We start from the raw sequence: 576716 nt of genomic DNA, 5'->3' as shown, positions 1-576716 counted from the left end.
AATAACAAAGAGGGAGCCTGGGTCCTTAACACTATGGAGGGCTACATCAGCCCTGGACTGATGACCTTTTTCTGAGTGAGTGCCTTCTTATTTAAGTCACTACCATTTTGATTTTTCTGGTAGTTAAAGCCAACTTAGTTTGAATACATTGATTATGATGTACTTCATAGAGCATATTTCACTATAGCCTTTGTTTTCACCTTTTCTTTTGGGTGATGATACCAACTAATTTATTCATTCAACATAAATTTGCTGAGTTCTTAGTATTCATCAGAGAAAATTCTAGACATTGATGGCATAGCAGTGAACAAAACAAAATCCCTGTGCTCTTGGAGCTTACTTTTGAATGGAAGAGAGAGATAATGAATGAATAGCTATATAGACAACATGATGCCAGTTATTAAGCTATTGTTCCAAAAGATCCTTCTGCTTTATGATGCTGGAGCTGAGACTCAGAGAGCCATGCTTCTGCTTTGCCTGCTGGATCCTTGTGGGGTTCTACTGAGAGGGGGCATCGGAAAGAGTCTGGACTGTAGAAGAGGCAGAAGGGACATATGCATGTTTCTTGTTTGCTGAACAGTGCCAGCCCCATTGCTTTCCCCCGGAAGCATCAGCACCAGCAGCAGGTGCTTCCTTCCTATTGGTCTGCATTTCCCTTTTCCCTACTGATGTTAATTTGCGAGGGCTGCCATATCAAAGGACTGGAGACTGGGTGGCAGAAATAATAGAAATTTATTGTCTCACGGTTGTGGAGGCTAGAAGTCCAAGACTGAGGTGTTGTCAAGGTTGGTTTCTTCTGAGGCTTCTCGGCTTGGCTTGCAGATGGCCTGTTTTCTCTCAGTCTTCATGTGGTCTTCCTTCTGTACCCATCTGTACCCTCTGTACCCCAATCTTCTCTTCTTATAAAGACAGTGTCGTATTGGACGAGGACCTGTTGAACTTTACTTCTTTAAAGGTCTTAGCTACAAATATCATCACATTCTGAGGTACAGGGAGTTAGGACTTCAACTTATGAATTTTGGCAGGGCCCCAACTTTGACCATAATGCTATTCCAACCTTCAAATTTTAATAATTCCAACCTCTTTCCTTTGCTTCCCCAGTCCTAGGGGTGGAAGCCACTTTCTACAATTATTAAATCCATGAGACCTTATGATCCTTTTTTGCATTTTGGGGTCTTCAGGACCTAGTGCTCAATTCTTTACATTAGGTTTTCTCCATTAGAATAAGTGGTGTGGGTTCTCCCTCTTACACAGCCCTGACTAGTGCGAGGCAAGACTGTGTGGCAGTTATAGAGATAGTAGGGAGCTGTCCCAGGGAATGGGCTGGCCTCCCACACAGGCCTCCAGGAGGCATTGCCTCCAAGAGTTACCACAGTTGTGCTCTGGCTCTTAGCTTGTGACGTTCACAAACTCTGGTGAGTGAGCCTCAAGTTGGCCAGGTTCTTGGTGGTGGATCTTTGCAAAGCAAACTCACAGGAGATCAAGGTGCAGAGCAAGAACCTGATGACCCTTAGGTTCTTACTAATACCAAACCTATTAGATGACATAGGTTTGGGATATTCATGCTCTGCAGTTAGCCCTTCTCTTCCTTGAGGAAACCGATGTAGGCATCCAAATGTGACCAAAGGATCCTTGGTGAGCATGAAATGTGAGCAAAGGTAAAGAGTGGGGTGGTCTGAGCAGTGAGGTGACCACATTATGATGTTCTAATGTATTTGTCTCTGCTAAGGGACAGTCTGCTAGGTGGATGAGAACACTTGTGTTCACCAGTGAGGATGCCCTCTTGAGTGACACAGACACATGGACAATCTGTGGCTCCGTGGACAATATCTGGCTCCCTTTTTCTAGGTTTCACACAGGTCAGTCTGTTTTTTTGTTCACATATCCTTCCTGCATGTGGATGTGACTACTTCTCTCTTTTATATTCAATTAACACCAGATGATATTTTCGGTTCCTTTTATCCTTTTGACTTTTCTTTTAAGGTGACTTTTACTAAAAGTGAATATCACGGAATACATCCCACTTTTAACTGAGGGCATGACTTTATTTTGGTGTTTAAGTGTGGTAACCCATTGTAAGGCCCGCGAGTGGGCTTCGGATCCATAGGACCTCTGCCGCGAAGGACATGGCCAGTGTGGTCACCAAGTGGAGTGTCGAGCAGAGCACAGAGAACAGGGACGAGCTTGCCTTGCTCAGGGTTGACGTCCTATCGGGCTGGTGAAGAGAATTTATGTGAGTGTTGTGCTAGGAGACTGATGCAGGTCAGTGTTGGTTTGGGGAAATCTCTGAATTCCAGACCAAGGAGCTTGTACCTTATACAGACATTAGGGAGCCATTGAAGACTTTTGTTTGGGGATTGGGGGGGTTAGCACCTCCGGTGCAATGGAGGTGACAGCCTTGAAGTATAAGCCCTTGTTATATTCCCTTTATCTCACTCTTCATAAAACTTCACTTTCAGTAAAGATGCTGGGTGGAGCAGTGCTCGAAGGGTGAGTGGTTGGGGAGTAGGGGCTCTGAGGAAGCTCAGGGAAGCAGGAGCAAAAACACAAACACAAACCGCAGAAGAGGAAAGTGAGCTATTGGTTGTTATTTCCATTCCTGTGGATATGAAATACTATTCCAATTGTGGGAAGCCGAGAAAGGCCACAGCAAAATAAAAGAGAAGCGGTCGTATGAACAGTGATGTTCAGATGTCGGAAAACATCTAAGGTGTAGACTTACATTATGGAAATATCCTTAACCTCAACTGAATTCCAAGAACATTCGAAAAGAGAACGCTGGCAATGCTGGATTTGCCTTGTAGGGTCTCCTCCATCAGAGACCCACAAAACGGTAAACCTTGGAAACTGCTGTGTTTTAAAAGAAAGGATTCTGAACCCTTGTCATTTAAAATGCATTTTTCCGGCATCATTTCAAATGAGTCAACCCCCCCGCCCCTTTTCAGGCTCCAACTCACTAAGTTTGTCTAACGCAGATTTAGAAATCATACAGTTCTAAAGATAAGTATATCCCAAAAGCCTAAGCCATTCTAGCTTGCACGGTGCAAAATGTTTGGGTGAAAACAACAAAATATAACCAACTGGGCTTTCTGACTCTTCCACTACCATGGTAGTCAACTGGAAAATGTGGCCACCTCGTGGCTTTTTGGTCACTAACTTCTTCTCTGAGGCCAGTGCCACTCACACCTAGAGCACTTGTGTTGGCCTCTGCAGTTTTCGGTTGTGGCTCACCTTGCTGTGTCCTGGGGATGTGACTGCCATTGCAAATGTCCTTCCTGTTACTGTCTCTGCAGTGTCCCTGCGTGCATGTCCTTCCTTACCTTCCTGCTCTGTTCCCGGTTCCCTGTGTCTTCAGCAGTGGCTGCGCTGGGTTTGAATAAGAACTCCCTCCCCCCGCCCCCCAACACACCCCAGGGCTACAGTTTTTTATTAGCCCCTGAGGAAGAAGGCCTTGTTCCTTCCATTAGTCACAACTATTAGTCACTAATCATTAGCCATTAACATCAGAACTCTCATTTGACTTAGTCTTTGCTTGCATACAATCCCTCTGTTGGGGACCCTGGCAAGCCCTCCCTGGGGGAATGAGCAGACGTCCTTCTTCACAGTGGAGATCGCCCTTTCTTGCCAGGATCACCAAGAGTTCCTGTACCAAGCCTGGGCAATTTGATCCTGACCTCACTGGGAGGCCAGGGAATTCCCAGGCCTCCAGGCCCTGCCAAAGAGGCTCATGCGTGGCCTTTGTCCTTCTTCTTTGTTCAAGAGGCTCGGACCAGGTGCTATCTCCCTGCTCCACTGGGCCTTCAAGACAACACAACCCCCAGCAGCCTGCCTTCCCATTTCTGAATTTCCGTGATGGGCATGCAAAATAGGTATCACCTTCAGCATAAACTGAAAAACATTCACTTGATCCTTCTCTGAAGCTGGCGGGAGGCAGGTTGGGAATATGCCATGGAAAGAAGAACACAACCTTGCCAGATTCTCCAGTTTCCAAACTCAAGAAGAGAAAGGGTTGGTGCCCCAGAACGGCCCGCCCACCAAACAGCCCACAGAGATGGCTCCGCGGGAGAGGCGTGTCCACTACGGAATGTTTGGGAGAGCTCGTGGGTATGAATACCACCAGCCTGTCCCATAATAGCCTCTGGAAATTCCTTTTAGGGAAATTGTATGCCCAGGGTTGCAGAAGTGAAGAAGCCTATTAAGTTACTCTGCATTTTCAGGGCAGAGGAGGGACTATTTTTCACCATTTAGGGTAAACTTGGATCATGCCATTCATTTGGAACAGTCTGTCTATCTCCATATGATGATATCCTACCAATACTTTGGTTTGGCTAACATGGCACGTCTTCCCTGAGCCAGTTCCTGCAGAGCTTACTGCCTATACACAGCTTTCATACTGTAAATTCCTGCAGGGTGGTGACTGGTAAATCTTGGCTCCCACACAGGATCAACATAATGTTTTGTGCATAGTAGGTGGCCAAATTAAACTGAGGTTTTTGTGCCTGGATAGTTACAGGAATTTGTTAAATTTAGGTAAAAAAAAAAATCTGTTTTGATATAGATAACTACACATTTATTTCTAATTGAAAACATCTGTTTTTTTTTCTGTAACAACTATAACATGACTCTTTTTTCCTAATAAGAATATTTTAACAGCTCTGAAAATTAGACATCATTATTAAAACTTCTCAACATTTGTACTTGGTCTAAATCCTGGAGAAAAGAAATAGATAATTAAAATTTGATCAGTTGAATATTTCTTTCACAAAAGAATATTTACCTCTTAAAAAAAGTTGAGAGAATAAGCCTTAAATATTTAATTCCATTGCCCCCCCTCTTGGATTTAATTTTTACATATGGGATGAATTCGCGGTGGGAGGTACTGATTGAAGATGGATGATGGTTAGTGACGTGCATTTGCTTCTTCCTGCTGTCCTGTTGTTTTCCCTAAATGGCAGGGATTTTTATTCCGCCAAGGAACACAGTCCTCTCAAGTTCCTTCCATTAGCTCTGGAATTTATTTTGCCAGGTGACAACTTGAGCATTTGAAATTTTTACCTAGAAAAACAGACCTTATAATAGTTGACTTTGACGCTTGGCACGTCAACGTGGCCATCAGTTGAGTCTAATAAACTTTGTTTATACATGTATTACATTTCTCTGTTAAAGGTTTAGACACCCTTAAACATCCACACCCTTCCACCAGGCCTCGTTTAGCTCACGATTTCCTGGTAAATATTCCATTTCTTCAAGGAATAGCGATTTCACTGAGCTTCAACTGATACTCAATCCACATTTAAATTGCCTTTGACCAGCAAAGTTCCCCTGCGTAGAGACAAGAATCCTGCCCTGAAGTGGTGTCCACTCTGAAATTTGCATCCAGAGCAACCGTGCAGGTGCTAAATTGATTACCCAGGGACTGATAAAGTAGTCTTGAGTTGTGCATGCAAGGAAGGGTCTGGCTTGCTTCATGAAATTGATTAGAACAAGAAGTCACTTTACCCTGAAAGCTACTGTGTTCCAGCTGGATCAGTGGAACTTAGCTGTTCTCTGGAGGAGTCACAATCCCTCATTTCTCTTTTTCCTTTTTTTTTTGTAAACAGTTAGACATCCGTGGACTCTTGTACCCCCAGACATTAGTTAGCTATTATTAAATGTAATTTGGAGCTTTAACAATGCTGTCGATATGCCGTGGTATTTTGTCATCACTTTACTATTGGTTACACTCCCTTTTACTTATAGGGACTTCTCCCCCTTTCATCTTTGTGGTTGCCAGACTTGTAATTTGTTTTTCTGTTTAATAGAAACCTAAGAATCATTGGTATAAAGTATGCTATGAAAAACACATGCTTTTTAAAATAGCTCTTTTCATCTTTAAAAATTAAAATATTGTGTTTTCATTTGCAATAGGACCGTACATGCATATTTTATAGCATCTCCTCTAAACTTTTCAACAAGATAATGAAGACATTTTTGTATGCTTTTTTATATGCCTCCTCATTTCTTTTTATGTAGAAGAGATGAAGGACAACGTTTGTGCAGCAAAGGAGATGCTGTGAAAAATCTCAAATGCTGGCAAAGATTTTGACTTTCTATGGACAAAAATGTGGAAGAGCCGAACTGTGGTAACTCTTAAAATGTCTAATTCTTGCCTTGCCTTTCCTCAAAGAAACAGATAAACAAAAAAGGTTTTTTTTGGAGAAAGTGGATGATATAAGGCCTCTCCATTGATTTTTCTAATTAGAAAGACAATTTAAGTTGAGAACTGTAATTAAACATGACTTAAACTACTTTTCAACCTAATCAAGAGTAAATATAGCTTCTAAAGTTTTAATTTTAAAAATTTCAAAGCACCTTCATTTACCGAACTATTTGGAAATTAGCATTTCATGTGAGAAACAAGGATTTTGTCTTAAATGAGTTTGCAACTCTTAGCCACAGGTCAACAAATGTCTTTCATATGTACACACCTATGTGACTACCATTCCGATGGGGATAGAGCAGGTTTGCAGTGCCCTGGAAGGCTCCCTTGAGTCTCTCTCTTTTTTTAGATTTTATTTATTTATTTATTTATTTGAGAGAGAGCGAAAGAGAGGGAGAGAGCACGAGCGAGCAGGGGGAGGAGAAGAGGGAGAGGGAGAGAGAATCTCAAGCCGACCCCATGCTGAGCACAGAGTGCAGAGGCTGGCTCATTGTGGGGCTTGACCCCACGACCCTGAGATCATGAACTGAGCTGAAACCAAGAGTTGGAAGCTTAGCGGACTGATCCACCCAGACACCTCTCCCGTGAGTCCCTTCTTAGTCAATATCACTCCACCCCGTCAATTCTTCCTTGGATAACCACCATTCTCCGTCAAACACAGGGTTGGTTTTGCCTGTTCTTGATCTTCATATGCATTGAAACATGCCATATGTACTCTTTTGTACATATGACTTCTTTCTGTCAACGTAAGGTCTGTAGGATGATTTGTCTATGTTGTGTGTAGCAGGAGTTCATTCTTTTTTTTCCTCCAGATTCTTCACAGAATCCAAGTCATGGGCAATAGTAGAGAAACCCAGGGCTGAAGAGAGGGGCCGGGTGCTGAGTATTAGTTCTGACGCCAATGAACTCAAGGGGTGACTTTGGGCCACTTGCTTCATGGCTTATTCCTTATCTGCAATATGCGAAAGTTTACCTAATGGGCCTCTTAGCACCATGGAGAAGTTTTAAAGGCAGCAAATTAGAGACTTCAAGAGAGAGTATATTTTACACCTCAAGGCTTTCCCACCCTTGTATGAATAAGCATCTGTAAGACTGCCTGATTCCTCTGGAGGCTTTGGAACGTCTTGCCTTTGTCTAGGGAGGGCAGTGCTAACAGCATCCTGACTATTGGTGCAAGTGTTAACTTCAGGCTAAGGATCTAGTTTTAAGGTATCCAAATGATGTAATGTCGAGAGGAAACACTCCGAGAAAAGAGTTGAGAGAAGTGGCAGGCTTAAGCTCCCTAGTATCTTACATATTCCTCAGAGTCAAAAATGCATCCTTAGGCTTAGCAGAGACCGCATCCTCTGTGTGTGTGCGTGCGTACGTGCATGTGTGTAGGGGGGCACGATAGACGGGCTTCCTCTGCCTGCACTATGACCAAATGTGGTCAACACTTCTAGGGCCATTGATGGCTTTTTAGTTATACATTTTTCTTCCTTTGTTTTGCCTCTTTCCTGAAAACCAGACTGTATTAGTTTCCTTTTGCTGCAGTCAAGAATGACCAAAAATTTAGATGTATTATTTATTTATTATCTTAAATAATAGATTCTGGATGTCTGAAGCCCAAAATGGGTCTCCCTGGGCTAAAGTCAAGGTGTCAGCAGCACTGTATTCCTCTCTGGAGGCTCAGGGAGCGTCTGTGGTCTTGTCTTTCCAGCTTCCACAGGGGCCCGTGTTCTGGGGCTCGTGGCTTCTTCCTCCGTCTTCAGAACCAGCAATGGCCTGTTGAGTCTTTCTTCCGTCATGTTGCTCTGGTATCGAGTCTTCTGCCTCCTCCTTCCACACTGACGGATATTTGTGATAACACTGGCCCATGCAGATAATCCAGGATAATCTCTTTTAAAATCAGATAATTAGCAAAATCCATTCCATCCTCCACCTTAATTCTCCATTGCCATGTAATTTGACACACTCACGGTTCTCAGGATTGGGATGTGGACGTTTTAGGCGGGGAGCATGATTCTACCTACAGCACAGGGACATGATAATTTCTTTATGTGATTAAAGAGAGATCGGTTAATTGCAATGACCATTTTCTGGATTCAAACTTCTTATTTAATTAGGAAAAAGTCATCTTTTGTATAAAAATCAGTACCTTCTTAAATGCATCATTAGCAAAGAAGAGTTTCAAGTTCAATTATGGAACAGGAGGCATCCTTAGACATAGGAGTGTGAGAAAGACAAACCGATATAAACGTGAGGAGTGTCTTGGGGCGCCTGGGTGGCTCAGTCGTTAAGCGTCTGCCTTCGGCTCAGGTCGTGATCCCAGGGTCCTGGGGTCGAGCCCCGCATCGGGCTCCCTGCTCGGCGGGAAGCCTGCTTCTCCCTCTCCCACTCCCCCTGCTTGTGTTCCCTCTCTCGTTGTGTCTCTCTCTTCAAATAAATAAATAAAATCTTAAAAAAAAACAAAACAAAACGTGAGGAGTGTCTTTATTTGGGAAATGTGTGTGTGTGTGTGTGTGTGTGTGTGTGTGTGTGTTGAGCCCGCTGTATATAGAGCTGGCTCCCACTGGCTTATGAGAACCATTGCGTGCCGATTTTCCTAAGTTTACATTCAGGGAAGTCACATTAAATGGCTTGAAATTAGCCCCGGTGGGAGAATTTCCACCACGGAAACGGGCCAATGCTGCACGGCAGGGTTTTCTTCTCTCCCGAGAGCCTGCTGTTAATCATGGACCGGCAGACCCACTGCTTTCAGGTCATGCGCACAGCAACACGGTTGGGCAGTGCTGCACCTGGGGGTCCCCCGCACCTGTGGCTGGGGAAGTGGCAGATCCCCAGGCGCGACAGGAGAGCTGGTAGTTCTCCCAGTGCTGTCTAGACATCTCTAGTTGCTATCAGAGCTGTCAGCTACCCAGGGGCCAAACTCTCGTGTGGGCAAAACGCTACTGCTTTGTTACTGCTCTCCGAACCTCTCTCTGTCTAGAATTTGCTTAGGTGTCTTGCCCGACCTGTCCAAGCCCCTGTCATCACTCCATTGTTTGCATCCCCTCCACCCTGGCTGGGCCGGAGCCCCTTTCTTTGAGTTGCACCAGCTTGTCCTTGCTTGTCGGACAAGCAGGAACTCAGTGGCACTCAAAATCCACAGGAATCATCAAAGGAGCTTGTTAAAAATACAGGTGGAAAGGCTCTGCCCCAAGAGAGATTCTGACACAGGAGGTCTGGGGTGAAACCCAAGGATCTGCGTTATCGACAAGCACCAGGTGATTTCAGAGGCTGGAGGTTCGTATTGGGGCCACACTGACTGCCCAGCCTGGGAACTCCTGGAAGCATCTTCGTCTGCACTGTATCCTTACACTGTGGGTTCTCAGTAGGGAACGAGCAGAGTCTTTTTTTTTTTTTTAATTTTATTTATTTATTTGAGAGAGAGAGAATGAGAGAGAGAGAGAGCACACGAGAGGGGGGAGGGCCAGAGGGAGAAGCAGACTCCCTGCCGAGCAGGGAGCCCGATGCGGGACTCGATCCCAGGACTCCAGGATCATGACCTGAGCCGAAGGCAGTCGCTTAACCAACTGAGCCACCCAGGCGCCCCACGAGCAGAGTCATTTTAAAGAAACATGGAGCCTAGTCCCTAAGAGGTGTTCTTCCCGCCATCTGGCATACCAAGTTTATGATTATTACGTGAGCAGGTGGGTGCTGAATATCATGTTCCCAAGTTCCCAGAGAGGACGACACTTTTTTTAATCAGGTGGAAATGTGAAAAGTTCACGCATCTGCTGAGATTTGTCCTCACGAGCCCAAATATGTCCTCACGAGCCGCCTGAATAGTTTATTGAACTTTTCACTTTTCGTGGATGTGTTTACTGTTTGTTGTGCGGACATAAACCGCCCAGCCACAGACAATGTCTGTTGACAGGAGGATTCAGTCTTCATCAAACTTAATCCAGTTTGTTTTTTATTAGCAAACCGCTCTGACTCCGGCAATTTTCTTAGCAGGAAAAAGTTCGGTGGGCTGTGTGGTTGTTAACTTCACTCTTTTTCATTTCACACGTGAATGGGATCAGATAGGTTTTCTTTAAAAATATGGTCCAAATGAATTTATACTGAGTTGACTGAAAAATAGAGAGAGAATGAAAAATTACTACCTTAGGAGACTTGGGCCTCAAGCCCTTTGATATTTAATACAATTTTTTACCCCCCAGGATGCAATCTTTCAGTAGCATGTAGGCAAGTTTCAAGGAAAGGAAAGAGTAATGAAAAATCTAATATAAAGGCTATAATTTTCTAAAGAAGTCTGTTCCTTATTAAGATCAAGTGCATGTCAGTCATCTTATATTTTTGGAACATCCAGTGAATGTGAGGACTGCACTGGGTACTTCCACGTGTGGAAAATTTTATCCAGTGTATTTGATTTTTCTAGTTCAATAAACATGTGAAAAAGGGAGCAAATGAGGATGTTTTCTGTATCTTATCAGCAGAATAAATATATCGGAGTTATTTCGCAGAAAAGAATCCCTGACCACGTATGACTTGGGCTTGAATCCTAGCCCTGTTTCTATGGCTCTCCTTACATGAAGACTATAAAGAAGGGGGAGAAGAATATTTGTCTTAGGTCTCACATAGGGAGGGTGTAAGAATCAAGTGTAATGACTTAGGTGAACATTTTATAAGAGAATAAAAAAATAATATAGTTTATGAGGGCATAATCTAGTTTTTGAATGTAATTTATAAACATTAAATTCTATGTGCCCATAGAGCATTCCAGGCTTAATAATTTCAATGTCTTGGCCTTTATTCCAGTTCCCTCTAGGAGTACAATGGGACTATTGTATTATCATTTTGAGATGAAATCATAAAAATGCTTCATCTTCCTTTGCTTCTTTTACTTTTTTTTTTAAGTAGTAGTTTTTAAGTAGTTTTTTTTTTTAAGTTTTCTTTTTATTTTAGAGAGAGAGAAAGAGAGATGAGAGTGGGGGGAGGGGCAGAAGGAGAAGGAGAGAGAGAATCTCTAGCAGACTCCCCGCTGAGCACAGAGCCCGATGCTGAGCGATCTCACAACCCTGAGATCGTGACCTGAGCCAAACCCAAGAGTCGGACACTCAACCGACTGAGCCACCCAGGCACCCCTGCTTCTTTTTCTTTTAAAAAATTTCTTCCTTTTACATAGGAAGCACCGTGACCCTGGAAGTGTCTCTGCATAATGTGGGTTTTCCCCATGCTCGTCTGTCAGAGTTAGAAGTACACCAGCTGCTTCTTGCTAGCTGGGATGGAAGGAGTTAGTTGCTCACTCTTTAGCCCCCTGATTGCTGAGTCTCATGACACTCTCTCTATTTCTCCTTTTTCCTGTCCCCCTTAGAAGTGTATCCAGGCTTTTGAGGAGGACTGAGCAGTAAACATGGCCTGTAGTCCCCATGGTTCTTCCCTTTTTCAAATCTGACATGAAAAGAGAGGCACTTCTAAATGTAAATATGACTTTTTGGTCACTTACAATATCCCTTTCCTTTGTTCTGTCTCTAGTTGATACATACAGCAACCTTGTGTGAATATATATGAAACATCAAGGTGCATTGAAAGAAGAAAGAAATGTTAGTGAATCAAAATGATGAACACTTCAAGATTTCTTGAATTTATCAAGGGTACTAACATAACTTCTTTCCTTGGGTATTTTTCCTGTTTATAGAAGTAATAGCAATTAATCATAGAAAATGTGATAAATATGGAAAAGCACAAAGAAGAAATCAATTGTCCATTATTCCACTGTTCAGAGATAATCCTTATCAATAGTTATAGAGTATCTTTTCAGTCTTACAGGCTTTATTTTCTTTATAGGGATGTGGATTATGTATACACACTCTTTTTTCACATATTTAAGATCATACTTTATGTTTGATAGCTTGATTTTCTAAAATAGTCTATATTTAACTTTCCCCATATCATCAAGTATTTTTCCATAGTATAGTCCCTGGAACAGAGCAGGTGTTGAGTAAGTATTTGTTGAATTAATAAACAAATTATTTTTACTGGATGCATAATATTCTATCCTATGAAAATACCATGATTAATCTCATCCGTTCCCTATTTTTTCCATTTTAAAGTAGAAATAGCATGGGGTAAAGTGAGAAGTTATTTGTGTAATTACAGCCACGTTGAGGGGGGGAGAGACCATCTGTGATGGCAGATGAAATGACAGGTAAGCCATGTGAAGCTCTTTATGGAAGAAGGCCTGGGGGAAGAGGGTGGAACTTTCAAACGGTGACTGTGAACTTTACGGACTTTATTTCAGATCACTCAAAGACTTCAACTATCAAACATGGAATAATGTGAGGGGAGAGTTCAGAAACAGTCATATGGTCTGAATCAGCTTTCAGCTGCAAGAAACAGAAGCCCCCCTCAAACTGGCTTAAACAAGAAGGACATGTACTGAATCATGTGAGAATGGATTTTCACTGAATGAAAATCTAGAGGAGTTCAGATTCAGGCATGGCTTGATCAAGCTTTTTAGTTTATTTTTACGTGATGGTCACCAGTTTGCATTCCCCTGTTGAAGCATTTTTCCCCCCCAGGCTAGTTCCCTCTGGAATCTTTGGATGGCTGCAGTTGGCCACTAAAACTACCTTGCTTTCTTGTTCACAAAGAAGTAAGGAAGATAACAAGAGATGGGACTTGGTATATCTCATAAAAGAAAGTAATAATTTCCCCTGGAGACTCTAGGAAATCTTTATTGTTATGGTGGCTGCAATGAGCCTAGACATCTCTTTTCTGAAGTCCATGACTGAGGAGGGTTAATAGGATTAACTCGAAATTAGCAGCCAGAGTAAAATAATTGATAGGATGTGTAATGCATTTCGGTGTAACAAACAACCACAAAGTCTCAACAATAAGCATTTATTTACCTCCTATGTTTGTGTGTGTGGGCTGCTGGCTGTCTGATCTAGGATGGGCCCCGCTGTTTTAACTTGGCTGGGTTGCCCTTGCTTACATAGCTTTCCTTCTCTGCTCCATGTAGCTTCTCCTGGGACTACAGGCAGGTTTTTCTAATGGTGATGGTAGCAGTGAACGATGGCATGTGGAAGCAGACAAGGCCTCTTAAGGCTTAGATCTGGAAGTGACACACCATCACTTCTGTCTCACTTCATTGGCCTAAGCAAATCACATTAATTAAAGAAGAGGAGAAATATACTCTGGTTAGGGGAGGATCTTCAACATCATATGGCAGATGCTGTGGGCAGAGCCAAGGGTAGGGTGAGGTGAGTGAGCACTTGTCTTCTGTGAACAGTTTAAGGGGGTGCCAAGATACTTAATCAGGATAAATGATATTTTAATGAAATATTTTTGAAAATCAAAATCGATGCAAAAAAATCCATCAGGAGCATAATAGCAAAAATTTTTTTTAAAAGACAGGATCAGTATGAGGAGAGATAAAGAATTAGGGCCAATAACTCCATCTACCATAGGCCACCAACCACAGTGTTCCCTTTATAGGATTCTCATGCCTCAGCCCGACAAGCTTTAAAAATAACTCTGCCCTCTTGAGGTTTGTTGCTTTTTTCTTTCTAGGTCTGTAGTTCAAGTATCTGGTTATCTTGGAAGTCTTAAAGAAATTTAATAGGGATAATTTTCAGAAAATATCCCGAAGAACAAAATATTTCTTGAGACTTCTTTGGTAAAAAAAAAAAAAAAAGACAACAAAACAAGAAAAGAAAATCACGTTCCATTCAATGGTTCTTATACATTAATCCATTTGTTGTTTTTCAGTTTAAGAATTGGAATACCTATAAGCATTAAAATTAGCAGGGTAGTACAATTATTCTCTAGTGACTGAGTTTCATCATATTTTTAGATTTTTATTTTTTTTATTTTTTATTTTAAATATTTTATTTATTTATTTGACAGAGAGAGACACAGCGAGAGAGGGAACACGAGCAGGGGGAGTGGGAGAGGGAGAAGCAGGCTTCCCGCCGAGCAGGGAGCCTGATGCGGGGCTCGATCCCAGGACCCTGGGATCATGACCCGAGCCGAAGGCAGACGCTTAACGACTGAGCCACCCAGGCACCCCATTTTTTTTTTAAATATTTTATTTATTTATTTGACAGAGAGAGATACAGTGAGAGAGGGAAAATATTTTATTTATTTATTTGAGAGAGAGAGAATGAGAGCGAACACATGAGGGGGGGAGGGTCAGAGGGAGAAGCAGACTCCCTGCCGAGCAGGGAGCCCGATGTGGGACTCGATCCAGGGACTCCAGGATCATGACCTGAGCCGAAGGCAGTCGCTTAACCAACTGAGCCACCCAGGCGCCCAAGATTTTTAAATACAGTACATGTCTTAACAAAGTACAGTGAAAGTCTCCTTGGATCAGCTGCAAGTTATGCCATGGATGCTTAACTTTTTATAAATGGGGTTGGCTTAGGAATTCAAGAGCATATGTTCGTGTGGGGAGATCTTTCTCCTGTCTTGGGTGGTGAATGATGTGCTGATCCCAGCACCGAGGATGCTGGCAGGAATGAAAGAATTCTTAAGTTCACAGGACTCGCTGTGTGTGGAACTGCCATGAGTCCATGGACTGCCACAGAATGATGTGGGAAATAATTTTCAAACAACCAGAAGAAAAATTGGATCTAAAATTCTATCATTGTTTTATTTAAAAAACAAATCTCTTCTCTAGCTTGAAATGCTAGAGCTATCGTTTGTCCCAGTGGGAATCACATGCCGGCTCATATGGGGTGACCATCACCTTTCCACCATCTGACACTCCCCCGAATCCAGAGGCACCCAGAGACTTACGGAAAGATGGGGTGGGGTGGGGGTGGGGTGGAGGCTGGCACCAAACCCAGGAGAAATAGGAATCTTGTTACGTGGTGGGAACTGACCGATCCTAAGTGAGCTGTTAGCCTCAAACTATTTCCTGTGACGGCCTGAAATCATCACTCTTATAATCATTTATATCAGTAATTAAGGCATCGCCCCTTCTGGAGGCGTGTCAAAAGGCTAACCTGTTAACTGAGAAAGTTAACTCAGACAGTGACTGACTCATCGTGGCAGAGCTGTGCATCAGCGGGATTTAAAACGGAGACAGAGAAAGAGGGACTATAAATCCTTGAAACGCTGGTGAAAGCGAGAGAATATGGAGGGACAGCTGAGTGTCATTTGGAAATAAGCATGAAAAGGAGGGAGATCTTTGGAGAAAGCTACGAGGAGATGCAGGAGCCAAATCGACGGTTTCAGGGGCCTCTCTGGTGACATATTAAGCATCAGTATGAAGTGAATTTTTAACATAGGGTGGCAAATATAATTTTGCAAGAAAAACCAAGATTTGGAACAAATACAGCAGAGAATGGGATAAACCTCATCAAAAACAATATATCCTTTAAAAATAGCTAGCGTGATGCTTTATTTCCCTTCTAAATTTCCCCTTTGAAATCTGTTTTATGCAGTCTTTTTTTTTTTAAGATGTATTTATTTATTTGAGAGAGACAAAGAGACAGAGAGTGAGCAGAGGGAGCAGGGAGACCGACACAGGGCTTGATCTCACAACCCTGAGATCATGAGCTGGACTGAAATCAAGAGTCGGATGCTTAACTGACTGGGCCACCCAGGCACCCCTGTTTTATGCAGTCTTCAGGGTCATGCCTTAAAAAAAAAAATCCCAGATGTAAACATGGCATTTCTTTGATTAAAAAAAGTTGGGTGACTTCTCACTGCCTATAAACTAAAATGGCATCAAATGCTCTTTAAATTCAGGCTTTATCCGACTTCATATCAATCCAAGATAAATATTTACTACCATGTGCTGTTTTAGGATCTGGACGCCCTTGTGAACAAAAGCCACTCCTGACTCCCCCTGCCCACACCGTGGCCCCCGGTGATTCCTATGCTCAGCCCTGCCCATGCTCTTCCTGTCCATTTCCAGGAACTCCTACTCATCTTTTGAGACCCAAATCACAGAGAGCTTTTCTCTGCAGACTTCCCTAGGTGACACTGAACCTTAGGAGCAGAGTTCTGTCTGCCTGGTAGGACAAGCATGCTGCAGGCTGGGCCACACTCTGGGGAGATGTGACCCAGAATTGCATCTTGTAGAGTTAAGTGCCTGTGTGTGTGTGTGTGTGTGTGTGTGTGTGTGTGTAGGGGGCAGGGAGAAGAGACTGTAGCATAGCAAAGTTTGAAATTAGATGAGCAAAGAGAAAATTAAAGAAAATGTAGGAGGGAATCTCATAAATATGGCTGGGTCCACCTGGCATTCCTCTTCTGTGTAATTTAGCCTCTGTGTGCGGTTGGGAAGATCAGGTGAGGAGCCAGGAGAGGGTTGCCACATGTCCCCCCTCCCCTCTAGAACCTCAGTTTGTTTCTCAGAGTCCGTAGTTTCTCATGGTTCATCTTCCCCTCCGATTCCCCCCCTTCATTTTTCCCTTCCTACTATCTTCTTCTTCTTTTTTTTTTTTTTAACATATAATGTATTATTTGTTTCAGAGGTACAGGTCTGTGATTCAACAGTCTTACACAATTCATAGCACTCACCATAGCTCATACCCTCCCCAATGTCTATCACCCAGCCACCCCATCCCTCCCACCCCCCACCACTCCAGCAACCCTCAGTTTATTTCCTGAGATTAAGAATTCCTCATTAATGAATAAGGCAGAATCCGAGTTCACCCAGTGCTTCTTATGGGCACCTTGGGAGAAAGTTTGCAATAGCTGGCCAGGGAAACTCAGACATGTACAATTTTTATGAACTCTAAATTTGTGGGATGCTGATTTCTTAAAATTCAAGGAAAAGATGGTTATGATTCCATGGCCCAGGATTTTGGAAGAGAGGGAGTTTCAAGACGTCCTAATGAGCTCACAACTGGGACTCTGATTGTGTAATTATAACTGATCTTACTGAAAATAGGAGGGAGCTCCCGCCCCCCCCAAAAAAAACCAGAGTGGCTGCACTAGGAGCTGTATAATGAACTTTAAAAAATCTAAAAGGGCAGGCACAAGAGCTGGTAAGAAAAACATATGGTCAAGTTGAAAACCAAGGAAGGAACATGGTAAACACAAATAAGAATCGTGTCAGAAATGCTAACACCCCAAATGAGCTGAGGGGTTGTAAAAGGGAATGAAGACTTTATAGTCATATTAGGTCAGAAGATCAAAGGTATGTAGTTTGGGTGACGAGAAGGCCCAATGGTTAAGAGCATGGGCTCCTACCTCTCAGCTTCTACATCTATTACAGGGACACTAAGAGTACCCACCCTGTAGGGTTCTTTTAAGAATTAAGCAAAACAGCATGTGTGAATCACTGGGAAGAGTGGCTGGCTCACCATAGGAGTATATGACATGCCTGAGGCCACCTGTGTCCGTATAGACGTATGAAGCAGGCCCCATGCCAGGCCCCGGGATACGGTGGTGAAGCAGACAGGTGATGTCCTCGCCTCCATGGAGCTTACACTTATGAGGGAGAAGTCAAAGGTAACATCAGAAGGAATAACCGTGTGGGAAGGAGTCTAGGGAGAGGGGCGTGCTTCTTTGAGGAAGAGATATTTAAGCTGAGACTGGAAGAGGTGGGAGGGGGGAAGGGCAGAGCTGCAGCATGAGCAGGGAGATGCCAAGTTAAGGAACCGAAAAGGCGGCCATGACTGCGGGGCATGGATTGCTGAGTGAGTGGCTCGGAGAAAGCAGAACGCTTGCACTTTCTGTTTTGTTTTAGTCTTTTTGGTCAATAAGAACAACTTTCAGATTGCGAAGGTCTAAATATCGGCAAGGGGGATATCAAAAGAGCACCTAGCTCTTCAAAACAAGAGCAAGACCGCCACCTGAGCTATGGGCTCTTGACTTCTTCACCTTGGATGGTCCTGCAGCCAGCAGTCCGTGCTTCAGGGCCTGTCCAGGCCCATTCACCACAACAGGTGAACTTGGGATTTCTTGGACCTTTCTATTTATGTTTTAGAAAGTTGTTGTCAAACCAAAAACATAAGAACTTCCGATTAATGGTTTTATAAAAAGCTTTTTTTCGGTGATGCAACTTAAGTAGATCAAGGAAATCATCCAGGAAGACTTGAGTATACATTTGCTGAAAACTGTTTCACGTAGCCTGCTAGGGAAGCAGCGTCCTGTAGGAAGCCCATGACTGAACACAACTGAATTTTTTTGGCCTGAGCAGGTCATTTGTTTTTAGGAGCAAATTCTAGGCAGCCATTTCCCTGTGAGGTAGGAGTCCGTCTGTGGTAAAAAGTTAAAGCCTAAAGGCGCAGTAAGGAGGAGTGGAGAGACACAGATACTTGGTTCAGCATAGCTTAGAAAGACGAACCTGGAAATCAACCATCCATCAGGGAACGGTGGAAGGTTGATGGTGTGGACTACCATGTGGCTATCGAAAGAAGGAGCTAGACAATTGTCTATGACGTATACTTTAGTGAACAAAGTAAGTTGTGGAATCAAGTGTGCACTGCTTCCATATTCATAAAAAGAAACAACAAAATGCCCTAATTTTGTGTATATTTGTTATTATCTATTTGTGTAAACTCAGAAAGAGGTATTATGACCTCAGCAAAGTCAGAATGGAAAGATGTTAGGAGGAGAAATAGCTTTTAATTTATATAGCTATGGGCTACTTTATTTAGTTAAATAAGTACAAATTACTTCTGTAATTTGAAATTTGATTTTTAAACACATTAAGGAAATAATTTGAATCAGATGTCAAGGGAAAGAAGAAACAAGGAAAAAGTTTGTGGTGATTTCACATCCTCTTCCATAATATAAAACTCTACTTTAAATGATGTACTTCAAGATGAAACCTCCTCTTGTGAATCCAGGGAGAATGAAATCACGTGCCATGTCAATCTGATGACCTCATGTCCTCTGGTCACCACTATGTTGGCCTAAGGTGCTCCCAGCCCACTATGAGGGCCAACTCAATCCAGATCACTCTCCTTTTTCCAAAAGTTGGATCTTTAAGCTCCACTTATACCTAATGTCATGCTCTTCCTCTGCTTCTTCACAAAATCTATGACCCTGGTCCTCTTCAAAAAAATGTCCCGTCATGCCTGCATGTCATACAAACTCTTAGCATCTTGGTTAAGAGTGTGGAACCTGTAGCTGGATGCCTGAGGTCAAAGCACAGCTCTGTCATGTGGTAGCTGCTCAGTTTGGCAAGTTGCTTCATTTCTCTGTGCCTCCTGAAATAAGGATACTACTGGGAATGGAACCAGTGAAGACATCACAAAATGCTTGGAGCAGTGTCTGCCATAAAGTGTTAGATGGCTTGGTGTGATTATCACTCATCTGTCCAGATTCCTCTAGGACGCAGCTTGTTGACAATTCCTCTCACTTATTTATTTGTCTCCTCCTACTCATCCCTCTTGGGCTTTGAGCAATCTAAGGGCAGGAATCAAGTCTCCTTCATCTTTGAGTGGCCAAGGTTGGGCATAGTGCCTAGCACTGAGTGGAGGCTAAATGGATGTTGGGGGAATGGAAGGGATGATGGATGGTTAAAGCCATTCTTGAGATACTTCCTGATTTAGGCTGTTTCCAAACACCCCAGTGAGCCTCAGTGTTTGCATTTCAGTACCCCTATTAGTAGTACTTACATCTTATTGATGTGTGTTATCTAATTTATCTTTCTTTATATCATTTATGTTCCAGTGTAAAATTATGTGCTTCTTGGTTCATGGTTTGGGTTTACTTTCTTTGGTATCTCTTTCAGTTGCCCACTAGAAGAGTCCGAGGCTGACTATTTTTTGCCAAATGGGATGGGAAAATCTTGGAGGTGGGAAGTATGAAGGGGACTTCTCTTGGGGTGTCCTAAAGATGGTGACCAGAATTTCAAGGGGTACTTCCAGATTCCACAATATAATAAGAGAAAAAGGAACCAACCCCTTAAATGAAGAACCATCAGTCACCTCTACCCAGGTCCACATTTCAATTTCATTTCATTTCATTTCATCAACTCTTCCCATTGATGGTGCACTGAAGTGAAAACAGTCAGGAAAGGTAGAACTTAAAAGAGACCCATTCAAGGGACAGTGTTAGGGTGTTAAGAAGAGTTCCATTTCAAAGAATGGCCCTTCAGTCTTGTGGGGGGGGTGGGGCGGGGATTATTTCAGTGAAACAAAAAGCTTGGGGAAAGCCAATAAGGTGGAAATAAGGACCATCCATCTCTTGTTTAAAGAGAAAACATTATACAGTAAGAGGGCTCAGATAAAGTGTCTCTTCTTTTTTAAGTTTGGGGGTGGGGAAAGGTTTGGAGAAACCTATTTCCGTTTCCTAGTACACAGAAACTAGATATAATATCAATCTGTTATAAATAAACATGATGTCTCCTCCAACATTCGTCATTGCTTCTGACTAGTCTACTTGATTTGTGAAAATGAGATTACTTGAAAGCCTGTCCTAGATTGTAAAGCTGAACAAGATACATTGATTAGACAGATATTTTTATGTCACTATATATCTTAATAAAGCAACATTCATGTCTGGAGTGCATGTCGGTTTGGAAAGCCTGCCCAAAGCCAGATCTATTTATTTAAATTGGGAAAGGCAAAGGACCAGTCTGGCTGCCACTCAGCTTGTCATGCTTTCATGGTGGAACACAGATAATAAGAATTTTGGTTGCACACGGGCAGATTTCTGAAAGGAGGAACTTAACCCATATGTTTACATTATGAATCAGCAGGGAACTATTTCAGATGTTGAGACCGACAGCAGGCATGGCCAACTTTTTCTCTCTTTTTAGATTTCGAGCCCACGTGGAGATCCTACTGGAATTCCAGATTCAGATTCTAATTTCTGGGAATTCCAGTTTCTAATGAAGTGATGAAAGGACTGGGTACCCGGGGTCACCCTTTATGAAGTGCATTCTGCAGTGACGTAGTTGGTAATTCCCCGGGGAGGCAGGGACTGACACAACCTGCCATTCTTGGATGGTTTGTCCATGGTGGGGGGGATTGATGGCCACCTGTGGGGGTGAGTCTAACAGCCCCGTGGAGAGGAGAGATGGGCTCTCCTTACGTCCCATCCTTTTCTGCGGGGCAAAACAACCAGGAACCAGAAGCTGCCTTGGGGGTCACCAGGGGATACCCAGACAGAAGACTTACACGCTCCTCAAGAAAAGCGTTGTTTATTTCACGCTGGAAATTCTCTTAAACCAGCCATTCCGGGACACTCCAATTTTGTTGGCAGCTCGATACCAGAGGAAATGTCTCCTTTTGGGCATTTTGAGTCTGTTATGAAATCTTCAATTTCCTTTCACCGGGATAAATTTATTTCTTATTTTACTCAAGGACAACCTTATGTACCTTGTAATTACACACGCTGACGGTCATGGACTGAATGTTTATGTGTATCCCACCCTCCCTTCCGAGTTGAAGCCCGAACCCTCAAGGTGATGGTATTTGGAGGTGGGGCTTCTGGGAGGTAATTAGGTTAAGATGAGATCATGAGGGAGAAGCCCCCAAAGATGGGATTAGTGCCTTTATAAGGAGAGGAAAAGACTAGGACCACCCCTCACCCCTTCAAGTGAGGACACAGCGGGGAAGCTGTGTCTACAAGTCAGGAAGCGGCTCTCATTAGACACTGAACCTGCTGGGACCTTGATCTTGGACTTCCCAGTCTTCAGAACTTGGGGAGAAACAAATGTCTATTGTAACACCTTCTAGTCTAGTCTATGGGATTTTGTTAGAACAGCCCAAACTGGCAACAAGACACTAACAAAAACATAGAGAATAGTTCTGTTTCGATTTCATAGTGCTGATAGGTTTTGATTTATATTTAAAAATTACTTTTTATTGATATTAGTATTAATGGGATCAAAGGCGATAGCTGAGTTATTCTCAAACCTCCAGGGAATCTTGTGATATTATATTCCTGTAGAAAAAAACCAATTAATCAAATTTGATGAAAATGAATATCGGGTCCATGAAACCAGTACAGCCAGAGAGTGAAGACTAGAACTGGCATCAACACAATGATTGTGTAGTTCAAGCATGATCTCTCCAAGAGCGGCGTTTCCATATAAATATGTTTAACTGGCAGGAAGGAGGGTCATATCAAGCAGCGACTTCCCCATTCTATAGAGATTAGTTTATCAGTTTCCTAACAGAAAGTGGAGCCCAACGGCACATGGCAGATAAGGCTTGAGGGTGAAGGTGTTTGGGGAAAGGTCAGGATGCCTGGGGAAGGCAGTGGAGGATGGGGTAGCTGAGGAAGACCGCAGGGCCCCGGGGAGCCACCCTGGCTGGGCAGGGGAGACAGCTGGCACCAGCGAGAAGGCGGAGGGTCAGCTTTGGGTCAAGTGCGCCTCCTCCCCGATTCTTCCTGCTTCTCTTGTGCGTCTATGAGTTCAGGGAAGACATCCTGCAGGCTGACTCGGTGTCTATGTAGAGATGCAATCAAAGTCTAATCCCTTGGCTTGGGCTACAAGAGAAATCACAGCTTGGTTTGTAAATCACTCTGGATAGCATAGTGTGGTATTAATTTCTGGTACTATTTGCCTGGGGGTCTCATGTGTTCTCTTAAAGATTGCAGTCAATCTGACCTTCCTTTTTGACTCACCTCATTTGCATTGTATTTCATAATCCACAGTATTGACAGTCGCTTGTGAACAGAATTAATTTGCAAGCAGATTTGATTTATTTTTATTTTATTTTTTATTTGTTTTATTTTATTTATTTGACACAGAGAGAGAGCGAGCACAAGCAGGGGGAGCAGCAGAGGGAGAGGGAGAAGCACGCTCCCCACTGAGCAGGGAGCCCGATGCGGGACTCCATCCCAGGACCCTGGGATCATGACCTGAGCCGAAGGCACGCTTAACGAGTGAGCCCCCCAGGCACCCCGCAAGCAGATTTTAAAGGAGTACGTGTTTAAGTAAACCGTGTTTGCAGGTATTCAACCTTTTCAGACATTTATGAATTGGTGTCTGACAAAACAAATGTAGCTAATAAGTTATTATTACTTGTAATGGCAATTTAAAAACATTAAAATCATGTACAGGACACAGAATCAACAGCTTATTAATTAAAAGAGTTTAGGCAAAACATCACCATTTGAAAACAGACAAAAAAAAAAAAAAAGGAAGAACAGTTTGCCTATCTATTATCAAGGGTAAGTATTAAACTGAGCCAAAATGTGTCATCTTAATATGCCCGGGTGGCCACTAAATACCCTGGACTGGGTGGCTTACCTGACAGAGATGTATTCCTCACAGCGCCGGAGGCTAGGAGTCTGAGATGAGGATGCTGGCAGGGTTGGTTTACTCTGAGGCCTCTCCTCTTGGCTTGTAGGTGGCTGCCTGGTCGCCATGGCCTCCCGCAGTGACCTATTGTTCCTGCAGGTGCGGGGAGAAAGCCCTAGTGTCTCTTCCTCCCAGTGCACCTGTTTCAGGTGCCTGCATCTGTCATCCCCTCAGAAGCCTGATCTTCAGATACAGTCCCAGTGGGAGTTGGGGCTTCAGCATTTGAATTTTGGGGGGGCTGCACACATTCAGTCTGTAACATGTATTGTAATCCAATGTGCAGCTCTACATATTTATAAGTTGAGATAGAATCCATTGACTTTGCACGATGTGTTTAAATATAACTATATGACTTTATGTTGGTCAAAAGTAATGAACAAAATGGATGGATAGGACACTTAAAGTCTGTTCATTGTATTGACTTTCAAGAAGTATATCACAGTCAGGAAAGAATAAAAACATAATGGAAAGAGTGGAAAAATAAAGGCAAAGCCTTTTGATTTGAATCTGTCTAGTCAAAGCCTAACGGTGATGGTACCACTATGGATTTATAATAATGGTGGTGATGATGATGATGGTATCTTATAGTTTTATAACATTTTACAGTTTACGAAACATTTTGACCTACTTGACCTCATTTACCCTGGAATTCCAGAAGCTCTTTCCCGAATGCCTATGTCTGTTGAATGATGAAAGGGTTCTTGCAGGGAGGGGCCGTCTCCCTGTGGAGGCGGGGAGTGTCCCTGAGGTTTCAGAGCCTGGAGAAATCCTGCCACCACTGCAGGAGGTAGTAACCTAGATGAGCCTTCTGGCCAAAGGGGACATTAAGACCCAACTCCCGGATTCCTCTTCCCCTCCTCCAGAGCTAAGGAGATGAGGAAGATCCCTGCCACAGCCAGGTGACATGGGTCAGGCCCTTAGCCCAGGGCCTAGTCTCTAGAGAACCTTCAACAAAATATAGTTACTAGAATTAATAATAATAAAAATATTGCCCAGCCAGGAACCTTGGCACAGCCGTAAGCAGGGTCAACTTGGCCATTCCAGGCCTGAAACTCCTGCTGTTTTCCACCACCAAGAGGGATGTCGACAGCTGGGCTGTCAGTTGTGGTCACAGGAACCCATTTTTCATTTGGGGGCTGCTGCTAGCCCTGTGGTTTAGGATTGGAATAGACAGGCCTTGCTCCTGTGCGGAAAGGCCTGACAACAGGCCGAGCTTACCTCTAGAACATGTTGTCACTGCACTGTCACCCCTGTGAGGACGGGAGATACTTCTGCCCCGTTCGGCATCAGAACCCCAGGGACTAGCTCAGTGCCTGGTGCGTAATAGGTGCTCAACACGCATTTGTTGGATAAGGACTCACACGTCTCAATTCTGAGCCTCAAGGGGGTAACCAAGTGCCAAGCTCAGGACAAAACCCACCCCTTGTTAGCATGCTTGAAAACAAGCACAAGAGGGGACAGAATAAGGAAGCCCGTGGGGGCAGCTTGAACAAAACGCAGTCTGATTTCTCTTGCCAGTACCTAAGTTCACTATATTTACGTGAAATGTCTTAACACCACGTCAAAGCATTTCCGTGTGCCTTTCTAACTGAAAGCCTGGGATTATGGCAAGGACTTTGCATGCTTAGGGCACCTTTTGATCACCACAAATTCTAGGCTCATCCATGACATTGTTTTGAAGGAGATGTTGTGGCCGGAGCCATGGTCTGCCCGTCACACGGCTTAGCCTCGGCTTCCTGGCTGGGTTTCTGGCTCAGGTGACCTCACCACAGAATCCCAGGCAGCTCTGGCCATGGCAGCTCTGGGCAAGATTTAAAAGGGTGGTGACCAAGAGGCGAGGCCTGGCGTTGGTTTGGGCTCGCCCGTCGGGCGATCCTGTGACATCCAGGTGTTCATGACGGTTGGGCGCGCCAGGCTGGCTGAGACGCCCAGGCCCCGCGTGCTTGCTGTCTGCAGTGTGACCTCCGAGAGTCACTTGAGTTTTACATGGAGACACGCGTTCGTGGCCGGCTCTCGGTGAGGCATTGCCATTCCATAGTCGGTTGAGCGAATCCCTTGTGGAGGTCCCAGAGATGGTTGCACGCTGTGGTTTTCTTTTCCAATTCTTTTCCAATCAGTCCTCTGAACAGGGTAAATGTGAGTCTTATGGCGAAGAGCGGATACGCTTGCAGCCCTAGTTCTGTGAAGCAGGGTGGGTTTGAGCGCGAACCTCAAGCAGTGACAGGTGAGTCGTGGCCGAGCCACCTGAGGAGGGACAGGCTCTGCGGGGCCTGTGGGAGCTCCCTTCGAGCAGAAACCTGGCTGCGTTGACAGAGCCTCCCTTACTTAGGTGGCAAAGGCAGACCCGTGTTTTTTTTTTTTTTTTTTTATTCTTATGTTAATCCCCATACATTACATCATTAGTTCTAGATGAAGTGTTCCATGATTCATTGTTTGTGCATAACACCCAGTGCTCCATGCAGAACGTGCCCTCCTCAATACCCACCACCAGGCCAACCCATCCTCCCACCCCCCTCCCCTCTAGAACCCTCAGTTTGTTTTTCAGAGTCCATCGTCTCTCATGGTTCGTCCACCCCTCCGATTTCCCCCGCTTCATTCTTCCCCTCCCGCTACCTTCTTCTTCTTCTTTTTTTTCTTAACATATATTGCATTATTTGTTTCAGAGGTACAGATCTGAGATTCAACAGTCTTGCACAATTCACAGTGCTTACCAGAGCACACCCTCCCCAGTGTCTATCACCCAGTCACCCCATCCCTCCCACCCCAAACCCCACTCCAACAACCCTCAGTTTGTTTCCTGCGATTAAGAATTCCTCATATCAGTGAGATCATATGATACATGTCTTTCTCTGTTTGACTTATTTCACTCAACATAATACCCTCCAGTTCCATCCATGTCGTTGCAAATGGCAAGATCTCATTCCTTTTGATGGCTGCATAATATTCCATTGTGTATATATATATATATATACCACATCTTCTTTAGCCATTCATCTGTCCATGGACATCTTGGCTCTTTCCACAGTTTGGCTATTGTGGACATTGCTGCTATAAACATCGGGGTGCGCGTACCCCTTCGGATCCCTACTTTTGTATCTTTGGGGTAAATACCCAGTAGTGCAATTGCTGGATCATATGGTAGCTCTATTTTCAACTTTTTGAGGAACCTCCATACAGTTTTCCAGAGTGGCTGCACCAGCTTGCATTCCCACCAACAGTGTAGGAGGGTTCCCCTTTCTCCGCATCCCCGCCAACATCTGTCGTTTCCTGACTTGTTAATTTTAGCCATTCTGACTGGTGTGAGGTAGTATCTCATTGAGGTTTTGATTTGGATTTCCCTGATGCTGAGCGATATTGAGCACTTTTTCATGTGTCTTTTGGCCATTTGGATGTCTTCTTTGGAAAAATGTCTGTTCATGTCTTCTGCCCATTTCTTGATTGGATTCTTTGTTCTTTGGGTGTTGAGTTTGATGAGTTCTTTATAGATTTTGGATACTAGCCCTTTATCTGATATGTCATTTGCAAATATCTTTTCCCATTCTGTCGGTTGTCTTTTGGTTTTGTTGACTGTTTCCTTTGCTTTGCAAAAGCTTTTTATCTTGATGAAGTCCCAATAGTTCATTTTTGCCCTTGCTTCCCTTGCCTTTGGCGATGTTTCTAGGAAGAAGTTGCTTCGGCTGAGGTCAAAGAGGTTGTTGCCTGTGTTCTCCTTTAGGATTTGGATGGACTCCTGTCTCACATTGAGGTCTTTCAACCATTTGGAGTCTATTTTTGTGTGTGGTGTAAGGAAATGGTCCAGTTTCATTCTTCTGCATGTGGCTATCCAATTTTCCCAACACCATTTGTTGAAGAGACTGTCTTTGTTCCATTGGACATTCTTTCCTGCTTTGTCGAAGATTAGTGGACCATAGAGTTGAGGGTCCATTTCTGGGCTCTCTATTCTGTTCCATTGATCTCTGTGTCTGTTTTTGTGCCAGTACCATGCTGTCTTGATGATGACAGCTTTGTAATAGAGCTGGAAGTCCGGAATTGTGATGCCGCCGGCTTTGCTTTTCTTTTTCAACATTCCTCTGGCTATGCGGGGTCTTTTCTGGTTCCATACAAATTTTAGGATTATTTGTTCCATTTCTTTGAAAAAAGTGGATGGTATTTTGATGGGGATTGCATTGAATGTGTAGATTGCTCTAGGTAGCATTGACATCTTCACAATATTCGTTCTTCCAATCCATGAGCATGGAACGTTTTTCCATTTCTTTGTGTCTTCCTCAATTTCTTTCGTGAGTATTTTATAGTTTTCTGAGTACAGATCCTTTGTCTCTTTGGTTAGATTTATTCCTAGGTATCTTATGGTTTTGGGCGCAATTGTAAATGGGATCGACTCCTTAATTTCTCTTTCTTCTGTCTTGTTGTTGGTGTATAGGAATGCCACTGACTTCTGTGCATTGATTTTATATCCTGCCACTTTACTGAATTCCTGTATGAGTTCTAGCAGTTTTGGGGTGGAGTCTTTTGGGTTTTCCACATAAAGTATCATATCATCTGCAAAGAGTGAGAGTTTGACTTCTTCTTTGCCAATTTGGATGCCTTGATTTCTTTTTGTTGTCTGATTGCTGTGGCTAGGACTTCCAATACTATGTTGAATAGCAATGGTGATAGTGGACATCCCTGCCGCGTTCCTGACCTTAGGGGGAAAGCTCTCAGTTTTTCCCCATTGAGAATAATATTCGCTGTAGGTTTTTCATAGATGGCTTTTATGATATTGAGGTATGTACCCTCTATGCCTATACTCTGAAGAGTTTTGATCAAGAAAGGATGCTGTACTTTGTCAAAAGCTTTTTCTGCATCTATTGAGAGGATCATATGATTCTTGTTCTTTCTTTTGTTAATGTATTGTATCACATTGATTGATTTGCGGATGTTGAACCAACCTTGCAGCCCAGGGATAAATCCCACTTGGTCATGGTGAATAATCCTTTTAATGTACTGTTGGATCCTATTGGCTAGTATTTTGGTGAGAATTTTTGCATCCATTTTCATCAGGGATATTGGTCTGTAATTCTCCTTTTTAATGGGGTCTTTGTCTGGTTTTGGGATCAAGGTAATGCTGGCCTCATAAAATGAGTTTGGAAGTTTTCCTTCTGTTTCTATTTTTTGGAACAGTTTCAGAAGAATAGGTATTAATTCTTCTTGAAATGTTTGGTAGAACTCCCCTGGGAAGCCATCTGGCCCTGGGCTTTTGTTTTTTGGGAGATTTTTGATGACTGCTTCAATTTCCTTAGTGGTTATAGGTCTGTTCAGGTTTTCTATTTCATCCTGGTTCAGTTTTGGTAGTTCATACATCTCTAGGAATGCATCCATCTCTTCCAGGTTATCTAATTTGCTGGCATATAATTCCTCATAATATGTTCTTATAATTGTTTGTATTTCTTTGGTGTTGGTGGTGATCTCTCCTCTTTCATTCATGATTTTGTTGATTTGGGTCATTTCTCTTCTCTTTTTGATAAGTCTGGCCAGGGGTTTATCAATCTTGTTAGTTCTTTCAAAGAACCAGCTCCTAGTTTTGTTGATCTGTTCTACTGTTCTTTTAGTTTCTATTTCATTGATTTCTGCTCTGATCTTTATTATTTCTCTTCTCCTGCTGGGTTTAGGCTTTATTTGCTGTTCTTTCTCCAGCTCCTTTAGGTGTAGGGTTAGGTTGTGCACTTGAGACCTTTCTTGTTTCTTGAGAAAGGCTTGTATTGCTATATACTTTCCTCTTAGGACTGCCTTTGCTGCATCCCAAAGATTTTGAACAGTTGTGTTTTCATTTTCATTGGTTTCCATGTATTTTTTTAATTCTTCTTTAATTTCCTGGTTGACCCATTCATTCTTCAGTAGGATGCTCTTTAGCCTCCATGTATTTGAGTTCTTTCCGACTTTCCTCTTGTGACTGAGTTCTAGTTTCAAAGCATTGTGGTCTGAAAATAGGCAGGGAATGATCCCAATCTTTTGGTACCGGTTGAGACCTGACTTATGACCTAGAATGTGATCTATTCTGGAGAATGTTCCATGGGCACTAGAGAAGAATGTGTATTCCATTGCTTTGGGGTGGAATGTTCTGAATATGTCTGTGAAGTCCATTTGGTCCAGTGTGTCATTTAAAGTCTTTATTTCCTTGTTGATCTTTTGCTTAGACGATCTGTCCATTTCAGTGAGGGGGATGTTAAAGTCCCCCACTATTATTGTATTGTTGTCAATGTGTTTCTTTGCTTTTGTTATTAATTGCCTTATATAATTGGCTGCTCCCATGTTAGGGGCATAGATATTTACAATTGTTAGATCTTCTTGTTGGATAGATCCTTTAAGTATGATATAGTGTCCTTCCTCATCTCTTATTACAGTCTTTGGTTTAAAATCTTATTTGTCTGATATAAGGATTGCCACCCCAGCTTTCTTTTGGTGTCCATTAGCATGGTAAATGGTTTTCCACCCCCTCACTTTAAATCTGGGGGTGTCTTTGGTTCTAAAATGAGTCTCTTGCAGACAGCATATCGATGGGTCTTGTTTTTTAATCCAGTCTGTTAGCCTGTGTCTTTTGATTGGGGCATTTAGCTCATTTACATTCAGGGTAACTATTGAAAGATAGGAATTTAGTGCCATTGTATTGCCTGTAAGGTGACTGTTACCGTATATTGTCTGTGTTCCTTTCTGGTCTATGTTGCTTTTAGGCTCTCTCTTTGCTTAGAGGACCCCTTTCAAGATTTCCTGTAGGGCTGGTTTTGTGTTTGCAAATTCCTTTAGTTTTTGTTTGTCCTGGAAGCTTTTTATCTCTCCTTCAATTTTCAGTGACAACCTAGCTGGATGGAGTATTCTTGGCTGCATATTTTTCTCATTTAGTGCTCTGAATATATCCTGCCAGTCCTTTCTGGCCTGCCAGGTCTCTGTGGATAGGTCTGTTGCCAATCTAATGTTTCTACCCTTGTAGGTTACATATCTCTTCTTCTGAGCTGCTTTCAGGATTTTCTCTTTGTCTATGAGACTCGTAAGTTTTACTATTAGATGTCGGGGAGTTGACCTATTTTTATTGATTTTGAGAGGGGTTCTCTGTGCTTCCTGGATTTTCATGCCTGTTTCTTTCCCCAAATTAGGGAAGTTCTCTGCTATAATTTGCTCCATTATACCTTCTGCCCCTCTCTCTCTTTCTTCTTCTTCTGGGATCCCAATTATTCTAATGTTGTTTTGTCTTATGGTATCGCTTATCTCTCGAATTCTGCCCTCGTGATCCAGTAGTTGTTTATCTCTCTTTTTCTCAGCTTCTTTATTTTCCATCATTTCATCTTCTATATTACTGATTCTCTCTTCTGCCTCATTTATTCTAGCACTTAGCACCCCCATTTTTGATTGCACCTCATTAATAGCCTTTTTGATTTCTACTTGGTTGGATTTTAGCTCTTTTACTTCTCCAGAAAGGGTTTCTCTAATAACTTCCATATTTTTTTCAAGCCCAGCTAGTATCTTTAAAGTGATGATTCTGAACTCTAGATCTGACATCGTACTAATGTCCATATTGAGTAGGTCCCTGGCAGTCGGTACTACCTCTTGTTCTTTTTGTTGAGGTGATTTTTTCCGTCTTGTCATTTTGTGCAGAGAATAGATTAATAAGAGAACAAAATGCTAGCAGAGTAACCACGTCCCCAGAAAATATACTCTAAACAAATCAGAAAATATCTGAAGCAGTGGGATAAGAAAGGGAAAGAGAGAAAAAAAGAAAAAGAAAAAAAAGAAAAAGAAAAAGAAAAAGATAAAAACAAAAACAAACAAAACAAAACAACAACAACAACAAAAAAAACCAGAATGTGATCAAATATGATCTATATGGTATATAGATCAGTGCCACACACTAGATTTGGGGTGTATTTTGGTCTTTTAGAACAAAGTGCCTCCCGAAATTTTAAAGAAAGAAAAACTTATATATGTACAAAAATAAGGGTTGATATGATGAAGGGATGGAATATGACTGTAAAAATGGAAATTATTAAAAATTTTATAAAAGGAATTGATAAGAAGTTGTTTGAAAAAAGAAAGAAGAGGATTTAAAAAAAGAAAAAAGAAAAAGAAGAAAAAAAAAAGGGAGAGGATGTGATCAGGCAGGGGAATAGAAGACACCATATACTAGAAATTTAGGGTATATTTTAATCTGTTAGAAGAAACTATCTCAAAATTTTAAAGAGAGAACAACTTATATATATAAGCCAAAAATATGGGTAACTACTAAAAATGAAAAATAAAAATGTTTTTTTTAAAAAAAGGGATTGATAAGATGTTGGTTGAAAAAGGGAAAAAGAAAAATTAAAAAAAAAAAAAGACAGTTAAAAAAAAATCAACTTTGAAAGACTACAGAATCATGGTAAAAAAGCCATGAATTCTATGTGCAGTATTCCCCTAGCGCTGGAGTTCTGCCGTTCTCATTGATCGGTAAACTTGGCCTTGGCTGGCTGTTCTCGCTGATCTTCTGGGGAGGGGCCTGTTGCCGTGGTTCCCAAATGTCTCTGCCGGAGGCGGAATTGCCCCGCCCTTGCCCCCTCCCGGCTGAGTCATCTGCTCAGGTTTGCTCTCCGGGGCTTTTGTTCCCTGCGAGCTTTCCGTACAGCTTTGGAGCAGAGAGTGAAAATGGCGGCCTCCCAATCTCCGCCCCGGAGGAGCCGAGAACTCGGGGCCCCGCTCCTCAGTGAGCCCCCAGAGAAAAGCCGTCAGTCACTCCCGTCTCCCGGTCTCCGGCCGCACTCCGTGCTCACCCGGCCTGTGACCGCGCGTTTCTCTCTCTGGCACCCGACCCCGCGTGCAGTCTCCAAACCCAGCAGATCCCTGCGGTGCCCTCCCGCGCGGCTCCTCCCGGGGCAGGAAGGTGAGTCTCCCCGGATCTGCCGCTTGTTGGGTCCCTGCTGGAGGAGCAGGGGCCCGACTGTGCCGCGGATCACAGTTCATGGCAACCCCGAGCTGAGAGCCCATGCCTCGGCTCCGCCTCTGCAGCCGGCTTCCCCGCTCCGATACCTGGGAGCTCGGCCACACTCAGGCACCCCCGGTCTTTCTGTGACCCCGAGGGTCCTGAGACCACACTGTCCCGGAGGGTCCCACCCCCCGCTTAGCCACCAGAGTGACGTCCCTCAGCGGAGCAGACTTTTAAAAGTTCTGATTTTGTGCTCCGTGGTTCTGTCACTTGTCAGAAGCGGCGGACGGAGGCCCCTCCCCCGCCGTCTATCCTCCCAAATATCGCCTTGGATTCCCTTCTCCGCACGTCCTACCTTCCAGAAAGTGGTCGCCTTTCTGATGAGAGAGTTGTTGCTATTCCTTTCTTCGATCTCCTGTTGGGTTTGTAGGTGTTCAGAATGGTTTGATCCCTATCCAGCTGAATTCCTGAGAGGAGACGAAATCCAGGTCTCCTACTCCTCCGCCATCTTGCTCCGCCCCCCCAGACCCGTGTTTTAAGAGGAGATGAGAACGTGCCCTCGAAGCCTCAGGCAGCTTCCAGACTCGGTCGGGTTTGTGTCTTGCAGGGCCTCTTCTCGTGGGGGGATGACCTTGATCCCAGGGTGGGGTGGGACCTGGTGGGTAGTGGGGATGGGCGTTTGTTGGGCCGGGGCCCTGGCTCGGGTAGGGTCACTGTTAAGCACGATCATTCTAAAGCTCGTCAGTTAGCTGGGCCTTGTGCACACGCACCAGGTTTGGAGTCTTGGAAGAGCACAGGCCGGAAACCAAACACATCTTGTGACCCCTCATGGGTAGAGAAGAGGGGGACAGAGAGACCAGGCGCCCTCTGGCATAAAAGAAAAGAAAACATAGACACGAGGGACCTCTGGAAAATCGGAAGTTCCAGTGTGGAGTTTCACGTTTGCGCAGTTAGGTTTCCATCAGGCCACTGGATGCGTGGTCTGGGCCGGGTACCGTCCTGGGGGCTGTGTCCCCCGAAGTGACCAGGAGAAGGTCCCTGACTGCAGCAGCTCGTTACCTCGGGAAGGAGGTGGATCAGCAAACACGAGTAAATGCCAGTAGGAGCCTAGGCGAAATACCACAGAAGTAAGGGGGGAGAAAGGAGACCCAAGTGCTGTGAGGACACTGAGTTCGGGACAGACATGCTGTCAGGGGTGGGAGTGTTCAGGAAAACGTCACAGGAAGAAACGTCTGAGCTGAGCTTTGAAGAAGTGGACGCTTGTTGGGCTGATGGGTTGGGGTAGAAGTACAGTAGGAGCCTCCCGGGAATGGGGATCACGGCTCATCGTTGAGCCCACCAACCTGGCCTGGCACACAGTAGGGCACCTGCAGCGCTGGGGGATGGGCTGTCACTTGGGGGGCCCTTTGCTGTTCCTAGAGAAGAGAGGGTGAAGTCCAGGACAGAGGCCGCACAGGTATGGCTAAGGGGTTCTTGTTTTATAACGTAGGTCTCAGGAAGCTCTTGAAGGCTTTGCAAGCAGGACGGACCTGTCTTCTAGTGTGCATTTATGAAAGATCAGCCTAGGTCCTAGCGTAGAATAGGTGGGAGGAGGGTACAGTGAATAGCTCAAAGGAAAGGCAGGACTGACGGCCTCCCTACTCTAGCACAGGATTTGGCCCAGATTTGGTCCTTTGGCGGCTCCATTGCATCCAGGGTGTATGTGGTGGTCCTAGGAGGCCACTTTCTGAGGGGCTCTGTGTTCCTAGAGAAGCAGCAGGGGTGCTAGGTAGATGCAGTGCCTCTTGGTGGAAGGAGGCCAGAGCTGGAAAAGAGGGGGACCGCAACGGGGACCACATGACATTGTTGGGGACTAGCTCCCGAGCACGTGTGAGAGTCCTCTGAGGCCTCCAGAAAACCATTACAAGAAGACTTTGCAAAAAGTGTGGTGGTACAGGATCGCCCGTGTGGCTCAGGCAGTTAAACGTCTGACTCTTGGTTTCGGCTCAGGTCATGATCTCGCAGTTGTGGGATCGAGCCCCGTGCCGGGCTCTGTGTTCAGTATGGAGTCTGCTTCAGATTCTCTCTCCCTCTCCCTCTCTCTCTCAAATAAATAAATAAAATCTTAAAAAGAAATTGTGGGGGGATAATAGCAAGTAGAGTCAAGTAAAACAGATGAGAAAAAATTTAATTTTTGTATAAATTTACTTTCTAAGAAACAAAATGAAGATCACACATTATATTTGGTTTTGTATCTTACTCTGTTCACTTAGCGTTATTTCAAGAGCATCTGCTTATGCCTTTAAATATATTGTTATTTCTTGCTGAATTCCAAGGAATTCTTTATGCTCAGGAATAATGCTTAATAGCACCTAACACAATCCACAGAAGGTATCTCCATGCAAATAACTTAAAATATTTTACTTAGGTCAAGTTAAAAAATAAAAAGAGTTGGAAAGATAAATTATTTGGCTCTGCGGTGGCTTGTCGGACCTAGTATAATGTAGCAAAATATCAGTCTTACAAAAAAAGTCAAAGGAAAAGATTATGCTCCAAATTGCTCCTGGCTGACTGGCCTTCTGGTTATTAATTCAAATGTCCCTCCTATTGGTGCTGTTAATGGCTTCAAACAGATCTTGTCTCCTTTTATGCAAGGGGAAAATTGGACCCATTCCAAACAAAACAGCAGTAGCAGAAGGAAGCCAACATTTGCAGCATTGTCAGATAACTCCAACTATTAATTTTCTTCAACCAAGTCCCTTTTCATTTTTCACAGATATTTCTTACACGGCTTAAATCTACAAGTTAGACATTCCTAATGCATACAAAAATGTTAAATAAAAAAAGAATTTTCCCGTTTGATGAGCATCCTGTCTGCCTTCCTGGGCTATTTCACCAAGGTCAGGTAGTGACGCGATAGTAAAAACCTTACATGTGTGGGCTTTTTTGTTTCTCAACTAGAGATGGAGGATGGGGGATGGGAAGGGGGCTTTAGAATCTTTGGGGACAGGAGGAGAGCGAGGCAGAAATGATTTGAAAAACTCCTCACATGATTCTGACATGTCCACGGATCGAAAACTACTTAGAGTTGTTGACTCTTAGAATTTAAGGGATCTTTGAGTTCAGCCCACAGTATCTTTTATGTCAGGCTGGAACCTCCCTTGTTTGATCCTATGATCTATGCTTGAATAGATGAGGACATTATGTTGGACAGTATGTTCCTGGACCACTTTAATATTTAAAACGTATTTCTCCATCTTGAGCTCTGTGTAGTGGTCATTTTTCATTTTTTGGATGCCTTAAATCCATTTCCCCTTCCTAAGAGCACCATGATTTTCTTCTGGGCATAACCTACCTTCCACCAGAGCAGTCTGGGTTGGACAAATATAGATGTCCTCCCAATGTGGAAGTCAAAGACATCTGTGGAAGTTTCATCTGCCAGACTCTTCCTGTCACTTTCCTGGGACAGTCAAAGGGTAAGCATGTGACCCTGGAATTCTTTTTTTCTAGGGGTGGTGCCAGACAAGACAGTAAAGAAATTTCCGATACCAGCATCTTTTATTATCACCTCTTTCTTGTTGGCCCCAAGTTGGCTTGGCCTCCAGTTGGCCTCAGGCTTCTCAGTAACTGATGAACTCCTCTATCCAAGTCAGGTGATTTCTGTTGCAAGGGAGAGCAGGAATTATCCATTGAGGAAGGCCTTCCTGAGGGGTTCACATTTGAAGAATGGTTAAGAATGGTTAGTCCTTTCTTGTGTTGGGTCATGGTCAGTATTGGCGATTTAGGGACAAAACAGCAGTTCTGGCCTTTAAGAGGCTCATAGTATAATTGAGGAGACAGACCAATGACTTGACCATGACACTTATGTGTGACTAATCCAACACAGAGATAAGAGCAGGTTGCTGGGCACTGGGCAACTCTAGGCCAAGCTGGGAAGGAGTGTTAGTTTGCTTCCTCCTGGAGGCAGAACTCCCAGGATAGGCTTCACTGACATACAGTAGGGGTCTCAGGATGGAGAAGCAGAGCAGGAACATTGAGAGGAATGAGCTTTACTGTGGACACCTGAATGGCTCAGATTCTATCAGTGTGCTCAGCGGTCCCAGTTGTGATTTGTGCCAGAGAACCCCCATTGCTTTCCCCTGGTCAGGTAGTCACCATAGCATTAATTACTTTATTGATTATTTTCTCTCATTACTTATCCTCACCCACAAAGCTCTTCTTACCACCTCTACCTCCGGGCTGGTAGATTTCCATGCAGGCTGACCCGTTCCTGGTATGAAGGGTGGAGACTAAACAGGTGAGCGACCGCAGGATAAAGCTCATTATAAAGCTACTTACTATGGACTGGCATGGGAGTGGATCCTCCCACTGGGATCTCAGCTGTGGCTTCCTGTGAGACTTTGGCTTCAGTGCAGATCACAATGGGAGAAGCATGGCAGCATCCCTCCCAAAGGAGGGTGGGTATGACTGGCATTCCAGGGTTCGTTCTGTTCTGGGACTCTTTCTCAGAAGACAGTCTAGTACATGGCTAAAAGCAAGGGCTTTGGTTCTAAAGCTTATCAACCGAATTATCCTGGACAACTCCACTCCTCTAAGCCTCAATTTCTTCATCTGTAAAATGGAATCCTTCTTCATAGAATTAAAGGAAATAATTAATAGAAGGCATTGAGCACAGTGCTTGGCACATAGTGAGAGCTAAATTAATTTAATTCTTTTATCAAAACAGTGAGAAACCTCTCAGCACTTCTGTTGTTTGAACAAGGCAAACACTCTCCCAACCATATTCCTGTCACGGACCTAGTTTTCTATCTCCAGGACTCTTGTGAGGTCACAATTCCACCTTGTGTTAAAATATCATGCTCCCTTTGCACCTGCTTGGCCAATGGTCCTTGGAGGCCAGCCTTCTCTGCTGAACACGAGTGGGCTCCTCCTGAAGCATTCTGTCTCTCTAGCTCGCTTCTTGTTCCCTGTCCTGTAAGGTTCACAGTTGTATTGGGGTAGTTTTCTCCCTTCCTCTTCGAATTTCTATTTCCGGTCCTTCTGTTTAGGTCAGTGAGTTTCCTGCCAAACATGTTCTTCCTGAGCTTGTGGATGCGCTCACTGTCCCTTTGCCAATAAATGTTGTTCTGTGTGGCTAGCCCTGGTCCAGAAAATCAAACTCTGTTCTTTGACACCAATTTAAAGCCAGCTGTTCATTCCTCATTTCTTCTTTTCTTTTCCAAAGTTGTAAAACTCCAACCGGAAGAAGAGATGTAAACCTCCTATGCCCTCAGATGATCGAGCATCCTACCCAGGACCAGAGATACAGTCTAGATTTCTTCCCAAGTGTCAGCTTTCCAAAAGAGAATTCTACACTCATTCAAAAGAAATTTTGATGAATTTTAATTGTTTAAACACAGGAACTCTAACTTAGTTTAAGTTTTTTCTTTCAAGAGAAAGTAAACTCATTTATGTTTTATACACATAGTGATTATATATATTGTGTTACGTGCTTTTTTCCAGATTACAAATACTATATAGAAAAGATATTTAAAGCATATTAAACTTACTTTGAGTATTATCCCCAAATCAAGCTTCAAATTTAATTTGTAGGAAAATTAGAAAAAAACACCACGAAAAGTTGCTAAGCAAATGATAACTACCTACATACTTTCAATTTACAGAACACGGTTAAGCCTCTAATCATGTAAGTGTATAACCACAGATGCACGCCTTTTTTTCAGCTTTTTAGAAAATAAAGTCTGGCATTAATATGGTGACTGTTCAAGTTCACAAAGCATGTGGTAGTTAATCATCAGCCCCATTGCCCTTTTCACATACGCAATAAAAGAGAATCATTGTCTACACTTCCATCTCTCTCTCCTGAGGCCCCCCAAATGCTGGTGTAACAGTTTCAAAGTACAAGGACTGAACTGTGACGTTAAGGCTCCACAGTTATTGTAGCAGCCTGAGATCCAAACGGAAGTGTCCTGAAGGTAGAGGCACCCGACATCTGTCTCTCCTGGAAGAAATGGCCGACATGCTCCGTCAGTGAGCTCGTCTGCCTCTTATTCCGTAGCTCTTCTCTCTCTCACAGCAAAACCAGGGGCAGTGAAGACATAAAAAGCTCCAGGGAACTAAGTGGGCTGTTTTCAGTTACCCTGAGATGCCAGAATATCAACCTGACCGTAGAAGAACATGTAATATAATTTCCTAACCTTTATTGTGAATGCCAGTGTGTTAAAAGTGTGGTTGAATTCCTAGGACGAAAATAGACCTTCCAGTTCACTACAGCTTGTCCTTATGGCCTTGTAGTAAATGAGGCTTCCATCGAGGCCAGCCTGCTTATGCACTGGTGAGAAGGCCCAGCCAACTCAGTTTGCAGATTTCCTCACGTTGGATGGATTGTGGCTGGCTAGTATAACCTATTAGCTGATTATCAAGGAAATAGAGTCAGCCATCCCATGGATCAGTGAGCTTTGCTCTGCTGCCTAGCTAAAGAACTTGATACATTGTCTTTTAAACACCATTCTTTGCCCCAGGCACTTGACCTAGGAAATACCTGTTATTGATCTCAGTTGCACTAGAGACCAATTTATTAGTCTCTTTGGTAGAACAGCTCAAGGCCCTAACACTTGAGGGAGTAGGAAACTGAGAAGAATGCCCTTGTGGTCTGCAGAACAGAACAACTTCTTAGGCTTGCAGAACTTGAGGGGTTTCCACAGGGTACTGCTCTGAGGATGAGGGCGGAGGGAAGGGCATCACTGATGAAGGGGTTCTTCAGGCTCTCCATCATGACTAGCATATGGGAGGGGCTCAACGTATCAAATACACAAGTAGATGAATTAGTGAATGATCGAACACGTTCATACAGGATGAAACCAAAGAGAGACCCATTGTTGTTCATCCCTAGCATGTTACAATAAATACTTCTCATCGACAGCATATTGCAATAAATACACCTCACCAATAGAACATTGAAATAAATACTCTAAAGCTTCTCGCTTTGCTTAATTTCATCAGTTTCATCCAGTATGTATTTGGCCTTTAAGAGCAGAGGGAAGCTGAGATTTCATTATACAAAGTCCATTCAGCCAAACATAGGCTTTTTGACATTCCTCTGAGCTTGGAGCCAAGCCTTTCCGTTATTCTAACTTCTTACCCACTTCTGGGAGAGGTGTCCAAACATATTTCCAGCACTTGAAACTAGCCAATGTCCTGAGCAACTGCAATTAGGATCTGGGGAAATTTAAAACTTGGGTCCAAATGATAACATGACCGCTAAAAGAACAAATAAACCGACCTCACTTCCCTCTGTTCCATGGTTTGAAAACTTAACCTCCAAGGGCACTGTTGGAGTCACGGATGGCATTTGAGGTCCCCATGGTGCACACAAGAAACTGAAGATCAGAACTCACAAAGGTTCAGACCAGAGGCTTGCGGAGCCAGCCTCATGGCAGATGGCGCATCTGATTGTCCACAGACCCATAAGTCCCCAAATCCCCGCTCCCTTGGAGAGCCACCCGGTGCCAGGCCTCCTTTCCACAGCCAGCTGACTGTGTAGGCTCCAGTTTCCCTCATGGCTTCTGGCATTCCCAGCAACCAAACGACACCTCTGTGGACCTAGGGCCTGCGTCCTGCGTCCCGGGGAGGGTCTGCTGTTCTCAGGAGGAAAGCCCACTCCCGGGGTGGGTGGGGGTGGGGAGTGGGGGGGGAAAGACCGCCCACTGTGGCCCCTCGCCACCCCCCTCCCCAGCCATACTCCATCCAATGCTGGGAAATCTGCAAACTGAATTGGTTGGGCCTTCTCACCAGTACATAAGACATTTATATGCAAGGCTTTCTTCAGGTTTGCTGGGCTGTCTACAAAAAATCACACATTTTCTTTGTTAGTAAAACCACATGGCCAGGTTGGGGGTTTTACTTTGCACTGTTGACAATTTCATCCTTGCTCTTGTGTTCGGTTTCTGACACCACACATTTTTTTCTTCCCTCTTGGTTTTGGCATCTCATGTGTTTTCTTCTTTTATCTGCCTCTCCCTGTTCCCCTGCCTGGTCCTTCACGAAGTGTGCACTTGGGTTTTAGACGGCTGGCTTGCTTTCCTTCTTGGTGGATGACGTGAAGAACACTAGTTTTAGTTTCACTCTTTTAGAGGTCCCCTGTGTGCTAACCTTTCCCTTCGTTTTTATTCTCAGTGTCAGTCTTTACTACCATCTTTCTAATTGTTCCTTTTGCTTGGTTTCAATCATCCCAAACAAGAAAAGAACAGTCCGGTTCTGTTTGGGGGTCACTCTGCCCTCTCTCCAGGGGGCTCTTCCAGCATCTGTGTGGATTCTCTGAACATATCCACACACACACACACACACACACACACACACACACACACACACACACTCCCCTCTTGCTTGACTAATTGGCCATGGCTATCCTGGGGGTTTCTGTGGTTCTTAGAGGCCAGTGTGATTGAATTGGCTCCTTGGGACTCTTAAACCCAGCACATTTAAAAGGCTGATTTAGAGGGAGCTTTGACAAAGACTCTTTTAATTATTTTTTCCTCGGCTTTGCCAGGGCACACTGCTGTCGCCTGTCAGAGGCCAGTTCCAGGATTGTTAGGGCACTAAGCCATTAGGTGTCCCTGCTTACTCTGCAAATATAACAGGCTTATCACGTAGAACTCTGTCTCCAGCTGGTTTAAAATGTAGGTGGTGCCAGGGGGTAGCAGCTGTTACGGGCTGGGGAGCCAGGAGGCGATAGGGACGCTTTATGGCACAAGGAGGTCAGAGTTGACAACTCCGTACAGTATAATGTACCCTTCCGTTCTCTGTCCTGGTGGCGGAGGGCTCTGAAGGGCAACTGCCTTCCAGGGTCCCCAGATGCCACCCTGCCCTTGCCAGCCAGATCCCAGGCAAGCTCAGCACTGGCTTTCAACAAGTGGGACCGAAACACTGAGTCGCATCGCAGATAATGAATAATTCATACATTTGTAATTTAAATAGTCGTGGTGATGCATAATTCAAGTGAAAAGTTGTTATTGTAAATGGAGGGGGGAAATGGATTCATTTCAGGGATTTTTTTTTTTAAATTTCAAATTATTATTTTCCTTAGGTTTCAAGGCTGGAGCAGCCTCTATTTTTGCAGCTGTTTTATCTGAAATGGTGCTGGGCTTCGTGGCTTTGCCACAGTGTTGATCAGAGAGGGCAGTGCTTCTGGCTGGGATATTTCACCCAATAAAGGGGACTTTCTGCTTTTTTCATCCTGAGAAATGAGGTTAGTATAGACAATATATTTGTTCTCTCTCTCTACTTGCTTCTCACCCCATCTATGTTAGGGGATTTTTGTTGTTGTTGTTGTTGTTAAAAAACATTATATTCTGAGACAATTATCGTATGATTTCACTCATATGTGGAATTTATAAGAAACAAAACAGAGCATAGGGGAATGGAGAGAAAAATAAAACAGGACGAAATCAGAGAGGGAGACAAATCATAAGAGACTCTTAATCATAGGAAACAAACTGAGGGTTGCTGGAGGGGAGGAGGATGGGGGGGTAACTGGGTGATGGGCATTAAGGAGGGCATGTGATGTAATGAAGACTGGGTGTTACATAAGACTGATGAATCACCGAATTCCGACCTCTGAAACTAATAATACACTATATGTTAATTAGTTGAATTTAAATTAAAAAAAAAAAGAGCTGGAAAAACCCCATTATATTCTGAAGAGTTTCAACCATACACAAAAAGTAAGCAGAATAGTGTAATGAACCCCCATGTACACATTACCCAGTAATAGGAATCATCAAGACATCTCCTTTCATCCCCATAGATTATTTTTTTTAAAGATTTTATTTGACAGAGAGATAGAGAACACAAGTAGGCAGAGTGGCAGGCAGAGGGAGAGGGAGAAGCGGCATTCTCCCCTGAGTGGGGAGCCCGATGCGGGGCTCCATCCCAGGACCCTGAGATCACGAACTGAGCTGAAGGCAGACCCTTAACGACTGAGCCACCCAGGCGCGTGCCACCCCCCACCCCCACCCCCTGATAGATTACTTTAAAGCAAATTCCACATCTTAAAAAAAAAATCATTTCATTTGTTTCATCCAGTATATTTCAGCATGTTAGCATCTCTTCTAGACTTTTAGGAAGGATGGCCCCTATGGCCCACATCGTAGCCAAGGTCAGAAAAGACTCCTCCTTGGTGATGTGTTCCGGGGGCCTTTGTGGCTTCATGGAAGTAGAGGGCAAGTAGCAACCTGGCCTCACCCCCAGTGACATCACACAGGAAACCAATCCCTTGAAGGAATGCCCTGCGTGCCCCCACTCGGCTCCCCCTCTCAGGCAGTGGCCTGGCATCATGGGAATTTGCCTGCTCTGCTTGTTGGTGGTAACATGACTCTCTTTCTCTTTGAGCTTATATCAAGTCTTTAAAGCCTCTCATACTGGCCTATGGTTGGGACATCAAGGAGCTAGATTTTTCACAAACAAGCTTCACTCATTTTTCATACTTTCAACGCAAAGTAGGCTATACGATTTGTGGTTAGGATGATCAAAGTGTACTGGAGCAAAGAAAAGATCTGGACATAATACTACTTAGTCATGCACAGGAGAAGGTGAAGAATTTGTTTACCGTTTCTAATTTCTGTAATTCAGATAACATGGCACCAAAAAACCCCTCTCTAATTCTAACATTAAACATCATTTACAAGAGATGAGCCTTGCTTTCCATAATATACATGTTTCCAAAAACTAAGTATATGTTGTTCTGTTTTGTTTTGGTTTTTTGGAGGGGAGCACTAAATAATTTCTGCTGAGTCTGGAGTTCTGCCCATGAATTTTGAAATAAATCTATTTGAGAAGCAGAGAACTCTTTTTAAAAAGGAATAAATACCCCTTCCGTTCATTCCTTCCTTCCTTTATCCATCAAACCCTTTTGAGCTCTAAATATTTTGTTAACTTTGTACATTTTATAAATTCGGGTTTAGGTGCATCCAGCATTATGTAGTTGGCATTTTGTTTTTCTAAATAGTGGCCTCACTGAATGCAGCAGCTGACATTGATCACACTCGGATGAAAGCACATCAGTATTAGCAAAACACAAATGCCTTCCATTAGGGTTTACACTCACAGTCTTAAAAAACCAGTGTTAATGGAAAGACACTACTCTGGTGCGATTTGAGGAGTCAAAGATCTGCCTGTCTCCATCGCTCTCTGCTCTCTGCTTTGCTGCAGATGAGGATCAATTAGGAAAGGCAAGTATTGTAATCATTTCACCCTTGAGCAACTCAGGGGTTCGGGGCACCGCCCCCGCCCCCCTTCAGTCAAAAATCTTCATATAACTTTGCTCAAAAACTCAACTACTTTTTTTTTTTTTAAAGATTTTATTTATTTATTTGACACACACAGAGCGCGCATAAGCAAGGGGGAGCGACAGGCCGAGGGAGAGGGAGAAGGCAGCTCCCCACTGAGCAGGGAGCCCAATGCGGGGCTGGATCCCAGGATCCTGGGATCATGACCTGAGCCCAAGGCAGACGCTTAACTGACTGAACCACCCAGACTACTAATAGCCAATTGTTGATCAGAAGCCCTACTGATAACATGAACAGTCAATTAACACATACATTGTATATGTATTATACGCTCTATTCTTACCATCAAGTAGGAGAAAGAAAATGTTATTAAGAAAATTATAAGGAGGAGAAAGTACATTTACAGCACTGTCTTGTATTTATCGAAACAAGCCCCACCTAAGTTGACCTGTGCAGTGCAAACTCATGTTGCTCAAGGGTCAACTGTGTTTATTAAAATAGCAAATTATCCTAAGTCAGCGCATCAGGTCATGTGAGCATCACAGAACAGAGAGCCAAAGCACAGTGGCCGGACACAGACATGGGGACTGGAAGGGACCCTGGAAGTCAGTAATGGTTCCTGTGCAGGGAGGCGCACACACTCCCCTGAGGACTCATTGGAACACATTCTTTGGAGTCACAGAGGAATGGAGCAGATGGGTCCTCCCACTTCCTCTCACACTGCTTTTTGACCCCCTCTCAGCCCACGGCCGTGCCTTAGCTGGAGGTGTTTCCTGCGTCCCGGAGTGAAGAGCAGGCGTGTAGCCGGTTCCAAAGCCAGGTAATCATCCCAACCTTCGATGGCTAGAACGCAGAGTCCTCTTGTGCTTCCTGTTGCTTCTAAGCCTAATTTAATTAGAACCTTGTATGCTCCTGGTGGTTGCTCTTCTATGCTTTTGTACTTCGTCAGCTTGACTCCCAGTTTTGCCTTTGCAGCTTTGGCGAGGAAAGGCCTCAACAGGACTCGAGTCCTGCTTTCTGCAGCACACACCCTGGGCCTCAGGCCCGTTTTATGATCTTCCTTGAACGGCTGATGCTTTGATCTTGGATTCTTAGCTCTTCATATTCTGCTTCTCAAATTCTGCTTGTTTTTGGAATACTTGAAATGCTACGCTCTATTTTCTCCCAATTCCTGAGCAATGGGACGACCTAACACCAAAGCATATTTTTCATTCATAGACTCCAGCAGGGAGCAGGTCCTCGTTTTTTGCTGACAGCCTGGTGACTTTCATACAAGATGAAATTTACTGGGCGGGGGGATGGGTAAGTCTCTCCCAGTTTAAAAATTGTGCCCCTGTGCTTAGGTTTGGGACAAATAAAATCCCTATTAGTATTCTAAACGAGTGATTGATCCGCAAGACGGAGAGGAGCCGGGAGGGAGGCCCCCAGCTACCTTCTATTATAGTCCTGCTAAGAGCCTTCCTTCTAACCTGGGGGAAGATGCTGCCTCGTTTCTTGCTCTGCTTGGGGTGTGTGGAAACACTTGAGACTACAACTGAAATCTGGCAAATTCTGAAAACTTTCCCTGAGACAGTGAGTTCTACTTTTTCCTTTTTATTAGTAGAGCCCTGTTCTTTTCCAGTTTTCTGATTTACAAATTGGATTTAGTTACGGTAAAGCTTTAAAACACAGATGGACTTTGAAGGCCTGCAAGCTACTTCTCAAGTTGGTGTTTCTGATTGTTCAAAAGATTCGTTTCTCTGTTGCCTACGCTGACAAATAAGTTTACAAATCCTTACAAATTCTCCGTTTTCATTGTTTAGCACATACACTCCTGAAGCAGGGACAGAGTCTTTTTGTTGCTGTTGTCCTGTTTGGCTGTAACATATAGCATATTGAGATTTAAATATATTTCAGCTGAAAATACTAGTTTTTTAAAAAAGTATTAATAGGGCGCCTGGGTGGCTCAGTTGGTTGGGCGACTGCCTTCGGCTCAGGTCATGATCCTGGAGTCCCGGGATCGAGTCCCGCATCGGGCTCCCTGCTCGGCAGGGAGTCTGCTTCTCCCTCTGACCCTCCCCCCTCTCATGCTCTCTCTCTCTCATTCTCTCTCTCTCAAATAAATAAATAAAATCTTTAAAAAAAAAAAAGTATTAATAGAAATTACAAGCACTTGATCAAAACACAAATTTCAGAAAGAGACCAATTAACCCCAACATCCTGTATCCACACAGAACTGAAAAATGACCCAAGAGCATCGTATGCTATCAATTACACAGACACGTTCTAAAAAAAATACGTCTGTAGGAGAAAATACCTTAATTCCTTTGTCAGTTCTCCTTTTACATTTTAAGAGGCTGCTTAACTCCCACATTAAGGTATATAGGGCAGCGTTAATCTATGTATCAACCTGTCCATGACTTAAAAAGGCAAAGCAAAGAATACTCTTACCCTGCCATTTTAGGACTAGTTTCTTCCCGTTGCTCTTTTGTTCTTTGAGACATTTGTGTTCTCCCTCACCCCTTGTGGCACTGGGGACTGGCATGCTGCCCTGGACAGGCACCAGAATCTAGCAGGATGGATGTCTCCCTCGTGTAATCTGAGTGAGAACCACTACACTACACTAAACCAAGGATCACCAGGAGCAAAAGGAAAACAGGATCCATCATTTCAGAGTTCAGCCCACGAACCACTGATATGCTTGTTAGCATTTGACAGTACAGATAGGAAGATTTACAGGAAAAATCCAAGCCATTTGACTTGATCCAGGAAAGATTTTTTTTTTTTTTTAGAGTTTCAGAGGGCAACATTAATGAATGTTGACTCAAAATAGAGTAACTCTTCCAAAAAGGGAGACTTTGGTTATCTTCCAAAATGATTGGGTCACCATATTGTAAGATAATACTTAAATGCAATTAGTTCCTTGTACTATCCAAAGTGTATGCCAGAAACACATGATTACATCTCATTCATTATCACCTTTCCCAGCTCACGGGCTGCTATAAACATCATTTTCTTCCAAGGTCAGCTGTAGTTACCTCACTGAAAACTGTCTAGGTATATTTAACTTTGGGGATGGGTCCAACCTGCCACTTTAAAAGATGATCGTATTGTTTTTCCTGCTTTCCATTTCTGAAAAGGCGAGGCTTTGGCCAGTGGGTACTCGACATATCTGGCTGCAAATAGGTTACTGGGAGCCAGGCAATGTGGTGCCTAATTTCAGCATTCACTTAAGTAAAATTATTTATGACAGTCCCTACAGTTTTTCTTTTTTTTTTCCTTTTCCTAAAGGGAGAGATGTGTAATCTCGGCCAGATTGAAGGAATATTTGCATTCAGTCTCAGCTACTGGTGCATTTGAAATATGGCCTGGAAGGTTTAAACTAGGTATGGTATATACAAAATTGGATTAAATGTCCAGAAAATGGATAGCATTCATTTAAAACATCACTAAATCAAAATTTTAAATAATCACATAGCTTAACATTTTTTACATAAGCAGCTGAAACAACATTCGAAGAACTCTTGAAAACAATAGAATCGATCTCTTTGTACCACGCATTTAATCACCTAAGTCACAGAAAACCTACATAGGTGGAGATCTGAATGGAGAGAATTATCATTTCTAACCATCCAAGTTTGCATTTCAAGTTGAAAGTATTTTCCAGTGGATTGGAGTGGGGCAGAGAATCTGGACCATACTTTCTAAAATGGCAAGACTATGAACAGCAAGAAACACAGGCTCCAGTTTGGAAACTAATGGGGGTTCTAGAACCATTCCATGTCTGAGCTGGACGAGTGTTAGGGATCAGTTGTTTTAATTTCTCTTTAGTGGCACAGATTCTGCATACTAAGGAAACAAAGCAAAGCTGGTGCAAGATAAGATTGTCTGACATGTTGTCCTCGTTGGTAGGTCAGAACGTTCCGAGACCAGAATTCTGCTGCAGAAACAGAACGGGCTCTGTTGTCTGTACTGAAACAGCTGATGACTCCCTATTTTCTTATCTAAAAGCTTTTTGTGATGAAATATCCCTTTTGATGTTAATAAGATCATCTTTTGAGTTTATAATTTATGTTGCCTGGTTGTTGCTCCTTAGTAAAAAAATAATTTTTTTCTTATTAGACTTGATCTTGGTTCAGAAAATCAGACTGATGGAGACAATAATGAATAGAAGGGGGTAGAGGCCACAATCTAACAGAAAGATGGATTGATAATACTCTCGGTCTTTTTGTTAATTTTGCTTATTCATTAGAAATTCCTAACAGATGTGATATGGGTTCCTTAGGGAAAATTGTTTTGGGAAAATGGCTTTTCTAAATGTACAGAATCTGAGATGTGTGTGTGTGTGTGTGAGAGAGAGAGAGAGAGAGAGAGATTGGCTGGCAGTATCGTATTGCTGCCTGCGGCCAGGCAGCAGCAAGAAAAGTATGGGACCCACTTCTAATCATCTGTGAGTTCCCATTTTTCTAAAGGGAGTAACTGTTACATACATTCATGTGGTCAAGAGGGGTGAGTAAGTTTCCCCAAGTCTGGTAATAGGAATGGAAATCAGGAGTTGGAATACTGGCATTTCTGAATGTCAGACCAGGGCTCAGATACTCGGGAAGTCACTTCTGTCTTGCTTGCGTTCCAGGACTGATCACCCAGCAGAACCTATTCTACTTAAACTTTATAAAGAACTTTTTTCCCCTCACCTCCCTACAATAAAAGAAGAGACTTTTATTCAGTGAGTTAAATGCCGTGATTAGAGAGTGTGTTGTTTCACTGTGGGAGGGACAGGGACAGAAAGCCTGGCCTTCGAGGGTGCTCCCCAGCTTGGTGGCAGCAGTGGTCCTCAAAGTGGGATCTGTGGACCCCTGGGGTTCCCCGAGCCCTATAAGAGTATGAGGTCAAAACTATTTTTATAACATAGATGTTATTTGCTTTTTCCACTGGATTGACTTTGGCACTGAGGATGCAGTAAGAGTGGTGGGTACCACTGCCGAGGCCTCAAGTCAAGTCAGATGTGCAACTGGTATTGTGTTGTTCTGAATCATCACGCACTTGTTCGTAAAATATGCTAGGTTCACTGAGGAGAGCCTCACGAAGCAGTTAAAAGTATTAATCGCATTAATTTTGATCCTCAGTTACAGGTCTTATTAATATTTTGACAAAATGGGAAGTACACACAAAGCCCTTCTGCTATGTTCATAAGCACCACGGGGCGGGGGGGAGGGGAAGCTTGAGAAAAACACCTGTGTGGTTGTTGGACTTGTGAGCTGAACTAGCTGCTTTTTTCCTGGAAAGCCACTTTTCCTTGCAAGAATGACTGACAGGCAAACTGGCTATTCTGACTTAGCTACATATGGCAGAGGTTTTCTTGAAAATGAACGAAGCAAGCTTTCACTTCAACGAAAATAACTCGTAGTCTTTGTTGCCAAAGATAAAATTCAAGCTTTCCAGTGAAAATCAGGTGTTTAGAAAATTTGTATCTTCCACTGTGGGCTTGACAGCTTCCCCAAACTCCAGCTTTTCTGATGCGTTTTGTAGTGATATTGACAAATTTAATTTTGGGGGAGATTATATAATGAAATGTGCCAACATTTGGAAGATCTTTATAACTCAGTGAGTTTTCAAATGACCAGTGAACAATGTTGCAAAATCATATATGGGCTCGGGACGCCTGGGTGGCTCAGTCGGTTAAGCGTCTGCCTTCAGCTCAGATCATGATCCCGGGGTCCTGGGATCGAGTCCCGCATCGGGCTCCCTGCTCCGCGGGGAGCCTGCCTCTCCCTCTGCCTCTCTCTCTCTCTATCTCTCATGAATAAATAAATAAAATCTTTAAAAAAAAAAAAAAAAATCATATATGGGCTCGAAGTGAAACAGAGTCCGATGGAGTTCACAGTAACAGAATATGAAAAGTTCATCCATAATAGATTCCGATTCCATTTGTTAAACTTTTAAAAAGAAACGACCACTTGCTGAGCTTTGGTACGGTATCAGAGAGGAATAGCCACAGTTATCTGAAAAGGTTATGAAAAGATTCCTACCTTTCCCAACTTCATATCTGTTTAGAACTCAATTTTCTTTGCATAGTTCAACCAAAACAACATATCACAACAGATTGAATACAGAAGACATGAGGATGTGGATAGTCATAAAGAGATTTGCAAAAATGTACATCTCTCACTCATTTTTTTTTTAAAGATTATTTATTTATTTATTTGACAGAGAGAGACATAGCGAGAGAGGGAACACAAGCAGGGGGAGGGGGAGAGGGAGAAGCAGGCTTCCCCGCGGTGCAGGGAGCCCGATGTGGGGCTCGATCCCAGGACCCTGGGATCACGACCTGAGCCAAAGGCAGATGCCTAACGACTGAGCCACCCAGGCGCCCCTCTCTCACTCATTTTTAAAAATCATGGTTACTCTTTGTGAAAGTGTTATTTATGTAAACATGTAATGGGATTATTATTTTAAATGAATTAATCAATAGTTTAACAATTTCCCAGTTTTAAATTATAAAACGTCAGAGATCGATCGATAAAGACCTACATAAACAAAAGCTCTCTGGGGGGCCTCAGTAATTTTTAAACGTAAAGGGCTCCTGGAGAGTAAAAAAAAAAATTGATAACTGCTGGTCTCCGGTTACTATGCTAACTCCAGGTTCCAGTAAGGGGCTCTTGGTGCTCTTGGGTATAGTAGAGACACACTGGGAGGTTATCAAAAGTAAAGGAATAATTTGGGGGTAGGGGAGATCAGGAAGAGATTCACTGAAACATGAGTTAATTACACATAAACAAAGGTGCAGGGGTGAATCACGTCACTGAATGAAAATAAAGGCAGGATAAAAAGTAGCAGGTAACTTTAAAAAGGCTCTCTTCCCTTCATCGGACCTAAAAGTCTTTCCTAGCTCTCCATTTTAAAAAAAGAATAGTGATTAAAAGAGCAGATCCTAAAGGAACAGACACTCAGTTGGAACCTCAGCAAGCCTATTTCATTAGTTGTGCAATCCAGACAGATCTTCGTGGTCACCTCAGTTTCCCTATCTGTAAAATGGGGTAATAATGCACAAAGTCATTAGGTATAAAGTGTGGCGTTGCATTCGCATTCTTCTGTACCTGACCCAGTGCCTGGCACATGGTAAGTGTTCAGTGGATATTAGCAAATCAATTAAACACACACACACACACAGTACAAGAATATGAAACACTTAAGAAAACAAAAGTTAACATGGTAATCGGAGCTGGCATAACAATGGCAAATGGTGACCTGCCTCGTCCGGAACAGAGATTTTTAAACTGTGAGGCTTCTGGGCACTAACGGTTTGAGTTCTGGGAGGGGTTCTGTGGGTCTCTTTGCCCCTCGGCTGTCACTGATGCACCCCCCTCCCCAAACCCTCCCCAGAGACTATTGTGATTAGTAACTGAGCAAGTGACAACAAAAGAAGGTTTTTATATATATATATATATATATATATATATATATATATATATATATATATATATATATATATATATATATATATATATATATATAAAGGCTGAGCGAACCAAAAAGGAAGTTCACGGGTTTCCTGGACACGGCTCTTTCTTTTCTCAATCTGGTTTCTGCTGGCGGTATACTCGTGGTCTCTTTTCTTTGCAGTCAGGGATTTTAATGGCCCTTTAAAAAGTACTAGGTTTCCCTTCTCTACTCATTAGTGTGCACTTCCCAGGCCTCTCTGCTGAAGTTCCCCAAACAGACTTAGGACACAAGATCGCTGGAGATTCTTTTCCCAGAAACATGGGCTGGTTCCTGCTTTCCGTGCATTTTCGGCTGGCTTGCCCTGGAGAAGCAAACTCGGTCACGAGCCCTCCTTGCTCCTGGAGGTGAAGTGCGCTGCATCCAGAGCCAGCCAGGTGGGGTGCGGACCCTCACCGGCTGTGCCACCCTGGACAAGCTACCTTCTTGGAGCTTGGGGCTTCTCATCTGCAAGAACATGAGAGCAGCGTTCTTTTATCCTGATTCCCCACCCTAACAGCTCTGAGCACTTGCTTCTTCTTCTTCTTCTTCTTCTTTTTTTAAGATTTATTTATTTTTTAGAGAGAGAGAGAGTGCTGGGGGAGGGGAAGAAGGAGAGGGAGAGACAATCTCAAGCTGACTCTGTGCTGAGCGCAGAGCCTGATGCAGGGCTCGATCCCACAACCCTGAGATCACCTGAGCTGAAACCAAGAGTGGGAGGCTTAACCGACTTCACCACCCAGGCGCCCCTCAGAGCACTTGCTTCTAAGGGGACAGCCGTTTCTGGAAGTGTGGGCCTGTTTTAGCCTTTTTGGCTGTAAGACCCGAAACCCAACTTGAACTAGTGTAGGCCCAAGACTTGGATGCTTTCTTCAGGCTTAACGTCACTCTTTTTTTTGTTTTTAGACTTCTTTTAAATCTTAATTCCAAATTAATCTTTTTTTCCTGAATAAGCATTTTAATAAATCTTTTTTTCCCTGAATGGGCATTAATCTTTTTTCCTGAATAAGTATAAAACATGTGCAATGTTCTTTTGGCATTCTGCAAGAATAAGTGTTCTGTGTGGCCAAGAACCAATTTATTCAAGTACCAAATTTACTACAAAGAGTTTTTTAGGCTGTGTATGAAATAGGAGATGTTGAGAGCTAACGATAAGTTCTCTTTCTTCTAGATGTGTTTGGCAACTACATTTGTTAGGATCAGGTTCATCAGAGTGCAGAAAATCCCAAATAAGTTCACTGGCAATGCGTATCACCCCATTTGGGAGAGGCCAAAGGACAGAGGATTTCAGAAGCCGAGAAAAGCCTGTCTGATTTGGACAGGGAGACAGAAACCTCAGTCTGTGTTAGGTTTGCAGTGACAGGGATCAAGCTCCTTTTGTCTTGTAGCTTTACCGTGAGTGGCCTCCATTCTCAAGGTCATGTCATGGTCTAGACCTAGCTTTAGCCTCCATGCTTGCATTCTAGGCTTGCAGAAGGAGGAGAGGGAGGGCCTATAAATCACTTCAGATCGCATCTCTTTGGCTAGGACTCAGTCACATAGCTACATCTAGTAGCAAGAGAGTCTGGAAAATGCAGTTTTTATTCCAGGCAATCATGTGCAGTCTAAAAATGGGAGAGGGTTCTATTACTATAGAGAAGGGAGAAACAGGTATTGGTGTTGCAGGAATTCTCTGCCTTCAGCACCTATGGTTCTTGGTCACGCTGCTTGGAAGAATGACAAGGTGGACCAGACGAAGAGTGGTGGGCAGCAAAGCAAAGTTTATTGAGCAAGAGTATAAAGCTCCCAGAGAGAGAGGGAGGCCCGAGAGGGTTGCCCCCTGAGCTTCTAAGTTGAGGGGTTTTTACGAGCTCTTTTGCGGAACTACCTTAAGCAATCACGATGTGCTGAGTCGTGCCCATCAGCGCTCTGGTCACGTTATCTGTCTACCTATTAGGTTAATGTCTACGGGCTGATGGTCTTTTTTTGCTGACATCTGGGGGTTTATGTCTTAACTGCCCCTTGCCCGGGATAGGGACAAATGCCTTGTGTTTAACTGTCTTATTTTCACAGAAGTCACTTCTGCAAAGGCTGCAAAGCAGAATGTTAGTGCGCTCCTGTCTAAGCTGCAAAACCGGATGTCAGTCTTGTTTTATCTCAGCTGTCCTGACTCCATATCTTCTTGTTGCGGACCCCGGCCCTGACTACCCGCCTGTCCAACTCACTCCTAACATTGGGAGGCAAGTAGCAGCCTCTGCCACCAATAGTTTTATGCTGATCTCACCACGGAGGTGGCGAGGTGCTACGGGCTAAAGCAGAGGTTGGCAAATGTTGCTGTAAAGGGCCAGATAGCAAATATTTTAGGCTTTGCCACCATATTGTCTGTGTGACAGCTACCGAGCTCTGCGGTTGTAGGGAAAGCATTCTCGGATGATATGTGCTGAAGTGTATGCAGCTGAATTTGACACTTGGGTCTTAGTTTGTCTTCTCCTGGGCTAAACAATAAAACAATAATACCAATACTAAAATTAACATTTATTCTCCACTTACTGTGTATGGGCTAGGCACTGTGCTGAATACCTCACAAGCATTTTCTTGACTATTCCTTACAAAAACCCTATGAAGGACATATCATCATCGTCACCACCACCACCACCATCATCATCATCATTGCCACTTTTGTCTATGAGGAAACTGAGGCTCAGAGAAGCTAGGTCACTTGTTCAAGGCCACCTGACTTGTCAGCGGCATATGGATTTTTTTTTTTTTAAAGATTTTATTTATTTATTTATTAGAGAGAATGAGAGAGCATGAGAGGGGGAGGGTCAGAGGGAGAAGCAGGCTCTCCGCCAAGCAGGGAGCCTGATGCGGGACTCGATCCCGGGACTCCAGGATCATGACCTGAGCCGAAGGCAGTCGCTTAACCAACTGAGCCACCCAGGCGCCCCAGCGGCATATGGATTTTAAATGAAGACCTTGACTGTGCAGCTCACTCTTACTCTGCTCCCCAAGAAAGTCTGGGCAAAGGGGTAATCAGACCTGGAGATTCGCTCTAAGGCAGTGGCTTTGGAGGGTACAAAAGACTTAAATAATGTTTATAATCTTAGCATCTAGTTAGCAAAAATTGTTAGTTAAAATGGGAAGAAGTTACATAGAGGTTGTTGGTAAGAAAACTTACTGGGAGCCATTGTTGACTTAAGGGCTGCTGGAAGTGCTCTCCTGGGTACCCTAACTTCTTCGGATCAGGATAACTCAGCTATATACAGATACTGGTGGGAGGACACGATGGCAGGAAGGTGTGTGTTGGTCGGGACAGTTGTGTATCACCACATGACCATGATGAGCATGTGGCCCCATATGTCTATGCAGTATACAATCTGCACCATGGTATGACAGGGTCCTAGTATTGGGTGAGGCCAGAAGGAGACAGGATTTCAGAAGCTGAGAAAAACCTGGTTGAGTTGGACAGGGAGACAGAAACCTCAGCTTATATTAGTGGGGGCCAGAGTCCAGATGAGCTCTGTTTTCAAATAAAGGGAGTGATATTTGGGTGTGAGGAGAGACAAAGGAGAAAGCATCCGCAGCTCTTGCTGTTGGGGAAATGCTTGAGCCCATTTCATTCATTTAACCCATTGAACGCTGAAAGTCTTCCTTCTCTGTAAGTAACTGGCAAGTCTATTTTTTAGCATCTAGCAGCTTTAAATGACATACAAACAGATTTCCCCAGAAGGATGCTATCTCCAGGAAGAGCTGTTCAGCTAAGCAAAGCATGGATTTCCTCCTCTGGAGCACTCTGGCTTTGCCCCCACAAGACCCAGAGTTCCTTTCCAGCTCCTTTATAACTCCTGGAAAGCCACCTGATTTCTCGAATCAAGGATAATTTATTAGGAAATCTTGCCATTTACAACAACATGAATGGGTCTTGAGAACATTACGCTAACTGAAATAAGTCAGACACAGAAAGACAAATACTGTATGACTTCATTTATATGTGGAATCTAAAAAAACCCCCAACCTCATAGGTACAAAAAACAGATTGGTGGTTGCCAAAGGCAGGGGTTGGGGGAATTGAGTGAAGGTGGTCAAAAGGTACAAACTTCCAATTATAAGATAAATAAATTCTGGGATGTAATGTACAATATGGAGACTATAGTTAACACTATTGTATTATATATTTGAAAGTTGCTAAGAGAGTGGATTTTAAAAGATCTCATTGAAAGGAAAAAATCTGTAACTATGTGAGCTGATGGATGTTAATTAACTTACAGTAGTAATCAAATCATCGTGGCAATATATACACATCGCAAATCATTATGTTGTACATCTTAAACTAATACAGTGTTATATGTCAATTATATATCAATAAAACTGGGAAATTTTTAAACAGATAAGTCTAAAGAGGGATAATTTATTATTGATATAATATTAGTAATCTGGACAATACATATGTTTTCCAGAGCAGTGCTATAAGTGTGACTGGCTGGATACATCGATGTGTACTATCTTGTTCAGTCCTTCGGCTATTGTGGGAAGTAGGTTATTATAGTGTGCCCATTTTATAGAGGGAGAAGCAGACACAGAGAGTTAAGTAATTTGCCCAGGGCCATACAACTCTCAACTGGCTTATGCTATTGCCTGAAATTGAACTCCTATCTTCTGAACCCAGTTTCATTGCTCCTGTCACTCTTGCTCAGCTGTGGGTTCCTATAGAGGGTACAATGACGAAGTCAAAACTGGTGGATGTCAGAAACTTCTGAAGACAACAGATTCTAACCAAACACGTGGGGATGCCCAATAAAACCCTCTTTATTAATGTAGACCTGTGTTCATGATAGAGCAATGAAATTACCCTAGAAACATCTGTTGATTTATTTGTTCATATATTTGACTGACATTTATTGAGAGACAGGCTCTGTTGAGATGCTGGGGATGAGAATAAGAAGGTGGACAGCTAGCCACTACTTATCAGCAAGACCATATGAGCATTTAAAGATTGGCATCCATTCTGATGGGTTGGGTGTTCATGCCATATCTGTTGTTGAATATTTTTTTTAACATTTATTTACTTTAGAGAGAGAGTGAGCATGAGTGGGAGAGGCAGAGGGAGAGGGAGAGAGAATCTCAAGCAGACACCATGCTGAGCACGGAGCCCGATTCTGGGCTCAATCTTACCACCTTGAGATCACGACCTGAGCCGAAACCAAGAGTCCAAGAGTCGGATCCTCAACTGACTGCACCACCCAGGTGCCCCCCATTGTTAAATATTTTGAATACCACCACTGGATACAGCAATAAATAAGTTCCTGCCCTTATGGACCATATATCTTCATCTGAGGACAGAGTCAATTGAAAAAAAGCAGCTGATACACAAGTCAGGCAGTGATAAGAGCCATAATACAAATAAAACAGGGTACTATTATGAGGGTGACATCTTTTCTGCTTCTTATCTTGTATTTAGTTTGCTGTATGAAGATATTTGATTTTGAATTGAATGAACATAAATAGAAGTTAAAAGCAAACTTGAATGAATAACAACAACAATTCACAATGCTGAGTTGGAGGCTAATTTAGGCATGGTGATTGGGGAAGGCATTTCTGAAAAGGTGATATTTAAGCGGGGATCTAACATCAGGAGGGAGCCAGCCTCTGAGAGGAGGCCTTCTCGTGGAGAGGGAACAGCTTCTGTGAAGGTCCTACACAGGAATAAGGTTGGTATGTTTGGGGAATGGAAAGAAGCCCAGTGTGTGGGAGCACAATGGGTGAGGGACAGACAGGTGTATGCAGGCGGTTGGAAGGGAGGACATGGCTGATTCATGCAGGGCTCTCAAAAGGTTTGAATTTATTGTAAGTCTCAAGGAAGCCATTGAAGGCTTTTAAGCAGGAGAGGGACATGGTCTGATTTGTGTTCTTAAAAGATCATGTTGGTTGCAATGTGGAGAATAGATTCCAAGAGGGCAAGGTGGGATGCAGGGAGACCGGATGGGAAGTTTTTACAGTAGTCTGGAGACTGATGGCCTGGACCATGCACATAGCCATGGCAAGGAGGGAAGTGAATTGCTTTGGGATATATTTTGGTTATGGAGTTGACAGGTAACTTGGACGAGTTAGAGAGGGGGAAGAGTCGTTTGCTTTCTAAGTTTCTGGCCTGAGCAATGGAGATGGAAACGACCGGGGAAAAGCAGATTTACATGAAACTCTGCTTCGGACATGTTAAGTTTGAGATGACTGTTGAACGTTGGGCATTTAAGTCAATGCACTTTCATGTGTGAGGCCCATAGTGTGCAAAGTGAACCACATAGACAGCATAATGAAAACCATAGTCAGAGGATTAGAAAGGATTTCTTAAGGCTATTGCTCTGGAAGTGTGATTAAATATGAACTTCCAAGGAAACTTGAAGGTGATTATTAATGTTGGAAACTAAAATTTCTGCGGGAGAATAGTAGAAGGTGTACAGGGGAGTCAGGTGAGAGCCAGCTCACAGAAGACCCTGTAGGGAGATGATGGGGAACCATTGAAGGGATCTGAATAGAGAATGCTGTGACCACACTGAAATCTTCAAAGATAATTCTGGAACATTATGCAGGGGAGATTGGAGGGCAGTGAGGCTGGAACAGGGTGAACAATGAAGACTTACTGCCAATAATCCAGGTGGGAGATGATGAAGGCTGGAAATCAGCCAGTGACCCTGTACAAGAAGAGGGGGGAGCAGATTCAAAAGATTTTCAAAAGATAGATTCAACTGACTTGGGGATTTTTTTGGCTGTGAGAGTGGATGAGGAGTCCTCACTGGGTCAGTTTTGTTAGCCTAGGTGCCTGGGTAGATGTTGGGGCCATTAAATGAGATCCAGAGCACAGGTCCTTGAGGGCAGGGTGGATCTGACCCTATCTTGTTTTTCCTGTGCTAATCCCAGAGCCCCTTTTCAGTCTGAGAAGCTGACTTGCTTTAGCACTTCCTCAAAGTGCTTCCTCATTCAAGAAAGTCTTGTTGAACAAATTAGTAGAGAGCTAAGGGTTCAACCTAGGGGAAGCCAACATTGAAGAGGTAGACATTCAAGAGACTTGGTAGGTGGCAGGAGAACCAGAAATCAGGGGACCCAGAACCAGCAGAGGATAAATTAATAAAGAGGTAGAAAGTGAGGGAGTGGCCCAAGGCAGGACGAGATGCCAAGGAGAAGTCAAATGAAATAAGAACTTACAAGTGTTCTCTGGGTTAGGGCATCGGCAGCATCATTAGCCAGTGCTGTTTCCGTGGTGTGGTGAAGGTGCAAGTCAGGTGGTGACGGGGGGAGGGACAAAGAGTTAGGACAGGAAGTGGAAAATACTCGGTTAAAAAAACTTGTGGGCAGTGTGGTCAGAGAATTGAGAGATTTCCCACCCAGTTTCTCTGTTTTCTCTGTGAATTAGGAGGAGACAGATAATGTCCTGAGCTTGAGGAAGCAGCACGGAAGATTAAAGATCAGTGGTGAATTGTAAAGACAGGGAGTTTTAAAAACTCAGCTCTGAGCAATGGAAGACTTTGGTACTCATTTCGATCTCATCCTGACTTCTAGAGTTGTCCTTTAAGGAAAAACCTCCCTGCCCAAGAGACTTGAGTTTGAACTCAAGTTCACTGACGTGTGGAGATGTGAACTCCTCTCCCTCCGATCGCAGAATGATTCTCTGTCAGAACTCAGAATTAATCCTGTGAGAGAACCCTGGTGCTTGCCATTTACCTCGGCACCATCAGTCGTCCATTTCAATTAGTATTCCAGGTCAGGCCAGTTGGTTGTTTTCAATTTGTACAGTTGATTTGCTTTAGCACTTCTATTAAACACAAAAGAGCTTGGGACCCCTGGCCATTGCTGACACCAGTGGAGACTGGGGAGGGCTGTGAGGCATTCTAAGTGCTGTCCTTCAGAAGGAGATGTTAAACTTGTGTTTCTCCTGATAGATTTTGGTAGCTGTCCAGAGAAAAGTTAAAGTTCCCATTGCCTTTTCCAGAAAGAGTAATGGGGAGCCCTTGTGTTCCAGCCAACAATCCCTCTTCTCAATAAAACAAATAGGTTCTAATGTTGGCAGATTTCTGAGCTGTTGCTGAGAACATAAAGGCTGCTCTGTCTTTTTCTGTGGTAAATATACAGCAAGTATTTAACTCATTACTAGATAAATCACGCTGAGATGGATCAGAGTGTCTGGTACTGGTTTCTAATTTTTTTAAAACATTGATTAATACATACCCCTTTCTTTTTTTTTTCAAATGTTCCTTTCCCCCCAGCTTTACTGAGGCATAACTGACAAGCAGAATTATAATCTATTTAAAGCATGCGAAGTGGTGGTTTGGTAAATTTCTCCTTTCTTCACTAACTCAGTCCCGTAAAGAGACACAAATATATTTAGTAAGAGCAATTTAAATAAGGCAACTGATTAGAGAAATGAGATGATTAAAGAAATGTGGTGAGATGTGGTGAGAGTCTTAGTGTTCACCCAGTGGTCTGGTGCTTCTCCACATTTCCCTGTTCTCATGGGCCTGGGTGTGTCATAGACTCACTCTGGCTGATGAGAAGATGGGCAGAATTGAGCTAAGCCATTTCTAGGTCTGGCACTTAAAATCATCCCACAGGATTCTCTAACTTTCTTTCTCCCTTTTTTGATGACCATGGAGGTCGTGTGTTCCAGTTGGCATGTATTTAAGATGGAACACAGCCACCCATTCATATCAGACATGTGATCAAGAAATAAATTTTTATTGTGTTGTTATTGAAATTTCTGGATTTTATTGTTACTTTAGCAAAACTTAACCTACCAAATGGTATCACCTTATCAGGAAAAACAAGGTCTTTTACAAGTCCTCAGAGATAGTTGACATGAAAGGAGACGGGGGGTATACCTATCTTAGAGCCGTCTACAAAGATCTGCCTTGCCTTAAGATCATAGTTTATATACCTGTAGAAATTTCCAGAGGTGTTCACATTGAGTTATTGTGGATCATAGCCCCCAATGATAGGCTTCCGACAAGAAGCCAAGGTTGCTTTCCTTTAAGGCTACAACTTGATAGCAGTCAAACGAATGACAGTTAATGTATAATTTACTCATGTGCGGGAATTTCCCAAAGCCACTCTAGCTATGAGTAAACTGTAGTTGTGATCATAATAACCTCTCACATTTCTCTATCTCTTTTTGCTGCCTGCTGGTGTAGACCCTGGGAAAATCTCTTCAAGTGTTACTGGTGAGGTATGTGTGGGGAGATGTTTCCTAGAGAAAGCCTCCCATGTCGTAATAAACAAGTCTGGTTATCTATAGCTGTCATATGGCATGCCCCATTTTTTCTCCTTGCCAGCCTCCTCCACTGGGTCCTACCATTTCTGCCAGGTGTTTCTTCCTGCTTGGCTTGCACCTTGCTATAGCTGAGTATGTGTGAGGGACCATCCATAGTTGGGCATTAAAGAAGGAGATAAAATAAAACCACTGTATTGGAAATACACTTACGCCTCTTCCTCTTAATTTCTCAACTTTGGGCAGTATCTATTGACTGTCTGCTAAGAAAGATGAAGAGTTTTGCATCCTTACAACTATTATTTTCCACATGCCTTCCTTGAGACAGTTCTACTGCATTTGCTGGGGACGAAGGGAGAGGTGAACGCTGCCCACCTATCCCGTCGGCAGTTCTTCCCACAGTTACCCTGATGGCTGCCCCTTGGTCCACTCCTGTTCTCCACTGGATGAGTCAGAGCTTGGCAGCTCTTGAAGCTCGTGTCAGTCAAGAGTCTTGTCAGGAAAACAGAACTCATGCCAGGTAGTTCTATAGAGGAAATTTAATTAGGGGAATTAATTACAAAGATCTTGGGAGAGCTGACAGATAAAACAGGATGATGAAACAACTCGGATTTTAGAACAAGAGGAGCGTGAGGGCAAAAGATTTTCAGAGTTTAGCAGCCCAGGCTCTCCCTTGCCGGGTGCTAGAAGTCAGGTCACCCAGGCGGAGCAAGGCCTTTTGGTAGGAACTGGAATGGTGGAGTAGATGTAGCTACTGATGGAGAGTAGAGTAAGAGGGGGAGAAATACCCTGCCTTCTTCCTTCCTCCCCCATATATGTGGGAGTTCTAACCCTCAGTATCTCAGAATATGACCTTATTTGGAAATAGAGTTATTGAAGATGTAATTAGTTAGGTTAAGATGAAGTAATACTGGAGTAGGGTGGGCCTTTAGTTTAGGGGGACTGGTGTCCTTAGAAGAAGAGGAAAGACACAGAGACTCACAGGGAGAACACCACGGAACAGCAGAGGCAGAGACTGGAGTTACACATCTGTGAGGCAAGGAAGATGGAGGATGGCTGATTGTCACAGAAGCTAGAAGAGAGGCATGAACAGATTCTCCTTCACAGACCTCAGAGGGAACCAACCCTGCTGACACCTTGATTTGAACTTCTAGCTTCCAGAACTGTGAGAAAATGCATTTGTGTTGCTCTAAGCCACCCAGTTTATGGTGCTTTATTACAGCAGCCCTAAGAAATGAATACGGATGAGCAGGCGCTTCTTCTGGAAGGAGCGCTCTCAGCTCTTAGGTATACTCTGGGCTCCTACTTTCTCAGCAATGTTTTTATATCAATATGATCCCATATACTTCCTGGTTTTCATAAATATGTCAAATCGCTGGTCCACTGCACTCAGGACTGTGATGGACTTATTTATTCTATTTATTTATTCTACTTTGTTTAAGTGTCATTTAAATGGACTTCCATGAAGAAGAGCAGGAGAACGTAGGCACTCAATCTGCCATCCTACAGCAGAGCCCTATTGCCTGATGTGGCCAGGTTCAATGATGGGGGCACCCTTGCCTCCTCCTCCCCAAAGATGGGGTCTTCCAGCCACACATATAATGAATAGAAGGCACATCAACTACAAAACAAGGACTTGGATAAGATAAATCAGTACATCCGCTTTATTGAAGATGGACCTTTGAATTTTTACTTCCCAATTGATATAATTATCAGAATAATTAGAATGCTGGGATTTATCTATAAAGACATATATCTTATCTGTAAGAGATCTGGGATGCCTTTCCTTAAGCTTTATATTATTGACTTACCATAGTTTATTGTTAATGCTTTTGAGAACAATATTATTTAATGTTCTCTATAAATAACTAGTGTTGGATACTATCTTCTGCTCCTCCTAATAGCTAACCAAATTCTGTGTTTCTAGGACTTCCAAGGACTTTTAAAAAGCAAACAACGATGGGGCGCCTGGGTGGCTCAGTCGTTAGGCGTCTGCCTTCAGCTCGGGTCGTGATCCCAGGGTCCTGGGATCGAGCCCCGCATTGGGCTCCCTGCTCGGCGGGAGGCCTCTTTCTCCCTCTCCCACTCCCCCTGCTTGTGTTCCGACTCTCGCTATCTCTCTCTGTCAAATAAATGAATAAAATCTTTAAAAAAAAAAAAGCAAACAACGATGAAAACAACAACAAATAAAAAACCCGCGTGGCACAAACAGCCTGAGACATGACCACTGGCACCAAGCAAAATGACTAGTTATGTGTCTATAGCCCCCCCAGGATTCAAGGGGCCACAGAACCATGCAACTTATAAAACTCCCGAATGTTCTTTTTTTTTTTTTTTTTAAGATTTATTTATTTAAGAGAGAGGGAGAGAGCAAGAGAGAGAGAGAGAGCACAAGCAGGGAGGAGGGGCAGAGGGAGAGGGAGAAGCAGACCCCCTGCTGAGCAGAGAGCCTGATGTGGGGCTCAATCTCAGGACCCTGGGATCATGACCTGAGCCAAAGGCAGGCGCTCCACCGACTGAGCCACCCAGGTGCCCCAATCCTGAATGTTCTTATCATGGGTACCAAATCAGCATTTGGTAATTGCTTAGGCTATCCTTGTCTGATGGGAAAAAATAAAAGCAGCCTTCTGATATATGATATTCCCTCAAAATTACTAATAACAAGGACTCAGAGAATAGAAAACCATTATTTTGAATGGCATTCTCACATGGGCCGCAGTCTAAAAGTGTATGGTTTTTCAGATCTAAAAGAAAAGGAAAAGGAGTTATCCACATCCTGTCTTTTAGCTGTTTTAGATTATTTTTCTCCACCTCCATGGCAATAAAATCATTTCCAATGGAAACACTCTTTGCCAAGCTACGTTTTGCTTTTCGTGTGTGGGAGAAGGGGAAAGCGGGAGCTTGTTTTAAGGACCCTCTCAGCATGACTTCCTATGCAGCAATCCCAGAGAGATCGGCCCACATTTGCTCATTTTCCGGGCTTCATGCAGGATGGATTTGATTCAGCGATAAAAATCCTACTTGTTTCTAAGGTTTAAGCTGGCCACATTTGCTTGATTTGATTTGAAAGTTGTGATCTTCACAATACTTGTGTGTTCCACAGGAATGCGAATTATTGTCTGGTTTCCACAGTGTCTGGATCTGCAGCCCTGCAATGCTTTGCAAATGAGAGTCCTCAGAAAACCTGGGTTCAGGAAGCCCCCAAACGGAAGACTGGCTGAAGCCACTTGCTGGGTCCATGAAGGGCAGAGGCTCACCTCCCCATAGCATGCTGGTTATGTGTTCTCACCAGCGTCTCTGGTTCCTTGTCTCCGTTTGTGCTGAGTGTGGGTTCTTAGCATACTGGAAAAACTGTGTCCACTCTGGCGGGGCTCCAGGTTTGCCCCACTGCCCCATGTGAATGCTGGTGACGGTCACTGGAGTTCTAGTTCATGGAGTTCTGGGTCTTTGACTTCAGTCTCTCCCTGACACTCAGCTCTCCTGAGCCTAGAGCTCCAGACTCATCTCCCTATGACATTTTTCCATAACCTTTCCTGACAACGTGTTCAAGGCTTTTGCTCTAAAGCATCTTCAATTATTCACTCAAAGATTTATAGAGGGCTTACCTTGTGTGTTACCCTTTGCTAAAGCATGATGAGGGTTACCAAGAAATATAGGACAGACAGAATGGATTTAATTTGGTGACTCCTGGGCATTGTTTTGCATGTTAACGGCATAACCTTATACTGCTATGCAGAGCATATTATCCCTTATACCGGGATGCAGAGCAAATATTTTTCCAGTCTACGGTTTATCTTTTGAATGACAAAAGACATACACAGGTTTTTTATTTATTTATTTATTTATTTATTTATTTATTTATTTATGTTAGTCACCATATGATACATCATTAGTTTTTGATGTAGTGATCCACGATTCATTGTTTTCGAATAACATACACAGTTTTAAAAAACCATTTAAATAATCAAGTATGTCTTTCCTTTCCTGTCTGACTTTCGTGCTTAGGGAAGTCTACTCCTCTTCAAAGGATTTACATTCTGAACTTGGTTCAACATTTTAGGAGCATACACTTTTGGGGACCTGTAGTGAGAGACACACCAGTCTTAAAGAGAGCAAAAACTGAAAGGAATATTTGCAGAAAAGCAAGACTGTCTGTGGATGGAGAAGAATATGTAGTACCGAGGGGCGAAGGACTCAGAGGCAGATGGTCCTGGGTGGGACTTCTGGGTGAATCAGTCCTAGGATTTTTGGTAAGTCACCTAACCTCCTCTTCTGTGGAAGGGACTACTAGGACCTACTTCATATGCCTAGTCCAAGTACTGATAACCAACAGCAAATACATGTAAAGCATTTAGCGCACAGAAAGTGTTAACTGTTGTTATTACTGTTATTAGTGTAGAAAAGGTAGGAAAACATTTTGGGCAGATAGGCTGGAATTAGAGATTGGACCTGAATTTGCAGGGTATGGAAAGTTTGGTAGCCGAGGAGTAACATGGGATAGGTGATATTTAATAAAAATTGGTCTCTCTTTAAGGACCTGTGGTTCCCTAAATGCCATATTTATGTCTTTTTATCTCAAAATTTTATCCCAGAAAAAGCACATCTTAAACCCAATCACACTTAAAAAGTTATTGTGACTTGGTCAGATTGTGATTATTCTATCAATTCACAACTGATTTTAAGTAAAGATTTTTGTCTCATAGTCAAAAGCAGTCAATCTTAAAACATAATAAACCAAAACTCTATGAACTGAATTTCTGTATCCTCATTTGTAGGGAGCTGGGTGTTGTTAATTCAGCAAAGAACGACTGAGGCTCATCTCACTAGCTCTCACCACACACCTTACAGGTTTTGGATATCACCTTCAGGGAGATGTGGCCACTTTACACGTTTGTTATGGACTGAATGCTTGTGTCCCCTCCCCTCAATTCATATGTTGAAGCTCTAACCTCCAGTGTGACTGGATTTGGAGATAGGGCCTTTATGGAAGTCATTAAGGTTACAAAAGGTCATATGGTTGGGGCCCTGAACCAATAGGATCAGTGTCCTAATAAGAAAAGACATTAGAGGAATGCCTGGGTGGCTCAGTCATTAAGCATCTGCCTTCAGCTCAGGTCATGATCCTAGCGTCCTGGGATCGAGTCCTGCATTGGGCTCCTTGCTCAGTGGGGAGTCTGCTTCTCCCACTGCCTGCTGCTCCCCCTGCTTGTGCTCTTTCGCTCTCTGACAAATAAAAAAAACCTAAAAAAAAAAAAGAAAGAAAGATAAGAAAAGAAAAGACATCAGAGAGCTTGCCATCTCTCTCAGTGGTTGTAGGGAGGAACGACCTTGTGAGCACACAATGAGATGGTAGCTGCATACAAGCCAAGAGAAAAGGACTCCGTAGGCTACTAAATTTGCCAGCAACTTGATCTTGGACTTCCACCCTCAAGAACTGTGAGAAAAGACATGTTTGTTGTTTAAGCCCCCCAGTCTGTGGTGCTTTGTGATGGTAGCCCAAGCCAACTCGTACAACACCCAGCCTCAAACTCTCATTGTACATATGGATAGTTGGGGTTATTCTAATCCAAGTTAAAGTTATTTTTCAAGATGGAATTTCTGTTCCTCCATTCCTCCCAAACCAAGGTTGCATTTGTCTCCAAGGAAGAAATATCTGGAGCCCAAGTCCCAGAGGAAAAGAAAAGAAACATCATTTCTTATTTGGTAGGATGCTGGGTCCCTCCTGCACGAAGTGTGGGAGAATATGGACCAAGAAGCCACATGGTCAAGTAAGCTAAATCCTTGGGAGACTTATAAAACACTGGGAAAAAAATCCATCGCAATGTTACCCAGATTCATGAAATCCTAGTTATGGTTTCTTCCATAGTGAGATGACATGGCTTGACTCATGACTGCTTTTTCTACCTGCTGGTCTCCTCGTTTCAGGATACTTGAGAGACTAATACAAACGGCCAATGGTTTGACCATATATAGAAATAGGACTCTGACCTGCAACCTGCCAAGGACACCAAGCCCTTTCTCTACAATAAACAACCCAGGAAGCCAGCCTGATGGAAATGAGATTTGTGGATTGCTATCTCTAGTAACAATCCAGGAAGCTAAATAATAACTTCTGTAACAATTGGCCTTGAGCCGCCAAGACTTGATTAATACCTGCCAGCTTCTCTAATTTTTATCCCTGCTTCTAGCTCATGATCAACCAGAAAGAACCCAATATGCACCCCTAACCAATCACACGATGCCCGGCTTCTAGTTAGCTGCCCACAGCTTCCTGGCCAACAGTGTGCACTGAGGGCACACTTGAAGCCTTTCCTTCTTTCCATTAAAAGCTTTCCTGCTCCTCTGCCTGCCTTTGAGTCTCTGTCAAAATGCAAGTGACTTTGGCTGACCCTCTTGCTATAGCAGCTTGAATAAACAGAGCTGCGTGTTCTCATTTGGTTGGTCTTTGTGTATTTTCCCACCGTCTTTCCATCTATTACCTAGAAGACTTGAGAGATCCTTTTCCTCCTTAATTGTGCTCTGAAGCATTTTCTGTCCCATGTATGATGGAGATACATTTCCCCCCAACCTGTGCTGGTAACTTGTTAAGGTGCACAGGATGCAGTATTAAAAAAATCATGCTAGATTTTTGTGAAGATATAAACTAACCCTTATGAGCATGAGGAAGAGGCACACCAAGCCACGGAAAGAGAAACTGATTCCATCTTTGGTAAGTGTGGACTTCAAATAGAGCATGCAGGGCTCATGCCCCCAGAGTCATTGTTCTAGGCCAGTGATGGGCACACAGAGCCTCCGACCACCTGTTCCTGTCCCCGCCGCCCCCACCCCGGCCCCCGCCGCCCTCATCACTTTTACAAAGGTATTTATAGTGACTTAAGCCCATGTTTCTGAGTTGCTGGATCTGACCCCTGGCACCGCAGTTTCCCTGTCCTCACTATTGCCCGTTCCGCTCCACTGGATGCGTGGCCTCATGGGTGTCCCCTTGGGGATTGGGCAGGCGGTCTAGGTGCTTGTTTTGTTCAAGCCAGTGAAAGTGGCCTGAGGAACACCTCAAAGAAGGCTTTCAAACTGCTGATCTTGGCAGTTCTGCTGTTTTGAAAGACAACAGAACAGCGGGAAGGAGGAAAGCTTCATTCCCTTGGAGCTTCTCTGCTTAGCTCTGGCAACGAGAGTAACCAAGTGCATTGTGGGAGAACTGTTTGAATCAGCTCCTTATCTGCATTGCCTGGAATAAGGTTTAACAAGAAAAACAAAAACATCGACCAAAAAGCCTCTCCACTAAGTTCAGACTGACTCAACGCTCATTTTAGTCTGGTTTGTTTCTCATGAATATAGATGAATAATTAACTCCCTAAGTTCGGGATGGCTAATACATTGAAATCCATTTAAATGAATTTGGAACCTGTGGGATTTCTGATTTAACCCCATACATAATCTACTTCATTGACAAATGATGCTCTTTAAAACTGCTTAGCTATCAGTTATAAACAGCTGACAGGCATTTAAGGAGAAGGGTCTGGAAAGTGGTCACTAAGTGCAATTAATGGGAAAAAAGAAAGTAAGTGACCTTTCAAAGCATCACCTCAGCACCACACCCCAAGTGTAGATGGGAGAGGGCGGTCAACATCCCCTAGGTGACTGTCAGTCAGCCAAGTACACACAGAATACAGGAAAGATGTATGAAAGAGACCTTACTTTTGAATTTGAATCATATATACTCTGCCCTACTCCAGGGTTTTCTGATCCTATTTCAGATGCCCTCCCTCGTTTCTCGCTGGGCAGGCCTGGTAATGGACTCTCTGGGTATCCGTGTGGTCACCCCTGTTTAGCCAGTCACCTGACTTTTACTTTCCACCCCTCCTTCCTTTCCCATGGCCCCTCAAACCTCTGAATCTCCTTTCCTCCTGACAAGTGCTCTCCTTTTGACGAAACTTCACTCAGCCTCCTCTGAGCCCTCTTTTGTCCTTCGCTCCACTCTTGGCCCATTGAGTCATCCAATTTTAGCAAAGAATCCCGCTAAGTCAGTTTATGGAGAATTGTCCCCAACCCAGCTCCTCTTCTTTCTACCCACTCTTGATACTTGACTGAATTCCCCTGAGCAATTTTTCATCCACTCCTTGACCTTGCCCATTGGCTGTAAATTCCCACTTGTTCCTTTTATTCAGAGTTAAGTTCAATCTCCCTCCGCCATTGCAGCAGTCTTGAATAAAGTCTTCATGTGGTTTCTAACAAGTGACAGAACAATTTCTCTTCAATGCACCCCAACCCCAGGGTCCCGCCTCTTCTATGCATGGAGTTCTCTTTGTCCTTCAGCTCTCCATCCTCTTCTTCAGATTAATCCGGTTCCCACTATTGGGTGCTTCGGGCCACACTGTATCCTGCAGGATGGAAGAGAGGAGAGGACAAGAGGCTTTCTCAGTGGTCTGTTCTCAGGGCCTGGTGGGAAGGATAATCAGAGCCTTCCCCCCTGCTCAAGTTAGCAGGACTATGGCATTGCCCTTCCTTCCTTCTGCTAATAGAGTTCCTGTCTCATTTAGTCACCCAGGTCTGAGACCCTAGGAGAAAAAAAAAGGAAAAATCTCCAATCACCTTCCATTTGTGTTGTTGGAAGGATGCATCCTGTAATGTTGAAAAACCTCAGTCTGCCACAAAAGAATTTCCCTCTCTGGAATTAGAAATAACTAAAGGGATTTGGAACTGTTACAAAGCAAACAACCCCAACAACCTGCTGATTCATCAATGTTGTGGAAGAAACATGGGTGTGAGGTCAGATGGACCTAAATTTAAAACCTAGCTCTCCCATTTACCTTGCTGGGATCAGAAGCAAGCAGTTTAATTTCTGGAGCCCCACCTGCCTTACCTGTAGAAAGCTCTATCTCACAATATCAGTAAGAGAAATCGATAAGCAACTGGTGCAGTGCTTAACAGTTATTATTTTTTAAGATTTTATTTATTTTTTTGAGAGTGAGTGAGTGAGCGGGTGCGTGCACAAGTGGGGGGAGGGGTAGAAGGCGAGGGAGAAGCAGACTCCCCACTAAGAACAGAGCCCAATTCAGGGCTCCATCCCAGGACCCTGAGATCATGAACTGAGCTGAAGTGAGATGCTAACCGACTGAACCACTTAGGCACCCAGACAATTATTTTTTAAAGATTCATTCCCACTTCCTAATCCTCATTCTGTTTGGGGGACTATAGTCTCTAGGGGGGCCATTTTGGAGATGGAAAAACTATATAGTTCCAAAAGTTCTTGATGTTTACCTTCAAGTTTTATTTTGGGATGTATTTGATGGTTTGACATTCTATTTTGACAAGTCACAATATTTTGTATGTTTGTTAGTATTTTATAAGGCAATCATGTTTCTTTCAGTGTAAAATATGAGCACATTTGAAAAGAGTTTTATTTCATCTAAGCTGACACATATTTTTAGACATGTAGTTCTATAATGTGTCAGAGAAAAGTGAGAAAAACAAGTTTAGTAGAATGTAAAGTGGTGTTTGCAAACATTGGAGCTCTAAAAATTTTAGAGAAAAATGTGAACATATGTATAAGTAAGAGAATAGTATAATGAAGCCCCATGTGGTTATCACTCAGCTTTAGCAATTATCATATTCTGTCCATCTTGTTTTGTCTGTACGCCACCCTCCAGTTCTTGCCATCCGCTTCAATGGAGTATTTTAAAGCAAATTCTAAGCATTGTAATTCAGTGTGTATTTCTAACAGATAAGGTCTCTCCTTATTTTATATATTCACATTACTATGATCACATTTAATAAAATTTTTAAATAATTCTTTATTCCTTACGTAGTTCTTACATATTCTCAGTATCTACTCCATGTCCCCAAAACATCTTCTATGGCTCACTTGCTTAGACTAGGATTCAAGAAAGATGCACACTTTGGTTGGTATTTTTTTAATTCTCTTGTAATCCATACTATTCTTCCTTTCCCTCCTACCATTGGTATAATTTATTTGTTAAAGAAACTAATAGAATTTCCCATGATGTGGGTTTGACTGATTGCATCATTGTGGCATCATTTCCCATAGACTCGACTCCCTATATTTCTTATGACTGGTGGTTAAGTCTAGAGGTTTCATCATACGGAAGATTGCTTTTTGTTTGTTTGTTTTGTTGTTAAGCAGGAAAACTTCGTGGTTGGAGCTGGTACTTTCTATTGATCACATTAGGAGGCACATTATCTGTCTCTCTTTTGGTGAGTTTTCAACTGATGTGTGACAAGAAAGGGTATTTTGATTCCAATCCAGGAAAACATAACTCCTCCTCCCATACGTGGCAGAAAGGAGGTGGACTTTGGAGTCAGACAGACTTGAGATAAGGTATTGAAATGTGTGACCAGACAAGACATAGTGACTTGACTTTGCTGGGTGCTGGATACTTTTGTTTTCTATAAATATTTTTGAGCCTTGTTCTGGGATGCTTGTACTTGGAAACAGTTTGATGCTTTAAGATCCTGTTTTTACAATTGTTAGATGGGCCCAGAGTCACATTTAATCTAGGGCTAATTTGGTGTCACTGCAGAAGTGAGAACCTTTGAGTTGGCTACTCAAGTGTCCATGAATTACGAGGATTTCTAGTCTGGCTGGTATTCTGTGTGAGCGTCAGGTACTGGTCCCTCTAATCCTTTATAGTAGTTCTTTTCCCAGCCTCAGGGAGTCTCTTTGTGCTCAGGCACTGATCGGTCCCCTGTTGAACACTCAGATCTTTGGCACCTGCTGTCTCTACAGTTCATTCCTCTCTGATAAGATGCCCTGTAAATTCCAACTGCCTTGGTATCCCAAGACTCTCAGTTTCACCTCTTCCACTTGGGGAATCTGCTGGCCTCCACTGAGGTCATGCCTCCCTGTGTCATGGCAAGGAAATACAAGGTGATAAGCTGGGCCAGGCATAAGAACTCATCTTTGAGAATCAGTTTTGTTTGTTACCTGATACCCAATGTCTTGAAAATTGTTTCGTATGTCTTGCCTAGTTTTTTTCAGTTGTTTCAGATGGCAGGGTAAATCATGTTTCTCTACCTGGGCCAGAGTAGAAGTCTTCAAATGGACCTTTTAACTATATTTAGTCTAGTAATCCATGAACATGACATATCTCTTCATCTATTTAGACCTTGTTTAATTTTTTTCTGGAAAAAAATCTTTAAATTTTCAGTGTAGAGGACTTCTAGCTATTGTTTTCGATTTATTCCTAAGTATTTGATTTTAAAAAACATCTTCCTGGTGTTCTTTATCAGTTCTAGCAGATCTGTGCTTTTATCTGGTATCAATTCCATTTGACCCAAAGAACTTCTCTGTTGTGCTCGTTTACTGGCCATGAATTCTCTCAACTATGTTGGTCTGCAAATGTCTTTTTTTGCCTTTTTATAAAATGTTATTTTTGCTGGATGGAGAATTCTAACTTTCTTCTTTCAGCATTTCAACTTTTTTTTTTTTTTAAGATTTATTTATTTGAGAGAGAGAGAGAGTTGGGGGACAGGCTGAAGGAGAGAGAGACAGAGAATCCTCCAGCAGACTCCCTGCTGAGTGGCAGAGCCTGACCAGGACCCAGAGATCATGACCTGAGTTGAAACCAAGAGTGAGCCACTCTGATGCCCTCTCTTTCAGCATTTAAAAGATGTCTCTGGGGTCACCACAGTTTCTGAGAAAGGTGAGTCTTTATTTGTATTATTGTCAATTTTGAGTAATGCATCTTGTTTCTTTAGCTGTTTTAATTTTTTCTCTTTATTTTTGAGTTTTAACAGTTTGATTATGATGTGATAGATGTGATGTTTTGTATTCAAATTGTTTGACCTTTTCTGAGCTTCTTTGATGGCCTGATGCATTTCCTCAATTTGGGGAACTTTTAGGCTATTTTCTCTTTGAATATTTCTTCCATCCCATTCTGTATTCTCCTTCTGAGACTCCAATTACATTTATCTTATACTGTTTCATATTGTAGCAAACATACTGGATGCTTGTTCCATTTTTCCCACCTCTTTTTTTGTGGTTTAGTTTAGATAATATATATTGACTTGCCATAAAATTCACTAATTCTTTCCTCTCCTGTTCAGTCTGGTGATAAAACCACTGAATGGTTTCTTTGTTTTCTGATACATTATTTTTCACTTCTGGCATCTTTATTTGATTCTTTTTTTTATGGTTTCCAGTTCTGCTAAAGTCCCACATATGTTCATGCATGTTGTCTGATTTTTCCATCTAGATCCTCTAATATACTTAATCACAGTTATTTTAAGGTCATTGTCTGATAACCCCACCATCTTTGGGCCATCTTTGGGTCTACTTCTATTGACTACTTCTCTTGATCACAGAACACATTTTTCTTGCTTCTTTGCCGGTCTTGGACTTCATGATTCTATGCCAAATCTTGTATGTAATACAATAATAGAGAAGAAAGTAAATAGTGCTTACTCTCAAGAAAGAGCTTGCTTCTTCTTTGGACAGGCTGCTAGTGAGGGAGGGTAAGTCCATCTAATCTAGTTGAGCTGGTACTGGGTTTGTCACAACTTAAGTAAGAGCCATTTACCAGTCACCAGCCTCAATGTTTTGAAGGCGGCAACAGGATTTTCCCTTCAGTAGGGCATAGGATCTGAGCACTGGTGAAACTCCATAGTTGTCTTTATGCTTAAGAGTCCAGCCACCAACTTTCTGAACCACACAGGGTTGCTTTCTGCTTTACAAGCTGGTTGCCAGCTCTGGGGCTTCTGCAGAATTCTCTTTGCTCCTGTCCCACTTCCAGACTTTTACTCCTTGGGAGATCTCACCAGCTTTTAGTCCCACGCCAAATTCTGGAGGGCCACCACAGGGCGTTCAGTGAAGGTCCAGAGTATCTCAGATAGATTTTTCTCACCTCTCCTGTCCTAATCCTGGACTTCACAGGACTGTTGCTGTGTTCTCAGTGAAGACCTAGTGTGCCTTCCAGAGATTTCGCTCCTCTTCCCTGCCTTTCTTCTAGCCTTCAGTATGCCACTAACTAGTATTTGGAGAAGGTCTGTGCACCTCAGAGGGGTCTCTCTTTGAGTTCCTTCCCCACCTCCAGTCTTGGACGGACTTTACCTTGAACTTGATGAGAGCCTCCGGGAAAGAGTTGGCTCTTTAACTGGGGCTGCTTGGAACTCTAGTCCATCAACTGAGCCTCTGTGATTGTTGCATATTTGTTAAAGTTCAACTGGTTTTTCTCAGTTCCCTTCTATACAAGATTATTCCTCTTCCAACCACCCTGGCAAGTATGAAAACACTATGGATCTCTTCCATTCTAGGAATAATTTGTCACTTTCTCAAATTAAGCTCACCTAAGTTTGTTTTTTTAAAAACTATGATTTTTGTAGCTTATCTTGCTTATTCTCATTGTTAGGGCCCCTATAACTTTTTTTCTTCTTCTTTTTTTCCTATAATGTCTTTAAACTTTTAAAAGCCATCTTATTCTAAAACAAAATGTTACACAGAACCTGAATACATAAAACAGAGCAAAGTTGAATGTTCTGATTAAAATATACTTGGTGGGGAGGATGGGGGTGGTGACACAGAGGTTTCCCCAGGCTCTCTCATTATTTTCTGCAGTGACTACTTGGAGAAATTTTCAAGTTGTTTGACAATCACTGGTCTGATCATCAAGTGGGAATGTTTTGTTTATGGCTCCAGTCTTTATCATTTAGTTTTCTCAATATTTCAATGTCCAACACTCCCTTCAGTTTTTACATGCCTCTGCTTATGCTGCTTCCTCTCCATAGGATTCTGGCCACTCTCCTAATTTAAACCACTTACCCTTCAGGGTCCAGTTCTCCCTTAAGGAGTTCTGCTACTCCCCAGAACTGTTATGGTACTTACCATTTGGGCTATACAATTTAGACATTGACTGTGGGATGTCTTCTCCTGGTTTGATGAATGTTATTCTGCCTCTGTAGCTGGGCATCCTAGGGACTATGTTGGAATTCATCTTGTGTCTTGTTTGGGGCTAGAAAAGGGAGGCAGGCTGAATATTTGCTGCTGTGACTACTCTGGAAATGTGAAAACTGTCTTTTGGTCAATGACTCTGTGTCAGCCAGAATTGTTCTCTGTTCATGGTTTAACATCTTTGCATTGAAGCCCACGTGGTTTCTGCTTAAAAGGAACCTTGATTCAGATCACTGTCAGCCCTTCAGAGTCAGGTGATTGCCTTTGTTTCCATAGCTACGCAACTGGATGCTGGGATTCCATGTGTCTTCTTAGTATTAGTGATGTTTGAAGACTTACCATGCAGTTATTTTAATTACCTTGTTTCTCCCATCCGTCATCCTCTGAGCTAGCCGGGTCCACTCATGCTAGCCTGATGTTCCATCAAGCCTTGCCTCAGTGGGGTAGACTGGCTGTATTCCAGAACCACACTTCAATTGGATTAATGTGGCTATAAGAGGCGCCAACTGAGAGTGTGTCTTTTTCCTGATATGCACTGAGCTGTCAGCAACACAACTGGCCTATTGCAAGGTGGCACCTAGAATATCTAGGCAAGCTCTCAACATGTAATTGTGAGGATTTAGAACTAGTATGTTACTTTTGACTCTGTCTGATGGCTTTCCCCAGAAACATCTATTTCTGGGCATCTCTGACTCAAAGAGATTTCTGGGAGATGAAATGTCTTCTTCCATCCCCAGGGAAATCAGAGAACATTTAACTTTTCCTTCTCTAGGGTAAGTCATCTACCCCTTTTTTCTCAAGTATTTTCTCTCTGAATCTTGGGGGTTGTTGTAGTGATAATACCTACCTTATGGAGTTGCTATGGAGATTAAAAAAGACATCAGTCTTGCTTAAATTCTATGCGTATTCTTCAATATGCATGTTTTCAAGGTCTTCTATGCATGTTATGCATGTTTTCCTGCATCTTTTATGCATGTTCTTCAAGCTCTTTTTATGAGGTAATTGGGGCCAAAAGCAACAAAAGACGTAAACACCGAGAAGGCTGTTTTTCTTAGAAGATCCAGAATTTAGGGAGTCTAGTTCTAAGTTTTAGGACCCTGGTCTGAATCCTCATTGTGACATTCACATCAAATCTGTGGCCTGGCACATCTGTAGGAGGGGTATGCAGGCCCTGAAGTTGCAAGAATGTGAAGGCTAGTTGGCAAAAAGCCCCATGTGTACACCTTTCACTTGGGAGGAGTTTTTATTATGTTTTCAGGGGCACTCTGAAGTACAATGTTCCTTAAATTTTCTTTCATCAGATTTACATATCTTCCTTAAAAAACAAATTTGCACTGATCTTTTAGTCGTATCAGAGCCTATGCATTTATTTTGCCTTCGTTAAGTCATTTGCCCAGTTGGCATTCTGCAACTCTGAGCTACACGCTGATAACAGCTGACATTTAAAACCTACCCAGCAATCTGTTGGTAGACTGGAGCCGTATTAACCAACTTAAAATGAAATGTGTTTCGGGCCATGAGTAACAGTAAGTCCAACTTCAGCCTCTCATTAACTGGGTGAATCCTGCTTTTGGCTAATGGGTTTGGGCACAGGTACCCAAATCACTATGTGGATCTTCAGAAAAGTTGAGAGTAGGACAGTGTATTTTTCTCCCTTGCTTTGCAAAGGGGTTTATTGTTAAAATTCCTTGGGACTTGGATTGTACTATTTGGGGACTTTATCATCTGGATTCTGAAATGAAACCTCTTAGGTAAGCGGAAGGGCTGAAACCTTGGCCGGCAGCCGTGGTGGAACAAACCCGCCCTCTTACCAGCTTGATGGGTGAGGGCATTTACTGCTCATGTAGCCAAGACTCAATGTAGTTAGACACTGTCAACATGGCCTGGTGTAAATGCGGTGCCCCTCCTTGACTTTCCCAAGAGAAAAATAGATCTCATGACATTGACTTTCATTTCTCAGCTACAGTATCTAAAGCATCTTTTCCTATCAAGGGGGCTGTGACATTGGGCTCTACAAGTCTCCATTGCTGGGCGGACTTAAGAACGTAATCTGATGTGCAGTTTAATTGTTCTTACATGGACGTGTTTATAAATGCATGCATTATTATTTTTTTAATTTAAGTTTTTATTTTAATTCCAGTTAGTTTACATACAGTGTTATATTAGTTGCAAGTGTGCAATATTCAACAGTTCCATACATCACAACACGTGCACTCCTTAATCCCCATCACCTATTTCACCCTTCCCCTCACCCCCCTCCCCTCTGGTCACCCTCAGATTGTTCTCTATCATTCAGAGTCTGTTTCTTGCTTTGTCTCTCTTTCTTATTTTTTCCCCCTTTGCTTGTTTGTTCTGTTTCTTAAATTCCACATATGGTATTCTTTTTTCTCTGACTTATTTCACTTAGCATTATACTACTCTCCAGCTCTGTCCATGTCATTGCTAATGGCCAGATTGCATTCTTTTTTAATGGCCAAATAGTATTCCATTGTTGCATGCATTATTTAAAATGTAAATTTACACATAGAGGAAATGGGGCATGGCTGCAGGCAACAAGTATTTACTGCTTGATGGCATTGGTATTGGTTTAGATTATAATGACAGTGGCTCTTCAAAGGAAGGAATGAACTAAGCTCCACTGTAGCCTGTTTGGTACTTGACTCAATGGTACTTCTGGTGGTTATTCATTTATTCATTCATTTAACACTTTGTGCAAGCACTGTGTAGGATGCAGAATATGTATCTTGAAAAGCATAGATTGTCCCCTTAAGAGATGACAGCAGAATGGGAAAGACAAAATAAACAGGTAGTTGCTACAGTAGGAAAGAGAGGAGGTGGAGAAGCACAATGGAAGGATTCAGCCTCTGGGCAAAGGCCTTCCAAGCCTCTGGAGGAAGTGATAGCAGCTTTATATTTTAACATTTCATATATAAGGTTCACTCTTTTTTTTTTTTTGAAGATTTTATTTATTTATTTGAGAGAGAATGAGATAGAGAGAGAGAGAGAGCATGAGAGGGGGAAGGGTCAGAGGGAGAAGCAGACTCCCTGCTGAGCAAGGAGCCCAATGCAGGACTCGATCCTGGGACTCCAGGATCATGACCTGAGCCGAAGGCAGTCGCTTAACCAACTGAGCCACCCAGGCGCCCTATAAGGTTCACTCTTTCCCAAACCTCCCCTATTCTTTAAAATTTTCTCATGTTTATTCTTCTACACAAACTTCATATTATTTTTTATCAAATTTCGAATCTGGACTACATTATAGATTAATTTAGGTAGAATCGTTATCTTTATCAGGATTGAGTTTTCTTACATAAGAACTATAGACTTCCCTCCATTTGTTCACATTTTTTAGAAAGATTTTTAGTAGCACATTATCATATATGTCCTACATTTGTCTTGTGGTTATTGCTAGATATTCTCCCCACATATTTTTTGTTATTGTGATTGGGATTTTTAAATTATATTTTATAACCAATTAATTATGGTAACAAAGAAAGCTAGTGAAGTTTGGATATTTATGTTTTACCTAGTCATAGAGAGATCACACCAGACAGGGGATTCACGCTCCTGTTTACTGACTGCTTTAGGTTAAGTTCCCTGGGAAACAGACCTGCAGATGGAGGTCTGTGAGGAGTAAGGGAAGCAGGATTGGGAGAGGGAGAAATTGAGCCATGCTGCAGTTTCAGCAGAGACCTGAGCTGGTCCCACAAGGACCTGTAGAGCTGGGATGACCCTTTCAAGTTGTCCTGAATTGAGGCAGGGGGCTAGGCCTTTGGACCATCCCCCCCATATACTGAGCATTGGATGTGGGTTGCCCTTGAGAAGGAAGTGTGAGCTTGGGCCAGGCAGTTCCCTTCAGTAGAGGGCAATCCCAGAGTCCATTGCAAGTCAACTCTCCAAGCTAGTGGGAGATCCGGGGCCTCTGTCCTGAAAGGGAGAGCAGGGCGGTGCCCCACGGTGGAGTTTCCACTAATATTTTCCTATTTCTGATTCCTAAATGACTAGATAGTCAAGGACACCAACAACCCTGATAAACCAAGGAGGTGAAAAACACCCAGCTAGCTATCCTTTTCTTTACCTTTTAAAGACTTGTTATTTAGGGTGCCTGGGTGGCTCAGTCGTTAAGCATCTGCCTTTGGCTCAGGTCATGATCCCAGGGTCCTGGGATCAAGTCCCACATCGGGCTCCCTGCTCAGTGGGGAGCCTGCTTCTCCCTCTCCCACTCCCCCTGCTTGTGTTTCCTCTCTTGCTGTGTCTCTCTCTGTCAAATAAATAAATAAAATCTTAAAAAAAAAGACTTGTTATTTAAATTTACCTTTTATTTATTTATTATTTTTTAAAAAGATTTATTTATTTATTTTGGGGGGATGGGGAGGAATAAAGGGAGAGTGAGAGAAAGTCTTAAGCAGACTCCCTGCTGACCCTGGAGCCCCATGGGGGACTCCTTCCCAGGACCCCAAGATCACAACCCAAGAGGAAACCAAGAGTCCCTCACCCACCTGACTGGGCCACCCAGGCACCCCAAAATTTACTTTTTAAAAATTTGTAAAGACATTTCACTCTGAGGATGATATAGATAATGAAGGTTTTTGGAAACAGATAACCCTCATTCTGAACTCACATTGATGTTCTGTGAGGCATTAAATGATATTTATCCTCAGTATAAGGAGACTTACCAAGAATAAGACAGTGTGTTTTCAGTCCACATATTATCAGATGAATTTGAAAATGACTTGACTAGTTCAGATCTGCTGAAAAAAATCCCACCCACCCTCAAAACACATTCAAAGTCAGACTCAAATAGAGCCATTTCTTTGGTCTTTCTTTTCAATGTATTGAGGTACAATTTTATAAAATAAGATGTGTCTATTTTAAGTGTAGATTTTGATGAGTTTTGACAAATGTACACATCCATGTAATCACCACTACAATGAATGTCTAAGACATTTCCATCACTCCCGTCCCAGTCCATCCTCGTGCCCTCCCCCAAGTCCGCCCCCAAGCAACCCCTGATCTGCTTTCTGTTTCCATAGATTAGTTGTAGAAGTTTCATGCATATGGTTGCATATAGCATGTATTCTTTTATATCTGATGTCTTTCATTTAATATTTTAAAGATAGTTTTATTGAGGTTTAATTTGTACACAATATAATTGACTCATTTTAAGTGTACAGTTCAATGACTTGATAAATGTTTACAGTCATGTAATGACTACCACAATCAAGATAAGATATAGGACATTTTCAGGGCTCTGCAAAATGCTCTTAGTCCTCTTTGCAGCCAATTCTTTCTTTGCAGAGCCTAACCTGCTGCTAATCCCATCATGTTATATTTTTCCTATTGGATGCTGTTTTCTCACTTTTAGAAGGTCCCTTTGGGTCCTTTTTCCAATCTCCCTCTTCTTTCATCATTGCATTCATGCTTTCTTTTATATCCTCTAACATGTTTTTTAAGATTTTAAAATCTTAATCTTTTCATTTTCAGTCATTTAAGGTCCTTGTCTACTAATTCCATTATCTTTGTCATTTCTGTGCCTTCCCATTGATTAATTTTTCTCCTGGTTGTAAGCCAAATTTTCTTGTTTCTTTACATGCTTTGTGAATTTTATTGGATGTTGGGCTTTGTAAATTTTATTTTTCTGGGTGCTTGTTTTACTATATTCCTTTAATGAGTGTTGGGCTTTTTTTTTCTGGCAAGCACTTGTTACTTGGGATCAGTTTTATTGAGACTTTCTTTTAAGCTTGTTACAGTGTGTTAAAGACTCCAGAGGACCCCATGCCGATTTCTACAGTTCTTTCTCTACATGGCCCCCTTTTTTAGTATATTCTGACCCACCGAGTTACCTTGGACTCCCCAAAGTCATATCTGTTGTCTCCTCAATTCATAAAGGTAACCTAACTCTCTTTGTATTACATCCCTTTGCATCAAAGTCTAGAAAGTTCTTCCAAGCAGAAAGCTTTGTCAATGGTAGGGTTATCTTCATTTGTTTTCCTTTTCTCAGGAAGAACAACCCAATACTGCTTGTTGTACAATGTCTGAAAATAGCTGTTTCCTATATTTTCTCCAGTTGTTTATGGCTGGATGATAGTTCTGGATCCTCTCAATGTAGCTTTTATATTATAGTTTTTAAAATGTATGTAAACATCATTAGAATTTTAAATTCATTTTGTGATCCAATTTTTTTTTATGATGTGAATTTGATTTCCATAAATAGGGTCTCAATTTCATGTAATGGAAATGTGGTCAGTGGCTTTTTGTGGTTTACAACATAAAACCATTTAAGTTATAGTTCAGTGGTTACTGGTACCTTCAGATCTAATACATTCTGTGCTTTGTTAGGAACAACAATAATTGCAGCATTAACATGGAAAAAACATTTTGCCTGATTATTATAATAATAAATCTGAGACTCAACAAACAAAAACTGAGGTAGACTTTAGTCATAATTGGAAATAAGACTACACACATTAGAAATTAACTAAGAAAGTTGTTATTTCTGTTCCTTTTTTATCTGTTCTCTTCCTGCATGCCTGGTTTGCTTGCTTTAAATGACTTAGGCACATGAATTGTCTCTACCAAAGGATCAAGGTAAACTATGTCCCAACCATGAATAATTGCCCATGTACTCAGTATTTAAAAATAAACCATAGTATATCTAAAGAAATCAGGCAGTGAAACTAAACAGAGATAAATATCCAGGTAGCATGGAGTTTAGAAGTCACTTCTGGCCAGGAGAAGGATCTGTCAGTGTTCCTAACAGTGTTCCTGGCTCCCCACTGTAGCGCACTTAGAACTACCCACCCAGAGATGTGTCTTCGCTGATGTAGAGAGAGTTCCCTTGTCATGAACATTTAGACCCAGAAGGGTTTATAATCAGTGCCCTCCTTCATTCTATAGTAGAGTTAATGATCTTGCAGTGCCCAGGAGGTCGCCACAATAGCCATTGTCTTCTGGCTGGAAGGGAAGGTAGATTCCTGGGATGCTCACAACCCAGGACGCATTTGTCATAAGACTAATTCACAAGTGAGAGTGACTAGAGTTGCAAACAAATTAACATACTCCAGTCTGCATATATGAAGGGCTAGATTGGCTTTTGAGCTGGATGAGGAACTTAGTTTCTGAGACAATATGAGTTTCAAATTATAGGGAGGCCTTGTTAATCCTGTATTCATTACAGGAGTCTCTATGGTTATGAGGTTGCAGGATTCATAGGGAAGCCAAAGGCAGAGGCAAGCAAAAACCATCAAAGCCAGAAAATATTCACTAATGATCTGACAAACAACCATCCCACCTTAACAGTCGAGTATTTCTCAGCTCCTCATGTCAAGGCCTTTTGTGGCCTGTCTCTTGCTGATGGTCAGATATTGTTAACATACAACAATTAAAATACAAAACAAAAGATTCAGGAATTAATAAAATTGATGAAAGTAATATTGGAGAATTGTTGGAATCACACTCAAAGTTTTGAACAACATCAGTCTGGCAGAGTTAACCTGGTGAACAGTTGAAGGAGAGAAATCTAGTAGGAGTGAGGCCAAGATATATCCCTAGGCAGAAAATGATTTGATTATTAGAGGATTAAGGGAAGCATTGGAAAGTTAACAATGTCCTAGATCTTTTTTTTTTAGATTACTTTCTTTATGAACACACTGAAAAAGCCAAACCTGAATATTAAGTGAACGATGTTTTATGAGGCTATCATGCAATTTGTTTGAAAAATAATAATCTCAGGCCACCTGGGTGGCTCAGTTGGTTAAGCATCCAACTCTGGATTTTGGCTCAGGTCATGATCTCAGAGTCGTGAGATTGAGCCCCACTTTGGGCTCCAGTCTCAGCACAGAGTCTGCTTGAGACTTTCTCTCTCCCTTTCCCTCTGCCCCTCCCCCCCCACTAGCTCAGGTGCCCTCTCCCTTTCTAAAATAAATAAAAAAAAAAGAAAAATAATAATCTCTCCCTCAAGAAAATCCTCATGCAATTGATCTTTTTTAAATTAAGGCATAATTGTAATTTAGCATAAATTTTGTTAAATGTAATATAAATCTATTTTTTATAAGTTTTAGCTTTATTATTCAAGATTAAGTTCCTATCAAACTAGTTTTTTATTTAGTGTGAAATTTTGGTCCCCATTTTAAAAAGATTTAACTGACATTTAACCTTTGTGCTACTGTACCTTTTTACAAAAGCAGTTTGGTGTTGCAGGCCTTTAGTAAATTGAGGACCAAAAGGAAATGCCCTCTGGTGACTTTCCTGGTATAGAGATTTTGAGATGACTATTTACCTGGAGGTCTTCAGAAATGCAAAATGACTAGCTCATTAATAGGCAGTAGGTATAACCCATAGTTTGGTCCAATAGCACTTTTGGATCCTCTTTATGGAAAGAAAAGGAGGACCATGTAAATCCTAGATGCTAGAAGGCATTCCTGCTGTGGCCCTGCCATCTTGGCCTCATCTCTCCCTTTTCCTTACCCTGCATGTCTCACCTTCTCCACTTGTATTTCCTTTTCTTATACAGGGCTCTCTCTTTTCTGGCCTAAGACATTCTGGTAGTGATAGAAATCATCCTGGTAATTGAGTATGTTGTTCAGCCTTGGATAGTCACTATCAGGTATGAGTTACCCATATCACAAGCTTAGGTACAAATATAGTCACATGTCTTTTGTTTCATCTCTCCAGGGATGCACACGGACCCCCATTTCTCTCTTTAACAGGAAGTTCATATTTCTTGCTCTTGATCTCACTTATCCCCACTCCCAAAATTACTTAAGCATCTGAAGGCTTGTTCAGGCCAAAGGGTCAGTCTCGTCCCCGAGTGCCAGTAGATAAAGAACTGGAAAGTCTGATTAGTTTGATACTGGGCTTCAGTTTATGCCTTCTATGATTCATTTTCAGCCCTACAGTGGTTTCCTGGTTGAAAATGGACCTGCACAGTCCAACGTGTCTTCATCCAATGCTTTAGGATGCCCTTTCTCATCTAGATCTTTCAGGTGTTTATGGCACCATTGATACAGATATTTTTTTTACAGTTTATGCTCACATGCTCAACCAAATGATCTCAGAGTCCAATTCTTGGTGTAAGAAGTGCTGTGTCTGGACAGGTTTGCAGCCTCTGCCATCCCCATCCCCTGCATGTTCCTTTCTTATCCATTTGGTGTGGGAAAGGAGTCAGTCTAAACACCTCATGCCTTCCAGGTGTTGTCGCCTTTGGACCCCTCGGGCTCCCATGTACCAACAAACCTTAGTTAAGGGCCTGCCAACCCATTAGATAACTTCCCAATAAAATGGAACCTCAATAAGGTTGTTTTGTGGCAGTGAAGGGAACCCCGAAGTCTGTGAACTTACAAGGTATCATCTAGTCAAAATCCTTTATTTTAGAAAAGGTAAAGAAAGAAATACAAGCGAGGGCCCAAAACATAACAGTTGGACCATAAGAGATCTGAGACCAGAACTCCTCAATTTTATTTTTTTATTTTTATTTATTTTTTTAAGATTTATTTATTTATTTATTTGAGAGAGAGAGAGCATGAGAGGGGGGAGGGTCAGAGGGAGAAGCAGACTCCCTGCCGAGCAGGGAGCCCCATGCAGGACTTGATCCCAGGACTCCAGGATCATGACCTGAGCCGAAGGCAGCCACTTAACCAACTGAGCCACCCACGCACCCTGAGAACTTCTCAATTTTAGCATGGTGCTCTACGTACATGAGTTTAATAATATCATGGCATAGTCAACCAAACTCTTCCCAGAAAGCTTTATCTTATATTTTGTTCACCTGAAGGAGAATCAAAACAAGCCATGGGCTTCTTGGAATTGTAGGACCATTCTTTTATATGTCCTGCTTTGTTAAATATGATGAGAACATTAAATGGGAGCTGAATATCGAAGCCACTTTCATAATATACACTGTTTATACTGAAATTTTTTTATTATTTCAAAGGTCAACCAATATTTTTTTAAAAAACCAAAGGGGAGGGGGTAATGGAAAATAGAATTGCCATATTTATTTGTTTATGTGTATGGTGCTAATATAGTAACTTGGCTGTCTTCTGAATGAATATCACTGTGTTGAATGGATTCCTCTGATTCTGAGTTGGGCCCCAACCAGGGAAATCATGTTAAGATGGCGTCCTGAAAGTCCTGTCTGCATTTTTGTCCCCTGATCCCTCATCGTGTCTCTTCATTTGAATCTTATTTCTGATTGGTTCTTTGGTCTTTTTCCTCAGGCTGTGTAGCTGGAGTTTCTCTTACCTGGAAGGCTCTGGATGGAGCTGTAACTTCTCCAAGCTTGAAGATACTACAGCAAAAATGAGTTCGAGGGCCCAGACTTCCAGCTGTTGTATTGCCACACTTCCTACCCTGCAGACACCTGGAACAGGTACCTGGGACACTTTGGCAAATTTACCCATTTGCAGAGTGTGAGGTGCAGTTTGATCCAATCACAGTAAGATGAGTGGTGCTTACCACCTGATGCTGGCCTACCTAAGAACACAAAGAAGAGGCCACCCAAATGACTCTCCCATGAACTCCTGCAAAATCTCTCCAGATCCCTTCCCAACTATCAAGTTCACCCAGACTGGTAAGAGATTGTGAGAGTCCCCCATTAAAAAATGCTCAGTCTGCCTCATTATGCACCCTGCTACATTTTTTTTTTTTTGCCTTTGGATCCAGCTCAGTGCCTGGCACATAATAAGCAGTCAGGGAATATTTGTTGAGTTAAAAAAATTTAAAGAATTTGTGACCCAATTAGATGGAGAGCTCTGACCTGGGCTGAATGGGAATAACAAGGGGGGTGGGGGATTCGTGAGGGTGGGGTGTGCCGTAGGCAAATGTGAGTTCTAGGAGTGGTTCATGTTGATTTCATAGATGAATTAAAACATTTGATAACCCTGTAAATAGACTACTGTATAGTTATATAAATGGTACACTTAGCTTGTGGTTATAAGGTGCTAAAATAACTATGAAAAATGAAAGAGTCCATCAATCAAATGGTTGTTTTGCCTACGTGAAAGTCAAACAACCAATGTGACCGATTTTTTTCCTCCTCTGAATTGACCCCATTGTTGTGTGAGCCGACGTTGTAGTGCAGACTGCCAATTTAAGGCAAGGCTGACTGCTGATCCCAGCGCTCTGCAGGCTCCCGTGTGACCAACGAAGCAAAGGACGCTTGCTCAGCCAGGACCCTGGTTCAGGAGACGTTTGTTCAAGTCATGGCTCAGGAGACATTTGCTCAAGTCAGTGGCTGAGGCTGATTTATCACTGAGCTTATCAGATTGGTTCTTCTTAGAGGGCATTACGTAGGTGGTTGAAGGGAGAAGCGAGAAGGATAAATGTGGAAAGTAGGTTCCATTCTATGATGTCTCCAATGTAAACGCAATTCCTTTTGTGTTGTAGCGGAGAAAGGCATGTTTATGTATCTGTGTAAACCCGCACTTAGAGACCCAGTGATAGGCTGAACAGGGGTCCCCCAATTTCGAATCCCGGGCACCTGGGAATATGCTGCCTTACATGGCAGACATCCTCTTCCTCCCCTTTTCCACCCGTTCCCCTCCTCTTCCCTTTCCTCTCTCTTCCCCCTTCTTTTTTCCTCCTACCCCCACCCCTTCTGCTCTTGCTCTCCTCCTCCTCTTCCTCCTTCTTTGCTTCATTCATTGGACATTCTGGCATTTTCTATGAGTGCTGATGGGGTGTGGGGCAGCCATGTTAAACAGAGCCTGCTCTACACCCTTCACTTCGGGTGGGCAGACAGACAGCATCTTTACAAGGCCCCTGTTCACACGTGTCCTTTTTGGGCCAAACCCAGGATTCTGAACTCCCTCTCTAAGAACACTTGTTAGTTTCCTAGGATTGCTCTAACAAATCACCAAACGTTGGGTGGCTTAAGACAGCAGAAATTTTTTCTTTCGGGCTAGAATTCTGCCATCAAGGTTGTGCGTTCTCTGAAGATCCAGCAGCAAATCTGTTCCATACCTTTCTCCTCGCCTCTGGTGTTTGCTGGAAATCCTTGGTGTTCTTTGGCTTGTAGCTGCGTAAGCCCAGCGTCTGCCTCCATCTCCACAGGCCTCCTCCCTGCGTGTCTGTGTTTGTGTCCCTTCTCCTCTTCTTATAACAACACCAGGAACACTGAATTCAAGGCCCACCCTACTCCAGGATCATCTTAACTTATGTTTTAATTGCATCTGCAAAGACTCTTATTTCTAAATAAGGTCACATTCATAGGATTTGAGGGTTAGGACTTATAGTATCTTTTTGGGGAACACAATTCAACCCATAAGAGCTCTCTTTCCTTGGGACTCTGCTCTCAGCTTGCTCAGCTCGGGATGGCCTTTGAGATGGTATTTGATGTCAGTGCTGTTCCAGGCCCCCTTGACTCAGATGAACTCAGGGGAAGGGCAGCCTATGGTAGGAATATACATTAAAAACTAGTCACTGACATCCTGGAACAGGAGCCTAATAGGGTTGGTGCTGGAGCTGGATGGAGATTCCTGATTTTGAGAAACTCTGGGGGCCTCAGCAGCCAGAGGTGTGGAAATCCATTCCTGTGCCATTGTGAGCCTCAGCTCGACTCAGGGTGCTGCTTTCTCCAGCCTCGCAGCACGAGTGACTTTCCATCTCTTTTCACCGATTTTGCTCTCCCACCCCAACTGTAGCTTGTTTTCTGTTTCTGTTTTTTTTTTTTTTTAAAGATGTATTTGTTTATTTGAGGGAGAGAGAGAGAGAGAGTGCAGGGCGAGGGAAAATGGAGAGGGGGACAGAATCTTAAGCAGAATCTGTGCTGAGCATGGAGCCCGATGACTTGGGGTTGATCCCAGGACCCTGAGATCACAACCTGAGCCGAAACCAAGAGTCAGATGCTTAACTGACTGCCAGGTGCCCGTGTAGCTTGTTTGTGATTTGGCCTTTCCAGGCCTGATTCTCCCTCACGACCTTTCAACTGGATGACTCCTCACAAACTGACACGTTCTGGTCATGTTTCTTAGTTCTCATGCTGCTATGCCCTGTATATTTGTGTCCCCCCCCGCCCCCCCAAATTCATATGTTGAAACCCTAACCCCAAATGTGATAATGTTAGGACGTAGGGCCTTTGGGAGGTAAGGAGGTTCAGATGAGGTCATGGGGGTGGTGCCCCCATCATGGGATTAGTACCCTTTTAAGGAGAGGAAGAGACACCAGAACCCTGTCTCTCTCGCTCTTTATTTCTGTCTCTGTCTCTCTCGGTCTCTGTCTCTCTCCCCATTGTCTCTCTCTCTCTCTCTACCATATGAGGACACAGGGAGAAGGTTGCAAGGTAGGAAGAGGCATTCACCAGGAACTGCATCTGCCGACACCTTGCTCTTAGACTCTCAGACTCCAGAACCGTGAGAAACAAATGTCTGTTGTCTTTTGTTGTATGGTATTTTGTTACAGCTGGCTGAGCTGACTAAGACACATGTCTTACGGAGAGATTCGGAGTGACTCTGGTCCTCTGTGACAGGTTCCAGTGGAGGCCTTGGGAGGGCCAGGCCTGGGATGTGAGATATGTGTGTTCATCTCCTCTGGTCCTGGGGTTGTGTGTGTGTGTGTGTATGCGTGTGCATGTTTGTGTGTGTGTGTTGTGTTTTAATAGCAGGTGGTGGTCTAACCCAAAGGCCCCCTCTGCAGTGGTGGCATTTGAAGCTTACCGAAAGCTGCTGACAACCCCAAGGCTTCTCAAAACACAGTGAAGAAGCTGCCTTCGTTCTTTTGGGATGGAGCTCCGGCCAGGTTCGGGACTGGGTAGAATTCAGAGGGGCTCTCAGCAACCACACAGACAACTCTAAGGATCTGAGATGGCACTTCTGAGCCGGTGCGGAGGCCCGAGCCCCCGACACGGCAGGGATTGTGTGTCCACGGAAGAACAGTATTGATGGACCCAGGACACTCACTGCAACTGGGCACCCAAGCGGGAAAGCAAGCTCTGTGGATTTGTGCTTGTTTGTTTGTTTTGCTTTGCTTTTAAAGTTGCTGAAGCCCACACTCTGTTTCATGATGAGTAGAGGCAGCCAACATACGGCTCATTGACCTCTATTATTGAACCTATTCCAACTCGGAGATGTAAGAGCCCCTCTTCAAGTGTAAAGAAACCCCTTTGCTCACATAACTGAAATTTTAAGTACCTCTCAGGTCTGGTTTCAAGTCTGGCAATAAAACAAAAATCTTTCTCGCCACTTCGTAGATTGGGTCTCCCTGGTGTATTCCCAAGAAGCGCAGCGAGCAGAAGCCTCTGACATTTCTGGAGCCGAAATGCATAGGGGCAAATTCGGCCCCACCAGCTCAGTAGCATCTTGCTGGTCCTTGTGTAATCACAGCTGTGGAATGTTCGGGCTCCTCTTGCTGCACGAGAAAGCCTGATTACAACAGGAGGTGGAAATCTAAGCTAGAGGTCTCTGAGGAGGAGCAGCGACAAAGCAAGAAGACTTGGCCGCAGCTTCCTGACCTCCTGGGATGCTCTGCCGCCGTCTGCAGGATACAAACAATAGAAGCAACAGTGCTGGCCCGCGACGAACTTACAATCCAGCTGGGAGAGAAGATGTAACTCGGGGAAAAATTAGACAGCATTCAAGTGCTTAAGTGACATTTTAAGAGAGCAGTGGAGGAACTCTAGTGGACCCTTAAACAACAACACGGGTTCGAACTGTGCCGGGCCACTTATATGCAGATTTTTTTGGGATAAACACAGGACAGTACTGAAAATGTATTTTCTCTTTCTTAGGATTTTTTTTTTTTTAAAGATTTATTTATTTGAGAATGAGAGAGAGCAGGTGCACATGAGTGAGGATTAGGGGCAAAGGGGGAGAGAGATCCTCAAGCAGACTCCCCACTGAGTGAGGAACCTGATGCAGGGCTCGATCCCAGGACCCTGAGATCATGACCTGAGCCAAAATCAAGAGTCAGAGTCTCAACCGACTAAGCCACCCAGGCACCCCTCTTAAGATTTTCTTAATAACATTTTTTCCCTGTAGCTTACTTTATTGTAAGAATACAGTATAGTGCACATAACCCAGCCTGTGTATGTGATGGGTCAGGCTTCCTGTTACCAGTCTGCCATCAGTACTTAGTTTTTGGGGAGTCCAAATTTATACAGGGATTTTTCACCTGTGTGGGCGGTCAGTGCCTCCAGTCCCCAAGTTGTTTAATTGTCAACTGTATTTTATGAAAAGAAAAAAAAGGCAACCCTCTCAGGTCCCCTCCCTCCTGGGAACTTTGTACTATCACTTTGCTATCACTAAATAAGCCTTGCTTTGTGGCCCACCAACAACAATAAAAACACAAACAAAAACCCCAAAAAACAAAAAAACAAAAAAACCCAAAAAACCCCACAAGAAACAAAAACTGTATTTTATGGTAATCCCCGTAGAACTGTCAAAGCCATTCTGTCAACAGTCATTGTTCTGCGCCACCAAAGGAAGGAGCCCTGACTTTCAGTTGTGATGGCCAGAGAAGAAGCCGGGCTTCACCATGGAAGTGGGCAGGAGGTTTACTGATGAAGGAAGAGGGGTCTTTCTGGGTGGGCAGAATGAAGTGGGTAGAGGGCAAAGAGGGGAGATTGAAAGATGTGCTCAGGAGAAGCAGACTATGTGTTGAGATGTTGGGGAAAGCTCAGGCATCTGGGCTTCACGTTTGACAAATACTCCAAGAGAAGCAGAAGGAAAAACATCCATTCTTCAAAGTCTGGGTTTTGTAATAACTGCTGATAATCTGGGCTTATGTACTGCAGAGTGTTTAAATGTATGTTTTATTGTAAAACTTCAGATAAGATATTGTATACAAGGATACTGAGATATAAACTGTAAAAAACATCAGAATTTTAAAGGCCAGTTCTTGTACAATTTCTCTGATAAGTCTTTTTGTGTCAGGTCTTTTTGTTTGTTTGTTTGTTTTTTAATCACAGAAGAAAATGTTGCCTTTTCCAAAGTGCTTTGAAATATCTCACATGGGAAGGTTTCTCAATGAGAAAACAATTACGTAATTCTACTCATGTTTGCCTCACTTCTGTTCACTTGAATTTACTGGAAGCTAAGGGATGTCCCAGAAATCTCAACTCCAAGACAGAAACTTCCGAAAGCCACCATGAGGTCGGAAAACCGATGATTTTAGATCTAGGGCTTTGTGTCAGTTTACGAAGGTTCGGCGGGAGCAAAGCATGGCTGCCTTGTACTCATCCGTGTCAAACTGGCTTCTAGCAAACAGATCTTGTAAAGGCCCCAGAATCCGGGTGGAAACTGCTTGCCATCTGGACCCTAAGTTACTGTCTTTCTCCTAATTAACTTTGCAAACGATTCACATTAGAGTTTGCCAACTGTGCAAAGTGAGGAATACAAATGGCACCTCTGGGGGGCTGCGTTGGTGTCTCTAGGCGCTTCTGCCCATGCTGGTGCAGTTCGGAGATGACTCGGTGGGCTCCCTCTACACCCAGATAGCATTTGGGCTATTTGCCCAGAAGCGGAGCCTGGCCAGCTTCAGAACTCTGCCCTGGCCCTGCCCTTTTAGGAGGGCACAGATCACTGTTGGACAAAGCCCATTGAAATGGAAGCCCCCATCCAGAAGTTCATGATCTACTGATGAATGTGTCCCATTGTGAATCTGTGTATGTCTTTGTTGCCTCTGGGTATTCTGTAAAAGGCCTGTTTGTATATGCTAATTGATAGGATTTAAGTGGGACAGGGTTGGAGCATTCTGCTGAAGCCAGGATTAAGCAGTGAGGTTTCCTAGGGCCCAACCAGAGAAGACCAGAGCCTTGACAACCAGGTGTTTGTGGAGAAGGAAAGGGAGAGGTGAGCAGGGGTAGCAAGACACAGACCATGCAGAAGAAAAGGCCGGACGAGCAGAAAAGCTAATTCGCCGAGGCCGCCATTAGAGATGGGGGTAATGAGGGAGGGGAGAAAAACATGAGTCAGGCGATAGCACCTGCCCAGGTGCTTCCATGGAGACTTGGCTCATCTTCTCCCCTTTCTGGATTCTTCCCTTCCTCTACCACAGGTGCCGAGTGCCCCATGCTTCAGTATATTAACCGTGTCTTTTATTGTCTATATACTGATGCTTTGACATCTGGGGCCTTGTGACCCTGGAGGGACCAACTCTCCCAGGGCAGGTCGGTTCCTAGAGATAGTAAACAACTTGCCTACAATTGCGCTTGTCAAATGCAAACCAACCAATCCAGAGCCCACACCCCAACACCTCCTTTCCTGAGCTTTCATGCTCTGGGCCACTATCCACCCCATGGCGAGCTACCAGACCACTAGGGACAGCCCCATGCTCCAGAGCCCCCTGAAATGATTCAAGCTGGCCAGTCCTAACTAGCTTACCCTGCCTTGCTCATTCTTCCCGCAGAAACTACTATAAAGGCTCTCCCCCACCTACCAAGTTGGTCCCCTTCTCCCTCTTCTTCCTGGCCAACCCTGTGCTCCCACATGTGGCCCCTCCTGGTGAGGCGTGCTCTCTTCTCTTAGGAACGGTGAGTAATAAGCTATCTGTTCAATGGCAATCATCTCTTTAATCTGTTTGTCTCGCCATACCTAAATAACAGTAAAACCTATGAAAACACTCAGTTCTAAAAATACCTCGTAGGCCAGTGTTCTACCCAGGTCAGCCCGCCCTCCACATCCCCACACTCCTAAATCACCCCTGCTGCCAGTTCTCTTCTCTCTCAGCGTTATGGTTGATAAGTACATCGATTAAGTAAAATTAGAGTAAACATTAAAGTGTAACAAGGAACAGGTAGCAAAAGTGCCTAACAGTATTTCTGAAATTATGTAATGAAATCTCTGAAGAGTTAAGGCTGAAGTGAAGACTGAAGTGTTTATTTTGTTAGATACCCAGCGTTTGGTCTGCGAGTAGAAGTGAGGTGAAATTAAAAGTAAATTTCAGATTCATCGACCTAGAAAAATCCAGGCCACGAACGGGCTGGATTTGGGGGGCAATCTTGAGAGACACAAGGACAAGAAAAGCCTAACGTTTGGGTGATTACTCTGTGCCAGGACTGCTTCAGAGGCTGTGAATCGATCACCTAATCCTCCAACAACACTGAGGAAAAGGCTTTATTTCTATTTTAAAGTTAAAGAGACTGAGGCACACAGATGCCGAGTAACTTACCCAAGGTTACACGGCTAGCCAAACAACAGAGATGGGGTTCAAATTCCAGGCAACATGGCTTCAGAGCCTGTGCTTTTCACCTACTTTGCTACTTCGTATAGCAGAACGAGCCCCGTTGGGGGGACCAGACAGACCCATGTACCAATTTGACCTTACCAATTTTTAGTGGTGTGATTTTGAGTTCGTAACTTGACGAGCTACGATATAAGGATTCATCGACAACAGGGTGATAGTCCTTATCCAACAAGGCTCTTCTGAGGATAAAATAAGAATCATGAAATGACAACGCCGAATACTATGGTACATAAATAAGTGGTAGATAAATATCAGTGCCCCTTTTTAGTTCTAAGCAAGACATAGCTGGTCATTGCAATATTACGTTTCTCGAGCGACTCCCTAGTTACTCATACCTGAGGTATTCTACATGAGTCAATTTAGGGAATTGGAAAATATGTCATTAGCTAAGCCTTCCCTCTGAGGAGGAGTGCAGGCAAGCTGGGCTGACGTTCAGCCAGTACGCTTCAATATGCCCACAGTAGTTGTTAAAATATGCAGTGTGTCGGTTTGGGTTGGTAATTAGCTGTTTCCCTGGTACTCCTTCCCCACTGAGGCCCCATCACTCCACGTTACCCAGCTTGGGCCCCCAGGGCGCCGCGGCTGGCTCTGCTCTGGTCAATTCGAGCCCATGCTGGTGGTTAAACATCCCGAGTATCACCACTGTGGGCCAAAACAGAAGAAGGGCTGCACTGTGGTCCTCAGTTGAAGACCCCACATCTTGGGTAGGGGCCAGCCAAAGCAGGAAGCCGGTGCTGGGCCAACTGCCCTCTTTTTACGTGCTTAGGGATCAAAGACAGAAAGAGAACAAGCAACAGTTTTCCTCCTTCTGCCCTTCCCTCTCCTCATTCTCACCTTTGGAAGAAACCTCCTAAGAGGCAGATTAACATTTTTAGACCCCTTCACAAAAATGAAGATGTCCATGTTTATAAAAATATTATTCCAAAGCGGATCTGGGCCACATTAAGCTGACTGAGAGATACAGTCACCTCTCTCTGGGCTCGGCTTTTCTCTGAACTAAAACTATTCCCAGCGGAAGGGGCACTTCTTGAAAACACCCTACCAAGAATCCCATCTGTTCTGGGACCACCCAGCCTCACTCACATTGACTGTCAGTCCAGATACAATTGGCTTCAATTAGATCTTTTGAAAGCAGTTTCCTGTGAGCTTGGCCATGAAGCCAGGCAGCATCTTAACCATCACATTTGAGCTGTGTCTTGGAGCATGGGTAGGTCGCTTTGGAGTTTGAGCCAGGGCTTTATCCACTTTGCTGTGGGCATTTGGGAGAAGGCTTCTGAGATTTGGCAAACTCAGGGGAAGATAGTTCATGAACCGTATTTATCACACCACTTTCAGAGAGAAACACTGGGATCATATTTCCTTTCGTCTATAATAATGGCCTAGCTTTCCATGCAATTCCTCATATGTAATCTAGGTCTGCTCTCTCCAAAATCCTATAAAGTGCCCTTACACAGGAGTAAAATGAGCTTTAGAGGCATTGAGTGGCTCACTTACCAATGGAATGAAAACAGAATCACTCTCTATGGTGTTCTGCCCTTAACCAAATTGCTTGGAACAGAGAAATCATAAACAAATCAGTTAATATTTTCTTGGAAGTAGGAATCCTCTTAAATTATTTTGACTTTTTTAAAAGGTAAGATCTGTTAACCTTATCCATATCCCCAAAACACTGAAAAGCTGAGAAATGGGGATGGTAAGTTTATGTGCGCAGGCTTGTCATGCCTAGAACTAGAAAGGGCCTTAAGTGATCCTCTAGTCTGTTGTGTCCCAAAGGATGTGTCTCAGGATGTCAATAGAGGTTACGCATTAAAATGATTTTTTTGATCCATTAAAGTTTAGAACAGTGATTTGAACAGTGAAGCACGTGTGTTCACTGCAGGGCTATTGGGGATTTTAACAGACTGCTGTTTGTGACCAGGTGATGACATATTATATGTTCAACAACCAGTTCTCCAGAGAAGAAGCCCCGCTTTGTAGCATCTGCCGATGTCTGTGCTATAAATATTCTCTCTGTGGTCGATTTTAAGCTACCTACCCAGCATCATTGATTGCGAAGTTGGTCGTCCAGACTGCTCACAATACAGATGGCAGATGTAGGTAACCTCAAGAGCCCACATCTAAGCAAGATGTAGTGAAGGAATTCAGAAGTATTGTTTTGAGTAATTATCACCTTTGTTTTAATATAATTTAGTTCAGTGTAGGTTCTAGAATTTAATTTTTAATAATGACCATGTTTAATAATTCGCTCACAAAATTCCTAAAAATGTAACAGTTGGAATTTGCAAGCCGGAATGAGCTGGCCCCAGCATACCAGTGTTTACGATTCCCAAAGGGGTTGGGTGGGTGGGGGGATATATGTGGCACGCTCCAGAAGGATTTGACCCAGGACCCTTTCTTCAGGTAGGATTTTATGGGATTTGTGTTTTGTGGAGCACACTTTGGAAACTGCTGGTCTAGTTCAACCTTGTCATTTCCCCCCCTTCGTTTTTCTCCATTTTCAAAGCTCGTATAGTTTCCTGACTACTGGCTGGGAACTTAACATACCACACTTTCACTTAATTCAATTCAATAAATATTTATTGGACTCCTGTTATGTGCAAAATATTATGCTAATCCTACAGAAAATTCTAGATGATAAGAGTTCCTGCTCTTGGAGGGTAAGTTGTAGGACAAATCTATAAAGAACAACAGGAGAAGGCAACATCTGGTTAGGACCCTAGCAAAGGTATAAGCAAATCACTTTGGGAGTCCAGAGGAAAACAAAATCACATCCAGTTGTTATGGTAGGAGATAATCAAGTCCAAAGCAGGGCTGGACTTGTGCCTCAGGCTGGAAGAGGGACGGGTGGACAGAGAGGGCAACGTGGGCTCTTCGTGTGCAGTTTGTCTATTCATTCATTCATGACTTCCTCAGCAGACAAGGCGGGGATGTCCTGGTGTAAGGCTGGTGAAGCCAGTCTTTTTTAAAAATTTGCATTTTTAAGTTACCAGCGAGATTGAGTTATTTGTGCACATACTAGTTAGCTCTTTGGGTTTTCTCCTCTGTGAATTTTCCCCTTATATCCTTTGCCCACTTTTCTATAGATTTTCCTTTTTGTTCCCCTGCCCCTTTGCAGGGGTTTCTTGTATGTTCTATTATGTAAGTAATAGGTGTTTAAAATACTTTCTCTCAGCCTATCACCCATGCTTCGTTGATCTCTTGTATCTTCCAGAGGCAACACAGTGGAGTGGTGAAGCCTGAGGGGTCTCAAGCTAGGGCGCATCTCTAGGGCTCATCTCTCGCTCCTGCACTCCACATGTGTCCTAGGACAAGTTACTGAGCTGATCTGTGCCGGATTCCTCATCTGTCAGATAAACGGTAGCCCTTGTCTCATAGGAGAGGTAGTAAGAGCAGATGAATGAATACCCTTTAAAAATTTTGCCTAGTAAATATTAGCCTTTATTAGTTAACTTGAAGTCTCTGCTTTTGATGTCATCAAATCCATTAATTTTTACTTTCCGGTTTATGCTTCTTGGGACTTTTTGAAGAAATTCTCCATTTTTTTCCCATTAATTTTGTATCTTTATTTTCACACTTATGTCTTTAATGGGGTGAGGTCGTCCTCTGCCTTTAATATTCGCCATGTAATGAGCCAACGCTATGTCTGAATAATCCATTTTATGATTTGTTTTACTTTAAGTTTCTTTGCTAATATCAGTTTTAGATTAAATATGGTGTATTACATGTAAATATTAAACTCTTATTGCCTATTTTTTTGATTCATATTTGACTGGTGCATCCTTTTCTAGGCTTTTCAACCTTTCCATATATTTTTTAAAAAATATGTCTCTTGGAAATAATATTAATAATTAATTATAATAAATACCAAAGGTTTCTGTCTTTAGATCTTTGTTTTAATTCACTTACATTTAAAAATAATAATTTTAGAGGTGCCTGGGGGGCTCAGTCAGTTAAGCAGCTGCCTTTGGTTCAGGTCATGATCTCAGGGCCCTGGGGTCAAGTCCCGAGTGGGGGCTCCCTGCTCAGTGGGGAGTCTGTTTCTCCCTCTGCCCCTCCCTCCCCAATTAATGCTCTCTCTCTCTCTCTCAAATAAATAAATAAAACTTTTAATAATAATAAATTATATAACATGATACATAATACAATTATTAGATTAGAATATATATTTCTGCCATCTGATTTCATGTTTTCTATTTACCATGGCTCCTTTTTGTTTCTTTTTCTCCTTTCCTACTTTTCACAGCCATATCAAATTTCCTTTTACTTGTTTAAAAGTTTTGCCTTCCGTCTTTATTATTCTAACATAAGTTAAATCACCCTTAATTTAATAGATTATCTCAGAGCATTATCTACTATTTCAAGAAGTATTATACAATTCTCTCTGGAAAAAGGGCTTATTGACTTTAATAAAAGTAAAACACTGTTCAATTTCCTAAAAATTAAACATGTGCAAAAGGAAAGCACAATAAAGTATCATTTTTTAACTTCCAAAATAGATAAAATGTAAGAGTTTGGTAATACCCAGTGTGGGGAAGGTGCATGGAGACAAATACTCTTGGTGGAAGCATAACCTTTGGAGACAATTTGACAAGTTATCTATCAAATTTTTGAACGTTCGTACTTTTTGTTTTGTTTTTTAAAGATTTTATTTATTCGTTTGTCAGAGAGAGAGAGAGAGAGAGCACAAGCAGGGGGAGTGGCAGCAGAGGGAGAGGGAGAAGCAGGCTCCCCGCGGAGCAGGGAGCTGGATGCGGGGAGCTGGGTGCCGGGAGCTGGGTGCCGGGCTGGATCCCAGGGCCCCGGGATCATGACCTGAGCGGAAGGCAGACGCTTAACCAACTGAGCCGCCCAGGCGTCCCGAAGGTTCATACTTTCTGATTCATCATTTCCACTTCTAGGAATTTAACCGATAGATAAGGCTTTTATTGTAGCATTGTAAAAATTCATACTCTGTACTGTCTCAATTTCTTACTATGAGCATATATCACCTTTTTCATTAAAAATGTACTATATAAAAATTGTATCTATACACACACACTTGAAACAAGGAGAGAAATGTAAGTTGTCACAAAGCCAAAACAAAGAGTTTCTAATATCAAAAGCCTGAGAATCTCTAACCTAATGTATCACTGTAATTGTTTCTTTTTAGAAATATTTAGAAATATTAGACGGCCAGTACTGTCTTAGTTTAGGCTGCTGTAACAAATCACCATAGACTGGGTGACTTAAACACCAAACATTTATTTCTTACACTTCTGGAAACTGGAAAGTCCAAGACCAAGGCAACAGCAAATCTAATGCCTTGTGAGGCCCTCTTCCTGGTTTGCAGATGACCATTTTCTTGTTGTATCCCACATGCTAGAAAGAGAGATTGGGCTAGCTCTCTTCCTTTTCTTATAAAGGCACTAATCCCGTCATGGAGGCTCCACCTTCATGACCTCTTAACTCCCAAGGGCCCACCTCCACATACCATCACATTAGGGCTTCAGGATACAAATTTGAGGAGAACACAGACTTTCAGTCCATAGCCATATTGTATTTTAATGAAATAAAAATGAGATTCTCTCTGGTCTTACAACTTTTTTTTTTTTTTTAATATGAGTGCTTTAAAAATTCAACAGCGTTTTCCTATTTTATTTTATAGGTGGATTACCTAAGCTAGGAAGAAGTTAAAGTAGCTCAACTCATGTTCCACAGTGAGTTAACACAGCCCTGTGGCCTGACTGACCACTGCCGTCTCCGGGGGGTATGTTTGTCTGAGAGACACATCACAGAGGTAACAGTGATTCACATACTTCAGTCATCATTCAATTCTTTATATACATGTCCCAGGAGGAAAAACCCTATCAAGGGCCACGAAGCAGCTTGCGTTTACTTTGGAATTATTCCATTTATTTTTACTTTTACGGACCATTCAAATTGTAACCATTGGTCAGTCATCTACCTGGCTTGGTAACCAATGAAATTGGACAATCTTAGTGGCCTTCCGTTAGAAGGAATTGCATAATAGTCCATGAAATTACAATTTTGCATTGCATTCTTGAAACAGGCCTAGAAGCCACAGAACGAAAGCTGATGGCAAGTGTGATTTTAGAACAGGCAGGCGTGCGAAGCCATGTCCCTGAGGTCTGGAAGTGAGGATTTTGCAGTAGAACTCATGGACGTGAGAGGGCTTCAGAACAGGGAACCCAAGCAGCCCCCATTTCCAGCTTTGATTTATGTTCTGTTCAAACCAAATACCTTGCTTCCTGGTAGCTGCTTTGGCTTAATTTCAGCAGAGTAGCAGTTCTTAATCCAAAACAATCAAGAAGAATTCGTTCAGTGGTCAAACAGCATTTTTCCGAGTGCTTGGAAATCATGAACGTCCACTGTTGCAAAATATTCTCTAGCAAACAAGGCAGAGAAAATGAATAAACGTGCCAGACTATGTCAGGGTTGACCCCAATGGCCCTGAGGCCAACCGAGACACCAGTGAAGTACATGTCTTGATTTCCTCAGCTGTGAAATAGGAACATAATACAGCTTTATGCTGACATCTAAAATTGTACTCTTAACAGGTATGTGTATGTATGTGTGTGTGTACACGATTCATCTCCTTTCCAAATGCCATGCTAGTCTAGCCCAAATGGAGCAAATAATTCTCAACTTTTCAAGCATATATTATTTACTACCTCCTCTATGTCTCTGAAGCCCTTTGTCCACGTTTTCATTATGTATTCATCACATTCTGTCGTAGTTAGTAGTTTATCCGTCTTTCTTCCCAGATAGACTTTAATTCCTTGAGGGTAGAGACTCCATCTTCACCTTTATATTTTCAAAGCCAAATGCAATAGGTGGCCTATTTTAGGCACTATATAATGTCTAAAGAATAAAGATATAAACCAATGACTAAAGTCTACCTATATTCTAATCATGCTGCTATGAGATACTTTGAAAGAGTAAATAAATTCACTCTAATAAATTACTCTTTGAAAGAGTAAGTAAATTCACCACACACAGATTCAAAGCAGGTGTGTGATAGAATGTTAGAAGACAAGATACAACAGAGGGTGCTCTTTCCTGGACAGCAAAGGGAAAAAAATAAAATGTACATCATCATCTTTATATTTAGAAGAAATTGAGGGCAATTTCCCTTCCAATCATTTCTCATCTAAATTCCTGGTCACCAAGGTACTTGGAATGTCAAAGGCAGTACAAATTTGCATTTAAAATACATTCCTAAAGGTCTTGGGGATATTAATAAGGTCACAGAAAAAGCTAGCAACACAGGTCAATTTAAATTTTCTCTTTTGTCTACAAAACTTTTCTATGTGAGAAGAAATCATTTGAATTCTTACCCACCTTAAACCACTAAGCCCGTAAGTCTACTGGATACACATTTATTTCAAATTAATTTAATGAACAATATAGACAGGGATTCATTTTATCCCTGAATTTCAGTTAGGCCTACTACTACTCGTTAGTATAATGGTAACTTGAAGGGAGAATTTAGATTTCTAATGGCATATTACAGGCCTATCTGTTGAAAGGGACTTGCACTTACAGTGAGAGGAAAAGCATCCTTGTTTCTCAAGCCAGTAGGAAGGAACTAATTTCAATTGATGGGCTGATTTTGGGAATGGATCTTTGGACAATTGGGTATAATTGGTTAATATTTTTAGAGAGCTGGGAGTAACTGGTTAATAATTTTTAACAAAAAAGAATTCCTTGGTTGGATGAGTAATTTTTCTTTTAGTCTGAGATGCAGTACCAACAATTTTGTGTGGCTTGCTCATCAAGGGGATGGCTGATGGGGAGTGGGGGAACACAGCACGGTGGGGCCAAGGGCACAGTAATAGACACCTGTCACACAGCATCTTAGAATGTTTGAAGGTCAAGATCTTAGGACCCACGAGAAGTAGACGAAGTCAAGATCTTGATTAAAAAGGGCAGGTACGGGGCGCCTGGGTGGCTCAGTCGTTAAGCGTCTGCCTTTGGCTCAGGTCCTGATCCCAGGGTCCTGGGATCGAGCCCCACATCGGGCTCCCTGTTCAGTGGGGAGCCTGCTTCTCTCTCTCCCACTCCCCCTGCTTGTGTTCCCTCTCTTGCTGTGTCTCTCTCCGTCAAATAAATAAATAAAATCTTTAAAAAGGGCAGGTACTTTTATTTCTTTGATGTAATGATATCATTTATGAAAAAACTGTGAGGTTATTCTATAAGGACCAGTCTTTGAGGACGTAGAGGAGAGAAAGGTGGTACTTGAGAAATGGGCAGGGAAAGGGGACTTAACTTTAGGGAATCAGTTGAATGTCCTTTGCCCCCAAATTTGGGAATGATTTGAAAACTAGGAAGAACCCTATGCATAGTGTGTTTTAATTAAATATAGTTCAAATTCACATAATTCTAAAATCGAGTACTAAAACACTTTTTTAAAATCAGTTCTCTCCAGATTGGTATTGCCATAGAGCTAAGCCTAAACCCATGTCTGCCATGTTTGCTGCTGCATTCCCTTGGAACAATGCCTGGCACTCACTCACTACTAAGTGTGTGAATGAAAAAAATGTCAGGATTTCTTTTCTTTTTCTTTTTAATTAAAGTTTGTCTGATCTCACAAACCCAAGTGGCTCAGTTTAGAGTTGTTAGGTTGGAAAGCTATACACTTATTCCAGTGATTCTGCCATTTTTCTAATCCCTTTTGGAATTCTCATATTGGAATTCTTGTTTTAGACCAAGGCATGTGGTTTTGAAGGATTTATTGGTGGCAAATTTTGCTTTTGTGAGAGGATCTGCTATTTAGAAAATGCAAAAGGCATCTGGAGCCCAGTCTGGTAAATAAGTTGAGTAATCTAACTTTATAATCTCATTCATATGTGATTAGAAACTGACAAGATTAATTTTCTGATGCATTTCATAAACTATATCTCAAAACGATTCCAAAACGGCAATTTCAGAGATGTTTTGAAGAATGGTGATACCACGGGAATAAATGTATACTCTCAGTGGGCCACCACCTTAAATGGAACTACATTGCTTTCATGCTTCTTAAAAAAAATCTTGTAAAGTTTTGTCACATCAGGGAAACAAAATTCCACGTGGTTCTTGTTTCATATTCACAGGCAATGCCTGGAGATTATTTGGAGTCTCATGTTGCTGAGCCCATCTCTTTGGTCACCTGGACCAGTGCTCCTGAGAGCCAGGATGAGTTTGAATTTGCGGTCATCTTCATCAGTCCTTCAGCGTGCCAGAAAGGATGGTGTTACTGCCTTCGCTTCTTTAGTCAATTATGTTTTCACTGGAATTAAAATAATAAGCTTCTGTGCTACCTATTAACTTCCTACATGCTGAGATGAGAATAGCTTGAAGCTGTGGAAAAATGCTTATACACTTAAAATAAAGAACCAAAATAGCCATATAAACAAACCTCAGGGAATTTTAACCAAGAAACTACTGCCAAATAAATCTTCAGCCAGTGAAAATGCTGAACATTTTATTTCAAAAAGGAACTATATTTTTAGTCTCTGCCATGCTTGTCAACACTCTATTGTAATAATAAACATCACCATTCATAAAAAAAAAAATGGCAGCAACCATTTTCACAAACCCTATCAGCCTCCCCATGTAGCAGTGGAAGAAGAGATGCACAATTAACCAGCGGCCATCGCAAGCATCATGTTGGGGCATTTGCAGTTCAAGATGAAGAATAAGAAAACAAATAGTTCCTGTCAGAGGGCAGTTTCATGAAAATTGCTGGTTTCCATGGTGCCCTTCCCACAAGAACAAAAGATGGACTGAGAGCTAAAGGCAAACACGGGTCATGTTTCATGGTACTTCATTAGTGTTTTCTTCTCTTTCTGTTTTTCCCATTAGTGTTCATTTTCTTGAGTGCACTGTTGTGAGGTGGAAGGCTGACGCAGCTAATCAAATAATGCAGGCGACAAGGCCAGTAGAATAAGTATTGTAAATATATTCCACACTATAAAACAATATACATTTACCTTAGGCAAGTCAGAAAAGAAATCAATGATCAAGAAGAAAATAAAAATTACCCATGTTCCCACTATTCGGAAATAATCACTGTTAAAATTTTGATGCATTTCCTTCCCTTTTTCTTTAAGTGCATTATGGGCAAATAATTGAAGATAAAATTGGGACCAGACATGTAGTTTTCTATTTTGTTTTTTTTCCCTTTAGTTTATTATGAACCTTTTTCCATGTTAGAGAATAGTCTTCAGAAAGGTGATTGTTAAACGCTGAGTGATAGCTGACCGCATGCACAGAACATAAATTTGTCATTGAAATTCTTGTTGATAGTTATGTTTTACATATCCATAACAAGCACTTTTCTCCATAACATTTTGTATTCTATTATGATTATTTCCTTACTATGCATTCTTTGAAGTGAGATTCCTAGCTTGAAGGGATTATTTGCATACTTTTAATTAATATATTTTTGGTTAAAAATAAATGTCTCTACTAACATATTGAAATATGCTAGAATAATCCCCTTACTAGCTTTTCTTTCAAAAATAAACACTATACACTTGGACCTTGAGTTTATTAGTCCCATCTCTATTGGGCAATCTATGCAAAACCAAGCATGATATACAGGTTCACCAAGATGGATTGTTTATCTCTCACCTCACTACCCTCCAGAGGAAATAGGGCTGGACTAGCTAAGAGGTTCAAATGTGAAGGCAAAAAGTATGGTAAACATGTCTGGAGTGCCTGCAAAGACCATCTCTTATCTTACGAGTACCTTTTATAGGCTTTGTTCAAGAGTAGGGTTTGGCAACTATTTTTATAACAGTAGATCAGGGACATCTGACTTAACCTGAAGAACTCAGATATAAATCACAAAAATTTGACTTAAGTGACAAAGAGACTCTTGTTCCATGGACGTCTCTTCAACCAGAAGACCGGATTAGAACAGCCTTTTTGGGCCATCAGGACTGGTGTGTAAACAGAGAGGGCCAGTCTGCCAAGGGAAGCCAGAGGATGGAGCAAAGGCACAGAGGGAAGTAGAGGTGAGAGACCATCATGGTGGGGTTGGAGGAGGGGGGGAAAAGAGAGAGTAAGCAAGCATTTAGTTTTCATCTGGTATGGATTTCCTAGGTATACATTTTCAACTTCATGAAGTATTCCACTGTTCTTGCAATAGATCCCCGTTTACTCAAGCTGTCTGAAATGGGTTTCTGTTTCTTATAACCAAATTATCTTGACTGAAACAATGGGAATGATGTTGACCAACCTTCCTCCTTAGCTATCTCAGGCACAGGCCCTTGGCTTATGTGGCCTGGTTGCCAGTCAATACATTTTACAGAACAAGGAAAAATTAAAACAAGAATGTGTAACTGCTGAATATACCTTAATTTGAAAATGTTCTTTTTTTTCCTATGGATAAGTCATATTGGTCAGACCACAAGCTGACATGTGAATTTATTCCCACCAAATGAGTCAGTTGAAAAAAAAACAAAAAAGCAAAAAGCAAAAACCAAGTACCTCCTAATTGTTCTGAAGGATAAAAAGGGAGCTAGTTGGTTCTATTGGCTTGTTCAAACAAAAAATAACCCCCAAAATCTGGCTTCAATATATTTAAAACAATAATAGCTATTTCTGCTACCCCAGTGGGAACAGAGTTTTAATAAACTGCATACTGTCTGGGTTGGTGTGATTTTTAACCTAGCAGAAGGCTGAAAAGTACTTGTTATATAGTTCAATAGTAAGAGCAAGGTTCTTTTTTATTCACGCTTTCCTGAGAAGGTCTCTGTGTGTACAAGACAATGAACCTGGGTCTGAGCAGCTGAGACACACTTTTGAGGGATGTCAGCTCCTTCAGACCTCAAATGCTACTGGATAATCTCTATGCTTGTCCTCAGATGAGACTCCAAGGAGACTGGAGTGTCTTGATTTTGGTTTTGGTTTTTGCTTCTATTTTGGAATGGCCAAGCATTGGTGTGGCAAGGATGATGTGTTTGAGGAACGAAGACCTAAGGGACAGGGCAAGGACAGAAACAGAAGCTGTAGATCCTTCTCTGTTTTCTTCTGAAGTTCAAGTACTGTAGTATGTTAGGTCTGATTTCTTGGGAAACCTCCATCCTGGTTGGATCCCTCAGGAGCTAAAAGAAACGCTGAAAGAACCATTTTGCGAATTCCCCGAACTCTATACTGAGAGGACTTCATTCTGTGTCCCACTGAAGCCTTCTTGAGGAGTGTCACCCTTGTTCGCCTGTGTGTATGAGAGGCACAGCTGAATGTGACAGCCCTGGGGTCTCGAGCAGGTCACTCAAAGGTGCTTAAACTAAAACTACTGGTGCCTCAGCTGCGTGAGGGATTTTGGTTACGCAAACGTGAGACATTTGTGCGGGGGCTACCAAAAATATTTGGGTGGCATTTGGAGGTGCCGGAGCTCTTCCACGGGTGGGTAGGGGCAATAACTGGTTACATTTGGATTTCTACTGTAACTGTCACAACATCCGTGTTGCCCCTGGGGTGGTTGGCACTAGAGAGAGAAAGGCAGTGACATTTTACACATCTTAAGTTAGTTGTAATGGGCTGCTTTTGACTGACGGTGTCCCCCTAAAATTCTTTGTTGAAGCCTAATCCCCCGTGTAATGGTATTTGGAGGTGGGGCTGTGAGGATGGAGCCCTTATGCTGGAATGAATGCCCTGATGAGGAGACACAGAGACATAATCACTCTCTTGGCCAGTGAGGACCCAGGGAGAAGGTCTATTCCCAGTCTCCAGAACTATGAGAAATAAATTTCTGCTTTTCAAGTCACCCAGTCTATGGTATTTTGCCAAACAGACTAAGACATGGGAGCTGAAGTAATTTTTATTCGCCACCCTCTGCTTATTAGAAACGATTGGGAAACCGCCCCCCACCCATAGTTTCAAGATGTTCATAAATCTTTTTTTCTTGATCGTCGACACTTCATATTCTAAGAATATTTTTTGTCTCTGACTCATCTTGTAACCAAGTGTCCAATGCCTATCTGAATTTAGGATTCCGAGCATCAGTTTTTCCCCTCTGGGTTTGCCTTGTGTCAATTAATGATTATAGAAATGATAAAACAGATGACAAAGTAAAACATCAAAGAAGACACAGAGGTTCACAAATTAGAAGACATAAAGACATTGTACCCTGAAGGTGGTCAAAGAGTACAAACTTTCAGTTATAAGATGAATGAATTCTGGAGACCTAATGCACAGGACGGTGACTGTAGTTAAGAATGATACAATGTATACTTAAAATTTGCTAAGAAAGTAGATCTCAAGTGTTCTCAATGCACGAGCCCCCCCCCACACAAAGCTTGGCTATGTCAGGGGATGGGTAGGATAATTAGCTTGATTGTGGCAATTATTTCACAAAGTATATGTATATCAAAACATCACATTATATATCTTAAGTATATATAATTTTAGTTTATCAATTATATCTTAATAAAGCTGAAAAAAACAAAAAGATTACATATGTACCAGGCTTTCTAGTGTATCACTGATTGTATTAATAAAAGAATAGAAGCAACATAACTATATATTAATAAAAGAGTACCTAATAAATTATGGTACATTTCTCCAGACAATAAAAATAATCACTGCAGTCATTAAAAATGTTGAGGAAGGGGACGCCTGGGTGGCTCAGTCGGTTAAGCGTCTGCCTTCGGCTCAGGTCATGATCCCAGAGTCCTGGGATCGAGTCCCGCATTGGGCTCCCTGCTCTGCGGGGAGCCTGCTTCTCCCTCTGCCTCTGCCTCTGCCTCTCTCTATCTCTCATGAATAAATAAATAAAATCTTAAAAAAAAAATGTTGAGGAAGTTCTTTATGAACTGATCTTAAAATCCCTCCAAGACATATTATTCGGTTAAAAAAAAAAAAATGTTGCAATCTGGGTGGGGCAGGTAATTGGGAGGGAGTATGAACATGCAGAAAAATATTATGAAAACATTTCAGTAGATGATTGGGTAAGCAAACAGAGCCTAAGGTTGAACCAGGGCTCACCTAGCCTGTGAATCAGGAAGTATCATCCTGCCTAGTTCAATGGCAAGATCTATTAGTGGACTCTACCCTGGTTGCTGCAGCCAGCCAGAGGTGCTAATGCTGGTCTTCACTGGATTAATTCATAAATCCAGGATAAAAAGATGAAGATAATATTGATGTTGTTATGTAAGGTATGCATTTGTAAGGATCTTATGAATGTAATACGCTGTCATTACTGTGCTACATTTAATATGTTTTATCTGATTTTAAGATATGTGAGATTAGAATTATTGGCTTTACTATATATTAAAGTTTATTGGAGTCACAATAGTTGATTAAATGTTAAAAAAGAATGTACTTTTTAAATCTGTTAAATTTACTTGACAGGCATTTGACATGATGTATTACATATAGATATACTAAATACGTAACTGTAGTATGAAATGTCTGAGTAAATTTTTTATTTAAGAGAGGAAAATTTGGCTCTTTAACTTAAACATTAATCAAGGAATGTGAAATGGCTTTTCTTATTTTTGGACAATTACTATATTTCTAAATAAAAAACAAACAAGATTTGTAAGTTGAATTTAAACATTTATAAGGACTGAGATTTTTAACTGAGAGCATTAATAAATTGAATACTACTTTTAGTCCCTGCTACAGAAAGTCTTTCTTTCTAGACACAAAATCCTTCTGACTTTTAAAAACTGGCTTTTTGTTTTCATTTTGGTAGACTTCGAATTTGGTTGTTTGGAGGAATGAACATCATTGTTTTGTTTTGGAGGGAAGTTCTTTGATGGTGTTTCTTTCCCCCAAAATTGACTTAGCTATTAAAATTTGGTGCTTATAAGAAAGAGTTAAGAAAAAAATGAATAGCAATGCTTCGATTAAAATTATAAATGAGAAAAAAACCCCTGCTCATTCCCATTGTGATCTCAGAGACATGAATAACTTAAGTGTTGGAGATGGAAAAAGCTCAGGGAAAACATTAATTTAGTTGTCCTAGACTTTTAAGAATCCCTGTCCAAAATCCAGGTTAATGCAGCTTGATTCTATCTTTGTAATCTCCACATTGAAACATGCCTTGCATTTGTCTTTGCTCCTTTCCTTCTTGCTAACGCCATCGGAGGGCAGGCATAAGTACAGGATTTAATTTCCCCACCTGGCTTCCCATGAGGAATCGACTGCAAACATTTGTATTCCTTTTCTAACTGCTTTACTTCTTTTACTGGCTTCCTAACCTCATTCTTCCCCTTGTGCAACTATTTTAAGAAGCAATTCACTTATACAGAATTTCTCATGGTTTATTAAAAGTATCAGCCGCAAATTCATGGATATGGGAGGTCCATGTTAGGTCAGTGTTGATGGGGGAGGCATGCATTTGCAGATCCTAAATGGGTTATGCTGTTCCTTGTCTCTGTGACTGTGATGGCCTTTCCTCTCTGTGTCTGGCTCACTCTTCATTTTTCAACATCTCATCTTGACTGCTTGAATGTATTTTCAGGATTTACTTTTGTCCCCCTCAACATTTTGGGGACCCATTCATGCTGTTGTAGGTAGCTATTTGGTATTCTATTCTCTGAAGATATCACATTGTATTTATTCATTTCACTGTTGATGGAAATCTTAGGTTGTTTTCAGTCTTTTTTATTTAGCACAGACCATGCTATTATAAACAATCTTATACGTGTCTCCTGCTTTATGTGTGCAAGAATTTTGCTATGTCTGTAAGTATCTAGGAGTGGAATTGCTGGGCCAAACGTAATAGATGATGCGGAAGGTTGTACTGATTTTTACCATACTACAGCACATGAGACATCCAGTGGCTCCACATGTTTATGAACACTTTTTCAAAACCGAGATATAATTGACATGTAACATTATATTAGTTTCAGGTGTACAACATAGTAATTCGATATATGTATATATTGCAAAATGATCGCAACAATAAGTCTAGTTAACATTGATGACCATACATAGTTACAAAATTTTTTCTTGAGATGAGAACATTCAAGATCTACTTTCTTAGCAACTGTCAAATAGACCATACAGTGTCACCATGCTGTACATATGAACACTTGATATTAAGAATTTTGGTATTTGCCAATCATGTGTGTTGAAATTACATCTCATTGTGGTTTTAATATGAATGTCTTTGATTACAAATAGTTGAGCACCTTTAGATGTTTGTTAATATTCAGCTTCTTCCTTTGTGAAATACATGTTTTTTGTGGGGTTTTTTTTTGTCTTTTTCCATTGATTTGTTTATTTTATTTTTTTTAAAAGATTTTATTTATTTATTTGACAGAGAGAGACATAGTGAGAGCAGGAACACAAGCAGGGGGAGTGGGAGAGGGAGAAGCAGGCTTCCCGCTAAGCAGGGAGCCCGACGTGGGGCTCGATCCCAGGACCCTGGGATCATGACCTGAGCTGAAGGCAGACGCTTAACGACTGAGCCACCCAGGCGCCCCGATTTGTTTATTTTTTTAATAAAGCTTAGAATATAGGAAGATTATCTATCTATCATCTATCATCTATCATCTATCTATCTATCTATCTATCATCTATCTATATGATATGAAGAACTATATTGGGCACCTGGGTGGCACAGTCAGTTAGGCAGCTGACTCTTGGTTTCAGCTCAGGTCGTGATGTCAGAGTCATGGGATTGAGCCCTGTGTTGGGCTCCACACTCAGCTTGGAGTCTGCTTAAGATTCTCTCTCCCTTTTCCTCTCCCTTTGCCCCTCCCCTCCGCTCTTTCTCTCTCTCAAATATATAAAAAAAACTTTAAAAACAAAAAGAACTATATCATAGGAGTTCTTCATGTATTTCTGATCCTAACTTTTTGTCAGTTTTGTGGGTGGCAAATATCTTCTCCCAGTTAATGACATGCATTTTGTACTCTCTTTATGGTATCTTTTAATGAATAGACATTTTCCATCTATTTTATCAATATTTTCCTTCATGATTTTCACCCTTTGAGTTGTGTTCAAGAATGGCTTCTGTACCCCAAGATGATAAAGATTGTTTCCTGTATCTTCTTCTAAAAGATTTCATAAAAGAAAAATAGCGTTTTATTTGGAAATAGCTTCAAGCTCATCGATAAACTGAAGGGATAAAAATAGTACTAAGGGCACTCAGTAAACCCTATCCCCACATCCTATATTGTTTACATTTTATCTTCATTTCCTTTGCATTCTCTCTCACTATTTTTTCTCTCTTTTTCTCTGGAAACATTTAAAAGTAAGGTAGATCAATCATGACCCTTCACCCCTAAATACTTCAGTGTATGTTTCTTAAGAGTAGGAATAGTCTTCTAAAGTTTTCAAGATTTTGCTTTCTCCATTTAAATTCTTGATTCTTCAGGAATTAGTTTTTGAGTAAGTTATGAGGTAGAGATCCAAAATAGTTTTTTATAGAGATAGTTAAGAGTTCCATACCATCTGGAAATAATCCAAGCTTCCTCCATAATGCCACTTACAACAAATGTCAGTTTTTACATATGCATGGGTCTGAGTCTAGGCATGTTAGTCTGTCCCATTGGTCTGTTTGTTTATCCCATTAAGACAGATCACATTATCTTAATCACTGTAGCATTGCAGTGAGTTTGCTGTCTAGTTGAGAATGTCCCCCTACCTTCTTTATCTTCAAGAGGCTTTGACTTTAATAAGCTCTTTGCCCTTTTATATAAATTTTAGAATTAGTTTGTCAACTTCCAAGAAAAATCATTTAGGGATTTCAACTGGACTTTCATTAAATCTATAAAACCCTTGCATAAGAACTGACATCTTTGGAAATTTCTAGTCTATGGAGTTAGTATGCCCTCTCATTTACACAGATGTTTTTATGTTTTTAAATTTACATTTATAGGGGCGCCTGGGTGGCTCAGTTGGTTAAGCGACTGCCTTCGGCTCAGGTCATGATCCTGGAGTCCCAGGATCGAGTCCCACATCAGGCTCCCTGCTCAGCGGGGAGTCTGCTTCTCCCTCTGACCCTCCTCCCTCTCCTGCTCTCTGTCTCTCATTCTCTTTCTCTCAAATAAATAAATAAAATCTTTAAAAAATAAATAAATAAATAAATAAATTTACATTTATAGAAATTTTTTTTTGCAGAAAAGTATTGCATGTGTTTTTGGATTTATTCCTAAGTATCATATGTATTTCTTGATCTTATAAATGGTATCTCTTTAAAATATAAAACTCTAAATATTTGTTATTGGTATGGAGAGTACAATGAACTTTTACAAATTGGCATTATATCTGATAACCATGCTAGAAACTCAAATGTTAACAATTTGTAGATTTTTTTTCAGGTTTTCTATGCAGACAGTCATATGATCGACATACAGTACTAATTTGTTTCTTCCTTTTCAATTCTTATATCTTTTATCTTTTTCTTGCTTATCTAGGAAGACTAAAACTTCTAGAACAAGATTGAATAGAAGTGAGAATGCATGTCCTTGAATTGTTCTTGATTTCAAAAGATATAATTTTTTAACATCTCAGCACTAAGGAAGGTATTTATTGTCATTTTTTTATGGAGACCTTTGATCAGATGAAGGAAATTCTCTTCTCTTCCTACTCAGCTGCACACTGAATTTCATTGAATGCTTCTTCTGAATCTATTTAGATGATCATCTCCCCTCCTCCTTTTAATGTATAATGTCAATTACATCAACAGATTTTCTGAGTTTGTTGTAACCTTGCATCACTAAAATAAACCTAACTTGATTATGATGTAGTATAAAACAGATAAAATTCAGGTTACCAATATTTTGTTTAGGGTTTTTGCTTCTATTCTCCTGTGCGAGTTTTTACCACCCCTGGTTTTCAAAAAAAAAAAAAAAATGCTAATTTTGTAACATAAGTTGAGGTAATGTTTCCTCTTTTTCTACTTTCTAAAAGAGTTTGGTAACATTGAAAATATCTGTTTCTGAACTTTGGGAGAACTCACCTGTAAAACCAGCTAGGTTTGGTTTTATTGTGGGAAGATTTTAAACTATTGATCTTATTTTGTTTGTAGTTACCAAACCATTCAGATTTTTTATTACTGCTTGAGTCATTCTAGGAAATTGTCCATTTCATCTAAATTTTCAATTTATTTTTAGAAACTTATTCATAATATTTTTTTTATCTTCATAATCTCCACTATATCTGTGGTTTGGCCCATTTTGCCTCCTCAGTCCTAATATTGTTTATTTATACCTTCTCTCTTTTTTCTTGATCAGTTATGCTAGACAAGTATTCATTTATTAATCTTTTTAAAGATCCAAGCTTTGGCATCTGGATCCTCTCTATTGTTTTTATTTTTCCCATTTCATTAATTTCTGCTCTTGTCTTTATTTTCTTTTCCTTTTTCTACTGTCTTTGGATGGATTATATTGTTAACTTCTTAAATTGCATGCTTAGTTCAGTAATTTTCAAATTGTCCTTTTTTTTAAAAAAGACTTTATTTATTTATTTATTTATTTATTTATTTGAGAGAGAGAGTGTGTGAGCAGGAAGGGGAGAGGCAGAAGGAGAGGAAGAGAGAGCTCCCCGACGCGGCACTCAATCTCACGACCCTGAGATCATGACTTGAGCCAAAATCAAGAGTTGAGCACTTAACTTACTGAGTCACCAAGGGGCCCCTCAATTTCTCTTTTTTTAATATAAGTAATATAATGATTATGTAAATTTAGGAAGTAAATTTTCTTCTCTGTACTGCTTCCCACCCCCTACTTGTCTAGAAGTTATATACTCTATAACCAGTCTTTTTGTAGCTCCCTTAGAAATTTTATTATGACTATCTAATTACCAAGTCTAATGTTACTATTTTATCCTTTTGAATAATCCAAGGATGTTTCTATGTTTTTCTTATAATCACTTCTCAATCAATTTCCCCATTGTTGCCAGAAATTTAATTATGTCTTATTTCTCTTTTCCAGTCCCCACAAATTAAAGTTACTCTCTGATAGTGAAATCCTCACCACTTTGGGCCCCAAGTTAATTCTTTCAAGTCCTAAGAGAGTCCACTGACTTAACGCTGTCTTTCGTAACCGTAAAGAGTGTGGACTTCTGGTCCAAGCACGACTTGGAGGATACCACAACCATTGAAAACATCAGATTCATGAAATGATTGCTATTTCTGAGAACTGTTTATCTCAGACAAATTTTCCCTTGAGTGAGATGATCACACAAAGGCGACTCTCTCCCCCTTTCCTGTTTTCATACTCTGACACATACCGTGCTTTTTAATGAAACAACTCTAGGGGAATTTCCTAGTACCCGTGAAAGCCTGCTTTTTAAAATAAAATTAATGAAATATTTTCCCTTTTACTGGGATTCCACTGATTTCCACTGGTTCCCTTTCTTTTCCCTGTGGCTGAAGTCTTGAATCTTTATTAGCAAATAAAATCTTTGGGTAAGGCATGAGGTATGTGATACGTGAAAACAAAGCACCTCAGTGAATGGTGGAGACATGGGCTTTACTTGTCACGGTGCATTCCATGTGCTTCCTGGGAGTCAACATCTCAGAAAAACCCTGTAGAGACAACAGACTCTGAGTGGGCCAGTACAGCACCAGAAGGGCCAAGTGAAAGCTTATGATAAGAGAGAAGTATGAGTATTCTCTCTAAAAAGAGAGCTGTATTTCTGCAATGGGCTCTGCAGGGTCAAAGCAATTTAATTCTTTGTCCTTCTAGTCCTGCTGTAAGTGAAGAACCACTTGATTTCAGACTCAGGATGGGAGCAGAGACTTGACCCCTGGCAGCCCCACTCTGAAACCGATGGCCCGACTCAAATGACACTCTCAGTGGCTTCCCAGTAAACTACATTAGGCTTTTCTGAGTTTGGTCTATCCCAAAGCTAATTCCATGCCAACTCCATAAAATGGGCGGGGAAAACAAGCCAGTCTGTGACGGGATGCAAATCTCACCTATGATATTGGAAGGCTACTACCCGGCCCCACTGCGGAGGCAGCGTGGATTCCCTGCCAAAGTCCTGGGAGAGAAGACAAGGGAACTCTGGAAGATGATTGACCAATTGAGCAACAAACTGACCGTGATGACTTCTGACTGAGAAAAAAAATGGGGCAGAGAAAGTTAATATGTGAACATTGAATTTCGTTTGCAAAATCTATATACAAAATGGTCTTTTCAGTTTTTTAGAATCCATGAAATGAGCTTTTCTAAGATAAATAACCATCTTTTGTTCAATAATGGGAAAATCTCTTCCATAAATATGCAAGAGGATTTTCCTCTCTCTTTGAGAATTCACTGCTTAGAATATCTCCAATTGCAACCTGTGAACATTAGTGATTTTAAGCTATTTTGCTTCATCACCTAGTGTTTTAAGTTTTACTTTCACTTCTTGAATGGGACCTGCTTTATCCACTCTGTCAGGTGGAGGTTTGGGGCATAACTTTTGGAAATCTGTCCAGAGTCCTTCAGATTCCTTTTAGATTTCACTTTTTCCTAAGATCAAGGGCTGCTGTATTCAACAAATTTTTCTTTCAATGTCTCAAATAGAAAACGCATGTTTAGTTTTCCAAGGTATGCTTTTGACAATATACTTTTTTGCTTTTGACATAATAATCAGTTCAAAATATTTCAGTGTTTTGTGAGAATATAAACTTTATAATTTTACAGATGTTCATGTATGTCCTTTGTTTTAAATTATATTAATATTTGTCCAATGTCAACTAGGTGCCAGGCATTGTTGTAAGTGTTTTACATATCTTATTTGATCTTCACAATAGCCCCACTGTCATTATTTCCATTTTACGTGTGGGGGAGTCCAAGCACAGAGAGTTTTAGTGACTTGCCCCAAGTCACACAGCTGGTAAGGCTGGACCCATGCTCCAAGAGCAGGCATCTGCCTCAGCTGCCCACCTCCTCACACTCTGCTCTGATACCTCTCTGGCCAGATGTGCTCCGTATTTCACCTGTTTCCCAGGCTCATACACATGTGGAAGCTGCATTACATTCTAAAAGCCACTAGAACGTTATGCTAAGTCCAGCAAGCAGGACACACATATGGTATCATTCCACTTCTATGAGGTACCTGGAGCAGTCGAATTCATACAGGCAGAAACTAGAAGGATGGTTACTGGGTTGGGGTGGGGGAGGGGAGGACGGGGAGTTGTTTAATGGGTACAGAGTTTCAGTTTTGATGAAAGGAATTCTGGAGGGGCGCCTGGGTGGCTCAGTCATTAAGTGTCTGCCTTTGGCTCAGGTCATGATCTCAGGGTCCTGGGATTGAACCCCACATTGGGCTCCCTGCTTGGCGGGAAGCCTGCTTCTCCCTCTCCCACTCCCCCTGCTTGTGTTCCCTCTCTCGCTGTGCCTCTCTGTCAAATAAATAAATAAAATCTTCAAAAAAAAAGAAAGGAATTCTGGAGCTGGATGCTCTGATGGTTGCTCAACAATGCAGATATACTTAATGCCAGTGAACCGTGCCTTTAAAAATGGTGAAAATGTTAAAATTTATGTTACTTATATTTTGCGACAATAAAAAATGCAAAAAACCCCCCAAAAGAAACCCCAAACCCCAACAACCCCCAAACAAAACCTCGCTAAGATTCTCTTCAACAGGCCAGTGATTCAGTGAACAGGGAGTATCCACTTGTCACTAGGAGCTGCCAGGTTATGGAAAAATTGTGTTCAAGTTCTTTGAACACTTCAGAATAAGTCGGAGATTGACTTGACGATGCTTATAATTTGGGAAAGTATGTGTGGATCAGATTCCGTCATACATATTTCTCTGCAGTGTTTCAAGATGGTTCTGTGTCCTGGGGGGCAAAGAGACCTGAAGAGTGCCTGGCCCAGATGTCAGGAGACCCATGGCCATGCAGCTCCTTCCCTGCTCTGGGAGCACGGGGACAGGCTTGTCCTCAGTGGTGTCCAGGCTCAGCTCTGCAGTGGCTCTTCCATCGGTGCTCCAGCCCGTGGCTGTTTTTGCTTCGAAGAGATGGTCTGTGGTTGCTGTATACTCCCAGCCCGGCTGCCTCCCGGGCCCCCCGTTGCCAGCCAATGTCATTTCTCCTTAGTCCATAACCTAAGCCAATAGAATATATTCTTGAATGTTCTGCCTCCACCACACTCATGTCATCAGGCATGGCGGCACACTTCACAGAAACCACTGGTTCCGTGCCAGGACCCAATTAACAGATGAGGAAGCTTCCTCCAGTTTCTCCAGAGGAAAAGAGGATGCCCAAATACTCCTCTCATAGGTCACTACATATTTGATTCACAGCATTTTCCTCAACGTATAGTTATAGATCTGTGTCATTTTTTTAAATATACAAATGACTCTTGAATGTTTATGTGACATGTGAAACATATGATGCAATGCTGGTTAAACTAATCAGACCATTGCTCACCTATCGGATTGTATGCTTTGCTTTAATGTAGCTAGATAGTCAGCTCCACACCTATTTTGTTCCTAAAATCACTCCAGCAATGGGGCGCCTGAGTGGCTCAGTCGGTTAGACTGCCGACTTGATTTCTGCTCAGGTCATGATCTCAGGGTCCTGGGATCGAGCCCCACGTTGGGCTTTGCACTCAGCGGGGAGTCTGCTTAGGGTTTCTCTCTCCCTCTCTCTCTGCTCCTCCCCCACCCCTGCTCTCTCTCTCTCTTTCTCCCCCTAAAATAAATAAATAAATCTTAAAAAAAAAATCACTCCAGCAAGAAGCACAGTGCTATGTATATAGTTGGCATTTCACAAACATTTGTAGAATGAAGAAATGAATGATATGACTTTGCCAAGGTCGCATTGTTAATAAGTGACAGGTTGAAGAGGATCCAACAAGGACCCTATAACACATCTCTTCCTTGTGCCCTATGTTTTAAAAATTGCCCACGCACGTATATATGCACATACACGCACATACACACAGTCACATATGACATATTTAAGAAACTAGGGCATGAGGAAAAGGCTGGAAAAGGAGGTCTTGCACCCCCTAAGGGAGGAAGCACACACGGGGAAGGACACCCTTCCTTCACTGATCTTCATCCTTCGCAGATGGGCAGGAGGTGTCAGAGAAGATCCATGCCAGCCTCTAGCGGAGGCTCTTGAGCCGGCAGTCCTCCCTCCCAAGATGGGGTGATGTCTAGAGTCAGGGAGTCAGTCACTGATTCACCTCAGCCTGTTCACACGCCCCCACACTAATGCACATACCTACCCATTAACGCGCACACTGAGACAGGCGACACTTAGCGCCCCTGTCTAGACATGCACACACACAGACACATGTACATGTACTCCTACACACCCACATTCTCACACACAGACACATGCTCTCATACACAACTTCACACTCATGCCTAGGCATGCACACACACAGTCATACACACTTGCACATGGGTGAGTCTGAAAAGGCTATTTTTGTGCTTTCTGAGGCTCCCTAAGACCCTTAGAATTAGTTTCAAATTTCTTGGCTTGGCATTTGGGACCTGCCACACAGAATCCCAACATGTCTTTCCAGTCTTTTCTGTTCCCACACCTCTCTCTCTCTAACCTTCATTAGGAGTTCAGTGGGTGATCGCTGGGACTATGCTGGTTGGCAGGGAGGCTGTGAGGTGGAAGGCCAACGCTGGGATCCCTGTTTTTTATCTACACCATTGAGGCCTTCCATCCCTGGTACATTCCTGAGGGCTGTCTAAGGAACAAGCTCCCATTAGGACCCTTCCTACCTTTACTCAAGCTTTTGCCCTGATCCTCTCCAAACTACTTTTGAAATCTGAACTTCAGAACATTTTGTGCATCTGTCCCCAGTCCCTTGAGAGCCCTTCTCAACCCCAGGTCTCTAGATCCTTTCCTCGTGCCACATACCAGCCTTGCACTGAAGTTACCTGGCTTACTTTCCTCATCTTGTCTTAAATCCTGGAGACTAGGTTGGTGAAGTGTTGTATTTGCCTGTGTTGTTTCAAAGAGTTTAGAAAGATACCTTGCACAAATTAGGTGCTCTAAAAATTCGTGTACTCATCTATGGTATAAAAAGCGGTATATTTTTTTGGTCAGTAAATTCATCCAGAGTTATTTAGCTCACTTGATAACATTGTGTGTTGAAATGATCTAAGACAACCATTTAGGTGTGAGTATTATCCAATGAGGATAAAACACTAAACCAAAAACTCCTTCCTGTGTCAGTTGACATGAGGAGCTCTTCCGCAGGCTGGTCCCAGGGGAACAAGATCCTGGGCCAAAGGGATATGCCAGGTGTCAGGGAAGAGCCAATTTCCGGGATCCTAGTTTTTGGTAGGATGCTGGAGGGCACAAAATAAAAGCGAGAATGTTCTAGAAAAAGGCATGCCCACAGGGAAGAGGACAGAAAGAAAGATATAAGGGTTCAAAAGACCATTTCTCTTAATTAAAAATTTTGCCTTGGTTCAGCATGCCAAGCCAAAGGGTCAAAATTGAATTTAAGAGATTTATGCAAACGGATTGCCATCGCACTTTCTACGTATTTGTTGAAGTACAAATTGTTTCATCTGAACAATCCAGTGATTGTTGCTTCTGTGTCATTATTATTAAAATGAGGCTCCCATATGAATAGCATATCAACTTTGTGTAAGCTATCATGGGTTATGAGCTCTTAAGAGGAAAATGTCTATCCAAGTGAAAAAATATTATTATTGCTACTTTATTACTTTCAAATTCAGCCGAAGCTTTGTGTTCGGGCCACTGGGACATTTTACAAGTGTTGCTTTGATCTCTACATTATTTATTTCCATATCAGTGTGAGTGTTTTTCCTGGGGAATCTCTAGTTTCTGGCTCAGGGGTTCTTTGGCAGCGCAGATGCTTTGTCAGAGAGTGGGGCCCTGGGATTTGCCATTTCAATTCAACATGTAGACTTACCTTTGAAGGCTTAAAAACTATCCAAGGCGGGGGGAGGGAGGGAGCTGGGGAGGAAAAGAGTTATTTTTTTCCTCCTACCTCTGAGTCCAATTACCTAATAAAGATTCATCATTCCTTTTGTCCGAGGAGCTCTGTGACCTAATTTTGCTCCTTGCCTCGTTTCAGATATCACAACCCATTTTTATGCATTCAGCTTTCCTAATGAAATCCACATGTCTTAAATCAATAAAGCCATTGTTCAGCTTCCTTTCCTATTTCTATAGTGCTTTTTGCCTGGTCTATTTTGTTTGCATACTTGTTTGTAGGAAATATGGCTCTTTATCTAGAATTCCCCCTTTTGGAGGGGTCTTTTTCTTATCTTTCCTTTTAATGATGATCAGTTTGTTCATGGGCAGCTATTAAACATACAGTTCTTTCTTTAATGGGCTAGTCTAGAGGAAATTTTGTTTATACAGGTTTTCTTTCTCATTAATTGTTTGTTTTGGATAGGTTAAGAAATTAACAGTGAGATACTCAACATCTTTGTTCATTATCTTTGTATACATGTCGGATGTACAAAACCTCTGTGTAAACTTCAGAAACAGCTTTTATTGCCCGTTAATGCTCTACCTTTTCCCCAGAATCCCCAGTCTGTCCCTTCTTCCATTCAAGAGCCAGGCATTACTGAGTATGTAGATCCTTTTTGCATTTTTTTTTTTTATTTGACACAGAGAGAGAGATATCACAAGCAGGGGGCGGGGCGGGGGGGAGGCGGGCAGAGGGAGAGGGAGAAGCAGGCTCCAGCCCAGCAGGGAGTCTGATGTGGGGCTCGATCCCAGGACCCTGGGATCATGACCTGAGCCAAAGGCAGACGCTTAACCGACTGAGCCACCCGGGCGCCCCTCTTTTTTACATTCTTGAAGTCCTCCAGATCATATCGAGACCCTCTTTAGTAGCTTTCTGCTCCTAATGAACTGTAAACCAATGAAAGTTGCCAATGGACAGTCAGGCTCCTTGGCAAGAAACATTTTATTTACCTGAAATCCAGGACTTCAAAATAGAGACCTACCCATAAGCCCCAGGGTTGGTACTAAAAGATGTTTTCTTCTGGAGTAGCTCTCTCCAAGTCTTCTCATAAATTCTAAATGCTCTCTATCCCATCACTGACTTTCAACGGTTGGGCAAGGGCTAGCCCAGCAACATCTCCTGTGATTCCTTCAGAAATCTTTCCTTTTTAAAATTTTTTTATCTCTCTAAGTTATTATGGCAGAAAGCGTGGGCCATAATAGCAAGCAGGCCCTTGAATACGGAAGATGATGATGTTGATGATGATGATGATGGAGAAACACCAGGTCCCATTTAGTAGTTAAAACATTGATATTGGCCCATTTTACTCTCCCAATTCTCTTGGATTCAACCTTGCTAATGGGAAAGATGGAAGAAGGAATAAATAAATGGTGGATCCCAATGTTCAGACATGCTCCATGATCTTATTCTTTTTTCTTTTTTCATGGTCTTTCTTGGCCTTTTTCGAGGTTCCTCTTCATGCCTCTTTTTCTCATTGTAAGCATCTTGCTAGAGTCATGGCAACTCTTCCCCACCCATCTCCTTTTCTGCATTTTAAGTTGTATCCTAAGTGTGGAAAATGTCTTTTTACCCCCTGAAAAGCTCTACTGTTACTATTCTGGACTTGTTGTGAGAAGGTGAACTTAGCATTAAATCCCCACATGTAGCATATTTAGCTAGCTAGCCACTTTAATAAACAAAAAGAAATATTCAAACCCACCCATAACTGCTTTATAATCATGTTTCCTTGAGGGGAAATAGTTGAAAGGCAAAGCAATGAACACAACTGTTCTGCTTTGTCCACCCAAGAAGCGCCATCAGCCTCTAGTACAGCAGTTTCCTTCAAGGAAGACAGAGAAAGGGAGAATTCCGCTCTGTCTACTGTGGCCAATGGTGGTTGCCAAACCCCTTTTCTGTCTTCTACATCTCTCCCTCTAGACTCTTCATTCTTCTGAAACATTTCCTCTTCAAAGTCTAGAATTATTTCTCAGTCACTTCTGCAAACTCGTTCTGCACACCAATTTGAAGTCCGTTAGACATGCAAACATTTCCTGTGGGCCGGCACTCTTTGGCTCTTTCGAATTTTCTTCTCGACCTGAGTAGTTAAGAAGAGCAAGAAAGAGGCATCTGGAAACCGAGCTTGGATTCACTGGGGCCGAATGAACTTTAATTAAAAAAGGTAACACCGTGTTCAGAAAGCAGACAGAGGTCCCTGGTGTAGGGTCCCAGACATTCTGCCTCTGGCTGGTGACAGCACAAGGGGGTGCTCTTTGAACAGCGATTCCGAGCATTATCCAGGGATGCACTGAGGACTGAAGAAGTGAGCGAAGAAGCTCCGGAGCTGCATGTGACCAGCTGGTCATACCTTTGTTGATGTGGTCGTGATTTACTGGCTGGTTCTGCTGTGATGATGTTATGCCTGAGTTATACGTGGGTTTGAGATGCCTTAAAAGAAAACAGGTCATGTGTCAGGTCAAGAATAGCAAAAATTAAAAAAAAAAAGTTTCGTTTTGATTGCCAGTACCGTGTTGACAAAGCTTTTCCAGCTTTGTTCTGACTCAGCATGAGGGGGGTGGTCTGCGGCAGGTATGGAGAGGGAAGTGGCAGCGAGAATTTTGGCACTTGGGATCTTACTCCTTCTACTACCAGAGGAGGAAGTGACCGAGAGGCTGAGGACTTCTCTCCTGAGTCCCAGATCTGGTTCAAGCTTCTTACTCCTCGTTCTCTTTTCTGGGGCTCCTTTGGTGACCATCGCGACATATCCAGTCTCGCCCCACAAGCTCAGTGGAAAAGATGAGTGAAGAGACAATGAAAGATGTGGCTCAAAAAAGAGAACGAGGACACCCATGCAGCACATTCCCACGGAGTTTAGCCTCTGCCTGTCGGCTGGGAGGCCTTGAACAATTCCCAGCCTCTCAGGATAATGGTTTCCTCACATGGTTTTCTAGAACAGGGATGATAAAGCGCTGTTGTGAGGATTAAATGAGATAACACATGAAAAGCACTTGACGTATTTTCCTGGCACAAATCAAGTTCTCCATAAATGTCAGCTATTGTTATTAAATTATATATAATCTCTTTATTTTCCCACTAAAAGTTCCATTCCTTCTAGGGTAGCCCAATACCATATATCTCTAATGATTCCACTTTATCTAGGGATCCTCCCCCGTGGGACTCTCTGAGCGTCTCTTGAAGACAGAGTGTGTGGTTTTTTGGGAAATAGAGGCATCCCAGAATCAGAGAATGATGAGTCCAGAAGGAATCTTGACCATCTTCCCACACCTGGAATTCAGAGATGGAGCCAGAAGTGGACAAGAAGAAGATCTTTAGTGTCCCTCAGTAGTTGTACGGGTTGATAGAAACTTTGATAAAACCATGAAGAAAGTGGGTGATTTGGGGGTCTTCCTGCCCTTTTATCCTCTCTGACTTCAGCAGCTCTCCCCTTTCCTGGCACCCAGGGCCCACCTCAGTGTGTAGTCCAAGGTGGACCCTGGGCTTTTTCCTGGGCTCATTAAACCTTCATTCCCTGGGGGAAGCATCCTGGTTGGGTTTTAGGAGATTATCCGATTCTGGTGATTTACACCGTTAGGAATGGCTGATGCATGTGACCACACGGCAGTATTTACATTTTAAAAGGGAAAGCTATTAATCAAGATTATGGGAGTATGTGGTGCAATTTTTAGTCTGGAGGACTTTTTACTTTCCACCGATATTTCAGAAAATCAGCAGCTCCTGATCAGGTACCCCATTTTGTGGAATGTTGGCCGCCAATCACCGATTCAGAGAGAGCCTTCTCCCCTCAGCCCATGCTGAGTTTTCTTAAAAAGATATTCAGAGAAGAGGGTCCTAGAGTGCCCCACATAGCTCTCTCCCTGACTGTTCAATAATTCTCACTGTCAGGACATTTCTCTCGGATCAAAGCTAAATCCTGTCTGTGCTGTTTGATCCATTCTATTTCCCCCTGTCCTGCCCTCAGTGGAAACAGAAAACAGCTGATGACCAACCGTGCCTTGCACACAACAAAGGATTCTGGCTTCTCAGGAGGCTTGATTTAAAGGTCACTTGGTAGAGCAGCCACCCCCAGTACAGACCTCTGGGGCCCTCGCTTGGAGGGTTGGGCCAGTCTCTCAAGCTTCAGAGAAAGCAGGAGCACCATCCTACACCAGTTTTATGTCATTGCTGTGTGTGTGACAAATCCCGTGTTTAACTTGGGCGAGCTTCAGAAGGTTCTCCTTGTACCACATTCCACCGAAGAGCCTGCCACAAAAGGCCCGCATGGGAACCCTGTTAACATTCTCCACAGCCTCACAGATCTCCCGAATGTAGCCAACAAAGCAGCCGCTGTGGAGGACATGGAGAGCGTCACCGTTGTCAAAATGTAGTATTCATCCATTTATTCCGGGGGTGGGGGGTGTATGGATCGTGCTGACACGCAAAATTGCAGGCCCAAACTCTGTGTCTCCTCATTTAGGTTATTCCGTGTTTCAGGGAGCACAAAGCCTTCACCAGCTTGGTGAAGGAGGGGAGACTGTTTTAATTACTGATTGGATTCAGGACTCTCACTTTAAAGTGTCCGTAGTACAAGTGTGTGCCCGCATGTTCTTGCCAATACAACGAAAACATATTGCTGTATCTCTAAATTCACTATCTTAAGACAAAAATAATTTTCCAGGGGCGCCTGGGTGGCTCGGTCATTAAGCGTCTGCCTCTGGCTCAGGTCATGGTCCCAGGGTCCTGGGATCAAAGCCCATATCGGGCTCCTTGCTCAGCTGGGGGCCTGCTTCTCCTTCTGCCCCTGCTCCTCCCCCCACTTGTACGCTCTCTCTCAAACAAGTGAATCAAATCTTTTAAAAAAAGAAATTTTCCAGGTGTTTTGACCTTGCAAGTTTGTCTTTGCTGTGCTATCTACTGCTTTTCAAGTGGGATCTAGGTACAGGTGGGAAATGCCAGAGTGTAACTCATAAGGAGAAAAATGAACATTTATTGAGCATGTGTTCCAAGTATTTGATGCATTTTAACTTTTTTAAGCTTCTCAACAATGCTATGAAGTAGGCACTGCTATAATCCTCATTATATAGATAAGGAAACTGAGGCACAGAAGGATTAAGAACTTGCTCTAGGTCATCTGTTAGCAAAAGGCAGAGGCAGGACCTGAATCCAGACAGGTCGCTTCCAGAGCCCAGACCCTCAGTGACAGTATGACAGGACCTCTCTGCCCGAAGCCATGAGTCGAGCATGGCCATCTCTCTGAAGGGTCATGTTGCTTGACGGTGAATAATTCAGCACATTATTTTTTTACAGTGATAAAACAGATATGGAGTCTTAGGCAAACATACAGCCTCAAAGACATTTGTAGTGTGCAGTGAATCGTCTCGGGCTGCACCCTGGGTGTGAGGGTCCGTACCTCCTCTCCTCCATATCTGGGACACACATTCAGGGACAAAATGAAGGGACACTGTGGTGTACCTTATCTCTACCTGGTTTCAGTTGTCCCTCACCGAAGCTATGGGACAGAAGTCAGATGTCAGATGGCGATAATAGAATTTCTAGCCATTTTTCTTGGACTTTTGCTCTATCTCCTTCCCTTCCAGCAATGTCAAGGGTAGGCCATGCTATTGTCCTCACCTGCAGGGCAAGAAAGGAGCATTTCCTTAGACACTGGGACCAACATCCCAGAAGTAGGGGCTGTGTGCTGTCACTGGCTAGTCGCTTCCTGTGCCCTTCCTGGGGTCCTGTCCTTCTGATGCCCCACCCCTGGGTGTGCTACACTTCCACCCCGGTATTCTGCACACATGTGCTTAGCTCTAGCCCAGCTGTTTGCCGATGATATCATGAAACTGGACAGAAGTCAAAAGCTGAGCTCCTTTTACCATTTAAAGCATCAGAGATGGGCTCAATGTTTGACTGAAGGAGAGTCTTTTCAGATCTTGAAATGTGTCCACGCCACACTTAATCTCCTTTCTGGGACTTAGGAGCACAGGAGAGTGGGATCCTATGAGCTTCTCCTTCGTGGCCCGTTTGTAAGGACAAGCCAGCACACAGTTGGGTGGATCTCTTCTGGATAGACTGAGTACTACCAAGGGCGATCCTCCATCTCTCATTGAAGGGTCCGGTGAGCAGCAAGTTTACGTCAGCAAAACAAGTTCACTCTATTGATGTCATTGTTTTATTCCTTTCCTTTCCATATTGGATGATTACAAACCAAACTCTAAGAAAGGCTGTCTTCCTAAAATGCACCAGGATCACAAACAGCATGCCGAACCAGAGTCTATCTCGAGAATTTTCTCCTGGTACTGTTGGCATGAGCTTTTCCTTCTCATTTTTTTTTTTAAATTAAACTTTCTGAAAAAACTGCAGATTCTCATGCAGTTGTAAGAAACCACACAGAGAGATACTGCATACCCCTCGCCCATTCCCTCCAATGGTGACATTCTACAAAACTGGGGTCCAATATCACAGCCAAGATATCCATAGTGACAGTCAAGATACAGAACATTTCCAACAGCACAAGATCCCTCATGTTGAAATTTTATTTTTTTAAAGATTTTATTTATTTATTTAGAGAGAGAAAGCATGAGCGGGGGAGAGAAGCAGAGGGAGAGCGAGAAGCAGACCCCCCCCTGAGCAGGGAGCCCGATGCGGGGCTTGATCCCAGGACCCCGAGATCATGACCTGAGCTGAAGGCAGACGTTTAACAGACTGAGCCACCCAGGAGCCCTTGTGTTGAAATTTTAGAGCCAAATTCACTTCCCTCCCTACTGTCCCATGCCAACCATTAATCTGTTCTTCGTTTTTATGATTTTGTCATTTCAGTAATGTTATCTATGGAATCACGTATAGGATTGAATTGTTCACTCAGCCTAATTCTCTAGAGATTCATCCAGGCTGTTATGTGTATCAGTGTTCATTCTTTTTTATTGCTGAGGAGTATTCCACGGTAAGAGGGTACCCCAGTTTGTTCAACTAGTCGCCCACCGGAGGACATCTAGGTTTTTCCAGCTTGGGGCTATTATGAATAAAGCTGCTATAAACATTTGTGCCAGGTTTTTGTGTGAACGTGTTTCATTTCTCTGGGATAAATGCCCAGCGGCACAATTGCTGAGTCATATGGTAGTTGCAGGTTTATTCTTTTTAGATTTTTTTTTTTTTTTTTGAGAGAGAGAGAGAATGAGAGACAGAGAGCATGAGAGAAAGGAGGGTCAGAGGGAGAAGCAGACTCCTTGCTGAGCAGGGAGCCCGATGCGGGACTCGATCCCAGGACTCCAGGATCATGACCTGAGCCGAAGGCAGTCGCTTAACCAACTGAGCCACCCAGGCGCCCCAGGTTTATTCTTTTTAAGAAACTGCTGTTTTCCAAAGTGGCTGAACCATTTTTGCACTCCCACCGGCAATGTATGAGTAATACAGTTTCTCTGCATCCTTGCTATCCTGATAGTGTGTTTTAATTTGCATTTCCCCCATGGCAAAAGATGCTGGACATCTTTTTGTACGTGTATTTGTCATCTGTAGGTCTCTTCTGTGAAATCTAGCTTCATGTGTTTTGTCCATTTTCTAATGAGATTTTTTTTTTTTACCGTTGAATTTTGAGAATACTTCATATATTTGAGAGACTAGTCCTTTGTTGGGTATGTGGTTTTCAAATATGTTCTCACCATTGGTAGCTTGTCTCTTCATTTTCTTAATTTCATTTTTGATAGTGCAAAAATTTTCAGTTTTAATGAAATCCAATGATCTATTTTTCTTTTATGAATTGTGTTTTTTGGTGTTAAGTCTAAAAAGTCTTTGCCTAGCTTTTAATCTCAAAATCTTCCTGTACTTTTTCCCTAAACATTTTATATTTTTACATTTAAGTCTGTGGTCCCTTTTGAGTTGATTTTTGTAGAAGGTGAGAGACAGAGGCTTAGGTTTATTTTGTGTGTGTGTGTCTGGACGTCCAATTGCTCTGGTACCATTTGTTGGAAAGACTACCTTTACTCCATGAACTGTTTTTTGCATCATTGTCCAAAGTCAATTGGGCATATTTGTGTGAATCTATTTCCGGGTTCCTCATTCTGTTTATTGCTTTATGTGCCTAGCCCTCTAACAGTGCCACATAGTTTTGGTTCCTTACTGTGTAAGATTACTTACTACATAATAAGTCTTGAAATCAGATAGATTCCTCTTACATTATTCTTCTTTTTAACTTTTCTAAAAAAAGCTATTCTACTTCCTTTGCCTTTTCATATACATTTCGGAGTAATATTTACTCTTTATGTACAAAAAATCTTGCTAGGATTTTGATAGAAATTCCATTAAACCTGTATATCAATTTGGGGAGAATGGATATCTTTACTATGTTAAGTCTTCTGATCCATGAACAAGGTAAGTTTATTTATGTAGACCCTGTTTGCTTTCATTCATCAGCATTGTGTAGTTTTCAGTATACAGATCTTAAGACTGGTTTGCTAGATTTGCAGCTAAGTATTTCTTTTTCTTTTTTTTTTTTTTAGAATTGTGAATGGTATTGTATTTTTAATTTCAGTGTCCATGCGTTCATTGCTAGTATATAGAAATACCATTGGTTTTTGTATCCTGTGACCTTGATGAACTCATTTATTAGTTCTAGGAGTCTTTTCAATCAATTCTTAGGGTTTCTTATGTAGACAATCATGTCATCTGCAAATAGGGACAGTTTTATTTTTTCCTTTCTGATCTGTGTGTCTTTTCTTGCTTTACTGCACTGTCTAGAACTTGCAGCACCATGTTGAATTAGAGTAGTGGGTGTGGACATCCTTGCCCTGTTCCTGATCTTAAGTGGAAAGCATTCAGTGCTGTACATGGTCTAAATACACCAATTAAAAAAGAGATTAGTGAAGTGACTTTAAAAACACGACTCAACTATATGCTGTCTACAAGAAACCCACTTCAAATATAATGATTTAGGCAGGTTGGAAGGAAAAACAATGGAAAAAGATATATCATGTAAACATCAATCAAAGGGAAGTAGGAGTAGCTATAATAATACCAGATAAAGTAGTCTTTAAAGCAAAAAGAATTAACAAAGACAGATAAGGAGATTATATTATGATTAAAGAGTCAATCTGCTAAAGAAACAGTAACACTGTTGTTTAGTTTCCAAGTGTTTGGACATTTTCCTGTTATCTTTCTGTTATTGACTTCTAGTTTGATTCCATTATGGTCAGAGAAAACACTGCATGATTTCAAGCCTTTTAAATTTCTTGAAAAAAAAATTTAATGGCCCAGGATATGGTCTATCTCGATATCCAGTCTGTAGGCACTTGTGAAAAAGTCCATTCTGCCATTGCTGCCATTCACCCAGAAAGGTGAAGTTCCAACTCCCTACTCTTCTCTGACATCCCCCCTGTGAGGACAGGGGAGGGAGAGGAGAAGGGTATTCCACTGCAGCCTGTGAAGATGAAAGTCTAGCCTCCCCACTTGGCCTTTTCTGGCCAAGGACTGGGGCCACAGGTTTTTTCTGTGGTGTTTGACTGGAAGAGAACAGTTATTGCCTAAAATAACCTGTCTGTCCCTTTCCTGGTCCTTTGGCCAGAGAGAGCGGGCTTTCTTTTTTCTGTGTACATGGGTTTTTTCAGTCGCCTGCTTCTTCAGCTCCATGTCTGGACACATGGGAAAACATGGAAGCTCAGGGAACTCACCACAGTGTCATTCTTTGGGTCCCAAGTTCTCTAGCCCATTTGCCCTCTTCTGTCATGGTTTTATACACATGTCCGAGGTTTCTAGTTGGTCTTAGCAAATGGAAAGGGAAAAACTACGTCTACCCCTTCTTCTCATGGCTTTAACAATGTTGACATAAAAAGCACAGCCCTTTGATGCTCTGGCGCTCATCTGCTCGATCACTCACTTCTCTCTTTTTTAAAAAAGGTCCTAAAATCAGGCAGAACAATGACCTCTCTTTGGGAGACGCTTGAAGGAGACAGACACGTCGCCTGGGTCACTGTGCGTGTGTTAAACTCCATTCCCATACCTCTTCTTTATTCCCTCTTTCAGAAAATGGGCTTGGACTTCCTGTGCTTGTCTACAGTGGTTTGTTCTTGGAGTATGTCCTGGGTCCATAATGCCAAATGTCTTCTGTAATTGAGGTCTGGGCACAGATTAAGGATAAGGTTAAGGCTACTTAGGTGAAGTCCGCACAGTTGGCCGGAAGCAAGAGCGGGAATGTGAGTCGTCTCAACCGGGGAGAGAACCTGTCTCAGCTTGGGGGGCCATAACAAAGTACCACAGATTGGGTGGCTTAACCATGGAAGTTCATCTTCCCACGGTTTTGGAGGCTAGGATCCTAGATCAAGATGTGGGCAGGGTTGATTCTCTCTGAGGCCTCTCTCCTTGGCTTCCCCCCTTCTCCCTGTGTCTTCAAACCGTCTTTCCCCTGAGTGTGTCTGTGTCCAAATCTCCTTTTCTAATCAGGACACCAGTCAGATTAGATTAGGGCCCACCCTAATGACTGCATTTAATGTTAATTACCTCTTTAAAGACCCTGTCTCCAAGTACGGTTGCACCGAGGGTTAAGGCTTCAACATACGAATTTTGGAGACACCATTGAGCCCATAACAAACCCCAGAGAGGAAAATGTGAAAGTGGAAGGCAGAAGGCATAGAATGAGCCCTTTGGTGAGACTTTAGGATGGAGCAGGTCAGCAGAGGGGTGTCTACTGATTTCACTCAATGGTTTTTTCAAAAGATCCTGATGTGATGTTCATTCCCAGAGGGTCCTGGCCTTGCCTGGTTCAACTTCTAGCTTTATTTCTTTATTATTATTTTTAACACAAGGGGAAGTTAGGTCACTAGGGGAATTTTCCTAGGCACTAAATGCATGTCAAGTCCATTTTTCTTTTTTTAATGAGCTTTAATATACATACAGTAAAGTGCATAAAATGTACCAATCTGGAGTGTGCTACTCAAGGTTTAAATATCTGTACACCTTTGTAACCACCTCTCAGATCAAGACATAGCACATGTTCAGCATATGTGTCCAGAAAATTCCTTGCTCACTTTCTAGTCAATCCCTGGTTTTCTGTCTGGAGGTTACCACTCCAGATCCCTGTTCTTGAATATCATATAAGTGAAATCATACAATACATACTCTTTTGTGTCTGGCTTCCATTGCTCAACATAATGTCTGTGAGATTCATCTATGTGTCTTCAGTGGTCTTTATTGCTGATTCGTGTCCCACTATATGAGTGTAGCACAATTTATTCAACCATTTCCTTATTGATGGATGTATGGGTTATTTCCAATTTGGAATTTTTACGAATAAAGCTGCTATAAACATTCTTGTATATATATCTTTTGGCAGATCTATACCCAAATTGCTCTTCGGTACATAAATCTAGGAGTAGGATTTCTGGGTCACATCAAAACCACTTATTAAATTAAATTCGATAAACAGATATGAGCAAGTTTAGGTTACTTTTTTCTTTGGTTAGGTTATTTTTTGCAGTGGTCCTGGGACTTCAGTCCAGGGTATCACATATCTCTGTGATATTTAGTTATATCATAACTTTAATTGAAGGTATAATAAATTATAAAAAATATGACCACTTAAAAATGGTTTTACATTAGACCTAAGAGGTGGCAAGGTGAGGATTATCCAAAATACAATAGAGGTTATATCCTTAGACTTTTTGGTGGATGTCACATTTCAAACTAGAGACCCCTTTTTCAAAGATTTCATGGAAAGAAGAGATTATGTGCTAAATGCCCAGTAATTATGTGAATCAGAGACAAATTCTCACCCTTCAGATGCTCTTCTAGCGCACTGTTAACGTTCTGGCTCTTTGAGAGAAACAGAATTGATAACGTGTCATCAAAATGACCCTTCTTTGCCATCAGGAGTTCAGTATTGCTGGGGGATTAGACTGGGGTGGGGGTTGGGCCCAGAGAGGGAGGGTTTAAGAGGTTGCTCCAGACCCCAAATAATTGTGTTGGTTCCCGAGCTGCCTGAGAAATACCCACATCAGTAGTAATAGGATTGGGTTCCACTGACTTTTCATCAGCTCATCCGATTGACTAGTACAGAGGTCCCCACTGGTGTGCCTAGACTTTGGTCCCTCAGTTCTTGGGCTGGCAGTGGGGCCGAAGATTCCAGAGCTTCTTGGGCTTTTGCTTCTGGCTTTGAGTCACCACACCTCTTTACCTTGTCCCCCAGTGTGTGGTTCAAATATGATCATATTCTCTGTGTACTGTGACACCAAAGAGGATGGGAAGCACTCTATTGGACCATATTCCCTCAAGTTAAGTTGTACAACCTACCCCAAAACTCTTCTAGACGAGCTTAGGTTTCACTGACTCCCCTTTTCAAAGGCTCAGTACACTGAATCTTCCCTTCTATTACATCTTCTTCTCCACAGTTTCCACATCACCTCATTTTTATAAATTTTGTAAATAGGTGTTGTAGAGAGAATCTTCATGCTTGCCTCCCTCAAGGCCAACCACTACCCACAGGAGAACTGCGAGACCTGGGGTAGACTTGGTTGGACTCAGAGGACAGGAAAGAACTGGGCATCGGGTAGCCATTGGCTGAGACATGGCAAAGACTTCTGTGAACACAGCAGTCCTGTTCTGCAGGTTGATGATGTTGCCTCGAGCCATAACACAAAGGGCAATAACCAGGGAGGTCATGGGGGCTCCTGACGCTGATCAGGAGTGAGTGACAGGCAAGAGGACCTGAGTTCATGGGACCTGCAGATTCCTACCTCCTCTTTTTTTGGTGGGGGGACAGACAACTAGGACCACTGTGGGCATCTTTGCTTGGTGGGAATCAGTTTGGGGGGGCAGGGACAGCCCACAGACCCTCTCTGCCCCAGTGCCATTTGCAAAAGGCACCAATGTGTTTTCTTCTCTTGCAAACACTCCAGTTCATTTGTTTCTGATGATTAAATCTAGGAACAAAAAAGAGAGATAACTACCAACATTAGTTTTGATGAGCACAGGATAACTGTGGCAAATGCCTGGAGCTGATGTGATTCCCCCCAGGAACAAAGCAATTTTAACCTTCAGCATTTTAACCTTATCTGCCTAACCTTAGTGCAGATCAAGATACGATTTCTCTTAGCCCTTATCAAATATCTAAACGAGCTGAGGGACCCCCTGTCACTGCCCTTCTGGATGTCAGCCCTCTGGGGTCCGCAGGGGTTGTATAGCCACCAGTGACCCTTGTTCTGGTCACTAATAGGCTCCCAGAAAATTCCTTCCAGTAGCACCGATCCCGGGTGTCCTGGCCTTATCTCAGGTGCCCTAGGATATGGTGTCTCTCTGTCTTCTCTCTTCCATCCCTGCCCACAGTTGATGGGAGTAGCTAAGGAACTTAGAACAATCTGGAACTTTAGGACTCAGCACAGTGTGACTGAAAAGAGCACAGGTTTTGGAACCAGATTAACTCTTACGAGTCATATACGTAGTTGCCTTTTCTGAACCTGTCATCTACCAGACGGAAATTATAATAAGATCCATTTCCTAGGTTTTTCAGAGGCTTGGAAGAAAAATAGTGCCTAAAGCACCTAGCACAGAGCCTGGCACACCGTAGGCTTTCAATCAGGTCACGTTCCCATGTCACAGTTTCTCTGTGTCCTTGGCGGAACCTGGGGACTGAGGAGGAGAGAGAGAGAACAAGTGAGGGGTAATAGGGCTCTACCTAAGGTCCTTAAACCTGAAATCCCCTCAGATCTGACCCGGAGCCCACATCTGGAACCATCCACAAGGGGAACGGCTTCCAAGGAAGCTCCAGATTGGCCCCCTAAGAGCCTGAATCCACTGGAGTTAGCATTCACTGGCCAGCAGCAGGAAACACAGGGACCCATCCCAGTCAGCAGCCTGTCACGCAGACTGAATGGCCCCGTCTAGAACAGTGAGTAATAATCTAGACGCCCAGCGCAGCGTTAAACACCCTCCCTTCTAAGTAAGCAATTTACTTCCTGATAGGATCAACATTTTCACTTGAAAAGCCTTCCAGCTCCTTGAAAATAATCACTGGTAGCATAACATTTGGATAATACGGCAACATCCCAACGCTTTAGGCTAAACATTGAAGTGAGCACTTTTACGCTAGTGAACAACCAACCAGCACACCAGCAAAGCAGGAAGAACGAAGAGCGGAAGACCCGGGGTTCTCTGGGGAGGGACGGAATCCTGTCTCCTCCTGATCTCCCAGCCTGACCCAGGTCCCTGGACTGCAGCCGTTTGTTGCAGAAAGGGAGAGGCTGGGGTAAGGCGGGTGGCAGGGGGATCGGTTAGCAAGGGTGTGCAGGGAGGAATTAGGAGATCCACGAATTCTTCATCGTTGCATAGCTCTGGGCATCTGGGGGACCCCACTGCGTGCTTGTTGTGCTCCCAGCCTTGCTTCTGGGTGGCTGATGCTTGCCCGGTGCCCACCCCAGCCTTCCCTCCAACTGTTCTCACCTGCGCCTGGGCAGGTGCGCGGGCCGTGACAGTGCTGGAACCAGGAATGTGTTTGCTTTCATCCCCTTAGAACAGAGCTGGGGCCTATATTAAAACCCTTTGGAAATACTTAGGCTACTAGGAAGAGAAATGGGGAGCAAGGACTGTCAGAAACAATAAAAACACCAAACTCTGTTTTCAAACTGTGGTGGATAAGCCAAAAAGAAAACTGTTTTCAAATGTTCTGTGTTAAAACTCACAAAACTGACATTTAAAAGCTGTCATGGAAATCTCGATAATGAGTAGAGGCCATTCCTGTGCAGAAGGGGAAAGAATCCTCCGCGTTCAGGTGGAGAGATGGAGAGGGTCACAATCCTCGATGTCCACAGTGAAGCTCAGCCCTGGGGAAGGCTCAGAAAGGTCACTGTCTGAACTTCAGGCTGAAGCAATCAACACAAAGCAAAATGAACCACATCTGGGAGGAGTTTGGGGGCAGTGAGGCTGGTACCCGCCGCCCCCACCCCCTGCCCCCACCCCGCCTCCTGTCTCCATCAAGGAGGCTTTGCTCCCCAGTCTCCAGGATGGGGTTGCCCGAAATCAGAAGGGGGTGGGGGTCCAAGGAAGGGAGTTCAAAATCCTTCAAGTGTCAGCTCAGATACCACACCCCCTGTGGGGTCTTGATTGACCCCTCAAACACAATGCACCTCCTTTGGGTTCCTGTAGCACATAGGGGTCACCCTATGGAAACATCACACACCCTTTGCTTCCTTTTCAGAATGAAATATTTTATTTTATTTTATTTTTTTATTTTTTTTAATTCATGAGAGACAGAGCGAGAGAGAAAGGCAGAGGGAGAAGCAGGCTCCCAAGGAGCAGGGAGCCCGATGCGGGACTCGATCCCAGGACCCTGGGATCATGACCTGAGCCGAAGGCAGACGCTTAACCATCTGAGCCACCCAGGTGCCCCAGAATGAAATATTTTAGAAAGTAAAAAATTTTAAATGAACACACGTGGGCACGTGGGCACACATGGGCACGAACACACACATTTAAGGGCCATCTGATGTAAACTGCCTGGCAAAGGTTTTGTGGTCTCTTACGGGCTGTAAGAGCCCACAACCTTGGAGACAGAGAGACTTGCCAGCATGGTAGGGCCACCTCCCAGGCGAGATCCACTTCCGGGGCCTCTCATGACAATGTCGCTGGCCTGGTCAGGAGTGTGTGCCTTTCCTCTAGGGATGCATGTTTTTTGAGCGTTTTTACACTTTTGAGCGGACGTGTAACCAGAAAATGCCAATGACCATTGTACACGGGCTCTCAGATTAAGCACGAGTGAAAATCAAATCCTGACTGGAGTCAGTAAAAGTTTCAAGTTGCAAAGGGATTATGACATTGGCCACGTAGCTCACCTCATTGAAAGATGTCACCAAGATGATAGTGCTGAGTTTGGAAGAGCACGGAATCTTCTATGCAAACATTCCGGTAATGGAGACCTGGGAGCACAGAACAGCCAGTGGTTAAAGAATGATCTGCCATGTGATCAGACCTCATTAGTGAATTCTGAGGCTTTATAAATAAGCATTTTTAGAAACAAGCATTTTCTTTTTTTTTTTTTTTAAGATTTTATTTATTTATTTGAGACAGAGAGAATGAGAGACAGAGAGCATGAGAGGGAGGAGGGTCAGAGGGAGAAGCAGACTCCCTGCCGAGCAGGGAGCCCGATGCGGGACTCGATCCCGGGACTCCAGGATCATGACCTGAGCCGAAGGCAGTCGCTTAACCAACTGAGCCACCCAGGCGCCCGAAACAAGCATTTTCAATGTGCAAGTTTTCCATAAATGGTATGTTTGCTATTCGTGATAATGTGATGATCAAGTAGAAAACCAACATTTTTCAACCTACTAAAACATATCTCTAGCCCTTAGTTAATTTCTTAAAATTTCAGTGTAAATCTTTATACACTACTTGACACTCCCATGGCTCCGAAGCCAACACACTGGAAATCAGAACCCAGGCATACTGAAATTGCGTGTGCACACGTGTATGTCCTCACTGAGCGGCAAGCTCCTCAAAGCCAGCTCTAACCAATGAAACATAGGAGAAATCTGCTGGAGATTTCTAGACAAGTTTTGCTTTTTCTTTTCTTTTTTTTTTTTTTAAAGATTTTATTTATTTATTTGACAGAGAGAGAAATAGCGAGAGCAGGAACACAAGCAGGGGGAATGGGAAAGGGAGAAGCAGGCTTCTTGCCGAGCAGGGAGCCCGATGTGGGACTCGATCCCAGGACCCTGGGATCATGACCTGAGCCGAAGGCAGATGCTTAACGACTGAGCCACCCAGGCGCCCAAGTTTTGCTTTTTCAAACACAGGTCTTGTCCTTTCCTCCTTGGCGCTTCGTGCTCTTTCTACCAAGAATATAGTTATGACAACAGAACTGCAGCAAAAAATGTCAGAGGCCTCAGCCTTACCTCCCTGAGCCTCTCCACCAGCACCAGCAAGGGTGCCAATAAGGAAAATTAAACCTCCTGACTGGGGGAGACAGAGATTTTATGAATATCCAGTACTCATTTGCATAAATCCCTGGGCCAGATGGGCGTCTCAGGGAGCATGAGGTCACAAGTAATCTGATTGACTGGGCAGCTCTATCCCTCTGAATGAATGAGCACTTTGTCTTTGGGCTTATCCAGATGTTACTGATGAATTTAATTTGTTTGAATTGTCATCCGGGCTTGAGCATACCTGGGTACACCTGGCATTGTCGGTTTCCTAATACAATCTAGTTTTAAACATATTACTATCACTCTGAATGTCACAATATGCTCTTAGTTTTTCTTCCACAATATCCTGGCTGGGTTCCAATAGTCTTCCTGGAATTGAGCGCCAGTGAGAAGTGGTAAAACCAAGGCTTAGAGCCACACCCACCTGCTTAACCCAGCTCCGCAGCTCCCCAGCTAGAGACTTTGACCAAGCTACTTAAACACTCAGCTTTAGGTTCCACACCTGTCAAAAGACATCAGTAACCCCGACTTCACCAGACTGTCAGCAAAGAGCCTGTGTGTGTTATTTATCCCGTCGCATCCAATGCCCCTCTCTCCTCTTGCTGCCGATGCTAAATTGACTTGGAGCTTTTCCTGCTCTTTTCAGTCTGAACCAAATCAGGAATTACCCACTTTGAAACTCTCCCATACATCATTTCTGGTAGTGCCAGAACCTGAGATTGACTTGTCACTCGTCAAATGACTGAGTTTGGCACCTTTCCCTATTCTCCCTGAGTCCCCCCAAACTATCCCATATCTAGGTCACATCTGATGATTGTTATTGGTTAGCGTCCCTCATATTTGGAGAGTCTCCTAAGCTTCGGGCTCTGTTGTATTCATTGTTCTCTCTCTAGCCCTAAAACTGTTCTTGGTTTTACCTAATACATGCTCACAGATTTGAAGAATGAATAAATGAATACATGAGCTCCTTGAGCATTATATACATATTTGTAGTACAGAAGGATCCTAGTAAAGGGTTTTTGTGCATAAATTCTTAGCCGATGTTTGCGGTAGGAGAACATTCTAGCCCTAACTTCCCAGTTTTGGGGAATTCTCCCTAATTGCTATCAACTTCTTACCCCTTCCATCTCTCAGTGTTTTATAACTAGGACAGTACAGAAGCGCCCCAGAGTTATACAACCCTGTTACTGTGTTTTATAGTATCTCTGTTCTTCCCCAAACCTTCTCGCCACCAGCCTACTCAAGGGAGGGAAACTGGGACCCTTATCAAAATAGCACTGGCTAATCACTGAAAACAAAACAAAAAAATAAAACATCGATCCTGGCTCGTCAACTTGGTAACAGCAAGTTGTACGTGTAAGAGGTTACAATGGGATCCTGTGGTTACACATTTAATAATGGTGATAGCCACAACCGAAATTAATAAGTACTAGTATGTAACAGGCACTGTTCTAAACATTTCACTCATCACCTCTCTCCATAACCTAATGAGGCAGGTGGGATGATTATCCCCGTTTGTATCCCCTGAGATACACAGAGGTTAAGAAACTCACCTAACGTGACCGGTAACTGGTGAGGCTGGGATTTGAGTCAAGGCTATCTGATCCAGAACTGGAACTCTTAACCACTGAGCTATACCAAAATTTATTGTTACTTTGGGGAAAGAATCTGATGGCATTGGTCCAATCCAAAGAAGTCTCAGTTTTTGACTTACTGACTATAACTCCTGAAAGGACAGTTTCATGTCATGTCATTCCTCTCTCTCCCGATTGGATTGCAAAGATAAGGTCAAAGCAGAGTTCCACGTGGGCTTGCCTAGTCTTACTATGGCCTAGTCAGTACTTTTAAATTTCATTTAGAAGAACCTGTAATCTGGTTCCCACCCTCCCTCCTTCGCCGATTTCATAGAACGCATCTTGCTTGCGCAGAGAGCGAACCCCACCAGTCACGAGCCTACAGTGCTGTGTGCACGCTTGGGCCAGGAATGAAAATAACCCACCGTAGTAACAATCCGTCATTCTGTCCATCTGCTGCCCTAGAGGGATCTTAAAATAGTTTCAATTCACCTTTAAAATCCACTGCTCTGTGAAGGGCTTGTAACACTTGGCGGCCTGAGGAGCCTGCCTGCGAAACAGGGCTGGCATTTGGACTACGGTTGTCCAGCTGTAAGCCTCTTTGGAGGGAAACAAACCATCCATTCATCCGGCCGTCTTGAGATTCCCCACCTCCCCCCCAGCCCTCCCAGCAGAGGTGGAGACTACCTGGAGGAACGGCATTCTGGGGTTCTGTTCTTTCTAACTGAGGCTTGATTTTTTTTTTTAAATTTTTTAATTTGTCTACTCTTTTTTTTTCCTCCCCTGTTAACCTTTTTCTGCCCCAACTCCCCAACCCTACAACTTTCTCCTTCTTTTAGCTTTCTTTTCTCCAGCCCTAAAGCTGGGGGAGTGGGCATGAGTTGATGCTTAATTTTCCATCAGTTAATGGGGTGACCATATAATGGATCATCCAAACCGGGCCCCCCTCGGAGGATGAAAAGAAGAGAGGTATTAATAATTAGAGTGGGAGTAATAGGAGCACACTGGGGCTTCCTGGGCAGGTGCAGACACGTGGCCACTGGCACTGTGACTCCGTCGCTCAGCACCGAGAGCGTGCTTCGATGCTCACCGTCCAGCAGCCGAGGGAAGAGCCTTGCCCGTTCTTGCTCTTGGCTCTACTGCCCAACTGTGGTCTAGGTCTTGAACAGAACGTGGTCGATGGGAATTAAAACAGGACAGATTGTTCTCTTTTCTGCTCGCTGTATTTTCAGTCTATAATGATTCTTTTTTGTCTAGTTCTGGATTTTTTCCAAAAGGTCACATTCTCAGTATTCAAGTAGTGTAGCCTAGCAGGTCTCTGCTCTGAATCTGACAGTTACGCTGTCAAATTCCAATCTCACGCAGATTTTTTTGTCCCATTGTAGATCCTAATTAGGGTGGGAAACCGAGTTTAAAATAAACTTACGGTTTTGCTCCTTAAGTATTCTTTGGGATCGATGTTATCAGACTAAGACTAGCTTGCATGTGTAAAGAGTTTTGTATAATTGCACATATTCTCATTGGAGATCCCAGAGGTAGGCTGCAAGAGTTCAAAATTTTTTTCTGTACACAGAACATACCACTTTGCATTGGGATCAAATTCTGGCAAGTAGGAACAAAGGGGGCATGGAGAATTAAGCGCATGAAGCAGAGTCTGAATGCACAAGCTTATGTTCTAGTTGAAGCATCAACATATAGAAGCATCATGCTAAAGCTACCGTGTGCCCTTGGTTTTGTCTGTTTGTTGTTTGTGAATCAGCGTGCTCCAGTGGGTAGCAAACACTTCTGATTGTAACCAGTAGCCGCCCTTCCCCCACATCCTTGCCCCAGAGCCCACCTCTACTTCATAATGAAAAGACTGGCTTTCCCAGCTGCCCTTGCAGCCATGGGCATCCAAGGAAGTCTCCGTGAATTAAACCATTAAGGAAGTCTTCCCTTGAACTTCTGGAAAAACTCTTCCTCTTTGATAAAAGAGCCATGCAAGGGAAATCTTTGCCTCTGCCTTTTGGCTACAAACGGGGTGGTTGCAGTCTTCATGCTGGAGGGCCAAGCCTGTGGGCAAATGCCAACACACTGAAGGCAGCAGACGGAAGGATGGAGATCCCCTGGGTTGTTTTCCACCTCAGGAAGCCGCTAAAACCGTGTCGGAACTACCTACCTCTGGGCTTCTGGCTCTATGAAGAAATTATCTTTATGCGATAGTCTAAGCCACATTTAGCGCTCTGTTACTTACAGTTAAGAACATCCTTTTTTTTAAAAAAAGATTTTATTTATTTATTTGAGAGAGAGTTAGCGAGAGCAGAAACACAAGCAGGGGGAGCAGGAGAGGGAGAAGCAATTCCCTGCTGAGCAGGGAGCCCGACCAGGGGCTCGATCCCAGGACCCTGGGATCATGACCCCAGATGAGGGCAGACGCTTAACCGCCTGAGCCACCCAGACGCCCCGGTTAAGAGCATCCTCGATGATTCAGCATTTAAATGGCATTGCCACAGTTCACTGTCACACTTCTCCCCCTTCCGTGGCAAACTTTTTGTTGTATTCCTTTCACTCTCTTGAAACTAAATATCTAGGTAATAAAACTGACTAATGCACATAATTTAAAAAAATCAATAGGATGCCCTGACTATAATATAAAGGAGAAATACTAAAAATAATTTTAAAGAAGAATATCCATGTAAATGGTAAATGTTTAGGCATCGTGACGCTAGAAGATGTGAGGAGGTGGTCAGGGCTTGCAAGTCTGGGTCGAATCACCGTGAATGTTGTAGCTCTCGTTGCAGCCTGCTGCAGGCGCACTGGGGACGCAAATCCCAGCAGAGGTGTAGATATTGGCATTGTGATATTTCAAAAGGTGAACAACTCTTGATAAAGTTCCAAACCAAACAGTGCACAATCTTACATGGACTTCAGCGGTAGCTGCATTCTCGAAAAATGCAGCGTACATTCAACCCACCCCATTACTTTGTGAGGGCATGTAACATGGAGTCAGGATCCAGGATCACAAGACAACAGCCATGTTTTCACCTATGTGATTATCTGATGGCACACTGGGAGGTGATGTGAGACTTTGGACAATTCTTTGCCGTGTGGCATTTGCCTGCACATCGCAAAAAAGTGATGGTGATCCCTAAATATTGTGAGAACCAAAAAACGCCCCCAAGAGTTTTCAAAGTGCCCTCCGGGGAGGTCCTGCAACATTCTCTCTTGCCACAGTGGACAGTGCATTGAGGTCCAACTGGTCTAGGGCAGGTGCCTGGCGGCACTCACCATGCACCAATGTCAGAAACACCCCTTAGTCCCTGCTCTGCAAGTCATAGGGATGCTCCTGTTTCTTTGGGGGTGGGTGTGGACAGGGGGAGAGAAAGTGCAGGAGCTCCTGGTGGATTGCTTAAGATAAGAACTCTTGCTGAATCTTGAGAGTCAACTCTTCACCCTTTCTCAGTATGGTGCACTTTTTCTCTGACCATTTATGGAGTCCCTGTTATGTGCAGGCAACAGTGGTTACTACTGGTAGACTCAGGGCTGGCCAAGATTTCCTTCCTGCCCTCAGGCAGCTAGAAATCTAACGTAGAAATGGAGAAAAGTATCCAACTAAGATGGAGCAGATGTTCTCAGCCTGGGGTCCCAGGGATGTATTTCAACGGATCCTTTTTATCTCTAATTTCTTGAAATTGCAGGCAAGATTGCATGTATATCTGTGTGTGTGTGTGTGTGTGCATGCAAATTTTTTTCTGGGTAGAGGATTCACCATAGATTTAATCACATTCTCAGAGGACTCCAGCGCCCTGTGAAGGTTACAGGACTGGTAAGGCAGTGCCACCTTATTTGATGGGTCTGTTCTCAATGTCTCTTACTCAGATACTTCTCTCATAGAAATTCTACCAGTAGAGGTTCATTTCTTTTTTTTTTTTTTTAAAGATTTTATTTATTTATTTTAGAGACAGAGCACAAGAGGGGGGAGCAGGAGCGGGAGAAGCAGACTCCCTGCCGAGCAGGGAGCCCGATGCGGGACTCGATCCTGGGACTCCAGGATCATGACCTGAGCCGAAGGCAGTTGCTTAACCAACCGAGCCACCCAGGCGCCCCTAGAGGTTCATTTCTAATGAATGGATAGTTAGCATGGGTCTCTGTGGACATCCTCTTTCCAACAACATTCAGGGAATGTTCACTGAGGTTCTGCTGTGGGCAGGGCACTGAACTGAGGACCAATGGTCCAGCAGCAGACAGAATGGGGCTCTCAGGCGTGTGGAGGATGGGGATCAGGACCCAGATGCTAAGGCAGCAGAAGTGCAAGATCTTTGGGGAACATAGGGGTAACCTAACCCATTCCAGGGCAGTGGGGAAATTCTCAGGAGGAGATAATAAGCCATCCTGGGCTGCTAATTTCTGCCCCAATGTGAATATGCACAGTGGCCACCAGGCTGGTGTGAACAGAAGGTCCTTGTCACAAGGACACTGCCTTGGCTCTGTGGGCACGGGGAGGCAGCGTGGTAGAAAGGCTGAGTTGGGGTGGACAGCCTCCACCAGCGTCAGGCCTCAGTTGTCTCCGCTTTGTGTGGGTCAGTCACCGGCTGAACAGGTCAGACCTTGAAAGGATGACTCTGATAACATGACCTGCAATTGGGTGCATATTTCAAATTCCAGCTTATACGGACTATCGCTATTTGTTGCAAGAGTGTGTTTGGAAAGCAGACCGTGGACTATCTGGGATTGGAGAATGAGGGGGAGGGTGGTTTATAACTGAGAAACTATGTGCTGACTGGAACCATGTTGAAAGCAGTGTGGTTTCTATGGGGTTCATTCTGGAACTAGCACACGTCGTTCCAGAGGGAACAAGGCCTTTGCCGAAAAAGAAAACATACCTTGGTCAGGAAAACGCCAAACACTCTCCCTCTGCAGCTCCATGCAGTTCTCTCCACTGAGGGTTAACTTGTCCTGAGGCCATTTTGTCTTTGGAAACCCCAAAGTAGCAAAACACAGATCTTTTATGCCTTCCCCTCCTTTACTAAGAAGGAACAGGAATAATTGCCAATTCAGTAGGCTCCTTGCTCTTTTGTGCATTTTAAAGGCATTTGCTGTTTGGGATTTGGAAGAAAATCATGAGAAATGAGAATCTCTCGCTGCCTTGGCTGGAAGCAGGCTCATTGTTTGCAGAGAGAGCTGGTTTCCATGGTTTTGGACTATAGACAGCTGCATTTTTTTTTAAGAGTAGTTTTTACTTGCAACTGGATCTAATAAATAGCCAAGGTAGTCCGCCTTCCAACAGCAAGAGGTCTTAAAGTTCTTTGAAAACACCCTCGTATGTTATCATTCACAACCCACAGTACAAGCTTTGCAGTTATTAAAACTCATCCATTTCTCTCAGGATAGGCCCTGTTTGGCCCAAATTTCTGCTTTAACAAGAGCAGCCAATCCTGTTTCAGGCTCAGGGTCCTTGTCTTAAACTACAGGAGATTCAGGGAATGGTCTGGGAGAGGGGAGTAGGGCAGGAACCTGCAGTATTTGGGGCCAGGGGAGTGGCTGGGAGCTGAGACTGGCTTGGCTATAAGGAGGCCAGGTGACTTCCCCTCCTCCCAACAGCCTGGAGCAGGGCCTGCCCCCCACCCCCCACACACCCCAGGAGCTACATGGCACTTTTACCTTCTGTCCCTAAAACAAGACACAGGACACATTTTTGCTTCTTCTTCTTCTTCTTTTTTTTTAATGTCCTATAAAAAAGAGCAGTGTGCTAAAATGAGACAAAAGTCTTTATGTCTTATTGAGACACCGCCTTGGAACTAAGGAGGATCAGATAATGAATTGAACAATTTCCGTGACTCGTAGCTGTAGGAAAGCAACACACAGCGGCCCCAGGATGGCAAGCAGCAAGCTCAGCTCCGCGGACTGAACCTCAGCCTACGTCTGCCCGCCACATGAACCACACACGCCAACCACGTGGCCCGTTAGCAAACACCTCCGCTCCTTTTCATCAGGACTGAGCTATGTGGCTGCCATTAAAACTGTTGCCATACTTTTTTTTTTTTTTTTTTTGTAGGATGTTATGGTCTTTCTCGAATGTAGGGCAGTCGCTCTGTGTCATTTTTCACTTTGTTGGCTTTCTTATCATTTGACCCTTCTAGTGCTGTTGGCTTTTGTTTAGATCTCGCCTTCCCACCTGGCTTGTTAGTTCTTTGGGAGCAGAGAGCACTGGGTTTTTTTACTTTTCGGATGCATTCTGTTTCCCCACCTAGAATGATTCTGGGTGTCACACAGGAAACCATCTGGGCCTGTGTTGGACTGTCATTCAAATGGCATTTTGGTCCCGTGAGACTGGAGATGACCCTTTTCCGTGACCCATCCTAGGCATCGTGGTTGCTGAGGGTTAGGGGGTTTTTGAGGATCACTTAAACACAAATTTGCTGCCAAATGTATAAAATGCGGATTAGCTAAATTGGATAGATTAGCTAAAATGAGACTAATGGTGACTAAGAGTAGAGTTTGGGAAGTTGAAGGAGAGGATTCTACTTTAATCTGCAATGTAAGCATCCCAACATCTTATTTTTTGTAGCCTCTGCCTGTCCCCTTGGCAAGAAATAGATTTCTCCCCTATGTGGCTTGAGTTTTCTCATCTTGACTGAATAAACATTTGGCTCAGATCCATTCTTTCTCTTCCTTGGGGACCAATCTGAGAATAATAATAATAATAATAATAATAATAATAATAATAAACATTTCCTTTCAAGTAACAGCACTAAACCTTTCAGGGCCAGGCGGATATAGTCAGAGAAGTTTGATTCGCACTCAGGAGAGTGTTCCTTGGTGGAAGGAGACGCTCAAGAGCGAGTCTGTCCTCCAGGCTGAGTGTCACAGAGACCCCAGGCCCAAGCTTCACCCCCCCACAACCTCTGTAGCTTGGTTGACAAATGGGGACCAATATCAGGAATATCCCCCCTAGCTCAATTCAGTCTTATAAAATCATATAAAGTCCTTTCTCAAGTGTACCTTCAGGTGATGGATAATGTTTAAAAAAAAAAAAATCACTGTGAATTCTGTAATAACACATTGCATGAATGTATTTCCATGTTGCTTCCATAAGGAAACTTCCATTTATCAGGAATCTAAACAACAGTCATGGTGAGACAAAAAGTGTTCTCCTCTATGGTCTGCTGCTGTGTGAAGGGAAGCTGGGGGTGGACAAAGAGGGGAAGGGTGGGGGGAGGAGAGAAGCAGTGAGGTGGGCATGTGGGATGTGGGACTGAGTGTGAAAAAGCAGCTTCCACCACGTGCTCTGAGACCAGAGTTGATTTCAAGTCAACTCCCTTATTCTAATATTGGTGTCTTTGTGCTTAGGGATGTTAAGTCAGAAGGAATTCTGGTGCATGGGATATAGAATCAAAAGTCCTGCATTTGAATCCCACTCCTCTTCTTTCTTGAGCAATGCGAGTTCAGGTGATTTATTTCACCTCTCCAGCTAGGATGCCCACATATGGAAAAGGGAGTGAATACCTCCGAATTGAGAAAGGACTTGATTAGATAACGCACAGTGGAAACATTGGAAAATGCCAGTGATTATCCCATCTAGACTCAGAGTTCTGAAGAGTTGTGTTGCTTTTTAAGAATTTACCAGCATATGACACAAATAACTGACCTAAAATAGACACATTTAATCAATATAGGATTAACTGTGCAAAGTTTAATACGTGGAGATAACCTGAGTAAGCAAAGATGAAATAGTATTTTGAAAATTTTAAGTGTGAATTGCATTGTTGTCGCATATGAAAAATTAACTTATTTAATACACCTTCATTAACTGATTCCTGACATCAGGCACTGAGTACCCACTAGGAAGTGCATGAAGAAATGCATCCTACAGGAGCTCATAGGATAGTCGGGGAAGCCAGACATGAACACAAACTATGAGAGCAATATTAACAGCACTGAGGAGGTAGCTATTGAGATGAATAGACAATGAGCTAGAATGCTTCTTTCTTCAATCGTGTGGGATCAATGGGGCTTATTATTTGTGATCCCTGAGCTCTGCACACTGAAGGTGGATAGACACCTGGATAATTGAGACCCTGGGTTACCCAGTACACAGTGGTCAGAAATCCTAAGAATCTCCTTTGAACCTCATTTTAACCTGCTTAGTTCCTAGGACCTCCAAGCGGAGCAATATGTAACTTTAGATTATTTTTCAGGCTGAGAACTAGACTTCCTTGAGCTCTGGGCAATGTTTGGGTTTGTTTCAGGGACCCCGGTCAACACAGAAGCCCCATGGCAGCTTCATTCTTGGGATGTGACCTTTTTCCAGGAATTGCTCAAAAAGTGCCCAAAAAGTCGGAGTGAGCTGACCTTTAAAAAATTAGATAAAAGGGGCACCTGGGTGGCTCAGTCAGTTAAGCAACTGCCTTCAGCTCAGGTCATGATCTCAGGGTCCTGAGATTGAGCCCTGCATCCTGCTCTCTGCTCAGCCCCTTACCCCTTTCTCAAATAAATAAAATAAAATCTTTAAAAAAAAATTAGATAAAAGACAGTGTTTTTTAACTGAAATACATTGCTGCCTAACTATTAAAGATATCTAGATTTCCGGTCCGAAGATGCTCAGTGACCTCTAGAAGTGTTATCATGGAGAGAGCCGTGCTGTATTTGCTGATGTTGGAATACACAGATATCTCCTTGCTATGTGACCAGCATAGTTGCTTGGGCTTGTTCTGGGGTCTAACACAGAAAGGACTTTTTTTTAAGCCTCTGAAGAAGCTCTGTTATTGAATTATTGATTTTACATTTCACTTGCCACTTCCACAACCCTCCCACCACTTCCCTCGACACAGACATCTGGGACAAAGCTGCCGATGTTTTTTAACAAATCAAATCAACTGCAATTCTAGATGATTTGTAGTTAATCCCAATTTCAGCTAGCTATTTTTTTTTTTTTTGGTGGATTAGTTTTTCACCTAGGTAGCTAAACAGACTGTATTTAGCTCTAGTTTACAAAGATTCTAACAAAGCCACTTGCTATCAATGGGGGGGTTCCCTAGAGCTCACCACACTATCATACCATTGAAAGACAACTTATCAACTCGTGCACGAGTGTTTTACACCTCAGGTGCTTGAAAAGCTCTATAGGCACTTTTCTTTTCCTTTTTCCATTCATTCATTCATGCATGCATGCGGTATGTCAGATTCTGCTGCTAGAGGTTGCATGATCAATGTCCCTTACAGGCTCTCCTGCTTCCGATATGCTGTAGGTTGAAGGTTAGTCACATTCTTTCCAAAATTAGTGAATTTAGCTTTTTTTTTTGTTCCTCCCCGGGGCTCCAGCCTGCTTTCTTTGAAGGGAAATTGTCAAGGTTTCCCTTGGCTTTTTCATACCTCTCACTCTCCTTCCTGTACATGGCAAGTACTCCAAGGTTACCACTATTGGAGGACCTTGTGCTGGCAGTGGTACAGACATATGGCTGGGGAATCTCTAAGTCAAAGAAATCGTCAGACTTTGCTGCTGAATTACCCAAGAAGGGATGGGCAAGAGAGGAGGGGCAGACATGACTAAGAAGAGAGACAGGAGAAAGCCAACAGCACCATCAAGGTGAAGAGAAAGGTGAACCGTGGCCTGACCACCCTTGAGGGGCATGCTGGGAAAGGAGGAGACTGGCATCTTTTGGGGACCCACCTGCCAAGGGGCTGTGTGCCAAGAGCCCAGCCACAATTTCATGCTAGGCCTGCGGGCCTGGCCTACATCTTTGTTTGGCTGTTTGGATCTAGCTTCCTTCTTTGGACAAATACAATTTATGTCCACTAAAGAAAAGCTTGCTACGCGTTTTCTCTCCATGCTTTGGAAAGTTACCAAAACCGGAAAAGGAAAATCCTATAAATCTCTGCTCATCCAGATCTTTCTTGTTCTGAAAAGAAGCCCAGCACGAGTTTCCCATCAGGGCAACCTTCTCTAACTCCTCCAGCCCACACTGAGTTCTCCCCGAGAGCCCTGATGGATTCACGGCCGAACCACGAAATTCAGTCATTAATCATCCTCCACCACAGAGGGGCTGTGGAGGCAGGAAATCCCAGGACACCCTGGGGGCCAGGATACCCGGAGAGCTGGGTCCCGGGCGGGCTCTTCTTCTCCAACACCTCAAGTCGTGTGCAGTCTCTCTTTTCCCATCTGCATCCCCCAAAACATGGGCTGAGTAGCTGTACGTTGACTTGAGGCTCTAAGACGACATGCTCACGCATTGCTTTCTCATGGCTGGTTTCAGGTCACAAGAGCAGAAATTGTGTTTCAAATGGCTTCTTCTTCCTCTTCACATGGCATCCCAGAGCTGGCGCGCAGTACTTTGTCTACTCTTTCTGGAATGTGCTACACGTCAGACACTGCTGCATGCTCACTGGCAGGTGCCACAGACACGCTGACCATCTGCAGAGCATTCAGTGATTCTCCCAATCTGACCAGCATCGGAATCTCCTGGAGGCTTGTAAGAATGCAGATCACTGGGCTGCGCTTTCAGGGTTTCTGATTTTATAGGTTTGCCACCCCAGATTTGTATTTCTGACAAGCGGCCGGCTGATGCTGATGCTGTCGGGTGAGAGAACCACATTGTGAGAACAGGTTTGTTCTCACAGGGGCGCTACCTTAGCCAGGTGTCCTTATACTAACCGCTGCCATCTATCTGAACGCCTCTTAAGAAAGGGTCACCCTCTGTTTGAAAAAAAAAATGCCTTGAGGAGCCTGCTTGGTGGGGTGAGACCCTTGGGATGTCAGCCAGCGTCAAGATATCAGGAAGGGGAAGTCACTCCTCAGGAGACAAGGCATGGAATTGGGGAGGTTTGCTCCCAAAGGGAGACTCATGAAGAGCCGAGAAGGGAGGCAGGAGAAAAAGGACCAGGGGAGGTGGGGGACCAGGCTCTCCTGTGAAAGATTTTGTGTCGTGCTGTAAAACCTGTCTTAAAAAAAAATTATTTTAATTCCAGTATAGTTAACATACAGTGTTATATTAGTCTCATGTGTACAATATAGTGATTCAACAATTCTATGCATTACTCAGTGCTCATTATGATAAGTGCACTCCTCATCCCCTGTATTTCATCCATCTCCCCACCTACCTCCCCTCTGGTAACCATCTGTTTGTTCTCTATAGTGAAGAGTCTGTTTTTTGGGTTGTCTCTTTTTTCCCTTTGTTTTGTTTCTTAAATTCCACATGTGAGTGAAATCATGATATTTGTCTTTCTCTGACTTATTTTGCTTAGCGTTGTGCTCTCTGGATCCATCCATGCTGTTGCAAGTGGCAAGATTTCATACTTTCTTATGGTTGAGTAATATTCCATTGTAGATATATACCACTTCTTTATCCATTCATCTATCCATCTAGGGTTGCTTCCATAATTTAGCTATTATAAATAATGCTGCAATAAACATAGGGGTGCATATATCATTTTGAACTAGTGTTTTTGTATTCTTTGGGTAAATACCCAATAGTGTGAGTACTAGATCATATGGCTCTATTTTTAATTTTTGGGGAACCTCCATAGTGTCTTCCAGAGTGGCTGCACCAGTTTGCATTCCCACCAGCAGTGCTTGAGGGTTCCTATTTCTCCACATTCTTGCCAACACTTGTTGTTTCTTGTGTTTTTGATTTTAGCCATTCTGACAGGTGTGAGGTCATTGTGGTTTTGATTTGCATTTCTGTGATGATGAGTGATGTTGAGCATTTTTCCTGTTTATTTGCCATCTGTATGTCTTCTTTGGAGAAATGTCTGTTCATGTCTTCTGCCCATTTTTAAATTGGATTATGTTTTTTTTCTTTTTCTGGTGTTGAGTTGTCTAAGTTCTTTTTATATTTTGGATACTAATCCTTTATCAGATATGTCATTTGCAAAACCTGTCTGTATTCCCTGTCTCTGCCCTACTGACCCTCCCCAAATCTTCAACACAAATAAGAAGGAATTCAGGGGAAAAGAGACCATGAGAAGATTCTGGAAAACACAAGAATCCTACAGAGGGTCTCAAGGCTCCACAGATGGCAGGACTGGAATTCATGGTGGCACTGGAGCCCATCTTGCCCAGCATTTCAGGGGTGGGAGAGCTTCAAGGGCATCTGGGTTACTCCATGGCTGAAAGCCGAGTTTTCCATGCGTTCTTTCAGACCTAGACAAGCATTTATTTTATTTAATATTTTAATTTTAAACATTAGGTCTTTAAAGAAAGAATGGACCTGAAATTCCATTAATATGGCTCTAATCACAATGATATCCTATCATAGTAGTGCTATGAATTTTTTCAAACTTACAGTGTTCTTTGATCTTCACCAGATCTCTGATCTTGTCAGAGAGCAAGGGCTGGTGTTAGTTTGACATTTCTATTGGGAAACAGAGGCAAAAGAGATGAGCCATCAAAGCACGGTTTAGAGTGCAGTTCTCATGACAGCAGGTCCAGGGAGCGTCCCCCAAGGTGACCTGGGGCAGGGCCTTTGTTCTTTGCACCCTATTTTCCTCTCAAATGAGCTAGCTACAGAGTTCAATTCTAATTCTGAGAAAAATCAACATTTAGAATAGCATTTTGGAATATTCCAGGAAGGAGGTTAAATCATTTTGTCCTTAATATCTGAGTCTCAAATCCAGAGCCTTAGCTTTTTCCTTTAAAATCTGCATGTCGTTTGCCTGCAGGAGGGAAGTAGGGAAAAGAGTGATCACGCTTCACTCTCTCTCTCTCCATTTTACAGCCACATGTTATACTCTGATATAAATCTTGTAGCTAGAATATAAGATGTTCACAGCCAAATCCCTCCATTTTTTGGCAACACAGGCTCCATCTGTCTTTATGGTCGACAAACAAATCAATTTCATTCTAAATCAAAATGAGGGGTTTCCTAGGCAGCTGTAGGGGCTTTCCAGCATTGGCCCAGGAGAATTCTGGGATGGGCAGGACCCAGAGGCCCCTTCCACTTAACTCATCTTTTTCAGGGACCATCTCTAGTCAGGTGAGGTCAAGTTTATTTATTTCTTTTCTTTTTTTTTTAAAGATTTTATTTATTTATGTATTAGAGAGCGAGCGAGAGAGAAACAGCATGAGAGGGGAGAAGGTCAGAGGGAGAAGCAGGCTCGCCGAGCCGGGAGCCCGATGTGGGACTCGATCCCAGGACTCCAGGATCATGACCTGAGCCGAAGGCAGTCGCTTAACCAACTGAGCCACCCAGGCGCCCTATTTCTTTTCTTTTTTTAAAGATTTATTTATTTGAGAGAGGAGAGAGAGTGCACGTATGAGCGGGAAGTGCAGAGGGACAGGGAGAGAGAATCTGAAGCAGACTCCCACTGAGGGGGGAGCCTATCTCCCGACCCTGAGATCACAACTTAAGCCGGAACCAAGAGTTGGCAGCTTAGCCAACCGTGCCACCCTTGGACCCCAGGTGAGGTCAATGAGACTCCTTAACAGGGAAGAGGACAAGATCCCACCCTTGGCCAAGAGGGGTTTGTGGTCCAAAAGAGGAGCAGCTTCATGTTGCGGGGCGGGAGTACCAAGGGGGACCTTTCCTCTCTCCTGCTTGGCTCCCTAATGTGCCAGATTCATTTCCTTCTTATTCATTTCCTGCCCTTAAGTGAGGATCTCTGCTTCACAGAAAACAGTGCTAAGCGGTAGGGACTGGAAGCAGCCTGCCCTAGTTAGTAAGCAGGTGGCAGAGTCAGGATTCGAACTCGTGTTATGCCAAGCCCATATCCTATGCTAGTCCATCCACTGGTTCCTCAAAGCCTGCCTGTGAGAAAGTAAGAATGAGTGACTTCTTTCATAAATATAAATTCATGTCTTTTTAATTTGAAGACTATGTTCTTAGGGTTTTTTGGGGGGTGTTAAACTATCCGTTTTTTTTTTCCCTCAAAATCATAGTGGTATAGAATAATTCTTTCCTCCTCTTCCTCCTTTCTTCTCCTTTTTTCTTTTTGTTTTGACTTGACCAGGATGAAAAACCCCTGGCCATTCTATTTTGGTTCCATGTTTCCCTTCTTTTTCTTTCTTTCTTTTTTTTTTTTCATGTTACATAAATTCCCGAAGCCTGGGACCCCTGCTTAATCCGAAGTAACTCATCAGAGTTTAAGAATAGCTCAGCTCTGACGTCAGGGCCACCCCCGTGGTCTCGGTGTCACGCTGGAACTGATGTAGGAGTCACTGCCGCAGCGCATTTGGTTCCCAGGCGACGCTAACTTGAACTAGGACTACTGAGGACGTCTCAGTGAGAGGTCATCCCTTCCCTAGGCTGAAGCTTCTTTCTCCTTTAAGATTTCCGCTTTCTTCTCTGGATTCTCCAAGTATCTGGTTTCTTGCATGGCTTGAATGTGCAAATCGGCCCAGATTCTTCGAAACCACTTTTATTCCGTTTTCTACACAGTTAATTGATCATGGTGAAGCCCGAGCACGTTCGTTCTATTTCAAGCGTTCTGCTAATTTTGACAAGCGATGGGAAATTGTATGGGGCCGCGTTAAGAAGTGACAGCCACCTTACCCTTGAACAAAGCGCTGCGATCGGGACCCAGGGAGCAAATCTGCAGCTTGATCGGCAAGCTCCCCATGCTGACTTCACATTCCATGGTGTTAATCAGCCGTGGGACAGAGCTGCCAGTGACCCCGCGACTTCTTTGAACGCCGTCCCCCATGGACTCAGGGCAGCTGCGAGCCGTGCACTCCCTCGGCCTCAGAGCCACGTCTTCAAATACCGCCCTGTCTGCACCATCCCGGCTTCGGGCCCCTGGAGGGTCTCTCGGCTCCGAGTCCTTTAATTTCCTTTATGGACGTAGTAAATCATTCCACACACCACTGAGCAGGGGAAAAGCCCGATTTATTAGACCTACCTGCTTGGTTCTTATAGAGTAAGATTCCCACATTGAATGATTTTCTCTCTTCCAGTTTTTGCTTTTCATAGTTTTGAATGCTTAAGTAAAAGATGTCTGGAATATCCCTCAGCAGCTGAGCAGGGCAGTGCTGGTCCTGTCAGGCCTCTAGTGACAAGCTACGGTCACTTCTCTCTCTCTCCAGCTTATTGCACCTTCCTCTTTCCCACGGCATTTCCCCCCCCTTCCGCCCCCCCCAATAAATAAATAAATAAAATCTTAAAAAAAAAATCTATATAGGTCCCTGATTTTGATATGGTAAAATAAGCCCAAATGCAAATGGCAGTTCAAGTGTGGATGTATATTTTGGGCGTTGTGCCCTCTAATACCTGAGTGTATGTGCTACTCATTTCTTGTTTCTCATAACTAATGAGTCCAGGTTTTACCCAAATGAACTCACTCTTGTGAATTATAAGCATCACCTAAAAGAGAATGTATTTTCCCAAAAGCCAAAAAAGTTGAAGAATTTAGAATTCCTTGGTCTCCAAATTAAGACCAACAATATCTCTTGCTCTTTGATCTTTCTTTTTCTGAGGGGAACATGACTTTGATACAGAAGTGTTGATGAAAGACGCCTAGAAGAAACCATTAACCTTAATGAGTTAAAACATCGTGATCAAATTTACTTTGCTTTATATTTGTTTTTTTACTCCTTGCATCCTTTTTGACACTTAAGAAATATGTGGATTCCCGGAACAGAGTAAAAGGAGACTCATAGGGAGGGAAGTAGACAAGCACTCCCTGTTGTACATTATCTAGGTTTTTCTCCCCTTCCATTTGCATTTATTTATTTATTTATTTATTTATTTATTTATTTAAGACAGAGAGAACGAGAGAGAGAGAGCACATGAGAGGGGAGAGGGTCAGAGGCAGAAGCAGGCTCCCTGCCGAGCAGGGAGCCCGATGCAGGACTCGATCCAGGGACTCGATCCAGGGACTCCAGGATCATGACCTGAGCTGAAGGCAGTCGCTTAACCAACTGAACCACCCAGGCGCCCCCATTTGCATTTATTGAAGCGAGACAATTGTAATGCAGAATAGTATTTAGGATCTTGTTTTCCTGGCTGCCTGGTTAGAAAGTGACCACAGGTCCTTTAGGAGCTGCTCCGATTATTAGTATAGTTGGAATTAGATTCCTAGATTGTTTTCTTCAGTCTCTGAAAGGGAGCAGAGACTGGGGGTCTCTTACTCCAGCTACATCACGAAAAGCCACTTAAAGCCACTCAAATAGAAATTAGTGATTAAAAATCTAAACAAAAGCAGCTTTAGAAAAATACTTCTCTTTCCTGATTTAAGGAATAGTTTACTTGAAATTTACCCTGAAATTTTTAGAATTGTTTAAACAAACTGAATAGCTAACTAACTAAAGCCTACCCCAGTTCAATGATCTTTTGTCATGTCACCTTGTTTTATTTTAGTTACAATAATTATCATTATCACATTATCTTGCTTGTTTGTTTATCTGGGAAAGAAATGGAATCCAGGAAGGAAAATGGAAACTGAGTACCTTTTCGGCCTAGAATGTTAGATTCTTGAGATCAGAGACTTTATCTTGCTCACTGCTGAGTCTCTAGGTTTAGCACAGCACTTCGCACATAGTAGGGCTTCCATAAGTATGAATGAATGAATGAATAAATATTTCCATCTGCAATAACTTTCCCAGGTAAATTATTATTATTATTATTGTTATTATTATTATTTTGCTATTAGACAACAAATTTGCATAAATAATTTGGATACTGAGCAAAAAAAATTAAAGTGGGATAGGCCTGGGGTGCCTGGGTGGTTCAGTTGGTTAAGCATCTGCCTTCAGCTCAGGTCATGATCTCCGGGGTCCTGGGATTGAGCCCCGCGTTGTGTTCCCTGCTCAGTGGGGAGTCTGCTTCTCCCTCTCCCTCTGCCTCTTCCCCCCGCTCATGCTGTCTCTCTCTCAAATAAATAAACAAAATCTTTAAAATAAAATAAAATAATAAAATAAAAAATTGGGAAAGGCCTAGGGATCAAGAACCCAGGGCCCAGTGGCAACATCTATGTATAAACTTTTGGTTGGAAATATTGGATTACATTCAGTGTCCATTTGTTGTGTGATAAGGTGACTAAATTTTTATGACATACTAATAGTCCTAGAGTTGGTTATTAAATAGGCTATTTTGTGAGATAGCAATATTCGGCCTGAAAATATCCAATTAGTGAATAAAGAAAATAGAAATAGGGCATTTGACATAAAATAGGCAATTAAGTTGATAGAAATGGAATTAAATGACATTTGAAGGCTTTTTAAAAAAATCAATCACTGGCAACTATTTTTCAAAACCTTTCTTTCTTTTTTTTCTCTTTCTTTCTTTCTTTCTTTCTTTCTTTCTTTCTTTCTTTCATCTTTCCTTCTTCTTTCTTCTTTTCCTCCCTCCCTTCCTTCCTTCCTTCCCCGATTACTGTATAGAATAATTCTTTGACTCAATACTAGGGAAGGGCCAGTTTATTTGTAATATACTCCTAGTGGAACTGAAAGTTACTTTAGCAGTGTGCTCTTATTTGATATTAGGTCATTTTCTTGGGAAAAACTTAAGCACTTTACCGAAGAATTTCAAGATTACTTTTCACATTTTGATGAGGACCTGGTGAAATTGTACCATTCAAAAAATAAGAAACAAAGGTCCAGGGGAGACCGTCTGAAAACCAGGTTAAAGTTACAAGGAGTTGCCTTATAATTCCGTCGTTACCATTGGATTTTGTCAGTTGTTTGGTCTGGTTGTGTTCTGTGTAGCATAGAACCTATATGGTCAATACATTTTTTCCCTCATTAAGGTAAACTCTAAATTCACATGTGATGACTGAGCATCAAATGATAAGAGGCAGAGTTGAACCTTGAGAAACTTAATAGAATTTTATAATTGAGAAATGGAGCTTGACATTTCTGAGGAAAGTGATAGTTTGTGACAGAGCACCTAACAATGTGGCAAATCAGGGAATGGATTGGACTGAACGGAGGCGTTTTAAATGGTTGACGCCATGACACAAAGCAGGTGGAGAAGAGCTGGCTCTCCTGAGAAGGCGCCATTACAGCGGTGGCCTGGGTATGTTCACCCCCAAGCCGGGCTCCCCTGGGCTAACACGCAATGCCAGACCCAAGGCAAGTTCAAATGGTGAATGTAGTTCTTGTTGAGAGTGAAGGCTATCCCAGTGAAACACCACAATCGAGTTGGAAAACTCAAAAAGAGATACACGTGTGCGTAGGAGCCGAGAATGGGACTTCTGTGAGGTAGAGGAGAGCACTAGGCAGCACAGCCTGAAGAGCAAAGTTGGCCATGATCCTATAAGTTCAGCCAGTGCAGACTCAAGGAGGGATCTGGAGGGTTAAATCCGCAGAAGTTGTATACACCAGGGAGGGGAACCTTGAATAATAGTTGGCTAGTTAGTTTAATTGAGAGAGGTGAACTTGATAATTTTCCTGAAAAATCCACTTTTGGTTGTGACCTATCGCATGCTCTTTCCCTGAAATCACTGCTCCAAGCTCAGTGCCTAAGAGCCCTAGTGATTCAGATGGCGAAGTGGCTTTACGCTAAAATGGCCAGTCCATGCTATGCATGCCTCTGGAATTCACCGTCAGTATTGAAAACACACGTTCCTCAGAGCTTACATTCTGTCTCACAGTCTCTTCTCCTTAGAACCCTGGCTCCCGGGCTCCCCTCCCTGCCCACTCAGCCTCCCTCAGCGTTAACGCCCACCATGCATTCAAACAGGCTGTGGTAATATTCACAAGAGCAGTAGTCCTCAAGTTAGGGTGAGGGAGCTTTGCTGAGCTAAGATGCTAGACACCAGCAAGGCTCACCCACAAGGATCGGGCTTGAACATTCGGATTCAAATTCATGCATTCACAGGTTATAGTTTGCCACATGCCATGAACCTATATATCACTTGAGACTGGTTAAAAGTAAAATATTAAATATGCATCAGTTATGAGTCTATTGCAATTTATGTGGGAGTGCTTTGGAAACTGGAATGCCTTTAACCTTTTTCTTGGTCACAGACCACTTTGAGAATCTAGTGAAAGCAGGTACCCCTTCCCAAGAGAAATACATAGAGTATGGTTATACCTATAACATTTTGCATATAAATTCAAGAAGTTCACAGATCATCTGATGTCATAGATTCCCTGATCTAAAGGGATTTATAAATATAAAATGTTATTAAGAGTATTCTTTTTACATTTAGATGAACAGCAGAATGTAGAATTGTACATTTAACATGATCTCAATGATACACTACATATAGGAAAGTATACGTATATAGAAAAGACCAGAAAGACATGCACTAAGATGTAAGTAGTACTTCCATTTGGGTGGTGAATTTGTGATGTATTTTAATTTTTTTCTATGAATTTGTTATATTTTCCCAATTTAAAAATGATATTTTTACCAGCTTATTTTCACAAAAGTAGCTGTTTATTGTGACCAATTATGGAAATACTGGGCAGAGCCCTCAAAAACAAATCTAAAAAGACAGACACGGTGGTGGTCACTCTTCTGGGTGGCTGTTCATTCACAACATTTACCAGTCTCTGGGATCACGTGATCTGTACCACAGGAATTTTCCTCCTGGTCTTCCAATTGGTGCGGGGGTGGGGGCCTGACTCAGCTGAATCATTCATTGTCTTTTCTCAAGATTTTTCTGAACCGTAACTAGCAAGGAGCCAGCCAGTTCCTCTGTGATGACAGAAGTTGTGAGTGAGGTCTAGAAGAGGGGAGGGGGGACACACTTCCTGCTGGTCCGCAAGGAGAGAGAGAGCCAGAGAGATACTTCATAGTTCCCGGTTCTAGTCCCCTGTGAGCCCAGCTCACCCTCGTCCTTCTTGCGTTTTGGTTTTTCAATTCTCCCTTTGATTTATACCTTGTATTCTTCCAACAAATTTCCCTTTTGTCTGAACTAGTTAGAGCTGGATTTCTGGCACCGGAAACCAGCAAGTCCACACAATTAACAAAAGTATATTTTTAAGTATTCAAGAATCAAATTTGACCCAAGTTGTGAAATCAATGAAATCGACAATATTCCTTGACACACAAGGTGGCTGGCTCTGGGTGTGTGGCATTGTGTAGGACAGAGGGAGTTCAAAAAGCAGAGACAAATGGGGATTACTGGTGCAGATCCTTAGCTCCTTCTGTTCATTTAGAAGGTGGAAATTGGCTTCTTGGTTCTATGTAGAAACAAACAATAATGGGATTGTTCAAACCCTGGTTATAACCATAAAAATTACAGGTCACTTCTCTCACTTATGAATGTGATGCTTGGGATAACAAATTTACAAGTGAATGAAAGATAAACATATTTTCTAATTCAATGAGCTAGAAAACAATCCCTTCGTTAATTTGGCAACCTGAAGATATCTGAGCTCTGCTAAAGAGAAAAATCTCTGCAAATTGGTAGTGATACTCCATGAGAATAAACAACTTTACAGAGGAGTTTGTGCTCTTGACATAGCATGGCCAATTCCATTTCAACAAATATTTAACTGTAATGAAAGTGGTTAGAAATACCAGGGCATGGCTTAATTATTCTAGGAATATTTGACATAGTGAAATTTCAAAAGACCAGCTTAATTAAAATATAAGTCATCCGAGCTAAAAGCTCCAACTTCAAATCCAGTTCTATCTGTATCCTATGGAAAATAATATTTTCTATTGGCAAATGTGTGTTTCTACTGAGCTTAGAAATGGCCTGCCCCAGACAATGTGGTAAGCAGGCCATGATGGAGCCAATTCCAACTTTGGAGGCTGGTTAGAGTGGTAAAGCCAGCAGGAAAGAATTTTGAGTTCACATCCAAACCAACTCTAAGATAATGAGACTTAGATTTTTTAAAAAAATCAACATACTATAACCTATGTACTCTAATTCAAGTAAAAGATATGTTCACATTTCTTGGAAGCCAACAGATATCATTATCACAATATCGTAGATTGGGACTTTGAGTCATCCGATCTTACATGCCCGATGTCTTTAGATGATTCTAGATTTGGGATTTGATGAGATAGCTATGAAATCAGCACTTTCGGCAGGCAGGGCTTTCAAACTAGGTAGAATCTCAAGTGTTTATTTTATTGTGGGTTTTGATATGAATTACTAAACTACTTTTTAGAAACGTACCAATTTTATTCCCATCAGTGGATTATTTCATCATGCCCTCTGTTCATCCCGTGCACCAGGACACTTAACTCTGTCTGCCACTGAAGTACCAACAGTAATGTCACATTGTTTCACTTCAAATTTCTTTATTAATGAAGATAAACATTTTCTCTTCTTAGTATGGGGATTAACATAAGAATAAAAAAAATGAGAAAAAAAGAAAAAAAAACCATTTTCTCTTCTTAGCCTTTTGCAGAGCTAAGTTCTGAGAAGTAATATGTTCTTTGCACACATTTACTCCTTTTATTGATTTATGTAAGTTCTTTATATAGTAATTTCAATCTTTCTTCTGCCATTTTTGCCACAAATATTTCCCTGTTTTATCTTATTTTATTTTATTTTATTTATTTTTTAAGTAGGCTCCACGCCCAGCAAGGAGCCCAATGTGGGGCTTGAACTCATGACTCTGAGATCAAGACCTGAGCTGGGATCAAGAGTCAGATGAGATCAAGAGCTGGTTGCTTAACCAACTGAGCCACACAGGCACTCCTCCCTGTTTTTAAACTGTGATACTTTTTTTTTTTTTTGGAGACTCATCAATTCTTGCTCTTTTTTTCTTTGCGATTTCTCTAATTGTGTTTACCTTTAAAGTCCTTCCCTATCCCCAAATTAGATACCTCTGATTAATGTTCACTTTCACAATGTAACATAAATCCTATCAATTCACTGGATCAGAGAGGCATATTTGGGGTAATAGAGTGAAATCGCTTTAATTTTGAATAGTATGTTTTTCTTTATGCTATTTAAAAAAAAGAGAGAGAGAAAAGAGGGCAAAATGGAAAGGCAAATACCCGTAGTCCCTGAGATCCTAGGGTGTTTGTTGGGTCTGAGTGTGTAGAAGAGGAAACCAGCAGTGACTTGCCTCTGCCCTCGCAGTGCTTCTGGGTTTCAAGTTAGTGTTCTGGCCAGAGTCAGGAAAATAGCTAGAGGCCTGGATTTGCTAACAGCCCCAGTGCAAGTTACAACGAAAACACAAATGTCTCCTATCACACCTGACCATCAAGTGGATTAAGTGCCTGGAAATCCAGGGATGAAATGAAGGGCACTCTTTTGGGGAAGAGAGGTTAGTGGAGGAGCGGGGGAGCCTGGGGAGCCTGATTCCCAGCATCTTTTCTTTCTGTCCTCCCCCTCTCCTTCCTTACTCTTATGCCCCGTCCCCAAGACTTGGACAGTTATTTACAAGGAATGGGAAAAGGGGTCAGTTTTATTGTTCCTCTCAACCAAGTTTACATCTGTAATCCAACTTCACTGCCATTTTTCTCTTAACTTCCTTGAAACTAAAATTTGCCCTAAAAGTGATAGGTGGAACACAGTAAAGATCAAAGCAGGTAAAAAATATGTCTTATTCTGGTCGAATCTCCCAATGAGAGGCTGGTGTCTGGAATTAGAGCTTCAGAAATGCCCCCAGATGAGGAGCAGCTGTTTTCTATTTGTGTAATCAAACTCTTAGGCTGAGTTCAAGTGCTACCCTGCCATCGACTCCCAAGGGAACCCTGTAGTTATTACGTGATAAGTACATCTATGAATGAAGGAACATGAAAATTATTTCCTATACATTGGCCATGGAGGCATAACTTAGGCAAAAGAGCAATAGAAATGGAATCAGAAGGTTCTAGAATCAGTTCAGCTACTATGCCACCTAACTGAGCCTCCTTGAGCCTCAGTTTCCAAATCTATCATAGCTGTCTATCCACAGAGTTGATACAACATATTCGAAAGCATTTTAACACATGGTCTGGAACTCAAAACTGCCGCACAGCATGTCCAGCTGAAATAAAATTTTACCTGACTCCTAAACTATCCAATCAAATAAACTTTTTTTCATTTATGAATTCTAAAATATTAATTTAAAACCATTTTAATTTTAGCATATATATTTCAATGCCAACTATTACACATAAAACCCTCTTTGGGGAGAACTAAAGCCTGGACATTGATCAGAGTTAAGCTGGCCAATACTAGGCAATATTTATAATTATGGAAATCCTTTACCTTTTAATCACTTCAGTGAAAGGGAGATTCTAGGCATACAGGTTAATAATTTTCAGTGTGAGAATGGTAATAAATGATTCCTACATTTCCTGGGATATATGGTTGGCCAGTTTGTTTGAGGCTGGTGCTCCTGAGCCTGAGGTCAGAGATCTGCTTTTAGGTCCATCAGTTTTGCCATGTTTTCCACCCAAACTGGTCTGAAGCAGCCTAAGACAGGCAGGTTTCTAATCCATCATCCTTGCTTGAAAAATGAGCCGGGCTCCCTGACTGACAGTGAATCAGTGCTCTGATGTCTGTCTGTCTGTGCTCACATGGAAGTCAAAGGACAATTAGTGTAAAAGAAAAGAAACTGCAGGACTTGGAAAGAAAATACCCGTTTTAAGAAAAAAAAAAATCAAAACCAAAAACTGTATTTTGGGTAGAGTAAATTAGAGCTGGTCTTCCCAACCTTTTTTTTTTTTCCATATAATGGCACATCTAGAGTATTGTTAGATTTGTACAGTAGCACTCCGGTGTCAGTTGGAGGGAATTTAGGACCTAGTCCCAGCTGCTTATGGCCACACAGAGGGCTGAGGGGATCGATGTAATGTCCGTTAGGAACCCTGCCTCTGAGGACAATGAAATCCGGGAAGGGATGAGCAGGCTCACTGGACGCCACACACCCACACATCTCAAACTGAAATCCTCTGCCCACTAGAGCAACTCTCCCTCCCATTGCTCATTTATATCACTTGCATCTCTAGCCATGCTGGCATACCTGAGTTAATGCTTTATTTTCCCTTAGCTCCTTTTGGTCCATTCAACTCAACAAATATTCACAGAGTACCTTTGTGTGGAGCACCATTTTCCAATTGGTGGAAATCAGTCATGGAGCCATCCTGAAGTTCTGCCTTTGGCCCTTCTTCTCCAATCTCTTAGCCAATCCCCGTCCAACCCCTGGGCACACAGGGAGATGACTAATGGGGTTTTGCCTTGCTTTCCTTCACCCATTATATAGTCAGAGGCCGAATTCCTCTCAGATGTTCCTCATTTTCTGCATGCCACCCATTGGCCAAGCCAGCTAAGAGACAGCAGGCAGGGAGCCCAGATGATATCATTCACAGAGCTCAGTGTCTCGGGAGATAGAGCCTGCAAAGAAGGGCAGTGAATGCAGGAGAGCTCTGGGTGGGCAAAGGGAGAGTAATCAGCTCATCTGCTAATTGATTGAGAAGAAAAAATGATTTCCTCATGTTTCTTTTCTATTCTGAAACGACTAAGGGCTCCTCATTGTCCTTAGGATAAAATAACAGTTTCCTCTAAAAATCCTCGGCAGTCAGGCTCAGTTTAATCTCGCCTTTTTGGATATGCATCCTGGCCTTGTCACTTAGTGGGTGATCACAGGTTCATTATTTAGCTTCATGGGGACTTTATTTCCTATTACACAAACAGGGTACAATACCTTTCTTGTAGATCTGCCGCAAGGTCAGATCTTCGTTATGCTTTAGATCTGCCCTATTTTTTATACAAATTCCACCGTCCCTGGAACAAATTCCACAGGAAACCTCCTCCCTGTTCAAGTCCTCACTGATCTCTCACCTTCTCCATATTTAAGCTCCTATGCATGCCAATCAATTTTTATTCATTAAAAAATATTTGACCTGAGAGTTATCTGAATCCTTTTCTAGCTTGGACTGGCTTGCTGACAGAGCCATATGGGATTCTTAACTTCGTCCTACATCCTTGTTTGTTTCACCGTACCCACCCTGTAAGTCTATGGCTGCGGTGGTGGTCTTGCTTGAGGGTTATTATGACCATCAAGTCACCACAGCAGGCAACTCGCGATGATCGAATCAGAACTTCAATTATGTAATTACACAATACGCTCAGGAAAGATGATCTGATAAAGACCGATTTTTAAACATACTATAGTAATTTAAAAACAATGGCAACAACACGGGAGCAGGTCACACAGCTTGGGAAAGATAATAGGCTGCGTGCAAGGTGTGCGCGTTGTGTTTTACATACGCTAGGGGCCATACTCCTCTAAAGCACGGAAGGAAAATAAGCAGGTGTGGGAGAGAAAGGAGGTTTGGAAAGACCTTGGATTTCCTGAGTAAAATGTTATGGCTCCGGCTCCCCCTAGTGTGCTGAACAACACAGATACCCCAGTGTGCAAAGGCTGAGTTCAAGCTCAAGAGCTGAGCATTTTTATCTCCAGCTGCCAACCTCACCCGAACAACGGGAGATCTCCATTTTGCCACCGTTAGCTCCCCACTGCAGAACCAAGCACAGACGAAATGCGGCGGATGTTCTTTATCCAATCCGACTTGAGCACCAGTCCTCATGGAAGTCGTGAATTGATTCGAGGCATCCAAATAATATTAAAGACTATTTAAAAATCACCTTAAAAAGAGTTTCCACTTTCTCGTGAAGTAGGGGGATGTAATTAAGGAGCATGAGCAAAACTGAAAGATGATTCCTTGTTCATTATTTTACTAAAAATGTTATTTGCCCCCACCTTCTATCTATCAAAATGTTAATTATATGCAAATACATTTTCCTCAAGCAGGATACATGAGCCACTTGGAAGACCAAACATCGAACCATAGCAGAAGGAAAGCAACTCTTCCAATGGGGGGAAAATGACACATTAAAGCAATGTTTCTCAAAGTGTAATCTCCAGAACACTAGTTCCACAACTATTAATAGGTCTAACTTCATAAAGGTTTCATGACAAGTAGTTTTGAGAAATGTGGGGTTCGACAAAGATAAACTGACTTTTTAAAAAAATATTTATTTCTTTATTTCAGAGAAACAGAGAGAGAGAGCACGAGTGGGAGGGGAGAGGGAGAGAGAGAATCCCAAGCAGACTCTGTGCTGAGCGTGGAGCCCGGCACCGAGCTCAGTCTCACGACCATGAGATCACCACCTGAGCTGAAACCAAGAGTCAGATGCTTAACCGACTGTGCCACCCAGGTGCCCCAAGATAAGCTGACTTTTAAAAACTGCAGTATTCTTCCAGACCCTTGGTGTGCTCTTAAAATACCACTGTACTGTGTGACATTTTGAGCTAAAGCATTTTCCAACTTGTTTAACGCACGGATTTTTTTTCATGCCTATCTCACACACCTGGTTCATGAATTATCTTTTGGGAATATGCACTGGATTAGAATTTCATTAACTTTCAATCAAAGATGGAGAGCAAATAGGAAAGTATGCCAGAGGAGGAAAGGAGATGGTAAATTCGATATAAGCAGCAAATAGGGTGGCTGTAAAGAAGTTTGTGATTGGTAAAAAATTAGTAACACAAAAGATTTAGAGTCCTCTAATGGCAGTCCCGTAATGGAGTCAGAAGGCTCGACCACACTGCATACATCACCAGCCCACGAAATCATTGCCAGACTTCTCCCAAAACGTCAGAGTAGTGATGCCATGTTGAGAATAAAATGCCAAAAAGTACAATACCCCATCCTATTGGGTTTCCAACCTTTACGAAAACTTTTCTTGTGCATACCCTGTACTAATTGACATGGATGTTTTAGGCTCTTTATCATGGACAGGATCACAGATATGCAGGGTACTTTAAAGAAGTTAGAAGATGCCTGTATTTAGAAGCTGTGAGTTAGAGAGGATTCCTGTAACACACAACCTCCTCCCAAAGAGAATGTTAGAGAAAACTGGAAATCCATAAAGTGGTTTGCCTTGAATAATGGCACAGATTAAGAATACTGACCCGTGTCCACTAGAATGTGCCTACTCATACTGGTTCCTTTCGCATCTCCCAAAGGCTGCTTTCCATGGACTCAGTGATAGGTTAGGTGGAACCACGTGCAGGCGTGAGGGATTGGGGGCATGGATGGACCTAGAATTATGTGTACTATAGGCTCTCTTGCTGGGGACAGAGCACTTTGTGGAGAAAACGAACATTCATCAGCCCCTAAAGGCTTGTGGCTCTCAGTCTCTTAGCATATGGTGGTGGAGGGTGGGGTGGGGGGACAAAGTTCATTCCAGAAGCAACTCTTGGTTTTCAATGGACCTCCTATTTTCCAGCTGGGCTGACTTCAGGCAGGGAGAGGTCAAGTGACTTATTACTCCAGCGCCCAGTGAAATAGAGCAGCTGGGAGGTGAACTTTGGGACTTCACTGGTGTGCAGCGTCTGCCCTTGTCAGCCAGCAGCTCTGCTTCCTGGTTCTAGAGGCTTCTCTAGCTGCCCCACGCAGCCAGCACGCTGCGTCTGGCGCGGCCGACCTGACGGCTGTCTCTGCTCAGGACTGGAGTAGGAGGCATGCTACAGGTCAAGTCTGAATGTTCTGGCAGCACAGCGTAAGGCAGATTGCTCCATGCCTGCTCGAAGCATACAGTGTCTGGCGAAAGCCAGATTGAAGATAGCTAAACGCACACGCCAAGATTCCAAAGGAAAAACTTAGCTCACATTTTTCCTTTGCACGGTGATTTTTCTTCCCTTCCTTTTTTTTTTTCTCTTCCTTTTTTTTTTTTTTTTTTCTTAAGGGAATCCCCATGTTGACAAGTTGAAAGCCAAAGGGCACAAGGGGTCAGTTCACAATTCTGTGACCCATGAACACCCGTGGGCCCGGGTGTTCCTTGGGAATCTGCAGGCCTGGGAGCTGCGAGCCAAGCCTGGCCTACGCAGAAAGGAATTCTCGAGTGCGGGAAGCAGTCGGTGGGCGAGGGGAGAGGCCGGGGAGGGCTCGGGGCCTGGGTACTCTCTCGCTCCGGGTTTCCAGGGACAAGTCTACACTCGCCTGCCACGAGTTTTATGAGCTGCATTTGACTTTATTTTTTGAGGTCCTTCTGAAACTCCTTACAAGAAGTAGAACGTGAATCTTCATTTTGCTTTTTCAGAGAAAGGAAACTCTATAATCTGAGAGGGGCAACATGTAGCCCAAATTCTTTGAGGAGAGAGGAACATCTAAAATGAAACAGGTTGATTTCGACATCTGTCTCTGAGGCCTTAAGTGATTAGGGTCTACCTCTGTGGAAGGGGGTTCCACAGGCCCCACTCCCAGAAGAGCCACACGGGGCGGGGGGCGGCGTCCATGAGGCAGGGGGTACCGGATGTGGCTTATCCTTTCCATCCCGGATTTAGGTCAGTAGAGGGACTTTGGCTAGATCATCATTTTAAAGTTTTGATTTGTTTGATATTCGAAAGTTAATCAAACCCTCAATGGAAAAAGTTAACATGTGATGTATTTGCATCTTGTATTTGTCTGGACCTTCAATTCCTTACGTATAAAATAAGGACAAGGGCCAGATGACCGCTGAGCCGCACTGCCGTTGGAGGGGTCTGTGATTTGAGGTTCGCTTCTCTCCTAGTCAGAGATTAGTTCCTCTGCTCTAACTTCTCTGCTATCATCTGGGTGTTCTGAGAGGAACTGTGTCCCCACAAAACTCATATGTTGATGTCCTAACACCCAGCACCTCAGAATGTGACTGTATTTGGAGATAGGGTCTCTATAGGGCTAATTTCAAGTTAAAATGAAGGAATTGGGGTGGGCGCTAATCCAAGATGAATGGTGTCCTTATTAAAAGAATTTGGGCCCAGACACAAGGGGGGCACACAGGTGAGACCATGTGAAGACAGAGAGAGAAGATGCCCAGGTACAAGCCAAAAAGAGAGGCCTCGGGAGAAACCAACATTTTGATCTCAAACTTCTAGCCTCCAGAAGTGTGAGAAAATAAATTTCTGTTGTTTAAGCCAGTCTATGGCCCTAACACACTGAGCTCCGCCACGATGAATTTTCTGAGCTGTGAAAGAAGTTCTATGTGTTTTTCTTAACAGACTCTTAATATTGGTTTTAGCCTAAAACAGGCTTTTCCTTTGTAGGATATTCAACATACTTAAAAAAAAAAATTATTCTCCTCATTACCAGATGTGAAGCAAGTTATTTTAGTAAAATAAATCCTCTTTACATTTACTAAAAGAGAATTTCATAATTTTGACCCACAGAACAATTGTCCTGAATGCTTATGGATCACCACTCTGCCTTCTGAGAAATCCTACCGTTATCCACAACCTTCATTTAAAGCCAAATAGTTCACTGGATGAACTTGCAGGTAACAGCACATTTATGAAGAACCTCAGACCAAACAAAGCAAGTCCAGAGGGGGTATGGTCCAGGTTTTGTTCAGTACTTTTGTCTTTAAAGATCACTCAGAGTCAGACATCATGTGACCAAGTTACAGAACAAATTAAATGATAAATGTAACCACTTGTCACTTGTTGTTTAAGACTCAGACTCTTACTTAAAGCATATTATTACCAAAATAGGTTTTTCTTTTGTCTAGTACCAAGATCCTGATTCTTTCCTTTTACAAAATAGCCACATGTAGTTGGCATGTGGTGTCTGATAGCTAGAAAGCTTGGGGACTCCCTGACTCTCTTGCAAGCCCCCCCCCCCCCTTTTAACATTTTATTTATTTGAGAGAGAGAGAGAGAGAGAGGGAGAGAGAACATAAGCAGGAGCAGAGGGAGAGGAAAAAGCAGACTCCTGGCTGAGCAGGGAGCCCAATGTGGGACTCGATCCCAGGACTCTGGGATCATGACCTAAACCAAAGGCAGATGCTTAACCGACTGAGCCACCCAGGTGTCCCCGCAAGCCCCTTTTGATGCAGCTGTGAGATTTCACAAGAAGAGTGTTTCTGGATCAAAACTGCTCGCTTGGGAGGTGAGAATCACCCAGCTTTTGGGGCTCTACCTGTCGGAGAAAGAGATCAGAATATATGCTAAGAGGCGTGATGTGGCGTATCCTTCCTTGCCTGTGTTAGAGCAATGTGCGCTGAGACACCAGCAATCGGGGGCTTGAGGGTTCTGCTGAACCACCCTGACACCAAACCAACCAGGACACGTCGGGGTAAAGTCAGCTGCTCGGGCTTGTATACACACAACCAGATGAATGAAGGCCTAGTTCTAGTTCATTTCTTCAGCCAGCTTTTTGGTGTCATCCAATCATAAGAATAGAGTTTATGGACTTAAAAAAAAAATACATCTTTCTAAAAAAGGCACGTCTTGATGGAAAAAGGTTGGCCAATTAAGAAGGCCGAGGGCGCTGTGAAGAACGGCAGGCACTTTTATTTTCAGCTATCAACAGAATGGAAAAAAAAAATTTCAACTTATTTATACTCATTTATTTATATGGATAATGAATAAGTTAAGGAACACTTCATCTCAAACACGGATTGCTTTTATTTTAGCTAAGCTAATGTTTCAGTTCCATATATATTTTTGAATTTCCATCCATGTCAAACACTATTTTTTTTTCTTTCTTCTTCTTAAAAAAAAAAAAGATTTACAAGCACTTTTACGGCACTCAAGGAAAGTAGGCTGAAGGTTCATAATAATAATTTTCCTTTTAAAAAACATCCATCAGACCAAAATAAAAATCATTTTAATTAACTCCTTCCTGAGTAACTAAAACCTTGGAATGTGCTGAAAGGTTATAATAAATAAGGCAGTCAAAGATCAACCAGCTTAAAATGTATTTTTTAAATTAAACTATGTAAAATGTACAATATATTTCATGAAGTACAAACTGTGTTGGGCTCAGGGCCAAAGAAATGTTGTTACGTGTGCCAATAAACTGATGAAGTGCCTTGACTTTCAGGACGTAGAGGCTATTTGTTGGGACGGAGTAACAGTAAGGCCCTGCAAGTGAGTCCGTCAGCATCTTTTGCTGGGATGTTGTCAGGATCACGGCTGACAATAAATGCCTTTGGACACCCAGTGCTCGTGTGAACTCGGAGGATGATGCATTGCTAACATGACCAGTGGTCCTGGTGTTCTGACAAAGAGAGACCACGAAGCCAATTCGATTTTATTTTCAGAGAGTGAGCTTGCACAGTGTGTGAACTAATTATCATTCTTTATATGCAGTTTCAGAGAAATGACTCACCGTGTACCAGGCTGTCGTTCTTGTTTTTTGTTTTCAATAGGACAGCGGTTCTCTGTGCTGCTTTTTAAGGTAGGCCTAATGGTAGGGCCCTGGCCTCTCTCAACAGGACAAAGGATATTTCCTCTTCTAAGAAAATTTTTCTTAAGCACGTCTCTGCCCCAGTTCTGTGAGGCAGAAAGGAGGCCCACCAGTGGCCAAATGCTGGATTTTGTGCCTCTGTGGTCCCAGCCTTCGCTGGACTCCTGTGGGGCGGAGCCTTCTCAGTACATCTCATGATAAAGTAGCTTTAGTGCTCACTCGACAGGTTCCAAAGGACTTGCTTTATATCTTGGCTACCATCCAATTTTAGTGAACGAAGAAAAAACTCTAGAGAGACTTGTTGGTTTCTGAAAAGTAGAAAATGTGTAGCTTGTGTAAAGTCAGTCTTATTTACTATTATGTGTTCCCAACTCACACTTTGCTAGTGCTCTGAAAGGGCTGGCTCTAGGGGAAAAACCATGAAGGAGACAAAATCTGATGCAAGTATCCTGCCTACCATCACCACCTGCACCCTTGCTTCTCGGTTGGCTGTATGTTATCCACCCAGGGATATATGTATATTCAGGGCTGGGGAGGAGGGAGCAGTTAACAATGAAAACATTTCCGAAGCCGAAGACCCACGGGATCATGAATAGGTGGCAGATGACGGGAGAGAAATGGGGAGCCATGGAACTGCCCAACAGCTGTGCAGACCACTCTGTGGGGAGACACCTATTCAGAGAGCTGGTCCAGCAGACTCTTACCAGAAGCTCTTGCTTCTTCTCTTCTTAAGGTCTTAATAAGGTTCTCACGGGAGAGCTGCTTCCCTAAGAAATGGGACTGTGGTTTCACAGCTGCTTGAGCAGAACTCAAGACGCCCCCCCTTTTTTTTTTTTTTACTAAAACCAGGTACCTCCCAAGGGACCAAAGGTGAAAGACGCCAGTGACTGTGGACCCAACTGGGCCAGGGATGTGCCTGGTAGATTATGCATCGTCTGTGGTCAGGCTTAGAACTTCTGCCCACAGCCGCCAAATGCCAGAGCTAAACTGGTTCCTGGGTTTCCAGTGAAAGCAATGCTGGGGAGAGAGATGTTTCATACTGGGTGCAAAGAACACAACCATACCAGTTTCCTGATGTCACGTGACCTCCAGAGTTGCTCTGTCTCGCCTGCAGTCTCCCTTACACAGCAAACAAATTCTTTTCCCTGCTACGCTGCTTTGATATCTGTCAGAATGGTGCTTGGCAAGGGACTGTCGCAATGGAGCTTGCCATGGCCTTTGACCTTGAAAGGTACCAAGGCTGTGGAAGGGCTGGGGGTGCAGTACCAACTGACTTCTTTCAGAGATAACTGCGCTGCTCTTGGTGAAAGTGTCCCCTGAGATGGACCAGAGGCAGAATTCTACCCACGGGGGCGGAAACCACTCATCCAGGGGCGTCCTCCCTTTTGAGGTCCTTATTAGTCTTAGCTTCTCCTCTTAGATCCTTCTAGAGTGGATTCCCTGGTCTCTGAAGTGGTTTTGTCTTTCTACCGAAAGAGTTAAGTCTGGATGTGTCCTACCACTGAGGTAATATTTTTACAAGTCATTTTACGAATGATAAGTTCCTGGGCTGTGGGCTCTATTTCTCCCCCTCCTCTCAAGATGCTAGAGGGAAAAGCTATGTTATGATGGGATGCCCCGTGATGGCGCCATGTAGTGTACCTGGGACAGGACCCAAGGAGCCAGGAAGGCACAATGCAGTCAGACAAGTGAGACCCGCAAAACCGGGCATCTCCCCGTGACCCCAACAGGTGGGCATGTTTTGTTCTTTTTAATGCAGCTGAGCGTTAATTTAGTCCCTTAAGGACTTTTCCTCCCCCCCACAAAAGAACTTTCTGGAAAAGGGAGATACAGCCGGTGGAGGCAACACAGTGCTGGCATCACCTCTTATAAATATCTTCTAGCCACTTCTCGTCATCTTGCTCCTCGTCATCGATCGGCTCCTCGGTTTCCAGGGGAGTTGGGATAAAGAACTGGGGCCTCAGAGGGGGCCTGCTGACGTGGGACTTCAGTCCAAACTTGCGCTTCAGCAGGTGGAACTGCTCTTTGACGTAGTGGTAGAACTCATACTCGTATCTCATTCGCTGGTAGAGAATCTGCACGGCCTCGGGGGAGGGGACAGTCTTCTTCACGGTCACAGTCATATTTCCAAGTTTCCTATGCTCTGGAAAAGAACCAGGGTTGCACGTGAATAGTCATCTCTAATGCTTTCGCTCAAAAGGAGGAAGGACGAAGCCGTGCATGACGAGCCTAAGACTGGCAGCTCCTTGAGAACAAACTGAGCGCGCAAAGAATAGAAGGGAAAAATGGGTTCCCTGCCCTATTTAGAAAGATTTCACCATATTCTAGGTGTTAATATCAACATTAGTTGACTAAACATAAACGATCCGACATTTCTTTGCACGGGATGTGAACTATGCAATTTGACCACAATTCAGTTATCTACAAATGACACATTCTCCCGAACAGCAAAATCTACCCGGTTTCCCTTTTGACTTCCTGTTCCACACATCAAGGGCTTTACTTTCAGGAGGAAGCACGGGAAAAAGCTCTCACCACTTTCTAATCATCTTGTTTTTTCTTTTAAGGTATTAATATGCATTATTGAGAGTTGAATTTGATATAAAATCTGTTTGCATTTCATTATTTCCACAGGGCATTTGTCAAGAAAAATAAAGGAAGAACTGCTAGACTCCTTAAAATACGTTAACTGCTGTAAATTTTGAATGCTTTTAAAGTTGTGGTCAGTTATAACTAAAATCTGCTTAGTTTTATATTAATGACTAATAATACAATGTTCTATATATTTTACATGTAATGCCTAACAAGAAATGTTATATATATATATATATATATATATATCAATCATAAAATTTTAACCCTATTAAAGTGTACGTATCAGGGGCATTAATAATGTTGTGCAACCAGCACCACTATTTCCAAAATTCTTTCATTGCTCTGAACAGAAACTCTGCACCCACTAAATTCCCTATAACCCTCCCCAGGTAACCTCTAATCTACTCTCTGTCTATGAATTTGCCTTTTTTAGGTACTTCATATAAAAGGAATCATACAGTATGCCCTTTTGTGTCTGGCTTTTTCAGGTACCATATGGTTTTCATGTTTTCAAGTTCATCCACATTGTATATTTATCAGTATTTTATTCCTTTTTATGAATGAACAGTATTCCATTATATGGATGTACCACAGTTTGTTTATCCATCTATCCACTGATGGACACTTGGGTTGTTTCTACTTTTTGGCTATTGTGAAGAGTGCTGTTGTGAACACTTATATACAAGTACTTGTTTGTGTCCCTGAATGCAGTTCTTTTGGGCATATACCTAGGAGTGGAATTGCAGGCTCGTGGTTAATTCTCTGTTTAACTTTTAAAGAACCACCAAACTGTTTTCCTCAGTGGTTGAACCACTTTACGTGCCTGTTGGCAATGTATGAAGGCTCTAATTTCCCCAACTCTTCTTCTATAATTATTATTTTAATTAAAAAAATTACAGCCATCCCAGTAAGTGTGAATTGTTATCTCATTGTGGTTTTGATTTTCATTCCACTAATGACTAATGATGCAGAGTATCTTTTCATGTGCTTGTTGGCCATTTGTATATCTTCTTTGAAGAAATGTCTAGTCAAGTCCTTTCCCTATTTTGGCATTAGATTGTTTAAATTTTCATTGTGGAGTTATAGTTCTTTATTTGTTCTGGATATTCTGCATATATATCGGGTATATGATTTGCAAATATTTTCTCCCAAATTGTAGGTTGTCTTTTCACTCTGTTGATAGTTATCGTTGATGAACAAAGTTTTTTAATTTTAATGAAGACCAATTTATTTCTTCTTATGTTACCTATACTTTTGGTGCTATATTAAGAAACCATTGCCAAACCCAAGATCATGAAAATTTGCCGCAGTTTCTTTTATCATCTTATTTTTAACTAAAACTTTTTGTCACCAAATTTGAAGAGGTACATTATTCACTGAACATAGCTCCAGATGGCTGCTTCCAAAATCAGATTCACCTGACAGGACAAAGACTCGTTATTTTTTAGGCTGTTTGAGATACTTTCTGAAGCTCCCAATAGCCTTTCTAATGGAGAAATTCTCCGAATAATAATGGCCTCATTTAAATAAGGGTATTACTTTTCCAATTGAGTCTCTTGCAAGGTACAATACATATTTGGACATATCAGTTCCAGAATTTTTGTTAAAGAATTTGGCATAGTCTCTTCTTTTTTTTTTTTTTTAAGATTTTATTTTTTTATTTGCGAGAGAGAGAGAGAAAGGACAGAGGGAGAGTGTGAGGGAGAAGCAGGCTCCCCGCTGAGCAGAGAGCCCGATGCGGGACTCGATCCCAGGACCCTGGGATCATGACCTGAGCCGAAGGCAGATGCTTAACCGACTGAGCCACCCAGGCGCCCCTGGCACAGTCTCTTCTAAAATGGGTTTATGACAGAACATTCTATAATGTCTATCTTCTTTGCAGATATTAACTATAGCTAATCTGAGGTGAGACATGTTACTATGCATATCCCTTTGGGTTTTTAAAATACAGAGTTTAAAAAATTGGTATTAAAGACAGGCAAGGCGCAAGCATTTTAAGTTAAACACTGAAAGGTGCAAGAAGCATACTTCACTCATTTCCAGACTCCTACAATCCCTTCCTCTTGAAGCTCTCTAAGTTGTGTGGTCTTTTGTTAGTTCATACCATAAAAAATATTAGGATTCCTGTGATTTTCAAATAAATTTTTTTCAGTTGACATATATGGCCCAACCTGGTCCAAAAAGAATGTGAAGAACTTCACAAAAATATATCTGTTGCAAAGAGCTACATAGTTAAGGACACTGGGCAGAGGGCGAATGAGGGTCAGAAGTTCGGTATTGGGGGTAATGGCTTCCATCTCGCCATTTGGAAAGATCTCCCTAGAATACTGCTCCTGCTTCTTGCCCCAGCCCCTCGTTCAGGGAGGTGGGCCAGGTACCAGGGCCAGAAGGGCTTCTCTGCATTTTGGAGAAGGGGTTGAGAGGCCATCCCCTCTGGAAAGAGTGTGTCTGTCTACCGACAGTTCGCACCTTCCTGCAGAGAAGGAGGGCTTCTAACCATGCCTGTGACTTGGTGGGCAAGTTTGTTGAAGTCGGGATGGAATAGGACCAGCCCACTTCTCCTCACACATAGGCTGCGTTCTCCCACCTAGCTTGAGTTGGTAATAAAGCTGACATTTGGATCTCCACCTGTCGGTCTCCAGTGTCTATTTCTCAATTAGTTTAGAACTTAGGCTGGGGGACATGGGTGTTATTTATTAGTCCCTCAAACCCCAACATCAAGTAACATAAAATATGGGGTGCCTGGGTGGCTCAGTCAGTTAAGCTTCTGCCTTCTGCTCAGGTCATGATCCCAGGGTCCTGGGACAGAGCCCCAGAGTGGGGCTCCCTGCTCAGCGGGGAGTCAGCTTCTCCCACTCCCTCTGCCCCTCTCCTCTTCATGCTCTCTATCTCATGGGCACACTCTCTTTCTCTCTCATAAATAAATAAAATATATTTTAAAAGTAACACAAAATGCACACTGTGAAGTCCTAAGCACTTGGGTAGCAGGTGGGTTGAGAGTTTGGCCCTAAACTTTCTAACAACCAATAGAGAATTTAACATTGTGAACTGCTCTTCATTCAAAACAATCTATTCACATCTATTCCTAGTTATAAAACATGGAGAAATATCTTGTGTGAATTTTCATAAGAAAAAACTGTAACAAAATTAGCATCATTTTAATAACATCCTTCATGTATATTCAGCTATGAGTTTCCTGGGTGACAGAGAAAAGTGGCACATCCCAGGTGCTCTACTCAGGCTTGATCAGGGAATATACTCCAGAGTAGAGGTTCTTCACCCTCCTGAAAACCTGATTAAAGTTCATGCTCAGGAAGACAGGGAGAGTATATGGGCTTCTAGAAGCTCATATATGAATATCTTAGGCATTTATGGATCTGTTAAGGACCCCTGATTTCAGGAAATCATTTCTTAAAGAAATCAAGACTGCATTTCCTTCTACAATCTTTCATTTATCTTGTTTATTCTAGTAAGTACTAGTCCTGGTATAAATGATAATTAGTGGAGCTAGTTATCATATGTGCTGGTCAGGTGTGTAGTCATAAACATTGCAACAGCAAAGACAGAAGGCCTTGTATTTACATTTTATGAAAAAGGGAGGGGCTAACAGTGCCTGGAACTTAAACAGAAGGCCCTCCTGCCCTGTTCTGGGGGAAGACCCAAAGGAGTAAGCATCTTGGAGCCTACATCTTTGTAAATAAGTCATTTGGGATCTGCTCTATTGCAGGGCCTCAAAGCTCTTTAAGGTCAAAACACAATTTTCCTAAAAATAATACACAGCAAGTGTAATCACTGACAACAAAACGATCCAAGAAAAGTGTCCACTGAATTTTTATCCTAGAACCAGGTAACTTCTTAGACGAGTCTTCAAGATAAATTGGACGTAAAATGTTGGCTTGCTATAAACGGTTATTAACACCAAATCACTAAAATGTTGGAGGATTTAAAAACATGATAGCATGAGGGAGTTAAACATTTCCTTCTTTGATTAGGATTAGGTAACTGGGTCAATTGCTATAAAGCTACTGCTAGTTCATCACAGCCAGATTCTCTTCCCTGCATGCTTTCCTCTAGAGCTGAGACGGGCCAGTTGGTGGATGGGCAGAGCAGGTAACCCTCTGTCAAAAGTAACAGCGTATCATTCAAACACAAGGGAAAAGGACCAGGGTATGTCTACATCATTAATTAGCTGATGTGGCAAGTGATGGTGACAGTCCCAGCTAACCCTGATCCCTCATGGTGTATTTTTATAGGAGCAGCTACATTGAATGAGCACTAGGTGGTTCTAGTCTCTTTCTGATTGCTCCCTTTCAACCTCCCATGCCCAGACTTCTTTCCCTGCCTGTCCTTTCAACGTTAGTGCTCCCAGATGCTGGCCTAGCCTCCGTCCTCTACCCCTTCCTTACTCTCTGGTGGTGTCATCCAACCCTCTACCCTCAGTTTTCATACTGCAGTGGACACAAAACCAAAAGTTTATATGAAATGATTACAGCCTTTCTCTCCGCCCCTTTTGTTTTCCACAGAGCTGCCAAATTTCAAAGGAAGGTTAATGATACTGCCAGAGGATGGTGTCATGGTCAGAATTAAGAATTTTGTTTTGTGAGAGGAGAAACAAAGGTCGAACTCAACCAACACTGACATGGACATCTATTAGAGGTTTGGATGATGTCCACAGGCATGTTATTGTATTTCATATTTTCAGTATTTTCAATAACGCTAAGAGGTATTCTGACCACCAATTTTGCAGATGGGAGGATAAAAGCTCTGGAGATTAAATGACTTACCCAGGGTCACACTGCTAGTAAGTCATCGACAGAGCTGGAATCTGAGCCTGGACCTCCATTCATGTTGAGGTTTCCACTAATACTGGGCCATAACCAGTGAAGCTTTCATGAGCCTGTAGAAAATTATCACCTTCACATGGAAAGACTAGAGGGAAGTTTGCTCTGTTATAGTTAGTTGAGAATTTTTAAAATCACATTTCAAAGACATATGGTTATGTGTCTTGCTATACAGTAATCAGTGCTATGGAAAAGTCATTCCATTGCTAAGTGTCCCACGTTTTTGTAAAACGCCAGACTTTCCCTCCAAACAAAACAAAGCTACGTGAACTGTGGAATCAGCCTCTTTCCAGATTGCCATAATAGCAGTTCTAGAGGAAGTTGTTAGGATTTTTTGGAGACTGTTCTTATTTCGGTCACAAAACAATCATGCTTTAAGAATCCATACTTATTATTAGCATCCTTTGGGAAGTGAAGTAGCCCTCATTAGGTGGGCAGACGCTGTAGAATGTAACCATCAAGGGGCGCCTGGGTGGCTCAGTTGGTTAAGCGACTGCCTTCGGCTCAGGTCATGATCCTGGAGTCCTGGGATCGAGTCCCGCATCGGGCTCCCTGCTCGGCAGGGAGTCTGCTTCTCCCTCTGCCCCTCCCCCCTCTCATGTGCTTGCTCTCTCTCAAATAAATAAATAAAATCTTTAAAAAAAAAAAAAGAATGTAACCATCAAGAAGTGATGTACCCCATGAGCATCCTTCGAAACTAGCAGGAACTGAGAGATGACTTCAAGGGGCTCATGTCTCTGGTCCCCACTGGTGAACACTTCAGAAGGAGGAGACAAATTCAGGGCTCCTTTCGTTAAAGCAGGCACAGCAAGAAGGCAGCCTGAGATCTGACGGGCAGGCTGTACTATTTGGCCTGTGAGGTATTTTTTTTTTAGAAACTGACTTAGTTGTAAGACTTGGTCTATTTCACATGGAAATCTGCATCTCTGGCTTCTCTCAAAGTGAGGCAATATTCTTCTAGAGCTGAGTATGGCTGCCCACCTCCATCCTTGAGAGAGGCCAGGGCTCTCCATTTTGTTCCAGCCCCCAAATGCCAGTTCATTCTTTTATGTTACCTCTTTGGCTGCTATAAAAATTTGGGTTTTATGCTTCTGCTTTAAAGGTTTTGAAATTCTGGCTTTCACAAACCTAGGAAGCAAGTACTCTATGTCAACATGAAGGCTTCACCTCATTCCTGTGTCCAATGTTGCCTTCCTTCTTTTTCTCTGAAAATATTTATTGAATAACATATTGCACCAGACATGGGAGTTATGAGCAGGGAATGGGACTTGATCATCATGAGCTTCATCACCAATAGGCATTTTTGAGAGCGTTTTCTCAGCGCGAAGAATGTGAGAATTCTAACATGCGCTCGATCCTTACAAAAACCCCAATGAGGGAGGCTCTCTTATTATCATCATTTTATCGATGTGACATTGGAATTTAGTAACTTGCTCAAGTTCACACAGCTGGTAAGTGGAGAAGCCAGAAGTTGGGTCCGGACAGTTCGACAACTAAACCCAGGCCCTTGACCCCTCACTTTGTTAATGGCTAAATGGGGCTCACGGTCTTAGGGGAGAATCCCTCTTCAGGAGCCCGCTCGCGATGGGAGCGAATGGGGCATTTCATTCTGGTTGGTTCGATGGTGTCAACATTTCCTTTCCTTGGTCAGAAATCCCTCGTGGAGAAACCCAGCCTAATGTGCTTGTCTCCACAATACTCTGCATGGAGCTGGGTCTCTCATAACTACTATCTATTTGACCATGAAGATCTGCTGTGTGTGCAAGTCTGAGGGTAGGGGGCAGGTTTGTGTGTGTGTGTCTCAACCAAAAGATGGAAAACTCTTAGGAGGCCTCTGAGGCACTATGAAACTTCTAAAAAATGTTCCCTGGATTTTTTCCCCCTAACATCCCCACCATTTCATCTAGCTGTTCTCCTAATGGAGCTTGTTATGCTGAGAGTGCCCAGGAGAGGGGTGGCCCTCATCTACCTTTGTACTTCCACAGCTCAGCACCTAGGGACGCACAGCGCCCTGTATCCATGCTCAGTGAGGGAGTGAAAGAAGCCAACAGAAGGAAGGGGGTGTTGTCAGACCCAAAGAAGACTTGGTTTTGCCTGTGAGGTGCGGACATAGCTAAGTGGGAACAAAGGCAATATCTGAATGTTCTTAATAGAAAATGCCCAAGAGACCCATGAATGCTGGGTCCTTAGCAGGAAGCAGCCTACTCTCACATCTGGGATTTTTCATCTCTCACTGGGGTCTATAATTTCGTGTTTAGCTTTGCGGTCCAGTTGCCTTTTTGGAATGATAGCGCTGGCCAAGTCATGTTTTTCTGCTCCTGTATTTAATTAATCAATACGTTTTAGCAAAGAGAAGCTGTGGTTTCAGGATGTTTTTGATTTTTTTCCCCATTTTTCTTATTTACTTTTAGGGAGTGGCCAAACACTTCCCTTTATTGTTTTCATAATTGCAGAAGATTTCCTCAAAGTAGGCATTGGTTTTGAGCTGTGAAATAATCAGAAGAGAAAATCAGCCAACCAACCAACCAACCAACAAAAACCAACCTCTGATCTTTTTATCTCAATAGCAGAATAAAGATTGTTTTTCCTTATAGACATGTCCAAAGTCACCACAGAGTCAGGACTAGGTGGGGACAGACTTCTCTAGGCTCCCAGACTCCACTCTCCCTGAGGAGTGGTAGTAGAGACCCTACAGAGTCACTATGGCCCTGAAGGGGGGTCCTTTTTATACTGCTGACTCCCGATAACATGAACATTTATAGTTGGTCATCCAATGCCAGTAGAGAAAAAAAATGCAAGATGATACTGAAGTCAGTAGGGAGACGGCTGAGTTGAGTGAGCTTTCTGCATTATTAAAGCTTTATAGATAGTGGTATAAATAGCTCAAACCTTCCCCTACCTCACTGTCTCCGTACAGCTCATCAGAATAGCATGCCCTTCTTTGCATAGAGCTCCGTGGATTCATGTGTTTTCCCGTGGCCTCTCATCGCCTCACACAGCCCTCAGATCAACCCATTTCACCTACAGATCCCGAGGGCTTGAGAGGTCACAAGACTTGCTCAAGTTTGTCTGGCCAGTAAGTGACTGTCCTGAGACTAGAAAGCAGGCTTTCTGATTCCCAGCCCAGTGCCCTTCTGCTACATCACTGGCTGTTGATTTCCAGATTAAGTGGAAATCTATAACCCCCCACTTCTCCTTGCCCAGTGTGTATTCTAGCATTAAGGGGATGGGTTGTAAAGAAGGGCTTGAGTGTTCTAAGTCTAAGCTTTGGTAAGTCTGGGAGGATCTGGTGAAAAACTTGCAAGCCAGCAGAAATGTTTGCAGACTGAAAGAGACTGTATCTTTTACATTTTTAGCTCCCCAGCACCCAGCTCCATGCCTGGCACATAACGACCGTCAATAAAAGTTTGTTGATTTGAAAGCTGTATGTTAAATCCATCTTAAAACTGGATTAACCCAAAGGGCAAATTTTGGTCTTGACTGTACCTGTGTTGTTTTTGCTAAATTCTTTCCTTAGTGGAGGGTCCTTCATGAGCAAACTTTCCATTTCTAGAAATCAGGTTTCTTTAGGATGGGCTGATACAGGGGTTTGCCATCACAGGATGCTCTGGAGAGGCAGTGGTATAAGCTTTTCTTAGCCACTTTATTGGAGAACGTTATCTTATGGTGACAGATGGCTTACGTATACTTAGTGAAGCTTAAGAAATATTGTGATGAGGGACATAGGCAACGAACATAAATACCTATGTAGGAACATATAATAATATATGTCACAACCTTGTAGCTAATGAATATATGTCACATGTAGTATTTACTACAGCCACTAAGTAAAGAAACCCAAACACTATTGGAGCAACAAGACATCTATGTGACCTATTTTTGCTATATTAACGCTGTTCAATTACTCAATTTGCCATTATTCATTCATCAGATCCCATGCACTTGACCCAAGTTCCAAGGGCTTTGCTGTGGATGTAATCTGAACGGGGGCTCCTTGACCACTCTTGAATGCTCCCTGGTGGAAGAACGTAGGGCAGGCCATGGGGGGGGGGGGATCCCGGGAAAGCTGGTGTCTCAGGGAAAGGACTGCAAAGGAAAAGTTCTATAGCGCCTTTGGACATGCACCCTCACTCAGCACCAATCTCATCCGTCCACGCAGAACACATATACCAGCGAAGGCATTAAGCCTCAGTTTCCCAACTCACTGCTCCTCCCAAGGCACTCCTAAGCAACCATTGGGAGGTTAACTTTTGAATGTGATGATAAATATCATTTACTAGTAGCCCATCTGGATGCAAGATTGAGCAGTGGCAGGCACAATGCCCCCAACACGGCCTCAAGCTGAGGTCGTGAACGGATTTTGCTTGACTGCCTGAGATCTGGACATTTTTGCAAAAGTAGTGGCTCTCTCTACCTCCGCTGCCTTGACATTATGTTTGGACTGGTTCAAAATCTTCAGAACTCTCAAAAGTCCCTCTAATGTAAATAAAAAGGAAATCACAGACCTGCCCCCTGAAGTCCCTCTTCCCACCTCTCTTCATCTGTCAAACAGGCATAATGGAAAAACGATGTAGCCCTGGCTCTGGGCCAAAATAAACAATCTGGAAATACTGTGTAAACCCAGCTGCTGCACTGGAGGACAGAGGCCTCACTTTATGACCTCCAAGATGGTTAACCATATGCAAAATAACCAAATCTCACCACGGGCTTGCAGTCTGTCCTGATGTTGAGCTGGTGTGGACATTCCTTCCCTTGATCTAAGGGAATGCACACTCTATACCGACCAAAGCCCCCCTCTGCCCATCAATCTGGCCCTGTTTGAACCTGGTCCAGCAGAGATTATGTGCAAGAAATGCATACAAGTTGAGTAACAACCAAAGTGGGGCCAAATTTTACCACTGGAAACAACAACGACAACAACAAAAAACAAACAAGCATCATCAAAAGATAGGCATCAGCTCTTCAGCTTTGGGGGAGTTGAGGGGTAATCAACCCAGAGGCCCTGCTGTTAGAAGCAGCCCTCTGTTTAAAAAACGTGTGGTTTCCTAATCTCAGGTTAGATGACATTCGGAAATGTCCAGCACACAAGGGCTGAGGCGTGCATTCTCAGGTGACAGGTATGATGAAGGCCACGGTCAGGTGCGGTGAGCTGGGGTACTGGGGAGTGTGGGGGACAGCAGGGTGCGTGCACATCCCAGGGCCACTGCTGCAGAGTCTCTCATCGAGCCGGCTGCTCTTGAAACTGTGTGAACATGATGCTTGTCACAGATAGAGTAAACTCATTTCCTGAATTCTACAGGGAGGCCACACCGTTCAAATAGGAGCGGCTCCCTGCCCGCTGCCTCCCCCGGAAATGAGTGTGTGTCTCTGTGGGGAGCAGCGCTGCGCGGGGCTGAGCCAGCCGGCATTTGATGTGCCCTGCGGATGATCGATGGCATGTTAAGACCAGCTTCTTGGAGGTATGGCAATTAGGGGAGAAAAGAACAAAAAGCACTTCATGGCCGACTCGGTGCTTGGAGTTGGTAAAGTAAACAGAGGGATTTTTTTTCCCCCTTTTTCTTGTTCTTTTTTACAATCTTCTTTTTAGATCTGGAAATATAATTAATTGAAAAATAAATTGAGCTCACTTTGAATTTCAAGAGAACCTTTTCTCTATGGAGCCAAGGGGAAGTTAAATGAGTAACTTTTTTTTTTTTTTTTAAATGCCTGAAAGTGCTAGGCCCCTTTGATGAAAGAAAATGAAGCCTTTTTAATGCTTCCAATTTGCTTTGAATTTTGGAAGCAGGAGCACCACAAAGGGAACCAGGAAGAAAGAGGAATTGGCCTGTGTGGGGTGGGTCACGAGGGCCCACAGAAGCCAGGGCACTGGCCCCCTTTGGGAAGGAAAATGGCCGCGGCCAACCCTGCAAGGAGGCATGTTTTTACGGAAACATTGCATGGTCGGGTTCTAAGCTCATCAAATCTTGAGGTGAGGGTGGCCCATCGGAGGGGTTTCCAAGTTTTTTGCCTGGGTGTTCCAACTCCACGCTACGTATCCTCAGAATCTGGGGGCGGGGGAGGGGGCAGGAGTGATATTAGTAATTTTCTTACCCGGCGTGCCTTGGCTCATTCAAATCCTCCTGAAGCACCTACTAGGCACCAAGCAGGATTCCAGGGAACAAGAGAACTGCTAACTGCCGGAAACACAGGCTCTCTCCTCCAGGAGGGAGAGTAAACAATAAAGAGAGAAACAGATGTACAGTCCTTCTGACAACTTCCCAATCTGAAAATCCCATCCATAAGAGGAGGGAGGAAAACGGGGATTGGACCAAAAAGGAGTGGGCGTTGAGGGCTGCCTTTGTGTCCTTCTGTCGAGCCAAGTGAACACCTGGCTGGACAAACATGTGTAATGAATCACCTGGGCAGACCAACACCTGCAGAGATGGGGCCCTTGGAACCTGCATTCTTTATTAGTACCCCAGCTGATTTGGTTGCAGGAGCTGTCCAATCACACTCAGGTCCTAAAGCTTAGAAGGAACCATGTCAGAACTGGAAGACGCGTCAGAATGTATCCCTTCCTGTTCAGATACGGACATGCATGTGCTGTTGAGTAATCCTGCCTGGGGGCTGCCTCAGTGCCCACTGGAGTCTGCTGGCTTTGGCTCCCCACTCTCCTTGCTGCCCTGGTTCACTGGGCAGAGGACCATTTACTCCCATTTCTTTGCTCCCCAACTTTGGCATCATGACCCAAATGGTCAAAAAGCAGATCTATTTCTTTGAAAGTGCATACAACCTTAGTATTACAGGCACGCTTTCCCCAACAGAGCATTTGGCCATTAAAATACTGGCTTGGTGGGGCGCCTGGGTGGCTCAGTCGTTAAGCATCTGCCTTCGGCTCAGGTCATGATCCCAGGGTCCTGGGATCGAGCCCCGCGTTGGGCTCCCTGCTCCACGGGAAGCCTGCTTCTCTCTCTCCCACTCCCCCTGCTTGTGTTCCCTCTCTCACTGTGTCTCTGTCAAATAAATAAATAAAAATCTTAAAAAAAAAAATACTGGCTTGGGCATGAGAATGGCAATAACAGAGGCTTATTTTCACAGCAACACTTGAACCAAGATATTGGAAAATATCTACTGAAAAGCACCTTATTGGAAGACTTACTACAGTATTATTAATAAAATGCATTTCTTCATCGCAAATGCATTTTTTATTTGAAATTATGGAGAAATGCACTTTTGTTACTTCTCATACTTTTGTTACTTTATTTGGAATCATGTCACGGGGAGTGATAAGGATCTCGTGATCAAATGGACTTACTTGAACAAAGAACATCAAGAGAAACACTAGCCCAGTGGTTCTAAGTTTCTTTGGCATCTGAAAATCCCATAAGCTCTGCTTTTACTGTATATGCAAGATTCTTCTTCTTTCTATCCCTCACAGTCTGTATGGTGTTAGCAGGTCTAGGCTACTTGTCTTATGTGCGCGCATGCTGCACACACACACACACACACACACACACACCTCCTTTGACAGGAAAGAGGCCCTCAGAATCACACTGTGTTGTCTAAATCTAGTCCTGATGATGTTGAAGCCAATTGCTGACACCCATGGTCATTCTGGGCACTCCAAAGATGGCAAAGTGCCCACAGGACAGTTCTTTGTCTCATTTTAAGATGTTGCTCCATTATTTTTCCTCTCCTATGTTTCATATCGATCAAGCTACCTATCTGGCAATGTATAGGGTTATCATAAAGTTCCTGGGGACTTCATATGCTTTTAGCTTTAAACTTAATTCTTAGAACTTACAACTTAAAAATTCATTTTCTTTCTGATTATGATGTACATAAATATATACATACCATATAGAGACATATGCTTACCTGTACATACATACACACATATGCAAATAATAGAGGGTGAATTTTTTGGAAAAAGATTAAAAAGATAAAATGGCTTTAAATTAAGCCACATTTATTACTATAGTAATGTATTTCCTTTTAGTCTTTTTCTTATTTATGTATGCGTAGTGTAAGATAGATCTTTGCTATACTGTTTATTGAATTTTATATTCTTTTAAAATTTAACTGATCATAAGCATTTGCCTATGGCATTAATTATTCCAAGTCATATTTTGCAGTGCCTTTCAGGTCATATAACTGTTTTGCTACTGTTAGATAATGGAGTTGTTTCTTTAGTTTCTATGACTCTAAATAATATGAGATAAACAACCTTGCTCATAAGTGATCATGTGTCTTTTTTCTTATCTCCCTCACATAAATGGCAGCTTTCGATAGGGGGTGATGAACTTTCTTCTCATAGCTTGATAAGGGTTTCAATTCTGACAGCTTTAAGACAGGATTTACTTTCTTTTGTCAGAGATCCTGAAATTCATGTAATGCAATTTTCCTAAACTTTAAGGCATTTTCTTCGATGTTACCTGACATTAATCTAACCATAACCTAACTTACTAAGTCTTAAAATACACAGGGCTTCATATGGGAATATAGTTGCTTGTAGAACATTTAATGTGCAAGAAATTCTTGGTAAATTATACCACGTGATGTCTATAATGATGGTGATTAAATTATTGCTCATTCTTGGGATTCTATGAACTGGGAACTCATATGGGGCTACCACAGTACCTAGTTTTTTTCCCTTTGTATTGTTCACTCTAGATACATTATCTTTAAGGGAATATAGTCTATTTCCTTATTGTTGTTTTGACATTGTATGTATCATGATGATCAGCTTTGATGAGTAAAGCCAAGGTGAGTCCCTATCACCAGCAACCTGGATGTTTTCTCTGGAATGTCAAACATGGTGAGATTTCGATAAACGCTTGAAGGGGCTCTGAATGAAGTAGCTGTTTATGGAGGCCAAACATGTAGATAAGTGAGATATTTAACCTCTTGCCCAGGCATTAAAAAGGCAGGTTACTAAGAGGTGCTACTCAAAATAACCATTCCCAAGTCAGGAAAGTGTGAAATGAAGTTCCAAGGATGCTGTCAATTCCACTGGGAAAGTTTGCAATGTTATTTTGAAATCAAGTTGACTTCATCTGGGCGATCTATAGCACACTGGTAGGGCCAGGTCTTGGGAAGATGTAAATGAACAGTCCTGGTTCTTCCTTCTCTCCCTGTTGGATTTCAGGCTTTCAACTGCATGCTTTATAAGACAGGGTGCATATCTATAGACTCGTCCCAGTGCCTTTTGCTTGAAGCAAAACCCTAAGAAAGAACAAGAAGATGAAACCGTAACCTGTCCATTTGCATGGGGGGGGGGTCCATTTGTTCAATTAAGGAAAGTTTGAAATTGATGGGCTCATACGGGTAGAAACCAGGGCCATCTGAGGCGGGAAATGCTTGGGTGCCCTGGCTACTGCTTTAAAGAACAGTGGCAAATGTTTGATATGAACAGTGAAATACCGTATAAAGGTTCCAGACATATTAAAGTTTACAAATGTAATCTGGCAAAAACAACATAATTTTTTTTTTAATATGTTTTTGAAAGATTCGGTTGTGGTACAAACTTGTGTTTGTCACTGGAACTTGCCCATAAAAGATGGCGGGCAATAGAAGTTACAAGTTTCTAAGAGAAGATATTTAAATGGTTAATTGCCTTTGGGGAGGGGTGTTTTTATTAGGGAGGAAGAGAAATGTAAGCTCCTTCTGATGAGAAAAATTAAGCTCTTTCTTAAGCTCTTTATTCTGATCTATGAAAGAAAAAAAAGGGAGGGACGTTGACACGGGGTACGTGTTAGATCAACAGCAGCTCTAAGTGAAGATGGTTGGGGGCGACGTCTTGAGTTGAGCTTCCACGGCCCACGGCTGAGAGAAAAGGCAGAAATCTGGGATGTTGGTTGGAAGGGAGAGGACAGTTGCCAGGAAACTTCTGATGCCACAGGAACCTGACATTGTGTAGTTGCGCACCAGCCCTTCCTCTTAGATAAGGTGGCGGTGGGGTGGGGGGGTGGTACTAAAAAGAAACAATCTACCAGTGATGGAAAGGCCATGCTGGGGATTAGAAGCGGCCAAGGAGGAGGTACTAATGTTTTTTAAAAATGCGCTCATAGGTATCATGAGGTTCTGTCAGGATGGGTTCACTTCAGAAATGGCTTTAAAGACAGGTGGGGGAGGGGGCAGGAGGACAGGATCATTTGCATGACATTCAAGACATTCTCTAAAAATTTGTTCAAAGGATGGAAAATCAAAGATGTTTGAAGGAGAAAAATCAACAAACGGAAAAGCTGTAAGCCATTACATTCTAGTTTTATAGGGCCATGAAATGAGGTTTCATGATGTTCTAAAAACAACAACCTAACTGTGTAAAATTGAATAAGCGAATTGGCATTAGATCTATACTATGGTTTCATCTCATTTCGATATAATAACAGAAACTGGTTCGTTATGTCATAGTCCTCTTCTTCAAATCATACAGAGTTAAGGAAATATTTGAAAACTTTCGAATTACTCCTACATTCTAGCAAAACCATACGTAGACAGGCTGGTTGATTTATGACTTTCCATTAACCTTTACTCTCTAATGGCTTTTACCAAATGATTTATTTACTCGGTCTATGCTGAGGTAACCTCCTGGCTGGACTGTCTGCAATCCTTATAGCTCAGAGGCTGAGGGACTGAGTTCCCTCACTAAACACATCTCTTGAATTTCTGTGTGGGCTGTGGGTTCTCAGACAGAGGAATTAGGAGGCCTGGTTCAGTTTTAAAACATTCCTCCTTCCCCGCCAATTCTCTTTGGAAAAATGAAAAAGCCAACGACAATTTCTGACCCCTTGGATAATGTACATGAAATAAGAATAATATGAAATAACGTTATTTCAAGTCTTGGCTAGCTCCACGGATCCACTTCACCTTTCTCTTATTTTACTGGCCAACTGCCTTCCTTAGATTACAAAATGAACCTACTAAAAGCCACTGAAACACGCAGGTTTTAAAAAGAAGACCTGAATGCAATTATTAGCTTTCCCATTAAGTACTGGTGTCCCCTCTGACAGCAGCGTGTAAGATGTACATGGTATCTGGAATTTCAAGAGATTGTAAAGACCATGCTCGTGTTTATATGACCTCAAGGCGCTCTGAGCTCAAGGAGGTAATGCGGTTGAATATCAAAGGTTGTGGAACATGCTAATAGGAACTAATGTGTCCCCCTTGAAAACGTTTACACCATTTCTACCAAAAAATATTAAATTCTAATTTAATGCCATTTAACTCAGTCGTCACTTCTTGGGTTTTACTAGTGACAATAAAATGAAGAATTGGAGGCTAGTGAAAGCTCTTTGGCTCTTTTTTTGGGGGGAGATTTAATCCTACCCTCCTTTTCTGAACATTATAAAACCTTCTGGAGCATGAGAACTTGTCTTTCTCTCCTTCCATTTTTAAGCCACGAAGTCCGAAGCAGTAGACGGTGGGGAGCTGCTGGGCATAGTGGGGATGGGGTGAGAATAGGACAGGGAGTCATTCCTGCTCTCAAATTTTGCAAGAGCCCTGGGCATGGGTGATGGATCCTGACAGGCAAGCCAGCATTCCCTCTCTCAAGTCCATGGCAGTGATCACCACCAGGCTCAGGCTGACAGTCCCTGTGCTTGCGTTTCTGGACACCATGACCGACTGTCCAAAATGGACACTAGACATAAGTCCCAATTTTTGCACTTTTTCACTCACAGCACGCCTTGAAGCAATAGTACACCAGTGATTCCCAAAGACTTTTAGACATCATGCCCTCTGTGCATTTCCTGAGGTGTTTAGATCCAATTCTTTGTGAATGGTTGCAACTGAGCACATAATTCTTTCTATGCACTTAGAATGTTTAGGAAGAAATTAGTCTCCAGTTCCATATAATTTCATCCATTAGTGCATCTCCTCATTGAATAGACATATGAATGGCTATTTTTTCCTACATACCATTAATAAGTTGACTTATACTGTCAAGTGCTGAAATCAGTTGATTTCCAAGCTTCTACCTTATAACAGCAGATAATGAATTGTCATTTCCATAACTGTCACGGAAAACCCCCACAGATGAGCTTGGGTCTATAGGCACAAAGATCAACAGAGCAAATGTCAGAATGCTAGAATTTTAAGAGAAAAAAAATATGGCCCTGAACATTGGCATAAGATGTTCTCCAGCTTACTGATATTCACAACCTTTAATCATAGCTCAGTGATATTCATAAGTGACAAAGGGCTTTGTAAGAATATTTGAAAGCCAGTAATTCTTTTGAACAGACTAACAAGACTGAATTAATGTTAAATTGACTTCACTACCTGGTGATCATATTTATTTCTGGTAGAATATATATTTTAATAGACAACTTTAAAAATAAATGTTACTGAATGTCAACTCACTATAATTTTGACTGCAAACACACCACAGAATATTTTTCTATCTAAATAATTAAAATAACAGTGATAGGATCCCAAAAAGGTTTTTAAAGAAGTGCTCATTAATCACCTTTTTGTTCTATATTGATAAATCACATATTCTAAGAATTTTTAAGACTCCCGACAAACATTTGCAGCAACTGGACTGGAAAGGATCCCCATTTTTGTTTTGCTCTTTTAGAAAAATAAGCAGTTTTCCCTGGATTGTTTGTTTTCTTAAATTCCATTCCCCGATTCATTAAATCCTTATGAAAGCCAAAGTTGTGGCCATCGCTGAAGCAAATGGCTTTACTGTTAACCAGATTGGGTCTTTGCAAGCACTTTATTAAAGCAGTCAATTTCAGTGATTGCAACTATTCAAGTCTTTCTCCCAGAAAAAAAATGAAACAAAGTAATGTATCTAGAATAGCAATGAACATCATCTCATCAGAATTTCTAAACATTGGGTTCTTGAGAAGTTAGCGAAATGAAATTTGCTGGAATCGTAGGTTTTCTTAACTACCCCATCTCAGATCTTTATGTTTTTTATTTTTGCTCCTTAGATGCAGAAGCAGTAGAGTGGTTAAGAGCAAGAGAGATTAAAAACCCAGGCCTGAGTTTGAGTGCTGGCTCTGCCAACCACCAGCTTAGTGGCCTAGGAACAGTGGGAGTCTGTTCTAATTTGTCAGTTTCCTTATTTGTGAACCGGGCAAAGTAACAGTATCTACCTCATAAGGCTGTTGTTATTAGGATTAAAGGGAATGATACATCTAAAGGGCTTAAAAAATATCTGGGACACAATGAATTCCCACTAAATGTTAACCATTACAACAATTTCTATTATTATTATTGTTGTTATTACTGTTTTTTCCTCAAAATCTGTTCTCTTTGGATGTCAGTATTCTGCCACTCAAATGGAAAAATGCTGATCTTCTTAATTGAAACAAAAGAATGTAAGTTTAAATTTAATTGAAATTTAGTGCATAAATTATACTTCCTGCAATTACAGACATCAAGACTTCAAGAAGCTATGCTCCTTCAAAAGTTTAAGAACCGATGATCCGGTGAAAACAAAGATTCATATCCTGTGCAGGATTCATGCACATTTATAGATAGACTTCCCACCTACATGTCACTAACTTTACAAATTTCTCAAAGTGCATCTTGCTTACTGATAGCACACAATCTCGAATTGATTGTATAATGCTTTAAATGTCAAAAACATATTTAGGATGTTTCATGAATTTTTCTCTCCCCAAAGTTCCCCTTGGGTAGGACTATTTCTTGTCTATCCATCTTTTTTCTTCTGTTGCATTTTACCTGGGCTGGGCAAGTATAAACTTCCAGAAAGTAATTCATGATACTTAAAAAAAAAGAAAAAAAAAAAAAGGTAAAGTTTTGCAAGAAACTCTCCCCAACCCATCACTACCATCATAGATGGGCAGTTTAGGGAAGTACAATGAAATGGCAGAGATGGAAATGACAAAGCATGACCCTGCAAGATGAGGAGTCGGCAGTACCCAGGACCCTGTGTTAGGAAAATCAGACCCATTCCCTGGTCTTTCCCTCTTCTGTGTTGGCTTCCTCTTTTTTTTTTTTTTTACAGAATACCAACCACTTGGTGAAGTCCCCCCTGGGGGTTACGGAGAGGCTGCCTGACTTTCTAGATATTTCTGGCCTGCTGAATCCCCCACGGGGCTGACAACCATGTAGCTGAGGGTGGTTTTGGAGTTCTATATTCTTGAATGTGGGTATTTCCCTGGGAATACGGCTGTGGAAGACGTATATAGCTCAATGTGGGATCTGTATTCCACCACGGAGACTTCTGGTCTGTGTTGGGCTGTGGCCTTCACTCTCACACTCACCCCCAACACCAGCACCTGTCCCTGGGCCGCCCTTCTGATCTGTCTCTGCAATGCAGCCACCTGCTGTGCCCAGGCTTTGGGTCACTTGGCCTTCTGGCCCAGCCACCACCTGGGCCTGGCTGAACCACCTGCCCAGCCACCACCTGGGCTCTGGCTCCTTAACTAGTCTTCGCATGTGGGCTCTCACAAACCCTCTAAACAAGGTGCAAAAGAATTAGGAAGAGACAGTCAAATAGTCGCACAATAATCAGTCAAATGGGAGAAAAGGCATATCAATTCACCATCACGTTCCATTCTCCCACATCTCCGGACACTCAACATTTTTGTACAATTAATCATTCCTTTCATAAAAAAAGAATCAGGATCAATTGATATCAACCAGGGATGTAATGGTTACGGTGAATACATTTCCAAAGAAAAGCCCGTGGCTTGTATTTTTGCTACTTACTTTTGAAGGAGTTTTAAAAATAGATCGTATTGAAAAATATCAGCAAAGTCTAAACTGCAGTCCTGAATAATGCTGGTGTCTGCCTCTCAGAAAGGATCCTCGTCGGTCAAAAGGGAAAAGAAACAGGCAAATGTCATTTGAACATTCCCTGAGACTCACGCTATGGAATGTGGGGAGGTGGAGCCGAATATGGAAGGTCCACACCTACCAAACTTAATAAATCAGTGACCTCAAGATACCACGGCAGGAAGGGTTCATTAGGTGCCATCAGTACTAAAGACGAAGAAAGGATGCATATTAAATCTCAGTCCCTGACATGAAAACAGCTGCAGAGTTCACATCTGGTTTGACTACCCCGGGATGCAAACATTTCATAGAAAGGATCCGTGAGCCCCCTTCATGCATCCGCCTGGTTGCCTCCAGGGGTCAAGGATTCAGGCCTAGGAAGCCAATTCGTGCCGATATGGTGTTTACGCCGCAGTTCATATGGTGAGATAAAAATTTCAGGACCATTAAAGAGTTAAATGCATGTCATGGCATTTTTGGATTTCAGGACTAGAAACCTTCACACAATTTCACAGCTCTAATACATACCCAGAAAGGGCTGTGTGTGTGTGTGCGCGCGCGCGTGTGTAACCAAGGGATTTTTTAAAGGACCACTGGCTAGAATTTGGCAGATGGTTTGATAAAATCCAAAGGAGAGTTGCTGAGAAAGGGGTTGGAAGTCTTGAGGGAGAAAGGCTTGGTGAAGTGACAGAAAGCTGGGCCCTGGATTCCAGCTGCCTGAATCTATGCTGCCCCCTAGAGAATGACATTCTTTATTTGTCCCCCATCCGTCAGTGCCGCTGTGTCTGAGCAAAGCACGGGCAAGAGGACAGAAGTCCTGTGGGGCGCTGTGATGCCCCAGGGCTCTAGAGGGCTCCCTCTTTCACACGTCCTGTGTATCCTGTGTATTCAATTGTTTTCCTACAATTCATAATCCTTTCCCCAAATTTAAAATGCTTATTATATAAAAGCTGGAAAAGAAATTTAAAAAAATCACTAGTAATTCCACGACCCAGAGATACGGCTAATGACCACGGACACTTTGAGATATTTCTATTTAATTTTATTCCTGTGCTTACAGAGTTCTTCTAATAAAATAAGTATCATGTTTTAATACTACTTGTGCTTTTCTCCCTCCATTTCATGTCTCGTCGTATTTTGAGCAATCATTATGTCATTAAATGTTCTTTTTTTTTTTTTTAAAGATTTTTATTTATTTGACAGAGACACAGCGAGAGAGGGAACACAAGCAGGGGGAGTGGGAGAGGGAGAAGCAGGCTTCCCGCCAAGCGTGGAGCCCGATGTGGGGCTCGATCCCAGGACCCTGGGATCATGACCTGAGCCGAAGGCAGACGCTTAACGACTGAGCCACCCAGGCACCCCCCATTAAATGTTCTTAAAGGCATGGTTTTAATAGTTTAGTATGTGATAAGCCTTCAGTGGACTGCACCCAAATGTATTTAATCATTCTCCTACTTTTTTAAAGTCCATTTTTGATTTACAATTGTAAACGGTACTGTGAAGAATGTCCTTACAATAGTTTGGATGCACCCACTTGCTTTTCTTTTTCTAGGATTAGAATGACTGGATCAAAGGCTGTGAATATTTTTCCATATCAAGAAACCAGGGAATGACTTAGATTTAATAAACACATCCGTTTAAAGCATAAAACTTAGTGAGTTTTGACACCTATCTATCCATGCAAAACCACTGCACAGTCAAGATACAGGGTATTTCTACCAGACCACTGGCTACGACCTTTGGAAGTTTCTTCATATATGTGATCATTATATGCATTATATGCATTACTCTTTACCTCAGGTTATACCAGTTTGCCTCCCTAATGGGGAATCTCCTGAAAGGCCCGTTTTCTGCACTGTCTCCATCACCAGGGACTCTCATATTGCTTGCTGTTTGTCCATTTAACAGACAACAATAATTTAATAGAAAATAAGTTCTTATTGTAATGTGCATTTTCTAGATTATCAGTGAGTGTGGGCTTATTTTTAAATATATTTTTATTGGCTATTTGTATTTCTTTTTCTCCATTTTTTTCTGTTGGTGTTTTTCTTATGGATTTATAAAAATTCTTTATAGATTAATGATAAAATATCAACCATACATCTTACATTGTCCCAAATATTTTTGCCCACTTGTGTATGTTTTAAACATGCTTACTTCAAAGTTTTAATTAAGACTACATATTCTGGATTCTTTTTGTATGTGTACTGTAGTCCCTTCTTTTCCTATGGTTTCACTGTCTATGGTTTCAGTTACTCGGGTTAAGCAAGGTCCAGAAGCAGATGATCCTCCCGACATATCATCAGAAGATCAACAGCAGATTAATGCTGCATCACGATGCCTACACCATTCCCCTCACTATATCTCATTACACAGGCATCTTATCAGCTCACATCATCATCAGAAGAAGGGTGAGTGCAATACAATAAGATATTATGAGAGAGAGACCACATTCACCTAACTTTTGTTATAGCATACTGATATATTTGTTCTATTTTATTATTAGTTCTTGTTGTTAACCTCTTACTGTGCTTAATTTATAAATTAACCTTTGTCATAGGTACATATGTATAAGAAAAAAACCATAGTACATAGAGGGTTTGGTACTATCCATGGTTTCAGGCATCCACGGGGGGTCTTAGAATGTATCTCTATGGATAAAGGGTGTGTGTGGGGGGAACTACTGTATGTATTTTATTGCTTTTACACTCAGTAAATTCTTATCAAAACTATCATTGCAAAACGGTCACCTATATTTTCTTCTATTTCTTTTGTTCTCACTAAAAAAAAAAAAAAAAAAAGAATGAACTCTTTAGACCATTTGGGAATTTCTTAAGGCCCACGGTATTACATGAGATTCTTTTTTTCCCTAAACATTTAGCCAACTATTTCACACCTTGATTTACTCTTCCTTCATAATGATCTTTAGCATATAGAGCATCACTTTTTACATTAGCACCTGGTTCTGTTCTACTGACTTGTCTCTCTGAGCTTATGCCTTTACATCATTATATTAAAATCAAGAGCTTTCTCATATTTTTGAATCCTGTAGGGCAAACCTCTCCTCATTTCTTTAAAGAAAATCATGGGCCATTTCACACGTTTATTTTTCCAGATGAGTTGGAGAATCCCTTTAAGTTAAAACAAGTTTTCTTTAAGTTATAAGCTAATTTGAGAAAAATGGCATTTTTACAATACTCCACACTGTCATACATGAACATGTTTTGCCCTCTTGCTTTGCATTTCTGTGCAGGTGGATGTTCCCTAAATCAAGTTTGGTGCCCACATTTGAAGAAGAAACCCTACTAGGGGTCTCTCCAGGGCTAGAACTATTGATGAAAAATCCTGAGTTCAATTAGAACATGCTACACAAAATGGCCTAGGGGTGGACAGCAAAAAAGACTTGATTTCAGAAAGCTAAGAAGATTTTTACATTTTGAAATGCTCCATTAAATGGTTATTAAAATGTGTTTTCATGACTTTCACTAATGAACCTTTGTGTTAGAAATCCAAGTTCTAGCACATGAAAAAGATATGTGCTATGATCACAGCACTGTTCTGTACATACTCTTTTTTTTTAAAGATTATTATTTATTTATTTATTTATTTATTTATTTATTGAGCAGGGGGAGGGACAAAGGGAGAGGGAGAGAGAGAGAATCTCAAGTAGACTCTGTGCTGAGCGTGGAGCCCCATTTGGGCCTCAATCCCAGGACCCTGAGATCATGATCTGAGCCAAAATCAAAAGTCGGATGCTCAACCACTGAGCCACCCAGGCGCCCCCATACTCTACCTCTTCCTAAAGACCCAATGTTCATGTGGCATTAGCAACTACTAGTAGTACTAGTCATACTAATACTATGACTAAGTATTAGCACCCTTTTTTTTTTCCATTAGCTTACTCACTACATTTCACCGATATGTGGAAACAACGCCTGGCTTCAATTTGCATCTGAGATGGGGTGTGTATGTATTTTTACTCTTGGTTTATATTAAAAATAAACTAGAAGAGCAAAGTGGGACTGTGCCGCAGGATGTGGTCACTCAACTTCCTGTGACCTCAACATTTGCATTAGAAAACAGCTCTAACTCTTGACTTCCAAGGTGATTTTCAAAATAACGCAGAGGGAAAATAAATCCTCCTTCACTCCAAACAGAGACACTTCCAAGAAGTCAGGCTGCCCAGATCAGGAGGCACTACATGGACAGTTTCCCCACCACAAGAAAAGCTGAAGCCAGCCGAGGCCTCATGCCATACACCACTTCGCATCCTGCCCGGGAGTACTGGAACTCAGCACTAGGACAAACAGACTTTGAAACAGTTGTTTTGGTGTTTGCTTTGAAACTCAAAGACCAGACTAGCATGAACACTGGCTGCAAAGCCTACCATTCGAGTCACTGAAAATGAGGAATCAGATGAGATGACAGAAAAGTGCCTTGGAAACTGTCCGCGTGTGCACGAGTACATCATCTCCATGAATCCTCTGAACAGCTCTGTGAGGGTCTCATCCTCCTCTTTCAGATGAGGAAATGGAAGCTCAGAGAGGTTAAGGAACTTGCCTGGGGTCAAACAGCTGCTATGAATCCGAGCTGTTTCAGAACCAAGTCTATTGGCTCTAAAGCCCACGACCGTAACCTGTGGGCTGAGACTGCTTTCTCATCTCAGGAAAAGAGAAAACCTTGTTAATAGGAGGAGCATTTGTGAAAGAGCATTTGGCTCCTACTAGACTGTCAAAGAGGAGGTGGGGTAAACCAGGCCCCCAGAGGCTCAGCTAACCCCTCAGCCTCCTAAAGGGCATGGTGGCCCAAGGCCCCAGCCAGTAGACTGGCTGAGGGGCCAACCTGGAACACCATCTGTGTGTGGCCTGGACAATCCCAACCAAAAGAAGTCTCTGAGTCTACTCTTGTCAACCTCCAGGATAGGGCCACCACTGCTCATCGTGAATTTTGTCCACCAAGTAAAACTCCAGTCTGCATAAATAGGGTTGTAAGGATGCACTCCAGGCCAACGTACATTCTAAGTTACATTAGAGCTCTCTATGGATTTAAGAGGAAGATCTCTTTCCAATTCTCTGTTGACTATTTCTTGACCGTGGCCTGCAGGAAACAATGGTAATTGAGAGGTGCATGCCTGGCACCCAGCAATCTAGTATCTGTGCTCTCTGGTAAGCTGGGAGGATTTCCATAATGCTCCCAAGCAGATTTGTTGGGGGATGGTTCTTTTTAGTGATAACTGAAAAAGGGCTTCAGACTTTCAAACTTGAGTGACTGACAAAATGGTGGAGCTATAAAGTCACCTGTTTCCTTTTAAATAAAGACCTGAAATCCCACAAAGGTAATTTTTTTAAAAAGCAGAGATCCAGGAATCACCTTGTTTCTGAAGACCCCACAGTCTTCTCTCAGAGATTGTGGTCAACGTTAAGCTCTGTCTTTCAATCCTGGGAGAGAGCTGCTCAAGGTCTGAGGAGGCACCACTGCACTGGAATCATCTGGGGCTTCCCATGCAGGCCCCTCCTATCATGCTGTCCAGACAGTCAGCGTGTCCAGCAGTGGCCCTGGGGACTGTCATACACATCAAGGAGCACTTGCTGGTGAATGCTTCCTGCACCCAGCAGGGCCAGGCACACAGCAGGTGCTCAAAAACATCTGCTACACTGAGTTGGGTTTGTGGACAAAATAAATCTCTTCCCCCTATTTCTCTGTAGTACTGTGTCTTTAGTAAACCGTGAAATTTATTAAAAAATGAAGGGAAACTTATGGAAAAATAAGGAACATAGCCGCACCCTCCCCCAAAGAAACGAGTTTCATTAAAAAAGATGGATTTCAAATACACAGGTTTCTGAGCCCCAAACAGCAAATGACATCCCTCAACAGCCAGAAAAGCCTGTCCACACATCCACACTTGACCTCAAGACTCTTCCCTGGGATGCAACCTCAGAACTCTTAACTCTCTCTGAATCAGAAAACAGTACCAGATTAGTTCCATCCCTAATAAGGAATGGTGCTTATCAGCTTACAAAACTTGACACTCTGTTGGTGAGAGTGATTATTTCAGCAATGCGTACTCACCACGAGGTAAAAGTTTTTTTGTTTTTTTTTTTCCATTTTGTAAAACAAAACAAAACAAAACTCTAAGTCTTTGATGCTGGCAGATTGGCCTTTTTCATTTTGGGTGGATTCCTTTTCACAAGTGTTTCCTGCCCCGCATTAATCTGATATCCAAAGCACGTGTTACTGGAAGACGTTTTGACTATTTGTGCCCCAAACGTTAGACTATTGAGGACATTATGAAGCAAACTTGAACACGACTTGGATCTCTCTTCGGAGTTCTCCAGATGCTTCACCGCCTTTCGGGGAGGCCCAGCATTCTTGTCTCTGGTGGCATTAAGCTGGTGCCATTCCACCAACAAACCCCATGGCCGAACGAAACAATGATGGCAGCAGCCATGCTGAATACCAAGTTCCACCTATGGAGGGAGAAGTCTAAAGAACACTTGCACGCACTCTCATCACCTTCGGGGAAGCAAAATGTGAAAACGTAGGAAATGACAGATACAAATCATTATTTAAACGCTGTTTCCTCGCTGATACCAAGGAAAAAGGGAGTGAGAGAAGGGGAGACTATAACCACAATACCGTAATTCAGGCCACAAATAAGCTACCATATGTCAACAGGAGCCAGATACTGACAATAGAGTTGTTTTGTTTTTTTTTTTTTAATGGAAAAAACATTGGCGTTTTAGAAGAATATGCTAATATTTCTTAAGGGTTAGGAACGAGTAGAAATTGCGGGCTGAACAGAGGGAACTGTTTAGCAGAACCCTCGTGAAGTTGATTTAAGTTTTACGAGGAATTAAATTACAGTTTTTGACTCTGGACCATTAAAACCAACTATTCAGCCAAAAATGTATTTGGGATTTAACATTTTCTTTTAGAAAAACATCTTAAAGGTGACGTACTCTAGTCACTTAAAGGCTGTGAAACTCTATTTTAACAATATGATGGGGCCCATTTTCAACCAAAGCAAAGTTAATAATAATATGGTCTAAAATCAAGACTAATAACACGTGTGGTTTGGTATCTACTTATAGACACTCTGGGAGTTGTGTGGTCTTTCTTGATAGCCACGGGGGCTGATTCTGGGTTGGTGAAAGTAAGCTAATCTTCCATGGTCAATGCCAGGAACCAACTCACATGCCCTATTATACTTAGGCAAACAATATCCTGTGCTATAATGTGGAAATGTAGAAGTATGGTAGAGCCAAAAATCACCCTGAACAAACACAAGACTTCATCACCACTTGGAGCGTCAGCTCTATATTCTGGCTCTAAAGAAGATGGCCATGCTCAGTCCACTGGGTCAGTTCTTTTGACTGAGAGCCAGCTCAACAGTCCTCTTGGTCTATCTCCATCAAATCAGGCCTATCTGTGTCAAGGCTCACACCCAGGGGGCTTACTCTGCTGTAGGAAGGTTCAGAGTCCAGCTGGACGGGCATGTTGTCAGTGGACAGGCTCTCCCAGAGACCAGTCATTGGAAGGGAGGGTTTTGGGAGACAGTGAGCTAGTCTCAGGAGGACCCCATTAGACCACAGGTCTATGTAATGGTTATGGCTGGGTCCAAATCCTGGTGCTATATGACCTAAGGCAGGCTACTGGGTTAAGAGTATGTTACCATACCCCAAGACAGCCAAGATTTTACCCTATGTCCTCATTGCTATTGTGGTAAGTGGAAGGAAGTGCCAAAGATGCAAAATAATGAACTGGCTTACTGAGCAACAGAAGTTCACATCACTTCCCTATATTTCTGGTGCATCAAATCTATACATAAAACAACGTATTTTCTCCTAAAATGTTCTTTAAAATCATTTTCAGTACACATACAATAAAAAGTGTCTAAAATGATTCTTTTTCTAAGGAATTTCTTTATAAAATAGTGATGTGTCATATGTACCTCTTTAAGCTTTAGTTTACTCAGCTGTAAAATGGAAATAATAAAAGTACCTATGACATTAGGTTGTCCTGAGAATTAAATTAGGAAGTCCACATAAAATGCTTACAAAATGCCTATCATACTAATTCGACCAAATTTTAGTGGACACTCACAATGTGTAAAGCACTGTTCTAGATATTACTATTATCATTATTAGAAATTTCCCTGGGCAGGATAAATTGTGTCACTGTCTGCTATGCATACCTTCATACTTCTAAAATTATCTATCAGCTCTCTGCAAGAGTGGGCCCCACGATAGCCTAATCTGGGGAGAGGATGGTTCAGGTGCCAAGTGCTCTTAGTGTGGGGAAGGAAGCTTAGGGTGTGGGAATGGTGTATAGGAATACCGCAAGTCTAGAGACAGGCACAGAGTGGGAGAAATCTAACTAGAAAGACGGATTGAAGGATGCAGACGAGAGACTTCATTTACCCAAGTAAAGATGGTTCATTCTGGTCATGGGCAAAGCATGACCGAGAGAGTGACTTGGGTCTCTAGTTATGGGGCACGGGGAAACAAACACTGAACAGGCATCCAAACAATGGCGCGTGCCTTTCACAATGATCAGAGACCATCATCAGTAATCTCTCCATCATCGTGGAAAGAGTCCTCATGACTAAACTGAAGGCTATTGCAGTGGAAGCTCCCTGGGAAGAGGGGAGACACTCCCCAGAAGAGCAAGGAATGTGGACTAGGGGACACAAGGCAGGAACACCCATTGGCTGTGAACCTCAGAATGCCAGTTAGAGCTTGTAAACCCAATTATCCAGATTTCTGCACCTATCTCTGCGCCTCTCCCTCTGCTCTCCCGCAAGACGTTCGAGATCTAGCTCACTGGGCTGAAGGTCTAAGAGGAAACTTCCTTTGCACACAACTGAACCAGCTGGAGGGGAGCCCTCCTGGAGAGGAGCATAGAGGCCAGCAGTGGTTAGCAGGAGGCCCCGAGGGAGGGAGGCACTCAGCCACAGAGATAAGTCCCATGCCTATGAATTGGGTTAATTATTTATAAGGTGCTCAAACATGCTACCCGGCCCACAGTAAGTGTGATATCTGTTTGCTAAGTAACTGACCCAGTTGCCTCTCCCTATCAGGAAATTTCCTTCCTGGGAATGATGGGCTTTCCTTACGTTTGATTACTTTTGTACAACTGATAACCACCCAGGCTCTTATGTGAATTATCAGACTATCTCAGGACGAGGAGAAGCATGGCGCATCATTCATTCACAGAGCCAAAGAATTTCTCTACTGCAGCCTATGAGTAAGACAGCTGAGAGAGGGAACACAGATCATGAAAACCGAATCTGGTTAAGAGGAGGTCTTTTCCTAGCATGCTTCTGAGCCCTTAAAAAAGCCGTGCCATGGAAATGAGTTCATTAGCCTCCAGAGGAATGGTGTGCCCTCCTAACGGAGATGCATGCCAGAGAACAGCCCGAACCAAAGGTCTTTCACGTACTGAACTATATAAAAAAGATTTTACTTTTACAATGCTTATCTGCTAGCATCTGGAGATACTTTTCAGGAAAAATATACAAATAAACATGAGTTCAAAATAATGGAAACAAAGAATTGCACAGATGAGAGTTAAAATTCTATGACGAAACTATGTGATATATGAATGGAATAAAACTAGGTTTCAATAGTCGCTTTAAAAAGTGACTTAAATATGTTATAACTGAGGTTTGAGTTGAGTTGAAAGGTGGAAGGCTACATGAAAAAGAGAACAGGGTCAAAGCTTTTTTCATGCCCTCACTGGCCTTTGGATTTGGGATTGGAGGGAGAGGACACCTGGTCACCCGGGTAGGCACTTCCAGGAGTTTGTCCCAGAAACACTCGGTGAGTAACTGTGCTTTATACATGGTCTTTCTCAAACTCTGCCAGGTTGCGGGGGGTCTGAAAGGAGGGAAGGATAGGAGAAAGAGAGCCAGGCAGGTTATGTGATGAAAAACGTTCTAGGTGTGCCTGGCTGGCTCAGTTGGAAGAGCACGTGACTCTTTATCTCAGGATTGTGAGTTCGAGTTCCAGGTTGGGTGTAGAGATGACTTAAATAAATAAATAAATAGACTTGGGAAAAAAAAAAAGAAAGAAAGTGTTCTGAAGTGTTCTACAGCCGGTGTCTTGGGGCATTAGGAAGGTAGCGTCATGGTCTCTGCCTTCAAGCAGCCCCTGCTGAGCTAAGTGGCAGAAAGGATGATGCCTCTATTTCACGCAAATGCCTGAGGATGCGTGAGCCCTGCCCAAAGGAGCCACAGTGACAGTTTCTTCTTGCTCCATCACTGCTTAACCGTCCCCCCTTCCCACTCTCCTCTTTTTTTCCGAGTGGAGGCCACAAAGCGTGGTGGAAAGTGCACAAGGTTTGGAGCCTGATGGGTTCTGCCTCTCCGCCAGCCATGAGACCTCAGATACAGTCCTCTGACTCTCTGGACATCTCTTCTCCTCTAGCTTTAATACCTAGCTGGTCGTTCCGCTCTGATGATAGCAATATGCACAGAGAGCACATGGCATTGTGCCCAGACGTGGCCAGACTGTAATACACTGTGGCCACCCCAAATCCATGTTTATTACAGGAAATGTAGACCATGCGCCAGAGTCTAAAGGAGAAAATAAAAGCTATCCAGAATCCATAAGTACAATTAACAACTGCTAATCTGTTGGTGTCTTTTTCCTTCCAGTTTGTTCTTCTAAGCGTATTGTGTGTGTGTGTACTATAAACATGTATAAATATGTATCATATAAATATAATATTATGTCTGATTTTTCATTGTTTTTCTATTTTTCATTAACAATTCTTCCAAATAAAATTCCAATCGCCTCATGATATTTCACTGTAGTGTTGCAAAGACACTTATTCAACTTTCTCCCAAATGTTGGATATTTCTTTTTTCCCCAGTTTCTTCATCCAACAAAGAGAGACAATCTGTAGAAGACAGAGCTCACGTTTGTTCAAATCCAGGCTGCTCTGATCATGGGCAGATCTTACTATCACTGAGTCTCCAGACCTTCATCTGGAAATGGGGATGACGAGGATTTGCACCTAGCTTCCTAGGCCTGCCATAGTATTACCATAAACTGGATGGCTTAAGACAACAGAGATATATTCTCTCACTGTTTGGGAGGACAGAAGTCTGAAATCAAAGAGTCACAGGGCCATGCTCCCTCGGAAGACTCTTTCCTGCTCTTTCTAGCTTCCAGCTGTCCCTACTGACAATCCTTGGTGGTCCTTGGCTGTGACAGCAAAGCTGCTGTCCCTGCCTCCATCCTCACGTGGCCTTCTTCCCTGGGTCTGGATCTCTCTTTCCTTATAAGAACACCGTTGGACTTAGGGTCCCCCCCAATCCGGTAGGACCACATCTTAATGTGATTGTATCTGCAGAGACCCCATTTTCAAATAAGGCCGCCTCCACAGATGCCGGGTTAGGACTTCATATCTTGTTGGGGGACATAATTCAACCCAAAACACTACCTGGTAGAGTCGTGAGGGAAAGGTGAGCCAACATAAATCCAAAGTACTCTGATGACTGTAATAGTGTTATCCTAAGGTGTATTGCCACTTTTAAAGGTTTTAAGGTCAAAAAGCTTCCAGCTTTAGGAAGCAGATTTTCAACGTATCACACCTCTTTGAGTTTGGGTGTTTGGCCATTGCTATGGGGCAGCAGTTCGAGCTTTGAAACCAAGAAGGCAAAACCATATGGAAGAATCATGGCACTTCATAGACCTCAAATGCCTTAGGTGGGGCCTTAGGTGGGGTCTTGTAAGGCCCTAAGGGGGCCTTAGGGGATACCTGTTTCCACCAAGTTCCATGGAACGCGATCTTTGGGTGGTCATGCACTCTGCCTCTGATGACAGGAGTGTTTTTTTTTTTTTTTTTGTAATCATTTCTTGGAATTTACTTTCTTTCTCATCTCAAAGAGATCTCCAATATGGCCTTGATTTGTCTTCAAGGGCATATTTAAAACAATAGCTTGGAGCTTCATCATAGCAACATCGTTCAATAAAAACCCAATGGAGTTGACCTTCCAACTGGTAGGCCAAGCCAGTGGGAGAATCGGCAGCAGTGTTTCTCAAACAATTTCTGATTTATCCCCCCAGAATTCATTTCAGATCAATGATCTTAAGAGAGAGTTTTTAGAAAGTGATCACAGCCATGCTCCATTAACATCCAAGTTTCTAAAGGCTTACTCTCAATTCCTGACCTTATTTCATCAGGAGCTGGGAGCAAGCAGCTTGAGGACTGGCACTGGTCCTCGGACCACACTTTGAGAAACAGTGGTCGGCCACAGCCAAGGCCACTGCAGAGCCCGGGGCCCCGCTGGAGCCTGGTCCTGCTCCCAGGCCGCCGAGGAGGGCGGTTAATTGATTCCCAGCCTCCACCCCCATTCCGGGGGCATGCCTGGCTGAGGAAGACAAACCTCCCTCACCTGAGTCCCAGTGTTTTCTTTGAGTTTGTTTTCCCACTGACTGACTTTCCTTTCAGTCTGGGCTTTAAAAACAGCTTTCTGAGTGAATGCAGGCAAACCCAGCAGTCCCACACCATGGCTCATATGGAATGCATTTAGAGAGGGGGAAAAACTCGAACGGAGTGGTTATACGATTTTGAACTGGCTTGGACATGGCGTGGCTGGAATTTCAGAGCTGGCTTTTGTTTGCATTCATCCTGAAACATTTGTTATATGAGCTGTGGCTACCGCTCCTAAAGCAGCTGCTGCCGAGAAACCCCTCAATGGTCGCTTTTCTTCAGGACGTTAGCTGACTGACAGCGTTCACCAATTGAGGGCCTCCACTCTCCCACCCCGATGCCTTTGCCAGCCTCCTTGCATAAGTCATGGGAGACGCTTCCCCCCAAAGTGACACATGACAGCACATGAAACGGAGACACCTGTTTCCACCAAGTTCCATGGAACGCGATCTTTGGGTGGTCATGCGCTCTGCCTCTGACGACGGGAGTGTTTTTTTGTTTTTTGTTTTTTTTGGTAATCATTTCTTGGAACTTACTTTCTTTCTCATCTCAAAGAGATCTCCAATATGGCCTTGATTTGTCTTCGAGGGCATATTTAAAACAATAGCTTGGAGCTTCATCATAGCAACATCGTTCAATAAAAACCCAATGGAGTTTAATTAATAAATTACCACGAAGGGATCTTGCTTTCGTTTGTTTGTTTTGCTTTAGAAATCCCACCAGGACTATAATCCCAAGATACAGATGCCAAAGGCAGCGCTATGGTCCAACTCCCGTGGTGGCTACGCAGATAGCACGAGAAAGAAATGGGTGTCACGTACCTCACCAAGAGCTGTAAACACAAAACCCATAACAGGATCTTACAGTTCAGGTAATTAGAACAGTCTTAGCAACGGCAGTAGGCTAATTATCTGCCTTCAACTCTTCTCCTTTGAAAATCGAAAATGGCAGAAGAGGATAATTATTTTATAAAAGAATGCAAGATCACAAGGAGCTCTGGAGAAGGATGTCGGAACTGGAGAAGGATGTCAGTGGAAAACAGACCTCAACCACTTGCTGGAGGATGAAAGCAGATGGTGGAGGACATTCGACGTGGCAGAGCACGGGAAGCACGTCTGAAGTGTCGCAGTGGAGACACACGAGCTCTCCCTGCTTTATCCCTGACAAGACAGCGTGGTGGCACCAGGCGTCCCAGATGGGGAAGCTGGACATGAGGTGGGCAGTCTGGGTATGAAGCAGTTGGGCCTCAGATTTGCAGTCAGGTATCTTGCAGTGATTGTCACTCCTTCTCTAGGGGGAGTTCCCCATCGCCTGGGGAATCATGGGATTCGTCTCCAGAGAGTTTGTGTAGAGGCTCCAGACTCATTTGCTAACCCAGAGGAGAGAAGGGAGAGGCACGGGCTAATATAAGAACAATGAAAGGGATGTTGCATGGAGTGTAGACCTTCAGCTCCTGTTCCCACATCAGCCACCAGATGTTCACCCCACTCTCTTACCCCACCTCACCTCCCATCCCCCAAGCAGATGTTCAGAGAATTCTTCAGTGGGGAAACAGAACAAATTCCAGAGAAAAAAGACCTACAATTACTAACAAATGTTTTCCCAGCAAAACTTTTATTACTATTTGATCAGCCCAAGCAGAGTCCACTAGTTGATAACCCTCCCTTGTTGTGCAACACTTTTCAATGAGCTCTTTAGTGCTTCACCCTTAAATATAAATTCTGACAAAGATTACCAGAAGAAAGCCTTCAGACCAAAAAAGAGAGTCCCAACCGATCAAAACAGTAAGAAGGAACCTAGAGCAAATAGAGACAAGGCAGGGAATAGGTGAAAACATTAAAAAAAAAAAACCTCTGTAATTTTCAGAGGTTTAAGGTGACATTGCATCCAATAAACAAGAACAAGAAATTATATAAGAAGAAAAAAAGAAAAAAAAAAGAAGAAAAAAAAAAAGAAGAAAAAAAGAAGATTAAAGAAGAGTTCTTGGAAAAGAGAAAATTCAGTAGAATGAATGGAATACAAAATGAGGAACTCTTCCAAAGGGAAAAAGTAGAAGAGATGAAAATTAAGAGAGGAAAAAATAATAAAGCATATAGAAAAAATGAACCTGGGGGCTCAAATATCTGACCAAGACCATTCCATAAATGAAAGAAAGAAAATGGTGGCAATAAAATCATGTAAGAAAAAAAAAAAAAAAAAAGAAAAATTCCCAGAAATGAAAGACATGAGATTCAAGCTTGAAAATAACCATTTATCTGCTGTGGCAACTTTGCTGTAGATATGTCTCTGGAGGCAAGGGAAAAAGAAAGCAAAAATAAACTATTGGGACTATATCAAAATAAAAAGCTTCTGCACAGAAAAGGAAACAACCAACAAAACTAAAAGGCAACCTACAGAATGGAAGAAGATATTTGCAAATGACATATTTGATAAAATGTGAGTACCCAAAACATATAAAGAACTTATACAACTCAACACCCAAAAAACAAATAATCCAATTAAAAATGGGCAGAACTATAAAGTGCTGCCTTGTCTTTGTCCCCTGCTCAAAATAAAGCTGTTACCTTTCTAGCCCTGTCCGCCATGGTGCTTAGCAGCCAGGGATGCATGGTCTCAGACATGTTTACCAAGTAAAACACTGACTTGAGGGGCGCCTGGGTGGCTCAGTCATTAAGCATCTGCCTTCGGCTCAGGTCATGATCCCAGGGTCCTGGGATCGAGCCCCGCATCGGGCTCCCTGCTCAGCGGGGAGTCTACTTCTCCCTCTCCCACTCCCCCTGCTTGTGTTCCCGCTCTCGCTGTGTCTCTCTCTGTCAAATAAATAAATAAAATCTTTAAAAAATAAAAAAATAAAATAAATAAACACTGACTTGATGAATGAAAAAAAAAATGGGCAGAAGACATGAACAGACATTTCTCCAAAGAAGACATACAAATGGCCAATAGACATGAAAAGATGCTCAGCATCACTCATCATCAGGGAAATACAAATCATAATTACAATGAGATCCACCTCACACCTGTCAGAATGGCTAAAATCAATGATACAAGAAACAAAAGGTGTTGGCGAGGATGTGGAGAAAAAGGAACACTTGTGCACTGTTGGTGGGTATGCAAACTGGTGCAACCACTGTGGAAGACAGTATGCAAGTTCCTCAAAAAGTTAAAAATAGATCTACCTTACGATCCAGCAATCATACTACTTGGTATTTACCCAAAGAATACAAAAACACTCATTCAAAGGTATACATGCACCCCTATATTTATTGCATCATTATTTACAATAGCCAAATTATGAAAGCAGCCCAAGTGCCCAAAGACTGGTGAATGGATAAAAGAGATACGGTACACACACACACACACACACACACAGGAATATTACTCAGCTATAAAAAAGAATGAAATCTTGGGGCACCTGGGTGGCTCAGTTGGTTAAGCGTCTGACCCTTGGTTTCAGCTCAAGTCATGACCTCAGGGTTGTGATTTCAAACCCCACATCCTGCTACACACTCATCATGGAGTCTGCTTGAGATTCTGTCTCTCCCTCTCCCTCTGCCCCTCACGTGTGCATGCGCTCTCTCTCGCTCTCTCAAATAAACAAATAAATAAAATCTTTAACAAAAAGAGAGAATGAAATCTTGCCATTTGCAATGACATGGATAGAACTAGAGAGTATAATGCTAAGCTAAATAAGTCAGTCAGAGAAAGACAAATACCATGTGGTTTCATTCATATGTGAACAACACAAATGAACAAAAGGAATAAAAGAGAAAGACAGACAAATCAAAAAACAGACTCTTAATTATAGAGAACAAACTGATGGTTACCAGAGGGGGTGGGGTGGGGGATGGGTTAAATAGGTGATGGGGATTAAGGACTGCACTTGAGGTGATGAGCTCCAGGTGATGTATAAAATTGTTGAATCAGTATATTGTACACCTGAAGCTAATAAACACTAATAAAACACTGCATGTTTAAAAAATTGAAAAAAGTAACTATAAATATATATATATACACATATATAAAACCTGTGTGTGTGTGTGTGTGTGTATAAAGCTTGAGTACTCAGCAAACTGAGGCATGTTGTTGTAAAAGTTCATAAGAGGAATACAGGGAAGACCCCAGAGAGAGAGAGAGAGAGAGAGAGTCTGAGAAATACATAGAGAAAGAAGTGAAAAATGGAATTCATGTATGAAGAAATCCATATCCAGCCAAACTGGCAATCAAGTGAGATAGAACACTAAGCTCTTTAGACATTCAATGACTCGATACATTTACTTCCCACACACCTATTATCAGGAAGCAACGTGGGAATATCTTGAAGTAAAATGAATGATTAAGTCTAGAAACAGGATCTTTGGGATTCAGGAGACCAGGAATCCAATACAGATGTGTGTTAAAGGGAAGTTGCAGGGAGCTTCTGAATAATCAGCCCAGATTGAAACAGGAGGTTAGAGAGCTCTGGGCGGGAAGAAGGGAAGGTGTCCTGGAGGCAGGGGGTAGGGGTGGCAAATGGAACTAATGTTCTTATCTGATAATAATACTGAAAATATCAAAAATAGTATTGCTACAACGGAGGTAACAGCATATATGAAAATTTTGATAGGTACAAATAAATCTAAACAAATTTAAAAAACTGAGGCAAGAATTAATTCCAGGAAAAACAATCAATTGAGCAAGAAATGAAATATAACTATGGTGTACGATTTGGATCAGCAGTCCATAAAATGTATATAGTCACAGTAGTGTAAACAGGACTACACATCTAAAATGTGGATACAACCATATTAGGAGGATGGGGAACAGAGGAGGAAGTAGAGGTGAGGGTGGTGGAATAAGAAAATTACATAATGTCTCGAAGAAATCAATCAAGAAATAGCACCCTGTGCATACTAGTTACAAGTAGTGTAGTGATTATCAGAAGAAACAGCTAACTGTGCTCAGAGCATTTGCTTCTGGAAAATCAAACTCTGTGGTGGGGAGGGATGGAATAGGAAGCTGCTGCTTTTCATTATACATCTTTTTGTGCTATTGGATTTTTAATTTTATACACATATCCCTTTAATAAATACAGTTTAAAAACAGGGAAGTAAAATCTAGGAACACATGTTTTGGAAAAACAGCCCCACCATTGTCTGGTGGTGACAATAAAGCACAAGGCCCTCAGAGCACATGATGAACACCGGCTGCTAAGACTTTCCAGTCAGAGTATCTGAAACTTCCACTTGACAAGCAAAACTTCCCTATTTTCATCAGTGGGGAATGATGCTGGCTTTCTCCCTGGGTTTGTGGACAATGAAATAAAGGTGCTTAATATAACCCACAAGGAACCACAAAAAGCAGCAATGTTCTCTGCAAGAGTATGTTTGGAGTTTTTCGCTGTATTCTTTTCATAGTTTGACACCATTTGCAAGATGTGAAAAGCTAGAGCATTCTATGTTGACGAAAAATGTGTGAAGTGTTAAAAAGAATACAGATCAGGAGATGATATTTTTATTTGACAAAGACTTAGCTGAACAAAAATAGAAGCTTCCATTGTAAAATGTTGAGTCATGCAAAATGGGTAAAGATTGTACTTTGCCCCAGCTGGGGGTACGTTTATAAGCAAAGAATGTCAGAGAGGCTAGGCCATGAGCCAAGGTACAAAGTTCTGAAGTTCTCTGTCTGGGCCTTCTGCGCATCACCACAGGAATCCATGGTGTGGGCAGGGAGTTGGCAGTTTGAGCATGAAAGATCAGTAAGACCACAGGGTCTTTTATGAGGATCAACTATCACCCCTGGGGGTCAGGTCTTTCTTTAATCTTCTTTGCTCAGGCTGTGGAAGCATTTCAGCTTTGTGGAGTTATCAGGAAAGTCCAAAAAATTGAAATGTATGGTGACTAATCCCCCCCTTTAGTAATGCTCTTACTCAATGCAAAGCATATTCCTGTCAAGCTCAACTAAAAACTGCTCAAAGGAGAAGTGATTAAATTCTCAAGTAGAAGAAATTCACCTCTAAACACAGAAGAATGCTGATACCTTCACCACACGCCCAGATACTGTTAGCCAGCTTTTCGCTTGGGGAAATGAATCATAAGAGAGAAAACTGCACACCCCCATGCCTGGCCACACTGTGGGGGGCATCCAGGGCTCTCCAGAGGATGAGGCTGGGACTCAGAGGAGATCGACTTCTCAGGGTGTGTGGTGTGGGGGCAGGGGCTGAGGGAGACAGTTCTAGAAGAATGATCCCAAGGGCTTCCAGCCAGGGAGGCCATGAAGACCAGAGGCGGTGCTGGGGGCACAGCAAGCTCAGACCTGGGTCAGGGAGTAACTGGGACCAGACAGGGAGTCCCTGCTGGTGGGCAAAGGGCTGAATCTGGGAGATCAGGCAGGGCAGTGGCTGGTGTCTGTAGACGTGTGGTGGGAGCCCCTGGGCCAGTGCCAGGCATGCAGCCAATGGGTGTCCCCGGCCTAGAGGATGGCTGGATCTTAGGTTGGGAGACGGGAAGAGAGCAAGGAGGAAGAACCCTAGTGCTAGGAACTTGGGGACCTGGCAGTCTCCTGACGCACTGCTAGGAAGTGAGGGATCCTTGGGTGGTGGTCAGGCTTGGCAGAAGGCAGGGAAAGTGGGGGCGGGAGTGGGAGGTTGACACATGGCCCTCTGGTAACTGTGGCTTGGCCACAGTTTCTGAGATTGGTATGAGTGACTCAGTTCCAGGTCCAGGTTGTACCACACGGAGAGTGGAGGCTGCTGATACTCTTCCTGCCTTGGGCAGGACTGTCTCAGCAGCAGGGTGACTGAGCTGTGGGGAATGGGGGCCCCCAGCTCCAAGAGGCAGGGTCAGCAGGCAAGGGCCAGCGTGGGCTGGACCACCCCCGTGCCTCCCACATCCCAGGTGCTTCTGCGCCTTCACCCCTCCATGCCTACACTCATGTTATTTTCCTACCTGGGATTCCTCCCTCCATGTCCGTCTGATGAAAGCCTATGTACCCTTCCAGGCTTGGCACGAATATTTTCCCTAGGAAGTACTCCCCAGCCCTGTTTGTGATGGCTCTCAGGCTTTCTTGATCTTTATAGCACCCTTCCCCATCACTGGCGTATTGCAGACCCTCAAACATTTGCTGAATATGTTTGTTGAATTCTTCTGGTATTTTTGGCTTATATCTGCTATTTAAATGCTACTTTTCACAGAAGAGAAATATTTTTGGAAAGCTATTACTAGAAAATCAATGTGACTTAAGTCCTATTTCCCTGTTATTCTAAAATAATAAAATTGAAGATGCTTTCTCCTGGAGGAGGGATGGTACCAAAGCAAGAGCAAATTAATTAGCAAGTGAAAAATACATTTAAAAATACAGAATTCAAGGTCATTATTATTTCCAATAAAATGAACAATTATAGTTGAAATGGGTCAGATGTATACATACTTCTTAAGCTCTTACCTTCAACTGCAATACATATGCTTAATACCTGCTAACCTCTGAGTTAGTGATTAAATATGAAGAATCTTTAGGAGGTCAGAGGTTTATGGTGTCAGTGGTGGTTCCAGGGACAGAAGCTTGAATGTCTGTGGTCACTTAGGATTTAGGTCACTGTGGGCAGGTGGCTCAATCTCCTTGAATCTCAGCTTCCTTGTTTAGAAAACGAGACAAAGACTTTGTCTTCCTCAACTTCAGAGGATTTGTGAAGAATCCAATGAGCTATCTATATGAAAGTGCTTTAGAAACTGTAAACTGCTATGCAAATTATTATCATTCACGAACTGTTACTGCTTTTCTGACCCAAGGCTATTCACTCCGAGATGACTGTGCTATAATGAGTCTGGTTGTTTGAACGCAAATGCGCGCGCGCGCGCACACACACACACACACACACACACACAATCTAGTACCAATATGATTAGTATCTGAACCCAGGACATGGCTGGCAAACAAAGAAATCTTCATGGAGAATACCGATGGCAGATGAACCAATAGCAAGAAGAGTCCTATTTTTATAAATGACAGTTGAGTTCTTTGAACAACTTCATTGGTCTCTGTAAATGGATAGCCTGAATTCCTCCCAGCCATAAATTGTATCTCTATGAGGTTCCAGAAATTTTTTGAGTTTTGTTGTAGCACAAAAGCAATAAGAAGTGGGAAATAACAGTGGGAATTAAAGATGAAAGACAGCATCGGTTTAATCCAGACATTGCAGAATGATGGATTATTTTTACAAAACCAGAGTTTACAGTAATATATGTATATATTTAAACCTACATAAACTTATTTGATTGTAAAACTCCCTCTACTCTCACCCACCACAATGGCTCTCCTATAACGTAGTTTGGAATACTGCAATGAATTGTACTTGGAATCCTTTTGATATTTGGGATCCCGTTTTTAGTCCCCAAATTGGGCATAATTATACATCTGTGTTCAGGCATTATGTAAACTCCTGTCTGCAGAGGCAAACTCTATCAGGAAACTACGGGCAAGTCCTTGAGAAAGTGGAGACACTGCCACCTGCTGGACAAAGTTTATTAACAGCAACCTGAAGTGAATTTTGCACATGGGAAACAAACTATAAAGGCTTTTCAAGAACTGAATCTTAGGGACTTACTTAGAATAAAATCCATTAAATCTCTGGACACCCATCCTATATCTACTAAATACCATGATATATAACAGTCTGAAAAATTCAACATTCAGCACAAGTTAATGATAATTGCACCCAATCATATCTCAACAGAGGCTTTCATTTAAAGTTGAAATCTTAACTCCCTGATAATTCTGGCAAGAGTTCGGGCATACAAATGGATAACTAAAAAAAAATCCTCAATGACTTGGATGATGTGTGTTTTCAGCTTCTGAAGGTGTCACTGTAGTGATATTTCCAATACACTTATTCCCTATAATTGTTCCAGAAATAGGGTATTAGCCAGAATTTAATTGTTCCCCTCCTCTTAAGTCAAAAACACGATTTGATGCAATTTTATAGGTCAGCTATAACTGTCAAAATAAGTCAAGGCTCGTCATATATTCTCTCTCTCTTTCAAAATGTAGAAGTTACGAAGACAGCCCGATGTCCTGTTTCTCACACTTTCTCCTGTGATGTGGTTGGCAAGCTAATAGCTAATTATTAATTCTTATCATATGTGAAGCTCTGGGCTTAGGGCTTTACATGGATTGGATCAGTTGTGTCTCATGACAACCCTGAGAAGTAGATTGTATTATTTATGCATTTTATACAGATGGGGAGACTGAGGCTTAGAGGAATTATACCTAGCACCCAGGCTGTCTACTCCAGATTCTGTGCTCTGTGCTCTTCTCGACAGAAATGCATATGGTACGGAAAGAAAGGGATGGACACCGTGACCAGAGAGTTTGAGCTGGTCACCTCAATATCGCTAGCTATAGCCAAGAGAGGATTCTGAACCAATAACCCTCCATCTAGGATTCTGTCATGCCCTGTAGGTGGCGACAGCCACCATAACTAAACTTGGAAATTATCAAGGCAATGGGGGCTGTCCAAGGATTCTTGCTTTTAGGAGGGCAAGTACCCTATAATTGTGCAAACCAACAAAAGGTAGAACATGAAGCCTTAAAGTATTCTGCTTGATGCTTTAATATCATAATAATGCAGCCTTTAGAGATCAGCCACCAAATATGCATTTACCCTGAGTCATATGGGCAGAACGTGGCAGAAAGAGGCTTAGAGGATCCTGTAACTCTCAACTCAGTGTTCTTTCCTTAAAGAATGGCTGTTCTTTAGGATACATAGGCCAAGCTTTAATCACTTAGTATTTGTTTTAACCCAGCCTGGTATTTTTATTGAGAGATGGAGGAAAACTTGAATTTTTCCTGTAGCATACTATATTAAATTTTCTCTTCTACACATTTGCTATAATTTTCTATGTAAATGTCCTCAGATTTAAATACTGCAATGCATATGGACTCAGCATACATTACTGTACTCCTACTGAGAGGTCTAAATAGCATTCATGCATAGTAAAAAATGATATTTAAATTTGTAATCTATCATTGTTTACAAAAATATTTAAATAAGAACATTTAAAAAAAACAAAGCACCCAGTTTATGAATGAACTCTGCAGAGTTAGTATATAAGTCATTTGTTTGGAATTACACATTTTTCCTTTGTAATAGTTGGTGGTGAGAGTCTCAAGGCAGCCCACAAAAGTCTAGTAAATTCCCTACTGTGGCACCAATGTTTACATTTGTAATGGAAAAAAGTTGAAAATGAATACTAATGTAACGCTGGTAATGGAAAGTATTTTAAGATACAAGGGGAAAGAGTTGGACACATGAGCTTTCAAGTCTCCAGAAAGGAGAAAGGTAATGGGGGTTAACGTTAGGTAATACAGTTCCAATGTCTGGATGCTAGGTGGCGCTACTGAACTATAACAGCTGGGTGATTTGCTCAGCCAGGGGACACTCATTTAAGGACTGTTCCTATCACAGATATTCACATGTTCTCGGTCTTTAATTAATTTACTTACTTATTTTGGTTTCTAACACCACTGTGATTTTAGCTCCTACAGAAATTATGACTAAGAAAAACATTGGTGGGTCACAGCGTGTCAGTTTTTAAGAACAAAGGAGAAAAAGCATTCACGAACACAATACTCATGGCTTCAGGAACAGGTGATTTCCGCCCCTTACTTCCACATTTTGGTGGGTGACTATGGATCAGCCGCTCCACTTCTCTGGACCGGCTCCAGTTTCTCATTTTGAAAAGGTAAGTAATGAGCCAATATAATCAAGATTAATAAATCAACAAATCAGACTGTGTAGGCTGAACAAGAGAGGTCAGCTCCTCTTACCCAGTATACCTGTCTGGGGCTCGGTTCTCCCTAATTCAAACTCAAGCCAAGGCTGGGTGGCGTTTACTGAGTGCTCTCTCCGGGGTACTCGCCTCCACATCAACAACTACCCTCCCCTGGCTGGTGAGAAACATCTGAGCATATTCTCTTGGTTATTCACATGCCAAAACTCATTTTTTTTTTTTATTTTCCTCTTGAGTACTTACTAGTATAAATTTCTTTTGAGATATGCTAAATGGGTCTCCATAGAATGCATACATTAATACAAAATATTTTTTTTTAATTCCTAAAAATTAAGTTTCTCAAACATTCTTGGTAGGTGACAAATTTACTTGTCAGCATACTTTCCTGTAAGAAATGAACAAGGTAGGGGCAAAGAGTCAAACTATTATGTAGTGAGGTTATTAACTTCCTTATGCGGTAGGTTATGGAAACAAGCAGTACTATCCGGAAGGAATTAAGGAATATCATTCCTATCTAGAATAAGCAAAAACCCATTTGACTACCAGACCTTACTATTTTTACTAGCTCCCCAAACAGTCACTGCTGCTAGTGCTTTCTCTTCGGTAATGAGACGGGTCTAAATACGTTTTGTATTGCTAGAGGGGGCTTACTAAAAATCAGCACACACCTACATTTTTCAAAACAACAGGACAAGCACCAAAGAAAAAATGGCCAGTGAAGTGTCTGCACCTCAATCCAGCTCTGTGGCCGGTTAATCTACAATGATTTAAGGGTCTCTAGATCCCTCGGTGTCTAAGATTTTCAGTTTTTCTTCCCTCTGTTCTCTAGGCTCTTCAGCTATAAAATTCTTCAATAAAGGGCAAGAACAATGATTTCCAGGCTCTGTAATCCGAGAATTTAGACTAAACGTGCTGACGAGGCAGCTCTGGTATGAATTCACTCAAGGGACTTGCTTTCACCTGGCTGACCCCAATGTGCTGGCCACGAGAACCTACTACAGGTTCCTCGGTTTCATCAAGGCTAAATCGTATTGAGAAGTGGGCCAGGAGGATGCGCTCCTCTCCTGTTCCCTGGCCCAGGGAATATGGCGATCCTTGAGACAGAGCAGCTGTGGGACTGCTTGGCCTTTAGCGTCACCACAGAAGAATCTCTCCAGAAGATGCCCAAAAGACCACAGAGCATGGTGGAAAGCCGTGAGCAGTCACTCAAGGGTTCGATTTGCTGTATGCACACTGTGATGCTGGGGTGGTGGGATTCCAAGTAAGTGGCGACCAGCTCCACTCAGGCCCTGAATTTAGAGTTCTCCTGCTGAGTGTAGCCCCAGGCCAGAGTTCTGAAGACTCCCTCCATGCCCATGAATGACCCCCTTTGTGACTTCACTGTTGGAATGGGGGGGGGGTAGGTGTACCTGGAGGGTGGGTGCCGTGGGCAGTATAGACATATTTCACTATCTTAACCACGGATACCACTGGGCTGTGTGAACTGGTCATGTGCCGATTCTGGCCTTATAGAAATCTTTCATCCCGCCACACAGGAGTACCAGACAACCCTTACCCTCTCCAAGGCAGCAAGCCTCAGGGGATTTAATATACCGCTATGCCAAACTCAAAAGGACAAAAATCTTGAAATTATAGGTGGAAAGATCACGGCTAACGTCAAAAGAGCTAACAGTAACTCAGTTTTCAGAAATACGTTCTACTTTAACTAACATGCTTATAGATCATGGGACCAAGGCCCAATTTCTGAGAAGTCACGTAGCTAATATGGAGAAAATAGCTGAGAAGTCAAGATGGTAGATTCTGACAACAGCAGGTAAGTGGGCTCCTCGGGCTAAGGTTTTGATTTGTGGTTTATTTGTATTTAAGAAGAACAAAGATAAAAGTACCCTCACCCAAGTTCTCGGGGCTACACCCCAGATGCCGACTTCCCACGTACTGGGCTCTGGCACCCATGAACGACAGCAGTTCCTGGTCTGAGGACGGACGATGTGTGTGATGTAGAGTCACCAAAACTCTTCTCAAATGTGGGGACAAGAGGGCATTCATTTGTTTTGACAACTACGTGTCTGCAGGATCTCGCTCACCTTTCATCTCACACTGCGTATCCCACACATGCGTGCGCACCCACACATGCTCTACAATACAACGCAGAAGAGTGGAAATAACAATGAATGATCTAAGCCTGGTCTTCAAAAAGGTCTAATTTAGAGTAACACCCCACCTTGCACAAAGACTCCAGTTTATGTTATCTTCCGGAGCTAAAAATGGGTCACAGCACGGCTCTTGAAATTCTTTAAATTTGCCACTGTCGAAGGGGCCAAGGAAGGCCTGGTTTCAAAAAGTGACCGCGGTTTCTTCTGCTTCTAGCTATTCACACCCCATTTCCTGTTGAGGGGACACACCCGCAGGGCACGCGTGAAGGGCTGCGGTCATGGTCCTGCATGCAGGTGTGTCGGAATGTATCTCTGAATGACAGAGCTGAGAGACCCGGGCAGCACCCACCCGCCAGCCATGTTCCTCCTGCAAACCCCCGGGGGTGGCCACCTCAGGTAACAGGATCCAGGGCTGCTCCAGGCAAAGCCGAGTTCACGTGGGCATCGCTACGTGCCAACGACGCGGGTGTGGCATGGGGTCCCTGCCCGGCGGAGGACCGGGAGGCAGCAGGGCTGCGTTTGGGGGACCTTTCGATCTGCTCCTCAGTTCTACAAAGCGCAAGGCCACCTCCCATTTCAGGACGACAAGACAAAACAACAGAGAGACCGGTGAATAAGTATGCAAGGCTTGTGGTGGCAGCAGCAGATTAAGGAGAAGAGGAAATGAACGATGTTGTTTGACCTTCAGGATCAAGTAATGATGAGAACAATAAATGATGGATTTCTGAAAGTAATTATATTTCTATGGGCAACCTCTGCGATTGCCCTGCTGCATTCCATTTCTTGCTTCTATTTGGAAACCACTCCATTTATTAGAGTAAAATCATAATTGCATTTTCAATTTGCCCCTCTATTCTATTGCCAAAATTTTATATGCCAGAGTGCTTTGGCAAATGGAAGTAGGGCCCAGAAAGGGTATTAAGCTGTGGTTCCTTCACATTCCTGTTTCCATCAGTGGACTCCCAACATGTACACGTCTGTTCGCTGGCGCATTCTGGCAACACGCTCAGGACAAGGTCCATGCAGATGTTGCCAGTTGCACTTTCCAAAGGGAGAAATGGAACCATCGGGGCTTTCAAACATGGCAAGTTTAGGTTGGGACCCGAAGCTCCAGTTTTTGGCATCGATAGCTCGTGATTCTACCCTTCCTCTGCAAGCCAGCGGCAACCTCTCTTCATGAACAGATTTCCCTCCTTTATTGGCCCGAGTCCCGTTCAAGGTGAGTAACCCTCAAAATGCCAAAGAGCCTCTACAAAGGGAGTTACCTGGGTCTTTGTAGATACTGAGCACACCCTTGAAGTAATGAGGTAAAAATCTTTCCAGTAAAAGCAGCACATCTTCTAACTCTTCGAGAATCCCCACAAGCAGGAAGTTTTCATTCACGTTCAGTTTTGCTCTTTCAAGGGCCCACTCACCAGGCTCCCTTTATGGATATAAAAATGATTTTTCAATTAGAGATTCATTTTCAAAATGTGGCAACAACATGCTGAAAAGGTATCTCTTCTACCCACCCACCGCCGTTTGATTGAGTCCAAATCCCATTTCCTTCAAGGACCAGGCCTGATGTGGCCACCTCCAGGGGTCTTCCCGTTGCCACTAGCCTTTCCCCCCTTCTGACCTCTACCATGTTCACAGGTTGGCACTGCCTCGCCCAGGGCCTCAGGGGGCCTGGCCGAAATATTTGTTAGAAGGAGGATACAGACACAGGCAGTAAGGTCCTATAAACGCTAATCAAGGGGCCATTAGAATGGCTTTTTAATAGAAGGAGCAAACCAATAAAGCGAGGGGTTTTGAAATCATGAAACGTACTGATACGGTATTTCTATCGAAATCAAAATAGGTATCAGGTCATGTTTGCTCATCTTATTCTTTTTTAAAGAGTTTAAAGACAATTTTTTTTTTCTTAAATTACAGAAGGAAAACAGCCTAATCTCATTTGCAAGGCAGAGCTCCGAGCTAACAGCATTTACGTTAGTGGGAAAGGACAGGAGTCACAGGAGCTGGGCTCCAGGCCTGGCCGGCATCCATCATCCAAGGGAATTGGGGCAAGCCTACCCAGCTCGAGTAATTGTCAAGGTGGAGCGGGGGATGTTGTGAAACAGTTTTGGAAATCATCATGTGTGTACCAGGATAAGGCACCACAAGTGCTCTCCCCAAGATTAGGAAGTATATAATTTAAGAAAATACTTGAGGGAGTTAGAATCATGCTTCTCCGAATAAATATCTTCACTGTGACAGAAAGTCATCTGGCCCCAGATCTTCCCAGTGTCTGAAGCATTGACCGTGCACCAGGAGACATTTATACAGGGGTGAGGGTTGGAGGGGGAGGCCTCCTGAACTCAGGAAGTTTATGATAAAGCAGAAAACTGACACTTCTAGTCCTAGAATCCGGACCATAAACAAAGTCCTGTGTTATGGTAAACTCAGCAAAGCAACAACAACAACAACGCCCATGGTAATTAAGCAGTGATCAGAGTGCGAACAGAAAAGACAAGGGATGAGCTGCCCTTCAGAAAGGGTTTCTTCCCTTGGTCTTTTCAGGAACACACTGACCTTCTCATCAATGTTCCCTCTGGGGGGGAAAATGTCACTTCTGGTAGAGGGTTTATTTTCCCCCACATGAAGATAATGTTCATTTTGCATTACTGCCATTTCTTCTCAAGGCTACATGTTTGTCTAGTACAATGGATTTAAATTGTAGCTAGACTAGACTCCCCAGAATTATCTGCGCCCCACTTCAGAGACTGTGATGAGGTGGAGGATCCCGGCAAGGGCCCCAGAGATGCTGATGCAGGAGGTGGGCAGCCCAACACTCTGAGAGCCTTACTATCTGAGTCAGTCATGTTCTACAGAAGGTCTTGCATCCAAGTAAGGCTGAGGGGCAATCACTAGAAAGTAATTTTTCTACTAAGTATGTCTCCTGAGAGAGACACTATTAACTTTCAGGGGTGAGCACCCGGTCTTTCAGACCCAATTAGATAGGGCACGTGGGCAAGAACAGTTGCAGATGGAGTAGAGACACTATGGAGGAGTAGGGTGGGTGCTCACCCCTGGTCTTTACTATCTCATGGGCTGAGCAGTGACAGCTATGAGTTCAGAATTTAAAAAAAGGGTTCAGTTGGCATTCCAGTTACACATCTTGATGGGGTGGTCCCAAGGCCTCTGTCAGACCTTAATCTGTTAATTTCATCATTTAGAGGGCACTCAGAGTCTCAAATGCAATCTTTAAAGATTAACAGTAAACATGACCTGAATTCCAGAAGGCCGAGAGACTAGGCATGCAAGAGATTCCCACACAGTGCCAATTGGTGGCTTTCCTGCCATCGTTCTCCACCATAGCATGCCACGAGTCTGTGTTAGTCTTTACCTGCATCTGGGATGCTGTCCACAAAAATATGGAATGATGTAAAATAATCTGGGGTTGGAACACTCAGGATAGTTTTCAAGAATGCACTCATTGATATCCTAGAAGAGAAAACACAGCAGCAAGATGTCTGGCTTTGTCAAATGCCATACAGGGTAAGTGAAATGGATACTTCAATTACATGGGCAAGCCTTGAGAGAATTCACAGATTTCATGAGAAAACTTTCTTGTTGCCTTTTTGCCTCTTGTTCCACTGGCCAGGTGCACATGTGGTCTGAGCATTTCCAGAAGTGCTTGCTCCGTTGAGTAAAGTGCATTGGTGCATTTCCCAGTGGCTGGAAGTCTTTAGCTAGATGACAAGCATCTTGACGGCACTTCTCCCCAGGGTACCCACTACCCACTGTATCCCAGAAGTTACCAGCCCACTGGGATGCGGTCGGCACTTAAAAAATATTTGTTGAGTGAATGCCCTGTGGCTTAATTCTTCATTCATTCTGACTTAATCAGAGATCGCTGTACAGCTAACCCTACAGAAATATGTTTCCCTGTATATCTATACATCCAACAAAGAATAATACCTACAGCAGTTACATAAAGGACTTTATAGATTTTGGAGAGGCTGTAAAATGATTTCTAATGTCCTATTAGGTTGGAGAGTGACAGGATATTTGTATATACTCTCTCACTTTCAAAGGCAACACTTGAGATTTCCAGATTTTCTGTTTCTCTTCTGGGAGGTTGAAGATTGTGTCTCTGTTAGCATTACAAGAACTTACAAGGGCTTGGCGGGTGAGAAGAAAGGCTAAACATCAACTTTTATGAGGTGGGTCGTATTGGATACCCTAGAAAAGGCACGCCTGGTTCTTAAGTATTTCTAAGAAGTAACAATAACCCAATTTACAAATAAACCAAACAGCCATGGGATGTTTTTCCAGAGACAATACTGGCAAGGCAGGTCAAGAGAGGACAGAACTTGAAAACATGGTCACATTGTTGATGAAGTTTGAGTCAGTTGATGCCCTGTATCTGATATGATTGGGGTAAGTGGTTAGTTACTAAAAATTTTTTTGGTTCAAGTTGGGAATCAGAAAAATGTACCATAAACTTTTTTTTTTAACAACTCTTTCTTTCCCTCTCATACTTCTTTGGTTTATATACCAATTAAATAAATTACACAATTACAATAACAAATTCAACTGGAATAAACAGATTCAGCAACAAACACTCTAGGTAAGTACTGGGGTCTCCTGTGGGAAGCAGGGTTACACCACAGCTCCCAGAGAGGAATATACTAGAAGCAAATGGAGTACATCAGTCCATCCAGCCATGGGTTAAGTGAGGGGTGGTGAAGAACACTTCATTGTGTATGAAAATCCAGTAAAAATGCATGTTATTAGACCCAAAATCTCTTTCTAAGAAGAATTTGACACCGAGGTGTATATAGGTCGTCCTCAACTTATGATGGGGTTACCTCCTGACAAACCCTTTGGAAGTTAAAATATGTTAAGTTAAAAATGCATTGACCACACCTAACCTACTGAACATCGCAGGTTAGCCTAGTCTAGTTTAAACGTGCTCAGAATGCTGACGTTAGCCTGGGCAAAATCATCTAACACAAAGATTATTTTATAATAAAGTGTTAAGCATCTCACGTAATTTATCGAATACTGTACACAAAGTGAGAAACAGAAATGATTGCATGCGTGCAGAATGGTTGGACCCTCCTGATCATGGCTGACTCCTCACTGCTGTCCAGCATCACGAGGGAGGCTCCTCCTGCCTATCGCTAGCCCAGGGAAGAGATCCAAATTCAAAATTCCAAGTACAGTTTCTACTGAACGCATATCGCTTTTACATCACTCTAAAGTCAAAAAATCGTTAAGTTGGACCATCTTAAGTTGAGGACCATCTATATAAGGATATTCATTACTACAAGATTATTACAACAAAATATGACAGAATTTAAACGTTCACTGATGGGGGACTGATTCACTGAGAAGTTACGGTACATCCTACAGTGAAATACTGGGCACCTGGGAAGGTTAAGGAGGATTTACACGTACTGTCCTGAAAGTGTCCGCCATGAATATTCAGATGAAAAAAAAAACTGATTACAGGACGATATGAAGATGTCGGACAATATGAAGATATACATATATGTTTGCATTAACACAAACATATCTAGAAGGATAAATACCAAGCTGTGGTTATTTCTGGCAGTAGATGTAAAAGGTGGGAATACATTGAACTTCAACTTTATTCAATTCTGAAATGTCATTTTTATTATAAATGTTTTATGTAAAATATCTTAAGTAAAAATTATTTTATATAAATGCTACTATTATTATGTGTATTTTACTTTTATCATCAGAAAAAAGGAGATTTGCGTGTCGTAGAAAAAATCAAGGCTTGTATGGGAGGATGACTGGGCTTTGCTGGAGGATGCTCTGATCTTCCTCACAGTCCGGGTGACCTCTGGCTGCTGACACCCCGGGGATCTAAGCCTGAGGTCAGAGGGACCCCATCTGAGGGAAGGAGCCAGGAGCTAGGTGAGCAGCAGAGCACAAGGGATCTCAGGCCAGGGCAGGGGTGATCAGAGGGAGAGGATCTGTCTGCTGAGGTGGAGATACCACACCAAAGGGCTTAAGTAAATTGGTATGGTTTAGGGGGTGTCAAGAGATGTGTCCAATACACAGTCCTTGCTTACCCTCCCCTGGGTGGTGCCACCACCCCACCCCAGAAACCTGCATTAACGGGAGGGGGGCGGGCAACAGAGCCTGCCAGAGCCGCCCAGAGACCCCACAGCGCCTCTCCAGAGCTCACGTTATGGTTTCCTCTGAATCAGAACTGTGTCATTATTTGTTTAGGTGGGAAGTCCATGAGAGCACAGACTGTCTGTTCGCAGTGTCTCCAGCACTCAGCACCCTGCCTGGAAAAAGCAGGGGTGCAATAAATATTCAGCGAATAAATGAACAAATGGCAGAAGGAAAAAGCCAAGATACACAGCCATGATTCTGTGCCCGGCGACCTTGGCCTGGAGCTTGCGGGAGTGGGCAGAGGACATCAGCTGGCGGGGGTGGGAGCAGGGAGGGCTGAGAAGGTGCATGGACCTATGAAGGTCATTTCCCTATTGGAATCCACAAATATCTCTACAAGGTCAATTTATGGGAAGACATACATTCCTAGTTTAAGAAGTGCCGTTAGCAATTTTTCTTTTCTTAGATCAAGGCATGTCCCAGGGGATCTCAGAGTTCCATTTGAGCCCATTAGAGGTTGATGAATGGTGTTGACCACAACCATCCTACGGAAATGCTATGGGAGGACATAAATAAAAGATGACTCAGGTGTAAGGTCAAAAGGAAGCAGAATGGGAGCCATGGAGACCCACACACTGAGCTGCCTGCAGCTTCGTCATAGTGATCAGTGACACTTCCCAGCAGCTCAAGGACGAGGGGCCTCAGGAAATTGCTTCTGGCCACTCACACCATCCACTCTTCTTCCTGGACCTGAGACCTGCAGTGAGTAGCCTTTAGTGTCCAGGGAAATTGCAAGGGACAGGTGTCAACCCAACTTTCACAGAGTGCCTTGCGCTGACAGGTGTCACTGATCCCCCGGGACCACTCCGGTTCTCCCTCCACTGATGGTTTTATTGTTGGCGTTAAGGCTTTGCTATCCTGCGTTGTTTCAGGCACCCTTTTACACTGGATTCTCTTAGTACATATACATATATATGTATATTTAAATGATTATGCAACCTCATTTTTTCTTTCCATGCAGTGCTTCTAAGATAAGGTTCCTTTAAATAACAACTTTAACCCTTATTAAAGATTAAAAGTTTTGCTCTAGGATGGTCATATTCTCATGTTATTAGGGAAATGAGGCATCTCTATAAATGAACATTCCAGATAACTAAGAGAATCCTTTTAATTGCCAAAACTGCCAAAAAAAAACCTAGATCAATTTTGTTGAAATTTATTCTAAACTGTACTATTTTAAAAAGCATCCCCTTAGACACTCTAGGGTTTTTTGTATATGTGTGTGTGTGGGGGGGGTTCATTTTCCACTTTGATCTTACAGGGAAATCATCTTTTATTGATTTGTTCCTGAACGTTTCACAGGATGGACTGTGATGAACGATTCTCACCTTCTGAGTGCCAAGGGGCCCTGTGGGCTCACAGGAAGGGCCGCTCATGACATCCAGACCCCAGAGTCACTCCTGACCCCTCTCTCAACCTGACTCCACGTCCACTCAATCGCCGGGTTCAGCTCTGGTTTCCTCATCTGCATCCTCTGACCTGTTCCACACCCCCGCCCCTGCTCAGTGCCTCTCCGGCTAGTTAGTATCTCTTCCTTCGGAGACTTCTCCCTGAATGCATTCTCCATGGCCTCAGGAATTGAGGGGAAATGCACATTCATCCATGTCACTCCCCTGGTTCAAAACCTTGAATGACTCTTACTCTCAATGCAGTGGAACTAGCAATCAGTTAGGGCACCTGTTAATAATGCTAATTCCCTGGCCCTACTTGCAGAGTGTTTGATACACTAGGCTTGCCTCAGATAAGGCTTGGAATCTGCACTTCAAAGAACCTCTGATAATTTTGAGAAGAGGTCACTCTCCATGAGCTGCCAACACTCTACCATTAGGTGATTCCATGCTTTCGCTCATCCATCTCCCTTGCCTGGCATCTCTCTCTGCCTCCTCCCAGGGTCCCAGCAGCAGGCCCATGTTTTGGAGCTGTTACTGGCCGGGTGAGTACCAGCACATGATAGTCCACCGAGCCCTGTCACTCAGGTCAAGGGAATGAAGGCAGCTTTGACCAAGGATCTCTTCCATCCTGGTGCTTCACTGCCAGCCACGTCTGGTAGGTGGGGTCGCTGGGACAGGCCTATGGTGCCTCCCCGCAGGGCACAGCCTCCCCATTGTTGTTGGAAAAGTCCCCGGAGCTGGGTCTGCTCCCAGCGAGCCCTGCCGGTGGCCAGAGGTCTGCTGTAAGTAGGACTCTGTAATAACACCCACAAACGGATTCCCATCTGCACCCAGTGCCACTTGGTGTCCCCAAGTGATCTTCCCCCTGACCCCTGGCAGGGACTCCTCCCTGTGTCACCACATGTTCCCTGCACACTTGAGCTTGTTCTAGAGATCAGACCCTGCCCTGGAGTCATGGGTACTCCCTCCCCACACTCCCAACCCTGCTTCCTCCTCCTCACCCCATATGGCCAGGCTCCCGCAGGCCTCTGAGACAGTAAGTTGCCTGTTTATTTTTGTGCACAGAGAGAACTCGACAAATGCTTCCTCTCCTGGTTCTAATTTTGGAAAGAGTGGAAGGATTGAAATCCCAGGTGGAGTTAGTCTTATCACAAAAGGTGAATTTAGAGACCATTCCTATTTTATTTATCCTTTTATATAAGACAACACCTTGTCTAAAAACTACTGAATTGAAAAAAGACTTGCTGGTGTTTTTATATAGTTCCCCGCCTATAACATCAGCTTTCTCTGTATGGCCTTGGAGTTTAGAAGACAGAATTTCTGATGCTTTTAGCAGCACAAACTTTGGGAAGCCACATGCAAAGCTCCCCAAATGAGGTAAAGGAGATTGGGGTTTTGGTCTCAGCTTGGCGATGAATTAGCCTGGTGTCTTTAGCTAAATCATGCTATCTTGAGCCTCAGTTTCCCCAATCTGCATAACACAGGGCAGAGCCATATAATCTCAGTCCATGAAACTGTATTGATGGGCCTGTTCCTCAAATTAGCTAACTTTTAAGAATAGTTTTGTAATCAGAAGATCTAGAAAAAGTGGTAATTTTTTTATTCGAAAATTTATGAGTTACTAAAAGGCTTTCATTCAGCATTTACGATCTAAACTCTTCACCTTTCAGGGAAGGTGGAGAGGGAAAAGCCCTGAGGTTGGTATCAAACAGACCTCTGTTCAAATCTAGACCGTACCATTTAGTAGCTGCGGAGTCTAGCCCATGTCTACCTCTTAGAGGCACAATGTACTCATCTGTAAAATGGGAACAATAATACCAAGCATCACTGATCCTTTCCTCAGATTGAAAATCATGTATGCAAATTATTTTTCCTGCCACCCAATTCCATCATCTTCAGCATCTCAATTCCTCTTTCCTTTAGGTTATATTTAAAAACATGATTACTAGTGATCGCCATAGTTTTAAAAATAGTGACATCAGCTAACTCATAGAGAAAACACAGAGGAAGGAAAACATGGAAATATGAAACATGCTATTTGTGGTGAGCCAAAATAACAAGATAATTTGATGGAAAAACAAAATGGTATTATGCAATTACTTCTCATGATAACTCATTCTACTCTGCACATCAAACAAGGTAATGATACTTTGACATAAAAAAGCTCTCTTTCAATGTGGATTGAACATCAATCTGGGAGCCAGTCTTCACACGCTAAGAACACAGACAGCAGGAAAAAGTTGAATGGTAAAGTAAAAGACACACTGAAGGATAGCTTGCTGTGCTGGAGGTGACTGCCAGTCCAACATGGCCGCGTTGTCAGTGGGACAGAGAAAAATTCCCGAGTGTCAGTCACCATGGTAGAAGTACCTGAATCCTTGCCCTGTAGACGGACTGCGGTAATCAGATTACAAACTTAATGGTTTAGTCAATTTGGAGAAATGGAACGGGTGTGGTCTAAGCCAACTTTTATTGCACCTTACATTCTTCCTTGTAAGCCTTTTTAAGCCTTATAAAGAAATCTGAACCAGAACCAGAAGAGTCAAGTAAGACTTTTTAGTGAGGCTTAATGGACTTGAAAGTGGCAGATGGCCAGATACCAATGTTCTCTCATTTCATGCTTATGCCAGGCATGAATTACTGATGACACACTCTTTCTAGTAGTGAAGGGAATTGTCCTTCAGAATCCTTCTCAACACAGCTATCTGGGACCAAGCAGAGTAGCACTTTGTTCCCCCTTGATCAGCAGAGTATGTGATATTGGATAGATAACATCTATGACATCTGTTTTGGTGGCTTTGTGGCCCTTTACACCAACACCTTCTGAGTCTGTCACTGTGTATCTGATTGCAGGATGGCAGACGAAGGAGTGTGGTGAGTATAAGGCTACATTTATTTTAGCTAATATTCTTATTCCCTGTGGGCTCTAGTCCAATGGAGCTCCTGAAACAGAAACACTTACAGACATAAGAGACAAAATATGTTTTGAAGTGCTTCCTTTGGACTCCCAGATTGTGAATTTCAAGTTTCTATTAAACTAAAGAAAAAGAAGTCACAGCTTTATCCTGAAACGTTTTAAGATGAGGATAAATCCTTTATCTAGATCAGTTTTCATTCGATTTCAGTAGACCCTTTTTAATTCGCTGCAACAAAACTTACTGAGTACTCAAGATGACTTTCTGCAGGGTCCTGTACAGGCAGTAAGTGCTGCTTCCCAGAAATGTCTTTGCACTTCTTCTGCCTAAACACAGTGGTATTAAAACAAGGAACCATGGTCTTTGAGGTCAAGGAGTTTGGGTGCTTACCAGAGATACGGAGACCACAAACACTGTGATTTCATAAAGAGCTGAAAAATCTAGGGAGCCTTACCAAACAAAAATAGCAAAATTCAGACAAAGACTATCTGACAAAGACTTCTATTTTTATGGCAAAATATTTATCACGGTATTGTTTAAAAGATAAAAAATTATAAACTATTCAAATATAGAAATTAGGTAAGCTATAATATAACTAATTGTAAAATACTTGTAATCATTTAAATGTTTACAAAGCATACGTAACTATAAGAAAAATGTTTATGTGAGAAAATCAAAATATATATGCAATAGGATTACAACTCTGTTGATTCTTTAAAAAAAAAAGAATAACATGGGTGCCTGGGTGGTTCAGTCATTAAGCATCTGCCTTCGGCTCAGGTCATGATCCCAGGGTCCTGGGATCGAGCTCCGCATCAGGCTCCCTGCTCAGCGGGAAGCCTGCTTCTCCCTCTCCCACTCCCCCTGCTTGTGTTCCCTCTCTTGCTGTCTCTCTCTGTCAAAAAATAAATAAAATCTAAAATAAATAAATAAAAAATAAAAAAAGAATAACCCATATATATATTTTAAGGTTTATTGATTTATGAAAGAGAGAGAGAGATAGCACATGGGGAGGGGCAGAAGGAGAGGGAGAGAAGCAGACTGCTAAGCACGGAGGTTGATGTGGGGCTCAATATCATGACCTTGAGATCATGACCTAATGCTTAACCAACTGAGCCACCCAGGCACCCCAAGAAAACCTGTATTTAAAGACTACACTAGAAGAATGTAGACTAAAAAATTTTAACAGAGTTTGGGTTTGAGAGGGTGGAGCTATGTATTTCTCTTTTCTAGTCTTAAAATCTAATTTAAGGGCGCCTGGGTGGCTCAGATGGTTAAGCGTCTGCCTTCGGCTCGGGTCATGATCCCAGGGTCCAGGGATCGAGTCCCGCATCGGGCTCCCTGCTCCTTGGGAGCCTGCTTCTCTCTCTCTCTCTGTCTCTCATGAATAAATAAATAAAATCTTAAAAAAAAATCCAAAAAACTATTAAAATCTAATTTAACATACATGTGCTACTTGAAAAAAATTTTTAAATGTTTTGTCAAAGTAATACATGCCTATGTCAAAAATGTTATAAAAAAGTTTATAATGAAAAGTGACTATGTCTTACCACTCTCCGCCTCTCCTGTTGTACTTGCCAGAGGTAACAATACCATTTAACTAAATTTTATGTCTTAATACAGCTTAGTTTACTCCCTTGTTTTGCATGGACCACCTCCTCAAGTAACTTTTTGCTCTGCTGTTTTCTAGCTTACAGTGTTGCTGATAAGGAATTTGTTATCAGTAACATTCTCAATTCTTTGCAGCTGATGTGTGTGTTGGTGGGGGGAGGTGGGGGAGAGACAGCATGAGAATAAGCTTTAACATCTCTCTATCCTTGGTGTTCTGAAATTTCACTGTGGACCTAGTATTGTGCTGAACACTTAGTAGGGCCTTTTTAAAAAGTAGGCTCCATACCCAGCATGGAGCCCAATGTGGGGCTTGAACTCACAGCTCTTGAGATGAAGACCTGTAGTAGGGTCTTTTAATCTGGAGCTTCATGTTTTTCAGACTTGAGTTATTATTTTGCAGTATGTGAGTGTGTGTGGGTATAAATAATATTCTCTGCTTTTTTTCTCTATTCTGTACTTTTAGATTTCTTTGTAGTTGGATTTGGGACCTTGACTGATCCAATAAGTGACTCTTATCCTTTCATTTCTTCTTACTCTTTGTCTTTTGTTTTTCTTCAAAGAAATATCCTTTACTTTATCTTCCATGTCCTTCTATTGATTTTTTTGTCACAATGATCATATTTTAATGTCTAAGAATTCTCTTTTGATACACCCTGATTTTCTTTTTATGGCATTCTGCTCGTTTTATGGATGTAGTATTTTCTCGAATCTCTCTGAGGAAACAAAGTAGAGCTCTCTTTTAAAACTTTTCTTTTTCCTGAAATTTCTGTTTCCTTTGGGGTTATAGTTTTTGCTTGCTTATCTTAGCCCCTCTCTTTTAAGGTGTAGCCTTTTCTAAAATATCTATGGAGCTTTGTTTGTCCATGCATATTTAATAATGAGTCAGTAAAAACTTATGGAGAACTGTGCTTGACATTGGTAGGATTTATCAATCAGTGGGCAAAATCCTCATTTTGCTGAGGATTACTTAATTGTCAGATGGGTCATGGGAGAGTCTTTTCTCTGGGGACATTCACATTTCTGGGGACACGTTTCACCTGGGACACAGTTGCTGGACTTTCCCAGGTGGGAATGGGTAAAGGGTTACTCTTCCATATGGAGATCTCCAGTCAATCCCTGTTGTCTGCCTCTTGCCTTATAGCCACCCTCCATTGTGTCTGGCATTTCCATACACGTCCCCAAGGGGCAGGGAGACTGGATTCTTAGCTGTCTTTCCTCTGAATGCACTCCTGGCTGTGGCCTCCTTGGCCCCACTTTATCAATTACCAAATTCTATGTTCTCTCCTAAGTATCTGTCAATTGTTTGATCCTTCTGTTCTCATTGTCGTGTGTCTGACCTTTTAAAATGCCCTTATCATCAACTTAATGAGGTCTTGGGAGAGAATGAAATGCTGTGATCTACTGTCTTCTTGACCTGAAAAGCACCCAACAAGGCTAGTTTCCCCACCGCTAAGCACATGCACTTTTACCGATGCACAGATGAAGAAACCGAAATAAAATACACACAAAAGAACACTCAACTTCAGATATCTAATACCTCAGAAACACTGCTTTCAAGTACCTGTTACTTTAAGATATTATGTTTTGATTCAAATATTAATGCAACATTTATACATGTTAAAATGCCCATAAATATTAAACATGCCTTATTTTTGCAACATCAATTCCTGCCTTTGTGGGAGATTTCTTTTTCTCCCTCCAGCCTATGGCAAATTGACAGAAAAGTCTCCTCTCACTAAATAAGGTAACTCATCAACTGCACAGCAAGGCACCCAAACTAGCAGAAATGTTATTTTGCTGACAGTTTATGTCATCTCATAAAGAAATCAAGATGCAAATTTAAACAGAAGTTTGGAGGTAAGGGCAACATGCAAAGACATAGACTCAGGAAATGGCTCTGGGTTCTCTCTGCATCTTAAACAGGGAAATTACAAATAATAATAAAAGAGCAGCAGTGAGGGACGACCTGGCCTCTGGCCTTTCAGGCTCTTTAGGACTAGGGCAGACTGGCATCTTGTTCTGACAGCCAAGAAAAATCTTCCCTTTTCAAATGCGAAGCCTGGAATACCATCTTGGGCACTTTCCAAAAAGTTTAAAAGAACACTAGGTGAATGCATGAAATTAACCATCACTTTGTGATAAAACTCCAAGTAGGAGGGAGAATTCATCCATTCTCTCTGCAGGGACTTGAGGTTCCTAACAATCGCTGAGAGAGCTCTGTAGGACAATACTCAAAGAGACTACCGCAGACAGGAGCCAGCAGTGAATGCTCAGCCATGTCCACAGAGACAATGCTGACTCTCCAGGCATGGAATGTGAGAAAGATGAAGGATGGAGGTATTTATGGAGCAGGATTAGTGCCAGAGAGGCTCGGCATGAGTGGATTGCAGGCAGTGGCCCTGACCAATTATTTTCAGTTGTTCCCCAAATTTCATGGGCCATGGTGGGGCCAGTTGAGGCCATCCTCTGAGGTCTGTGGCAACGATCGGGTTTGGACAGGGAGCTGAGCCAGGCACAATGCCACAGAGGATCATAGCCACCCTCAGGTCTGTGCTCCTCTCTCTTCCAATATGTCTCCTTACTGGGTATGATCCTGTTTGTGGGAAACTTATTATAGCTGTTTTCCCCCACTCCCTTGAGGGCCTTTCACCTCCGTGTAGGCACCCAGTGCTCTCAAGCCCTCTCTGGCTTCCTCCCCTCTCTCCTACCCAACCAAAATGGCTCTCAGCTCAGAGTATAGTGGAAATGATCTCATAAATTAATGCACACAAAGGTATAAATAAGTGATCAAGCTTAATGTGCTTCCCAGAAATATCTGCATTTTAATAGGGGACAGTCATTTAGCCCAAGGAATGAAGGTTCTAATGGTGAGGGAGAGAAGGAAGAGGAGGAGGAAGAGGAGGAGGGGAGAAGAGTAGAGGGGAAGGGAGGGGAGAGGAGAAGAGGGAACCAACATTTATTGAACATCTACCACTTTATTTAATGAAAGGCTGTGGAATGAAAGAGAAATCACTGGAGACTTTACTTATTTATCTTCTCAAATGAACAAAGTTCAGAGGCCACTGTCAACCTGGTGAGAAGTGGGAGATTTTTTGGAAAATGGAGACTATGGCTGCTGAGGGGGCTACAAACCACACTTGTGTTAGGTTGTGTCTGTCTACTCAGAAGGCTCACCAGAATCATCTTGAATTTCTGTGAGATCCTGAATTCTTCTCCAGCTTCTGGAGCCTTCCTCTAATGTCAAGGTCACTCAATCCTCTCCAATCCTATGGCTAATCCTGGGCCTAAAAGGAGGGATTTAAGGAGTTCCAGTAAAAGGAAAAGTCGAGGTACACATAGGGTGCATGGTGGGGAGAGCTATGGATGGGCAGGGCTCCAGGACCGCCAGCCCTACTCAAACCAGAAGAGCTGTGCTTTGCCTTGGTTTATATATTGGATCTTGTATCAAATTTCATTTGATAAAAAAGGTTCTAAATCTGAAAATCATTGCTTTAGGGCAACACACAGAGGCTTCAGATATTGCAACAGCTAGCATAACCCAATTCCTGGGCTCTCATCTGACCAGTTGTCTCCAAGGACAAGCCCACTCAGTTATCCACTGCTTGTAACTGAAGCCATTTTTGCTGCCTGTGTCTGATCCTGTCTTCATAGCTTCCTTTGTATCCTCTGTTCCTCTAGATTCTAGAAGAGAGTGCTCTGCCTTGCTTTCCCTAGGTAGTCCTTCCTAGGGAATAGAGTCTTGTTTCTGAATATCAGGTCTGTCGTAAGATTTTATCATGAGTGTGAGCTTTTAACAGCATGCTCCTGGATTCTGGGCCATTTACTGGGGCCCCATTGGCACTTCATCGTGTCACAACTGTTTTAATTTGCCCACTGTCACTTTATGTTCTGCCTATTGGACTGATCATGTTCCAATGTGGGCATCAGGGTCTTATGTCCCACCTCATCACACTGCTCCTCCTATATAAGCAAGTAATTCTTACAGTAGGGTCCAGGAAGTCTGATCTCACTAACTGGGTCATGACTGCTTGGGTCCTAAAATTAAGGAATACCTTGTGGAAAAACAAAATAAGAGGATACATTTTTTCCTCTTTCTCTCCTTCCTAGGGTCCAGACTGTTGAGAGTTCTTTTCTTCCCTGCACCTAACCCTTTAGAGAAAGAGATGACTACCAAACTGATGTTAACAAGGGGAAGAATAGGTTTCTTGTGTACAACTGTGTTAAATACTATGTAGTAGCTATACTCCAAATTTCAAAAATATCTTTTAAAGCACATGGCATCTTTTATTTAAAAGATTTTAAAATTTATTGTAATTTTGGTCTATCATGTCAATATCAAGCATTTCCAGCGAAACATGTCAATTTCTTGGTCATTTTAGTCTTTATTATCCATTGTGAATGAATAGAGGCCCTTTGTGCCTATAAAAAGCTGGGATATCAACCAGGCCTTCAGGAGGGCACACTGCACACAGGTGGGGTGCTGGGCAGGCTTCCTGAATGCAACTCTCTGAACCTTCTGAAAGCCACACCTGCTGGGTCCAATGCTGTTCCAGGCTTCAGGGCAGGAAAGGCTGCCAACTACACTGAATTTTGCCAGATTGTGTGGTTATTTTATTAGGTGGATAAATGTCTACAGATTCTAGTGTAAAAACACTGGGCCCAACCCAGTTTGTACAAACATTTTCAAAACCAAAAGTGGAATACATTATCAGGCACTAGTCCTCATAATTATAGTTTTTTTGGCTAACAATCATTTTCCTTCTTTCTACATAGAGTGCCTGGAATATTTGCACAAAGAATGTCTTTAAGCAGAGGTTAGCCCTAGTAGGAGTTACTTAAGAAACCAGTGGGCACCCTAAATCTTATATAATTGGGGCACTTTGAAAGTCCCATCTTGATCAAAAATTGGGGGCAGGAATTTTATGAAATTAAATTCAGAGGATGGGGGTGCCTGGGTGGCTCAGTCAGTTAAACGGCTGCCTTCGGCTTGGGTCATGATCCCAGGGTGCTGGGGTCGAGTCCCGCGTTGGGCTCCCTGCTTGGCGGGGAGCCTGCTTCGCCCTCTCCCTCTGCCTGCCTCTCTGCCTACTTGTGCTCTCTATCGCTCTGTCAAATAAATAAATAAAATCTAAAAAATAAATAAATTAAAAAAATAAAATAAAGAGGATGGAGTCCAGGGATTGGTTGAAGGAATACTGAGGAATACAGAAGTGAGTTATCATTTCTTTAATGCTATATGGTTGGAAATGAAACACAAGATAAACTTCACCTGGATTCTAATTTTAAATTTTCCATTAGAATTTTCTTAAATAGTTTAGATCTATAATGCCACAATATGGTCTAATGCAATTTGATTTCAGAGATTCTTAATTTGGGGTAGTTCAAATTTGGTTGTTCATTGTGTTTCAACAATTCAAGCTCAAACCATCAATAAACCAATGCCAAGATTCTGTAATTACATTATGAATTAAGGCATCTACTATTTTTAAGGTATCATGTTAAGTACTCTGGCCCCAAGTAGATGACAAATAATTGTGTCTGTCTTCCTTAATTTGTAGTTTATAATTTGTCATCTTACTAACATTTATATAGAATTTCTTCTTTACTAAGAAGAAATTGGTATCTCTTTTCATTAATGCTTTTGCCTTATATTAAACTTTGCTGGGGCACCTGGGTGGCTCAGCCGGTTAAACATCTGCCTTCAGCTCAGATCATGACCCCAGAGTCCTGGGATCAAGCCCCGCGTCATTCTCCCTCCTCAGCAGGAAGTCTGCTTCTCCCTCTGCCCTTCTCCCCAGCTCATGCGTGTTCTCTCTCACTCTATCTCAAATAAATAAATAAATAAATAAATAAATAAATAAATAAATAAATAAATAAATAAAATCTTTAAAAATATTTGTCTTATATTATAAACTTTCTTTTAGTATTTAAATGGTGACCTTCTCCATCCCATTATTTTGAGCCTCTCTATTTTCAATTGATGAATCCCTCTGCTTTTAATGGATAAATTTAATCATTTGCCTCTACTGTGATTATTGATAGATTTGGATTTACTTCTACATTTTCCTTTGTGTTTTCTGTTTGCTATTCTTTTTCTCTGTTTTTTCACTCTTCATGTCTTCTGTTGGTTTAATAAAATTTTTAATAATATCCCCTGCATTTCCTCTATTGCCTGAGAATTAAAGATTTGCATTTTTATTATTTTCTTGGTTACCTTTACATTTTTAATATTCTAAGAATTTTTTCCCCCAAATACGTGGTTCTGACAGCTTTACAAATAACAATGTAAATTAAAATACTTTCATTACTTGGAAGGTTTTGAGGAGGGGTGCAGAATTTTAAAAATTCATTCATATATGGATGGCCAGAAAGATGAGCAGTCATTTAAAATTTTTAACATTCAAATTTGACTAGAAAAGTTTTTTCTAATAAAATCTGAAGTAATTTTTTTCCCATGAGCCTGGTGTATGACATTCCTTTGGGCAGAACTCCTAATCCCCAGCACTGACCATGGCCCAAACCAGTCAAGAGACCACAGCTGCTGCTCAGGGACCCAACCACCCTCCCAGGGCTGTCGCTTGGCAGGCTGAGGATACTGATGTCAGACCCACTACCTCCCATGCCTGCAAAATCTGAATTTAATTTTTTTATGCTCTTCCCAAATCTGGAAGGATCTTAGCACTTTTAATTATCCATAAAACACCGCACATTCCATCTTATCAATGCTATCTAATTCAACATTTTTTAACACACACAAAAAACTTGTAGCACCTAATACTGAACTCTTTTTACCAACATCTTTTAATCAATGGCTATTTTCACTGTTTCTTGTGCCTACACCTTCCCTACTTTTCCTCATAATCCATCTTGTAATAGTGCTTTTAGTGAAGTCAGTAAGTGGTAAACTAACTTTCTACGTTAAAAAAAAAAAATCTAGAGAGTGATTGTTTAGCTGAGTATAAAATTCTACTTGACAATTACTTTCTCTCAGCACTTTGGAGGTATTACTCTACTGTCATTTGGTAGCTTTTGTTGCTGATGAGAAATCTGCTATCAGCTTAATTACAGTTCCTTCACTGATCATCTGCTTTTCTGCTTTATCCTTAATATCGTCCAGTTTCACTCTAAAGTATTTGGGCATAAATTTAACTTTGTTTATGCTGGTCAGTACTTGTGGTGCACTTTTAGTCTGAAGAATCACATCTTTAATTTTAGAATATCCTATCCTTCAATTGCTTCAAATATTTCTTATCTACCATGTCACCATTCTCTTTTTCTGGAAATCCTACTGAATGACTATTGGAACCTTACAACCTCTTTTCCATTCCTTAACTGTTCCTTATCTATCCATTTACCTACCTATCTATCCATCTATCTATTATCTATCTATCTATCTATCATCTATCTATCATCTTTATCTCTCTGATTTGCATTTTCGGTCAACTCCTCTTGACAACATTTTAATTCATAAATTTTCTCTTTAACTCTACTCAAAGTTATTTCATTTCTTACGTTTTTATTTTAATGACCATATTTTCAAGATTTATAGTTAACTCTTTTTTCATATCCTCATGTTCTTCTTTCATATTTTGGTTGTATAATTTCCTGTTCTTTTAAAATGGAAGTTATTCATTCTTTTATCTTTTCAAACACCCCAGGCATACTTATTTTAAAGTCTTTGTCAGATTGTTCCTTAAAGCCATCTGGAGTGAAGTCATGTTCCAATAGTAGATTTTGCTGCCTGTCTTTTTTGGTATTAGATTTTCTTTCATGTCCTCAGGATGTCTGGCCTGCACGCTCATTTTGTTTTTGTTTTTTTTAATCGATTTTATTTTGTCTTATTTTTATTTTTATCTTCCTGCAGGCTCATTTTGAATGAGAGGTTCATTCTCATTCTTGCTCTCTCTTTCTTTCCCCTCCCTTCCTCCTCTCCCTGTCTCTCTTCTTTCCTCCCTCCCTACTTTTGTCCTTCCCCAGTGGTTTTGTAGTTACAACCATCTGAACTCCTGAGCACTTAACCTAGAACAAGGTCATACTTACACCTCCCATCCTATGGGAACAATGGGAATATTACAGATCTGGTTACCAAGTACAAAAAACTTGGTTTACTTCCTACTTGAGAGGCTATGGCTTTGTTTTCCCACTTCTCTCTGTCTATAAAGTCTTAACAAGGCCATAGTGTCAGCAAGGGATTTTGTTTAGCTTCCTTTGCTTGAAGTAAGGGCAAGTGTGGCTCCCCACTCTAGGCCCTAGCTTAAAGCTCTGAACTCTGTTCTGGTCCTGTCTTGACAGGGACCGCATTTAGTCCCCTTTACTTTTCAGGAGCCCAATTCCTGGCTGTCACTGCCTGATTTTGGACCAGAGCCCAGCTGGCCTGCCGCTTCACCACTGCTTATTCCTCTGGTATTGTTCCAGGCATGGGGAAGCTCTTCTTGTTTTCTAACCTGGTAAATCCTTTGGATTTCCTTTTTTAAATATTCTATCTATCATTGTTATGTGTTTGAGGCCAAGGGCTGTGAAACCATTATACCATCTTGATTAGGCATCCAGTATAGGCTATTCATGTTTTTTCCCTATAAGGAAATCTATCAGAAAAAATAATGAATACAGAGATGTGGGCAATCTCAAGTATGGGGAGTGCAACTTGTCAAGTCAGAGGAAAGAAGATTGGTAAAATGTCAAGTCTGTGCCAAAGCAAGGTCACATGTTTATTGAAATGTGATAATTTCTGCTTCATGAATATATCAGAGACCACAGGGCAACTCATAGTTTTGGCCAGACAGCAAACAGTGTGATTCCCAAGGATTCTTCTTACAGACCTGGTAATATATTGTAATAGTGACTTTATTATTACAGTGTTGCTTTTAATCTTTTAATCACTTCAAGCGTGTTGCAAAAGTTCCAATATTTGAATTATGCCATGAATTAAAAAAAAAGGTATTATCTTTGTTCTCTCTCTTTTTTTTTATTAGTAGTATAGAGACTCTAAACTTCTGGAAGAAAAGCTTCATGTCTTCTCTCTGTATTATGGTACCCACCTAGGGCCAGGCAGGTGCTCTCTTATAGCCTATAAAAGTGCCTTTGAAAATTATGAAATTTTAATTTGAATTGTTCTATGTCCAGCAAATCACCATGGGAGGCTCATAAAAGCTTTCAAAAGATGGTACTGTTTTTTGATAAACAACATCATAAAAAAAAAAAAATTCACCAATAGAGTGAAATCCAGAATGCAAGTACTAATACATTTTAAACAAAAAGTGCCTAAATGGTATTGTAGATAAAGATATATCATTATGGATACTTTTTTTTAGTAGGCATCGGCATGCCTGAAATGCCATTAAATGACCTATAACCCTCCTCCCTGCTACAAAAAAGTGTGTTCTAATGCGGGCTCCACTTAGAGGAATAATAACTTTGGAGTTTTGTGACTCTAGTTTTCAAGGCCCAGAAAGAGCCATTTGGGTGGACCTTTGCCACCGGCAGCTCTGCTGTGAGCTCTGGAAGTGCTCTCTTGGTGAACCAGACACACTGGCCCCCTGAGCCCAAGGATCTTCTGCCTGGTGCATTCAACCCAATGCATGGGAAGCAACAGCCCTTCCAGAAGGAGGCTACACTGATTATATCTGAAAGCATACAGTCAATGGGACTATCTGTCCTTCTAATATGACTGATATTGAGGCGCTGATCAAACCCTTAAAACCAACAGGCGGTCTGGTTTACGAAGAGACCCAGCCCCTCCCTCCTACCTAGCCACATAGAAAATGGACAGGTCATCATTCTGAGGGCTTTATGTAGGTCATATAATATCATTTCAGTGGGTTGCCAGTAGGTCCTATTAGGTCTACAACTTTGCCAGGCTAGATCTTAACAAAACCATAGAAATGCATTTTATTTTATTTTTTAAAAAGATTTTATTTATTTACTTGACAGAGAGACACAGAGAGGGAACACAAGCAGGGGGAGTGGGAGAGGGAGAAGCAGGCTTCCCACTGAGCAGGGAGCCCAATGAGGGGCTTGATCCCAGTACCTTGGGATCATGACCTGAGCCGAAGACAGATGCTTAATGACTGAGCCACCCAGGCGCCCCTAACTTTTGACTGTAACACCAGAAGGAAAAGATGCTGGCAAAACACAGGCCAGAGGTCAGAAGAACCACTGCAAGTTTTATTTAAAAACTGAATTATGAAATGAAGAGAAACAAATTATTCACCTCAAATCTGTTCATTTCACCCATTTAAAGAAGCCCTACGCTTCTTCAGGGGTAGGCTTAAGTCTCAACATAGTTTAGTATTTCCTAGAGGCCATACTGAGCAGAAAACTCAGGCTCACTTGGATTTCAACCAGCATGAAACTTTGTGAGTGTAAGAATGGCAAGAATCCCTGAGAGACCAAATATGTTCTTTAGGGACTTTATACCATAAAAATTATTTATGACCCATTTGGGCCACACAAGTTTCTAAAAACCCCAGAAACTGTCTTAACTTCACAGAATTTGGATGATTTTGCCATCTCAGCTGAAGAGCTTCAGAATTCCTTTTTCTTTCTTTCATGTCCAATGGTCTAATCGTTTTGGCCTAAGACACCAAAACAAACTGCAAAAGTCACACTTTCAAGTTCTGGCTACCCAAGGCATAAACAGCATGTTTGTGGATTTTTTAGGCCAACAGTCTCTCCTTTCTGTGGTCCCATCGTCCCAACTCAGGATTCACAACAGGTTTAATAAAGAGAAATTGAATTTATGCACCAAACATAGGAGCACCCAAATATATAAAGCAATTAATAACAAACACAGAGGAACTACTAGATAATAATACAATAATAGTAGGGTACTTTAACACCCCACTTACATCAATGGACAGATCATCTAAATGACAGATCATGACACATGGGACCAATGGACTTAACAGATATATTCAGAACATTCCATCCTAAAACAGCAGAATACACATTATTTTCAAGTGCATGTGGAACACTCTCCAGACTAGACCACATGATAGGTCACAAAACAGGCTTCAACAAATACAAAGAGATTAAAATTATCCCATGCAGCTTTTCTGACCACAGGGCTATGAAACTAGAAGTCAATCACAAGAAAACATATGGAAAGACCACAAATACGTGTAAGTTAAGCAACATGCTACTAAACAATGAATGGGTTTACCAGGAAATCAAAGAAGAAATTAAAAAATACATGGAAAGAAATGACAATGAAAACACAATGGTCCAAAACCTTTGGGACGCAGCAAAAGCAGTCCTAAGTGGAAAGTTTATAGCAATACAGGCCTATCTCTAGCAAGAAAAATCTTAAATAAACAACCTAATCTTACATCTAAAGGAGCTTGAAAAAGAACAATAAATGAAGCCTAAAGCCAGCAGAAGGAAGGATATAATAAAGATTAGAGCTGAAATAAATGATATAGAAACCTAAAAACCAATAGAACAGATCAATGAAACTAGGAGCTGTTTCTTTGAAAAAATTAGTAATACTGATAAACTTCTAGCCAGACTTATCAAAAAGAAAAGAGAAAGGACTCAAATAAATAAAATCACAAATGAGAGAGGAGAAATTACAACCAACACCACAGAAATACAAACAATTATAAGAATATTATGAAAAACTATATGCCAACAAATTGGACAACCTAGAAGAAATGGATAAATAAAATCTAGAACCATATACATTACCAAAACTGAAACAGGATAGCAAAACTAAAATGGGAAGAAATAGAAAACTTGAACAGACCAATAACTGGCAAAGAAATTGAATCAGTAATCAAAAAACTCCCAACAAACAAAAGTCCAGGACCAGATGGCTTCACAGGTGAATTCTACCAAATATTTAAGGAAGAGTTAATAACTATTCTTCTCAAAGTATTCCAAAAATTAGACAAGGAAGGAAAACTTCCAAATTCATTCTATGAGGTCAGCATTACTCTGATACCAAAACCAGATAAAGATACCACTAAAAAAAAGGCCAATATCCCTGATGAACATAGATGCAAAAATTCTCATCAACCTTGAAAAAGAAAAATAAAGCTGGAGGCAGCTCTTAATTATAGAAAACAAACTGATGGTTACCAGAGTGGAGGTGCGTTGGGGGATGGATGAAATAGGTGATTGGGATTAAGGAGAGCACTTGCTTTATAGGATATTCTCTCGTGTTTTTATTATGTGCAGCTATGTTTAAGGGTATGGCATTTAGCAAATCAATGTAAACCCCAATTCTTATCCTTTAAGGTCTGTGCTGTAAGTTTTTCTTTTATTATCATTTTCTTTCTCTTTTTGGTGTTCTCTCCCCTTTTAAAATTTATTATCTGCCCATGAATCAGACCAAGGCTCTATAAATAATGAAAAAAATTCAAATCACTATAGTAATTTCTATATACAGGGGCACCTGGGTGGCTCCATCAGTTGAGCGTCCAACTCTTGATTTTGGCTCAGGTCATGATCTCCGGGTTGTGAGTTCAAGCCTCATGTCCAACTCCGCACACAGCATGGAGTCTGCTTGTGATCTCTCTCCCTCTCCCTCTGCCCCTACCCCTGCTTGCACACACTCTCTCTCTTTAATAAAATCTTAAAAAAATTTCTATATACCTAAGAATAACATTTTTTGAAATGAAGAACCAGTAAAACAGCATTTCAACATTGCTCTCACCAGGCTCCCAATATATGCTGGGTGCTATGCTATATACAGTCCACACTCTGCCACCCCTTCCCCAGGAATTCACATTCTAGAGCAGAGTTAGCAAACATCCATGCCCACAAGTGCCTGTCAGGTGGCGCGAATGCGTTAGTGGGGCCCTGTGCCTGCCTTCACTGCTTGAACGGAGAAGCCTGGAACCAACTGGGAAGCATATTCCTTGTCATAAGGGGGCTGGTGCTGCTCAGCTCAAGCCCAACATTGCTCCATGGAATTTGTGTCAAGTTGCCTGATCTGGTTTTTCAAGAGAAGCTAGAAATTTGGATTTCTGTATGAAATCCTTAAATGTTAGTGCCAAGATGAAATAAAAACTGTGACTGAGACAAAACTTGTCTACAGGTCAAATATGACCCCCAGGTAACCAATTTATGTTCCACTCTCCTTAGCCATAGCTGTTTCAAACTTGGGGCACTCTCTGAAAAAATACAAGATCATATAATTCTCTGGACTATGAGTCTCTGACAAGAAGAGCACTGGTAGAGGGGCGCCTGGGTGGCTCAGTCGTTAAGCGTCTGCCTTCGGCTCAGGTCATGATCCCAGGGTCCTGGGATCGAGCCCCGCATCGGGCTCCCTGCTCCGCGGGAAGCCTGCTTCTCCCTCTCCCACTCCCTCTGCTTGTGTTCCCTCTCTCGCTGTGTCTCTCTGTCAAATAAATAAAATCTTAAAAAAAAAAAAAAAAGAATAGCACTGGTAGATAAAGGACAAGAAGGATTTATAAGGAGGCTAGACCAGGGTAAGAGCTTAGCTATGGGGTAGGGTAGAAAACACTGGATTTGCCGTCAGATGATCTGGGTTTGAGTCTTGGCCTCTTAATAACTGGTGGGATTACAACGGACAGGATTCTTCATGTTTGTTCCTTCATGTTATCAACCTTGCCTATGACAGAAGGGTGGAAATACCGCTTTCACAGGATAGCAGCAGGGATTAGAGGAAACATACGTGAAAATGCTTTATAAAGTACAGAGAGAACTGTAGGCATGAATGGGCAGTTTGATCTTTGAACACACTGAGTAAGGGCTATGAAGGATTCAACAGCACTGGGTAAGGTGGTGGTGGAAAGGCAAGGGCTTGATTATTTAGCTCACCCCTGGGAAGGAAACTATGCACTTACAAGTACAAGGAAATGGGGGCAAAAACTAAAAAAGCCTAGCGGTGGGGACAGGAAGGAGAGGTGTGCTTTAGAGGGAGCATGGTTTCCTTTGTGAAAAAACTTCCTGAAACTATAAAGCCCACAATGAAACCCTTCACTGACGAAGTGGTGAATCTCCACCTGGTGGGATTATTTGTGGCAAAATCACAGGTTGGCTTCCTACTCTTGGGATATTTTCAAGCCACCAACTTACCTCTCCACCCTTAAGTCAAAGAATAAGAATTCATGTTACTACTAGCCCAAGAAAAACACCATCAGAGGAGATCACAATGCTGGAATACTTTTATTAATTCCAAGACTAAATATAGATGATTTTTGGATTATTGGCTGTTTTCAATGATCAGCACCAATATTCTCTTTTATGAAGTGGATAAATAAGTGGTTTTTCAATAAATCACAAATCTTTCACCGGGAGAGTGGAAAATTTCACTAGGGGGTTATTACTGGTTTCACTCTTTAGGTAACCACACAACTATAAATTCTTTGCTTCTTAACTTTTAGCACTAAGGGCTAGATAGTTTTTCAAATAAGTCTAAGGATGCTGGCTTGATTTAAGAAGCAGAGAAAAAGAAGAAAATTATTGATGTAAAAGAAGTTTTGTTGTTGTTGTTCTTGTTGTTTTTTCCAAAAACAGTAACCAAAATTTTAGAAAGTCCCAGTGGAGAATTCTTGATAGTCCTAGACCCTAGGGAGCTGCTGGCCAAGATCTTCCTACCTCCAGCCCGGGGCCATTTCCCTTTAGAAAGAATCTATATTTAGCAGGAGACACAGTGCCACTCAGTCTTACAGAAAGTGAAGGAGAAATTCATTCCTACTCCACATTCTTGCCCTGGATCTCTTAGGTGTAAATCTACCTTATTGACAGTCAGAATTTGGGGATTTAAGATGTTAATTGACCTGGAAATGAATGCATTAAAAAACAAATATCATCCCTGAGTGTTTCTCCTTGTCAGCAGGGATTGGAAGAAGCAGGTGATTTTTAACCTGGAGTATGGAAGACCCTCCCCTCCCACCCCACACTCCCCCCGAAAGAGGTCTGAGGCTGTGATTTATTCCAATATATTTTTTGTAATCTGAAGTATTTTATTTTATACATTTAAAAACACTCTAAGAAGAGGTCTGTAGGCTTCACTGGACTGAAGGAGGCGAAGACCTCTCTGTACTGGATATCTTTTCTTGAGGAGCAGCCATGTGTCTCTGCTGTGAGATGCATTTCTGGACTTGTATTGGGAAATCAAAAAATGTCAACAGATTATTTTTGACTGAGATTTAAAAATATTCCCCGTTCAAAGCTTGGGTAAAACTTCCATTTCAAAGAGTTGGATAGCAGACTACAATAACCACCACCAAGACTTTTATGCAAATAGAGTCCCCTGGGTGGTTCAAATGCCTAAAAGAATTTATTTGCCACTTAATCTCGCACAGTGGTTCTCAAGGTGTGGTCCATAGATCCCTGGTGGGACTCCGAGACCCTTTTAGGGGTCCACAAGATCAAAACAACTTTCATAATAATACTAAGGTGTTGTCTTTTTGATGGTGTCGACGTTTGCATGGATGGCACAAAATTGTGGCGGCAAATGACTAGCTCATGAATGTGAATGGAGACCGTGGACCTCACTGTACCAGATGTAATGAAATTCTTCACCATCACACACACTTGCAACAAGAAAAATTTTTTCTTCACTTAAGAATGGCCTTGAGAGAGCAGTAAAAATTGTACTAAATCTCAGCCCTTGAGTACACATCTCTTTAAACTCTGTGAAGAGATAGGAGAAGTTTGCATAAAACACTGCTGCTATGGACCTCTTAGAAGTCTGGTGTAGACTAAGGACCCACTTCGCAGATCAGTGTGTTTAAATGTATAAAATAAAACATATAGGATTAGAAAGGAAACCAAAAATATTGAATTATTTATCAAAATACTAAAAAGTTGTGGTAATATATATTATTTAGATATATATAAGCATATATATGCTTATTTGATATATTAAATAACAAGACTTCTCAGTGGGTCTAATACCTATCATAATATCAATGCAAGTATTATGGTAGCGTGAATGATTCTTTTGAGATCATTCCAATAAGAGCAATTGATATAAAATACCTATAATTCTAGATTGCTGCCATTATAGATATGGTTAATAGTGCTATAGTTTGTTGCCTACATTCACAAATGAAGGAAATGCAAATGAAAATAAAGATGCATCTTTTTCCTCTAGTGGAGTTCATGGACTCTCTTGGAATTTATCCAGGGACCATTATCCCTGCCCGAAATACTACATATTATTTGTCTGTTTGTTTGCTATCTGTTCACGTCGCTAGGATATCACCTCCAAGAGAGGTAGGTCTTTGTCTTGTTCACTGCTGTCCCCGGGCTCAGGAGAGCGTCCAGGCCCAAGTAGATGCTCAGCCAGTGTTTCTCGAGTGAACAAGGAAGTACCAGCAGCTTCCAGGTCCTACTGAGTCTACTTGGCAAGCTCTCTCCTCTTTCCACTTCTAGTTCAGACTCCTGACAGAATATCACTGAGGATTTCAGTATTTCTGTCTCATAAATATTGCAGTTTGAGGCTAGTCTCATTATTCAATCCAAATTATTTTAGAAAGAAGTTGTTGCCTTAAAAGAATGGCTAATTGATTAATAGCCTCGTGGCAACGTTCCCCGAGGGTCTGGGGACCGTCTGTGTCCACCATTGTTCCCTACTGGCTTCCGCAGAGGAAAGGCCAATGACTGAAACAACGAGCCAGAATTTTCTGCAAAATCCCTAAAGTAAAGCTTCTGTGGACTAAGATGGAAAGTCTGAATCTGAAAGTATGAGTATCTGGGATTGTAGTTTCATCCACGAAAATACCCTGGTGTCATGTGAAAGGTCAAACAGCTGAATGGAAACCTACCATCCAGTTATTTTATCAGTGAATGTTTTCTTTGGCTTCTTGATTTTAATACATTGATTTGCTTAACTATTTGACTTTAAAAGTAAGAAAGATCTCATGTGTGTCAAACCTTAGTCTTCCTCTTCAAATATTTTTATTTATTACAAAGTAAACCCATGTTTATTATAGAATATATAGTTAAGCAAAAAGAGCAAAATCAACAGAAACCTAAATCTGCCCCACAGATATAAATATTTTTAAATAAAAGATACAAAGGATATAAAAATATAATAAACAAAAAGAAATATTTGGTGCATTGCCCTTTTCAGTATTTTTTATCTGAAAGCCTGTTTGTCTTGCTGTGGGTTGTCCTGACTGTAATACCAAACTCCAAATAAAATATTAAGAAGAACAAAGGAAGCAAAAGTCTTTGAACTTTCTTACCCTATACCCTCTTTAAAAATATTTATAAGTGAGATTTCTTCACACAGAGGCCAATGTTTCTTTAGTTGGCTTTTCATTGACTTAGATGTTCTTCCATCTCAATTACAAATGGGGAGGAATGGAATTCATAAAGTACAATTGATTTGATTACCAAAAAGCTCAGGAAAGTTTGTTATTTACCAAATGAACAAGCAACTTCTTATTAACTCTTATATTTGAGGAAGAGGCATGAAGATGAGACAGTGCTCTCAGCTTCTCAGAGGACAGTGGGCAAGTTTTCTAGGGTCCCCTTCGTGTGGAGTGAATATGGCGGCCTTCATTTAATGAGTGACGTGTTCACCTGGAAAGAGGGACACATGACTGCGTCCCACTTGACAGACTTGGGGACACAAGTTATCTCCTTTTGGTGTTGGTAGAACATATGCTTCTGTTAACACAACGCAAGTTGTTTCAGTTTTATCTGAATGGGGATCAAAGCCAATTGCTTCTGTTTTCCCTTAATGTTGATAGCAGTCTCATGGATTATCTTTTTTCTTCAATGCTCTAGCCACCTGTCACATCAGTCTGTGTTGGAAAAATGCTAAAGCAGTCTGTAAAAAGTAATAGGGGCCTGTGATTCAACAGTCTTGCACAATTCACAGCGCTCACCATAGCACATACCCTCCCCAATGTCTATCACCCAGCCACCCCATCCCTCCCACCCCCCACCACTCCAGCAACCCTCAGTTTGTTTCCTGAGATTAAGAATTCCTCATATCAATGAGGTCATATGATACATGTCTGTACCTCTGAAACAAATAATACAATATATGTTCAAAAAAAAAAAGAAGAAGATAGCAGGAGGGGAAGGATGAAGGGGGGAAATCGGAGGGGGAGACGAACCATGAGAGACGATGGACTCTGAGAAACAAACTGAGAGTTCTAGATGGGAGGGGGGTGGGAGGATGGGTTAGCCTGGTGATGGGTATTAAAGAGGGCACGTTCTGCAAGGAGCCCTGGGTGTTATACGCAAACAATGAATCACGGAACACTACATCAAAAACTAATGATGTAATGTATGGTGATTAACATAATAAAAAAGACTGAAAAAGAAAAAAAAGGAAAAAAAAAGTAATAGGGACCCAGGACTTGCCTTTCAGTGGTGACGTAGCTCCTTCCTTCAAAGAGGAAGGGCCTGAAAGTTCTAACTTCTCTTTCCTCCCGTCCCTGTCCTAATTTCGTTTGAAACTTTACAGCTTTTTGACCAAGGTTTTTATTTAGGGGGCACTTAGTGAAGTTAATGAATTCTATCCTCGTGAAGTTCCCACAACAAAACACGAAGTGACCAGTGAATTACTGGAAACAGAGAGCAATGAGGAGGAGGGGCAAAGGAACAGCATGCCTGGGACCAGGCAGAAGTCTCCTTTGAAGGGTAGATTTGGACATGGAAGGAGGCTGAGGCAAATCGGAGAAGTGGAATGGGCTGCGGTGTGGCTGGGAGGAGGTGGGGAGCATGGGACAGTGTGGTCACCTTGTAGGTCCACATCTTCAGGTTAGAGACCAGGAAGTGTCCCTCCTCGGGCTCCCTGCCTTTCAGAGAAGAACACCAGCAGCAAGGTGGACTTCAGGGAATTGTGGGGGTGGCGGTTTGTTTAAAATAAGCGGAAAAAACTAGGGAATGGACACACGATGCAGCCCCAGCCTAGCTGTCCCATGTGGGGTTTCAGTTCTTGCCTGCCTCACACTTTTATACCCCAGCCGCTTTCACTGCCTTCCGTTTCCTCTGTGCACCAGCCCTTTCTGTCTGTCTTCCTACTACTTATCCCACACGACTCAACTCAGGTGTCACCTCCTGAGGAAGCCTCACAGACATGACCTCCTCAGCCATTTGCTGATTCTCATAGATACCACCCTGGTGCTAGAACCCAGGGGTTATGTGCCTGCCTCCCCCCTTACACTGGATTCTGAGCATAGTCTGTCTTTTTCTGCAGCCCCAGCCCCCACCAGCACAGAGCAGACACACAGCAGATGCCCAGGGCCTGCTGACTGAATGAATATATCTTGGATGCCTGAACACACGCCTATGTAAGGAAGATCAAGAGGATCAGGGCAAGGGATGAAACTCAGAAGGGGGCCCCCACAGCAGAAGCAATTTTGTTCTGCGTGCTGATGTCTCCCAAGTGCTGAGAAAAGGGCCTACCACATAGTAGGCACTCAAAAAAGTATTTTTAGAATAAATTAATAGGAAGAAACATCGTTGACAGTGGTGCAGAGGAAGTGGTGATTTACAGATTCTCTCACAATGCCAGAAGATTTCAGAGAGCTTTGCTAGAGGGTTAGGGAGGCTCTCACGCGAGACCTGCTTTTTTTTTATCTGGAAGCAGACTTCCTGGCACCTGCTTCTTCTGCAGCTTGTTCACGGGCATTAGAAATATCTGGAGTAGCTCACATATACACAGATTGAAGTGACCCCAAACCCAAGTCTTCTGATGGCTCGGGACCACTCAGGGCACAGCACTTTCTACAGTGGCCTGGCTCCCCTGGGCAGATTCTTTTCACCCTAACCTTTCCCCAGAAGGGCTTGTTCTCTACAGATACTGGGCTCTCAGACACTGGAGTACACAACACAATGCGAGAAGACTCGGGGCTCCCTCCTTCCGGGCCACACGCAAGCTTTATTTCCCAGGCTGGAGAGTGCAGGGCTTTTGAGGATAAACAATTTCCCAAAAAACTGCCAGTAGCCAGGCAGGCAGCTAATTAATATATCTCCTGGTATGTGGGTGGGAGGAGGCAGGAAGCATACCAACCACATCACTGGGCTGTAATGGAAGCTACAGGTCTCTTAAAAGTCATCTTGAGGTTGAAACACATTTCCCAGTAGTGTCTGTCTGCCTTTCTAGATGTAAGATTCAGGATCTAAATACGAGTGGTAACAGATGCAACTGCACAGAGCACAACCTTTTATATCATTTTAGAGATGGCACCGTTCCCTCATGATCAATAGAAGTGTGTAAGTACGTCAGCATCAGCTGCAACAGCAAATACGTATTGAGAGGTGCGGTGGTGTGCAGGGGCTGGGGATATAGTTCCTCTCTCTGTCCTGGAGAAACTTTCTGTCTAGGTAGGGAGCCAGGGCACACAATGGTGATGAAGGAGTGCAGGGAAGGGCAAAACACAGGGCATGACAACGCCCCCTACCGGGATTCAGAGGAAGGGGAGTGGCTTAAGGGATTTTTGGTATCAGAGATGCAACAGGGAATGATTAAAGCAACCGCATGTAGCATAGAGGTAGGACGGGCAACTCTGGGGTCATATGACCTGGGTTCAAATCACTGGTGTGTTCTGGTGAGTGTATAACAACTACCTTTCCAGAAAAAAACACACAGACGCCTGATTTGTAGCATTTGCATATTTCCATTGTGTAAATTTTCCCACCATGGCCAAATTCAAGCTGCCATCTTGATGTCAACTGAGTAGCATAATTCCTAAAAATTTAACAATTGATCAGAGCCAGTCCAGGCCAGCTCCAGCACACCATGGTTGAAATCTAGGCTCTGCCTCTTACTAGTTGTTGGAATTTAGGCAAGTTACTTAACTTCTGTAGTCCTTGGTGTCTCACCTGTGAAATGGGCATGGTGACATCTCAGAGGCATGCTGTACGGATTAAATGAGATACTGTATGTGTGGCAGTTATGAACCTTTCCTGCTATAGGGAGAGAAATCAACAATCGCCCCAGATGCTATGCTCTGAACCTATCACCTCATTTGTGCCGAGGCCATGCTTCCCATTGGCTGCTCTCAGCCAAAGACTGAGTGTGGCAAACAGACTGTGGTGGGCCCATTCCTGCACGAGGCAGGATTCCTCTGATGGGTGATTTTGGCTTTTCGATTACCCAATCTAAAGTGTGGCCAAAACTTTCTTGGAAGAGCACTCTAGTCTGAACGTCTGCCTACCTGATTCTTCCTTATCTGTTCTTCATGGTTCTTCCCAGCTCCTTTTACCCTGACAGGCATTTCTTCCAATAAATCTCTGCATGTCCAATATCATCTTGGAGGACCTTAGCATGCTAATCGCTTTGGACTTTATATGTAGTAAGTGCTCAATAAGTTTTTTTTTTTTTTTTTTAAAGGAGTGCTGTGGGATTTCCTTAACCCTTTTTTTGAGGACCTACCTCTTCCCCTGGTAAATGATCCTGAAATAGAACATTCTCTTCGGGAGAGACAATGGCTACCAACCTTGGTGTGCCTCTGCATGCCTCACCAGGACAATGCAGACTTCCCATCACTGTCTCCACTTTTTCCTGCCCTCCACTCAACTTCATCTGGCCTCTACCCTTATCACTAAATGGAAACTATTCTTGCCAAGATGACTTGCTCTTGCAATGTTGCTAAATCCAAGATGGCTACATTTTCCTAGTTTTTTTGCTTGCCCCTTCTAGAAACTTCCAACAATGAAAACTATTTTCCTCTGATCCTATAATGCCACCTCTCTACGTTATCCTCTTCTTGGAACTCTTGCTCAGTTTCCTTTGCTTCCAACTCTTCAATGAGTGCTAACAATGGGTAACCCACAGGCTCTTTTATCCTCAACCTTAATTTCACCCCATAGCTTCAATTCAACAACTTTTAGCAAATAATTACTGAGCACCAGCATTGTTCCAGATGTGATCTCACCCTTTATGGAATATATATTTTAGCGGATTAATTACCCTCTCTCTGAATACTGATAATTTCTAATCCCATAGATCCAGCCCAGCCCTCTCCTCTGCTTGCTGGATGTCCCTGTCACATAAAGTTCAGGCATCTGAAACTCAGCACACCCAATGCAGAACTTGCTTTTCCTGTCCCTCTGTCTCTTCATTTCCTACCCTCAGGTTGAATTGCTCCAATCAGAAACCTGGAATCTTCCTTAACTCCTGCTTCTCCTTTAGCTCCAAGTCAATCACTCATGAAGCTTGCTGATTCTACCCCATAGATATGTCTTAATCTATCCATTCCTCTTGGTCTCCTCTACCATGATCTATTCCATGCCAAAATAATTTACCTAGTTCCATTCCAGGTATCTTCCCCTTGTATAAGATTTCAAATGCAAATCCAATCCCATCATCTCCCCCAACCCAACCACAATTCAACCTGTCTTTGACTTTTCATTGTCTTCAGCATAGAGGCCCACATACTTAGGCTATTTTTGAAGGCCTTTTATGATCTAGCCATGCCCACCTTTCCATCTCTATATCACATCCTTGCACTTTGCTTTTTAAACTCCATCCATATGAGATTCTCACAGTATCTGAGACTCTTGACCTCCACACATACTATTCCCACAGCCAGGTCACCTCTCCCAGTTATTCGTTTAATGCCTGTATTCCCCTGACAGATTATATACTCTATGAGGGCTGGAACACATCTGTGTTTTTCATTATTGTATTCTCAGTATCTGCCAAAGCACTGGCTACAGAGTAGGTGCTGAGTATTTGTTGAAAGAAAGAATGAATGAATTAACCACATTAGAATATAAATAGTCTGATCATTTTATGCACATGATGTACATAATCAGTTGCAGATGGGAAGGTTCATTAAAAGATGTAACAAAATGCCAGACAGACCAGGCTTATTCATAATTAGAGGAAAGAACTCAGGAAGAAGAGCTTAACTTAAAAAAAAACAAACAAACTTGAATTTTCAGTCACTGAGTGTGTGTGTGAGCATGTGTATGTGTACATGGTGGGGGACAGAGGTCCACCCGTGGTGATGTGGTCACCTTGAGCTGACTGTGTCCTCCAACTGTGGACAGATGTGGGATTACAGTATGTAAACTGGTGAAGAGTAAATTGGAAAAGTTTGGGAGACAGCCATCATTTCTGGGCTTTGTAATTTTGCTCCAGAACTTCATGGATACCCTTTTAGATCATCCAGCACTTCATAGATTTGTTCCTGACATTTTATTTCCTAAATTTACTTTTTCTGCTAAACACCCAGTTGGGCTTAGCATCTTTGAGGTCAACAGCAGCACAATGAGAACTCCCTCCATGTGGCAGGTCTGACCTTCCGCTCATCCCAACTACTCAAATGAGTGGTTGAGATGAGATAATCTCTATGTTTCTTTTCTACCATTAAGTACTATAACCAATTGAGGACTGGTTTTGTTTTTTTTGTTTTCCTCTTCTCAGCTGCCTGGGATCCCATGTTAAAACAGGCCTGATGACAAATCCTGTTCTTACATTTGGCTTCCTCCTGCTGATCATTTTCCTGCCTGTTTGGTTTTTTGGGCCTCTCCTAATTAACCAATGATGGTTTGATCATAAGTTAAGGGCCTACCCTGTTTGACTCCATTCTAGTAGACTCTGGTAAAGAAATTTAATTGCTTCTTGCCACAACTTTGTCAATTGCAAATTGGGACTAATAAGGCTATCTTGGAGAACACATTTTTTTTTTTGGAAGACTGTAGACTTAATGAGGTGCTTTGAATTTTTCAAAAGAAAAGCTCTTTGAAAGCTTGGTGTTAATACAGCCCTTGATGTAAAATCATTTATTTTGACGAATTTTAAAATTCTCAGTGCTAAATGAGGCTTTGTAAATAAACTAAATACAGACTGTGCTCTGCAGAAGCCTGACTTCCACTAATAACATTTAGAAAGAATTAGATGAGGTGTCTTTTATCTAAAATGCTAAAATCGACACTGGATGAAAAGTGGAGTCCAAAGTAGTTTTCAGGCAAAGGGTATAAAACAAATAATAGATTCCTTCAGTTTAGAGGAGCCCTCTCATAAAGATTTCTGAAGATGAAATATTGAAATTTGTCAAACTAATGATACCATTTTATTTGCTCATAAATAAGCAAGCACTATAGACCTCAAGTATAACAGTACTATTTGTTAGCAGGCTAAACCTAACAGTCTCTCCTCTTGTTTTTGATACTAAAATATTGACTTAATTAAATGGGTAGAACTTAATGTCATCAGCTCTCATAGAAAGATGAACTCCGAAACCCTTTAGATCCATAGAGGCAACAATGAACTTGGCTGAGGACATCTAAACATCCATTTACTTTAGGCAAAAGTCCAGCTCAGTTATCAGCAGTGGCCTGGAAGCAATTGAGAGACTTGTCCATAAAATACAGATATGCAAATTTACGGGCTGGACACGGAACCCACGGTTCAAACTAAAGAAAGAATCACTCAGGAAAAACTTAAGAAGGATGCACTGACTTGATCATATGTTTAACAAACTGTGAATCAATCAAATAATTCATTTAGTTAATTATTCAAGAAATATTCTCTGAGCACTTACCATGTGCTAGACCCTGGTCTTTTTTATTTTTATTTTTTAGGTGAAGAAATGCTGGTAAGTAAGACAGGTAAGTTCTCTGCACATGTGGAGGGAATTCTGTTAAGAGCTTCCTATACCATGGGCTCTAGGGAGGCAATGAATGTGATGGACACAAAGTTGGGATGATAATGCCTACCTTTTAGGAGCTGACAGGCTGGGGAAGGACTCAGGAAACAATGAGAGAGTCATGTGGAACAGCCAAGAGGCAGTTCAGCAGAGTGGTTAGGAACATGACCTCTAGAGCCAGACTGCCTGACTTTGAATCCTAGCTTCATCACTTAATGGATGTAACTTAACTCTTAACCTCGCAGAACATCAGACTTCTCATCTGTAAAATGAGAGCTTAATAATATAATAATAATCTCATAAGATTATGTTGTGAGGATCAGGGTAAGTATTCAAGTGCTTAATGGTACCTAGAACACATGTAACTCAAGGGTAAGTGATAGGGTAGAGCAAACAAGTAACTGGAATTCTAGAAAAGGGACAGCACCCCAAAGGTTGGAATCAAGAGAGACTGGAGATGAACTGTTGAAGGGCAGATAGGATATGGATGAAGAGAGAAAAGAGAAGGAGGCTTCCCAGCTTGGGGGAGCAACATAAAGGCAGGGATGGAAGTGGACATGAGCCTATTCCGGGAAGAGGATGTAAGCAGCTTGGTTTGATTAGCATTTATGGAAAAGCAGTAAAGCGTTATTGGGAAAGCAGTAAATTAAGAAGGCAGGATAGGTCCAGATTAGTGAGAGTTTTGAACGGATTTTAGAATTCATCCCGGAAGGCAGAAGTCACCTAGCTTCTTGAGAAAGGGATTAAACGATGACGTGAAGGGCTGCTTTGGAAAACTCATCTGGCAGGGCTAAGAAAGGTGCAAGGGAGGGAACACGGCCGAGAGGAGGTCTGTTGGGAGCTCTCGTAGAGGGAGATATTAAAGACTGTGGTGTCGGCAGGAGCAATGGAGAGAAGCTGAGGAAATCTGAGAGGCATTCCAAAGGAAAAAATAAAAAGGGTTCCAGTGCAGATTGCACTGGATGAATGAAGAACTATTTTTTTGAATCAGGATTACCATAGATTGGCGATGTATGTGTATTATTCAAAAGTTTTAAATACATACGTGAGCAGATTGGGCAAAACTAAGACAGGCAAGATGTACGAGACTGACTGCATCAGACTCTCACAGGATACCCAAGGAAGGCTGAAGACATGCGGTGCCAGCATTGGTGGAAAGAAAGAAACATTGTGAGACAGGAGAAGCTCATCTGTGAAGGGCTGGACACAGAACCCACGGTTCAAACCAAAGAAAGAATCACTCAGCCTTTCACATCTGAGATTTGCACATACAGGTAAAAGGCATCGACTAATTTATGATATTACTGATCTAAATTTAATGATGGGGAGCAGCCGGAAATGACAAAGTGAGTCTCAGAAACATATTAAAACAATTCAAGTGAGGGGGTTTATTCTCTCACTTCAACTTCGTTTCCAGAAGTAAAGGAGAAATAACAGGCGGTTACTGGCAGGCTTGCCGACCACACAGGGCTGCGAGGGAGCATGGCAGGAAGTGGCTGTCATTTTGAAGCGGTCCCACAGTGCTTTCAAGTCCAAAACTTCGATGAGAAGCATCATCCACCTGAGTGTCCACCGTCAAGCTTCCTCCCAAGGATCTTGGCTTATTTGCTTTCATATTCGTAGTTCAATGGACTGAAAACTACTCCAAGTACTGGGTCCTAATCCAAGAGTCCTTGCCTTTCTCAAGTGTTTAGGTTTACATCAAAGGACTTTCTGGTCCTTTCGTAGCAGCCCCATAGGAAGTCAAAGAAGACTGTACAACAGAAGTTGGGGAGACATGTGGTCTCGGTGTCAAAGATGGGCCCAACCTCGCCAAAGATGATCTTGACCTGGCAACACTTCATTTTTATATTTGTTCATAATTAAAGGCAAAGTAAAATGTGTACCTAATTCCACCCTCAGGCTCTAGTTGCTTTTCATGTCTCTTTGGTACTACAAAATTGTGAATGGTGAATGCATTCTGCATTTATTACAATTTATTAAATGTGGTCACTGAGGAACAGACTTGCCAGGAAAACCATACCCATGAGAAAAGAAACAAGATCACATCCAGTCCGGAGACTTCCAAAAGGGACTCCAACATTGAATTTATCCCTAGTATGTTGTCTTTCCCTTCTAGATCCAGAGAAACAGGCTGCTGAGAAGGCAGTCACTCTGGTCACCAGATAATGGTGGTGGCTACCAAAAATGACATCTAAAGGTAGAGGGTTAGAAAAATACTGTCTTTTCCTTAGGTTTTCTGTCATTAGACATTGGGATTTACACCATGTATATTCTCCCTGAACTGAAATTCCAAACAGTCTAGATTCTAAACATTCTACTCTCGTAGAAAAAAAGTAGAAATGATCAAACACTGATAATAGCAATTTGATTTTTACTTCAATTATCTGGTTTCTATAAGAAATCAATTCTTATCATCACTATATTTAACACTTTTCTAGAGATACAAACAAAAGCAACTGGATAAGATTTATAAAAACTGGACAAAAGAGAAAAATTATCATCATTAGCTGGGGATGATGCAATTTTATCTGGTAAATGAAAAGAATTTCCTGAAAATTTATTGAGAAATAGTAAGAGAATTGAGTTGGCTGAGTTAAAAATAATACACAGAATTGAATAATAGTAATAATAATATGCTACAATAGCAACAACAATAAAAAGATAAAATAACCTAGAAATAAACCTAACAGTGCAAGATCTAAATGAAGACACCTCTAAAATACTCTAAAGGGATATGACAGAAGTTTGAATAAATGGAAAAGCAAAATACATTCTCAATAAGACTCGACATAAAGATGTCAATTCTCTATATGTTAACCTAAAACTTAATGTAAATCCAATAAGTAACAATAGGGTTTTCTGGGTATATATGTGAAGAAGAGGGGAGCTGAACAAGGGGATCTGGAAGTTCCTATGGAAAAATTAACAAAGACAAAGAGCTAGGATGGTTGGGGGAAAAGATTAATGAGAAGAGATTAGATATATAACAGTGTACTACTGTACCTAAAGACACAGATGAAGGAACCAAGATTAAAAGTCAAAAAATAGGTCCCTCCAAAAACCAGAATTTATTATATGCTAAAAGTGACACTTCAGTGTGGAAAAGACAAATTATTCTATAAAAGTTGTTGGGATAATTTATTAGTTCTCTGGGAGGGAAAAAGATACTGGATTGATATGTTACACCTGACAGCAGGATAAGTTTCAGATAAATCAAAGATTTTAATTTAAATAATATGAATTATAATAAAAACCCTGGAAGACCCCATGGAGAATTTTTTTTTTTTTTTAATCGCTTCAGGGTGAAGAAAGTCTTTCTAAGTGTAGCATACAACTTAGAAATGGCGTTTTACACCATGTTATTTACTTTCTTGCTCAAGAAGCTTGGTGCTCCTGCCTTCTGTGATGAATACTAAAGTCCTTCCTCTGATTTTCAAGACTCTCACTAATTTGTGCCAATCCAACTTTGACTTCTTGCTTTCCCGAATAAATGCTAATCAAACCATGCTTCTTGCATCCTCTTCTCAGAACTGGCTCATTCTCATGTCCTTTTTTCCCTTACTATGTACAGATTAACCTATCCCTTCTCTATTGGTTTGTGATGCTTTTATCTATTGAAGTTTTTTATTGACATGATTGTTGATTCACATGCAGTTGCGATGCATATTGATTAAACAATAATGGTAATATTATAATATTATTGATGGGTATAAAATCCCTTACATCTAGGGAGCAGAAAGACCTGGAAGAGTTGTAAGTAGGGGAATGATGATGTCAGATTTGCACACTGGGTGTTATGACTGTGGATTGGGAGAAGATGAACCAGAGACAGGTTGATTGAGCCCATGAGGCTTTTGCAGATATCCAGATGAGAAATGATGGGGGTTTACTGAATGACCCCTGATGGAGGCTGATCCAAAGGAAGTCAAGGAGGAAGAACCAACAGGCTTGGCAGGGGAACTGGACACTCTTGCACCCCACCTCCCATCCTCATGGTCACTTTTTACTATAGCCATTGCAGTAGCCACAGATTCACACAAGAGCAACTCTGCCTCGGCAGCTCGACACATCCCTTGCTTTCTGTTCTCAGTGCTACGTCCACAGGAACCCACCTGGCACTCACGTGTGCAGAGCCCAGATATGAAGGAGTTAAGGGGCAAACTTGACAACAAAGGATGAAATCAGTGGGTAAATGCTCCCCTTGTTCTTCCCCAACCACTCCTTGATTTCCAAAGGAGTGACCAATGTGAGGACACACCCTTGTACTGGCCTTCCCTGTTTCCCTCTCCAGTACCTCATGCCTATTCCCTGGATCTTTGTCCAAATTCCCACACCCTTCACCCAAGCCCTTGCCTCAGGCTCTGCTTTCACAAGGACTGCAGACTAAGTTGGTGTCTAATTGTGCATGGGTTGGGGGGTCAGGGGAAGAAAGCAGGCAGGGATGACTCCAGAGTTCCTTGTCTGGGTGAATGGAAAGATAGGAGTATCACTCACTAATAGTGGAATACAGGGTTTCTTTGTGTGTGGTAGAGGCAGGAAGTAGGAACAGATGCCCGTCTTACTACAGCTTGCCGTCTTGCCATCACAGTGCCTGGCACATTGTAGGTGTTCAAAATGCGCTGAAGTTTCACATGCAAGTGAAGAAGAGAGACAAACTCCTTGTACATTTGTATCTGTTATTAAGTATGTACTGAAAGTTAAGTTAGGTTTTGGCCACAGAGCTGTGATGGGTGCTAAGATTAAAAGAGGAGATTATGTCCTATCACCTAGTCCATTTTTAATTAAAATTACAGTTTAGTTTAAAATATAAGACATATACAACCATGAAATAATTAGAAGGAATTAAGAAGCAATACACATTAGTAAGTAAAAAAATAAATATAATCCACACCAAGTAATAATTCCTGGGGAGATAAGGATCAGCAGCCATCAAAGTTGGTTGAGGTTAATCTTATTGTCTTGGATTAGGTCACCTTTCTAATCTCACATGGTTCTTGTTAATAGTGGTCAGCTAGAGGGGCGCCTGGGTGGCTCAGGTGGTTAAGCGACTGCCTTCGGCTCAGGTCATGATCCTGGAGTCCCAGGATTGAGTCCCACATCGGGCTCCCTGCTCGGCAGGGAGTCTGCTTCTCCTTCTGACCCTCCCCCGTCTCATGCTCTCTCTATCTCATTCTCTCTCTCAAATAAATAAATAGTCTTTAAAAAAAAATAGTGGTCAGCTAGAGAATGTCATAATTTATATCTGAGATTTTATCGTCATCAAAGATTCCTCCATCTCTTGTTGAAATTGATAACTTTCCGGGGTGCCTGGGTGGTTCAGTCGGTTAAGTGTCTGCCTTAGGCTCAGGTCATGATCTCAGGGTCCTGGGATCAAGCCCCGTGGCGGGCTCCCTGCTCAGCGGGGAGTCTGCTTCTCCCTCTCCTCTGCCCCTCCCCCCTGCTTGCACTCTGTCTCTTGCTTTCTCTCTCAAATGAATAAATAAAATTCTTAAAAAAAATTGATAGCCTTCTTTTATACATCTGCTGATTCTTTCACAAGGCTCATCCAAGAGGTGAGTTTATTTCAAAAACTGGATGTGAGTGTTTAGAACTCCGCAGGTGGCAAAGGGGCAGTCATCTTACTATAAATTCCTATCAGTGTTACTTCCTCTTTAATGCAAAAGGAGATGAGTATAGAAACACTGAGCTGAATGTCGATACAACTCCATTGTCTTTTTACTTTGTCAAAGAAAATGCAGAGCCATTTTTAAAAAGCTTTCTTTATCACGAAGTTGAGTAGGCTTTGGTTAATGCTCTTTCATTCAACCACGAATATATTCATGAGCTTAGGGTCAGAGAAAAAGTGGTCTGTGCCTACAGGTTGCATAATTTTATCGCCAGTTCACTCGCCAACTGTCCCATTCATTCCTGGCTGCGTTCCTAGAAGATCAATGCAAATATCATGTGGGATAAGATCAAACTTCCTCTTAAATTCCCATCAAGTCACATTTGCTGGTGTCAGTTCTACTCTGTCTGGGACCCTCATTAGTCAATCATAAAAGGGAACTGAAGTAGTTTGTTAAGTGTGTTCTGCAAAACTAGTTAGAGCTAAGACCATCACAATTTCCAGGCATGAGTATTTATTCTATAACTTCCTGTTGCATTTCAGGAGATCAACCATCTGTTATACCTGCTTCTACTGAAGATGGCCCTGAAGCTCCAAGGCACTTAGCATGCTCTTGACTCCCCACTCCTCAGTTCCCATCTAGCTACCTCTTTTTTGTTTCTAAGATTTATTTGTTTATTTGAGAGAGAGAGAGAGAGCGTGCGCATGCGTGCTTGAGCGCAGTGGGGAGGGGCAGAGGAGAGGGAGAGAGAGTCTCAGGCCGACTCCGTGCTGAGTGTGAAGCCTGACATGGGGCTTGATCTCACAACCCTGAGGTCATGACCTGAGCCAAAACCAAGAGCCAGATGCAGCCACCTCTTTTTAAGAATATACTCATGCTAACATCTACATCACGCCCCATGCTTTAGAAAGAGGGTCTGGATATGGTGCCAAATGGTCAGCCAGGCCATCTTCTTAGTTTCTAACCTCCTTGCAGTCAAAAGTATTTGTCCTTATATTTCCAGACATTAGAGGGCCAGGCCCTGCCGCTAACAAATTCTGGGGCTTGTTTTGAGTGAGCCCAAGCAAAGCAAGCATTTTTCCAATTATGCACCATCTAATGCAATTTACATTTATTAGAAAAAATGCCAGCTATTTCATGTTAGTATTGACATTTTCATAAGTACTTGCGATTAGGATTCGAGCTGAGATTCCAATAAATCTCTTAGATGTTTTACACTTTTACTCTTCCTGTCTGTCTTCAGACTTGGCAAAATATTTTTAAGAACACGTTTGGAGGTCATCCCGCCTTTGGGGAATTTATGCTGTGTATGGGAAACGAAGGGGCAGAGGAAAAAACATTACAATTTGGCAAAGCAAATTGAGGACAACTATAGAGGTGTGCCAGGTTCTGAAAAACAAATGCAGGGTATGAAATTCTAAATTTTAACACAGATCAACTGAGCCGTTAGTTTTTTTACTTTATAATAAAACTTCACCCCATAACTCCTTTGAATAGCAAGCGCCATGAGGGCGCATTATTTTAAAGAACACTTAAAGTGTAGTTCGGCATTTAAAGTGTAGTTCTATTAACCCATGTCTTTTTACTTAGCATGTATATGTATTTGTATAAACTGGCTGGCATTTAAAGAGTGATACATGTTGCTTTGAAGAAGTGGCAGTGGAGATGTCCTCCTGATAAAATATTTTATTCATCAGAGTGCTCACTCTCTGTTTTACTGCCTAAAGCAGGGCTCTGCAAAGTGAGATCTTAAATGTACATAGAATTTACTCTTTGGCTTCTGTATAATAAATATTACCCACTTCGATTTAGAAGAAAGTCTGACAACACATGTGCAAGCATACATAAATACAACAAACCTTGCACTATACCATCAGACTTCTTTAATGACATTTATTTGCACATGCCAGTTCAAAGCCTTACAAGTAGGCACATTTCTGAGGGGAAGGCAAATATAGCTTTTTCAAATGGGCGGAGGATACAGAAAGTAAGACTCCAGAAGATACTCAGGAGATGCGTCTCTCGGCGAGAAGAGCTCCTGCTAATACAGCCCAGAATGGGTGGGTGTGCTGTTATCCTTCCATAGTTCTCAACCTTAGCTACATGTTGGCATCACTTCCAGAGCTTTCAACAAATCCCAAAGCCCAGGCTGCACTCCAGATCAATTAAGCCAGCACTGCTGGGTGTGGGAGGCAGGCATCAGTGGTTTTTAAAGCCCCCCAGGTGATTCCAATGCGTGGCCAGGCTGAGAACCATCACCTTTGTGAATCTGAGCCAACTGGCCCAGCAGGGGTGCAGAGCTGAGCCCCCAGCGCAGAGACAGCTGCAGGGGCCACTGACTCACAGTGAGGGGCGGGGTCAGGAGCAGATGAGCTCAGCTGACAGGTGGCCAGCGGATGCACCTGGCTGTGCTTGGGCAGCCCCTGGGTTTGATGCTCCTGTTGGGACCTTCCATCAGGAAAGCATGCTGCTTCCCCGGCTCAGGGCCATCTGGAGAATTGCTTCATCCGTCCCAAAGCTCCTCACCTCCCGAAACCCTCTGCTCCAGCCAAGCTGTGCAGCTCACCAAAGAGCAAGCTTCAGGCTCTCAGGCTTTTGCACAGACACTCCACTCCTCTGGTCCTCTTGACCCTTACCCCTCCTTAATCTACGTCCATCCTTGAAGACTGAGCTCCCACCTGGGCTAGGAAGCCTCCCCGCAAGGACCCCGACTCTCCCTGATTATCTTCCTCACCTGAATTCTGCCTCTGCCTCTGCATTATTCTTTTGCTAATTAAACACATCCCAGCCAGTGACAATTTCTGCGCTGCTGCACTGAGCTGTTACCTCTCTCCTTGCTGGCGGTAAGGTTTTCAAGCTTGGTTCTTCTGTTGCTAGCCAGGCAGTTAACAACTGGAAGGACAGTGAGGAGTTTTACACTTGTTTGTAAATGCTCCTCCATCACCACCCCTGCTCCAAACCGGACTGCTCCTTGTGCGTGGTCAGTACTCCGTAATACTCTCTCGCTCCTTGATTTATCTCTCAATTAGATCTGTACACTTAACCTTGAACTAACTGGTCTACCTACATATGCTTGGAGTCCTTCTCTGTTTTGTATTTTGTAGCCTTTTTTTTTTTTCAAAATGCGAAAGTTTCAGGATCCCATGTAAACATGCCTCCCTTGCTCTAAATCCTGAGTGTCTTCCCAGTGCTCTTTAACAGGGCCTGACCCCCGCCTGCCCACATTACTGGACTCAGCTTTCTCCTTCCTCCCTGTGCTCACACTGCTCCAGCTTCCCTCGTTCTCCCCCTCAGCTTTCTGTGCTCCCTCCTGCCGCAGGACCATTGCAAGCGTTGGTTTCTATATCTGGATGTTCTTCTCCTCTTTCCCTTCAGGTCTTATTTCAACCATCATTTCTCTGACCTCCAGACATGCCCAGTGTCCCATTCTATGCCTGGATGGTGACATGTCTCTGCATTATAGGATGTGATGCAGTTACTACTTCACATGCATTTGTGTGGTTTGGGGATTAATGCCCGTCTCACTTATAGGACTCTGAGCTCTATGAGGATAGACACAGAGTCTATTTTTGCTCAATATTTTACCTCCAGTTTCTATTATTGTGCCTGACATACAGAAAGTACTATCAATGTTTATTGAATAATGAATGACGAATGAACAGATAGATGGACGGATGGGTGAGTCACTAGCAGAAGGAGAAACCACCAAAAGGTATGACTGGACTCTTGGTTTTGCAGACCAGAAGCAAGGAGGCTATCGTGTGGTGCCACTGCATGGTGGCATGCCGTAGGGCAAAGCAGATGTGAGCCCCCACCTATGGATGGGACGAGTCGAGCTTTAAATGTTTGTCAAGCTCACATCACCTCCACAGGCCCCTCAGGACCTGCAGTCCTTGGCGACTCTGTAACAGGCAGAATAAGAGGCCCTGAAGATGTCCATACCGTAATCCCTGGGACCTGTGAGTATGGTATCTTACATAGCAAAAAAGGACTCTGTGGATGCAATTAAGATTACAGTCCTTGAGATGGGGAGATTACTCTGGATTCTCTGGGTGAGTGCAATATAATCACATGAACCCTTCAAAGTGAAGAACCCTCCTCAGCTGGGTTAAAGGAATGAGGTGGGAGGAGGAAGAGAGATTTGCAGCAGGTGAGGGACCCAACTCACCACTGGTTGCCTTGAAGGGGGAAAAAGGGGATCACATTTTAAGGAACGTAGATGCCTCTAGAAAATGGGCATGGTGCTCATTGGATCCCTAGCAAGAAAAGGGGATCTCAATCCTACAACCACAGGATATGGATTCTGCCCACCCCAAATGAACTAGGAAGTGAGTCTTCCCTTTGAACCTCCAAAATGGAATGCAGCCCTGCCAACACCTTGATTTTAGCCTAGTGAGATCTGTCAGACTTCTGACCCACAGAAATGTAACATCCGAAATTTCTGTTGTTGAAGCTGCTAAGTATGTGGTAAATTGTCACAGCGGCAATGGGAAGCTAATGTACAGGCTCCATCCTGCCCCCCACATCTGACGACCCCCTTGACCAGAGCAGAGAGGAGACTTGGGTCAGGGGCAGCTGAACATGACGTAGGACGCGACCAGACAGAGTGACCAACTGGACAAATCAGGGTCACTCAGGGCCTGGGATGTGAGCTAAAGAGAAACACCAGGCACTACTGTGGGAACAGCGGACGAGGCCAGTGACCCTGGGGAGAGGAGAGCAAGCGGCTGATCAGGGAGCTGGCAACCCCTGGGCAGCCTGGCGCCGACATAACGTGGTGGCTAGACCTTGCTCCAATTCTGAGCCCCTCCTAGTCTCCCTCTGTGAGTCTCCCTCTGGCCTCCACTCTGCCCCTTGCCCTTCCCACGGGCCAGGCTCTGCATGGCACCTCCTGGCCTTTGCTGGCCGTGGCCGTCCTTCTGTCCTCATCACCAGACACATCTTAGTAATTACTCTCACGTTTCTGCTCCCCCGGCCCCTGTCCCGAGGCAACCCGGGTGGATCTGAGTTCTTTGTAACCCACGTGGCCTAATGCAACTGCCTCGCATTCGGAGGTTGACCCTGTCCACGTAGCCTCTCAGGGCTGGCGTTCTGAGCCTGTAAAAGGGGGCCGAGGGGTGGGCGCTAATACCTACCCCAGGGGGTGCTGGAGGATGAGTGAGCTAACCCACGACACCACGTGCAGGGCGGGGGCTATTTGGTGGCATCTCGAGCAGCAGCTGGGGGTTTTCTGCCGGCCCCTCCCAAGGCTCCTAGCCAGCCTTTTCTCCAAGACCCATCCTTGTTTTCAACTCTCCCGCCTCTCTTCCTCCTGCGCTCACCATCGTTGTTTTTTTGTTTTTTGTTTTTTTAAGATTTTGTTTATTTATTTGACAGAGAGAGACACAGCGAGAGAGGGAACACAAGCAGGGGGAGTGAGAGAGGGAGAAGCAGGCTTCCCGCCGAGCAGGGAGCCCGATGCGGGGCTCGATCCCAGGACCCGGGGATCATGACCTGAGCCGAAGGCAGAAGCTTAACGACTGAGCCACCCAGGCGCCCCCAACAGCATCGTCTGTTTGCTGGTGGCTCCCGGGGGCACTCCACGTACTGCTGAGTCCCGCACGTGGCTTTGGCTCTAACAGTGCCTGGGACCGCTCTTGACACACCTCAGGACAAACGGGATTCAAGAACACTTCTCTCGAGCGGGGACTCCTCTGTCCTTTGGGCGGCTCCGACGGCACGTGAGAGCCTTTGGTTCCGGCACACCTTTCCTCTCCGTGCCTTAGGGGCCGGCGGTATGTTGCTCCTTGACTTACAGCCCTGTGCCCGCAGCTGCTTAGGTTTCCAAGCAAATAAACACGGGACAGATCTACGCCAGTGGGCTGGGATCAGAACGTGTCCTCAGCTGTTGGGAACACAAAGAGAAGCAGTTTCCTTAGAAACAGATTCCCGGGGGAAGGGGCCTAGTGGGGCCATTTGAGACCTTGGCAGAGGTGGACCTCACGGTTCAGGACACGGCCCAGCACGGCCTGAGCCGCATGAGAACAGGAGCCCCTGTCTGCAGGAGAAATAGTCTCTTTAGGTCTTGGGGAGCCACGAAGAGAGCCAGGGGAATGAAAGCACCGGTGCTTAAACATGTTTTGGAGATTTTCAGCCATCAGAGCGCTTCTGTGTAGAATGCTTAGTTTATTCTCCCAACAACCCTGTGATACAGGCAAAGGGGGGCAAGATGTCCCCATCGTAGAGATGAGAAAAGTAAGGTTCACAGAGGCTTAATCACTGGCTCGGTCACCCAGCGAGGCTGCTATCTCCAGCCACAATCGTAAGCCAAATCTGAACTAGTTGGAGACGGAGTATTACTTTTCTACTTTTAAAAATTAGGAGGACATATTTATCGAAATACTTAAAAAGCAGATCATCCAAATCCCTTATTTGTTTTCTTTTGTTAAGGAAAAGGATGCTTTAGAGACAGAGGCAAAGCCTGAGGTTTCATTCACAGGACAGCCTCAGCTGGTCAGGACAGAGTGGAAATTTCCAGAAGTGAGTATTTCAGATATACATTTCCAAAGCTAAAGGACGTTCAGAGTCCAAAACTTTCAAGCAGATTAAAATGCATAGCTTTCTGAAAACCTTTGCTGACGCTGGCCAGTTTTCAGACTTCTCCAGAATCCAATGGGGCCAACATGATTCACTGAATTCTTTATGAATTAAGAAGCTGTAAATTATGCATCTTTTTTTTTTTTTTTTAAACATGCATTACTTTCCCTGTTTTACAGCCAAGCCGAATAAACACTATCACAGAGGCAGTTTCCTCCCTGGGAAAATCTCCTCCTCTCCCGGCTCCTCAAATGGAGGATCATCTCGTGGAAGGGTCGCCTAGTGCATTTGCAATAAGTTTGAGTCAGGAGGCCAACTTGACATTCTTGGGAGCTTGAAAGTGCAAACTGGTATCTCTGCAGAACATTTTACCATGAAACTTCCTAGGGCCAGGTTTTAAGGCAAACAGCAAGCAGAAATCGCACACATATAACTGAGTGGAAATGCCAAGGCAAGAAATCCATTTGCAGGGAAATTCAGCAACTGGAAAAGGGAGTGGCTTCTGCAGGCCTGAGATGCTCTCCCTCGCTTGTCAATCACAATAGTTGCTTTTCATTAGCAGCCTTCATTCTTTCATTAACGATGTCCCTGGTGCCAGGTATCTCCTTGCCTTGGAAATAAAGGAGCCTGGACTCCAGCTGGAGAAGAGTCTCCTGTGCTGGGATGTACCCCAGTGAGCCTGTGCTCAACTCTGGCTCACCTTATGATTCTAAAACCAAAAACGAAGGCAGCCACCTCTGCCCTGGGCAGCCAAGTTTCTGGATCTGGACAAAGAGAAATGAGCCCAAGAGAAGTGCCTTTTCACGGCATGGCTGCTAGAAGTTGAATTTGTATCCGTTCTAGCAATAATTTATTTTAAAATTATTTTTTGGTGAATACAAGTGAAGCATGGTTTGGAAATAGAAACTTCTAGAAAATCTAATTGCTTCCAGAAAATATGGGAACTAGCTATAAGATGCTTGAATATTTTGGGGGGGAAAAAACGTTATAACGGCTGTGTCTTTGTAAAGATGTGTCAGACAAAATGATTTTGCTCAAAAAGCATAGGACTTGGCCCAGCCCAGTCCTCTTCTCCATTTACTATGCAGGAAGTAAAACATCAGGTCCCAGCGATCCAACAATATAGTCGTGGAGCTGAGGCCAGGCTTCTACTCCTGGTGGGGCCTCTGACCCACCCCTAGACCCAGGCCCCATTCCTACGCCTGTGAAACAAGAGTTTCCTCATGCCCTCCAAGGTCCCTGCACATCCTAGGATCCCTTTACCCTTTTCCACTTTCTTCCAAACCACCCAGCATCACAAGATGATATTATTTCACCCGCTCAGCAGGCTCAGAGGCCCTGGCCCTCTCTCAGCTGTATGCTAAGCAGCGCTGCAAGGCTCAGGGCCAGGAGCAGAACTGCCTGATTTTTGGCAACTGGATAAAGCAAGTGGCTTTGAGCGCTGAGATCTGGAATAATGTGGGTACACCAGTAGCCCCCTTTTGGGCCAGCCACCGTGACTCTGTGTGTGTGCAGTGTTCAGGGAGGGGCCTTATCACGCTGCCCCGCAGGGGTGGCCTGCCCCGCCGGCCTCCTCGGGTGTGGGGTCCCCCTGTGCACCCCCTCTCAGGCCCTCGCCCCCAGGGGAGGGCCTCGCAGAGGGGCCAGCGGTCTCCTCACAGCTGCCCTACACCCCACCGAGACACAAACAACACCCTCTTTTGAGTCAAACAACTGACCACCTGGGCTTGCCAAAATGAGGACAGGCTCTGAAAGGGGGCAGTTTTATTTCAAGGGTTTAATGGACCAAGGAGATGAAATAAAAAGTTTCAGCTATTAAAAAAAAAAAAAAAGGCAAAAGACTGTCTTCTTTCCAAATAAACAAACTATCCTTTGAACAATTAAAGATTCTAACCGGGTCAGGCTGGGGCCAGGTCATGAAGGAGTCACGTGTCCCTTGGGCTCCCCTCTCTATTCCAGGCTCCCCTGATTTCTCCTTCTGCTGTTTTGGGTAACCCAGTGTTCTCCTGCTGGGGCCCTGCCAAGGAATGACATGAGCTCATCGGACGTAGGCCCTTCCCAGGACACGGCGCTTACACTGGGAAAAGGGGCCCCTGCAAATCTCTAAGGGTAGAATTCCAGGCCGGGAAATTTCCCCAGAATCTCTCAAATCACACCATAAAAGCAGCTCCCTGCCCTTCAAACATAGATTTGCCTCAACTAGCAGCTTTCAATAACTCTGTGGGTTTGTTTGTTTGTTTTTTTTTTTAATTTAAACCATGATTTTTTTCTCTCCCTTTTACAACTTCTCTGGCGAATGATTACGACTTACTGTGTGTGTGAACGTGTGAAGACTTATGTTATCGGCAATGATTTCCAGGTTGGCAAAAACATGAAAGGTAGAAAAACCTAGAGAACTGCCCTCAACTTCCATATTAATATGTGTTTGTTTTTTAGTAAGTAGAATGCTACTTAGGCCTCCAATATTTCAGCCCCTCTTCTGGGTGCCAGGGACATAGATGGAACTCTGATCCTATCCTGTCCTGAAAGAGCTTATAGAATGTTGGGAGGACAGGAGAGAAGTTAAGACAAGACCTTACCCAGAAAAATAACATCACCAGCACAGAACTTTGTGAGAGCACAGAGGAAGAACATCAGGACCTCCCTACATAGCTGTGTAGCTTGTGCACTGCGTAACTCTGAGGTCACCATCCCACAAACTCCATTTTCAATAGAGCCGTGTGGACACTTTGAGTGTCAGGAGCCTTGGGAGACTTGCAGGGAAAGCGTCCAGGGATCTGCCAGACATAGGTCTAGAGCCGGAGGGAGGTCCTGACCCCTAGAAAGATGGTGGAGAACTGCTGAGAATGTCTGAGGGCTGATGGGATAACATATCCCCTGCTGGGATTTCTTCCTCACAGAGATTCGGGAGAAAGAATCACTGATAAGGTGTGTTGGCTTTGGGGTCATTCAGGTTATTTCTCAGCTCACTTAGAGAAAGTAGAGTGACTCCCTGGGCTATACATGATCTGTTGTCTCCAAGCCTGACTTCTCTGAATTCTCCTCCTGCCGCTCTCCAGGCCCCACCCCTCACTCTGCACCAGCCACACTGTTCTCCCTGCTGATCTCTGAACGAACCACAAGGTCACCCACTGCAGGGGCCCCATGAAAGAAAAGGCTGGTTTTCTCCCCTTTGCTTCTTTTCCTGCTCCCATTCTTGCTAGGACCTGCCCCCGCTCCCTACACATGCCTTACCTTCATGTATGTCCTCCCTGCAAGGGACAAAGGGATGACGACATCTTTGGAGTTTTCCACCACAAAAGATGGTATCTAAGGAGTGAACAGGGGCACCATGTGCCTATTGCAGACCCCTGGTGCTAGGTATCTCCATGCCAGGACCACTGGCTTCGGGGAATGAGCGACTGATGAAGGACCCCTGGACCCTGTCCTTGTTCCGACCAGTTCCTGGAGGTCTGAGACGACACATGCACCAGACCATAATTACCAATAAAAACCCCAGACTCCAAGCAAAGACAAGACTCCCTCTTTCCTTTCCAAATCTCCCGGATGCTCCATCTAGATCTCTTTCCCTACAGATCTTCAATGAAGTCTGCTTTCACCTCCTGCTGGCTCGCATTTGATTTCCATCTTGCGTCAAGCCAAGGACCCTCTTGGCTGGTCCTGCGGGACTTCCGCTCTGGGTCCTGGGACCTGGCCTGCCTACATCACTGGTAAGGGGTTCTATACTCTGAAAATGTATTTGTTGCTGAGAAAAAAATATATAGCCATATTCATAACACATAGTTTAAAGAAAAAGATTAGAGTTTCTGCCATCAAAATTCCAAAAAAAGCGTAAGAGCCGCTTTAAAAATATTTCATTAAAGCACTAGGTAGTTGAATAAATCTTGAATGGTGAGGGAAGAGGCTTAGTTTCTGGTCTTGGCCCATCTGTGAGTGAGAGTTTTGCACAAGATAAGACAAAACCTTCGTGCATCTCAGTTTTCTCAACTGCACTCGTGGATTTTAAGACATGAAAGTGACATCATCCAAAATGCTCCCATCCTCCAAACACATACTCTTATTACATTTTTAAAAATTAAGAGAGGTTTGGTCATTGGCTGGACCTGGGAGTAACGACACTCGTCCTTAGCTACAAGGACGCTCTGTGGCCTTGGCAGCAGTGGGCTCAGGCTCTGCGCCACTGTCCTGCCCTGGGAACAGAGGTGCACGGACCCCTCTTTACTCAGCAAGCTTTTGTCAGTCTAGGTCACAAGCAGGCGAGAAATGTACTTTGGCTCTGGTGTTGGCGGAAGGATGCATCACTCGACCTTCCATTTTTTGTTCCCAACTCTGCACTATGGAAACAGCTAGTGGGGTCAAAGTTCACATCCCCATGGAGCTGAGCGGTCCCCAAACAAGGTCCAGAAAGATCAGATAGTTTTTGCCAAGACGGCCTGACTCTGTCGTGCCGTGGTGGCAAGAACCCGGACTTGACATCAGACAACCGGTAAACAGTCAGCCTTGTGTCCCCACATCGTTTATGGAATTGCAGGGTCTCCTCTGAAAACACCCCTCTCTCACAGGAAAACACTTTGTGACCCTCTCAGAGAGACTCTTAAACACATCTAAATGCCAACAGCACCTGTCAGGATCCTCTAGGAAAGGCTGTTTCTTCTCTAGGATCTAAAACCTAGCACTAAAGACAAACCGCAAAAAACAAGATTAGAAAGTCATTTGAGAAGATGTTCATCAGGATCTGGGTCATCTGGGACAATTAGCCTTTCACTGGCAAAAACTTCATCCCCAAGGAGGGTGCCATGGAAATGCCATGGAAATGCCACGGGGATGCCATGGGGAAGGAGAAGGAGAGCTTCCCGGCCTCCAGGGGCGCGCCCGGGGCAGGGGAGGGACCGCTTCTGCCGATGCGACAGGACTTACCAGGTAGCGCTCCTCCTGTCTCATGCTGGGGGTGCGGATCATGTGATTCTGTTCCCCTCTCCAGTCTCCAAATCGACGGAAAAAATAGTTAGATAAAAACCGGTTGACGGGGTCTCTAATGATGTTGATGTAGACAGGCTGGTCTCCTCCAAACCTAACACACACACACAGACACGGAGCTGGTTACAACCCGTCACTTCTGGAGGAAAATAAAGCCCACGTAGACACTGTTTCCCCTCTAGGTCACATACTATCATGAGAGGACCCCCATGCACTAAGGTCCCAGTGAACAATGTCATCGGCAAGGAGCGTTTCCCGGTGGGTATTTTACTATGTGCAGGAAGTATCTGCAGGTACCTGCTGGGAGGTTGGGAGGACTGTGGTGGGGCTCTATGCAAACGACTGGATTTGTCAGCAGGGAGGTGTAGACATTGTCTTGTTTTCTCACTAGGCTGTGGGCTCCGGGGGGCGGGGGCATGCTGGGTTGGGTTTTGTATTCCCAGGGTCTGGTACAGACACACTGGCAGGTGGTTGGCCCTCCCAGAATGTTTGATAAATTCTGATTCCCTCGCTGGGTGAGACGGTGCTTTATTCTACATTCTGATTCGAACAGTCTCAGGTAAGGTACTCTCCAGGAAGTGGATAATATCAGCCAACATTTATTAAACACACACAACATTTATGAAGTCACTTTGTTGTAAACACCTTTTGTGACCAACTCACAGAAGCCTCACAACATCTCCATGGGGTAGAAACCATAATCATCCCCATTTACACCGGGGCCTGAGTAGTTCGTGGCTGAGCCAGGCTACGAACCCAGGCAGGCTGGCTCCAGAAGCTGTGTTCTGAACCATGGAGACAAAATTCCAGAGTTGAGAAAAGTAATAATGTAAGGGACATTGTGAACACAGCAGAAATCAATATAATTATCCCCAAGCGATGGCGAGTGGTTTTAGATAAAAATAAAACAAATATCTAGGTGTTCCATTTTAATGCCTTCCACAAAGGGACTGGACAAATGCTCTGAATGCTAGCCCGAGGGCAAGGCCTTCCCAAGGCAAAATGATGAGGTCGCTGACTTGTTCTTAAGGATTCCTCCCCTTTTTCTTCAACCCGCTTGAAAACAGTAACCCCGAGAAGACTGGGAGAACACTCCAGGCTCTGCAAAGAGGTCTTGCTCTGAAGGACCCACAGGCTCCTTTTACCTTGTGACCCCATGACCTTCTGATGAGGATGCCCTGACCTTCTACCAGGGGTCAGAAGAAGTTCAGAGAAAACAAATGGACAGACCTGAGCAGGTCAGTCCCATGCTGTGTCCGTCCCTCTCTCCAGCACTGTGTGTCCAGGTCTGCCTCTCCCATCAGACTGCCTCCTGGAGCAGGGAATGAGGTCACTTAGCACAGTGCCTGGCACACAGTAGGTGCTCAACCCATGAAGACGTGACTGCCTGGGTGTATGCTTCTAAGCTGGTAAGTTTCTGTTGCTATCACAGGGCTCTGCTGTAGAGGAAAGTCGACATAACAAGCCACCGATCCTTTTTTGTGTATTAATGCACATAACGTTGTCCTCAGTTTATCTGCATTTTGAAAGCGAACCTTCAGAGAGAAGAATCCAAAGGTACAAAAAGAAACGACTCTCCAGGGGTGGAATTTCGGGCACCAAGTTGCATGAATGACAGTCTGGACTCCTGGACGACTCCACCTTGGAAAACACGCTGCTCATGAGTAAGGCTAGCCGTGTCAGTACGAATCTCGTCAGCGCCCAGATGTATGCAGGTGACATCCGTGCATCTGCATGAACACGGCAACCAACTAGCCTCAGAAATCAGCTGTGCCAAGCCGGCTAGCCGCTATCATCCTGGATGGATCGTCCTCTTTTTAATTAAATTGAGTCTCCTATCTATAATAAGCAGCAACTAAAGTAATAAAGCTAAGGATCAGGAAGACAAAGCATGCCTACCAGATGTGAATACAATTAAACCCCCAGCAACTGCATCATGCTTTAAAAAACCTCAACTCTACTTCAACTTCATGTGAAGAGTGACCATCACTGCTAATTAGCAGAACTGCCCAACCATGTGAATCAATGCACAGCTTCCCATCGTGAGAGAGTTCTCAAACTAGCCACAGCCATCTTCCCCCTAACACTGTGGACATGAGGACTCACAAGGCTTCTTGAGCATGGGTGACTTGCTCCTAATTGCACGTTGTAGCCCAATGCAAGATTTGCAGAATAATTTTCCCAAACAGAAGTTCTAGATGGCTTAGGAATTTATTCTTAAGTATCAGATAATATAATAGCCACTCACGAAATTTTTAACTGTAGAGAGATGTCTGATATATATCTCCCTCTTTCCAGAAATCAACAGTAATAATGGTTTCAGGCTGCCAGCCCCAGTCTACGGCCATACCACCCTGAACGCACCCGATCTCGTCTGATCTTGGAAGCTAAGCAGGGTCGGGCCTGGTCAGTACTTGGAAGGGAGGCTGCCAGCCCCAGTCCTTTTTCTAGGACACAGAACTCCCTCCCAAACTGGCAAAATTGGGGTGGCATGTCAGTTATACAAAAGAGGCCAGCATATCACCCGTGTGTCCCGGGGAAACAAATTTCCCCCCTCATCCTACCCTCTCACAAGGTCAATTTCTCCTCCTTCCACACTTCTTAGTTCTAGTCAGAATTTCTGGTCACCCTTAGAAGGTCTCTCAATCCCCTGAACCTACTACTGCTCCTTGTATGAGAGAGAAAAAGAGAGAGAGAGAGAGAATACTTTGCACCCCCACCCAATCTCACACAGCACAACACTCTGCCTTATGTTTTCAGCTCTGAAGAGAACATTTCCAGAGCCTCCAGGTGAAGCCCATCCTATTAAGCCAACCTGACAGTTGAGGAGTCTTTGGTACACCCAGCCAAAATTCCTAATCTTCCTTTATGCGCTTTTCCTTTTGTTTGATCCACTCAACATAAAGAATTGGCTTCTCTTTATAGATTTTTTTTTTAAACAACTTTAAGCCTTTTCAGCTTCAATTTTAATTCCTTTAAATTCTTTTGTGTGTGTGTCTTCTTGAAAATTCCTTTAGCAGTTGTCTTCAGACTTACTTCCTTTTATTTATTTATTTTTAAAGATTTTATTTATTTATTTGAGACAGAATGAGAGAGAGAGAGCACATGAGATGGGGGAGGGTCAGAGGGAGAAGCAGACTCCCCGCCGAGCAGGGAGCCCGACGCGGGACTCGATCCAGGGACTCCAGGATCATGACCTGAGCCGAAGGCAGTCGCTTAACCAACTGAGCCACCCAGGCGCCCACTTCCTTTTATTTTTTAATCTGTACTTCTAATTTGGTCTTTATTAAACTCTAAACAATTGTGCTGACCACAATGAGGGTAGGTTCTGTGCTGTGCCTACAGACTAGAGCACAGAAGTCAGGCCATATTTTCTTTTTCTCTTAACAACACGCACTCTTGTCCTTTGGTCACCACAACAGCTACTATTTGAAGCTCTCTTTTAAGTCATCCTAAAATAGCAGGTATTTCCAATTTCTTTGACTTTTGTTCATATGTCCTATTTATCAACTCTTTAATCACCCCTGTGGGTCTCCTCCTGACCCTCTGCAAATTTATCATATGCTTTCTATTTTTGTTTTTTGAGGAGAAGATGAAGATCCCAAGCAGTATGTAATTCTCTAGGAATAATAATGACATGGTTCTCATTTTTTTCTCACGCATTCCTAAATAATTCATTCTGAGGATTTTCTTCTGTATCTGCCCCACACTGCTACTTAATCAATTAACCCACAACATTAGCTATTTCTCCAACAGCTATGAAAAGCATGTGGGTAAGAATTTTAGGTATACTTTCATCCAATTGCTGCTGATATTCTGCCTAGAATATTACTGCATATAATAAACAATAAACCTTATGACCAAAATTATTCTAGGGAATGAAGACAGTTTTCTAGGGCTGGAAACACTTTTCGAAAGTATGTCTTTTTTTTAAAATTATGGTAAAACATACATAAGACTTTTTAAGTGTACCATTCAGTGGTATTAAGTACATTCACACTGTTGTGCAACCCTCACCACCATCCCTCCCCAGAACTTTCTCATCATCCCAAACCCAAGCTCTATATTCCCTTCCTCTTGGCCCCTGGCAATTTCCATTTTACTGAAAGTATATCTTTTCACCTCTGGCCTAAAAGTAGAGGTTCTCCTTGTGCTGTTACCTACAGGAAAAAAATGACAAGTACCCCGTGGCTGGAGGCCCAGCTTTGATCCTTGTCAGGTGAGGGAGGAGACACTTTGAAGTGAGAGAAAATCCATCATGGAGAAGGATGTGACTGGGGGGGCAGGGTGAGGAGCTGCCTGCAGGAGGAAGAAGCGGGGGTGCTTATTTACTGGTCCTTTGCTGGAATGGGGTGGAAGCACCTCCCTCTATCCTCACAACCCAAGACAGTGGGCACTTGGGTTGTTGGCCGCTCCCGGGATAGGGCCTCCCTTCACAAAACACAAGCAGAAGAGACTGAACTTCCTCTGCTCCATGGTGTGTCCTGAGGGAAGAAAGAGGAAGTATATGCTGATGGAAAGTGAGGACAAATGGGGTGAAGGGAGGGACAGCTGGGACACAGGGTTAAGGGCTCCTGCTGGGAGACAAGCTGACTCCACAAGGGGGAAGGTCGGTGGTGGTGTGCAGTGAGGCAGGCTCGGGGAAAGTCCAGATGATCCCAGTCTTCATCGGGCCCACAAAGCAGGTGGGCTTCTGTGTCCACCGAGCAGCAGAATCCCCCCTTGCGGAAAGAGGAGACTGAGGGAGAGAGCGCCATTTTCCCAGGACTGGTCCAGCAGCGTTTAAACAGCATAAAATCAGACTTCTGGGCGATGCTTAAGGAGGGAAAGAAAGTGTTCAACCACGGCTGATACCAATTTCTATCTTGATGCCCTCTTCAAAGTTGGAGACTTCTGTCACCACTACAAAACATCTGCAGGGCACGGGGCTTAAAGTGGAAGGCCTTGCTCATGAGAATGTCAAGTCAACATCTAGAAGGAAGACGTGGAAGGCCGACGGGATTCTGGAATAGGTAAGATGGGATTTGTTTTGTTAAACAGTGCCATCGGAAGGCAGCCTCTCTCTGCAGGCGCCGGTAATGAAGGCCTCGCGTTAAGGGAAGAGAGGAAAGTGTCCAAAACGCCTCCCTCCATCGCACATCGCACCCTGCCTGCTTCTCAGGTGATTGATTTATTTTTAAATGTTTTGCTTTTGCGAGTTCGTACTGTCGTTGGAACCACCATGGGAGATAAATGAGGAAAAGCAGCAGAACGGAAGGCGGGTGAGCGAGTCGTGAACAAGAAACGCAGCCTGCCCTGGAAGGAGGCCTCTGAGGCTACAGTTGGAAATTGCTGAGCGCACTGATCTGTCCTGTAATCTGCTTGGACTATTTTGACAGCGCAGTGCTCTAACCCAGCCCTTCCCAGGGTCTTCCCTGCCAGACGCCAGGTGGGGGCTGAGGGGGCCCCTAGGCTGGAAAGTCACTGCCTCCTCTCCACCCTCCCCAAAACACTTAGCAAACAAACAAAAAGTGGGGGTGAGGGGAAGATAAATTGAATTGTCCGTCACAGTGTTTGCAGTGTGTGGATCTGGGACGCCCTTAAAGAGATTTCGTTGATGCTGAGAGGCTGAACTTTTTCAAAAATTGTAATTCTCTTGGTTAGCTCCGGGAACGGACACAGGAAAGCAGAGTACACAAATATTAAAAATCCTCCTAAAACATCACAACAAAGAGTAGCATCTTTTAGGCCATGGTCATTCTGACTCAATTCTCCAGGTAGTTCAGTTGGAAAACATTTGTCCGGCTCAAAGTTTTAAGCAGTTCAAAAGCCATGTGAAAAGAGCAGTTTCGTGGAAACACCCACAAATCCCAACCGGCCTGAAATTTCTGCTGGGTTCGGAGTTGCTTATCTCCCCTGGCAGGAAGCCTTCCCCGAAACGACGACGAAAATACTGGTTTGGTGTGATCACTCTTGCTCTCTATGGTTGAGTTAATAAAACTGGATATGATGAAATGGTCTTTCTAGGTCTAAAATCAGGGAAAAGAAGGAACAGAGCAAGATGCCTAGATGATGAATAAATGAAGCAAGTCAGCTATCTAATCGCCAGGAGCTCACAGGATAGTATTTTGCATCAGTTAAAGTGTCTACATTTTGAGATAAGAATGCAGTACTTAATGGAAAAAAAGAAGTAACGGGCAATTCGGTTTGGTACAATGCTGTTCGCTTCAGAAGTCCAGAACAGTTATGTGCACCAGCTGTAGGGAGGGAGGTGAGACTTTCATTCTTATATTCTGCTCGCCAGCAAGTGTTTTGCTGCATGTTAAGAATGTAAGGAAGATTAGAAATCAAATATCAACAAAGACTATTAAGTTACAGTATGAAGTCTTCTCTTAATAACCTCATTATCTTGAACCAAGCCAACCATATATATGGCTGTCAGCAATGATCAGGGTAGGTTTCTTAAGAGTAGCTTAATTATCTCTTTGCCTTACAATTCAAAATAAAGAACTCCTTTCTAAAAGCACATTCCGACGTGGTGGTTTTTCTGTGAATTGTGTACTGGGAGCTTTCTTTACATACCCAGTTTGCCATTTACCCCTAAGGCCTTTTTCCCTTAAAGTTGTTCCCTGGAAAAAGAAAAGCTGGTGTTTTAACTTCCCATGTTCAGTGGGTTTAACACAGTCTTGTAAAGTAGTAAAGCTGGATTTGTCATTCTCATCATGCTCGTGGAGGTCTCCTACCTGAAGCCCCAGCCTCGCGCCTGGGGGTGGCAGGAGAGGATGAGATTGCTCCCGAAGGTAGCATGAGCTTTTTAAAGGAGAGAACTGCTCAGGCCAGTCTCTCCTTTTTCCTCCGCTTGAAACTCTTGACTGTCATCTTTTTTTGCTGTGCCCGCCCCTGGGCTCCTATCTACTGATTCCTTTCGATCCCTCTCTTTCTCGGGCTTTAGCTCATGCTGGTCCTTGTGCCACCAATGCCCTTCCCCTTTGTCTAAAGCTGGCCCGTCCCTCACATCCCAACAGCAATGGCAACTGTTCTAGAAAGTCCTTCCACACTTCCTCCTCCAGGGAGGGAGGGTCCTGCCTCCCACCTCCCCTGGGGAGACCCCGTGACCTTTTCTCCTAAAGTCATCACACTTTGTTGCCATTCTTCTTTAATGGAAGGAGAGCGTACACTTCCCCAAAAGCAAACTTTTTTTTTTTTAAAGATTTTATTTATTTATTTAAGACACAGAGATAAAGAGAGAAGAGAGAGAGAGAGAGCATACAAGCAGGGGGAGCGGCAGGCAGAGGGAGAAGCAGGCTCCCTGGGCTCAATCCCAGGACCTTGGCATCACAGCCTGAGCTGAAAGCAGCCGGTTAACTGACTGAGCCACCCAGGCGCCTCCAAGGAAAACATTTCTAGTTCATTGTGGAAGTCCCAGTCCTGGAGCAGCATATAGGAGATAAAGGGTCCTCAATACAAAAATGCGTTCATTGAACAAAATGGAATGGGGGAAGGAGAAATCAGCATGAGCTGGACCCTGCTCTCAAGGTCATGGGGACACTGCAAAGCTACCCAGGGACAGACACTCAACTGTAGGCCCCGAATGAGGCTTCTACAGAAATGCTCCTGAATACCACTTTGCGCAGGTTGTCTTTAGGAAGTGGCAGAGAACTTCACAGACCTCTGCAAACTCCAGAGGTCTACAAAAGTAACTTTGTAGAAACCACAAAGGTAATTTTTCCATAGGGCTAAGCAGTTGTGAGAGACATAGAAATGTGTATCGTTTCTAATATACAATCAAATAGATGCACAACCTGGATAGAAAAAAAATCAAAAGTGATGCAGTAATTCCAGCTGAAAATTAATAGGAAAATATTAGAAAAAAGAAGATTATTGGGATATATCAGAGGAAAGACTACTTACAACAATCTATTTCATAAGGAAAATAGGAATATATGTTTCAATTTTGCTCTACTATAAATTGCTGTAATTTATTCAGAATGATCTATGTTGGTACACATTTTTTTTTTAAGTGTGCATGGTAGTCAATATATATCTGGACTTGTTTTATTTCAAATATAATTATTTCCCCTTAAAAAATAAATTCCACACTGCATATATGTAATATCCTCTGAAGGAAGCTGAAGGGCTTTCATTCATGTGTTAGGATCATCCCCACAAGGTAGGAGTGGGCAGGAATTGTCCCTATTTTATAGGTGGGAAAACAAGAGACCTCCCATCCCTGCCCAGAGGTGAAATTGCCAGCCCAGAGCCATGGTCAGTGGGAAGGTCTCATACACAGAGGTCCTGGCAGCCAGGCCAACACTATTTTCTGCAGATGTGGTGTCTTCGCAAAGGTACTTACCAATTTTTTTTCATGATTAAATTGATCAAAATTAAATAATTCTCAGACATGTATTTAATAGTGGAGGCCATGATAAGGTATGGTTGCCATGCTGTGCTCAGCTCTGCTGACCCAATTAAGGTACTGGCTCTGGCTTATCATTAGAGTTTTACACTGTCCTGAGTCAGTTATTAAAATTCATTGCATTGCAATTTGTTTTGGTTGTAAAAATTTGACCCATGAAGCAAGAGTTAAATCATAAGGTTAGAGGATGTCAGGCGTGACACAGAGGAAGCTCACAAGAAAAGCAAGGGTGAGGGGAGCCGTGCTTTGCTCTCTGCAAGTCGTAAAACCCAATGCCTGAAATAGCTAACAAGACTTCGTTATCTAGTTATGTCTAATTATATGTTCTTGGCCGGCTGGAAGTGAGAGGCAGGGTGCATACCCCAGACAATCCAGCAACAAGCCATTCCACAAATGGGGCTGGAAACACACTCAGGCTACTGAGTCACTGAGGATCACCTGCAGGTGTCCTATATGCTTATTCACCATCCAAGGGAACTCCGGTTATCAGGTAGGTGGGGAAATTTCAGGGGGAACTTGCTTTTAAAGATAAGGCGGCACCTTCTCTTTGCTGCTCCAGAACTTGCTCTGCTGAATCTCTCTTTACACTTGATTTGCACTGGGCCTGGGGCACAGCAGGGAAGTCCTTTGAAGGCTAAAACCTCCTCCCAGCCCCTAGATATCCTGGGGCTGGGCAGCTATGCCAACTCTGAGCAGCTCAGGTGTGAATTCAGGAGCAGGGAACACTCAGGCGGAGCCCTGTCTTTCCCTGAGCACCAGCCTCCCTGGGTGCCTGGACCTCGAGGGTTGGGGGGCATTAGGCCAGCAATAGCTGGCAGGATCTCTGTTGCTCTCTTGCAGACTTGTGAGGTCCTGTTATCCCCACGGGAACTGTAGCAGTAAGGGAAGTGCCTGTCAGACGGAGGATGAGGGAGGCCCAGGGGTCCCCTGGACCCAGTGCTCTGTCGAGCCCATACTGACTGTGAGCAGACTCGGGCCAGCCTGAAGAGAGGAGAGTGGATAGTGACAAGGGGACCTAGGCTAGAGGAGGAAAAGAATGCTCAGAACTGGAAGTTAGCAACTTAACAGATCAAGAGTCTAAAACCCTAAATTTGAAGATTTGCATTAGGATCAGAAGGCCCCTGCAGCTGAAGAAAAAACAGAGTTCTAAAATACCCCATCAGCATCAATTGTGCAAGATTTAGAATAATCAAATGGAGTATGAAAAAGGTAGGCAGAGAGGCCAGTCCTAGCATTTTGGATCCTATAAAATACATGACTCCACAACTAAGTTATTCCCAGAGTCCTGTGTGGGTTCAAATTGTATAAACACGTGCAATGAAATATTTCTGTTAAAATACCCATCTCTTGCCTCTTAGTTTGTTTCAATACCTACCCGATTTTTTCTTTAAAATGAAACTATCAGGTCAAATGGGTTTGCATCAAAATTATTTCAAGTTTTCAAAAGATTTAAGATCAGTACTTGAGAAAGAAATGAAGCTTCTGTCCAAATATTTCAAATCTGGATCCCTCCACAGCAAAAATAAATGGATTTAAAAAGTCTTTTCAGGGGCAATTACACTACCTTGAAAATGAAGGTAGATTTTAAAATAATTGTGCATTAGAAGGAGTTTAAGTACTAAAAAGAAATGAAAGAACCGTTAGGCTGGAAAATCGCTTACCTTGAGAAGTTGAGGAAATGAACATGTCGAGTGAATAAATAGGGCTGTTCGGCAGTACTTATATTTTTAATCAGTTCCATCTATTAAAAAAAGTACAAAATTAGCATATATAGGATCTAATTTACCAAACTATACTAAGCTAAAGGTTATGTTCCCTACTCCTTTATCCTCACTATTACCTCTTGGACCAGGGCCAAAACAGCTGTGTTTGGTGTAGCATCTACAAACTTTACGGTAGGCTTTTTGCTGAATAAAACTGTTATCCAAATTTATAGTCCTGTATTTAATTTAGTTGATTGCTACCATGAAAACAATGTGACAGGTTAAGTCATTTTAACTGGAGAATTCAGCATCTGGCGGTACCGAAATGCAAGTAAAAAAAAAAAAAAAGTCTTTATTCCCCTCCTTTAAAAGTCAAATCAAGACAAGAGGTTAAACATTATTTTACATTTCTATAATGATATTACTGAGATCCACAGAAATGTTTGAAACTGGTTCTGCAGAATTTAACAGTGGGGAAAAAAAGGAGGTAACATCTCATGATTTTCCCCTTTGATTACAAAAATGTACAAAGCAAATATTTTATAGGGAACATACAAATGCCCAAAACTTCTTGGGGTTCTGGTGGGTGGTCATCTGAAGTATTTATTTGCAGTTATCAGCAAGGCAAAGAGGAGTTTATATTTGTACAAACCAACGTTTATGGTCTTCTGGAACATGTCATGATACGGAAAATGTTTAGCGAAATCTGTTAGAAATTCCAAGCATTCTTACGACTCCCTGACTTCCTGAATTCCACTTTCCTTAGAGTTTCTAATTGGCCCCATCAATACTGACACACAGTGGAATTCTTTAGAGCACATTGAAAATGGCCACTTTGGATGGACATCAGAAGTACAGCGTCTCTTAGGAACTAGAAAACTGGAAACAAAGGCAGTCGCCCGTGTGTTAATCACGGCAGTAACAACAATGATAAAATCAGAGTCTGGAAAGCCAGGACAGAAAACCCAGCTCTCCCTCATGTCCCACACAGGGCTGACAACACAGAAATGCTCAATAACTATTTGGTGGATGAATGAACCCCAACTAGGACCTGCATTACAGATTGTTATATTAGGACCTCAGTGCCTAAAGCCTTTAATTAGATATTCACGCTCACAATGATTGTTTAAAGAAATGAAATTGAGTTTTAAAAGTCAATGACTTGCGGCTCATAAGCTTGTGCTTTGTTAATCAGTGGCAGGCAGGGGTAAATAATGGTCTGCCTGTCCCCAGCCAGAGCATAAAAGGAAATTGAATCCTGCCTCTTTATCTGCTGTTGATCCTTTACGTAACCCGCCGCCCCCCTCCCAAGTATGTCCTAGTTGCTTTTGGCAATAGAATACCCTGCTTGGTCACACTGCAAATTTTGATTTCTGATGGATCTACCAACTAGAATTACAGATTTGGAAGCACAACCCAAGACATCCGAAGATGTCTGCTTAGAAACATAACTCTTTACTGTGTGTGTGTTTAATATAAAGACCACTTAATGCTTTAATCTCTAGATTATTTTTATTCAACTATGTCTCTGCACACATACGAGTAATAGGAGAAAGCCCCCTGGTATTGTACAGGAAGGCTGGAAGAACAGGTCAGAAGAAAAACCGTTTCTTTCACATTTTCAACATTATATTACATTCTCTAAACACCTGTCAATGTGTTAAATTGGATGGAAGAACAGTAGTAGTTACATTTGGAGAACAGTGTCATAATACTCATAAAGCTGTCTATTTCACAGGGAGAAATGGATTAGCAGTGACAGCACGTAACCCTTTCTCGACGTACCTTTAAACATAGAAAGAAAGTACTAATGCTCCTGTTTATTGCATTAGTACACTGAAGTCGGGGAGTGTATCCATCTCTCATACCTTCCGTCGCTGCACATAAATAGTAAACCACTTACAAGGTACGGCTAGCACAGGTTAGAGGCATTCCGGTCAAGGTGTCCTTTGCCTGTCTTCACAAATACTAAGACTTTCCCCAGGTCTAGGGCAGGCAGTGGTCTTCTGTGCCCATGCTGCCCTTCCCCAGAATTCCCTCCTGCCTCCCTAAGTCCACCCCCCTTATTGCCAGCAGCCTGCCTTTCCTCTTGCCTGAGTTTGATCCCCATGGGTGGCATCATAAGTGATGATGGCGCTACCTAAAATCATCTCAGAAACCATCTGTCCTCTTTCTTGGCTCATGCAGGATTGCTGTTGGCCTTTATTATGTATTCCACTGCCTACATTCATTCACCATTCACTCATTCAGCATTTATTGAGCACTTACTACTAGGCCCTGGAGATCAAAACATAAATAAGGTGAGAGGGAAGGCACAGAAAGACCAGACAGTGGAGTGTGTCCTAATGGTGTCCCCAAATCCACGACGGCCCAAACCACACTCTTGGTCCTCGTCCATCTTTAGTCCTCATCCAGCATACTCCATCTCTTGGGTTTTTCCTGACTTTTGTACTTAATCACTTGCTGAGTCATGTTGAGTCTACCTTTATTCTCACCCTCAACTGGTGTTCAAGATGTCCCGTGGCCAGCCAAACCAGACCTCTGTTTCTTCCTCACACTGTGTCCAAGCCTGACTATGTCCAAGCTCAGGTCCAAGCTTCCTCTTAAATGGAATGTCCTTCCTCTTTTCTCTGCATGTCCAAACCCTAACCACCTTTACATCTCGCTAAAATGCCTGCCTCTTTCAAACCAGCCTTCCTGGATCTCCTTTCATTCAACATCCATTGATTTCCAACTCCGTGTCAGGATGTATTACTTGGGGTCATGGTTATAGAGATAAAATATTTGGCTCTTGCTCTCAGGAAGCTCAAGGTGTTGTGGGTGGGGTGGGCTGGCAGGCCAGCCTCATTATGCAGTAACCACCGTGGGGTAGCATGCACAGGGGTGAGGGATCTCTCTCTGCCTGCAGATGGAGAGGAAGTGTTCCCCCGAGGAGGCGTTCCTGAGTGGCCTGCAGGGACCTGCAGGAATTACCAAGTGAAGAAAGGGACCCGCAGCGTTGCAGACAGAGTGGACAGGAGATGCAAAGGACAAAACCCAAAATGACCTAGATATTAAAATTGCCAGGAGTTCTGTGTGCTAGAGGTCAGGTGTGGGATCTGCCCGCAGCAGGTATGACTAGAGAGGAAGGTAGGAGCTGGGTCACTGAGGGCCCTGGAGGTCATGTGAGGAACTTTGACATGTATGCTCTGGGCAATCCACAGTCAGAAGGGGCTTTTTTTTTTTTTTTTTCTTTTTCCTTCCAGATCTGTGATCAGGGTGGAGAATGTGAAGAAGAAGAAGAAAGGAAGGATTAGGGACAGTTTAGCTAGGAAGATGGAGCAATAATCCCCATAGGACATGATGGGGGCATGAACTAAAACAGTGCTTCCTGGCGTGGCCCCCAGACCAGCAACATCAGCAACAACTGGGGTAGCAACTTGTTGGAAATGCAAATTCTCAGATCCCACCCCAACCAATGGAATTAGAAGAAACTCTGGGGGTGGGGACCTATCAATCTGTATTTTAACAAGCCATCCAGGGGATTCTAAGGGACTGAGATGTGAGAACCACAGAAGGAAGTCACTGGAAGTGAAGACAGATGGGGAGGTTTAACAGATGTTAATGAGAGAGGATCTTCTCAGCCCTGTGGCCAGGTGGCAGCAGAAGGGAAGGAGAGAGAGCGGTGGCGAGAGCTTCCCAGAGCCCTGGCGGTATCTGAACGCAGGCTAGTGCCCACTCATGGGGACAGGGAATGCTGGGCAAGAACTAGTCTGGCTGCAGAAGTGAGGCCATATAGGTTTGGTTTTGAATGTCTTTGGCTTGAAATCCTGTTGTCTTCTTTTATCTCCCACAGCGCTTTGAGAATCTTCTAGAATGTACACTTTTTACATTACACCATAGTTGAGTTTGTGCACTAGCTTTGAACCAGATTGTAAGCTCCTTGAGGGTTGAGGCTGGGCTCTAATTATTTTCCAGAAAGCCTAGCACAGAACACATACCTCATAATTGCTTATGGTGTGAAGACACCCCATTCAGAAAGACTTTTGGAGTCAAGAAACGTTCACTGAAGACAGAATTCTCTCTCGGGCGATGAAGTTAGCCTTTTAGGGACAGACCTGTCCATTCATCACCGTGGTGTGACAACACTGGAGATGTAGCAACACTAAATGATCATTTCCTGAGTGGTTTCTGGGCTACACACTGGACCCAGAAGCTCTTTCTTCATATGCTGTCATTCATCCTCAAATGACTCCACAGGTTAAGTATTATTATCTACACTTTATAGATTAAGAAACTGAGGCACAGAAAGGCTATGGAGATTGCTTAAGGCCTCACTGGTAGAAAAGGATGGAGTCAGGGTTCAAACCCAAGTTGGTTTGACTCCAGAAATCCTGCTCCCTTTTGCTGAGCTGCAATCTCTTTACTGTCCCTGGTGCTTTTTGATCTATACATAACCTCTTAAAATGGGAGGAAGAGGTTGGTTAGCAAAATAACTCCAGAGACTAAAGAGGGTTTATGGGGATATAAATTTTCTACCTTTCATGTGATGTGCTGAAAAACTGAGAGAAAGTTACAGCAGGTGGAAAAGCATTAAAAAATAATAAAATATGAAAGCATTAAAATATCAGAGAGAATATATATATATTTTTAAGTTCTAGGTGGGCAAACAGTATATTTTAACAAGAACGGCAATGAGTTTCAAACACTGGGGGAAAAAAGTGCTATGGAATGGAATGTATCTAAAGGAAGAAGTTAAACCACAGTGCAGCTGAGAATGAAAGTGAATTGAGGTTTTAAAAAAAAAAGGTAAGAATCAAACAGAATTTATAATGCAGAGGATCGGTGAGGAAGGGATTTTTCATCTTTTGTTTTCCATCTAACTGGCTGGGATGGTAGAGCAGAAAACCTTTACCTGCAGTTCTACAAGCACAGCTAGTTAGTGAAGGACTTCGTTCCCAAGGTCTTTAAGAAAATGCTTGTCAGCAGTAATTGACAGAGTCCTGACCCCACCCTGGTCTGAATTCTCGAGTCCCTTGTGAGCAACTAGAGGCCCTATAATCTTGCAAAACATCTTAACGAAAGAAAAGACATGTTTTTAACACATCAAAGCCAAATAAGGAGTAGCTCAGGGGAGAACTCTGTGGCCCTTTAACCTCAGAGCCTGGGAAGATGGCTCCAGGCTCGGGTTACCTTTCCCTCTTCCTTCTGCCTGGGGGGAAGCCTTCCTAGTGCTAGACAGGATGGTCTTTCCACCTTCAGCTCAGGGCAACACATGCCTGCAATGAAGACAAAGTCCACCAGGGGGAGCAATGACACGAACAAGGCAAAGAGGCTGGGTCTGAAGAGTAGAGAAAATCAATCTCGCGGCTACAATTGGAAGGAGAGAAGAACACATTTTAATTTTGGGGGCCTGTTCCTTCTTCGTTGTTTTACTTTTTCTTTCTACCAAGTTTCCATTTAGCGGACTCAGCTTTTGTCTACAGGAATCCAAGATAAGACCTTGTTTGCCGAGTTGGGTAAACTCATCCCTCCTGTGACCTGGCGATAGATTCTCTGCTAATCTTGGTGGTTTGATTCCGAGGTCTCGCTGGAGCAGCTCTGATTGATGCCTGTGGACACTGTCGCTACTACTTATAAAGTCAGGAAACTTGGACGGTCATTCTGCAGAGACTTTTCCAGGCGGGTCTCAAGCAAGGGAAACATTCCCGGGATAAATGTGCAGGTTCCCAAGGAGACACCACTCAATACTTCAGAGGAAACATGATGTCTTCAGAGGTTTGAGAGACTCTCAGGTGAAAAAGGCATTTTTCTTGCTTAGTGGAGGGTTCACTTTAATAAAATAACAACTTTCTAATAATTAGAGCCTTTCATGCAATGATTCTTCGCTAGAATGGTGCATGAAGACCTCCTTAGGAACTTTTTTCCCCCCAAAGATACAAATACCAGGGCTCTACCCTTAAGAGTCTAACTCAGTATTTTGTAGTAGGACCAGGAAACATGTGTCATGAAAAAGTTCCCAAGAAGATTTTGATGCCTGTCGTGATTAAGAACGACTTATTTCATGGCTTCCCATGGCCCACTGAATAAAGATCCACCTCCTCAGCCTAGCATTCAGAGCTCTCCAGGATTTGACCCCAGTTCCCTTTCAAGTCTCATTCTCCCCTATTCTTCTTGAACACTTGCTCCTTCCCACAAAATGGGGTGGTAATAGCTTCCTAATAATGCTGACTAAAGGAGTAGAAGCAAGGTGCACAAACATCTAGTGTGCTGTCTGAAGCTCAATATACAGCGTTATTAGTAAGTCCTCAATAAATATTCACCAAAATGAATGAAGACACAATAGCGAGACTGGCTCTGGAAAGAAGCAAGTGAACCTTTGTTAGTAAACAGAGGCCAGATGTCCCTGCCGTAGGGAAACCTGGGAGGAGTCCCCATGGCCTCTAGACCGTCCCTAAACCCAACATGGTCTCTGCAGGTGCGTTTTCCATTTTGGAGTTGCAATGCCACGTTGTCACAGTCCGGCAAGGCCAAGGGAAGTTTCAAACACAGTGAAGCAATTCTGTTTCTGACCAAGAGGCGAAAGCAGGCTAGAGTGAATGGGCACAGGGGCTCGTCTCTTCCCTTTGAATACTTTTCAAGGTTTGGATAATTTGAATAGCTGTTGAAGAGAGTCAAAGCAGATGTGAAGTTTATAGAGAAAGAGTAGCCTTTCCTGGCATAATGGGCAGAAATGACAGAAGAGGCTGGTACAGCATTTTCCAAGCTGGGAGTGGGAGTTCTATGGGATGCACGTGACAGCCACAAGCTCTCAGCCTCCCCTGGCCAACGAGGATCGGGAAACTCTAGGGGAAAGCCGGTTCAACAGACTGCTAATTTGGTTTTTTTTTTTTTTTTTAATTCTTTTTCTTTTTTTTTTTTTTAAGATTTTATTTATTTATTTGAGAGAGAGAGAAGGAGAGAGAGCACATGAGAGGGGTTAGGGTCAGAGGGAGAAGCAGACTCTCTGCCGAGCAGGGAGCCTGATGTGGGACTCGATCCAGGGACTCCAGGATCATGACCTGAGCCTGAGCCGAAGGCAGTCGCTTAACCAACTGAGCCACCCAGGCGCCCCTAATTTGGTTTTTAATTGAGAGAATTCTCAGTCTTTAAAATGGGAGCAATTGATACAAATTTCCCAGAAAGCTAAGGGTAGCATTCCCTAAATTTATTTAACCATGGTATTTTCTTTAAAAAAAATTTTTTTTCCAGGGTCTCAGGGGATTAAGATTTTCAGGAACACACTTAAGGAAATGCTGATATGATAGTTTTGACAGGATTCCTAACCCTCTATGACATTTCATTAAAAAAAAATATGAAGTTTTCTGGACTCCACCCCAGAATCTCTAGGAGAAGGGTCATTGCAACTATATGTTTCAAAAGGCTCTGGTGGAGATTCTGCTCTGCAGCCAGAAGAATGGCTTTGGATTCAAGAAGACCTAGGTTCAAGTCCAAGCAGCACAGACATTCTATTAGATTTCATTTGGAAAGTGACTTAATCTGGTTGTCTTAATTTTCCCATCCACAAAATAAAGAATTATACCCACTCACTGGTATGATTTTCAGTCCAAAAGAATGAAATGAAGTAATGAAGTAAAATAATTAGCATGTGGTAGGTGTCGTTTCCAATGTGCAATTCTCAGTAGCTCTGACATAAATAAAAATAGTAAAATTATTTGCTTTCTTGATCTCTTTGACGCCTATGCTAACAATTTCTGCCCCTTTCCCACAAGAATGAAATAATTTTGAATCCTTTATATCCATGATGTTCCTGTGGTGCACTTTGACTTTCACTGTACTCAGAGTGATGATCTGAAAGAGCATCAGACCATTAACAAAGATGGTTACGAGTCTTTTGACGATCACACTCATGTCTTCTGGAAAATAGTTCCCTATCTTTCAAATTGCATATAATCTCCATTTTCTGATTTTCTAAGAGATCATCTAAACCAGCCCAAGAAACTGAAATCTGGTTTCAGAGTATAAATGAGATAATGTCATCATGGGCTTGCATCCTGTGCCCCGAAAAGGTCCAGCATTTGGCCAGCAGCAGGTGTCCACGCTCTTCTGTTGAGGTAGAGTTTTAAAAATATAAACTTCAATGGTCTTTCTGTTTCTTTAAGGGCAGATGTAATGGGATTTTTATTGGCATTGTAACATTTGGTGTTTTTGTGCTCCCTTTCCTTTATAATAATCCCTTCAGTGTCTTATTCCATTAAATAGACTTAGTGAAACTTAGTACTCTGCGTGCACGTGTGTGTGTGTGTGTGTGTGTGTGTGTGTGTGAGATGACCGCTATCCTCCAGGGAGCAATGTATGCACAAATTTGACTCTAGCCCAGAGAAATGCCTTGTGTATGAATGGAATGGTATAGATAATTCCAGTCTTATGAGTGGATATGATTCCAAAGTTCATTTGTTAACTAAGTCAGTAGTTGGGAACTTGGGGCACATTTTCTCATAAAAGAAATGTTCTACATGGTGGAGAGAGACCGGGCCAGCCCACAAGGCCTGTTTAACTCATGCTGCACCTGAAGTGAGATTGTTATTAGCTCTGGGGAACAGTGTTTCCATGGGAACATGTTGTCAGAGCTCCCCAGCTTAAAGGTCGAGAACCACTGACTGTAAAATGTTAACTCACCTCCGAAATCACATCTTCCTTTTTCCTCTAATAAATTGCCAAGCAGAGGAGCTATTCTTACTGCAAATTATTTCTTGAATATATTAGGTTAAAGTAATGTTTTTTTCTCTGTTGTTTTATGCACTCTGTAACTTGAGCACAAGGGATGCACATAACGGGAAAGAGTTCCTTCAAGCATTCTCGAGCTTCTTGAAATTTGGGTTCTTGTCACTTCTTGGCTCTCCCTGCATGTTGCACCAATCAGCTAGCCACAGAGAGGCGGCTGTCACTTGCTACGTTTGTTATCACAGCCAAATTGTTTGTTTTTTCCTACCTTATCATTCCCTGCAGTTTTTTAAGACTTGCCTTGTAATTTAATAGGAATCTGGAATCATGAAGTAATGCAATATATTCTAGGTCACACTGACCACAGGAATCAGAAGTGTTTCAACTACACCATACACAGATTATGCTAGAAGTTGTATAAATATATCACAGAATCACAGGGCTGGAAAGAACCTTAAAAGATTGTCTAGTCTGTTCCCTGGCTTCCAGACAAGCCAATCATTCCAAACAGATGAGAGCTAACCTCTCTTTTAGAAGAGGAGGAAGACTTTGTCTTTAACCCTTTCTGGATTTAAAAATGTATATACCATTAGTAAATTATTGTTATTTTTAAATCTAACATGCTTCTCTTGACAGTTACAACTCTATTTTACTTTCTCATGTTTGCTTCTCATAGGAAACAAAGTAGGTGCAAAGCCCCAGTTTAAACACCATATTTTGTCCTTTCTCTTCTAGGGCATTCCTGAACATCGCAGTGTCTCATACTGTGGTTACCTTCATCCTGTTCTCTCTGGGTTGTTTGTACCCTTCCAGCAGTGGGCACTAAAATCAAGCTGCAGTGTCTTATGAGACATCTGAGAAGTGGGCATAGTTTCCATGTATAGGAATATTTAAATATAATCTGATACACAGACCCAAAGACCTAGACTCCAAGGAAAACCAAATTTAATAACTGTAATAAAATTTCAATAACATAGGCTAATTATTTATAGTCACTTTCTTTCAGGCAGTGACAAGGGCATAACCAGCCTGCTAGGATGAGCTTTTCGGTCAGCTAAGGAAATGAAAGAGAACCTAGTCCTATTCAAGTTATTCATAAAATGTGATGTCCTTAAATGTCACCAAGTGTAATTTTTCTTTCTTCTTCTTTTTTTTTTTAAGATTTTCTTTATTTATTTAATTGCCAGAGAGAGAGACAGCAAGAGAGGGAACACAAGCAGGGGGAGTGGGAAAGGGAGAAGCAGGCTTCCCGCGGAGCAGGGAGCCCGATGTGGGGCTCGATCCCAGGACCCTGGGATCATGACCCAAGCCGAAGGCAGTTGTTTAACCAACTGAGCCACCCAGGCACCCCAACAAGTGTAATTTTTCTATTGAGAGCCTACTACACAACCTATAAGGGCTGATTTCAAAATATTTTTGTTGATTGGAAATGACTATTCAAACTTGATACTCAGAGAGCCTTTAATGGAAGTTGTCAAAGGAAGGGGCTTTTTGATCTCTATCCTGGAAGACACTGAACATTCTGGCTTTACGGTGAGTATGACTAGTTATGTTACTGTCTTAAAAGAGTCTTACTATCCCCCAAGATAAAAGAGAAAGACAGGCTATCATAAATTGATAATGAGATTCCTTCTGTTTGGGAGGTTTTGAATGCCTCAAAGGTAAGGATTATGTCAGAAAGAAGTGGACACGAGTAAAAATTTCCCTAACTATGGTTTCAATCTGATAGTAAACCCTGTGCCTTGTTTATGCCCCAAATTTCTATACTCATTGGGTGGTGTGGTGGTTAATTTTCTGTGTCAGCTTGAGTATCAAGGGGTACCTAGATTAAATAATATTTCTGGGTGTGTCTGTGAGTGTGTTTCCAGATGAGATTGGCATTTGAATCAGTGGACTTAGTAAAGCAGACCACCCTACCCAGTGTGGGTGGGCATCGTCCAATCCCTTGAAGTCCTGAATAGAAACATATGCAGAGGAAGAAGGAATTCTCCCCTTTTTTCCTGCCTCACTGATTAAGCTGGGATATCACATCTTACCTTCTTCTCCCCTTGCATTGGGATTTACATCATTGACTGCCCTGGTTCTCATGCCTTCATATTTGGACTGACTGAATTACACCAGTGGCTTTCTTGGGTCTCCAGCTGGTCGATGGCAGACTGTGGGACTTACTGGCCTCCATTATTGCATGAGCCAACTCCTCATAGTAACTCCCTTTTTATCTATCTACTTTATCTATCTATCATCTATCTATTGATATAGGTATCTCCATCCCACTGGTTCTGTTGTCTGAAGAACTCTGACTTATGCTGGTGGCTATCCATTCTAAGTATCTAAGGGGACAAAAGCATCTTGTTAAGACCAAGCTAACAAACCTGACCCTGTAAAATAACCGTGAGAGCCCTGAGCCTAACTTTTGTACATAAGCAAAGGACCTCAATGGAGACTGTTGACCCTGCTTTTGTAGACACTTACAGAGTAAAATCTGTTTTCATAGCTTCCTGGCAGATGACAGCACCCCGAGCCCACTGCCAGCATGTTCACTGGTATGGCTCGGCCACACTGAGGCAGAATTCTTCCTGGGAAATGGGGTAATTCAAGACCCCCTGAGCTCACCCCTAGCAAGAAGCTCATGCTCCTATCAACCAATCAGATTCCTGGCCCAGAGAGAACTTTCTCTTTATTATAACCACAAAGACTTAGGGCAATTGTGGAAAAAAAAGCAGAAAAAGAAATATTAAAATAGTTTTCTTATTTTCGTTGTCAGGATGTCAGCCTTATTTGTAGCTCAGTGGTGTAATTATTTAAGAATCATGCACTGTTAATTTTAGCTAAATAGACAATGATGAGTGCACCCCATCCTTCATCCATCTTAATAAACGGAAACTTCAGGGAAACTCCCTGTCTAAAGACTTCCTTCAGAACCTTTAACTTAAATTTCCTTCTATACTCTGGCAAAAATACAGTATGACATTGCAACTCTGGGATTCATTTGTTAGGTGTTTGAGGGGTGTCTTGTAAGACACCCACTAATTACACAAATGAATTGACACAAAAGTACAATCTAACCATGGGCAAAGACAACTTACTTGTTCATTTTTAGTAAGCCTGGTTTTGTTGTGAATGTCTGACGTGACCAAATTGAATCCGTGCTTTTCCGACAAGATTCTCAGAAGCAAGACCACAGTGCGACTCCCACACTTGCCTACTCTGTTGTACACCACCTGGCTGGGGAAAGGTAGCACCTGGGAAAGAACGAGAGAGCAAATATGAGACTTTGGGTTAGAGTAACTGGGATTCTTCCCTCAACTTCAGAACAACAAATGTCTAACCAGTCTAAATGAGAAGGGTCCATGACAAGTCAATGGGAGAACAGAAGCAATGAACTCATGTTCTACTTTCATAATTTAACTTGAGAGAAATCCTGGACTCGTTATCTCTCTCTCTCTGCACTTAAAACTGGTAAAATTTCAGGTCAACCATGAGACTAATTATGAAGCTGCTTTTGTTTCTTCTTAGGAACAAAATATATAAATATGTGCTTTGATGACAATATGCTTTTGCAAGTTATATTATGCTTTATTAGAACTCAGTTTGTAGAGTGGTCACGGAAAAAATATAGTAACTAAAAACTGAGACATAAATAAAAACTCACAATAAAACTCACCCTTTTACAGTGTACAATTCAGTGGTTTTAATGTATTCACAAAGTTGTGCAACCATCACCTCTATCTAATTGCAGAACATTTTCATTACCCCTGAAAGAAACTTGATACCCATTAGCACTCACTTTTCATTTCCCTCACTACGTTGGTGCCATGAAACCACTTATCTACTTTCTGTCTCTATGGTTTTCGCCTACAGCATTCCGGACATCTCTTATAAATAATATCATATAATATGTGACCTTTTGTGTCTGGCTTCTTTCAGTTAGCATAATGTGTTTAAGATTCATCCATATTGTAGTATGAATCCGTACTTCACTACTTTATATGGCCGAATAATATCACCTTGTATGGATATACCATATTTTGTTTATACATTCATGAGTTGAGGGACATTTGGATTGTTTCCAATTTTTGGCTACTCTGAATAATGCTGCAATGAACATTTGTGTATAAGTTTTTGTGTGGACATATGTTTTTGAATCACCTTGTATATATCCTAGGAGTGGAAGTGCTGGATCATATGGTAATTCTGTTTAATTTTTTGAAGAACTGCCAAACTGTTTTCAATGCAGCTGCACCATTTTATATTTCCACCAGCAGTTCATGAGAGTTCCAATTTCTCCACATCCTTGCCAACACTTGTTATTGCCCGTTTTTTTTTTTTAATAGCCATCCTAATGGATGTGAAGTGGTATCTCATTGTTTTGATTTGCATTTCCCTGATGACTAATGATGTTGAGCATATTTCATGTACTTATTGGACATTTGTATATTTTTTTTGGAGAAATGTCTGTTCAAATCTTTTGCCCATTTTAAAACTGGATTATTTGTCTCTTTATTATTGAGTTTTAAAAGTGCTATATTTATTCTGGATTTGTGAATATATGATCTGCAAATATTTTTTCCCATTCTACACATTTTCTTTTCATTTTCTTGACTGTGTCCTTTGAAGTACAAAAGTGTTTAATTTTGATGAAGTTTAATTTATCTAATTTTTCTTCAGGGTGTTATGTTTTTGGTATTACATCTAAGAAACCATTGCCTAACCCATGAATGTTTTCTCCTAAGAGTTTTATAGTTTTAGTGGAAACATTTAGGTCTGATTCATTTTGAGTTAATTTTGTGTATGATGTGAGCTAGTGATCTAACTTCATTCTTTTGCATGTGAATAACCATTTGTCCTAGCACCATTTATTGAAGACTATTCTTACTCCATTTAATTGTTTGGCACCCTGTTGAAAATCCACTAACCATAAATGTATGAGTTTATTTCTCTCAATTCTACCCTACTGAGCTATGTGTTTATTCTTATGCCAGTACCACAGAGTCTTGATTACTTGTGTTTTGTTGTAAGTTTTGAAATTGAAAAGGGTGAATTTCTCCAAACTTTGTTCCTTTTCAAGATTGTTTTGGCTATTCTGGATCCCTTGCATCCCATATGAATTTTAGAACCAGCCTGACAATTTCTGTAAAAAAAGGCAGTTGAAATTTGGATAGGGATTGTGCTGAAACTGTAGATCAATCTGGGCACTAGTGCTGTCTTAATAATGTTAAGTTTTCTAATCCATGAACATGGGATGTCTTTCCACTTATTTAGGTCTCATTTCATTTGTTTCATGATTTTTTGTAGTTTTCCAGTATACAAGCCTCACTCCTTTTACTCTTTTTGATGCTATTTTAAATGGAATTGTTCTCTTAATTTCATTTTTGGATTGATTGTTCACTGATAGAAACAGTTTATTTTTGTATATTGATCCTGTGTTCTTCAGTCTTGCTGAACTCATTTATTAGCTCTTAATAGCTTTTTTTGTGTGGATTCTTTAGGAACTTCTATATACAAGATCATGTCATCTGCAGAGATAGTTTTACTTCTTCCTTCCCAATATGGATGCCCTTTCTTTCTTTTTCTTTTCTAATTGTCCAGTTTATAATGATTTTGATAGACTAAGAAGCCATTATGAAAAGCATCTGATTAAATATTTATATCCCCAATAAAGAAAATATTTCCATCTTGAATGCTTAGAACTGAGTAACAATTGACAAAAGACCATCAAGAGTCCTTCATTCAGAACATACCCTATAACAGAAGGCCATAAAAAGGCCCAAAGCTATAGCACAATATAAACATAAATATACCCCTAACTTGCCTACTGTATGTAATATGAATTTTGCCTTTGTAATTACAGGTTTACTTATTTTTCTGAAATATTTTATATGCAAAGTAGCATTTCATAAGTTTGGAACTTAAAGGCTACTTGCCATTGGAGTCAAACCTAATATCTGTATCACTCACTTAGCAACTATATCATGTACCATTTTGATATAATTTTTCAGTATATATATATATATTTTAATGAGCAATATGTTGGGTTTTTTTTAGGACCAGTCAGTATCTTCTATTGTGTGTCCTCATACTGCCTAGAACATGCCATATACATATATATAGGGCCTCAACAAACATTGATTGGTTGGCTGCAATGAGGGATTTAATGTGATGCTTAACAGTAATTAACACAATGATTCTGCTAAAATGTGAGACCAGGAGAATCTTCAAATACAGCTGATCTTTCTAACCGAATGGTAATAAAAGACATAAAAAGGGTAAAAAGATAATCATTATAATAGGTCATTTTACTTCTGGTCTTATCAGTGAGTACCCAAAGAGTGTGATCACTGGCAACAGCTGCAGAAGTTCAGATATTCAGATAAATCATATATGGTCTTCCTCATGAGGTTATGATCCAGGGAGGTTGAAATATAATAGGATAGTAACAGTGTTTGTAAGTTGGTCTTTCCATAATAACCAGGCTGGGGGATAGACTATAATTGTGACAGAGCCACCAATATAAACACAAATTTTCATTTCTTTGAAGAAATAAACTGTTTAAGAATTGGGATGAATGCATTTCTCCTTGTCTTCTAACACAGCATAGTACAGCAAGGGAGAGTTGCTTGTTACAACTGAATTGCTGACCAAGAAGATGTGAGTTACCACATATGCAAGTGCTTTATTCCAAGAGTACAGGTGTAGCTTAGAAGATTTAAATGAAGAACTGAGGCACTTAGTTACAAACCTTCAGTGAAAACACTTAATGTCTCCTGAAATTCTTGAGTAATTAACACAATAGCAGGCTTTTCATCTATTTCCTTTTGCTAATAACTAAAGATATTATCTACCTTTCGGTGGTTAGTTAGTTCAAAAAAAAAATGTTCATGGGGTGCCAATCAGTTAAGCATCTGCCTTCAGCTCAGGTCATGATCTCAGGATCCTGGGATGGAACCCCAAGTTGGGCTCCCTGCTCAGCGGGGAGTCTGCTTCTCCCTCTCCCTCTAACCCTCCCCCCTGCTCACGCTAGCTCTCTCTCTCTCAAATTAATAAATTCAAAAAAATCTTAAAAAAATGTTCATTCCAATTCTTTCCTTAGTCTTGCGGGAGGCTACCAAATAACAGTATTAAGTATTTGTTATTTAAGAAGAACACTTTTGTCATGACGAGAAAAAAATGTTTTAACTATGTATGGTGACAGATTTAACTACACTTACTGTGGTGATCATTTTGCAATGTATACAGATATCAAATCATTATGCTGTACACCTGAAACTAATATGTCAATCAGACCTTGGTTTTTTTAAAAAAAGAACACTTACATAAAACCAAAAATCCTTGCATTATTCCCACAACTGTATCTACAATAACATTTGAAGAGAAAAGAGAGCTTAACATCCCCACTGTGACTATTTTGACCATTTCTTCAAACACCACTAGACAGCTACAGGGTATGAAAATCGAGCTAGAAAACGTGTTTTTGGATGAAGCTGGGATCAGTCTGGTGATTGTTAAAGACACAATATATACCATCACAAACATAAACCTTTCTCAAAGTTAGGATGGGGCTTTTAAATCATTTTCTAAAAGTACCTATGTAATTCTCTGGAAACTGGCAAACTTAGGCAGGCTAAATCAATGTGTTGATGTTGGATAAGGTGTTAAAATTAGCAACAGCAACAAGTTGATTCATCTCCGCTTTGGTAGAGCTATACATCAGCTGCTGAAGGTCTGCTTTAAAAATCATTGTCGGTTTTTATTTGAAGTGTTCTTTCTGGAAAAGAGGGGAAAAAGGAACTGATTTTTATGAAAGGCTGACCTTGACCCTGTCCTAGGCTCTGTGCCATGTAAAAGTTTTTAATCCTTGTTACCAATTCTGATTTGAATAGGGTGTCTTCCTTCTAGCTGTGCATTTCTCTAGGAGGTTAAATTATCAAATAATTTAAGCATCATTAATTGCACCTAAGTGACTCCCCCATGGGCCCCCTTCTTCTCCATAGACGACAGACTCACAGAACAACAGAGTTTGAGGTCTAGAACAATTTAGAATAATCCACCCACTCCAATCCCCTCCCCACCCCAGCACTACTACTCTCTATCACCCTCACTCCCAGCCCAATTGTGTTTGGCTTGGCTAGAGTTTTCTCTTATGTTGTGTTTTCATCTCTCGAGTACCCTGTGAGGGAGATATCATGACTCTTTTTAGGTGAACAAACCAAGGCTCAGAGAGATCATTTGGCATGTTCAAGGTCGAAAAGTGGCACATAACAACTAAAACCCAGCTCACAGCTCTCCGGACCCCTAAGACGATACTCTGATATATTATAACATCAAATGGTGAAAATAAGTTTTAGTGTGACTTCTGTGAGAGAGACTATTTCCTCTTTTATGTCTTGAATGTGTCCAACTCCATTAAATGTTATTTTGTCAACAGTCAATGATCACAACCAGTAAAACTGGCCATTACTCATTCATTACCCAAGTCTCTGGAATGTTCAGGTGGAACAGATAGGAGTCAGGTAGGCTCTTTCTCCTTGAGAGGACACGTTTTAGAAGCTAACGTAATCCCAGAACATCAAAGCAGCTAATGGGTGAAGGAGAGCAAAAAATATGCGGTTTCCCCTTCACTCTTTCCCCCAGTCTACTGTAGGCAATCACAGAGCCTTGGATACTGTGAACTACTTCCACCAGGAAAGGGAAAACCAGGAAGCAATAAGTCATAGTAAAACATACATGAAATCCTAAATACACCTGATATGTCTATCAAGACAAGCAAATGCCTTCAAATGATAAGCTTAATGAATTTAAATGCCTCTTAAGGTCAACCTCAACATCCTCGTTCTTTTTTCAACAGATTTTTGACAACTGTCAGGAGAAAACTATATCCCAACTGTAATTGCATACAAATTTTGAACACTTACTCTTTCTTTGGATGCCCTATAAAGAAGTACACACTAAAAGTCGTCATCCTCCCCCACTCCCCAAATGATTCTTCATTCTTGGCAACTATGGTTATATGAATGTTATGTCTGTGGTTTCTATTTTATGGCCAATTTGTAAAAGTGAAAGGAGCTCCAAAATAGTTCACTCTATGAATTATATATTTTTATGCTGCCTGCCTTGTAAGTTCTGCAAATGCCACAAATCCCCAGGGGCTGACAGGCTTGTGTGGAACATGCCAAATAAACAGAAGTCTTTCCAAAATCCTGAGCACAACAGTAACTACCACCAGATGACATCCATAATTTCAACTGCCTGTCCCTGGTTTGCAGTGGGAAGGGGGATAAAGAAGACTTTCTAGGTAAAAAGCAAGCTTGGTCTGGACCAAGACTTTTACCGCCTATGATTACAGGACTCTCTGGGGAGTGGTCTTTTTGGAAGAATTAACATCAATCCTGCTTTTTAAGTCTTTGCAAAATGACATTTAATATGGTATGTTATAAGCTGTGATTCCCAAATGGCTGTATATTTGAATTACCTGTGGAACTTTAAAACTACAGATTTCTGGGCCCCACTCTAAGACTAACTGAAACAGTCTGGGATGAGGGTCAGAAATCCGGCTCTAAAATGCTCCCAGGAGCCTCTGCTACCACTAAGGGGCCAAGGTGAGGGAGAGGGTTGCCTGCGTGAATGCTGGAGGGGAGTTGCGTGAAAGCATGTCCTGTCTTCCTTGGGTCTCCCTGGAGTGCCGATGGCCTCCAACCCAGAGTTAAAAGTCATGATTAGGGGCGCCTGGGTGGCTCGGTTGGTTAAGTGACTGCCTTCGGCTCAGGTCATGATCCTGGAGTCCCGGGATCGAGTCCCGCATCGGGGGTCCCTGCTCAGCGGGGTGTCTGCTTCTCCCTCTGACCCTCCCCCCTCTTGTGCTCTATCTCATTCTCTCTCTCAAATAAATAAATAAAGTCTTTAAAAAAAAAAGTCATGATTGGCCTGACAAATACTCTCCCACTACAGTAATGCCTACTTACCGGGATGGTTAGAGAGCAGGTGTGCTGGTTAACTGAATGCGTAGGTTAACTGAAATGTATACTAAATATCTTCAAAGCATTCAACCTAACTTGGTACTAATATTATGTTGAAGATGAAATGGCTTTCTTTGAGGAACAAAACTTCACCTTGTGATCTTACAGCCCCTCTCTCCCATGGTTACTCATACCAATGTGGGGACACTCAGGGCCACTGCTGCTCTTCACTGTCCTTAGGATTTTGAGCAGCAGTTCAAAGCCGTTTGGTGAGTCCTCATTTTAAAGTTTCCTAGGACACTGTGGTGCTAGGAGTCAGCGATGTCACACCTTCCTCATCCATAACAGTGGAGGGTTGGGTTGGAAGCCAATAAATGATCCTCTCTTCTTAAACTGCTATTCACTTTAACCTAGATTGCTATTAAGATATAACCTGGAAATGCCTTAAAAATTAAAACTAGATTTTAATACTTTTCCTTGTCAAATATATTCATAAAAGAAATAGGGGGAAAAATTTTCTAGTAATTTGTGCTGATAACCCTGATTCCAGCTTCAGGGTGTACGCAGTTCTCTTTTGGAAGCTTTGACATTTCCGTCCATGTCCCACTCTTGTTTGGGCTGGCCATGTAATAAATCTTCTTTTATGTTCTTCTTATGCTTCTCTTCCTTTCACAGTTTTAATCACTTCCAGCTCTCCGTTTATTTTAAGACCATCAACATCACAGCCTACACAGGGCTTCAACCTTCCAGCCATGCTTTCCAGAACTTGGTAGCCCTTGTCGCTAACTTCTGCCCATCAAGCCACGCTAGGTCCCCTGACAAATACATTTCCATTTGATAAGCACCATCAACTCTCCAGACCCCTGGGCTAATTTCCTCCATTCTAGAGGGGGAAACACACAGGACTCATTTAAGAACTTGGGGTACCTGGGTGGCATAGTTGGTTAAGCATCAACTCTTGATTTCAGCTCAGGTCATGATCTTAGGGTCCTGGGATGGAGCCCCATGGTGGGCTCCCTGCTCAGCAGGGAGTCTGCCTGAGGATCTTCTCTCCCTCTACCCTTCCCCCCACTCTCTCTCAAATAAATAAATAAATAAATAAATCTTAAAAATAAAAACCTTCTATGTTCCCTCATTGCCAAACCTCTTGAATAGAAAGTTCTATCCACAACTCTCAAATGGCGTCCGTGGGTCTTCTAATTAATTCATAACCTATCTTCTCCCAGAAGCCTTGCCAAATACGAAACTTATGCTTTCTCCTTTTCCCCTGTTCCCCCTTGAAACAGTCTCATGTCTGATGCTATCTACAGAAAGACAAATAGCTACAAATGCAGTACAAGCCCATCTGTTTTATTTCTGTAATAGATTGGATATTTCATGTGCATAGTGGGAAATTAATAAATATGTGTCTATTAATTAGATATACTGTTTGGATAAAAATCTATTAAATGTTGTAATAGAACCAATGCTGTCATATTTGTCATTATTAAGGATGCTCTTTTGGCTTTTCTGTTTCCTAAAACTATAAGGTAAATCTATCAACTTTTCTCAACACTCATATTTTGAAACACTCTTATGCTATATTACATAAGACAAAGTTTGGTGATTTACAGAAAGTTCCCTGGATTGAAAGTCAAAAGTCAAAACTTTGACTTTCCCCTTGGCCAAACTAGTTGAGTGACTTTGAGCAAGTGACCTTGAACAACTTCTCTGGAGCAACGTTTCCACAAGTATAAATTGGGGATATTGAATCGAATGATTTCAAGGCTCCTCCCTATTCACGTCCCACGATGTTGAGGCAGGACAGCACAATACTTACAGACATTCAGGGGGTTATCTGGATGGCATCTTGCACTTCTAAATACTCATTCCATTCTGGTCTATCTAATGTCCTTATCTCCATTATAGGCATCATTATGTTATTTCCAGGAATGTAATACCCTTTATACTATAACAGAATCCTCATACAAAGGAGCAATTTTCACAAGGAGCCAGAAGCAATTTTTGGATGTGAAGATTAAACCATCATGGCTGGAACTTTGAAGTATTCTTCAGAAAAAAATGATTTCTAGTTTGATTAAAAACTCAAATTTTAGATGACCTTGGGTGAACGCTATCAATGCCATGGACAAGAAGATGAATACTTTCAAATTTCAAGTTGACAAATGAAAAAAAAAAACGTATTAAGAAAAAGCAGATTCACTTTTAATTCTACAACATTCTTGATGCTTCTTTGTCTGGTCAGTATACAAATCACAGGCAAGAAGAAGCCCATATCTGCGTATCTCATTACTACAGGATGTTAAGAGTTTCTAAAGTTCAAACCTCAGTGTGGTCTATAGAAAACTGAGTCTGTGGAATACTCATATGTTTGACAGAAAAGAGGAATGATGTCCACATGCCACATATATGAATTGTGAGCAGAATGTGGAGGATGTGTAAGTTTTAGAGGCTAAACCATCCTGAAAGGAATATTTCAAAGTGCAACTTAGTTTTGCTTCTACATGCATATAGAAGTCCTACTGTACGTGTGCTCAGAACCTCTGCCCGCTCTTTTAAGAGCCCTTTAAACCCTCTCTATGGCTTTTATAATCAAAATCAAATGGAGAAACCCAATATGGGTTTGGCACTTCAACTTAACCCTCCTCGTCCTGTGTATATGCCTTGTAGGTTTTGTTGAGCTCAAAGACACTATAAGTAATATTGCTGTAGTAAATCTGAGCCAACTCCAGCCATTTCCAGCACTTTCTTATATGCTATGTATTCTGTGATCTACAAGTTCCTTATTAAAACTCAGAAAGAGAGCCGCAGATTTACCAGAAAGAACAAAGAAGGACTTGGTCCTCAAATTAGTTCTAGATCTAGAGTTGTTCCATTTTTAGTATTAATCAATTCAATTGACTTTTAGATTAAGTTTTGGACCAGGATATGGAATTACGCAGATGCCTTTGGGTAGATAATCTTTCCACCAGACTCACATACTCAGTTTTTAACTCTTCATTCAGATCTAGAACACATTTTGTCTTAATCACATTCCTCTCCAAATAAAACATGCATAGACATTTTAGTTTATACAGACTTTTAAGATTTAAGAGTCTGCTCTAAAGTTAAGTTTTATTTGTTTTTTTAAAAAGATTTTATTTATTTATTTGTCAGAGAAAGAGAGTGCACACACAAGCAGGGGGAGTGGCAGGCAGAGGGAGAAGCAGGCTCCCTGCTGAGCAAGGAGCCCGATGGGAGACTCCATCCCAGGACCTCAGGATCACGACCTGGGATGAAGGCAGATGCTTAACCGACTGAGCCACCCAGGCGTCCTACTTTATTTCTTTATATGTGTTCTTTTTGTCCTATTTTTTAAAATAAGAATTTATACTCTAAGCCCAATCTAAAAACTAATTTGTTATAATGCAATAGAGAAGTGTTGATTACTGATTGTAAGTTTCATAATTTATAGCAAGTATTGCTGGCGTGGGCCAACCAGTCAATTTAGAATGGTCCCTCTGGATGCTGGGGGTGGGGGGAGAAGAGTTAATTATTCTCATTATGAATGTCACAAGAGAAAACTGTCCTCACTGTAAATAGTATAAAGGCTGGGAGAACAGCCATTCTTGGCTGTCAATTACCAACCCCCCATCAAAGCACTGTGTAAAGGTTTTAAAAACCAAAGGCTTAGATTCACTGTTCAGTGTGAACCACATCATTATTTTCCATTTAAAATGCCTGGATCAAATTTTAGTTTGAGTGTGAATTTGTAGCAAGAAACTTATTCTTGGATTCAAATGATCATTGTTTAAATTCCTTGGCTGAGTTGAAGGTTTTTATAACATAGCCCACAATTTAAAATAGTGTGGCAGATTGGTACAGTAACGGCCCCAGATTAGTCCCACCTCCCTCTATCCATGCAAAGTGTAACCTCCACGTTACACGTTATGTTCTTTCCACGTGGACCTCGAGCCTGGCCACACAATTTGCTTTGGTCAATGAGACGTTAGGAAGCACAATGCAGGCAGAGGCTTAAAAAGAGCTTGCACACTGGGTCTGGACCCTGCTTACTTCTGGGAGCCTTTCCTCTACAATATCAACTTAGGCTAGCCTTCAGGAGCATGAGAGACCCTGTGGAATACTGAAAATTCTGTGACTGAATTCAACAGACAATTCCTGAGCTCTTTACTGAGTGCCCGTCATTTGGTTAGTGGCAAGAAATGAACTGATTATTGTAACGATTTGATTGTCTCCGACTAGACTCTAAATTCCATGATTGTAGAGGCACATCTGCTTTTCCTTACTACTGCATCTTTAGTACCCAGCTCACTAAATAGCTATAAAATGAATGAATACAACAAAGGCTACGAAAAGTACCCTATCCCGTATGAACTCACAATCTAACAAGGGAACCAAACACCTGCCTGCTGGGTCTCAGACCCTGTGGAAGTGCCTCACTAGAAATATGAATACAGTAGTAGGAGAAGAGGAAGAAGGGGTGATGAACGTGGCCTAGCAGGCTCAGGGGTAGTTTCACGGAGAACATATTTGAGCCGGGCCTTGGTATCTCCAGAAACTAGGTAGCCTCAACTCAGCCATTCTCCTTTTGCCAAAGTACACCTACCTGATTCTTGTTGGTTGGAATTAATAAGGAACTTTCTAGCCCTCCATGCTTGACTTGGCTACGTAGAGTTGGCTTCTTAGCATTTATCATATTCCTGAGTGTGTGTGTGTTGCATGTGTGCAATGCACGGAAAATACACCATGCTAAGTTCATCAGCTCTCTGGGCTAGTGTTGCCTCATGCCCACCAGGTGTAGAGAGACAGGGCAGGAAGACTGATGACCTGCAGCTCTCAGAACAACTAGCTTAACCGTGGCTAAGGACTTTCCAGGTTTGCTTCATATAATATCTCCATACCTCAGTGAGGGTGCTCTTGTTTGCAGGTAAGAGAAAACCCAATCCAATTCAAACAATAAGGAAAACATAGTCTCCCACAAATAAATAAATAAAAGAAAATATATTCTCTTTCAAAATAGAAGTTGTTAGGTATGGAGATCTTGGACTCATTCCATATTTTTGTTCCATCCTGCTCTGCCATTGTTGTATGTCATTATTGTGCTCAGACTAGCATTCCTCATGTTTCGTGATGGCTGCTGCAATTCCAGCCATTACATGCAGAATGGCACAGTCCAGGGGCAGAAGAGGCTATCTTTCTTGGATGTTTCCTTTAAGATCTGAAATTCCAGCCATTACATGCAGAATGACACAGTCCAGGGGCAGAAGAGGCTATCTTCATTGGATGTTTCCTTTAAGATCTGAAAATATTACCTAAAAGGTCATGAGAAAATTTCCTCTCACTTTTCATTGGTTAGGACTGAGCCAGCAGCCCTCTCTCAATGAACCATTAGCAAACAAAATGAGACTACCATTATCGGCTTAAATCACTTAGCAGTTACCCTTGAGCTGAGGATGGGATTACCTTTCCCACTGGGTACAATTTAAGCAGATTAACAGATTTCTGCTAAAGAGGAGGGACTGTGGGGAAATGGATGTGGGGTAAGCAAGCGATAGGGTCTGCTATGGCAAAGTACTCAAAGACCTATTATTCTTGATTCTTCAAAAATCCATTCTTGAAAACCCCATTCCTCAGCTACAGAAGAGGGAGTAAGAATGGTAGACACAGAGAACATTGCCAAATAACAAGGATCTACTTGCTGATTATGTCCCATATTTACCTCCACAGCTCCTCCAACCCCTTGGCACAGATTTGCTGATAGCTGGAGAAGGAGACAGATCAAATACATTCTCCTTCTACATAAAACGACATCACCCTGCACGCACTGAAATGAGATGAAGAATTAGCAACAAGGTGAACTTGAGCTGCAAGATTAACTCCACAAAAGAATCTGGAATTCATAAGGTATTTTTAGCTGGAGATGGTAATAAGACATTTAAATTGCTCTCAGATGAAGAAGTGTCATACTGCCTACATGTTGGAGGCTTTTCACAAGTACATCTTTTTCCTAAATGGATTAATTTTGAATAAAGGTGGCATGTAGGGGCGCCTGGGTGGCTCAGTCCATTGGGCGTCTGCCTTTGGCTCAGGTCATGATCTCAGGGTCCTAGGATCCAGCCTGCCGGGCTTCCTGCACAGTGGGGAGCCTGCTTGTCCCTCTGCCCATCCCCCCTGTCATGCATCCCTCGTGCTCTCTCTCAAATAAATTTTTAAAAATATTTTTAAAAAAAGTGTGGTATTAATATAGACCCAATCCACCAGCATATAGAGGAGTATGTAGGCTGGTTTTTATTTGTTTTCATTAGTGACTTCATGCTGGGTAAACAGACTTTTCAGAAATTCCCACCAAGATAGATGAAGTATCCCATTTCCTATAGGGAACTATGATCACATTCAGGCTATCACATACTGCTAAATGAAAGAGATCACTATTTCCAAAAATATTTTCAAAAAACTGACATGAATATTTCCATCAGGATTTTACTATAATAAAGAGAAACAGTAATGGAAAGAGGGACAAAGGAAGGCCATTTCCAGAGCAACAACTGTCTTTATAGTGAGAGAGCCTCCACTGGACGTAAAACTTCTGATTTTCCCCATAACTGTCAAGGAGTTGGACTCGAATGAGGAATGAAAAAATCCTTGTTGGCAGAGTTCATGGGGAGATAGATACATGTGGTAAAATAAAGAAACCTGAAGTTTGAAATGAGAGGAAGGGCCACAGGGTTTAAGCGTCCACTGCTGATTCTCAGACTGGAGCTATTCTGGAGCACTGGGGGAAAATCCAGTCCTTGCCAACAGGGTGACCATTCTCCTGGGCCGAGTGTCAGGTTAGGCCGGATGACCAACCTACACCACTGCAGTCCAGGGGTTCATCACCCACCCAAACCCCCACTCCAGGCTCCCACCAGGGACTACATCCTTGAACAGAAAGTCACTGAAGGACATAATGATACATAGGACGATTGTTGGAAGAACACAGAATCCATCCATTTCTCTGTAGACGCTGGATTTTTAGTTTTGGGCTGAGTTGGGCTATCACAAAGCTGTCCACTGGAGCAAAATTTCTTGGCCTCGTCAAGAGCTGCCTTGCCCAAGTGACATGTTCATGCCCTTGGTGGTCATTAAGAGATACCATAAGATACAGCATCACACAATCCAGTTCGGTGTTTGTGATGAGGAAGTAATTGACCACTCTGTCTCCTAACTTCCTATTTTTTTTTCTCATCGCAGGGCTCTTATCTGTTGGTACCTTACATGTAATTATCTCAATTTGTAAAACAACCCAATCCTGTGAATACTAATATTCCTATATAAAAGACGAGAGACTGAGAATCAGGCAAATTAAATAATTTGTCCAAGGTCAATTGGAGAGCTGGTATTCAAGCCCAAACGCATGTTCTTTAATCCACTACACTACCTGGAAAACTAGTATATTTCTGCTTTATGGAAAATGAGGAGTGTGTAACTGTTTATGGCCCAATTTTTCTCTTGGCTACCAGGAAATTCAGGGTAAAAGCTGTTCAAGTACAGCAATTTTTTTGGAACTTAGGGTTTCTGTATATTATAGCTTCTATTTGAATTTATGTTTATCATGGTTCTGATACGTCTTCATTTACATTTTACCATTTTATTTTACCTTTTCTATAAATGGCTCCAGATCATTTGCTCATTTGAAGAATGAGCAAAGTATTAAATAAATCCACCAACAAACAAATAAAATGTATTCCCATTATTACGTGGCCTGTTAAAATATCAGCTTAAAATTTATCTTTTTTTTTTTTTTTTTTTGCCTATGGCATATCCACAATCTCATGGTAGACCAGCTGCAAGCTTGACTCAGTTTCGAGTCGTTATTATAATAAACAACACTTGTAATCTTTCCTCCTTCATCTGGTAGTAGTATCTCCATTTCCCTTTAGAGAATCACCCCCTTCCCTGCTCTGTCCTTGAGATTTTGGAGGGCTGCCCTCACAACCCTGTCTCTTGGGAGGATATTTGAACTGAGCACAGCCAACCAGCACATTCCTTCCACTGGACATGACGACTGGCTAACAGATGGGCATCTGAACTTCGGTGCCCACTGAGACTCCATCTCAGGAATTTGTAGGCTTATTGAAAGTCAAGTCCTTTTTTCTACTATAATTAGTGAGTGAGATGCTTGCCTGGGTCTGAAGGCAACCATTTAACCACCAAAAGAGAGGACCTACCTAAGAGTTAGTTAGGCTGCCCAAGAACTAGAAGGTAAGAATAGACCAGAGCTGATGGGACAGATGGAGTCCCTGGATCCAGCCATACCCAATTGAAAGGCTTTAGTTATATGGGTAAATACATTATCCCTCCCCTAAAGATAGCCCACCTGTGTGTATGTATACACATACACACACACACACACACGAAGACACACACACTTCTGTATTTGTTTAAGCAGTCTCATTTGGGCTTTTATCATTCACAACAAGGAGACCTAATATTTTGAGAAGTGAAAGTCTGTGTTAAAGCCAACTTCTTCCACAAAGCCTTGTCTAATGCTTCTCGGCCGCACTGATGCTCATCCTCTCTGAAATTCAAATAGAGTCTACACCTAGTAACTCATTCCTTAGTTAGGCACATGATGATTTACATCATTCTTTAATTGGTCTTGGGACAATGATGCCAACCTGAAGTATGCACTAGCCTGTAAGGCTTTGGGAAGGCTAAGACCTCAAAAGTTCTGCTATGATTTTCCCCCTCCCTCCCTGCTTCTGTCCCTTCTTTCCTCTTGCCCTCCCTCCCTCCCCTCCCTCTCCTTCTCTCTCTGTTTCCTTTTCGTCACAGTACATGGTTTTTAGCCTAGTACATACCAGGGATGCAATAACGATTGATTGATTAACCAGTTATTATTGTGTTCCACGTTAAATATGGATATTTTATTTGGAAGGTAAACATATGCCATTTTTGTATTGTTGGCTGCTTTCTTTTATCTCCATGGTCTTCTCATATTTAATATGGAAAACCAGCATTTTTCAAACCTATTACCAACTACATAAAATATTTTGAAATGATCACCATCTCTGGCAGATTCTGCTTGTTGCCCACCCAATATCTATTCTTCCTTGCATCCTAATGGAATCACGGTTTCACTCTCGATAAAAACATACCCAAGTGAAAATATTCACCCTCTTAGACTCATCTGAAGCCGGAGGTGACTGAGTGATCAAACTCTGGCCATTCATTTAACAAATAAATGAGCTATAAATGGACATTGCTGAAATGGTCTTTTAAGAAATCTTCTAACAATGGGCAGACTCATCTGGCATCCTCTCTCAAACCTTTGCATTCAATTCCTTTCTCCATCCTGGAACACAGGCACAATGCCTAGAGGTGCAGCACCCATTTTGTGACCAAGAGGAAACAAACATCAGGATCATTGTACAAGCTAAACTCTACATGCTCATCAGGACAGTGGAAAAAGAGAAGAGATAGGTCCCTGATGGCATCACCGTGCCACTCTACCAGCCCTGGGCTACTTGTTGCACGAAATAAGTAAGCCTTCTCACCTGTTTAGGCCAGTGTAGTTGCTTTCCACCAAACGCGTTTCTAACTGATGTAGACCTTTCCTCTTTTAGTTTCTGATAATTTTATTAACTTTTTTAAATGGGCACAAGTATTATTATCCTCTGAGCAAATTAAGAGCACCCATGGCGAAAAGCGCTCCAGTCTCAAACCACTCCTTCTGGACCTGCTGTGTATGACACCACATAGCAGCACCATTAGCTTAAAAATTCTATGTCTATGATCACAGTATGTCACTGGGAGGCTTCGTGCTTTCTCTCTTCAAGCACTTTAACTTTAAAATTCCTTCATTTGACAAGGTGCTCTCTTTTCTTCGGTAGCTTATAAAATATTTATGGTTGGAAGTCAAAGGTAGCTGGATAAGGAGATGCGTCTGTTATAAACACCATCTGCACTAGCAGCAGCCTGTCAAATGTAACTCACTGCAGTGGCTTTAATCTGCTTAGTTATGGTAAAGCCTTCCTGCAGTAGATGCATCAGGTTGCCTTAAAACAACACAAAACACAATGAATCATGGAACACTACATCAAAAACTAATGATGTAATGTATGGTGATTAACATAACAATAAAAAATTTAAAAAGAAACACAAAACACACTAATTTGCTCAGAAATGTAGCTAAAGAGTCCTCCAGACCCTATGCCCCCCACCCCCACTAGCTTCAGTGTAGAAGTGTTACATCTGTACTTTGCATACTTTGCACCTGGAAAATTATGTAGTCAATAAACAACTCTTGACCTAATTCTGTGAGTTGCTCCCTTTAAGGCCAAGCTATGTTCTCCAATCCGTCCTGGGGAGTGATCTCATCCAGAGGGTCACTCGCATCCAAGGGTGGAAATGCAATTTTATTTTTCAGCAATGTATAAACAATCCCTTTGAAGCTTCAGAGGAGTAATACTTGGTAAGCTTTTACTTAAATTGTTTAGAACTGTGACTTGGAAATCTTTCCTTACTCTTTCTGCTGGTCAATATGCTTGTAAACAACCTACACGTTGGAAACCTTCGGAGAAAACCCGCCAAAAACTGCAATGTTTTCCTTCCTTCCTTCCTTCCTTCCTTCCTTCCTTCCTTCCTTCCTTCCTTCCTTCCTTCCTTCCTTCCTTCCTTCCTTCCTTCCTTCCTTCCTCCCTTCCTCCCTCCCTCCCTCCCTCCCTCCCTTCCTCCCTTCCTTTCTTTCTTTTGTAGAAAGTTAAGAAAGCATTGTGAGTTGCAAATCCTTCACCTGTGTTTGTCATTTTCCTTTTTAAAGATGTTTCCTTGTCTGTTGAAAAATCCCTGCGTGTTTTTGCACAAGATTGTAAACCGCTCAACTTTGCTTCCTGAAAGCACCTCGAACACCTGCTCCCTCAGGCGGGTGCTGTCCTACTTGGATCTTCTGTCTTTTCGCCTGCAGGCCCATTGGCCTTTCTTTAGGGGACGGGTAGTCAAGGCACAAATTGATCCTTCTCTTTCTAACTCCTGCACACAAGTTCATAGAAATAAAATTTTCAAATCATGTTGAGAATATAAGAAACCAAAAAATGAAAGCATATCATGTCAACAGTTTGCATGGCTAATTCCATACAACTGCAGTGAAAGCTCTAGGGTAAATGCATATCATCTGTTTCTGCACAAGAAATTCGACATAAGCATTAATATTAAAAAATAAGAGACTTAAAGTCTTTTAAAGCGCCCAGAGTAATAGAATCAAGTAGGCAGAGTCATGCCTGCATATCTTAGATTCTCAAAAAATACTCATTACACCTTCTTACAGTCCAACCCCATCCACAAGGGTACAAATCCTGACCCCATGCAGCCTAGCTGAAAGAAAGCCACAGTCGTGTCTTTCTGGGGGTGGCACAGGGCTCCTGGATGAGGCCGGTACCCACAGGCCAATCTGCCTTTCTGGAGGGGCTTGTGAATGACTGAGAAGTATGTATCTAGGGAGTCCACGCCCTGCATGATTGCCAAGGGGAAAGCCAGGATGTCTCTGCACACTAACATACTGGATGGTCTCCACCATATCTGGGCTAAAATTAAGGCCCCAGGTCCTGCTCAGCTAAAATGCACTGCATAGAATGGCTAAAATGAACAAGTCAGGGAACAACAGATGTTGGTGAGGATGCAGAGAAAGGGGAACCCTCTCACACTGTTGGTGGGAATGCAAACTGGTGCAGCCACTCTGGAAGCCAGTATGGAGGTTCCTCAAAAAGTTGAAAACAGAGCTACTCTATGACCCAGCAATTGCACTACTAGGTATTTATCCCAAGGATACAAACATAGTGATCCAAAGGGGCACGCGCACCCCAATGTTTATAGCAGCAATGTCCACAATAGCCAAACTATGGAAAGAGCCCAGATGTCCATCGACAGATGAATGGATAAAGAAGATGTGGTATATTTATATAATGGAATATTACTCAGCCATCCAGAAAGAATGACATCTTGCCATTTGCAACAATGTGGATGGAACTAGAGGGTATCATGCTAAGTGAAATAAGTCAATCAGAGAAAGCCAATTATCATATGATTTCACTCATATGTGGAATTTAAGAAACAAAACAAATGAACATAGGGGAAGGGAAGGAAAAATAGAATAAGACGAAAACAGAGAGGGAAGCAAACCATAAGAGACTCTTAATCATAAGAAACAAACTGAGGGTTGCTGGAGGGGAGGAAGTGGGGGGATGGAGTAACTGGGTGATGGGCATTAAGGAAGGCATGTGATATAATGAGCACTGGGTATTAGATGCATCTGATGAATCACTAAATTCTACCCCTGAAACTAATAATACAGTATATGTTAACTAAATTAAATTCAAATAAAAATTTTTTTAGAAGTGCACTGCATAGGAGGACAGTCTCTTCTCAAATCAGGATGTAGGCAAAATTACGAAGCTGGCAAAACTTCGGTGTTCCCTCCCTCCTCCTCTCCCCTTCCTTTCCCTGACTTAATATTAACTTTCTACATGTGCCAAGGAGTTCAGGGTGAGTAAGTGCTGTGGCCTTGTGGGGATTCTGTGTGAAAGGGCAGTGATAGGTCCAAGCTGAAGGGCCCTGAGCAGGAACACTTAACCCCGGAGCTGGGTGGGCAGGGTGGGGAAGGGAGGGGCTGCCGCAGAAGGGTTCTACAGAGGTGGTAAAGTTTCACTGTCAAGCGCCAGAGACGAAATATTCTAGGCCACAGAGGGCAGATTTTCGATGTCACATATTTGTTTGCTTCACAGACTTTTAAAAACATAAAAACCATTCTCAGCCTGTGGGGATGTTTCTCAAACCATAACAACATCAGGCTGGTTTGGCCCGTGGGCCAAGTGTGTTGACCCATCTTCTAGAGGAAATAATATCTGTGCTGAGTTCCTAAGGACAAGACGTAAAATTAACTACTGTTTAATAAATGCTTTGATTTGTCAAGCCCTGGACCGATGGCTTTACGAAGTTCATTTCATTTCACCATCCCAGTACCATAAGAGGGTTCTGTTTTTATCACTATTGTCTACCAGCAAGGAAACTGAGGACCAGGGACAGCAAATTACTTGTCCAAAGTCAGCCAGAGCCTAGCTGAGACTGGAAGCCAGGTCTATTGGCTTTAAAGGGGCCAAGAACAGGCCATGTACAGTAGTGTAGGTTGTGTCCTGAACAAAGGCACCCACAGAACAGGTGTGAGGGGCTGAAATCCAGGAGTCTGGGTGAGAAGTGGCTCCAGCCCGAGGAAGGGGAAGGGGTGCACAGTTCTTTGCACAAAGGTGCCACTACCTTACCAAGCCACATATTTGAGAGGCTGTGTTGCTGGGGGTTTGGGAGGACGCCTATTTCTTTCTTTCTTTCTTTCTTTCTTCCTTCCTTCCTTCCTTCCTTCCTTCCTTCCTTCCTTCTTTCTTTCTTTCTTTCTTTCTTTCTCTTTCTTTCTTTCTTTCGAGGACGCCTCTTTCTTTCCTTTCTTTCTTTCTTTCTTTCTTTCTTTCTTTCTTTCTTTCTTTCTTTCTCTTTCTTTCTTTCTTTCTTTCGAGGACGCCTCTTTCTTTCCTTTCTTTCTTTCTTTCTTTCTTTCTTTCTTTCTTTCTTTCTTTCTTTCTTTCTTCCTTCCTTCCTTCCTTTCTTCCTTTCCCTTTCTTTTTCTTTCTTTTTCTTCTTTCTTTCTTCCTTCCTTCCTTCCTTCCTCTCTCTCTTTCTAAGATTTATTTATTTATTTGAGAGAGAGGGAGAGCACGAGCAGGGGGAGGGGCAGAGGCAGAGGGAGAAGCAGGCTTCCCGCGGAGCAGGGAGCCCGATGCGGGGCTCGATCCCAGGACCCTGGGATCATGATCTGAGCCGAAGGCAGATGCTTAACTGACTGAGCCATCCAGGCGCCCTAGGATGCCTATTTCTAACTGGCCCAAAGACTATCTTTCTTTGGACTGTAATTAGTGATAGCTAGTTATGGACCTTTGGGGTTTGCCTAGATCCCTGAGGTATAGAACATACCAACACTTTCGAAAATGGTTTAGAAAATATTGTGTAACCACAATGAGACAGCACTTCATACCCACTATGGTGGCTGTAATTAATCAGATGGACCATCACACATGTTGGCAAGGATATGAAGAAATTGGAACTCTCATACATTGTTGGTGGAATATAAAAAGGTGCAGCCACTTCGGAAAATAGTTTGGCAGTTCCTCACAAAGTTAAAAATAGTTACTATATGGCCCTGAAATTCAACTCCTAGGTATATACTCAAGACATGGTCTAAAAAATCTTACTCCTGAATGTTCAGAGCAGCATTATTCGTTGTAGCCAAACAATGGAAACAACCCAAATATCCGTTAAACGAAGATGGGATAAACACACTGGGGCATATCCATACAACACAGTCAGAGAGTGTCCTGCTGAGTAAAGCAGTCAAGTACTAACACGTGCCACAACGTGGATGACTCTTGAAAACACGTACGAAGCAAAAGAAAAAGCCAGATACAAAAGGCCACACACTGTATGATTCCGTTGCCATGAAATGTCCAGAATAGGCAAAGCCATAGAAAAAGAAAGTAGATTAGTGGCTGCCCAAAGCTGGGGGGGGGGGGGGGTAGGAGGGAAGTGGGGAGTCAAAGGATACAGTGCTTCTTTTTGGGGTGATGAAAATCTTCTGAAATTGGGTAGTACTGATAATTGTATAACTTTATGACGACACTAAAAACCACTCAATTGTATACCTTTAAAAGGGCAAATTTTATGGTATATGAATAATACCTCAATTTTAGAAACACTGTGGACATTTAATTTCTCTTTCCCACCACAAGGCTCTCCAGCCCTCTCCTGGCCCCTTTCCCACCTTCACTCATCTGAGGCTGTGTTTGCTGGGTCAGGGGTCTGAGCTACCCGCCCAGGGTCTGGTTACACCGGATGCAGGAGGAGGGTGAAGGCTGCTGGGCAGAGGTGGCGGGTGGTGCTAAGAAACAAAAGAAACATAATTCCCCCGACATGGCTGGAGTGCAGAGCAGAAGAGTGGGGCTTGGGCGGGGGAGGGAAGGTAGAGGGAGATGGGGCTGCAGAGGGACAGGCTCCAGACCGGGGGCTGTGCTCCATGGCTGGGCTGGGTGTCTCTCTGTCCTCGTCTGTGCTTGCACCACCCACAAGCCTGCTCTAGAGGTCCCTCCTGCTCCAGAAACTTCTGATCTAGCAGTCCACCCTGGGAAGCTGAAGGCTCAGTGGGGTCCTTCCTCCGGAGGGGGGGCGGTCCCGAAGGAGGACTCAGGAGAGAACAATGCTTCACTCTAATCCAACACTTTGCTCAGGGCAGAATACAGGCACCAAGGGAGCCTGGAGAGAGAGAAACATTGTGGGTGGGGGCCCAGCCGAGACACACTATAGAGGTTGGGTACTTTTTCACAACAGACCTACAAAACACCGCCTGTCCTATACAACTGTAACACCACCAGGAATGCTAGACCCTACCACTCACGTCTGCAGCCCTCAGGGATACTCACTAGGACAGAGCTGGGCACGAAGTTATTTTCAATCCCTAATCTACTTGTATTTTATCTTCCTCAGTAGATTACAGGCTCCCAGAGGCAGTAGCTCTGTCTTCAGAGATCTTCTTCCCCTCAGGGAAGCAGAAGATGCTCTGCCTGGGGCTCCTCATTCTGCCTAGCTTGCCACCAGCAATCGGCCACTAACGGATGTTATGTAAACCTTCCTTGTTCGAAATAATTAATAGACTCATCTCGTATACGATCAAGAAAACGCCTCTGAGACTTTTGCAAGTAACTGCATCTAATTAACTCTCGAGCCATCTATTTTAGGAGCCAGCAATGCCTAATGAGGAAAGCTTCCAAAGTGGTATGTCACGCTCGCCTGGTGTGGGATCACGCGGCTGCTGTCTGTCCATCTGACATACCTGAGAGGAACACAGCTGAAGTGCAAATGGAAACTTGATAAAAAGAGCCCAGACAAGTCTCCCACCACCACCTCTTAAAGATTCTTAGCTTTGCTTTTAAAAGAGCAAGCAAGAAATCATGATGTGCCGTTCCAAAGCAAAAGCAAACAGAAAACCTCCCCAGGGTGGGCAGAGAGGACGGGGGCGGGGAAGAGGCCCAGGTCCTTCATGCTCCTGGGTCTTCATCCTGAGGGGCATCAGAAGGGTTTGACGTGGGGGATGCCCAGAGCCCACCTGGGCCTCAAGACACTGCATCCGAGAGTATGGAGGATGGACTGGAGGGAGAGAGTGGGAGCTAAGATCTGAAAGACCTAACATAACAGCATTAGGAACACGAGGCACACAGCACCATTGCGTCCTCTGAAGATCATTATATAGCATAAAATCCCTAAACATAAACAAAGTCTACCATATATTTAAGCACGGATGTTGCTCTCTTTTAAATGTGTGAGATAAAACTTTCCAAGGAGATTCCAAGACGATGTGTAAGGAGGTCAAGGTGTGCGAGGAAGCCTCCATGGGTGTTCTCGAGGGTGGACGAGAGCCCTCAGTGGCCGTTCACCGGGCATGTGGTGCCTGGCAGGCCTGCGCATTGTGCCTACAGGCCTGACCTCACTCCTCACACCAGCTCTATAGCGGGGGGGCGGGTGTGGGTGAAGATGCCTTAGACAGGTTAATAACTCACCAAATTCACATTGCTAGTGAATATAGAGCTGGACCTGACACTTTCGTCTGTCTGCCTCTAGGCCTTAAGGCCAATCTAAGCCATTCTCATAGATAACAGGGGTCAGAAATCACCTAGGAACACTCTAGAAAGTCTGAAAGGCTGAATTGACACCAAAACCATACAAGCTGGAATACCTTTAAAAAATATAGATTACCGGCTTCTTCAATGATTACCATAGATTACCTGCTTCTTCAATGATGAAGAAATGTTTAGAAGAAATCCTCACCCCCCCCCCAAAAAAATTGATGCTGAGTAACTGCGTTCAGGAGACAAATTATTTTGGAAATGCGTGGGTTCTGCATTTTGCCATAACCACCACGATACTTGTTGGGAAAACATTATCAGCCTGATTATCTCATTCTGTAGAAAAACCTTACACGAACCTTTCCTGTTAAGACTGTGAACTCACCATGGTAACAGAGAAGGTATCGCAGTTACCTGCCTGCAGCCCCCCCGACCAGAAAGGTCCTTACACACACACACACACACACACACACACACACACCCCTACACCAAGAACACTGTGGAGAGGGAAAAAGACTCTCCTAGCTCCAAGGAGACTCTGACATTTCCCTCTGCTGGTCTGGAGCAGGTCTGAGGCAATCGAGAACTACCGCAGGGGGCAGCTGGCCAGACTCATGGCCATGGCAGCCATGATGGAAAAAGCCCAGCGGCAGTGAGCAGGTGGACAGGCCCAGATAGCATCTTTGGAGAGGAGGTAGGGGCACTGGGTTTGGGGAGGAAAAAGACACATCCTGACTGGGTGGGGGAGGTATTTCTACGTAGGGGAGATTAAGGGAGCTCAGGTTCATTTCTCTGGGAGAGCATCTAGTGCTTTGGAGGGATCACAGGTGGTAGCAATGTCCATGCAAAAATCATGCTGTGAATCAAAATGAACCAAAAGTTGGATGAATGTTGATGAATATCATAGTTTCCTTTACTCATGCTTATTAATGATGTTTATTTACATATATCCTAGTTTATTCCAGAAAAGATAGAAGGTAGCTCAAAAAGATATCTTCCCTATAGCAAGGAAGCACAAATTAAAAACAAGACTACATATTTTTTAATTACTAAGGAAAATAAAGAAAAAAGTACATGGCTTGGAATCAAACGTGGTACCAGGAGTTAGAGCTGAAATGCATTATTGAAATGCACTATTGATGTATTTCTGGTATTCTGTTAAGGCAGGAGCCATCTGTCTGAGCCTAATCATAAAATATGGGTAGGAAATATGAACTCAAGCACACACATTTCCTGTGATACTTTAATCATCATTTAAAAGCAAGTAAGAATAATAAAAAAGAGAGTATTTTGTTTGACAAAGAAAAATCTGAAGATGATGGCCCTATAAAATTTATATCCAAAGCACTGTGCAGGCCAATTTTTAAAAAGCATTCTGCAGACAAATTCAGGTGCCAGGTGATTAAGAACCACTGAAGAAGGGGAGTCATTAGGTGCTATATTAAATCAAATGACTATTTAATAGTTGAAAGTAGAAAGAAATGTTGGAACAAAAATAATTAGTTTTTATAACATATGCAGGAGAGGATAAAAATGTTTCTTTTCCAAGCACACTCTCAAAGAAAACAGACCTTTATGAGCTTTTTACATGGAAATGATATCTTAAAATTTACGTAAGAGCATTAAACGAAGATTCTGAATAGGAGACCGGAGTTCCATTGATTTGGGAATAGTTCCAGGTTGGTATTCAATTCATAAAGCAAGAGGTCTTTTCCTCCTTACGGATTATTATGAAGCCCTTCTGGAACTTCAACTGGGTGACAACTCAGATTCCATTCTTAAGGGCCCTAGTGGCAAAGGGGCCCCCTCCAGTGTGAGCTGTGTGTGTGGCTTGGGGCCATCAGGATGCCACAGTTATCAATGTACAGAATGGGCAATGGTTATCAGAAAGAGCAAGAAGTGCTGCTTAGGCCATTTCTCTAGGTGAGTTCCACAGTCGACCTGCCTTGTAATTGCTGGGCACACGTTAAAAATTCAAATCCCCAAGCTCCACCTGCCTGCCCCTGAATCAGGTGCTTGTGGGTGGGGCCTGAGCACCTGTAGCTTTACAAGGTCCCAGGGAGTTGTCCTGCCCACAGATATGTGAGCACTCTGCTGTCGGGGATCATGGGGCAATGCCTGAGTGTATATGGGAGTCAGTGTGTTTATATCCAGCCAGCATGTAACTATAATCATAAATAGTGACTCTTATTCATTAAATATTTATCGAGGGCCGGCTATGTGCAAGATCCTGTGCTCTAGGCATGGGAGTAAAAGCAGATATTCAGGTGAATAAGACAGCCCCAACTCTCAGAGTGTACACATGTTGGCAGAGAGAAATGCAGTCTCCAGAAAACTGAACCAGCGGGGGCTGCAGCTCTTGAGATCTATGCAGTCCTTCCTCCCTAAGCCAGGGCTCCAATTTGGCGCCCAGAGGGCGATGAATACTGCCCTAGAGCCCAGCCAGGACCCCTCTCCTGCTACCTCCCTCCACTCTTCTCTACTCTTTGCATACTGCACCGAGACTGAACCATGTGATCAGATCAGATCAGATCAGATCAGATCAGAGGAGCACAGGAATGGGGCAGCTCGTGGGAGCTGGGAAATGGGGAAAGGGGAGAGGGAGGGCGTGAGGGATTGACCCTAATGGTGCAACTTGATGAGTAAGGTGGCAAGAAATTTCCTCTGCTCTAGTCTGTATTTTCTGCCAAGGTTGGGTTCTGCTAAATAGCTAAGTTAGAATGATTTATCAGTGAACCTAAGCACAAGTCATAGGCCCATACAAGTCACAACACCGTACCCAAAATCTTAGGTCTGCAAAATCTAGGAAGTGGTATGCTCAAATGGATGGGGTGTGCAGTATGTGGGTGAGGTCAGCCTCAGGGGAGAGCCACTGCATCTCCTGGCAAGCGTGTTGATGTCAAGACCTTTCTCAGAGGTGGAGGAAATGAAAGAGCGGTAGTGTGGAGGGAGGGGTGCCCAGGGGATGACACAAGTTCTGTGGTCTAAGATCTCCTATTAAATAAACTTCCTGGGCTAAGACCTGCCAGAGTGAGTGCCCTCCACCCAGGGTGGATGGTGAGGCATCCAGGACCAGAACCATGTCTGTACTTAGCTGGGAAACCCCACACAGTCTCTTCTTCCTCTTTCATGATTTATGAGGAAGCAAAATTAGCACCAACATCCTACTTCCCTCTTCTTGCTTCCTCTAACAATTCACCAAAAATACCCAAGAAGAAGGTCTATTAAAATCGATCTATTACAATATAGCATAGTGCCAGGGTTCCAATCTCAGCTCTACCTCTTACCAGCAGTGTGATTGGAGACAAGTTACTTAACAATAAGTTTGCCAAGAATTTCTCTGTATTTTTATGCATGTCTCTGTTTTTCCTAACTGGATCAATATTTCTTTCCCAGAATTTCGTAATTATGTTGACATAACAATAGGTTGCACCAGGATACAGTTCTGTACTATATGGGATGGACATTTATCATTTGTGGCTGTCTAGAATCTTTTGAACACCTTATCAATATTTTGAGAGCTTCAACACAATGTGAATCCTGCCTTTCCAACTTTTCTGGCTTCCCTTGAAGCTATGGGTGACAATTTAGATATAAGCAGAATTCCTTGCTTGGGATTCTGGAATAGCTTAAATCAGAATGACTCAGTGGGGAGGTGGGCTCTTTTTTTTTTAACCCCCCTCACCTCTATCCCTGCTACCAATCTGGGAAGCAGATATGATGGCTGGAGCTTCACTGGCCATTTTAGACCAGGAAGTAATCTTCAGCAGGGAAGCCATGCACAAAAATAGTGGTGCCTTGATGAATGTGTGATTATCATACCAGTCTAGAAATGCCGATCTTTGGACTTATTTTACAAAAAAGGAAAATAAATCTGTATAAGCCAGTTTTATTTTGTCTTTTTTATTGTACATAGCCCCATTTAACCATATATTTTTATATTACATATTATATATAATTATATATTATATATTGATCTTATATGCTATATATATATATAATCAAGTTTTGATTTCTGAACTCTCATAGGAAAGATAAGACCATATTTAACAATATTTAAAAAAAAAAGACAGAAAGCCAGACATGTGTATCACCTACCTAACGAGATACAATGAAAGGCATGCACCACCACCTATGATATATTCTTCCCCAAACACTGAATTGGAATCTGAGTAAGCCTCTGCATCTAACCACCGATTTACAGGAAAGAGAGAGAGTAGAGTAACATGTTCTATAATACCACAGGGATGCAATCATCCAAACCCAGAATGTAGGAAACTCTAGTAGGAAAAATGGTTCAGTTTCTTCAAAAATAAATTGCAAGGCAGGGGAGGGGTGGCAAAGGTAAAAGAATTTACAGATTAGGGGCACCTGGGTGGCTCAGTGGGTTAACTGTCTGCCTTCGGCTGAGTTCATGATCCCAGGGTCCTGGGATTGAGCCCCGCACTGGGCCCCCTGCTCAGCGGAGAGCTTGCTTCCCCCTCTCCCTCTGCCTGCCCCTCCCCCTGCTTGTGCTCGCTCTCTCTGTCAAATAAATAAAATCTTAAAAAAAAAAATTTACAGATTAAAAGCAATTTGAGATATATTAACAAATGCAACATGTAGAAACTTCTTTGGGTACTGAGTTAAGCAAACCAACTGAAAAACATTTTGAGGCAATCAGGAAAATGCAGACACTGCATGGATTTCTGATGATACTAAGGTATTACAGCTAATCTTAAGTTATAATAATGATATTGCAGTTATATTTTTAAATTCTTATGTATATGCTTATAGAGACACATACTGATATATTTATAGATGAAAGGACATAATATATAGGATTGGATATAAAATAATCCAAGGATGAGGTGGGGCTTTGAGAATATAAATGAAATAAAATAGACCATGTGTCTTAGTCAGTTTAGGCTACTATAATAAAAATACCATACACTGGGTGGCTTAAACAACAGAAACATTTCTCACAGTTCTGGAGGCTGGGAAGTCCAAGATCAAGGTGCAGGCGAATTGGATTTCTGAGGAGAGCTTTCTGCCTGCTATGCAAATGGATGCCTTCTTGCTGTATCTTCCCACGGCAGGGAGAGAGATCATTTCTCTCATGTCTCTTCTTTATAAGAATCTCGCTTAAGATCTATCCATAATACCCTTATGATCTATTTATCCCCTAAGGTCCCACCTCCAAATACCATCATGTTGGGGGTTGGGGCTTCAACATATGAATTTTGAGGGACACAAACATTCAGTCTTAGCTTCATGTGCTGGTAACTGGTACAGCTGGGAGAAGGGTACACACAGTCTTTGTAATTTTTGTATATGTTTAAAATTTTCTATAATTTAAAAACGCTATTCAACAAAACTCCTATATTCTTTAGTAGACTCTTAATATCTTTTCTTTGATAAATCAATTTTCTTTTAAGATGGAAGGTTCTTTTCTATAGAACCAATAATTAACTGAATCAGAAGCTTATCTGAAGTGGCATAGGGAAGCCAAAATGTTGGAATCAGAATTTTATGTTAAGGATTCAAACCCCCAAGAACTGTATTAACTACTCACTGTTAATGGCTTTCCTCTGAAATTCCTTGCTATCGTCTATCCAAAACTTTTAGGGACATTCATCATTGACAACAGAATGACCTTTTGATGAATTAGTATAATTGCATCTAATTCTAGTTGGTTTCTTGGGTCACTCCAATGCTCTCAGAAGAATTTGTGACAACTGCAGAAATTGCTTGCTTGTGTAAATACAAAGTTTTATATAGTCCTGGAAGGAAGTCCTATAGCCTGCAGATGGAGAGAGTCTAGAATAAAGGCATTCTTCAAACAGCCCTTACGATGGGCGGGTCACAACTCAGAACCAATTCAGGATGGGCATTTATAGAGGTTCTGCCCTGGCTATAGCAAAGCATTTACAGATGATCTTTGCTTAAACTCTTGGTTTCCAGTTGGGCAATTTCTTTTCTTTCTTTTTTTTTTTTTTTTAAGATTTTATTTATTTATTTGACAGACAGAGAGAGAGAGAGACAGCGAGAGAGGGAACACAAGCAGGGGGAGTGGGAGAGGGAGAAGCAGGCTTCCCGCAGAGCAGGGAGCCTGATGCAGGGCTCAATCCCAGGACCCTGGGACCATGACCTGAGCTGAAGGCAGATGCTTAACGCCTGAGCCACCCAGGCGCCCCCCAGTTGGGCAATTTCTTTAATGATTGTTTGGCAAACTGAGGGGCCCATAAAAGCCACTGGCATTGCAAGTCCCTACTGGCTCCCCTAATTCCAAAAGAAATTTCCACACAAAGCTATTTGAAACGTCCAAGTTTCTCTAAACTTTTCTGCGTAAAGTAAGAACCAGGCATCAGTAGCAGTAAATGTAACTTGCAGCAGACAGAAAATGCAGACTCTCAGGCCCCCTCAGGCATTTTTAACAAGATTCCCATTGATTCCTATGCATATTGCCATTAAAATAGCAGCCTAGGTGCACCCTCCTGCTTTGTAATCGTGCATACTGAACAATTCAGTGTGAAACGGTCATCCAAGTGGCATTCTGTAACGGCATAAAATACTTATTTTCCGAAGAGATTTTTTTTCATTTTTTAAGTGCTATCCTCTGTGCTTATCTATGGGTGACTCATCGCAAGATAAAAATAAAATCCAAACTCTCAGGGATCATCTGCCACACCTGGTAACTCTTTATCTTCATTTCTTGCCAAATCTATGAACAGGCTCTGACCAGCGGGAGAGAAATTTTTCCAATTGTTTGTTTCTCCCCGCGGATAAATTATGGAGGCCGTTACAAGCAACCGCAACGTAGATAAGAGTTGCCTTTCCTTGATCCTTGTGTTCTCTTAAATTATACACCACGGAGTTACAGTTATTGCTTAACAACAGCAAGTCCTGAAATCCCCCGCAGTACAGAATTTAATGAAACGCAGCTCAGGCCAGATGCAAGGATACCAGCTCGCTCTCCCTTCGTCCTTTTCTTGTGTTATTGCTGTGTTGTTTTATGTCATCTGAGAAGCAGCCTTGAGATGAAAAGAAACAACAACTCATGAATTGAAACTTTCATTGAGATATTTTCCAGTGGATTATATGAACTCAGGAAGTGCACGCAAAGTGCCACAAAAAGACCTGTGGATAGGGCGTTTGAATCTATTTTTAAATTATAATTTCTTTGCTGCCAAAACGGATTGGGCACCACTATCTTCTGCACCCCTCACACCTCCAAGAAAAAAAAGCACAGAACCAAAAAAACAACTAAAACAAGAACAAAAGACAACAGGTAAGTAAAAAGGGAAAGAAGACAACATAGAAAACGAAAACGATTTCATTCCTACCAAATTTTTTTTTTCCGATAATTTCTTTTTATTTTACGTTTCTCTTTTGAGCATCTAAGTTTTCCGTTGTGACTTTCTAGAAAACCTATTTGTTTTGAAAGCCAAATGTTTCCAAAGCCAGGTGATTGAGAGAAGAATGACTGGGAATTCTAAAAGCTAAAAAGTAAAGCCTGAAGGAAGAAGACATCAAGTTTATCAACAAAATCAAAGACTGGTGAAAAAAATAAAGAGCTAGTTGCTTCCCAAAGGTAGATAAAGGTTTTGGTGGCTGGTGGATGCAGATGAAGAGGGACAAGACTAGGTCCTAGAAGCTGTCTGGGTCTCTAGGAAAAGGTCTAGCGATCCACCCCTCCCCCCCAAGTGGTTTGGGAAGGGGTGGGTTGATAGAAATCCCAGAGGAAGGGGGCCAGCTCCCCAGGGGGTGTCCTCAGAGGTTCTAGGCCATATAGAGAGGTGTCGCTCCTGACCAGAGGTTGAGCTTCTGGGTTTCTCTGGCTGGGGGAAACATGGTTCGGGGGCAGTTCACTATGAGAAGTCTTCTGGGATTACTCTGAAGCTATGAAACAATGGTGGAGATCCCGGGGTCAGGACAAGGAAGATGCAGCACGTGTGGGCCTGATGAGCAGAGGCCCTGCTGGGGCCAGTGACCTGGGACGACCCTGGGCAGAGGACAGCATCAGGACAAGGTGTCGCTCTCCTGAAGTCACACAACCCTTCCCCCCACCCCAGGGAAACTGATCGGCCACAAGAAGGGATGAAAGGAACAGGAAGGAGAGATACCTGAGAAGGTGAGTTTAAACTGGAGGAAACTAAGATCGCCTGCTACCATCAGGGGAAGTGGGGACTCCTGTGCAGCTTTACTTATATTAGGGAAAAATCTAAAATGCGACATTTTTGCCCGCCTAACCTCATATCTTCAAGGGTGTATATACATATGCATATGTCTATGCCCTTAAATTTACTATAAAGTTGAACTAACTCTGATCAATGGAGAGAGCAAGAAAGAAAGGTCCATCTAGTGGTTTTGGGCTAATTTCAATAACATTTCTTCAGGTTGTGGGCCTGTAGTCACGGCAGAAAGAACAGGTGGGCTGTAGTCTGGGAGAACAGGGGATGGGTTCGATTATCCTTTGTGCCTGGAACAGAGGTCTGGAGGAAAAGGGGGACTAGGTAGGAAGGATTGTCAAGAAAGTACTCAAGACTACCTTAGGAAATTTAAAGAACCTATTCTGTGGATAAAGAAGATGTGGTATATATATATACAATGGAATATTATGCAGCCATCAAAAGGAATGAGATCTTGCCATTTGCAACGACGTGGTTGGAACTGGAGAGTATTATGTTGAGTGAAATAAGTCAAACAGAGAAAGACATGTATCATATGATCTCACTGATATGAGGAATTCTTAATCTCAGGAAACAAACTGAGGGTTGCTGGAGTGGGGGGTGGGGTGGGAGGGATGGGGTGACTGGGTGATAGACACTGGGGAGGGTATGTGCTCTGGTAAGCGCTGTGAATTGTGCAAGACTGTTGAATCTCAGATCTGTACCTCTGAAACAAATAATGCAATATATGTTAAGAAAAAAAAAAGAAGAAGAAGGTAGCGGGAGGGGAAGAATGAAGCGGGGGAAATCGGAGGGGGAGACGAACCATGAGAGACGATGGACTCTGAAAAACAAACAGGGTTCTAGAGGGGAGGGGGTGGGAGGATGGTTAGCCTGGTGGTGGGTATTGAGAAGGGCACATTCTGCATGGAGCACTGGGTGTTATGCACAAACAATGAATCATGGAACACTTCATCTAAAACTAATGATGTAATGTATGGGGATTAACATAAGAATAAAAATAAATAAATTAATTAATTAAAAAAAAAAGAACCTATTCTGATTATGAAATTTATCTGTTTCCTCAACACAATCAAATTATTTCCAGGTTCCATTAACTGGAAACAAACTTCTAAATCATTAAATAAATAGCAGAAAACGTCCCCCCCTCCCCCAAATCATGCAGAACCGTGGCCCATTGCTTTTTTCAATAAGGTTTCTTGGTTCCTTCTACATTTGCATAATTAAGGCAATAGTTCTTAAACTAATATGCACTATCCATCCTGTGAAAATGGAACTTGCCTACTTAGCCATCTGAACACATCACATCTGCCATCACTTTTGATGGAGGAAAAGTACTTGAGGAATTTCTATGCAGCAAAAGATTTATCTTCTTGCCAGGTACTTCGACCACAGCAGAGTAATTACTTAGAAGGCAGGAGTCAGGCTAGCAATTCTCTAAGTGAAAACGGAGGTGGTCCGTCAGCACACGTCCCCTCTGCTAACACACTGTCCCCAGGACAGCACTGCTGAACAACACCGCATGAATAATGTAGATTCTGAGAGCCTCTGAGTCCCTACAGACCTCCAACCTCCATTGCCAAAACAAAACAGCAGGAAGTGCCTACCCAGAGCTCCTTGGGGCACATGAAATTGGAATATTAGTAGAGCCTATTTAGAGTGAGATGAAAGTTTTCAACCTTTTTATATACACATGTATATGTAGAATTTCAAATCATACATTTAATAAAATCAGTCATCTATTCTAAGCGCCGCGAGCACAATTAGAGAACCATTTAGTTTTCTACGCCTTAGCGGGTGACTTTTGAGAACTGGGAAGAGCATTTCTCTCTATGCTGATGGTGGAACTTTTAGAACCCTGTTGTGGAGTCTATTCAAGGCCAAAAGCAGATGGCACCACCCATTTACATATTTGAGCATCCATTATAATTAGAGCTCTTTAAATATAAAAGAGTTGAATTATTTTCCATTAGAGCTTCTGACAACATAGAGAAATTTCATTAAAATATCCCTCTTCTCAAGAGAACATAAGATGAATATAATTTCCAAAAAATGAAATTGGAAAAAGGATGTTCATATAATTTTTTAAAAGCTTTTATAAATTTAAAAAGATTTATGAAAAGATTAAGCTTTTAAAATTATAAAATATGGAACACATACAAAAGAACGTATGAAAATACATCCTTACAATCCTTAATTTTGGATGAATTATAGTTTTGGGCTGTAACTCAAACATTCAAGGATCATATAATCATAACATCAACTGTAAATAATTAGAAGATTAAGAGTAAACTACTGAAAATATTTTGATAAGGTTCAAGAATGAGACCTATGTGAACAGATGGAATAAATTAAGTTCTTAGATCCCCCCCAAAAGGGGATGACTCACCTTTTTATTTATTTATTTATTTTTAAAAGATTTTATTTATTTGACAGAGAGAGACACAGCAAGAGAGGGAACACAAGCAGGGGGAGTGGGAGAGGAAGCAGGCTTCCTGTGGAGCAGGGAGCCTGATGCGGGGCTCGATCCCAGGATCCTGGGACCATGACCTAAGCCAAAGGCAGACACTTAAGGACTGAGCCACCCAGGTGCCCTGATTCACCTTTTTAATCACTAGTCTTTTTGTGATGCTAATGAAAAGATTTTCTTCTATTCAAACATTACATTACAAAAGCATTTTGTAATTAAAAAGGAAAATTCACCTTTCATGTATACTTTTTGGATACATTTGGAAACATGTGTAACTTAATAATTCATATTACTCATGTTTACATAGAGGTAAAAGAAATTTGATATCTATAATTAAAATGTAAAATCATAAATTTTTAAAATACTGTTATTCTGTGTAACAATGGTTGACGTTCTCATCCACCACGATAAAAAATATATCCTGAAAGTCCAGAATGTTGAAATGAAATGATTTTTCTCTGGCATACTTCACTAATGTACTACTTGGCTTTGAGCACATAACAATAAACAAGTAGTACTTTATGTTCTTGACTGGATGGAACAGTAATCTAAAAAGGTATCTCACTGTATCACTGATTAAAAATATATTATGTTTACCTATTAAAAACATTTAGTAACAAAAACACATTTTTGCTAGGGAAAAAAACCTGGCTAAAACATCAATCTGATTTGAACCAAATGCCACAAAACATATGCAATCAAATTTATTTAAAACATCTACCCTGAAAGGCCTTAGCAGATATTACAAACGGACAGTTGTTATAGCTACAAATATTAGCAATTCAGATCAGGACCCAGTAAAACACAATTCATCAGTTAGTGACATTAGGGCATGTAACTTAGATAATGAAATTTGTAGCAGGCTGGTGCTAAGTATTTTATTTTATTTTATTTTATTTATTTATTTATTTTTGGTGCTAAGTATTTTATTTTATTTTATTTTTTTAAAGATTTTATTTATTTATTTATTTGAGAGAGAGAGAATGAGAGACAGAGAGCACGAGAGGGAAGAGGGTCAGAAGGAGAAGCAGAGCCCCCGCCGAGCAGGGAGCCCAACGTGGGACTCGATCCCGGGACTCCAAGATCATGACCTGAGCCGAAGGCAGTCACTCAACCAACCGAGCCACCCAGGCGCCCCGGTGCTAGGTATTTTAAACGACTTCTTTCAATCCATCCTCTCAACAAGCCTATCAAGTAGGGACTTCCGTCTCTATGAGGATAACACACATTCAGAAATCTGCCCCAAATCATAGAGTTAGTTAAGAGTCAGCCTTAATCTCAAGTCAGGCTCACTAAGCTCTAGAAGCTGAGCACTCATCTAGTACACTCCGATGGCCATCATGCTAATGATGTCCTTCCTCAGTGTCCATCTTGTAGCTCAACAAATTCTGAAATTTTAGAAACATCTACTGGATAACCCTCATATATTACCTGTTAAGTGAACAAACGACAAGCCCAGATTGGTTTATTTTTTTCCTAGTCTGATATTTCTATCCATGATGCAGTAAAATTGTAGCACAGAATCAAGGGACCCGAGATCCTCATAAAACTACACTCTACCTATCTTCCTTAAAGCCCTGACACACATATTCAGTGGTATATTCTTTTTGGCCAAAGTAAAGGGCGCATCTGGTTTCAAAAAAGAAGGAAAAATAAGAGAGGCATAAGAATCAAAGTCAGGGGAGAAAGTAAGTCCAGGTAAGGAGCACCCCTTTTTCCAGGCCACCTCTGAACTAGCAGTGTGTCGTGGAATCATGCTGGATAGAGCTAACACAAATGACAAGCTTGTTTTGGATACCTCTGACTGCCAGATCCAGGCACATATAATTAGTACTATCCGTTAAGCTATGAAAGATGTATAAAACATGTTAAGGAATTACAATACACTTGAGGAGATAAAAATATATACATACAGGTGACATTTCAAAGTATAATGATGTGTGCCAACTACTGTAATGGGAGACTATTATAAGATCCTAAGTAACATTTTTAGTGCTTTATAGCTTTGCACCCAATGATCTCTAACAAGAGCTCAAGGAACCTTCTCCTCTATGAGGAAAAGGAGTCCTTAAAGTCTGTATTCAAGGGCAAACCTAAGCCATGGTGCAAGAAACAGTGCTCTCAAGTATGGTACAAGGTTTTCAAAGCTGTTTTCCACTTGGAGCCCTTTCGTTATCTTTTCCTGTTGTTGGCCTGTTTCACATTGCTCATTTTGCTCTTAGGTCCCAAATAGCTAGTGTAATAGTAAATGGTTCCCAATTTCTCCTTACTGGAGAGGAAAAAAGCCAAGAGGGAGTCCGGGTATGGCCACAGGGAAAGGCTACTGGGACAGTCCCACTGGTTCTGCTCTGCTCTGGGTCTTAGAAAGAGATAGCAACCATCCTGCATCTTCTTACCTCTAGGGGTAGTAAAAGTTCAAGATCAAGATGAGAGTGTGAACCTGGAAGAGAACTGTCAGGATGTCATTGAGCCTGCCTCTCACAGGGCTTCGGGGGCAAAAGGAACCCTGTAGATCCACACTGGGGTTCATTTGCAGAGTGACCTCCAGGAACCGGGAAAGACAGGCGGCTCCCTGAGGACTCAGGGGTTCAGGAAACAGGTCATCCCCAGCTTTATCCATCAGCGACATAGCCTTACAGATCCAAAACCACTTTTACAAACATTTCTTGAATTCCTTTTCACAAAAATGAGAATGTGAAGCATACAGGGAAATCATGAATAGTTTTCATTTTATAAACGAGATAAACAAAACTCAAGAAACATAGTTGGCTTTTGTCAGCTCTAAGAACTAGTAAGACCTGAAGCCTGGGCTTGTCCCAGGATGTTCAAACTCCTTGTTCTCAAGTCCTCACACAACTGAGCTTCGAGCTAGGGCGGTCACAGAAGGTGCAGGAGTCAGGCAGAGCCCCCTAAGACGGGTAATCTGAACAGCAGCAATTCAACGAATGACTTTGGAGATACACATCAATAATTACTGAATTGTAAAGAAGAGTCAATGATTAACAATATTCTTACTGGGAAAAAGAATATTCATTTTCTATTATATATAAAATAAGAATGATCTTACTGGATTTAAGAACATCAACTCTGAAACATTAGGCTGTCGCTCCCAACAACCTTGTTCTCTTCCTTATCCATTGTGGATTTGTCATCCATGAACATATATAAGCTTTTATGGGGAATGATTTATAATTTTGGCCTGCCCTGTCATTTGGGCAAATGAAGTCCAGCTGTTTATTATCCACCATAAGCAGCAGAATATCCTTCATTTGGTCTTTGATAGACCTTATTTAAGATTTGAAGGACATCGTTTTTATTTATTTCAGACCAGAGATGTGTTTAAGGCCTTGGTGAACAGTTTTGTGTTCTCCTCAAACACAACTCCTTCTAGTTTTGTACACTTTGATCATTTTCCCGAGCCAATGCCTTTCCTGGCAAGAATCATAATCAATTTAGTCTTTTCTTCCACCTGCCAAGAGCATGCGAGTTGTTACATTCTGGATGTTCTCCAGCTCAATTATGCCTCTTTTGAATCTGTTGACTAAAACTGCATATGATCTTTCAGGTGTGGATGAATTGTAGCTTCCACTAGGCACTGTGATGTCCTCTGCTGGAGGATGTCCAGTGTTTTGATGGCCTCTTTGGGCTGCAGTTTCACACTGGGTGGGAGCTGCTAAGTGAGAGCTGACGAAGACACCAGGCTCAGTAGGTAGTCCTGTGGTTGAGTACTCCTCTTCCACAAAAACACACAAAAAAAGGGTGAAAGAAAGCAAGAAAAGATCAGCGTCACCTGCAAACTCAGGGACTTTCTGAGCATTTCCTCCTCTGTATCACCAGTAAAGATGTTAAAATAAATTGAACATTGATAAAAAGTACCTGTTTATACTTCTAAAGCTGTCTGCCCCCATTAGTTTTAAAACTGAAAGTAAACTGAATTAAAACAGTTCAAACCATGTTTCTAAGTGCAAGGTCAAAAGGCACAAAGGAAACAGGATTCTCTCAAATAACTGTATGCTTTCAGAAAAGTAGCAATATTTTGTTAGCATGATAAAGAATATCTATCTTTAAGTAGCAAAATTACACTTAGTGTAAGACACTTGTAGCATTATCATTAAAACTTCAAACAAAACAGGATGCTATCTATAGCCATTCATTCATTTGACAAGTATTTATTGAGTGTTACTATGTGCCAGGTACATGTTCTAAAAGTGGGTGACACGATGAGAATTAATACACATTCCCCCACGATGGATTTTACATTACTTAATATTATTCTGGATAATGCTATTAAACTTGAAAGAGAGTTAGATAGGAGATAAAATTAATATTGTTCAATTATGTGATTCCCTATTAAGGAAAAGATTGAACTAAGGAAAAATGATTAAAATAGATAAGTTGAGTAACATAAGTATATATAATGTACAAAATCAATAATTTTTAAAGATTATAACAATCAGTTTAAAACATAGTGGAAAAAATTCCATTCAGAATAGCAACCAAAAAAGAAAAAAAAAACTGTATCTAGGAATAACCTTCCGTAAGAAATGTAAAAGGCCCCATTTGGAACCAAAGAGTGCCCTAATAAAGAACATTCAGAGAACAGTAGCAACAACAAAAGGCTCTTAGAAATTAGAAATATGAAAACAATGAGGAAGAAACTCAACAGAAAGGTTGGAAAACAAAGTTGAAAAACTTTTCCAGATAGCAGAGGAAAAAGTCAAAGAAAAGAAAAATAAGAGGAACAAAAATAAGACAGACAACTATATTTGCAGGTTCAACATCCAAATAAAGAGTTCCAGAAAGACAGAAAGAAAATGCAGAGGAAGAAATCATCAGGGAAGAAGGTCAAGCTAATGTCCCAGAATAAGATCTTAGTTTCCAGACTGAGAGGTCCACTGAGTGTCCAGAATAGGACCTGAAAACTGGTACACAGTAGACACAAAATTATACAATTTTAGAACATTAGGAATAAGAAGCTTCCATGGAGACAGATTAGATTTTTTTTTTTTTAAGATTTTATTTATTTATTTATTTGACAGAGAGAGACACAGCGAGAGAGGGAACACAAGCAGGGGGAGGGGGAGAGGGAGAAGCAGGCTTCCCGCGGAGCAGGGAGCCCGATGCGGGGCTCGATCCCAGGACCCTGAGATCATGACCTGAGCCAAAGGCAGACGCTTAACGACTGAGCCACCCAGGCGCCCCGAGACAGATTAGATTTTCACATACAAAGTCAAGAATTAGTCTTCTCAGCAGAGATACTAGAAGCTATAGTGAAATGGAGAAAGACCAACTTTCTGGGGGGAAATTCTTTTGTGGCAGAGACATGTGAGGCTCAGAGCACCCAAGTGCTCCATTTCCCAGCCTCCTGCAGTTGAACTTGGCCTTCCGACCAGTTCTAGCCCACCAGGTGCTCACAGAAGTGACATGTGTCACCCCTCTAGCTCCTCTCTGCCCTGCCACAGTGACACAAAGGTCCTGTGTTGAGATGGTGAAGCCACAGGATGGATCCAGACAGGATCTGGAGCAAGCTTCTGAAAGAAAAGAGCCACTGGATCCACTGAGGATCTCACATCAGCAAGACAACAACTCTAATGTGGGAGATTTTATATCACCCTAGCCTATCCTGATTAATATAGATAGATTCCCCATCTGGAATTTCACATCCTGTCAGACTATTAGTCAAAGTTAGAATAGACATCTTCAGAAATGCATTATTTCAGATAACTTCCATACCATGCACCTTTTCTCAAGAAAGTGCTGGAGACCAAGGAAAGAGAAAGATATGTAGAGAAGGCAGAATAATGTGTGCCCACCCCCCACCCCCACCAGGATGCCCAAGTCCTAACCTCCAGATTCTGTGAATGTGTTTCCCTACATGGCAAAAGGGATCTTGAGATGGGGAGATTACCCTGGACGACTCAGGTGCATACAACATAATCACAGGGGTCTTCACGAGTGGAAGAGAAAGAGAGAAGAGTCAGAGTCAGAGTTTGAAGATGCAACAATGTTGGCTTTGAAGATGGAGAAAGGGGCCACGAGGCAAAGACTGCAGGCAGCCTCTGGAAACTGGAAAAGGCAAGAAAATGGATTCTCTCATAGAGCTTCCAGCAGGAACACAGCCTGGCTGACTCCTTGATGTTAGCCCAGGGACACCCATTTCAGACTTCTACAAGATAATAAATTTGTGTTGTTTTCAGCCACTAGGCTTGTGGTAATGGGGTTACAGCAGCAGGAGGAAACTCTTGCAACAGGGGGTGCAGGAAGTGGAAGCCAACACAGAAGGGAACCCCCCCCCCAGACACATTTGAGCTGGAGGCTGGGCCCAGACCAGAGCTGACGAGAAGGCCCAGGGGAGACCTCAGCAACCGGACATCGATACATCCCTAGCATGTTTGGAGGCGCTGGGATTTACACCACTGAAAAAAAGTCCCACGATAATTTGGAGGTCAGGGAAAAGTGTGAAAATCAATTTACGAAACAAGACAATTACTTGTTACAAAGAAAACAAAAGGCTGAACAGGGAAGAAAACATCATAATGGCCCCACTGCCCTTATCATTTGCCTGGTGTCCGCAGTAAAGACACCGAGCCTTGGGGCAGCCCAAATAACACACACCTGGCTTAGGAGGAGGGGGATTGAAAAAGGGGGTGCAGGGTGGGGGGTGGCAGGCTGCCATGAAAGTGCTAAATCCAGCCATTGCAACAGAAGGATGTCAACAGACGAAGCCTAAAGCTGAGTAAAACCAAGAAGCAGCATAAGCAAGTTATTCAGAGATATGAAACCTGATCCTAAAGATTGGTTGAAAGAGTGTAGAGTAATTGTTTCTGAACAACAGAAAGTAATGGGAAGGGTGTAGTCAGGGGGTCACTTCTTCACAAGCTAATGAGCCATTTGGTGCTTTAAACTCTGTGCGTATGTATATGCATGACTTTGATTAAACATAAAAAGTACATACAAGGACTGGCAAAATATTTGCAACAAATGACACATAAGGCGTTCATATTCTTAATATACAATAAAGACTGGGCAGGATTGTGGAAAATGCTTCGTTATGGTTGTCTCTGAGTGGTGGCATAATGCGTGATTATTTTTTCCTGCTGCTCTATGATTTTCTGTACTTTCCAAATCAAAACAAAATAGGAGCATGCATAATTTTTAAAACAAAAAGAACTGATCAGATGGTCAAGGAAGAAATAAAACAAACAAAAAGAATTAGGTAACTATATTGGAAGCTGCTAAAATGTTTAAGTTACTACAACTTTGAAAACCCTCAGGAAGGGTTACCCTGCCAAAAAAAATGGTGGCATGAATTTTCTTAATTCACTAAAGCAATTTCTTGATTAAATATGCTTTCCAACAACAATTTGCAATTTAAAAATTTCATGCTTCATTTAAAGTGCTTTATTTTTGTTAAAGGCAGCCCAAACCTGACAACGTATTAAGTCAGTGATTGTGATTGGTGCAGGTTTGGATAAGGTTTGGAGAACATCTTATCAGCAATAACTGGCCCTGGGGCTTTGGGGAGTGGGGTGGGGAAGATGCTAAGAGAACAATTATATAAACTACATATTGTTAGACCTGTGGCTTCACAGAATTTTTTTAATTAAAAGAAAAGACAAGTGGAAGATATGCTTAATAGTACTAACCAATTGTTGAGTAAGAAATGGATTCATTATGTTCTTCTTGGGAAAGAGTGAACACAGGACATGCTCATAAAACTGATAAATTTAGAAGTACTGTTTCTGAACTTGGACACAGATTTCCATGGAAAGTTGAAATCTCAGGAGGCCATTGGCTGGGCCAAAGACTTCCAGGCTAATGGTTAAGGGCTGTGATGAGTTCAACGGAAGTGTGAAGGAAGAATACAGGTGACTTCAGGATAAGAAACAATATCTATTATGTAAGGCTGATTTGTTCCCCTTTGGCAGATTCTTCTTCTTCTTCTTCTTTTTTAATCTTCTAAGCTATTAATTATCCATCTCAAACAAAATACCTAAGTATAAAGTTCTTTACGGTACACACTGAACTCAAATGCTCTTGGAGTTATTTAAAAATAAAATACTCGAGTCATAAATTTTCCTATCATTTGCAATAATCAAAAAAAAAAAAATGAAAGGGTGGCAGGGACTCCTTCAAGGTCATGCTCATCTGAGTGAAACTGATTCCTAACTCCCAGCGTCATTCTGTTCTGCTAGTTCTTTCTCTAAACCTAATATATTTATCATGAATCATTAAACACAAACCTATTACCCAGTGCAGTTGATTCATCCATAAAATGAAAAGCGACTTCACTTTTGTAGTGTTTTTTAAAAAGGACTTTGGGTAAAGCCAGGTGTGGACGTAGAGAACAATACAGGCTTAAGAAAAGCTAAATGCCAAAGGTCGTGGAAGGCTTTACTTAACTGTTCCGAACTAACCCAAGGAAGAAAGCGGGTAACAACGGAACCTGAAAGTTCTTCCACCGGTATCTGGTCTGCCACCTGACATGTAATTAATTGCTTCTAAAAATCCAAAGAAAAATACAGTTGGGCGGCTGGGAGCACGTTTTACTCTAAGTAATAGCAAACTGAGTCCCAGAATCTGTGAAAGGCTAGATACGAGCAATACGTAGAGTACAAAAGACCCACTTCTGGGAGCTTACCTGTGTCTAGCACAATAAGTGCTTTCTTTAAGCTCACAACTCTACGAGGTGGATGGAACCATCCTCTTTTACAAATACAAAACTGAAGCTCAAAGAGATGAAGTGTATATTCAAGGTAACTTGTTATGTAGTAGGATTTGAACTGAGGTCTGACTCCAAAATCTAAGCTCCTCAGACTCCTAGCCACCAAGAGCAAATACGGAAGTCAGAATGAAGAATTTGGCACATTAAAAGAGTAACATGTTTTAAATCTCAGGGGTGGACACGTTGGGTAGGTTGGATGTACGTCTTATTTGTCTCACTAATTTTTTGTCTTTGGACTATTTCATAATTAAAAGGTAACTATAAAGAAACTTCATTGTTTCTGCCTTGGATAAAAATAAGAAGATCTAAACTTCTTGAGAATGCCATTTCTTCCACCCAAAGAAAATCAGAGTTATGTGGGTCTGAGGTTATTTCCAACAGGATGAGATGGAGCTGTAAAACCAGAAGGCCCTCTTATCAGCAGCAATGGTGTCAGGAGATGTTGTCAGATTGGAAGCAGCTAGACGAAGTGGGCAAAGCACACATCCAAGTCTGTGCCAGAGATTTATTTGCTTCTTGCAGATCTTAACAGACAACAGGAAAACAAGGTGGATGGCCATGTCTATATGCTCAAAAATAGGTTCTGAGGGATAAAAACAAGAAATTACTTTTCCTCTTGAATCTCAGTACTACTCTTTCAAGTAAAAACTGATCTTGATCAAGGGAGAATGTGTGTGTACATAAAACACACAATCCTGTCCTCAGGGGAAGGAGGAATTTTTGATCCAGAAACTTTCTCCAACTTGACGGATTCTTGGCCAAGATACCTGAAAGTAAATGAACTTCCAATATCTCCAGGAAGTCACTTACCTATTATGATTATTAGATTATGTGGGTTTTCCTCTTTAGGCTCCAAACAAGGACTGTAAACCATGGTTTCTTTATAGAGAACATTAGAACATCTCCTTTCAGCTAATGTTAGAAAGGATTTATTGATAGGAAAACAAACAAATATGCAGTCTTTCTTAGGACTCAGTAGTAGTGGTTGTTAAAAGGCAGGCAGAGAAGTCTCCTATAAAAATAGAGACATATTTTTTAAAGGGCAGACTTCTTTACCGTTTTTCTCTGTTGCTCTCATAGCCCCAGGTCCTGTGAAAATAGGAAGTTCCTTTTTCAAGTAACTTTCTCTTACATGGATTTTTCACTGAGGTCCTTTCCAAAGAAAAATATACCATAATATGATTTTTGTATGTTAAAAACACAATTTGAACAGTAGAAATGAATTTCTAATAGAAAAAACTGGAGAGACTATTGGATAATTATATTGGCTATAATATAATAATAATATTATATATTATATAATATGTGATACAGATCATATATTAGATATATTTCCAATAGAAGAAGCTGGAGAGACTATTGGATAATTATATTGGATATAATATAATAATAACATTATATATTATATAATATATAATACAGATTATATATTGGATATATTATTATTATTATACATTATATATTGGATATATAGTATATAATATATATTATCTTGGATATAATATTGGATAATAATAAAATAGCTGCAGATGTGAGAATTATGAGGACAAAAAAAAGAATTACAAAGAAAACTAAAGAAGGAATTTCGGGGAAAAATTTGAGTAGTATCGAATGTTGAAAAAACTACAAACATGCACTGAAATTATCCTAATGATAGACTTCTAAGGATGGTTTCCATGTTGATTAAATCAAACCAAACAATGCCTAACAGGGCATAACACTTCATGTTATCCTGGTAACTGAAGATATTAAATTCAACCCAGGTGAATTACTTTCTAGGGCTTTCAAAGTATCACAAACTGGGTGGCTTAAAACAAGAGAAATTTATCCTCTCACAGTTCAAGAGGTCAGAAACCTGAAATCAAGGTGTCAGCAGTGGGGACTCAGAGGGACAATCTGTTCCATGCTTCTCTCCTAGAATCTTGTGGTTGCCAGCAATCCTTGGTGTCCTTGGCTTGTGGCAGCATAACTCCAACCTCTGCCTCCATCCTCGCATGCCATTCTCCCTGTGTGTCCTTGTCTCTGTGTCCAAACTTCCCTCTTCTTATAGGGATATCAGTCATACTGGATTTAGGGCCCATCCTCATCCAGTATGACCTCATCTTGACTATTACATCAGCAAAGAGCCTATTACCTACCACATAGGACTGCATTCGCAGATTCTGGTGGTTAGGGCTTTGGCATTGGGGGGGAGGGGGACACAATTTAAACCATAACCCCATTCAGAACTGAATCTATGACTTGTCACTCCTTTCCTACAATTCAGTTTCTCTACTACACAATTATACTGCCATGGTTACCATCTCCTAGGCTATCAATTTTTTCTCTTTCCTATTAAAGCCAAACTTCTCAAAGCAGTTCCTATCTTCATCTTCCATCTACCACTCCTCAAACCTCAGTAGGGAGGCCTACCTCTTCTCAACCCCTCTATCCCAGACTCTTTGACCTGTGTAGGTCATCCTATGCAACCTTCAGAACTCACCTGCAGAGGTCAGGTTGAGTTGCCTACACTCATTCTATCACAGCACTTAGCAACCTACTTAATGTATCAGATCGGGCCTGTATGAGAAGCTAGCCTGTCCTTCCCACTAGACTCTAAGCTCCTTGAGGGCAGGTTCTGTGCCTTCTGCAGTCTTACAGCCTCAGCACCGAGCCCAACACAAATTTACTGCATAAATAATGCTTGGATGAATGAATGGCTGTCTGTATAGGATCATTTACACTCAAGAATATCTCAATCGCAGAACTATGTGCTCCCATACTTTTTGATTCTTTAAAACCTCGAGATGCAAATAGATTGTAAAGTATTAGATGGCAGAAATTATCTTCAACTATATTTTTTGTCTTCCCAATCCCTTGCATAAGTAGGCATTCAAAAATTTATTGATACTAAAGGGAAATTAGCTTCTGGGGTGCCTTGGGAGGTAAAAAGGACTAACCTTTACTGAGCAATTGTTCACTGCCAGACACCACTATGTATTATAGAAATGTCATTTCAATTAATATCACTACTTCTCATTCATTTGAAGATTGCTTGCTCAGCATAATAAATTGTAAAACCTCTTCTAATGAACCCATTTTTAAATAGAATTTTGAATACTGATACTACCTAACACATTACTTTATATAGAAAAAATTGTATGTAAGTATTATCTTATATATCACAATACTTTTATATACAAATGCAGGCATCAACAATATATCTTAACCCTCTATGTATCATCAGAATCCACTGCACCCAATTTTAGTTTTTTAGGATTTGGGGTTTTTTTGAACAGTTCTAACTATTTGTGTGTATTAACATTTCTTTTTTTTAACATTTTATTAATTTATTTATTTGAGAGAGACAGAGAGAGTGAGCAGGGGGAGGAGCAGAGGGAGAGGGACAAGCAGCCTCCATGCTGAGCACAGAGCCCATTGTGGGGCTCGATCTCATGAGCCAGAGAACATGACCTGAGCCAAAAGCAAGAGTCAGAGGCTTAACTGACTGCATCACCCAGGCACCCCTGTGTATTAATATTTCTTGACTTCATTCTTTCTTAGAATGTTCCAAAGAAAACATATCTTATTTTTCAATAAAGAGAATAAAACTCATTCTACCCTGCAGTTACTGTCAAATAGGTCCATATTATTATAATTACATAATCATAATTATAATAGTAGATATAATATAATTACCATATAATAAGGTCTACCGGCCTCTTTAAAAAATTTAAGATCCACTATGGGATCTTAATGATTTTATTTTTTCTCTCTCTTGAGACACTTCCTTTTTCATCATCCTAGAATAATTACCTACAAATTATGCATCAATTATTCCCAAATATGCTTTAAAAAGACTAAAGTGGTAGAAAAATGGAAGAATGATGGAATGGCTTTAACTACAATGCTGTTTAGTGATTATCGGAATGTTCTATTCTGTGCTGTCCAATACAGTAGCCACTAGCCAGAGAGCTGCAAAGAATTTAATATGTAGTCAGTGCAAGTGAGAAACTGAATTTTAAAAAAAATTTTAATTAATTTAATTTCAATAGCTGCATGAGCCTAATGGCTACTGTCCTGAACAGGGTAGGCCTAGAAGAGCAATCCACTGGGGAAATACATCATCACTACTGCATTGTTCTTTATATTTTACTGTGTTGCCCAAGGATTGCACCATCTTTCCAAAAGATAAAAGAAGACTGGAGACACCATCTTTGTAGTTTGCTTTTAACTTTCATTAGAGTGAAGAGTTTGGAATTTTTGTTCCTGCCTATAATGACAAAGAGAAGAAAACTGACAGAGGGAGAGGTTTCACAAGCCTTGGAGGAACCAGAGATGAATGCTAGAGTGAGACAGCAACACTCGAGATTCTAATGATGACAATGATATTGATCATGAAAGGGAAAAGCAGATTCTGAGCCTTCAGATGATGACATCCTGGATTAATTCTCTCAAATTCAATAGTTGATAAGGGAACAATATATGTCTAAGGACAAAATTTATTATGTTTTTAAATTAATTAATTACATTTATATATATTTATATATATGGTGTTTTCATGCAGTTGGTCATCAAGACGAAGGACTTTGTCAAACAATATTTTGCAACAAGAACCTGGACCGTCCCATTTTGCTAAATGAATGTGGGACAGTGTTCTTTCACCTTTTATGATATTTGTACTCCAAAATGTGTTATATATTCAGTTTATAAGTGGACAAATGCTGAAGGTAGGTATGTATATGAAAGTGACTAGAAGGGAAAAGATGAGGTAGAAATTAAAAATTTGCTGGTTTGATAAAAAATGTTTAAAGGGTCCACTGGACCTGGATAGTAAATGGTGATGACTATTTTTTTCTGGTATACTGAGAATTAAAACCCTATTGTACTAGTTAAGCTACCAGATAACTATATGAAAGAGTAAAATTCCAGAAATAAGTTAAAAAATTATTATATTTCTACTTAAATAGGTAATCTTGAAAAGGTTAAAATAGACCCTGGAGCTACACAGCCCTGGGTTAGAATCCCAGGTCCAATACTTAGTGCAAGACCTTTGGCAAGTTATTCAGCCTCTCTATGAACTAGTTCCCTCATCTGTAAAATAAATATTAAAAAATTACTTCCTCTCTTGGAAATCAAAAAATAGCTTGAGACAAATGAAAATGGAAACACAACATTCCAAAATCTTTGGGACACAGCAAAAGCAGTTCTAAAAGGGAAGTTTATAGCAATACAGGCCTAACTTGAGAAACAAGAAAAATCTCAAATGAACAATCTAAACTTACCCCTAAAGGAACTAGAAAAAGAAGAACAAACAGAGCCCCAAATAAATAGAAGTAAGAAAATAATAAAGATCAGAGTGGAAAGAAATAAAATAGAGACTAAAAAAACAATAGAAAAGATCATAAACTTAGAGCTGGTTCTTTGAAGAGATAAACAAAATTAATAAGCCTTTTGCCAAACTCAACAAGAAAAAAAAGAGAACTCAAATAAATAAAATCAGAAATCAAAAACAGGTAACAATCAATACCAGAGACATACAAAGGATTATAAGAGACTAGTATAAAAAATTATAGGCCAACCAATTGGACAACCTCAAAGAAAGAGATAAAACATACAATCTTCTGGGGCACCTGGGTGGCTCATTTGGATAAGTGTTTGCCTTTCGCTCAGGTCATGATCCCAGGGTCCTGGGATCCAGCCCTTCATCACACTCCCTGCTCAGTGGGGAGCCTGCTTCTCCCTCTCCCCACCCCCCACTCATGCTCTCTCTCTCTCAAATAAATAAAATCTTAAAAAAAAAATCAAAACCACATTGAGATACCACCTTACACCAGTTAGAATGGCAAAAATAGGCAAGGCAAGAAACAACAAATTTGGAGAGGTTGTGGAGAAAGGGGAACCCTCTGACACTGTTGGTGGGAGTGCAAGTTGGTACAGCCACTTTGGAAAACAGTGTGGAGGTGCCTCAAAAAATTAAAAATAGAGCTACCCTATGACCCAGCAATCGCACTACTGGGTATTTACCCCAAAGACACAGATGTAGTGAAAAGAAGGGCCATTAGCACCCCAATGTTCATAGCAGCAAGTCCGCAATAGCCAAACTGTGGAAAGAGCCGAGATGCCCTTCAAAGGATGAATGGATCAAGAAGATGTGGTCCATATATACAATGGAATATTACTCAGCCATCAGAAAGGATGAATACCCAACTTTTACATCAACATGGATGGGACTGGAGGAGAATATGCTAAGTGAAATAAGTCAAGCAGAGAGAGTCAATTATCATATGGTTTCACAAATTTGTGGAACATAAGGAATAACATGGAGGACATTAGAAAAAGGAAGGGGAAAATGAAGGGGGGGAAATTGGAGGGAGAGATGAACCATGACAGACTATGGGCTCTTATAAACAAACTGAGGGTTTTAGAGGGGAGGGGGGTGGGGGGATGGGTTAGCCCAGTGATGGGTATTAAGGAGGGCACATACTGCATGGAGCACTGGGTGTTATACGAAAAAAATGAATCATGGATCACTACATCAAAAACTAATGATGTATTGTATGGTGACCAACATAACATTATAAAATAAAAAATAAAATAAAATAAAAATTAAAAAAATACAATCTTCCAAGACTGAATCAGAAAGAAATTGAAAATCTGAACAGACTAGTTACTAATAATGGAATTGAGTCAGAAATTGAAAAACTCCCATGAAACAAAAGTCCAAGACCAGATGCTTCACAAGTAAATTCTATCAAACATTTAAGGAGGAGTTAATACCTATCCTTCTCAAACTATTCCAAAAAAATTGAAGAGGAAGGAATGCTTCCAAATTTATTCTATAGGACAGCATCACCCTGATGCCAAAACCAGACAAAGACACTACAAGAAAAAATTATAAGCCAGTATCTCTGATGAACATAGATGCAAAATTCCTCAACAAAATATTAGCAAACCAAATTCAGCAATAATTAAAAGGATCAAGTGATCACCCTGATCAAGTGGGATTTATTTCAAGGATGCAAGGATGGTTTAATATCTGCAACTCAATCCATGTGATACACTACATTAACAAAATGAAGGATAAAAATCTTATGATCATCACAATAGATGCAGAAAAAGCATTTGACAAAATCCAACATCTGTTCATGATAAAAATTCTCAACAAAGTGGGTATAGAGGGAACACACCACAACGTAAAAAATGCATATAAGACAAATCCACAACTAATATATTCAACAATGAAAAGCTACAAGCTTTTCCTCTAAGATCAGGAACAAGACAAAGATGCCTGCTATATCCAATTTTATTCAACACAGTATTGGAAGTCCTAGCCACAGCAATGAGACAAGGAAAAGAAATAAAAGGCATCCAAATTGGTAAGGAGGAAGTCTCACTAATAGTTTCACTATTTTCAGATGACAAGATAATATATATAGAAAGCTCTGAAACCGCACCAAAACACTACCAGAACTAATAAACAAATTCAGTAAAGTTACAGGATACAAATTACTATACGGAATGCTGTTATGTTTCTATATTCTAAGAATGAACTAACAGAAAGAGAACTTAAGAAAATAATCCCATTTACAATTACATCAAAGAGTAAAATACAAAGGAATAAAGTTAACCAAGGAGGTGAAAGACTTGTACTCTGAAAGTTATAAGACACTGATGAATGAAATTGGAAATGAGGTAATTGAAGGGAAAATATACCATGCTCATGGATTAGAAGAATTAATATTGTTAAAATGTCCACACTACCCAAAGCAATCTCTATCAAAATACCAACAGCATTTTTCACAGAGCTAGAACAAATAATCCTAAAATTTATATAGAACCACAAGGACCTTGAATAGCTAAAGCAATCTTGAGAAAGAAGAACAAAGTGAAGGCATCACACTCCTGGATCTCAAACTATCCTATAAAACTACAGTAATCAAAACAGTATGGTACTAGCATAAAAACAGACACACAGATCAATGAAACAGAGTCAAGAGCCCAGAAATGAACCCACCATGATATGGTCCATTAATCTACAATGCAGGAGACAAGAATACACATTGGAGAAAAGACATCTCTTCAACAAATGGTGCTGGGAAAACTGGATAGCTACATGCAAAAGAAAGAAAGTGGACTACTTTCTGACACCATACACAAACACAAACTCAGATTGGATTAAAGACCTAAATGTAAGACCTGAAACCATAAGACTCCTAAAAGAAGACATAGGCAGTAGATTCTTGGGTGTCAGCATTAGCAATATTTTTTTTGGATCTGTCTTCTCAGGCAAGGGCAGCAAAAGCAAAAATTAATTGGCACTATAACAAACTAAAAACCTTTTGCACAGCAAAAACAAAAACAAAAACCCAACAAAATAAAAAGACAACTTAGTGAATGAGAGAAGATATTATTCACAAATGATATATCTAATAAGGGGTAAATATCCAAAGCATATAAAGAATGCATACAACTCAACACCAAAAAACAAAGAATCCAATTTAAAAATAGAGGGCTTGAATAGACATTTTTCCAAAGAGAACATACAGATGACCAACAGACACATGAAAAAATGCTCAACACCACTAATCATCAGGGAAATACAAATCAAAACCACAATAAGATAACACCTCACACCAGTCAGAATGACTAGTACCAAAAAGACAAGAAATAACAAGTGTTGGTGGGGATGTGGAGATAAGGAAACCCTTGTGCCTTGTTGGTGGGAATGTAAATTGGTGCAGCCACTATAGAAAACAGTATGTAGGGTCCTCAAAAAATTAAAAATAGAAATATCATATGATCCAGCAATTCCAGTTCTGGATATTTATTTAAAGAAAACAAAAACACTAATTTGAAAAGGTATATGCACCCCTGTGTTCACTGCAGCATTATTTACAATAGCCAAGATATGGAAGCGACCTGTGTCCATATATAGATATATAGGTAAAGAAAATGTGATCTATATGTGTACACACACACACACACACATAATCACACACAGAAATATTACTCAGCCATAAAAAAAAAATGAAATCTTGCCGTGTGTGATATGGATGGACGTAGAGGGTATTCTGTTAAGTGAAAGTGAAATAAGTCAGACAAAGACAGATACTATATAATTTCACTTATATGTAGAATCTAAAATCCAAATAATTAAACAAACAAAACAAAAACAGACTCTAAATACAAAGAATCAACTAGTAGTTGCCAGAGGGAGAGGGTGGAGAAAGGGGTGAAATCAGTGAAGGGGATTAAGAGGTATAAACTTCCAACTATAAAATAAATAAGTCACGGGTATGTAAAGTTCAGCACAAAGAATATAAGTCAATAATACTGGCATAACTTTGCATGGTGATAGAAGGTAACTACACTTACATGGTGAGCATTGCATAATGTATATAAATTTCAATCACTAGGTTGTACACCTGAAACTAATATCATATTGTATGTCAACTATAGTTCAATTTTAAAAAATGACTCCCTCTTCTATAGGGTTTTACTGAGACTAAACTCGCACGCAAAGTGCTTAGCAGAGTGCTTGCCCCATCGGAAAGGATAGACATCAGCTATGGGTAGTGGTTTTATTTTCCTTGAATTGCTTAGACCAGCTCTCTTTATTTATCAGATTTGGGAACCCAACATATGCGAAACAGTTACTACATCCTATTTGCTACCACCTGAATTTATCATTGCCGTCTCTAGCTGGTTGCGTGGGGACCCACGGTCCAAGTGAAGTGAAGCAGTGCCAGGCTGGGGGTTCAACCTTCAGAGATCAGGCTGCTCTCGGGTGTCATGAAGCTGCAGATGCTACTGCAGAGGCCCGAGCACCACAGGCTTTCCAGGCCCACCCTAATCTTCTCTTGCATAAGGACATCCCCCCTCCATCCCTCCCACCCTGATCTTTAGGTTGAGCGGGCATTACTTTAACGAACTCAAAAAATATACCAAAAAAAAAAAAAAAGGTATAAAGAAAAGAGTAAAAATCTCTTGAATCTCATCATCCAGAGAAAACACTATTATCCTTCCAGGCTTTTCTCTGTACACACATATCCTATACACACAACTTTATAAGAAGTGTGATCGCACGATCCTGGATGCTGCATGCCTATTTTTGTTCTCAAAAATATCTTTCTAATGCATTCAATAGAGATCTACGTGTTCATTCTTAGCAGGGCTCTAACCTTAAGCCATGCGTTCTGCACGCACACAAAGTGGTAGTAAAAAGTGGTTCACAAAAGAAAATATTAACATCTACCTTTAAAAAATGACTTAGATTAAAAATGAAGGTGAGCTGTGAGGTTAAAGTGGATTTTAAAAATAAGTAAAAAATTAGAGGCATGTTGGTTCTTTTTTATGAAAATGTTGGCAAGAAGGAAGCCCTGGGCACACACCCCGTTCCCTAAATGGCTATTACTTGTGGAATGTGAAACTCGTGGAATGAACTTTTAATAAAATGAGAACTCGCCTGTAAACCTCAGTACATTTTCAGGGCTTAAAAACCTTATTTTATCTAGATCACAGCTCTTTCGATCTTGGCATCAGAAAGTTATTTCTGAATGCTAAACAAATATGAAAACGGTGGGTCTGCCCTCAGTCTTGCTTTCCCGTGCCAGGCTGGGAGTTCATTCTAGAGGCCACACACGTGTGAGTCCATCTCCTCTGGATGCCACCATGTCCCTGGAGACCCCAGAGGTCTATACACCGAACTAACCAAGACCCCACTTCGGGGGACATTCAAGGGATCTTTATCTGGAAGTCTGACTTTATCACTTCTGGGATTCATTTCCACCCTGGCAGAAGTAATAAGCATGGATGAAAAGATGTTAACATACCAACATTATTTTTACTCATTTTTGTATTCTTATTTTGGCTACTGCTTAGAAAGTCAAAAGAGTGTTTTTGCTACCCCACTCCTAGATAATGAAAATACAGTTATAGTAAAAGAATCTGTCTCATTCTGCTGGTTGACAATTTTGAACTTGGAATAGAATTGATAAAAATGCATTCAGTCTGAAAGTGGTCTAAAATGATCTGATATGACCTGATCGTTTCTGGGTGTCACAGGGAGCTTTGGCTGGGGGGAGGGGAAGAGGGAGGGTGAAGACCAGACCACAGAGGCAGAGGGAGACAGAAGCAGGGCAAGCTCCACAGGGGGAAGGGAAGAAAGTCCAGCAAACACAGAATCCAGGCACCAAGAATACTAGTAAAGAGGCAGGCAGGATGGCCAACTCAGCAAGAGCAAGGACCCTAGGCAGATTAAGGACGTGGTCCCAAGCCAGTCACCAAGGATTGAGTTCAAGAAGGCAAGTTTATATAAAGTGGGCCTGGGTCTCCTCACTAGGTAAAACCCCATTTATCAAGCCCAAAACCCCAAATAATATCCCAACATGCCACTGAGAGACACAGCTGATGTGTCCCACAGAGCCAACCTCACCCCCTTTTCCTGCAGAGCAGAGAGGGTAGGGAAGGTTCACTTGGCCCCACTTGGGAGAGAAGTATAGTTAGTGGTGCCGGAACCTAGCAGGCCATCCACACCATTCTTCTCCCTCACCCCCACTCATCTTCCCTTCCAGGCAGGTTATTGACCAAAGAAAATTTGTTTTCACTGTTAGAAGAGTTACAATAGTGAGTCACCATTACATTAATAAGTAGCCTTTATATAATAAGCCATACCACTCTCTCTAGGCTATCAGCAGTAAAAACAACACAGAAACTGTCCAGGGACATTGTTTTCTTTAGATTCATGGCCTTTAAAGCAATGGTTCGCAAACATGGTCCCGAGAACAGCACCATCAGCATCACTTGGGAGCTTGTTAAAAACGCAAGTTCACAGGTTCTACCCCAGACCTACAGAATCAAGACACTCAGGGGTCTGGGCCCAGCCATCCGTATTTTAATAAGCCTCCAGGAAACCCTGATGCAAGCTCAAGTTTGAGAACACTGGCCGAGTGGAAGGAACCTGGGCTGGGAGCCAGGAGAGCTAATTCAGATTCCAGCTCTGGATTCCATGGTCCAATTCAGTGAAATTTAATGAATAGTCACGATGTGCTCCTGCAAGGATGTGAGGATGCCAAGTGGAGCTAGACATGGTTCTTATCCGTGGATGGTATCAAACTTCCATATTCTTTTGTTCCTTCAGGATAGGGGCTATTTTGTTCTGTTGCTCTTGTTTTGTTTCCTATTTGTATTCCCAGTGCTCATGGCATCACACGAACCCAATATATGTGCAGTGGGCCAAGTGGTAGTGAAACAACTGTGATAAATACTACTGGACCATTCATCAATAATTTTAATGTTCCTCCAGTCTAGTTAACACGAGCCACTGTTTATTTAACGCTTGTTGCACGCCAGGTGCTGAATGTCATATATCAGTGCATTTGATCCTTTTAGATGTCCTGTGGGTGGTACTGCTAATCCCACTTTGCACATCAAAAAACTGAGGCTCGTAGTATTAAGTAATTTGTCCAACGTCATACAGTGAAAGTGGTAGAGCCAGTGATGTACCCAGAAATAACTTTATTCTGAAGCTCATAGTCTTATAAAAATAGTAGAGTACTTCTTCAAATCTCACAAGCTCAAAAGCCGACTTTGGGGTAAATTTACAGCATCTAAGGTGAGTGGGTGCTTAAAACTCTACTTTGCAGGTCATCATCTTAAGTGGTCCAAGACTGTCTTTATTTTTCTCGTTTTGTGGTATATTGACATTTGGTGTTCATTGAGCATAAGAGAGTAAATAGTGGTGGAGAACTACACTAGTATGTCACTGGACTATTCTGACCCTTAAAAATCAGGCCAAAACTGTTTATAGGTTTTTCTCCTCACTCTAAGTCAAAGATGAACTTGACATCTGTCATCTACTATTTTCCTCTCAACAATTCAGGGCCAGGAGGCTCCGGTTGGGGTTGTTGGAGGCTGTAGGGACAGAGAAAAGAAAAGGGGGATTTATGCCACAGGCAAAGACCTTACCTTACTAGGAGGTGGTCCATGATCATCCAAGTAAGTGGAATTTCCTAGGGAAAAAAAAGAAGAAAGTTGATGAATCAATACTTTTAAAACCAAAGTGATTTTAGTGCAAAGTCATTGAAAACAAGCATCCTAGGTATATCTCTATTTAGACAACTGTACCAAAGAACAATGGGTAATTAATTGCCAGTTTGCTGGGATTTTGTTGATATCGCCATGCTCGATTATAGTTTCAGCAGTTACAAACACTACATACGTTGGTGTGTGTGCACACATACGCATGCAGAAATACGCACCACTATCGTTCACCCAGTATCTGTTGAGCTTACTTTAGACCAGTGGTTCTCAAACCTCAGTGTGCATCAGAATTACCTGTAGAGCTTATGGAAACACAGATTGCCTGGGTCCACAGTGTCTCTGAGAATTTGCATCTCACAACTTCCCAGGTGATGCTGATGCTGCAGGTCCTGGAACCATACTTTGAGAACCACTGCACTATTCTCCACTTTGTCTTGACTGTTGATTTCCCTTGGTCTTTTCAGTCTCGCTTGTGTTGGAAGCTTGATCTGTCTTTATGAATAGCCACTTACTGGCTTGCGTATTTTCAGAGTACATGATTATTGTTGCCTGATGAAATAAAGACTCAGAGGGGTCAGGATGGAAACTAAAGGTCACTAAGTTCCTTTTATGTAGCAAGGTAATCTGCTCAGCGCTTTCCAGGTTTTCACTTAATTCAAATATCCGAGGTGGGTTATAATTATCCTCACTTACAGAGAAGGGAACAGAAGTCTAGAGAAATCCAGTAATTTGCTCAGGGTCACACCCTGTTAAACTGCAGAAAAGACAGAAGACTATTTTTTCCAGAGTGTGCCTGGGCATCTGCTGCTCATCTGAAAAGCCTACCTACCGGCTTTTGCAGATCCCGGATACCGACAACACAGCCCAGGCCTTGACCCCGCAACTCAGGCACCGACCTGGCAACACATGTGAGCACAGCGGGGAGCCAGTGATGAACTCAGTATATTCAGAGGCTCCCCTCCAGGTAGATAACACTTGTCAGTCAGGGGAAATCATCTTCACAAAAACTGAAGACAACTAACCTTTCTAATACAACAAAATAAGGACAATATTGGAAACATAAGGATACCTAGAGAGAACAGTGGCTTAAGGAACAAGGTAAATGTCCCAGTTGAAGTAGATGAAAGGTGCTTTTTTAGGAGAATGCAAAAGTGACTTAGGAAATTGAAATAAAAAGAAGCACAGGGCACCTGGCTGGTTCAATCAGAAGAGCATGCAACTCTTGATCTCAGGGTCATGAGTTCGAGCCCCACGTTGGGTGCAGAGATTAAATATATTAATAAACTTTTTTTCAAAAGGGAGAAGTAGAACTTAAGACAGTTCAAATGGGGAAACTTATCCAAAACATAACAAATAAGTGGGTTTGGGCTTATAGGGTTTTTTCCTTCTTCCATACTGGGGCATCAGCCATCCCTTCTTCTTTGTAGTCTTCTGATCTGTATCACCCACTTGATGTCCACAATGATTGTACCGTAACGGGCTAGTTGTATATAGTTAAGGGACAACAGGGCCCAATTTTTATGTATAAGACACACAAACACCTGGCATGTGCATGATTGGGTTATTTTCAGGAAACTTTGAAATGTGACTATGCATAATGATCTTAATTATTGTGCTGCACTCCACTGAGAACACACAGAAACAGGAAGTGAGATCTTTATGTGATTTAATAAAGAGGATGTGTATGAAAGAATCCAGAAAAATGACCGCCGTGGTCTAGAGAAATATTCAGAGCTAATATTCAGAGCTACCGCTACATAATATAGTCAGTAGAGCTACAGGAGGTTCTCATCATCTCATCCTGTGAGTGTGTCCTCCCAGGAGGGATGGGAGAAATCCCATCAAACTGCAGCAAACTGCATGTTCTCCAGGTATCAGTCTCAGGGATCAAAGACAGCTCAAACATCTAAGTGTTTCTAAAATACTAGAAGTTTCCATAAGAAACAAACTTCCTAAAAATGAATGACTTGAAAAAAAAAAAAATGAATGACTTGAATGTCTGACTGCTCCCTCACACTCCAGACTCGGCTACCCATTGACTCCTTAGCATGTCGGCCTGGATGTCTACGGGCATCTCACACTTTGCCAGTCCAAACACAACTCTTTATTTGCTGCAATTCCCCACCTCCCCCCTCCACCACAAATTGGCACCTCCCTATCCTCCTTATGTGGTCACACAACACATCCCTTCCCCTATGGGCTCCAAAGCCCAAGAATCATTCTTGATCCATCTCTTTCCCTTACCCAATCTGTACCAACCGTAGTCACAAGTCCCATTGGCTCAGCCTTCAAAACATTACTCAAATCTGATCACTTCCCACCAGCCCCTCTGGGCTATCTGGGAGAACCCTTGTGTCTTTTCACTGATTACAAATTTTCTCCTCTACACATACAGCACCCAGAAGGATCTTTTAATCTTACCCATCAGGCCATGTCAGCCCTCTGTTAAAATCTATTTCTCTAATAACAAAATAGTCAACTCTTTCCATGGTCTATACCCCCACATGACCCAGGCCCTGCCCTCCAAACACACCCACCGCCAGCCACAACAGCCTTCTCTCGGCTCCAAAACACACCGACCTGTTGTTAGCTAGGGACCTTCTCAAATAGTTCTTTCCTCTGCCAGAAAAAGCTCTTCCTCACCACCATCATTGAGGCTTAGCGCAAATATCCTTCCTTTCTTCCTTCTCCCATCCTTCCCTTCTTCCTTCCCTCCTCCCTCCCTTACAGAAGACCTCACTTCTTTCCTTCGGCACAGAGAAAGGAAGAGGGCTGACCCCTGTTGGTCCGTGTGCCATGGACCCTGTTGTTGTCTCCACCAGCAGATCCCAAGTGCCCACCCACAGGTAGGTTTATTAGAACACAGAGGCTGTAAATGGTTGTGCTTTTAACAGAGGTACAGAAAGGGAAAAGAAAAGCTACACACATTTCCTTAGTTGGAGACAGCAGGTTTTTATTCTCCTCGGGTCTAACTCTATTATTCTCTGGTATATAGATAGAGCTTTTCATCCTAGGATCTTGTGCTTTCATACTGCAAAGTAAACAAAACCGTCAGAATCTTCAGACCTGAAGCTGGTAACCTGTTGTCTGTGGAGATCAAAGGAGAAGCCCTGTTATCCAAGCGCACCTCTCTGAACCGGCTTCCAGGCACCAGAGGGACTCTTGCTGCTCGCCTCGTGGGGGACTAAATGGAGGGTGTCGAGGTGGGGAAGGAAGTCAAACAAAAGTCCTCCAGGCCTTTGGGCTTGGAGTTCAAGATGTAAATTCAGGAAGAAAAGATAGAGGAGGGCTGCTGAAGGTTCTAGAGCCAGCAGAGAGGACAAGCCCTTACTTGCCACCCAACTCCACTTGCCCCGGGAACCCCAGTTTCTGATCCTGGGTGGCAGGACCCTGTGAGGCAGCACCTTTTCTTTTTGGGGGGGCTGAGAGGGGCATATCATTTCATTTCTTTCCAGAAAGTAACTCACATCTTCAGAGCTCTGACTCCAGCCTCTTTTTCATGTCTTAAGTCTTTTCTTTGAGGATCAAGGGTTACGGTATCTAGTCAAACTCGGAAAAAAGGAAAGGCACACCCCACATGTAGAAAGATCTATCTCCAAACTGCCAAGAGATCGCTAGGTCAGGGTGGCATTGAGCTAAGCCTCTTACAGAAAGTCAAGCTTGTCCAGGCTGCCGAGGTAAGGGGAGGACTCGGGAGGGACTCTTTGAGACCACACTCTGGGCCTTTGAACTCCATGTTCAAAGGCTGGTCTACATCCTGATGGTGGTCATGGTTACATGGCTCTGTATGTGGGTTAAAATTTATAGAACTATACACCAAAACCAACACCAACAAAATCCTCACGGTTTAACGGTTTCTTAAATGTCCTGACTAGAAAGCAGGTGATCTGAGACTTTGCAACCAGTTAAATTACAACACGTTCTAAATCTCACCCTATGCATCTAGCCCTTCATGATGGAGACCTCCCTGGGAGGTGGTAAATGTAACATGGGAGATCGTGCGCAAGGGCGCAAAGGTGTTAAATCTAAGTACGTGGGAGTTACAATTTGCACACTCACTAAAGCATGTATGTATGGCCAGAGTCTTTGCAGGGCTGTATGCCATCAACGTCTACCTACTTCTGCCATCATACAAACTATCTGCAGCAAAGAAGCATTTTAGAAAACTCATGTGAAGTCTAATCCTAAAAATTAGGAGGCCAGGGGTTGTGATCGGGAATCTGAAGATGCCTGACTGGTTATAATCTTATAGCTGGGTTTCAGTGGGCACAGCCAAGGCACGCTGACCATACAGGAGCAATCCAAGTCTTCCATGATACAATAAATGATACGAACAGCCACATACAATGTATACCTACAGAAACAGGCTTCATCTCACTTTATAATAGAGACTATCCCCAACAAGCTTCGTTCAACTCTGAATAAATTGCTTTGTCTCCTCAAAGCTGTCCATGTGCACATCTATTAAAATGAAAGAAGCTTCCGAGTTACCATGAGGAGTGGGCAAGGATAATTCCATTCTACGAAAAATCCGTAGAGCACTAGCTGCACCCAGTAAGCAGCTAGTCGTTTGCTAGCAGCACTAGTCATACTACCAGCTGTACTAGCTGTATGACCAGCAGGACTAGAAGCAGGTGCAAAACCCTCCTTCACGGTCTCTCCATCTGCCCGCTCACTTGTTTCCAACCCCCACTGCACATTCCACTTGCCTGCAATGATTTTTAAGAATGTGGATGCCAGGCTCCAACCTTAGCTAGTCTGATTTTAATTTGAAACAAGTCACTTAGCATTTAGTATTTCCTAAAGTTCTGCAGCTCTTGCAGGGTTCTAATGTCTTGCCAGAGTTGAGAACCACCGAGCTACAAAACACAAATTAGTGTACTTCATAATTCAGGCTGCACCTTGTTTTCCAGAAATAAAACAGACGGAATTCAGGCTGCTGTTAATCAGGGGTCGCCCCCACCATTTCTAGTGAGAGATCGCACAACACGAGCGAAGTTGTGCTCGTGGGGAGTGTTGATGGCGAGCTGATGGTCACAGAAGGACTCCCAGCCTTAAGAAGGCCACCAGGCAGTTCCCCGCGAGCACCTGCTCGGGGTCCAAAGCTGAAGTGGGCCACAGCCAGCTCACGGGCTGCCCCCTAAGCCACATGGGCTGTCCAACTTTTGTGGGTCCTCACAAGTCTTTTCAAAAAATAATTTTTAGAGCCTATAGTTTCAGGACATATTGTTCCTGTAAACAATGCTTAGTACATGTTGTCCTGTTGAACCTCTTGTTTCAAGGTAAAAAGGGGAAATAAAAGCATAATCCTCCATCCCCAGAGTTTCCCCAGACCCCACTTGACTTAAACAACCAGAGGGTATTCCGTCAGTCCTGGAGACACTCATATTTGACCCCTACACACACTTTAAGGGGCCACAAGGATCTGAGAGGAGGAAGCCTCCAGAGAATCTGAGGCAGAGACACAGTCTGGTCCCTGCCCAGTGAGGTGCCTGTCTTGGCAGGCTGTGGGCCTGGAGTGGAGAGGAGGTGGGGAACCTGGCCAACACAGAGGAGCTGGATGCCATGCCCACATGAACCCGAGACCAACACAGCTGATAGAAGAGAAACTGCTAGAAGCACTGATGTGAAGGACTATTGAACAGAATTAACGATGTGCTATAAATAGCAACAGTCACGCTTCTGTGAGAGAGAGAGAGGAAAGGAGCCCTAGGGTAATCATTTAATGGATTCGGGAAGATACCGCTAAGAGCACTGACACTGGTGACAGAGGGTCGCCCAGGGGTGACAGAGGGAATACTGCTGGCTGCAGAACCAAAGACCTGGGTTCAAATCTCAGTACTATCTTTTACTCGTTGAATGACCTTGGGAATATCACTTAATTTCCATGAGGCTTAATGAGGACATTAATAACCGCAATGATGGGGTTGTTAGAAAAAAGAAACAAGACACGTGTAAAGCATTTAGCACACTGCCTACCTGGCACCTAGGTAGTAAGTGCTCATCTTACATTATCTGATTTTATCATTTATATTCAATTTTATCATTTTATTTATTTTTGAAGAAATCAAAGAGAATCCTGAGGCCAGAGGAAGAGTTTATCATTGTAAGGATGAACATTAATATAAAATAATTATTTGATATTTTCTATTACTTTCTGATTCTACCTTTGATCTGTCTTCAGAAAGAGACAAAAAATTTCCCCCAATTGTTTGAAATACCTTTGGCAATGTGCAAATGAATTTACAGAAACTTCATGGCCTATAATTTATTCTTGACTTTTAAGTCTTGCATTAGCAAATCTATTTTTGTCTGAATTGGTCCCTGAAGAATGAAAATGTTTTAATTCTGATCCCTCTTATAGAAACCATAATGTGCATTAGAGTCAATGTCAAAAAAGCCGCCTCTCCTCTGTCATTTTTGATCAAACACCAGCAGCTCTTTTCAGAGTCTTCCTTCGGCCCCTTTTAAAATCATACCCACCAGCAACTGAAATCCTCTCCTTTTTTATTTAGAAGCAACCATTTCACACAGGGTTCTGGTTACCTACAACACAATTATATGGCTGCATCCCCCCCGCCCCCCCCGGAGTCTGGGCCTCCGATAAGACACTGTTGATGAAGGAGTCACTGTTGAACGCAACACTGCAACCCTGGCTTTGTCCTTGCCAAAAAATTATGTTAATGCCACCCTTTCCACCATTAACTATGGGTTACATTTCTCTAAGGGTCAGCTGTCAGCACACGCCAGCCATGGTTAACAATGAGGAGTTTGTGTGCTGAGTAAACGTCTCCAATAGCTCCATTTATTATAACTAACGCAGCCCCAAAGACACTGTAATGGAGGAAAATCGTTTGCACAGCTTTATTTAAGATTTAATAAAATTATTTTCCACTGAATTAAAACAAATGGCTTTATTAACTATCAATACTTAAATACATTTACAAAAATGCCTTTCAAAGAAAAATCTGGAATGTTTACTTAACCGGTTAGCAAAAGCACAGCCATCCTGAAAATACTTTCTTGATGCTAAATGATAAAAACGAGCATTCCAGACACTGAAAAACATGTCCAAATTAAACTGCTATCAAGTATGATTTAGAAAGTGGTTTCCATTTCTAATAAATTTTAAAAGAGAATTAATGCTCTTCTCTTTGTATTTCAGGCTCAAAAACACTGCTTTGTTTTATAGTACATATTTTTCTTTTCATTAAATCTGAATATACATTTTAGGATGTCAAGGGCACATTTGTAGATGGAAATTACCTTTGGAATCAAATGATCAGTGCACCACTGCTGTAATAACAACCTAAATATAAATATGACTTTATTGCCAAATAAGCTCAGGGATTCATCATAATCCTATACGATCTTATCCAGGTAGGAACGGTGTATCAAAGAGAGATAGAATCTGCTAGGTTTCTGTTTCATTCCATTAGATTTTCCTCCCAAAGTAATTACTACAGTCAACTGATCCCCCTGTGTAACACTAACACACCCATTAACACAGCAGCCCCAGCTGTGCACTGGGCAAGGCTCTAACCAGCAGCCAGGTAGGTTTTCTTCTATCAGGACACAGCCACCGTGAGAACGGACACTTCCCATCACATGCTTACTGCATAAAGCACTCCTGGTAACTCTAATGGAAGACAGGCAGGATGCAGATGATTAAGAGAGAAACAAAACAAGGCTGAAACAATCAGCATCTGCATTGTCATCATCAATGGTTAGTACTGATGCTGATCTAAGCACTCTGCTAAGTATTCTCCAGACCTCACCCTATTGAGTTCCTATGATGAGCATCTTATTACGTCCATTTTACAGCAGAGGAAACCGAGGCTCAGGAAGGTGAAGTGACCTGCACCATGTCACACACAGCAAATCAGCATGAGATCCTGGATGTGGCCACAGCTGCCAGACTCCCTGCCTTGCTCAGAAACTCCAGACTGGGGGCCACAGCATGCTCTGAGATATTGAGCCCTTTGGCTCCCAAGACACCTCAGGCTGGGCAGTCTGGGGCCACTCAGGGATGGCCTAGGCAGAGCAAGGTCTGAGCTCTATGAGCAACATCTGGCCCTCACCAGCTAGACAGGACCTCAGGCAGAGCGCCACTCCCCCAACAGCACTCAAGGGCAAGGGGCCTATGGGCTGCTGAAGAACCTGATGTCCTGGGAGCCCAAGGAGCACTGGGTAGGAGGGGGGCAAGGGAACTAGTTAGGTGGGGCCCAGATTCCAGGGGCAACTCAGAACCTCTGGCTACCTCGGGTCCGTTTCTAGCTGATGTTCTATTTTAGTGGATCCTCCTTAGCCACAGGATGGTACTCTGTGAGTGCGTGTGACCTTTCTGCAGTCATCATTATTTTGAAATACTTGACATAAAAAGTTAGCCTGGATTAGAAATCCATTCACATTATTGCAAAAGAAATTGAACATTATATTTGTCAACTACAGAAAAGGAAGCTCTGCTTGATTCCTTAAATAAATTGGAATCGACATTTGATGTTGGTGTTGATAAACACCTGATGCAAATTTTTGAAGGGTAGTGTGGTAGCCTGGATAATGCCCCCCACCTCCAAAGGTTACCCACATCCTAATCCCCCAAAACCTGTGAATATGTGACCTTATATATTCCCAAAAAGGACTCTGCAAATGTGATTAAGGTAGAAATCCTGAGATGAGAAGATGACCCTTGATTATCTGGGCAGGCCCAGTATAATCACTAGAGTCCTTATAAAAGAGAGACAGGAGGGTCAGGGTCAGGAGACATGATAGTGAGAGAGGTTGGTGGGATGTGCTCTGGAGACAGAAGGAGAGGCCATGAGTCAAGGAATGCTGGCAGCTTCTAGAAGCTGGAAAAGGCAAGGAACACATTTTCTCCTAGAATCTCCAGAAGCAATGCCATCCTGCCAACACCTTGATTTGAGCCCCTGAGAACCCATTTCAGATGAACTGTAAGATAATGAATTTGTGCTGTGTTAGGCTACTAAATTTGCGGTAAATTGTTAAAGCAGCAGAGGGAGTTAACACAGCTCTTAAAATGGTCTTACATTTTAAAAACCACCTCTTTGTGTGAGTGAAGTTTCTTGTCAGTGGTAATTCTCAAGAACTTGGAAGAAATTTTCATCAAAAAGGCTATATAGGGAATTGGAAGAAGTCTGAAAACTAGCTCATCACTCTCATAATGAGAGTGATAATGAGAGTGATAACTAGAGTGATAACTAGTGAAAACTAGCTCATCACTCTCATAATGAGAGTGATAATGAGAGTGATAAATTTGAAATGTTTCTCTTTGTAAGTTTTCCACGACTTCCAAATTTAATACCTTCCCTCATATTTGTATCTTGTTTTTCTAATAATTTTACGCTAAAAGGACAATATAATGAATGTGTTCATCAAGCCTCATATAGATAACCCCCATCCTCACCAGTTGACTTCAATGTGCCATAAAAACATCATCATTTGCAAAGTATTTCATGACCGGAAAAGTTCTGATGCACTGCTCTACTTAACAAACATACAGAACATCAATCAAATAGACCGCTGTCTTTAAAAAAGGGCTTCAGTCCAACCAAACTGCCATTGTTCTAAGTCTGGAATTTCTCTTTGGCTTTGCTATCGGAGCCTGTATGGGTCACAGCCCATAACACACACACACATACACACACATGCGCGCGCACGCGCATGCACACATCATATGATTGCAGAACAGGAAAATCACCATGGATAAATAGTCCAACCCCTCAACCTACAGAGGAAACAGCTGAATCAAAAAGGTTCAAATAATTAGGCCAAGACCCAAGGCTGATTAGTAGCGAAGGTTAAGAATAGACCCAGGTCACTAGTGCTCACTCCACAACATAACAATCTTACCACATGCCATGTGTTCACCCCAAATGGTATTTTCGGGCTTGATCACCTTGCCTACTCTCCAAACATAAGCTGGACTGACTTTGTGATTTTCTTAGGTCATCAAATTCCTTCTCCAGGAGGAAAGATATCTCCTGATTGAGAGAATTAACAAAATAGATGCCGCCTCAAACACAGAAGATCATTGCCAAAAGAATGGCTGCAGGGAGTTCACAGCCTCTCGAGGCTCATACGCTAATTTAGATGTTCGAGTCTCAGCATGTTTTGTTGAAAAGAATACTTGTGAATCAACTTCCATAAATGAATCAGACGCATATGAAATGGCACCCTGTGTAGGAACGTACATGAAATAGCTGAGAAAGTGCAAGGGAAAAGGGACAGTGGAAGGTGGGTGTGACAGGGAGGAATCAGAGGCAGGACACTCCCAACTTGACCCCTCAGCTATTTATCGAGTGCCCACCTTACACCAGGCACTGTGCTGGGCCCCAGGGATACAGACGTGAGTGAAAAGATAGGATCCCTGTCACACTTTGTCAGTTTGGGCTGCTATAACAAATTACCACAGGCTGGGTGCCTTAAACAATGCACACTGATTTCTCACAGTTCTGGAGGCTGGAAGTCTGAGATCAGGGTGCCTGCAAGGTCGGGTGCTGGTGAGGGCCTTCCTCCCGCCTTGCAGATGGCTGTGGTCTTGCTGATCCTCACACGGTGCAAAGAGAGCTCTGGTCTCTTTGTCTTCTTATCGGGACACTGATCTCATCAGGGGGCCCTACCCTCATGACCTCATCTAAACCTGATTACCTCCCAAAGGCCCCACCTCCAAGTACCAGCCCATTAGGAGTGAGGGTTTCAAACAAAGGAATAAAGTCCCTAACCTAAAGGATGAGAAGCAGTAAAGGACAAACAAAGAGCATTCCGGGCAGATGGGAGGCAGCCTGTGTAGATGGCCCAAGTCAGTGAAGAACCAAGAGAAGGCTGTACTAGATACACTTCGGCAGTGAAGTCAGGCACAGCTCCATGTAGGGGGATTCTCCCCAGCTATGTCTCAACGAAAAGAGGGACAGGTGCCCTGAGACAGAGTCCTGGTGCCTGCACTGGGGGTGTGATACTCAGAGGTGGGATGGCATCAGCATATACCTACATGATGGCAAGTCCAAATTAAAGATGTCCTCATGACCTTGAAATCAAGATCAGAAGATGAAGTCTCATTTAAGAGGCAAAGGGAAGTTTGTGCAAAGATGCCAAGGGCTTTGGGGCACATCTGCTAGGAGCTGATGTGTGTCTGGAGCTCTAAGATTCCCATGCATCCTCCCAACAGTCCCCGCCTCCAACCCCATCAACCATGGGAGATCAGCAGGGCAGAGAGAGGAGCCCCCTTTACCAGGAAGGAAACTGAGCCCAAGATCACATGGCTGGGAGGTGTCAGAGCTGGACTAGGATGTCGTCGGAACCCCAGTCTGCACTGTCTCAGGGCTCTGTGCACCATGGCAGACTGGAGGGGTTCCTGCGTCCACATCATGTGAGCCTGGAGCCAGAATCCAGATGGAAGATGTCCATGAGGACAAAAGAGGGAAACACTGTGGGAAAGTCACCAGCGGGCACTGGTGGGAAAACACCTCTTGCTGGGTTATGGATCGGCACTTGCTTGAAGGTTGGTGTCAAAGCATACATATTTGTAAATGGATAACAAAGCTTTTGTGTTTCTAGCTGCGTCCCCGCCCCCCACCCACTCAATGGGTGTCTGGGCCATAGCCCGAGGCCACTGGTAAATGAGCCTCTGTGTCTTCTATATTGTAAATGAAACAGTCGTATGTTTGACAGAAAAATTACTTGTCACTTGCCAATTCCCTTCATGCTTTAGGGAAATGAGTATGAAGGAACATTCTATGGGGTGTTTCAGCTAAACTGCACTGAAATGATATGCATGTGAAAAAGAGATTTGAAGAGTTGCTCCTAAATACTGATGTGATTTAGAAAGTGTGTGGATGAAATGAGTCTGATGGCAAAGTTGGTCCGACACAGATGTGCTGGTGCACACAGAACTATCCCATCTGGGATTATACTTTCATATACGCTTTCAAGTAACACAAGGAAGAGATCACAGTTTCTTCTTTATTAGGTCTTCGAATGTCAAAGAGGATTTTTAATAGAGCAGCAGAAATTATCGATATCATTCAGAGCAGTAATCCTCACAAAATTAACTAGCAATCTAACATATGAGCCTGGCAGTATTTATTAAAAAAGAGTGAGTACCAATAAATTCATCATCTCTTTTTCTGTCATTTCTCTAGTTCTATTTTGTATCAGATTTAATAGGATTTTGGTGAGATTTTGTGGTTCATAGAACTATAATATGGGAAGATAAAAGAGGCTTCTTACAGCTCCATATGTTATTCCATTGGCACAGATAAACACACACACACACACACACACGCAAACACAAAAAAGCCAAACTAATAGGTGCTTAAAAATCAGAAAATCCTTGCCAAAGATGAGCTGAATGTACAGGGAGAAGAATGCAGGGGAAAGAATGTGGGCTTTGCAGCAAAACAGTCCAAAGAAGCAATCCACTAATCGGATATGACCTTGAGCAAGGTCTTAAAGTTTCTAAGTGTTAGTTTCCCCATAGGTAAACCGGGAAGAATAAAACTTACCTCACAGAACTGGTGGGGGGAGGATTAGAATTAGCCTTTATAAACTGCCTGGCATGCATACAATAAAGGGTAGCTCTTATGATTATATTTAAAATGAGCCAATTTAAAGACATGATGCATTAAATAAAACCTCTTCCAAGTGATCACATACATAAATATCAGTCCTGGGCACTGAAATACGCATGCCTCATTATGCACTAGAATGGCCTGTCACTGTCTTCCTCCACACTTTTCAGGATTTATGATGGGAGGTTATACCCTGGCAGGATTTGGGTATTCTTATGCTTTTATTATTATTTTGAAAGATAAAGTGTACTGGAGGTCATAAATACTCTTCAGCACATAGTAGATCGGTTTCTTCTCTAGCAAAGTCTTAATTCTGTCTTTCAAGAAATGAGTTGGGGGCGGTGGTGCTTTCCTACACCCAGGAACAGGAGTCCTTCCTAAAAGCCTGGCTGCCTTGAATTCATCATAGATCTGGAAAAATAATGTCTTTCAAAGTCTCAGTGAGTCACTCACTTTCCTGAACCACGAAAAGGTTGGGTCGGAGGGCAAAGGCAGATAGTCCTGTAGCAAAGGCCAGAGCAAGCTCTCCTGGAAGAAAACCAGAGTTCGTTTTGCATTAAAACAAACAGATGGTTTTTCCTGGTTTTCATACTCATGGATTCCAAATATATCCGAGCCTCTTAACATCAACTTGCTTGTTGGAAAATTGCTTCTTAATAAAAAAAAAGTTTTCTCCAACAACAGAAAACATCAATCAAATGGATCTATGCCTACCCAAAATAATTTAATTGTCATGGTGTACCAAGAGAGCATTAGCTCACCGAAGACAGAGCTTTCAGTCTAAAGAGTTGTCTGAAGTGGAATGGGGGCTCAGAGCAGCTGAGCAGGGGCAGCGAAGAAGGTGCTGATCACCCCTGATCAGCCCTGGTCTGAGACTTTAAGGATATGCCTTTGCTGAATGGAAGGAGGTACCTAGTGACCTCCTGACCTTTCTTCCAGTTCTGAGATTTCCTGAAGACCTCTTATGACACAAGCAAATGAAACTGCTCATCTCTTAAAAAATCCCTAACTTATCAAGCAGATTTCAATCATAGGAGTAAGTGTGAATAATATAAATAAGGATATTGGTGACATCACAAAGACATTTTAACATGGGCATGACTCTTATTAACACAGAATTTGACAAGTGAAATGGCTTTAATATATATATTAATATTTTATATTTATATAAAAATATTTTTATATAAAAATATAATAAATAAAATACATGTATGTATTTTATGTATACATGTATGTATATGTATGTGTATATATATATACACATATGTGTATATATATAAAACTTCAACACTACCTTAAAAAAAGGTAGACTGGGGAAGGGAAAGTCGGTTAATGCAAAATGAGTTTGTCTTTCAGGAGCAATTTCATGCCAGGCAAATGGCATACGTGTCATAGGTTTCTCTATTGTGAATGCATGGCAATCATGTCCTGATGTAGCCCAGTGAAGTGGTAGGAACTGGGGTTCCAGGAAGATGAGAGAGTCTAATTTCAGGACACAAGGATTGAAGTTAGAGTTGAGTACAGGAGAATCGAAGGATCCTTGTTAAGGATTTTGTAGATAAGGTTTTACAAGAGAAGCCGCAGACCAGGCAACAAGAAAAATAAGACAAGGCTATGGTTAATCCAGAAGACTTCAGACTCAAGCAAAGCCACTACAAACCTAAACAAAACCAATAACCAAGCCATGCTCCATGAGGGCCATAAAAAGATAAATCATAGGAGAGTATGTGAATGCTTTTATATGTAACCAATAATTGAAGAAACCACTCAGCAATGGAGAAAATCTATTTCGTGATGGTGCAAAGGGGCACTGGAGCAAAAATAACTTGTAAGGATTATAAAAATAATAATGTAGGGTTATAAATAATATGAGAAATTGAATATGCTAATGGAATCGTGCTGATGAAAGCTGGAAACAGAGAATTAGGTTAGACTAGCTAATAGAAATATGAAGCAGTGGAAATGGATTTTTAGGTAGGGAGCTTTTTGATCCTTGCCTGAGGCACAGGGAAACAGGGACAGGAACGAATATTTATGTGCCGATCATGACTCCTGCATTAGGCAAATCATTACATGTAACTCTCTAATTCAGTGTTCAAGTAGATACTGTTTTCTCATCTTGTAGATGAGGAAATGACCCCAAGAGAGGTCAAAAATCCTTCCCACGAAGGAACATCTAGTCGACAGCAGGGCTGGTATGTTTCCAGAGCCCACTGCAGGCTTCCCCTTTCTACTCCAACCTGCCACACATGACTGGTTCTTCTGCCTGTGTCATAGCAATAATTTAATAATATCAGGGATTTTAAAAAGTCTTTCAAATTAGTGGAAAAATAAGGTTTGGGGGCCTATCATAGGTTTCTAAAATTATGTTATTTTACTTCTCATTGATCACAGGAAATAACCCTTGTTGTCATGGGACAAAGTAGGGAAGAATTTTAAAATTCCATTTGTATATATCACACATAGATTCTAAAGTTCTAAAGTCATATAAATAATGTCATGGAAAGCTGTGCATATAACAGATATTTGTCTAGGGGAGAGATGCGCCTTGATTGAAAACACTCATTCTCTTTCTAGGTAAGTTCCATGCATATCCCTAAGAACATTTAAGCTCAAGCTTCCAAAAGATGGTTTTTAATCTAAAAACCTCAAGTGTTTTATCACCACCTTTCACCAATCCAAAGTTTAGCCACTCAAGCCCTATCTTACTTCTTTCCCTAAGTCTATTTTTGAAAACCCTAGGCCATGCTCATTTATCCCTTCTCTGAATTTCCACTATGAGAGAAGGATATATATATATATATATATATATATATATATATATATATAATTTTTATTAATTTTTTTTCAACACTGAGTGAAAGGTCTACACCGGTCCTGGATAGCAAATCGAATTTGACTGCTGCATGTCCCATTTCCCTTTGGCATAGACCCAACTAGTCTAACTACCAAGTGTTCTCTCTCTACACCCTCTATACTAAAAATAAGAAGTAAATGACTTTCCCCCCAAAGCCAAGAAATTTAAGAAAATAACCAACTACTTCCTCCACTGTACCTCTAATCACAGAAGTAGGGACCATACTGAAAATTCAGTGCTCAATTCGTTTCTATGGGGAGTTCTTCCAAAGCTTTAAATATCACGACCCATGCCCCAAAATGCACTCGAGAGACAATTTCAAAAGTGGGTCCTGCTGTGACCTGACTCCAGGAATCATTCTGAGTATCTATTCTAATCATGAATGTTAGCAAAAAAAATCACTTAAGTACCAGCAGAGAGAGCTGTATTTTGGGCCAAATTCCTCCAAGAGCAGTCATCCTTCAATGTGCCACCCCAAACAAACAGAGTCACCCAAGTACCCTATGTACCACCTATACTTTATCAAAACATCCAAATGGTGTTCACAAGTAGAGGCCAAATTAATGTTTAAAGTTTAAAGCCAACATGATGTTCACAATCGTGACCTAACATACCTCTAGATCTAAATATTGCCAAGTACAAAGTAGCATTTTTTATTTAGTTTATCTAGATTTTAAATCTTTTGTGAATAAAACGACAATATACATCATGCGAACCAAATTTATAAATATTTTGCTTAGCACTCACAGAGAAAATACCCATTAGCTTTTTGGAACACTCTTGGTTTTGCACATTAAAGCACTGTGTGCTGAGGGAAAAACAAGAGGAACCAGAGGAAAGATTAATGACCTGTTTCACTGCCCAGGAAACTGGACTCTAGAACATCTTTTTCTGTCCAGTTATGATTCTTTCCTTTGCTACGAGTATTGATTACGACATTTTCAGAAAAAGCTGAGGATTAGTACTAATTCATATAGCAATACCTAACCCTCCTACCCAATTCTTGCAGAGGGCTTTCACAACCTCAGAAGTCAGTGAGTGAATTTGCTTTACACAGTATCATTCCACAACATTGCTGCAAGTAAACACCACTCTTTACAATCAATATGTACTTGGATTTTTCCATTTTTACCTGGGTTCTGGATTTTCATCTGGTGAGTAGCCTTGTCCATGGACAGGGGATACTGAAGTACTAGCCACCCAGGCCTGGGTCAGACAGAAAAAAGAAACAAAGGTGGAGAAGCCTTGCTGTGCTTCTTACTCTTAAAGCATCTAGGAAATTTGTGAGGGGTAAGAGCTCCTCCATGACACCTGGAATCTGGGTCCTGGCTTCACCATTAACAAGCTGTATAATACTGGTCACATCATGTAGCTTCACGGAGCCTCACTTCCTTCATATGCAAAGTTGGGGTTAAGATGAAAATTGCAAGCATCTAAAGTCATGGTGTAACACTCTGCTATGAGCCCCGTACTTCTTCAGCACCTGCCCACAGTCGTCTAATTATACTTATCAAATTGCGTTAATTGACTGACCGACTGTAAATGCAGAGGCAGGACTAGCAACCCATGTTGGCAGAACTTATGGCGGAAGTAATAGTTAAGCCATGCCTTAAAGGTTGGGCGTGATTCAACTCAGCTGTGATAAAGGGGAGGGCATTTACAGCAGGGGAACGGCAAAAGGGATCAGAATGATGGGCAGCGTCAGTTTGGCCTGTATGGGTCCCAGGGGAACATCGTGTGCACTGCAGGAGATAAAATTGTACAGGAAAGATGAACACAATAGCATTTGCAGCTCTTCTTTGAGCATTCTTACAATTTGTTGTGGACCTGTGTATGAAAATTGACACCTGAAGCCAAGTTCTGTTCACTGAAGGTGTTCACCAATTTCAAGATTCTCCTAATCAAGCTCCTTGTAGAAATGATCAAAACCTCCCCAAACATAACATTACATACTACTATACCTACATTCTGTCCTTCAAATATGAAAAAGCATATATAGGGGCGCCTGGGTGGCTCAGTCGGTTAAGCATCTGCCTTCGGCTCGGGTCATGATCCCAGGGTCCTGGGATCGAGCCCCGAGTGGGGCTCCCTGTTCAGCGGGGAGCCTGCTTCTTCCTCTCCCTCTGCCTGCCGCTACCCCTGCTTGTGCTCTCTCTCTGTGTGTCAAATGAATAAACAAAATCTTTTTTAAAAAAAGCATATATAAATATATATACACACACACATACATTAAATATATATGCAGCACACAGTTCTCATTGTCAGTGTTTCTCCAATAATCCAATCGTAAGACATTATTCACTATACAATGTTATCTCTGGGGATCAAAAAAGGAGGAAAGGGAGAAAGTCAGGGATTTGACCACAGTCATGATTTTAGATCCCAATTCTCAATCAGCTCTGGTATGAAGGCCAACCTGAAATGTAACTTAGGGCAAGTTTATACTCGTCATTCTTCTAGTCAGTTCAAAGGCAGTGCTCCTGACAGAGCTGAGTGAGGAGCTTGTGTATAAATACTTGATTTACCTAGATAATCCCTGATGTTTCGCCAGAGGTTACATGGGGGAGCCCACCCCCCAAGTCTCGTCCCATGTCTCAAGGTGCTAGCTAAGCCTTGGCCATTCACATGACTAAAGGAAAAGCCACTGTTACGGATATTTACGGAAATAGCAGCCCTGTGAGTCCATCCCAGGGGTAGCTGCTTCCTAGGGATGCAACTTAGTTCATATATACCTTGATTATAATGCACAACGCTATGCTCACGGCTTGGTTCTGGCTTTATTTGTTTAGCATGAATCATTTCTGTGAATGTTTATCAGGTTTCCCTTACATAATGATCATCAAAAGATATTTTTCAAGGTTGTACATAATTCTGCTAGGTTGTAGAAAGCTGGGGTTTCCCCCTAAATACAAAGGGGGAAACGGTTCACCCGCCGAACGATGTTTGGCCAGGTCCGAACGCTGCCCGGGGGCTGCCCGTTCCGGGCTGTGCGCATGCGCCATCGCACAACGGCCCCGCACCTGCGGTGGGACCTGTGGGCTCAGCTCCGGGGCACACGCCCCGCCCAGAATCATCCGTGTCTCCGAGAATCATCTTTTCTCCTGCAGTAATACGATCATTAGTGAACAGCACTCAGGTGACAAACACAGATTTCTCTACCTGTGCGTCTGTAACAGATGAAACTGGACTCCGCCCACACTGCTTCCAGACTCAAGTTCCCACCTGCCTCGCAGTCCTCTTCACTCTGGATGGAAACTCCCACTTAATTGTCCTAGTTACCGGGCTCTGAGGCTCCAAAATGATCCTCACCGCGTGAGCAGAGACCTTTTCAGAAGGGGGCCCGTTCCTGCTCTCCTGCCTGTCCCCACGGGCCTTCCTTCCCTACCTGACCTCCCCAAGAAGTGGTATGTCTTGAGTCAGGAAGCTCTTGTGCTGCTTTGCGGGGGGCATGAACTCCTCCCCGGAGAAGAGCTGTGTGCTCTGGGACTCACAGCCGACTGCCGGAGCTCTGTGCACGAGGAGAACGAATGAATAAATCCTACCCACCATAAGGCCCTTACATAAGGTGTAAAAGGACACCTCCAAGCACTCTGTGCCGAAGCCTGGCAAGGCCACACATGGAGAATTATCCCTGGAATGACTGATGCCAACCACAAGGCCAAAATATTTCAACAGTGGAAGCTACTAAAATATTTTCTCACCTTTAATGTCTGCCCTCTTCATCAAGTGTTACCCATTACACTGTGATCTACATACCCAAATATTAACTTCAATTAATCGGGAATATAGGACCTCTCATCTCCCACTGGTCTCGCTCCTTCTCCTCCCTAATACTTCCATTCTAGTGCCCCACGCATCTAAAATTTCATGACACTGACTTCTCCCAAAGCACGGTGGTATTAAAATGAAGATTTGGGGGCGCCTGGGTGGCTCAGTTGGTTAAGCGACTGCCTTCGGCTCAGGTCATGATCCCGGAGTCCCAGGATCGAGTCCCGCATCGGGCTCCCTGCTCGGCGGGGAGTCTGCTTCTCCCTCTGACCCTTCCCCCTCTCATGTGCTCTCTCTCTCTCTCAAATAAATAAATAAAATCTTTAAAAAAAAAAAAAAGAGAGGGGGGCGCCTGGGTGGCTCAGTTGGTTAAGCGACTGCCTTCGGCTCAGGTCATGATCCTGGAGTCCCGGGATCGAGTCCCGCATCGGGCTCCCTGCTCGGCAGGGAGTCTGCTTCTCCCGCTGACCCTCCCCCCTCTCATGCTCTCTCTCTCTCTCATTCTCTCTCTCAAATAAATAAATAAAATCTTAAAAAAAAAAAAAATGAAGATTTGGTCCTCAATGGATAACCCCTCCCTGAAATGAAACACAAGGACAAAACCAGAATCATAACTAAATGCTAGACAGCACACCACAGTGTGAAGAGCACAGGTAACCATGAAGAAAAGCACATTTAGATAAAGTTTAGTTCTCGGTTCTGCAAAGGGAGAAGAGAAAGAGTAGGCCAAGATCTTCTGAAGAACACAGATCAGTCTTTCTGTCAGTGTACAATTTGTTGTCCTGAAATAGATCAGGCAAATTCCTCCCCGGCCACACGTTCACAATCACGGCCACGGTGATTGCAGCGGCCAAACCCATCCCTTGATTCCGAGACCCCACAGAATGGGCTCAGTAGGAGGGTCTCCTGGAACACCTCAGGGAGGGGTGCCAGGCTCCAGGCCGGGAGGTGGCAGAGGGAATGCTCTTGGAATGCTCACTGCAATGTTTCCAAGTCGTATTTCTATAATGCAGTCAAAGCAATCTCATTCCAAAGACTACAGGTTTGCTTTTGTCTTTTTGTGTTTGACCATTTACCTGCTATGAGCTACCAGTATGGTATTTGTTTGGGAATAAAGATGTTTGGTAACATGATGCAAAAGTTGCACATTTTTGTCCTTATGTATCTAGTGGAATGGAAATCTCAAATGTCACATCAAGGTTCTAGGTATGCAGCGGGATGGGAGGTGGCCCTGGGAGCCGGAAGTGTTGGCTGGTATGCAGCAGAGAGGTGTCCTCATTCATTCGAGAGATGTTTGCTAAAATCGTGTGGCAGGCTCTGTCCTAGGTGACGGGCTGCTGATCCTCACAGACCACCCGCCTGGTGAAGGATGGACACGGGGTTGCCGGCAATTGTAACCAGATATGAGAAGTGGAAGGATGGAGAAGCACAGAGGAGGAATAGTCAACTCAGGCTTGGGAAGTCAGTCAGGCAAGGCTTCTCAGGGAAAAGTGTTACTTGTGCAACAATGAGAAAGATGAGTAGGAATTAGAAGATAAACAGGAGCTTGGTGAGAGAGGAGCACGTCCTAGGCGAAGGGAAGAAAGTTCACTGGGCAGCTGCCTACCTCACATGCCCTGGCAGCAATTTCTGATGCTTCCAGGGCTCTGAATATTATGATATTTCCTCATACGAATGGATGAAGAAAAAAATGAACTTGGTTTACATAGTGATAGACAGTGATATCTATCTCAGTAGAATCCCTGGATTGAAAAATCCATAAGGTTGAGAACAGGGGCCTCAGTGTAACACAAACAAGACTGGGCTCTTTTCCGGTACTGTCAGAGTTCAAACAAAGATTTAGATCCTGGACAGGCACTATAGGCCTCGGCAGCAGGAGGGTAAACAAGAGATTATCATTTAACCGAACGCAACATGTGTTTTTAATGGATTCAGTATAATTTATCTATTCACACGGACTGTCGCTTTTTCCCAAAGGAAAAATCAGTGGTCTTTGGCCACATTTGTTTCTAAACATTTTAAACACAGTGGTCCTGACTCTGCTCTGCTTTAGGTCCTGTCTTAATTACAACCCTGGCATTTATCACAGATTTGTAACATGAGTCCAGTTAAAAATGTCCTTTCTGGAGAGAGATGAAAGAATCTGGTCGCTGGTTTTCTTGATTCCTTTGCTGCTAATTAAATCAGTCCCAGCCATCATCCTATGCTTCCTCGAGTCTTGTATGACAAGAGTAAAAAGCCATTGTTCAAAACCTTTCCCAGCCTCATGCAGAGTGTACCTCTCTCTCGAGGCCTTATCGGATACAGCTCCAAGATCAACATCACATGGTGAACACCAACCACTTCTGTCCCTTCACTTGCTGGCCCCTAAGCAACCAGCCAGCGAGCCAGAATGTTCCTCTTGGTTTTCATTCATGGCCACCACACGCTGCCTCATCCCGTGCACACGAAGTTTTCAAAGATTCAGGAAAATCTGCACAAGCCCAGATGTTCTGATAATTCTATTCCTGTTGTCTCCCCAACCCCAAGAAAACCTAGTCACAACAACGTTCTTATTTCTATTGACTAAAATGATGACTTGGATCAACATTTACCGACCATGCAAGAACTCCACACAACCCGTTGGGTGGAGGTTTACCAACAGCCTTCTTAGTATGGTTAAATTCACACACAGTTATATGTGTCATTATGCAGGAATATATGCATAAAGATTTGTATGAAAGGGTATTCAAAATGTCAATATTCATTCTTAGTAAATAAGGCCATATCTGTGACTGACTGGATTTTAGGGGATTTCTACCTTTTTTCTTTATAATGTTCCGTGAGGCTTGAATTGTTTCTATAATGGGAATGTTTTATTTTATTGTCAGTAAAAACCATAGATATATATGTACATATAAAAACTATAAATATGTAGTTTTATATAAATATGTATTACATATTAATAAAAAACCATAAATATGTATATATGTATAAATATTTACATATTTACTTTGTATATATAACAATAACTTATTTGTTTGTTTGTTTGTTTATAGTTTGGGTTTCTCTGTGTGTGTGTGTGTGTGTTTGTGTGTGTGGTACGTAAAACAAACCAGGGTAATCTGAAGGTGTAGCTGGCTAGACTGTCCCCGGACCACATTTCAGGGATAAATGGTGCTCAGGTTCCATGACAATAACCATTCCTTGCTCAAGATGTCCAGGAGGAGTTGGCCCAGCTTCAGGATGGTCCACGAGGGCAGACTGAGCCCTCCTCCGCTCTCACTGTTCTTACCCCATCAAGCCCTCCAAACAAGGGTAGAGGTCCTGAGCTATCTTCTTCACCAGGATAAGTTCTGGAATGGCCCGATGCCATATTGATATGATGGGCTTCAAAGCCTAGGGGTCCTTGGACTCTGCTTTACCTCCAGCCCAAGAATGTCCCAATGCCATGCAAGCTGCCCACAGAGCATCCATGGATGGATTCAGTGGGAAGTCTTTGTTGGCTCTGACTGTGGCTCCGCTGAAGACCTCTTCAGAGTGGGACACCAGGAACTGTGGTGGGGGCCAGGTATTGGTTTAGAGTCCACGACACCAGTGAGGCCATGACTACTCTTCAGGAACAATTCATCTCTTCTTACTGCTTTCCCTTTCCTGGCTCCTCTGCACTCCCACTGTCAACCTGGAGACTACACTTCCAGATGCCAACTGAGACTTTTCACAGAGCTCCAAGCATTACAGCAACTTTGGAGGTTGTTTTTTAATCCACCGGGGAAGCATTGTATGTTGCCCTTCAGAACCATAATTAGGCCATCACCGTTGGGTGTTTGTTTTCCTTAAAACAGTCAAGTGTGGGCTTTCTTAGATTGGTTGTCCTAACCCAGAAGCTTGTGCCAGGCTGGAGTGAGCGTGCTTTTTTGGTTTATTTGTTTTCCTTAAGCTGGAATGCACTGGTTTATCTTGGACTCTTTTGTTGATCCTGCTTTTTTGAGTGTTGGTAAGGCTGGCTATGGTTTATGCATGAAAAGAAAGCAAATTCCTCAAGACTGGGGGAGAGTGGGACAGTTAAGAGCAGAGACTCTGGCCCAGGCTGCTGGTGTTCAAATGCTGGCTCCACTATGGAATGGCTGTGAGGCCCCAGGCAAGTTGCTCAACTTCCCTGTGCCTCTCTTGCCTCATCAATACAATAGGAAAAATCATAGTATTTATCAAAGAATCAAAGAATTTGATTTATCAAAGAATTTATCAAAGCATACTTTTCAAAAAGTTAAAACACTGTTCTCATGTAAATATAAAGTGAGCATGAATCAAATACTTACTTCAGTCATTAACAAGGGAACCAATGGAGGCACCTGGGTGGCTCAGTCGTTAAGCATCTGCCTTTGGCTCAGGTCATGATCCCAGAGTCCTGGGATCGAGCCCCGCATTGGGCTCCCTGCTCGGCGGGAAGCCTGCTTCTCCCTCTCCCACTCCCCCTGCTTGTGTTCCCTTTCTAGCTGTCTCTCTTTCTCTCTCTCTGTCAAATAAATAAATAAAATCTTTAAAAAAAAAAGGGAAGCAATGGGTTGAGAACACCAATTCAGAGAATATGCGGGCTAGTGTATATATATTTCCAAGTTCTGGAATTGTTTAAAAGGTGGTTATGAAGACTAAATTAGTACATATGTTTATGTGTATACATATGAATAATATGTGCATATAATAAAATATGTATATATTTAGTATTATATACAGTGCTGGGTAGAACAGTACCTAGCACATAATAAGCGCTATATAACTTTCAGTATTATTATTTTGTAACTAAAATAAATTGTTCTCTCACTGTGCATCCATCAAAAAAGGCATTTTTTTTGCTTTGAATGTAAATTACCTAGAATGAATTTGAAATGTGGCAAAAGAAGTTTCCAAATGTCTATTAATACTGTCTTTCTTTTTTAACTAGAAGAGATATACTATTTTCCATTTCTTTGAAATGATTAATTCATATACTTGAGGAAAGTAGGTTATACAGCTTATTCAGGAGATGAATTTTGAAACTTTTTTTTTTTTTCAAGTGCAGCTATATGTGGCCTATAGCTTCTCAAAGCTTTCTACACTATTAAAGGATTATAATAATAATGTTACCCAAAAGTCTGGAAGTGAGCCTTTGTGTTTGGTTTAAATTTGGAAAAACACTTAGGGTACTCAAAATCCTTAATTATCAAGGATAGACAGAATTTTTTTTTTTTTTTTTTTTTTTTGCATACGGTCAAGGTCAGACAAGGCTCTGTTGTCTTCCTGCACCAACCAAACTCTCCAAAGCTAAGGGTTAAAGTTTGAACGTCTTCCAGGTATCTTCTAACAAGTAAAATATTTTGTTTGTGCTGGTTTTTATACTTGTGGCTTACTTTTTAAATTAAAAATACCCTCCCCAAAAGTATAGACAACTTAGTTTCATATGACCCTCAGGTTTTTTTCTATGTTTTGTCTGGGTTAATGGTTCTATTCCAGATAAGCAAACTTGTTGCCAAAAAGCTTGGCTTCCCACCCTTGTGTTACAGGGGTCACTCTGCCCATCTCTCTACTTCTTTAATCCATGGCAAATTTCAGAACAGAGCTCTGTCCAGTAGCAGATCATAGAAAAGACTCAATTCATCTACACTGAATGAACCCACTGAGAAGTATTTATCCAGAAATCACTTCATGCTTTCCTATCAATCTTCGGTACAAGTGGACATTAACTGCAGATAATTGATCCAGAACAGTGTCTCTCTGTGTTGGGGTAAAATTAGAGCCTCTGAAACGATTCATTAGAACTGTAAAAAATTTAATGCTCTCTTTGGGTCAAAACAACTACTTTCCTCATAATATCTGTATTTTCCACTTTGAAAAAGATGTAAACTGGCCATCTGTGGCAGATAGACACTAATATGACCTCCCAATTATCCTCACCTCTTGGTATTTATGTCCTCGCGTAATCCTCTCTCCTTGAATGTGGGCGGTATCTGTGACTTGTTTTCTAACCAATCAAATATTGCAAAGGTTACAGGATGTCACTTCCGTGATTAAGTTACATAAAACTGTAACATCCACCTTGTTATGCTCTTTTGCCAGCTTTGACGAAGCAAGCAGCAACGTCTACACATTGATTCCACACATTGGTATTTACCCAAGAGAAATGAAAACATATGTTCTCAAAAAGACTTGTGTATGAGAATGTTCACAGTAGCCTTATTCACAATCACCCCAAACTGGAAAGAACAGATGCCCATCAACAGGAGAATGGATAAACAAATTGTGGTATATTCATAAAATGGAATACTACTCAGCAATAACAATGAATTATTAGGGAAGCCGGCACAGTAAGGAACTATGAGTGGTCTGTGACCAACAACTAGCAAGAACCTGAGGCCCTCAGTCCAACAGCCCACATGTATCTGAATCCAGCTAACAACTTGGTGAGCTTGGAAGCGAATCCTTCCCCAGGTAAGGCCTGAAATGAGCCCATAGCCCAGCCAACACCTGATTGCGGTCTTGTGAAGTAGAAGACCCAGTTAAGCCACGGCCAGACTCCTGATCCACAAAAACTGAGCAATAATAAATATGTGTTGTTTTAAGCGACTACTGCATTTTATTTTGCAGCAATAGCTAATCAAAACACTATCCTAAAAGACAGGTCAGAGGTCGACGCTTATGCTTTCAGTGATGTCCAAGTAGACTTCCCAAGTCAGATGGGCCCACTGCTGAAGAACAGCCTCCCAGCAAATAGTGGGCCACCTCACTCAGGAGAGCCAGTGACTGGCTAGTCACTCACTAGGGATCACCGATCTGCCACTTTGCTTTTGAAAGGCTGCTACCCTCTGAAGATATTAGTCCAAAGGCCTTTCAGTTAAAACAATCAGCATGCTACGTGCCATGAGGATAGATTTCTAGATCTTCATTGCTGGAAGGGATCCGGAGAGCCATTTTTGCAATCCTTATAATTAGTTTCACATGCATCAAATTTCTGCCAGACACTGAGTTAAGCATTGTGGATAGAGAGATGAATGACACCTACTTCCTGATCTCAAGAGGCTCCCAGCTAAGTGAGGAAGAGGGCATTTTAAAAGGTAACATAAAATTTTAAAATGACTGACAGTATAAATGTTAGAGAAGATATGGAGACCCTAGAACTCTCCTATGTTGCTTATGAGACTATAAAATGGTACAGCCACTTTGGAAAATGGGCAGTTCCTCATAAAGTAAAACAGGTTTCTATTCTATAACCCAATGATTCCACACATAGGTATTTACCCAAGAGAAATGAAAACATATGTTCTCAAAAAGACTTGTGCTTGAGAATGTTCACAGTAGCCTTATTCACAATTGCCCCAAACTGGAAAGAACACAGATGCCCATCAACAGGAGAATGGATAAACAAATTGTGGTATATTCATAAAATGGAATACTACTCAACAGAAACAATGAATTAACCATCCATATGATGGCTATCAGTACATACAACAACATTAGTGAATCTCAAAAATATTATGTTGAGTGAACAAGTGACAGACAAAAAAATATTCTGTAGTGGGGCACCTGGGTGGCTCAGTCGTTAAGCGTCTGCCTTCGGCTCAGGTCATGATCCCAGGGTCCTGGGATCGAGCCCCGCATCGGGCTCCCTGCTCAGCAGGAAGCCTGCTTCTCCCTCTCCCATTCCCCCTGCTTGTATTCCCTCTTTCGCTGTGTCTCTCTCTGTCAAATAAATAAATAAAATCTTAAAAAAAAAAAATATTCTGTAGTTCAATTCCTGTAAGTTCAAGAACAGGCAGCCTTCATCTTGGGTGGCTGGAAATGACAGAGAAGGGGCATGAAGGAACTTTCTGGGCAGTGGAAATATTACATATCTTGACTGGGTAGACAGTTATACAGATGTATGCACTTTATCAAAACTCATCAAACTATACACTTAAGGTATTGTACACTTCACAGTATATAAACTTTGCTCAATTAAAAATAAAAGAATATATTGAAAGCACAGGCTTTAGGAATCAATCAGATCTGGATTCCTCCTGCATTTCTGAAATTCATTAGCTGTGACTGAGAGCAAGTTATTTAATTCCTCTGAAACTCGGTTTCCTTACCTGTAATATAGGATAGCGATGACTAAGGTTTGTGTCTCCCAGGGTTGTTTTGAGAATGAAAAAGAGATAATATTTGTAGTGTATTTAGCCTAATGACTAGCACAGTGCACAATAAATGAAAGTTATCAATCTTACTTTTTAAAAAAACCACATGACTAACATAATAAAATAAACTGAGGGTTGCTGGAGTGGTGGGGGGTGGGAGGGATGGGGTGGCTGGGTGATAGACATTGGGGAGGGTATGTGCTATGGTGAGTGCTGTGAAGTGTGCAAGACTGTTGAATCACAGATCTGTACCTCTGAAGCAAATAATACATTGTATGTTAAAAAAGAAGAAGAAGAAGATAGCAGGAAGGGAAAAATGAAGGGGGGGAAATCGGAGGGGGAGACGAACCATGATAGACTATGGACTCTGAGAAACAAACTGAGGGTTCCAGAGGGGAGGGGGGTAGGGGGATGGGTTAGCCCGGTGATGGGTATTAAAGAGGGCATGTACTGAATGGAGCATTGGTTGTTATACGCAAACAATGAATCATGGAACACTACATCAAAAACTAATGATGTAATGTACGGTGACTAACATAACATCATAATAAGAAACAAAAACAAAAACAAAAAAAATAAATAAAAATAAATAAAAAAAATTTTAAAAACCCCACATGAAAGTATATATAAAGTGGTAAGTCATACATAGAAAAAGAAGCATTTCTGCCTCAAAGACAAAGTGGACCAGAGAAAGCTATATAAATGAGATGATAGTATGAACCAGCCATTGAAATAGGATTTTACGAGGTGAAAGAAAGGTGGAGAAAACCCAAATTTTCATCTTTTTTAACAAAAGTTACTCTGACCCTTCTAAGTTAGGCAGCTTTCAAGGGGCTCAAGATGTCTCAAAATGTATTAATTCAGCAAGTAGTTATTAATTATGTGCTTTATGCAGCCCAGCATGCTAGATCCTGTAAATAGGAGAAATAGCAAAACACAAAAATAAACCATAAATTTTACTGGATTATACTGGGAGTGTGGTTAGCTTCAGGTAAATGGAAAACCTAGCCAAATTACAAATGTATTTGAAGCTGTAGGCCCACATGACCTTGAGTCATGGTTATTGAGGTATTTGGGGGCGATGATATGGTTTTAGATAAAGCTGGGTCTGGAATCTGGAACGGACGCCCTACTTTGCCAAGCAAACTTTTACAATTCAGAGCCTCAGTTTTCTTACCCACAAAATGCCTTCAAAGGTTATCTCAAAGAGCAAATGAGATAACCTGAGTAAAAGCATCTGGTAGAGACTAGGTCTAGTACAGTAGAGTATTTAGTGTAGCAGAGACCTGAAAGATGTTCACTCACTTTCCCATGGAAATAGTTACAGAAAAACTCAAAGACTTGAGTTAGAACATAAACGTGGGAGAAGGGTGTCCTTTATCCACAAACTGTAATAGTCTTGATCACGGTCATTAAAAAATGAGTCCTTTTAAAAGAAAATCTTACTTTTAGATTTCAAAGAGGTCTGGATTTTAAGTCCTACAACAATTCCACCATAATGATTAGTATCTTCTGAGTTGGTCCAAAGTGTCCCAGTGGAAACTAAGTGATGCTGGCATGGATGGACTGCTTTTGGGATCTTACACAGTAAATGGAGCCACTCAGAAGGGAATGCTTTTGTGGGCACCTGTCTCACTCCACATCTGCTCCCTGTTTCTCCTCTGATCAAGTCAAACTGTTTTCAGAATATTTTGTCTAAATAAAGACACTTGATATAGATGTTGCTTTCCTGAAATCTTAATCTGGGAAATGATGGTTGTTTGTCTACAGGAATGTTCAGGTGCCTAGACCACACTCAAATTTAGGGTTTCAAAATTTCATTTCTGGCAATAATTACATAGGTGTGTTCTTTATTTCATTTAATATCTCTTTCCTGTGCTTTATTTAGCTTCTAGAACCACACTGAGCATGTCATCACCACGACAGAGTGGTTTTTAAACTCTCTAAGAGCTACTCACCAGTATTGCCACAGACCAGCCCTGTTATAAGAAGCCTCTTAAAATACACAGAATAGGGCCACGCTGTATTTGCTGCCTCCAAGGGTACGAATTAAGGCTAAGTGCAAGCATATGCCTACCGAGGAAAGAATCTTAGACTTTTCAAACATATCAAATGCTCCAGCAAAATAAAGTACATGGTTTAAATAATATTCTCACTTTGTTAGGATAACCACAGATGAAGGGATGCACAGATGGAAAAAAATCCCCACAACCTCCCCTTAGGCTACTCCCACCTTTGGAGGACTGATACCTCTTGGTTTCCTCTTGCAAGGCTTAGCATTCTATTTTTTTTTTTTTGATTTTATTTTATTTTTTTAATTTTATTTTATTATGTTATGTCAGTCATCATAAAATACATCATTAGTTTTTGATGTGGTGATACACAATTCATTTTTTTCATATAACACCCAGTGCTCCATGCAGTACATGCCCTCCTTAATACCCATCACTGGGCTAACCCATCCCCCCACCCCCCTCCCCTCTAAAACCCTCAGTTTGTTTCTCAGAGTCCACAGTCTCCCATGGTTCATCTCTCCCTCCAATTCCCTCCCTTCATTTTTCCCTTCCTTCTCCTAATGTCCTCCATGCTATTCCTTATGTTCCACAAATAAGTGAAACCATATGATAATTGACTTTCTCTGCTTGACTTAGCATAATCTCCTCCAGTCCCATCCATGTTGATGTAAAAGTTGGGTATTCATCCTTTCTGATGGCTGAGTAATATTCCATTGTATATATGGACCACATCTTCTTTATCTATTCATCTGTTGAAGGGCATCTCGGCTCTTTCCACAGTTTGGCTATTGTGGACATTGCTGCTATGAGCATTGGGGTCATCCACCACGACCAAGTGGGGTTTATCCCCGGGATGCAAGGTGGTTCAACATTCGCAAATCAATCAATGTGATAGAACACATTAATAAGAGGAGAGAGAAGAACCATATGGCCCTCTCAATTGATGCAGAAAAAGCATTTGACAAAATATAGCATCCCTTCCTGATTAAAATTCTTCAGAGTATAGGGATAGAGGGAACATTCCTCAAGTTCATAAAATCCATCTATGAAAAGCCCACAGTGAATATCATCCTCAATGGGGAAAAGCTGAAAGCCTTTCCCTTATGATAAGGAACACGTCAAGGATGCCCACTCTCACCACTATTGTACAATATAGTACTAGAAGTCCTAACAACAGCAATCAGACAACAAAAAGAAATAAAAGGTATTCAAATTGGCAAAGAAAAAGTCAAATTCTCTCTTTTCGCAGATGACATGATACTTTATGTGGAAAACCCAAAAGACTCCACCCCCAAATTACTAGAACTCATACAACAATTCAGTAATGTGGCAGGATACAAAATCAATGCACAGAAATCAGTTGCTTTCTTATACACTAACAACACAACTGTAGAAAGAGAAATTAGAGAAACGATTCCATTTACAATAGCACCAAAAACCATAAGATACTTCGGACTAAACCTAACCAAAGAGGTAAAGGATCTATAGTCTAGGAACTACAGAACACTCATGAAAGAAACTGAAGAAGACACAAAAAGATGGAAAAACATTCCATGCTCATGGATCGGAAGAATAAACATTGTTAAAATGTCTATGCTACCCAGAGCAATCTATGGTTGCTCAGAACCCGATCAAAATTCCAGTGACATTTTTCAAAGTGCTGGAACAAACAATCCTAAAATTTGTATGGAATCAGGAAAGACCCTGAATCACCAAGGAAATGTTGAAAAAGAAAAACAAAGCTGGGGGCATCAGGTTGCCCGATTTCAAGCTATATTACAAAGCAGCGATCACCAAGACAGCATGGTACTGGCATAAAAACAGACATATAGACCAATGGAACAGAAGAGAGAGCTCAGATATGGACCCTCAACTCTATGGTCAAATAATCTTCGACAAAGGAAAAAATATGCAATGGAAAAAAGACAGTCTCTTCAATAAATGGTGCTGGGAAAATTGGACAGCCACATGCAAAAGAATGAAACTCAACCATTCTCTAACACCATACACAAAGATAAACTCAAAATGGATGAACGATCTCAATATGAGGCAGGAATCCATCAAAATCCTAGAGGAGAACACAGGCAGTAACCTCTTTGACATCGGCCACAGCAACTTCTTTCAAGACACATCTCCAAAAGCTAGTGAAACAAAAGCAAAAATGAACTTTTGGGACTTCATCAAGATAAAAAGCTTCTGCACAGCAAAGGAAACAGTCAACAAAACAAAGAGGCAACCCACAGAATGGGAGAAGATATTTGCAAATGACACTACAGATAAAGGGCTGGCATCCAAGATCTATAAAGAACTTCTCAAACTCAACACCCAAAAAAACAAATAATCACGTCAAAAAATGGGCAGAAGACATGAACTGACACTTCTCTGAAGAAGACATACAAATGGCTAACAGACACATGAAAAAATGTTCATCATCATTAGCCATCAGGGAAATTCAAATTAAAACCACATTGAGATACTACCTTACACCAGTTAGAATGGCAAAAATGGACAGGGCAAGAAACAACAAATGTTGGAGAGGTTGTAGAGAAAGGGAAACCCTCTTACACTGTTGGTGGGAATGCAAGTTGGTACAGCCACTTTGGAAAACAGTGTGGAGTTTCCTCAAAAAATTAAAAATAGAGCTACCCTATGACCCAGCAATTGCACTCCTGGGTATTTACCCCAAAGACATAGATGTAATGAAAAGAAGGGCTATATGCACCCCAATGTTCAAGGCTTAGCATTCTTAACAAAGTAAACCAACAACCTCAATCTCAACTCCTAGGGATCACGACCTCTATATCCTTCTTCTTCTTCTCACTTGAGACAAGAAACTGAAACCAGTGTTTGCGATAATAGGAACAGTTACACCTTGTAAATAAAATCATGTTGGCATAGGACAATTACAAACACTACACACATGCGACGGACTCTTTCTCAAAACACAGATGAAGAAGGATGGTTACAAAGCCCCTTCTTGCCTACACAACAAATTAACTGAGGTCTCTCTTGCTTTTTTTCTGGAAAATAATGACTTTCACTATTTTACTGCTATTTTCCATATCTTAATGACAAGCTTTAAATATCCTTTCTTTTTCTCCAATTTTCATTTAAATTCTAGTTAACATACAGTGTAATATTGGTTTCAGGAGTAGAATTTAGTGATTCATCACTTACATCCAACACCCAGTGCTCATCACAACAAGTGTCCTCCTTAATGCCCATCCCCCATCTAGCCCATCACCCACCCACCTCCCCTCCCTCCAGTAACCCTCAGTTTATTCTCTATAATTAAGAGTCTCTTATGGTTTGCTTCCCTCTCTTTGTTTTTCCCCTTTCCCTATGTTCATCAGGCTTTAAACATCCTAAGAATGATTGCAAAAGCACCAAGTAATGATCTGTGATGACCTTTGGATTTTGAATTGACTTGTGATTAACTTACTGCTATCGTAGCATTACAGCGGTAAACAGAAAACCACCATTCTTCCTCCTCAGAGACTACAATTTGTCCTAGGTCAACCAAATAAAATAATTCAGAAAAACTGCTCAGATGCATACAATAATATTGCAGAGCTCTTTTGCCTCTTCACAGGAAAAGCTAGTAACAATTAGCTGTTTGTTCAAACATATGACAAACAAAACCAGGCATCCTTGGGCAAATTATAAAGCAGAGCTGGGGAGAAAATGGAAAGTCCCTTAAAACTTTTAAATAGTAATTATCAAGTAGTAATTCAAAGTGGAACATAAAATATCAACAAAAAGATCTTTCAATTTATTGCGATTTTCTTTTCCCTATTTCCAAAGAATACAATTTCTTCTCACAGATGGAAATTTGGACAGGATGAAATTCTGGCAGGAAAAAAAATATATTATTTCAATAATTTCTTCTCTCTTTAAATATTAAACTAATCCTAAAAGAAGGAAATTATGCCAACAAATGCCGGTAGGGGAATTTGTTTTATGGATACAAATTAATTACTGATGCCCTAAGAAATTTTCTAACTTCGTTTTTTAATGTATCACTTAATGATACTCAAAGTTGGGTGCGTGGACCAGCAGCAACAGCATCACCTGGAAGCAGCTAGAAATGCAGAATCTCAGTCCCCACCCTAGGCTTACCCAAGCGGAGTCTTTAGTTTAACAAGCTCCCCAGGTGATTCGAATGTATCTACACAAATACTCTAATGGCTTTCCATAACATCAGGAGGAAATCGCAAACTCCCAGGTGATCTCCCACCTTCCTCTCTGACCCTGCATCCTAGCATGGCCACCCACGTTCACTTGGCTCCATACACACTGGCATTCCTTCTACTCCTCCAGCCCACCAAGCCCATCCCTGCCTCAGGGTCTTGGAACTGGCTGATCCCTCTAACCTTGTCCCCCCCGGCCTCCACGTGTCTGACTCCCCAGCATATCTGTCACCTCCTGACAGTGGTCTTGCCACCCTATTTTGTGAGCTCCCCTTCTCTCACCTATCCCTGACTGTTCTGTATATTATCCGGTTTTAATTTCTTCAAGGCACTTATGAATTTTGAAAGCCTCTGATTGGTATGTTTACCTATTTATTATTGCCTCTTCCCCACTAAGAATGTAAGCTCCAGAAGAAGACAGACCTTGTATGTCTTATTCTCTGCTATATCTCAGCACCCAGAAAAGTGCTCGGTACTTGGTAGGCATTTAGTAAATTCTTGTTGAATATATACTTCTTTCATATTTTTCCACCACAGTTCCCAGTATGACGATGAGTCTGATGCTAATTGTTAGGAGGAGTATCCTTTTTCCACGCCTTGGGATTCCAAGTGAAGGAACTTCAGCCAGAGAACATTCCTGGTCTGACATCTCTCCCACCTCCTTTTAGTGACTTGTTTGATGGATGAATTTTGGAAAAAGCAACAGAACATTTCTGGCTTTTGAAAGGAGCCTATCTCCTCCATTCTGACATCCTCTGCCACCAGGTTCTATTAGTGGGGTAGTCTTTGTTCCAGTAAAGGGGAGAGGAGTGCCCATAAGTTTAGGAGGACAAAGTCAATTTAGAGAAGAGTTGGCAAGCCGATTTGGATACAAATCTAAACCCATTTTGATCTCAAACTGGCTGCCTCCAATTGTTCAGAATTAGTCCAAAATTCAGAAAAGGACTAAAGGGGTATTATTTATTAAGCTGATAAAATCCTCATATCAGGTATATTGATAATAACTTATCAATACAAGTGGGTATCATTGGAGAACTAAATATCTGATTCAAATATCCACAGAACTACTTAAAATTCTGTTTTCTTCTCCAATCTCTGTCCTCATGAGGTAGCAGCTGAGGAAAATGATCCCAATTCCAGTAGATCCCCACTGCTTCTGAAGAGAACTGCTAACCTCTTTTTCTTGGCATAGTGATCCAGTCTCCAAGATCTAAGTGTGTTCAGAAAGCTTAGCTCTGCTGAGCATCTGTTTCACCTGGAAAGTGTCTGGCTTTCTCACCCATCTTGGAGGAAAGTTCTTGGTGCCCCAGGGGATGCACATATGCACCCCTCAGATGGCCTACCTCCTGTCCTGAATACCCAGTGGACCCAATGCCCACCGCTTGGCAGGGCCTCTCAGTGTTTCCAATGACATCCCCAAATGGTAACAAGCTCAGAGAGCTGCAGATTCATCCCAGGAACAATTAGAATATGTTTATTAAGTCCCAAATCTCTAAATTCCTTCAGAGCTAGATGAAAGTTCGAGATTTTCCTGCACCAAGAATCCAGTGCTCAGAGAAGTTAAGTGATTTGCCCAAGGTGACTCAGCTAGAGTGTGGTGAGGCCTGAACACTCTAGCCATTCCAAGATGGGCCATCTTTACTGCGAATTGCAATGAAAAAATTAGGTAGTTGTGTGAGACACTGCCAGATGTCAAGCAGGTCCTACGCAATGCATGTTTGCTTGGGTTTCTGTGAGATGGAGTTAGCCCAGGCTAACATGAGCCAGACATCAGAAAAAAAATGATGAAATGCTGCCAAGTCATTACAGTACCAATAACAACTATAGCTACGAAAAGTAACTCATGACTCAGAATAAATAATTTCCATACACACTGAATTAGCATTGGCTTTTGCAAGGACCTAATAGAAGTACATGTAACGGCAGGGATTAATTGAAAATGCTGTCAAGCAGATGCTACCCCTGTGTGTGCCTGGGATTGCTTTTCCTTTTCCACAAAATTCCATGAACTCTGATAGTTCAAATCAAAGAAAAAAAATGAAACTGCCCAAAGTTGTGCTTTCAGTCACCGCAACCCAGACCTGCAAATCAGCTCTGCTCATTTTCGTACGTTATTGGCGAGACAAAGAAAAAGGTGGTTTCCTGTAGTCTTTACTGAAAATAATTGTATGTCATCATGAAAGGAAAATACATACTCATCTTTAAACTAAAGTCTCGAACATCCCTTTTTAAAAATAGCCATGAAATTGAAAAGGAAAAATATTTTCCAAGGAAAGCTGATTGCTCTGATCTTCCTGTCCTACACACTCCCATAGTTTCACACAAATGTCAATACTGAAGATTCAGAAATGAATCAACCAGGTGTCATCTTGGAAAACCCAAAAGGCCCCCAACTAAGCACGCAGGCTGGCCAAAACTCTCTTGGTCCCAGTGAGCTGCCTTGTTCAGAGCACATAGGGTGCCCATTTTTCAGCGTGGCAGATGACAGACTGGAGACTCACAAAAAGATGGTCCTTGAGCCCTGCGTGACAAGACCCCTCCACCAATAAATCAGTTAAGTCTGAACAAGCCATGATGAGAGCTAACTGGGGACCAGAGATGTGCTTGATGAAGACACAGTCTCTGCTAAAACTTGAGAAGTCATCAACTTTCTCCCAACTGGAAAATAGACCACTGACCACCTTCTATGTATTGCACAAGGATGATAAAAACCTTCTGTATTCCTCTTTGATTCGATAAAAAGCCTGCGGGACTCTTTTTGCATCCATTCCTGAGATGAAATTTTGAATTGGTAGTAACATACTGCCTTAAAGAGTGACTATGTGTATAACTCGGGTGTTGCATTTTGACAGGTCGTGCTAAATAGTCATTTTCTATCAGCAAACCTCAGATGAAACTTATCTTTAAAGAGTATGAATTTCCTGACAGCAGGATCTGTGTTTTACTGACTTCGGTATCCCTGCACAGAGCATAGCACCTACCTCGTAGTATGCCCTCCGCGACTTTTTAATAAACAAACGACTAAATGAATGAGTGGCTAGCTGATTGGAAATAATGCTGTCTCAGCAAAGAGAACACTTGCCCAAAATGGTTTACTTTCACTTAGAAAATCTAAAGGTTACCCACTAGTGAGGGTTTTCCTCCAAGAAGTGACTAAAGGGTAATAAACTGTGGTTTGTTTGTTTTTTCCTTGGGTTGGCCAAAGTAAGAAAACTTTGACACTGGGTATTTTTTCTCTTTATTTAAATGTGTGCAAAGTTAAAGTGAAATGAATTGTATAAATGCATGTGATTTTTTTTTCTCTTTGGTGTATCAGTGTTATTCTTTTGAGGCCTTTCTAAAAGCTGTTAAACAACATAAAACCGTGGAGACAATAGGTGGAAAAAATTACATGTTCGAGACAGACTCTTACCCATATTGTTTCAATAACAGCACCAATTTCTGAACAAAAAACAAGATGGGGAAAAGGTCAACATGGCAACTGATTCTCTCAACATCAGCCATTTCACAGAAGGCTCATCTGGGTAAGAAGACTTTTGTTCTTAAACCATCAAGATATATGCAGTCCCTTAAGACTGCTTGGATCTGGAAAAAAAGTTTTCTTCTTTTAGCTTTTTGATGAAATGGCTGGTTTTAAAGGTATGTTTTTCTAAAAAATAGTATTCAGGTTCATGCATGTTGAATTTCAATCACTCTGCTTCTCTGAGCTGGAGATCTGTACCGTGGACAACTCTGGGAAGTTTAGGGGTGGCTGGCTGGCTGGAAAGGTGACAACATTTCCAGCAAGGTTAGAACATCTATAGCCTATTTGTCCTCCATCTAAATTTCCTTGGCCACAAGGTATGTTTTTATCTTGGACACACACAAGATGTTTTACCTCTTGTTCTCATTCTATCAAACCAGGGTTAATCTTCTTTTCTTTTTCCAAGTTTCAAAAGAATATGTTTATTCTTTCCTCAAGTTTTAAAAACATGTTTGTGATGTCTTCTTAACATTACAAGTAACTTTTTGGCTATACCTCCCCAGTAATGTCTTCAAAGAACCAAATGAGTCAGTGCAAAAAGGTCTTCAAAGGTCTGGTGCTTTTTCTGGGGAGGACAAGAAGGTCAAGAAAGATCCCATCAGATGGCTTTGAATAAAGGAGCTTCTATACCTTTTTTTCTTGTTACTAAAGTCTCAAGATGAGGCTTTTATTTTTTCATCCTTTTCTAGTGAATATTTGTTCTGACAGTTATTACAAAGAAAAGACAAATACAATATGATTTGGCATTGCTTGCTAGTTATAAGAAGCAAGTTGGGGGGAAAAAAAACCCTAGAAATTTAAATAGTTCAGAAGTTTTGATTCCTGGCCTAAATATCAAATAGAACCTCATCTGACAATGAGTTCCAAATACAAACTGACCACATTTCTTCACTAGGTGCCCTGATTCTAATAATGTATAGGGTTCTGCTGATGCAATTGGATTTGCATTTTCTGATTCACTTTCCTGTCAAGATGACTTTGACTTTCCCTCCTGAAAATGCTCCTGAAAATCACGAGATCACCTATAAAGGTTACTATCAACTCAACATGCATGGTCTGGACACTCTCACCTTTACGCCTCTACTACCACCATACTGTCTGAATGGGTCAGACTTGGGGAGGTGCCAGACACTGTCCTTCCCCTCTGTCGGGTGAGCTGAGCTCTCAGCTACACCTTTAAATTAAACTGGCCCTGTACTAGGCTCCTAAGGGCTTCAAACTAAGACATGTAAATTGTATCCACCAGCAACATGTTTAGTGTATTGATACTTTAAGAGCTAAAGAAAGTTAATATCCACACTGCGGTTGTAGGCTGAATTTTGGTGTACCCCTCAAATTCATGTTGAGTCCCATAACCCCCAATGTCATGGTATTTGGAAATGGGGCTTTGGGGAGGTAGTTAGGGTTAGATTAGGTCCTAGTGGGCTCTTCATGATGGGATTAGTGCCCTTTAAGAAGAGGAAGACAAACTCACTCTCTCTATGCACGCACAATGAAAAAAGGCCACATGAGCACACGGTCCAAAGGTGGCTGTCTACAAGCCAGGCAGAAGACTCTCACAAGGAACCCAACCTGCAGATACCTTGATCTGACACTTCCCAGCCTCCAGAATTATGAGAAATAAGTGTCTGTTGTTTAAACCACCTGCTCTATGGTACTTTGTTACAGCAGCCTGAGCTGAATAGGACACACCCTAAAACTTGGCAACCAATTTTGGCTGACTTCAATAAGGATCTAACAACATCCTTAGACAGATACATCCCTAGGTAAAAAAAAAAAAAAAAAAAAAAAATGCATTTTATGATGTCTGGTCTAAAGTTAATTAACATTCTCTCAAATGTATTTATAAGTATTAAATCTACTACGTATAATCAGAATAGGTAATTGAGTTTGACTATAATTAATTAAAACTAAATTTCAATCCACCACTTCCTAGCTCTATGGCTTTGAGAAAGTACGAAGGCCATCTAGGCCTAGATTTCCTTGTTTTTAAAATGGGGATAATAATTGTACCTATTTCTTAGCATTATTGTAAGGATTATATGAGTTTTATTTGTAAGGTACTAAGAACAATGCCTTGCTCCCAATAAGCATTATATAAATGTCTGCTAAATGAAAATAGAAAATATTTACAATGCCTGGCACACAGAAGATGTTCAATAAATGAGCTAAATTCTGAAACCAAGGACGATACAGCCTTAATAAAACAACACTAAAACTATAAAGCAAACTTCCTATAATAATGGGCATAGTATATGTTCTGTGAGTCATGAAATGACTGCCCCAGTCATAAATACACCCTGTAACATTTGAGTAAGACACTTCCTCTTTGCACCTGAATTTTTTCATCTGCCAAATGAGAGAACTGTACCGTAGGAGTTTCCAAATGCAGGTATGTGCTTGTAAACCAGTCAGTACCAATCCAGTTTGTGACAAAAGGGGAAAACAAAGCACAATGAATGGGTTCTTTTGTAAAGTTACACTTTGTAATTTTAAAGGAATATTTCTTAATTTAAGATCATTCTTCCTCCTCCCTCCCTCTCTTCCTCCTTCCACTTTTCCTTCCTTCCCTTCTTTCCTTCCCTCCTTCCCTCTTTTTCTTTTTTTTCCTTTCTCCTTGATATGAAAATTTCCTTTTTTTTAATTCAACAGTCATGAAAGTAGATAGTAGATATTTTTAATTGCAGCAAAATATGCATGACATAAAATTTGTTAGTTCAGTGGAATTAAGGACATTCTCATTGTTGTACCACCATCCACTATTCACCTCCAGAACTTGTTCATCATCCCAAACTGAAACTCCATTCCCATTAAAAACTCCACTTTGGAAACTCCACATTCCCCCTCTCTCCAAGCCCTGGCAACCACCATTCTTCTACTTTCTGTCTCTATGAATTCTACTCTAGGTACCCCATATAAGTAGAGTCATGTAATATTTGTCCTTTCGTGTATGGCTTATTTCACTTAGCATAGTATCTTCAAGGTAAGATATAATTTTTCAAGATTTTATTTATTTGACAGAGAGAGAGAGCATGGGGGGGAGGCAGAAGAAGAGGGAGAAGCAGATTCCCTGCTGACAAGGAGCCTGATGTGGGACCTGATCCCAGCACCCTGGGAACATGACCTGAGCCAAAGACAGACACTTAACTGAGCCACCCAGGCACCCCAAGGTAGGATTTTTTTTAATGTTCTTACTTGACAGTCCCTGAGTAATGTTCTTACTAGTTTCTCATCCAAGAATCTGGAAACCACTGGACTAAAAACCTTGAACTTCTCCTCTAGCACTAGTCTCTGCAGTTCTATGATCAAGGGCAATGGTCACATTTTCAATATGCTATAGCACCCAGCCCTTGATGTAAGTGCTCAGTAGACTTGAAATAATGTGGCAAGACCCTGGGGTTGTTGCTCAACGGTCTCTGCAGGGACAGGATTGGACTGAACCTGTGTTGGGTAGATCACTTCCTGTATTAATTGCCAAATCTCTTTTATGCTCTAAATGAGTTAAGCTATAAATGTGAAAATGAGAAGATAATGGAAAATACTATTTTTAAACATATACATCATGTCACCAACAAAACCTGGTCTATTGGCCGCAAATTGGCAAAAGGAGATTCATGGTTTGGTCCACTTTCTACTGGATTCTACAAAGCATCTGTTAGTGTCTGCTCCTGAACAATTCTGTAAGTTGCTTTATTCAGGGAACCATTTTAGGGAGGTATTGGTTCCTCAAGTTACCTTAAAAATTATAGATCTCCAGTCTTGCTGTTTAGCATTCTTACTTCTTGAATAACTATCCAGCCTTGTAGACAAGATGCTTGAGAACTTACAGCCCTTTATACAGCAGTTAATTACATCTACGTATAGACCCTGGTGGTTTTTTAATGTTTTAGAGATGGTGTACTAGTCTTTATCCATGCTACTAAGTCCAGAATGTTCTTGCACTTTAGGTCACAAACTATGAAATTACAAAAACAAAACAAAACAAAAAAAAACTACCAAAATAATATTCCATAAGTCATACCAAAGTGAATAGAGAAGTACATAATGATGGGTGTGGTAAAATGGTTTCATTTTTGGAACTGAAGCTACATTCAGAAGGAGAGGAATGCAAGAAGAATAAGAAAAAGTGTTAAAATGAAGGGTTTTATATGCATAAAAATTAGCTCTAAACAATTTCAAACAATCACGGGGTAAAAATAACCAGTGAAGACCAGGAGAACACAAGTGACCAGGAGTGAAAGCCTGGGGCAGGACTCTGCAAAGAAGTGATGGGCTACAGAAGGGCAGGTGGAGGTGGAGAGAGCAGAATGGATTCAAGCTGGATTTTGGAAACAGACTGAACAGAACAGAGCATATTTTAAAATATGTGCAACTGGTCTTTCACACAGTATACTATTATCCCCCGGGCCCTCCCAGGCTCACTATGATGCCCAGACATGGCTGACAATATATGCGTTTTCCAGACTGGGAATTCAGGCACAGAGATGACCATTACAGCACAGTTGCCCAGCTCAGGTGGCTGGGTGGGAGAGGCAGGTCGAGGCAACATGCATTCGTGGGAGCAAATGATGCATACACATATAAAGGCCTACACTGGGGTCGATTTCCTCCACCAGTGTTAAAAATGTGTGATCTTGAATTTAACAACTAAAAAAAAAAAAAAAAAATCTCAGGGCTTAACTGGAAATAACTACTTTGTTCCTGGGCACACTCAACAAGATCTGGGACGCACCTCTTGAATGGATTTTCCACTTCTTACTTCAAGGGGTTGGTGGCATTGTGTTTCTGGTGGACAATGTATATTTTGAGTAATTCCCTCCCAAATAAAAATCACCTGTTTTCTAGTTTTTTTTTTATTAAAAGATTGTATTTATTTGAGAGAGAGAGATAGTGAGAGAGAGCATGAGCGGGGGTGGCGGTGTTGGTAAGGGCAGAGGGAGAGGAAGAAGCAGGCTCCCCGCTGAGCAGGGAGCCCGATGCGGGACTCGATCCCAGGACCCCGGGATCATGACCTGAACCCAAGGCAGACGCTTTACCGACTGAGCCACTCAGGCGCCCCTGCTTTCTAGTTTTTAAGAAAGAGGCAAATCTGGTTTTAGTTGACTTATTTAAATGGAGTAACTAATAAAAAGTTAACCGCAGTGTACCGCTGGTTATGAAATGTTATCGTTTCTACTGTCAATTTGATTAATTCAGTGATTTGTGAAACCTTGAAAGGTTTGAAAAGTGGTTGATACTTCATAGGTGCTTAATAACAGATTACTGAATAAATACTTTTACCCTAAAGCTTAATCATCATCATCGTCGTCGTCATCATCATCATCATGGCAAACATTTATTTATTTCCTATGCATCAGGCATTTCTCCAAGTGCTTTATGTATATAACCTTGTTTCATTTTCTCCTCCATTTTACAGATGAGGACAATGAAACAAATAGGGTAAAGTGACCTGCCCAAGGTCACCTTGGGCCTGCCCACATATCTCGCAAGTGGCAGAGCCAAAGATTTCAACCCAGGCACTCTGGTTCTAGAGTCCGTGCTTTTAGTGTCACATCTTCCTGCCCCTCTTAAGCAAATAAAATATTTTTTCAATCTAAGGAGCATATAATTATTTAAGTGTATTCCCAAAATATCATATTGCTATAACTAACTATGCAAGCCTAATTTCCAACAATCACGTAATGGCATTATTAGCTTATGATATTGCTCTTTCTATGATCTTCCTATATATAATTCTTGATCTCAAATCTGGTGCTGAAATGAGAATCAAATCTCTGAAGAGCACAATTACAGTTTTCTTTGTTTAAAAACACACACACACACACAGACTAACAAAGTATTTGGGAGCATTCATCTGTCAGACTTAAGTTGAATAAACAGCTAATTTAATAGAGGTCAAAACCCCACTGGAATACCAAAATCCAAAAAGTGAATGGTTCAAACTCATTTTTGAAGGCATGAAAACAACTGGCAACCTCCCCGAAAAAAGCTTTTTTTTCCCCCCAAATAACAAGTGAAAATAGTTATAGAAAGAATTTCCCACTGTCCTTATTCCCAGTCATTTCAAAAAAAACATAAAAACACGAAAACGTTTCTAAAAATCTATGCTTGAGTGTAAAATTTCCCTATCATATGTTTTAGAAAACCATATATGCTCATCAAAATATCATGTTGAGATTATTTTTTTAATGAATACAGAGTAAACGCTTTAATTCACAGTTACATATTTTTAAAAACAAACTAGAATCACTTTTAAATTAAGAATATGGCAAGATGACCAGGATCATGATGGATATTTTTGCTGAGATTACCTCATTTGAAGTTTAGACTTTTTTTTTTCAATAGAAGGCCACAGACTCCTCTCTTAGAATATAAGAACAAATCTTATATAATTCTTTGTATTCAGAATCCATTCCATAAGTAGAATTAGATTAGTGAATCTGTTTTAATGATAATTGTAATTCCCAAAAGCCCATTTGCCCGCAAACCCCAAAGTATGTCCTGTATATGAATCGCTCACACCGCAAGAACAGGCAAGACCATCTCTGTTTTAGTACTTATCAGCAAGGCCCTTATTTATTGGTATTTATTTGTAGGCAGAATAATCGGCCTCAATGATGTCCATGTTCTAATCCCCAGAACCTGTGACTATGTGACCTTACATAACAAAAGGGACTTGGCAGGTGTGATTAAACCAAAGATCTTAAGGTGGGGAGGTTATCTTGGATTATCTAGGGGAGCCCAATGTCATCACAGAGAGAGACAGAAGGGAAAGTCATAGAAGGAGATGTGACAACAAAAGCAAGGTAAAAGGGATGCACTGAGAGAACATAACCTGATATTGTTGGCTTTGAAGATAGAGAAAGGTGGTAGGGCATGAGCCCAGGAATGCAGGTGGCTTCCGGAAGCTGGAAAAAACAAGGAAATGGATTCTCGCCTAGTGCATTCAGATGGAACACAGACTTGCTGATCTCTTCATTTTAGCCCAGTGAGACCCTCACTGGACTTCTGACCTCCAGAATTATAAGATGACAAATTTGTGTTGTTTTAAGTCACTAACTTACTTGAAGCATCTTATAAATTTAACAGCTTATTTTAAGCTAATCATAAAACTTTGATCACATACAAAAACTCTATCCCTTTACTCTCCCTCCCCATATTTTGTTTTTGATGTCATGATTTATAGCTTCTTTTATTTACATCTTTTTATATTGTATATTCATTAACATATTACTGTAGCTTTAGCTATTTTTAATACTTTTTCTTTTAACTTTTACACTAGAGTTAAATGCTTAACATGTTACCATATTACAGTATCAGAGTATTCTGAATCTGACTATATACTCACCTTTACCGGTGTGTCTTATATTTTCATGTTTTCATGTGACTAGTTAGTGTCCTTTTGTTTCGGCCTGAAGAACTCCTTTTAGCATTTCTTGTTATGACCTGTCTAATGGTGATGAACTCCCTCAGCTTTGCTTTGTTAGACAAAACCTATCTCACCTTCATTTCTCAGGACAACTTTACTGGGTAAAGTATTCTTGATTAGCAGTTGTTTTTTTTCTTTTAGCACTTTGAATATATCACCCACTCTCTTTTGACTGCAAGGTTTCTGCTGAGAAATAGGCTGATAACCTTATGGGGGTTCTTTCATATAAATGAATTCTAAAGTTCTCTGCCGTTTATAAAATTCTCTTTTCCATTTTTGATTTTAGACCATTTTATTATAACGTATCTTGAAGGAGATTGTTTTAGATTGAAATTCTGATATGACCTGTTAGCTTCTTGAACTTGGATGTTTAAGTCTCTCCCCAGGTTTGGGGAGTTCTCAGCCATTATTTTTTTAAACAAGCTTTCTACCCCTTCCTCCCTCTCTCCTCCTTATGGGACTGCAATGATTCGTAGATTGATTTTCTTAATGGTGTCCCCTAAGTCCCATAGGCTTTCTTCATTCCTTTTCATCCTTTTCTCTTTTTGCTCCTCTGACTGGATAATTTCAAATGATTTATCTTTGAGCTCTTTGACTCTTCTGCTTGCTTCAGTCTGCTATCAAAGCTATCAAATTCTTCAGTTCAGTTGTATTCTCCAGCTCCAAAATTTCTGTTTGATTCTTTTAATGTTTTCTCTCTTTGGTTGAACTTCTCACTTTGTTCTTGTATTGTTTTCCTGATTTCATGGAATCTTATAGCTCTCTGAGCATCTTCAGAATAATTATCTTGAATTCTTTATCATACAAGTCCTGTATCTCCACTACTTTAGGCCAATTACTAGAAGATTATTGTGTTCCTTTGGTGGAGCCATGTTTCCCTGATTCTTTATGACCCCTGAGCCTGTTAGAGGTATCTGCACATTTGAAGAAGCAATCACCTCTTCCAGACTTTATGGACTGACTTTGGTAAGGAAAGACCTTTACCTGTGGGTGAGGGCATTCTGGAGCAAGCTGTGACCATGGGTCTAGTGGTGAAGGGCACCAAATGTAGCTCCAGGTCCAGGAGGACGTGGTGACTTGTCACTTCAGGCTGTTGGTCACCACAGCAGCTTACAACTGAATGGTCCTTGATGAACACCATCAGGGGTCCATAGAGGAGGCTACTGGGTGAAACTGAAGTGGGTTCTTCATGTGATACCCCAAAAGGCTGGGGAAGTTGGTTTCTTACCCTGTTCTCTCTTTCCCAGCAAGGAAGATTCTTTCTTGTTGGGGACCTCCCTCTTGGAGACGAGCAATGCCAGCTTAGGGGATGGGATGATGCAGGCAAAATGAAGCTGTTCTTTCCTTTTTTGTGTGCTATTCTCAAGTTTTGTTTTTGGGGTCTTTTTGTTGTTGCAGTTGCTATTGTTCCACTGTGTTGCTGAAGTTTCTTAAGTGGACTCCAGCACTCTCCAGTGACTCTTTTTGTTTGTGGATAGTTATTTAATTTTTTATCTTTATGACGGGAAGTAGGCTGCGGTCTCCTATTCTGCCATTTCAGTGATGTCACTCTCTTTTGAACCTAAAATTCTGTAAATATTCCTCTCATCCCAGCCTACAGTACACAAGACAGAACCCAAGACAGCAGTATTAACTGAAACTAAACACATAGACTAATCTTTCTAATAAATTTTTTTAAGAAAGCTCTTATTTCTTAAAAGTTTTTAAGAAAGCTCTTATTTCTCACCCTTCCAAATTAAGGTGTAGTTCTACCATTCCTAATATCACTTTTCTCTTTTGTCCTATCAATTGAATGATGAAAAGGAAATGTAAGTAACAGGATCAGGCAGCACCAGTAGCTAATAAATTAAGGAAGAAAATATAACCCTCCTCTAAATTATGTTTATCACAAAAGTGCAGAGTTTCTCTGCAGCTTAAAACACAGAAGCGCAACTGTTCTCTGTAGGCAATCAGATTATGGTTGATTTCAAGAATACCTGATGTTAGCTGGAGATATAAAAAGCATTCTTAGAGCAAAGGGCTGCAGATTAATTTACAGGTTATTTTTTTCCTAAGGTAATTTTCGTATTGTCAGTGATAAACTTTCTTTTCTACAGTTTGCTTTATTTAGATTGAAAAAACTCTCTAAATTCTTCTTTCAGATTGTATCATAAACTTTTTCACAGTCTGAAAAAGCATGCAGTTATGCAAGAAAAACACTCCTCAAATCAACATTTCATGTGATATTTCACATTTTCCAACTAAAAGAATGGTCTCTCACAACCCCCTCTTCTAAAACTGGGCAGAATTATCTATACCTCTCTGGTGACGTAGAGGGATGTGGGAAAACTCACTCTCTTCTCAGCATGTGAACACAAATGCAGTTACACCCACCCACCCTGACACACACAAATGCAAATAACCACAAGTCATGTAAGAGTCGTGAATCAGTTCTTTTTAATGAATCAGCCCTTTTAAATGGCCAGGTTATTTCATTATCTTTTTAATAAAAACAATTAAAATCTATTTGCTTTTCACAAAAAAATTTTTTCCACTACCCCTAATATATATAGTTTGCCTTTTCAAGTTCTCCCATTAAGATTTTTACTTTTGATGCAAAAGTAATGTTTTAGGCTTATTTATCTGTCTTTTACCGCAGAGATTACAAACCCCCTCCCAAAAGAAGGGAAATCAGTTTTGCTCATATCACTGAACAAATGGTAAATTATTCATATTCCCTACACAAGTGTCTCATGGCCCATAATTACTTAGTCTCTATATGTCAAAAACCTGCCTTGAGCCTGTACTCAGGCTTGGTTTTACACACTGTGCAAAATGCTGTATTCTTTCTTTCTCTCTCTCTCTCTCACACTTCTGTTTCATGAATTTGCCAATTATGGGCTATTACACACTTTTTCTCATGTGAGGTCAAGGCCAGTGGGGCAAGAGACAAGGAGATAACCCAGGGGTGTGAGGATTGGTTGCTCAAAGCCTCGAGCAAATAAAGGAATATAATGAAAATAATTTGGGTCAGTTTCTTCTCAGAGAGGGAGTTATAAATATGGAAACAGCATTATTCTTCTGACTAGAATAAACCCAAAGTATTATATTTGAATTGGAGTATCAATGCAAGGACAAGTTTTTAATACATGAACAAACACAAAAATCAGTATAGGTATGTGTATGTGTGTGTATGTGTATGTATGTGTGTGTGTGTGTGTGTGTGTATACAGACACATATTTTCTAGTTCTGTTCACTGAGAAGGCCTAGAAACAATGACCGTCCAGAAGCAATGCCTAGCACCCAAATCTTGATTTTTAAATACTACTCTCTACTAAAAAGAACCAGCTATCATTGGAGAAATGGTGACTCCAAGGCAGAGAAAGTACAAGGTGAATCTAAAACATCTTTTTGGACCATAAAATAAGGAATTGCTCAAATAATGATGGGAATATGTCCAAAGGGCTTAAGAGCCAACTTGATGAAGCCCTCATTGGCCAAATCTGGGAAACTTTGAGCATCAAAATAAATATAGCTGACCTTGAACAACACAGGAATAGAGGCACCGACCCCCTGCACAGTTGAAAATCCCTGTATAACTTTTGACTCCCCCAAAACTTAACTACTAATAGCCTACTGTTGACCAGAAGCCTTACCGATAACATAAACGCCTATTAACACATATTTTGTGTTAAAATGTTATATACTGTATTCTTACAATAAAGTTAGCCACAGAAAAGAAAATGCTACTTAAAGAAATCATAACAAAGAGAAACTACATTTATACTACTATGATGTATTTATTGGAAAAAAATCTGCATGTAAGTGGACCTGCACATCTCAAACCTGCATCGTTCAAAGGTTAACTGTAGTGATGGTAATGGATTATATAGTCCATTAAATCAAGTAAGAATCCATGATTCTATATTTAAATAAATAAATACAAGAGAGATTTCTGTCTTTTTGTATAGTGCCAAGCAATAAAAGTAGAAAGAATGAGAACATAGAAAATCACCATTTGGCAATAATCTGGTAATAACTGAATACATTTGATAAAATTGATTCTGTCAAGAATCATAAATGGATGCTAAAACAAATGGATGAGAGTCTGAGGAACAACCGAATACTTAGTTTTCAATGTCTCCTTATATCAACTACTTATTAGTTAATAAGCACATAATACTTGTTACTTAAATTTATATCTATAAATCTGACAAAAGCCACTTTTAAAGTTAACATCACCAGTGATGAGACCATGTACTTCTTAATATGATGCACTGGAGATTGAGTATCACTTCTCCAGTAATTATTCTCATGCTTAAAAAGCATAACCTGAATCTAACCATAGGGAAACCTCAGGCAACCTCAAATTAAGGGACATTCTACAAAGTTATTGACTTTGACTGAAAGAAAAAAATTGTTCCAGAAAGAGAGCAAAGAGACATGACAACTAAATGTAATCCATGACTCCAGATCAGATCTTGGACCTATAAAGGACATTACTAGGACCCCATTATTTGAATGGGGTTGAAGTATTAATTGATAGAATTAAATCTATGTTAATATCCTGGATTTGATGGTTTTCTGTGGTTATACAGGAGAGAAATCTTTTTTTTGGAAATAGATATTAAAGTTTTAAAGAGTAGTGGGACATTGTGTCTTCAACCAACTCTCAAATAGTTTAGAAAATTAGATGACATATAAAAAGAGGATAACAGAGAGAGAGAGGGAAAGAAAGACAGTAAGAAAGAGCAAGAGAGAGAAGCAAGTGTGGTTAACGATTACTTTGGGGGGAATCTGACTAAAAGGTATATGAGAATTTTTTGTTTTATTCTTGCAAATTTTCTGTAAGTTTGAAATTATTTCTAAATAAGCATTTTAAAGGAAAAAGATCAGAGATTTTACTATATCAGTACCTTTAGATGGTGCTTACTGAGCCCCTATGATGTGCCAAACTTTGCAACTCATTGGTAATGCACGAAGGACCCAGGTCGCTATCTAAAGGGACAAGCGGACACATGCAGTAAGATGTGAAACAGCTTAGACTAAGCTGGTACGCAGAGTGGAACACAGCAGCAGGCATAAGTGAGTCTTAAAAGTATTACAGGAAGAAAAACAGCACATGTTTAAAAAAAATCTGAAGGGTAATAAAACCCAGAATAGTTGGGAATGAGAAGTAGAGTTTCATGGAAGGAGGAGTGGGTAACAAGACCGCTCTTAATCAGAAGAATTTTCAGTAGAAGCTATTTTCCCCTTTTTCATTCACAGAAAGGTTCCAGATAGGCTACATTACATTTAGTGAAATGAAAAAAGAGCCCATGACTGATCTTGATGATCACACTAATGATTCACAAACCTGAGTTACTACTAATACAAACACAAAATAGTGCTCTTCAATGCCCATACATACTGACTTTTTAAAACAATATGGAAAAAACACAATTCCAATTTTTTACTTCTTTAAGAGCATAAAATGCATTATTATCCATCTGGATACCCTAGCACCAGGAAATGTACAAAGCCTGTATAAGTTGTCAGTAGGTAAATCAGAGAAAGTAATGTAAGAGATTCCTAAAATCTTTATATCTGTAAGTCAATAGATTTTCCAGTCCAATTCAAGTCACAGTCTTGATTACTTCTGCAAATGGAAGAAGTATGAGGTAACAGGGTTTAGTTTTCTGACCCCAAGTTAACTACACAATGAACATTATGTCAAATCATATTTTGTTCTACTGAGTAATGGGAGAGAGTAAATCAAGAACCCACAGCGGTACTTTTACAGTCCCTTTTAACATTTAAACCATACTTACTTTGCATTTCATTATTATCTCTGCTAACAGGATCAGTGATTAAATTCAGACCATTTTTCAAGCTGAAAAGTAACCTAAATTGAAGTCTATTACTTTCCGTTGCAAATCTGCCCTATCTTTGTGATGTGAGGTTCACTCACAGAACCTAGCAGGATTCTGCTTCAAATGTAGTCTCTCTGTGGAAGTGAAAATTTAATGAAAGTATTAACCTTCATTTCTCAGGTCTGACTAATTTTTCCCCCAAACAGTTATCTAACATTACATAAGAGCCCAGATTTTTATTACCACCCCTCCAAATAGAAAACCACGGCTGGACATAAGGTGTATCTCGAATACCTTAGCAGTTAGGCACCAGAAGGTAGGAAAAGAGAAACAAATCCACTCCTTTCCCCTTTCCTCATTTCTCTCTCTCCTTTGAGATAATCCTCTGTGTATGAAGTGCAAGCACAAATACACATGTATGAATGTTCGCAAACACATCATTGGGATGGACTCAAATGATGTTAATTTATCATCCCAATCAAATTCAATGAACAACATAATCCTGTCCTCAAATACTATAACGTTGCTTAGAGTAGTTCACATTTTTCTTAATTTGACAAATACCCTTTGAATTGGCTACTAGCCTAAAATCTCCTTACAATCACAGAATTTGCCCTGGGGTTAAAAGCCAGCCACCCACGTTTGAAACATTTATGTCTCAACCTGCAATTTGTTGGCCACCCACACTCGCTCATTAAAAAATGTTGGAACCAAATTTGCTTTGCCAGCTTAATTATCAAAGCCAAGAAATCCATTTTCCACCAATTGAATTAGGGACAGCATTCTCTCTCAATGAAAAAATGAAGACCTATGTATTACCCCTTTCTCTAGATTAGTTAATGCACCTGTCTACTTCCAAAGGAAAGTGAGATGAGAGCAAGTCTAATGTGCACGCCAACAGTCAAATCCAGCACAGGGCCAGGTGTGTCCCTCACCCCAAGTCACACTTTGGTAAATGAAATAAATCACTTATTGCATATATTGGCCTGAGGCATATCTTCTCTTTCAAGAGCTATGCAACTTTACTTTAATATTCGATTCTGAACTTATTCCATTCTGGGTCTTTTTAATTTTCATGGCTTTTGGAAACAGATTTCCTGACCGATGAGTGAAGTATCAAAGTCTTCTGGTGAGGGTCTTACTTGTTCTCAGGGAAATAAAAGCACCATATCAGTTATAGGTTCATCCTTTAACACAGTGGGTTGGCAAATTTTTTTTGTAATGGGTCAGATAGTAAATATTTTCATTTTTGCAAGCTATGTGGTCTCTGTGCCTGCTCCTCAACTCTGACATTGTCGCATGAAAACAGCCATTGACAATGCGTAAACAAATGGGCATAGCTGTGTGCCAATAAAATTACATTTACAAGAACAGGAAGAGGGCCAGATTTGGCCTGTGGGCTGTAGTTTACTGACCCCAGCTTTAACATTTCTTGTCTTTGCTATCTAGTGAAAGATAGCCTTTATATAGAAAACGAAACAAAATAAAAACAAAACACTGGAACGGTTTCTGAAAGAGTAGTTCATACGCCACGTGCATCAATGGCCCAGTAGGCCATTCATAGCTTTGGGCTCCACCCCTAATTTACTGGATCAGGATCCCCAGGAGTGGGGCCCAGGAATTTGCATGTTTACAAGCAGTTAACTCACTGCACCAAATTTAAGATCTTCGAGGTAAGATAGGATATAAAAGTTTGCATCTGTTGGGAGTCATAGTTTTGGGGAAAACTCCATTATCCTAAACTTAAGCCAAAAAGAGAGATTCATTCTCTTCTCAAGGACTGTTTATTACCCCACAGATGAGTGTTAACATTTAGCTGTCTGCTTTAAAAAATATGTTAATCCAGGGGCACCTCGATGGCTCAGTCAGTTGAGTGTCCAGCTCTTGGTTTTGGCTCAGGTCACGATCTTATGGGTGGTGGGATCCTGCCCCACATCAGGCTCTGCGCTCAGTGGAGAGTTGGCTTGAGGATTCTCTCCCTCTGCCCCTCCTCCCACTCTTGTGTGCTCGCTTGCTCTCTCTCTCTCTAAAATAAATTAATAAATCTTAAAAAGTAAAATTTAAAAAAAATGTTAATACAACAAAAAGAAAAATAAATGTTCCATATCTTATTTTTCATTTCTCCTATATAATGGCCATTATCTCAATTTTGGCTTTCTTATATGTAAATTAACTGGATGTAAGACTTAATTGCTTAATACTTTACAATCCATTCGTCATACATCTATGTTTATGTAGCCGATGGCATCGCTCTTTTGATTTGTTTTGGTTTGAGTATCTCAGAAAATTTTTATTTCAATGGAATCAGCTATACAACATGCACAGACAGCTGCATAGAATTCTACCAACTCCCTTCACACGTTGAACTTTGTACAAAAGCTCCCATGAGGGGTCACAAGGGACATTTACTTTTTGCTGTATCTCTTCTCTCAGTAGCACATGCTCAATTTGGAAATTAATTATCTTCTTCCCCTAGACTGAGAAACACCTCTCAGGTGGGTGCAAGGGTCCCCTCTTTGCATATTGCACTTGTTTGTCTGGGTGTCAGTCACTTTGCACTGAAAGGCCATGTTGATATCACCTGTCATTCATCCTTCCTACACGGTGACTGTGTGGTTGGAATTCACTGTTTGGGACCAGTCAGGGGACTAAGATGCATTACAAGTCACTGGTTTACTTCTTATGGCATCTCCTGATAATTTGAACTGAAGCGTGTAAATCTGGGTGAAAACAACACAGTATGCAATTTCAATATTCCATTCACATCCCGACTAGCCCATCCCAAGGTACCAAACAGTCTCTGCAACAGAGAACCATGGTGTCTATTAGGTCCGGGTCAAGCTCTCCCATACATCACAGTCAAGCCCCCTTAAAGGGTTTCCTCTCTGTCGGGAGGCTCATCAGGTCTGCTGCTTATGAGCAATGAAATGTCCCGGACAGGGAGATAAGGACAAAGGTGCTGAGTTGAGTATAGTTGAGTTGAGTATAGTTGAGAAAAGCAGACTCAGGACTCAGCCTATCTTTAACTACAAAGTCCATGATCATCTAATAACCGATAAAATTCTCTCATCCTATAATTTCCAGGCTTTACACAGGGCTTTATGCAGAATAGGAAAACCGCTGAGAAACACTGATAAAAATATATTTCCAAACCCAAACTCATTTTCTCCTAAGCAATATAACTCAATTCCTTCTTTGTTTTTTTTTCTCTTTTTAAAAAGATTTTATTTATTTATTTGAGAGAGAGAGCGCACATGAGCAGGGGGTTAGGGGCAGAGGGGGTGGGACAGAGGGAGAAGCAGACTCCCCGCTAAGCAGGGAGCCTGGCCCGGGGCTGGATCCCAGGACCCTGAAACCACGACCCTAGCTGAACCAACTGAGCCACCCTGTTTTTCTCTTTGACCAAGACACTCTTCATATTGAATGGCACTGATTTTGAAGTATCAAAATAAAAATGAAGGGTGGTTTTCCACATGGTACATATTTTTTCAGTTAACAAATATTTCTTGAAGGTCTAGCATGTGCCAGGCACTATGCATTAGGAACATAATGTTAAACAAAGGGGGGCAAAGGGAGGCATGGGTCTCTGCTCTCGGGATTCATCTCTGTCTCAAGTCTCACTCCCGCTGCCCTGTTTCAACATTGTTTTCCTTTAGTAATTTTTTGTCTTTATTTTCTTGGTTCAAGATTCAAAAGGCACAGAGGGCCATACAGTGAACGGTATCTTCTCATTTCTGTCTTCCAGCTACTCAGTTCCCTCCCTGGAGGCAATCAGTGTTATTAGCTTCTTATCTAGCCTTCTAGAAAATGTTATACTATTCAAGCAAACAAGTATATACTCCTTCTTTTCTTTTCTTCAAATATAATAAATACATCAATTATATGCTCTGTTTTGCACCTTGCTTTTTACACTTGACAAGTCTTGGAGTTCATCCCATCCTACTACATCCTGTTTATAGCTGCATAGTATTCCCCTGTGTGGAGATACCTTTTTTTTTTTTTAAAGATTTTATTTATTTATTTGACAGAGAGAGAGACAGCGAGAGAGGGAGCACAAGCAGGGGGAGCGGGAGAGGGAGAAGCAGACTTCCCGCCGAGCAGGGAGCCTGATGCGGGGCTCGATCCCAGGACCCTGGGATCATGACCTGAGCAGAAGGCAGACGCTTAACGACTGAGCCAACCAGGTGCCCCGGAGATACCATTTTTAATGAGTGCCTTTAATGGACAGTTATGTTGCTTTCAATCTTTTATTGTTAAAACTATTAACATATATCTTATCATTTACACACACACATTTTAATATAAAAAGCTATCCTTCCTTAGAGGAGTAACTTGGCTGAGTTCATTCCTTGCCCGTGCAGGCAGTCCGCAGTCCATGAGCAGAAACAACACGGGCTGACCCTGTCCCCTCTTCGGGTGAAGAGGACGCACTGCCATTTGGATCCTGTTGCACTGTGCATCCTAGAGAGTTTCCTTGTGAGAAAGGGAAAGTGAGGAATCCAGTAGAGATTCTGGAAATCTGCAAATAATCAGCTTGTTCTTCCGAGGTCTACGAACAACTGCAGCAAACTGCATCAGGTCCCAGAGCAGCCAGAAGCTGACTGGATCAACTGCAGGGTTAAGAGCTTACAGAACTGGAACCCTGGTGTCACAGATGGAGTTCAGGCACCGGGCATCATAAATCTATGAGAATTTCTTGGTCAAAGGCTCTGTTGGCATGATTTCTTTCTTTCAAAATGCTGTGAAGTTCTCAGAGTCTTTCTTTATCCCTCCGTGTAGCTGCAAACTCACATGTCCTTACAAGAAGGCATAACTGGAGTGTCTCCTTTTAAACCTTTTAAATCAAACACCTTCTATAGGTACTTTGGCAGCTCTTCTGAGTCTTTAAAAGTGAGGGGGCAGAGAGAGGACCACCCACAGGCAGTTAGGTTTATTTGCACAGCATAATCCTTACGCTGGGCTCTGAAAGGCTGCCCTTCCTCACCCTCCTCTTACAGGTGCTCCTCCCGCCCTCGGTAGGCAGGACTTTGGGATAAATGCAAACCTTGTCATGAGTATAAACGACCAGAGTCCTGTTCTTATTACCCCATCATTGAACTTGGTAGTGGCAATTTACTGAGTGCCCACAACATGGAAGGTGCTATAAAATTTATTAAATTTTGCAATGATTGAAAGTGCATCACGTAAATGAATCCAGATGTATTTCTGGAAAGGCTGAAAAGATTTTTACAGACATGAAAATGAATCAGTTACACTTTATCTCACATAAATGGCAGGGGCGGGGGTGTGAACTCACAAACCGTATGAGTATTCACTTATAGCATATTAAATTAGTTCACAGACTGTAATAAAAGCTTTAACATCACCTGACATAGAAGAGCCCTTTCAGTACACTGGTCCAGAGCACACTTCCTTCACGCTGCCTCAAAAATAGTAAAGATAGCAGAACTGTAACTTGGCATAAATGGTGAAGGGCAGGTTCTATTTTGTAATGGTCAAGTTTCTTGCCAATTGAAATTTCTTCCATTAAAGGAACTATTAATGGCTTACATGAGGTTGGGGGGCAGTGTGACCTAACTTATGGAAACTAGGCACTAAATTAAAAAAATTAAAAGTTTCTGGAAGATGATGGGACCCAGCAGTTTCCCTCTCTTTTATTTCTCCTTCTCCCAAGCCATGGCTTACTGAGGACACTTTCTGGAAGTTTACCAGCAACTACATATTTTGTAAAATGTTCTGAAGTATTTTATGCACACATTAAAAATATGAGATTGTATAAAATGATAACAATATCTTAAAACATAAAAAAAATTTTTTTTACAAGAATATCTTACAATTTTTTAAGAAGCAGTCATTGGCTTGTTGATCTCTATGAGCTGGTACTTGTCCATCAGGGAGATATGCCGAAAGTAAGTGTCAAAAGCAATTTGAGGAAACGTATTGATAGCAATGCGTAGTACCTAGTCTTCTCCATGACTCCCTCAGTGCTCACCTCTCCTGGCACTCACACCCATGTCTACTCCCCTCCCACACTGAGCCAGAGTTGGTCTGTGGGGTCAATAGATTATGATGGAAGTGAAGGTACATCATTTCTAAGATTAGGTAATAAAAAAACCACAACTTCCATTTGGGTTCTCTCTCTCTCTCAACTTCTTTCTCTCTCACTCTCTCCCTCTCTGTCTCCCTCTCATCATTCACTTGGAGAAGTTGGCTGCCATGTCATGAGCAGTCTTCTGGAGAGACCCATGAGGCCAGAAACTGAGGCCTCCTTCCAGCAGCCACATGAGTGAAGGTGGAGGCTGATACTCCAGTCCCACTGAGGCCTTCAGATGGCACCAGCTGGACTGCAGCTTCATGAGAGACCTAAAGAGGAGTTAAGCCACTTCTGGATTCCTGACCCACAGACACTGCATACGATAGTAAATCATTATTGTTTTTAGCTGCTCAGTTTTGGGGTAATTTGTTAAACAGCAATAGATATCCAATACAATAACTGAGATAACCCACCTGGGAAGCTGCTAAGCCAATTACAATATTATTATCTTGATGAACTCCTAGATAATTAAAATAAAAATTACAAGCATTTTGTGCACGTCAAATAACTTGAAAAAACTAAAGCACAAATACATACATGGATTAAACTGTGTAGAAAGTGTGTATGTATGCATTTTCTCAAAGATCATGAAGGACTTGGAATGAAATAAAGTTACCCTTATTCATTTCTTGGGTTAGTTTATAATATGCAGAACTATATAAAATAAGAAAAACATCTGATTATGTAAATTGTAAGTGCACTATTTAATGGGAATAGTCAGTACTAAAGATGTAAAAATAATAACACTGTGACTTAACATCACAGAATAAGGGAACCGATTTCCTCCACAAATAACTGTGGTAGATTTGTGGAGATTTTTAAACATGTCTGCAAATTCAGCAACACTTCTTGCACCAAGAGGTGGGATCTATTTCAACCTTCCCTTGGATTTGGGCTGACATTAGTGGTTTGTTGTTATTAATGGAAGGTGCTGGAAGTAAAGACATGTGGCTTCCCAGGCTACAACAGACAAGGCCATTCAGCTTCTGCATGGTTCATTTGGAACACTCACTCTGAGGGAAGTAATTGTCATGTAAGTCTACTGACATGTTGGAAAAAGTCATGCATAGGCATCAACCGCTAGCCATGTGAGGCGGCCATCCGCAAAGCCCACACTGAATCTCCAGATGACTGCAGACCCAGTCCAAGTGACTCCCAAATCAGAACTGCCAAGCTGAGTCCTTACCAAATGCTTGAGCCACAAAATCATGAATAAAATAAGATGTTATTGTTATGTATCACTATGTTTTAGGAAATGTGTTCAGCAGCTGTAGTAACCAGAACAATATAATAAGAATGCACTCTTAGAGCTATAAGAATACACTCTCATAGCAGAGTACTGGGAGTGTGGAAGGGCAGAAGGCCATTGATACCTAAGCTTCAAACCAGCACACCATTACTTCTGTTGGCCAAAGCAAGCCACAAGTCAAGCCCAGGCTCAAAGGTGGAGGAAAAAAGCCTCTACTTCTTAATGTCATATAGCAAAGAATATGCATATACAGATTGGTGAGAATTGGTACCAAATTTACAATCAACTTGTTCAAACCATGAGAGACCCTTAACTCTATGAAACAAACTGAGGGTTGCTGGAGGGGAGGTGGGCGGGGGGGGGGGGGCATTAGGAGGACATGTGATGTGATGAGCAACTGATGAATTACTGAACTCTACATCTGAAACTAATGATGGGGGCGCCTGGGTGGCTCGGTCGTTAAGCGTCTGCCTTCGGCTCAGGTCATGATCCCAGGGTCCTGGGATCGAGCCCCCATCGGGCTCCCTGCTCCGCGGGAAGCCTGCTTCTCCCTCTCCCACTCCCCCTGCTTGTGTTCCTCTCTCGCTGTGTCTCTCTCTGTCAAATAAATGAATAAAATCTTAAAAAAAAAAAAAAAAGAAACTAATGATGTACTATACGTGGGCTAATTGGATTTAAATGAATAAAAAAGAAAAGAAAAAAGAAGAAAAAAGTGGGGTGGGGAGAGAGATGGAAACAACTTAAGTGTCTGCCAACAAATAAACAGATGAAGAAGAAGAAGAAGAAGAAGAAGAAGAAGAAGAAGAAGAAGAAGAAGAATACACCTAGGTTAGATTTCCAGAAGATGAAAGACCATAAAGAAGCTCACCTACCTCTAAGTTGTCCCACGTGCTCCCAGACCAATCCAGCTCCCAGCTGACTATAAACACATGAGTGTGCCCTCCCCTCGAGACCAGAAGAACTGTCCAGCTGACCAACAGCACTAATAAATGTGTCGTTTTGTATGCCAAGCTTTTGTGGTTGTTATACAGCATTAGGGAGGCAATAGATAGCTGATAGAACAATCATAATAAAAGCAATGTCTGACAATTAATGTAACTTTTATACAATTTGAAATGCCAGCTTGCAAAAGCTCAACACAACATTTGTCAAAATTTCTTTTATGACTTAATGCAGACTGATTAGTATACGGCACTTCAACTTTGTTTTAGGAGTTATTGTGAAGCTTAATTGATGATCTATAACTCATAAGGATGTATATAAAAGGATAATAGTTTAAACAAAGTGGGGCGCCTGGGTGGCTCAGTCCGTTAAGCGTCTGCCTTTGGCTCAGGTCATGATTCCAGGGTCCTGGGATCGAGCCCCGCATCGGGCTCCCTGCTCAGTGGGAAGCCTGCTTCTCCCTCTCACACTCCCCCTGCTTGTGCTTGATCTCTCTCTCTCTCAAGTAAATAAATAAAATCTTTAAAAAAAAAATAGTTTAAAATGGAGTAATTTAACCCCAGAGTTAAGTTAACTGGCAAAGCACAATGCTGGAAGTAACAGTTTGGTGGGTTTTGGAGCTTTTTTTAAAAAATTGGTTTTCTTTTCTGGTAATACTTCCTTTTGTAGTTTTGGGGACTGCAGAAAGAAGACAGAGTTGAGCCCACCTCCAAAAAGGTCAAGAGAGAAACTACCCTGGTATTTATTTTGACCCCATACTGCTTAGCAGATGGGCAGTAAGGTTCAGACATAACCAAATAGCAGGGCTGATTTTTTTCCCCACACACTTTCCCTAATAATAGCCATGCAGTAATTATGTACACGGCAACTCTGTACCAAACCACTGTGGTGATCTATTTAAGTAACAGAAACAGAAATATCTACATACAATACTTATTACTCATAGGAAAAGACAAACTTAAATACTATTTACATCAATTCAGATAAGGCACCACCTCTAAAGCCAATAGCGAACCATATAATGAAGTGTCGAAAGGACATTTTTTGAACCATATTTATGGCCTTTCTTCTAATCTCGATCCATGGCAGCTTACCCCAAATTTCCAAGGCAGCTATAACTCTACGTAGACTAAAAAAATACATTGCTGTGCAGTCTGCCCTCTTTCTAACCTTTTAACCCCGAGACGGTCAGCCATGAGGTTCACTGTTACGGTAAGAGTTCAAAAATCTTAATGTTCAGGTTGCTTTCTGGCTACTGGGTTTTCTCTTCTAGCTACTAATTTAACCCAACTGCATTCTAAAGCTGACCCTGGCAATACATTTAAAAATGTGGTCAAAACAAATAAGATGGCTCTGTCTCTTCCCTGTCCTCTAGCAGGGAACATTCTTTCCTGATCCAACTGACATCAAATTTTCTGTCCGTGATACGGGGGCAGACACCAGCTGGTACACTGGAGCAGAGCTGGGGTGAGGACGGACCTGCATACACCCTGGGGTGAACAAGAGAAGATTTAAATAAAAGGCTGAGACAACTGTTGGAAAGACGCCCCAGGACACTACATGTGAATTTGAGACTAAAATGTGAGATTGGACAAAGTGACATTTATGGGCCCTTCCACCCCTGAGACGCACTGAGAAATACCCACCCAGATGGTACAGGAGTTTGGAAATGAGAGAGCTTGTATCGGGTGGAGAGACTGGAGCAAGGCTGGGCCTGCCAGAAATAACGATACCGCGACAGCAATCAGCATAGTTCTTGGCTTTTGGGGCCTAAATGCCGTTTCCCAGTTCTGTTCCCTGCTGAGGACAGAGAGAGCTGCGAGAGAACGTCGCTCCCGCCCGAACCATAAGAAAACGAAAAACAGCTAATCTACAAAACCACAAGTTTCAGAGCCGATTAGAATGTTGAGGTCAAAAAAAAAAAAAAGAAGAAGAAGAAGAAGGTAGCAGGAGGGGAAGAATGAAGGGGGGGAAATCGGAGGGGTAGACGAACCATGAGAGACGGTAGACTCTGAAAAACAAACTGAGGGTTCTAGAGGGGAGGGGGGTGGGAGGTTGGGTTAGCCTGGTGATGGGTATTGAGGAGGGCACATTCTGCATGGAGCACTGGGTGTTACGCACAATGAATCATGGAACACTACATCTAAAACTAATGATGTAATGTATGGGGATTAAAATAAAAATAAAATAAAAAAAAAAATTAAAAAAAAATCACCACATGTTACAAGTCACAAAGTTACTTACACAATGTTATATGTCAATTATATCTCAATAAAGCTGGGAAAAAATTAAAAAAAAAAAAAGAATGTTGAGGCTAAAAGGGAACCAAGTGAACTGAATTCCAAAGGGTGACAAATGCCTCTGCAGGGGGAAAGGACATTTTCACCTCTGACAAAGTGTGGGAGAAAGGGGCTGCAGTCAGAAAAGCAGGCGAGAGGCAAATAACCGAGATTTTAGCAAATTCCGTGCGGGTGAGTGTGGTAGCTCAGGACCCCTGGATCCCTACCCTGAGAGTCTGGCCCCACCTGCCAACTCTTTTCCACAGGCTTCCACTGAATGCTCACGAGACACTCGGGACAGCCAAGGCCTGAGAGGGCCCTTCGGCCCATGGGCCTTGTTGAGGTTTCAAGGGGGAGCAAGGCTATCTTAAGGATAAGACACGTTGGCACATTGGACCTGGCATTAAGTACAAGTAGTGGGTCGCTGCAATGAGGGACAGTGTCTTGGTCAGCATGGCCCGTTACAGGACACCACAGACTGGGTGGGGTCAACATTTCTCACAGTTCCAGGGGCTGGGAAGTCCAAGGTCAGGGCACCAGCAGACTCAGTTTGTAGGGAGGGAGGGTCTGCTTCCTGACTGCCTTCTGATGTGGTGGAGAGAGAAAGCATTCTGGTGTCTCTTCCTCTGCTCTTTTAGGGACATAAATCCCTTCATGGGCAGGGGGGCGGATAATAACTTCATTATTACCTCCATCATATTAGGAGTTAGGGCTTCAACATACGGATTTGGGGTTGGAGGGGGAAACACAAACATTCAGCCCATAACAAATGGGCACAAAAGCTGTCCATGTCCCAACCCTTCTCTACTATCAAACAAAAGCTATCTGCTGCTGAGGGGGGGCAAAGTCTGACCCTTTGACATGAGGCAAAATCAGCACGTGGCTGGGGAAGAGGCAAGAAATCCTCCCACCCCTCTCTCCCTCCCCCTCCCCAGTAAGGATGGCTGCCTTGGAGGGGTAGAAAGCCACTCCCCTCACGGGGACTGGAGGGGACTGGGTAAGAGCCATCTCCCTCTGGGCAGGGCTGAGGTCCAGAATCCTGCCCTGGTACAAAACAGAGAAGTTAAGGTAGAAAAACATTTGCCTGTGAGGGCGGACAAGTAAGGTATCTGTTGCTCTTGCCCCCCCCAAAGCCAGGGGACACGAGTGAGAAGGTAACAAGGTTAGTATTCCCAAGGAAACCCTGCTCACTCAGAGACACTAGGTTCCTTAAGGCCTGCCTAGAACACCCTCTCTGTGGGTTGACACCCATGGATTCAAGCACGAATGCTCTTTCCACTTATCTCCCTTACAACACCCACAGAAACTCCAGTCACTTCTAGAACAAGGGTGACTGCTCTTCGGATATCTCAGTCCTAGTACTGACGGCTCTGAATTCCCGCCGGCCCAGCCCTGCCGGCCATCCAGGCACCCCCCTCCCCGCCGCCCCAGGCGCCTACTGTTCACTGCTCACAAGTAAGTATTCACCCACCGGGCCCCATAGCGTGGTGCTATGAATTGCGGGGTGTGTTATTCTTCCCTCTGGTTGGTTTCTTCTCAGACAGAAAATGAGTTCAGTGGGCCTATTCGCATTCCTGTCTGATGTCTTTCAAACCATGACATTGAGAGCCACACCTGACATCTTCTTATAGAACAATCATCCACGGTGACCCTGTAATCTCCCCCAGACATACGGAACCACATCACATTGTGGTTACAGGCCAGCCCATAACAAATTTTTCAATATGGAAATACAGCCTTTCCCATCTGCTTCTTAACAACCTACCCAAACCCCCTAGCTAAATGTTCTACAGCTACCTCTATAAATGTCTCACTTGATATCTGACGTGAGTTTGGCACAATTCACCCTGCTGCCCAGCCCTGCCTCCCCACCCCTGCCTGACCTGCTTACCTCTGGAAGAGAGAAGGAAGCTGGTGTGCTCTGTACATGGATGAGCCAACAGGTGCTTTCATACACATTTCAATCCTCATAACTTCATTATTATCCCCGTTCTGCACCAAAGAAGCAAAGGCCTGGGTAACCTGGAAATGGCCACGCGGCTGGGAAATAGAGAGCTGGAATTGAAACTACTAATCCCATAACCCATCCCTTTCCCTCTATTCCTTCATGTGTCACTAGAAGGCCTAGCGGGGTATGGACAATGAGGAAAAGATGGCATCTCTCCATCCCAGTCAGGCAATGCAGTAGAAGCTTCTTCAGACTTTTCTTCCAGCCACTGGCCCGAATCACCAGCATCAATTTACCGGCCAAGAGGTTAACACTTCCCAGTCTAGACAGCTGAGCAAGGTACTGACCAGACCCACAAGACAGGCATTTTCCAGGCGGTGACAAAGTGACTCTCCCTTTCAATTGCCCCTCCCCTTCATGTCCTCCAAACTCCACTACTGAGCTCCTTGCAGTAGGTAGAAATGAGCAAAGAAAAAGAAGGAAATGAATTTAAAACATACTGGGAAGGTAGATTCCGTCCCTTTTTAATTTCAAGAATAAGCTTGGGTAGTAGTAAGTTTTCAAATAATATAACCATGAGGTAAATGCATAAAGATTAGTCTGATTAAGTCTGAGCCTGCCACAGCAAAAAGACTAACCAAACTCAGGACTCTCTTCGACATTCAATCTGAATAAACTTGGCTCAGATTGTAAACAATAAAGAGCCACTGCTTACAAGTGAATCACACTTAAACATACGCAAGAGGAAAGCTTGGCCCTTTGATTTCTCCAAATGTGCATTTAGACCAGCAAGGACACTGCCCCTGGGTCCTGTAAACTTGAGTCCCTGTCTTTTTTTTCTTCCTTGAATCAGCTCTAGTACTTTTGTCAAGATAATGGAAAACCAACAAGAGTAGCTTTGAGCACCTGAAGGACAATCCTGCAGTTAAAGGCTCTGTTCACTAGCTCCATAAAGTTTTCTTGCAGAGATAAGAATGTAAAAAATGTACTGAAGTTCTAAAACGTGTTCTGACCTCCTACATCAGCTGAGTCTTCTGGATAGTCACTACTTTGCGAGATATAACAGGGTAAAGTTCAAATTTCCAAAGTGCCAACTGATTTCAAGGAGTATGAAAAGTTTATGAAAATGAAACTATAAAAAAACCTGAATTGTGAATAGTGTTGGAGAATTACAACAACTTTCAATTTCCTCTCCAAATGTGAATAGCCTTCAAAAGAGATGTGCTCCCTTTTCTGGGAAACTTTTTCCAGAAAGCCTCACCATTTTATTGTTATTTTCACTTGCCATCAGATGACTTTCGGGACACTGAGTTTTTAAGAGAGAATCATATCCCCCTCTTTTCTCATGCCTTTTCTACATAACTTTTAGAAGAAAAACAAAACAAAACAAAAAACCCTCCACTAATTTTCCAGTACCTCGGGTTTTTTTCCCATTGACTTTGGGCGGCTAATCATGGAATCAAATCTGTAGGCAGATTATTCATTTCCTATTCTTTTTCTAATTAACATGATTTACGAACATTTCTACACAACGTAACAAACACTGCAATAATGCTTCTGCAGAATCCCCAGAAGACATTTACGTAAACAACTGAGATGTATAATGACTTTGGGATATTGAAGAATATCCTTCAAAAGTGAAATCACTAACAAACAAAATGATCTGGGAGGACAATCTGAAGCCCTTAGCTACATAAAAATGGTCTATTTTGTGCACATGTTTACACCAACCCTCGGATACAGAATTTTGGTCATGTGGAATTCCCAAACCTGAATACACACACACACCACGCATACACTGGAAAAATACTGTATTTTAGAAATTCGAGTTTATGAAATTAGATTTTCATACATCTGCAAGTATATTTTCATTTGATGAATAGTATATTATGTATATATAACAATCAGCACACTGAAAAAAACACACAGTAATTACAATTTCATATATCTCTTATTAAATATTTGTTTTATGAACCTGAGCTCAGTTTTCAAAATAATCTGAAATCCACCTACATTTCGAGTGTATTACACTCTCACCTAAATCTTAAAAAAAAAAAAAGAAAGAAAGAAAGAAAACAAACTATAGAAGTCCAGCCATCCCCTTCTGGAATACATTTCCAAAAAGCCCCACCCAGTTAGTGATTAGATGTAATAAGGGTTGTTGACAGGCAATATTCATTCATTGAGCCTTGAAAACAAGCAGAGGAGTACCAGGCCACCTCGTCCCCGGGGGGTGGCAGGGCACCGCAGCAGGTGAACCAGAAGGGCTCCACTCCAGGGGAAGGGGTGGAGACCTCCATGTCCACCCTGCCACCCTTCAGGGCAGGAGGGCAGCAGAGGACACAGAGCTGAGTGGTGAAGGGGGAACATGTAAAGGGGATAGTCTTGCAGGGAAGGTTGATAAGCACAATCAACTGGAGGCTTCTCGACGTGAAGAGGAAGAGAATCTGCACCCCTCCCTCTCCGAGACTGGAGCATGATCACTTGCAAGGTTCCCCATCAGCCGCTCCATTTGACCCACTTCCTGATGGGAGAATGGTTCAGGGGTTCACAGACATCATCCCTTGAGTACCCAAGAATGGGCCAGGTGCCCTGTCGCTCAGTTCCTGCATTTGCCTCATTTCCACTAATGTGGAAACAAGGCGATTGAGTCCTATGTGCCAGGCCAGTATTACAACCCTGGAGGGAGATACAGCAGAGATCAAAATCAGTGATTTTCTCTGGCCTCGTGGGGCACATAAGCAGCTAGGGAAGGTGATAAGGAGCTGGGAAAGCATATTATAGGATCACTGGACCCAGTCAAGAATTCAGGGAAGGCTCTCCTGAGATCTGAAGGCCACCGAAGGGTTAAGGAATGGAATGGAATCTTCCTGCCATGGATACCACAGGTGCAAAGGCTTGTGGCAGGACGAAGCAGGGCAACATCAAGAAGCCCGGCGAGTCAGGACACTGAAGTGAGGATGATGTAGAAGCAGGAGCGGAAGGTAGAACTGGCCCTGGCAGGGCCTCTTCTGCTCAGCTGGGAAGAGAGCTCTAAGTCACGGGAAGTGGTGGAGGGCATTAGGCACGCTGCAGAAGGCATGGGGGATGGCAGGCTTTATCTGATGTACATTGTGAAAAATGCACTCTGGCTGCAGAGTGAAGAACATTTGGCATGGGATCGGAGTGGATATGGCTAAGCTAGTTTGATGCCTGCTACAGTAGCTTGAGGGAGAGAATATCATGGCTTCTACTACAGGGTCAAAAAAGGAGTTGGACAAAAGTAGTAATACTCGAGAAGTATTTAAGAAGCAAAATCCACAGGACTAATGATAGACAGCGTATAAATTTTGTTAGGGATGACTTCCAAACTTGAACATGGACTCTGGTCAATATATGGAGAAGGAGAACCATCACAGCACCTCAGAACATCACAGTGATAGGAAAGAATTAGAGATCAGGATCCTGCATTCAGTTCGATAACATACCTGAAGTTTCTTTCTTCCCTTTCCAAGAGAGGAAGCAGAAATAGATACAGAAGGGAGAGGACAGGATGAAGAATTATTCTTGTCTACGAATCTGTAAAGTACCAGGCTTCTCTAGCATAAAATCCTATTATCAGAAAAGTCAGCACTTGAAACAATATCTTCTTATTCCACAGACTCTGAAAACCAGCCCCTATGGTACAACGTACTGTGAATTCACAGTTTCCAATGATGATGAAAATTATGATAATGAAATTTTCATACCATTATGATCATAACATTAAAAAAGAATTACCATTTATTGGGACCCTTATAGCAGGCAATGGAATGAGAGTGCTTAATCCTTACAAAATCACTAGCACACAACTGATGAGGCAAACAAAGCTCAGAGACGTTGAATCAAAGCGTGTCCTCGTAAAGGTTTAAAACAACCTCTTTCTGTGTCCACTATCGTGCCCAGTGCTCTAAGATAGCTTTCATAATCTCAGTTCTAAAATTATTCTTGCTTTCTGGGTAGAGCCGTGTTCACTCCTGAGTATACACCAGTGTCTTTGAATTTCTTGGTACTTCCCAAGCACAGAATCTGGGACAGCACATTAGCATTTCCTCCCACCCTGGCCCTCAGTGCATAGCACTTACAAATCTGTCTATATTTAAGAGCCAAGAGAGTATATATAAAATCTCCCATAATTTATAAATGACACACAGAGAGAGAGAATTGAAGTGTGTCTTAAAGTGATCTCTAAAGACCTTAGTCCTTCATTTTTAATTGGGTTGGTTCAGATAATCTTTCCTTACCATACTTTTATGCACAGAACCACCAAATCCGAATTCTACAGAACTTCAAATAAACTCACACATATAATGTGTGCTCATAAGTAAAAAAATAAGATAGCAAAAAACTAGATAATTTAAAAAATGTGACAGATGGCTTATTCTTGAGTCACTGGTCTACTGAACTATCTCAACTTTAAAGAAGCATTGATTGCTTGTTAAATAAAAAGCATTGTGATGATGTCTTAGGTTAAGTTCCCTGGAAGCAGAGTCTGAGATAGGAATTTGGATGCAGTTCTCCAGAGAAGGAGCAGCTGTGAGTCTTAGGAGGTCACACTCACAGAAGCCTGGGGAATGGAAGCATCAACCCAGAGAGGGACCTGGGCAGTGCACCAAGCATGCCCTACAGGCTATTTTTACAAGGTGAACTTGCTTTCTTATAAAACTTTTCCATATATGGAGTGCCCTGGGAGCTTATTGTGCCCCTCTCCCTCTACAGAGAAGAAAACTGAAAAGCAGAGGGAGGAATCACTCATACAAAGCCAGAGAATCAATTAGCAGAGCTGGTACTTTAACCCAAATCTTTAAACTTCAACTTCTATTTATTTAACCTGACAACTTGAAAACTTTCCCAGTATAAAATATGTAGAAATGTTAGATAAAATATAATAAACACTATTTTACAAGCTCAGTTGAGCTCAGAGAGAGAACAAGACATGTCCAGGGGCCAAAAAGAAAGAGGAAACTGAGTGGTAGGCATGTGTTGGTGCCCAGGTAGACCCTGGGGAGAAGGGTGGGAAACCCAGGAGTTTGGATTTTAATGGCCAAAGAGCGTTGAGGGTTTAATCCTAGACCCAAAAGTGGGTGAGAACTAAGAACGCCATGAAAAGCTGAGAACTTCACAGGGGCTACCCTGAAAGGATGAACTAGAAACAGAGTTGACCCACTAGCATAATGAGACAGTAAGGATGCTTGTCTCAGTGTGAGCTCTGGGTGGAAAAAAAAGAAGAACGAAAAAGAAAAAGTCTCACTGAGAATTCAAAACTGGGAGCTGACCCTTCATCTGGGTTTGGAAGTCAAATCTCTACTACCAATGAGTCTAGGAACCCTCAGGACAAGAGATGAACATAAGTAGTCTCAGGTCAGAGATCTCTTGGAGCACAACTCAGAGGTAAACCCAAGACCTCTCTGCAGGGCGCCTGGGTGGCTCAGTCGGTTGAGCGACTGCCTTCGGCTCAGGTCATGATCCTGGAGTCCCGGGATCGAGTCCCGCATCGGGCTCCCTGCTTGGCAGGGAGTCTGCTTCTCCCTCTGACCCTCCCCCTCTCATGCTCTCTCTCTCTCATTCTCTCTCTCAAATAAATAAATAAAATCTTGGGCGCCTGGGTGGCTCAGTGGGTTAAGCGACTGCCTTCGGCTCAGGTCGTGATCCTCGAGTCCCGGGATCGAGTCCCGCATCGGGCTCCCTGCTCGGCGGGGAGCCTGCTTCTCCCTCTAACCCTCCCCCCTCTCATGTGCTCTCTCTCTCTCATTCTCTCTGTCTCAAATAAATAAATAAAATCTTAAAAAAAAAAAAAAAAGACCTCTCTGTAAAGAAATAACAAGACCCCAAGGAATCGTACAGATAAAATCCACTAAAGATGAGCCCACAAGTCAAAACTACAAAATATCCAACGGGGAGAAATCTACCATGACTGCATCAATAGACACAATAAACAGCAAATCTATATCCTCATGCTTTCAAGTGTTTCTCCTACAGTTTAACTCCCAATAGACTAAGTTGGTAAGGCAGCTTTACTCTTTAACCACATTATTCATGGAAATGCTCTATTTCATTAATGAAATTAAATTAAATTAATTAATTTAAAAGAGCTAGTCAGTCACTCAGAAAAGTTTCTCTTTGATTTTCGCTGTAAGGAGAAAGTGACCACAGTCTTCTAATCTTTTTTTTTTTTTAAAGATTTATTTATTTGACAGAGAGAGACATAGCAAGAGCAGGAACACAAGCAGGGGGAGTGGGAGAGGGAGAAGCAGGCTTCCCGCAGAGCAGGGAGCCTGATGTGGGACTCGATCCCAGGACCCTGGGATCATGACCTGAGCTGAAGGCAGACGCTTAACGGACTGAGCCACCCAGGCGCCCACACAGTCTTCTAATCTTAAAAGCAGAAGGATTTATCAATAGAAGGATTTATCAAAGAAATCATCTTCCTTAGATAACTTAAATATAGACCTAGCCAGAGACAAGCAAGTGGGATAATTTTCTTCTTTAATTCCCCTAGAGTCTTAGGATTCTATGAAGATTCTTCTAAAGCCACGTGTCACAATCTGCTTTCCAAAAAAAATCTGATCTGAAAATGTTATGCAATCATTGGCTGTAATCAAAAAGAGTGTGGGTGAGGAGGTTGTATTGTTTGCCAACCAAAACAGTAACTAGACTAAAAAACCCCAACTTCTTTGTATTTGGCAATCTCTCACACTGTGAACCACAGATGATACAAATATCCCTTGAAGAAATCCAAAGTGGCCTGTTGTAAACAAATATATAATCATTCCTTATAACTGCTGGTGCAAACCAGTGGCAATAGCCAAGGCTCATACTACGAGACAAGGACACTTTCCAGCTTATACTCAAAGCCAGATCATTAAATAGATAAGGAGAAAGGGAGATTTTTTTCTGCATAAAAAGATTATTTGACTGATTTTCAATGGTGTGTTCTAACTAAGAACAAAAGATGGGAGAGGAAGAACATTGAAGTAAAAATGTGGAGTTAGGACAAAAAGGGGACTGTAAGTACTGATTGTGATACAGCAACAATTTGCAAATATTAGTTCACTGAATCCTCACAAAATCTTATGGCTTCTGAATCAATTTACAGATGAGAAAACTGAGGCCTAGTGTGGGTCAGTAATTGCTCACAGCCACAGAGCCGCTGAGCGGCCAAGTCTTAGCCAGGTCTTTCTGACTCCAAAGCCTAGAATTTTCATTAGGCTCTGTTCATAAAGTCCATATTCAAATCAAAGGCTCATGAGGCTAGGGGAAAAAAAGGCTCTCTCTCTCCTAGAATCAGAAAGCTCTGATACTTGTAGACTTTCCAGTTTTAATGAAATATTTCTCATATTGGCACCTTACAGTTTTGACAGCATTTATATTTATTAAAACATGTATGTCCCTCAACAAACTGGGCACAGAAGGAATATACCTCAACATAATAAATGCCATAAATAGCAAACCCACAGCTAACATCACACTGAACAATGGAAGGTTGAAATATTTTCAATAAGATCAGAAACAAAACAAGAGTATATTCTCACCACTATTCAACATAGTATTGGAAGGCCTAACTAGAGCAACCAGGCAAAATAAAGAAATAAAAGGCATCCAAATCAGAAAGGAAGAAGTAAAATGTCATTACTTGCATAGGATCTGATCTTACATACAGAAAATTTTAACATCTCAACCAAAAATATGTTGGAACTAAAAAACAAATTCAGTAAAGTTGCAGGATACAAAGTCAACATGCAGTAACAGTTGTTTTTTTATATACTAACAATGGAATATCTGAAAAAGAAATAGCGAAAACTCCCATGCACAAGAGCATCAAAAATAATAAAATACTTAGAAATAAATTTAACCTAGGAAATGAAAGATTGATACAATGAAAACTATAAGGACTTGATGAAAGAAATTGAAGAAGAACCAAACAAATGGAAAGATATCTTGTGCTCATGTATCAGGAGAATTAACACGATTAAAATATCCATACCACCCAAAGCCATCTATACATCAATGCAACCTCTATCAAAATTCTAATGGCATTTTCTACAGAAATTTAAAAAAACCCAAACAAACCTAAAACTCGTATAAATTCACAAAAGGCCCCAAATAGCAAAAGTGATTCTGAGAAAGAACAAAGCTGGAGGCATCACACTTCCTGATTTCAAATTAGACTACACAGATATAGTAATCAAAACAGTATGGTACTGGCATAAAAATAAACACATAGATCTGTGGAACAGAACAGAAATAAACCTCTACATATACGGTCAACAATTTTTGACAAAAGAGTCAAGAATACTCAATGGGGAAATGGTAGTCTCTTCAATAACTGCTGTGCTGGGAAAGCTGGATAACCCCATGCAGAAAAATGAACTTAGATCTCTTATTCCTCTCATAAAAATTAACCTGAAATAGATCAAGGACTTAAACATAAGACCTGATATCACAAAACAACTAGGAGGAAACAGGGAAGAAGCCTCTTGACATTGGTTTTAGCAAGAATTCTTTGGATATGACATCAAAGCACAAGCCCCAAAAGCAAAAATCAACAAGTGAGACTACATCAGACTAAAACACTTTAGCACAACAAAATATGATAAACATAATGAAAAGGCAACCTACAGAATAGGAGAAAATATCAGCAAATCATATATCTGGTAAGAAGTTATTTCCAAAATAATATATAAAGAACTCATACAACTCAACAGCAGAGAGAGAGAAATCCAATTTAAAAATGGGCAGAGGAACTGAAAAGACATATTCCCAAAGAAGACAACCAAATGGCCAACAGGTACATGAAAAAAATGCTCAATATCACTGATCATCAGGGAAATGAAAATCGGAACCACAATGAGATATCACCTCACACCTGTCAGAACAGCTGTCATCAAGAAGACAAGAGACAAGGGAAGCCTGGGTGGCTTGGTCAGTTAAGCATCTAACTCTTGATTTTGGCTCCGGTCATAACCTCAGGGTCATGGGATCAAGCCTCACATCCAGCTCTGTGCTGGACGTGGAGCCTACTTAGGATTCTCTCTCCCCTTCTCCCTCTGCCCCTCCCCCCACCTCTCCCTCTCTCTCTAAAAAAAAAAAAAAGACAAGACAACAAGTGTTGGTGAGGATGTGGAGAAAAGGGAACACTTGTGCACTGTTGGTGGGAATACAAAGTGGTGCAGCCACTATGGAAAACAGTGTGGGGTCTCCTCAAAAAAAAATTTTTTTTTTAAGATTTTATTTATTTATTTGAGAGAGAGAGAATGAGAGACAGAGAGCACGAGAGGGAAGAGGGTCAGAGGGAGAAGCAGACTCCCTGCCGAGCAGGGAGCCCGATGCGGGACTCGATCCCGGGACTCCAGGATCATGACCTGAGCCGAAGGCAGTCGCTTAACCAACTGAGCCACCCAGGCGCCCCTCTCCTCAAAAATTTAAACCAGAACTACCATATGATCCAGCAATCCTGCTTCTGGGTATATGTCCAAAGAAAATGAAAACAGGATATCAAAAAGATATCTGCATTCTATGTTTATTGCAGCATTATTCACAATAGCCAAGACACGGCAACAATCTAAGTGTCTGTCAGTGGACAAATGCATAAAGATGTGAGGTGTGCTTATGTGTGTGTGTATAATGTGTATATATAGAATATAGAATATATATATGTTCTATATAGACATACACATATTCTATATATACACATTATATATATTCTATATATACACATATTCTATATATACATATACATATTCTATATATACACATTATATATATATAATGGAATACATGTATATGTGTGTGTGTATATATATATGTATATATATGTGTATATATATATATATTCAGGCATAAGAATGGAGGCCATCATGCCATTTGTGAGGATATGTATGGACCTTAAGGGCATGAGACTAAATGAAATAAGCCAGACAGAGAAGGACAAATACTGTATTATGTCACTTATATGTGGAATCTTAAAAAGCCGAACTGGTAGAAACACACAGTAGAATGGCTGTGAGCAGGGGCTTGGGGTGGGGGGACTCGAGATACAGTGGCCAAAAGGTACAAACTTGCAACTAGAAAATGAGTAAGTTCTGGAGAGCTAATGCACAGCATGGTGACTCTAATAAACAATACTCTATTATACACTTAAAAGTTTCAAAGAGACTAGATCTTAAATATTCTCACCACACACACACAAAAAAAAGGATAACCATGTGATGAGATAAAGCTGTTACCTGAATTTATGGTGATCTTACTGCTAAACATAAATTTATCAAATCAACATCTACTTAAGTTGTACACCTTAAACTTACACAATGTTATATGTCAATTTTATCTCAAAAAAAAAAAAAAAAAACCCCACACGTAGTACTTATTGCCCACCAGGCACTGTTATAAATACTTTACAAATATCAACTAATTTAACCCTCAAAACACTCCAGAAGAGAATAGTGTCCCCATTTTACAGACGTGAAAATTAAGACACATAGAGGTTAAGTAGCTGAAGGTAACACAGCTGATTGAATGACAGAGATAGGATTGGAAGTGTGGCATTGGGGCTCCTGAGTCCACGCTCTGAAATGCTCCTTGGTGATTATCTACTGAATAACACACCCTAGAATGTGGCTTCCAGTGAGAAAGCATAGGTATCTGCCTGTTCAGCGGGCCTCACTACATCAGCCCTGCAGAAAAGGCCTACTCACTAAAAAACCATTCCCGAATCCCTGTTTGATCAGATTTGCTAAGAAGGGAGGGACAGAGAGAAGGAGGAAAGAAAAGAGAAAGGGAGAAAGGGAAAGAGAAAAGGAGCGAGGGAGACAAGAGCAGATAAAAGACCAGGTCTTCTCTTGAATGCTTTAAGTGTGGAGGGTTGCGAACGAGTTCCCTGAACAAGGGGGAAGCTGAGAGCTGTCTCCCTGCTCAGCTGTGGTGTACATCACTGCTCCCACCTGATCAGCTCTTCCAACTGGCATCTACTAATTCACCACTTTGAGCCAAAAACTCATGTGTCACGTGAGTAATAGATACAGAGGAGAACAAACTAGCGCCCTGGCCATCAGGGAGCTTGGGGTCAGTCGGGGGGAGGTGGACGTTTAAACAAACAGCTAACAGTACGAGACAGAGAGTGGGAAACGCCATAGCAGCAACACAGACCAAGTGCTGTGGGCAACGAGGAAGCAGACGTGACTCCTGTTTGAGTAGAAAGAAAGTAGGACAGAGATCAAAGAAGCCTTCACCAAAGAGACTAGACTGCAGTGGCCAAGGGGGCAGAGGTGGCCCTCACTTCCTACTGGCCCCAAACACATGTCCTCTGCTCTTACTAGAAATGTCTCCTCACAAAGCACCATCACTTTGTCATTGACATGACTGTGCTAAGTTACTACCTTGACCTGGGATGTCTGCATAACTTCCCTCCATTATCCAAATTCTATAGGTATTTTAAAGTCTTTATTTCAACCCTACCTCCTCCTTTGTGGCTTTTCCTGACCATCCCAAGCCTCAGTCATTGCCTCTCATCTGTATTCCTAGGAGCTAATCTTAACAGAGAGTGACCAGCAGTTACTGTATGCGAAGCACCTTCCGCAGTGTCTGACCCTAGTGAGGGTCCCTTCTTGAAAACTTTCCCCTCCCCTGGCTTCCATCCCATCACTGTCCTGGTTGTCTTCCTGCATCTCTGCCCTTTTGAGGTTCCTCTTGCCCTGCTCACAAATCAAATGTGGGGAGCCTCCAAGCATCCATGCTTGGTCCTAGACCTCACTCTTTACCCACTTCTTAGGTTACATATTCCACGTCCTCTAATTCACATGGCAAGAAGATGCTGATCTCTCCCCAGTTGGTATCTCCAGGCCAGAGCTTGCTCCTGTGCTCCTGACCCAACCATGTATGTATCATTTCCTCTGACATAAATATTTATACCACAAACTCATATTCCCTAAATACGACCCATTAGCCTCCTCCCATTCACCATCACTAAGCCTGCTCCTCTTCAGGTATTCCATATCTTAGCAAGTGGGGAAACAAACAAACAAAATCCCTTCTTTCTAAAACAAAACCACTGTTACCTCATCTTGCTTCCAAGGCAAGCTCAAAACTAAGTTGTGTAATGTAGACATACCCTGGTCCACATGGAATCCACCCAGCCCAGCACATTCTACTTGGTCTAAAATCCCACTCTGCTTTACCAGTGTCTGCCATGGTTCAGGCTCTTTCCCTTCTCTCATCAGAATTATTTCTGTATCTGTTCCCCATCTGTATCTGTCCACCAACTTTACAAACCTTTCCCCACCCTGGCCTCATGATGAACATTCTAAAACTCCAATCTGACCGTGTCGCCCACCTACTTAAATGCTTTGCCATCCTTCAAGATGATGGCCAAACTCCTAACTCTTCAGTGTTAGTGGAGTACACTTGTATGTTCTTTATGAATTGGCCACTGCTTATCTAGCCAGCCTCATCACTCAAGAGCACTCCTACCCTCCCTAACACCCATCTCCTCATACACTAGGCTCTGGACATATTGAATGATTGGCAGTCCCCCAATATCAACACACTGGCCTTCACGTGCATGTTCTTTCCATCTGATGGCCTTCCTTCACTCCTTCATATGATCAACTCCTCCTCATCCTTCAAAATTCAATGCAAGGATCGACCTCCCTGCTCACTCCTTCCATAAAACCCCGTACCTGTGTTCCCACAACATCCTATGAGTACAATTTCCCTCATACCCTTGATCACCCTGTACTCTGAGCACTCATTTATCTTACAGTCTTACCTTCAGGCAGGAGTTGAATCTTTTTAGATTTTGTATTCCCAATGCATACAACAAGGTCCATAGTAGGCAATCAATAAATGTTTGTTGAATAAATGAAGAAAATATTAGGAATGCTTTTTAATATCGTTCTTTGCTTTCCCAGTGTATTAACCTTTGGATTCACTTGTGGGGGTTAAAATAAATAAACAATATATATGACAGTGTTTTCTAAACTGTTTTTAAATTATCAGAAAACACTAGCTTTTAAGGAACAACACTATGTGGTGAACAGTACTTTGGAGGCAAGTGTCCCTGCATTTCACTTCTGAGGCCTACCAGGACATTATTTATCCTCAGTATGCTTCATTTTCTCCCTCTCAGCTCTTAAAACGTGACTCAATTTATAGACCTTCAACTCGTAGACAATTGTTGAGAAATGTTTGTGTTTCTAAAGCAAAATCCTACTTCCCTTCTAGGTGTGTGGATGCTTGTGTGCAGAGAAGAGCCAAGTCCTATGTGGATTCTCATCTCAATCCTTCTCCTGGGTAAGGATTCAAAACCCCCTTCCAGGTTCTTGGGCTGGGGAAGTTACCTGAAAGCACCTGGCCCAAGCATGGCAGCAGGAATTTTTTTTAAAGCAATTACCCACCATGCTGTCCTACCTTGTTTGTTGAGTGACTAAACCACAGTTACTTTAGTCCTAAAACAAGATTAGCTGAATGATAAATATTTTCTTGATATAGTATATGCAGGTGTAGTTAGGAGCCAACCTTTGTTTTGCGGATAATAAACTACCTCTAGAAGTAAAACAAAATAATGGCTGTATATTACTTCAACCAGCCCACAATGAAGGAGCAGAATGAGTGAATCAATATTATTACATAAACATTTATCACACCTGACATAACAGTTATATAAATCAAGTCCATGACATGGTTTTATAGCTCCATTAGAATGCAAAAATACTTAATCTGAGCAAAAATGGAATATTTTATAGTAGAATTAACCACAGACTACAGAATTGCAGAGACCACTCCCACCTATTCCATAACCCCACTTGAAGAAATTATTCCACTTAAGGGTAGAGTTCTTTTAAAATCCCTGAGCAAACCATATGATCCAGCAATTGCACTACTGGGTATTTACCCCAAAGATACAAATGTAGGGATCCGAAGGGGTACGTGCACCCGATGTTTATAGCAGCAATGTCCACAATAGCCAAACTGTGGAAAGAGCCAAGATGTCCATCGACAGATGAATGGATAAAGAAGATGTGGTGTATATATATATACAATGGAATATTATGCAGCCATCAAAAGGAATGAGATCTTGCCATTTGCAATGACGTGGATGGAACTGGAGGGTGTTATGCTGAGCAAAATAAGTCAATCAGAGAAAGACATGTATCATATGACCTCACTGATATGAAGAATTCTTAATCTCAGGAAACAAACTGAGGGTTGCTGGAGTGGGGGGTGGGATGGGAGGGATGGGGTGGCTAGGTGATAGACACTGGGGAGGGTATGTGCTATGGTGAGCGCTGTGAATTGTGCAAGACTGTTGAATCACAGATCTGTACCTCTGAAACAAATAATGCAATATATGTTAAGAAAAAAAAAAAAAGAAGAAGAAGATAGCAGGAGGGGAAGAATGAAGGGGGGGAAATTGGAGGGGGAGATGAACCATGAGAGACGATGGACTCTGAAAAACAAACTGAGGGTTCTAGAGGGGAGGGGGGTGGGAGGATGGGTTAGCCTGGTGATGGGTATTAAAGAGGGCACGTTCTGCATGGAGCACTGGGTGTTATGCACAATGAATCATGGAACAATACATCAAAAACTAATGATGTAATGTATGGTGATTAACATAACAATAAAAAATTAAAAAATAAAATAAAATAAAATCCCTGAGCAAAATATAGCAGGTGTCAAGAGGATTTCTTTTTTTCATGTTTGGTAGGGGGGAAAAAAGCCTTAAGCCCTAGTACAGAGCTTTGAGCCCTGCCCCAAACCCACCCTTTAAGAAAACATATTCACTCTAAGTCCAAGGAGTCAGACAAGGAAGCGCTTTGTGTCACAAATCAGAAGCACATCCATGATGCTCACGCTCATGAGCAAGGCAACCTCCAAAGTTAACCAGCCTTGCCCGAGAACTCCCAGGGAATGTCCCTGAATGCCCTAAAGCCCAGAGAATTCAGCCTCTTCCACCCACTGTGCCTTTACGCCACAAGCCCTCTTGTCATTAATGCTCCCCCACTCAGCTCACGTCTCCAGGCTAACCCCGACACTCTCAAATATTTTTTACGACACCTTTGTAAAGTTTTGAGATTTATTTTTCCACTAGAAAAAAAAGTATTACAAATCACATTACAGAAAATTAGAGAAATGATTCGTTGCCACTGGACCAGAAACAGAAGTCAGGAAACTCCAGACTCATTAGACTTTGCACCAACAACCAGTGGCCTTTAATATTTGAAGGCAACATGAGTCAGTACTTGGGATGACTGACGGCCTTTCCTTGGGATGTGGAAAAGACCACGCAGCCTTCAAAGAGAACTGTAGCCCTAAACACTCAGAGTTAGAAAGAAGCTTTAAAGGACGAAGGATGCCCATGGCAATGTGGAGAACAGGGTAAAAAAACAGATAGAATAATGCCTCTGACCTCCATACTTTATTCATTATTCCACATATTTATGGCCCCAAATGAAAGACTTCCCACACAAAGCTTGTGTTAGTTCACTGGATGTTCTACACACAACACCAGTAACCAGCACTATCAGATCTGGCCAGAGGCGGGTAATGTTTTGGCTCTGGGTCCAGAGCAAGCATTGTATGAATTAAATCTTCTGCCAAGGGGTTTTGCGGGTCTCCCAGCACCTAATCAAGTTCTTCCACCTCTAAGTGTGGGAATATTGGCCAAAAAAAGTCATCAATGGGGCGCCTGGGTGGCTCAGTCGGTTAAGCAGCTGACTTCGGCTCAGGTCATGATCCTGGGGTCCTGGGATGGAGCCCCCTGCTCAGCGGGGAGTCTGCTCCTCCCTCCCCACTCGTGTTCTCTCTAGCTCGCTCTGCTCTCTCTCTCAAATAAATTAAAAAATCTTTTTAAAAAACGTCACCTCTAAGATCATCAAATCTTTCACTCCTAATTTAAAACTGACAATAATCTACAAAAGGATTTCGCATCTCAAATCATACCACTCTAGCATTTTTTAATTCAAAAAAAGAACTTCCTCACAAGTAAAATTCTGCTAATGGTGATGGAAGAATATGATACTCTTGCAGTCCAAATAATACAGTTATGAGAAGAAAAAACTGATCACCTGGTCTTCAATCACAAGAGGCATAAGGAAGTTGAAGCCAGGGGCGCCTGGGTGGCTCAGCTGGTTAAGCAATTGCCTTCAGCTCAGGTCATGATCCCAGGGTCCTGGGATCGAGCCCCGCATCGGGCTCCCTGCTCAGCGGGAAGCCTGCTTCTCCCTCTCCCACTCCCCCGCTTGTGTTCCCTCTCTCAGGGTCAAATAAATAAAATCTTAAAAAAAAAAAAAAAAGATGGCCAGAGCCTGGGCACAGACTTGGACATAAGGAAACAATGACTCAAGAGATGCAGGCTCTCCTGCCTGGGGATCCTAGTTGGTTTGACCCTCAGGTAGCAAAGGCAAGTTATCCTGCTACAAGAAAGAGACTGTACAGGACCCCACCACCACATGTACATAGAGCTGCAAGATATTAATAAGCCCATCTATCAAGAACGCTTAGGGGCACCTGGGTGGCTCAGTCCGTTAAGCGTCTGCCTTTGGCTCAGGTCATGATCCCGGGGTCCTGGGATCGAGCCCCGCATCGGGCTCCCTGCTCAGGTGGGAGTCTGCTTCTCCCTCTCCCTCTGCCCCTCTGCCCTGCTCATGCTTTCTCTCTCTCTCTCTCTCAAATAAATAAATAAAATTTAAAAAAAAAAAAAAAGAAAGAAACTTGAAGCCATTCTGAGCAAAGAGAAGGCTCATCCTGAGGCATCAAACACCACTTACCTAAAAAATGCAGACTGTGACTCAGAGTTTTCTAGAATATCTACTTGATACTCAAAACAGAGTCATAATCATAACTGAGGTAGAAATTATCTGAAATATGACAGCATCTAATAACCCAGGAGAGTTCAAAGCAGCTTGGGGAAATCTAATGATCCATATTAGAAAACACAGAGGGAAAGTAGAAGTCTGAGTTGCTACAACCACTTTGGAGAACTGCTTGGCAGTATCCGCGAAGGCCGAACAGAACAGACCCTATGACCCAGCAATTCCATTCCTAGGTGTTCCCCATCAGAAATGTGTGCTGATGTCAACCCAAACGGTGCTCACAGTGAGCACATGCTCCCAACCAGAAACAACCCTGATGTCCATCATGAAACGGAACAAACTCAAGTTACACCCGACAGTATGAATGACTCACAAATAGGATGTTGAGCAGAACCAGCCAGGAACCCAGCAGGGCATCTATTGTAGGATTTCAGTTACATAGTTCAAAGACAGGCACTGACCTCTGCAGGTAGAGGTCAGGACAGTGCTCATCCCTGACGGTGGAGGGGAGGCGTTTTGCTCATTTCCATTCCCAACAGCTGTGTATAAGAGCTCCTACTCAGAGGACACTGATTTTTGAAGAGAGAAGCAAAAGATAAATGCTACTTCAAATATTAGATTTTTACCCTTACATACAGAATTTTTAAAATAGTTCCCAGAAAATGTATAAAGAAGTAAAACCATAAAATCTCCCATAGAACTGAAGACACCAGCTACATGAGACTTAAATGAAGCTTGAGCGCAGGCAGTTTTGGACAGTATCCCTGAGTCCCAAGCTGACAGCAAAAAAGTGACATATGGGAGGCGGTTGATATCCAGACGGCCCTCACACATTCCCTTATGGAGGATTTTCCAAAGTTGTCTTGATCCTTCAATCAGAAGCATCTAGAAGGCTGAGTAGTTTCCACATTTCAGGCCCAGGGGACTTCTGGGTTTTGCTGAACATAGAAGCCTGGGGCTTGGAGTTGGCAGAAAGGAAGGTCCATGAGACCTCACTGCCGGCTCAGGATCAGCTGTGGACAAAGGGGCAGCCTCTTGGTTTTTCCAGTTTACACAACTCATACAACTGAATATATTTTGGTCTGCATCGTGCCAAGGTGCATTTATTCAAGTGTAGAAGACAGTTTTTAAAATCCCACTAATGGGAAACAGGTTCTTCTCTGGGTCATCATCAGCAATTAACCCCGATATCCTGAAATTTGGTAAGACTGGAAAGGAACTGATGAGATCCTGTCCACCTTCTCCTCTGAGCCACCTGCCACTCCCCTTGCTCTTGTCATTCTTCCCAGGCACCCTTTCCCCCCCTTCCTTTGAGGATTGTGCCATCTATTTTCTCTTATCCAAGCAGCAAAGATCATTAGGATGAACCGTTTGAATACGGTATTTCCATTTGAATGTCCTAAAGTCAACCTATAAGCTTAGAGATGGCCCCATCTGTCCTGTGATTGGAGCCTGGGTGCTGACTTATTCATTCCTTCAACAATCTTTTCATGAGCTTCAGGCTAATGGATACAAGTTCCCATTTAAAACATGAGACAGTCAAGAAAACAACAGGAAGCCTAAATTCCAGGATCCTAAAATGGAATTCCTAGATTCACATTTCCCCTTTATTGTTACTTTAGACAGGCAGAAGGCAAGAGGAGGGATTTACAATTTCTTTCCCAAGAAAAACAGAAAATCTAGGACAAGTAGTCATAAGACCCTGGACAACAGGAGTATTGTATTTAAATGTGTTTCTCCACAGGGCTTGGTGATCAGAACTGCTGTCAGCCTCAGGCTCACAGAATAGAGCCCATGTTCTATTCCCCCCAGGGAGCAAATGAGGGGAAATAATGTCTTTGAGTTGGTGTTTCTCCGACCCTCTAAAGTGCTTATGCATGGGCCTCTGATAAATGTAAACTATGCAAAACATATGCAACAAAAACACATTCATCCACATAATAGTTTTAATATGGAAGATTTTTTTAAACATTGAACCCCCACCCTAGAAAAACATGAGGGAAGTGCAGTATTTAATTCTTACTCCAACTGCCTCATTCGTCCATTGAGCATGGCCCTATGGAAATCTGGGGCTTGGGCAATTCTTCGTGATGGAGAGCTGTCCCGTGTATTGTAGGATGTTTAGCAGCATCCCAGGCCTCTATCCACTAGATGCCAGTACAACCCCCAAGTCTCCAGATGTTGCCAAATGTTTCCTGGAGAATATAATCCGCCCCTGCTTAGGAGGGAGTCAGAATGGTGGGATTGGAAAAGCATTCGATCGAGATAGGTTCCCATCTAGATTTGGCAGCTAGCTGACTGTGTAACCTGGTCATTGAGGTTCTCTGAGGTTCTGTTAAAGCAGCTGTGTAGCTGATGCTCAGATGCTGAGGCCGAGAGGTGTGTGCACATAGGCATGACCTATAAAGAAAAAGGGAAGCAGGACTGGGCAGAGAGAGCCAGTAAACTACATGCAACTGCAAGGCAGACCTCCACTAGACCCCCGGGAGCTCCAGCACTGGGATGGCCCTTCTGAGCTGTCCCAAATTGAGGCAAGGGGATCAGGCCTCCACACCCCACATCAACCAGGCACTGCCCGCGGGAAAGAGGCATAACCGTGGGCAAGGAAGTGCCCTCCAGCACAGGGCAAGGCTGAAGGAGGGACTCAGCCGTGAGCTAGCAGCAGCAACACCCAGGGGCTGAAGGACTGAGTGCCTCCTGCGCAGGGACACACCACAGCATCCATGTGATATAGGAATAAGTTTTGCCAGACGTGAACAGGTGCATGGGAGGAGTAAGAGCAAGGACTTCAGAAGCAGATCAACGAGGTAGGAATCTCAGCTCCCCCCTGGCCATGCTGACCTGTCTTCATCCAAATCATTGGTCTCTTTTTTAGACTCATGTGGTCCCTACTACGCCAGTAAGACAGCAAAAATATAGTGACAGGTCACTCTGTCCCAGGCATTGGAGATGCAGCAGGCAACAAAATGGAGTCTCAACTCACCAGTAACATTCATCCTAGCCGAAGGGCATGGAGAAGCGGGGAGTGATGTGATTGCAGGCATGAAGTGACCTAAGAGAACTGCTAAATCCACTCAGAGAGGAAGAAACAGTGAACACTGTTTGTGAGCAAATCACTGTAAGCAGCCAGAGTCTAAACCGCTTTAAGGATAAATACGACAATAATGTGAATTTATTATTTCCAGAGAAAGAAAAGCACTAAAGGGATCAGCTTTCCCAGAGAAAAATAACAGGAGCCTCAAGCTGAAAATACCTTGAAATCTTGATGACCGAGGAAAAAATGTTTGGCTTTTAGTGGACACCTGTGATATTTATTTCTGAGTTTTCATTATCGAAGGGTTACCATGTTGCATTATTTCCTTTTAATTTATGATCACAAACATTTATAAAATAAATAAAGTTAAAACACTTTTGGAATACAGTGCCTGTGTGTGTGATCTGTGAGACAGTTCTAGATCCTTGCTACTCAAAAGTATGGTGCAAGAAAGGAAGGATGGCGTAACTCTTCTGATGTTCTGCACAGGTATGTTAACATTCTTTTGCTATAATAAGTGTGCACCTGTCACCTGACTTGTCTGCTGTGAGGTCTCAGCCCAAACCCCAATGCAACCAAAAAATTTCCACTTAACCAATTTTTTATGCTGCCTCCCATTAATAAAGAAAACATATAAAATCTCTTTATTATTCAGATACTGAGTAGCTATTCTGGGTGCTGATGCTGAAAAACGAGCAACAATGAGTGCAAATTCATAGTGTTTCTGCTCCTAAAAAACATTACTTTTGGGGAAAAAAACCACACACACAGCTGTTGGATTCAATAACACTTCATTGATAGTCAGCCTGGAAATTATGTATTAAAATTTTCAAGCTGCTAATTCTAATAGGGGAAAATGCATATTCACACCAAGCCCCCCTCCAAATTTTTCTACACATTATTAGCATTCAGAGAAAAAAAATGGGAAACTGTGCATTATAATAAAGTTAATATTGTGTTGTCAAAAAAAAAGTACGGTCCGAATCATGCAGTGCTCACAGAGAAGATTCTATTAAATGCAGATTCTAAGTCAATGGATTTGGGGTGGGTCCAAGAGTCTGCATTTCTAACTGGTTCACAGATGATGCTGATACTGCTAATTGGGAGACCACACACTGAGGAACAAGTTTCTAGATCATTTAGCTCAAATGGTCGTTGAAGTTCAGGTGAAGAAATAAATAAATAATTGAGCATCATGGCAAGAAAAAGAAACAATACTGCACCAAAAATCTAGTAGGTGAAACTCTACTGTCTTAGCAGCAAAGTGAACCTTAATTAAAACTTTCAACAAATCAAAGATATCTCCTTCAGCATTTAAACGTTATGTGTCTGGATCTAAGACAACACTAGGTAGGTACCATTTGCTGGCAGGCACAGGTAGTTACATGGACTCTGGATATATTATTTACAATATAAATACCACAAAACAAGACCTGAATAATATTACTCCCTGTGAAAATGGACCAACACTTAACCACAGCATTTTCCTGAACCGAAGTGGCATTTGCAACAATTCCCCTCAAATGTCAGAGCTGAGCCCTTAAGTAAAAATAATTTGCTACAGACATCACGTTGATGAGATAGTTGCTGAACATTCTTAAAAAAAGAAGTAAGAATTGGTCTTAAAATTAAACAGACTGCTACAGCCAAAAGTAGTTGAGTTTCTCTTGACAGTTTTATTCTAGATGGCTGGCACCATTCAAAATTCTATCATTTTTTTTTAAGGGCTCATAAGACATATTATAAATCAGCATCTTGGATCATATTTTTTATCTTAGTCATCCAGATTGGATGTGTCAGAGAATAATTATTATATGAGGATGATGAGTGATCTGAGGGAGTGGTTCAATTTCACTGACATAAGCAAAAGTTTATGTAATAAATAGCATAATAACAGCATTTTCAAAAGAAATTCCTAATATATTTTAGTGATCTTTTCATATAATAACTCTTCCTCAAAGTGCCTCACATCTATACTATTTAAACAATAAGGTTTAGCCTGATTAATTAATAAAATAACTAGCACAATATATATATTATATACAGGTTATATTTTATTATATATATTAGAAATATATATTAAATATATTTTAGTTTAACAACCTATTATTAAACCTTAATTAAAATTCAAGAAGGTAAACTATGTAAGAAATGACATAATGAGGGGTGCCTGGGTGGCTCAGTAGGTTAAGCGTCTGACTCTTGATTTCAGCTCAGGTCATGATCTCTGGGTCATGGGATCAGCCCCACGTCTGCACTGAGTGCAGAGCCTGTTTGTCCTTCTCCCTCTGCTCCTCCCCCCTGCTTGTGCATGCTCTCTCTCAAGAAAGAAAGAAAGGAAGAAAGAAAGAAAGAAAGAAAGAAAGAAAGAAAGAAAGAAAGAAAGAAAGAAAGAAAGAAAGAAAGGAGGGAGGGAGGGAGGGAAGGAAGGAAGGAAGGAAAAGAAAAAGAAAAGAAAGGGAAGAAAAAGAAAGAAAGAAAGAAACAAAGAAAGAAAGAAAGAAAGATGACATAACGGGAAGAAATTAGTCACAAAAATTTACCATGTATTAGTGGCTCTGATTACAATTTTTTACAATAACACTGCCACTGTTTGAATGATCACAATTTAGGATGGTAGAATTTATGTAGTGAAAAAGTCTTAAGATTGGGTTCTAATTGTACTATGTTATGGGGGGGGAAGGGCATAATTTTTTGTATGAACAGAGCAAAATCAAATAATTCTTGTTAAATTCTACCCCCCCAAAATACCAAGGAAAACAAATTCTACTTCCCTGTATCTTATGTCAGTTCCTCAATTCACATATTTTTTTCATGATCAAGGGGTCAATAATAAACAAACATGTATTTCAAGGAAGCACTTTTTTTTAAAGTGTGTGGTTAGAGTTAGTTCTTCTCCTATATTTTTCTACATCTTTAATACCGCTGTTCAAGTGCTAGTCATGAAATACACAGCAGTATCTTGAAATCTCATTCAAATGATGGTGTTCAATACAGCTTTGATATTAAGTATATTTATTATAATCCTTTTTTAACTAGAAAGATATTTACCACACTTCTGTTATCCAGAATATTCAAAAAATCAGAATATCATATTCTCCATCTATTCATTATAAATGGCAGCTCAAAGGTCACTTTAAGAGTATGCAATTTCAGGGTGCCTGGGTGGCTCAGTCGTTGGGCGTCTGCCTTCGGCTCAGGTCATTATCCCAGGGTCCTGGGATCAAGTCCCACATCGGGCTCCCTGCTCGGCAAGAAGCCTGCTTCTCCCTCTCCCATTCCCCCTGCTTGTGTTACTGCTCTCGCTATCTCTCTCTCTGTCAAATAAATAAATAAAATCTTTAAAAAAAAAAAAAAAGAGTATGCAATTTCAATATAGACAAGTGAGTATAGTACGTTAGTCGTCAAAAAGTGATTTTCATGAGCACTGCCTCATTTTATCCTCATAACAACCTCTGGGGTAAGCATTATAACAATTCTCATTTTTACATTTGAGGAGTCTCATTAAAAGATGATGTAATTCTCCCCAAATCATCTAGCTATTGGGTAGTAAAGTAAGGATTCAAATCTACGTCTTTGGTGCTGTTCTCCCTGAGATGCACTGACTCTCCGAGATAACATAAGGGAAAGTACCACATCGACTGTAAAAGAAAACGATTTAAGTCTTCTTAATGCTTACATGCATATGTGCTCTTCGCAATAATTTAGATGTCCCATGGCTGTGCTCTGCTGTTTCTAGGTGATCTACACTTCATGTCCACCACCAAGATATTTCAAGGTGACTTCGGACAAAACACAGCAACTTGCTCGTATCACAGTCTGTTGGTTTTACCTGATTTGATAGCACTATCACTTCCCATTCATTCATTTGTTCATTCCACAAATATTTACGGGGCTTCTACTATGTGCTTTGAGTGCTGTGCTTTGAGTTTTTCCAATGGTTCAGTGGATATACACAGAACATAAACAGCCTATATACATACAACTTCTCACTTGCTTGTTTTTCCAATGGCATATTCTTTTTTTTAATATTTTATTTATTTATTTGACAGAGAGAGAGAGCGAGAGCAAGAGAGGGGACACAGCAGGGGGAGTGGGAGAGGGAGAAGAAGGCTTCCCGCAGAGCAGGGAGCCCGATGTGGGGCTCGATCCCAGGACCCTGGGATCATGACCTGAGCCAAAGGCAGACGCTTAACGACTGAGCCACCCAGGTGCCCCTCCAATGGCATATTCTGATTGCAACGATGTCTATGTTCTTATAACTAGCCTAGAAACAAACCAAGCTATGATTTGCTTGACATGGCCCTCCATTTCGGGGGATAGCACCTAATGTATAAAATGCAGATCCTTCATTGGTGGAACTTGAGAGGATTTCAGACGATGTTGTGAGTGGGCCAACATTTCCTAGACTTATGCAGGGACAATGTTATTTTCTTCACAATCTTCTTTCAGATTACATAAACAAGAAAGGCAAAGTTTGGGGCTAGTCTATCTTTAATATTCCTATGTCTCTGGATAATCTCTCTTTTAAACAGAGAGAGCTTCAGGCTCAGAACCTTGAATGGGTAACTTCAGTTAAAATTTAAGATCTATCTTTTCATTGCATTATTTTTAGTATTACCTCTTTTTTCATAGCAGGTGAAACTGGTTCTTACATAAAGTTTCTTTTATAAATTATTTACATATAAAAGTCAGGCTACCTTTAAAATTACTTTGTCTCTGACGGTAGGTGGGGGGTAACTGACTTGGCATGAATTATGGAAGTAGTAAAGAAACTGTTGACATTTGGGGAAAAGTCATAGGGAGAAAAAGCAGTGGATTGATCAGCAGCAGCCTGGCTCTAGACCAAGTTGTGTGACTTTGAAGAAGTTATTGAACCTGGCAGTCTCACCATTTTAATCTGAAAAATGTGGGGTTGGACTGGATCTGCAATGCAACATGTTTCTGTCCCCAGTCCCCTAGGCTTATGACACGTCCCCATTAGGCCGAATAACCTCACTACTACAATGATGGTGGAGCACTAACTAGGTTAAAAGGAAATGTGTAGGTTTCCAGTTTCCCTGGCTTCCACTCCCAAGCATATTCCCTTTGCCATGCTGAGAACATGCTTGAGGATTGAGAATCACCAGATGAGACAATCCCTAAGGCGTCTTCCAGCTCTAAAACTCTAAGAAATTCTGATTTTACATAATGTGAGTGCTAAAATATCAGGGCCATTTGGTAGCTGTCAGAAGAAAATATGCCCATAATTTCTCTGAAGAAGGAAGAATTATTAAACAATAATGATAGTTCTGCTTTTTTCGAGAAAAGATGTACATGACTCAAGACTCCATGTGAAAAATACTCTATGCAAGGTTGATTAAAACTTGAGCTCTGTCCAGCAAAGAGAATATGACTTATCTGAATCTGGCAAAACAATCCTACCTAGTTAGAAACATGTGTCTATATCTGTATATGCATTTGTATATGTACAGTATATCATAAAACACAGTTACACCTCACTGATCCATAACTCAGTGTCTGGAGACTTCTTGTATCTGGAATAAACCTGAGAATCAATAAATAAGTAACCAAAATAAATATCATAAAGTCTCTGCTCTACAGTTCATGTGGCCTTTCAAGAGCTACACTCACAGCAGTTAAAATAAGCAGCTAACAACAAGGGAGTGAAGGCGATCTGAATACGCAACCCCAAAATAAGCCACTTTGGCGGAAGGATTATTTTGAACTGAAGGCAACTGAGAAACAGCAGACACAGGAGGAGATCTCTGTCCTCCATGCAGCTGCCTAAAAGCAGGGCTTAAATTTTCCTTTTAAAGGTGACATAAATTTCCACTTGTAGAGGTTCCTCTTTCTCATACTAGGAAGAGGATAATGACATTCAAGATGAGTCATCACCAGAGACAACTTGATTCTGCATGACAAACTTTACTAAACAAGGGGGCTTCTTTACTCCCCCATAAGCCTAAATGCCTTTTTCTTTTGCATAGTCACTTCTGTACAACTTCCCACTCTTTGTTAAAATGGTATATAAGTCCCCAGGTCTAACCACTTCTTCGGGCTTTCATTTCTTTTCTGCAAAGCCCCCGTGCACATAAAAATGTTACAATTTATATGCCTTTTTCTCCTGTTAACCTGTCTGTTGGCAATTTAATTGACAGGCCCCAGTGACATAAGATAAGAGGGTAGAGGAAAACTTTTTTCTCCCCTGCAGGAAGGGAAAAAATTGAGAAACACTAAGTTAAACAGAACTAAATAGAATCTCTTTCCTGCAGGACTTAGGGGAGGCTTTAAATACGTGAAAATGTGTTATGGATTTCCAAGCAGAGAATAATTCACTATTTCCTAAACTTACTTGACCAAAGGTCTTCTTTTATCTCAAAGCCATATTAATATGTCCAGCAATGATGACACCTACATTTCGAGAGCTCCTTTAACTTCTGAATTTTCCAAGTGCTTCCACATACATTGCATCTCATTCTGTCTGCACAACCTCTTGGGGAGTGGGCTGAGCGGGAACTATTCTATCCCTGGGACAGTGGAAGAAACAGAGGCAGGGTCAGAATCCTCCAGATTGAGCATTCTCACTGATGTTAGCTAACTAAATTCTCCTGTCCATCGATTGCATCTCCTCTACAAAGCTGGAGATTGCCTTGAAAACACCTTAAATCTCTAAAAGTATTCTTTGAGAGCATTTTGATGAAAATTTAATATTACATAATGTTTCCCCTCATGTCTTTATTTCATGTCCTCAATGAAATGGCAGAGGCCTGAAATCCATACCAGAAAATTAGACAAAATGCTGAGTCAATGGAAGTACAGTGATGTTTCTGAAATAATGAGGAATTTTCCAGGAGGTTTTAGGGGGCACTTTCTGGTTGACAAAAATGTCCCACAAAGAACATTCTTTGGTGAAGTAAAATCTTAGTCACTGAGAAGGAAAAGAGAGAAGTCTTACATGGGCACCAGAGCAGGTAAGGACAGCCACAGCTGTGGGCCACGGCCCAGGGGGCTGGGGCAGGGCCCCACAGAACAGGGCAGAAGAGCTGGACTGCTGTGCACACCATGGCCATGGGCAACAGAGAGAAGACAGTAGGAGATACGTCATGGCCAACGCATTCTGGACAGGATGGCGCGAACAAAGATTGAGCAACACCACAGAAAACCAGGGCTCTGGCTTGAGGCCCCATCCCACCACACGCTGGATTTCCAATCCTTGGCAAGTTGCCCAAAGGCCCTGCGTTTCAGCCCTGAAGTCAACACAAGGTCAGCAGTGATATCTTCTGTTCCTGTAGACAACAGGTGCACTGTGTGGACTCTGAAAGCTCAGGACTCAGACCCATGGCCCTATGAGGACCCTCCTGCCAGGTCCCATCTTGGAATGGGAACCCTCACAGGACCACCGCCCATACCTGCTCGAGGTGGCCTGGGAGGGGGCAGGGCTGTTCACCAAACCAGGGTGCCTCCGTCCTTTCTGGTGAAGGACACCTCTGCAGAATGAATTAGTCCCAAGGGGTACGTTTTTTTCTATTTCTCACAAAGGTACCATATGTCCAGCAGAGCCTGGGACCCTCAGGACTTTAAATCACTTAGTGAAATCACTCGATGTAAGAAATAAGACAAGAAGTATCCCCAAGAGGCAAAATCTCCTTACCTTGCTTCTGAAATTACTAAGAGAGAAAAAGAAGCAAACAGCCCTGCATGAGTGACCTGAAAAAGAACAAAAATGGTAACGGGGACTCTGTACTCCAGAAACTCCTTACAGAAAAAGAGACCAGCTCTCTACTCCCGCAAGCCATTTCCTGCTAAAAATTAAAGTGAAATTTATGATTTTTTGTGTTCCTTTAATTTTTGTTATTTTAACTTTGTTGATACGTAACTATAAGGAAGTCTACTTAAAATATTCATAATGTGCCCTATTTTAGAGAAAAGAATCTTTTGTTTGTTTGGCTTCACATTTGATTTGGTGTTATCTGAGAAAAACCTATCAAAATAACATTCCATCCATGCTTATTTATTTATTTATTCAGAGTTATCCACCAGGCTCAGCCATCTATAACACAGCAGAATGGAGGCGCTAAACAAATAAGGCTTCTGGTGAGCTAATGGTCCAAAGTCAGAGAGATAAAGATCATGAATGCTGTTCATTTATTCATTACATACAGTCGTTACTGAGTAGTGCTGGCAAGTGAGCCAGGCGTTGTGTGTGGAGGATAAAATGACAGTAAAATCAGACACGGTTCCATCAGGCATGCATTTAGGGATCTGCTGAGAGCCAGTCCCCCTTGTTTTACAAACAACTCCAACAAGTTCTGTAATTTGCTGTCAAAATTCACTGCCATTTAGAAGCAGGAAGTTAGGGACACCTGGGTGGCTCAGTCGGTTAAGCGTCTGCCTTCAGCTCAGGTCATGGTCCCAGGATCCTGGGATCGAACCCCGCATCGGGCTCCCTGCTCAGCAGGGAGCCTGCTTCTCCCTCTCCCTCTGCTGCTCCCCCTGCTTGTGCTCTCTCTCTCTCTAACAAATAAATAAATAAAATCTTAAAAAAAAAAAAAAAGCAGCAGCAAGTGAGCAGGAAGAGAAGAGCTGCCTGCTACCTGAGAGCAGAGAAAGGCACCACGGACAAGAGAGGAGATGGCAAAGCTAAAAAACACACCCCAGAGTTCACAAAGCCCTTACCGAGGGCAGGTGCAGCGAGCACAGTGCCCGCCTCGACAGCCCCAGAGAGCCCCACTGAATCAGGCACATCCCAGTTAGTACTCCCTACTCCGTGCCTCAGTATGCCTGCGAGCCATTGAAAAAAAAGTCAAACAATGACTATAGTTCCATTTGAAGGAGAAAGAGGTATAAATACGTTAGAGAGACTTCAACAAAATGGTTAAGGAAAAGGGAGATTCTGGGGGTTAAAAGGACAAACCTTCGCTTTCTGAAAAACATCATGACCTTGAGCTCTTCCTTTCCTGGCATTCTAGATAACTAAGGTTTTGCACTACTTTCCATTACAAGTATGTCTCTTTGCCTCATTTCAAAGTGCTCCACTCCAACTGCTGTATCTCGCTAAACTTGAAGGTTCGCTTTAAAATGAACCACGTGCAGAGAAGAATGAGATGATTCTGCACAAAACTGGGAGTCACAAGAAAACAGCTCGACTGCTAAGTCCCTGAGATTCTGTTACATTACTGACCACACTCCCACCCTCAAAAATCCACCGCAAACACTTTTGCTGAAAAAGGCTTGAACTCGTTGGAAAATGTAAGCTAACGGTCATATTTTTTTTTAAATTTGGAACAAGATGCACTAAATGCCTGAAAGCGAACCAGAAAGCACGCGTCTGCTAGAAGGCAACACTGGACGTCTGGAGATGTCACAACTACTCAGGCCCAGAATAGCATCATGCTGGGGTTTAAAGATAAGATCCATCATTGTTGTTTGTTTGTTTCTTTGAGATGAGGGAAATTTGCCCTATTAATTTAGCCAAAAGAAACAAGAACAAGTCTCTGAAATTCACATCTCCTTTAAAAATGCAGAAAAGAAAATATAAATAAATGTTTCAGCTCCGAGTTTCTCCAAGTTAAAAAAGAGAGAGAGAGAGAGAATTAAAGATATATGTCTTGTTCTCCTGGAGTTCCAAGTATGAAATTCGTATTTCATCAAGTGTAGATAATTAATTGTGACATCATCAAAATAGTTCCCATATCTGGGATTCTTTTCCAGTAAGGTTAAAACTATGGCCAACTCCCCTTCATTGCCAAAGGCTGACAATAGACCCGTGCATGGTCTGGAGTAAGATTGCTTCTGTTAAAATCCTGCATCTACACTTACCCCGCCAATTACTCAACATCTCTAAGCCTCAGCTTGTGCATCAGTAAAATGGAGTTCTCATAACTCACAGGATTTTGTGAAGTTCAAATGAAATAAAGGACATAGCAACAGAGCTCAGAGTAGGTAATCAATTAACAGTAGAATTTTTTTTCCACCAGACTCTAAGTGCTTTAAGCCCCCTGGCACACAGTAGGTGTTCAATAAATATTTTTAAATAAATGAATACATCAGTACAATTTAAATTCAATAAAATTCCAATTTAATAGTATCTGTATTGCATTTTCCCTGCTAAGCACTCATATGACACAAGATGCTGTAACAAATCAGAAAAGATGTGTGAGACATAGTCCCTGCCTTGCCATCAAAAAATTTACAAACATAATTGAAATAAAGTGTATGGCACAGTTAAATAGGCATCCAATAAAAGTTGGTGGTATCAAGTTAACACCTATCCGCTGCTGCCCCCCCACCACCCACCACCACCAAATGAAACACGATTTTGACTGTGATAGTGAAAAAAGAAATGATGTGCTATTTATAATTCCTGTGGCTTCTAAGAAACTGGCAACTAAAGTTTCGCTGACTGAAGGGATGGGTGTGGGGCTGTCACTTTGGAAGGGCTTGGAGAAGAGTTAAAATGTTCCAAATGAGATCAAACAACCTCACAGAAACTTGTATGGCTTAATTTTTTTGTTTTTAACCTAGGGTGTAACTCAGAACAAAGACAGGTTGGGGAGGTGGGGTGGGGGGTATAGAAGCAGCAAGGAGGGGTACGGAAGATGGATGGAGGGATCTGGTTCCCCCCGCCCCCCAGGCAAACAGATGTGAAACCAGGACATATCTCCATGTGCAGCCAGGCTCCCAGTTCTCAAGACTTGGTAATAGCCTCTGGTGTCCAGGACAAGGAAACCTCTGAATACATCATAGGATTCATTTCAGCTATGTGCTTTCTCAACAGAATTCCAAGTGTTAGAACAGCAAGGACTAGTGTATTCTGTGATGGTTGTCAAGCTTTTATGCTCACAATTACCTCCATAAGAATTCTGAAATTGCCCTACCACACTTTAAGTTAACATCCAGAACTTTTCATCGTATGTTTAAAAAAGCTGCAAGGGATATAATTTCCAGCAAGATACATATTAACATTTTTAAATAAAACAATTATATCATTTCATACATATATCCAACAGAATACACACACACACACACACACGCGTTATCTACTCTTGTGAATATAAAAATTTGCTTCCTATAAAGTTGGGATGTGTGTGTGTGTGTGTTGTGTGTGATATGTATAGAGGGAGGTTCACAGTGAAATTACTGAAGCTTAAGTCTCAGGAGACTTTAAAGCTGCATAAATAAACTTATTAGCAATAAACTCACTTGGTCACACATCTTTGTACAATCTGCAAAGGTAAGCTGCTTAAGCAATTAGTTACGACCACTGTCTCTTTCCACTCTTCTTCCTCATACACCCTCTCGAACTGGATGACATTGTGTTGGTTGGGCATTTTTTTTTTTTAAAGATTTTTATTTATTTATTTGACAGAGAAAGACACAGCGAGAGAGGGACACAAGCAAGGGGAGTGGGAGAGGGAGAAGCAGGCTCCCGGCTGAGCAGGGAGCCCGATGCGGGACTCGATCCCAGGACCCTGGGACCATGACCTGAGCCGAAGGCAGACACTTAACGACTGAGCCACCCAGGCGCCCGGTTGGGCATTTTTAACTCATAATTTTTTACCCTTTTTCCTTTTAAAAAAAAAATCTTAAATTTGTACAGTATTCAAGCCCCACAAAAAACTGGCAGAGAACAGTAAATACTAGATTGAGACACTAGTTACTTAGGTAGGGAGAGATCAAGAAAGAGTGGGAGAGAATAACACAGTAATATTTAAATCACTCTCAGTATTGGAAAATCCTTGTTAGAGGCAAGACCATTATGAAGGAAGGATGGGGAAGACAGGGAAGAGGGAGGATTGGCAGGCTTTTCTTCCATTCGCTCATTCTCCAGTAACTTGTATCTCCATTCCACTCCCCCCCCAAATATTTGTTCTAACAGAATATATTTTTATGTTTGAGAATATTTTCCATCATTCCATTCTCTTTTCTACAATAAAAATATGTGTATAAATTGAGATTCATTTTTAAAATTTTCCTGTGACCACAATGCTCTTATAGTACAAAAAATATATTCTGAGTTGAGTTATTATTAAGATTACCTTTGGTTCACAACTGATCAAGGCGACATAAAGATTTTTACAAATTTCACAAATAATGATTAAAAAGCCCAAGTAAAACTTGATTGAAAATGCATCTACTCTATTGCTATTTTTCATTTTAATAATATGAACACTGAGAAACTTCGTTCACATAAATTAGTAGATAGGGATGGGAGAGTTCTATTATAGTGATGTTGCTCACTTCTTTATAATGTCTCTCTAAATCCCACAGTAATCTGTTGATCACCTACGGGAAGAAATCACTTGATTTCTTGAATAATTTGATTCCTTGGTAACTTGAACTCCTTCACTTTGGTTGAAAGCCAAGAACTGAAACCACCTGATTCACAGAAGGATTTGTTACCTGCACTAGTCACGCACTTTATCAACACCAGCCTTCTGCATTCTTCCTTAAGCACCTGGCCGTGTTGGGCAACCAGCGCCGTGTGATTCAGGCAAAGCTCTCTACGAAGCGGGCGAGTGGGGAGGGCCTGGAGGGTGAATGAGTGGAAAAGGAGAGCCAGCATTGCAAGTTCTCAGGGAGCTCAATTCGAGAAAAGAATAACTGGGCAGCTGACAACGGAGAATTTGATTCTCTCTGACAATCCCTGCTCAATACCCTGTGGAAAGTCTTTGTATGCACAGTGCCCAAAGGTGTACAAAACCCTAGTCCAAGGTGCCACAGAATCCTACACCAGGCATTGGCGCAAATTCACAAATTTGCTCTCCCATCTCTCCCTCCTATTGTCCTTTTCAAAAGGGAAAAATAGAAAAATGTCTACGTATGTCCTGTAAAAATAATTAAACAAAATGTCACCCAATGGAAAGGACATGAATTCACCTTTTCCGATGTACTAAAAAATCTGAGGCTTCTGGTGTTTCCATTTCCATTTGAAAAATAAATTAGACTTTTAATATGTATATCGTGTCTTATTCCAAATATGGAAAAAATGACCATTTTCTAATTCATATTAACGTACGTGAAATTAAAAGGTATGGAAATTATAATTGACATACTTTACAACTGATCATAATATCCTTTGTTTTTGTCAAAGTTCCTCATACGTTTTTGTGAAATCATGTATCCAAGAGTGTCTAAAATATGGCAAGACTAATAAAAGTTTGCTGAATTGGAAAATATTATTATTATTATCATTATTATTATTATTTCAAAAGCTACAGAAGAAAAGCTAGGAAAATGAACTCCATTCTCTCACTGACAATTGGAAGTATACTAGATATTTTTTTTTTAAAAAGTCCTTCAAGGCATCAAGTGTCTTAGGCATTCAAAATATGTTTATTCAGAATTCTCTGAGAAAGATTCTGGCCCAGATCTCAGCTGCCAGGTGAGAAATAACGCTGAGAGTCTGGGAGGGTCCCATACAAGGCTCAGCCCTCCACCAAGCCCAGAAGATCTGAGCTGCCCTACAAGGGCAGGTGAATGAACCAGAACATTGCTCTGCGCAAACTCACTCACCCACACTGGATTTCTGTGCCTCAGCACTTAACATTATTCAACTGACTACTCTCCTGTTCCTGCCAAACACAAGGCTGAAGAAATTGATACTTGAGAGAAACAATCAGAGCCATGGTCAATACCCATTGCTCTGTCTTTTCTCAACACATAAACCTACTGAAAAGCAAGACACCTAAACTAAACAGACAAGACATCTAAACAGCTCAGCTCCCCAGGGAAATGCCATTGCCGACCTGTGATTTTCTATTATGCCTTTCACTTTCACAAAGGGCCGATGAATGGCACAGCCTCATGAAGAACAGGTCATTTTCTGGGGAAAAAAACAAACACTGTAGAAGGTATTGTCCAATATAATACTCTTAAGATCAAATAAATTTCTCCTTTAATTTGAAGGCAGGAAAAGAGAGGAGACCTTTTCCCAATGAACAGGTATGTTTCTTATACAGATAAAGATGACATGACACATTTCATTCCCTTTTTGCCTTGGCCCCCAGAAAATTCAGATATACATTTAATGTACAGCTACAAAAAGTCTCTCGCTCTGGGTACATTTATAATTACCCTAATAAGCATATATTTCCCAAAAAGTGCCAGCCCCTGGGCAAGTGTAGACAGGTTTGGGGCACAGAGCACCCACTTGAGCTTTTTATCCTTCACCTCTTCCCTAAAAAGATGTCCTGCAATTCAAGTGGCTGAAGGACTACCTACCCACCCACCACCATCAGCATAGTTCTATTTTTTTTATGACCTAAACCCCTTTCCTCCAGCTGTGTTTTAACAAGATTAGAGATTTTGAAACTGGTTTCTGGTGAAAAACAAGCACAAACAAAACTAGACCATTTTGCTTGAAACCTCCAAGAGCAAGTGGCAGCAGAGGGAGGCCCATGTGTCCTCCAGCAGGGGCTGAAAGGGCTGAACTGCTTTATGAAAAGCTACACTCAAAATGCAAGAGCAGGGACGCCTGGGTGGCTCAGTCGGCTAAGCGTCTGCCTTCGGCTCAGGTCATAGTCCCGGGGTCCTGGGATCGAGCCCCGCATCGGGCTCCCTGTCTCCCTCTCCCTCTGCTCCTCCCCCCCCGCTCTCTCTCTCTCTCAAATAAATAAATAAAATCTTTTCTAAAAAAGGAAAAAAAGCAAGACCACCAGCCCTAGCATACAGGACTTAAGGCAAGACATAAGTGGAGTCACTTCTAAAGAAACTTCAATAAGGCTACAGAGAAAATAAGCTCGCTGCACTCAGTGAACAATCATTTTTAAAACAGTGAAAAATGAGAGCCTAAACGCTAACTTGATCTACAACAAAATGGCATAATCAAAGTTACTGAAATAAATGAAATATAAATTCAAGATATGGTAGAGAATATCCTAATAAAAAGGCAGTGGGGATTTTTCTTCCCATTTTAGCTAATCAGAGAAAATAAACCATCAGCTTGTAGAACCCTATCATAACAGGAAAACAGTGGCAAGGAGGCAAATCGACATGAATCTATTAGACTAAATAAATACCTGCAGGATAAGAATTAAGTTGACTTTCCTGTCAAACTTTCTTTATCAAGATTAAAACTACTTTGAAAGTTCTCGTAAAAAGAGTTAGAAAAATACTTCAGTGCTTTTGTTGAAATCTGCTTCCATAGGCATGGAGTAAAGAGGACAAGATCCCTGGGACGTGAGCAGACCTGGACCAGATGCAGAGCACCTCCTCTCCCCACCCCCCGAACTGAGCGACCCAGGGCCCTTCATGCATCTCTGGACTCAGGTTCCTCATCTGCAAAGTGAGCTTACCACCCATCACGTGGGAGAGTAAAAAAACAGGTGTGATAATACTTGGGCAAGTACTTTATGAACTTTAAAGGCTATTCAAATCTGAAGACCATTCCAGGCAAATGCTTAGACTCTTACATGGCATTCTGTCTCCAGAATCTTCATGAATAACAAATCCACTATCACCCTGCTGTCTAAAACTGTTCAGTGGTTTCCTCCACTGCACGCCAGTTAGTGCAACATACAAGTGCCTTCACAATCTAACCTTTTCCCCTAGGAGCCTCCCTTGTAGCAAATCCCACTCACTGTCCCCCTGGCACAATCTCTCAGCAGCCACCCTATATTCTCTCGGAGTACCCACAGGTGCCACGATTTGCCCACTGGCCTGCCCTTGCAAGTGCTACTCCTTCTGTTTGGAATGCCCCTTTCCCACATCTCTGCCCAGTAAACTCCTATTTACACGTCAACGCCCAGCTCCAGTGTCACCTCTTCCATGAAGCCCTCTCATAATCTAATTTTTCCCTCCCCTGTGCTCCCCAAGCATGTGAATGAATCTCTTTTAGCACAAATATATGCATGAAAATGATGAATTTATACATCCGTATCAGAGACTATACTAGCAGCTCTTGGGAGAACTTTTGTGTCTCTAGCACACAAATTTTGAAAACAATATTGAAAAAATTAAAAACTTATCAAATGATCATGGGGTTAAGTGTTTTTAGAACTTCTAATCATCAAACTACTCTTTGTAAGTTAAAGTGAAACAGCCAGAGGTCTTAGGACATACCAAAAAAAAAAATCTTTGTTTAGTCCTTTAGGAAAATAGGGAAAGAGTAAAAAGATCCAGGAGATTAAAATGTAATTTACATTATCTTAGGAGGTCTTCTTCCCACAGAAAACTGTGACAGAGAGAGCAGAACTATATACACAACAAATAACCCTGTGTGTGAAAGCCGAAAGGCAGAATTTTGATGTGTTGGTTTGTTTGAAGACACAACACACATACACACATCCCGCAGTTAAGTAACCTCCCTCCTGCTCCTACACTCCAGAGTGCCACCTGCTCTGGCCAGGCTTCTGCTTCAATAGTTAAAGTGAGGATGGGTATTGGCAGATATAAATGCAAATTGTCATAGGATTCCAGGCAGCACAGTACCAGATAGCATTCTCTTTATAATCTGCTGGCAGTTGTTCTAGAACAGAAAGAGTCCCTCTAAAGTTCCAACGGAGATTCAGAGAGGTTAAGTGAATTACCCAAGGTCACACAGCTGCAGAGCGGCAATGCCAGGGCTCAAACAGAGGACTTCTGATTGGAAGCCCAGTACTCTGTTACACCACACCGCCTCCTGAAATACTCAGCATCCTGTTAAAGGCAAGTTCACAGTCGCAACATGATTTCCTGAAAAGAGAATGCAGCTCTGCTAGACCATATGGTTGGCCTTTAAATGTCCGTGTTTTCAAATTGTGATCCCTTGAGTTTTATAAACATTTAAAAGAATAACAACCCACGGGAACTAAGTAACTTATTGTCATCTAGCTGCTTATAAAAAGAGTGCTAACATGAATGCTGTCCCCATGACCGAAATGCTGCAAAGGGCTGAGGGCTGGTAGAGCCAGGCTGTCCTTAAGGAGATCCACCCTCAGCTAAATTTCCAGCCAAACTGAAAAGGGTGCATGTGGCTTCAGGAGGCTCATTGTTAGCTCTCAGTAAGAGGCCCAGGAAGAATCCAAGAGGCTGAGACTCATAAATTTGCCCAATCCTGCAACCGAGCAACTCAGGCAGGGCAGGCAAAGAGAGCGGTCGTGTCTGCCTAGCCGGAGCGCAAGCAGCTATGCGATGCGCGGACACACAAACAGTTCTGTCCAGGAACAATTGTAGTGGCTGGACAGAGGAGCCCCACGCTCAAAGGTACAGCTGGGAGACACTGTGGAGGGAGAGGCCCAGCCACTGGGTTGTAGAACTATAGAGAAGGACTGGATGGCCCCTGAATCCCTCCCGCCTCCGAAAGTGTGGGATTAGATGGCAAACGGGGGTTTCGAAGCCTCTAAAAAGCGTTAAGGTCAAATCAGTTCATCTCAATGTTTGACAAATTAAGTTACTGTTCAAGAATGACAACATTCAAGTATGACGACTCTTTTTCCAGCTAGACTTGCAAAATCACTGAGTTTAATTTACACCAAAATAAGTGCCAAAAGGGGTGAGAAAGTGAATGATATAAGGAAACAACAAACGAACTAGAAGAAAATATACAGACTACGTACTTGATGACAGGATGTAAGGCCTTTCTAAACGTTGAACACTACATCAAAAACAAATGATGTACTATATGTTGGCTACCTGAAGAATAAAATAATAGAAAAATCTAAAAAAAAAATAAAAACAAAGATAATAAACAGAAGAATGTTAATTAGTGCACAAGAAAAATAAGAGATACTGATTTAAAAAGCCAAAGGGCAATGAAAAACCAGGAGATTATTATTTGCACATATGGGGAGGGGTTAATACTCTCCATCCCGAAAGAACTCTTACAGTTGATAAGAGAAAGGAGAACACATCTAGAGGGAAAAAAATGGGGAAGGGTAAAACTCATTCCTTAAAGAAGAAATGCATCTAGGGGCGCCTGGGTGGCTCAGTCGTTAAGCGTCTGCTTTCGGCTCAGGTCATGATCTCAGGGTCCTGGGATCGAGCCCCACGTGGGGCTCCCCGCTCAGCGGGGAGTCTGTTTCTCCCTCTCCCTCTTCCCCTGCTTGTGCTCTCTCTCAAATGAATAAATAAAATCTTAAAAAACTTGGGGAGTTTAAAAAAAAAAAAAAGAAGAAATGCATCTTATAAACACATCTTATAAACACAGTCAAATTGTCCAATGTCACTAATATGCAAGCAGATGGGAATTAGAGCATGAGAATATCACTTTTCACCAATGGAATGGGTGAAGAGTTTTATGATATCATATCCAGTGCTTGTCAGGGGATGAGCAAAACAGGTTACAGACTGCTGGTCAGCTACATCAAAAACCATGACAGTTTGTACAAAGAGCGATTTTAACATGGGCACACACTCTGATCCAGCAGTTCCAAGTGTTTAAGAATTTATCCAAGGGAAGTAGACAAGAGGGCAAAAGCTGAACAATGTTCATCACAGCTGTATCTAGAATCTCGAAAACTGGAAAGAGGCTAAATACGAAAAAGGCTCTGCTACAGGAATCACGGAACATTCACAAGCTACTCTGCTACCATGAAAACCAACCTCCTAGAAAAATGTGTGAAGGCGTGGAAGGGCCTTTGTGATACCACATGGGGAAGGACGGTGTAACCAAACCAAAGCAGTTGTGGGTAAAGCAATTAACACCCTTTTTCTTTTCTTTGTGCTTTTCTGTTTTCCAGTTTCTTCCAATAAGCATGTACTAATGGTTTTAACTATTCCTTAAAATTGTGTTGTCAAAGCATGACAACAAGTCATTCTAATTATTTGCTCTATTTACATCCAATTATTTGCTCTGGCCATAAAAAAAAAAAAAATCCTTCACTGGGAGTATCTGGATAAGAGGGACTTTTGGCAATGAATTCTGATACTATGCCTTAACAACAAAATTTACAACGGTGCAGGAATCTGCAACAACTATGAAGAAACTTCATACCCAACACCAGTTGTTTGATTTCCAATGCTTATTAACAAACTTGACATGAAGTCAAAATCTGTACATTCACAAATCTCCAAACAGCCTACATTTCAATACTGTGGATTACAGAGATTAAAAGGAAAAAAAAAACAACAGACATTTTAAATTTGAATCATATAAGTGTGTGATTCTCACTTAAGAAAAATCTAGTGTTCTTAAATTTGAACAATCAAATTGGTGAATGAAAGTTCAATTAAAAAGAAGTTTATGGGGGCACCTGGCTGGCTCAGTCAGTGGAACATGTGACTCATGATCTTAGGGTTTTTAGTTCGAGCCCCATTGCAGAAATTACTTAAAAATAAAATCTTTAAAAAAAGAAGAATTTTATAAAATGTTTAAATGCACAGCTCTTTAGTGGGCTGGGCTGTACCTTGACTCATGGGTCTGTTTACAAGTATTAATTAGGTCCTAGAAATGCTGCAGCGTAGACCCTTGCTACTCAAAGTGTGATCCTCCAACCGGAGGGCGGGAGCATGCTGGTGACGCCTGGGAACTTCTTGGAAATGCAGAATCCCAGGCCCCGCCGGAGATCTACTGCACCGGAATCTACAGTTTAACCGACTCCCAGGTGATCTGAATGCCATTCAAGTTTGAGATGAGCTGGTGTGAAGAAGCCAAAAGCTAAAGGGTTATGTCACAACCAAATAAACAATTTTAGATTAAGTGAAGCCATCCCTAAATAGCACTGTAAGAGGACTTAATGCACACATCAAACTGCTGTGCCTTGTATCTGCTTCGGTAGTTCTCTACCTTGCTTGCATATTAGAATTACCTGGGAGCTTTTAACAAATACAGGTGCCCAGGCCCCAGCCTGGTATGAATGAAAATCAGCATTTTCCAAAGCTCTCCAGGTAATTCTATTGTGCAGCCAGACTTAAGAGCTTGAGACTGGCATAAACAGGGCCTTAACCAAAGAAATCATCAGCCTCTCCACAGCCAGGCACAAATACTGCTTCTACTCTCCTCTGGTAGCTTCCCACAGGCCCCTATTCATCCCTCTCTATGTTTAGCCTCAGTCTTTCTCTGCCCTTCCAAGCAGAAGGCAGCCCCCTGAGTGCAGTGTTATTGGTCACGGTATCTCCTCTACCCAGCACCTCAGTAGAGTTTGATGAATATTTGTTGAAGGAACAAGATAGAAGCAAGAGAGGGTGACTGCCAAGCCAAATGTGAAGGAGGGTGGGATATGAAAGCAGTCGGAAAACACATGTTCTGTGATCCTTTAAGTCTCATTGATGTGAAACTTCCATGAAGTATAAGCTTTGTGGGCGGAGCACCTGGGTGGCTCAGTCCTTAAACATCTGTCTTCGGCTCGGGTCATGGTCCCAGGATCCTGGGATCGAGCCCCGCATCGGGCTCCCTGCTCAGCGGGAAGCCTGCTTCTCCCTCTCCCATTCTCTCGCTGTGTCTCTCTCTGTCAAATAAATAAATTAAATCTTAAAAAAAAAAAAAAAAAAGGCCTTGTGGGCAAGACTGACTCCGAAATGAACAAGAGGTCAACCTATCATTCCAACAAGGTGGCCAAGAAAAAAATCTGGACAAAGGGGGTTATGTTGTCAAACAGCAATGCATTATGCCATAAAAGCAATGAAAGGCAAAAATAGAAGCCCTCCTGGTAACCTAAGGCTGTTCTAGTGGGTCCTCCCTCCAAGCTAGAGGAGCACACTCGCCAACACGCCTAAAACACACTCTCCATGCCAGAGTTCAGTCCAGAAACAGAGAGGCACTCCTGTGACCGCGTACATTTCACAACACAGGCTCACAGAACTGAGGCGCCTCTCCCCCGCCGAATGGAACAGGGCAGTAAGGCGCAAGAATGCTTGAATAAAGTCTTTTCCAAATGCACTTGAGAAGTTCATTATCAAACTACAAGCTTAGGAGACTCAAATATCATCGCTAAATGGTAAGTCTACATATCCTTTGCCCAAGGGAAAAAGGTAATAAAAAGAGGTTATGGATCCTAACAAATCCTTCCTTCTCCCTCGCTTTAATTTCTGGAAAACTCTTCATCTCACAGCATGACTAGAAGAACATAACCACAAATACTTGAGACTCCATAAGGCCTTGGATCTCTGCTGGGCCAGCTAACAAGGGCAGCCTTTAGAATTCGGAAAAGCCCAAGCAAAGAAAATAATACGGCCTCACTCCTGTCATCTGCTAAGGCAAACTAAAGACGCTGCACTGTTTGGTTTTTGTATTTGCGTAGCTTTCCAGAATCCTCTGCTCCATTTTCACCTTCGGGTCCTGTGCAGCTCTTGAGAGTAGCCCCTGTGAAACTGTCCCGGAGAGCACACAGCAAGTCTCAGGAGTAACCAACGGTACCCTCTCGACTGCTTCACCCGGCATCCTCCTCGGAGGTTATGTCAACACTCTCCTCTGGGTAGGTCTTCAGCACAAGAAGTCCTCGCTCGACCTGCTAAGAGGCGACCACACCACAGCCCCCAGGCCAGTAGGACGGGAGATGCGAGCGTGCCCGCACCCCAGCTGTGCAGACACCTCACCTCCGTGCTCAGCCCTGCCCTGACTTCCCTGCCAACTGTCACTTTCTGTTTCCTTCCCCGCCCTGGTAAAAATAACTTCCTCTTCCAGTGTCTAAATCTGTATGTGATTTTACACACATTTTCTGGCACATCGTTGGCTGAATTTTGACACTAAAGCAGAATGAAATCGCAAGAAATCTGCAATCACATTTCTGTAGAACTCCAACCAGATGAGTCAGTTTCACTTGTTTTTTCCAGATATTGAGAAAATACTCCCAGGAAAAGATGCTGCATTCTGTGAGCGTGTGACGTCGGTTCCTTCTGCCCTGCTTCTTACAGACTCAGCAAAGCATCCGTGATGCAGAGAGGCCGCGAAGGAGGGAGGCAGAGCAGGCTGCCGGGCGCGATTGGGGGTTAACGGTGTGTGGGTTCCCTGGCTGCGCTGCTGAGTGTGGAGAGGGTGCCTCAGTGAGCAGACCACCCAACACAAATGTGACACCAAAAACACGGCAAGACTTCTGTCTCTAGGGCCTGAGTCAGGGCTCCCGAGAACTGCCCCCAGCTCCCCTCCCCTGTCATAACTAAGCAACACTGATGGATGGGATGTGGCGGTCATTCTCAGAAGAAGGCGGGTTAGAAGAGACTCCCTTCTGATAGTGACTCCTCTCCGCAAAGCTGGCTCGTGAGCAGAGAGAACTGGAAGTTTCCTCAGTTCTACAGGCCAGCGAAGGGCCCCAGAGACAGAGGCAAGTGGTTAAGGTACATAAGAGAATGGAGGCCATTCGGTCTTCTCGTATGCTTGCTGGTCAGCTGTATTTCCTCTTCTATGAACTGCCTGCTCATATTCTTTCCCCTTTTATCTCACAAATTATTTCTCTTGTTTATTGATTTATTAAACATTTAAATAGCTACATATTAATCCCATTTCCTAGAGAAACACCTGTCCCCAGTCTGGGTCTTTTGCCTTGTGTATGGGGTGCCATTGTTCAGAAAGTTTTACTTTTACAGTCATTTTTTTCCTTTGCTGTTTGCTATATCTGAAGGTGACTTCAGATGAGGAACTACTGGGATCTACATCTATTTTTCTGGAAAATATTTATGGGGGGCGCATGACAGCATCTTCATATCTTCAATCCTCTGAAAGATGATACAGTCCAATGGACTATTCTGTGTAGCTTCCAGAAGAACTAGCAGAAGCAGACGGAAGTAGCTCGCCACACCGTGAAGAACTCCCTTGGCTACTGGAGCTGTCCCCGAGGGAAAGGGGTGGCCGGGAGCAGGGAGCTGGCGAGAGGTTGTGAGAATCTTCCTTGAACCACGGAGCTTTCATATTCCTACTTGTTTTCCTTCTTTCTTCCTATCACATTGTTAGACTCTGAATTCTAGAAAGACATGTCTTACTCTGCTTCCTCTCTCTCTCTGTCTGCCTTCCTAGGGACATTCTGTTTCCCACAACTTCTGGAACGAGATTCTCCCATTATTGTCCAGACAGGATGTGGCAAATTGGTGATGTTGGGGGAGTGGTGCCAATTTTAATGAAGACAAAGCAACAAAAACAGCAAACAAACAAACAAACAACTATGATTAAGACTTTGAAAATAATGGCCTAAAAAGTTCTTGTGTATTCCACTTGCCTTAGTCACTTGACTCCTACAGTCTTTTAAATAGGTATTTGGGGCCAAAGGAAAGAGCCTTACTGTTTTAGTTGCTACAGTTAAATGGCTTATCTCTTTCAACACATGAATTTTATAAGTAGGCAGGACTTGGGGCACCTGGGTGGCTCAGTCAGTTAGGTGTCTGACTCTTGATTTTGGCTCAGGTCATGATCTCATGGCCGTGAGATTGAGCCCTGCATTGGGCTCTGTGCTCAGCACGGAGTCTGCTTGTCCCACTCCCTCTGCTCGCGTGCTCCCTCTCTCTCTCTCTCTCTCTATATATATATGTATATACATATATATAAAATAAACAAATAAATAAAAATCTTAAAAAAAAAAAAAGAGTAGGTAGGACCTTAGAAAACACCTAATGCAGTGATTCTAAAGAGAAAAGAGACAGCGTCTCCTGGGGCTACATATAAAAATCACCTAGAGAATCTCTTTAAAGAACCCCAAATCCACCCCTATTCTCCCATTCCTGGCCACTGGGACACAGTCCTAGATGGACCAGCCAGATCATACAGAAACACTGCTGCTGATAGGGGTCTTAAGAAAGAAAAACAATGGAGAATCATGGACCTAATCAAACGTCTTTGTTTTAGAGGTAAAGAAACCTAAGCCTCAGAGGCTCATGTGACTTAAGAGCACTGACCACTGACTAGTTGGGAACCCTTCCAGAACCAGGTCCTGTACCCCTCGCAGCAACCGGCACAGTTTTGTTTCTGCTTCTCCAGCGGGAAGGCATTCACGTCAAACAGCCCTCGTGTCAAAGCAGGAAGCTCTGCGCCGGAATTGCAAGGTCATGGTTTTTCTAAACAAAATTTAACTTTCTATTAAATAATGTAAAATCACCTTTGCTTTCAACTTCTCCAGGACTTGAGTGACCAACTATGGCAGATGGTAATGGCCTGTGGCTCGCACATGCGCCAGCACCCATCGAAGGCGGGGCAGGTCAAGGCAACAGGAAGAAGCAGAATATGCAAACAGAGGCAAGGTCACCAGCCTCCGGGCAAAGACAGGATCCATGACTCAGGTCCACGGCCCTGGCCCTAACCTCCAAAAGAAGGGAAGTAGAAACCAGAGAAAAGCAAGTGGCCATACTACGGGGCCTGGTAGTTCCGTCTTAAGCGGGAGAAGTTCTCACCAGCTGTCACAGGGTCTGCCTTGCATTTTGATTGCTTGGAAGGGCATGAGTTACAGACCCCCAGCCCTGTCCTCGGACAGCAGGCCATCCCGGACTGTCAGCTGCACCATACCCCCTGTGCACAACTATTTTTATTTTTACCAATGTAGGGGGGAAAGGTGTGGATAAGTTCAAGCCAGAGCAAAGCAGGCTGTGCATTCAATGTGTTCTTTCAAGACTGTTTCCAGGAAGCAACAGAGAGAAGAAGCTGGAAGGTTGGTGTGCATATAATTAACGGGGCAAATGACTGGAACTTGTCAGCTGTTGAAGAGCCCTTGCCAATCTGAGGGTGAGGGTGATGAGATAAGCCACAAGAACACTGGTTTAGTACATTCATAGTTCTTGGTTATATTGGTGCTTTCGGTTGGAAGCCAAGCCAGGAGTGAGACTGCACATTCCACCAGGATGTGTGTTTGCATGCGTGTGTGTCCCCGTGCATGGATGTATTCGTGCCAGAAGAAAAGGGAGCCTGAGAGAAGCAAAGGACAAAGTGAGAAAATAGACATTTGTTGAATCCGAATGCCAGGCCCTGGGTTAGAGACGTATCCTATAAAACAGCACTTACCAAGCCCATCATATAGATCAAAACATCCTGAGGTTCAGAGAAGTTAAGAAAATTGCCCAGGTTCTCCCAGCTGACAAGTGGTAGTGCAGTGATTCACATCAAAATCTTTGCTCTAAAGCCTCTATTCTTTCTAATATCTGATGCTTGTGGCCCACAGGCCTTCCATGAATATTTACTGAATGACTGAACAAAAGAATTTATGTGTTTCAGAATACTTCCATTTTTATTTTCATCAAGACTATGAAAGTCATACTCACTGAGCTAGGGAAAAAAAAATCAATGGTGTTTCCAGAAATGCAGTAGGGCTAAATGTAAATAATTACTTAAGTCACCCATCAATGAGTGAACTAAGAATTGCTTAATCAAAGCCACGACTTAAGGTGATTTTAATACCTTTCATCAAACAAGGGTCAATGGGTTTGTGCACTGACTGAGCCCTAATTGTATAGTTTCTCATTTTGCCCTTCTAGGGGCAAATCCATTTGCTCACTACTTCAAAAACCATGTCATCTTTTGGTCTCATCTCCTTAAAGACAAAAAATCATGCTGGAAATGGACTGGCTAATTTAACACAATTTGCTAGGTAAGGAAGACACTGGCTTAGAGAGAGAGAAATAAACAATGTGCAAACTCCCAGAACTACTCATCCGGGTTTGGAAAAATGACAAGAAACAAGAAGTCTGCACTCTAGTCATATGCAGCCAAAGCTCTAGATTGAGCTCAGGTATTCTTAATCACAGGGAGAGCTCTATAAATGTAATTCCAAATCTCCACAGGGAAGAGGTGGACAATTCTCCCCACGTGCAGAGAAATCTCTACGGAACTATATGTCATAGTGGCTTTAATATCTTTGCTTGGAACAGCCACTTCAAACAGCCAGGAAGAGAAGAGTCAGGAAGAGGCAGGCCGTAGACATCACCTGAGCTTGTCTTTCCTGGCACTCCTCCCCGCGTTCTCTTCTTAAAATAGAGACCAAACGAAGCAGGATGTGGCACCCTCGTGAAGAACAGTCTGCTCAGCCAATATACTGATTCAACAGATAGTTCCTGAGGGCTTGTGCAGAGCACCCAGGAGAGGTGTCAGACTAGAGATGGACAGTACGGGAGCACCTTCCTCCTTTCCAGGAGCTTGCCCACAATCTATCACAATACGAGGTAGACTATCACAACTTCAGACGTGATCATGAACTAATCATGGGAGTTCAGAGATCATCGTTGGAATGTGAGCTTCCTAAACCATCAGCAGAGAGGCAATAACAGAAGCATAGTCATGGGATGAGACAAGAAAAATTTCCCATCTTTGGGAAATTACAGACAACTGATAGAAACCCAGAGTCAGACCAAGAGGTGTATCATACCCTCACCACTAAATAGCTATCTGGCTCCCAGGTCATTTTCAATACGAGAATGTTACAAATTATTCAAATTGAGCCTCTACCAAGCAGCATGGAATTGACTGTACCTATCTTAAAGCTTCTCATTTTGATAATACGTATTTTTAAAACATACTAAAAATGTCTAACACTTTTAGAAAAACAACTAATATTTCTAAAATTCGTAAGTTAACTTACTAAAGAGAAACATATATACATAATCCTCTTCCTATATATTTGTCCTGTACGTTGTAGCAATGTGAATAAAAAATGAATTGCATACGAATTCTAATTTTATGAGAATGTTCAAGATCTCCTTGGTAGCCTTGTATTACCTTGTATAAGGAACATGATGTACCCAAATGCTTTCCCCTGCTGAGCTCATCAGCTCCATTCTAGCGAGCAAACACAGGACAAAATACTCACATCTATTGTTCTATAATCTGCTGTTCAAAACTAGCTACACTCATACTTCACACATAAATCACAGTAATCTTTGTGACATCTATCAAATGGGTTAGTGCTATCTATCCATGAAGTGTCATACATGAGAGCTAAATGTAGACAACCAAAATGTTTCCTATTCAAAGTGATCCATACTGCAAACAAGACCCCCAAGATTCTTTTGAAGATAGCCTTGTTTTCGGTTAATTGTTAGAAATTTATTTAGAATTTACTATATACCCAGACACTGTACTTAGCACTTTGAAAATGACTAAAGTATGAAAATAATTTGCCCCTTGAGAAGGTACACACCTATAATATAGAAAACAACATGTAACAGTATCGTGTTTAAGCCAGTACCATCTTTTGCAACTTCAAAATAAATAGCAAAATCATGTATTTGATAGGGGTCTAGTATCCAGAATATATAAAGAACTCTTAAAACTCAAAAACAAAAACAGAACCCAATTAAAAAATGGGTGAAGGGGGGCGCCTGGGTGGCGCAGTCAGTTGAGCATCCAACTCTTGGTTTTGGCTCAGGTCGTGATCTCAGGGTCATGAGATCAAGCCCCACAACAGGTTTGTTGCTCAAGGCGGGGTCTGCTTGAGATTCTCTCTCCCTCTCCCTCTGCCCTTCCCCCATGCACTCTCTCTCTCTAAAATAAATAAATAAATCTTTAAAAAAAAATGGGTGAAGGATGTGAATACACATTTTTCCAAAAAAGACATACAAATGACCAATAAGCACATGAAAAGATGCTCCACATCACTCATCATTAGGGAAATGCAAAACAAAAGCAAAATAAAATATTATTTCACAACCATTAGGATGGCGATAATCAAAATAATGAAAAATAACAAGTGTTGATGAGGATGTAGAGAAGCTCAGACTCTCATACATTGCTGGTGGGGTATACAATGGTGTAGCGCCTGTGAAAAACAGCTTGGTAGTTCCTCAACAAATTAAACATAGAATTACCTTATGACCTAGCAATCCACTTCCAAGTATATATACCCCAAGGAACAGAAAATAGGTCTTCAAAAACTTGCCCACAATAGTTCATAGAAGCACTATGCGTAATAGCCAAAAGATAGAAACAACTCAAATGTCCATCAACCCATGAATGGATAAACAAAATGTGGTCTAAACCGTGGAATATTATTCAGCCATTAACAGAAATGAAGTAGGGATACATGCTATGCCATGACTGAACCATGACAACAATATGCCAAGTGAAAGAAGCCACTCACAAAAGGCCACATATTGTACAGCTTCATTTCTAGGAGAAGTCCAGAACAGGCAAATCTATAGAGACAGAATGTAGATTAGAGTTGACTTAGGGCTGAGGAGATGGAGGAATGGGGAGGTGACAACCAAAGGATATGGGGTTTCTCTTTGTGCTGATGAAAATGCTCTAACATCAACTATAGCAATGGTTGCGCTTGTCTATGAATATACTAAAAACTATAGAAAACTATTAAAGTATTCAAAACTTTAAATGTGTGAATTGTTATGGTTTCTAAATCATATCTCAATAAAACTGTTAAAAATAAAAAGCAATACTGAAATGGGCTTCATTTGGAATTTTCTTACCCAACAGTTGCTACATTTTTTTTAATTTTTGCTTTTTTTTTGTTTGTTTTTTGGTGGAATATTCGTGTTTCGGTCCCCACTTCTAAAAAATGAAAGGGTTTATGGCAATCACTGCTTAAAGCTGAGTTTTCTATAACAAAAATCAATACAGGTAAGATAACATTTATTTGTGGTCAAGTCTTAACATCTTTCAAAACAGAACCAAAAACGAAAGCAGAAAGAGCAAGTGAGGGGCATCTGGGTGGCTCAGTCGTTGAGCGTCTGCCTTTGGCTTGGGTCATGGTCCCGGGATCCTGGGATTGAGCCCCGCATCAGGCTCCCTGCCCCGCGGGAAGCCTGCTTCTCCCTCTCCCACTCCCCCTGCTTGTGTTCCCTCTCTCGCTGTGTCTCTCTCTGTCAAATAAATAAATTAAAAAAAAAAAAAAGAGCAATGATAACTTCTTACAATTCAAGCAGCCACACTCTGTCAAATAAGATGCCTTTTCATCGTCCATCGCTGCTTCTCTTCAGGACAGCTGCATGGCAAGCTAGCGTCCACCCTTGCGCTTCCCTCAGGGGAAGCAAAAGATACTATTTCTTCTGGGACCCAACAAGCTTGACCACTTTCCTTCTGGTTTCTCAAATACAAAGCCAACTAGTGTTTTAAACCTGGATTGATGACAGGGAATTTGAGGAAAGACAGTATCCAGATAATACATATTTATACGTACTTTTAAACAATTCATACTGAGACTAGTCTACATCAAAAATAGTTTACAAAGCAGAATGCTTTTCACCATTCATGCCATGTGTTTATAGAACAGTCTGCCATAGCTGAATTCCATTTTCTGTCCTTCCTCTAATACAGGGCTACTGTGTCCCCAGCCAACCCTATAAGACACATTTGCAGCTACGAACAAGAATGCCATTTTCTTTTTATGTCAACGATTTCTATTGATCACATCATATTTAATGCACTCATTTCCTAGATTGCTGTCTGGGGCCTGGAGCACTATATTTAAACAATGCCTGATGTGCAGAAGAAAAATTAAATTTGACTTTTAAGGTTTAAAGAAATGATTTTGTAACAGATCTGGAACTCTATTATTCACATTTTCCTTTAAATTCATTTAAACCTGGAGAATTTCAAATTCGATAAAGTTCCATCTCTTTCTCTCTTGTTTTTTGACTCGAATTTGCCATGCTCATATATAATATGTATAAAGATTGGCAATTCTGAAAACTGAAATAGAAGTAGTGTATCTTCATTTAAAGTGGTATAATTTAAAAAATGGAAAGGAAAGCATGTCAATTTGAGATTGACCCAACAACTTTAGTTCCCATAAAGGCTAAATCACATATCCAAGGCTTGATGATAAATCATTAGAGTTTGCCAGTTGTATAAGATGTGTAGTAAGCCATCTGGCTTTATTCAATTTACATCAGAGTAACGAGTTTTATTCCAAGTTTCTGATATTTCCACAGCTCATAAGTAATGAGACTACTGGCAGAGGCTGTATCATAACCTAATTTCTGGGGGGGGGGGGTTACTTGATTTTTATTTGTTTTCTATAGCAAATCAAAGTCTGAATGCCACTTCAAAAAAGCAAAGAATGTCACTGAATTGGAAAAACTATGGTCCCCAAGCTTAGGGATAGCCATTTGCCAAACCCATGCATTTTACCCCACTCTATGCTCCTGTTCTCTCTCAACCGATTTCAAGGAGGAAAAAATCAAGACCACAGTTATTCTTGCATAATCCACCCCACTCCCAATTTACTTTGTTTTTTTCAAATCCTTTGCTGCAGAAAGTACCTTTAAGGAAAACAGACTTTGCCCAGGCCCAAACAAACTAGAAAAGAAGACTGTTCGACCCAGCTTCTGTGGGAAGAGAAAGCATCATCATTGCCTCCTTCCCCTTTCTTTCTCCACTATTCCTTCTGGTCGCCAGCTCCACCCCATTCCACGCAACTCCTAACCTCGGAGAGTCTAAAGCCAGCTGCAGCTGCAGCTGTTGGCTGGTCCTTCCCTTGAAACAATGGGGCTTAAGCAACAAAGCAGATGCATTTTTAAAAGTTGAGCTGTAAAAGATGAAACCATGCATATCACCTTTAAAATACTGTCTGAATCTCCTCTCTCTCATCTCTCTTCTTTCACTCAAGTATATAGGAGGCTTCCTGAAAGTAAAGCTTTTCCCTGCAACGATGGTTCTCGACCTTCAGCCTGTATCAGAGTCACGTGGAAGACTTGCTAAAACACAGATTGCTGGGTCCTGGGCCCAGACGCTTTCATTCAGTTGGTCTGGAACGAGCCCTGAGAATCTGCATTTGTAAGAAGTTTCCAGGTGACGTTGATGCTGCAGGTCCACAGACCACACATTGAAAACTACTAGCCTAGACAAAGAACAAATTGCTAAAGGAAGACAGAAAGATCAGGAATTTAAGATTCTATTTGGTATCACCTCTGGGTGTGTGGCGCTGGGAGGGCTGAGTTCACTGGTACAGGGAGATTAATACAGGAAGGTGGAGTTAAGAGCCGACCAGCTGCTTGACTTATTTCCCTTCTCTGCTGGCCCTTTAAGACACTCAGAATAAAAGTATCAAGGAAAGCGAAATTATGCAAATACATATGATTATTTGTAGCCAGTCAGCTCTTCTGATTCCCCTTGCATCTTGGCTGCTCGTAGAGTTATGCATTAAGTGCCTGAACCGGACAGATTTGAGTTCAAGTCCTGCCTTATTTGCTGTGCGTCCTTCAGCAAGTCAGTGAATCTCTGTGTTTTCATTTCTCCCACATCAAAAATGGGAACAATAGGGGCGCATTCGAGTGCTTTCATCCTTTATTTCAAAAAATGAGGCCTGATTTTTTGACCTCATTTTTGACCTCAAAACGACTTGGTGGCTCAGTCGTTAAGCGTCTGCCTTCGGCTCAGGTCATGGTCCTGGGGTCCTGGGATCGAGCCCCGCGCCGGGCTGCGTCGGGCTCTCCGCTCCGCAGGAAGCCTGCTTCTCCCTCTCCCACTCCCCCTGCTTGTGTTCCCTCTCTCGCTGTGTCTCTCTCTGTCAAATAAATAAATAAAATCTTTAAAAAAAAAAAATGGGAACAATAGAAGCTCCCTGTAATATTGCTATGTGGACACAATTTCATTCTGCATGTGCATTTACAGGAACATACACAATGAGTGTTAGCTTTTATCGGGAATGGTCCTATCTCCTGGCTTTACTGTGAGAATATTCAATATGTTAAATATCATATGACCTATTTGATAAAAGAGGTTCAGTTATTACTGCCATAAACATCAAGTAGCTACTATGTGTAGATGTATAATATTATCTAAGTGTATTAAAATAAGTTCCTGTCAAGAAAATTTTTTGCTATAAATATTATTTTGATTTGGAAAATTTTGACTTTATATGAACTTATATTTAAGAAAAATACTTGCCTCCAAAATTGGCTAACTCAGGAAATTGAGAGGATATGTGTACTAACCACAAATTTTGTTTTGACAGACACTAAAATAATAGAATGGAGGACACAAGGGGTAAGTATTCTGCAGATACCTTGGCCTTATATTATTAAGGGTATATTTTAGACCTTCTTAAAGACCACAAGCACACTTTTCCCAAAAATCATTATATTTATGTAACAAAACAACAGGGAACAAATTTGGCCAAGGTATCCTATTTTCAGTTCACAGTGATGTCATTTTTTTCACCCATCATGTCAGTTGGAAACTGATAAGTTAGTAACAAGAGCAATGTTCGACCCATCGGTTCTTCCCAGTTCCCTGAGTGAATTCACCCTTCTACCAACTGAGCCCCCAAATTTATCAGGCCTCATTTTTTGAAATAAAGGATGAAAGCACTCGATTCTGGGAACAACACACTTTTGGCTCAATTTTCAAAAGCTTAACATGCTAGATTGTGCAGTTTCTTGGTTTTACCCCCAGTATGGCCTTTGTTCATTCCTCCTTTCAGTTTTTCCTGTCCCCAAGAAGGGATCAGAAACACCACATTTCAAGAGCTGGGTGGAGGTCTGAGATATAACCTAGTCCAGCCCCTAACTACTAATGAAAAAGCTGAGGCCCAGGAAGTCTGAGTGCCCTGCCAAGTGCTCTTGACTAAACACAGATATCCTCATTCCCCATCTACTGTGTTTTCCCTGCCCCATTGGCCTCCACATTTTGCTTAAGGGGAATTTCAACAAAGAATTCGTTATCAGATTTTATAGAGCCCTGGGCTTCCAAAACACTTCCCAATGCCAGTTAACAGTGAGATGTTGTTAACTATTAAAAGAAGAAAGAAGAAAAAGGAAAAAAAAAGTTAGCTTTGTAGCACTAGCAGGTGTCTCAGAATCTATGAAGCTATGGAGACTCCAAAATACAGAACTCAGGGAAAGAAGAGATTTGACTCCCTAATAAAAGCGCGTATTATCCCAAACCCTCTAAGAAACCAGATGCTAAGGATTGTACTCTGGAAATCTGCTTGGACAATATTTTCCTTTAATTTTCCCTAAAGCATCTTACAAAACCACAGTTCTCCAAAGTTTCTACTGAAATGGAAGCACACCTTTTAAAATCTGAGCTTCACTGCATGGAAAGAGCATTATCTTATCTGCGTTTATTCAAAATGCTCCGACACATTTGTTACTTTGCTGAGGTGTTTGGTTTTTTTTTTTTTCCTTCGAAAACAGCCTATCTAGACCTGTGGCTTCTGCGACTGGGGGGCTTTTGAGGTGAAGTGTGGCAGCTTCCAGCCTACTGGAGTCTTTCCGCCCGATACGGTCCGGCGCTTCCGAGGCTTCCCTTTGCGCACCCGCTCGCGTCAGGCAGATGCCGGATGTTTGCCCGGTGGCTCAGGTTCATCACCTTGGACCTTTGCGAGAAGCTGGCGCCTCCCCAGCCTCTCCCCGCGCCCCCGCAAAACCTCTTCTGGCCACGACGGGTCAGAGACTTGCAGCCTCCCTTGGCCCGGGCGCGCGCCAGCAGCGGACCGGGGACCCCGGCGTGCGCTCGCCTGGCCCTGGCACCGCCCTCCCCGCGCCCGCACCCAGCTGCGCATCCCGCCCTCTCTCTGCAGCCGCTCTTTTCTCTCTCCGGGCAACCCCCTCCTCACCTCTGCTAAAAATAGGCGGCCTCGCTTCTAAGAAACCAAGCACAAGCCCCCCACCCCCCAAAAAAAGTTCTGACTTGAGACACACGCAGCGCAGACGATCTTCGGGTCAAAGCAGGCGACACTGCCAGCCAGGCTGACCCGCGCCCTCGGATAGCCCCGGACCCCCCGGGGGCAACTGCTTCCGCGTCCCCCTCGCTGTTGCCGAAGGCCTAGCCAGCCCAGGGTCAGCACCGAGCCCGAAAACTGCCCCTGGGCCACTGAGCCGGCGGGCAGGAGGGGGACTCGCGGGGCAGAACTAGCAGAACCAAGCGGGGCGAGGAGCGAACCCCATCCCCCGCACGACCCGGAGTGCTCACGAGACAGAGGACCACGGTCACTGACCATGCCACGGGGGGGGGGGGGGGCCTTCCCCTCGCCGCTCCCCACACCTCCGGGCCAGAAAACACACACTCGTACACACCCACAAGCACACACGCCTGCACTCCGCCCCGGACGGGGAGGCAGAGGCGGGGAAGGTATGCGGTACCCCGCCCGGGGTACCTGCCCCGCACGCCACCCAGGCAGCGCCTCCGCCTCGGAGCAGACGGACAGACGCGCGGGAGGAAGCCGGCACCCGGGCGTCCCACCTGGGGAGCCTCGGGGCGCCGGCGGGCGGTCGCAGCGCCACAAGTCCCCGACGCGCCCCTCTCCCCGCCCCCCCCCCCCAGCACAAGTTCGCGCGGCTCGCGCCGCCCTCGCCCGGCCCCCTTCCTTACCCAAATACTGCCGCAGGTCGAGCAGGAAGCGAGGGGGTCCCCCGCTGAGCTGATAGAAGAGGGAGCCCAGGCAGAAGACCAGCAGGGTGGCCATGCAGAAGCCGTAGTCCCGGAGGGAGAAGCGCAGGAAAGGCAGCAGGGAGACCCGGCGCTTCCAGCTGCCCAGGCCCGGAGGGGCGCCCCCCAGAGGGGCCCCATGGGGCCAGGGATCCGCGCCGCCGCCGGGATGCTGCTGCTTCTTCTTCATCGCCTGCTCCGCCGCCTCGCACAGCCTGCCCGAGCCAGGAAAAGGTCACCCATCCGCCTGCGAGGAGGAGAGCCCGGCCGGCCGGCTGCACATGGGCAGGGCCGCGCGGAGGGCAGCCCGGGTGGGGGCGGGGAGGGGCCGAAGTTGCCGGGCTCAGGAGACTTTCCTCGGCATGGTCCCCGCCGCCGCGGCCCGAGCGGCCGAGGTGCCCGGCCCCGGCTCGGCCCGCGCCCGCGCCCGCTAGCGCCCCCGCGCCCCGCGCCCCGCCGCGCCTCGGGCTCGCTCGCGGCCGCCGGGGCTCGCCTCCAGCGCCAGCGTGGACCCCCCGGCTTTGTGTCTGTCGGTCTCGGCGTGTTTTGTCCCGGTTCAGACTCCTCTAAAAGACGGCAGGGAGGAACAGGAGGCGGACACCACCCCCTCGCTCCACCTCCTTGACAGGGGTTTTCCTTCTTCTCCTCCCCTTTCCCTCTCCGGCTCTCCGCAGCCCTCTCTCCTCCCTCTTCCCTCCCTCTCGGCGCCCGGGTCTCCGGGTTTCTCCCGGGTGTCACGTTACTCCCTCTGACCGGGGGGCGAAAGGGGGGGGCGGCGATTATTCGCAACTAGGAAGAAAGTTTCTGGGTGTTTTTCTCCTTCCCCCTTTCTCTACCATCTGGCCTCAGTTTCTGCGCCACCAGCGACCTCTTGGGGGCCCTGCTGACTTCCCTCTCGTAAACAGTCCCCGGCAGGAAGAAGCACGACTTCTTTTACTATATATATATTTTTTCATTTCAGAAACTTGATTCTCCTCCTGTATCCTGAGCTGCTTACAGAAGGCCGGTAAAAAGTATTTGGGTATATGTTCAAGACTTCACTGAGCTGGTCAAAGAGCAAGTGGTGTGAATTATAATTAAACATGCCCATGGGGCCAGGCTCATCGCCCCGACTCCTGGAAGAGAAAGGGAAGAGGACGCTCTCTTCTTGCTCGCCCTAGCTCTCCAGCTTCTCCTCCACAGAGCCGCTCCTCCACGTGAGGACCGGAGAGGCAACAGGGTGGTACAGAGCCTACTCAAGGAGGTCCTTCCTCTAGCAGAGATGAAGGGGAAGGGCCCTTACATACCCATTTCAGCGTTGCCCCCTTTCCTTCCATGGGAAGCTTCTGGACGTGAAAGAACCCCCCCCTCCCCCCCGCCCCGTAGGAAGACCGAATCCAACACAGATCCGGCGGCGGGGGTGGGCGATGGACGAAAGGGCTGCTCCCATCACCCACACTTTCAGTAAGAATCATTTGTTGCTATGTACAGAAGCTGCACCACCTGAGGCTGAAGTGACTTGCCCGAGGACACAGAGCTCCTAGGAGTCGGGTTGGGAGCCACATTCATCATATCTGTTCCACCCTCCAGCCCTCGGTATCCTAACCACTGCACTGCACTATCTCCCAGCCAGGACCCTTTTCCCGTAATTTGCACAGTGATTGGAGGAAGAGATATAGCTCATTGAGCCCAGGCTACCTTGAGAAACGGACACCTTGGGGTTTTGGTGCCTCTCATCCTGTCACTGTAACATTCCAGTAGCAGAGGACCAGTTGCAAGGAAGAATCAGCAGCCAGGACCTCTATGATGCTAAGACTGTTTTCCTGAAAACCTTTTTAAAGGTGGGTAGCTGGAAACTTTTCTGTGGAAGATTGGGGAATGGAATCCTGAGAGCAAGAGTTTATAATTTAAGAATAATATGACTTAACTGTAATCCATATGTACCTGTCACTCCTGATCTGAAATGAGTGAAGAAGACACATAGATCATACACTGGAGAGAGTTCTAGATGAGATGGGTGGTGTCATACACGCACACACACAAACTACCTCCCAGTTCTCTGTCTTAGCCCACTTTCTCCGGGATCAGGAGGCTGCTTTGGGGCCCCAAGGGAAAGGAAGTCCCTTTGTTCTGTCACCGAAAATCCTGAATAGACTGTTAATGGTTTGTTTCACATTTATTCCACAAATCAGAGATTTATTTAGATTAATACACACATTTGAGAAATGTGAATGCCCCCACAGAGAATTAAGCCAATCAGTCATTGCCCATTAATGCGAATTACTTTAATCACCACGCTGAGTAGCCCAGAATAGGCTCTCAATTAATAATTTTTTAGTTAATGAAGAGGGACTGAGGGATGGGAGCAAAGCAATGTTGATAATGTTTGATAATGTTTCAGAGACCACCTTTGACAAATCAGACCTGTACCCGCGGCCCGGCCCTGTGATATGAATGTTTTTCATTAGATGTACTGTGCAAGATCCTGTGTCTTGCAAGGCCTGCCCAAGGTCTAGAGACTTCTCTCCCGGAACAGTTTGGGAAATCTTCCAGTTCTTTCCCCTCAACAAAAGAATCTGAGCAAGAGTGAGGTTATAACAGGGAGATAAAGCAGGAAGAAAGGAAATAAACAGCTGTAAAAGTAAGTAAATATGGGAATAAGTGGTTTTTTTCAATTGTGAAAAAGTTATGAGGCAAGGACAAGGGGACAGAGCTCAGCTTAGAAGAAACACACTGTGAGATGAAGAATTTTAAAAGAAAAAACGAGTCAGTTTTTAAAAGATTGCATTAATGGACTAATCACCTTTAAAAACAGAAATGAAAAGAAATCAAGATACATAGAAGTTTCTCACATGGAAAAAAAATGTCTTGTATTTTCACCTAACAAAAACTTAGTTTTGGGGGTAAAACTTTGCTCTTTGGAGTACTATAAATGTCCCATCAAAAAAAAAAAAACCTTTTAATCTAAAGTACTTATACTGATGAATGTTATCTTATTCAAAACAGTTAATAACTCATTATAGGAATTTGTGAACAATTTTTATTCTTAGTCTTACATTTATTATACTTTAACACCTTGACGTCCATCTAGTATCTTGGACTTCTCCATCCCTTTTCTCTTCAGTGACTTTTCCTTTCTCTCATCTGAGCCCCTCATTTTCGACAGCAGCCCCCTCTAACCATCAGCTCCTGTCCTTCTGCTTAGCTCCTCGAGTGCCCACACTCTTGCCATTTTTCAGCCTTTTCAGGAACCCTCAAATTTTCAATCCATCATTCCTCTCGTGTGTTCACTTGTTTCCTTCTCCAGTTTTGATTCCTGATCCTTCCTTGTGATCCCCAACTTGCAGACACCCCTTCATTCATTCCCTAGTTCCTTTCGTTTTACATCGTGAGTACTTGCCTGGCAAAACCCCTGTGCAACCCAACGGTGCCGCAGGACTGGACTGCCAAAAGACACACACCGTATTGCTAACCGCTTCACTTTAAATTAGCCCAAATGTCCAGTGAAGCTCGCTCGTTGCTGCCCAGCAATCCCCGCTCTAAAATGACTACTTCACCCTTCTGTCTCTCTCCTCCCACCTCCACCCTCTACCTCCATCCCTTCAGTCTCGGTTGATGACCCGGCCTTGTACTTGATTGAAAAAATGGAAGCATTGGACAGGAGCGCCTTCATTTTTCCACGAGTGCATGGCCCACGCTCTCTACCTGCCCTCCTGTTTCACTGTGTCCTTCCCTGCTTCTAGCGAGGCCAACTTGCCACTGCCCTGGACTCTTGATTCCACCCCAGCCCAGCCCTACACCCCTGCATGCTCTCTTTCTAGCCTTCTGCCTCTCTGCAATTAATGGCGCTATTGAGACACTTGATGCAAAACCCAGAAGTCTTCCTTACTTTTTCTCCTCCCCTTACTCCTGTGTCTAACCCATCTGCAAATCCTAAAGGCTCTACCTTCAAAAACATAATGAGAATCTGACTTCCTGTGCTACCACACTGGTCCACCAGCTCTCTCACCTGGAGCATTGCCATGGGCTCCAGTATTGGTTATGTTTAGGTTCAGCCGTGTATAAAATTTAAAAATCCCAAATAACAATGGCTTGAACAAAATGGGAGTGCATTTCTCTCTCATGTGGAACAAGTCCAGAAATAGGCAGTGCAGAGTTGGTGGGGCATCTCCATGCTCTCATCGGGGAGCTATCAGAGCTTTCTGTTCCACCATCCTCGTTCTAAAGGACACCCGATGATTCAAGATGGCCACTGGAGCTCTAGCCTTTTTGTTTATAGGAGGAAGCAAAAGAAGAAAAAAGACCTCCTCCCAACGGAGTAGGCTGTTTTTAAACACGGTTCCAAAAATGCTACCAATCATCTTCTTGCAGTTCTTTGGCCAGAACATAGTCACAGGACTATGGTCCAGCTCTAAGGGAGATCCAAGAAACAGATTTCAGCTGGGCACACTGCGGCCACCAAAAAATCAGGGTTCTAGTACTAAAATAGGAAAGGACGAGTAGCAATTAAATGGCCACCAGCAGTCCCTGCCATTCCTCCTTTCTGCTCCCAGCCTCTCGCTCTCTATCCGGTCTCCTCCCAGCAGCCAGAATGTCACTCCTCTGCTCTAAACTTGCCCATGGGCTCCCACAACACTCAGAGGAAAAGCCCAAGTCATTCCAGTGCCCTCCATGGCCCTTTGCAATTTGGCCCCATTGTCTCTCTGACCTCATCTCCTATCACTTTTCCCTGTACATTTTGCCCCAACGTTGTTTGCCAAAGAAAACTTGCTTCTCTATCCGGCCTTTTGCATTTGTGGTCCCCTCTGTCTAGAAAGTTCTTTCCCCAGATCTGTACACGGCTTGCCCTTTGCCTTCCTTCCAGTCTCTGTTCAGCGCTACCTTATCAAAGCAGACTTCCCTAACTGCCCCATCCTTAATGCACACACATACCTACATTCCTTATTCCGTTCACCTCTTTTCGTTTTCTCCATAGAATTTACCGTAATCTGAAATGTTGGTATTTTTCATTTGGTGTATATCTCCCTTCCCTGGAAAACAAATATCATGATTTTGTCTCATTCATTAACTGCTCTTTCCCCAGCACCTAGGCTAGTGCTGAGAGTTGGTGGTCACTCAAATATTTGTTGAAAGAAAGGTTAGTTGTTTATTATTATTATTATTATTATTATTGTTATGTTAATCACCATACATTGCATCATTAGTTTTTGATGTAGTGTTCCCTGATTCATGGTTTGCGTATAACACCCAGTGCTCCATGCAGAACGTGCCCTCCTTAATACCCATCATCAGGCTAACCCGTCCCCCCACTCTCCTCCTCTCCAGAACCCTCAGTTTGTTTTTCAGAGTCCATAGTCTCTCATGGTTCGTCTCCCCCTCCGATTTCCCCCCTTCATTCTTCCCCTCCTGCTATCTTCTTCTTCTTTTTTTTTTTTTTTAACATAAAATGTATTATTTGTTTCAGAGGTACAGGTCTGTGATTCAACAGTCTTACACAATTCACAGTGCTCACCATAGCACATACCCTCCCCAATGTCTATCACCCAGCCACCCCATCCCTCCCACCCCCCACCAGCCCAGCAACCCTCAGTTTGTTTCCTGAGATTAAGAATTCCTCATATCAGTGAGGTCAGATGATACATGTCTTTCTCTGATTGACTTATTTCGCTCAGCATAATACCCTCCAGTTCCATCCACGTCACTGCAAATGGCAAGATTTCAATCCTTTTGATGGCTGCATAATATTCCATTGTATATATATACCACCTCTTCTTTATCCATTCATCTGTCAATGGACATCTTGGCTCTTTCCACAGTTTGGCTATTGTGGACATTGCTGCTATAAACATCGGGGTGCACATACCCCTTTGGATCCCTACTTTTGTATCTTTGGGGTAAATACCCAGTAGTGCAAATGCTGGGTCATATGATAGCTCTATTTTCAACTTTTTGAGAAACCTCCATACTGTTTTCCAGAGTGACTGCACCAGCTTGCATTCTTACCAACAGTGTAGGAGGTTCCCCTTTCTCCTCATCCCTGCCAACATCTGTCATTTCCTGACTTGTTAATTAGCCATTCTGACTGGTGTGAGGTGGTATCTCATTGAGGTTTTGATTTGGATTTCCCTGATGCTGAGTGATGTTGAGAACTTTTTCATGTGTCTGTTGGCCATTTGGATGTCTTCTTTGGAAAAATGTCTGTTCATGTCTTCTGCCCATTTCTTGATTGGATCATTTGTTCTTTGGGTGTTGAGTCTGATAAGTTCTTTATAGATTTTGGATACTAGCCCTTTATTTGATGTGTCATTTGCAAATATCTTCTCCCATTCTGTCAGTTGTCTTTTGGTTTTGTTGACTGTTTCTTTTGCTGTGCAAAAGCTTTTCATCTTGATGAAGTTCATTTTTGCCCTTGCTTCCCTGCCTTTGGCGATGTTTCTAGGAAGAAGTTGCTGCGGCTGAGGTCCAAGAGGTTGCTGCCTGTGTTCTCCTTTAGGATTTTGATGGACTCCTGCCTCACATTGAAGTCTTTCAACCATTTGGAGTCTATTTTTGTGTGTGGTGTAAGGAAATGGTCCAGTTTCATTCTTCTGCATGTGGCTGTCCAATTTTCCCAACACCATTTGTTGAAGAGACTGTCTTTTTGCCATTGGACATTCTTTCCTGCTTTGTCGAAGATTAGTTGACCATAGAGTTGAGGGTCCATTTCTGGGCTCTCTATTCTGTTCCATTGATCTATGTGTCTGTTTTTGTGCCAATACCATATTGTCTTCATGGTTACAGCTTTGTAATAGAGCTTGAAGTCCAGAATTGTGATGCCACCAGCTTTGCTTTTCTTTTTCAACATTCCTCTGGCTATTCGGGGTCTTTTCTGGTTCCATACAAATTTTAGGATTATTTGCTCCATTTCTTTGAAAAAAGTAGATGGTATTTTGAGAGGAATTGCATTAAAATGTATAGATTGCTCTAGGTAGCATTGACATCTTCACAATATTTGTTCTTCCAATCCATGAGCATGGAACTTTTTCCATTTCTTTGTGTCTTCCTCAATTTCTTTCATGAGTATTTTATAGTTTTCTGAGTACAGATCCTTTGCCTCTTTGGTTAGATTTATGCCTAGGTGTCTGATGGTTTTGGGTGCAATTGTAAATGGCATCGACTCCTTAATTTCTCTTTCTTCTGTCTTGTTGTTGGTGTATAGGAATGCCACTGATTTCTGTGCATTGATTTTATATCCTGCCACTTTACTGAATTCCTGTATGAGTTCTAGCAGTTTTGGGGTGGAGTCTTTGGGGTTTTCCACATAAAGTATCATATCATCTGCAAAGAGTAAGTTTGACTTCTTCTTTGCCGATTCGGATGCCTTTTATTTCTTTTTGTTGTCTGATTGCTGTGGCTATAACTTCTAATACTATGTTGAATAGCAGGGGTAATAGTGGACATCCCTGCCATGTTCCTGATCTTAGGGGGAAAGTTCTCAGTTTTTCCCCATTGAGAATGATATTCGCTGTGGGTTTCTCATAGATGGCTTTTATGATATTGAGGTATGTACCCTCTATCCCTATACTCTGAAGAGTTTTGATCAAGAAAGGATGCTGCACTTTGTCAAATGCTTTTTCTGCATCTATTGAGAGGATCATATAGTTCTTGTTCTTTCTTTTATTGATGTATTGTATCACATTGATTGATTTGCGGATGCTGAACCAAATTTGCAGCCCAGGGATAAATCCCACTTGGTCATGGTGAATAATCCTTTTAATGTACTGTTGGATCCTATTGGCTAGTATTTTGGTGAGAATTTTTGCATCCATGTTCGTCAAGGATATTGGTCTATAATTCTCTTTTTTGATGGGGTCTTTGTCTGGTTTGGGGATCAAGGTAATGCTGGCCTCATAAAACGATTTTGGAAGTTTTCCTTTCATTTCTATTTTTTGGAACAGTTTCAGAAGAATAGGTATTAATTCTTCTTGAAATGTTTGGTAGAATTCCCCTGGGAAGCCATCTGGCCCTGGGCTCTTGTTTTTTGGGAGATTTTTGATGACTGCTTCAATTTCCTTAGTGGTTATAGGTCTGTTCAGGTTTTCTATTTTTTCCTGGTTCAGTTTTGGTAGTTGATACATCTCTAGGAATGCATCCATTTCTTCCAGATTATCTAATTTGCTGGCATATAATTCCTCATAATATGTTCTTATAATTGTTTGTATTTCTTTGGTGTTGGTTGTGATCTCTCCTCTTTCATTCATGATTTTGTTGATTTGGGTCATTTCTCTTTTCTTTCTGATAAGTCTGGCCAGGGGGTTATCAATCTTGTTAATTCTTTCAAAGAACCAGCTCCTAGTTTCATTGATCTGTTCTACTGTTCTTTTAGTTCTATTTCATTGATTTCTGCTCTGATCTTTATTATTTCTCTTCTCCTGCTAGGGTTAGGCTTTATTTGCTGTTCTTTCTCCAGCTCCTTTAGGTGTGGGGTTAGGTTGTGTATTTGAGACCTTTCTTGTTTCTTGAGAAAGGCTTGTATTGCTATATACTTTCCTCTTAGGACTGCCTTTGCTGCATCCCAAAGATTTTGAATAGTTGTGTTTTCATTTTCATTGGTTTCCATGAATTTTTTTTTTATTCTTCTTTAATTTCCTGGTTGACCCATTCATTCTTTAGTAGGATGCTCTTTAGCCTCCATGTATTTGAGTTCTTTCTGACTTTCCTCTTGTGATTGAGTTATAGTATCAAAGCACTGTGGTCTGAAAATAGGCAGGGAATGATCCCAATCTTTTGGTACTGGTTGAGACCTGATTTGTGACCTAGGATGTGATCTATTCTGGAGAATGTTCCATGGGCACTAGAGAAGAATGTGTATTCTGTTGCTTTGGGATGGAATGTTCTGAATATATCTGTGAAATCCATTTGGTCCAGTGTGTCATTTTAAAGTCTTTATTTCCTTGTTGATCTTTTGCTTAGATGATCTGTCCATTTCAGTGAAGGGGGTGTTAAAGTCCCCTATTATTATCGCATTGCTGTCTATGTGTTTCTTTGCTTTTGTTATTAATTGGCTTATATAATTGGCTGCTCCCATGTTAGGGGCATAGATATTTACAATTGTTAGATCTTCTTGTTGGATAGACCCTTTTAGTAGGATATAGTGTCTTATTATAGTCTTATTATAGTCTTTGGTTTAAAATCTCTTATTATAGTCTTTGGTTTAAAATCTAATTTGTCTGATATAAAGATTGCCACCCCAGCTTTCTTTTAGTGACCATTAGCATGGTAAATGGTTTTCCACCCCCTCCCTTTCAATCTGGGGGTGTCTTTGGGTCTAAAATGAGTCTCTTGCAGACAGCATATCGATGGGTCTTGTTTTTTTATCCAATCTGATAGCCTGTGTCTTTTGATTGGGGCATTTAGCCCATTTACATTCAGGGTAACTATTGAAAGATAGGAGTTTAGTGCCATTGTATTGCCTGTAAGGTGACTGTTACTGTATATTGTCTCTGTTCCTTTCTGGTCTCTGTTACTTTTAGGCTCTCTCTTTGCTTAGAGGACCCCTTTCAATATTTCTTGTAGGGCTGGTTTCATGTTTGCAAATTCCTTTAGTTTTTGTTTGTCCTGGAAGCTTTTTAGCTCTCCTTCAATTTTCAATGACAGCCTAGCTGGATATAGTATTCTTGGCTGCATATTTTTCTCATTTAGTGCTCTGAATATATCCTGCCAGTCCTTTCTGGCCTGCCAGGTCTCTGTGGATAGGTCTGTTGTCAATCTAATGTTTCCACCATGGTAGGTTACAGATCTCTTGTCCCGAGCTGCTTTCAGGATTTTCTCTTTTGTCTCTGAGACTTGTAAGTTTTACTATTAGATGTTGGGGTGTTGACCTATTTTTATTGATTTTGAGAGGGGTTCTCCGTGCCTCCTGGATTTTGATGCCTGTTTCCTTCCCCAAATTATGGAAGTTTTCTGCTATAATTTGCTCCAGTATACCTCCTGACCCTCTCTCTCTTTCTTCTTCTTCTGAGAATCCCAATTATCCTAATGTTTTTTCTTTTTATGGTATCACTTATCTCTCGAATTCTGCCCTCGCAATCCAGTAGTTGTTTATCTCTCTTTCTCTCAGCTTCTTTATTTTCCATCATTTGGTCTTCTATATCACTGATTCTCTCTTCTGCCTCATTTATCCTAGCAGTGAGTGCCCCCATATTTGATTGCACCTCATTAATAGCCTTTTTGATTTCAATTTGGTTAGATTTTAGTTTTTTTACTTCTCCAGAAAGGGTTTCTCTAATAACTTCCATGTTTTTCTCAAGCCCAGCTAATATCTTTAAAATTGTCATTCTGAACTCTAGTTCCAACATCTTACTAATGTCCATATTGATTAGGTCCCTGGCAGTCGGTACTGCCTCTTGTTCTTTTTTTTGAGGTGATTTTTTCTGTCTTGTCATTTTGTCCAGAGGAGAATAGATGAATGAGAGAACAAAATGCTAACAGGGTAACAACATCCCCAGAAAATATACACTAAACAAATCAGAAGAGACCTGAAACTGGGGAAAAAGAAAGGGAAAGAAAGAAAAAAGAAAAAGAAAAAAAAAAAGATAAAAACAAAAACAAAACAAAAAAACAGGATATGATCAAATATGATCAGGCTGGTGCACAGATCAGTGCCACACTCTAGATTTTCAGTGTATTTTGGTCTGTTAGAAGAAAGTGCCTCCCAAAATGTTAAAGAAAGAAAAACTTATATATGTACAAAAATAAGGGTTAATACAATGAAGGGATGGAATATGAATGTAAAGATGAAAAGTATAAAAGATTTTATAAAAGGAATTGATAAGATAAGTTGGTTGAAAAAAGAAAGAAGAGGATTAAAAAAAAAAAAGGAGAGAATGTGATCAGGCAGGAGACTAGAACAAAGCCATACACTAGAGATTTATGGTATATTTTGGTCTGTTAGAAGAAACTGTATCCCAAAATTTTAAAGAGAGAACAACTTATATATATATATATACCAAAAATAAGGTTAATTATTATGAATGGATAGACTATGACTTTAAAAATGAAAAATAAAAAAGATTTTTTAAAAAAGAGATTGATAAGATGTTGGTTGAAAAAGGGGAAAAGAACAATTCAAAAAAAAAAAGAAAGTTAAAAAAAATTAACTTTGGAAGACTAAAGAATCATGGGGAAAAAGCCATGGATTCTATGTGCAGTATTCCCCTAGCGCTGGAGTTCTGCTGTTCTCATTGATCGGTAAACTTGGTCTTGGCTGGCCGTTCTTGCTGATCTTCTGGGGGAGGGGCCTGTTGCCGTGGTTTCCAAATGTCTTTGCTGGAGGCAGAATTGCTCTGCCCTTGCCAGGGTCCGGGCTAAGTAATCTGCTCGGGTTTGCTCTCGGGAGCTTTTGTTCCCTGTGAGCTTTCCATACAGCTTTGGAGGCCGAGAGTGAAAATGGCGGCCTCCCAATCTCCGCCCCGGAGGAGCCGAGAACTCGGGGCCCCGCTCCTCAGTGAGCCCCCAGAGAAAAGCCGTCAGTCACTCCCGTCTCCCGGTCTCCGGCCACACTCCATGCTCACCCGGCCTGTGACCTCGCGCCTCTGTCTCTGGCCCCCGACCCCGGGGGGAGTCTCCAAACCCAGCAGATCCCTGCGGTGCCCTCCCGCGCGTCTCCTCCCGGGGGAGGAAGGGGAGTCTCCCCGGATCTGCCGCTTGTTGGGTCCCTGCTGGAGGAGCAGGGGCCCGACTGTGCCGCGGATCACAGTTCATGGCAACCCCGAGCTGAGAGCCCATGCCTCGGCTCCGCCTCTGCAGCCGGCTTCCCCGCTCCGATACCTGGGAGCTCGGCCACACTCAGGCACCCCCGGTCTTTCTGTGACCCCGAGGGTCCTGAGACCACACTGTCCCGGAGGGTCCCACCCCCCGCTTAGCCACCAGAGTGACGTCCCTCGGCGGAGCAGACTTCTAAAAGTTCCGATTTTGTGCTCCGTGGTTCTATCACTTGTCAGAAGCGGCCTACGGAGGCCCCTCCCCCGCCGTCTATCCTCCCGAATATCGCCTCGGATTCCCTTCTCCGCACGTCCTACCTTCCAGAAAGTGGTCGCTTTTCTGATGAGAGAGTTGTTGCTGTTCTTTTCTTCGATCTTCTGTTGAGTTTGTAGGTGTTCAGAATGGTTTGATCCCTATCCAGCTGAATTCCTGAGACCAGATGAAATCCAAGTCTCCTACTCCTCCGCCATCTTGCTCCGACCCCCCCAAGAAAGGTTAGTTTTTAATATGAAGGAATTGAATGAAGTTCAGTGAGTCAACTCTCATTATTCCATGGCTGGCCAATTGGGAATAAGAGGTAGGCGGAATGAAGAGCCAGTCTGTACCCTGCTAGAACATTCAGATAATCATCAAAGGAATTGTTTGATGCGTGAAATATATTTATTAAAAGGAAAAAAGGATGGAAGGAAGAAAGGAAAGAGAGAAAGAAGGAAGGAAGGAATCCTCATCAACTCCATGACTGCTAGTCTAATTAGGAATTCAGCCATTCCCTGTGATTATGAACACCTCATGGAATCATAAAAGGAATATGAACCCATGAGTTTTGCCTGATGTTACCATTCACCTTGGCAGAAGTACCAGTTATCTTCAGAACTGTTGCTCATTTCAGGGATTGAGGAATTCACTCTCTTAGAAAGCCAAACTCTCTGAGCTTTGGCTCTAGAAGACCACTGGGCTATGTTTGTAGCCTCTTCTTTCACTGCCCTGCTAAAATTAGGACTGTTTCCAGCAAAGTTTTTGAGTTGGAATGCCCATATTGCAATGATGGTGAATCACAAGCCAGCCTGATCTGTTTCTCTCCCTTGGAATTGTGCAAATGAGTGAACAAGGTTTTAATAAGATTAAAATTTCATGGGTTTCCAGGCTCGTGGATCCTTCGTCATTGTGTCTATGGGACTTGATCTTGGGTTCTCTGTACACTCGCTGGTGTGCAGCCCATCTCTGCACATAGCTACACGTGTATCAAGAACAAGGGGGCTCTCCAGTTACAAACCCACGTTATTCTTCTCCCTCTCTTGTGGAGATAAAGCATAAACACAGAAGCAAGCAAAGAAAGAAAGAAAACATTAAACAAAAGGGACTTTTAAATATCAGATGTTTTGTAATTAATAATAATAGCCAAACTGTTAGTATTACTATGTTTCTAGCATGTTCTAATCACTTTACATGAATTAAGTCATTTAATCTTCACAACAACTTCATGCTGTAGGCACTATTATCTTCCCCATTTACAAATGAAGATACAAACCATAAGAATAATGAATATTACCTATGGGAGACCTGGTCTAGGAAGGCTTCCTGGAAGAGAGGGCACATGAACTGGATTGCAGGGTAGGATTTATAGCTTAGCAGTAGCCCAGAGGGCATTCCAAATAACAAGAACTGACTGAGAAAGATTACAAAAATGTGTCTGGGGGACAATGGTGAGCCTACTTGGAGAAGAAGGGTGGAGATCTGTGGGGGCATCATTGCTAAGAATGGGGGACCTCAATCACGGGAAACCAACTGTCATTTGTCCAAAGGTTCCTTAGAGATTCTCCCCTTTGTGCCGGTGTTCATGGACTCTTAGCTTTTAGGCAAGCGTTCAGCACAAACTCTTGATTCTATTTCAATTAAAGAGATGCTGCAGAGAAAATAAAGTTAATATAGGGAATGCACAAAAGACAGGCATGACTTAGCTTTTTGCAGAAAGAAACCACTTATCCAAAAAGGTACTATAGCTTTAGACACTGTTGCATAGTCCTAACACAACAAGGTGCAAGTCTAGTTCTTCCAACTCTGAGAAAAGGGAGCGCCCCTAACAGGCATTTTTCTTTCCATAGTGAATTTTCTTTAGAAGTCTTTATTTAGTCGGGGTGCCTGGATGGCTCAGTCAATTAAGTGTCCGACTCTTGGTTTCGACTCAGGTTGTGATCCCAAGGTCCAAGATGGAGCCCCACATCAGGCTCCATGGGGAGTCTGCTTCCCCTCTCCCTCCCCCTCTGCCCCTGCCCCTGCTCAGGCACACACACTCTCTCTCGAAAATAAATAAATAAATCTTTTTTTTTAAAGTCTTTGTTTAGTCTACATAAAAAGCCTAAAAAATGAAGTTTGTTTACAGTTAAAGAAAAACATTTTTAATAAGTCCAAGCATTGAATGTCTTACCTTAATAGGTAAGAGCTTTATTGCTTTAACAGTGCAGATCGCTGTTTGGACCATATTTTAAGATCTCTTGGCAGTAGAAATTATTACGTTAACCTTAGAATGGATTGTCTGGCGGATTTATTTTTCACCATGCTCATAAGAGGTTCTATACTGCATCCAAGTTTTTGTTTATGTTTCTCTTATAAAAAATTCTTGACTGACTTTTAATCTATGTTAATGTAGTTTAAAATTAATATATTCCTTTTAATCATGCAATAAACATGTAGCACTATTATGTGCCTGCCACCCTGCTAATTACCACAAAGCAAAACAGAAAAGTGTAACACCAGATGTTCAGCCTTCAAAGAATTCGCAATCTTTTCAGGAAGACAAGATTGTCAAAAGTGAAGAAATTTGACAATAATATAAGGCATTATTAAATGCTAAGTTGCTTGTTACATACTATAAGGAGTAAAGTCTTTAAAATCTTTAGTGAAGTTGAATATTCAATTCATTTCCAAAAGGAATAATTTTTCTTTGATTTTTAAAGTTGTCTTACCAATCTTTCTCCTTTGAGTATGAAAGTGATTTTTTTTAAAGTAGGTTCCACACCCAGCGTGGAGCCCAATGCAGGCCTTGAACTCACAATGCTGAGATCAAGACCTGAGCTGAGATCAGGAGTCGGAGGCTTAACCAACTGAGCCACCCTGGTGCCCCGAAAGTGATTTTTAGATTTCAGAGTTGCGTCTAGGCAAATATAATGAATAAGATAGATGATTGAATTGGCCACTATTTTGGTCCCAGAGTTGTGGGACTCTGAAGTCATGGTTATGAGTTCCTTGTGTAGCTTTTACATTGACTGTATCTGATGCACATTATTGGTGGGGAGGAAGCCAGATGTCAGGCCAGGGAGATGGAGGAGTCTGTAAGAAGCAAGAAAAACCTGGCAAAGTGGGAACTCACGTGGGGCCTCTAGAGACATTATGTCCAATAACTAGCTGAATAATTCTTTTGCAGATGAACTTCGTGTAGAACTTTATGTAATGCAGTGTTATTGGTCTATTATGAAATATGCCTTGTGCTTTTCATGCAGCTGAGCACAAACATAAATTCCAATCTATTCATTGATCACAAGAATATTTTTTTGCTTTTAATTAGTGATTTGATGGACTCATCTGCCTTGCTTAAAAAACATGACACTAAAGTAATAGGGTAGGTTTTTTTAAAAATTGTTAATCCAAATGATTGTTGTCACCCTCAAATTATGGATACTTGCTTAAATCCCAGTGTCATCACTTAAAATATAAAAATATGACACTTTCTTTATTTCCTGTTAACTGATCACATCTTATTCCAGAGGCCTATTCCCTAGAGCAGTAGAGATTAGGGGTGGCAGGAATCTATCTAGCTCAGCCTCTTCTGGTTGGAAACAATCTCTTTCCCATTGCATTTGCTACGCTTGGTCACTTTGGGGTCAGTGTTCAGTCAAATTCAAGGTGCAGATTCCCTGCAAAGGCCCCCCTCTTCCCAGCAAAGATGGTTCTGTGTAGGGAACATTTAGCGCTTCACCAAGGGAGGTGTAGCTGTTGTGACTCATAGTCACGGATGCCCTGGTGACACCAGCCACTGCAGTCCACGACTGGTGGCCTCTCCATTTGCTCTCTGCTTCTCACTGGTGTGGCTCCTAGTGTAGGGCCATCCGCTTAACCACCTCGCTGCAAAGTCTCCTCACCCTGCATGAAGTGACCACCAGCTTTGAAGAGCCGGTCACTGTCTGTTGGCCCCCCACGGCCTTGAGGGACCATAGGAAATTTTCTAGATCTCAGTGTGTCCATCCCAGGCCTTCTCTGCTTAGAATCCTTCCTCAGCCCCTTCTAACCTCTGGCTCGTTGGCACTGTGTTAATCCAGTTACTTTCCACAAGGCTTAATATCTCTCGAATCTGTTCCAAGGAAGTGTGAACAAACCCTATCATTCTGAGAATGGCCCTGTCTTAGTCAGTGCAGGCTGTCATACCAAAATACCACAGACTGGGGGACTTAAACAACAAACATTTATTTCTCACAGTTCTGAAGGCTGGGAAGTCCAAGATCAAGGCACTAGCAGAGCCGGTGTCTGATGATAGCCTGCTTCCTGGTTTGTATCCTTAATGGCTGGGGAGCAGGGGGGTTGGAAGGAGGAAGGGAGGGAGAGAGAGAAGGAGACACAGAGAGAGGAGGGAGAGAGCGAGAGATATTGATCTAGTCTCCTCCTCTTTAGTCTAGAGAAGCCTCAAATTATCTGGGTGTTTCCGAACTTCCCTGAGCAGTAGTATTTTGGAACTGGAGTGGGACAGCCAAGACCAATGTTTCTCATAACCTGCCTTTTTTCTCTCTCTGTCCCTGTCTTCCAGCTCAGCCCCCATGAACCTGAAATGCTTTCTATGTCAATGTTAACAAAAGAACTATAGACAAAGAAAGTAGAAGGCCAGGAAAATAATTAAGGGAAATCATTCAAACCATAACATCTTCATTATGCACCTTTGGGGCTTTTATTTCTGAATTTCCCTTTGTGTTGTCAGTTTCTTGAAGGGCACGTACCTTCATCCTTTGAAGACTGATTTGATTTTTAGAGACAGCCAGAAGTATTCCAAGGCAAATGTGTTGAAGAAAATGGATGAGATATTTGGTCAGTAGACTAAGGCATTGATAGAAGGGAGGAAAAGGAACCACAAGGAAAAAGGAGAGAGAGAAAGAAGGCAGCTGCGGAGTTGCCCTGGCATATGGGGCAGAAATGCACTCAAAACAGTCAGGAGTTGATAACACCTGCCCTTTCCTGACCAGTGCCTTGAAATCTTATCTCAAGCAGACTCCCTGTTGAGCAGGAGCCCAATGTGGAGCTCAGTTCCATGACCCTGAGATCATGACCTGAGCTGAAACCCAGAGTCAGACACTCAACCAATTGAGCCACCCAGGAGCCCCAAGGACAAATGTATTTAAAATCAAAAGTTGCACTGCACAGTTGTTCCCAAGGACTGGCCACTGTGATGTCACTGGCACCTAAAGGCTCTGTTGGAAATTGTGTCAGTATTTTCTCTGTTCTTTACAAATTGTAATAGACCATTCATATCGATGGAGTGAAAAGAGAAAAAATTTAAGTCACACACTCACCAGTTGCTTTCATGTGATTTTTCAGTCACCTTTTACTCAGCCATGTAGCTACAGAGTTGAATCTCTGACCAAAATTAATTACTCATTTCCAAAATCCCTGTCACTTCACAATGTTAAGCTGCCACTTTCCTCATTTTAGAGGTCATTGTCTGGTGTTAATGTATAAGAGCCGAAATCGATGTAGAAGCGATACCCTTTTTCCTCCCTTCTTAACAATGTCATTAGTCCTTGTTCAATGGGCATGTCACATACCTTCCTGTCTTCTTAGAGAAAAATATTGCTTAAGCTTTGCAAAGTACTTTAAAATAATTTTTTGAAGAAGAGCCAAAAACTGAACTCTGAAGATAGAGAGTCAGCTCTCCAGTAAAAAGTCTTAGCAGAATAAAGATTCCCAAGGTCATCTTAATAGGATATGTAAGAAAATATTAGGGTTTGAAGTATAATCTTCCAGCTCTGCAAATTACTAGCTTTCTGACATAAGGTCAATTACTGAACCTCTTTCTACCTCAGTTTTCACTTCTGTAAAGAATGGATAATAAGATCTATCCTCCTCGGCTCACAGAGCTCTTAACTGGTTCAGGATGAGACTTACCTGGTGGAAGAAGCACATCACCAGCTAGCTGCTTTTCTCTTTATGCTGTGAAGTGATGCAAGAAATGATCCTACCTAGGAAAAATGTATTGCCAAATGTAGGGTAGTGCAAATTCTTCAACAGCAGACAATTTGGAGAGTGGAAGAAGCATGGGTCTTGGTCTAGAACTTACCTGGGGATGAATGTGATCTTGGGCAAGTGATCTGAGTGTGCTCTGAGCCTCATTGCCATTACCCTTAAGATGCAGTAAAATACCTAGCATTCAGTGATGAAATTAAATACACTTTTACCTGGTGCCAGGTACATGGAAGTTGGAATGCAAAAAAATTATTTTTAGAAATGAGGAAAGTAGAATCTAATTAAATTACATAATCAGCACAGATGTATATTATTTGCAAGTAGCAACGCTAGAACATAAACACAGATCTTATGAACCTATCTCTAATACTTTTTCTACAATAAAGTAAATTTTATTTGGGCCTAACCCCTCTGGGGATCTGACAAATCTATGAACCCACTTCCCCTAAAAATGCACATAATTTTTGCAAATAATTCCAGCTTACACATGGACCTTCTAAGGGATCATGGACCCAGATTAAGAACCCCTGTACTACAAACTGTGGTTTCGCCTAAATACTTCTGGTGAATTTGCCAAATAAGAATATCATCTTTCGTCCTTATGTCAGAAGACTACGGTAGATTTCATGGTGCTAAAGATGTATGGAATGTCCTTAAGTGACACTGGAAATATAAAATCTTTCTTCAAACTGTCATGGTCTTTAAAACACTCCAAAGATGTTGAGAACGTGCCAAAATCTGAGCCATATCCAGGCATGCATTCAACAAATCCTTACTGAGGGCCCAATGGATGCCTGGTCCTGGGGGTACAGTGCATCCAAGGCAAACCCTGCACTCAGGAAATTTATATTCCCTGTGAGGAGTTGGACAATCCAGAGATAGATTATGCCACACAGTAGTAAGTGCCACCAAGAAAATAAAACAGGGTGATGTGACAGAGTTATGGGTTGGGACAGAGAGTGGACAAGGAAGGCTTCTCTAAGAAGTTAGCATTTGAGATGTGACCAAAAGAATGAGAAGAAGCTGCCCCGGGACGAGCTGGAAAACAAGCGTTCCGTGCATAGCTAACAGCCCATACAAAGACCCTAAAATGGAAAGGAGCTTGTTGTATACCACTATCACTACAGTGGGAACGGGCTCACCAAGAGGGCAAGCGGCATGAGGTGAGACTAGAGGAGTAGGTAGATTGCGGCAGTCCCTACAAGGTCTTGTAGATCAGGATAAAGAGTTTGGCTTTTATTCTACATGCAATGGGAAACACTGGAGAGATTAGGGGAGTGACATAATCTGATTCATGTTTTTATTTTTTTAGATTTTTTATTCATTTGAGAGAGAGAGAGCTGGGGGAGGGACAGAAGGAGAGAGAGAGAGTCTCAAGCAGACTCCACGTCAGCACAGAGTCTGATGTAGGGCTCCATCTCACAACCTGGAGATCCCAACCTGAGCTGAAATCAAGAGTCGGACGCTTAACTGACTGTCCCACCCAAGTGCCCCTGATTCATGTTTTTAAATGATCATTTGGGCTGCTATGTGGAAGTGGGTTGTTAGGGGGCAGGAGTAGAAAAAGAGAGATGAGGAACCCAGGAGAGGGATGATGCTGGCTTTGTTCAGGGCGGTAGTGATGAGAAGAGAAAAAGGGTAACACATCTGGGATCTGTTTTTTGGAGGCTGAGTGTCTAGTACTGGCCAATGGGGAGGTAAAGGAAAGAGTAAAGCTAAGGATGATACCTAAGCTTCTGCCAGAGCAATTAGATTGATGGTGAAACTATTTCCCGTGGTGCAGGAATCTGGAATAGAAGTCTTGGGGGGAAGAGTGGGGGGCAAGCAATGAGCAGTAATGATCAGCTACGTTAAGTAGGCAGTTAGATATATGAGTTCAGGGCTCCAGGAAAAGTCCTGGCTAAAGACGTAAATTCAAAGTTGTTTCTATCTAAATGGCATATAAAATAATACGATAGCATAAAATTAGCTCTAGAACCATATAGACAGAAAGAATAGAAGATAACACAGACATAGCCTTGGAGAAGTCCAACATTTAGAAGTCCAACAGAAGAGGCGCCTGGGTGGCTCAGTTGGTTAAGCCTCCAACTCTCGATCTCAGCTCAGGTCTTGATCTCAGCGTTTTGAGTTCAAGCCCTGCATTAGACCCCACAGTGGGCATGCAGCCTACTTAAAAAAAAAAAAAAAAATCCAACAGAAGAACTAGAGCCAGCAAAGAGACTGAGAAAAGTAGATAGGTAGGCAGAAAACCAGGAGAGAGTCATGTCACAGAAGTCAAGGGAACAAAAGTATTTCAAGGACAGAATGATCAGCTCTGGCAAATGTTCCTAGGATGCTGGACATCTCGGCTAATGTACCCTGCAACCAGTTTCTCCATTGTTCTTTTAATAATAGGAACCACTGAGTTCTAACTGGGCACATGGCGACCCATACAGAGACCGCATTCACCAGTTTCCTTTGCGGCTATGTGTGGCCTTGTGTCTAAGTTCCAGTTGTGAGAAAAAGCATTTATGCAATCTGCTAGTTTTGGCCTTAGAATATAGAGTGTGCACTCCTCCATTCTCTTTTCCTGGTTCCCATAACTGGAATGTGGACATGGAAGTGACTCAGCTTTAATCATGCACGTGAGGACAGTATTCTAAGGAATATCAGAGAAAGTGATGAAAGGAATCTTGATCCCTGAATGCTCTTGTGAAGCAGAGCTACCCATCTGCTGTGGATTGCCCACCTCCCTCTGGATTCTGTTGTGAAAGAAATTAACCTCTCTCTGGGATCATTGTCTTTTGGGGTTTCTTGTTTTAGCAGCGTAGGCTGTACCATAACCTATATACATATCAAGAAAGTAGCAGAGAGGCAATGTGTAACTGATGGGTGACTTTGACAATTTCAAAGGTATCAGTGGGACAAAAACCTGATAGGAGTATATCGAAGAGATAATTCATTCTCTCATTCACTCAAAATACTTACTGAGTTTTTAGTATGTGTTATGCACTCTGCAAGGCCCTGGGATATAGCAGAGACTGAGAGAGATAATGCCCTTGCCTTCACGGAATTTGCATTCTCGTGGAGAGAAACAGTAAACACACAAACAGATAACAAATAAACAGATAAATATGAAGACCAGGTAGTAATGTGTGCTAAGAAAAAGACAAAGCAGAGAGGGTGGCTAGGAAGTGCTACTTTAGATGGTGTTCAGGGAAGGACTTTTAGAGGAGATTACTTTTGAGAAGATTTGAATAAATGGGGATTAAGGAGAAAGCTACAGGAAAGTTTGAGGAAATAGTATATCAAGCAGAGGAACAGAAAGTACAGAGTCTACAAGGCAGGAATTCACTTGTTCAAGGACTAGAAGGCAATCTGATATGCTCTAGAGCACAGTGAAAGAGAGAATGAAGCAGGAGATGAACCTGGACAGAAAGAATGATGCCAGATCATGTAAGTCCTTGTAGACAAGAGCAAAGTGTTCCAATTTTATTGTAGGTGTGATGGGAAGCCATTGGAATAATCATGGAGGATTTGACCAGATTTTGCATTTTATTTTATTTTCATTTTTATTTTGTATCTTTGGCTGGGGAGAGGTAAATGAAGAGGATACAGAGTTTACATTTTACAATATTGACCTTGGTAATAGTTTTTTTTTTTTTTTTAAGATTTTATTTATTTATTTGACAGAAAGAGACACAGCGAGAGAGTGAGCACAAGCAGGGGGAGTGGGAGAGGGAGAAGCACGCCTCCCGCCGAGCAGGGATCCCGATGCGGGGCTCGATCCCAGGACCCTGGGACCATGACCTGAGCTGAAGGCAGACATTTAGTGACTGAGCCACCCAGGCGCACCGACCTTGGTGCTGTTTGAAGAACTGAACATAGGGTAAGGGTAGAATCAGTTGGTTGATTGAAGTAATCCAGGTTAGAGATGATGGCGGCTTGGACTAGAGTAACAATGGTGGAAGTGGTGAGAAGTGGTCTGATTTGGAGAGTATGTGTGCTGAGGTTGGCTGTAGAATAGCTATAGAAACATCTTTGAGATGATCTGCTATGTAGAGGAGCAGAGAAACTGGTCAATAGCTGGGAAGTATACAGGGGTTTACAAAGTCTCTCTTTGTCTCTCTGTTACTCTCTGTCTCCTTTCTCTGCTTCCTCTCTTTTAAAAGTAAGAGATACTAGCGTTAGTGTGGTGAGGGGAATGATCCAGTCAAAAGGGATAAATTCACGATGCAGGAAAGAGGTACTACGTTCCGGAGAAGGATGGATCTAGAACTAGGTGGAGGGTTTGGTCTTTAACAGGAGCAAAGACTTTACCCATTGAAAATGGGAGCATGTGGGGCGCCTGGGTGGCTCAGTTGGTTAAGCGACTGCCTTCGGCTCAGGTCATGATCCTGGAGTCCCTGGATCGAGTCCCACATCGGGCTCCCTGCTCGGCAGGGAGTCTGCTTCTCCCTCTGGCCCTCCCCCTTCTCATGTGCTCTCTCTCATTCTCTCTCTCTCAAATAAATAAATAAAATCTTTAAAAAAAAAAAAAAGAAAAAGAAAATGGGAGCATGTGTTGGAAATTTCCTGGTGAAGAAATAAAGTCTTGGGTGGTGGCCTCTGTTTTATCAATGGAATGATAAATTATAAATACAGAATTAGGTATGAGAGTTAATATTTACTTAAGATGACAAAAATAATTATAAGAAATTATGAATTTTATAAAGCTGATTATGATGGTTAATTTTGTGTGTCCACTTGACTGGCTATGGGGTGCCCAGATAGCTGTTCAAACGTTATGTCTGGGTGTGTCTGTGAAAGTGTTTCTAGAAGAGATTTGCATTTGAATTGTTGAACTGAGTAAAGCAAATGATTCTCTCAACATGGGTGGGCATTATCCAATCTGTTGAGGGCCGAACAGAACAAAACAATGGAGGAAGGGCAAATTTGCTCTCTCTCTGCTTGAGCTGAGACATCCATCTTCTCCTACGTTTGGATATTGGCATTCCTGGTTCTTGGGTTTGGGGTCATAGATCTGGACTTACACTATCAGCCTCCTAGTACTCAGGCCTTTGGACTCAAACTGAATTATACTACCAGCTTCCCTGGTTCTCCAGCTTGCAAATGCAGATCATGGGACTTCTTGGCTTCCATAACCGTGAGCCAACTTCTATAATAAACACCTCTTATATACACTTTCATATATCTTATTGGTTCTGTTTCTCAGGAGAATCCTGACTAATACACTGATATACACCATAACCCGAACAAAAGCCAGAAAACTTACAGATATTTTTATTAATTAACTGCATGAAATACCTATTATATTATTTTCCTTACATATTATGATTGCATAAACTTTGATCATCTCTTCATGTGACAATAATTTTGTAGCAATTTTTTATACAGAAAATAGGAAGACAATCCAGTCCTTCCTCTCGCACAGATGACTAACAAATGTCTGGGATACAAAAATCATGTGATATCACACACAGATACACTTGCTCTTTGTAGTATAGCTACAAGTTTCTGCTCTGCTATTATAGGAATTTTGATAAATTTTATTTTATATAATCCCCATCTTAAGAGGGGAAAGTGCAGGGTGTTTTCTTATGTTGCATGGTGGAGAACAGGCATGATAAGAGAATTTCTGTTTTGATTAAGTATCAGTGGGAATCAAAGGCAACACTTATATACAATTCCATGCAACAAGCTTCCCTACATTTTAAACCATGTTTCTTCTGTACTGTCCGCAAGTTGCTGACATGGCCCTGTGGTCAAGTAGTGAGATGTCCTCTTGTCCTTCACGCCATGTCACAAGGGGGATGGTGCAGAAGGCAGGAGGAGGAGTCCTAAAGCCAGCGATGACATGACTACTCAGAGGTGACTGTGAACCCTGTATCACAACAAAACCCAATCTAAATGTACTCCCCAACAAAACCTCCCCCTAGCTAGATCCCCAAAGGTCCACAGCCACTCTGACACCATCTTACGTAAAGGGAAGTACAACAGAAGTGACGGCAGACTGAAAGAGAAGCCACTCTTAATTGTCACTGTTAAATATCTAACAGCTTGTGTTGACATGTCCTTTTTTTCTTGAAGTTAGTTTGTTCCCTTTTGATTTTAATGCATTATTAATCTTAAAACTTTGGCCTGTTGTATGTTAAGGTAACGAGGAGTAAAATATACCACTGCAGACTATGCTTCTTTGGCATATTATTTTAAGCTGGCTATTTTTAAGAAACAGAAAACACAGATGAAGCTCTAAAAACCGAGTGGAAGTTACCCTTTTGTAAAAAAAAAAAAAATTGGCATTTGCAGGAAAAATATCCATTTGTAATGGTATCTCCCTCTCTATACAGTAGTCCCTCTCCTTACCCACAAGGGATATGTTCTAGTACCCCTAGCCGATGTCTGAAACCATGGATAGTACTGAACCCTATATAAAAACCATGTTTTTTCCTATACATATATACCTATGATAAAGTTTAATTTCTAAATTAAGCACAATAAGAGATTAATAATAATAATAAAATAGAACAATTATATCAGTATACTGTAACAAAAGTTATGTGAATGTGGTCTCTCTCTCTTTCTCTCTGAAAATATACTGCACACAGCCTTCTTGTGATGATCAGGGTGATAAAATGCCTCCTCGCTGAGAGGATAAAGCACCTGCATGATGAGATGAAGCAAGGTGAATAACATAGGCATGTGATGCGGTGTTAAGCTGCTAGTGACCTTCAGACTTTACATCAGAAAAAGGATCATCTGCTTCCAGACCATGACTGACCAGAGATAACTGGAAACATAGACAAGGGGACCACTGTATCAGGAAGAACAGGATGATTCTAAATATCTAGAAACTCCTCTCAGTGGAGAAGGCAATGACTTAAATCTAGAGAACAACCTTACCCTTATTTACTGTGCTTTTCCTGGTCACTTCCCATAACTGCCTCCCTGCCAACTTTGTCTTTAGCTGGAGATGATATTTAAGGTGGTGGTTTGGGTCATTTCAAAGACTGACTCAGTCCTCCTAGCTATCGTCCATGTATATAGGAGGTTTACATGTTATTAGATGTTTTTTTGTTGTTCTCCTGTTAATCTTTTTATTACAGTAGTGTTTCAGCCAAGAACCTAGAAGGGTAGAGGAAAATAATTTCTCATCCCCAACAAAAGCATGTAGAATGGTTGGAAAGTCTCTCTGAGAACTTACTCACCCCCCAAAAAATCTGACCATGAATACCTTGCTAGAACCCTTTCTAGGCCATGCAAAGGGGCTGTGTTGGAGCGGTTTTCCTGAGCTTCTTGGTAAATCTGCCTCTGACTTAGACCAAGATATCAGAAGTACTGAAGAACTTTTAAAAGATTGCTTTCCTGGGGCACTGGGGTGGCTCCATCATTTAAGCATCCAACTCCTGATTTTGGTTCAGGTCATGATCTCAGGGTCCTGAGAACAAGCCCCACATCAGGCTCTGCACTCAGCGGGGAGTCTGCTGAGAGTCTGTCCTGCCCTCTGCCCTCCCCCCACCAACTCCCACTCTCTCTCTTAAAAATTTTTTTTTTAAAAAGATTGTTTTCCTTATTGAAAATCCAGTTCCACAGCTTCTTCTGCTGCCCTGTTCTTCCTTCCTTATGTTTCCCTTTAGGCCCTAGTACCACCTGCACTCATAGCGTGGTGGGGAGTGGAAGGAGGAGGGAAGGGCAAGATTGGCTAGGAAAGCATAAATCCAAATCTTTGAGCCTCACATTTGGTCAATGGTTTCTTTGAGGCTTGGTTTCTGGTTCATTATGGGCTTGGAGTTCACTCTGCCGGGTACAAGTGAGGGCACAAATGAGAAGGGAAATACATGGGAAAAGAAAACCATACTAATACTTCACAATGCAATCCAGCCACAACCGAATAAATGAATTAAAATAGCTCATGGGTATTAGATTTCTCACAAGATGAACAGCCTCATATAGCTGTTATTGCTGTTGATATCAGGCTTATAACTAAATCTCTCTGCAGTGCCTGCCTTCCTGGAAGGCCCCCGACATTCACTCTGTCTCGCTTTATGAAGGCCATCCAAAACCTGCCTCCTCGGAAATAATTTGCAATCACCAGATCTACTTGAAACTCCCCCTGTTGGAATATCCCCTTAAACTCTTTCGGGAGCCTGGTTAAAATGTAACTGTTTTATCTGGAACAGATGCATTAACCTAGTTTAGTTTCTAAAGTTAATTTAATAGTCTACATAGGGTACTTATGAAATAGGAGTGAAAACAGGAAGGTTTTGATGCTGAAGCACCATCAAGAAAGCCAAGAGCAAAGGGATAGTAGAAGGGTGTCAAGAATAGCAGAAGGCAAAACATATTTCACAACTGAACCTAAGTTTAAATGTGAGCCTTCCTCTTATAAGTGTGTCCTATTAGCTGCTTGGGAAGTGAACTTATTCATTAAATTAGTAATTTGAGGGGAAATTTTTCAGTCTGAAAATGTAAATAACTCCGTTAAGATGAAGTATCATTTAAATAAGGTATTTCTTCTTCTTCCTTTTTAAAAATATTTTATTTATATTTTTGTTTTAGAGAGAGAGAAAGCATGAGCAGGAGGAAGAGTGGGGGGGAGGGAATCCCAAGCAGACTCCGAGCTGAGTGTGGAGCCCCATGCAGGACTCTATCCCAAGAATCCCACGACCCTGAGATCATGACCTGAGGGGAAATCAAGAATTGAATGCTTAACCAACTGAGCCACCCAGGTGCCCCAAGGTAATTCTTCTTTTAATTTGAGGGGGAAAATGGTCAATCTTAAAACCTCCCACTACCAAACTAACATCTGTAGAAACACTGCATAGGAGAAACTAGAGTATATGCCCAAATGTAAGTCAAAGATTCCCTCAGAAAATGGATAAATATGGGCGCCTGGGTGGCTCAGTTGGTTAAGTGTCTGCCTTCAGCTCGGGTCATGATCTCAGGGTCCTGGGATCTGGCTCCCTGCTCAGTGGGGAGTCTGCTTCTCCCTCTCTTCTCCCTCTGCCTCTGTCCCCCACTCATGCTTGCTCTCTCTCTCATGCTCTCTGTCAAATAAATTTTTTAAAATCTTAAAAAAAAAAAAAGAAAATGGATAATTATATTCTGTCCTTACAAAGTTCCTCATAAATGGGATCCTTTTGCAATTATGTTATTTAGAACTAAAGAATATTTTGAGGAAGTCTTATAATTTGAAGACTGGCTTAATCAATGTTAATTTGCAGTGCTAACAGAATAGGTGGGAAGCCAAGGAATTTTTTCAGTTTAATTGAGATATAATTTACATACCATAAAATTCACCTATTTTAATTGTGTATTTTCATATGATTCAGTAAAATTATTTAGTCCCACAACCCAGCATTACAATCATGTCTTAGACCAATTCTATAATTCCCCAGATGTGATTAACCTCTGCTCCTACCCCAGCACCAGGCCACCACTGATTTACTTTCTGTCACTAAGTTTTGCTTTTGTAGATCTGCATATGGAATCTTCAAGCGTACTTTCTTCCCTTATTCCTTTTGCTCATGGGAGGTTTTTGAGATTCATCCATACTATTGCATGTAGTAGTATTTTGTTCATTTAGTTTTTGTACTTAATTTTTATTGTGGTAAAATATACATGACATAAAATTTACCATTTAAAAAAATTTACCATTTTAACCATTTTTATTGTGGTTGTGACATTGTAATTTATAAGGAATATGTATTTGTATATATGTGATATTCTTTGTTCTGTTTCTGTCACAGAGCTCCTCACAACACAGTTGCAATTTCCTAGTGAGGAAAGTGATAAAGGTGTCTTTTGTTATGTTAATCAGGTGACTTTTGGAAAGCACCTAGGTCACCTAAGGATGGGGGTTGGTAGCCCAAGGACTCCAACCTTGTGGACCTCCTACCTCCAGGGAGGGGAGAGGAACTGGAAGGTGATATGATAGCCAGGACTATGATTTGATCAATCATGAAGCCTGCATAAAAATCCAAAAGGATGGGTTTGGAGAGCTGTTGGGTTGACAAACACATAGAGGTTCAGGGAGAGTGGCATGTTAGGGAGCTCTGCCTTTTCCCTCATGCCTTGCCCTATATATGTGTCTCTTCATCTGGCTGTTGATTCATATCCTTCAATATCCTTTGTAATAAACTGGTAACCTATTGAGTAAACTGGTTTCCTGAATCCTATGAGCTGCTCTATCAAATTAATTGAACACAAGGGGGAGATTCTGGGAACCTCTGAATTAATGGCCAGTGGATCAGAAGCACAGGTAACAACCTGGACTTGTGGTTGGCGTCAGAAGTGAAGGGCAGTCTTGTGGGACTGACTGGTCCTTACCCTGAGGAATCTGATGCTATCTCTGGGTAGATAATGTCAGAATTGAATTGAATTGTAGGACACCAACTGAGTTGTTGCCTGGTATGGGGAAAACACCACACACATACTCACACCTTGTTAGGACTGGGTGCAAAATAATTAGTGGTAAAATATACATAACATAAAATTTACTATTTTAGCCATTTTTTAAGTGGCATAAGTTCATTCACAATATTGTACAGTCATCACAATTATCCATTTCCAGAACTTTTTCATCTTCCCAAATGGAAATTCTGTACCCATTAGATATTAACTCCCCATTCCTTCCTCCCCTCAGACTCTAGCAACCACCACTCTACTTTCTGTCTCTATGAATTTGCCTATTCTAGATTCCTCTTTTAGGTGGAATCATATACCATTTGTCTTTTTGTGTCTAGCTATTTCACTTAGTACAATATTTTCAAGATTAACCCACGTTGTAACATGAATCAGAACTTCATTCCTTTTTAAGGCTGAATAATATTCTATTGTATGGATAGATCACATTTTATTTTCCATTCACCTGCTGATGGACACTTGGGTTGTTTCCACCTTTTGGCTATTGTGAACAATGCTTCTATGAACATGGGTGTACAACTATTTGTTTGAGTCTCTGTTTACAGTTATTTGAGGCATATTCCTAGCACCGGAATCGCTGGATCATATGGTAATTCTGTTTAACTTTTTGAGGGACTGCCATTCAGTTGTTTTGTTTCTTTGTTGGAACTATTCTGATGGGTGTGTAGAAGAATCTTATTATGTTTCTAATTTGCACTCTCCAATATCCAGTGTTGTTGAACAGCTTTCCATGTATTTGTTTTGGCCTCTTGCATATCTTCTACTGTGAAGTATCTGTCCAACTCTTTTGTCCATTTTTGGGGTCTATTTTATTTCACTTTGTTAAACCCCTTTATTAAGGTATGAGATAGATAGATATATATATATATACACACACACACATTGACTTGTCTTATTGAATTGCAAGTGTTCTTTTTATATTCCTTTTTCAAATATATGTTTTACAAATATTTTTCCCAATCCGTTGCTTGTATTCTTTTTCAATGAGCATGTATTTTTAAATTTTGATCCTGTCCAACGTATCACATTTTTTTTTTTTGCAGTTAATGCTTTCTATGATCTGTGTAAGAAATCTCTACCTAACCCAAAATCATAAAGATGTTTTTCCTTTTTTTTTTCTTTCTGGGAGTTTTATCGCATTAGCTCTTTTGTCTAGGTCCGTCATCATTTTTAAATAATTTTTGTCTATCACATGAAGAAAGAGCCTTCATTCTTTCCCGTGCACTCAGTTATTCTAGTGTCATTTATTGAAACAAACTATTCTTTCCTGCATTGAATTAGCTGTCAATTCATTGACTATGAAGTGATTATAATTGCGTGGGTTTATTTCTAGACTTTCAGTTAAGTTTTATGGATCTACGTGTCTATGCCAATACCATACAACCTGGATTACCAAAGCTATACAGTATGTCTTAAAAGCAAGTATTGAATGTCTTCCAACATTTTTCTTCCTTCTAAAAATTGTTTTGACTATTCCAGGTCCTTTGCATTTCATATAAACTTTAAAGTCAGCTTGTTGGGGTGCCTGGGTGGCGCAGTTGGTTGAGTACCTAACTCTTGGTTTAGGCTGGGGTCATGATCTCTGGGTCCTGGGATGGAGCCCTGTGTCAGGCTCTGTGTTCAGGTTGGAGTCTGTTTTGGATTCTTTCTCCCTCTCCCTCTGCTCCTCCCGCTTGTGCTTGCTCTTTCTCTCTCTAAAACAAATAGGTGAATCTTTAAAATAAAGAAAGAAAGAAAGAAAGTCAGCTTGTTAGGGATGCCTGGGTGGCTCAGTCCGTTAGGCATCTGCTTTGGGCTCAGGTCATGATCCCAGGGTCCTGGGATGGAGCCCCTCATCCGGCTGCCTGTTCAGTGGGGAACCTGCTTCTCCCTCTCCCTCTGCTTGCTCATGATCTCTCTCGCTCACTGTCTCAAATAAATAAAATCTTAAAAAAAATAGTCAGCTTGTCAATTTCCACATATAAAAAATGTCTGCTAGTATTTTAATATGGATTGCATTGATTCTATAGATCAATTTGAGAATGCCTTCTTAACAATATTGAGTCTCTCAGTCCACAAACATGGTGTATATCCATTTTTTTAGGTCATCTTTAATTTCTCTTAATAATGTTTTGTGTCTTCGGTACAAAGGCTTTGAAATCTTTTCTTAAATTTTTTTCTAAGTATTTTAAATGTGATTACAGATGAAATTTTTAAAATCTAAGGTTTAGACTGTTTCTGGTATATAGATATCCTAAATTCACTTAGGAGTTCTAGTAGTGTTTTAGAAATTATCTACAATATTCTAAATACATGATCATGTTTTTTGTGAATAAAGAAAGTTTTGTTTCCTCCTTTTCAATCTATATGCCTTATATTTCTTTTGATTGTTTTATTTCACTGGCTAGAACTTTCAGTACAATGTTGAATAGAAGTGGTGAGAGAAGTTTTGTTCCTGATCCTTGGTAGAAAGTATTCAGTTTCTCGCCATTACATGCAAGATTAGCTCACATGTAATTTCTTTGTTGATGATTTTTATTAGATGGACAAAGTTCCCACTTATTCTTATTTTCTTGAAAAAAATTTAATTATAAATGTGTGTTGGAATTTTCCAAGTTCTTTCTCTATGTCTGTTGAGACTTTTCTTTGTTATTCTATTATTAGGATTCTATTGTATTAATTGACTTTATTAGAGATGTATTGTAGTAATTGATTTTGGATGTTAATCCAATCTTGCATCTCTGTGATGAACCTCACTTGTTTATGATCTATTTCCTATTTGTACACTGCAGATTTTGAATTATTCATGTTTTGTTAAGGATTTTTGCATATATGTTTATGAATTATATTGTTCTGTACTTTGTGCTTTTTACCTTGTGATATCTTTCTCTGGCTACATTATCAGGGAAGTTCTGGCCTCATAAAATGAGTTGGGAAGCTTTCTTCATTCTTTATTTCTTGGAAGAATTTTCTTTTCTTTCCTTTTTTTTTATTTTGGTAGGATTGGGTTATTCACTTGATTTAGGTCTTTTCAGATTTCCTATTTTTCCTTGAGTCAGTTTTGGTAATTTGTGCCTTTCTAGGGATTTGTCTATTTCCCCTCAGTTGTCAAAAATATTGGCATAAATTTGTTCATAATTTTCCTTAGTATCCTTTATATGTTTGTAGGATCAGTAGTGATATCCTTTTTTCATTCCTGATATTGGTAATTATTATCTGCCTTTTTCTCTTGATAAGTCTAGCTAAAGTTTTATCAATTTTGTTCACTCTTTTCAAAGAACTGACATTTAGTTTCATTGATTTATCTGTACTGTTTTTCTATTTTATTTATAATGTCTCTCATTATTCATATTGCTATTCCTTGTATGTGATCTATCAGTTTTCTCTTGTTGCTTTCAAGATTTTCTCTATGTTTTTCTGCGGTTTGACAATGATATTTCTTCTTGTGATTCTCTTTGTTTTTAGCCAACTTGGTGTTCTTTGAGCTTCTTCATCTGTAAGTTAAAATTTTTTACAACATTTGGGAATTTGGGAATCATTGTTTCTTCAAATTTTTTTCTACCCATTTATCTCTCTTCTTTCCTTCTAGACCCCATTTATACACATCTTTAAAAACGTGGTATTGCCTCACATATGTCTGAGACTATTCATTTTTTTCCATTTCTCTTCTTTTTGTTTGTTGTTGTTGCTTTGCCTCAATGATCTATTGATACATATTCAAATTCTTTGATTCTTTCTTCTGACACCTCAATCTGAAGTTGAATCCATCTAGTGAATTTTTAATTTCAGTTATTGTACTTGTTCAGCTTCTTATGTGGTCCTTTTCATAGCTCCCATTTTTGTATTGAGAGTTCCTATTTTTTACCCATAGTTAGCATTTTTCCTTTAATTCTTTGAAAATATTTATTTTGAAGTCTTTTTATAGCAAATTCCAACAACTGGGCCCACTTGAAGTCAGTTTCCATTGACTTAAAAAAAAATCCTATATATTCGGTTTGTTTCTTTGAATGTCCAGTACTTTTTAAAATTTTTATTTTTAAGTAATCTCTGCATGCAATGTGGGAGTCGAACTTCCAAACCCAAGATCAAGAGTTGCATGCTCTACCAACTGAGCCAGCCAGGTGCCCCTGAATGTCCAATATTTTTTTCACTGAAAGCTGGACATTGTAGATAATATGCAAAAGCAACTCTATATTCTATTTTATTTTTTCAAAGGGTTGTTTTCTGTTTGTTTTAATAGCTTACCTATATTCAATCTGGGAATCGTCTATACCATGATATATAATCTGTGGTGTCTTTGTTCAGATTTGTTCATTTTAGCCTTGTTCCATAAGGTTTCCTTGTGCCTGCATAGTTTAGTGGTCAGATAATTATTTGGTAGAGCTTACACTCAGCCACTCTGAACCCATAAAGCTGCTGTCCTTCACTCAGGCTGTGTGTAGTTTTGGGAATGCTTTCAAAGGCACAGCAAATTCTCATATCTCCTTTGATCCCACTTTTTGTTACACTCTCTGAGATCTCCCCTATGTGTATGTAGTTTAGCAATCATCTAGAGATCTGTGGAGAGTTTTAAGCCAGCCTTTCTATGACTCTCACTTCCAATATCTCATTTTTAAATTTCTAGTTGGTAACCATATGACTTTGACTGAAATAGTAGACTCTGATAAACTACAAGTTTTGTTTCTCCATCCCAAAAGGAATCTGCCACCTTCAGCTAGAAACAACCAGATTTTCACCACCTATGATAAACAAATCCACCATTACTGGATAATGGTCTTTAATACTTGAGCTGGAGGAAGGGAAAAGATGGCAGCAGCTTCAGGTAAGGTGGGTAAGAAGCCACAGTCTTGTTGATCTTAACTGATGCCTGATAGCAATTTTTCATGAGAAGACTCTCCTCAATTTGTTGTCTGCCTTTGGTCATTCTCTAGTGCCTTGTGATGGTTGTTTTCAACAGTTTTGTCCAATTTTCTACTAGTTTTGTGCAGAGGGGCAGGGAAGTGATTTTATACAGTCTTTGTCATTATACTTAGGATTTTACAAATATAACTATGTGCTTGCAAAACACACAAACTTAAACAGCAATACTCAAAATGGTTAGGTTGTGGAGATCTAACAAATACAGAACCTACTGGATGAACAACAGCAACAGAAATCTATCCTAATGTTGTGTGAGTAGCGCCACTGGGAGAAGCCCTTGTCTCCTCTTCTTCCTTTCTAATAGAATTAGCATGTGCTTACATATTGTAAGATATATGCTTCATATGCCCCTTCCCAGTCTCGAGAGATAATATTGATTAATCTTAGTCAATTATAATAATTCATATCCCTTGAGAGTTATCACTATATGCATAAGCTTATGACATAACCCCTGCCAATGAGATAAAAGGCAAATCCTGCCAAGTGGCTTTTGGAAAGGTTTTCTTTCTCATATAAAGAGACATAAGACAGGAATTCACTCACTGTCCTGTTTCTGATAGTTGTTCAATAAAGATGAAATGCTTAGAGCTGCCCCAAATGAACAAAAGCCAAGGACAAAAGCCTTGGTGATATGATAGGTTACCAACCATCCCAGGTGGCCCAAGACGGTCTCAGTTTTTTTTTTTTTTAATGTTTTATTTATTTATTCATGAGAGCCAGAGAGAGAGAGAGGCAGAGGCAGAGGGAGAAGCAGGCTCCCCGCCTAGCAGGGAGCCCGATGTGGGACTCAATCCCAGGACCCCGGGATCATGACCTGAGCCGAAAGCAGACGCTTAACCATCTGAGCCACCCAGGCGTCCTGACGGTCTCAGTTTTAGCACTTAAAGTCCCGTGTCCCGGGAAACCCTCATGATTGCCTTGGTGGACCAGCAGCTATGGCCTCAGTTTGCCACTGAGGGAACATTTCAAAATAAACTCTGTGAAATCAGAGACCTTATCCATCTTGTAAGAAGCTATATTCCTTGTCATCTCGCACAGTAGCGAGCACATGGCAGGTGATCAATAGATGTTTGTTCAATGAATATTGCTCATTACTTTTACTAAAATTTCTCAAGCAAATAGGGAAGTGTCCTGGTACCTTTAGAGTGAATTAAACAGGGAAGTAACCCCCTTTAAGGTATTGATTTCTATACCAACCTTAGACAGATCTAGTATACCACAAATCAGAGCAAGCTAGTGGATTTGGTATCTTACTAGGGAGGGATAAATCAAGAGAGGGACAAAGGGAAAGCATGGTCGGAGTTTTGGGGTTTGGGGGTGAGGAAGAGGTATATAGCCAATGACTAACTCTGAATATTGATAATAAGGAATACATTTAAGTGTTAAAATTTGGGGATAACTGCAAATTATAGAATGGATACTTTTAAATAACGATGAAATATTGTGGCATGATCAGGAAGAAGCAGACCTTGGCTTTAAATGAATGATGTGAATGTTGAGTTGAGAGCTAGTGGGCCAGCCATGGGCAAGTGAGCCCACAGTAAAGATTGGGAGTGGACAGTCAGTCTAGTTGGCTGGCTGGAGACCCTGGCAAAGACTTGGGGGTGTGCAGCCAGCAGGAGCCAAAGTGAAGCTGAGTCAGCATGGGGAGTGGTGCTAGGAGCAGAGCCTGAGCCAAAAGGATAGACCATGATTTCAACAACTGCAGACCTCAGCGTCAGAGACCAGCCGGGTGCCCAGTAATCAAGTGGATAGGACATGACCCCAGAGACTAAAGGACTCCTTACTCAAGGCCCCTCGGTCTCCCTTCTCTCCTTATTCATTGTCATGATCGTAGGGAGAGAAGCAGGGGAGGAGAGATCTATCTGAGAGACAGAACTATCTGATTTAATAGAGAGCTAACATAAAATATTGGATTGGACTAAGCTTTAAATCATATTAGGCATTAACAAATAAATCATATTAGACATTTTATTAACGTTTTTTTACTGCTAGCCAGTGATTGGGAGCTTATGAGGAAGACTGTATTCATTACAGACCAAATAAAGAAATCTTATTTTTTCATTATGTGAGTTATTATTGAGTTAAGTTTTGTGACCCTCTTGCCCCCACGTACATAGTACACGTGCACTGTGAGGGAAAAAGAAGGAGACTAGCTTTCCAGGAAAGTTGAGCTGGAGAGGAGAAGCCTTGGGGAAACAGTGAAATCAAAAATGACTTCCTGGTTTGCTCCGAATGCAAGTCTCTGAGGACACAGCTGTGGAGTTTTTGATCGCAGAAAACACTGGAGCAAACTTGGATCTGCTTCAGTGATTGAACCGTGGGCTTTCGGTCTATGTTGTTCAACTTCTCTCTACTCCTAACCTCATCTCTTTATTACTATTTACCATGAAAGATCGTTTATATGGGCATTTTCAACCTGTGTGACCCACTGGTGGGGTAGGGAGTAATGTCTATGTAGTCAAGTTTCTCTCTTCACCCTTGGCTTTTGCCTGGGGTCTCATTTCACTGTTCTGACTGGAAATCACCTGGTAAATGCATTCGTACTAAGGTGACTGATAATAATGGTGTTTTCATCTCAAAGGTATTTCAGTGAAAACTAAAAAAAAAACAAAAACAAAAACCATCAAAATGTAGAGTAATGAATATGTAGGGTGACTGTTTACATGGTATTTTTTTTAAGTGTCCCAGATATGTAAATATCCTAGGAAATATGCTTGAAAAATGCAGATTTCTGAGTCAGTTCTGCCACCCCCACTCTGAGAGTCTGATCCACTAAGGTCAGGAGTGGCCCTCAGCAAGTTCACAGAGACAGTAAGTGGAACAGAGGTTACAGGGCAGGGTGGGGGCGATGAGAGGAGTGGGGATGGGGAGTTTTTTAATGGGTGTAGAGTTTTTGTTTGGAATGATGAAAAGGTTCTGGAACTGAATAGTGGTGATGGTTTCACAACAGTGTAAATGTACTTAATGTCACTGGATTGAACAGTTAAGAAAACTTAAAATGATAAATTGTATGTCCTGTGTATCCTACCACAGTCAAAGAGAGAAAGAAAAAATGTGGGTTAAGGAAAAAAGAAAAAAGAAAAAAGAAGCTTTGCTTTCTATTAAGAACTGGAGGATAACAAGTAATAAAAGAACGTTATACAAATAAATAAATAAGGAAATCCTAAAATTACAATAAAAAAAAAAGAGGGGACCTTGGGAATTTGCCACTTCAACAAGTATCCCGGGTGATTCTAATGCAGGTGGTCCATAGACCACACTGAGAAACATTACAGATTAGATCTCATGACAGGAGCAATGGGAAGCTCTTTATGGTCTAGGAGTCTGGTTTGCCACCATTTTATTATTTATTTCTCAGGCCATCAGTGACCTCACTGGGACCCCAGGCCTTTCGAATTCCTTCTCCCTGGCGTCTCATAAATTCCTTTCTTCCACCAGATTCCCACCTGGCTTTATGACTCCAAGGCAGCTGTAGCTGGCATTGCCAGATGCTCCGAAGGTATCAGGAGCCTGGTTCTACCTTGATTGTTGCCTACACGATAGCTATGAATGGATGTTGCTGCTCCACTTCCAAGAGAAGCTTTCTCCTAACTGGGGGTGTGGTTCTATAAACGCTGGAAGCACTGATGTTCTGTGTCTTTCCATTCCACAGAGAAGCAGGGCCTGCCAGGTTTATTTACCTGCTTTTTGGTGGGGTTACCATACCACAGTCTCTCCAGGACTCTGGCTTGGTCCAAAAGGGAATAGAACTGTCAGTGATATGACATCAAAACATGCTCAACAGGCCCTCCTTGGCAACCCTAAATGTTTTCCTCATACTCGTTATTCAGGGTGAGCCCTTTCACACCTGACGTGTTGTGCAGGAGATAAAAGGATATTCCTGGTTTCCCTGGGGCTCAGGGGTCTTAGAAGTCTTGGCCCACTGAGTGGTCAGACTTAAAACATGGATTCCTTTTCCCTTCATACATCATGGGCCTTAGGTCTTCAGGCCAACATCTTTCTGGAAGTCCTACCCCTACAGCCCTTTACATGTGCCTAGGCACATGCAGATATATTATATGTGTGCTTTCAAATAGAAGTTTAGAAAATTATTAATAGGAATAGCAGACATTTTCCAAAGGTTTTTAACACATTTTAATCTTATGGTTTCAAAATTGAAACCTAAGCAAAAAGCCCTCCAGATTTGCTCCTCGAAATCTGTATTAAACACCCTGTTTTTCAGGGCGCCTGGGTGGCTCAGATGGTTAAGTGTCTGCCTTCAGCTCAGGTCACTATCTCCAGGTCCTGGGATCAAGCCTCAAGGCAGGCTCCCTGCTCAGCGGGGAGCCTGCTTCCCCCTCTCTCCCTGCCTCTCTCCCTGCCTCTCCCCTGCTTGTGCTCTCTCTCTCTCTCTAAACTGAATAAATAAAATCTTTTTAAAAAATAAATAAATAAATAAACACCCTGTTTTCCAATGCAAATTGCTTATAAAATGGACTTCTCTTTGGATGCAAACTAACTCTTACAAAGCTGTATTTTGATGAATGATGTTTTGAATTATTTAAAAGCTGACAAATTTAATTCTCACTGAAATATACAGGGGTTTGAAAATTAAAAGTGTTCGCTAAGTAACTGAGTAGTGCATTGATTGGTACAAAATATTTTCAAATTTTCCCTTGTCTCTTTCCATTTTTCCTAAGCACAAATCCAATTAAAGGATTTATAACCCGTATTTTGATAAATTATTCCCAAATCTGATTTTCTCAATGTTCCAATTTCTCATACAATTGTTTTCAAGGTATTAAGGAGAGAGACAGGCAGACAGATAGACACCCTAGTTTACTGACTAGCTGTTCTCTTTTTTCTTTTAGTTAAGCTAACTCCTATTTTTGCATCACTAGAATATGATACAAAGATAATGAGGACATCGCACTTCTTTACGAAAACACATACACTCCTATTTAACAATGTTCTATGAATTCAAAGTTCTTTGAACCAACTTGGCTTCCATTTCTTATATTCTTAGGATTATATACATGTTAATATCATAATTTACATGACTAAGCTATACATTTGCTTTCTCTCAAATATTCAGGAGATTATTTTACATAAGAATTTGAGAATTGTGACTACTTCTAATCCATGAAACACTCATTTCTACCAATGCTCACTCAACAGATGTTCATGGAATCCCTCTTATGCCATTGCCAGGGATATAAAGACAAATAATCCTAGCTCCTCATAGGTTACTCAAAGGCTTTGTATACTGGTCTGTTTTTGATTGGAAATCTTGCAGTGTTTTTAATTTAAGAATAACAAAAGACCAATTACATTATTAACCTTAGTATTTCATTATCCTTCCTACAAAAATTTTTTTAAATTTAATTTCTGTTTATGGTATTCTTTCCTCTCCCCAGTCAAACCACACATTCTTCAGATCACTATATTTTCAACATGATGTGGTAAGAGGAAGTACATTCCAATCAAAGTAAAAATGATTCACTTATCAGCTACTTGCTTACTGTTATAGTTCAGACACTGATCGTTCTAGGCATTGTAGATATGGAAGTGAAGAAAATGGGTAAAATTTCTGCCTGTCTCTCTCCCTTCAGGAGCTTACATTCTATGCACAAAGGACACCACTAGTTGCTTGTCTAGTAATTTCATTCTGTCTTATTCTTAATTATCAGAGCCTTGCTTTAGTTCAGAGAAATAATGTACCCTGTTAAAAATATCTGTTTAGTCTTCTGTGAAGCCAAGGACAGCAAAGTGACCCATTCTGGCCATTAAGAAATATTTGTAAGTTGCAAAGTAGGACTTCTTTGAAAGTCTTAAAAGGCATGCTCCTTTGTCTTGTGCTCTTCACTCACCATCCTTCTTCCCTAGAACATGAAAATGATGTCTAGAAGTGGAGCAACCATCTTCTTATATGGAAATGAAATCCACGGTCCAGTAGCAATGGAGCAGAAAGCTAGAAGGGACCTAATTCCTTGATGCCAGCGTGGAGACAATGCACCGTTTATTTAGAGATATGCCACCAACTACGTAGGTTAGCTATGATGGTAGGGTTTCTGTCATACGAAGCTTAAGGCAATTCTCACTCATTGTTAAAGGTTGGGTTTCTTGGCAGCAGACTCTGAAACAGTTATTTTCATACAGGGGGTTATTAGGAAGTGCCTTTGGGATCAACACCCATGGATTAGACAGAGGGCAAAGTTGGGCTATGGTTATCTTTGAGACTGGGATGGCCCTTCAGACTTGATCCAAGTTGGATAAATGGGGCTGGCCTTTATAAACTTGTAGTGACCAAGTCACAGCATATAGGTTGCCCTGGAAAGGGAGTATGCTTCAGGTGAGACAACTCTTTTCAAGTGAGTCACTTCCTCAAGAGGGCTGACAACAGGAAACTATCTGTTCACAGCACTTCCAGCAACTGGGGGAACAAGTCCTCTACCCTTAAAGGAAAGTATGGGTAATATAACACAGCATTCACAGCTGTCCAACTTATATGGCCCTTGAATACATTTTTTAATATAAGTTCTATGAGCGACCCCTTTGGATTCCATTAGGTCTCTTTTCTTGGGAGAAACTTGAGTGCAAAAAGTTAATGATGTGAACTACAGCCCCCAAAATATTTAATAGAAAGGGATTATTTCTGTTACTTGTAAGTTACTGTTACCATTGACTGTAGCAGTAGCTAGACCAGACTTAGTAAATGGGAGGCCATGCTGTTGGGCTCATGCAGATCCCCTGTCCCTGTGACCATCACAGTCCTACTCATGCTCCCATTGTGCTCGAAGTGGAACGGCTGGTGACAGAGGCAAGCGAAATAGGGCTGTGATGTAGTAACAATGGAGACTCAATGGAGCTGACCCCACAGGGAGCTCTGAAGCTGAGATGGCTCTTTAGAGTGGAGGCTAAAGGACCAGAAAGGCACTTCCTGAAGGGCTGTTTTCTGGAATGATTTCTATAACTGGGACAATAAGCCTTCATTTCTAAAGAGGGTTCTTGGAGACATAGCACAGTATACATTACACTAATACAAAGATAAGGACATAAACACGTAACGAATAAATAAGACAATATAGGATAAATGCTATGAGGAAATGAATGGCATGACAGTACAGAGAATGACTACAATGGGAAGAGGAGTGAGAATTTAGAAAGAGCATTCAAAGAGGGGCGCCTGGGTGGCTCAGTCGGTTAAGTGTCCAACTCTTGATTTTGGCTCAGGTCATGATCTCAGGGTCATGATATTGAGCCCCATGTCACCCATGTCAGGCTCCAGTGCTGAGTGTGGAGCCTGCTTGGGATTCTCTCCCTCTCCCTCGGCACCCCTGCCCCCAAACCTCCAGTCATGTGTGTACTCTCTCTCTCTCTCTAAAAAAAAGAAAGAGTATTCAGGGAAGTCCCTTCTGAGGACATGGCAATTGTACTGAGAACTAAAGAAGGAGAATGATTCAGCCATGAGGACAAGTGGGTAAAGAATTTTCTAGACGAAAAAAAAAATGCAAACAGGAAACCCTAAGGTGGGTTTCACAGAAGATCACAGAAGATCAGTGAATTTACAGTGAAGAGAATATGGGGAAATGATATAAAATAGAGGTAAAAGCAGAGGCCAGATTATTTATGACCTTTTAAGTCATGGTGAGGACTTTGCCTTTTATTCTAAATGCAATACAAAGTCTTTAAAAGGTTATAAGTAAGAGAGTAATACCTTCTGGGTATAGTTTTATAGGATTTCACTGGAGGAAGTTGGGGCAGATAGCTGTAGAAGAAGCTTCTGTTTTTTAATCTCCCCCAAATTCTACCCATAGGAGCACACAGAAATTAGAATAGCAAAAACAAAAATCCATAGATAACATCAACACCAAAATTGAGTAAAAAGGTAACCTCATCAACCCCAAAATATAAGTGAGCTCTATCCTGACAGCTTTAAAACCTGCAGGAAATCAGTATTTATGAAGGAGAAAGCAGAAGAAAGCAATGGGCAACAAACAGACATAAGAACTCCAGGTACTTATTTGAATGCTCTCCAAGACAGTTTGAGAACAGCAGCTAAAACTAGGAGGGGGTGGTTTCACATTATCATCGCAAGTCAATGATGGGGTCTTAAGTTGCTGGAGTAGTCTGGACCTCTAAACTCTCAAAACTAACTAGCAAAAACTTCCTTCCAGGACCACAAACCTCACTGAGGTGAAATTCTTGACAATCAAATCACAACTATAAAGGAGATGGTTAGCAGAGTCAAAGGAAAAAGGACAGTCTGTATAAACATAGGAAAAGGGAACAGAGCTAAGTAACCTTGGAAAGCAAGCCATTACATTTTCAAGCACCTCACAAATACAACAGGAAGGTGGGCACCTGTGGGGGCTCAGTCGGTTAAGCGACAGACTCTTGGTTTTGGCTCAGGTCATGATCTCAGGGTTCTGAGATTGAGCCCCATGTCATTGGGCTTTGCACTGGATGTGGAGCCTGCTTAAGATTCTCTCTCTCCCTCTCCCTCTATCCCCACCCAACTTGCACCCATGTGCACTCTCTCTCTAAAAACAACAGGAACAACAACAGGAAGCGGAGTTCTAGACCCATGAAACTGGAAACGTTAATCTAAAGTTCAAGAATATTAATTTCATATAAAAATGAGAAATATTAGGGGATTAAGGTCAAATCACATACAGAGTTATTCTAAGAATAAAAAAAAAAGGAAATGCATGATAACATCCCTAAAAACAATAAAAGCAAGCCAAAGAGACATGTTCTGGAAGAGATGAAAAACATAAACTAGTATTTCAAAACAATATAAAACACATTAAGAAAATGATACGGTATCTAAAAGAATGAAATAGGTCAGGAGAAAAGTTAGATATGAGATAGAGCTCAGTGAAAAATGATAAAGAAAAGAAAATAATTTATTTCTGGGGGCACCTGGGTGGCTCAGTTGGCTAAGCATCTGCCTTTGGCTCAGGTCATGATCCCAGGGTCCTGGGATCGAACCCCACATCAGGCTCCCTGCTCAGCAGGGAGTCTGCCTCTCCTTCTCCCTCTGCCTCTGCCCCTGTTCATGCTCTTTCTCACTCTCTCTTGTTATCTCTCAAATAAATAAATAAAATCTTCAAGAAAAAAAGAACTAATTTCTTAAATAAAGTCCAAGCCAGAAGAAATATAGAATGGATAAATAGAACACATAATACCTTAAGAAAAATGGAAGATTAAAAAGAATAAGCATTTAATACAAAAATTAAAGTATAAAATGGTTAAAGAAGATAAGAAAGAAAATGACAAATATAGACGGCAGGCAAAGAAGATGCTACATACACATAACAAAAGAGAAAAACCCAAGTCAAGGAACAGGACAAATAACAAGAACTACAAAAAAAAAAGAGATTAAAAAACACTTTTCTATACTAAACAGCAATCATAATAATATTGATATTACATTTTGAAAAGATATCATACAATCCTGGGAAAACACAACTCAAAATGACCAGTATTGAAATATAATCTAAGAGAATTCTTGGACTTAAAAAAATCTTTTGGGCACCCAACAAAAGACCAGATCACTTACATGAGGGAAATAAAATCATATTGTCCTCAAAATCTTTGACAGCAATGCTTTATGCTAGAAGAAAAATGTAATAAAATATTTAAGATGCTCCAGGAAAGGACATGGGAGCCAAGGATTTTATATCCAGCTAAAATGGCTTTCAAATATTAATGACTAGATACAAACTGCAATCAAAACTCAAAAATTCAGGGATGCCTGGCTGGCATGTTCAGGAAGAACATGCGACTCTTGATCTTGGAGTTGTGAGTTCAAGCCCCATGTTGGGTGTGGAGATTATTTAAAAAAAGTAAAAACTTAAAAAAAAAACCTCAAGAATTCAGAAAATACTGTTTCTATGAGTAATTTCTTAAGAAACTAGAAAATGTGTTTCAGATAACCAAAATTATAGGAAAGACATCAGCATGAAGACTGGTGGTAAGCTCTAAATATATACTTGTACAACAAATTTGCACTAATTGAGAGATAGAAGGGAAAGGGGAAAATACGGAATAACTATATGGTATGACAATATAGAAATAGTACAGCTATTTATAAAAGCAGGAAGAGCTCTTCAAAAAATAATTTTAAAAGTACTTTCATAATCATAGTGCTAAAAAATACTCATATTGTTCATCTTAAATTACTTTGTGTGTAGTTTAGGATAAATCGAATGAGTAATTATGTGGAATCATCTCTAGCATACTTGACAAGCAGGATCTATGGTGTGAGTGACGGGAGAAACAACTTCCATATTGAAAAGATTAAGTCAAAACCCTGTAGTCTTGAATTTACAAGCCCCGGTATCTTTTAGTGGGAAACACTATTTTTAGATCAAAATTGCTGCTAGGATGGTCATTTTTTTTCTGGCCTTTCAGCATTCAGAACTGGAATATATGACTCTTCCTGATTATACAATGTAAGCCCCTTGGAGTCTTTTCTTTCTTTCTTCCTTCCTTCCTCCCTCCCTCCCTCCCTCCTTCCTTCCTTCCTTCCTTCTTTCTTTCTTTCTTTCTTTTTTTTTATATAGTGTTCCATGATTGATTGTTTGCATATAACACCCAGTGCTTCATAGCCCCTTGGATCTTAAACGCCACTCTGGGAAGAATAAAGGGAAGACAACAGTCCCGAATGGACTGAGTTTGGAGGAACTGAGAAAATCCTGAAGTGGCTGAAGAACCTGAAATTCAGTTTTCTGTCATCTTTGGAATGAGAGAGGTAAAACTCCATTAGGTTATAGAAAAATAAATGTATTTTCTCACACTTGCATTGATGACTGTGAAATTTGTTTCTGCCATATTTCTGTCACTTCAGTGGAAAATAAGGCAAGGTCATCTGCTGAGAATGGCAAGGGGGCATGAACTGGTCAGGCAGAAGTGACACTGAAAACAGCCATCACAGAGGAGAATGATAAACTTCCCAGGGAAACTGAGTGGGGTGACTTGAGCAGTACTGCATGTCTTCCGAGGTCTGTGGCTGTGAGAAAGTCTTGATAGTCAACCTGATGGAAAGGATATTTTCAACAATTTGCAGGTGAGAAGTTTGACCTAGCCTCGCGTTTAGCCAGCGAAGGACTGTATCATGGAAATGAGAGACAGGCAAGATTGGTGAGAGTGGACAATCTTATGTATCATGCTTTTGTATGTTAGAATTGAAAAACACAATGGAATGTATTTTTGTATTGTATGTATCAGAAAAAAATATAAGGTATGGATGCAACATGTCCTCATGGATGTTATTCTTTCAAATAGCCACCTACATACACTGCAGAAGTATCTTGAGCAAAAATAGAAAATAGGGATGCTTGGGTGGCTCAGTCGTGAAGCGTCTGCCTTCAGCTCAGGTCATGATCCCAGGGTCCTGGGATTGAGCCCCGCATCGGGCTCCCTGCTCAGCAGGGAGCCTGCTTCTCCCTCTGCCTGCTTGTGTGCTCTCTCTCTCTCTGACAAATGAATAAAATCTATTTAAAAAAAAAGAATTTTGTTACTCCTAATTTGTTATTAAAAAACAGCACGTTTTATGTATAAATTTTCAATGTGAGTTGAAGACTCTGCTTTGTAGTTTATTATGTTTATTGGGCTTAAAAATCATTGTTTCATTCTTGATGAATTTTATTTATTCCCAAAACACCATGTGACTAAAATGAACTTATCTATTTCTCACATAGGAAAAATAAAATATAAGCATAACTACACAATAAAATATTGCTACGGACTGAATGCTTTCCCTCTCAAAATCTACACGTAAGGGCACCTGGGTGGCTCAGTTGGTTAAGCAGCCAACTCTTGATTTTGGCTCAGGTCATGATCTCAGGGTCCTGAGATCCAGCCCCGAGTTGGGCTCCAGGTGGGGCTCCGCATCCCGCTCAGTGCTCAGTGGGGAGTTTGCTTAAGATTCTCTCCCTCCTCCCGCTCTCTCTCTTTCTCCTTCTCTCCCTCTCTCTCTCAAAAAAAAAAAAGCATTTTAAAATCAAGAATACAATTTATATTGCAAATACATATAAAGTTCTCAATTTAGAATCTACTATATTTATATATTTTTAAAAATATTATTGGGTAAGTTTCTTTATTTTTTTAGATTTTATTTATTTGAGAGAGAGAGAGAGAGAGCATGAGCAGGGGGGAGGGGCAGAGGGAGAGGGAGAAACAGATTCCCCGCTGAGCAGGGAGCCCAATGTGTGACCTGAGCCTAAGGCAGACTCATAGCCGACTAGGCCACCCAGGCACCCCTGCTATATTTATATCTTCCTTGTGAAAAGAAATCAAAGGTTTACAGGACATTAAAAATTGTGATTGTCTTTTTTAAAGGAAAAGACTCATAAACTATGTTCATAGCTTTATATAGTTTAATTGTATGCCCTTCCACAAGCAGGTTAAAGAAGAACACTACTATCCACTAGGCTAACTCATTTATTGTACAGGTTCCAGCTAAATGCCATTTCCCATGGGAATCCTTTCATGAGCCCCTGAGTCTGAGTCAGGTGCCTCTCTGCTGTGCTCTCATAGCACCACGAATTTACCTTTGGTCAAGGGGTATTAGAACTGCCTGTCTCTCTTTCTACTCATCTGTAAACTCTCTGGGGATGGGGTCATGCCTTGTTCATCAAGATATCCCTGGCATGCAGCCCAGCATTTCTCAAGATAAGAGCCCTGGGTCTATTTGTTGAATGAATAAATGAATTGTTGCTAGAAAAGGCAGTAGCCAACTTGATAACTGTAAAATATACTTTGGAAAATGCAAGGGGTCCCTCCTCCCTATTCTTTTTAATCAAAATGAACAAGAATTTTTTTTAAAAAAGGAAAAAGCCAGAGTTTTTTAAATTGCCCATGTGCTAGAAATGTTGGAAACATTAAAAAAAATTTTAGAACACTAAAGCAAAACAATGAATTTTGCCAAGAAGGAAATAAGATTGTAACATTAAAATTAGCATCTTCATTCCAGAATTTGAAAAGACAAATATTAGAGGAATTTTGGAGAATAATAGTAAAAGTTTCTGTTAATACGAAAGTGGGATGAGTACATACACGGTTCATACAGAGATTTTGTTCAAATCATTTCATTTTATGCAAACTAGCTAGTGAGCCCATTTTGGCACTTTAGTTTGTTGTTGTCTTGTCCAAAATCATGTGCTCTGAGGAAAACTATGAATTGGTTTAAACATTAACAGATGCTGGATTTAAAGAGTGATCACCCTCTAAACTGCTGATCACCACAGAAAAACTAAATACACATTCTCTGTTCTGTATCAAGTTTGAAGCTATTATACTATGAAGAGGTTTCTTATGTTTGAGAAAATTTAAAATATGTGCCATAAAAAGTAATGGTTTAATGGCTATTTGTCTCTCCTTTGCATTTGGAGCTCGTTGACGTCAACCAATCCTTGCTAAAATACACCCAGCGTGATGAACATAGCTCACAGTTCTTGAGGGCTCACTGTCTGCCAGGCACTATTCTAAAGGCTTTCTGGGTCATAACTCATTTAAACCTCATAATAATTCCATGAGACGTGCTATGCCACTTTTATGGATGAGGAACCCGAGTCATGGAGAGAAACTTGCTTAAGGACACAAGCTAGTAGGTAGGACATCTGAGATTTGAACCTAGCTTTAGGGCCTGAGCTCTTAGTCACAGGCAAAAGCCAGCTTTGTTCAACTTAGCAGACAAGGACTTTATTCAAAGGATAGTGGGCAGCCCACAGAACTTTTGGAATTGCCAGAGAGGTGGGCATGAGGATTAAGAGACAGGAACAATCCCCCAGACCTCAGCACAGAGTTGCCCTGTGGAGAAAACCACCATCCCTGCCACCGCCACAGACCACTGCATGTGCCACGTGCGGGGCACAGTAAACCGTTTTCTCATTTTTGACATGAGCAGCCAACGGAAAGTTTCTCTTGCTCTTTTTTTTATTTTGTATAAACCAAACTGACTATGTCGCACTATTTTACCAATGTTATTCCATCTTCCACTGAGGCAGAAAATTGTACTTATCAGCACTTAACGAATAAACTGGATCAAATAAATGTGGTGAAAATGGTTCTCTATAGTGATGCATCATTTTTGAACTAAGGAGGTAAAGGATGTGGCCCGGGGGGGGAAGGGTGCAGGAAGACTGTCAGATTTTGCTGGGTTTTTAGAGCCTTGTGATATCTTCTCCATCGCATTTCGTGAGCACGTGCAGGCATCAGAGATGCACGATCAGGGAAAAAGGCTAATTTAAGGGACAAGGAACCCCTAGGAGTAGGTCTCTGATCAAAGATCAGGTGCAGAGGGTGAAGTCTGCTCTTTTATGAAACAGTTAAACCTGATATCCATACCACACAGGAGCCGGAAAGCTAACTGCATCCGTTCCCAACACCACATTTACTGACGCTATGTTGGGGGCTTGAAATAGGTCATTGGGCAGTGTTTATACCACAGAAATTGGCAAACAACTCCAGAGCACCAACTGTTAACCATTTACCAATTAGTAAGATGTAATCTTGACAGAACTGCTAGAGAGGAAATGGAAGGGGTCCAAGCACAGAGTTTCCATTACACAAAATCCAATACTGTATTCCAAAAGAAGATACCTATCGTGCTTATTCACTTAACACTTGAAAAGTCATAGAGGAGAATGAACCTCAAGCTCCTTGGAAATTTATTTTTAAATGAATAACCAGAATAACATCCCCTTTGATACACTTTAAAAATACAAGTAATTAGATTTCAATGTATTGTACTGCATAAACAATAGCTAATAAGTTCAAAATATATTTGGGTAAAAGATCTTTTTGAGAATGTTCATTTGGAGGACGGAAAACAAGAGAGACCAAAAAAAAATGGATAGAATATTCGCAGTTAGCAGTAACCACCAGAGCACTAAAATAAGAATGAATCAATCAAGATATCACAAATTATTATAAAAAATGAATGAATCACAATCACCCCAATGTATGCACATCTCTCTCTCCTTATACAATCTGCATGTACTTCCCTCACCCCGGAGCTCCTCCTAAAGGGAAGAGGACATTTGGTCACAACCTTAGCACAGGCCGGCCACAGACAAACAGATGAGGTGGCAAGGAGTGTCAGGGAAAATCACAGACTCTGATGGGGCAAAGACATCAAAATAAACTCTACTTTGTTGCCAAAAGTGACACCCAAAGATCAAGGAAAAAGGTAGAGTTCAGTTTCCAACCCCTGCAGTTTCTTCCCTGATTACCCACAGGTTGCTTACCCTTGATGAAAGTTACTGACCATCTGTGTCCCATCTGTAAGATGTTATGACGATGCTCAGGGTGTCAATAGTTGCGTCAAAGGCTTGAGCAGTCTCCACAACATAAGCTAAGCAGACACAAGGGCGATCATTACCCAGAAGTCACATTAAAAATGCTGTCTTACTGGGCGCCTGGGTGGCTTAGTCGTTAAGTGTCTGCCTTCGGCTCAGGTCATGATCCCAGGGTCCTGGGATCAAGCCCCGCACCGGGCTTCCTGCTCCGCAGAAAGCCTGCTTCTCCCTCCCCACTCCCTCTGCTTGTGTTCCCTCTGTCGCTGTGTCTCTCTTTGTCAAATAAATAAATAAAATCTTAAAAAAAAAAAAATGCTGTCTTACCATAGGATTTCCAGATACAGAGGAAATACCATTACTCCAAACATGAGGGCAGTGATATGGTGTTTTTTATTATAGGCTTCTAGGACTGCCAAGGCTGATACCATCTGTGTCTGACAGAAAAAATCTTCTGTGGCGATTATCTCCCTCCTTGAGGGAATGTTATGCTGTTATATTAGTCTGCTGGGGCGGCCATAACAAAACACCTTCAACTGGGTGGCTTACACAACAGAAATTCATGGTCTCATGAATCTGGAGGCGAGAAGTTCAAGATCAAGGTTCCAGTTGATTTGGTTTCTGGTGAGTGAGCTCTTTCCCTGGCTTGCAGATAGCTGCCCTCTTGCTGTGTCCTCATGCATGCAGAGAGAAAGAGAGAGAGTGTGTGTAAGAGAAACGGGGGAGAGAGAGAAAAAAAGGGAGGGAAATGGAGGGAAAAAAGGAGGGAGATGGAGGTAGGGAGGGAGAGAGAGTAAGAAAGAGAGAAGGAGGGTGAGAGAGCTCTTTGTGTTATCTCCTTATAAGGAAACAAATCCTCTTGTATCAAGGCCCTACTCTTACAACCTCATTTACCTTAACTACTTCCTTAGAGATCCCATTGCTAAACATGGCCACAGTGAGCATTAGGGCTTTAATACATGAATTTGGGGGTGGGGGGACACAAACACTCAATTCTTAACAGCCATTTGTCCATAGCAGTCTGGAATAGAGGGTCACTCACCATCTGGAGTCAAACATTGGGCACAGCATCTCTCATTACTGAAATTTAGTCCTCCTATAGATTTTCAGCTGAGTTTTGCCTTAGAATGAGGAAAGAGGCTGAAGACAAAGATTTCCCTTTTGTTTCCCAGGTTGTCAGGGCTGAGGAAAATGAGGAAATGGGGAAAGACAGTACAAATGAAGGGGTAAGGTCCAAAAGGGGGCAGGGCAAATCCTATGTAACGATTTTTACCTGGTCCATCATTGTCGGGAGTGCCTTACCTCCACAAAAGAAAAAAAAGAGAGAGGGACTTTTCACTGGGGCCCAGGGTCCCTCTTAGGGCCTTGTGACCAGTGAGTGGAAACTAAGCCAGCCCTGCTGTAAAGTCAGGAAGTCTCTGCCCAGGTCTATCCTAAAAAATCTGAGTACAGAATATCACAGGGAACGTGGCATAGCCTAGGCAACAAGGCTGAGAAAAGAACTCAAAGGCTTTAAAGATAATTCCCAATTTTAAAAATTAGGGATAAAAGTTTAAAAACATTTTTTAAATTAGAAACCATTTTTTAAATTCCCCTTCAAGAGAAGTCCTAACGCTGTCACCCCAGTGACTCCAAGCCCTTGGAGCTATTATGGAAACACACTCAGTGACTGCCATGCCATCCCAGGGACCTGGGTGTTTTCATTGAGGACCTAAGCCTGAGGCTACCTTAATTTTGTTTCACCAGATCTTTAATTTTCTTTGAGCAGTCTGATTTTTGTTGTTGTTGTTTGCTAACATGCAGTCTTCGCCCACTATCTAATTATTACATTCCATCATTACAGAGGGTGAGTCTGTACTAGCTATTTGAATGAAAGGCAATGTTTTATACTGACATTTTAATCAGTGGAACTTACTGTCATAAAAATCTCTGTGAGACAGTAATAATTTGCAAAACCTAATATGACATCTTCTGTAGAGTCTGGCATCTGTGTATAATTGACCGATTTATTAGATGCTTGTGGTTCATTGATTTTGTAGACAGAAAAAAAAATTGGATTGCAGTTTCTAGCTGCTATTTTCTTCAAATTGATCATGTCGGCTCTCATAAATGTTCCCTTTGTTCCCCTCATGCTCTTACTTTTGCACAAAAGAAACTGTATTATATACAGTGTAGTGTCATTGGCCTTGGAATTAGAGTCAGAGTTTTGTTTTTTGTTTTTTCCTGCAGAAGCTCTTTTGTGATGCTGTTGTGAAGTATTTTGAAGGCAGTTTTATTCAAAGGAATTTTCCTTACAAAAGGCCGCTTATTTTCTGAATATACATCTCTTCAGTCTAGCATTATCCCTATAAAAGGAAATTTTCTGAAAGCTACTTTGCTTGATTTATAATGATGCCAAACAAATAGACATTTATTGACAATTAATCTGGGAACCACTGTCAATGGAAGGATGAATTTCGAAAACATTTCCTTTATACTATTCCTGAAAATAAGATATTTCTGGCTTGAATGGCGGTTTTACTAAAAGAAGTCACAGTATTGAAACCTAAGGCCACAAAATGATTAAAAGATTGAAAGCATATAGTTGTCCCTTACATAAAATACAATGCAACATATGGGAGAGGCAGGCCTGTGTTTAATACATATGAGCTGAGGATTACTGTCTCTTGCTGAGCTTATGAAAAAAGTTAGAAATAAACAGAGGTAAGGAGAAACTAGAAATAAAGGAAATACTTCTTAAATAATTTTATGAGGCCAGCATAACCCTAATACTAAAACCAGACAAAGACATTACAAGAAGGAAAACTACAGATCACTATCTGTCATGAACACAGATGCAAAAATCCTGAGCAAAATATTAGCAAATTGAGTCCAACAATGTATAAAACGATTTATAAACCATGCAGGTATGTAGAGCTGGCTTAACATTTGAAAATAATTAATGTAATCCATCATTACAACAAGTTAAAGAGGAAAAATTATATGATCCTATGAATAGATTCAGAAAAGGCATTTGACAAAATTTAATACCCATTTACGATTTAAAAAAAAAATAGCAAATTAGGAATAGAAAAGAACTTCCTCAAACTGATAAAGAACATATACAAAAACCCTACAGCAAACATCATACTTAATTGTGAGAAACTAGATACTTCCCTTCAATCACTGAAACAACCCAGGGGAAAAAACAGAGAAAAATGGGGGAAATAAAAGTCACCCAATAACTGGAAAATAAAATAAGGTTTTTTAAACATAGAGGTTGCAGAGAAGGGCAAACTTTGGGTCAAAAACAAAAAGGGAATAAAAAAAATGAATAAAGGCTTGAGGAGGGGAGCATCATGGAGAAATAGAGTTTCCAGGGCCTCAGGAAATGAATGGGATGCATTTCAGAAGATCCAGAAATTGCACAACTGTTCTTTGAAATTAGTACAAGATTAAATTAGAGATGTGAAGATAAGGAAACGTCTAGGACAGAGTGACTATTCTCTCTGTATCTGAAATAAATATTTGCTTTGTTAAGGAAAGAAAAGAAAAAAGGACAAGAAAAACCACAAGTGTTCAAGGAAACTTTTCATTTAAAAATATACTTAAGGCACTCGAAACTAGTCCAATATTTAATATCCTATTAAAATTGTAAGAAGAGAAACACCAGATATCAACATACCTAATTCTGAAGAAATCAAACTTATTTATTATACTATCATATCAGCAGATTTATAAGCATCAAGCCAATAAAATAACTGCTACTATTGCTTTAATCATCAGTAATAATAATGGATGCTGCTTTTTAATAAAGAGCTAGGTTAATAGAGTAAGGGGCTGACCTAGATTCTCCAGAGTATTGAGTGTCAGAGTTTGTGTTCATGTGTTCATGTCAGAAGAATCCTTAACACCCAAATAATTTATTTAGAAGAGAAATTTTTTGTTGTATAATTACATTTTATCACCCTAATCCCCAAATTTTTCCCCGCATAGTGGTTCAAAGCAAAGATCCTGATATCAGGCTGTCTGGACTCAAATCCTGGCTCTGCTCCTTACTTTCTGGGTGACCACAGGCAAATTACTCATTCTCTGTTCCTGTTTCTACATCCATAACCCGAGGGCTATCAATAGTACCTATTCTAGAATGTTGTTGTGAAGGGGCGCCTGGGTGGCTCAGTCATGAAGCATCTGCCTTCGGCTCAGGTCATGATCCCAGGGTCCTGGGATCGAGCCCCCATCGGGCTCCCTGCTCCGCGGGAAGCCTGCTTCTCCCTCTCCCACTACCCCTGCTTGTGTTCCCTCTCTCGCTGTGTCTCTCTCTGTCAAATAAATAAATCTTTAAATCTTCAAATAAATAAAATCTTAAAAAAAAAGATTATTTAAAAAAAATTGTTGTGAAAAGTAAAAGAGTTACAACAGTGAACGAGGTAACATTTAGGGATTAAGGGATCCTCCCTTAAATGCACAATCTTCAGGAAATTTCTCCAAAACCCAGATATTACCAGGTCAAGGGAAGGAGGAGAGATTCTCTGAGAGCCTGAGCATTTGCCCCTAGAGAGGCTGGGTTATGTTAAATCTGAATCAAGTTCTTCTTAAATGGTAAAATCAAGTTTTTTCAACTGTCAGCAGAAATAGAAACTTAAGGAAGAGATAAGTCCAAGAGGAAGGAAGGAAAGAAGGAAGGAAGGAAAGAGGGAAGGAAGGAAGGAAGGAAGGAAGGAAGGAAGGAAGGAAGGAAGGAAGGAAGGAAGGAAGGAAGGAAGGAAGGAAGAAATTGGCCATTGTGGTGCTTCTCAGAGAGCCCATTATTACTAAGGTGAACATCATTTCCGTGTGCCCAGGGTGGTTCTGCTTGACTCCTGTTCCAGCATAACCGAATAGCATCCTTTTCACTCTCAACAGGGCTCCAATGTGGATGACCTGCAAGGGTACCCTAGTTATAACCCACTCGATTGTACATGCTTTGTCCAGAATTTCCAAGAGTTGGTGTACAGGTTTCCACCACTCAATAAAAATTCAATATCAAATGGAGCTGAGCCATTGAGAAATGGGGTGCAGAGTAGAGGCAAGGTCTCAGAAGCAAAAGAAATGCTGAAGAGAAAGAGCTGTGGTATCTCCTGGTGAGGTGCTGGAGAAGAGCTTCACCTGACATGCAGCCCAAAGGGAGTTAGACAAGGTGGGCTCAACGTTTCAAGGTAAGAATTCTTTAATTTTTCTCCTGGGATGCAAAGACTTACCCATGAGATGACTATGACTATGACATTATGATGCTGATGGCAGGTACCAGAGCTGCAGCGAGGCAGCCTGGGGCCAGTCAGGGACCAATCAGGGAAGCAACTCCCTGAGCCCGCACTGCTCTGCCCAGGGATGGGCACCAACACGCCCCTGGAAATCAGAAGAACCAGAAAGAGGGGGATGTGATAGGCTTCAGAATAAGATGGAACTCCTGGCTGGAAATTTTTAACTGGCCAGTAACAGAAAGAATATTTGGCTTTGATGAGGTCATGTGTTGCTCGGGAGTATGTGGTGCACTATAACCATAAAAAGTTGTCAATACTGCAGGAATCAGGGGGCGCCTGGGTGGCTCAGTCGTTAAGCGTCTGCCTTCGGCTCAGGTCATGATCCCAGGGTCCTGGGATCGAGCCCCGCATCGGGCTCCCTGCTCTGTGGGAGGCCTGCTTCTGCCTCTCCCACTCCCCCTGCTTGTGTTCCCTCTCTCGCTGTGCCTCTCTCTGTCAAATAAATAAATAAAATCTTAAAAAAAAAAAAAATACTGCAGGAAACAGTAGTCTGAGAAAGTCCAGGAATCTGCACTCAGTGGTTCTGATGGGATTTTTAGTCTATGTGCTGACCCTTGGAGGAAGACTGAATGTTTCTGGACTTGAATTTCAAGACCAAAATTTCAGATTTTTTTTTTTTTTTTTTTTGACAGAGAGAGACACAGCAAGAGAGGGAACACAAGCAGGGGGACTGGGAGAGGGAGAAGCAGGCTTCCCGCTGAGCAGGGAGCCCTACACGGGGCTCGATCCCAGGACGCTGGGATCATGACCTGAGCCAAAGGCAGACGCTGAACGACTGAGCCACCCAGGTGCCCCAAGGCCAAAAATTCAGTATCAAAGGTGGAGATTCTTCTCTGAATGGGAGAAAAAAAAATCCAGCAGTCATGTTAACATAAGCAATCTTGGTCAGCTGAGGTCAGGTTAAATCAAAACAATTTAGTTTTTAATGATTGTCAACAACTTTTCCCAGCTCCAGTTTATATCCTTCATTCATCAAGTTACTCACTGTATTTATTTTGTATTTTTATGTCTTATTGTTTATCTAATTATAAACCACATCATAAATGATAATTATTGAAATATATTTGGCTCTTCCTGCTTTTCTTTTAATCCTTTTCCAAGAAGAGACATGAATTTTGGGATTTTCCTTCTCAGGGAAGTTTATGTTTCAAAGTCAGGTGGAAGTTACCTGAGGACGGCCTCCCTTTCTGGGTTTTGTTTTTGAAGATAAAAAATTAAGAGATTTTTAGTATATGTGCTGCCGAAGCGAGCACAAAAATTAAGAGATTTTTGAAAGAGGAAAGAAATATAGGTATCCAGTTTGGGAGTGAGAGAGAAGATGTGAGACAAGAGAGAATGTTTAATGCAAAAAGGAAATAGTAGAGTGATTTTAACTTTTAGTGACTGAGGTAGGGTATAGAAGCTCAGAGGAGCTTGTGTGAGGGACTCTGGCCTCTGAGTCCCCTGCCCCCGGGACACTAAAAATATGGAGCAATTTCCAAGGCCTTTAACATCACAGACAACTGTAATCTAGGGGGCAGCCAGCGTGGGCCACTCAGCCATGGAGTTTTCCAAATGTTCCGCTTTGTCATAAGACCTCAGAAGCCCTCAAAAGATCCTGGCTGGCCGTGGGGGAAGATAGTGGGAAACAGAGAATGGAGTTCTAGTAATGACTGTGATGAACTGTCCTCTCAGAGTTAGATTTGAGTTGATTTTTGAAAAAATATAGTTAATGATATGTTTCATTTCTTAACATGGTATAGGAGGGTAGACATCAATCAGAAAGGTAAGCTACGAAAAGGAAATTCACCAGGAATGGTACATATACTTGAAGTGCATAAAAGCAGTCCCAAATCTATTAATATTTTAAATTCAGCTCTTTGAGTTAGAGTTGCAAACAACTCTTGGAATTGATGAATTCAAGTGTTACTTATTATTCTAGCCTCCTCTTAGTGGATGTTCTAATGAGCCATGCGTTTGGGAAGGAGTGAAACCAATGGGGAAACAGACTGGCTGCAGAAGAAGACAATTGGCCGACTGGCAAACCAGCATCTAAATTACGGAGGAGGCTAATATTAAGATGTTTTCATTTTTTTCTTCAGTAGGCTCCATGCCCAGTGTGGATCCCAATGCAGGGCTTGAACTCACGACACTGAGAGCAAGACCTGAGCTGAGATCAAGAGTCCCACACTTAACCAATTGAGCCACCGAGACACCCCAATATTAAGATGTTTTAATGCTGGCATTACTTGTATTCCAATAGGGACTAGTGACAATTTAGCTACAGCTCTACCTCTGAATGGGCTTGTGGGCTTTTTTTTTTTAATCCTTCTTTTCTGAATTAAGGATCCTTCTAATTGATGTTCTTTTAAGGACTATTGACAAAGGGCCCTCTAATATAATTTTTCTTTTACATGGGATAGAGTTTTTGACTATGCAGAATGGAATCCTGGCTCTTTTGAATAGATGTAAGATAGTACAGCTTGTCATCAGGAAAATCAAACAGTTCGTGTTCAGCAGAAACAAAGATGATATCTTTTTGTTACAACCTTTTAGGAAAGGTGCTGTGGACATACTAGCCACATTTTACTTTGGCATCCAAGGGGGCGCAGATATTGACTAAGAAGCAGGTTGCCATGCCCATCTGAAAGATTCCACTTTCGTGTTAGTGTGTTAAATATCTAACTATAATTTTTACTCTTTTTAAGAGATATCTGCCCAGTTTCGCTGGGATTTTCCCTAAGTAAACTATCCAAATTGATCCTTAGCTTTGGTCACTTTCCTTACACTTCTTTTTTTTAAGTTTTATTTATTTAAGATATCTCACACACAATGTGGGGCTTGAACTCACAACCCCGAGATCAAGAGTCTCATGCTTCTCTGACTGAGTCAGCCAGGCACCTCTCCTTACACTTCCTTTAAAAAAAAAAAAAAAATTTATTTATTTATTTGAGAGAGAGAGAGAGTGTGTGTATGTGTGTGCGTGTCTGCAGGGGCAGGGGCAGAAGGAGAGAGAATCCCAAGCAGACTCCAGGCTGAGTGTGGAGCCGGACGCAGGGCTTGATATCGTGACCCTGAGATCTAGAGTCAGATATTTGACTGAGCCACCCAGGCGCCCCACCCCCTTACACTTCTAGTCTAGTTAGAAGAATTTTCTGAGGAAAATGACTTTCGAACTGAAGACTCCTGATTCAGCTAGGTTGCTCTGGAGAACAGGGTCTTTACTGAGTCTCTACAAGATCTAGGATTGTCGGCATGAACGTGTTCCTGCGGGGCCACTAGGCCTTCATCAAACCTGGTCATGAGGAGATAAACCTTGGATGTGAAGCCAGGTGAAGAGTAATTCAACTCACTGCATTCGACCCTGGGTCCTTTGAAGATTTTGCTTCACTGAAGTGAGGTTGAAGATGAGCAAGCAATCTAGCTTTGCTAAACCCATTTAGCCTCTGCTCTGTCAGCATAAAGTACAAAAAGTCCTCATTATCGAAGAATAATTGGTACCAGAGAAGAGCCACTTAAAAGTGAATCTGCACAAAATGGGAAGCAACTTTTAATAGTAAATAGCAAATAGAAAAGGAAGTTTTATTAGGATCTTATCTTGAAAAATGAAGCTAAAATTATGAAAATTCGTTTTATATGACATTAAAACTTTGAGGTTATCACTGCAGCTACATAAGAATTCTTAGGATAAAGGAGGAATTAGGTTTTGCTTGCTTTTGGGGGGGTATACATTTTTTTTCCAACAAAGTTATCTCTGAGCATAGTTTGACATTCTTCACATTTGACTTTCAATGCAAACTAGAAAGAGGGTCATTTTTCTCTGCAAATATATTCAAGGGTTGCCTCCTATTTTATAAGATCTTTTCTTAATCCTTTGATATTCGGGTCATTCTTTTTCAAAGTATCATCATCCCTGCCAACTTTCTGTTCTTCAGCTGTCAACTCTCTGCCAGAAACTTAACTTACCAGTGGCTTTGTGAGTGGGTGGGGTGGTTCTTTAGATTCAGTGACTTTACGCAAGTCTCTCTCTATGGTAAGATTTGCCATTGTTTTTGAGTTTGTTTGCCTTGTATGATAGAATGTCAATAAAATCAAGCTACCATCAATATTCAAGCAACCACAGGTTTTGAAACATATTGAAAACCGTTTGAGTAGGAACTCTTTTATAAGTGTGGTCAGTTTATTGTTAAAAATATTCAGGTTGTGGGGCACCTGGGTGGCTCAGTCAGTTAAGCGGCTGGCTCCTGGTTTCGGCTCAGGTCGTGATCTCTGGGTCAGGAGATTGAGCCCCATGTGGGGTTTGTGCTCAGTGCAGAGTCTACTTGAGATTCTCCCTCTTCCTCTGTCCCCTCCCTGCTTGCACGAGCTCTCGCTCTCTCTCTCTCTCAAATAAATAAGTCAAATCTTTAAAAATTTTCCAGGTTGTGGTATCTTTTGCAATTCCATCGATTCAATAACGATTGTTCAGATAATGAGAATCTCCATACAACCTAACAGTTGAGAGGCATATGGGTGGAGTGGAAAGGACCCAGAGCAAATTGTTAACAATTGAAAAAATCTTAAAAAACACCTTGCTCCGGCAAGATGGCGGAGGAGTAGGAGACCTGGATTTCATCTCCTCTCAGGAATTCAGCTGGATAGGGATCAAACCATTCTGAACACCTACAAACTCAACAGGAGATCGAAGAAAAGAACAGCAACAACTCTCTCATCAGAAAAGCGACCACTTTCTGGAAGGTAGGACGTGCGGAGAAGGGAATCCGAGGCGATATTCGGGAGGATAGACGGCGGGGGAGGGGCCTCCGTCGGCCGCTTCTGGCAAGTGATAGAACCACGGAGCACAAAATTGGAACTTTGAAAAGTCTGCTCCGCTGAGGGACATCACTCTGGTGGCTAAGCGGGGGGTGGAACCCTCCGGGACAGTGTGGTCTCAGGACCCTCGGGGTCACAGAAAGACCGGGGGTGCCTGAGGGTGGCAGAGCTCCCAGGTATCGGAGCAGGGAAGCCGGCTGCAGAGACGGAGCCGAGGCGCGGGCTCTCAGCTCGGGGTGGCCATAAACCGTGATCCACGGCACAGTCGGGCCCCTGCTCCTCCAGCAGGGACCCAACAAGCGGCAGATCCGGGGAGACTCACCTTCCTCCCCCGGGAGGAGCCGTGCGGGAGTGCACCGCAGGGATCTGCTGGGTTGGGAGACTCCACCCGGGGTCGGGGGCCAGAGATAGAAATGCGCAGTCACAGGCCAGGTGAGCACGGAGTGCGGCCGGAGACCGGGGAGACGGGAGTGACTCACTGCTTTTCTCTGGGGGCTCACTAAGGAGCGGGGCCCCGAGTTCTCGGCTCCTCTGGGGCGGAGATTGGGAGGCCGCCATTTTCACTCTCCGCCTCCAAAGCTGTACAGAAAGCTCGCAGGGAACAAAAGCTCCCGAGAGCAAACCCCAGCAGATTACTTAGCCCGCACCAGGCAAGGGAGGGGCAATTCCACCTCCGGCAGAGACATTTGGAAACCATGGCAACAGGCCCCTCCCCAGAAGATCAGCGAGAACAGCCAGCCAAGACCAAGTTTACCGATCAATGAGAACGGCAGAACTCCAGCGCTAGGGGAATACTGCACATAGAATTCATGGCTTTTTTACCATGATTCTTTAGTCTTTCAAAGTTAATTTTTTTTTTGAACTTTTTTTCTTTTTTTTTTTTTTAATTTTTCTTTTTCCCTTTTTCAACCAACATCTTATCAATCCCTTTTTTAAAAAAACATTTTTATTTTTCATTTTTAGAGTCATATTCTATCCCTTCATAGTAGTTACCCATATTTTTGGCATATATATATAAGTTGTTCTCTCTTTAAAATTTTGAGATAGTTTCTTCTAACAGATCAAAATATACCCTAAATCTCTAGTATATGGTTTTTTTCCTACTCCCCTGCCTGATCACATTCTCTCCCTTTTTTTTCTTTTTTCTTTTTTTAAATCCTCTTCTTTCTTTTTTCAAACAACTTCTTATCAATTCCTTTTATAAAATTTTTTATAATTTCCATCTTTACAGTCATATTCCATCCGTTCATCATATCAACCCTTATTTTTGTACATATATAAGTTTATCTTTCTTTAAAATTTTGGGAGGCACTTTCTTCTAACAGACCAAAATACACGCAAAACCTAGTGTGTGGCATTGATCTATATACCAGACTGATCATATTTGATCACATTCTGGTTTTTTGTTGTTGTTGTTTTGTTTTGTTCTGTTTCTGTTTGTTTTTATCTTTATCTTTTTCTTTTTCTTTTTCTATTCTCTCTCTTTCCCTTTCTTTTCCCACTGCTGCAGGTCTTTTCTGATTTGTTTAGAGTATATTTTCTGGGGACGTTGTTACTCTGCTAGCATTTTGTTCTCTCATTAATCTATTCTCCTCTGCACAAAATGACAAGACGGAAAAAATCACCTCAACAAAAAGAACAAGAGGTAGTACCCACTGCCAGGGACCTACTCAATATGGACATTAGTATGATGTCAGATCTAGAATTCAGAATCATCACTTTAAAGATACTAGCTGGGCTTGAGAAAAACATGGAAGTTATTAGAGAAACCCTTTCTGGAGAAGTAAAAGAACTAAAATCTAGCCAAGTTGAAATCAAAAAGGCTATTAATGAGGTGCAATCAAATATGGGGGCACTAACTGCTAGGATAAATGAGGCAGAAGAGAGAATCAGTGATATAGAAGACCAAATGATGGAAAATAAAGAAGCTGAGAAAAAGAGAGATAAACAATTACTGGATCACGAGGGCAGAATTCGAGAGATAAGTGATACCATAAGATGAAACATTAGAATAATTGGGATCCCAGAAGAAGAAGAAAGAGAGAGAGGGGCAGAAGGTATAATGGAGCAAATTATAGCAGAGAACTTCCCTAATTTGGGGAAGGAAACAGGCATCAAAATCCAGGAAGCACAGAGAACCCCTCTCAAAATCAATAAAAATAGGTCAACACCCCGACATCTAATAGTAAAACTTACGAGTCTCAGAGACAAAGAGAAAATCCTGAAAGCAGCTCGGGAGAAGAGATATGTAACCTACAATGGTAGAAACATTAGACTGGCAACAGACCTATCCACAGAGACCTGGCAGGCCAGAAAGGATTGTCATGATATATTCAGAGCACTAAATGAGAAAAATATGCAGCCAAGAATACTATATCCAGCTAGGCTGTCATTGAAAATTGAAGGAGAGATAAAAAGCTTCCAGGACAAACAAAAACTAAAGGAATTTGCAAACACGAAACCAGCCCTACAAAAAATCTTGAAAGGGGTCCTCTAAGCAAAGAGAGAGCCTAAAAGCAACATAGACCAGAAAGGAACACAGACAATATACAGTAACAGTCACCTTACAGGCAATACAATGGCACTAAATTCCTATCTTTCAATAGTTACCCTGAATGTAAATGGGCTAAATGCCCCAATCAAAAGACACAGGCTATCAGATTGGATTAAAAAACAAGACCCATCGATATGCTGTCTGCAAGAGACTCATTTTAGACCCAAAGACACCCCCAGATTGAAAGGGAGGAGGTGGAAAACCATTTACCATGCTAATGGACACCAAAAGAAAGCTGGGGTGGCAATCCTTATATCAGACAAATTAGATTTTAAACCAAAGACTATAATAAGAGATGAGGAAGGACACTATCTCCTACTTAAAGGGTCTATCCAACAAGAAGATCTCACAATTGTAAATATCTATGCCCCTAACACGGGAGCAGCCAATTATATAAGGCAATTAATAACAAAAGCAAAGAAACACATCGACAACAATACAATAATAGTGGGGGACTTTAACACCCCCCTCACTGAAATGGACAGATCGTCTAAGCAAAAGATCAACAAGGAAATAAAGACTTTAAAATGACACACTGGACCAAATGGACTTCACAGACATATTCAGAACATTGCATCCCAAAGCAACAGAATACACATTCTTCTCTAGTGCCCATGGAACATTCTCCACAATAGATCACAACCTAGGTCACAAATCAGGTCTCAACCAGTACCAAAAGATTGGGATCATTCCCTGCCTATTTTCAGACCACAATGCTTTGAAACTAGAACTCAATCACAAGAGGAAAGTCGGAAAGAACTCAAATACATGGAGGCTAAAGAGCATCCTACTGAAGAATGAATGGGTCAACCAGGAAATTAAAGAAGAATTAAAAAAATACATGGAAACCAATGAAAATGAAAACACAACTATTCAAAATCTTTGGGATGCAGCAAAGGCAGTCCTAGGAGGAAAGAATATGGCAATACAAGCCTTTCTCAAGAAACAAGAAAGGACTCAAGTACACAACCTAACCCTACACCTAAAGGAGCTGGAGAAAGAACAGCAAATAAAACCTAAACCCAGCAGGAGAAGAGAAATAATAAAGATCAAAGCAGAAATCAATGAAATAGAAACCAAAAGAACAGTAGAACAGATCAACGAAACTAGGAGCTGGTTCTTTGAAAGAATTAACAAGATTGATAAACCCCTGGCCAGACTTATCAGAAAGAAAAGAGAAATGACCCAAATCAACAAAATCATGAATGAAAGAGGAGAGATCACAACCAACACCAAAGAAATACGAACATATTATGAGCAATTATATGCCAGCAAATTAGATGATCTGGAAGAAATGGATGCATTCCTAGAGATGTATCAACTACCAAAACTGAACCAGGAAAAAATAGAAAACCTGAACAGACCTATAACCACTAAGGAAATTGAAGCAGTCATCAAAAATCTCCCAAAAAACAAAAGCCCAGGGCCAGATGGCTTCCCAGGGGAATTCTACCAAACATTTGAAGAAGAATTAATACCTATTCTTCTGACACTGTTCCAAAAAATAGAAATGGAAGGAAAACTTCCAAACTCATTTTATGAGGCCAGCATTACCTTGATCCCAAAACCAGACAAAGACCCCATCAAAAAGGAGAATTACAGACCAATATCCCTGATGAACATGGATGCAAAAATTCTCACCAAAATACTAGCCAATAGGATCCAACAGTACATTAAAAGGATTATTCAACCACGACCAAGTGGGATTTATCCCTGGGCTGCAAGGTTGGTTCAACATCCACAAATCAATCAACGTGATACAATACATCAACAATACATTAACAAAAGAAAGAACAAGAATCATATGGTCCTCTCAATAGATGCAGAAAAAGCATTTGACAAAGCACAGCATCCTTTCTTGATCAAAACTCTTCAGAGTATAGGCATAGAGGGTACATACCTCAATATCATAAAAGCCATCTATGAAAAACCTACAGTGAATATCAATCTCAATGGGGAAAAACTGAGAGCTTTCCCCCTAAGGTCAGGAATGCAGCAGGGATGTCCACTATCACCCCTGCTATTCAACATATTATTGGAAGTCCTAGCCACAACAATCAGACAACAAAAAGAAATAAAAGGCATCCCAATCGGCAAAGAAGAAGTCAAACTCTCACTCTTTGCAGATGATATGATACTTTATGTGGAAAACCCCAAAGACTCCACCCCAAAACTGCTAGAACTCATATAGGAATTCAGTAAAGTGGCAGGATATAAAATCAATGCACAGAAGTCAGTGGCATTCCTATACACCAACAACAAGACAGAAGAAAGAGAAATTAAGGAGTCGATCCCATTTACAATTGCACCCAAAACCATAAGATACCTAGGAAAAAATCTAACCAAAGAGGCAAAGGATCTGTACTCAGAAAACTAAAAAACACTTATGAAAGAAATTGAGGAAGACACAAAGAAATGGAACAACGTTCCATGCTCATGGATTGGAAGAACAAATATTGTGAAGATGTCAATGCTACCTAGAGCAATCTACACATTCAATGCAATCTCCATCGAAATACCATCCACTTTTTTCAAAGAAATGGAACAAATAATCCTAAAATTTGTATGGAACCAGAAAAGACCCCGCATAGCCAGAGGAATGTTGAAAAAGAAAAGCAAAGCTGGTGGCATCACAATTCTGGACTTCCAGCTCTATTACAAAGCTGTCATCATCAAGACAGTATGGTACTGGCACAAAAACAGGCACATAGATCAATGGAACAGAATAGAGAGCCCAGAAATGGACCCTCAACTCTATGGTCAACTAATCTTCGACAAAGCAGGAAAGAATGTCCAGTGGCAAAAAGACAGTCTCTTCAACAAATGGTGTTGGGAAAATTGGATAGCCACATGCAGAAGAATGAAACTGGACCATTTCCTTACACCACACACAAAAATAGACTCCAAATGGTTGAAAGACCTTAATGTGAGACAGGAGTCCATCAAAATCCTAAAGGAGAACACAGGCAGCAACCTCTTCAACCTCAGCCGAAGCAACTTCTTCCTAGAAACATCACCAAAGGCAAGGGAAGCAAGGGCAAAAATGAACTATTGGGACTTCATCATGATAAAAAGCTTTTGCAAAGCAAAGGAAACAGTCAACAAAACCAAAAGACAACCGACAGAATGGGAGAAGATATTTGCAAATGACATATCAGTTAAAGGACTGGTATCCAAAATCTATAAAGAACTCATCAAACTCAACACCCAAAGAACAAAGAATCCAATCAAGAAATGGGCAGAAGACATGAACAGACATTTTCCCTAAGAAGACATCCAAATGGCCAACAGACACATGAAAAAGTGCTCAATATCGCTCGGCATCAGGGAAATCCAAATCGAAACCTCAATGAGATACCACCTCACACCAGCCAGAATGGCTAAAATTAACAAGTCAGGAAACGACAGATGTTGGCGGGGATGCAGAGAAAGGGGAACCCTCCTACACTGTTGATGGGAATGCAAGCTGGTGCAGCCACTCTGGAAAACAGTATGAAGGTTCCTCAAAAAGTTGAAAATAGAGCTACCATATGATCCAGCAATTGCACTACTGGGTATTTACCCCAAAGATACAAAAGTAGGGATCCGAAAGGGTATGTGCACCCCGATGTTTATAGCAGCAATGTCCACAATAGCCAAACTGTGGAAAGAGCCAAGATGTCCATCGACGGATGAATGGATAAAGAAGAGGTGGTATATATATATACAATGGAATATTATGCAGCCATCAAAAGGAATGAGATCTTGCCATTTGCAGTGATGTGGATGGAACTGGAGGGTATTATGTTGAGTGAAATAAGTCAAACAGAGAAAGACATGTATCATATGACCTCACTGATATGAGGAATTCTTAATCGCAGGAAACAAACTGAGGGTTGCTGGAGTGGGGGGTGGGGTGGGAGGGATGGGGTGACTAGGTGATAGACACTGGGGAGGGTATGTGCTCTGGTAAGCGCTGTGAATTGTGCAAGACTGTTGAATCTCAGATCTGTACCTCTGAAACAAATAATGCAATATATGTTAAGAAAAAAAAAAGAAGAAGAAGAAGAAGGTAGCAGGAGGGGAAGAATGAAGGGGGGGAAATCGGAGGGGTAGACGAACCATGAGAGACGATGGACTCTGAAAAACAAACTGAGGGTTCTAGAGGGGAGGGGGGTGGGAGGATGGGTTAGCCTGGTGATGGGTATTGAGGAGGGCACATTCTGCATGGAGCACTGGGTGTTATGCACAAACAATGAATCATGGAACACTACATCTAAAACTAATGATGTAATGTATGGGGATAATATAAGAATTAAAAAATAAATAAATAAATAAAGGAAAAAAGAAAACAAAAAACAAAAAACAAAAAACACCTTGCTCCTTTATTAAAAAGTAATTTTAAAACCTTGACCTTTTCTTTCCATTTTCCACATTCTTATCAAAGAAGTCAATCAACGTGATGGAAAGGAAAACCGTTTCTATATAGGTGTAGAGACAGTCTATGCAATGACAGACCACATTTGAATATCCCTTGAAAGACATTGCCAGTTTTATTTTGTTTTAGCATACTCTGCTGACATTTCTGGTTGCGACTATCTTAGTAGAGGTAGCATTACCCCCTAAATTTTAAGAGCACTGAAAGAAATAGCCCCTAATTAAAAATACATAATATAAAATTGTTTAAGGATTGCCGGAGGTCAACATTTTTCTTAGACATGTATCAAGAGACAGAAAAGGTAGCTTCTGGTCTGGCAACAACTTTGGGATTTTGTCTTGGGAGGAAACAGTGTTCAGGCCCTATAGACACAGATGAGTGGAGAGGCTGAGTACATGGATGCTAGAGCCTCAGTCCGGGTCGAGTCCCAGATCTGCCTTTTATTCCCTGAGTGATCTGAAGCAAGCTACTTAACTTCACTGTGCCTCCCTTTTGAGGGGTTTAAACAACAGACATTTATTTTCTCACAGTTCTGGAGGCTGTAGTTCCAAGATCAAGGTGTCAACAGGGTTGGTTTTTTTCTGAGGCCTCTCTCCTTGACTTGTAGATGCCATCTTCTCTCTCATTTTCATAGGGCCTTCCTTCTTCAAGTGTCTGTGTCCTCATCTCCTGTTCTTATAGGGACACAAATCACTTTGGATTAGGGTCCAACTGTAACTTAATTCTTTCTCCAAAGGCCTTGTCTCCAAATACAGTCACATTCTGAGAAACTGGGTGGGGGGAGATTAGGGTTTTAGTGTATGAATTTTGGGGGAAACACAATCCAGCCCATAACAACTGGGTATAGAAGTCTAGTTTTAAAACTATTTTTCTTCAGAATTTTGAAGGCATTGATCCACTACCTTTTAGTTTCCAGTGTTGCTCCTGAAAGTTTACAAAGCCATTCTGATTTCAGATCATTTGTGTGTGACATGATCTACCTGGATGCTTTAGGATCTTCTCTTTATCCCTAGTGTTTTGAAATTTCACAATGATGTAAATCCATTTGCAACTATTTGGCTAAGTCCCTCATAGGCCTTTTCAACTGACAAATTTCTTTTTTCTCAGCTTTATTGAGATATCAACATAAAACATTGTGTAAGTTTAAGGTGTACAACGTGATGCCTTGATACAGGTATATACTGCAAACGATTACCACAACAAGGTTACTTAACACATTCATCATCTCACATCATTACATTGTGTATGTGTGTATGGTGAGAACATCTAAGATCTGCTCTCTAAGCAACTTTCAAGTATATAATACAGAATTGTTAACTACAGTCACCATGCTGTGCCTTAGATCCCCAGCACTCATTCATCTTGTACCTGGAAGTTTATACTCTTTGAGTAACATCTCTCCATTTATCTCACCCCCCAGCCCCTGGCAACCACCATGCTACTCTCTGTTTAGATGAGTTTGCTTTGTTTAGGTTCCACATGGATGGAAATATACACGATACAAGATATTTGTCTATCTTTATCCGACTTATTCCCCTTAGCATAATGCTCTCAAGGTCTATCCATGTTGTTGCAAATTGTGCCTCACTTTTTGCTCAACAAACGGAATAGAACAGTGCTTATTAATTAGGGTTGTGATGAAGATTAAATGAATAATATTTGTACAGCAACTGAAATAGTGATGACACACAGAAAGTGCACAAATAATTTTTTTTGAGAGGAGAGCACAAGCAGGGGAGGGCAAAGAGAGAGGGAGAGAGAATCTTAAGCAGGCTTGAAGCTCAGCACGGAGCCCAACCTGGGGGCTTGATCCCATGATCCTGAGATCATGACCTGAGCCCAAATCAAGAGTTGGACGCCGGAGCCACCCAGGTGCCCCACAAATAATTATTTTTAAAAATAAATACACAAACATACATCCAGCACAATCTGTTACCTGCTGAAGAAACCGCAGCACAGGACAATGGAAGGGATTTCTCGGAAGGGCTTCTGGCAGCTTCAGATTAACCAACACAGAATCCCTGGCAATTTTACCAAATTAAACAAAGTACACAAGACATACTCAGACTTCAATTTAAAAATTCATGGAGCTTTGTATATTTTTCTAGCAGAACAAATACACAGCTTTATAATCTACTTTGAGGGTAGGCTGTCTTACTCACTGAGGACAAAAGACAAATTTGGAGCTCCAGACTTGTGATGGTCACCACAGATCTACTGCTCGCCCTTGGAATCGTGCGTGTGTGTGCGTGCATGCGAGTGTGTGTGTGTGTGTGTGTGTGCGTGTGTGAGGGGCACTTCATCAGTTCTCTCCATAGGTGTTCTGATCACAGAGCCTCCTCTCATCTACAGCATCCGCAGACAGCAGTGTGGTGGCAGGACTATGTATCCCCTGATGCTGGCACCCAACTCGGTCACCCCAGAGCCTGTTGATGACAGTAAGAGTTGCTGGCAGCCAGTTTTCACAAGTGATGGGTGGACAATGATGTGGTGTCAGGAGTGATGGTAAAAGCAGCATTAAATAAATGACACTGGGCCCTGCAGAGGACACAAGATCTATGTTTCAGTCAGAAGAGCCATTGCAGTAGTAATAACAGTCTTGTTCCTTTCCTCTCATGGTGGAAAATAGGAAACTAGCCAGGAATAGAAGGTTTGACAAGAAAGTATGGAAAGATGGTTCTTGGATCCTCACAGGAAGAGATGGTGCCTAGACACCACAAAGAATCTTCTTCTGATTGGATAATAAACACAGAAGCAAGTACCCCTTCTTTACCCTTTATTCTAAATCTTCACTGATAATCTTCATTCTCTATACCTTACATGGACCAGGGAATTGTGAAACACATTTTTTAATAAAACTGTTTATATAGACAGAGGTCCTATCAAAAATATTTGCCCAAGGGGTACCTGGATGGTGCAGTCAGTTAAGCAATGAACTCTGGGTTTCAGCTCAGATTGTGATTTCAGGATCATAAGAAGGAGCCCCGTGATGGGCTCCATGATCAGCACAGAGTCTGCTTAAGACTCTCCCTCTCCCTCCTGTCCTCATCCCTCCTCTCTAAAATAGATAAATCTTAAAAAAAAAAAAAATCTACCCAAGATTCACACACTGGGGACCGTCCTGGTTGAGTGCTGGCTTTGGAGCTAGATTTCCATTGTTCAAATCCCAGCTCCCCTACTCACTAGCTGTGTGTTCTTGAGGAAGTTACTTAATCTCTCTGATCTTCAGTTTCCTCACATGCAAAATGGGGATGATATATCATGGGTTGTTGTAAAAATTAAATGAATTAATGGTCATAATCAATGCCTGGCCCATGATATGAACTCAGTAAATACTATTATTTTTATCATCTCTGACTATTTCCTTAAGATGAATTTCTAGAGGCAGAACTGTCAGCTCAAAGACTGAATCTTCATGTCTTTTGATGGTATTGTGAAAGAGCTTTCCTGAAAGTTTGATCATAACATTTTCAAAGCCTGTGATTTCATCACATCTTAAAGTGGTCTATTTAGATCAACCAAAACAAGATGGAAGAATGGAAAAGAAAAAAGAAAAAGCAGAGAGAAGTAGAGTCAAAGTTGAAAAGGAAAAGAGAGGATATGGGAAGAAGAGGGAGATTTTTAAAAAAGAAAATATGAATGAAAATGCAAAATCATCCTTATCATTTTAAATATTTTGTGACTACTAGTTCATGTGGACTGGCTCCTCTTACTAGAGTCCGATACTTAAAAAGGGGTTTGTTTACATTACACTTCCATCTCCTTTAACCCCCAGGAATGACTCTTTGAGAGTCAGGGACATCTCTACCAGACTCCACAATATCTGTCTGGGATCTAACACTCTCTGATAATTAAGGAGAAGTATTTACTCTAAGTAATCCCAAGATAAAAACATGAGCCTGATAACATTACATTAAATTCTTCAACCTCAAGCTCTAAGTAAAATTTCAGGAAAAAAATTTATCAAGAAGATTTATTTTTCATAATGTATGCTAGTTACAGAATTTTTTTAAGGCAACGAATTTACCCTTTTAATTCACAAAATCTCTCCAAGTTTCCCTGTAATGCAAGAGCTACTGGAGGGCTCTTCTCTGTGGCAAGAATCATAGATAAATATGATTAAATGTACAGGGCCTTAACTCCCTTTTTGTAAAAGGAATGGGACTTATTTATACATACATCATTGAATAATGCCTAAGCTCAATGCAATTAGTAGAAGGGGCAGCTGGGGTTTTTATATATAATTTTTATTTCTGGAAGAAAAACAAAACAAGACTAAACAACAATTCCTTTCAACACTGCAGTTCTCATTCTCAGTCTATTGCAAGCACATATAGCTCAGTCCATCTAAGATGCACCACTGGGATGAACTCAGGGTATCCTAGGGAAACAGGATCTTTTCAGAGGAGATGAACAGAAACTAATTTCCACCATTTCAAAAAATCCTGGGCAACAATAAATATCAATCTCCTTCATCTCCTACCCTACCCCTGCCCAACCTGCAAAATCATGGCTGAACAAAACATTAAATTACATAAATGGGCAAATATTTACTGCCAGGCTCTGCAACGGAAAGTATTTTGAGGTTGCAAACATTACTTAATCCTTGACAATTTCTCTCTCTCTTCTTATCTCTCATCTCCATTTTGTATAGGTAGTACGGATGTTCCTGTTTTCAAGTTGTAGAGCTTCTGGTGCAACTCTTGTTTTAGTGAAACAAGTGTTAATGTGGGTCACCAGCTACCACAAAGCTTCATGCAGACTCTCTACATGAGTTTCACATTCGCTTAGTATCATGTTTGGGCAGCTTCCAATCATTTCCCATTTACGCATACTCATGTCTGCGTCAGCAAAGAGAAGGTCTGGCACCCCTCTTTTGTTCCTTTAATTCTGAGAATACTTTTTCTCTTCTTATCCCTCTATCCTGTCTGGACCTCTGGCAGTTTGGCCACAGTTCTGTCTCAGGTGAGATGTCTCTTCCTTTGAAAAGAACAGACTCCATTTTGGACTTAGAATGTGTGTTAGTCTGTGTTCATCAGGGCCCTCCAGAGAAACAGAACTAGTAGGATAAACACACACATATACATATAAAGAGGCTTATTATAAGGCACTGGCACATGGAATCACAGAGGATGAGAAGTCCCATGATCTGTGGCTTCCAAGCTGGAGACACAAGAGAGCCAGTGGTGTAATTCAGTCTGAATCCAAAGGCCTGAGAAGCAGGGCAGCCAACGGTGTAGAGTCCAGCCTGGGTCTGTAGGCCTGCGACCTAGAAAGATCAATGTCCAGCCTCAAGCAGCCGGGTAGGAAGTGCCAAATTCTTCCTTCCTCTGCATTTCTGTTTCATTCAGACCCTTGATGGATTGGGTGATGCCCACCCACACCTGGGAGGGCAAACTGGTCTACTGAATCCACCGATACAAATGCTAATTTCATTTGGGAACACCCTCATAGACACACCCAGAAATAATGTGTAGCCAAGTATATGGGCATTCCACGATCCAGTCAAGTTGACCCATAAGATTACCATCACAGAATAGGATGGCATATTCCTGGATAGTTTTGAACCTCGTGGCATTTAGAGGCACTGAGGTACCAGAAAGGCAGAAGGAGGGGTGCCTGGGTGACCCAGTAGGTTAAGCATCGGACTCTTGATTTCAGCTCAGGTCATGATCCCAGGGTAGTGAAATTGAGCTGGGGTAGGGCTCCACCCTCAGCAGGGAGTCTGCTTCCCTCCTTTTCTCTCTCTTCTTCTGCCCCTCCTCCCACTCAAGCCCCTTCCCCTCACTAAACTAAATAAATAAATCTTAAAAAAAAAAAAAAGGCAGAGGGAATAGAGAATCCTTAGTCAGGCCCTAAAAAAAAAAAAAAAACACCTCCACTAACTCTCAGTAAATTAAATTTGCTCTGTTGCTCGCATCTAAGTGAGCATAGGTTGGTGGTTTCAGAGTACATCTGAATGGCTCTCTACCCAACTTATATTTTGTTAAATTTTATATTGAAGTTACAGGTTAGCTTTGACATAGTTGCAAATTTGTTTTCTGAACTGAACTATTCTAGGAATCTTAATTATGGATGCCCAAAGGAAACTGAAACATCTGACACTTAGAAAAATCTACTTGTGGCGCCTGGGTGGCTCAGTTGGTTAAGCGACTGCCTTCGGCTCAGGTCATGATCCTGGAGTCCCGGGATTGAGTCCCACATCGGGCTCCCTGCTCAGCAGGGAGTCTGCTTCTCCCTCTGACCCTCCTCCCTCTCGTGCTCTCTGTCTCTCATTCTCTCTGTCTCAAATAAATAAATAAAATCTTTAAAAAAAAAAAAAGAAAAATCTACTTGTATTTCAATTTCTGAAAAAGAATATACATATATTATGTATACATATACTTGCCCCCCCCCCCCCACACACACCCCCACGTAGGTGGGCCTCATAACATATAGAGTGTATTCTAGAGACCGTCACTGAGATGTGGGATGCTGCTAATCATACTCCTCCTCCTCTGAATTCTAACCAATCTGATATATTCCCAGGTGAGAGAGATAGGGAAAAAATCTGTGTTCTAAAATGGCCCACCGAGCCGAGCCAGCAAGGGAGTTCCAGTCCCTGCCCCGGGGCTCTTCCGGGTTCTTCTCCCTTCCCTGCTTTGTGTCAAGTATGTGGAAGTAGAAGTGTATAAATCACCCCCTCTGTCTGTGCTGGGGGCTCAGACCTTTGGAGACCACTGTCCTCTGAGCCCTCGGGCGTTAAATAAACCTCCGATCCTCCAAGATCTCTGGGTGCCGCTTGGTTCTTCTGTCCGGTGATCCAATCCAGGTTCCGTAACAACAGATGGAGGAACCTAGAGCACAGCAGAGGCAGGAGGGGGCCTCCTTCTCCTCCCCAGCTGAACCTGGCGGCCCCCGTAACCCGAGGCAGTGCAGCCACAGAGCCTCAAACAGGAGGTGCCCTTCCTGCTGCCTTCCCACAGAGGAAAGGGAACCAGAGGAGATTAGAAACACACGCCTGCTTTTTTGAGGCCGGGTTCTACCTCTGCACTCCACAGCTGGTGGACTCCCCCGTCTGGCCTATCAAGCAAGTCTTTCCTTCCCACACAAGAGAGCTGATAAAGAGGTGGGGAAAAGTCTGAAGCTTCCTCTTTCAGTAAATCCTGGACATGGTGGACACAGCGGTGGACGGAGGAAGCTCCTTTGTTATGCATTGAAGTGAAGCTGAGGGAAGAAAAGTGCCTTCCTTCAGGACGGATCACTGAAGCTAAGAGGCAAATTTAGCTTCTGAGTATAATCTGATCTAATACTTGAAAGTGGGAAGAGACAAAGTCAACCCATCACTGTCCTGGGAAAACCCTGGCGGCAGATGAAGGACTGGGAAGAGCAGGAAGGTAAAGCCAAAAAGATTGAGCAAGAAGAATCCCTGATACCCAGAGAATGAACGCCAAACATGGTCACATGTCCCCACAAAAAGCATGGAAGTACATTTAAAGGTTGTGAAGAAAATGAAATCAAGTCAGTGATGACAGCTAAATTCATTCTGATTGTTGACATTTTGGGATGTTTACAAGTTGGGCTTTTATAAGCCAGTGGACTTTCCCCAAATATTCCTACATTTCAGTTGTTTGTTTAAGCCTTTATTTTTTTCTTGTTTAAAGACATCTTTTTACTTTTAAAACTTAGAAATATACATTTATGCTCTTATTTTTTAAAGATGTAATTTTACTATGAAACAGAAATGTAGGGAGAAGGAGTAAATCTGCCCTAGTCCAAACACAACCACTGTTAATATTTTAGGACAATTTCTTCAGTCAAGGGCATTGTCTTTCTGCATTAGCACGAGGCCTCAGCCACATGCCTTATGTGATGATGGCCAGATAAAAAAAGAAATCACAGAGGTTTAGAGATGAGGCCAGATCAGGCAAAGGAGATTTTCTTCTGAGTAGAAGCTGCTGCTGATTTTTCTGTCTTCAATTTAATATAATATTCATGGCAAGGAGATAATTGCCTTGGTTGATTTTCTATGTCTGTTCCTATGGACAGGAACATAGTGTAGTGGGAAGATAATGAGCTTGAGCTAGAGTCCTAGCTCTCCCATTTATGACCGTGACCTTGAGAAGGTTGCTTATACACCCGTAGTCTTGGTTTTCTTCTCTGTAAGATTAATAATGCCCACTTTGTATGGCAACTGGGAGAACTAAATATGACAATACACTAAAATCCTAGGCACATAGTACTTCCACATATTTTTTTAAAGATTCTAAAATAAATTTAGTATCACTGGTAAAATCTTACCCATTCATCTTTCCACTTTAACTTCTTATACTTAATCACAACATTTTAAATCAGTATACTTGTATTTGATACCTAAAGAAAGAATTGCTATTCTTAACATGGTTTAGCTGACTTTCACTTAATTACGTATTTTGGGTCACGGAAAACCCTCCTCAAAAAATCTTGATCTATACAAATACAATTCCAAACATCTGGATTAGTAACTATAGGTGTCAGGAAATAGGGAGCATTAAGCCAAGTTTCAGCTGTTCCTTTATTTCAAGAAAAGGATACAGAGTATCACTGAATTATAATTTGAGGATGACTTTTTTCCTAGAATGTCAACAAAAATGAAACTCCTCTTAGCTGCAGATAAAAAAAAAAACAACTTAACTGTGCTCTAATTTATATGTATCTCTCCATTTTAAACATACCCTCAAAATTGAGTGATGAATAAAATGCATTAAAAAAACATTTAGAAAATAAAGTCACTAAGTGGAATTTTATTTTCATCTTGGAGAGTTCACTTTATAAACTCTTTCCAAGGGAAAAACTCAAATATGAAGAAATCAGACATCAGTTGTGAAATCAATTATTTAGGTGTGGTGGGGCAATAAACGAAATATCTGAGCTTTAAAGAACTCTGCTAGCTACACTCTCTCCAGATTATCCAGAGCCATTAAGAAGACTCACTATTTGTCATCGTTTTATTTATTCCTTAATTTTTAAATTTCTGAATTGCCTGGGACCAAGTAAAGTACCAGTGGCCCTCAAAAACCAACCAGCCCAGGGTGTCTGACTGGCTCTGTCCCCTCTGTCCTCTTGACCTCAGAGTTGTGAGTTCAAGCCCCATGTTGGGCACGGAGCCTACTTAAAAAAATAAAATAAATCTAGCCAGTACAGAATGCTCTTCTCAAGGCCTGGGGGGTGAGCAGCTATTATTGAACACAAATGCCTAAAGCAGTAAAAGATGCTATGGCCAAATTAAAATTGTGATGAAAATTCTGAGAAGTGAACCATCATGACCTGTAATATACATGCCTTGTCTATATCATACACAAACCTGACTTTTTCACAAATCCCAATGGTTACATTGCTAGTATTTATTCAAAAGAGAGAAATTTTCAAAGTTCTTCTTTCCAAGAAACATCATAATCCCCTGCATGAGTTAACGGGAAAGGCCATTCAGTGGTTTTACTAAAAGAGGCAGGATCCCTGCAAAGCTGAGTAAGTAGCAGGATAATAGTCATGTTGGATGCTAACTCTAGACAGGCGACATGCTTCTCTGGCCCCAGCCTTTTGCTGTCATGTCTCCACACCGAGGCCTGTTGTCGGCAAGTAAAAAGTTTCTTGGTGTCCACAGTTTGCTTCTCAAATTCTGAGGACTTCTTTTCTTTTTTATTGATAATTATAGTTGAATTTTATCAGAGTGGAAAAGAATGTAATGTGAAAATGATTCACCTTCAGAAAATTCTTTCTACAACGATACATCAAATAAACTATTTTTCAGCTTTATTGAGATATTACTGACATATAGCATATGTCAGTTTAAGGTATACAATGTGATACATTGATATGTGTATATATATATATTGCAAAACGATTACCACACTAAGGTTAGTTAACTCATCCATCACCTCATGGAATTGTGTGTGTGGCGATACCATTTAAAATCTGCTCTCTTAATAACTTTCATTAATATAACACAGTATTGTTAATTATGGTCACCATGCTGTACATTAGATCCCCAAAACTTATTTATCCTATAGCTGGCAACTCATACCTTTTGACCAATGTCTCCCCATTTCTCCCACCTCCAAATCACCATTCCACTCTCTGTTTCTATGATTTTAGCTTTTTTAGGTTCTACATGTAAGTGAGAACATAGTATTTGTCCTCTGTCTGACTTATCTCACTTAGCATAATGCCCTCAAGACCCGTCCAGGTTGTGGCAAATAGAAGGATTTCCTTCTTTCTTTTTTATGGCTGAATAATATTCCTCCATGTGTGTGTGTCTGTGTGTGTGTGACATTTTCTTTATCCATTCATCCATCAACAGACACCTCCGTTGTGTCTATGTCTTAGCTATAGTGAATAATGCTGCAGTGAATGTAGGAGTGCAGATATCTCTTCACCACAATGATTTCATTTCTTGTGACTCTTCATTAGCCACCTCTCCTGTCTGGGCCACTGGCAGGGTTCGGATCCCTGAGGGAGATGGAAAAACTATCCTCCTCCCCCTCAGGAGTCCTTGAGAGGTGGGGCAGTGGACTCTGCAAAAGAGGCCCTGGTGCTGCTACGAATTTGATCTTCCAAGTCTAGAACATTATTTCTAATCGTCTCTCCAGTGCCATCCCTATGTCCTTCTGAAGTTGGCAAAAGCTTGCCTAACTGACCTGAGGGCCCTGAAAGAACACATGATGGCACCAAATGGATCCTTGAGGTTTTTCTCCAGAGAGCATCATCTGAACTATCTTCTTCTGGAACTGATTCATGAGGTGGTGCTCTGAATTCACTAATCCAATGACTTGTGATAAATGCTGCCCTAAGGAATAGAGAACAAAGAAGGGGAGGTCTGGAAAAGTCTGAAACACAGACCATTACGTGAGGAGAAAACCCCGTAACCAGGAAAGGAAAGAGTCATCTCCCCAGTTAGAAATTCCCTATTTCTCAGAAGCATCTCGACCTCCCATATTATTGGTTTGGCTCACAGGATTATTCATTCAGCGTGGTATTTCAGGACTTTTCTTCCACACATGAGCTAAATTCCTTCAAGCCAGTGACAGTCTCCTGGTTGGCTGCCTCTCTTCTCCAATAATGTAATTCTTTCCTATGAAGATGGATTTGAGTAGAAATTCTATAATGCTGCTGTAATATTTCTCTCTTACTCTCCTCCTTCACACTTGCAGTGACATTTGGGCCATTTTTGTTTTAGCGTAATGCATGATCTTGCCATCCGTAATTCCAAGGGCAACCATGAATGAAATGAACATTAAGCACATTAGTTTTCACTGCTATTAAGGCCATTAAGCATATTAGCAGGCCCATTACTTCATTTTCCTACAGATGTTTTAGTAATAGTGCCCACTGTGATCTCCAGTCATGAAGAGAATGTGAAGCCTCCCCAAGCAGAAGCGGCCACGGATACGGACAGGAGGCAAAGTTCACACGGACCAAATTGGATCATTAAAGGAAAATTATGCAAGCTCCAGCCTGCCAGAGAACAGGGCGAAGCAGGAGATACCACACACTGAAGGGAGACCCTAACCCGTACCCACTTGGCCACCCACCTCATTGTATACAGCTCATGAATTTGAAAGCCAAGAAGAGAAAGAGAAAGTCAGAAGTACAGTCTTGAACTATCTCTCTTCTGCCCTTTAAGTGGCAGCTGTAGAAGGAAAAGAAACTGAAGCTCCAGAAAAATCTAAAAGTTTCTTGATTTCAGTGTAAAGAAAAAAAAAAGGACCAGAAAGATTTAAAGAAGCCAAAATGAAAGAAACTCTAATTGAAGGAGTCATTTCAGAACAAGCCTTGGAAACATTTAGCACATTCTTTTAATTAATTAGTTCTAAGAATGGTGCTGCAAATACTACCTATCTACCTCGTGACAGAAGGAAAATTCTCCAACCCTGATTTCCGTGAACATTTATTCTACCTTTACTGAAATGTCTAGTTTACTTATCATAGGAAAACCACCAGGCTCAGTTCCTTTCGGGAAATAATGTACCCAAATGAGAAAGAGGCATTCTACAGCAGAAGCGGTGCCAACAGAGTTGGGTGGAAATGTTTTAAATCTTTGCAAGTTACTGTTAGGAAAAAGTTAAACCTAATGTAACATTTCAAACTATGGCTTCAGACTCGAAAATCCTGGTTTCCGACTATTTCATTTGAAAAAGTGAGGAATGCTTAGAGCTGTGAATAACTAAAGACCTGTTCTTAACCATAATGACCTTTGTTGTTTACTTAAGAGACTGGTGGTCTCAGTAACAACCCAATAATGTTGTCAGGGAGCCAGACTCTTCCTATTTTCACTCTGCCATTCTTAAATATGTTGGCTTCTTGTTTTTGTGACTGCTACTTCATGGTCACAATATGGCTACTGAAGTGCTGGGCATCACGTCTATAATCCAAACCAAAAGAAGAAAGAGCAGCCCAATAGGTGAGGACCTACTAAAAAGAACAGGCCCTCTGCACTAAATTGCAGAGTCTGTAGAATAGAGACAGCATCTATCTCATCTTTGTATCACCACCATCCCTGGACAGATCCAACAGGGACACATGAATGCTCAAAAATCATGGATTTAAAAAGAAAACCATTTACTATACCTAATCATGCTTGTCACCAACTACTAGTCAGTAGGTTTTTAATTTGGATCACACCTTGAATGCTCTACCCACTGCATCCATCTCACCAGCTTGGGACAGACAGCCACAGAGATGCCACTTATACGGTACATAGCCTGGCAAACCACAGACTACACAGTGTCAGCCTGATGAACAGACATGCTGAGAGTAAAGTACCTCCAAGAGCAAATTCTGCCCTGTTTAAAAATAAAACTCATGAATTAACACAATGCATTGTCAGTTATTACCATGGCTTAGTGCTCGAGGAGATGTTCTTACTGAGAAGCATAACCAAAATATCTTTGTTCTCAACTTAAAATATTTTTTTATCCTCAAAGAGTTATAAAATAAATACGACCAATCCAAAACCAAACTGTGAAAATGCTGAAAAGTTATGCTCCCTTTCTCCATTTTTAGGCAGTTAGGTCCCATGGTTTGTATTCCTAAATGACTTTTGACATATATTGTCAAATGGCCTTCCAGAAAATTCTCTGTAAACACTGATAAGAATGTCCCTAAACAGAAAATCTGTGTATGGATCATTTACTCCTGTCTTTGGTGTCCCCATTTTTCTTCAGCAATATGCTAAATTAGGAAGAGTGATCCAGGGATAGGCCTCACTCTAGGTGGTAAATACTTATTAATGGGACTTGTCTGGGTAGTGGTTACTTTTAGTTTTCTGTACCTCTACTCCCCATATCTGTCACCCACCAGCAGCATGAAGTCCTGCCTTTAAGAGAATTACCAAATTCTGTATTTGTATAGCATTGCTCAGAAACAGAAAGCCCTCTTTTGCCAGTGTCTTTCTTTTCCCTCCCACAGAGACCAAGCAGATGCTCTCTCCTGAACTTTGAATCTTCTCTGACCCCTGCAAAAGCAGTGGGTAGTCTTGAAATCATTTGTTCAGTGAAAATACTGGTGTGTGGACCATCTGGTTCTTGCTGTCTAATCCTTCTGAATGTTCCTGGTCCCTGACTGTTATATCAACTCAGCAAAACTTTAATGTCCTTCCATTAAATTCCTCTTTTTCCTTAAGATATCCAGAATGAGCTCCTACTATTTGCACACGTGGATTTCTTTTTCAGATTAACAACCACAAAATCTCCAAAGTCCATTTCCCTGGAGCAGCCCTCATGCAATGACTGAGCAGGTCAGTGCAAAGGTATAAAGTCCAATCTACCTTGCCCCAATTTGAGACGATTCTGCAGGGCTACCCTAGCTCCAGAATGACCCATAAAATAGGAGAAGCTCTTTATTAACTGCATCACAGTTCAACTTTTCTCTTTGCCAAAATCCTATTTCCTCCATTTCTAAGAGATGACCTAACATATCTATTGTCAGCAAACTTCTTATCAGTCTGCTTTCTGAGGAACCTGACCAGCAGCAGCTAATGCTGGAAGTGGTCTGAGAGAACAGATTTTAAAATGAGATTTTGGAGTTGGATCACCTGCTGGCAGCTGGCAATGCAGATCCCATCAGTGGTGGTAGTGACTGGTAGATCCTGGCATGCACTAGCATGCAACTGTTAACATTTTCACTGTGATGAATTGAGATGTTCTACGGATGGAAGGAAATGTGCTGGCACCTGCAATGTTGGAGGCATTTGGGAGACAGAGGAAAGGGGTATAAGAAATAAGAGGGCTATTACTAGGGACAATCAGTGCTTTGGAAAGACAATGAAAGGCTGAGAGTAAAGTCATCAGCAATTGAAGGCTACCTGTGAGAGCCAGGGGGCTGCAACTGAGGTTGAATTCTCAACTTCAACAAGTCTGTTATGCCAAAGTCAGCGTCTCCTTGAAAAGGAATGGGACGTCAAGGCCAGACTTGAACATTTTGAATCTCTAGACTCTCCTAAACCCTTTGGGTCTCTGGAAATGGACCATCTTGTCTGTTAAAGGTTAGCACTTCTCTCTTGCTTTAGGATGATGCAGCACCCACTCCTCTGCAAAGCAATATATGCCTCCCTTAGCGTCAATTTAAGGAAGACATGGTGCCAGAAAATTGAAGGGGAGGGAAACTTTCCTAAGTTTATATATGAGTAAAGCATTTCCCTGATAGCAAATATCTGTATCCTCCTTTAAAAAAAAAGATATTACAAGAAACAAAACTATAGACCAATATATTTCATGATCATAATGTAAAAACTGTGAACATTTAACAAGATGAATCCAACAAAATATAAAAAGGATAATATTACATGATCTGAGGTTTGTTTCAGAAAAGCAAGGTCAGTTTTTAACATTCAAAAATCAATTTGGCAACCTACTGAATGGGAGAAGGTATTTGCAAATGATATGTATGATAGGGGTTAATATCCAAAATATATAAAGAACTTATACAACTCAACACCAAAAAAACCCCACCAAATAATCTGATAAAAAAATGGGCAGAAGAATTGAATAGACATTTTCCAAAGAAGACATACAAATGGCCAACAGACACATGAAAAGATACTCATTACTAATCATCGGAGAAATGCAAATCAAAGCCACAATGAGATATCACCTCACACTTGTCAGAATGGGTAGAATCAAAAAGACAAGTGTTGGTGAGGATATGGAGGAAAAGGAACCATTGTACATTGTTGGTAGGAATGTAAATTGGTGCAGTTGCTGTGGAAAATAGTATGGAGGTTCCTCAAACAATTAAAAATTGAAATACCATATGATCTAGTAATTCCATTACTGGATATATACCCAAAGAAAATGAAAACACTAATTTAAAAAGATACGTACCTCTATGTTTGTTGCAGCACTATTTACAGTAGCCAAGACATGAAAGCAACCCAAGTGTCCATCAGCAGATGAATGGACAAAGATATTATATATATATATATATATACACACACACACACACACATATATATCTATGTTTGTATATACAATGGGTATTCACTGTGCACACGCGCGCGCACACACACACAGGAATATTACTCGGCCATAAAAAAGAATGAGATCTTGTCATTTGTGACAACATAGATGGACCTAGAGGGTATTATGTTAAGTGAAATAAGTCAGACAGAGAAAGACAAATACCATATGATTTCACTTGTATGTAGAATCTAAAAAACAAAACAAGCAAACAAAAAAACAAAAAGCAGAAATAGGCCCACAAATATGGAGAACAAACTGGTGATTGCCAGACGGGAGGGAGAGTAACGGGTTGGGTAAAATGGGTGAAGGGGAGTGGAGTATATAGGCTTCCAGTTATGGAATGAATAAGTCATGGGGATAAAAGGTACAGCACAGGGAATATAGTCAATGGCATTGTAATAACATTTATGGTGACAGATGGTAGCTACACTTGTGGTGAGCATAGCATAATGTATAGACTTGTCAAATCACTATGTTGTACACTTGAAACTAATGTAACATTGTGTGTCATTGTGTGTCAACTATACTTCAATTAAAAAAAATGTTATTCACTATACTAACATACTAAAAAAAATATGATTATCTTGATAGATGCATAAAGTTCATTTAACAGTATTCAACATCTATCCATGATACATACTCTTACAAAAACTAAAAATAAAAGGGAACTTCCTCATCCTGATAAAGAGCGTCTACAAAAAAAATCCTATAGATTTAGTAGTGGTGAAAGATAAACAGCTTTATCCTTAAGATCAAGAACAAAGCAAGGATGTCTGCTCTCTCTGTTTCTATAAGACATTGTATTTTAGGTCCCATCCATTGCAATAAGTCAAAAAAATAAAATAAAATAAACAAAAGGCATCCAGATTAAAAAGGAAGAAGCAAACTATTCTTATCCACAGATATGGTCACTTATGTAGAAAATTTGACAGAAGGTACAAAAAAAGCTACTAGAATGAATAAGATTAGCAAAGTTGCAAGATAGAGATCACTATACAGAAATTTAAACCATATTCCCATACAGTAGCAATGAACGGTTCAAAATTGAAATTTAAAAAAATCGTTTTCAAAATACTTAGGGATAAATTTGACAAAAGATGTGTAAGACCCATACATGGGAAACTATATAACATGGCTGAGAGAAATAAATGAAGATGTAAATAAATGGAGAGATATGTCATGCACATGATTTAGAAGACTCAGTACTGTTGTCAGTTCTCCACAAATTGAACCATAGGAACATAAGTTCAATGCATCTTAATCAAAATTCCAACAGAATTTTTTGTAGAAATTAGCAAGCCAATTCTAAAATGTGTATAGAAAGGCAAAGGGTCTAGAATAGCCAATTTTTTTTTGCAAAAAAAGAACAAAATTGGACTATTTACACTGCCTGATTTAGATTTCTTAAAAAGCTAAGGTAATTAATACAGTGTGGTACGGGTAGAAATACAGATCAATCGTATCAGTGGAATGAAACAGAAAGTCCATAAATAAACCCAACCATAGATGGCTGATTGATTTTAGTATATTCACAGAGTTATGAAATGATTCTAGGTTTAGAATATATTTTTCACCTCCAACAGAAATCTTATACAGATTATCAGTCACTCCCATTTCCCCTCTTCCCCTACACCTGGCAACTAATAAGTTACTTTTGTCTCCTTGCATTTGATTATTCTTGACATTTCATATAAGTGGAATCAAACAATATCTAACCTTCTGTATCTGACTTCTTTGACTTAGCATAATGTTTTCAAGGTTCATCCCTGTTGTAGTATGAATCAGTAGTTTATTACTTTTTATTGCTAACTAATATTCCATTGTGTGGATATGTCACATTTTGTTTATTCATTCATCAGTTGATGGACATTTGAGTTACTTCCACATTCTGGCTATCGTGAATAATGATGTTATGAACATTTGTGTACAAATTTATGTGTAGACATGTCTTACTTTCTTAGAGATATATACCTAGGGATGGAATTGATGAATCATGTTAACTCTATGTTAAAACTCCTGAGGAAATGCCAACTGGTTTCCAACGTGGCTGCACAATCTTACATCCAAACCAGCAATGACTGAGGGTCCCAATTTCTCCACATCCTCACCAACGTACCTTAATGTCTGTTTTTTTTTATTATAGTCATTCTAGTGTGTATGGAGTGGCATCTAATTGCGGTTTTGAATTGACAAAGCAAGAAACAACAAATGTTGGAGAGGTTGTGGAGAAAGAGGAACCTCTTACACTGTTGGTGGGAATGCAAGTTGGTACAGCCACTTTGGAAAACAGTGTGGCGGTTCCTCAAAAAGTTAAAAATAGAGCTGCCCTATGACCTAGCAATTGCACTACTGGGTATTTACCCCAAAGATACAGATGTACTGAAAAGAAGGGCCACATGCACCTCAATGTTTATAGCAGCAATGTCCACAATAGCCAAACCGTGGAAGGAGCTGAGATGCCCTTCAACAGATGAATGGATAAAGAAGATGTGGTCCATATATACAATGGAATATTACTCAGCCATCAGAAAGGATGAATACCCAATTTTTACATCAACATGGATGGAACTGGAGGAGATTATGCTAAGTGAAATAAGTCAAGCAGAGAAAGACAATTATCATATGGTTTCACTTATTTGTGGAACATAAAGAATAGCATGGAGGACATTAGGAGAAGGAAGGGAAAACTGAAGGGGGGGAATCAGAGGGGGAGACAAACCATGAGAGACTATGGACTCCAGGAATCAAACTGAGGGTTTTAGAGGGGAGGGGGTGGGGGGTGTACTGTATGGTGACTAACATAACAGAATAAAAAAAATAAACAAACAAATAAGAAAAAAATTAATTGTGGTTTTGATTTGCATTGCCCTATTGACTAGAGATGTTGAGCATCTTTTCTTGTGCTTATTAGCCATTTAAAAAATATATTTCTGTGCCTATTGAGGTGGACATGTGGTTTTTGTCTTTTATTAGATGAGTAGAGCATATTATATTTGATTTTCATATATTAGATCACTCTTGCATTCCTGGGAGAAATCCCTCTTGATACTGGTGCATAACCCTTTTTATATGTTGCTGGATTCTGTTTGATAATATTTTGCTGAGGATTTTTGCCTTCATACTGATAAGGAATAATCTGTAGATTTCTCTTTTTGTCATGTCTCTATCTGGCTTTGGTATCAGGGTAATACTGGCCTCATAGAATGATTTGGAAAATATTTGCTCCTTTTTTTTATTTTTTAGAAGGGTTTATGAAAGATTGGTATTTATTCTTTAAATGTTTGGAAGAAATCATCAGTGAAGCTATCTGGGACTGAGCTTTTCTTTGTGGGATTGTTTTAAATTAGTAAATCAATTTTTTTATTTCTTAGAAATCTATTCAGATTATCAGGTTTTTCCGGGGTCAGTTTCAGTAGTTTGTATTTCTAGCAGTTTATTCATTTCATCTAGGTTATTTAACTTGTTGCCATTCAGTTCTTAAGGCTTGCCTTTCTCTTTGGGCAGAAACTGTACCACTGCACAGGAGCTGGGGTACAGATAATGACTTCCTTATCTGGCAGTGACATCCTTGCTCTATTAATGGATGCTGAAGGGGGCAGGTGCTAATTTCTGGCTTTCCTGGCTTGCCTGCTCCTTGCAGAACCTCTGCCCTTATGAGCAAGCTAGAGGGGAGGCTCCAGTGTGCAGACTACTGGTCTTGAAATAGTGTTTCTACCTTATGAGTACAGTCAAGGAAGAGAGCCTCAGTCTCTTAGGCCACGTATGATTGGAATAGAGCTTCTGAAGCACAAGGCTGGGTTGGGAAGAGAAACATGGGCAGCCTGCCTTTCCCAGGGTGAAGTTACAGCCGTATTCGAGGACAAGGTGGGGAGCAAGAGCCCCTGTATCATTCTTGGCTACAGCTGCCTGAAGTAGAGCATGCAAGGCAGTGTTTCCATAAGATGTAGCTTGAAGGTGGGGAGGAAGGAAGCAAGTCATGACTCAGATGCCACAGACTCTTGCTCTCACCAAGTTTAGTAGATTTCCTTAAATGAGTATTTCCTCATTTGCTGTGTACCCTTAGGATAGTTCCCAGGAACTAAATGGTTGAGTTGTTAAGAAATAATTTTCTCCAGTAAAATGACTGTTATACTGGGTAAAGGGACCGCCCACTTCTCACTTCTTCATTCTGGAAGTCTGTTGCCCATCACCTTCTCTCCCTACCCAGTCAATTGATTTGATTTTTTGGACAAAGGTACCAAAGGACTTTAATGGGGAGAGAGGGACCAAGGATAATCTCTTCAACAAATAATACTGGAACCATTGGCTATCCCTATGCAAAAAAAAAAAAAAAAAAAAAAAAAATTACCCTTGTTCCTTATCTCATACCATACACAAAAATTAATTCAAAATGACTGTAGACCTAAAAGTAATAGCTAGAAGTATACAATTTCTAGAAGAAAACATCAGAGAAAATCTTGGTAACCTTGGGTTAGGAAAAGTTTTCTTAACCAGGACACTAAAAGCACAAAGTATTAAAAGAAAAAGAAGATAAATTGGATTTCATAAAATTTAAAAATTGTCAGTCTTCAAAAGATATTTAAGGATTGAAAAGGAAAGCCACAGACTGGGAGAAAATATTTGCAAATATTTTCTCTTAAAGAATTTGTATCCCAAATGTATAAGGAACCCAGACAACACACTGAGAAGATACAAGGCCCAAATACAAATGGGCAAAAACTGGAACAGATATTTTACTAAAGAAGAAAAACAGATGGCAAATAAGCTCATGAAAGATGCTCTATATCATTGGCCTCTAAGGAATGCATATAAAAACCACCATGAGATACCACTCTACACCTATTAGAATGGTTAAAATGTAAAAGTCTGATCCTACTAAGTGTTGGTGAGGAAGCAAAGCAATTGGAATTGTCATACACTGCTTGTGGGAATGTAAATTGGAACATCATTGGAAGACTGTTGGTTTCCTAAAAACATAAACCTACTTGATCACCCTGCCATTCCACTCCTAGGTATTCACCCAAGAGAAATGAAAGCATATGCCCACAGAAGGACTTGTACACAATGTGCATAGCAGCCTTACTTGTAATAGCCCATAACTGGACCAAACCCAGATATCCATGAACTGGTAAAGGAACAAATAAATTGTGGGAGAGCCTTACAAACAAGTGCCACTCAGAAATAAAAAAGAGTGGACTACTGATAAACACAAATGAATAAGTATCATAAGGATTATGCTAAGTGAAAGAAACCAGAGACAAAAGCCTAGATATATTTCTATTTAGGTAAAATTCTTTCAAAGGCAGAACTATAGTCATAGAAAGTGAATCAGTGATTGCCAAGGGTCAAGTGATAGGGAAGAGAAGGGAGTAAGGGGGTTACACAACTACATACATATATCAAAATTCATTAAAATGCACACCTAAAATGGATTAGTCTTATTTTGTATGTAAATTATACCTTAATATAGTTGATTAAAATGAGTATGTACAGGGGCACCTGGGTGACTCAGTTGGTTAAGTGTCTGCCTTTGGCTCAGGTCATGATCCCAGGGTCCTGGGATCGAGCCCCACATCAGGCTCCCTGCTCAGCATGGAGTCTGCTTCTCCCTCTGCCTCTGCCCCTCCCCCCTGCTCATGCTCCCATGCACTCTCTCTCTCTCACTCTCTAATAAATAAATAAATAAAATCTTTAAAAAAAAATAAAATGAATATGTACAGTATGTCATTTATATAAGAGTATAAAACACCAAAATAATACTATATATTATGCATTCATATGCATATGTTACAAATGTAAGATGATACATGGGAAAATACACCAATTTTAGGAACATGGTTACCTCCTGGGGTAGAGAGAGGAAGATGGGATGGGTTTGGGGAACTTTGTAAGGGTAATGGTTTGTTCCTCCTGCTTTTCCCATTCCTCCTTCCTTCCTTTCTCCTTTTTTGTTTAGTTGGCTTCATATTTTATAATAATTTTAGATTCACATAAAAACTGAATAGATAACACAGAGAGTTCCCAAAGAACTCTGTCCCCTTCAGTTTTCCCAATTATTAACACCTTGTACTTTGGTTGTACATTTGTTACATGGACCAATGAACATTTGTAAATGAACTAATGTTGATACATTATTATTAACTGAAGTCCATAGTATAAATTAAGGTTCACTTTTTGTGTTGTTCAGTTCTACAGTTTTTGACAAATACTGTCATGTACCCACCGTTATAGTATTATACAGCATAGTTTCATAGTTTGCCCTAAAAATCCCTGTGCTTCACCTCTCAGCCTTCCCCTGAGCTGTGACAAACATGATCCTTTTACTGTCTCTATAGTTTTGCTTTTTTTTCTAGAATGTCATACAGTTGGAATCATATAGTATGGATTCTTCTTTCAGATTGGCTTCTTTCACTTGGCAATATGCATGTGAGTTTCGAGGGAAACTTTTGAGGGGCTTGGGAGCTCATTAACTTTTATTATTGAATATCCCATTGTCTGGATGTACCACAGTTTGTTTATCCATTTGCCAACTGAAGGACATCTTGGTTGCTTCCAGTTTTTGGTAATTGTTAATAAAGCTGCTCTAAGCACACATGTGCACATTTTTGTGTGGACATAAGCTTTCAACTCAATAGCATATGTATCTAGAAGCATGACTGCTGGGTTTTATGGTAAGCCTATGTTTGGCTTTGTGATAAACTGCCAAACTGTCTTCCAAAGTGGTTGTACCAGTTTGCATTCCCACCAGAGATGAATGAGAACTCCTATTGCTCTGCATCCTTGTCAGCATTTAGTGTTGTCAGGGTTTTGAATTTTAGCCACTCTACTAAGTGGTATCTCATTATCATTTTAATTTCCAATTCTTTGATGAAACTTGCCACCTGTATATCTCACGTGGTAAAGTGTCTCTTCAGACTCTTTGCCCATTTTTAAATTGGGTTGTTTGTTTTCTTATTGAGTTTTCAGAATTCTTTATATATTTTGGATACAAGCCCTTTAAAAGATATGTGTTTTGTAAATATTTTCTCCCCAGCGTGGCTTGTATTTTCATCTTCTTTACAGTGTCTTTCACAGAGTATACGTTTTAAATTTTAATAAAGTCCACCTTATCAATTTTTTTCTTTCATGCATCATGCTTTTAGTTTTGTACCTAAAAACTCATCACCAAATCCAAGGTCATCTAGATTTTCTCCTATGCTATATTCTAGGAGTTTTATAGTTTTCATATTTTACATTTATGTGCATATTGGATTTGATTTGCCAACATTGTGTTGAATAGTGTTGCATCTATGTTCATGAGAGATATGGTCTATTGTTTTCCTTTCTTGTGATGTTTTATTTGGTTTTGGCATTACAGTAATGCTAGCCTCATCAAATGAGTTTCCATCTCACTGCTTTTATTAATCATCAGTTCTTACATGTTGTGTACTTTTTCCATTAGAACCCTCAACATATTAGCCATAAAATTTATTTTATTTTATTTATTTATTTTGAAGATTTTATTTTTTTTAAGTAACCTCTGTACCCAACATAGGGCTTGAACCCACAACCCAAAGATCAAGAGTTGCATGCTCCACTGACTGAGCCAGCCAGGTGCCCAGATAAATTGGGTAGCTGGTAATTCCAAATCTGTAACATATCTGAGTCTGGTTTTGATGCTTGCTTTCTCTTTTCAGATTATGTTTTTTCTTGCCTTTGAGCATGCTTTGTAATTTTTTGTTGAAAGCCAGACATGATGTATTAGGTAATAGGAACTGAGACAATTGGGCTTTCTGTGTGAGGTCCTATGTTAATCTGGCTAGGAGCTGGGCTGTGTTTAATGTTTTCTGTGGCTAGTGGTGCTAGTGGCTTCAGTTTCCTCTAGTCCCCTTGTTTTTTTCTCTCCCCTGTTATCTTTGGGTTTCCCTATGAACTCCTTCTTAAATAGAAGCCCTTATAGCTCTCTTAGTCATAATCCACCATTATTATACTGGAGTCCTGCTGATGTGGTGTTAAGATGTTAGGGAGGGGAGGGCGCCTGGGTGGCTCAGTCGGTTGAGCGACTGCCTTCGGCTCAGGTCATGATCCCAGGGTCCTGGGATCGAGTCCCACATTGGGCTCCCTGCTCAGCGGGGAGCCTGCTTCTCCCTCTCCCACTCCCCCTGCTTGTGTTCCCTCTCTCGCTGTGTCTCTGTCAAATAAATAAATAAAATCTTAAAAAAAAAAAAAAAGATGTTAGGGAGGGGAAGCATTATTTAGCCTTATGATTAAATCTCAGTCTTTCACTGGGTTGGAGTCCCTTGGCCTTGAGCTCCAGAAGTGTTTCTTAGCCATTTTTTTTCCCTCCCCTACAAGAGGGGTAGGCCTTTGGAGAGGCCTAGAGTTATCTAATTGCCACTTTTCCAGGTCAGATAAAGCTCTGGTAAAGTAGTTCACCTTGGAGGACAAGTCTTTGTCATGGAGAATATTCTGTGTGTATTTCAAAGTGATTACTTTTCCTCTGGTCATAATTTAAAGGATTAGTTTCTCCCTCCTCCTTCCCAAGACGAGAGAATTTTTCTCTGCTCTTTACCAGGAGAACCTGGGGGACTCCTGGAAGTAAAATGCACAGAAGTGCGAGCCTTCCTGAAGATTAACCACTCAGGAGTGTTTAACTCTCAAGCTAGTCCACACTTCGCCTGCAGCAATTTGTCAAAATGATCATTTAAGTGTTCCTACCAGTTACTGGCTCTAGCCACCTCTGCTCCCAGTAAGCAAAGTGTGGCTGTGATTTTCTTTATTTGCCTATCTCTCCAGTTTTGTGGAGGCAGTTTGCCCTGTGGCCTCAATTCTCCAACGGATCCAAGAAAAGTCATTGGTTTTCAGTTTGTTTGGCTTTTTTCTTGTTGTGAAAATGGGAATGGTGACTTCCAAGCTCTTCACATGTTGGAACTAAAAGCACAAGCTCTCTCTCTCTCTTCTTTGTTCTCTCTTTTTGTTCTATTCCCTTCTCCCATCATTCCTCCCGCCCTTCCTCCTTTCCTTACTGAAGCATTGTTGGCAAATGTTAATATCTGTCTAACCTCAGTGGTTTGAGTTCCCCTAAATTCAGGCTAGAGGCAACAGTGGTGGCATTCCTTGAGGAGGCAATGCTGTTCACTGAGAGCTTGAATTTACATTCCAGACTCACTTCGCAGTTATTAAAATAAAATGAGCTTCAGTTTCCGTAAAAAGACCCACAGTAATCAAATCAGCAAGAAAGCACATAGACCTCCAAAGCTCACTTAATAGTCCTTTGGCACATTAGAAAGGCATTTTAAAGCATTCCAATAGCTAACACTTAAGTGTGTTCCAGACAGGAGGTATTGCTTTGACAGTCATTCCTGGTGCATCCTATTCATCTGCCTTTCATCCAGAAGCAGCAAGGCTCTTGAGGGTTTTCAGGGAGTTAGACTGGTAGAAAAAGGCCCTCAGAATGAAGACTCATGTCCACTCAAGGTTCAAATTGAAGCACTTTATGAAGCCAACACACCTGGGTTTGTAAGCTATTTAAGATTTTGATTATCACTATTAATCATCTTTATAATAATAGCAACAATAACAAAATACTTTAGTCTCATCCAGCATATAATTCCAGTACTGCCTGGTTTTATGTATAAATGGTTTAACATGCCCACTATTACAATTTTTATTTTCCCTTATTCATAAGTAAAAGTTTATGTTTTACCAGAGATTTACATCATGTTAGGATCTTGTTGACCAGCTTCACATTCAGAGTATTTGTTTTCCTTCACATAAGTACATACCAAATGGTTTGGCATGAGTTCAGGTGTCCCTAGTATACTGTTACCTACCAGCCACAGCTGCTTCTGGATGTTAGATTTCTCTCCCTGCCGTGGCCAGATTTTGCCATGTGCCCTTCTGCTGGAGGTTGGGTGGTGGTTAGTTATATGATATTATATTAGTTAGATAGGGCTGCCATAACAAAATACCACAGACTGGGTGGTTTAAAAACAGAAATGTATTTTCTCATAATTCCGGGGACTAGAAGTTCAAGATCCAGGTATCAAACAGTATTGATTTCGTCTGAGGCCTCTCTCCTTTGCTTGTAGATGTCTGTCTTTTCCCTGCATCCTCACATGGTTTACCCTGTGTGTGTGTGTCTGGCTCCTGATCTTCTCTTATTGTATGATACCAGTCATATTGAATTAGGACCCACCTTAATGCCCTCATTTTAACTTAATTACCTCCATAAAGACCCCATCTCTGAATACAGTCATATTCTGAGGTGCTGGGAGTTAGGAACTCAACATATGAATTTGGGGGGAAACGTTAAGTAACCACACTGGAGGCAGAGAGGGAAAGATCGTTTTTTTAAGTTGCTCACTGTATTTGAGGCACTTTACAACATTATCTCGTCCTCACAAAATCTTATGAAGGAGGGGTTATTAGTTCTGATTTACAGATGAAGAGACCGCAACAGAAAGTCAGGCTGTTAGGGAGTGCTGGGGTCAAGATGAACACCTGGGTCCGGCCAGCTTCCAAGCCCATGTTCTGTCCACCAAATCACACTACTTGTCTTTGCCTGATGTCCTCTGTGTCTTGCCTCCTTTGGCCGTCTCTACTGAGTGACTTGAACTCTTGGCACCACCACGGCCTACTCCCCAATCCAAATTATCAGTCAAGAGATTTCAGGAAATAAACACGACTTGTCACTGGAACAGGTGATGGGCTCTTGTCCTAGAGTAATCCAAAGCCTCAGGCCTCCCTTACAGCCTCAAGGTCAGCACAGACTCAGTAATTAGAGCAATACATTTACTGGGCAGTTTTCCTTACTGTATCTTCCCATCCGGGGGTGCTCCAGGCATCACTTACAGCAAATCACTGCTCAGGGATCTGGGAGCATGTTCTGAGGCAGTTGCTGTAGGAATGCCTGTTATCACTAGGCACAAACAATGTCCTAGAAATACCTCTTGTGAGCTTAGCACATTCCTTGCAACTAGGACTCATGGCAAAATAATCCTTTAATACAGGCCTATCATACACCAAACATGTTATTGAAACATTTGCATTGCTTCTTTTAAAACCTACAAATAGGACCAGCCTTGAATGTAGGCCAAGGGGACAGCTGCCTCTGGAATGATTTCAGGACACCCAGGAAAATGTCCTTGATTAAAGAACTTTGTCTCCCACTGGATATTGCTTTTCTGGCTTGTGTTCTGTTTTTCTTTTTAATTACCTACATTTTTCACTCTACTATTGTGAGATGAATTATTTTTGTATTATTGAGCAATTAACTCATATTCTGTTTACAGCTCTTAGACAAAATGCTAAGCAATTGCTCTCTCAGAACTTCCCCATTTGCAAATAACTGAGGTTGATTTGCAAAGGTTTCGGAGCTAATTCAACGATTTGATTAGTACTGACGCTGACAGAAAGCAAAAAGAGAGTCGTTGGACTTGAGTCTTCAGCTCTGCCACTCAAGTACGTATCATTTCACATTGATTTTTGCAGGCACTCCTCCTGGGCTGATCCACTTCAGTTTACAGAGACAGTCTTGGTACTTGTAGTAAGGAGTAAATACTAATCTATAAAACTTGGGAATTTGCCTCTATACAGAAGAAATTATAAATATAGGCAAAAATCGTAAGAACTAGAAGGGAATTTAGAGATCATTTATTTCAGTCCACTGATTTTGTGGCTAAGAAAACCTAAATTTAGTAAAATTAAGCGATTCATCCAAGGCTTCACAATAAGTTAATGACAGAACTAGACATTGACCCCAAGTCCTGGCCTCTCCCTTCATTTCCTATTTATACCCTGAAAAGGTATGTACGTCTCTACCGGCCTCCAAAATTGGGTTTCAAAACAACACAGTTGTTTTTTTTTAAAAAAAACAACAACATAGTTTTTTAAAGACTAACTATAAGTCAGGAAAAATCCATGTGTTAGTCTTTGAAGATATTCAAATAACTAAGTTATGACTTCTGCCAGCTTAAAAAAGAGGAAATGTGATATTTAAAATGGCATACTAAAACATCATCTATTTCCTAAGTTTTATTTCAATTTACAGTATTTTTAAACCCCTATGTGTAGTTCCTGTACTTCTATGATGTAACTCTAAGTCTAAACTAACAGCTGAAGATGAAAATACAAGGCAGTAGATGCAGTGCCAAAATCAGGGTCATTTACAGAAAACGCCCTAAAGCGTTCTGAGGGGACACTGTCGAGGATTGTAGACCTACAAGTTAAACCTGTTTGGTTCATGGGCTCATACTGACACAAATTATGTTCTTGCTCTTCTGCCAAGTTAATCTAACCTTCAGGTAGTCTGCATCATTCTTGGGAGCAGGTGTTTATGAGGATGCAAAGGGCTCCTCTCAAGTCCTGCCCTCTGGGGTCTTTCTCATCACCCTTGTACTTTATAGTAATCATTATCTGTGACCCCCCACACACACCCTATTGATCATATATACTGACTAGTACCATACTTATTTATGTTCCTGTCCTAGCTCCCTTGGATCATAAGATGACCGTTTTCAGGTGTTTGTGCCCATTACAGGACCATACTCTGCATGCCATGTGTGGCCCAGAAATACTTGCTGAATAAATGAGTAAGTGCGTAACTGCCTAAGATGAAAAGTCACATCTGTTACAAACTGGTTGCATAAGAAAAGTGTTTAAGAATTTAAAAGTTTACTATGAAAGGAAATGTCATTTCTTATAAATGTGTATGGATGGCCATTATTCTCATTATTTACACTTTTCTGTCCTGTTGGTGGATTTATCTGTTACTTTTGGATCTTGGCTTGCATTAGTGAATATAAGTTACACTGAAGATGTCTATGGAGATGCCTAAAATAGTCATGCATCTATTGTGGCAAGAGAAATTTAGAATAGTCCAGGTTTCTTAATTTACAGATAAAGCAATCAAGGCTTAAAACATTATATGTGTTCAAGGTCAAAAGTAAAAGCAAAGTGATGGTAGACACTATATTTGTTATAGATATCAAATAGGAATTCTTTTTTTACATATTTGTGAACTAAAAAAATGCATGCACTTGCACACACCTCAGTTTTTCGGTTCGATGTGGAAATTAACTTTTAGGAAAGAATCCAAATTATTTGTTTGGTTGTTTGTTTTTTTAAAGTTTAATTTATTTATTTGAGAGTGAGAGAGAGCACAACTAGGGGGGCAGAGAGAACAGACTCCTCACTGAGCAGGGATTTTTTCCCCCCTCCCAAGGTGGGGTCGATCCCAGGATCCTGAGATGATGACCTGAGCTGAAGGCAGACACTTAACCAGCTGAGGCACCTGGCGCCCTGAAAGAATCCAAATTATAATTGGAGTAAAGATCTGACATAAACATGCCACTAGCTTCGCTTAACTTTGTGAAGAATGTCCTAATATTAAAGGGAGCTAAATATTGACATGGCTTATTGGGATGGGGAGGAAGAACAGCACCAAGGAGCAGCCGGGTATTCTAACTTCTCACGATGCTGTAGATTTTTTTTAAGTAAAAAAAGTAGAAGCGTGGACAGGCTGTCATCACCAGCAATACTAATTTTTTTTTTTTAAAGCTTATCACTTGGGGGAAAAGTGAGTCTTCAGTAATTAAAGAAGAGTCATTCATAGTTGACTTACTTTTCTATCCTTTCTTACCTCAGGGGCTAGTGGCTCTTTTCTTTCCAGTTGATCTATTCATTTTCAAACCCCTGCTTTTCCCTGTGCTTCCCTCCCTGGGGTACCTGACAAAGACTCTTCATTCTTCAAGTCCAACTCAAATGTTCTCTCCCTTGAAGAATTTACTCTAATCCTCCATGTTAGAAGCATACACTCCCTTCATTGCATGTTCACAGATTTCTTCCACTCATGGTGGCTTTTATTAGAGCCTGAGTCCCTGAACATGATAGGACCCTCACCAGCTCCTATCACTCTAAGTTTGGTCATTGTCCTGGATTTAAGTCCTGACTCTGAGCTTCCTCTCTCCTGACCATTGTTCTCAATTGTTTCCTACCTTTTCCTTTTCCTCCTTCCGAAATCTTTGCACTGTATACTCTGGAAGCCATAATGCAGTAGTTTTGAGGATATTTTGATCATGAAACAAAAAATAAATCCTTTTCTTTTTCACAACTCAGAAAACACATGGAATATGTATATATTTTATAGAACAATGTGGACTGCACTCTAGAATCTTCCATTGTCTTTTTAAAAAAATACTCATTGTTGGACAATTGTATATCCACATAAAAAAAAAATGAAGTTATATCCTTACCTCATACCATACACAACACTTAACTCAAAATTAATCATAGACCGGCATCTGGAATCGGGCTGCAACCTCAGCCGCACCTGCCGCTGGCCGCCTGCCACTGCCTCTGGACCATGGACCCCCGCAAAGTGAGCGAGCTTCGGGCCTTGTGAAAATGTGTAAGCAGGATCCAAGCGTTCTGCACACCGAGGAAGTGCGCTTCCTGCGGGAGTGGGTGGAGAGCATGGGGGGTAAAATACCACCTGCCACTCATAAAGCTAAATCAGAAGACAATATCAAGGAAGAAAAAACAGACAGTAAGAAGGCAGAGGAAAACATAAAGACAGGCGAACCATAGTAATCTAGAAATTGACAATGAAGGTGTGATTGAACCAGATACTGATGCCCCTCAAGAAATGGGAGATGAAAATGTAGAGATAACTGAGGAAATGATGGATCAGGCAAATGATAAAAAAGTGGCTGCCATTGATGCCCTAGGTGATGGTGAACTACAGAAAGCCATTGACTTGTTCACAGATGCCATCAAATTGAATCCTCGCTCGGCCATTCTGTATGCCAAGAGAGCCAGTGTCTTCATCAAATTACAGAAGCCAAATGCTGCCATTCGATACTGTGAGAGAGCTATTGAAGTAAATCCTGATTCAGCTCTGCCTTATAAGTGGCGAGGGAAAGCACACAGACTTCTGGGCAATTGGGAAGAAACAGCACATGATCTTGCCCTTGCCTGTAAACTGGATTACGATGAAGATGCTAGTGCAATGCTGAAAGAAGTTCAACCGAGGGCCCAGAAAATTGCTGAACATCAGAAAGTATGAGCAAAAACGTGAAGAGCAAGAAATCAAAGAAAGAATAGAAAGGGTTAAGAAGGCTCGGGGAGAACATGAGAGTTAAGAAGGTCCAGAGGGAGGAAGAAGCCAGACAACAATCAGGAGCTCAGTATGACTCTTTCCCAGGTGGCTTTCCTGGAGATGAATACCTGGTAATTTTCCTGGAGGAATGCCTGGAATGGCAGGGGGGATGCCTGGAATGGTAGGGGGGATGCCTGGAATGGCAGGAATGCCTGGGCTCAATGAAATTCTTAGTCATCCAGAGGTTCTCACAGCCATGCGGGATCCAGAAGTTATGGTGGCCTTCCAGGATGTGGCCCAGAACCCAGCGAATATGTCAAAATATCAGAGCAATCCAAAGGTTATGAATCTCATCGGTAAATTATCAGCCAAATTTGGAGGTCAAGCATAATGTCTTTCTGAAAAATAAAGCCCTTGCTGAAGGAAAAGCAACGATTACCTAAAGGATGTCGCAATAATACAAACCTGTGTACCTCTGACCTTCTCATGAAGAAAGCTGGGGTGCTGTGAAGAGAATCCCTACCCCTCTGCCCCACATGCAACTGAAACATTCTATAGTGGTTTGCCATTAGGGTATTCATTCAGATAATGTTTTCCTACTAGGAATTACAAACTTTAAACACTTTTTAAACCTTAAAAATATTTAAAAACATATTAAAAGGGTGTGTTAGTCCCTAAAAAAAAAAAAAAAAATTAATCATAGACCTAAATACAACAGCTAAAACTATAAAACTTCTTGAAGAAAATATAAGAGAAAATCTTTGTGACCTTGGGTTGGACAGAGCTCTTAGATAAAATACCAAAAGAAAAATCCATAAAAGAAAAATTGACAAATTGTATTTCATCAAAAACTATGTGCTTCAAAAGATACCATTAAGAAAATGCAAAGACAAGTTACGGGCTGGAAGAAACATCTGCTAAGGAAATATTTGTTAATCTTATACCTGATAAAGAAATATATCAAGGCCCCTCATAATTCAATAAGAAGGAGAAAACAACCCAATTACAAAATGCACAAAAGACATGAAGCTATATGAATGGTCAATAAGCACAGCAAGGTGTGCTCAACCACATTAGGGAGATTAGAACCACAATGAGATACCACTATAGACCCCACAATAAGAGACATAATCAAAAGACTAACACTACTGACCGGAGAGTATGGAGCAACTGAAACACCTATACATTGGTGTTGGGAATGTAAAATGGGACAGCCATTTTGAAAAATAATGTAGCCATTTCTAAAAAGTTAAACATAAACTTGTCATATAATACAGCAGTTCCACTCCTAAGGATACATCCAAGAGAAATAAAGACGTATTTCCATCCAAACACATATACACAAATGTTTATAGCAGCATTATTTATATTAGCCCCAAACTGGAAACAATCCAAATGTCTATCAACTGGAGAACACAATATGGTATATCCATATATTGAACTATTTAGCAATAAAAAGAAAATATCAATATATGTTCAATGTAGATGAGCCTCAAAAACACCATGCTAAGTGGAAGAAGCTAGACACAAAAGACTATTGTATGATTCCATTTATATGAAGTGTCTAGAAAATGCAAATATAACGAGACAGCAGATCAGGGGTTGCCTAGGGCTGAGGATTTGAATGAATTGAAGTAAAACTGTTGGAAATGTTCTAATACTGGATTATGGTGATGGCTTTATAACCATAAATTTGCTAAAAATTACTTGTACACTTACAATAGGTGTATAAATTATACTTCAACAAAGCTGCTTTAAAAGTTAAAAATAATACTGGACAAAACCTGCTAAAGTGACTTCTTGGCCCACTAATGAGTCATGATCTATTGTGGAAAACATTGCCTTATTGTATAGTAAGCTCATGTCCCTAGATCCTTAAACTTCTCCCTGAAAATCCCCTCCACTTCTTGCTCTAACTGGAACCAGGGCATCAGTTTTATTTCCCAATGTCATACCCAGCTCTCCCCCAAACATGGGCTTACCATTTTCTCCTGTGGAGTTCGTCATAGGGCTTTTCCTTCTTATACCCCTTCCTCACATCTGATTAATGGTCAAGTTCTCCAGTGGTACTTCCTCAAACCTGGTCACATTTCTCTATTTCTACTCCACTGCCTTAGTTCAGACCACGATCCTCTCTTGACTACTGATTATTGAAACAACTTCCATTTGGTTGCTTTGACTCGAATCTTGCCTCTTTTAAAGCACAATCTTGTGCTAGTATCTGTTTAAGCATTTTAATTGTTTCCAGTGCCCATAGGGTAAAGTCTGAACTATATGCCTGTCTCCCCTAAAAACCAATCACTCCTCTAGGATAGAAATTTAAGTGTTTATACTCATTTGTCCTCTGTAGCCCCCAGAACAATGGACTCCACGTGGTTGGTCGTTATCTGATATGCATTTGTGAGTGAATGAATGGGAAAGGGCTTTTCAAAGAACTGTATTAGGACCCAAGAGTTTCTGGTTCCCCAGGAAGTTCTTGGCTTTGGTTGCACCAGCAGAGCAAACAAGAGGCTCCTGGTAACAACATGCAAACTCACCAAATGTTCTACATTCCTGAAATCTGCCTTGGGACTCATCATTCAGACACTTTTTTGACTCAGGAGAGTTGATTAGCTTGGCTCTGGACTCCAGTCAGCAGCCTCTTCTTGCCAGGCACTCCTAGAATCTTCCAAAGACGAGGAAGAACACATTTGACATTTATATCGAACATAGAGATTTGAAAGATACTCTGCACATGTGTGCTAATAGTTTATATCCCAAATGTCTCCAGAAAAGTTTAGTTCGCATCATGATTGAGCCTGGTGAAGTGACAGATCTGCTTTACAGGAAGTAGTACGGGAAAGCATCTCACTGTCCTTTCCTGTTTGCCAACGTGAAAATAAACTCTGTCAAAGTGCACCTTCTTGGTTCACTGCTGAAACAGAGCTGGGCACCTTTAGGGATTACTTGGCTGCCTATGTCTAAAAAGGTTGTTTTCGTTTGATTCTAAAAGTTCTGCTGCATTTTTCAGAAGAAGAGCTGGATAACTATTTTTTACCCAAAGCTCTTATTGAAAAGAAAAATCACCATTGCATTCAGCCAAATTAAGGCTGCTTTCTGTTATGAAAGAATAGAATTTTTACAGAGGACTTTACATGTAGCCATTTTGACACTTACCTTGGTCTTCAAACTTTAATTAGATCATGTTCTTTTCTTCAGAGAGATAAAAAATAAAACAAAAGAGCCAGGATTCATAGAGCAAAAATCTTCACTGAACTGACTCCTCAGAAGGGACCATTTTTAAATAATTAAATTACCTTTGGGGTTATATTTGAAAATGTTTTAAGATATTTTTACAGTTATATTTCCCCGCGTTCTCTGTTCTTGCCATCTCTTTGTTTTACATGTACACTTTTGCTTTATTCTAGAAGACCATTCTCTCTCTGTTCTGGCCAAGCCTTCTCTTCCTGCGTGCCCAGTTTAAGCGCTCTTTCCTCCAGGAGGCCTATCCTGGACTTGAGCCATCACGAATACTTTCCCGGAGAACTATTTATTACATTTTGAGCAAAGGTTACCAACTGGGGGTAGGGGTTTGGGGAGGAAAGCACATAAGAATCTTAAATGTAATTTTAAAAGGATGTCATAATATATTTTGAAATAAAAGAAAAAAAGCTATTAATATGGATTTAGGGACATGAAAAAGAAACAATCTTTTTGAGAGTATAGAAAGTAACCTCTCTTGTACCCACCTAGAGATTCTCCAGGTGCAATGCTTTTTGTTTAACTGAGAAAAACTAACATGGAGTCTACACCACACAGAGCATTTAACATGTAATACTCAACATGTGTAAAGTTCTTAACAGTTTACAAGTTGTACACAGTTCTCAGTCCTTATTCTAACCTCACAGGTAGGATCAGAATTATCATCTCTTAGGTAAGATAGCTGAGTGTCAGAGAAATTAAACCTAAGAAATGACACAAGGGTAGTAAGGGGGAGACCCAGAATAGGATCTCTATTTAGTTTGCTTTCTTTTGCACCATGCTAATGAAGGGGATCAGAATATGCCACCCCCAAAATATGCCACTATGACATAAGGATTCTTTTGAACTGAAGGCAATTAAGAAAACAGCAGACATAAGAGGAGTTCGCTCTCCTCCCCCCTTTCAGCCTCAAAGCAAGCATAAATGTCCCTTTGTGAAAGTGGCCCCTCTCCCCTCTCCCAAACCTGGAAGAGAACATGACTCTAATCACTGGAGAAAACGCTGACTTAAGTCTGCATAACAAACCTTATAAATAACCCTTACTTTCCGTTACTTTCTCCCATATATTTTCCTTCCCACAATTTACTGCCCTACAAGTCCACATCCCTTTTCCTTTGTCTTGTCACTTCTATGCAATTTGTCATCCTTTGTTAAAATGGTACATAAGCTCCCAGGCCTAACCACTCTGGGGGATTTTCACTTCTTTTCTGTGAGGCTCCCCATGTGCATAGGATATAAACCTGTTCTGTTAACAGTTAATTCCCAGGACCTGTTAATTCCCAGTACCCAGCCAAAGGGAGTAACCTAAGAGGGCAGAGGAAAAGGTTTCCCTCCCTTACATTACCATCTGGAATTTCTCACATCTGGGATCTCCAAATTCTTGAGAGTTCTTTTCCCCTAACCTTTTGATGGTGTCCAGTACAATTATGAGTGAGTGGGTGGATGGATGGATGGGTGGATCGATTTGCTACAAGAGATATTTAAGTTTAACATGTAGGTGTCACAGAATTGAAATTACAGGGATAAATATTTTGGCTTCCCCAATACCTTGTTACTATTCTCTAAATTAAGAAATCTATAGAAACCCTGAAGCCATTTAGATGTTAATCATGATTATTAATTTGATACAGCTGGAAAGAGTAAGAGCTAGATTTTGATCAAGGTCACAAGTCATTGGACACGATCATTCATTATTGTTCAATGAACACTTACTGTTCATTAGAAATTATTCCTCTTCTCAGTACACAGGTGAGCATGTTTATTTGCCCTTTAAACAGACTCCTCAAATGAAAACAAACAAGGTCTTTGATAAAGACATTAAAAGAATCAGTAAACTAGTTATCAGTTATTTTTTCTTTTAAATATAGAATTCCTTTATATGAAAGGAGAAAGATGGGACAAAGTAGCTGGGCCAAGAAGGTCTGTACACAATAGAATTATCTGACATTTTTGCATGTGAAAATGGAGTACCTGGGCAAATCTAGCTGTGGCCCCCATGTGAATTTACAGACAGTTGATTCATTTGGTAGCTTTGCCTCCAGATCACCATATCACTGAAACTGAAGTAAGTATTGCAAGTTAATCAAAGCTGACTCCTCCTTTCTTAGCTGAGACTAAGAGAACTAGGTCCCTTGTCAGCTCCTGCTAATGAAGACAAAATAAACCATGCTTGCTGTTAATCACTGGCACGGGAACCACACTGCTATGGGAAGATAGCACGTGGTTCCAAGGTCTCTTCAAATGCATAAGGACACAATGTATGTTGGTTGAAAGTTTGGAACCAAGGAAATTTTAAGATTTTTGAAAGTAAAATTTCTAAATAAATTCCTTTTTTCCATACATTTCCAGCTCCATGAAGAATTTAATACTTGATTATTGAGGGCCTCCTATGTGCCAGGAGCTTTCAAGAGCATTGTTTTATTTTTCCTCAGTTATTACAATAACCTCAGGCTCTTGCCTCAACACTACACAGTTTGCAACTACTAGTGATTGGCAGAAAAAGTGCAGGCATATTTTTAAAAATTAAAAACATTTAGGAGGGCTCTGTAAGTTTTTTTTTTTATTGTCTTATTTGATGAGTGTGTTCTATAAAGGAGAAAAATCAGAACTGCTTAATTTTTAAAATATGAAAATTATCTTTATTAGAACAATTGGTGCAAATGGAAATGCTGTCAAAATAAATCCTTTAGCCCCTAAAGGGGAGCATGTATTTATCAAATTCCCTGCATTTACTTCATGCTAATTATTTTATTTCAGGCTGGATGAATCATAGAAATCACATGATAATTATTTTGAAGTCAGATAAAGAAATTCATGCAAGTTCCCTAGTGTTACAAACATCTAATTTTTCTCTCTAAATATTTTAAAGATTTAACATTAATGTTTAGAAAGGTTTTTCAAATGTCATATTTAAGTACTTTCTTCCCAAAGACTACATCATCCTTTTACTAATTAACCAATGTGACGGCTTCTGGCCAAAATAAACTCTTTAGCAAAACTACATTTGCGTGTTTACCATGGTGTAGTTATTTAAGCATTTGGATGCCAGGAAATGGCATTTTAAAACCCAGTTAAGTAAACATTTTTTAACATTATCCAAGTGGCTCCGTTAAATTGATTTACAAAATTGTTAGCAATTTCTGTTGCAGACCTTCATTTCTAGAAGGCTATTCTACCAATCTCTTAGGAATAACTCGCTGTGGGTCATCTCAATTTTGTTCAGCTCTGAAGAAATTTAAAATCGGCCTAAATAGGGGCACCTGAGTGGCTCAGTCATTAAACGTCTGCTTTCGGCTCAGGTCATGATCCCAGAGTCCTAGGATCGAGCCCCGCGTTAGGCTCCAGCCCCGCCTCGGGCTCCTTGCTCAGCGGGAGGCCTGCTTCTCCCTCTCCCACTCCCCCTGCTTGTGTTCCCTCTCTCGCTGTGTCTCTCTCTGTCAAATAAATAAATAAAATCTTTAAAAAAATAAAATGAAAATAACAAAATAAAATCGGCCTAAATAATTAATATACAGCTATTTCCCAGGGATATGGACAGCAGAGCTAAACTCCAGATAGTAAATTCAGAGTAAGGATACTTGAGTTTGAACAGAAACTTTTAGTCACAATTGAGATTCTTGGACATGACTGGGCAAAGATTTACAGGCCTCTTTGAGGCGGCAATTCCATAATCCAGGTGAAAACTCTTCATACATAGACATTCAAAAATTATTTGCTTCACCAGGGATGAGAGCATCCACAGTTGTTGACTGAGCAACAGGCAAACTACAGGTTGAAACTCATTCTTCCAATTTGCCCTTGAGTTGGGATTTCTGCTTTGCCTCAGAATAAGTCAGAGCCTATTCCCTCCAAAGCAGTTACTGACGCCACCGCCTGCCATGCCTGCCCCTGGAGCCCCTCTATGTGCTGGTAGCCAGATGCTCCCTGAACCCCCCTGTTACTAACTGGCCTCCACCCCCACCCCCTGCTAGCTTCTCGAAGTCCCCAAGAAAACACAATCTTCCTCACCTGCATTTTCAAATTCGTTCACTTATATAAAAGTACTTATTTTCCATAAGCTTACAGCTGATTCCCCTGATAAGATTTTTTAGTATGATCGCAAAAAAAAAGGTACTGTAATAATCACTTATGAAATAGTAAAATTCAGCACCAAGTCACACACACACACAAAGATGATAGAACTATTTTTTTCTACACCAAACCCCAAATGCCTAAAACGGTATATTGAAGGATGTCTCACTGACCATCTGTCTCAGAGCCATATAGGGTGTCGTCTAACAGGCAGATTTATCTGGAGGCTCAGTAACCTGCAAGCCATTTAAACTCCCCAAGGAAATGCTACCACGCTGGCATCTGAGAATGGTGATGAGCATTCAGTCAGCACTTAAATGCATTTGGATTTACTGAGGAACCAACATATGTCAGTCACTACAGTGTGACACTTCTCCCTTGCATTTCTCCTCCTCGTGCCCAGAACATCCACTGTTGCTTTCTAGCCCATCCTTACCCTTGGAGCCCCTTGGCCCAACCCCAAAGCACGTGGTGGGGGGCGGGGTCCAGCTTGGAAAGTCAGTCTTGAGCTACATGTTTCTCTTGGCTCCTCAAGCCTCACCCCATTCGGCATCTGAACCTCACTGCAGAGGAGGGAAGTAAATTAATTCTGGAGGGTGGTGACAGGGAAGAAGTGACAATTACTCATAATAGTAGTGGCAGATCTCTACGTAAGAGGGCAGAGACAGGGCAAGACTGTGGTGAGAGATTTCAGGCTAGTGTTCCTCAAATAGCTTACATGTTTTGAGTAATGGGAATGAACACATTTATTTCCACTGTGCTCTTTCACCAATAATACCATCCCTGCATCTCCCGGGAATAAGCAAAAACGAATGCTTTTAGGACCTCTGAGGTAAATATTGAAAAAGCAAAGTGTCAAAGTATACCGATCCAAGAGCCAAGTTATTTAAGGTGAGATGAATTAATAAAGTATCATTTATCTCTCAGCTGATTTGGCGAATTTCTCTGTAACATTGCTGGCTCTACGTGGCTCTTTCAGCTTGGTTATCAATTCCAGATAAATAACCACCAGTTAAGTCTTTGAGCTTCCTTCCTTCATGATTAGATATGGACTAACTAACAGGCATTCGTGCTTCCTGAAGTCCTTGCTTGGCTGGGCCTCAGAAATCAAGTACAGCAGTGCCCCCTTTATCAGTGGGGGATGTGTCCCAAGATCCCCAGTGGATGCCTGAAACTGTGGATAGTACCCAACCCTATATATACTCTGTATGTGTGTGTGTGTCTATGTGTGTGTATGATAAAGTTTAATTTATAAATTAGGCTTAGTAAAAGATTAACAATAACTAATAAGATAGAACTGTAACAATGTGATGTCATAAAAGTTATGTGAATGTGGTCCCTCTCAAAATATCTTATTGAACTGCACTCACCCTTCTTCTTGTGATGATGGGAAATACAAAATGCCTGCGTGATGAGGTGAAGTGAGGTTAGTGATGTAGGCATGGTGACATAGCATTAGGCTTCTATTGACCTTCTGATGCTACGTCAGAAGGAGGATCATCTGCTTCTGGACTGCGGTTGACTACGGGTAACTGAAACCACAGAAAGCAAAACCACAGATGGGGGGGGTGGGGAGGGTGTTCCTCTCCCGAGACCTGCACGGTCTCTCTATAAAAGCAATAGCCAAGATTGAGCTGATAACAACAGATGAAGTTAAACTTTGTACGGCAACACTGAAGGCCTAAGATCACATTTGCACTGAGTCTCTAAATTCTTACGCATTTGTTTATTCCTTTATTTGGAAGTTCTGAACTGAGTTTCATTTTGAGAAAATTGCCACTAGAAGAAATGAGCATGAGCAGAAAGGATACCATCCAAGTAGAGATGGCACAAGGGAAAAATCACTGCAAAGAGCTCCTACATTTTGTTTTTATTTTCTATCTCTATGAAAAGCATAATACAAAACAAATGCAAATACAAAATGCATGGGATGTCATGCTTTTTTGACAAATCTATTAGGACCTTATCCATATTTGGGAGCTGACATTACAGCTCCTTCTCTATTTCTGTTCTGTTCTTGTCCCCCTGGCTTGTTGCCTTCCCAGCCATGACCTTGGTCCAATTCTCTGCACTGGCTGTGCTATTTCCTATGCTGATTTGGCTCAGGACCTTCTTCCCCTGAGACCATTTCAGGAATGACTCTCACCCAGAACCCAGGTCACTATCACCATTTTAGAACTGTTTCCAGAATATTCACTGAAAGTCATTGTATTCGGCACAATAACATTTATGAAGAGTAGATTAAAACATGGAGTAAGAAATATAAGGAGGAGATCAAACAGACAAATGGAAATTCTGAACACATACTTTCATAGAGATTCCAGATGTCATATACATAATTCATGATAACTTAGGGAGATTACTTTTTTTATTGAATTCTTAATCTACATAAAATCACTCAGTAGTACCTCAGAGGCATGAAAAGATTAATTATAAAGATACGAATGCCCCTGAGTGGCCAGGTGCTTCATTTTCTTCTGAACAGGACTAAAAATACAACAGAGTTGTTATAAGGCGTAAGACACTCTAACTAGATAAATCATGGTCACTGATTTTCACTTCTTTCTCCTAATCCTTGTCAATTCTTACATAAACATATGCTCCAGGAAAATGGGACCTGTCATCCCAGCAAAGAGTTGGCAAACCCCAAGTGTTCCTGGCAGCAGAAAGTAAAGAAATTCTGTTTTGTGGGGAGTCCCTGAAAACCCACAGGCCAAGAGATAATAGACTGTGGTATTCCCCAAGGAGCTAACAATTTGGAGACAGAGCAGGTGAACTTGGGATTTTCTTCTTCCCACTCTCTGGAACCCAGACACTCACGCCACCAGCTATGCCCCAGACCGGCAGGAGGCAGTGTGGTAGAATCTTCCCCAAAGAAAAGAAAATGGTTCATACCAGAGTCCAGGACCAATCCAGACAGGGGTGCATTGGCCATTCTGGATTCTGGGATGTGGGAGACAGTAAAGCACAAGTTTTAGAGGCAGATTGACTCCAATTCTGATTCGCTACTTGCTAGCTAGATCACATGACCTTGAATAAGAGACTTCTTGATATTCATTTTTATCATTTATAAAATGGAACTATTCATATCTTCTTCATAGGGGTGCTATGTGATTTAAAGACGATAATACATATGAAACCATTTTTGGCACACTGCAATACTGCTTCTTACAACTGAATGAACTTGGCAAGTTATTAAACTCTGTACCTCCATCTGCTCATTGATAACATGACAATATCATAGTACCTGCCTCAAAGGGGTCTTATGAGTATTAAATGAGATAATACATGTGAAGTCGTTCGAATCATTCCAGGTAAATGAGACCAGCTATTTTTATTAATAGCAATGAATGTTAGCTATTAATATTAGCAGTGAGCACTCAATAATGAAAGCTATAATCATTATGATTATCATTATCATCAGTCAGAAACTATAAGTAAATTAGAGAATCATTTATTATGGAATTTTCCAAACTCACCAGATCTGCTTGTTGCAGAAAACAAAATTGATCTTCCTTCCTCTTAACCAGTTTCCTTCAGTCATAATGTGATCAAAGTGTTTATAAATAGAAATCTCCAGGTCAGGGTATAGGGAGCATTTCTGAGGCTTCTTAGTGCTTAAACTTAAGCCAAGAAATGCAAAGTAACTCCTCAGAAGCTACCCGGGCCTTTCCAGGAACAGAAAATACATTTATACAAATGTTGACACGTACCTATGTGTACAGGCATTCCTAATCAATTTAGTCAAAGGGTTCAAGTTTCCACGGTCTTTGGCAGTTTGAAATAGCTAGATTCCAATGAGGCTGTCCAGGCAGTGCATTAGATGCTTGCTATGCCATTTAAAGATCAAAGAGTTACAGAATCTGAAAGATAAAATAGATACCTTGGTGGTCATCTAATGCAGCTTCCCACGCAATGGAAGGTTCTTCATCAGCAAGGATTCCTGCCAGTCCCTCCCTTTGGGAAGAGCTTGCTGGGTGACTAACCATGCTTGGACAACTTAAGTTGTTATAAAGTTTCTTCACATATTGAACTAAAGTTAGCTTCCCAGCATCTTCTATCCAACAATCTTATTTCTGTCCTCTGAATCTAAGAAATCAAGTCAGTCCCCTCTTCTCCATGAAGACTGTTCATTTACTCTCCACAAACTTTAAAACAGCTCTCATGCCTCCCCTTGGTTTTTTCATCTCTGGTTCTTCTAGCCATATTCCATCCAGTCTTATCTAGTACCACCATGAATAGTACAATGGGAATATTTCCTCCAGGGTGGACATCTGTTGTCTTTGCCCATCTAGTATCCACTTCCCTCTGCTTCTATTCATAGGGTTCCTCTTTTATATGGGAACTATCTAATGTATTTGGGACAGAAATAGTTCTAACCTACTGCTATTAACCTCTCCAAACCGAAAATGGGCTTGTGATCTACATATGGCCATCCTATCCTGTCCACAGTGATGGGTTTAGGAATGTGACCCAAGTTAAGTTAAGGGGAGCCCAACTTAGGGCTCTGTCAGAACCAACGGGGAAGGGGTTTTCATTGTGCTAGTTAAATGTAAGTCCTAGATGTCAAAGGTCATGTGTGTCACCATTTGGTAAGAACATGTCTTGGAATGAATGAATGAAACTAAAAGTCAAGAGATTGAGAGAGGCAGATTTCTCCCTACAGGGAGCACTTGGCTCCAAATATGCTGCAAGCAGGTTTATCTCTGGAATTTGTAAGTGTGACAGGCGATGTCTTTTTTTTTTTTTGCTTTGGAGTTTTATTTATGTCAACTTCAACTTCGAACAAAATTGATTAACACACCTCCCTTACTTCTGTCATGGTAAGAGGGTAGACCAAGGCATGGGGTCCAACCTGCTCCCCTTCTCCAGTCCCTAGCAGCTGCACAGCCCTCCCCCGCTGAAATTAGGCCCCATGAGAAGTTGTTATCAGCTGTCTTACTTTTGATCCCTTGCTGTAGGAAGACAAACTGACATAACCAACACAAACGGTAATGTTTATCTGAAGGATGCAATGTGCTATCATAAATGAAGGCGTCCTCCCTTTTAAGTTGGATCTGATTTATTTTGATGCAAGTAAAACATATTAAGATCACTATAAATATTGATTCCATCATCATTTGAATTAGTTGTTTCTGGCAGGTGTGTATCTTATGCATACTTTTATGAGTATGCCTTCTATGATTTACTAAACCACTTATACAAAAGCTAAATAACACAAGGCCTCAGAGCCCATGGTCCACCACTGGAAATCTCAACAGGTTAACCTGCCTATTCATTAATATCCTTTGGGTCTAGTTAGCCAGCCAGCTGTAAAACTATGTAACATTTCTCTAATCCAGCTCACATTTCACCATCTTAATCATAACCTATCTCAAAGGAGATTGTGAAAAATACTTTTTTTAAAAGAGAAAGTAATAACCCACTGCACCTGGCACCCACCATCCCCTCACTACTTTCCAGTGGTAATTGGTACTAAAGACCTTGTCATTCTGGATCGCGATTGTCTGTCTTTCCAACAAGACCATGAGTTGCTGGAAGTGGCCAAGCTCCGTGTCTGGATTAACATACTGGTGTTCCTCTAGTCTATTAACTTGTCACAAGTTAGATTTTAATTTCTGTCGCTTATAAGCCACCCTATGGTATTCTGGCCCAGCAGCCCATACCGAGTAAGACACCACTATTTGGATTTTGTAACTTCGAGAGTTAAATGTAGTTCAGATGAATTGGAATATACAGTCATATATGTGAGAATACTTCGACCAGCAAATTATTGAGCTTTTATACAGTATCTATTTTTAATTTCCAAATAACCCTGAGGAACTATAATATCACTGACCTTTTTTCTGCAAACTGAGGTTTGGAGGTATTAAATAGCAGTCTTTGACCAATGACTCATTTGTAATGTCTCCAGAATGTGATTCCACGCCATTCTTCCCAGAGCTCACGTGACGACCCTGGGCTCTGAAATTCAGGCCTTGATTTACAGCTCACCAGGGACTAACAGGTTAAGTGCGTTTATCATTACCTATTTTTAAAGATATCTGTATTGTTTTTTTTTAAACCATGACATTGAACTGTATTTTCTCACTCACTGTTTTTTCAATAAGGTTTTTTAATAAACTTCAAGGTTTGGATTCTCACTTTAAAGCAAGAAGCAAACCCCTTTGTAACTGGAGGTGATATTCATCACTGTGAAGTCTGAAGGATATTGGCTTGCTCACGTGTTGAAAGGCAGTGCAGCTGCCAGCAATGAATCCCCAGTCACAGACAGGGGAGCAAGATGGTGAAAGGGTCTGGTCGAAACAAATGGAACATCTGGCTGAAGAATTCTGATTTCCTCCTTCGGTTTTTCCCTCTCTCGAGTACCACTGCATAACCTCTGATGATCACTTATGATCCTTGGAAGTAAGGTCAAGTTGTTGTTCATGCTGTCAATATTTCTTCAGCACTATCATTTTTATTGTGAAAGCCATTATGAAGCAAATAAATAAATAAATAAATAAAAATAAAAATAAAAAGCTCACTTCTTCCAGAAAGTTTGCAACTTACAATATTTATAAGGGCAATTGGTGGACTCTAGAACTGGATGTTACTTCATTTCTTTAATAATTAATCAAGTATTAAATGAATCTATTATAATGGATAATTATTTAATGAAACCATTAGTATAAAGTTCCTAAAAGCAGAAGGCAAGCACTTAAACTGTAGCTCAAAGGATGTGATTTTCCCACAGAAACTACTTTATAAACAAGCTGGTTTGCTAAAAAATAACACTTTCACCCTAAGAAAGCAGCACATCAACTGTGATTTTTCCCCTCTTCCTCTTTTGGGTTCCTATTTCCCCTCTCTGTTTCACTACTTCTCAAACCACTCCTACAGAATTTGATAGTAAATGTAGGGCCTTATGACGGGTTCTGACTCTGAGCATTAGATGCCAGGCCTGAGAACTGCCCCTGGCAACTCTCTCATCCTCAGTGTGGGGAAGGGGCTAGTTGGTTCTAACTCTCGGAGGAATTCAGGTGGCTCTCAGCTGCCCCGAAAAGTGGTCTAAGGGTTCCCTTCATCATCAGATCCCAGAAGCAAATCAATAATGGGGTTCCAAATCTTTCGTATTTTTTGGACTCAGTGTGGTCTGTGTCCGTCGGAATCACTGTCAACCAAGAGCCCCCAAAGTACAGGCCCAAACTCAGATGCGGGAGACAAGGTGAAGGCCAGAGGTTCCCTGAGCCTAGTGTCTCGCTATGTTGTTTGCTTAAGAGTTACCTTCTTGGATTGTTCTTCTTCTTCTTTTTTTAAAACACTTTATTTATTTGTTTGTTTATTTGTCAGAGAGAGAAAGATCACAAGCAGGGGGAGTGGCAGGCAGAGGGAGAAGCAGGCTCCTCACCAAGCAAGAAGCCCGATGCGGGACTCAATCCCAGGACCCTGGGATCATGACCTGAGCCAAAGGTAGATGCTTAACTGACTGAGCCCCCAGGCGTCCGTTGGCTTATTCTTCTTAGTCTATTTTGTTCCCTAAAGACATGTGGAGTATGAGGAGTTGTGTGACATGTGAGAACTAATGAAGCAGAGAAAAGGGTCAATGAACTATGGGAATACAGTGGTTAAAAAAATAAAATGATTGTGAAAAATAAAATGATTGTGAACACTTCATGACAAAGGAAAGGGGACATCTGCTCAGCAGGTAGAAGGGAAAGAAGATTCAATCCAAGTTGTAAAGACCTTGAGAATAAGAAGCAAGCCCATGGAGATAAGGAATAAGGCAAGCCACAAGCTCTATGTGCCAAGTGCCAAGGGGCCATACCAAGCCCCCAGGAGCAGAGTTGGTATAATGCCAGGCTTCACTCCTCCACTTTCTCAGCAACCCTGTCCGGACAATGAAAGAAAACTAAGAAGAGGTCTTCCCATCAGAGCTCCGGATTGCAAAGAAATAGAAACCCACTGAAGCTAGACATGGCGGGACACTGAGAAGCGTCACAGAATCTAAGGTTGGTAGACAAAATACAACCCTGGCTTCTAGGGTCTGTAAAACCCAGCTGAGTAGAACTGCCATTTGTCAGTGGTGGTGTAGCCTCTCACCTCACTTCTCTGCATGCCTCCTCCCTCTCTCCTCTCTTCAGGTTTGCTTCCTCAGCTTACTCATCCACCGCCCACTCTGAGTCCCTGGTTTCTAGTACCATCCTGCTTCAAAGCTCTCTTGACTGACAGAATTCTCTGTACAAATAATTAAATTTTGAGGAAAAAAAACCCCTGAGATACCTCATTGGTCCAACCCAGACAGTTCATAGCTCACTGTATGCTCAGGATGCTTTTAGAGTGTATTCCTGGCTTTAGCTGTGTGGTGTCATATGGTACTTAAGGCGACTCCTAGAAGTCGTGGGTGGGATGGGCATCATGGCTCAAGGATATTATGGTGTAAACCTAGAGAGATGAGAATAAAAGAGAAAAGAATTTGCATTCTTTCAATGAACATGTGTTGAGATCTTTATGTGCCAAGTACCATTCTTGGTGCTTGGCATACAACCTGTAAAGGGCTTATCAGCTAACTAAAGTAATAAACTTATAAACACTCAGCTACAATATAATGGAATGGATGCTTTAACAGAGGTTTGAATCAATTGCTATGTGAAAATGGAGGGAAGAGAATTAATTCTTCCTGGGAGACTCAGGAAAAAATCTTCAAAGGAGCTGTTATTACTGCCAGTCCTGGAGAAACCTACAGGATTTTTACAGGTGAGTATGGAGAAACCTTTTTTCAAAGCACTATATTATATTTGATCTTCCTAAAAGTGCTGTGAAGAACCTTGAGCAGATTATTTCCATTACATAAATGAGGAAACGGAATACTACAAAAGTTCAATTAATTGACTAAGGCTACATACCCACTGTGGGGTAAATTCCAGATAGATCCTAAATCTTCTGACTCCTACGTCACTGTTTTTTCTTTGTTTGTGATATGTCATGTGCAGAGACAAAAGGATGACCCTGTTCCTTTGCCATCAATAGCCCTTGAACCATAATATTACTATGATTTAAAGCTGCCTTGCCTAAGTTCAATTTCCATCATTTACTTTGTAAAAATTCACGTATTTGGAACATATATCTTTCCAAGTCTTGATGGGAAACCAATGGCACACTCAAGCAATATGATTTGGAGAGAGTTTAATAAAGGGCTTCTTTGCAGACATGTAGGCAGGTTTCAAGGGAACCAACAGAGGGCAATGTTCCTACACTGTCCCTGAACTGGCAACAACAAGGGTCCATTGTCAGCATTACCACCCACCCCTAGGTTTGAAGGGCAAAATGGTAGCAGAGTTAGGAGAACCCAGATAGAGCAGCATGGGGAAGCCACATTGGCAGGCGCTGCGGCTTTCACAGGAAGACACAGTCCACCTCTGCCAACCACAACCTTACTCTCAAGTTTTCAGAATCCCCACCAATGCCTTCCATTGACCAAACCCACTAGGAGTCAGAGGGCACAAGAACCCACTGATGAGATCCACAATGTGTCAGCTTTCCAGGGCAAGTTCACATTAGAGAAGGCTGGAAAGTGAATCTGATGGGGCAAACAAGGAGAATCTGGCATGGGGACTCAAGGGGAG

General features: G+C 41.8%; 1 protein-coding gene and 1 pseudogene across 3 annotated transcripts; one reads left to right on the top strand and one right to left on the bottom strand.

Moving 5' to 3' along the window:
* Positions 1-132881: 132881 nt before the first annotated feature.
* UST (uronyl 2-sulfotransferase) lies at positions 132882-464238 on the bottom strand. Of its 3 annotated transcripts, none has more exons than XM_045865722.3 (9): positions 463612-464238; positions 346742-346785; positions 290864-291019; positions 279033-279112; positions 268917-269070; positions 218546-218643; positions 216444-216601; positions 133998-134081; positions 132882-132989 (listed from the first exon to the last, which is right to left on the bottom strand). In XM_045865722.3, exons 1-8 carry the CDS (start codon positions 463856-463858, stop codon positions 133999-134001), a joined length of 1020 nt encoding a protein of 339 aa, XP_045721678.1. In that variant the 5' UTR covers positions 463859-464238; the 3' UTR covers positions 132882-132989; position 133998. The 3 variants fall into 3 exon arrangements, with proteins under 3 accessions (XP_045721678.1, XP_064454273.1, XP_045721677.1); XM_064598203.1 differs by lacking the exons at positions 132882-132989; positions 133998-134081 and adding exons at positions 166790-167954; positions 169510-169789 and having other exon boundaries at positions 463612-464237; XM_045865721.3 differs by lacking the exons at positions 132882-132989; positions 133998-134081 and adding an exon at positions 166790-169789 and having other exon boundaries at positions 463612-464234.
* A 94827-nt stretch (positions 464239-559065) lies between these two features.
* LOC123837283 (hsc70-interacting protein-like) lies at positions 559066-560191 on the top strand (annotated as a pseudogene).
* Positions 560192-576716: the final 16525 nt, after the last annotated feature.

The sequence above is a fragment of the Mirounga angustirostris genome, unplaced genomic scaffold (assembly GCF_029215605.1).
Source record: "Mirounga angustirostris isolate CCGP_5_RB_7025 unplaced genomic scaffold, mMirAng1.0.hap1 SCAF_8, whole genome shotgun sequence".
NCBI classification, from domain to species: domain Eukaryota; kingdom Metazoa; phylum Chordata; class Mammalia; order Carnivora; family Phocidae; genus Mirounga; species Mirounga angustirostris.
Note: the sequence above shows the minus strand (reverse complement) of the source record. Positions and strands in the feature narration are given on the sequence as shown.

Bases quoted from the DNA above. Each gene is read 5' to 3' on its own strand.
- UST (XM_064598203.1), bottom strand. From the start codon at position 463,858: ATGAAGAAGAAGCAGCAGCATCCCGGCGGCGGCGCGGATCCCTGGCCC. The intron at 218,644-268,916 runs GTAAGTCCTGTC...TTTCTCTTCTAG, and splicing joins GACAGGAGGAGCGCTACCTG to GATATCAATGAGTGCATTCT. The intron at 216,602-218,545 runs GTAAAGACTAAC...ATATCCATAAAG, and splicing joins GGACAGCATCCCAGATGCAG to GGAGCCTGGTGAGTGGGCCC.